The 576,716-nt window shown below is 37.4% G+C and overlaps 1 pseudogene; it reads right to left on the bottom strand.

Moving 5' to 3' along the window:
- Window positions 1-400,531: 400,531 nt before the first annotated feature.
- LOC116747831 lies at window positions 400,532-401,331 on the bottom strand (annotated as a pseudogene).
- Window positions 401,332-576,716: the final 175,385 nt, after the last annotated feature.

The following is a 576,716-nucleotide window of genomic DNA, read 5'->3' as shown; positions in this document are numbered from 1 at the left end:
GGCGTTTAGTCCTGTGTTTTATAGTAGAATAGTCCCTCATATGTTTTTGGGTTATGTTTTTCTTTCTTCAAGCTGGTTATCTATTGCCCTTCACCTTCTTTCAAGGTTTTCTCACAGAGTCTAGTCCACCATTATTGGTTTTCTTTGTTTGTTTGTGTTTTTTGGGGGGATAATCATAGCTTTACTACTTGTTTATATCAATTATATACCACTTCTTGAAATTTGAGGATTGAAAGGAAAAACTATAAAACAAGCCAGGCTTTCATCTTACGAGGAAACCCATGGTAGGATTTTGACAGCTGGCAGTGGAACAGAGAGGTATTCCAGATGGAAAGAATAATTCAGTATTGCCTTTGGAGGTTAGTGAATAGTCCAGTCTGACCCACAAGGAGTAGAGAGGGAAATAATTGGGAGATGTTGCAGGAAAGATTGGCCATGAGAAGGAATGCATAGAACTTACAGGTCAGTTTTGGGAAAGCAAGGACTGTCTCTGAGGTTTTCACCACTACTGCACAAGCATCTAGCACAGTGGCTGACATAGTAATTACTAAGTAAACATGAATGAATAAATGAATGAATGAGTTAATGAGACAGATTTTTCATAGCACCAGTGTAGGAATAGAGATGATAGATTTTCATTTTTTGTTTTTTTTTTACTGCACCATGTGGCTTGTGAGATCTTAGTTTCCAAAAAAAGGATTGAAACCAGGCCCCAGCAGTGAAAGCACTGAGTCCTAACCACCAGACTGCAAGGGAATTCCTGATAAATTTTCATAAGTTCCAGTTCTTAAAGGGAAGATGTAGGGTTGAGAGAAGGGAATTAATGTATATCTATTTATAGTAAACAGTATATAGGGGCCTATCTGTTATAAAATGAATACTTCTTAATGCAAATCTTGACACATGAATAATCTCAACAGAACTCAAGATAATGTTGATTAGGTGAGCAGTTAGCAAATTTTTTTTATAAAGGGCCAATTAGTAAATACTTTAGACTTTACAGAACCTACAGTCTATTTCAACTACTCAACTCTGTTGTTGCAGTGTGAAAGCAGCAATAGATAGTATATAAACAAATGAGTGTGACTGTGTTCCAATAAAACTTTATTTACAAGAACTGGTTTCAGAGAAGATTTGGCCTGTGGGCCATAGTTTGCTGACCCTTACTTAGGTGATAGTACTACAATCTAAGAGGATTTTCCTTACTACAATCTTGACTAAGTATTTTAATTTCTCAAAGCAGAAAGATGCTGATTATTACATGTTCTAAATAGGAAGTAGCTTTCACAACTTTCCAAGCATTTCACAAGCATTCCACTTGTTAAGACATCTGAGAGGAAGGTATCAGATTTTATAAACGTCTGAACTCACACAAAGAGAAAGTAAATGGCTACATAACTGCACAAAGAGCTAGCAGAAAAGGAAAAATAATAAATACTATCCATTAAAGATTAAACTAAACTTACCAAGTAGCAGTTTTGTTAGAACAGGTGAGCAGTTACATACATTTGCCTTACAGGCCCAAAGAGACCCATGTTTTTCAGGAACCCTGGCTTGATTATTGCCAGGGATGTAATAGAGCCACCAGACTGGAAAACTAAAGAAAAAAATAGAAAAGAGCCTGTTTTTTCACAGATATTTTCCCCTCACATGCTTTGACAATATTTAATTAATAATTATTAGTCTTCTTCTCTTTACATTCTTACATGGGTATAGGGGAGGCAAATTTTTACCCCTGCCCTCTTAGAGTTTTTTGGCTGAGCCTGAGAAATAAACTGACATAAGACAGGTCAACAAGAGGAAAGCATATACATTTATATTAAGTTTATGTGAGACGGAGGCCCTTATAAGGAATGAAGACCCAAAGAAATGTCAAACCTACATGCTTCTGTAGTGGGTTCAAGTGCGAGAGGCAATTGTGGAAAAGTAGTTAAATTATGTGGGGAGGCTGAAGGAAGATAAGAGTTATTTTAACAAGGTCTCTTTGTATAGAATTCTCTTGGTCTCTATTTCTCATCCTTGATAAGAAAGGAACTATACTCTAATACAAATTAATACAAAATTTAAAAAAAAAAGAATGTTTCTTTCCTTCTAGTATAGAGAGGATATGTCTCATATAAGAATTTCATCCCCTGCTTTCAGGAACCAAAAGTATAGTCAGAGTGCTGTTCTTGCATCTGCTATTAATTCAAAATGATCAACATGCTATAGTGGCATATTTTGAGGAGACATATTCTAAATTCCTTCATGGGCAGAAATTAATAAAACGTCAAAAGAAAGGTCGTAATTTTAATAGACTTGTCATCTCTACTAACATTTTTTCTACATTTCCCTGCAAAGCCCTTAAAATGTCTTTAATTTTCTCTTGAAACATATGTATGTAAAAACAGATTTTTCAGGAAGACTCGCCAAAAAACAGACAAACAACAAAACAAAAGCAGAATTATTTGCTACCGTGATTTTGAAAACATTTTACCAGAGAAACTTAAATATATACATGGTGCCAGAGCTGTGAAATGGAATGGATATCAGGAATCCCAGGCCTTTTGTACTTATGAAGAAAAAATCAGGCCTATCTGATCAGTTATTTTCAGAAAAGTGATAAAAGTGTTTTTCCTTTTCTCTAATTCTGTTCACAAGATCCAAATAATTATTCTACTCTTACTCTTGGCTGTGAGTTTTCAAAGGATTTGTTTATCAGAATGTCACTCTGAAGAGTAGTTGAAGGAAATTTTGAAGTATATTAATTATAGAGTACCATGGTTGCCTTTAAATTTTCAAGTTAGTAAGTGTTGCGTCACTGATTTGAGGTGACATCTTTTCCTTCTAAAATACTTTTAAAAATGCAAACGTAGGAACAGAAAATTCTCACTTCAAAGAGAAATAGAACTGTCTTGAAAGATAGCCTTTGAATGCAATCTTATTCAAAAGAAGCCTATTTAGAGTAAATGAAATCCAAAAATGTCTACACCTGTATTCTGCCTGAGACTATGCCTTCTTTTTGACAACAGCACTGATAAGCTAAGAGTAAATTTAAAAACAAACACACTTCACTTTATTTGGTTATAGGCAAGATAGTTGAAATGTTATGGTATTCCCACCCTTTCAATATATTTTCATTAAAAATCAATACATTTCACAAATTTGATATGGGCAATTGCCTAAACCCACATAGTGTATATTGGAAGACTCAATCTCATTTTAAAATCAAGTTAGGAGACATGTGTGTGTGTGTGTGTGTGTATGTATTTCTAAAATATCAACTCAAACCTGGGAAAATGGTTTCTTTGCTATAATTTTGATCAGTTTTTAGAGTTGGAGTATAATGGAAAAAAATATGCTCTCACATCACAGAATTGATTTTGCTTTTTTGTTTTTATAGAAGATTATTATAAAGACTCTTTGATCTAAAAGAAAATAGTCTTTCTTGTTGGTAGCACAAAAGATATTAAATATGACAAAGATATGCTTTTTATAATAGTTTAAATAAAAATATTGTAGATAGCAATGCTTGCATTCCTAGACTAGGAAAAGATAAATGCCACTGTAACTGTTAGTTAAATAAGGGTGATACAGAAACTGTAAGGAGGATGCTGGTTGGCCAGGGATTTCTGGTGGCCATTTTTAATAATACATGCAGTTTTGTTTCAGGGGTTTACACCAATAAGGCATAATGAGACAAAATGGTTGTGTAAACCCCTAAAGAAAAATAATGCATTTATTCTTAAAACATCTTGTGTTTTGTAATTTTGGTCACAATTCTCAATTTTATCATTTATTTTCCAGAATAATATAATCACAAGTAAAGATAATGTTCCTAGGTGGAATCCATTGATGTTATTTTGATTAAACATATTTTTGTCCATGTAATTCATTTTCTCCCAAAAACATTTTTTTGTCATACCTCAATTAAAACTTATCCTCACATTGAATAGGCACTACAGGTGGTCATATAAACTAAATGGTCATATTAAGGGACTTGCAATATAAGTGCCATATACTTCTCTAAGTTGCCTGACACATTTTTAATTTTACAATTTAAATGTAAACTATATTTTACATCCAAATTGCAAGAGTAAAATGACTTGTAATGTGAACTCATTCATCCTTCTATAATGTTCCACTTATAACCTAATCAAGAAAAATTCTAACTTAATGATAACTATGTTTTAGTCTTCAGAAAAAGTAAAATATTTGGTTTTCTATTTGTGATTTTTAAAAAAAATATTGGCATGGTACATTTTCTTCTCTTTTACCTTACCTGATCTTTTGTGTTTCTAATGAGACAATCACCTAAGCGTTGCAGAAGTAGTTCATAGGTCTCTATAGTTCCAACAACCCAAACAGAATCATTCCTAAAAAACAGATCTTTTAGGATAATGTAATAAAGATGATAAAGAAGGGTGGACATTAGGAAGATTGGGATTTTTTTCCCCCGTTACCAACACACTCATACATGCACCAATCAATATTAAGATCAGAAAAAATGTGCACTTTGACCACTAACTTTGTCAAAGCTGGGAATCAGACTGCAGTTAAGAAAGGCAAAACTGGGAAAAGTTGAGGTAAAACTGCAAGATGAAAACAATCCAGACAACACAGTAATATTAGGGTTTGTTTACTTCAAACATATGGTTCAGAACACTGGATTATAAATCTAAAGGAAGATTTGAAATCTGGAAATCAGGCCAGCATGGAAAGCAGAGGATAACTAAGTAATGGGAATTCAGGAAGACATGACATTGAAAAAATTATTGTTTAGGTATTTTAGAAGCACTTAAAAGGCAACAAGTCCACTGGCAGGAGACCTAGACACTAGAAAACTTGTATTCCAGGCAGTAAATCCAGTGATTGGGGATACTGAGGTGCAAGGCATGAGCTAAAGCATCAAAGTTAGAAGAGGACAAAAAGCAAGATTCATGGGTCTCATATACCCCTCCCCTTCCCAGCACAACCACTACCCCTAAACACACACAACAACAACCTCTGTAGTATTCTGGAATCTGAGGTGTGGCAGATCCTGAAAGGGGGTGAGGTGGGAATAAGTAAGACTGCTATAACTATTAGATGTCTTAGAGGTATCTAATCTTTTATCCAAATGGGGAATATGTGGCTCAGAAAAGTTACTCAATTGCTCATGTTCTCTGAGACTGTTTCTTCCCATAAAACAGAACTTTTGGGAGAATTAAATATGGGATAACAAGTGAAGATTCCTAACTATTTGCCTCTGCTCCTTCCATAAAACCATCCCAAATGTTCCTATCTAGAAGTATTGTAAGGGAATCCTGAAAACCATGTATATCACCACTTTTAGTCCCATTTACTTATTCTTCAATTGCATCACATCCTGGGAGGAAGCATTTTCTCAGAGGAATAAATTTTGTCTCACCTCTGAAGTGTTATAGAAGATGGAATGGTGACTAGAGAAACATAGGCTGCATGCTTTGTTAACTCTCTCCTCTAAAGCAGAGTTGTTGAATATGATTATAAAATATAAATCACCACATAGCAACAATTTTCAAGGTCATTTAGGATTAGTGGAGTCACAATTGTTAAATCTGTGTACCATAATACAGTTTTTTTCTCCGAGGAACAAAACTAATCTGCAGTATATAAACCCTATATTCAGAAGCTGTCAAATTAGTTACAATTTGGGGCATTGTCATATTTGAAGACAGGATTATATTTCTCCATTCTCACACTCACTATCTGATGTTTGAAATCACTCTAAGATCAAGCAGTAATGTAATTGACATTGGGTTCTTCTCAAACAAAATGCAACCAATAATGGTAAATTTATGTGCAGCCATTTTTCTCCAGACAGCCAAAGAGCTTTACAATGGGGAAAAAAGGGGCTGGCATTCATGACAGTATGATAAGGTATTTTAGCATCCCTGCAGTGTAACTTTGGCTGATATACAGATGTCAGAACAACACATCTTTATGGTGTGCACTAATGGAAGGAACATGATGAATGCCCTTGAGCAGAGTGTAAGGAGGAGAGAAGAAGCAGAGCCCAGGGACAGATGGTGCTGATTTATTACTCTGAAATGTCAGAGGGTAAGTGTTTTCTGCATATTGAGTTAGAGGTAATGCAGAGGTAATGTTTGAGATTACTGTGTTGGGCTTGATATTTTGATACTGAATTTGAATCAAAATCACCTCATCTCTTAAGCAGACTTATTGACAAAAGAGATGGCTGGATTTGAAAAGGCCTGACTGACGTCTTTGGGGATATGATCAGGAAAACAATGCCGTGGGTCTATGGCTCATGAATATATTTGAAATGAACACAGGCTTTTTTTTTTCATTGTCTTCATTTTCTGTGACAATTAGAGTGTGATTCAAAGTGACATAACCAAAATTCATTGTAACTAAAGCAGCTACTGTATTGTGTTTTGCCAATGAGATTACATCTAAAAAAGAATAATGTGGTCAGAACATCTACAAAGCACAGACATCCTCTTGGTTGTTCCTTTACTGATCAGCTTTGTGGTATGTGGATTTGGTCTCAAAGAAACAACTATCAAATGATTTTTTTGATCTCTTCATTACTTTAATATCATTTATGATAACAGATGTCTTAAATTGTTTAATAGGTACTTCAACTGTATTAGGTTTTTGATACTTCCAGATTAAACTAAGCTTCTATAAATTGCTTGGTGATTGAATTTAAAATAGGAAAGAACTCTTAATTTCATATAATCTGTACCCTATTATCTGAGAAGGGGACAAGATTCTGTACTGTACTATATATTTGACCACATTTTAAATTAAGCTTTCTCATTTATGAACTCTGAACTGAAATGTACACTCTTGGACAAGATGTGTTTCCTTATCAGTGAGGTTACTATACAGTTTCACAAACTCTACAGCTGAACATTTTATAACTTGTTATTTTCATTTCATTATTCATTAAGACATTTTCATTAATTTTAGTTTTCAGAAACAGGTGAAGAGGAAGATATGACCTACCACATAAAAATATCAGATTGAGAATGAGACTGAAATTCTATTCTCAGTTTATCCTCCTGCTTAATTTCTCTGACTAAAGTTCCTCACCTATAAAAAAGTAATCATTTACACTTATTGTACACTATAAATATTGTGTGGAACATTTTCAAAGAACTTTGACCTCAGCATAAAATGAAACCTTTAAAATTAAGTGAGTAGCTAATATATTTAGATACACAACACATTTGTATAGCACTTTAAAATCTTGGCACATATTTTTTAAATGTTTTGTAAATTGCTATGTGTAACAATTCTATTAGACAGTCAATGTCTGTATCATTGACTCCATTTTTGTACATGAGCTGAGATTCAAAGGGAATAAGTGATTGATTTATGGTCATTCAACTATAAAGCGGAGCAGGCCGGGTAATCACATAGGTCTTCAAAGACAAGCATTTATTGTCCTATACCGCACTGCTTCATTTTATGCACAATGGATATATGTGCACTATCATCATATTTCTACATTATGGGTAATGACACGTCTAGTCTGCTAATCATAAAAATAACAGAAAAAAATAATGAACAGAAAATAAACTATGCAGACAATATAATATTTGTTGAATTAAAACATTTGTTGAATTAAAAAGTAAATTAAATAGCTTAGAGGACATTTCTTCTCTCTAGAAGTTTAATCAAGACAGATGGGAATATTTGTTGAACATCTACTAAATACCAGTCCCTGTAAAGAACTTTATATGTATTCTCAGATTATTTTGCCCTGTCTAGCTACTTTGATGCAATCCTAAATTCATTTTAAATGTTAAAAAAGATTTCAATGATATAATAGTATGAGGAGAATGGAATGGCACCATCTATCTTTTAACAGAGCCCCCAAAATTAAAAAAAATAGAAAAAATTTGAGATTCAATATAGTGCCATAGAAAGATGGGGAAAAAGCAAGAGAGCTGACCACTAAGCACTCCAGCCTAAAGGATAACCAGCAGTAGGCAGAAAAGCAAAGATCAAAGAAGCTGCCTCAGGTTCACATGCTATTGACTGGTCAACTAATGTGGAAGCCTTTGTGGATATGACTTACACCAAATCCATACTCACCCTACAGAAATGTGATAAGGCCTAATTAGGTTGTTCAACTCCAAAAGATAATATTAAAGGAGGCAGAAAAAGCTCACTCCTTGAGGATTTCTAAAGATATGGTACTTTTCTGTCTGGCTATATTGTTCCACAGCAGTGTTTCTAACATTTCTACCAGTAACTACCATAAAGATTCTTATCATCTTCCTACCAATATCCTGTGTTCTTCCCTCAAACCTCTCCAGCATTTCTGTTTACAGGTCTCTTCACCATCTGACATAAAACTAACAAATCCAGCCAGACTGGGGCTCTTCTTTCAAATACATTTTAAATTAAACATTTATTTTATTGACATTAGTTGTCCCGATTTAACCACAATTATGGGAGAGAAAATATTTGCATATTGGCTCATTATAGACAACCTCACCAAGGCAAACCCAGGGTAATGACCACAACAGGTTAAAAAATTAGCAAATTAATTAATTGTACTTTCATATACAGATTTTTTCTCCAAGTTAATGATTTGTTTAATTAAAATCATTTTCACTTAATTGAGTGGATATATGGCATATTCAATAAGCTTAGCTTTCTAATGAGAAATGTTAGCTTCAAAAGAAAAAGATTTATGGTTTTATATGACTATAAACGTAATCTATACTTATAGTAGGTAATTTGGAAAATAATAAAATGTATAAAAATGTAGTATAAAATTATCCATAAATTCATCACTCAGAGATGAACATTGTTAACATTTTTGCATAAATAAAACAAACACTTCTCTGACTATACACACACACAAAAGCAATGAATTGAGTGGCAGTCAGCAATAACCAATGACAATGACTTTAGACCATCAAAAAGTTTAGATATTGCAATTATAAGACAGAGATTATAAGTTTAATATTTCTAAACCAATAAAATAAAGAACTGAAAGTAAAATGATCATAGTTAAAGTCTTCGATGTCCTTGCAATGCTTGGGAGAAGGATAAATATACTTATTAATTTTAGATTTTGATAACATTAGTGAAACATACTATAGCTATCACCAAGATAGAGCAGCCATATTCCTTCCAGGTCCTTCCCTTTATAACTAAAATTACACTGGACATAACACAACAAACAAGCCTAGGAAATCCCTGACAGATGGAAAGAAGAAGACGAGCTGCCTAGGGACCTCAGAACATGAGAAAGGATACAGTGGTGAGTTCTCTGGGTCTCCTTATTATCCCCCATATATACCAGACAGCATGCTACAGAAGTCCCCAACCCAGAAATACCAACAGGCACAGGAAAAGAAAAGCTCCAAGAAAAACCTGCTTTATGTAACCAAAGGACTAGGAAATGGTGGCTTAACAACTGGAAAACATTTTGGCTGTATCTGCTTATAAAAGTCTGCCCTGGGCTGCCATAACACATGAAACAAAAGCTGATAGCACTGACAGGAAGAAAAGACAAATCTATAATTATAGTTGGGGACTTCAGCATCCTAACTGATAGAACTATCAGACAGAAAATCAACAAGCATATGGAACTGAATAATATAACCAGTAAACAGGATCTAATTGAAATATATAGAACACCCTACCATAACAAAATACTACAGACTGCATGGTTTAAAAAAGAGAAATGTATTTTCTATCACAGTCTAGAGGCTAGAAGTCCAAGATCATAGGTCAGGATTGGTTTCCTGTGAGGCCTCTCCTCCTGGATTGACAGCTGCCTTCTGGCTATATCCTCACATGGCCTTTCCTCTGTGCACATGTGCACAGAGGGAGAAAGATCTCTGGTCTCTCTTCTTCTTCTTATAAAGACACCAGTCCTACCAATTAAGGCCTCATCCCTATGACCTCATTATTAATTACCTCCTTAAAGGCTCTATCTCCAAATACAATCATATTGGTGGTTAGAGCTTCAACACATGAATTTGGAGGGGGAGGGGGATATAATTCAGTCCATCACACCACCCTACTCCAGTCAAACACCAATAGGAAGTACTCCCCCATCACCCACCCCTACTGTAGTTTCAGCAGGGCCAAGTGAGGAATTGATCTTCATCCCATCTTTCAGCCCTGTTGGAGCAGACAGCGTGCTTCGATTCCCCTGCTGGGTGGTGTTGGTGGAGCCTAACAAGGAGTTAATCTTCCCTACACTGTTAATGGAAACAGGTGGTATTGGCACCTTGACAGGTGGTATTGGCAGGTCAAACAGAGGAATGATCTTCCATTCCTTCTCAGGAGAATCAGATAGTGCTCCCAAACTCCCCAAGGGTAGTGTCCACGTGCTCTAATGGTGAGCTGAGTCTCCACTGCTACCCAGAAGTCATGAGACTGAACAAAGTGGTGCAAGTCAATGCTAGTAAGCACTCCACTTTGCCTCGACCCCAGAGATCAACGAAGTCCATTGGGAAGCTGAACAACCACACTTACCCAGCAGCAACAAGACTGAAGAGGGTGATGTAAAACAGGGCTAGTTGACATGCCACCTGCCTCCCCGCTCATTTGTCACTAGGATCCAATGGTAATATGAGCTTCCAGTTCTACCCTACACCAACAAGTTGGTCCAATAATGGGAGATTGGCTTGGTGACATTCTGCTCTCCCCTTGCCTTAGGGTCAGGGGGCTCCATGAGGAGTTAAGTCTCCACCCAATATGACATCAAGTCATTGAAAGTTATGAGGAGTGTAGCTAGTTGGTACTCTACTTCCACTTACTCCCCTCCCCTGGTGTTACTGAGGTCTAGTGGGTAGCTGAGCGTCTGCTACCCACCCTGCAGCAACAAAATGGTGTAGGTTAGCCCTCCACTTCCACACTCCCTAATGGCAATGTGGCCCAGTAGGGAATTGATCTTATATATCCACTTGGAGGCAATATAGATGATAATTATATCATCATAACTAAGAAGATGATATACTCAATAAAACTACTAATAAGTCAAGATAGAATCCTAAAACAAATGTTCAAATAACCCAAAGGAAAAAAAGATAAACAAATAATCAAAAGGAAGGTAAGAATAAAGAAACAAAGGAGCCAAACATAAAACAAAAAATAAAATGGCAGAGTTAAGCCCTAATATATCAATAATTACCTTAAATATAAATGGTCTAAATACATCAAGGAAAAGGAGATATTGGCAAAGTGGATTAAAAAAACATGATACCACAATATGATGAATACAGTTGACCCCTGAACAACACAGGTTTGAACTGCACAGATCGACTTTTACTCAATTTTCTTTCAATACTATAGTACTACACAGTCTGCAGATGGATGAATCCATGGATGCAGAATTTCAGATACAGAGGGAAGACTATAAGGTTATATGCAGCTTTTTGACTGCACAGGAGACAGGCACCCCTAACCTCCACATTGTTCAAGTGTCAACTGTATATGAAACTCACTTCAAATATGACATAGGTAGGTTGAATTTAAAAGGATGAAAAAAAGATATACCATATAAAATTAATCAAAAGAAAGCAGGAATGTCTATATTATACCTGATAAAGTTGACATCAAAGTAATATATATATATATATATCATATATATTCATCTTTCATCCAGCACTACATGCTCTTTATATATATATATATATATATATATATATACATATATATGTGTGAGTATATATGTATGTATATATGAGAGAGAGAGAGAGAGAGAGAGAGTGAAAGGGAGAGGAAGAGAAAGTTGATATAATGTATATATGTATATAAATAGTAATCAAGACTATGCAGTGTTGGCAGAAAGATAAACACAGAGATCAATGGATCAGAATAGAGAACTAGAAACAGAACCACACAAATATGCCCACCTGACTTTTTACAAAGGTGAAAAGCAATGAAATGAAGGAAGGATGGTCTTTTTGATAAATTGTGACAGAGCAATTGGACATCCTTAGGCAAAAAAGATGAACCTTGACCTAAAACTCACATCTTATACAAAATTGAACACAAAATTGATCACAAACATATGTAAAATGTCAAACTATAAAACTTTTAGAAAAATCATAGGAGAAAAATTTCTAGGATTCAGGATGAATCTAAAAGTTCTTAGACTTGACATCAAAAGTAGAATCCATTTTTTAAAAATCAATAAATTGGACTTCATCAAAATTTTAAAAAAATGTTTGCTCTGCAAAAGACTTCACTAAGAACACATAAAGACAAGTTACAGAATGAGAGCAAATACTTGCAAACCACGTTTTCAACAAAGGACTACTATTTAGACTATATAAAGAACTCTCAAACTTCAACAATAAAAAACCAAACAATTCAACTAGAAAATAGGCAAAAGACATGAACAGACATTTCACCAAAAAGGAATATACAGATGGCAAACAAGCATATAAAAAAATGTTTCACCTCAAATGTCATAAGGGAAATGTAAATTAAAACAACAATAAGATACCACTATGCATGTGTAACAATGGCCAAAATCCAGAACACTGACAACAAATGCTGATGAGGATTTGAAGCAATAGGAACTCTCATTCATTGCTGGTGGGAATTCAAAATGATACAGCCACTTTGGAAGACAGTTTGGCAGTTTCTTATAAAACTAAACATACTCTTACCATACAGTATAACAATCATACTCCTTGGTATTTACTCAAAGGAGTTGAAAACTATGTCCGCACAAAACCAACACACAGATGTTTATAGCAGCTTTATTATTAATTGCCAAAACTTGGAAGCAAGCACAATGTCCTTCAGTAAGTAAATGGATAAATGAACTGTGGTACAACCAGATGATGAATATTATTTAACATTAAAAAGAAATGAGCTATGAAGCCATGAAAGACATGGGGGAAACTTAAGTGTGTATTACTTAGTGAAAGAAGCCAATCTGAAAAGGCTATATACTGTATGATTCCAACTCTATGAAATTCTGGAAAAGTCAAAGCTATGGAGACAGTAAAAAGATCAGTGGTTTCCAAGGACTGGAGGGAGGGAAGGGATAAATAGGTGGAACACAAATGATTTTTAGGGCAATGAAACTACTCTGTGTGATACTGTAATTGTGAATACATATCATTATACATTTGTCAAAATCCATACAATGTAGATTCATCAATTGTAATAAATGTACCACTCTGATGGGGGATGTTGATGGTGGAGGAGGCTATGTATGTGTAGAGGCAGTGATATATAGGAAGTCCCTGTATCCTTTCACTCAATTTTGCTGTGAATCTAAAACTGCTCTACAAAAATAAATTCTATTAATAAAAAAAAATGCTCAATATCATTAGCCATTAAGGAAAGGCAAATTAAAGTCACAATGATATATCATTACACACTTGTAAGAATGGGTAAAATAATAATGATAACACTTAAAGATGGCTAGAACATGAAGAAACTACACTTGGAATATAAAATAGGGCAAGCACTGTGGAAAACAGTTCAGCTATTTCTTATGAAACTAAACATGCAACTACCATACAACTCAGCAAGTGTACCACTTATGCATTAATCCTAGACAAATATAAATTTAGGTTAACACAAAAAAACCTGTACACAAATTTTTATCATAGCCTTATTTCTAACAATTAAAAACTGGAAAAAAACCCAGATGTCCTTCAACAGATTAATGACCAAACTGTGGTATATTTATGCCATGGAATTCTACTCAGCAATATGAAGAAATTCATACATTCAACCACTTGGAAGAATCTCCAGGGAATTATGTTGAGTATAAAAAGTCAATCCTGGGCTTCCCTGGTGGCGCAGTGGTTGAGAGTCCGCCTGCCGATGCAGGGGACACGGGTTCGTGCCCCGGTCCAGGAAGATCCCACATGCTGCGGAGCAGCTGGGCCTGTGAGCCATGGCTGCTGAGCCTGCGCGTCCGGAGCCTGTGCACCGCAACGGGAGAGGCCACAGCAGTGAGAGGCCCGCATACCACAAAAAAAAAAAAAAAAAAAAAAAAAAAAGTCAATCCTTAAAGGTCACACACTGTAATTCCATGTATATAACATTTTTGAAATGATAAGGTTATAGACATACATAACAGGTAGGTGGTTGCCAGGATGGAGGCAAGTGGGAAAGGAGGTGGGTGTGGCTGTAAAAGGAGAACAGGAAGAGTCTTTGCAGTGATGAACTGCTCTACACCTTGACTGTATCATTGTCAGAATCTTGGTCTTGATATTGTATTATAGTTCTTCAAGACACCACCATTGCGAGGAAATGGGTAAGTGAACATGGAATATCTTTCTATTATTTCCTACAATCTTTGTATTATTTCTTACAATTATCTCAAAATCCTAGGTTTTATAAAAACTCTAGGATAAACACTGAAATAATAAAATAGAAATACGTATTTCAAGATGGTGATGAGGAAAAAATGGAAGGAGAAAAAATATATCTAAAAGAAGGAAATGAGGAGGAAAAAAGAAAAACAGGAAATGTGGGACAAAGTGCAAAACAATATGTTACAGATTCATCCAGTGAAAATATTTAAGTAATCATTTCTCTTAATTCTGATGGATGTTGCTCTATTGTTTTATAATATTTTGTATTGTAGAGAAGTGTGTATAGAAGTTGATTTTATTCTTTTGAAAGTAAAGTCTTTCCCTCTAGAAGTTTATGGGGTCACTTATTTGAATGTTTCACTAGGATAAACCTAGCAATGCATCTCTTACATATATATATATATATATATATATATATATATATATATATATATAAACCTAGCAATACATCTCTTATATATATATATATATGTGTGTGTATATATATATATATACATATATATACGTATATATATATGTATATATATATATATATATATATATATAGTTTTTTTATAAGCTATCTATCTTTCTATCTCGCTCTCTCTCATACATGGTGATTACTTGTTTGCAAATAGTTATGTTTCCCTCTCTTTCTGGGCTTAAGGTAGGATATCATTTGCCCACCTTCCATGAAGTTAGGGGTGGACATATATGACTTGCTTTGGCTAAAGAAATGTGAGCACCAGTGGCTGTGTGTAACTGTTTATTAGTGAATTCCTTAGTGTAACTTGAAATTTATTATTTTAATTTCTTTAACCCTTTAAAAGCTAAAATCATCCCATCTATTGAAATTCCCAAATTGATGACTGTGTGTTTATTTCTAGACTTCTAATTATTGGCTCTTTATCATATCCACAAAGATATTTTCATATATGCAAAGACTTGAGATGTATATTCTCTAAGTATTCTTCCTGAAAAGTAACTGAAGCTGTTCTATTTTTTATGAAGAAAGAAAACAATAAATCTTGCTAAAATGTTATAGTAAGAACTGATAATGAGCACTGAACAAAGTTATGTAGATTTGCCCAAATATACATTTTGCTATAATATAAATATCAACAATTAGTATTAAAAAATAATATTACATTTAAAATATATTTGGAAGACTTAAAAAGAAAAAAAGTTTAAGGAAATGGATATGCATAATATATAAAAGCCAGATAAAATATTGCCTTCCATGAGTTGCTTTGAGGTTCCAGCATCAAATATTTCTGGCATATTACTTTCTACTTCACTTCTTGTTATTTTTAGAGAATTAGTAAGTTTTATAAAAGTCCACAGCTCAAAAATATCAATTTTAATGGCAGTCATTCATCCCTACAATTTTATTTCTTTATATTTTGAAACCTTTGCGTCCAAAAGAGTTCTATTTGAAAAGCAAATTCTGTTGAATGAAGTTTCTCCTTAAAAATCAGTTAGTATGTTAATATATAGATAGAACTATAGCATAGGATGCTACATTGATGGAAATTGTCTATGGGAATGACAAAATAAAATAGGGCTCTGACATGAGAGGTGAAAAGACCAGCAAATTCAAATTTCACATTTATGTCCATGGTCTAAATCATACAACTTAAAAATACATTAAAAGTGTGGCCCTACAATGATGCGTTGATGCTACATGGAATTTTCAGTGGAAATCAGAGGAAATTCACATAATAACACCAATGTATGTGATTCAGTATATACTAAATATGATCTGAGTGATCTAAGGACAAAAAAATAATACTTTTAATGGGTGGTCATGGAAACAACTGCCTTTCATGCCTTTATCTGTACTTTCCTGTGTCTCCTGTATCTTGAGGGGAAGGGAAAATTTAAAAATTGCTCCCTGATTTAGTTACTATATCTGTCATGCCTTCAAAAAACATGAAGGTAGAACCTTGAAAATTATCTAGAAAATAGATATATCTGTGTTTTTCAAATGGATATACTTGGGTTATATTCTTTTGGTCACCTATATCTGATTGACTATTGAGACATTGCAGCTAAAAAATATATATATGGGACTTGTCAAAATACAATATCTGAGGTAAGTTAAATGATGCCACCTCACTGTAAAGCACTCAACATTCATTCAATAAAAATATATATTAAGCAATTTGCTATGTACATGGTGTTTGATCAGCACTTGGGAATATGACGGTGAAAAACAAACAAATGGTACTGGCCTTCCTGGAACTTATGCAGTGATTCCCCTACATTCGAACCTTCAAGTTGTGAACTTTCAAAGATGCGAACTTGTGTCCATCAGTGTCGGGTGTGAGTGAAATTGCAACTTGCCCTCCATCTCCTATTGCTGACGATCCTTCAGCTCTATCATCCCCCACCTCCCCTCCCTCCTCCAGTCAGTAACTCTTCTTGCCTGTTCACTCGCTGCCAGCACCTGTACGCCAGCTGTTGTACTGTACTACTGTACTTTTCAAGGTACTGTACTGTAAGATTAAAAGTGTTTTCTTTATTTTTTGTGTTTGTTTTTTTATGTATTATTTGTGTGAAGAGTATTATAAATCTATTACAGTACAGTACTATATAGCCTATTGTGTTAGTTGGGTACCTAGGCTAACTTTGTTGGACTTAAATTGGACTTACGAATGCACTCTCGGAACAGAACTTGTTTCTATGTAGGGGACATCCTGTACTCTTGTGGGAAAGACAGTTAAAACTACTTCCAGGGCTTCCCTGGTGGCACAGTGGTTGAGAGTCCGCCTGCCGATGAAGGGGACACGGGTTCGTGCCCCAGTCTGGGAAGATCCCACATGCCGCGAAGCAGCTGGGCCCATGAGCCATGGCCGCTGAGCCTGCACGTCCGGAGCCTGTGCTCCGCAACGGGAGAGGCCACAACAGTGAGAGGCCCATGTACCGCAAAAAAACAAAACAAACAAACAAAAAAAACTACTTCCAAAATTAACTATTTAATTACAGTTTTGACCAATACTCTAGAGATGTTTAGAGAGTGCATCACAGGGGCATCTGCCCTAGACTGGGATCTGAGAAGGGGAGAAGGAGAAAGAAAATTCCAAGCAGAGGGAAGAGCATGGGGGAAGGTCCTGAGGTGGGGAGGAACAGAGTTCATTGCAGGAACTGAAAGTCTATGTGGGTCCAATTCAGAGTGGATGAAAAGTGGTATGAAACGAGCACATAAGGGCCATATGAGAGGTTTTAATCTTCATCCTAACAGCAATGGGAAGCAATTACATATTTCTAAGAAAGAGAATGTCAGAATCCAAAGGCAGTTTTTTTTTTAATAAATTTATTTATTTATTTATTTATTTATTTTTGTCTGTGTTGGGTCTTCGTTGCTGCACATGGGCTTTCTCTAGTTGCAGCAAACAGGGGCTAGTCTTCGTTGCAGTGCGCGGGCTTCTCATTGCAGTGGCTTCTCTTGTGGAGCATGGGCTCTAGGTGCGTGGGCTTCAGAAGTTGTGGCACGTAGGCTCAGTAGTTGTGGCTCATGGGCTCTAGAGTGCAGGCTCAGTAGTTGTGGTGCACGGGCTTAGTTGCTCCGCGGCATGTGGGATCTTCCCGGACCAGGGCTCGAACCCGTGTCCCCTGCATTGGCAGGCGGATTCTTAACCACTGTACCACCAGGGAAGCCCCAAGGCAGTTTCTAAAGATTATTGTGATTAGAGATAATTAAGTTAGATGAGTATTTCCACAGTTTAGGTAAGGAATCATGGTAACTAGGACAAAGATGTGGCAGTGAGAATGAGAAAAGCAGACATATTTGAAAGATTTGAGAGATGTTTTAGGTGTAAAAATTGACAGGACATTTTTTTTAGTTAAACTTTTTATTTTGAGATAATTGTATATTCACATGCAATTATAAGAAATAATACAGAAAAATTCTATGTGTACTTCACCCAATTTGCCTCAGTGGTAACATGTTGCAAAATTCTAATACAACATTACCACTAGGATATTGATGTTGGTACAATCAAGATACAGAACACTTCCATCACTACAAGGATCCCTCATGTGGCCCTTTTATATAGCTCCATGTACTCCTCCCGTGATTTCTTCCCACCTCCACCTCTCCTTATTCCTTGGCAACCATTCTATTACTCTTTGTATAATATTTCAGCAGAACTTTTATGACTAATTAGTTGTGGGGTATGAGAGAAAAGAGAGGAGTCAAGGATGACTGCCAGGTTTCTTGCTTGCATAATTGGATATATAAAGTGCTGAATGAGGACAAAATTTGAGGAAGGTGATGATTTGTTCAGCTTTGTCCATGCTGAATTTGAGTGATTTGTGAAATATACAAGTGGAAATGCTGAAGAGAGTTGTAAATATGAGCCTGACCTTTACTGTAACTTTTCACAGTGCCCTGTATTAAAACGTGTATAATTTCCAATTAAATTATTCAATTAAGTAGTTTTGTCCCCATTTTACAAGTATTATGTCACTGTGTCTCCATCTCCAGTCAATTGTTTTTCATCTTTTTTTACCAGTTACTTCTCACAAGAATATGCTTACAACATTCTTGGTAAGCCAAAATTTTTGAATTAATGTCGTATATAAGAAACAGTCACCTGAAAATTAGCAGGTTAAAAATGAAAGAGCTGGAGAGTAAATGTTTCCATATCTCCTTAGCTACTGCTGACTTACCTATAATTTTTCCTTTCTGGTTTGTCTCTTTAACAGCTGTTTGAATAAAAATGTTGATATGACCATCAATTCTAAAAATATCTTTGCTCACTGTCAAATCACTTGAACATTCATATCTTATGAAGACAAGGAATAAGAGGGGCTAGAAATATCCCATCAAGGATGCATATTTTTGAAACTAATGAAGAGTTGAAACTAATGAAGTTGAAATAAAAGCCACAGGTGTTGACTAGAGTACATAGCTTTTCCCATGTATTTTCAAACACAAATGTCTTAGTTCTTTCCTATGCCTGAAATAGGTAGCACAACCCATCTCTGAATGCCAGCAGTACTGCTTCAAACACACACAGACTGTGGAGGAGTCACATGGATCATATTTGTGCACAACACGCTGGCAAACTGTGACACAGAAAGGCAGGAATGTGCCTGCTGAGTGTTCACTTTACTTGGTCCTGTACTTCACAAAATGTTTTTCTAACACTCTTGATTTTTTGATTGCTGATGCAGCATCCTCCAGACCTTCAAAAAACGATTTGAAGTTAAAATGAGGAAGATATATTTTCAGAAAAATGAACACTTGGTGTTATGTTTTTCCATTTCCAGGAAGGAGCATTAAGAGAAACTGAAGAGAGTGGGGGCAGAGGGCTGCAGGGATTCTAGAAGGCTGGGAATATCAGTTAGTAGGAGGTAAAATCAACTTTGGTTTCCCAAATGGTTCTTGTTTCTAAGAGCAATTTTCACAATGAAAAGTGAACATTGAGTAGAAAAATCTTAACCTTAAAGTGCTTGAAAGGAATATAAATTTTGTCCACATAACTTTAAATGGCTGACCTTTTTAGTTGTCCTTCTTCTTCTTTGGGATCACTCTTTTATATACTCTGTTAGAAGGTCCATTTGGTATACATTTTTCTAATAAGAAAAAAGAAAGAATAGGTAAATATTATTATGAAGATTAGCCATGTTATTTTTATCTGCCTATAAAAATTCAGAGAAATAGAGAAAAAGAAACAAATGAACACAGAGCCTAACACTGACTTTTGAGTTCCCACAATCGTTAATCAATTTAAGGAAGATACATGGTTACCAGAGGTGAGGGGTGGGAGGAGGGGGAATTGGATGAAGTCAGTCAAAAGGTACAAACTTCCAGTTGTTAGATAAACAAGTATCAGGGACGTAAGGTGCAACATGATAAATAACATTAACACTGCTGTATGCTATATATGAAAGTTGTTGAGAGAGTAAATCCTAAGAGTGCTCATCACAAGGAAAAAATGTATTTTGTTCTGTATATATATGAGAAGATGCATGTTCACTAAACTAATTGTAGTAGTCATTTCATGATGTATGTGAGTCAAATCATTTTGCTGTACACCTTGAACTTATATAGTGCTGTATGTCAGTTATATCTCAATAAAATTAGAGGGGAAATACATATATACATACATACAATACATACATAAATTTGAGGAAGGGAAGGTATGAATGTTTGCAGTCTATGGATCACCATGGAAACATCATACTCCTTCCACAGTGCCCGCCCCCCACGTCAACATGTTTCACCACATCCTGCTTTTACTCCCTTCATTTCCCACTCCCCCATTCCCTACACATAGGGTCTGCTCCAGAAGTCTCTTGATTTTGGGGAGCCAAAACACAGCTCCTTTTCTCAAAAAAGGTTGCCACCCTAAAGACTTCTTCCTATGAGAGGCCTACTATGCCAGCCTCCTGCTGAGAATATTTCCAGATTGATTCTTTCAAATCTCCATCAGAAGCAGGGAGAAAGAAAAAAAGAAAAAAGAAACTGGGACAACTCTATATTCACTGATGTAATCTCTCCAAACTTAAGAAATTTGCTCACACATGGTCTCACTAATGGTAAATTTAACTTGCATCTGCACACAGTAACTCTCTTCTTGAGTAAAGTTCATCCCTAACAGCTTCCTGGAACACACTTGCCTTTGCCAAAAAGCATATGGAAAAGAGAATGTTATCTTTTACAGGCCATTTTCAGCTACAAACCTCTCAAGGTAGAGAAGAAAATTAGTTTTATGACAGTTAGGATGGAATCCTGTTTCATTTTCCCTATCTCATTCTAACTCAGCCATACTGGACTCCCTGCCTTCCTTCTAACATGGAGGCTCACTCCTGCCTCAGGGCCTTTGCATTACCATTCACCCTGCCTCAGAAGTTGTTCCCCCACAAACCTCTCTTTCTTATCTCACCTCTTGTCTAGTCCTGTCAACTTATTAGAGAAGTTTCTCTGTCTCCTTATTCAAAACTGTAGACCTCTCTCCTCCATTCCAACTCCCATTCTCTGCTTTTACCTCTCTTCAAAACACTTATCATTATATATACTATTTGTTTGATTTTCTTTTTCTGTTATCACTAGAATATAAGCCCCATGAAAGTAAGGATTGTTTTAACATCTTTATTGGAGTACAATTGCTTTACAATGGTGTGTTAGAAGGTAAGGATTTTGATCTGTTTTATTCATTGGTACATCCTCAGCGCCTAGAAGAGTGGGAACTCAAATATTTGTTGAATAAATGAAACAGTGAATGAGTGAACAAATGAGTGAATGAGGAAATTAATATTGGGCTAAAATAGCACTAGATCTAAACCTGCACTCTAACTATCCTGTACAAATAAAAAGTATTAAATTGCACTGCAAGTGACTCACCATCATATTCAACTTAATCTTATTTTGACTTATAGGCAACATCATATACTTTGTGTAGGGCAATAATTTAAGTCATTCATTGATTTATTTGTCAATGACATCATGAATACAGAAGAAATTTCCAATTGTGTGCTAGTAATTTAGCTAGGCTTTGAAATGCTGAAAGATTTGGTGTTCTTTGATGGTGGTTATTGTGTTGTTTCCCACCCCTACTGCATGTTAAATTGTCTTCTGTCATTCCTTTTTGGTGCTATTAGATTTGCTGTCTGCCGTTGCAGTAATGGACAGCTCAAAAACAGATGTTTCTGAAGTATCATTGATAACAATGTTGTGTGGAGTCAAAGGCCAACAAGCTTGACTGATGAGGAGGAAGTTTGGGCAGCTGATACATTGCCTCAGTGAGGGAAGTTTTATACTTTCTATGCCTCAATGGCTTCTGGAAGCAGTCAGCCATTTTTAACCAGGAGCCACAGCTGTGTAGCAATACCTGATCTCTTGATTTTTACCACTTTGACATTCATCATTCTCCAATTTAGCTATCTTTGCATTATTTAGTTTCACGGCTGCTAAATTTGTGTCCTCCTACATTCTCTTCAGTAAAGTTGCTTCTCAGCACCTGTAGTTTATGCTGCAGAACTCTGACTTACAGTATCACCTGACTAGGCTTCTTTTGCCATTCTGTATGCGGTCAAGTTAGACTACTAGGAGAACTTTTAAATAGAGCACTCTTAGCTTACCAGAATAATCAAACCCCTCCCCCTCCCTACCTAAAAACTCTATTACACTATTGTGAAATACTCAGTGTTGCTGTCTTTGTAGCTTTAACTGTTTTGAGGTAGTATCAACATACTTGTGATTTCATATAATCATAGATTTCATGGAACATTAGAGTTTGCCCATTTAAATGACATTAGTTTTTCAGATGAGAGAATTAATGTTCCCAAAATATAAGTCTCTTGTGAAAGATCACAAAGCATTTAACTTCCTACACAAATATAATTCTATAATAGAACCTGTGCAAACCTGGTCCTTAACTCTTGTTATCTAAAAAATAGATGTGTTAATAACAAAAGATAAGAATATGTGTAAAATGTATCACTATAATCCTAATTTCCTTCACTATTCTAAAACATAGTCTAAAACATATTACATTGGGAAAATTCATTCAGTCAGTCAATATACATTATGTATCTGAATTGTGCTTGGGACTGTGCTAGGGAGCCGGGGATATAAATGTTCTTAAGAGTCATAATTCCTGTCATCACAGAGCTTACAGGATATTGGAGAAAAAATGAGTAAATAGATATAATTACAGTTAAATATAATAAGTAGCAATACAGGAGAGAAAGAGCAAGTTATGGGAGCACAGAAGAGCAGTACATATCCTAGACTTTGATGGCAGTGTGGATCAGAGAAAGTTCTCTAGAAGAAGTGATTTGAAATTGAGATATGAACAATGAGTAGGATTTAGCTGGGTGAAGAGTTGGTTGAGGGTACTGCAGGGAGAGGAAGAGAAGATCATGCATGAATGCCTTGAGGTAAGAGAATACATGACATGCTAGAAGATGGAAAGGAGGCTTAACATGGCTGGAAAATCAAATGCCAGTAGATTAAGGCAAGAGATACAGCTCAAGAAATAAGAAAGATTTTATAAATTCTACAAAGGAGCTATGGCTTTATCTTAAGACCAATGAAGAAATCTTTCAAATAAGGGAGTAGCATGATAAAAAAGTAGGGTTAAATTATTCTAGTTACCAAAAAAAAAAAAAAAGAAGAAGAAGAAGAATGAATTAAAGAGTGTAAAGCCGGAGTCAGGGAGAACAGTTTAAGATGCTTGTTCAATAATCTGGGCAAGAATCTTGGTGGCCTGAATGAGAGTCAATATGGAATTCAACAGATAGATGCAGTAGGGCATGGATATTGACTTGATGTGTTGGAAGAAATCATATATGACTACCAGGTTTCTAACTTAATAAGCTAGGTGGATAACAGTGTCATTTGTTGAGATGGGAAACACCAAAGAGTGAAATTGAGTGTGGAAAGCAAAGCAATCAATTTTAGACATGTTCCATTTAATGTGCTTATAAGACAGCTACATAAATTTGTATAGTAGGCCATTGGATATACAGGTCCAACGGTCAGGGAAGCTATCTTGGTTGGAGATGTAGATTTGAGAGTCATCAGAACATAGATGTTAATTGCAGCAATGAGAGCAGATGATATCATCCATTGAAAGAATATAAATTAGTAGTGAAAAGGATGAAGAACAGAATCCTGTAGACCATGAATGCTTAATTAATGAGCAGAGGAAGAGGAACTAGGTAAAGGCCATGAAAAATGAATAAACATAGAAGTCCAAGACAATCATTGTCTTGGAAAACAAAGGGAGAAAATTTCTCAGGGAGCACTGTTTAAAAAAAAATTCTCATATGCTGCTGAGCAACCAAGTGAAATAAGAATTTTAAAACATCTATCAGATTTAGTAACAAGGTTATTAACATCTTTAAGAAGAACAGTTTCAGTTATGGGAGTATAATCCTGGTTGGCATCCATTTGTCCTTTTAGTCAACAGATATATTTATTGAGCACCTGCTCTTAGGATGGTACTATTAGATGTTGCAGATGCAATGGTAAGCAAGAGCATTATCCTCATTCTCATGGAGATTGCAATCTAGTGAGGGAGACAGATATTAATAAAAGAGTCATGTAAATAAATGCTATGTTGCTGCTCTGACAAGGGAAAGAGTTATATATGAGTATACATGAAATAGAGGGGCTGTAACCTGGAAGTTTTCTCTGTGGAAATGACATGAACTAAAACATGATGGATATGTGTAAATCAACTAGGCATAGTAGAGTGAGGATACTGTGATGATAGTGATTTGGGTGAAGGAGAGGGCATTTGCAAAGATCTGGGACAGGAAGAAACATGGCATATCTATGGAATTAAAAGTAGGTAAGTGTGTCTAGGTATAGAAAGTAAGGGGGAGCATGGTAAGAAATGAGGGTAAGAGAGTTGGGATCATGCAGATCATGCAGCTAAGGATTTGTTTTTTATCTGAAAAGCAGTGAGAAGCCATTGAAGGGGTTTAACTGTAGGCATCTGTCTTGGGGGGAGGGGACAGAGTTGACATGATCAGAGATGCCATTAAAAGGGTTTTTCTGGCTTCTGTTAGTAAAAAACATTTGAAAGAGAGGAACCGTAGATGCAGGGAAAACTGTTAGGATCCAAGTCTGCAGTGGTCCATGCAAGAGAGAGCAATGGTATGAACTAAAATAGTAGAAATGAAAAGAAGTAAATAGACTCGAGTTTATTTAGAAGGTAAAATGGGTAGTAATTTCTGATTGATTAGATATGAGTTTGAGAAAGAGAGAGGTGTTCAAAACAAAAATAGAAAAACACTTTCCAAGTTTCTGTTTTGAGCAAAGACAACTGTAACATATTTTCTGAAAAATTTGGCTGAGAAATTGGAGAGAGAAGAGAGAGTAGCTGGGGATAGACATGAGGTTAGTGAAGGAGATTTTTCCTATTTGTTTTTGTTTTTTAAGATGGCAAACATATAAGTATGATGAAATGTTGACCTAGAGAAAGGGAAGAAAATTCATATACAGGAGAAAGAAGAAATAATCAAAGACAGCGTTCTCTGAAAATGCAAAAGGAAGCAGATTCTACAAGACTTAGAAAAGAAGGAAATAATGTGTGGGGCTGCAAGTAAGTCATAAAGTTGGTGATGAGATGATAAGGACATCCCCTTCTGATGGCTGCTATTTCCTCTGTGAACTCATCTGCTGAAAATGAAATGAGATGTGATGGTGTCAACATCTGTCACTGTGTTATTTATAAAAGTGAAGTTTTAAGAGCAATACAAATACTTAGCATCAGGGATTGGTAAAATAGATTATGATATGTGTTACACTGTTTTAGTAGGTAGTATTTAAAAGTCATGTTGTAGAAGAATATTTTAGATCAAAGGGAACTATTTACTATGTGTTGCACATGAAAATGGCAGTTTACAAAAGAATATGCATGGTATACTCCCAATTAAAAAAATAAACTTTGAATATTTACAAAATAGAAAAGACTAGAAAGATATGCTACAAAATACTAACTATATATATTATATATACATATAGATATGTAGAGAGATATACATATATTGTCTGTGTGTATGTATCATTTTTGTAGTTTGTAATTTCCATGCTGTAGCCCTAGGGTGCCTGGCTCACTGTAAATGCTCCGTAATTGTTGTTAAATTGATATAAACTAATGCTTTAACTTTATTTCAAAATAACAACATATTGTATGCTATATATGAAAATTGTTAAGAGAGTAAATCCTGAGTTCTCATCACAAGAAAAAAATGTTATTTTTTTTTTCATTTTTTAAAATCTGTATAAGATGTTCGATGTTAATTAAACTTATTATGGTAATCATTTCACGATGTATGTAAGTCAAATCATGCTGTAAACCTTAAATTTACACAGTGCTATATGTCAATTATATCTCAATAAAACTTGAGGAAAATTTTGCTATGGTGATAAAATAATGTAACAATTAATTAGTATCTTCCCTTTAACATCTAGCTCCTGGGTCATATGGACTGCCTTAATAAAAAGAAACTGTTAATAAGAAATAATTTTTTACATGGCAAAAAAAAGATAACAGCATAACTTATTCTACTATGAAGTATAGAAAATGTAAAGAAATGGTTGTAAAATTATATTTCCATTGAAAAAGCATAGGGCTGAATTGTTCCTTAATCAAAATAGCTACCACATTTTAAACCACAGGCCAGATACTGTGGTTAGTGCTTCACCTTTGCAATTTGACGAGAAGGTCAATATGATAGCCACTTTATGGATGAGAAAACTGAGACCTTGAGAGGTCATTTGGTCAAAATCATTCACCAGGAAGAGGCAGAATCAGGTTTGGAACCCAGGTCTGTGTGATCCTGGTGGCAATGTACTGCACTACACAGTGAAAGGAACTAAAAAAAACAGCTTCTATGGGCCTGCCTCACAAACCTATACCTCTGCTAGCAAAATCACCATTTTAATTGAAAAAAAAAAATCAAATGAACGAATAAAAGAAAAAAAATCCACTTGATTAATAAGTAAACACCATTTATTTCACAAAAGATATTTAGACAGATATTCTGGCAGGAAAATTAATATTGCCAATGCTACAGAAACAATCACAAGCCGTGTCTTATTTCTTAAATAATTAGTAATAGTTTAAAAGGTTTTTAAAGGGTAAAAATAAAAATCAAGTAAAAATTGAAAATTACACAAATGGCACTTTTTTGTCATCGAAAAAGCTTTCAACAACTGTAGATATTGTCTAAGGATACTTGCTAATTGTGCTGCTGTTTCAACCATTACCATCACCAGCTTTTATTCATACTTAGGATCGGGAACAGTAAGCAAGCTGGAAACAATACTCTTTTCTACATGTAAGTGAAGCCCTAAACCTATTCCCCTCATCCATCTCATCTTTATTCTTCTAACAGACATTTGTTGAGCACTTACCCTGTGCTTGTTTTCAGGACTGCCACATGGGATGTTATTCTGATGCAATTTGATTGAAGTCATGACAACTCTCAGTTGATAAAGTGAAAAAGTCAATTAATCTTTATCATCAAGATATTTGTAAAGGGATATTATTTTAATTAATGCTATAGAATTTCTTTCAATGTCCTCTACATCCTGTCCTCCACATCAATCAACCAACCAACCAAATATGTAATTAAGAAAGAAGTGAAATATATGTTTCAGCAACCAGAAGGCAACAGATACCTTCTTGCTGTTAAATAGCCTTAGCTGGTGGTATTTGAGAGGATTGGTTTATTTGTTTTGATTGTTTTTTTTCTTGAATCCATTAAAATAATAATACAAATATTTACATCTTGCTCTTTTCAGCTGAGAAGGTGGAAAGATTTACAAAATTGAATTCATCCATACAACCTCTATAAAAGCAGGAGAAAATGAGAGATAAATATCTACCATGTTAAAACAGAACTCATGCTATAGCTAGGAAGTAGTTTCATGAATGACAGTTTATCTTGTAATACAGTACATCAAATCATCAAATCATGCTGTATTTTAACCCTGATGGTAAGTTGATTAATTAGAATTGTTTGTTCAATAAATAGGGGAGTTAAAATGTAACTTCCTTGGTTGGCCATGCTGGAAGTCTGACGTGGGATATAACAGTGATTTATCTAGGCCCTTTAAATAAAGTAAGAATGTATTACTCTCATTCCTTGTCTTAGCACAGGTTTTCCCTAAAATCAGAGGCTGAGACAGAGACAAAGGCTGATGGAGGTAGTTGAGTCTCAGAGGGCAGGAGCGAGGGACAGAGAGAGGGAAACAGGAAGGAGGGAGAGCCTTATATAAGGTGATTTGGAGAACTAAAATTATCTGATCTGAACATTCATGCACTCCTTTCCTCTCTGGGACCAACAGACTCACTCACCCCCTCTAAATTCCTCCTTCTGAGGAATACTGAGAAGAGAACAATTCTGAGACCAGGACTTCATGGCCTGAAATGGGCCACATCACAAAGAAAAACAACTTCTTTCGACAAATTGCAACATCTGCCTGACCAAATCAGGCCACCAAACGTGCAATTGCACTCTGCTGTTTTTGTCTTCTTTCCCTGTAAAACCCTTATCATCCTCCAAATTCATTTGTCTGTCTGTTGCAACTGTTTGAATAAAGTACCTTACAGTTTTCGTGTTGGAAAATTTTTTGAAAATTTGACAGCTTCCCATCATTACAGGGTGAATGCTTGATCTTGAAGAGGACATCTGAGGAGCCTTCTGAAATGCATCTCAGAATCATCTACCTAGGGAAAGAAAGGGATAAACATTTATCCCTTATGAGTCAAAAGTTGGCCTACAGTGGGCTCTAATTCCCCCACACAACTGGGTGTTACAAGCTTGAATGTGAATAGGTTTCAATGGGTGTTTCACACTTCAGCCTCAGAGAAGCTCTGGGGTAGGAAGACCAAGACTCAAGGTGCCGGCCCAAATTGAGGTACCATCAGGCTACACCTGTGAGGAACTGAGAGCACCTGTTTCCATGTGAACTGGCTGCTCTGGTCGGGGCTGCAATAGAGGTGAGGCTGAGAGGGTTTGAAGTGATGCTGGAGGTACCTTCATGTGTAGTACTTGTTTGGATGGAGTTCTCACTTTCCTATCTTCTTGACCTTCTCAAAATCTCCCCCACCAATGTGTGTGTAGGGTTGCACCCCGTAGGCCTACAAGGCCTGTGCTTGCCCAGCTTCAAGACTGAAGAAAGAGCCCAGAGTCAGCAACAGAGACATCAATGGTTTAATGGATGGGGGAGCTTACACATCTGAAGCAAGGTCCTGGAGTGACACCCCACCCTGTGCAGTGGATGGTGGGCAGGACAGAGAGGCAATCTTCGCTCCTGGGACTGGGGGGCCGGAGGGTGAGTAGGAAGGGGAGATTACCAGTTACAGGGTAATTGATGTCAGGTGGGCTCATTAGTTACCAGGGAAACCAGTAGAGGGGCACTCTGCTCACTGTCCCTTTGATAAGAACAATCACTAGCTGGGACCTGGGGCAATATATATGTAGGAAGGTCAGTCATGTGAGTAGAATGTAAGTGAATAAGGCACTGGTTGGGCAGGGCAAGCACAGGGTGACGGCTTGACAAATATCTATTGGAAGCTATATTTTTTTCTCAGCAACTTCCTCTGCCCTGGCTTGGTTCCCTCACTTCCCTATAGACCCCTCCAGAGAGTCTTCCCTCAATGAAGCACTTGTACAAGAATTCTGACCTCGGACTCTGCTTCCAGGGAACCCAACCCAAGACAAAGAAAAGATGAGTCAACTGCTGGGGAGTACTGTTCTCCTTAACCATCTCTATAGGACACCATGGGTAAGGCCCCCTGGCTACCACTCCAATCCTGCCTCTTTTTATAATAATTGTGCACACCTTGTCTCTGGTTAAGACAACAACCTGACCTCTATTATGTCAGGATCCCTTGATCTACTGTTATTTTCAGGGGACTCAGTTCAATGACTAACTCTTATTATCAATCCTTGCCTACAGGTAATGGCAACCACTGTACTTCTCAGTGCTCATGGTGCCTGTTTCACCAACACATTCCTCATTACTTTGATCCATGGGGTATCCTCCAGACCTTACTGGAGGAACATAGACAGCTGGTGCATTTTCTGGTCATTCAGAATCAGTCCTCTCTAGCATGGCCACTTCACTAAGCATTTTGATATCTTTTTCCATCATCTTCCATGGCAGTTCTGAAAGTTTTACTTCATTTACTTTGGACCATCACTTTATCCAAAATCCCAAGTGCCATCCTAGCAGCACATTAGCCCCATCATCCAGGATCCTTGCCAGGGTGTTTAAATTGTATTAGAAGAGAATGTGTCAATATCGATACATTCTCACTTCTCTAACTGAGAATTGAGATATTTGCCCACACCCTCCCTTGATCCAGCATCCTCGGGATACAGTCCCATACATACTTTATCAGATCCCAGCACCTGTTGGTTAGGTTCTTCAGACTTTGCCTTGGCTTCCCTTCTCATGCTCCACACTTCCACATCCAGCTTATATGTGACATAACTCTAAATATTGGTTTGATGGCTAGGAGGGGAGCTAAGGGAAGACCATAAAGGGCCTTTCTTTTTCTTGCAATAAAGGCCTCTGTGGGAATTCCCTGTTGGTCCAGTGGTTGAGATGAGGGCTTTTACTGCTGTGGGCCCGGGTTCGATCCCTGGTCAAGGAATTAATATCCCACAAGCCACATGGCACAACCAAAAAAAAAAAAAACACTGCATCATTATCAAGCAAGGTGGGAGCACTGCCGTTAAGAGGGAGAAACAGATCACTTCTGCAAATCCAGAGAATTCAGGGGAATCAGAGAATTCAAGATGTCTCAAAAAAAGCTTTATTGAGGTACAATTCACATACCATACAATTTACCCATTTAAAGTGCACAATACAATGCTTATTAGTATATTGACAGATATGTGCCACAATCACCACAGTCTATTTTAGAATATCTTCATCAATCACAAAGAAACACTGTGCCCTTTAGCCATCCTCCTGTCCCCCTGCCATGAATAGAGACCATATATGGTCTTTGTGACTTCTTTCACTTACCATCATGTTTTCAAGGTCCAACCATGTTGTAGAAGTCAAAGGTGTCTACCAGATGTCCCCATCCCACATCTCAGGCTTCCTCTCTTTCTCAACTAGGGGCTCCTCCTTTCTGTAATAAACATGCCAGAGATGGGAACATAACCCTTACCTGGACCTGCACTGTTGTTATAATTAAGTCCTGGGTCTGATCCTCTGGCTATAGAAAGTAAAAGTCTCTTTAAATGTTTCCAAGGCCCTCTGACTTTCACACTTCACCTTAAGTTGGTCATTAATCACCCTCAGCCTTTCATGGTTTTTCCCATGCATCTGTCACACTCAGCGACAACCGTCCATTGTCCATTGTCCTTATCATTCCTCCCAAACTCCTGAGCGATTGCCACTGCCAATGCATTCCCCTGCACCCTGAGAATTTTAACAATTATTTTGCTATAACATGCCAAAGGCTATCCATACACCACCTCCCACCAGTGGCAGCATTCTTATTTCCAGTCACCTGATGAGTGATCCAGATACAATATCCCATTTTAAAGTCTACTTTTTCAAAGCATGCCTACCACCTGAGATGCAATGTCAGGCTCTCAATGAAACAGACTCTGAGATGAATATTTGCGTGCAGGAAATTTATCCAGGGCTGCTCTCTGAAACAACACCTATGAGGCAATGAAAGAAGCAAGATTGTGCAGAGAAAGGTCAGTTGCAGATTAGTAGTAATGAAGGCTTCATTTGAACTCACAGGGAGCTCTGGAGCTGAGATGCCCCCTCAGAGCTTTAAACTGACCATTCACTGAATGTGAGCTGCCTCCATGTAGGGGCATAACCTTGGCCAAGGCAGCTACCTTCAGTGGAGGGCATTGCCCAGGAAAAGACTCAAATGTTTGAACTCTTAGCAGACAACACTCCCAGAAGCTGGGAAAATGAGTGTCCTTGTTCTGAAAGGAGGTTTGTAGCAACACATTAAAGCATCCACTGCAAGATCATAATTCAGAACTTGTCATTGACAATAACTGCCTTGCCCCCAAAATCTCAATTTCAACTTCCTATTCTTCAACCACCACCTCCTATTTTTTTTTAATTTTATAACCTAAAATACTTTAACTCCAACAATCTTTGAACTGAGATTTCCAATCCACTCATCCTACTCTATATTTTCCATTCTTCACTCCCTTGAATTCCTCTCTCCCTCTACCCATCTTAAATCCATGATCAATTAATATAATCATTGACTTGTATATAATATGGGGTACTATTCCCTGCCTTTTCTCACACTCTTTTTTGTTATGTTTTTTTTTTTGTTATGGTAGCCTGAGCTGACTAATACACCAGCTCTCTGCCTACTCTGTGTCTATACCTCTGCAGCTGAACCTGGCTAAAGAAAAATACCCACTCACACTAACTAGCTCACTTTGAATTCATGACCATGAATCTCAAGTACACAGTGATGCCTGTGAATCATAATAAACTTCCTAACTTTATTTAATCATCCCATTCTCTTAGATGAATATATCATACTTATTCTCATTCCTCAAACTCCTGACACTTCACTACCCACCCTCATGAGAGCTGCTGACTCTGCTTCTTCATCATTGAGAAAATTGAAGCAATCAGAAAAGTATTCCCACAGTTCCCACTCAAACTATAACAACCCTCCTACCAGTATCCACAACCATATTCCTTGCCTTCCCACTTGCTGCCACAGATGAAATATCCATGTTATCATCTAAAGTCTCTCCCCCATCTTGTGTACCAAATCCCATGTCCTCTCCACTATACAAGGGGATCCATCCAACAATCTTCTTCCACTTCTTTTATTTTTTTCCTCTCTCTGAGATCCTTCCATCAGAATACAATCATGTGATTATTTCTCCCATCTCAAGGAAAAAACTTTAATCCTGATCTCTCCACTAAATTATGCTCCATTTATTTGTTCCCTTTTCAGTAAAACTCTTTGAAGACTTGTTTATACATTACTGTTTCAAATTCCTCTCTTCCAATTCTCTCTTAAACCCACTGTATTTCAGCTTTCACCCTCTGCTACTCCACTGAAAGTGCTGAAGGTCATCAATGACCTCCATGTCGTTAATTTCAGTGGTCTATTCCCAGTCTTCAGTTTACTTGATCTAACACAGCAGTTCTCAAACAGAGGTGATTTTGCACACCTGGTGCCAAATATCTGGAGGCATTTTTGTTGTCACAATTCAAGGGATTGTGGGGGTGGTGTCCAGGGGATGGTGGACCAAACTAGCATCTAGTAAGTAGAGTCCAGGGATTCTGTTAACTTTCCTACACTGCAAAGGACCCACTCTCCCCACCACCACCACCACCAAAGAATTCTCTGGCCCCAAATGTCAATAGTGCTAAGGCTGAGAAACCCCAACCAGCATCACCTGATACACTTAATAGATTTTCTGCACTTGGATTTCAGGGTACCACACTCTCCTGATTTTCCTCCTACCTCACTGTGTTCCCCTTCTCAGTATCTGTTGCTAGTTCTTCCTCTTCTCCCCAACCTCCGAATGTTTGAATGCCCTAGGGCTTGGCATTGTACTTTTTTCTTCTTTATTTATACTCACTCATTAGGTGGTCTCCTCTCTTTTCATGGATTTAATGCCATCTATGTGCTGTTAACTTCCAAAGTTGTACTTCCATCAGTCCTTTCTCCAGATTTCTGTACTAATTTCTGTACAACTGCTTACTCACACCTCCACTTGATATCTAATAAGCATTCCAAAGCCTAATATGTCCAGAATGAAATTTCTTACTTTCCTTTGCAAACCTGAGCAGAGAGTCCCACAGTTTTTTCTATCTTGGAAAATGGAAACTCTAATTCTTCTAGTGGCTTAGGCCCCAAATCATAGTCATCCTTGACTTCTCTTTTCCTCTTGTACCTTACATCCAATCTCTCATCTCGGTCTACCTTCACATTATATCAAGATCTGACTACTTTTTACTGTCTCAATTCTTGCTTCCCTGGTCCAACCCATCATCACTTCTTACCTCTGAATATAATCATCACCTCTGAATAACTGAAATATTGTTCTAATTGGCCTCTCCATGTCTACTGTTTTTATTACTGCAGTCTATTCTTACATAGAAGCTAAAGTGATCTTTTCAGAAGCCATATCAAGTTACTCCTGTGTTCAAAACATTCTAATGGCTCTCCATTTTGCTTAGTGTAAAACTCAAAGTCTTCATGATGGCCTACAAGTTCCTATGTGAACTCTTTCCTTTTTATCCCTCTGATCTCATCTCCTGCCACTCTTCCCCTCACTCATTCTGCTCCAGTTGCACTGATGTCCTTCTGTTCGTCAAATCCACCAGGCATATTTCTTCCTTAAGGCCTTGGTAATGTGATGCTGTCCCTTAGATATCCACATACTTGCAACCTCATGCCCTTCAAGTCTTTGATCAAATGTCACTTTTTCAATGAAGCTTACCCAAATTACCCTATTTATAACTCCAACCACAACCTACACTCCCTATACTTCTTACCACAGTCTTATTTTTTCCTCCAGTGTGATTATCACCTTCTAACATACTATATAGTTTTCATATTACTTATTGTCTATTATCTTCTCCCCTGAGAGCGGGGATCATTGTCTGTTTTGTTCACTGCCATACTCTCAAGTGCCTATAAGAATGTCTGGGACTTCCCTGGTGGTGCAGTGGTTGAGAGTCCGCCTGCCGATGCAGGGGACATGAGTTCGTGCCCGGTCCAGGAAGATCCCACATGCCGCTGAGCGGCTGGGCCTGTGAGCCATGGTCACTGAGCCTGTGCGTCTGGAGCGTGTACTCCGCAATGGGAGAGGCCACAACAGTGAGAGGCCCGTGTACTGCAAAAAAAAAAGAATGTCTGGCACACAAAATGTGCCCAAAAAATATTTGTTGAATTAATGAATTTTGACTAAAGTGAGATTTGGTACCATATTCTGCCACTAGCTTTTACAATAAATTAATTTTTGATGGTAGTGGAAACTTTATTTTTGAGATTTTGTTTTCTTATGTCTTTCAGAAGAATTGTGATTAGAAGTTCAAAAAGTCTGTATTTTAAACCAAAATTTAATTTTCTCTTATGTATGATGATTCCAGGCATCAACTTTATTCCTCTTGGGTTTGGATGCATCTTCGTTCTTCTTTTTTCACTCCCAGCTGCTTTAAAGTTTGAGAAGCATCGATATTTCCTATTTCTCTTGCAGTTTATCATAAAGATTACACTAATTGAGTTCATTTGCACACCTATTAGTTTTGAAGCAACACTTTAGGTCTAGTCCTACTATATCTCTCCCACCCTCATCCCCCACCTCACTTTTTTAGAGAGAAGAAATTGGCTTTTTCCAAAAGGTTTCTTTGAAATATACTGTTTCCTTTCTCTTAATCAGAATATAGAAAAACCTTTGCTCGTTCTTTTATGCTAAGAACAAAAAAAAATCTTGGAAGGCACATTTCGTGACTCTAGGTACTGAGCATCTTCTATGGACAGCTTCATTTGAATCTTGGGAGATGACAACTGAATCCTTTCACTTGTCTGCATCCCGTCTTCTTTTCTCATTAATGTTTATTTTGCCTCAAATACTAAAGGTAATTCATTTAGTCACCTGGAAAACTCCTAGCATTTTATTTTTGACCTGACTCATTTCCAGATATTTCATATAGGTGTCAACTCCCTTGCCTATTTTTTTGGCTTTTCTCTTCTAAAGATTTAAGTAAAAACTCAATGGCACATACTAAATTTTAAACAAAGATACACAGTCATTTCTTCATAACGGTTAAGTGAATGAGGTCTGTAAACCTAAGAATTGACAAGCTAAATGACTTTTTGAGGTCTTATATAGCCTATGATAGAGCCAAGCCCAAAACAAATGTCCTAAATTGCAAGGCTTGGAACGGCAGCACGGGTCCTTTAGACTTATGCGCTTGCTGCCATACCGTGCTCTGAAGCTGTAAGTCTCTTTCCTGACTGCTTGCATGTGTTAATTTTTATGTTTGCTTTCCTTTGTATAAGGAAATTATTAAAATCAAATGCATTCTGGTGATGTAGGTTTTTGTATTATGTTAAACTCTGAATTTTTGTGATTTATGATGTGATGTAAATTTTCTATGTATTTGCAGAAAGCAGTGTAGAGTCAGCATTCTAAATTTCTTAACTGTCTTGATATGAATGGAAGTCATATGAAAACATTATGTATTGGCAAGGTTCTGTCGAAAATCTACAACTGACCAAACCTGAACCTGTGTCAGTTTACTGTAGTCACCACTCTTGTCTAGTACATCAGCCAGTCCTGAGTGACTCTGTTGGCCACTGCCAACTGATATTCCCTCTCTGTTCTACAACCCAAATCCAGATTAATTTGGTTTAGAATTGATAGTCAAAAACATTCTTATTCCTATACATGCACATTTTGCTGACACCAATTAAGAATTTCGCTCAGTTTTCAGTCTCTGAGGTATGTGGGTGGGAAAGGCAACAGCAAAATAGTCAAGGGAATTGGAGGATCACTGGGACTTGGTGACACATTGGATGTGGGTGGTAGTCACTTGTAGAAAGCTACACAGGAAGTGCTTCCTGAGTCATTAGGCTAACTATCAAGATATATCATGTTTACAAACAAATAGTAGGATAATGGCAAACTTGAAATTTGTTTTTCCCACTGCAATTTAAACAGGATAGAACTAATTTTAATTGTTCCATTCCCGGCCTCTCTCTGGAAATTTGATGGTCACTTTTCAGGCATTTTGTTAACATCGCAGTTGCAGCTTCATGAGAAGCTAGCTTTGATAAAGAAAATTTCTGAATACTTAGAACTGAAATGGAGTTCAGAAATTGTTTTTCCCATCCCTCTGATGTATACAGATAGAAAACTGAGGCACAGAGACTTGAAGGACCTGTTCAATCTATACATCAAAATTGGAGACAGAATAGAATCTAGAGGTCCTGACCCACATCTACTGTGTTTTCCTCTACACCACATTGCCTGACCTAAAAATTATTAATAATTTTAAAGCCTTCTTTTTCAGAAACTGGAAATGTGTTATCAGCTAGCCTTGCAAGTATATTTGAGTTGTGACATTTGGTCACTTGCAGCATCATTTTTAGATATCACCACAATGCTATAGGATTAGTTAAAATCCTCAGTGGGATTTGTTAACAATTTCCAAACATGGGGCAACTTCTATTTGTACTAAACAGTAACCATAGAAAATTTTCTCCACTGCTAAGGTTTATAACATATTAACCTAAGAGCTAAAAATGGCTATTAAAATAATGCTGCTTGATTGTAAGGCATTTATATGTGTTTTTCCCTAAGCAGTCTTCAGAAAGATCTGCTAGATACCACTAAAGGAACATCTGCAAGACTTCTCAGGGGTGAAATCAACTGACCTCACTAGCTTGAAGGCTCCATCAGAGGTCACACCAAAGTGCAGAGGGTTCCCGCACTGTTGTACTACATTCCCCATATAGCTGATTTGCTTGTCACAAATTAGAGCAATAGCCCTGACTTTCTGTAATGTACTCTCCACATTCATGTTCTACATTGCAATTAATACTTGCAAGAAAGAGAAATGAAGATAAGAAAATAAATCCCAGTAAATCACATTTAATCAACTTCTATTTTTTGGTTGCCATTGACTGCTTTGTCCCTCCCATCCCTCACAGCTTCCCAGGACTGCATTTGAAGCAATGCTTGTAGTTGCTTCTTTCTATGGTTTCATGATTGATTGGCAAGCTGTATAGCAGCACATTATTCTGCTCTACCATTTTCCCAGTGGGCGGTACTGCACAATAGTGATGGGGAACTGTAATGACACTGCATCAAAAGTCACTAAAATATAAATATGACACAAATTTCATTGCATTAAGCTGGATCCCTTTATCCATTTACATGCATCACTTTTGCATGTAGCAGTGATGGAAAATGTTAACCCTCTGCTTTCCAAACCTACTCAAATAGGATTTGAATCTAAATGCTTTTTGAAGACACACTTTAATATAGGTGTATTTGAGGACTTAAAGTATGGTCACTCTTTGTACTTATGCAGTCTCCCTTCTAAGCACTTCCTATCAGAGGAGATTTAAAGTGAGTGGAAATTATTCAATGTAGTTATAAATTGAAAGCTCATAAGCTAGCTGCTCTTCAAAGTGCTCAGAACACCTGGGCCACCAGAATTGCTGAACTAGACAATGACATTTATACTGAGATTACAGCACCATCTTATTCTAAATGGTATTTTTGTCTTTAGAGTGCATGAGAGATTCCAGCACTTCTCAGTGCTTAATTGGTTTTCTCCCTTGACTTTAATTAAACTTACCCTAAGCTTGCAAAACCCCAAGGCTGCCGCTTAAGGGTGAGAAGTCAGTGTTTCCAGCTTTGAATACAGTATGATAAAGAATCAACTGTATTGTTTGATTAATTGAATATGCAAATATTTTATGTTTTTAGACAGCAACATTGTTACATAATCAACAGCATTCTAAAACTTGCTCTTTTGTAGATGAAAAGGCATGATTTTTGTAAATCTCCAACAAAGATTTTAGAAAATATTTAACTTGCCAAGCTGTAATGTACATGTTCACTGCCCAGGAGTGCATCATTTATATTATGCCCAATTATAAGGCCTCATTATTTACCATTATGACATTATTTAGGTATCATTCACATCATTTAAAAAGAATCTCATCTTCCGTATTTGTTTTTTTTTAGTGGTATGGCAACGATCAAGGTATTAAGCATTCTGGACATAACCCAATTCCCATCTGCTTACTCAACCCTTTATTGGAAGGTCATTTGAATTGACTGAATCAGTTGCACCTGAACCGGGAGAGGAGTCTTCTGTCTTTTCTGGGATGAGTCAGCACTCAGTTTTAATATTGTACCTGTACCTAGGGAATGGACAATGAAAACACGAATAGAAACACATAACCTTACAGCAGGTATCAGAGTTATGTATCACCTGAAGCCATCCCAGCCAGCAAACATAAATTAAATACTGAGTCAGGAAAAGAGGACAGAATAGAAACCTATCTAAAGTGCTCCCACACTACATACATATAAACGTTTGAAACTCTAGAATAGCATTTCAGGAATGCAGAGTTCCTGGCCGTGTGTTTTCTTAATAATAGGTTCTGCTACTTCTTTAGGACTTAATATGCATCAAGCACTCTCCTGGGCATCTCAAATGTATTACCTAATTTAATATTTACATCAACCCTATGATGTAAAGAATATTATTATCCTCACCACTTAGACACAGAAACTGAGGCACAGAGAATGTAAAGTAATGCACCCAAGGTCACATAGGTAGGAAGTGGTAGGCCCAGAGGAAAACCCTGGCAACCTGATGCCAACACCTCTGTGTTTAACCACCATATTATAGCGAGACAGAATTCGCAGTTGAACAAATCTCAGTATGCTGATTTGCAGAGAAGGGTGAAAGATTGCTTTTAAGCTCAATGACCCTGAAGATTAAACAGCTATTCTAGGAACATGATTAGTAATGTTTTAATAGTCCAATTAGAATTCAAGTAAATGTCCCCAGAAGCCTTATAGGCTGAAGACTGTGTTAATATTCTCATTATGCACTGTTCTCCCAAGAACATGACTGGGAAGAAGCACAACTGAATCAAAATTGAAGACTAGGTTCATCTTGTCAAAATTAATTTCAGCAATTTAAACATTCAGCAAATATTTATTTGGCTCCTCACTATGTGCTAGGTACCAAGCTAAGCAGTAGAATTTGCATTCCTCTCATCTGAAGGGAAAACAACATCGTGCACTAGAAGTACCTGCAAGTTGAAACACAGAATGAAAACACAGCATGGGGAATAAAGCATTAAGTTCCATCAGGTTTATTAAGAGGGATAAGACCTGGTGACTGCCTTTAGAAAGCTTGTATTCTAAGTGAAGAGACAAGACACACCCATGAAAAACTAATTAGTTTAATCTGGTAAAAATATAGACAAGAACTACTGTGGAAATGTGAAATAAATGAGAGATCACTATGAGCTGAAGAAGAGGTCTTAAATGTTCATTTACATGCAAAAACCTGGGGAGCTTGTGAAAAAGCAGATTCTGATTCAGAAGGTCTGGGAGGGAACCCAGGGTTCTGCATTTCTAACAAGCTCCCTAGCGATGTTGGTTTGTTTATCCACAGATCACACCTGGAGTAAAGAAGAGCTAAGAAAATTAAGAAGATGTTTAAGGAGAAGGGGAGGCTTGAGCTGAATTTTGAAGGAGGGATAAGATGTACATAAGTAAAGAAATATAGAGAGAACAGTGGCAGGAGCATAGGGGAAAAGTATCAGACTGTATCACAATTTATGTTGCCAAATACTAGGTGACTGGTGGAAAAATAGGTTAGGACTAGATCTTGAGGAGGGGCAGAGACAGGTAGGATACACCCGGGATTCAGGAATTTGAGCTTAAGAAATTAGGAAAGATAAATTATAATGTTTTAGATTTTTTTTTAAATTCTATAAAATTAACTGCAAAAGTTTCTATTTGATTTTGATATTTGGACCTCTATTTCCTTGAGAAATGGTTTGAAATTATTTGCCACCCTAAAGCATTGAGTTCTGACTTTATGGAACTGTACACGACATAAAACATCCAGATACTAATTTTGCAAATATTAGGAAAATTGATCCATCATTATATTGTTTAAACAACCATGTTAATTGTCAATGTAGAGATAATGGCTTACTGAAGATGATTTGAGGAATTAATCTATTTACAGTGCTTCATTGCTGAATTTCCTACAAGCAATATTTTGTTTTCTTTTAGCTGTTGTAGACTTCTACTTCAAATGAGGATTTACCTACTATGTTGGAATAGTTTATTGAGAAGGAATTACCAAAGAAAGCTTAAAAATGAGGAAGAAAGACACAAAGATGATGTGAATGATTGTGTCACAATGCCTGAGACGTCAGCCTGCATCTTGTTCAGAATGCTAGTGGTGATTAGAATTCAAGAAAAGTCATTGAACATTTTAGTTTTATTTCTTATAAAAATAAAATGGGTGAGTTAGTGCCTATATGATGACAAAATATGTCATCAATTCACTGAAAATGAGTTTGTTATTTTTAAAATAAATTTACTTTCACTTTTCAACCATGGTTTTGACCTTGAAGACATAGCTTTACAATATTTTTGAAACATTGAATATTGTGCTGTTCATTCATCATTAAAATGGTAAAATTCTACAGATGGTAGTTATTACTTGACTCTGCAATCTGGAGATAAGTAACACTACAGTATTGGATTCTTCTTCTTGTATACAGTGAATAAATAACCATTTCTCTCATGTAGAGAAACTCAAGGATCTGAATACATTCTCTTCATCAGAAAAGTGCAGATTTTGTAAAAAGTCAATATAGAACACAGACTCCTGTGGCTATCCTTGAATTCTGAAGTCAGATCACAACAGCTCTTAAATGAACAAGAACTATCCACTTCAGACATTGGAAACACTAGACAAAGACAGAAATAAAACTCTTCAACATTGCAAATATGTGCAAGTCCTAGCTTTATAATAACTATAACAACCTCAACAAAGAAACATTCATTTTATAATTGTATATGTATAAACACACTTCTCAGAAAATTACCCCAAATGATCAGACTCATAGTACTAAGCAGACACCAATCAATGTGGTAAACCTGCATGAGGTAAAAATCATTAAGATGTAAATTACAAATTAAACTTCAAAACAGTGGAATTCTTGTAGCCCATTTACAACATTGCAGATTATTATGCATACTTATATGTCCTCCTTGGCTCCTTTGCTCACAGGTCTCAAATGGAAAAAGCACTCAGGGAAACATCAAGTCAGTTGCCACTATTATTGAAAATGAAATTATTCTTGTATGCATTTTATAGAGCTGGTAGGTCTGTCTTGATTTCTGTGGTCCTTGTAAGAATTTACCCTGCATTTAAGGGCTTTTCTCAGGATTGCAAAAGCAATCCTGAGAAACTTGGAGACATAACTCTTCCAGATTTCAGACCATACTACAAAGCTATAGTAATCAAAACAGTTTGGTAGGGGGATTTGAGAAGATGGCAGAAGAGGAAGATGCGGAGATCACCTTCCTCCCCATGGATACATCAGAAATACATCTACATGTGGAACTGCTCCTATAGAACACCAACTGAACACTGGCAGAAGACCTCAGACCTCCCAAAAGGCAAAACACTTCCCACGTACCTGGGTAGGGCAAAAGAAAAAAGAAAAAACAGAGGCAAAAGAATAGGGATGGGACCTGCACCAGTGGGATGGAGCTGTGAGGGAGGAAAGGTTTCCACACACTAGGAAGTCCCGTCGCGAAAAGAGACTGTGGGTGGCGGGGGTGGGGGGAAGCTTCAGAGCAACGGAGGAGAGCGCAGCCACAGGGGTGCGGAGGGCAAAGCAGAGAGATTCCCACACAGAGGATCAGTGCTGACCAGCACTCATCAGCCCGAGAGGCTTGTCTGCTCACCCGCTGGGGCGGGCAGGGGCTCCGGTTTTGGTCAGATCACAGGGAGAGGACAGGGGTTGGAGGAGTGAACACAGTCTGAAGGAGGCTAGCGTGCCACACTTAGCCAGGAGGGAGTCCGGGAAAAAGTCTGGAGCTACCGAAGAAACAAGAGACTTTTTCTTTCCGCTTTGTTTCCTGGTGCGCGAGGAGATGGGATTAAGAGCGCAACTTAAAGGAGCTCCAGAGATGGACAGGAGCCACGGCTATCAGCGCGGACCACACAGATGCACATGAGACGCTAAGGTTGCTGCTGCAGCCACCAAGAAGCCTGTGTGCGAGCACAGGTCACTATCCACACCACCCTCCTGGGAGCCTCTACTGACCACCACTGCCAGGATCCCGTGATCCAGGGACACCTTCCCCTGGAGAACGCATGGCACACATCAGGCTGGTGCAACGTCACACTGGCCTCTGCCGCCGCAGGCTCGCCCCGCATCCATATCCCTCCGTCCCCCTGCCCTGAGTGAGCCAGAGCCGCCAAATCAGTTGCTCCTTTAACTCTGTCCTGTCTGAGCAAAGAACAGTTGCCCTCAGGCGACTTACACACAGAGGCAGGGCGAAATCCAAAGCTGAACCCCAGGAGCTGAACGAACAAATAAGAGAAAGGGAAATTTCTCCCAGCAACCTCAGAAGCAGTGGATTAAATCTTCACAATCAACTTGATCTACCCTGCACCTGTGGAATGCCTGAGTAGACAACGAATCATCCCTAAATGAGGAGGTGGACTCTGGGAGCAACATATATTATTTTTTCCCCTTTTCCTCTTTTTGTGAGTGTGTATGTGTATGCTTCTGTACGAGATTTTGTCTCTATAGCTTTGCTTTCACCATTTGTCTAGGGTTCTGTCTGTCCGTATTTTTGTTTTTCTTTTTACTTTTTAAAATTCTTTTCTTAATAATTATTTTTAAACTTTTATTTTATCCTACTTTATTTTATTTAATCCTCTTTCTTTCGTTCTCTCTATTCTTTCTCCCTTTTATTCTGAGCTGTGTGGATGAAAGGCTATTGGTGCTCCAGCCAGGAGTCAGTGCTGTGCCACTGACGTGGGAGAGCCACTTCAGGACACTGGGCCACAAGAGACCTCTCAGCTCCATGTACTATCAAACAGTGAAAATCTCCCAGAGATATCCATCTCAACACCAAAACCCACTTTCACTCAACGACCAGCAACCTACAGTGCTGGACACCCTATGCCAAACAACTAGCAAGACAGGAACACAACCCCACTCATTAGCACAGAGGCTGCCTAAAATCATAATATGGCCACAGACACCTCAAAACACACCACCAGACGTGGAACTGACCACCAGAAAGACAAGATCCAGCCTCATCAACCAGAACACAGGCACTAGTCCCCTCCACCAGGAAGCACACATAACCCACTGAACCAACTTTAGCCACTGGGGACAGACACCAAAAACAAGGGGACGTACAAACCTGCAGCGTGTGAAAAAGAGACCCCAAACACAGTAAGATAAGCAAAATGAGAAGACAAAAACACACAGCAGATGAAGGAGCAAGGTAAAACCCACCAGACCTAACGAATGAAGAGGAAAGAGGCAGTCTACCTGAAAAAGAATTCAGAATAATAATAGTAAAGGTGATCCAAAATCTTGGAAATAGAATAGAGAAAATGCAAGAAACAATTCACAAGGATCTAGAAGAACTAAAGATGAAACAAGCAATGATGAACAACACAGTAAATGAAATTAAAAATACTCTATAAGGGATCAATAGCAGAATAACTGAGGCAGAACAACAGATAAGTGACCTGGAAGATAAAATAGTGGAAATAACTATTGAAGAGCAGAATAAAGAAAAAAGAATGAAAAGAACTGAGGACAGTCTCAGAGACTTCTGGGACAACATTAAACACACCAACATTTGTATTATAGGGGTCACAGAAGTAGAAGAGAAAAAGGAAGGGACTGAGAAAATATTTGAAGAAATTATAGTTGAAAACTTACACAATATGTGAAAGGAAATAGTTAATCAAGTCCAGGAAGCACAGAGAGTCCCATACAGTATAATTCCAAGAAGAAACACCCCAAGACACATATTAATCAAACTAACAAAAATTAAATACAAAGAAAGCATATTAAAATCAGCAAGGGAAAAACAACAAATAACACACAACGGAATCCTCATAAGGTTAATGGCTGATCTTTCAGCAGAAACTCTGCAAGCCAGAAGGGAGTAGAAGGACATATTTAAAGTGATGAAGGATAAAAACCTGCAACCAAGATTACTCTACCCAGCAAGGATCTCATTCAGATTTGATGGAGAAATTACAAACTTTACAGACAAGCAAAAGCTGAGAGAGTTCAGCACCACCAAACCAGCTTTACAACAAATGCTAAAGGAACTTCTCCTGGCAAGAAACACAAGAGAAGGAAAAGACCTACAATAACAAACCCAAAACAGTTAAGAAAATGGGAATAGGAACATACATATTGATAATTACCTTAAATATAAATGGATTAAATGCTCCAACCAAAAGACACTGACTGGCTGAATGTATAATGACAAGACCCATATATATGCTGTCTAGAAGAGACCCACTTCAGACCTAGGGACACATACAGACTGAAAGTGAGGGGATGGAAAATGATATTCCATGCAAATGGAAACCAAAAGAAAGCTGGAGTAGCAATTCTCATATCAGACAAAATAGACTTTAAAACAAAGATTATTACAAGAGACAAAGAAGGACACTACATAATAATAAAGGGATCAATCCAAGAAGAAGATATAACAATTGTAAATATTTATGCACCCAACATAGTAGCACCTCAATACATAAGGCAAATACTAACAGCCATAAAAGGGGAAATCGACAGTAACACAATCATAGTAGGGGACTTTAACATCCTCCTTTCACCCATGGACAGATCATTCAAAATGAAAATAAATAAGGAAACACAGGCTTTAAATGATACATTAAAGGGCTTCCCTGGTGGCGCAGTGGTTGAGAGTCCGCCTGCCGATGCAGGGGACGTGGGTTCATGCCCCGGTCCGGGAGGATCCCGTGTGCCGCAGAGCGGCTGCACCCGTGAGCCATGTGAGCCATAGCCGCTGAGCCTGCGTGTCCGGAGCCTGTGCTCCGCAGCGGGAGAGGTGCAACAGTGAGAGGCCCATGTAATGCAAAAAAAAAAAAAAAAAATACATTAAATAAGATGGACTTAATTGATATTTATAAGACATTCCATCCAAAAACAACAGAATACATACTTTTCTCAAGGGCTCATGTAACATTCACCAGGATAGGTCATATCTTGGGTCACAAATCAAGCCTTGGTAAATTTAAGAAAATTGAAATTGTATCACATATCTTTTCTGACCACAATGCTATGAGACTAGATAACAATTACAGGAAAAGGTCTGTATAAAACACAAATACATGGAGGCTAAACAATACACTACTTAATAGCCAAGAGATCACAGAAGAAATCAAAGAGGAAATCAAAAAATACCTAGAAACAAATGACAATGAAAACACAATGACCCAAAACCTATGGGATGCAGCAAAAGCAGTTCTATGAGGGAAGTTTATAGCAATACAATCCTACCTTAAGAAACAGGAAACATCTCAAATAAACAACCTAACCTTGCACCTAAAGCAATTAGAGAAAGAAGAAAAGAAAAACTCCAAAGTTAGCAGAAGGAAAGGAATCATAAAGATAAGATCAGAAATAAATGTAAAAGAAATGAAGGAAATGATAGTAAAGATCAGTAAAACTAGAAGCTGGTTCTTTGAGAAGATACATAAAGTTGATAAACCTTTAGCCAGACCCATCAAGACAAAAAGGGAGAAGACTCAAATCAATAGAAATAGAAATGAAAAAGGAGAAGAAACAACTGCCACTGCAGAAACACAAAGGATTATGAGAGATTACTACAAGCTACCCTATGCCAATAAAATGGACAACCTGGAAGAAATGGACAAATTCTTAGGAACGCACAACCTGCCAAGAATGAACCAGGAAGAAATAGAAAATACGAACAGACCAGTCACAAGCACTGAAATTGAAACTGTGATTTAAAATCTTCCCAGAAACAAAAGCCCAGGACCAGATGGCCTCACTGGTAAATTCTATCAAACATTTAGAGAAGAGCTAACACCTATCCTTCTCAAACTCTTCCAAAATATAGCAGAGGGAGGAACACTCCCAAACTTATTCTACGAGGCCACGATCCCCCTGATACAAAAACGAGACAAAGATGTCACAAAGAAAGAAAACTACAGGCCAATATTACTGATGAACATAGATGCACAAATCGTCAATAAAATATTAACAAACAGAATCCAACAGCACATTAAAAGGATCATACACCATGATCAAGTGGGGTTTATCCCAGGAATCCAAGGATTCTTCAATATACACAAATTAATCAACGTGATACACCATATTAACAAATTGAAGGAGAAAATCCATATGATCATCTCAGTAGATGCAGAGAAAGCTTTTGACCAAATTCAACACCCATTTATGATAAAAACGCTGCAGAAAGTAGGCATAGAGGGAACTTTCCTCAACATAATAAAGGCCATAAATGACAAACCCACAGCCAACATTGTCCTCTATGGTGAAAAACTGAAAGCATTTCCACTAAGATCAGGAAAAAGACAGGGTTGCCCACCCTCACCACTATTATTCAACATAGTTTTGGAAGTTTTAGCCACAGCAGTCAGAGAAGGAAAAGAAATAAAAGGAATCCAAATCAGAAAAGAAGGAGTAAAGCTGTCTCTGTTTGCAGATGACATGATACAATACATAGAGAATCCTAAAGATGTTACCAGAAAACTACTAGAGCTAATCAATGAATTTGGTAAAGTAGCAGGATACAAAATTAATGCACAGAAATCTCTGGCATTCCTATACACTAATGATGAAAATTCTGAAAGTGAAATTAAGAAAACACTGCCATTTACCATTGCAACAAAAAGAATAAAATATCTAGGAATAAACCTACCTAAGGAGACAAAAGACCTGTATGCAGAAAATTATAAGACATTGATGAAACAAATTAAAGATGATACAAATAGATGGAGAGATATACCATGTTCTTGGATTGGAGAATCAACATTGTGAAAATGACTCTACTACCCAAAGCAGTCTAAAGATTCAATGCAATCCCTATCAAACTACCACTGACATTTTTCACAGAACTGGAACAAAAATTTCACAATTTGTATGGAAACACAAAAGACCCTGAATAGCCAAAGCAATCTTGAGAAGGAAAAATGGAGCTGGAGGAATCAGGCTCCCTGACTTCAGACTATACTACAAAGCTACAGTAATCAAGACGGTATGGTAGTGGCACAAAAAAAGAAATATAGGTCAATGGAACAGGATAGAAAGCCAAGAGATAAACCCATGCACATATGGTCACCTTATCTTTGATATAGGAGGCAAGAATATACAGTGGATAAAAGACAGCCTCTTCAATAAGTGCTGCTGGTAAAACTGGACAGGTACACGTGAAAGTATGAAATTAGAACACTCCCTGACACCATACACAAAAATAAACTCAAAATGGATTAAAGACCTAAATGTAAGGCCAGACACTATCAAACTCTTAGAGGAAAACATAGGCAGAACACTCTATGACATAAATCACAGCAAGATCCTTTTTGACCCACCTCCTAGAGAAATGGAAATAAAAACAAAAATAAACAAATAGGACCTAACGAAACTTCAAAGCTTTTGCAGAGCAAAGGAAACCATAAAGAAGACCAAAAGCCAACCCTCAGAATGGGAGAAAATATTTGCAAATGAAGCAACTGACGAAGGATTAATGTGCAAAATTTACAAGCAGCTCATGCAGCTCAGTATCAAAAAACAAACCACCCAATCCAAAAATGGGCAGAAGACCTAAATAGACATTTCTCCATAGCAGATATACAGATTGCCAACAAACGCATGAAAGCATGCTCAACATCATTTATAATTAGAGAAATGCAAATCAAAGCTACAATGAGATATCATCTCACACTGGCTATCATCAAAATATCTAGAAACAGTAAATGCTGGAGAGGGTGTGGAGAAAAGGGAACCCTCTTGTACTGTTGGTGGGAATGTAAATTGATATAGCTACTATGGAGAACAGTATGGAGGTCCCTTAAAAGACTACAAATAGAACTACCATATGACCCAGCAATGCCACCACTGGGCATATACCCTGAGAAAACCATAATTCAAAAAGAGTCATGTACCAAAATATTTATTGCAGCTCTATTTACAATAACCAGGAAATGGAAGCAACCTAAGTGTCCATCAACAGATGAATGGATAAAGAAGATGTGGCACATATATACAGTGGAATATTACTCAGCCAGAAAAAGAAACAAAATTGAGTAATTTGTTGTGAGGTGCCTGGACCTGAAGTAAGCCAGAAAGAGAAAAACAAATACCATATGCTAACACGTGTATATGGAGTCTAAAAAAAAAAAAAAATGTCATGGAAAACCTAGGGGCAAGAATGGAATAAAGACTCAGACCTACTAAAGAATGGACTTGAGGATCGGGGAGGGGGAGTGGTAAGCTGGGACAAAGTGAGAGAGTGGCATGGTCATATATACACTACAAAATGTAAAATAGCTAGTGAGAAGCAGCCTCATAGCACAGGGAGATCAGCTCAGTGCTTTGTGACCACATAGAGGGGTGGGATAGGGAGGGAGACGCAAGAAGGAAGAGATATGGGGATATATGTATATGTATATGTATAACTGATTCACTTTGCTATAAAGCAGAAACTTACAAACCATTGTAAAGCAATTATACTCCAATAAAGATGTTAAAAAAAAGCAGTATGGTATTGGTACCAAAAAAAAATGCAAATAGATCAATGGAACAGAATAGAGAGCTCAGAAATAATCCCATGCACCTATGGTCAATTCATCTATGACAAAGGAGGCAAGAATATACAGTGGAGAAAACACAGTGTCTTCAATAAGTGGTGCTGGGAAAACTGGGCAGCCACATGTAAAACAACGTGATTAGAACATTTCCTCACAACATACACAAAAATAAACTCAAAATGGATTAAAGACCTAAATCTGAGACCCCAAATGAAAAAACTCCTAGAAGAAAACATAGGCAGAACACTGTTTGTCATAAGTGGTAGCAATATTTTTTTGGATCTGTCTCCTATGGTAGAAGAAATAAAAGCAAAAGTAAACAAATGGGACCTAATCAGACTTAAAAGCTTTTGCACAGCAAAGAAACCCATCAACAAAATGAAAGAACAGCCTACTAAATGGGAGAAAATATTTGCAAATGATGCAACAGACAAGGGGTTAATATCCAAAATGTACAAAGAGTTCATACAACTCAATATAAAAAATAAGAAATGGGCAGAAGATCTAAATACACATTTTCCCAAAGAAGACATACAGGTGGCCAAGAGGCACATGAGAAGATGCTCAACATTGCTAATTATTAGAAAAATGCAAATCAAAACTACAATGGAGGTACCACTTCACACCAGTCAGAATGGCCATCATTAAAAAGTTTACAAACAACAAATGCTGGAGAGGGTGCAGAGAACAGGGAACCCTCCTACACCATTGGTAGGGATGTAAATTGGTGCAGCCCCTATGGAAAACAGTATGGAAGTTCCTTAAAAATCTAAAAATAGAGCTACCATGTGACCCAACAATCCCACTACTGGGCATATATCTGGAAAAAACAAAACTCTAATTTGAAAAGATACAGGCACCCCAATATTCATAGCAGCACTATTTATAATAGCCAAGACATAGAACCAAGCCAAGTGACATCAACAGACAATTGGCTTAAGAAGATGTGGTATTATCTATATTCACAATGGAATATTACTCAGCCATAAAAAAGAATGAAATATTGCCATTTGTAGCAACATGGATAGATGTAGAGAATATTATATTTAGTGAAGTAAGTCAGACAAAGACAAATACTATATGATATCACTTATATGTGGAATCTAAAAAATAATACAAATGAACCTATGTACAAAATAGAAACAGACTCACAGACATAAAAAACAAATTTATGTTTACCAAAAAGGAGAGGGAGGGAAGGGGGAAGAGATTAGGAGTATAAGATTAATAGATACAAGCTACTATACATAAAATAGATAAGCAACAAGGATTTACTATATAGCACAGGGAATTTTTTCAATATCTTTTGATAACCTATAATGAAATATAATCTGAAAAAAATGCATATAACTGAATGACTTTACAGTACACTGGACACTAACACTATATGTGTATGTATATATATATATATATATATATATATATATATATCTATATATCAACTATATAACCATAGTTGATATTGTAAATCAACTATACTTCAATAAAAAAATAATATCAGGGCCTTTAAGAAATGTTAACTTGAATTTATTTTCTGCATATAGCCAACTACTGAATTGCCTTGAAAATTATAAATATTTCCCAGTGTATCTGGAACAAATTTAAAATTTTCGAGGTTCAGGTCATTATCAATTGCTTTCCTTCCCATTAAAAGTATTTTAATTTGTACTAATAGAACAGTATGTGCTACATAAGGTGAGGAGTATGATATTTTAGGTTTAGAGAAAGTGGCAAAATATGGGCCATCTTTTTGATGAACTGAATCAGAAATATAAATTTTGTACCATGTTCAAATTGTAAAACAGAATTTTAACCTCTGGCCAAGATGTAGTAACAAGGACCAGATTTACTTTCCTGCCTGAAACATCAGAAAGCCAGTCGAAGTATATGTGATATAACAGTTTGTAAGACAGTCAGCATCAGATAGCAAAGGAGAGTGATCCCTGATTGACAGGAAAGAGACAAAGTGAGCCCTAGGATGTTCCAGATTGCTGGTTTGAGAGCATTTATAGGCCATGGTTCAATGAGGGAAAAACTTGGCTGAGTCTGGCAGACAACCTGAGATCAGAAGATGGAACTAGAGAGGCCACGGCAGCTTGAGTTTATAGGACACAGTACTGGAGAGAAGAGAGCTGCCCAGAGAGGAAAGCCCAGAGATCTAACAGAAGATCGCTCTTGGAGTATTCTGCAGAGTGCTGATCAGTGCATGCATGTGAGGAGACTCAGAAAAAGAACCACATGAAAAGATTAGAGGAAATAGTATCCAGCGCTGTCACAGGGCCAACATTTAGTGCCTGTTCCCACCAACCAGACTAGCAAAGCTCCTAGCTCATGGGTCAAATACTTGGAGAGATATTGCCTCAGTAATGGGAAATAACTGGCCTTAGACTAAATGTGGCTGTGATCCTCCCTAACAAGTCTTAAAATCCAGGCCAGAAAGGATCAAACTATTCCCAATTAACTTATCTGCATCCCAGAACACAACTCAATAGTTTTATAGTAATACAAAAATATCCAGCATCCAGCATTGAGATGTGCTACTTAGATGTTCTTCAAGAGAAACTGCCATGAAGTGCCTACTTAACTGACAGCCTCCAGATGTGTTCTCTTGTGAAGGGTAAGGCCACAAATATGCCCTGTTTCTCTCAGTCAACGGGAGAGCATGGTAGGAGTACTAGTGCAGTCTCATTCCTGCCCAACTGGGAATTCTTCTAGCAGGCAACTGTGGTTCAGGGATTCCCAGATTGCCTGGCCAAGGCTTTCTCAAAGCGGAGCTGCAGTCTAATTATCTTGTTGCCCCATTTTCCTTTATTCCTTCTCTTATTTCACAGGTGTCAGACTAGCACTGCATTCTGAAGGCTCTCCCTGTCTACTCTAGCTCCCTCTACCTTTATCTTTCACAGGTGTTTTCTGCAATTAATCTCTTGCTTTTCTAATCCTATCTTGGCGTTAACTTCTTCTAGGTCTCAAAGTAACACAATCCAGGAAGTCCTTAAGTGGATATATTATTTAACTAAGGAGACACACCGTGGTATGCCATGCAAAATAAAAATGAGTGACACCAAGGTTATTATAAAGATATTTTATAAAGTTATACACCTATGCTATCATTATTATTATCAGTATAATTATGCACTATGTTCCATGTACTATTCTTGGTGCTTTCCATACATTATCTCTTTTAAGTCTCCATAATAATTCTATGAAGCAGATACTATCAATTTCCCCCTTTTACAGATGATAAAACAGCCTTAGAGAAATTAAACAACTTACCCATGTCCATACAGGTAGTAAATGGTTAAAATATATTGCAAACCCAGGAAGTCTGCCACTATAGCCCACATTTTTCATTATCACACCATTCAGTCTACATGCTTCAGTGGCTTCTCCAACTGCATGACCCCTACCAGCTTCAGACATCTAAGCCAGGTTTCAGAGGTCATCAGTTTACAGGCTGACTCTTGACCCCAGGTGTGCTCTGACACAGATCCAGGGGCCAGTACAATAAAACGTGGCTCTGTGCTGCCTTCTGACCTCAAAGCTGAGAGAACCTCAGGATCCTAAAAGACCAAGGATGTTACCCTCTAGATATCAAGAAAAGACAGCACAGGGCTTCCCTGGTGGCACAGTGGTTGAGAGTCTGCCTGCCGATGCAGGGGACACGGGTTCGTGCCCCGGTCCAGGAAGATCCCACATGCCGCGGAGCTGCTGGGCCCATGAGCCATGGACGCTGAGCGGAGCCTGTGCTCCGCAACGGGAGAGGCCACAATAGTGAGAGGCCCACGTACCGCAAAAAAAAAAAAAAGACAGCGTATTGGAAAACATGGCTCCCAGGAATAGATGATCACTCCCTTTGGAATGTGATCTAAAGGAAAAAGAATTCAGAAAACTTTGTGCACAAAAAGAAAGATGATGAGAATAACTTTTGCCTTGTTACTCAAATTACAAATGTTTACAAACATCAATTTCTTTAAAAAGTATCAATGGAAGTTGATGAATTTAAATTAACTTTTTGATGATTCTCGGAAGGTAGTGACTTAAATTTTTGCAGACTTCTGACACTCCTGTTGATTCTAAATCGTGGTTTCTAGGAGCCATACGTTTATCAGCATCAGTCTAAAGAATAAATATTCATGTTGAAATGTCTAGTAAGATGTGGTCATATGATATTTGCTTTATATATACAAATGCCAGTGTTTAGTAGAGGCTGAATGGAAAGCACCAGAACAAAATTACTCTTGTCTTGTTATACTCAAATAGAACCTAGGCTCCCTTCTGAATTGTGCAAAGCTTAAAGAAATCTTATTCTTAAGAGATAACTGGAAGAAAGAACTCCTTAAAAATTTCACAGAATTGACTTTTGAGTTCTTGGCAAATTCATATAGAATCACAAATGGATTATAAATGTTAGAAAGGTACGAGACATCAGTGTAAATCCATAACAAGGATGGACAAACCTGTTCAGGTAAAATTGGAATGAGCAGTCTGAAACCTACAATCTTTAACCAAATCAGAACCTCATTAAATTTGGAAGTTTCATCGAATATTTTTAGAAATATTCCTCTCCACTTTTTCAAGTCTATTTCAAAGCAGAAATAAGACATAAGTAGGCTCATTGTGAGCAAGCCAGGTCTACTTTTACTTTTGCAAATGCTTGACAAGTTCAATAGATATTAAATCATAGTAATAGTCTAGGAAAGTCAGTTCTCAAAGAGGTATTGATGAACAGAAATCAGGAAAGATTCACCAATCAAGATAAAATCAGAAATCTTGGGCTTCCCTGGTGGCGCAGTGGTTGAGAGTCCGCCTGCCGATGCAGGGGACACGGGTTCATGCCCCGGTCTGGGAAGATCCCACATGCCACGGAGTGGCTAGACCTGTGAGCCATGGCCGCTGAGCCTGCACATCTGGAGCCTGTGCTCCGCAACGGGAGAGGCCACAACAGTGAGAGGTCCACGTACCACAAAAAAAAAAAAAAAAAAAAATAGTGCATGAAAACACATCAGCAAATTTGATGGCAAATCTAAGAAAATGCAGACAAAAACAAGGTACAAATAAAGAATGAGTCTTTTCTTTATAAGCAAAGTTATTATACGGCTTGTCAAACATCTGAATACCAACCACAATAACATGGATGTAGCAAGTGCTCAGTAGACAGGAAGATAAAGGAAGTGTTATAAAATAAATAAATCATTAGGCTTATAGAAAATTATTCCTGGGTCCAGATCCAACCTATGTCATTTACTAGCTATTTGATATCACCTGGCCACATCATTTCTCTAATCCTGATTCTTCATTAGCAAAATGGGGATGATGATGATGATAATGCTTATCTTTTAAAGGGTGGTTTGAAAATTAAATTAAATTAGATAAATAAGGTAAGTGGCTGGCATTTAATAAGTGATCAAAAATGTTAGCTCTTTTTTCTACTTAGTGAAGCTAAAGTAAATAACATACACAAAACTGAAGAATCTATAAATAGTGGACATATAAGCAACAAAAGGAGACTTTCATGTACCCAAAATAGATGAATAATTTTTCCAGGCACCTACCGGGATTTTCAGCAAAACATAGAAGCATTAAAATATTGTCAAAAGTATTTCCTTTAATGTTGAGGGATGTAATATTAATATTTCAAGAAAAAATATTTCAGTTAATAAATACTCACATATTTTCTAATTAAGCTATTCAGTTGTCTTTGTTTCTAATTGTCAATAGGTAATTTGTGTGACTTCATTTTATCATTTATATCATGCCTTAAAGTGAAGTCATTCAAATTTCTTCTTAATATGCCAACATAGCTAATTTTCCCTTTTGACCCATCAGGCTCTATTATCAAAAATTATTTGAGCTTGCTTAATTTTGAAAAGTAATCTACTCCTCCATCATATCTAAATAGTTATCTATAAAAGGTAGAATATAGATTCTATGTTACTCTTTCTGCATGGTTTTCCCAGTCAAACAGCAAACACATGTACATGAGATGAATGTAAGCTGAGATCCAGATGATTAAGTACTGGAGATTGTGACATAAAAATCTGCTCACCTGGGCTTCCCTGGTGGCGCAGTGGTTGAGAGTCCGCCTGCCGATGCAGGGGACACAGGTTCGTGCCCCGATCTGGGAAGATCCCACATGCCACGGAGCTGCTGGGCCCGTGAGCCATGGCTGCTGAGCCTGCGCATCCGGAGCCTGTGCTCCGCAACGGGAGAGGCCACAACAGCGAGAGGCCCGCATACCCCACCCCACCCCCCCAAAAAAAATCTGCTCACCAGCCCATCATTTTTTTGTTTGTTTGTTTTAATTTAATCATTGGTCCAATTCCACTAAATATGTTTATGTTAAATTGCAGTTATTCGGTTAACCTTTGAAGAGCAAAGCTAAAATAGTGACAATAGTCAACAGAGCGGGGGACCTTGAAGATGGCGGAAGAGTAAGACGCGGAGATCGCCTTCCTCCCCACGGATACACCAGAAATACATCCACACGTGGAACAACTCCTACATGAACTCCTACTGAAGGCTGGCAGAAGACCTCAGACCTCCCAAAAGGCAAGAAACTCCCCACGTAACTGGGTAGGGCAAAAGAAAAAACAGAGACAAAAGAATAAGGACGGCACCTGCACCAGTGGGAGGGAGCTGTGAAGGAGGAAAAGTTTCCACACACTAGGAAGCCCCTCCGCGGGCGGAGACTGCGGGAGGCAGAGGGGGGAGTTTCGGGACCGCGGAGTAGTGCACAGCTGACGGTGTGCGGAGGGCAAAGCGGGGAGATTCCTGCACAGACGATCGGTGCTGACTGGCACTCACCAGCCCGAGTGGCTTGTCTGCTCACCCGCCGGGGCGGGCGGGGCTGCGAGCTGAGGCTCGGGTTTTGGTTTTGGACGGAGCTCAGGGAGAGGACTGGGGTGGCGGCTTGAACATAGCCTGAAGGGGTTAGTGCACCACGACTAGCAGGGAGGGAGTTCGGGGAAAAGCCTGCCACCGGCCCGAAGAGGCAAGAGACTTTTTCTTCCCTCTTTGTTTCCTGATGCGCGAGGAGAGGGGTTTAAGAGCGCTGCTTAAAGGAACTCCAAGAGACCGGGCGCGAGCCGCGGCTAAAAGCGCGAACCCCAGAAACGGGCGCGAGCCGCGGCTGAAGGCGCGAGCCCCCGAGACGGGCGCTGAGCCGCGGCTGAAAGCGCAAACCCCAGAGACGGGCGCGAGCCGCAGCTAAAACCGCGGACCCCAGAGACGGGCGGGAGACGCTAAGGCTGCTGCTGCCGCCACCAAGGGGCCTGTGTGCGAGCACAGGTCACTCTCCACACACCCCTCTTCCGCGGAGCCTGTGCAGCCCGCCACTGCCAGGTTCCCGGGATCCAGGGACAACTTCCCCGGGAGCACGCACGGCAGGTCTCAGGCTGGTGCAACGGTCACGCCGGCCTCTGCCGCAACGTCACGCTGCCCTCTGCAGCCGCAGGCCCGCCCCGCACGTAGTGCCCTCCTACCCCCATCCCCCAACCCCCGGCCCTGAGTGAGCCGGAGGCCCGAATCAGCAGCTTCCTTTAACCCATCCTGTCTGAGCGAAAAAACAGACGCCCTCCAGCGAACCTACACGCAGGAGGCAGGGCCAAATCCAAAGCTGAGCTCCCTGTGAGCTGTGAGAACAAAGAAGAGAAAGGGAAATCTCTCCCAGCAGCCACAGAAGCAGCGGATTAGAGCTCCACAATCAACTTGATATACCCTGCATCTGTGGAATACCTGAATAGACAAGGAATGATCCCAAATTGAAGAGGTGGATTTTAGGAGCGAGATCTATGATTTTTTTCCCTTTTCCTCTTTTTGTGATGTGTACGTGTATGCTTCTGTGTGAGATCCTGTCTGTAACTCCTTGCTTCCACCATTTGTCCTAGGGCTCTATCCGTCCATGACTTTTTTTTAAAAATTCTTTTTTCTTAATAATTAAGTTTAATTGTCATAACTTTATTATACTTTACCTTGTTCTTTCTTTCTTTCTTCCTTCCTTCCCTCCTTTAGACAACGAATCACCCCAAATTGAGGAGGTGGTCCTCAGGAGCAGGATTTATGATTTATCCCCCTTTACTCTTTTTGTGAGGTGTATGTGTATGCTTCTGTGTAAGATTTCTCTGTATAGCTTTGCTTCCAACATTTGTCCTAAGGTTCTATCCGTCCCTTTTTTTTTTTTTTTCTAAATATTTTTTTTATTCAATAAACTATATTATACTTTATTTTATTTTAATGTATCATCTTCTTTCGGTCTTTTTTCCTCTTTCCCTCCTTCCTTCCTTCCTCCCTCCCTCCCTCCCTCCCTCCTTTCTTTCCCTTCTTTGCTTCTTTCTTCCTTCCTTCCTTTCCTCCTTTCCTTCTTTCTTTTACTCATACTTCTACTAATTCTCCCTACTTTTTCTCCCTTTTATTCTGAGCTGTGTGGATGAAAGGCTCTTGGTGCTCCCAGCAGGAGTCAGGGCTCTGCCTCTGAGGTAGGAGAGCCAACTTCAGGACACTGGTCAACAAGAGACCTCCCAGCTCCACATAATATTAAACGGTGGAAATATCCCAAAGACCTCCATCTTAACACCAGCACCCAGCTTCACTCAACGACCAGCAAGCCACAGTGCTGGACAACCTATGCCAAACAACTAGCAAAACAGGAACACCACCCCACCCATTAGCAGAGAGGCTGCCTAAAATCATAATAAGGCCACAGACACCCCAAAACACACCACCAGACGTGAACCTGCCCACTAGAGAGACAAGATCCAGCCTCATCCAGCACAACACAGGCACTAGTCCCCTCCACCAGGAAGCCTACACAACCCACTGAAACAACCTTAGCCACTGGAGACAGACATCAAAAACAACGGGAACTACGAAAGTGCAGCCTGCAAAAAGGAGACTCCAAACACAGTAAGATAAGCAAAATGAGAAGACAGAAAAACACACAGCAGATGAAGGAGCAAGATAAAAACCCACCAGACCTAACAAATGAAGAGGAAATAGGCAATCTACCTGAAAAAGAATTCAGAATAATGATAGTAAGGATGATCCGAAATCTTGGAAGTAGAATGGACAAAATGCAAGAAACAGTTAACAAGGACCTACAAGAACTAAAGATGAAACAAGCAACGATGAACAATGCAATAACTGAAATTAAAATCACTCTAGATAGGATCAATAGCAGAATAACTGAGGCAGAAGAACGGATAAGTGACCTGGAAGATAAAGTAGTGGAAATAACTACTGCAGAGCAGAATAAAGAAAAAAGAATGAAAAGAACTGAGGACAGTCTCAGAGACCTCTGGGACAACATGAAACGCACCAACATTCGAATTATAGGGGTTCCAGAAGAAGAAGAAAGAAAGAAAGGGACTGAGAAAATATTTGAAGAGATTATAGTTGAAAACTTCCCTAATATGGGAAAGGAAATAGTTAATCAAGTCCAGGAAGCACAGAGGGTCCCATACAGGATAAATACAAGGAGAAACACGCCAAGACACATATTAATCAAACTGTCAAAAATTAAATACAAAGAAACCATATTAAAAGCAGCAAGGGAAAAACAACAAATAACACACAAGGGAATCCCCATAAGGTTAATAGCTGATCTCTCAGCAGAAACCCTACAAGCCAGAAGGGAGTGGCAGGACATACTGAAAGTGCTGAAGGAGAATAGCCTGCAACCAAGACTACTCTACCCAGCAAGGATCTCATTCACATTTGATGGAGAAATTAAAACCTTTACAGACAAGCAAAAGCTGAGAGAGTTCAGCACCACCAAACCAGCTTTACAACAAATGCTAAAGGAACTTCTCTAGACACGAAACACAAGAGAAGGAAATGACCTATAGTAGCGAACCCAAAACAATATATAAAATGGAAATAGGAACATACATATCGATAATTACCTTAAATGTAAATGGACTAAATGCTCCCACCAAAAGACACAGATTGGCTGAATGGATACAAAAACAAGACCCTTATATATGCTGTCTACAAGAGACCCACTTCAGAACTAGAGACACATACAGACTGAAAGTAAGGGGATGGAAAAAGATATTCCATGCAAATAGAAACCAAAAGAAAGCTGGAGTAGCAATTCTCATATCAGACAAAATAGACTTTAAAATAAGGACTATTAAAAGGGACAAAGAAGGACACTACATAATGATCAAGGCATCGATCCAAGAAGAAGATATAACAAATGTAAATATTTATGCACCCAACATAGGAGCACCTCAATACATAAGGCAAATACTAACAACCATAAAAGGGGAGATCAACAGTAACACATTCATAGTAGGGGACTTTAACACCCCACTTTCACCCATGGACAGATCATCCAAAATGAAAATAAATAAGGAAACACAAGCTTTAAATGATACATTAAACAAGATGGACTTAATTGATATTTATAGGACACTCCATCCAAAAACAACAGAATACACATTTTTCTCAAGTGCTCATGGAACATTCTCCAGGATAGATCATATCTTGGGTCACAAATCAAGCCTTGGTAAATTTAAGAAAACTGAAATTGTATCAAGTATCTTTTCTGACCACAACGCCATGAGACTAGATATCAATTACAGGAAAAGATCTTTAAAAAATACAAACACATGGAGGCTAAACAATACACTACTTAATAATGAAGTGATCACTGAAGAAATCAAAGAGGAAATAAAAAAATACCTAGAAACAAATGACAATGGAGACACAACGACCCAAAACCTATGGGATGCAGCAAAAGCAGTTCTAAGGGGGAAGTTTATAGCAATACAAGCCCACCTTAAGAAGCAGGAAACATCTCGAATAAACAACCTAACCTTGCACCTCAAGCAATTAGAGAAAGAAGAACAAAAAAGCCCCGAAGCTAGCAGAAGGAAAGAAATCATAAAAATCAGATCAGAAATAAATGAAAAAGAAATGAAGGAAACAATAGCAAAGATCAATAAAACTAAAAGCTGGTTCTTTGAGAAGATAAACAAAATAGATAAACCACTAGCCAGACTCATCAAGAAAAAATGGGAGAAGACTCAAATCAATAGAATTAGAAATGAAAAAGGAGAAGTAACAACTGACACTGCAGAAATAAAAAAAATCATGAGAGATTACTACAAGCAACTCTATGCCAATAAAATGGACAATCTGGAAGAAATGGACAAATTCTTAGAAATGCACAACCTGCCAAGACTGAATCAGGAAGAAATAGAAAATATGAACAGACCAATCACAAGCACTGAAATTGAAACTGTGATTAAAAACCTTCCAACAAACAAAAGCCCAGGACCAGATGGCTTCACAGGTGAATTCTATCAAACGTTTAGAGAAGAGCTAACACCTATGCTTCTCAAACTCTTCCAAAATATAGCAGAGGGAGGAACACTCCCAAATTCCTTCTACGAAGCCACCATCACCTTGATACCAAAACCAGACAAGGATGTCACAAAGAAAGAAAACTACAGGCCAATATCACTGATGAACATAGATGCAAAAATCCTCAACAAAATACTAGCAAACAGAATCCAACAGCACATTAAAAGGATCATGCACCATGATCAAGTGGGGTTTATTCCAGGAATGCAAGGATTCTTCAATATACGCAAATCTATCAATGTGATAAACCATATTAACAAATTGAAGGAGAAAAACCATATGATCATCTCAATAGATGCAGAGAAAGCTTTCGACAAAATTCAACACCCATTTATGATAAAAACCCTCCAGAAAGTAGGCATAGAGGGAACTTTCCTAAACATAATAAAAGCCATATATGACAAGCCCACAGCAAACATCATCCTCAATGGTGAAAAACTGAAAGCATTTCCACTAAGATCAGGAACAAGACAAGGTTGCCCACTCTCACCACTCTTATTCAACATCGTATTGGAAGTTTTAGCCACAGCAATCAGAGAAGAAAAGGAAATAAAAGGAATCCAAATCGGAAAAGAAGAAGTAAAGCTGTCACTGTTTGCAGATGACATGATACTATACATAGAGAATCCTAAAGATGCTACCAGAAAACTACTAGAGCTAATCAATGAATTTGGTAAAGTAGCAGGATACAAAATTAATGCACAGAAATCTCTGGCATTCCTATATACTAATGATGAAAAATCTGAAAGTGAAATCAAGAAAACACTCCCATTTACCATTGCAACAAAAAGAATAAAATATCTAGGAATAATCCTACCTAAGGATACGAAAGACCTGTATGCAGAAAATTATAAGACACTGACGAAAGAAATTAAAGATGATACAAATAGATGGAGAGATATACCATGTTCTTGGATGGGAAGAATCAACATTGTGAAAATGACTCTACTACCCAAAGCAATCTACAGATTCAATGCAATCCCTATCAAACTACCACTGGCATTTTTCACAGAACTGGAACAAAAAATTTCGCAGTTTGTATGGAAACACAAAAGACCCCGAATAGCCAAAGCAATCTTGAGAACGAAAAAAGGAGCTGGAGGAATCAGGCTCCCTGACTTCAGACTATATTACAAAGCAACAGTAATCAAGACAGTATGGTACTGGCACAAAAACAGAAAGATAGATCAGTGGAACAGGATAGAAAGCCCAGAGATAAACCCACGCACATATGGACACCTTATCTTTGATAAAGGAGGCAGGAATGTACAGTGGAGAAAGGACAGCCTCTTCAATAAATGGTGCTGGGAAAACTGGACAGGTACATGTAAAAGTATGAGATTAGATCACTCCCTAACACCATACACAAAAATAAGCTCAAAATGGATTAAAGACCTAAATGTAAGGCCAGAAACTATCAAACTCTTAGAAGAAAACATAGGAAGAACACTCTATGACATAAATCACAGCAAGATCCTTTCTGACCCACCTCCTAGAGTAATGGAAATAAAAACAAAAATAAACAAATGGGACCTAATGAAACTTCAAAGCTTTTGCACAGCAAAGGAAACCATAACCAAGACCAAAAGACAACCCTCAGAATGGGAGAAAACATTTGCAAATGAAGCAACTGACAAAGGATTAATCTCCAAAATTTACAAGCAGCTCATGCAGCTCAATAACAAAAAAACAAACAACCCCATCCAAAAATGGGCAGAAGACCTAAATAGACATTTCTCCAAAGAAGATATACAGAATGCCAACAAACACATGAAAGAATGCTCAACATCATTAATCATTAGAGAAATGCAAATCAAAACTACAATGAGATATCATCTCACACCAGTCAGAATGGCCATCATCAAAAAATCTAGAAACAATAAATGCTGGAGAGGTTGTGGAGAAAAGGGGACACTCTTGCACTGCTGGTGGGAATGTGAATTGGTTCAGCCACTGTGGAGAACAGTATGGAGGTTCCTTAAAAATCTACAGATAGAATTACCATATGACCCAGCAATCCCACTACTTGGCATATACCCTGAGAAAACCAAAATTCAAAAAGAGTCATGTACCAAAATGTTCATTGCAGCTCTATCTACAATAGCCAGGACATGGAAACAACCTAAGCGCCCATCATCGGATGAATGGATAAAGAAGATGTGGCACATATACACAATGGAATATTACTCAGCCTTAAAAAGAAATGAAATTGAGCTATTTGTAATGAGATGGATAGACCTAGAGTCTGTCATACAGAGTGAAGTAAGTCAGAAAGAAAAAGACAAATACCGTATGCTAACACATATATATGGAATTTAAGGGAAAAAAATGTCATGAAGAACCTAGGGGTAAGATAGGAATAAAGACGCAGACCTACTGGAGAACGGACTTGAGGGTATGGGGAGGGGGAGGGGTGAGTTTTGATAGGGCGAGAGAGAGTCATGGACATATACACACTAACAAACGTAGTAAGGTAGATAGCTGGGGGGAAGCAGCCGCAAGGCACAGGGATATTAGCTCGGTGCTTTGTGACAGCCTGGAAGGGTGGGATGGGGAGAGTGGGAGGGAGGGAGACGCAAGAGGGAAGACATATGGGAACATATGTATATGTATAGCTGATTCACTTTGTTATAAAGCAGAAACTAACACACCATTGTAAAGCAAGTATACCCCAATAAAGATGTTTAAAAAAAAAAAAAAAAGTCAACAGAGCTTGAAATTGTGATGGATTAAACTCTAGAAAACTGGTGATTTATGTCAAATCCTATATGGACAACAGATATATCCTATTAAATACCAATATGTCTGATATATAATTTACTCATTATACAAGGGGGTGCATTTTTGAAAATATAATGATCAGTCTGGCAAACATTTTTTTTTTTTGTAAACAACCTGAAGTTGATTTAGATAAGTGGATGTGGCACAGCACTTTTGTTCATTATTTGGTTTTTAAAGCATCACACGGTATAACTAAGATATCAATATTCACATTCAAATGGCTCTTGACATTAAATGTATAACCTTTGAGTGCTTTTAAAGCATTATCTATTTTTTTTTTAAAGCAGAGTTTAAAAAAAATAGCTTCAACAATTCAAGGCATTTTAGTGCTTGGATCTAAATTTTTAAAGAACCACTTCATATATGCCTTTGCCAGGCTTTGAGATTTAACATAGTTGTCAGGCTGGATGAAGAGGATCCCTCCTGAACACCATCTTCTGCTCTTCCTAGCCAAGAAGAAGAAAGTCCTTAACTTAATTAACCCTGTCTTCCACAAGTGACAATCCATGCCTGTTCCAACTCTACGTGAGATGGTTTAGCATGGCTACATTGGTGTTACCATACCAAACCCAGGCAGAAGACTGATTCATTTAGTGGGAAAACTTTATCTCTTTATACTTTATCTTCTAAAATCTCCAGTCATTTTAACCAGTTACTTAAGGTGGGCAGCACTCTACGGTAATTAAAACATAAATATCTTGTTATTCACTTCTAACTTCAGATCCATAACAGTCAGGAACAAGTTAAAGTAAGGCGACTTAAAATGGAACTTTGAGCTAAGCAATAAACCCTCAGTAGTGAGTTGTGATTTATCTTTTTTAGGATACCAGATATTCTCCTTATTTCCTAGACAACTTAGCTTTGAAGGGTGTTTTTATTTTATTTACTTCTAACTTTCTGACTGCCTTCTGACTGTCTATCTTTCAAGGCATCCTCTCTCTATAATGAAAGGATAAAATTATGTTTTCTGAACTCTTAAATTTTCATTGAGTCTGAAAACTGAAAGAGAATCATACCTGGGAATAGGAACTCCTGAGATTTATTTCCATTTTCATTCCTGGTTGTGACACTTAAGACAACTCATTTACATTCTTTTATACTCTCATTTACAATGTGCTCATGCACTGAAGTCTCTGTCACCAAAGTACAGGCAGTAAGAGATTTCCAACTAAAGAAGATAAAAATTGGAAATGAATTATGTCACTAGAGACAAACATGGACATCTAAAAACAAAGACTAGCCCAGGTCTTTGGGTCCCCACAGAACACCTCACCCAGTCTATAAGGACACTGTAACTCTCTCATCCCCCATGACTTTCCACTCCTTGAGCTCATCATAGAGACCAAGAACAATGTTGTGACAACTAGCAATAAATATTCTCTTTCCTAAAACCATCAATAAACACACTGACTCAAGTATAAAAAATAAACTATAATCTTTCTGTCTGTGGTATATTATTTGAGTGAGGTTCAAAGACACTGAATATTTGGCACTTATTTTCAAGTGTCCTTCCTCATTGTCAGAGTGAACACACATCTTATTCTTGTATATACATAAGTAGTCAGCCAACTGAATCAATGCACTGCAGGTAATAGGCAAATTCGCAAATGAAAAGCAACAAATAGAGGTTATTCTTTGCTGCTCACCAATCTTATTTTTTTGTAACTTAATAATGACTCATAAAACCACACCCATGAACTATATGTTTCAGTAAAGGAACAAAATAACTCATAATTCAATGGGAAGCCAAGAAGACACCCAAGTCCTTCCTACCAGATTTACAATGCCCTGTCCACCCCATGGCCAACATTTTTATCACTTATCATGTGCTAAATTCTTTGTTGAGATTATGCCACTTGCCCCTCATTAAAACCCTATTAAACAGGTAGTATTATCATCCCTATTTTACAGTTGAGAAAACTGAATTTAAGCTACATTAAGTAACTTGTTCAGGTTAAACCAGCTGAACAAGGACAATTTGACTCCACATCCTGTCTTTTTAACCACACTATTACCTCCTATCCCTTCTTAGCTTTCTGGCCCTGTTGTCCTAGTTCAGCGATTGGAAAACTCTTTTCTCTGTGAAATGCCAGGCAATAAATACTTTAGACTTTTAACTACATGGTCTCCTTTGGAACTACCCAGCTCTGCTGTGATAAACTGAATTCAGCCACAGACAATACTGAAACAAATGGGCACTCCAGTATTCCAGTAGACTTTATTTATGGACACTGAAATTTGAATTTCATATAATTTTCTGTATAAAAAAACATATTTTTCTTTTTATCTTTTTTCAACCATTTAAAAATGTAAAAGTCATATTTAGCTTGTGGGCCCTATAAAAACAGGCAGGGGGCCAATGTGATCCAAAGGCTGTAGTTTGTTTGAACCCTGACTTAGCCAATCGCATAAGTGAGTTCCATAATGTACACTTGTAATTCTGTGTGTGCCTCACCTGCCCTGAGACCTCCTTTCTTATTCCTATGCCAAGGATGCCATTTGGGTTGGCTTCTAAAGCCATTTACTTCCCAAAGCTCCTTCCCTGACCAATCTCACCTTCTCTTTGACACATAAGCCTTCAGTTTCTTAAATTAATATTCTCCCCTCTCATCAATAACATCAGGAAATAGTTAAAAGTTTTGATAGTGAACTTTTAAAAAGATTTTGCATGCTTTTCTGTGGCAGAGTGCACAGTAATTCCAACTTCGTGCTTCAGTGTCTAACATCCCATAGTCAATCTGCCATCAGTTCTCTTTGGAGCTCCTCAATATCATTAGAGCCACAATAGAGAGATTTACATTAAGTTTCAAGAATATTGTCCACATATCTTATTGGTAGTAATCTTGATTTTATAAATAATGACTTAAGCCCAGACCATTTGCATGGTAAAGGCTATGAAAAAGGGCCACGAGTAACACATGGCAAGGACTGGTTGGTACCATTGTCTCCATCCCTTACTATCATGGAGATGTATGCATTTTGCCTTGTATATTTTATTTTTTAACTGCTTTTTCTTGTTCCCTTTCTTTTTCTCTTCTTCTACATCTCTATTTTGTAATTTTGCCCCTATTATTACCTACTAGACTCAGCATGGGGTAGTGGAAGGAATCCTAAGCTTGTATTGCGAAGAATGCAGTGTCAGTCAGAACATTTTCAATTCTAAGAGACAGAAACCAAACTAAAACTAGCTGAATAAATTGTCAAGAGGGTAGGAGGAGAGTATAAGAATTAGTTGATTTGCATAACTAAGAAGTCCAGGGGGGCTGGAAATGTTTAATGCATACTTTAATCCAGTTCAAATAATAGCATTAACTGTTTCTTTCTCCAGCTCTTGACTACAACTCTGCTTGTTTCTATTTGTCTTCTTTTCCAGGAGGTTTTCTCTATGTGGCAACAAGATAGTTGCCAGTAGCCCCAAACCCATGTCATTCTTACAGCTCCTAATTCCAGAAGAATGATAGCATATTTCCTAATAGCTCTTGAAAAATTCCAAAGTATGTTTTAATTGGGCTGTGTTGGGTCACATGACTATCACTGAATTAATCGCTCTGGTCAGAGTCATGATATATTTTTTGGCTAGTTTTGGGACTGTTCTTGTCCCAAGGCCATGTGGGAGACCAATGTGAATAAAACCACATAAGCATAGAAATATTACAATGCAATGGGGAGGAGTGGTTCTCCAAAGGAAAGTAGGCTGAGAAGATGAATACATGTCCATGAACTAGTGTATGTGAATGACTTCCACTAAAGCAACTGTATGACACCAAATTACTCAAGGTATACTATAAAATGTGGAAAACTCTGTATATGCAATGGATCTGAAATATTTATATCTCTGAAATATACAAGGGATTATGGTGATTTAGGCTTGTCAGTGAACTCTAGGGTTACCCTAAACATTATTTTGCCCCTAGTGAGTATAAGGATCTAACTTTTATTGATTGCTTTCTTAGACTTTCTAAGAGGTAGACTATCACCATCCGTAAAATTCTATCTATAGATTGTCTGTCTTATGTCATCCTGTGAGATTATTATTATATTAGCATCTTAATTTTATAAATAAAGAAATGAGACTCGGAGAGCTAAGTAGGTAATAAAGACAGGATTCAAACTCATTTTTGTTGTTTCCCCTGATTCCAATTTATGTTCTTCCCTGTTCCCATGTTGTCCTGTAAACTTCAGGGCTAAGGGGGGATTGGCTCCTATAAGCTCATTCTTACAGTATTTACACATAATGAGGTGTGTTCTACAGAGCAACTCCCACAAATATGATCCTATAATTTATTTGGACAGTAATGTAGACACTTCATCAGGACAGTGATGTGTGGTTTAAAGGCTGGAGGGTTTTCAGGGTATGGGTTCCTGTAGTCTACCAATAGTGTTGTCTTTCTCCTTCGTAAGTTTTCCGAGAAGGGAAAGTTTTAAGTAGGGAAAGTTTTCTGAGAAAGTATAAATAATCAAAAATCTCATGCAGCCAGAATATCCTGCTGGATGCTTATTCTAATGAGATAAGATGGGTGGAGTAATATTCTATTTACACTATATAACAATTTGATCTTGATTTCCAGTTAACTTCAACTCAGTACTTAGAAGTTTCTCTCATGGATTGCCAGAGAAAACATTCTGCATAAATAATATTTTTGAGAAAGCAGAATATCCTGAAAAGCTCTCCCTTGGCCTTAGAAACTGGCAACACTTTTCAAAGAGCCTTCTTTACTTCATACTTATACAATTGGTATTCTTAAACCAGCAGAAAGTTCTTTCTAAGGACTCTTCTTGCAGCCTGTTAAGAATATAATTATACTCTATTTTCAGATAAAATGACAGTCTATACGGAAAATTTTTAAAGACTTCTCAAAAAAAAACTATTAGAACTAATAAACAGGTTCAGCAAGGTTGCAGAATACAAGATCAGTATACAAAAAAAATGTATTTCTGTACACTAGCAATAAAAATCCAAAAATAAAATTAAGAAAGCAATTCCAGTTATAATAGCATCAAAAATAATACAATACTTAAGAGTAAATTGCACCAAAAGAGTGCAGAATTTTTACATGGAAAACTACAAAACATCATTGAAAGAAATATAAGACCAAATAAATGAGAAGATATCCCATGCTCATGGATTAGAAGACTAAATAATTTAAGATAACAATACCCCCCTAAATTGATCTACAGATTCTCTATAAAATTCCCAGTTGCCTTTTTTGCAGAAATTGATAAGGTTATCCTAAAATTCGTATAGAAATGAAATAGCCAAAGCAATCTTGATAAAAAAGAACAAAGTTAGAGAACTCACACATCCTTATTTCAGAATATACTACAACACTATGGTAATGAAGACTTATGGTACTGGCATAAAGATAGACATATTGATATCTTTGGAATCAATGGAATAGAATAAACAGTCCTCATGTTTAAGGTTAATTGATTTTTGACAAAAAAGCCAAGATAATTCAGTAGGGAAAGAATAGTCTTTTCAACAAAATAGTGCTAGGACAATTAGATAGTCACATGCAAAGAATGAAGGTGAATCCTTGCTCTACACCATATATAAAACTTAACTCAATATGGATCAAAGACATAAATATAAGAACCAAAATCATAAAACTCTTAGAAGGAAACATAGCTGTGAGCCACTGAGACCTTGGATCAGGCAATGTTTTCTTTTAGATATGGAACACAAAACACAAGCAACAGAAGGAAAAATAGATAAATTGGACTTCATCAAAATTAAATACTTCTGTGCATCAAAGAAATGAGAAGTTGTCCAAAGAATGGGAGAAAATATTCACAAATTATAGATCTGAAAAGGGAATTGTATTCAGATTATAAGAACACGTGGAACTCAATAACATAAAGATGAACAACCCAATTGAAAAATAGGCAAAGGAGCTGCATAGATATTTCTCCAAAGAAGATATACAAATGGCTAATAGATGCTCAACATCATTAGTAATCAGAGAAACACAAATCTAAGCTACAATGAGATACCACTTTATACCAACTAGAATAGCTATAATAAAAAAAGACAGAAATGAGTGCTGGTGAGTATGTAGAGACATCAGAACCATCAAACATTGCTGTTGAAAATATAAAATGGAACAATGGCTTTGGAAAAAGTTTTGCAGTTCCTCAAAAATAAAACATATAGTTACCTTTCAACCCAGAAATTCCACTCCTAGGTATATACCCAAGAGAAATAAAAACATACTTCTACACAAAAACACGTATACAAATGTTCATAATGGTATTATTCATAATAGTCAAAAAGTAGAAACAACTCAAATGTCCATCAATGGATGAATGGATAAACAAAAAGCAGTATATTCATACAACAGAACTCTTTTGCAAAAACAAAAAATGAAAAGAAAAAGAAATACTGATATAGGCTAGAACATGGATAAGCCTCAAAAACATTGTGTCAATTAACATATTTCAATTAAATAAGCCAGACACAAAAGATCACATATTACATGATTCCATTTATAGGAAATTTCCAGAATAGGCAAATCTATAAAGACAGAAAATAGATTAATGGTTGCCTAGGTATGAGAGGAGAGGCGAATAAGAGGGAAATGCAGAATAACTCTTAATGTGTAGGGAGTTTCTTTTTGGGGTGATGAAAATGTCCTAAAATTGATTTGGTAATGGTTGCACAAATGTGTGTATATACTAAAAACTATACACTTTAAGTGGGTGACTTGTAGGGTATGTGAATTATATCTCTATAAAGCTGTTATTTTAAAAAGAATATAATCATAATTAACTTGCGTAAGCCATTCTGGAGTTATTTTGAGCTAGACTTTCTTGGCACTCCAAGGTTTCATTCAATTCAATTCAATTCAATGTATCAAGTACTATGCCACAGGGGCTGCAAAGATGAGGAAGTCCCAGTCTCTGCCCTCAGGGTAATCTTAATCTAATAGTGAGGCAAGACAAGCCAACACATATCTTTAATATGAGGCAGTATGTGGTATACTAGTTACAATTATACTAGCTCCTTTAACAAATAAATCTCAACATTTCAGTGGCTTCACACATTTATTTCCACTCACATAATAATCCAGTGCAGATATTGGCCTTCCATATGGTGATGATTCAGGCACTCTGGTACCCTTCACTTTGTAGCTATAGCATCCTCTAGGGCCCCAGAATCATCAGTATCCAGCTGACAAAGGTAAGAGAGAGCAGGCACAGAAGGAACACCTGCTTCTTTACATCCTTAGTCTTGCTTGGTTCTTCCCATTGACAATAAGTGGTCCCAAGGTCCCACTTAGATGCCAGAGTAGCTTGGAAATATAGTCTCTGGCCAGGCAGCCACACCCAAGTGATAACTGTATGCAATGGAAAAGTTTAATCTTGCTGAAACTAAAAAGGGAATTTACTGGCTTACATAACTATAATTTATGAGAATAAGTCTCACTTCAGGCATGGCTGGATCCCAGGACCTAGCAATCAACTCAAGATTCAATGTCTGTATTTTCATCTCTGATTACCTCTGCATTAGATTCATTTTGAGATAGGTTGTAGTATGTCAAGAATATCCTCTTGCAGGATTCAAGCATATTCAAACATAACCATATAAAGAAAATAATTACTTAAAGTATATAGTTTTTAGAACTCACTCTCTCAGAAGACTAAAGATCCATTTTAGAGATTCATTTTCTATCAAAATCGATACCAATCACTATAAAGAACTCTGATTGGTCTAGTTTGTATCACATGACCAACCTTGAATTGATCACTTTATCTACAGTGATGAAGTGCTCTGACTAACAATTTCTGGCCCATGTGTCCACCCCCATGGCAGGAAAGTGGAGGATCACTGAACTGGAAGTTTACCAGGTGAACTTTTTATGAATTTTTACTCATAAACATAAAAGGGGTTCTTTATCAGAAGAAAGGGAGAAAGAACATGGGCAGTTAAAAATTTGTACCTTCTTTAGGAAGATATTCTGAAACTGTATGTGAGGCCCTCAGCAAGATTAACTGAAATTGATATTTTAAACCCAAGTGAAATACAAAGGTGTGACTTTCAAGATGTAGAGACTTACAAAGTAGAATGTGAAAAGGTTTTGAGGTTAACAAGAGACAAAGACCATCTAGACTAATTCTAGGGACATTGCTATGATCTCTAGCTTGGACTGAACAGTCATTGGCTTTTCTAAGTAAAAGTGGTCCCCAAATTTGTATGTATAAAATAACCCCTTGGGGTATGAAAAGAAAAATAGTTTGCTTATAATTTACAGGATGTCATCAACATAGTTAATTTTACATAAAACATTAAATAGTAAAATCTCTTCAATATAGATATGGTGAGTGGCCCGAAACTATTTTGTATTGTAGAGGTTCTTTGATTATCCTGTGGTAAGGTACTTAGGGAATTGTAGAGCTTAAATATAGATTAGACATTTTTCTTTTACTGAAAGATAAGTGTTCCAAGTGTGCCGACCTTATTCTGATGACAAAAGACTTTCAGTAATGTGTTACTTAGAATGTACTTTAAAAATAATGAACACTCCATCAACACCTTCAAAAGAAAAGTGTTATTTTACCCATAATGAAAAGGACATCTGATTTTCAAAAGAAATTCACACAATAGAGAGAACATCTTAAAAAGGAATATTTGGAAATATCTCCAACATTATGTGACTTTATGGCTGAAACTATGAGTGTCACCTATAAAAGCAAATAATACACATATATGTGAATCCTTAAAAATTGAAAACACAATAAAAAAATGACAAGAGACATAAACTATTTACATATAAAGAAAAACAAATGGTCCTTAAACATGTGAAAAATGCTCTCACATATAATAAGGTATTAAAATTGAAACTACACTGAGATAGCATTTCTCAAATATGCTGACAACTAAGTCTTTTAGCTTGATGTGGAGAAATAGGGACTCTTAAATTTCTAGTGGCTCTGCAAAATGTCAAACCCCCATGGAGGGTTATTTGCAACATCTAACAAAATTATATGTTTTTACTTTGTGACCCAGTAATTCAACTTCTAGGAATCTACCCTAAAGATATAACTCCAAAAATATGAAATATATGCACAAGGTTATTCATTGAAGCATTATTTGCAATAACAAAACTTGGAAACAACCTAGCTATCCATTCATAGGGGACTGATGGAATAAACTATGATACCTTCATACAATGAGGTACATGCAACCAACAAAGTAAAGAAAAGGAGGAAGATTTGCTTATCCTTGCAAAAAGAAATACAGGAAGGATGGAAGGACTAACTAGAAAATTATCCTAAACTAACAAAAATGGGAAAATGAAGTGGAAGGCATAGAGAAAGAAGCAAGTCTCCTCCTTGAGTATATCTTTTAATATAGTGTTGACTTTTGAACTATGCAAACACTTTATTTAAAAAACAAAATAAATTTTAAAAAGTATAAACCTTTAAGCACAAATAGAAACACATGAGCATAAATATGTATCAAACATAACCATATAAAGAAAATGATTACTTAAAGTATTTTTTGACACAGTATTCTGACTGTACATCCTTAATTGGATATATTTCAAAGACAAAAGAACTGCAAAGAAAGCTCAGTAGATTTCTTGTTGTTAGTAATATTGATTATAATTTTGAAACTAATCTAGGTATGTCATAGGATAAAGTAAATAAATGTACATGTATATATATGGTTAGGCATCTATATTTTCGGAGTTAAGAAAAAGAGATGCATCAGAAAACTCTAATTAAAAAAAACATGAACTGAAACCTGATATGAAAAATAACATGGAGGTTCCTCAAAACTAAAAATAGAATTACCATAGGATCAAGCAATTCTACTTTTGGGTATATAGCTAAAAGAATTAAAAGCAGAATGTCACACCCATATTCATTGCAGCCAAGATTCACAGTAACCAAGATGTGGAAACAACCCAAATGCCCATGAACATATGAGTGAATAAAGGAAAATGTGGTATATCCATACAATGGGGTATTATTTTCTTATAAAGAAGGAAATCTCGCATACTACATGATGGATGAACTTTGAGGACATTGTGCTGAGTAAAATAAGCCAGACACAAAGAGGCAAGTACTGTATGATTCCACTTATATGAGATATCTAGAGTAGTCAAAATTACATAAATAGAAAGTAGAATAGTGGTTGCCAGGGGCTGTAGAGAAGAAACAATGGAGAAATGTTGTTCAATGGATATAGAATTTCAGGTTTGTCAACCCAATTAAAAAATGAGCAGAAGAACTGAATAGAAATTTGTCCAAAGAGAAAATGCAGATAGCCAACAGGCACATGAAAAGATGCTCAACATCACTAATCATCAGGGGAATGCAAATCAAAACCACTGTGAGATATCACTTCACACCTGTCAAAATAGCTATCATTAAAAGAACATGAATGACAAATGTTAGCAAGGATATGGAGAAATGGGAGCCCTCCTACACTGTTGGTGGGAATGTAAGTTGGTACAGCTACTGTGGAAAACAATATGTAGGTTTCTCAAAAAAACTAAAAGTAGAACTACCATATGGCCCAGCAATTCTACTCCTGGGGATATATCCAAAACAAAAACAAAAGCAAAAACGCTAATTCAAAAAGATACACACACCCCAATGTTCATAGCAGCATTGTTTACAATTGCCAAGATATGGAAGCAACATAAGTGTACATCAATGGATGAATGGGTAAAGAAGATGTGGTATATATATATATATACAGTGGAATACTACTCAGCCATTAAAAAGAATGAAATTTTGCCATTTGCAGCAACATGGATGGACTTGGAGGGCATTATGCTAAGTGAAGTAAGTCAGACAGAGAAAGACAAATACTGAATGATGTCACTTATATATAGAATCTAAAAAATACAACAAAGTAATGAATATACAAAAAAGAAGCAGACTCACAGATACAAAGAACTAGTGGTTGGGACTTCCCTGGTGGTATAGTGGTTAAGAATCTGCCTGCCAATGCAGGGGACATGGGTTCAATCCCTGGTCCAGGAAGATCCCACATGCCTCGGAGCAACTAAGCCCGTGCACCACAACTACTGAGCCTGAGCTCTAGAGCCCGTGAGTCACAACTACTGAAGCCCTTGTGCCTAGAGCCCACGCTCCACAACAAGAGAAGCCACTGCAGTGAGAAGCCTGCACACCACAATGAAGAGTAGCTTCCACTCTCCACAATTAGAGAAAGCCTGCGTGAAACAACGAAGATCCAAGGCAGCTCAAAATAAATAAATTAAATAAATAAATTTTTTAAAAAAGAACAAACTAGTGGTTACCAGTGGGGAGAAGTGGGGAGGGGCAAAACAGAGGTAGGAGAGTGGGAGGTACAAATTATTGGGTGTAAGATAGGCTCAGGGATGTATTGTATAACACGGGGAATGTAGCCAATATTTTGTAATAACTATAAATGGAAAGTAACCTCTAAAAATTATATAAAAATAATTTTTAAAAAAATTTTAGGTTTGCAAGATGAAAAAGTTCAAGAGATCTGTTACACACCAATGTGAATATAGTTAACACAACTGAACTGTGCACTTAAAAATGGGTATGAGAGTAAATTTTACCCTGTGTTTTTATCACAAACTTTTTTAAATAAAATGAACTAAAAATATCAGTATGAACTGATAATTTTAAAAAAGTATTTCCCCTAGCTCTGACATAGGTAATCCTAGAAGCAATGACACCCCAGAAGCATTAACACACCTAGTGCACTTCTAAATTCAATTTCCTAATCAAAGGAACCAAGGCTCCTTTGAGAAATGGTGATTCCATGTCTGAGGCAGGGTGAGACTGAGACATCTTGTGCCATAAAGAGCAAAGAGGTACTCAGAGATGGACAGGGACACGTCACTTCAGAAGAATACAGGATCCGGCTATAAGAAGTTTCCACTGGCCATATTTGAAACACTTTGACCATTCAAAGAATAATATCTATAATTATTTGTAACACACTGAATAAATAAAACCCATTAATCCATAGTGATACTTATTCCCTCCAAAAAAGAAAAAAAAGGAAAAAGGTGGATAAAAGGAGAGCTCTTCTTTATAGAATGCCAGTTAACAACTTAAATATAAAATGAATAATGGATTTAGAAAACCATGATGTTGTAACCTTCAAAGCAAAAATGGATCAAGGCAAGGATCACTGATGAATGCTAAAGCAATTAGGTGAAAGATTGTTGCAGAAAAGAATATTCGCCATGTGGAAGTGTACCTAGGGGAAGGGACCTTTACAGTGGAGGGGTCTAGAGGTCACCACCTTAAACAAGTGGTCAAACTTAGTCACTCGTATAGGTGCAGCCAGACCTAATGTGCCGACCAAGATGATGCAAGTTGAATTGAACAAATATCACCTTTGAAATATTCTACTGAAGTATTTCATCTTAATCTAATAAGCCTCTAGAGACCTTACTTTCAGTATGTAAGGAATACATGAGATTTTTACAGTTAAACAATACCAGGAGGAAACAACCAGATAAACCCAGAATCCAGGGCATTCTATGGGACGACAGTTCTGGGTTCTTAAAAAAAAAAATGAGTATCATGAAAAATATACAAGGTGAGTGAGAGGTATTCTTTTCTAAAAGAGTCTGAAGAAACACAAAAATTATAATGTGTGAACTTAGATTGCACATTGGTTCAAAAAATAGAGCTGTAAAAAATATTTGTGGGACAATTAAGGTATGGACTATGTATTAGGTGATACTAGGGAATTATTGCCATTATCTTAGTTGTGAGAGTAGAGTGATTATGTAAGAGAATGTCTTTATACTCGGTAGATACAAGCTGAATATATAAGAGCAAAGCACTATGATGTCTGCAATTTACTTCCAAATGATTAAAAACAAAAACACCTAATTTAACCAAAAACTGTTACAAAATTGGTGCTTGGAACTCACTATTGAGCATCAGTATTTAGGAAATGCAACCAACAGTACACTCCTTTCATTTGGATCTATATATTTTTGTGAAGTACCTTTTCAACTATTACAACCATTAAAACCAGGTATGAAAATATACTGAATTTAGAATCAGGCCATTAAATCACTGTATCACAAACTATTAAACCAAGAATTTAAAGTAATGAACTACATCCAGTCTTGCGTAGGTAACTCTCACTAAAATATAATTATGTTTAACATTTATAATAACATATGAGTGAGAACAAAAATGCTTTATGTACCATTAAAGATTAAATACAGAATATTTTCAGGTACTTTTATTTCAATTTTATCTCCTTTTTCATTTCTATTTGTAAAATATGCATTAGAATGTGCATAAACTCTTATTACACTACTATGTGTACATTCTTGAGAACAGTTCCCATAAATACACATCTAATCTATTCATGATTTTATTTTTATTAAAGATTTTGACTGGCTTAAGTGGTGCAATATGAGTCAATGTGTAAGGCTTAGCCCTTTGTGAACAAATCTTGAAACACAAAATTTTGAGAAAGACGCTGTATTAGTTCCTTAGGGTTGTTGTGACACAGTACCACCAACTGGGTGATTTAATACAACAGAGGCTTATTCACTCAAAGTTCTGGAGGCTACGAGTTCAAAATCAAGGTGTCAGCAGGAATGGTTCCTTCTGAGTGCTCTGAGGGAAACTGTTCCATGCCTCTCTGCTAGCTTCTTGTGACAGTGGCCGATCCCTGGCATTCCTTGCCTTGTACATCCATCACTCCAATCTCTTCCTCTGTCTTCACATGGCTTCTCCTTATGTATCTGTGTCTCTTCTCTTCTTATGAGGACATAAATCATATGGATTAAAGGCCCACTCTAATCCAGTATGACCTCAGCTTAAATAATTACATCTGCAGTGAACTTATTTCCAAATAAGGTCATGATCTAAAGTACCAGAGGTTAGGACTTCCACATATCTTTTGGGAGGACACAATTCAACCTGCAGCAGAACCTAATGGATGTTTTCTCCATCTTGTTCTATGTGCTGATTCTCTATCTTAGTCTCTTCCATATTTTTTACATTCACATATTTGGTAGAGAGAAATCCAAGGAGAAAGGGGAAAGAAAGCTCAATATGTCTGAAGACATATTTTGTGTTGTGATTCATTTTACAACATTTGAACTAGAAATGATGAATTATTTTGAGATGCTAGAATTGTTATTATGTCTTATCATGAAATAGATTTTTTCTTTTTCCAAATACTAGAATTAAGGACTGTGAATTCTATCCTTGCAGTTTCCTAATCCACATTATAAAGCATGACTCTTTTTTTATCAAATTTTCTGTAGTCCTTAAATTCTCAGCTTCACCCTTTAGCCCTATTATAATTCTTGTTCTCTTCAAGTTTTCAGATCCAACATGTACAGTGTCTCTTTAAATGACTTTTCTGCAGATTATTACCTTCGAGGTCTAATTTATCTTCCTTTAAACTATGGCTCCTACTTCCTTTTACATGATATGTTCCTACATTTTGTTTCTAACCAATAAATCTTAAGGCTCATCAGTGTGTGACCTGTTTAATTGATTGGATGCATTTGCAACTGCATTCCTAATAGATACAATAGGCTCAAGCTAAAAGGAGGAAATGTTTGGTTTGTTGTTCTCAGTTTTTCTAAATACAGAAATGTGGACATTAATTCCTATACCCCAGTCTGCTTCAAGTTGCTCTGTATTGTTTAATATGGTTTCAGTTTGATGGGAAGTAGGAAAATCTTATTTAACACACAAATGTAAAGAAGAAAAACCCCTTCTGTAAGAATAAAGCCACTATGGTGGCTACTTAATAAATATTAAGTAATAACAGCAGTACTCATGGGGGAAATAGCACAAAATAGTCTTTTATTGTTGGACCAAAAAAGCAATCACACTTTTTAAAGGCCAATTGACTTGGAAAAGCATGCTATATTTGTAAACTGTTAAATAAACATTTATCCCATTTATTGAAATTCCCCTTTTAAGGTGTAAAGCATATTGTATTTAGGAAGCTGTATTTTCTATTCTACAGGTGAGTGCACGGTGCCAATTCCATAACTACACATTGCAGTTCAAAGATTTCTGGTCACTAGTTCAGGCCTTCAGAAATGTGTAAAGTGCAGCTTGTCTTAGAGTGATTCTTATTGTCTCTTTTTCTTTCTTCCCTCCCCCTTTCGTGCTCTCCTTCTCTCTCTTTAGCTTTCAAAATCTGCCCTCAGGAAACTATTTGATAGCTCATTTACACTAAACCAGGGGTGCTCAAATAAAGGGTGATTCCTGTAACTTCAGCATCTGCCGGGAACTTGTTAAGAATTCACATTCTTAGTCCCCACCCTAGACTGACTGAATCAGAAACTCTGGGGATGGAGTCCAGCATTCTGGGTGGTAATATGACCTCCGAGGGATTTAAATGTCCCCTGATGTTTGAGAACCATTCCACTTTCCCATAAATGACAGATAGGTTTTTATGTGTTAGCCACACCAGGAATATTTACATTATTTTTAAAAAGGGAAAAAATTGAATTTTTAATTAAGAAATTTTAGTTACTAGCTGTCAGTCTGTTTGGGCTGCTATAACAAACTACTATAGACTGGGTGGCTTATAAACAGCAGAAATTTATTTCTCACAGTTCTGGAGTCTGAGAGCCTAAGGTCAGGGCACCAGCATGGTGGGGTTTTGGTGAGGACCCTCTTTCATACTGCAGACTGCCAGCTTCTTGTATCGTCACATGGTAGAGAGCAGAGAGGGGAAGCAAGTTGCCCTGTGACTCTTAAAAGGGCATGAATCCCATTCATGAGGGCTTCATCCTCATGACTTTATCTAATCCTAATTACTTCCCAAAGGCCCCACCTCCTAACACTGTTACCAAGGCTGTCACCTCAGAATCAAACACTTGCCTCTCCCTCGAATAAAAACCAATTACTCTTATCTAAGTTTCAGGAGGAAGCTGCAAAGAGAAAAAAATAAGAACTGGTTAGAACCAAATAGACCCAAGATGGCAGAACATTTGACTTCCAGTAAACCTTGAACCTCATTATGCACTCATTGTAATACATTAGCATGCTAAATGACACAGCCACCAGCACCATAACAGGTGACGGTTGCCATGCCAACAACCGGAAAAATCCATAAGGGACTGAAAGGAGAGTTACATCAGTTCCATGTCCAAACTACATCCCTGTTCTCAGATAAGTCATGAATATTCTTCCCACTCTTTCCAATTACCTCCCTTTTACCTCAATCCTCTTATATATTTGGTATCTACACCCGAATTGGGTTGAGAAGTTAATTTGAAAACTAGGTTCCCACTTATCCATCCTTTAGCCATTGAATAAAGCTTGCACTTTTCCAGTCTCAGCATCAGTTTCTTTATTGGCTGCTCAAATCCGATCAGGAAAAGAACCTCCCTGGCCAAGAAAAGATGTCTTGGCTCAAGCTAGGACCCCAGTGTGGGTCCAGCTGACCAATTCGGTAACAATACTATCACATTGGGGGATAGGGTTTCAGCATATGAATTTGGGGAGACACAGACATTTAGCTCACAAAAACAATCAGTGGGGAAGGTGATCAGAGGTGGGATGCTTTGAAGGCCAATGGCAGTAATACTTTGGTGACAATCCTGCTTCCTTCCTGGCTACATGAGAGTTGCTTGTCACTAGGATTCCCAACTGGATTTGCTAGGGTCTGTGGGTCAAGTGATCCTGAAATCAGTAAACTACATTTTATGATGCTTTTTATGGTTCATTTTGAAGGAGTGGTGGGGATTATCCCAGATAACCTAGAAGAGTAGCTCTCAAAGTAATCAAGATTGTTTAGGCTAAAAGACAGAAGTTGTCTTTAAAATACTATATTTTTTTAAGTTGGCTGCCTTTGTGTTGTTCTTGTTTTTATAATTTGTGCATATCACACCAGAGCTCCACTAATTTCTGTCAGACTGCTAGGTGTGTCTTTTGTGCCATTAGAATTAATGTTTAAATGGCAAAATCCCTGGGCCAATATACCATTTCACTTTAATAGTAAAATTAATCAAGAGCATCTTGTGTGCTGACTATGGCTGATTGAATCTTGAGACCCTGATTCTATTAGATACAAATTCTTGAGAAAATGTTTGATCAGAATTCATAATAGATCCCTCATACATGGATTTTTATAAAAACAGGTTTAATAAATAAAACAATATTTTAAATATTTTAAAGTATCTGTTACTATCAACTTTCATTGAATTTATGGTGTCTTAAACTTCCTTGTGGATTATAAACATTAAATGAATCCTATAGACCTTTGTATTCACCTTGAGGTACTTTTAAATATAAACATGATATTTATTTTTACTTAAGAGCCTATTAATTTTAATAGAGACCAGTAAATATATCAGTTGTGATTAACACTCACTCAACAAATATTTGAAGGCTTACTATGTGTACTTAATGCATTTCATATTCTCTCCACGAACACGGGTACCATCTCTATTTTGTTTGCTGCTGTTGAATAAATAAATGAGTGGGTGAAGGAACAAAGGCTAAGAGCCATGCGAATATAAAGATAAATGCCAAGTAACCCCTGTCCTCAAGAAGTGTATGTTCTTACTATGAAGTAGCTAAAGCCTGGCTCATTAACTGAAAAGTAACAATAGATAGGTACCATGAGAGAAAAAGAGACCATTTCTGTTGGATTTCTGAGGCATGAGAGGTTACATTAGGCTAAAGAATCGGAAAAGTCTTCCTGGAGGAGATGAATCTGCACTTGGAGAATTTGAATATGTGGAAGGGGGGAGGGGAGACATTTTAGGCAGAGGAAACAGTTTCTACAAAGAAACTGAAGCAGGAAATACAGAATATGTGTGGAATGTAAAGTGTTGAAAGAAAAAGTAAGAAGTAAAACAGAAAGGGGTGGTTGCAGCCAAGCAAAGTACTTTAGAATGCTTTCAATCATCAGCAGGAAGCAGGTGAAGTTATCTGACCAGAAAATAGAAACTATTACAATAACCTGATGAGAGATAATGGCCCAGACTAGAATGAAAATGGGAAAGAAAAAAAAAAACAGAAAAAGACTACTGTATTAACCTGTCTCTGACGAACAGTTTGCAAGGTCCTCAGGCCCCTAAATCCTCAACTAGATTTCTGCTGGAGCCAGTTTCCTGAAGATTAAATGTATGGGGAACACTCCAACCAAATGCATGCACATCTCCTGGTCAGAGTTTTGACCCCAAAACTCCTTCCCTGGGGTCAGGAATGGGCCATATGTGAATCTTAAAAAGCTTGATTTTGTCCCTAAAAGAATCTCTGACCCTACCCCTCTAGATTCTACCATTTCACTGTGAGAAGCACAAAATGCTGAAAAAAATTCCCTTCTTTCTCAACCTGGGGGAGAACTGCCTACTTCCTTCTCTTCTGCCTCTGGGCCCCACCCAAACCAGAGTCAACCCATTATACCACACAAAAATGGCCACGTTCCAGGGAAAATCAGAAGGTGGGCCTTCAAGTTGGGTCAATTTGGGGAGGAGAAGGTCCTCTGTCAAAGAGAGACAGAGAGACAGAGAGATATACAGAAACAGAGACAGAGAAGCTCCCAGAGAAGACAAAGCTTTTACTATACACTTTCCTCTTTCTAGAAGAAGCACCATCCCTTACAAATCCTACTAAAGAGTTTAGAGCAATGGTGAAAATGATGGGACATTGATGCCAGCCCGACTGTGTTCAAATCCTATTTCTGACACTTATGTGTAACTTTAGACAAAATACTTACAGCTCTCTCTGACTTAGTTTCTCCATGTTTAAAATAGGGACTATAATATCAATAGTACACCAAGCTTAGTGTATTACTATCATTAAACAAGGCAGTGTTGGTACTTAGCCCTTTCCATGCTTACTTGATGTGAGGTGTTGTTTTTCTAATTGTGACTCTTAACGCCTGTCAGGAGCTACTGCTTCCTGGAAAGAGTTAGGAGCAAGAGACCTGAGTACTATTTAAAATTAGAACATATGGCTTTTAGAAAGTTTATTGGTACAAGGATCATAATTAAGGAAGGAATGGTGGGTGGACACAGGAAGAAAATAAAAAATTATAGCAAGATTTCCCACCTGGATAACTAAAGACACAAAAAGTTGGACATCAGGAAAAGGAGCAGGTATTACAGCATGCATGTTGTTTACTTTCAGGTTCATGATGCCACTCTAACTACCACAGGCAAATTACAGATAATAAGCACATATTATCAGTCAGCTTAGGTTACTCTGTGTTGTAGTAACAAACAATCACAAAATCTCACTGGCTTAAAACAACCAAAATTTACTTTTTCATTCAAAGTACAGGTCTACTGATGGTCAGCTGCAGCTACGCTCCATGATGTATTTACTCTGGGACTCAGATTAATAAATAAGTCCCTTTCTAGGATAGTTCTGATCTCACGGTAGAGAGGGAAGGTGAGCATAGAATAGCGCATGCTGGCTCATAAAGCATCTGCTTGGAAGAGAGTTATACTTCATTGGCCAAAGCAAGTCACATGGTCAATGCTGGTATCAATAGAGCAAAGAACTCCCTTACGGATGGTTCTTACAGATTGGGATCAATTTATTCTCAACAGAAATACAATTTACCACACCAGGACTTTGTGGTCTAAGATCAAAGAAAGAATAGATGAATCCAGTCTACTCTGGTACATGGATTATGGCCTTTCTTTATGAGACAGAAATCATCAACAAAATGTTCTAAGTTGGTTAAAACCTGGAAGTAAATTTAGGTACACTACAGGGAAAAAAGCAAACAATTTGTGAATAAGAGGTTACTTGGGCAAAATTGAAGATGAGATGTAATGAATGGGTATAGATCTCCAAGATCATATTATACATTCAGGTTTGAGTAGGAAATGAGCCATCAAGGTCCTTGTTAATATAATGTTGGTAAAGGTTAAAGAAGAGATTAAGGATTGAGAAGAAGGTATGATAGTTAAATGAGATGTCCAGAAACTAAGTTGATCTGAAGGGAGAGAGAAAGGAAAACACAGGGTAAGAGTCTGTGAGTGTGAGTATGTGTGTGTGTGTCTGTGTGTGTATGTGTGTGTGTGTGAGAGAGAGAGAAAGAGAGAGGGGGAGAGAGAGAGAGAGAGACAGATGAAATAGCAGCATTCGGCAGTTCAGTTAGAAAAGGACACAAAAAGCAGCAGAGTCAAAAATCACAGGAGGAGATGAGGGGAAGAGTAAGATGCAGAGATCACATTCCTCCGCACAGATACACAAGAAATACATCTACACATGGAACGACTCCTACAGAACACCTACTGAATGCTGGCAGAAGACCTCAGACCTCCCAAAAGGCAAGAAACTCCCCACGCACCTGGGTAGGGCAAAAGAAAAAAACAGACAAAAGAATAGGGACGGGACCTGAACCAGTGGGAGGGAGCTGTGAAGGAGGAAAGGTTTCCACACACTAGGAAGCCCCTTCGCGGGCGGAGACTGTGGGTGGCGGAGGGGGGATGCTTCAGAGCCGCAGAGGAGAGCACAGCAACAGGGGTGCAGAGGGCAAAGCTGAGAGATTCCCGCACAGAGGATCGGTGCTGACCAGCACTCACCTGCCAGAGAGGCTTGTCTGCTCACCTGCCGGGGTGGGCGGGGCTGCGAGCAGAGGCTCGGTCTTCGGTTGTAGTGCAGGGAGAGGACTGGGGTTGGCAGCGTGAACACAGCCTGCAGGGGGTTACTGCACCACGGCTACCGGGAGGGAGTCCAGGGAAAAGTCTGGACCTGCCAAAGAGGCAAGAGACTTTTTCTTCCCTCTTTGTTTCCTGGTGTGCGAGGAGAGGGGATTAAGAGCGGTGCTTAAAGGAGCTCCAGAGACGGGCGCAAGCCCCGGCTAAAAGCGCAGACCACAGAGATGGTCATGAGACGCTAAGGCTGCTGCTGCCGCCACCACCAAGAAGCCTGTGTGCGAGCACAGGTCACTATCCACACCTACCTTCCAGGGAGCCTGTGCAGCCTGCCACTGCCAGGGTCCCAGGATCCAGGGACAACTTCCCCGGGAGAATGCAGCACGGTGCGCCTCAGGCGGGTGCAACGTCACGCTGACCTCTGCCGCTGCAGACTCGCCCTGCACTCCGTATCCCTCCCTCCCCCGGTCCTGAGTGAACCAGAGGCCCCAAAGCAGCTGTTTCTTTAACCCGGTCCTGTCTGAGTGAAGAACGGACGCCCTCCGGCGACCTACACGCAGAGGCGGGGCCAAATCCAAAGCTGAGCGCCGGGGAGCTGTGCGAACAAAGAAGAGAAAGGGAAATATCTCCCAGCAGACTCAGAAACAGCGGATTAAAGCTCCACAATCAACTTGATGTACCCTGCATCTGTGGAATACATGAATAGACAACGAATCATCCCAAATTGAGGAGATGGACTTTGACAGCAAGATTTATGATTTTTTTCCCTTTTCCTCTTTTTGTGAGTGTGTATGTGTATGCGTCTGCGTGAGATTTTGTCTGTATAGCTTTTCTTTCACATTTGTCGTAGGGTTCAATCCGTGAGGGTTTTTTGGTTTATTATTTTGTTTTGCTTTTTCTTTAAAAATTTTTTTTTCCTTAATAATTGTTTTTCTTTTTCTTTCTTCCTTCCTTCCTTCCATCCTCCTCTCAATCCCGCACTCCCTCCCTCCCTCCTTTCTTTCTTTCTTTCTTTTTTTCTACTTTTTCTCCCATTTATTCTGAGCCACGTGGATGAAATGCTCTTCGTGCTACAGCCAGGAGTCACTGCAGTGCCTCTGAGGTGGGAGAGACAACTTCAGGACACTGGTCCACAAGAGACCTACCAGCTCCACATAATATCAAATGGCGAAAATCTCCCAGAGATCTCCATCTCAACAACAGCACCCAGCTTCACTCAACAACCAGCAAGCTACAGTGCTGGACACCCTATGCCAAACAACTAGCAAGACAAGAACACAACACCACCCATTAGCACAGAGGCTGCCTAAAGTCATAATAAGTTCACAGACACCCCAAAACACACCACCAGACATGGACCTGCCCACCAGAAAGACAAGATCCAGCCTCATCCACCAGAACACAGGCACTAGTCTCCTCCACAAGGAAGCCTACACAACCCACTGAACCAACTTTACCCAATGGGGACAGGCACCAAAAACAATGGGAACTACAAACCAACAGCCTGCAAAAAGGAGACCCCAAACACAGTAAGAAAATCAAAATGAGAAGACAGAAAAACACACAGCAGATGAAGGAGCAAGATAAAAACCCACCAGACCTAATGAATGAAGAGGAAATAGGCAGTCTACCTGAAAATAATTGAGAATATTGATAGTAAAGATGATCCAAAATCTTGGAAATAGAATAGACAAAATGCAAGAAACATTTAACAAGGACCTAGAAGAACTAAAGATGAAACAAGCAACGATGAACAACACATTAAATGAAATTTAAAATACTCTAGATGGGATCAATAGCAGAATAACTGAGGCAGAAGAACGGATAAATGACCTGGAAGATAAAATAGTGGAAATAACTACTGCAGAGCAGAATAAAGAAAAAGGAATGAAAAGAACTAAGGACAGTCTCAGAGACCTCTGGGACAACATTAAACACACCAACATTCGAATTGTAGGGGTTCCAGAAGGAGATGAGAAAAAGAAAGGGACTGAGAAAATATTTGAAGAGATTATAGTTGAAAACTTCACTAAGATGGGAAAGGAAATAGGTAATCAAGTCCAGGAAGCTCAGAGAGTCCCATACAAGAAAAATCCAAGGAGAAATATGCCAAGACACATATTAATCAAACTGTCAAAAATTAAATACAAAGAAAACATATTAAAATCAGCAAGGGAAAAACAACAAATAACACCAAAGGGAATCCCCATAAGGTTAACAGCTGATCTTTCAGCAGAAACTCTGCAAGGCAGAACGGACTGGCAGGATATATTTAAAGTGATAAAGGAGAAAAAATACAACCAAGATTACTCTACCAGCAAGGATCTCATTCAGATTTGATGGAGAAACTAAAACCTTTACAGAAAAGCAAAAGCTGAGAAAGTTCAACACCACCAAACAGCTTTACAACAAATGCTGAAGGAACTTCTCTAGGCAACAAACACAAGAGAAGGAAAAGACCTACAATAACAAACCCAAAACAATTAAGAAAATGGGAATAGGAACATACATATCGATAATTACCTTAAATGTAAGTGGACTAAATGCTCCCACCAAAAGATACAGACTGGCTGAATGGATACAAAACAAGACCCATATATATGCTGTCTACAAGAGACCCACTTCAGACCTAGAGACACATACAGACTGAAAGTAAGGGAATGGAAAATGATATTCCATAAAAATAGAAACCAAAAGAAAGCTGGAGTAGCAATTCTCATATCAGACAAAATAGACTTTAAAATAAAGACTATTAGAAGAGACAAAAAGGTCACTACATAATGACCAAGGGATTGATCTAAGAAGAAGATATAACAATTGTAAATATTTAGGCACCCAACATAGGAGCACCTCAATACATAAGGGAAATACTAACAGCCAAAAAAGGGGAAATCGACAGTAACACATACATAGTAGGGGGTTTTAACACCCCACTTTCACCCATGGACTGATCATCCAAAATGAAAATAAATAAGGAAACACAAGCTTTAAATGATACATTAAACAAGATGGACTTAATTGATATTTATAGGACATTCCATCCAAAAACAACAGAATACACATTTTTCTCAAGTGTTCATGGAACATTCTCCAGAATAGATCATATCTTGGGTCACAAATCAAGCCTTGGTAAATTTAAGAAAACTGAAATTGGATCAAGTATCTTTTCCAACCACAACGCTATGAGACTAGATATAAATTACAGGAAATGGTCTGTAAAAAATACAAACACATGGAGGCTAAACAATACACTACTTAATAATGAAGAGATCACTGAAGAAATCAAAGAGGAAATAAAAAAAAATACCTGGAAACAAATGACAATGGAGACACAATGACCCAAAACCTATGGGATGCAGCAAGAGCTGTTCTAAGAGGGAAGTTCATAGCAATACAATCCTACCTTAAGAAACAGGAAACATCTTAAATAAACAACATAACTTTGCACCTAATGCAATGCAAAGAAGAACCCAAAACTTTGCACCAATGCAATGCAAAGAAGAACCAAAAAAACCCAAAGTCAGAAGAAGTAAAGAAATCATAAAAATCAGATCAGAAATAAATGAAAAAGAAATGAAGGAAACAATACCAAATATCAAAAAAACTAAAAGCTGACTCTTAGAGAAGATAAACAAAATTGATAAACCTTTAGACAGAGCCATCAAGAAAGAAAGGGAGAAGTCTCAAATCAATAGAATTAGAAATGAAAAAGAAGTAACAACTGACACTGCAGAAATACAAAAGATCATGAGAGATTACTACAAGCAACTCTATTCCAATAAAATGGACAACATGGAAGAAACGGACAAATTCTTAGAAATGCACAACCTGCCAAGACTGAATCAGGAAGAAATAGAAAATATGAACAGACCAATCACAAACAATGAAATTGAAACTGTGATTAAAAATCTTCCAATAAACAAAAGCCCAGGACCAGATGGCTTCACAGGCAAATTCTATCAAACATTTAGAGAAGAGCTAACACCTACCCTTCTCAAACTGTTCCAAAATATAGCAGAGGGAGGACTACTCCCAAACTCATGCTACGAGGCCATCACCACCCTGATACCAAAGCCAGACAAGGATGTCACAAAGAAAGAAAACTACAGGCCAATATCACTGATGAACGTAGATGCAAAAATCCTCAACAAAGTACTAGCAAACAGAATCCAACAGCACATTAAAAGGATCATACACCAAGATTAAGTGGGGCTAATTCCAGGAATGCAAGGAATCTTCAATATACGTAAATCAATCAATGTGATACACCATATTAACAAATTGAAGGAGAAAAACCATATGATCATCTCAACAGATGCAGAGAAAGCTTTTGACAAAATTCAACACCCACTTATGATTAAAAAAACATGCAGAAAGTAGGCATAGAGGGAAATTTCCTCAACATAATAAAGGCCATATATGACAAACCCACAGCTAACATCATCCTCAATGGTGAAAAACTTAAAGCATTTCCACTAAGATCAGGAACAAGACAAGGTTTCCCTCTCACACCACTCTTATTCCACATAGTTTTGGAAGTTTTAGCCACAGCAATCAGAGAAGAAAAGGAAAGGAAAAGAATCCAAATCAGAAAAGAAGAAATAAAGCTGTCACTGTTTGCAGATGACATGATACTATACATAGAGAATCCTAAAGATGCTACCAGAAAACTACTAGAGCTAATCAATGAATTTGGTAAAGTATCAGGATACAAAAGTAATGCACAGAAATCTCTGGCATTCCTATATACTGACAGTGAAATCAAGAAAACACTCCTATTTACCATTGCAACAAAAAGAATAAAATATCTAGGAATAAGCCTACCTAAGGAGACAAAAGACCTGTATGCAGAAAATTATAAGACACTGATGAAAGAAATTAAAGATGATACAAATAGATGGACAGATATACCATGTTCTGGGACTGGAAGAATCAACATTGTGAAAATGGCTCTACTACCCTAAGCAATCTACAGATTCAATGCAATCCCTATCAAACCACCACTGACATATTTCACAGAAGTAGAGCAAGGAATTTCACAATTTTTATGGAAATACAAAAAGACCCTGAATAGCCAAAGCAATCTTGAGAACAAAAAACGGAGCTGAGGAATTAGTCTCCATGACTTCAGAACTATACTACAAAGCTACAGTAATCAAGACAGCATTGTAGTGGCCCAAAACAGAAAAATAGATCAATAGAACAGGATAGAAAGCCCAGAGATAAACCCATGCACATTTGGTCACCTTGTCTTTGATAAAGGAGTCAGGAATATACAGTGGAGAAAGAACAGCCTCTTAAATAAGTGGTGCTGGGAAAACTGGGACAGGACATGTAAAAGTATGAGATTAGATCACTCCTAATACCATACACAAAAATAAGCTCAAAATGGATTAAAGACCTAAATGTAAGGCCAGAAGCTATCAAACTCTTAGAGGAAAACATAGGCAGAACACTCTACAATATAAATCACAGCAAGATCCCTTTTGACCCACCTCCTAGAAAAATGGAAATAAAAACAAAAATAAACAAATCGGACCTAATGAAACTTCAAAAGTTTTGAACAGCAAAGGAAACCATAATCACGACCAAAAGACAACCCTCAAATTCAGAGAAATTATTTGCAAATGAAGCAACTGACAAAGCATTAATCTGTAAAATTTACGAGCAGCTCATGCAGCTTAATAACAAAAAAACAAACAACCCAATCCAAAAATGGGCAGACGACCTATATAGACATTTCTCCAAAAAAGATATACAGACTGCCAACAAACACATGAAAGAATGCTCAACATCATTAATCATTAGAGAAATGAAAATCAAAACTACCATGAGATATCATCTCACACCAGTCAGAATAGCCATCATCAAAAAATCTAGAAACAATAAATGCTGGAGAGGGTGTGGAGAAAAGGGAACACTCTTGCACTGCTGGTGGGAATGTGAATTGATACAGCCACTATGGAGAACAGTATGGAGGTTCCTTAAAAAACTACAAATAGAACTACCATATGACCCACCAATCCCACTACTGGGCATATACCCTGAGAAAACCGTAATTCAAAAAGAGTCATGTACCAAAATGTTCATTACAGCTCTGTTTACAATAGCCAGGAGGTGGAAACAACCTAAGTGTCCATCATCGGATGAATGGATAAAGATGTGGCAAATATATACAATGGAATATTACTCAGCAGTAAAAATAAATGAAATTGAGCTCTTTTTATTGAGGTGGATGGACCTAGAGTCTGTCATACAGAGTGAAGTAAGTCAGAAAGTGAAAGACAAATCCTGTATGCTAACACACATATATGGAATTTAAGAAAAAAAATATCATGAAGAACCTAGGGGTAAGACAGGAATAAGACACAGACCTACTAGAGAATGGACTTGAGGATATGGGGAGGGGGAAGGGTAAGCTGTGACAAAGCAAGAGAGTGGTATGGACATATATACACTACCAAATGTAAAATAGATAGCTAGTGGGAAGCAGCTGCATACCACAGGGGGATCAGCTCGGTGCTTTGTGACTACCTAGAGGGGTGGGATAGGGAGGGTGGGAGGGAGTGAAATGCAAGAGGGAAGAGATATGGGAACATATGTGTATGTATAACTGATTCACTTTGTTATAAAGCGGAAACTAAGACACCATTGTAAAGCAGTTATGCTCCAATAAAGATGTAAAAAATAAATAAATTAATTAATTTTTAAAATAAAATAAAATAAATTTAAAAATCACAGGAAATTTACAAGATTGGAGATAAAATAATTTATTATTATTATAGCCAGTACGTTTGGAAATGTTGAACACCTTTTTCATATGGAAAAGATGGGAAGTTATCTCAGTTAAGATTTCTTGAGATGGAGCTTCATAACAGGCCTATGGATTAGAAGTTGAAATTAGGGGATACTCTTTGACTATGTTATTATTTACTTAATGCCTGTACCTTCCATTTGCATTTAATCACCTTCTTCCTTAAAATGTTAATGCATTATAATCTGTAAATGTATTTAATTTAAATTTACTCTATGCTTCTAGAAACAGTAATTCTACACAAGTATGATAAAACATATCTGTTTGTGACACCCTAAGAAACTTTGAGTTAATCATTATCAAACAGAGCTCTAGGAATGAAGAACATGTTCTGCTTCCTTGTATCATTCAGAGTTATCATAGTGCTTCAACCATAATAAGCAATCAATTGATAACTGTTGAGTGAATGAAAGAATTACAGTTTTATTCGTGCTGTTTTCTGTAGAATAGTTACTTGAATGACTGGTGAATCCAGCAATTGTATCTCTTTGGGCCTTTGCCTCCTCAGATGTTAAATGTAAAGTGGATTATCCACTAACCTCTTTGCAGGACTGTTGAGAAATAAGAAATGCAAATGTCAAATAATTTGTACCCATAACATTCGATGACTATTTGGAAGTAAAGTTATGCAGTGATATTTTAAGTTAAGATTCTGTATTTTTGAATAGCCAAGACAGGGAAACCACCTAAATGTCCATCAACAGATGAATGGATAAAGAAGATATGATACAAATACACAATGGAATACGTCTCAGCCATAAAAATGACTGAAATAATGCCATTCACAGCAACATGGACCTAGAGATCATCATACTAAGTGAAGTAAGTCAGAAGGAGAAAGACCAATATTATATGAAATCACTTATATGTGGAATCTAAAAAAAGTAATACAAGTGAACTTATTTACAAAACAGAAACAGACTCACAGACATAGAGAACAGACTTGTGGTTGCCAAGGCAGAGGGGGTTGGTGAGGGAGGGATGGAGTGGGAGTTTGGGATTAGCAGATGCAAACTCATATATAGAATGGATAAACAGCAAGGCCCTACTGTATAGCACAGGGAACTATATTCAATATCCTGAGATAAACCATAATGGAAAAGAATATGAAAAAGAATGTATACATATGTATAACTGAATCATTTTGCTGTATAGTAGAGATTAACACAGCATTGTAAATCAACTATACTTCAATAAAATGAAATGAAAAAAAGATTCTGTATTTTTCAAATCTTAGTAGTTTCTATTTAAGTAAATATCTAAAATGGCATCTTTGGAGAATCATGCTAGATCTAGGTGATACCAAACACCCCAATGAAAACTGAAAATACTGAACAATATCTAGATATTTTTCATGTATTCAGAAAACAGCTACCATATACACAGAGTAATTGGATGTGTAACCATAGAAAATCTGACTTCCAATGATATGTCCTGAAACTGATAGGTGGCATATAAAAAAATTTTTTGAACTTGGCAGAAAGAACATTTAAGTTTTCATGTAGAGCCTTGACATAATAAAAGTTTAACCATAGAAAGCAAAAATGCCCATTATAGATTCTATAGAAGTTTATTTCTCTATGACTTTGCAAATATCATTACCTTCATTCAAATAATGTATTTATTTCTTTATACTGGGCAAAATCAAAAAGACCAAAGCAATTCCACATTTTTAGACTGCAATTTCACACATGTATAGTAAAGCATAACTATTTCTGACAGTTTTAGGAGTTTTGAAAGCATCATTACCAGACAAACTCTAAGAAATAAGAACACATTTTTGGTTTTACTCTTTTGTTTCTATATTTGTTATTATTTATACAAATCACTGTGGTTAACTGAGAACAACATTTAATAGGTCCCTTGCATGTTCACATATATGCTTGTGGAATATCAAACAACTTATATATACTCACGGAAAGTGACAAGCAAAGGCTAAGAGAAGTGGTGGTAAAAGGTTGTAGTTAAAATTATGCTCTCTACTTGCATTAAAATTGTTAATTTTTACCACAACATAATTTCCTGGCTATCAAAAGATTAATTGACTTTCTTTTAAGAAGATTCCTTAAATTATATATGCATCACTAAAAATAGTGGTGATGTTTCAATATATTTGGGAAATTATCATCTAACACGAATAAATCTGATAAGATGTTTAATAGATAGGAAGATGCCATCACCTATTAAACTATCAATTCAGGGACAGCCAAATGGGACTCTTTCTTGGACCCTTTAAATCATTTAAATTCAATCATTTTGGGTCATTTTTTTCAATAGCTAGGCTTTAACATGCATAGCTTATAGTAGGTACTAATATATTTAAAATGTCTCAGACATTGAGCACACTGTATCACAAAGCCATTTTCTTCAAATTAATAATACAAAGCTTTCAACTTCATTTAATTTGGCATGTAGACAAAAATACTGGGAGATAGCATAAGGCACTCTATCTACAATCCTTTCTCCACCTTTCAGGCCAGGCAAACCTGCAAACCATTCTGAGGCTCTTAGATCTAATTGCTAAGCAGCATAGATGCCACTTATTAGAGAAATCGAGGAGGAATCAGTAATCTAGAAACCACAATTTGATTGGAAGTAGGAATATCATTAATGCACACAATTCCCTTACTGCACATTACTAGGGCATCTAAAGTAAAGGGAAAGGAAGTGCTTCTGAAAGAGGAACCTCTGTGGTTCCTTTGAAAAAGAAAGCCAACCAACATGAGTTTTATAAAGTTTAGCAGCATTTTACTCCCTTCCATCTTACGTAGTATGTTAGTTGCAGAATCATGATTTTCTCTTGGCTATCCTTTATGTTGCCTATGAAAAGTCTCCTATGTGTCTGCTCTGGCTGTTATTCTGTGTGTTCTTGAAAAACGCCATTCAGTGGTAAAGACCAAGCAATTTTGTTTGCCTAGAGGACTGACTTTCTACCCCATCAGGTCTGGCTCTTTACTTTTTTCCTGCTGTATCTCCTGATAATGTGCTTGAAAGAAACCCCCAAATACCCTTGGTACCAGGTTGCCTGTCTTGCCTAGCCAGAGGTATGTGGTTTTTCAAGATAAACTGTAACATAATAGCATTGTCACATTTAAATCTCAAGCTGTGGAGTCTAGGAGTAAAGGCATATCAAATCTGGGTATTATACAAGATGTTGGCATATATAAGATGCTATCTCGAATTCATTAGGCAAGCATTGTGCAGGCTGGTGGGACTTGCAATGAATAACCAAATGATGGTTTGGCATGGAGGGTGAATGGGTGTGCAGAATCAGCACAATCCATGAACAGAGCTTTGCTTTCATCGACTGATGTCTGTACCAGTGTTCCAAGGCATGTTGGTTAAAAACACTGTCAAGACTGATCCTCTAGGGACACATCCTTTCAAAGTGGTGTTTGCCAATAAATGTGCAGCTGTCAAGTTCTACAATTTATTATGGGTTTTGACAGCACAAGAAATGTTGATGGATTTTTAAAAAATCTTGAAGGGGAGGGCACACACAGGTAAAGAGAATGCCTTTCTTCCTGTTGCTACCTTATTTGGTTACCAGTACATTATCAGAAAAATAGAAAAGCTCATTTCCTCATCTTCAAAATGGCACCCCTTGTAAAGCGGTTGTATTAGAAATCAGACAGCAGGACAAGAATGGGGGCAGAGGCTAAAAACGAATGAAAGAAAATTGATACCATCAAAAGAGGAAAGAAATATAAGAAAGGCAAAACGGCTAAATAAAAACAGTTTTTGTTTGTCTTGGAAAACATGTGAGAGGGTGGTGAGCCTGTAATTCAGTTTAACGGCACAGGACTGGAACAGCCTGGCAAGTAGGTCTGGGACTAGAAGGATGGCAAGCTGAGAATTGCTATCATTGTTCAGCTATTCCTTCAGAGAAGCCCTACCAGGTATGTCTCAGAGGAATCCTCACAATAGCTACCTGCAAGCTAGCTAAAAGCTGGAAACCTACACTGGTCTCTTTATCATCGTTCTTGAAAATAGAGGGAAGGGAGTATTCCTCGTGGTAAATTTAATCCACGTTTCCCCAGCTTGGAGGTCTCTAATGAAGGTGGGTTTGAGTTACAATGACAGTCATTTCTGACTCTGAGCTCAATAAAAATTGACAATAGCCCATCCCTTTGCGTCCTTCCATTACCACTTAGCAAAGCCTTCTTGGGGATCAGCACTGTAGTTGTCCTGAGCAGCTGCTAGCGTGCATTTATCTGCTCCATCCCAATGTAGCCTCTACTCCAATGCTCTCAGTTGACCTTGGTATAATCTGGTCGTGGTATATCTTGGTATAATTTATCAATCATTTAAAAATGGGGGCTTCCCTGGTGGCACAGTGGTTGAGAGTCCTCCTGCCGATGCAGGGGACACGGGTTCATGCCCCGGTCCGGGAAGATCCCACGTGCCACGGAGTGGCTGGGCCCGTGAGCCATGGCTGCTGAGCCTGCGCGTCCGAAGCCTGTGCTCCACAATGGGAGAGGCCACAACAGTGAGAGGCCTGAGTACCGCAAAAAAAAATGGATAAAACCATTCTTATAATAATCTTGGTATAATTTATCAATGTCTGATTTTCAGGACTCCTCCCACAACCATATGGCTGTTGTAACTACTAATTAGGATCACTATACATCCTGGATAGCCCAAGACAATCTCAGATTAATTCTCTTGACCCAGCAAAATTTTTTACAGTGTCCCCTTTCATTCTCAAAAGTGCTACTTTCTATTGGAGATGGACTTTCTTCCATCAGTTTGTAATTCTTGTTCAATAAGGCTTCCAAATAGAACAGTCTAACTCAGTTTCTTACAGTTCTCAGACTTTTAGAATTCTTCTGCTTGTCTTGTTCATTCAGATTTGTCCACCCAATGATACAGCAGAAAGAGCATAGATTTGGGAGCCCAACTGATTTGTGCTCAAATCTCAGCTCTGGTACTTACTAGCTAAGTGGAGCAGGGTAAAGTCTCAGTTTTCTCATCATAAAAGTGGGAATAATAATATGACTTAGCTCATATAATTATTTTGAGGATGAATCAAACATAATATGAGACTAAAACCTAAGCACAATATCTAACATTGTAGAGAATGAATAAATGTCAACTTTTCACTCCCTCCCTCTAAAGATGGAAATGTAAAACAGCTTCTCCAGGGCTTAGGCCAGAAAACATTCACCTAATAATATTTAACAACTTACTCAAAATTCTCTCTTCTCTCTTCCTGTAAGACGATTTCTCTTACAGGATAGTGAATAAATTCCTTACCCACTGAATTATTCCCTCAGTGGTTAGAAGTGACCCCTTACCCCTCTCTTCCAGCCTATACTTCAATTCTTAGTCTTAGATAGAAACATAAATTTCAACGAGCCCATTACCATCTCCCTAGGAGACCAATAGGAAGCTTAAACAAAAAGAACTCTTGGGCATCACCATTTTAGTTAAACCAGAGGTCAGCAAACGTTTTCTGTAAACAGCCAAATTGTAAATATTTTAGGCTTTGTAGGTCATACAGTTTCTGTTACAACTACTCAACTCTACCGTTAGAGCACACAAGCAGGCATAGATGATTTGTAAATGAATAAGCATGGCTGCGTTCTAATAACACTTCATTTATGGACACTGAAATTTGAATTTCACACAGTTTGCATGTGTCACAAAATAATCTTTTTTTACAATCATTTTTTAAAATTAATTTATTTATTTGGTCGCACCGGGTCTTAGTTGTGGATCACCGGCTCCTTGGTTGTGGCATGCAAACTATTATTTGAGGCATGCATGTTGGATCTAGGTCCCTGACCAGGGATTGAACCCGGGCCTCCTGCATTGGGAGTGTGGAGTCTTATCCACTGTGCCAACAGGGAAGTCCCCCAATCATTTAAAAATGGATAAAACCATTCTTATCTTATAAGCAGTAAAAAAATAGGCAGTAAGCTAGATTTTGTCAATGGGTTTTAGATTGCCAATCACATAGTTTGACTCTTGGTTGTGAATGGCAGGAAAACAAGCTCAAACCAACTTAATCAAAAAGGAATTTATTAGTTCACCTAAACAAAAGTCCAGGAATATATGTTTCAGGTATAGCTTGATCCAGGGGTTCCAAACAGTGTCATCAGTCTCTGTCTCTCAGTTTCTCAATCTTCCTCTCTTTCATGTTGACTTGATTCTCATGTCCTGATTGTGTTAAGATGGCTGTTCATATTTCTAGGGCTTTTTCTTCCATGTTCAAATATAGAAAAAAAGAAAATGAGTGTTCTTCTTTCTAAAACTGTTAACATAAAGTACTGGGTCTGATAATCAGTATTCTGAACTAGATCACGTGTCCATCCCTATTTCATTAACTATGACCAGAGGCATGAGATGTCTCTGGCTTAGGCCAATAGCATATTCCTGTACCTGGGGCTTGGGTAGGATCAACTCTACACAAACTATTCAGAAAATCAATAATTCCACCAGGGTATTTAAAGACACTTCTACCAAAGAATAGGAAAGGGGTAGGGGTGGTGTTGGTGTATGTTAGAAAATGTAACAATTATGTACCATATACCATAGAACATGCCTGCCTTTCAAGGACATTCAAATTTGGCCCTCTCTAAGGCCCTCAAAAAAAAAAAAAAAAAAGTGGAGATTGCGGGAAGATGGCGGAAGAGTAAGACGCGGAGATCGCCTTCCTCCCCACGGATACACCAGAAATACATCTACACGTGGAACAACTCCTACAGAACACCTACTGAAGGCTGGCAGAAGACTTCAGACCTCCCAAAAGGCAAGAAACTCCCCACGTACCTGGGTAGGGCAAAAGAAAAAAAGAAAAAACAGAGACAAAAGAATAAGGACGGCACCTGCACCAGTGGGAGGGAGCTGTGAAGGAGGAAAAGTTTCCACACACTAGGAAGCCCCTCCACGGGCGGAGACTGCGGGAGGCGGAGGGGGGAGCTTCGGGACCGCGGAGTGGTGCACAGCAACGGGTACGGAGGGCAAAGCGGGGAGATTACTGCACAGATGATCGGTGCCCACTGGCACTCACCAACCCGAGAGGCTTGTCTGCTCACCCGCCGGGGCGGGCGGGGCTGCGAGCTGAGGCTCGGGTTTCGGTTTTGGACGGAGCGCAGGGAGAGGACTGGGATTGGCAGCTTGAACATAGCCTGAAGGGGTTAGTGCACCACGACTAGCCGGGAGGGAGTTCGGGGAAAAGCCTGCACCTGCCGAAGAGGCAAGAGACCTTTTCTTCCCTCTTTGTTTCCTGGTGCACGAGGAGAGGGGTTTAAGAGCGCTGCTTAAAGGAACTCCAGAGACGGGCGCGAGCCGCGGCTAAAAGCGTGAACCACAGAGACGGGCGGGAGACGCTAGGGCTGCTGCTGCCGCCACCGGGGGGGCCTGTGTGCGAGCACAGGTCACTCTCCACACCCCTCTTCCGCGGAGCCTGTGCAGCCCGCCACTGCCAGGCTCCCAGGATTCAGGGACAACTTCCCCGGGAGTACACACGGCGGGTCTCAGGCTGGTGCAACATCACGCCGGCCTCTGCCGCAACGTCGCGCTGCCTCTGCCGCCGCAGGCCCGCCCCGCACGCAGTGCCCCTCCTTCCCCCATCCCCCAACCCCCGGCCTGAGTGAGCCGGAGACCCCAATCAGCAGCTCCTTTAACCCCGTCCTGTCTGAGCGAAAAAACAGACGCCCTCCAGCGACCTACACGCAGAGGCAGGGCCAAATCCAAAGCTGAGCTCCTGTGAGCTGTGAGAACAAAGAAGAGAAAGGGAAATCTCTCCCAGCAGCCACAGAAGCAGCGGATTAAAGCTCCACAATCAACTTGATATACCCTGCATCTGTGGAATACCTGAATAGACAAGGAATGATCCCAAATTGAAGAGGTGGATTTTAGGAGCGAGATCTATGATTTTTTTCCCTTTTCCTCTTTTTGTGAATGTGTACGTGTATGCTTCTGTGTGAGATCTTGTCTGTATACTCTTGCTTCCACCATTTGTCCTAGGGCTCTATCCGTCCATGGTTTTAAAAAAAAAAATTTTTTTTTCTTAATAATTAATTTTAATTGTAATAACTTTATTATACTTTACCTTCGTTCTTTCTTTCTTTCTTTCCTTCCTTCCTTCCCTCCTTTAGACAATGAATCACCCCAAATTGAGGAGGTGGTCTCTGAGAGCAAGATTTATGATTTTTCCCCCTTTACCTCTCTTTGTGAAGGTGTATGTGTATGCTTCTGTGTAAGATTTTCTCTGTATAGCTTTGCTTCCAACATTTGTCCTAAGGTTCTACCCGTCCCTTTTTTTTTTTCTAAATATTTTTTAATTCAATAACTATATTATACTTTATTTTATTTTTACTGTATCTTCTTTCTGTCTTTTTTCCTTCTTTCCCTCCTTCCTTCCTTCCTCCCTCCCTCCCTCCCTCCATTCTTTCCTTCTTTGCTTCTTTCTTCCTTCCTTCCTTTCCGCCTTTCCTTCTTTCTTTCCTCATACTTCTACTAATTCTCTCTACAGTTTCTCCTTCTTTCCCTCCTTCCTTCCTTCCTTCCTCCCTCCTTCGCTCCCTCCTTTCTTTCCTTCTTTGCTTCTTTCTTCCTTCCTTCCTTTCCTCCTTTCCTTCTTTCTTTCCTCATACTTCTACTAAATCTCTCTACAGTTTCTCCTTCTTTCCCTCCTTCCTTCCTTACTTCCTCCCTCCCTCCCTCCTTTCCTTCCTTCTTTGCTTCTTTCTTCCTTCCTTCCTTTCCTCCTTTCCTTCTTTCTTTCCTCATACTTCTACTAATTCTCTCTACAGTTTCTCCTTCTTTCCCTCCTTCCTTCCTTCCTTCCTCCCTCCCTCCCTCCCTCCTTTTCTTTCCTTCTTTGACTTCTTTCTTTCCTTCCTTCCTTTCCTCCTTTCCGTCTTTCTTTCCTCGTACTTCTACTAATTCTCTCTACTTTTTCTCCCTTTTATTCTGAGCCGTGTGGATGAAAGGCTCTTGGTGCTCCAGCCCAGGAATCAGGGCTCTGCCTCTGAGGTAGGAGAGCGAACTTCAGGACGCTGGTCAACAAGAAACCTCCCAGCTCCACATATTATTAAACGGTGGAACTCTCCCAGAGACCTCCATCTTAACACCAGCACCCAGCTTCACTCAGCGACCAGCAAGTCACAGTGCTGGACAACCTATGCCAAACAACTAGCAAAACAGGAACACAACCCCACCCATTAGCAGAGAGGCTGCCTAAAATCATAATAAGGCCACAGACACCCCAAAACACACCACCAGACGTGAACCTGCCCACTAGAGAGACAAGATCCAGCCCCATCCAGCACAACACAGGCACTAGTCCCCCTCCACCAGGAGCCTACACAACCCACTGAAACAACCTTAGCCACTGGAGACAGACATCAAAAACAACGGGAACTACGAACGTGCAGCCTGCAAAAAGGAGACCCCAAACACAGTAAAATAAGCAAAATGAGAAGACAGAAAAACACACAGCAGATGAAGGAGCAAGATAAAAACCCACCAGACCTAACAAATGAAGAGGAAATAGGCAATCTACCTGAAAAAGAATTCAGAATGATGATCGTAAGGATGATCCGAAATCTTGGAAGTAGAATGGACAAAATGCAAGAAACAGTTAACAAGGACCTAGAAGACAAAAATATGAAACAAGCAATGATGAACAACGCAATAAATGAAATTAAAAGTACTCTAGATAGGATCAATAGCAGAATAACTGAGGCAGAAGAACGGAAAAGTGACCTGGAAGATAAAGTAGTGGAAATAACTACTGCAGAGCAGAATAAAGAAAAAAGAATGAAAAGCACTGAGGACAGTCTCAGAGACCTCTGGGACAACATTAAACACACCAACATTCGAATTATAGGGGTTCCAAAAGAAGAAGAAAGAAAGAAAGGGACTGAGAAAATATTTGAAGAGATTATAGTTGAAAACTTCCCTAATATGGGAAAGGAAATAGTTAATCAAGTCCAGGAAGCACAGAGAGTCCCATAACAGGATAAATACAAGGAGAAATACACCAAGGACACATATTAATCAAACTGTCAAAAATTAAATACAAAGAAAGCATATTAAAAGCAGCAAGGGAAAAACAACAAGTAACACACAAGGGAATCCCCATAAGGTTAACAGCTGATCTCTGAGCAGAAACCCTACAAGCCAGAAGGGAGTGGCAAGACATACTGAAAGTAATGAAGGAGAAAAACCTGCAACCAAGACTACTCTACCCAGCAAGGATCTCATTCAGATTTGATGTAGAAATTAAAACCTTTACAGACAAGCAAAAGCTGAGAGAGTTCAGCACCACCAAACCAGCTTTACAACAAATGCTAAAGGAACTTCTCTAGACAAGAAACACAAGAGAAGGAAACGACCTATAATAACGAACCCAAAACAATATAGAAAATGGGAATAGGAACATACATATCGATAATTACCTTAAATGTAAATGGACTAAATTCTCCCACCAAAAGACACAGATTGGCTGAATGGATACAAAAACAAGACCCTTATATATGCTGTCTACAAGAGACCCACTTCAGAACTAGAGACACATACAGACTGAAAGTAAGGGGATGGAAAAAGATATTCCATGCAAATGGAAACCAAAAGAAAGCTGGAGTAGCAATTCTCATATCAGACAAAATAGACTTTAAAATAAGGACTATTAAAAGGGACAAAGAAGGACACTACATAATGATCAAGGGATCTATCCAAGAAGAAGATATAACAATTGTAAATATTTATGCACCCAACATAGGAGCACCTCAATACATAAGGCAAATACTAACAGCCATAAAAGGGGAGATCGACAGTAACACATTCATAGTAGGGGACTTTAACACCCCACTTTCACCCATGGACAGATCATCCAAAATGAAAATAAATAAGGAAACACAAGCTTTAAATGATACATTAAACAAGGTGGACTTAATGGATATTTATAGGACACTCCATCCAAAACAACAGAATACACATTTTCTTCAAGTGCTCATGGAACATTCTCCAGGATAGATCATATCTTGGGTCACAAATCAAGCCTTGGTAAATTTAAGAAAACTGAAATTGTATCAAGTATCTTTTCTGACCACAACGCCATGAGAATAGATATCAATTACAGGAAAAGATCGGTAAAAATTACAAACACATGGAGGCTAAACAATACACTACTTAATAATGAAGTGATCACTGAAGAAATCAAAGAGGAAATCAAAAAATACCTAGAAATAAATGACAATGGAGACACAACGACCCAAAACCTATGGGATGCAGCAAAAGCAGTTCTAAGGGGGAAGTTTATAGCAATACAAGCCCACCTTAAGAAGCAGGAAACATCTCGAATAAACAACCTAACCTTGCACCTCAAGCAATTAGAGAAAGAAGAACAAAAACGCCCCAAAGCTAGCAGAAGGAAAGAAATCATAAAAATCAGATCAGAAATATATGAAAAAGAAATGAAGGAAACAATAGCAAAGATCAATAAAACTAAAAGCTGGTTCTTTGAGAAGATAAACAAAATAGATAAACCGCTAGCCAGACTCATCAAGAAAAAAAGGGAGAAGACTCAAATCAATAGAATTAGAAATGAAAAAGGAGAAATAACAACTGACACTGCAGAAATAAAAAAAATCATGAGAGATTACTACAAACAACTGTATGCCAATAAAATGGACAATCTGGAAGAAATGGACAAATTCTTCGAAATGCACAACCTGCGAAGACTGAATCAGGAAGAAATAGAAAATATGAACAGACCAATCACAAGCAGTAAAATTGAAACTGTGATTAAAAATCTTCCAACAAACAGAAGCCCAGGACCAGATGGCTTCACAGGTGAATTCTATCAAACGTTTAGAGAAGAGCTAAGACCTATCCTTCTCGAACTCTTCCAAAATATAGCAGAGGGAGGAACACTCCCAAATTCCTTCTACGAGGCCACCATCACCTTGATACCAAAACCAGACAAGGATGTCACAAAGAAAGAGAACTACAGGCCAATATCACTGATGAACATAGATGCAAAAATCCTCAACAAAATACTAGCAAACAGAATCCAGCAGCACATTAAAAGGATCATACATCATGATCAAGTGGGGTTTATTCCAGGAATGCAAGGATTCTTCGATATACGCAAATCTATCAATGTGATAAGCCATATTAACAAATTGAAGGAGAAAAACCATATGATCATCTCAATAGATGCAGAGAAAGCTTTCGACAAAATTCAACACCCATTTATGTTAAAAACCCTCCAGAAAGTAGGCATAGAGGGAACTTTCCTCAACATAATAAAGGCCATATATGACAAGCCCACAGCAAACATCATCCTCAATGGTGAAAAACTGAAAGCATTTCCACTAAGATCAGGAACAAGGCAAGGTTGCCCACTCTCACCACTCTTATTCAACATAGTTTTGGAAGTTTTAGCCACAGCAATCAGAGAAGAAAAGGAAATAAAAGGAATCCAAATCGGAAAAGAAGAAGTAAAGCTGTCACTGTTTGCAGATGACATGATACTATACATAGAGAATCCTAAAGATGCTACCAGAAAACTACTAGAGCTAATCAATGAATTTGGTAAAGTAGCAGGATACAAAATTAATGCACATAAATCTCTGGCATTCCTACATACTAATGATGAAAAATCTGAAAGTGAAATCAAGAAAACACTCCCATTTACCATTGCAACAAAAAGAATAAAATATCTAGGAATAAACCTACCTAAGGAGACGAAAGACCTGTATGCAGAAAATTATAAGACACTGATGAAGAAATTAAAGATGATACAAATAGATGGAGAGATATACCATGTTCTTGGATGGGAAGAATCAACATTGTGAAAATGACTCTACTACCCAAAGCAATCTGAACATTCAATGCAATCCCTATCAAACTACCACTGGCATTTTTCACAGAACTAGAACAAAAAATTTCGCAATTTTTATGGAAATACAAAAGACCCCGAATAGCCAAAGCAATGTTGAGAACGAAAAAAGGAGCTGGAGGAATCAGGCTCCCTGACTTCAGACTATACTACAAAGCAACAGTAATCAAGACAGTATGGTACTGGCACAAAAACAGAAAGATAGATCAGTGGAACAGGATAGAAAGCCCAGAGATAAACCCACACACATATGGACACCTTATCTTTGATAAAGGAGGCAGGAATGTACAGTGGAGAAAGGACAGCCTCTTCAATAAATGGTGCTGGGAAAACTGGACAAGTACATGTAAAAGTATGAGATTAGATCACTCCCTAACACCATACACAAAAATAAGCTCAAAATGGATTAAAGACCTAAATGTAAGGCCAGAAACTATCAAACTCTTAGAGGAAAACATAGGAAGAACACTCTATGACATAAATCACAGCAAGATCCTTTCTGACCCACCTCCTAGAGAAATGGAAATAAAAACAAAAATAAACAAATGGGACCTAATGAAACTCCAAAGCTTTTGCACAGCAAAGGAAACCATAATCAAGACCAAAAGACAACCCTCAGAATGGGAGAAAACATTTGCCAGTGAAGCAACTGACAAAGGATTAATCTCCAAAATTTACAAGCAGCTCATGCAGCTCAATAACAAAAAAACAAACAACCCCATCCAAAAATGGGCAGAAGACCTAAATAGACATTTCTCCAAAGAAGATATACAGAATGCCAACAAACACATGAAAGAATGCTCAACATCATTAATCATTAGAGAAATGCAAATCAAAACTACAATGAGATATCATCTCACACCAGTCAGAATGGCCATCATCAAAAAAAATCTAGAAACAATAAATGCTGGAGAGGGTGTGGAGAAAAAGGGACACTCTTGCACTGCTGGTGGGAATGTGAATTGGTTCAGCCACTATGGAGAACAGTATGGAGGTTCCTTAAAAAACTACAAATAGAATTACCATATGACCCAGCAATCCCACTACTGGGCATATACCCCGAGAAAACCAAAATTCAAAAAGAGTCATGTACCAAAATGTTCATTGCAGCTCTATTTACAATAGCCTGGAGATGGAAACAACCTAAGCGCCCATCATCGGATGAATGGATAAAGAAGATGTGGCACATATACACAATGGAATATTACTCAGCCTTAAAAAGAAATGAAATTGAGCTATTTGTAATGAGATGGATAGACCTAGAGTCTGTCATACAGAGTGAAGTAAGTCAGAAAGAAAAAGACAAATACCGTATGCTAACACATATATATGGAATTTAAGGGAAAAAAATGTCATGAAGAACCTAGGGGTAAGACAGGAATAAAGACGCAGACCTACTGGAGAAAGGACTTGAGGATATGGGGAGGGGGAAGGGTGAGTTTTGACAAGGCAAGAGAGAGTCATGGACATATACACACTAACAAATGTAGTAAGGTAGATAGCTAGGGGGAAGCAGCCGCAAGGCACAGGGATATTAGCTCGGGGCTTTGTGACAGCCTGGAGGGGTGGGATGGGGAGAGTGGGAGGGAGGGAGACGCAAGAGGGAAGATATATGGGAACGTATGTATATGTATAGCTGATTCACTTTGTTATAAAGCAGAAACTAACACACCATTGTAAAGCAATTATACCCCAATAAAGATGTTTAAAAAAAAGTGAACTTAAATATTTTGAAAATAAAATTAGTGGCATAAGGTTGATCTTTCAGAGAAGGCCATTTCATATATATGTATGTAGGTATATGATGAATAAATAGGCCTCAGTTTTTCCCTATAACACAAAGAAGTTAAATTAGACTATGACAAACTTTTCTGCAAAGGACTACATAGAAAATTTGTTAGGCTTTGTGGGCCATATATTTAGTCACATTCTTCTTCTTTTTCCCCCTTTTACAACCCTTTTAAATGTAAAAACCGGGGACTTCCCTGGTGCTCCAGTGGTTACTACTCTGTGCTCCCAATGCAGGGGGCCAGGGTTCAATCCCTAGTCAGGGAACTATATCCTGCATGCCTCAACTAAGACCCGGGGCAGCCAAATAAATGAATTAAATAAAATAAATAAATATTAAATAAATGTAAAAATTATCCTAAGCTCAAAGGTCATAAAAAACTACAAGCCAGATTTGGCCCGCAAGCCATAGTTTGTCTAATTCTAAACTGGATAATCACTAGCACCCCTTCTAGCTATGCTAGTCTATGATTCTAGGTTTCTGTCTTTAGCAGCTGATACCTACTGCCTCTGCCCAGGAAGGTCTCATCCTTTCACAGAAGTATTCAAATGCCAACGTCACTGTTATCCCCTGCCCCAGGAAGTGTGGTGAAAATATCTAAATGGTTCTGTGCTCACCTGCATCCTTTTGGGCCATTGAATACTCAGGTATCTTTATTTTCACTGTTCCCAAAAGATGCTCTCTTCTCATGGTTTTCTATCTTACTTGTGAGAAGCAGCTTCTGCCAGGCCAGAGGTGTGAGGTGGCAGGTAAGGATTACCTTTCTAAAATACAAATATGATAATATCACTCTACTGTTTAAAAGTCCTTACTGACAGTCATCACCTTCAGGGCAGAGGCTATACTTCTCAAACATGGCATTTAAGGACCATCACAATCTAACTCCACCTGGCTTTTCAGCCTTGTCTCTCATGACTTTCCTCAACTGCTTTATCCACTACCAAGCCCAGTATACTCATAGTACCCAAACTTGTCATGCATTGGGTGCTTTATATTTTTGCATAGTAGTAAACCACTCACTTTGCCTATGATGGGGTTCAGAATATGCTACTCCAAAATATGGCACCTTGGCATATGGAATATTTTAGGGTGAAGGAATTTGAGAAATGGCAGGTACAGGGACTCTCTAACTTCCCCTTATTTGCTGAATCAGGCCATAAAACCCTCTTGTGAGAGGTATCCTCTCCATACCCAAAGAAAAGGAGCATCCTTACCTCTGAAGATGAGAATCTGGAGACACAAACCTGTTTCCCCCAGTTTACTACCCTTACCTCAATACTCTTTTGTCCTACTGCATTTTCCCATGACTTTCTACCCTTCATCAAATTTAGTATAAATATGGTCAGGTTTAACTGTTTCTTTGGGTCTTCATTTCCTTATGAAGGCTCCTGTGTCATGTAAAGCATATATTAAATATATTAAATACATTTGTATGCTTTTTTCCTGTTAATCTGTCTTTGTCATTTTAATTTTCAGGTCCAGCCCCAGACCCTAAGAGGATCAAGGAAAAGTTTTTCCTTCCTATACCTATAATCGGCTTCCTTTTTATCATGCTCTTGAGATCTTTCCTTCATAGGCCACAACCTCTTTGAAGCCTTCATTGCCCCCATGCTTGGGAAGAATTTACTCCCTCTTTGTGTACCTTTATGATCATATTCCTACTTAGTTATACAATGAAATCATACCTTATGTGGGGAGTGGAAGTCTAAAAATATAAGAAAAAAGAAAACCTCACATTAGTTTCAAATTCACCTTGAAAATAAATGTCTTAGGAAGGTTATCCCTCAGGCTGAATAGTAGGTGAAATAGTTAGTTGCCTTGCATGTAGGGACCAAGTTGTATAAAAAATATAACCCTTAAACTTGAGAATCACAGACAGCACAGGGAGATGTTCACACTGTGAGAGGTAAGTGGGAACCTACACTGAGGGAATTGCAGTTTCCTGTCTTTCATTATCATACTAATTATAGGGCCTTGCTCACTTAATGGATTAGTGGACAAGCCAAATTGGATTAGTGCACCAGCCAAATTCTCTCTCTCTCTCACTCTCTCACTCAACTTATCTACTTAAATATACTTTAAATATGCACTATGTAGCCTGCTTTCTCCTTCTAACTTGAGATTATAAGATTCTTGTGGGCAGGAATTATGTCTTCTTCACTTTGGATCCTTAGTACTTATCTACTATGACATCTCCTGGGTGCTCACAGGTGGAGCATTATAGAAGCTCATTAAATGTGAAATGGGATTGAATTCCATGTTCCTTCAGTGTTTTCTTCTTATTTCTTTTAGTCCCTAACAAATTAATTCAACATAATTTGCTGATGGGGTGGTGGACAATCTTAAGTGGAGAAAAGGAAACTCTGCAGCAGGCCTTTCCAAAGTAGCCCAGTGATAGTTCAGTTTTGCAAAATGTAAATGACACAATGCTACTTTCTTTCCAACCACAGGCCATATCAAAAATTAGATAAGGAATTAGATGAGACCAAAATTGAGTCCATTTTAATTTGTCAATAAGGCCTTCTTACCCCTTTCATGATTAAAATCAAGGAGTAAACCTGCTGAACATCATTATACTTCTTGGCAGTCCAATAACAAAGCTTTCTAAATACTTTGGACCTCAAGTCCTCTTAATTCATCCAGTCCTTCACATTACTATCCATATGAAATTAATCTCAAATCTGTAAAACTTTTGATAGTTTATCAATACCTTTCCGAATAGCAGGAGAATTTTTATTATTTTTTCTTCCAGTACTGAAATGAAGGACTTTCTGATATAGAATCATCTACTGAACTGCTCAGGGAATGAATTACATGTTGACATTTTGTAAGAATTTTATTTTTCCACTTCTTTCTTTTCTTTTCAGAATTCCATGCACTCTCTTTTTTTTTTTTTTTTTGCGGTACGCAGGGCTCTCACTGTTGTGGTCTCTCCCGTTGTGGAGCACAGGCTCTGGACGCGCAGGCTCAGCAGCCATGGCTCACGGGCCCAGCCGCTTTGCGGCATGTGGGATCCTCCTGGACCGGGGCACAAACCCGTGTCCCCTGCATCGGCAGGCAGACTCTCAACCACTGCGCCACCAGGGAAGCCCCCATGTTGACATTTTAAGTAGGCAAAGTATTCTGTCCTCTTATCGGTTTTAAGGACTTTGACTTCAAAAACACCATGAGTGATTCAGGAGACGGAGGCTCTCTCATGTTTCTATGACTCTCTGATTCTTGGTCAGATGGTTATACATGAGAATATATTTTGGCTGCCAAAGAATATTCTCCCATAAACAATGTTCAAAAACAGTTTAATAATTAAAGCACTAAATATTAAATAAATAGATGAATACATATGAAAGATATAAATATATAAACATGACTTAATAATTAATTCTTAGTATTTTCGGTTGGTTTCTCCCTAGTGCAACTCAATCAGAGGGAAAGGATATAGCTGAGTCAAAACTCATGTAACAAACTAAATGACTCCTTTCACACATAGCCTTAGCTTAGCTCTGTCTATATCCCCACTCTTCAACCTCTTCTGCTGTTGGACTAGTAGATTGTGTGACAAACGATAAGCTGGTTAACGTTTGTTCTGTGATCAAGTCTAACATAAGTCCAGGTCTTTCTGAGGTCATTCAGTAAGCAGGTTGAAGAGAAGGGATGCAAACCCAAGTTACTCTGATTACACAGCCTGAGCTCTTAGATGCTCTATACTGTCTACCCTATCTCCCTTTGTTTCCTGGTTCTCTAAAGTCAATCAAGCCTGTATAGAACACATGATGATTCTAATATGCCATGATATATAAAGATAGTCATATAAGTGACTGGTTTGGTTCCTTCCTGTTCTGGAACTAGGCCAGTGTGTCACAGCATATTGGACTGACAAATGGTCTTTCACATTTGATTAGGTTGCATGTGCTAGGCAACATGGACAATGAAATGATGATGTTAAAGCACGTTTTTGTTTCCCCTTTATTAAGGATTTGACAGACTAGCATCCAAATAGCTATAATGCAAAGCAAAAACATAGGGTTGTAAATGTCTAAGGAATGTAAAATCATAATGCTGGAATACTTAATACACAATTCAAAGACAAAGGTACGTTAAAAGGTTTGTAGCGGGCTTCCCTGGTGGCGCAGTGGTTGAGAGTCCGCCTGCCGATGCAGGGGACACAGGTTCGTGCCCCGGTCCGGGAAGATCCCACATGCCGCAGAGCGACTGAGCCCGTGAGCCATGGCCGCTGAGCCTGCATGTCCGGAGCCTGTGCTCCACAACAGGAGAGGCCACAACAGTGAGAGGCCCGTGTACCACACAAAAAATAAAGTATCAGTTAAAATTTAAAAAAAAAAAAAAAAAAAAAAAAGGTTTGTAGCGAGAATTATCTAGTAAGGAACTGGCGAAAAGAAAAAATGTTTCTCTTGGGTGCTTTTGGGATTGATGATAGGAAAAGCTGGGAAACAAATTACCATGAGTCTCCCTTTGTATGACAGGAAACACATACTCTTTTTTTAAGAACAGCAGGGGGTGGATCTTCTTTTGCCAGTGCTTCAGGGGTCTACCTAGAACTATTGTTTAACCCAGTGGTTAGAAAGTTTGGATCATCGTTATTTAAGTCTATTTCCTACAAAGCTACTCTATAGAAAAATGGATCGACCAAATGCAAACCTTGTTTTTCTTTTTAACAAGCAGTCACGTTGTAGAATGCTATTAACTGTCAGAGGAAACAAAATGACTATGCTGACTGTGCTACAGTTTTCAGACATAAACATAGTATTCAAATCTGCAGACCCTGATGATTTTTATTCCAAGTTTCTATAAAAATTAGGTCAAAGTTATTGTGGGACCATACCAGTAGTATATTTATACATTTTCTCCAAGAGGAAAGTGATGATACTAGAAATGATAGGCATCTAAGTTTAGCTTCTTTACCTGTATATATATTTTTTAAAAATTCAGTTTGTCCTCAAATCTATTTGTAGGCAAATTAAATAGGAAAAGAAATGAACTAAAAGCCATAATAGCTTTGTGAAAACCAAATCCTATCAGAGTAAACTTACCTCTTTCTGCAGCAGATCCAATAGACTAAAATAGGGTTGTTTTTTTTTTTGAGGTTTTCAATTCCACCCTGCTAATATAACCATCAGTGAAATGGGAAAGTGTGGTATGAACTATATAGCTATTAAACTGGACCACAGTTGGCTCTAGCATCATGTTTAGAAAGTGTCATAAATCCAGGAAATATAATAATTAGGGGTTCAAAGCTTCCAGTTCAGAATTTTAGAAAAATGACTCTTCTGAGACTTTTAACACCATCATTACTAATTAGGCTAGAAATTAAAAGATTATACCTGTACTTCCAAACAGGTCAGAATTTTGACATACATAAACAAAAATGATCAAAGAATAATAGAGAGGAATGGATAAGCAAAACAAATGGACTTTCAGATTTTGCACTTAACAGGAATTCAATAACATCTGTTGATAGATTTAATTTATGTGTTTTGGTGTCATAGCTGTTGATCATTCATTCATTTCACACATATTTAGAGAGGCCTTAGTATGTGCCAAGAACTATTTTAGGTGCTGGAGATCCAGAGGTATCTATTAGGAAATGGGGCTTGTCTTTATTATTTTTCTCCACCTTTTTGATGTTAGATGCTGCAGAACTTTGCTAATATCTTTATGTAGCATTAATTCTAGTTTGTCATTCAAGCAATAAAAACCCAGAACATGAACAAAAATCATATATTTATAGATTTCACCCCTAAGATAGCCACTGGGCTCATTAATATGATATTGCTATCTCTGAAGATGTTAAAAAAATTATTTGGGACTGAATAATCCTTGATGCTTTTAGCTGAGCCAGTAGTATACCTTCAGCCCTGTAATAAACTCATATCAAATCAGGTGTATACAAGATGTTAAAGATTTCTTCCAACTCTGTTGTCACTTCTACATGACGTAAGCATTTTCCAATTGTACTAAATTGTTTGACCCAAAATCATGGTCTTCTACTGTTTCTTTTCACTTGCCTCCTGGGCAAGTCAGAGGCTGGGAGAGAAGTAATCATTTAAGATTTCAAATACAGATAATGCATTTTATGGAGTGTAACATGGTCTTAAACATATCCACAGATCTGTAGACCCATCCCTCTAGATGTGTTCCTGCTCAGAGACAAAAAAGACGTCCTCAGACCCATGGTGAACAACCATCCCAGATTGCCCAGGCCTGTCCCAATTTTAGCACTGGAACTCCCACAACAGGGGACACCTTTCAATCCTAGGCAGAAGAGGACAGTCAGTGACATTAAATGCCACTAAGTCTTATCTTGACAAAAATTTTTGTCAGAGTATGAGATAGGATTCCACAGGTTAGGACCACTTTTTACCATTAGTGAGTTAACTACATTTACCGGGATGGCAGGAGGGAGGGAGGCAATCTAACTCTGATAATTTTTGTAACAGCTCTTATCACCTTTATCAATTTGTTTCTCTTCTTATGTACACATACCATCATTATAGTCATTGTGAACTCTTTTTGCAATTCTTGTATGTAGGCCAGTTCACAACAAATTTATAGTTGAAATGTTTTTTTTAACAAGTTTTGTTTTGCCATCAAGAACCTGATTTTAACAATTTAGGATCTATTTTAATTCTTCATAAATCACACACATATACACACGTGTAACCATAATATATATATGAGATCAGTTATATATATATATGTATCATATGCATATATTCATTTATATGTTAATTTATAGTATCAATCAACTCTTCCTTACATTTTCACCTGTTTTTTTAAATAGGGTAAAAGAAAATATGAGCATTGTTCACTACACCAAGTGAAAGACCTAATCAAAATTTGAAGTTTGGTACATACCCGGACATTTATAGCAAGGCATTTCCAGATCAAATGTGTCTGCTTTTAAGTGAACAAAATCCTAGGCTTCGTCCCAGCATTGATTAACAGGAGGAGTTAGAATGGATTTTTGTCTACAATTTAACTATAACAGCAAAAAGATTTTGAGTGTTTTTGTGGCAGAATGCCATGCTTAGAAACTAGGGTATTCTAAAGGCCCTCAACTGATAATTGATTTTTCAAAGTTATGAACCACTCTGAAAGTCCTTCAATCCACCATTTCCCAGCAACTGGCAGAGCCAGAGATCCACCAGGCACAGAAGATTCCTGTGTTGAATATTACGGTATAGTTGCAGAGCCAGATTAACTCTACTGGTACATACAGCCTTGACCTTCACAGTGATCCATAGGAAATCAAGAAAAGCTATTTAGAAAAATATTTTAATACTTAATCATTTTCTCAGTTTGCTCTAACTCTCAGGACACACACAGCAAAGTAAAAAAGATAACCAACCATCAAGACTCCAATTACAAAAATAAATAAATAAAATAAATTTTTAAAAAATAAAAGGGGCTTTCCTGGTGGCACAGTGGTTAAGAATCTGCCTGCCAATGTAGGGGACACAGCTTCGAGCCCTGGTCAGGAAGATCCCACATGCCGCAGAGAACTAAACCCGTGCGCCACAATTACAGAGCCTGCACTCTAGAGCCCGCAAGCCACAACTACTGAAGCCCATGTGCCTACAGCCCGTACTCTGCAATAAGAGAAGCCACTGCAATGAAAAGCCCGCACACCGCAATGAAGAGTAGCCCCTGCTCTCTGCAGCTAGGGAAAGCCCTTGCGCAGCAACAAAGACCCAACACAGCCAAAAATAAATAAATTAAATAAATTAATTAAAAAAAAAAACTCCAATTATACTTGACTTATCCTTAGGAGAAAAAAGTTTGGTAAAAGTATGATAGGAGACAACAAAGAGTTCATTTTGTCTTTCTTATAAATTCTTTCTATTAATTTTAGGTTATATTCATAATCCCAGAACTAAAAGTCAACATCAGTGTTAAATAAATGTGAAAGGAATTTTCAGCAAAATTTGGAAGCAATTTGGGGGTCAGGAGAACCAAAGTCGAGTCTATTGCACTCCAGGAATTTAGGGATGAAATGAGATTTATTGATTTGAGATACATATTCAAAAAATGTTATTGTTACTTTGAATTATAGATGCAGAGAAATGCTGAAGGCTAAAGAGGCAGGTGTGGGGTCAGCATTGCAGACATTATACCATGTATTTACCACACGTACCCATGATCATAATATGGATTACTGAACTGCTTAAAATTAATAAAAAAAAATATATATCTACTTTCTGTCCAAAATTTAAATAGAAGTCAGATTGACTGCATAAATATATTTTTTTAAAAATGCTAGCTTAAATATCATCTACATCCCCAAATTTTATGCAGATGACCCAAGGCACTTTATCAGTACATTTACCAATCATCATAAATTAACCAGAACACCAGGTACCGGAACAAATTAAAAGGCACAACTTTAATAACCTAATGATACATTCATACGTCTGATTTTGATGATGCAGCATTATGCGAGAAGTAAAATTGAGCTGCTTCATTTCAGTTTGCACTTATACCTCTGATATTTGTTAGCATTTCCTTCAGTTTCCACACTGAAATCATTAAAAGAGCTCTTAAAATCAATGAGACTGTTTGATTTGTATATCAACCTACTCTGTAGTAGAAGAAAGATAATAATATTCAGTAATCTCAAAATTCTTTAAATTCATTGATTTAAAAGTAGTCTAACTATATCTTATCCCCCTGTGGTTTGGTCTTGAGAATTTTTATCGAACTGAAAAACATGCATTTTCACTTCCATTGTTGCCCATATTTGCTTTAATATGGGTCACCTCAAAGGTTTCTTATCTTCCCTAACAAATCATTATGGATTTATCCTCCACAATTTATTAAAACTCTTCTTGAACGTATTTATGTTTTGGAGTTAGTCATTTATCATTCTAATTACTATCATAGATTTACTACCTGCTTCATGAAAAGATCTTAATTTGCTCTTAAATTAGCCATCTTCAACTGCAATATTGCTCTTGGCTCTAATTTTTATGGGATTTGTTTAAAAAAGCCCCAATTCACAAACCTGTATATTTCATAATGTTAAAAACTATAATCAAGTCCCTATATTCAGAAGTTTTCATTTTGGTAAACATAACCTAAATGTACTATAATTTTTAGACTCTTTCTGATGTTCTTAGGCCCAGAGTACTAAGGTGGTTATTTGTATTTAGCAGTGTCTCTTCACATTGGGATGGTGAAACTGAGGTATGGAGAAGAGAAGTAGTATTATGAGCATGGACACCAAATCAGTTTTGCTGCCAAGAATAGGATCTGGGCTTAGAAGTTCAATCTAAGGAAGAGAAATTCCTAAGCATGGGTCTTTCTGGCTGTGTCAGAATCATTGGGGATTAAGGGTGCTGGAGCAAATACAGATTCCATGCACATAACACCAAAGATTTTGATTCAGTAAGTCTGGGTAAAGCCCAGAAATCCTGATTTTTAATGAGCTCTCATATTAATTCTGATGAGCATCCAAGTGTGGGAAACCATTGATATAGTATATCATTGGTGTCAACTAAAATATGGTAAGGGGTAATGATGTTGTGCTATTTTCCAGGACTCAGCCTCCACTGTACTGTCTCCAATATCTCCAACTCATAGCATGTTGAGCCATTCTCTGGGAAATTAAAAAATAATTGAATAACATTACTGTGCTTTTACTGATCTTTCATACAATGATTTAAGATATGTAATGTACAACATGAGTTATATCTAGCCTTTTGAAGAGTGTATCTCATTTTTTACAGAAGATTCATCTTTTGCATTGGAAGCTGCATTGTAATACATATCCCAGTGTTTTATTTTCATGAAATGTCTGTGGCAACTGAAGACATGTAAATCAGCACATATTGTGCTCTAGCACAGCTGAATTAGAAACCCATTAAGGACTGGAATTACGGAAATGATGACCTAGTCTTCAGTACAGCTCCACTAGTCCCTACCTCCAGCTGTTGTGTATCCAAGCTATGGCAGGAACATTTGAGTATGATCTTGAGAGAACTTCAAAAAGTTAAGAAAGCTTTGACCCAAATGATTTAGTTTGGTTTTAACTAATTGTGTAGGGTGTGTGTGTGCACACACACGTGTGAGCGTGTGTGTGTGTGTGTGTGTGTGTGTGTATGTGTGAAGGGAGAGCAGGGGAGAAACACAGAGAGGGGAAGAGAGACTGAGAATGAAGCACTGTAAACTTTTCTTCAAGCTCACATCCGGAATAGTGATGAATAAAGAACAGCATAATTCACTGATGAAATCAAGTTGTATTTCATTCAATTAGGCACACGTAACTCCTGCTTTTGGATTTTTGTTTATTTTTCAAAGGTGGTGACTGTCAATGCACTGTTTTTAATTTATAATATCAGAAAAAAATAATTGTGTTATAGAATTGATGATCTTGTTGGCAAAAACCTCCCTTGATAATCTAAACTAAGAGGGCGTGATGCTGGGGGAGTGCATTTTGTTGTTGTTGTTACAAAAGAGAAAATTGTTCTTTCAGCTATAGCAATAGTGTCTAACAGCAACTGCTTCCTGTGAAATTGTTCCAAGCACATTTCCATAAAGAAGGGTTCTATTGTACTCCTTATATTCCAACTCCATCTACATTCTACTCCAGGCCTTGGTGTGCTTTTCCCCCCAACAATTTGGCTATTTAATGTTTGTACAGGCCTATAATTGTTCTGATAGCATCAAGCCAATCAATCATAGAATTATTCATTAGGATATCTGCAATCAGGGCAGTGTCAAAGTGAACTATATTCATTTTGCTATTAAACATGGCAAATTAAACTCTTATTGTAATGATGGCATTAAAGTGAATGGTGTGCAGTTATATTTTTTTCTCACCATTGCATTATTTTTACTAGAGAAGATAGTAAACATGGGTTTTACTGACTTTAAGACTGGAGCAGAGCTGAAAGAAAGAGGGCAGGGGTATTTATATTTCCACGTGAAAAGCCCCTTATATGGCATTGATGGAAAACAAGTCAGTAAACATTACATTTTAGCAAAATAAGAATGCATGAGCCTATTTTCCATTTATAGTCAGCCTATGACCATGTGTCAGCACAAAAAATAGATGAATGTAGGTGCACTGAGTACTCCAACAGCAACACAAATCCCACAGAAACAAATTGCTAGTTATAACCGAAGAAAAATAATTCACATGCTTACATATTTCCCTCCTGCAAAAAAATGTGCTCTTTTCAAAATTAAGGTTAATACAATATTTTTTCATGGAAAAACTACACCAGAACCTTTCATAAATTTGCCTAATATAAAAGGTCATCAGTGGAAAGTGGAAAATTGAATAGCATTGATAAGAATAATTCTTTAGTGTTTTGTCCTGTTTTTCAAGCACCTAAAAGTCAAACGTTAAATAAAATAGTTAAATAAATAAAAAGAAAAGTTTAAAGTAAGTTAAATTTATCATTTGCAGCTGTCCTTGTCTTGAATTGTTTCAAGATATATTAGGAGCTCTCGCTCTCACATTAGAATCATTAAGGACAGTTTAAAACAAATTTTCACAGGAAGAGATATTAACATTTTAGTAAAATTTTAATGGGGGATTTTCACATGAGGCAAAACTGAGGAGAAAGAATCTTTAAAGATGAAACTATTAATTAACCAACAATTTTCTGTTGTTCTGATGTTTCTCAGTAACATTCCCTTTCTTCTAGACTTTGCAATAAGGTCAAAATAACCCTTCATTTATTATACTCTCTTTCTTTCAGTGTCCCAGTTTCTGGACATGATTTCATGATAGAATGGAATAGAAGAAGATCAGTTAGACCATGGAGAATATTCTATTTATCAAAATACATTTGGACAAGAGCCAAATTCACAAGCACGGCTATGAAAATCTTGGCATTATAAAAGTGTTTTAAATACATTTGAAACATCTTCCAGTCTTCACACTATAGCAGTGTTTCTGTAGTTCTGAAAATAATTCTATAAAATGAATACATCTTAAGAATGCTGTTAAGAATATCACATTTATTTATTAGGCACATATTCAGCCAGTAATGAAGCAAATCCAAATTTTCTCAAACACAAGAAATAAAATTTTGTAATTTAATTTAATAAAGGTAAATATCTTCTCAAACAGTATGTTTTTTCAATCATATTTACTCAAAGGCAAAATAAATTATTAATTCTAAAATATTCATTAAGATGAACAACTGAAATATATTATAGACCAATGATCTGAATTGTAAGAAACAAATTTTTTTTGTTTAAATAAAACTATTTCTATTGAGAAATAAAAATATACTTTTTTATTTGTTCACTATCTCTGAAGGAGCCTAAAAGCTGGGTGCACATACTGTGCAATGAACAAAAATGCCCTTAATCACACTGCAGAGTTGATTTAGTGAAGACATTACTGCTGGTGCAAAAGGGCCCAGACAGACCACTGAGGAAGGTATTGGGTTGTCACTCTTAGAAGAACTCACTGCCTCTGGGCCTGTAATGACTGAGCAAAGCTGTCATCACTTCTACCCCTGCCAAGATGATTTCCACCCAGTTCCTTTTTTGTATCACTTGTTTCCTATTCAAAAGCTAGGGGGAGGGTCATTTGATTAGCAATGTCTAAGTTACGTGCCCAAGTCCTAGCTACACTGAGGCTGGGAAAGGAAGTACCTGGACTTTTCAGCTTCTGTAAGTGGGATGTTAGCTTTGTCTCCTGTGGTGGAGGATTTCATAAACATAAGAAGATAAGGTTAGATCCTGAGTGACCAAAACACAATGACAAATGACGACTAAGATACACTATTGCAACTACCTAACATCAGCATACACTGTTCTTTCCATACCTTATTTTATTTAGGATTGCATAGCTCTGACTTTGTGCTAGGTATTTGTCTAAGCATTTCACTGTTATCCCTTAGTATTTGCAGGAAATTTGTTCCAAGACCCCCTGCAGACACTAAAATCTGTGGGTGCTCAAGTCCCTTATATAAAATGGCTTAGTACAGTCAGCCCTTCATATGCACTTGATGAGGAACACACAGATACAGAGGACTGACTCTATACTTACTCATTTAATTTTAACTATAACCATATCAGGTAAGTACTATGTTTCCCATTTTATGAGTTAGAAAACTGAGGTCAAAAAAGATGAATTTTCTCAAGGTCCCAAACCACTGTATAATACCACATTCTTATGTGATACAACATAATTGTTCTTTATACAACCAAAACTGCCTTATCTCTCCAAAAGATATGCAATGGACTAAATGTTTATGCCCCTCCTCCAAATTCATACGTTGAAATCCTAACCCCCGAAGTGATGGTATTAGGAGATGGGGTCTTCGGGGGTGATTAGGTCATGAGGGCAGAGCCCTTAAAAAAGAGGCTCAAGAGACCTCCCTCGCCCCTATCCATCATGAGGATACAGTGAGAAGACAGGCATCCTGAGGAAGCTGGCTCTCAGCAGACACCAAATCTCCCACTGCCTTGATCTTAGACTCCCCAGCCTCCAGAACCGTGAGAAATAAATTTGTGTGGTTTATAAGCAACCCAGTTTAGTGATATTTTGTTATAGCAACCTGAGTGGACTAAGACAAAACTTTTGGACAACCAAAAGTTCTTATCACTTACTTCATGCAGCTCTAAATCCATGATGTCTTGCTAATGGCCCTTGTTCCTCTCTTTGCATCACGACACTTTCTCAATATTATAATTGGTAAATTTAATGATAACCAAGATACCTCATAATTTTAATGATTATTAACACACCTGGAAAATATTTGGGGAGGTAGAAGTTAGTTAAACTATGCAAAAGCATATAGCACAGTAAGGAAAATGAGGTGGATCAATGCTGTAATCCTCTTTTCCGCATCTAATCACAAAGCCAAAAATGGTATTAATTACTTCCTTGCTCTACTGGCCATTAATCTTCCCTTTTTTCTCAGATAGCACCTCTACTTGCTAGGGCTCTTTACCAGGTCAGGTGAAATATCTAAGCTTAGTGGTTCTGACTGATCAGGATCCCTATATTTTATTTTATCACTGGCCACTGGACATAATAATATTAGAACCTCCTTCATGGATGCTACTTCTGTCTACCTCAGTTGTGTAATGACAACCTTATTCGAGTTAATAATGTAACCCCATTTTTTGCCTGTTTACTCTATGGCCAGTTAACATTTCTTTCACTTTTCAATTCAGTGTAACCTTTATTGGTAGAAATTTTCCTCTTTTGAGTACTGAGATCTTTCGATCAACAAACCCTAGAGTTGCTATATAAGTACTTTATTAGGTGAAATACCATTCCCACTTCCTCCCATTAGTTCCCAGAGCTGTGTAATATGAGTATGGGAGATGTGGTACCATACCTTGATCATTGGTTCATATCAAATACTTCTGTGCATCCCATAGAAGAGTACGTGAATCTCACATGATCAGTTCTCAGTTGGCACAGTGACTGTGCCTCCAAGAAGGCATACTGCTCCACAAATCAATCTATTTCTGGGTGATGGAGTTCATGGAAAAAACAGTGAATCATATGGGAATCAGCTAATTCATTCCCTTACTTCTTTTTATAAAAGGTGAGTTCTTTGATTGAAGGTCATATTGTGTGGGATACTATGAATGTTTATATGGCATTCAGTATAAAAATTATGGTGCTAGGAGAAGCATGATGGGCAAGGAAAACATATCAAATTTTTTTATGCCAGCAAGGGAAACACAGCCCTCTTCATGACAGAGTCCACTGTAACCATGTGTCTCTAGGTGGCTGACTGTGAGAGTCAGCCTTGGTGAGAGAGATTTAATACTATTGATATCAGGCCAAAACTCCATTCCTGCCACTATGGCTATCACCTTATAATAACCTGCAAGCAAGCACTAGGGAGACCGGAGGGAAAAACCCTCACTGTTATTATAAGGTAAGATTACTTTTCTATGATTATTGAAAACCTTTTATTCCAAGGATGACTTTTAGTGGATGTTCACATGGGACACAAACATTCTCACACTTGGTGCCCATTCTGAGAGGCTCATGCAGAAGCCTCTCACTCAAACTTTTTTATCACTAATCCTCCAATCTTTTTCTTTCAAATTCTCTGATCATCCAGCCAAACCATTAGTCACTACCCATGAATAAGTAATGATCCACACCTCAGGTCATATATCCTTCCAGGCAAAGTGGACCATGAGATATACAGCTTGAGTTTCAGCCAATTGAAAGGAATTCCCTTTGTCAGTGTCTTTCAGGGTAACCTCTAAGTAAGCCTGTAATACTGCAGTAGTCGACTTTTTGCCTAGTGTCAGCACATCATTCAGAGCCATCTATAAACCAGGCTCATTCTTTTTTCTTCAGTTAGCTGGTCATCAGCAAGTCTCCAGGAAGCCAAAAGTGTCATTTATAAGAAGGATGACAGTGCAATCAAAATAGGCATATTGGGAGTGTGAATCATCCACTCACACAAATTCCTTATGCCTACAGGACCTATTCAAGTCCAATATTGTATATACTACCTCCTCTGAATAGTGGAATGCTGTTGTATGCCCAAGATTATGACTTAGTGGATCAAATAACACCTATCTCATGATGGCTTGCTCAGGTCATATAAGGTGCTTGACGTCCATGGTCAGGTTTTCAGTCTCTACCAGAGCCCAGATCAGCAAGCTAGGAGCTATTTCTCAAAGGAGAAAGGTGATTTGAAAAAAAAAATAGCTTTATTCTAAAACCTGTTGGGTCTGCATTGTGGTTCTCCTTGCTACAAAAGGCTTATCCCATGATCCGTCTCTCATCTCAACTTGCCATGGGCACCTTTATTCTGGGTCATATGTTCCAAGTGATAGAGCAACTCGCCTTGCACCCTTCATTTGCTCTGGACCCCTTTATAATTTTTTTTTCCTCCCAGCCCTACAACTCTGGCCTCAGGTCTGACATAGAGATCTTAAAACCCAATGGAGGAATAATTTTACCTTTGGACCCAACAATGGATCCCATCTCTAAATACTATCTGGATGTTCACTACCTTCAGTTGCAACCAAACACAGAACCAATTCCAGATTTCCCATATTTCTTAGAAGATATTTTGCTGCAACTAATCTTTGCTGGAATAATCTTAATGTCTATATCAGTTAGCATTCTCAGATGCAAGCAACAGAAACCAACTTGGCTAGTTAAGCATACAAGAAGTTTATTCAAGAATATTGAGCAGCTCTCAGAATCCTCAAAAGAGTTAGATAATCTGTAATGAAGAATGTGTAGAAAAAAAAAATTGTGCCACAGAATTGGTCCAGTGACAAACCCACTACTACTGTCAATGTTATTGCCTCTGCCACTGGAAACAAATACAGAAATTTACACACCCAGGATACTGGATTATGCCACTAGATTGACAGTGTTGCCTCTAGAAATTGAATTCCTTCATGTCATAAATATGTAATAAGTATCTACCATATGCGAGGCAATGTTCTGAGTGCTGAAAACATAGCTGTCTAAAGAGAAAAAAAATGCTCACTCTTATGGAATTTACAGTGCAGTGAAGGGAGAGAAATGATAAGCAGATTAATAAAATATATAGTATATTAGATGATAATTACTAGGGAGAAAAATAAAGCAGAGTAAAAGGGATAGTCAAAGTTAGAGAGGAATTGTAATTTTAAGTAAGTTGACCAAAAAATTTTTCCTAACAAGTGACATTTGAGTAAAAACCCAAAGAAGGTAAGGCAGCAGAAAGGTATCCAACTATCTGGGCAAGAGCATTTCAGGGAGATATAACATCAAGTCCAAAGGCTCTGAATTCAGAGAAGACCTGAGATGTTCAAAGAAAAGCAAATATGACTAAAAGAAGGTAAGCAAGAAAAATGAGATCAGATTATGTAGGGCCCTATAGACTAAGAGCAAGACTTCAGCTATCACTCTAAGATGGAAAATGATTGGAGAGTTTTGAGCAGTGGAGTGACCTGATCTCACATATTCTAATGAGGTAACTCTGGCTGCTATGTAGGCAGCCCAAAAGAACGACAACTGCATTCATTCATTTATTCATTCATTCCACAAATATGTATTGCATACCTAATATTCCAGACACATTTTTAGGGTCTAGAATGCAATACTAAACAAGACAAACAAAAATCCTTGTGCTCCTGTAGCTTATAACACAACAGGAGAAAACAGAATGTATATAAGCAAATAATTATATGATACAAAAGTGGTGCTAAATGCTCTGAAGAAATCTAAGGCAGAACTAAGGAAACATTTCATAACACAGATGGGAAGTAACTTTTTAGCTAAGGTGGTCAGGCAATTCCTCTCTGATATAGAGACATTTGACCAGAAATATGAATGAGGTAATAGAGTAAGCCATGCAGATGTCTGGGGGTAGAGTGTTCTGGAAAAATTATACACTAAGTCCAAACACCCTGATATAGAAGCATTATTGGTAAATTCAAAGAACAAGGAGGCCTGTGTGGCTAGAACAGAGAGAGGAGAGTGGTTTCAAATGAGGGCAGAGATGTATGAAAGTGCCAGATCACACAAGGGCCTTGTAGGTCATTGCAGTGACCTTGGATTTTATTTTAAGTGACATGGGTAGTCATTGAGGTGTTTTGAACAGAGAAGTGGCCTAATTTGACATCCTTAGCAGCTATGTAGAAAATAGACTAATGAAGTTTGTGGTCAGGTGCTGTAACTTTCCCACAGCCCAGTACCTCATAGCCCAGTACCTTACCTGAAGACAGCTTTTGAAACATGCATATGCATTAAAAACTTCCCATGATAACCTGGGTTCTTTCAGATCAACCAAATCTTAAGGTCAGGCAGGACCAAGATCAGCCCATCACTATTTGGAGGTGGTACATTCAGGATCAGCAGAGCAAGAAGTCACATGCAAGCTACATGAGCAGGTGTTTGGTACCCTCAAGATATTCACTACTGTTACACCAGTCTCTCTCCCTAACTTCATACCTCTGGTCAGACGGGGGAGGTACCTTATGATCAGCTAATCAAGAAAGGAAAAGGAGGAGCTTAATTCATGGTTGGACCAGCTTAGTATATGGGTAGAAGCTTAAATAAACTCTGGCTTCACTAGAGCCCTACGCAGGGGTGGTTTCAGAAGACAGTCATCAGAGAAAATCTTAATGTGCAGAATTTCATGCGTTGTACCAGATTATCCGCTTCATGAGAAAAGAGAAGTGGCCCAAGGTTAGAATATACATAGATTCCTGGGCAGTAGAAAAGAGCTTGGCTGATTGTTCGAAGGCCTAGAAGTAAAGAGATTAAAAGATCAAGAAAAAGAGTTTGGTGAAAGAAGCATAGTGGATGTACCTATGGGAAGATATTTATTTTGCAGTTTAACAGCTGCCAGAGAGCATCCAACATGGAAGAGTCACTAGATAACAAAAAGAAAAGCATGGCTAGACCAGTTAGACTACTCCAGTCTGGTACAATAGACACATGAATGGAGAAGCCCAGAATGCAAGTATGGAGGCTAAGTATGGGCTAAATATTGTGTAGTCTTACTAACCATGGCTGATCTAGTTACTGCTGCTGCTGAATGTATAACCAGTTAGCTGAAGAGACCAAGTTTGAGTCACTATTATGGCACCTTCCCTCAAGAAGACCAATCAGCCATTTGATGGCAAGGAGATTACACTGGATGCCCTCCACCCTGGAAGGAACACCAATTCTTAATGAGTACCATTGACCTGAATCCTCGGAATGGGCTTGCCTTTCTCACCTTAGTAAGCATCACTACCTGAGAACTCACAGAGCGTTTTCTGCACCGGCAGGATCCCACCTGGTATTGTGGCAGATCAAGGGAACAACTTTACAAAAAAGCAGGTTCAGTAGTACAGCCATGCCCATGCTATCCACTGATCCTATAACATACTGCACAGTCTAAATGCTGCTGGCCTTTAGGATGATGGAGTAGCTCTCAATGAATCAATTGAAACACTAGCTTGAGACTATTTCTTACAAGGATGTGACACCATCTTTTAGGATATAGTATATAACCTAAGTCAATGACCATTATATGGTACTAAGCCCTCAATAAGTATAATATATATAGATGTCTCTGAGAACCAAGGGTGAAAGTAAGAACTGCCTTCAATGACCCACTTGGGCAATATGTGCCTCCTATCTCCACAATTTCAGACTCTGTAGATACATTCATTTTCTATTTCTGCTGTAAAAATTATCACAAACATGGCAGCATAAAACAACACAAATTATTATCTCATAGTTTTGTAGGTAAGAAGTCTTGTTTGGCTTTCTCTGCTTAGGGTCTCCTAAAACAAAAATTACGGTGCCAGCCAACCTGAGGTCTTATCTGGAGGCTCTGGGGTAGAATCTACAAATGAGCTTTTCAGGTTGTTGGCAGAATTCAGTTCTTTATGGTTGTAGAGTTGAAATCCTCATTTCATTGCTGGCTGTCAGCTGGAAACCATTTTCAACTCCTTAAGGCTGTCCACATTCCTTGTCATGTTGCCTCCTTTATCTTAAAACCAGCAACAGCACAATAAGTCCTTCTCATGCTTCAAACCTCTGACTTCCTCTTCTACCACCTAAAGAATATTGTCCTGCTTCTAAGGGTTCATGTGATTAGTTTGTGCCCAATTGGATATCCAGGATAATTTTTCTATTTAAGAGTAACTGATTAGTAACCTTAATTACACCTGCAAAGTCCCACTTGTCATGTTAAATAACATAGTCACAGATAATAGGAATTAGAGCATGGATATTTTTAGGGGTCTAGCAGCCCTGGTTCCCAGGGACATAGTAAAATCCTCATTGAACTTTAAGCTACAGCTGCCCTCCAGTTACTTTAGGCTCCGTGCACCAAGAAACCAGCAGGCAAGAAAATTAGTTACCATACTGGCAGGGGAATTCAACCTTCATTATCTGGAGGAGGTAGGACTACTATTACTAATGGGGACAGGAAATAATACGTTTGAGCACCCTGTTGATCCACTGTTTCATTGTACTCCCCTGATAATTTTGATAATGAACAGACAAGGGCAGAAGTCACAGAATGAGAAAGGCATAGTGGCATAGAACTCATATCTCTTGGGGATGAAAGTGTATTATTCTGCTCAGGCTGCCATAACAAAATATCATAGACTGGGTAGCTTAAACAACCTAGTGATTTATTTGTCACAGTTCTGAAGGTTAGAAGTCCCATATCAAGGTCTGTCAGAGTTCAGTTTCTGGTGAGAGCTCTCTTCCTGGCTTATAGATAGCTACTTTGTCCTCATTTCGCCTTTGCTTGGCACATGCACATAGAGAGGTAGAGAGAGACCTCTCTCTCTCCCTCTTCCTCTTCTTATAAGGCCATCAATCCTACCAGATTAGGGCCCCATCCTATAACCTCATTTAACCTTAATTACCTCCTTAAAGGCCATAATCCCCAATATAGTCACACTGGGGGGGTCAGGCTTTAACATATGAATTTGGGGAGAATAAAATTAAATTCATAGTAGAGGTTATGAGTCATCTCACCAGTTATGCCTTCTGGACAAGCAGGGAACTAGCTGAGGGTGAGGGACTCTAGAAAATATTGAAGAGAAGGGAGATAAGAAGTATCAGCTGTGGTTTCAAGATAGCTACAGCAATAAGAGCTTGTACCACTAACCTTCCTTTTTTAAGTTTTTCAAAGAAAAGAGATTGTGGTGGTATTTTCTCTGACTCCACATCTGACAACAACTACATGGGTTTTTTTCCAACACCAAAGTGAATTCTCTGACACTACCTGGGTGTGCAACAATTCAATTTAATTCTGACACTGAACCAGTTTGCAGGGCAGAAATAGAGACACAGATGTAGAGAACAAATGTATGGATACCAAGGGGGGAAAGTGGTGGTGGGTGGGTGGTGTGATGAACTGGGAGATTGGGATTGACATGTATACACTAATATGTATAAAATAGGTAACTAATAAGAACCTGCTGTATAAAAAAATAAGTAAAATTCAAAAACAAAAAGTTCTGACACTGACATTGGAAGTTAGCACAGACCCCACAGGTTAAGAGCTCAGTCCTACATGACTGCCCCCACTTCAGATGTCATTCACAAGTCTCAGGGGCCACCCATACTTCTAACTGTCTATAAATTCTAGGGTTCCCACAACCGTTTTCTGAGGTTTAATCATTCACTAGACCAACTCGCAGAACTCAGGAAAACACTTCACTAATGTTATCAGTTTATTATAAAGGATACAATTTGGGAACAGCCAAATTTAAGAAATCCATAGGGCAAGGTATGGCAGGAGAGGGCACAGAGATTGCACGCCCTCTCCAGGTGTGCCATTTCCCAGCACTTCAATGTGTTCAATAATTCAGAAGCTCTCTGAATCTCATTGTTCAAGAATTTTGATAGAAAATCTCCAGCCCCTCTTCACCTCTCCAGATTTCAGGGCATGGGCCTAAAAGTTCTAACCCTCTAACCTCATGTTTAGTCTTTCTCATGGCCAGCTCCCAGACTAAAGCTATCTTGGTGCCCCACCGAGAGTCAATTCATTAGCATAAACTCAGGTGTTGTCTGTGGTTGAAAGGGGTTCATTATAAATAACAAAGAATATCCCTGTCACTAAGGAAATTCTAAGAGTTTGGGGAGCTCTGTGACAGGAACTGGGTACAAAGACCATACATATTTTGTATTATACCAATAAAGCCAACTGGAATCCTGGAGGAGCTTTTCCCAGATGGGCAAAAATCATATGAAACAAGTGAATTCAAGCAGCACAAAGGATAGACTGTAGTTGATTCTGTGATGAGCCTTTATATCCCTTCCCCCTAGCTGCCAGAAGTGTTGTTACTGAAGACCCACAGCTGAGTCCCTCTATAAGGATTGTCCTCAGTCAAGAGCTATCTTGCCTGGGTTATAGCCCCTCCCCAGGGGCAACCTTCATATAATCACTGATCTCTTCAGGGTCCAACATCCTGATCACTTTTGTCTCCATTGGAGACAACTCTGAAGGACATCCCAGTTATAGAACTGCCCATAGAATTAGCTATGGGGAATCTGCATTACAATTTAATTTCTCCCTCTGCCCAATTCTGCTTTTCTCACAGCCTTACAGGTGTCATTCCTGAAAGCACTGCTCAAGAAATCTGCAGGGACTTCCCTGGTGGCGCAGTGGTTAAGAATCTGCCTTGCAGTGCAGGGGGCATGGGTTCGAGCCCTGGTCAGGAAGAACCCACATGCCACGGAGCAACTAAGCCCATGCACCACAACTCCTGAGCCTGCACTCCAGAGCCCATGAGCCACAACTACTGAGCCCACATGCTGCAACTACCGAAGCCCACGTGCCTAGAGCCCATGCTCTACAATGAGAGAAGCCACCACAATGAGAAGCCCACACACTGCAACGAAGAGTAGCCCCCGCTCGCCGCAACCAGAGAAGGTCCATGCATAGCAACAAAGACCCAACACAGCCAAAAATAAATAAATAAATATTAAAAAAAAAAAAAAGAAATCTGTATACACATCTCTGTCTCACAGTCTGTTTACTGAGGAGCCCAAGAAGCACCAATTGGAAAGTGGAGAAATGAGACAGGGAAGAGAATAAAGCCAATGCAGGGTACATTCCTTAGCAGGTTACTCCTGAGCACAGCTGAGGCCCATCCAGCTGAAGAAGAATTCTGAGAAACTGTAGAACATGCCTTAATGCTGTCCTGTTCAAGAAGTGAGGAAATGGGGGTATTTAATCACTCATTCCTACCAGTTATTTGTTAAAGGCTGTTGTAGGGGGTGCTAACTTCCAGGGGCAACCTGCTGAAGTTAGAAGTGGAACACACACCTGTGGCCATAGAAAGTCCTCAAGCAGAAAGTCACATGCCTTAAGAAATACTAAAACTGAGCCCCGGGGCATTCCAACACTTAAGATATCTGGAAGGTAAGGAAGATCCAGCAAAGTATGCCAAGAAAGAGCAGTCAATAAATAGGGAGATATAAAGAAGGAAAAATGTTTTTTCCTTCTACCCTTCTAGGCTCTTGGCTGGGTCTCTGTAACAAAAGACAGATTAACAAAAGAAAAACAAACAAAAGTTTATTAACATATATAGCTCATATCTAGAGGAGAAGCTCAGGGTTGAGTAATTTAAAGGAATAGCTAGGGCTTGGGTTTATATTGTATCTTAACGAAAGATAAGTTTTTAGAGAAGTGACAAGACAAAGGAAAAAACCTTGACTCCTAAGGGAGGCAAATTGTGGGAAGGCAAATATATGGGAAACTAATGGTAGATCAAGCCTAATTAGTAAAGTTTGGTATTCCCCTGGTACTTTCTTTAGGCTAAGGGTCTAAAATTTTCTCCAGTGATTAAATTTTGTCCTCCCTGGTAGAGAGGGGAGAAAGGACACTTTTGTAAATTTGTGCCCTCCTTTGAGGCAAATACAGGAAGGCAGAGAGGTTTTCCTGTATCTGCTTCTTCTCAGTTACAGTCAGCTCAAAATAATCTTTATGCCAAAGTGGCATATTTTAGTGTGGCAAATTCTGCTACCCTTCAGACACAAAAAAGAGAGAACATTTTCCCAAAAGCCAAGGAGGAAGTAATCAAATTATGTCAAATGCAGCTCATGGGTGAGTAATATGAGGACTGAGAATTGAGTGTAGGATTTAGGAACATGGAGATTATTGGTAAACTTGTCAAGAGCTCCTTCAAAAGAGTGGTAGAGATAAAAACCTGACTGGAGTGAGCTCAAGAGAGAGCAGAAGAGGATGAAGTAGACAGTGACAACTGACAATTTTAGTGTAGTTTTGTTGAAGGGGGGAGCAAAGAAAGGTAATAGTAGCTTGAAGGGATATAGCCTCAAGAGAGACTGTGTCAAGGTGGGAAATATTGCCACATATGTACATACTGTTGGGAATGATACAGTAATGATGAAAAAAAGATGAAACAAGGAAGGAAAGAGATGCTTGCATAGTCCTTGAGCTGATAAGGAGGAATGAAAGTGAGTGTACAAGGAAAGGAGCTGTCCTCTACATATGTTCACTGCGTTCACATCACTTTCATGAAATACCAGATGGTGAAATCCAACAAATTAAAGCCACCTTTACTTGACTTTATTCTGCATTCTTGATGAGTTTTTGTTTCTTGGCTCTGAATGTCAGACTTGGCCTTGTCCCACTTTTTTTTGGCCTTAATTTCCCCACAACTGCACTGATTGACCCTTATAGCCTATAGTAGAGGACCAACCTTGTCCATAATACAGAGGAAATTAAGATTTTCTAGCCCATCACTTAGCTGTGAGTGATCTTTCCACTTGTGCAGCCTAAGCCTATTCTGAAAACAAGCTTCTGCTCTTTCTTTGTAACTGAATGCAGGTTCAGCCACTCGCCACTCAGCAGCCAATAAATTGAGGGGCAAACTTTGGTAGAGAAAAAAACATATTTTATTCAGAAAAGCCAACAATCTGGGGAGAAGGTGGACTTATGTCCAGAGACCAGCTCCAAAGATTCTGCTCAGCCATGACAATTTTTAAAGGGAAAAAGGGAAACAATCTCAGTTAATCATTAAGGCAGGAGGTCAGATTCTTCATCCTTTTTCCATTGTGTGCAGGCCTGCTGACTTCTCCCAATCTTCCTTGGGATGCTGTCTTGCTTGCATGGTCAGCCTGCTATTAGATGTTCTCTTGCCTGCGTGGCCCACCTGCAAATTTACTAAGGGAAAGCTAGAGGTAGATAGTCAATCATTCTTTAACTACTTCATTCTTCATTCTAATTCCTTCTAATCCAGGAAAGGAATCAACAGGTTAAGTAAGGTTTTGTGTACATTTAGAAAAGCAGAAATCAGGAGCTATGTTAAATGTTGCCTAATGATCTCATCTTTATGATTAAGGTCTATGGACAACAGGGATGAACAAACAGAAAGGGGGCAAAGGAGCTGCTTACACTTTGAGTTCCTGTTTTGTTAATATGCCTAATACTTAGATCTCTATAGGACTGGGGCCCTATTTTTCTTACCAGTAATGCGCATCCCTGGGATTTGTCTGCTTCCCCTAAACCCTAGCTTGGTAGCTAGAAACCTTATACATTCTGGCAGATTTCCTGGATTGCTGTCAACCTTGTAGCTTCTTTGATCTTCCAATGTAACTCGCATCAGTGTGTTTTGATCATCTGTTGGTATATCCCATTATCTCGTGTTTGAATCTCTCTCCCCTTCTCTCTCTCTTTCTCCATTACTGAGTCTTTTTCTAGGAATACAATGCTATATTTTGTAGTTTCAGCTCTGCTTGGAGGTCTGGCAGAACCTGAAGCTGACTCAGTTGCCTGAAGGTCTAGGCATCCCACAGTCTGTCCTAAACCACTGTAGTTACCTGAGCTATGCTTGGCTATGTCATGAAAAATTACATTGAAATTATTGTGATGTACTAATAAAATATATTCAATGGCACATTTTAGTAGGAAAACTAAGTCTGAAACTACCACTCAAATTCTGCTATCATTTTCATTTTTCTGCCAAAACAGTTAAACATAGACTAAACTATTCCTCTGCCGTTAACCTATTGGCTTTGTTCTGTGCATATCAAATAAATTCAGTAATCTTTATTATCTTGTTCATGTGGAAATAAATAGCGGCTGAGTAACTGGTTTAGAGGTTAGGTCAACAGTCCCAGTTGTGATTATAAGTACAGTGTGGGGCTTTCTATGAATCTCCTCTCCCCCTGCCCTTTAACCTGGCTACATTTAAATTTGCCTTGTTCACTAGTAATCCAGTTAAAAAACTGAACACTATGCTTCTTGAACTTGACTGTCATATTGAATAGTTCTAGTTCCTATCCTTTGTACTGTTTAAATCACAAAGTAGTGTCATTCCATTTGCTTGTAAATCTTTTACATTATTTCAGTTTTGACTACCTTCAAAATAGAAATGTCCTTCTTTTACCTCAAATTGAGATATTACTTTTCTGTTCAGCAACACTACTTTCATTTAACAATTAAAGTGTGGATGAACTGAGACTAGGAACAACTGAACAAAGTTGCTGCTATGCTCAAGATATTCTAAAAGTTTACAGACAGTAATAAAGGTTTTCACAATGAAAAAAGTATGCAAATCTGATTAGCTCTCTTAAAAAGGGAGCTGAAAGCCAGCATATCAACATACAAAGGTCTTGCCAGTAGCAAGTCATCTACATTGTTAATTACCAAGCTCATTCTGGAAACTGAGTCATGATATCAATGAGATCAATGAGTTTAGTGGGCTCTTAAATACTCAGCAATTTGCTCTTTACCTTAAATATAATCTTTGGGATTAATCTGAATAGTTTACCAACGCATACAGTTAAGTGTGAGTCTATTCTACCAGGAAACAATAGGAAAAAAAATTAATTTTATCTTTTTGGCTTATTTTTTAAATCCACAAACAATTGGAAAACATCTTCTCATTGATTAAAAGAAGCAATAGCAAACTAGATCTCAAAACATAAATGTCCAAATTCTGTTTTGAAAGGATTTTGATGGAAATCAGAAGATGCCACCACAAAGTATGCCACTTTGGCAAATGGATTATTTTGCCAAATAGGGGAGAGAAACTCATCACCAAAGATGGGAATTGATGTCAATGTAAGTGTGCATAAACAGTGCTTACCAAAATAGCCATTATCTTCTGTCAGTTACCCTATGTATTTCCTAGCAATTTTCCCACAAATTATCACCACTATAAGCCCAAATCCCCTCTTCCTTGTCTAGTCACTCCTCCACAATTTATTGTCCTTTGTTAAAATGGTATATAAGCTCTTGAGTGTAGCCACATCTTTGGGTTTTTACTTCTTTTCTGTGAAACCCCCAGGCACATAAAAATATTAATATCAATCAAAATTGCATGCCTTTTATTCTGTTAATCTGTGTTTTGTCAGTTTAATTTGCCGGCCTGAGTCATTTATCCTAAAAGGGTAGAGAGAAGGTCTTTCCTCTCCCACAATCTACAATGGCAAGCTTCATCTTTCTACAAGAAACGGGGGGTAGGTAATATTGTTAGTCTCTGGTCATCTTTAGTTACATAAAAAGCCAAACTTTCTCAAAGGAAATTACTAGAAACATTACTTATTACCTGCTCTCTTGAAAACTTTTAGTTGATAACAGAGCCATTATATGGCACTGAATCCTACAACTGTGTTCAAAGTATTTGTAATTACGCATACATTCCTACTACAGCATCTACTCATGTACTCTTCCGTTATTAAATATTTATTGAGCTCCTATTTGATGCTACCTGCTGAATAACAGACGTAGTACTTGCCTTTATGGAATTTATAGTAAGACAGACATGAAACAACTTATCACAAGGTGATAAGTGTCAGAGTGCTATGGTATCAAATAAAAAACAAACCTGGACTTGGGGAAGAAGAGACTGTATTCAAAAGGATTATTGCAAGAGGGACAACAAGGACTATTGCAATGGGGGAGGAGGGCAATTACAATAGGGAGTCCGGTCTGAATGCTGCAAGTGTCTCAAAGCTCAAGCAGAAAAGAGCTTTTCTTCTATAGGGAGAGGTGAACAAAGCTAGAAAAAAGTGAGTGTGGGGGAATGGGAAGAATGGATGGAACTGTCATGATCAGGCTGTAGCTCATGACAAAGACGCTCTCATTAATCAAACTCTAGTCAGGCTCCTCTGAGCCCTTTTTTCAAGTAGGCTTCAACTTTGGCCTACGAGAGCTGCAGACTCTCTGCACGAATGATTTCAGCTACCTTCAAGACTCAGAGACTGTAACAAACACTAGCATTTTTTTCTAACAGCTCAAGGCAGCACCCCTAGGATGATGACCCAACCCCCTTAAGTTCCTATCTGAGAAAAAGTCACTGGTGCAAAAAATATGCACTATTTGTTCTGGCCAAAACCTGACTACAGCCCCCACCCCCACTTTCCCTTAGAAGCATTTACTTTAAAAACTTAGACTTATAAATCCTTCTCCTCTCCCTTTGAGTTGTATATGTATCTCCTACAAACTAAGAGTGTCTTTCTCAAGGACCTAAGGGCCTCTCCTTTGAAAGTAATCATCAGGAAGACTAGGGCCCCTGTCTCCTAGTCTCTGTGGGAGGGTAGGAGCCCAACTTTGAGAAGTGCCACTTAGCAGGCACAGGTGGTCTAATCACATTAAAATGATCAATGCCCTTACCTGCTTCTTGCAATTTTTCACTTCCCTGACTCTGCTCAAGCACCCCACACATTTCCCCTTCCTACTTTTTCTATTTCCCTTTGAAATGCTCAGTCACTTCTGCACAGATCAGATTTGAGCTCAGGTTACACTGAGGTCTCTCCCCTACTTCAGTGGGACTGTTAAATAAAATCTATCTTTACTGCCTTTAATTAGTGTCTGGCTTTGTTTCTCTTTAGTAATCAGAGACTGTTTTACCCTGAGGTCAGCCTATTCTCAGGAGGGTCCATTAAGAGAGGGTTGTATGCTGGCTTGGGCTGGGAGTGAGTCATAGTTGAGGAGCCTGCGGAAAGGAGAGAAGATTAACTAAAGTTTGATCAGGTCAGATGAATGGGCATTTTGTTCCAATTAATTAGTGGGGACAAATAGTTCAGCTAATCATTTATGAGACAAAAAATGTGAATTTGGAAGGCCTCTGTTTTGTCCTAGGTAAATGACAAGGAGACCTGTGAGTCTTATCTAACTCATGTAAGATGGATGGCCCTTTGCAATAAGCCAATTCACAAAATGGTGGTGGTATTTCTTAATTGTTGCTGCCTTACAGGAGCACAAGGCTCAGGTAACATTCACTACCGTTAGTGGGAAGACACTGCGGAACACCAATCCTTGTTCAAGGGTTAGAAAAAACCACCCAGTCCAGTTATATATGTTCCCTCCTAAGTGATGGGTTGGAAGAAGCCAGATAAATGGTACTTGGGTAGAAAATATTAGCCTGTGATGATACAAATTAATGCCTGTGTGAGGAATTTCAAGTTCATCCTTCTTGCAACAAAAAGAGTACAAAAAGTGAGAGAACTGAGTAATGTGGTGACAATGGTGAATTTTACCTGAGCCTTGTGCTCCTGAAGAACAGGGAAGACTAAGAAACTACCTCACCCTTTGTGTTCCAGGAAATGGTTTAGTACAAAGAATCTCCTTTTGCTATATGACTTAGGTAAGACTCACTGACTCCCTTTATTTATATATAATGAGGCCAGACATGGACCTGCCAAATTCTCCTTCTTTGCCTCATAACTAATTTGCTGAACTCTTTTGTCCCCACTGGTGAATAGGAACAATATACTTATTAACCAAATTTTGGTTAAGATTCTGTTCTTCCCCCAGATCCCTGAACTTGACCCATCTGCAGCCTGAGCTGAAATACAGCCTTCTCAGCCTTCCAAGAACAGGCTGACCTCAGGATAAAATATTCTGTGATCTACTTACTATCCCACAGGGCCACTCTTTCATCCAACTTCCCCACACTTGGTTCCTTCCAGCTCTGTTTGTCCTATATAAAAGAAAAATGTTTTTGCTTAATTCTTGAGACTTGAAGATCTTATGCAATAGTTCTCTCTATTACAATAGATCCTTTGTCCCTTGCAATAATGTTTTGAATAAAATCTCTCCTTACTGAGTTCCAATTTGGTTTTTATTTGACAGTGGGGAGAGAGGTAGGCAAGGGACAGATCACAGAGCCTTGCTATCTCAGACAATGGCAAAGCATTGAAGGTTTTAAAAAAGAGAGAGTGATAAGATCAGATTTGCATAATAAAAATCCTTCAGGCCTAAGCGGGGAGAGGGGATTTCTGCCTTGGCCACTTGCTTGGTTGATGGGGCTTCCTCTGAGGAGAGAGAAGATTGGGGCAGGAGGAGGGGATTTTGTTCAAAACACTCATTTTGAACATGCTGAATTTGAGGTGACCTGGAGATGTTCATTTAGAGCAAGAGATGTGATTCTGAAGCCTTGGGGAGAAATATGTGTCAGATAATTAACAGCACATACATGATTATCAAAGCCCTGGAGTAATGTCCTCTTCAATCTCAAACTATAATATATAGGTTATCTTCTCTTTTAGTCTTGGCCTTCCCTGGATCATGACTCCAATTTTAACCTCTCTTTTCGTTTCTCTTTGTTTTTTCTTCCGGCTTTAGAATATATGGACAGGGATGTATAAACTACAAAAGTAAACTCCACATCAATAAAAAACTAGATGAATATTTGTTATTCCTCTCAGGCCATATAGCTTCATTTAGCATATTTAAGCAGTTACTAATTGCTCTCCTCATAATGAAATGAAACAAGTATCAAATTCTGTTTGAAACTTATTTACCATACAATAGTGTCTAATACAAGATCAGCAACATCTTTAGTCCTAAGTGTAACAGGGTGGGTAGAGGAACTAAGAAATTCCTAAGGGCTTTACTAGATACTTAATTGGAAGTCATGAGGCATAGGAAACCCAGAAAGATGAGAAGGAGACATGAAGAAAAAGTAACAATGTAGAAGAAAAAATAAAAGAAAAAAAAGAAGGGGCATAAAGCAGAAATTATTAAAGCACCCATAGTGGGGAGTTTTAAAGGATAGAGTGGTTGGTGATACCAATATTCATGTCAAGGGATTCCCAGTGCCTTTACAATAATGAAAGTTTAATTTTAAAACAATTTAGTTAATATTGGAAAATAACTTTGTTATGGTAGACCAACTTGACAATAGAGTCACTGCTTGTTCTAGATCTTCACCATTCTGTGGCTACAAAATAAGGTCAAATTTACCTTAAGAACGAAATTATGAAAGCTCCAACAATTTGCTGAAATACTGAAGCTGAATATGGCCTCTGTACCCCAACACCAAATTAAATCTTGAAGACAGAGTTTTGGGTGAAGTAGAAAAGAAGAGCTTTATTGTTTTTCCAGGCAAAGGGGCCACAAGCAGGCTAATGCCTTCAAAACTGTGTGTCCCAACCTGGAGGGGGTAGTGAGAAGTTTTATAGTAATAGTTCAAAGAGGGTGTGATCAGCTCGTGGGCATTCTTCTGATTGCTGGTGAGGTAAGTGGGCGTCAGCATCATCAACCTTCTGGCTGGGTTGGAGTCTATGTGTTTGTGGGCATATCCTTAAATTCTCCCACCTGGTAGAGTTTTAGTATCTGCACAACAGCTCAAAGATATTATGTTTATCCCTTGAGGGGGAACCAGGACCCTGCCCCAAGGCTGCATTATTGTTTCTTTTGAAGGTTCCTCCCTTGTCTCTGCATCCCCTCCCTTCTCTAATTAGCAACTGTTTGAACCTGCTCCTTGGAACTCAGGGAAGTTCATGGAGGCTGAATAAAGCCTATTTCCTGTAATCAAGAAATAGGTGATACATAAAGGCTTTTGTGGCCAGGATGTGGGGCCTTTAGGGACTTTCCACCCCCTCACTTGTTCCCGTAAACCAACCTCTTGTGCCTCTCCTTCTCCCTATCGAAACCAATTCTTCTCCCTATCGAAACCAATTCTTGGAGTTTTTCAGTTGATGGGGACTTTCCAGCCAGCGGGTAATTTTCCAGTTGCCCGTAACAGGTATACGCCCTAACCGCCACAATGAACAAACAACTGTAACGGCCAGAAGGTGGGACAAAAGTTCCTAAGCCAATGAATTCAAAAGTCACCACATTTACCCAATCATTGTGAGAATATACCCGCCCTATGAGTAAATAAACCTATAAAAAGTATGTGATTCCGCTTTTAGGGGTTCCCCATCGGCCTCCTGCGTGAGGTTCAGGGAACCCCGGTGCATCGGCTCCTAATAAACCTCTTGCGTGTTGCAGCGGCTCTCGACTCTTGGCGGTTCTTGGGCGAGTTGGAATCCCTCGTAGACCGTTTGGGTCTAACATCACACCCACAGGGTCCTGCTCAGTATCAATATAACTCTTCTCAAACACTTCCCCAGTGATTTTAGGAGGTTCAATAAATGAACATATCAGCTCTAATCCCCCCCTTTCTCTGGGATCCACTGTGAACATCCTATGTCCATTAGTACACTTGATAAAGCTCCTCCACTGCAACTGCTCATCATGAAAATCCCATGTACGTGCCAGGGCAGCTGCTTTCAGATCTTCCCAACATTTGCAATGAGCCACACAAAACTTTGGGTGCTGAGAGCATCTTCTTCTCAAATCTCTGCCAAAGTTTTCACCTGAAACTACTTCTTTGTGCCAGAATCTTACACAGGCTCTTTTTAACAGGTCTGTCTACTTCTAGCCCTGTCTCCTCTAACTATTCAATTATGCATTCAATCTACTATGTGCTCAACAATGTGTCAGGTGTCAGCAATACAACAGTGAAGAAGGCAGATGCAGTCCTTGGCTTTTGTGGAGCTTATAATCTAGTGATATGATAACCCAAATAACAGAGGCTTAAGTGCCTTACAGGATTTATTCTTATCCTTAACCACTACTTTGCCATTTAAGGACTATTATGATTCTCATTTTATAGACCTAAAGTCATTAAGTTGCTCACTCAGAGTCACAGAGTTAGTGAGGGAAGAACCAGGATTTAAGCCCTGGCCTGTCTGACTCTACAGCCCATGCTCTTGACTCCTAATAGGTCCCCTCAAAACAAATCCACAGGGCTGGACAGTTTATAGAGATCAGATCTACCAGCCTCCTCACACACCTTACTCTTCTATGAATCCCTTTGCATGAATTCAGTGTCCCTCTCTGAGACCTGCTTCCCACCCCACATTAAGAGCTTAGGTATATATCAAGGTATAAACATAAGTCAGGGTAGACAAGGTAGGCAGAAAGGAGATACTCTGTGTACTAAGAGCATCTGTGAAAAGCTTCATAGGCCAAAAATCCTTTCATACCATTCTAAATAAAAACCTTTCTGATGATAATTACCTAGTGAAATACCTTTGAGACTGGTGCCTGCAAATGCATCATACACTTTAACGAAATATTGATAATCAACTTGCTCTAAAGAGAGCTCTTCTTGCCCACTGGAAATCTCTTTGGTTATAAACAAGATCTAAAATGAAAGGTTACGAAGGCAGTAGGATTAGGGACTTTTTCTGAGTTTGGGATGTCCCTGGCAATAGGGGTTCTCAGCAAGTCCCCACACAAGTGCTGGAAGTTGAATGGTCCCCCACATTCAAAGGAACCAGTGGGTTCTACTCAGTATTTTGTGGCTTTTGAATTGTTTCTCTGATTGTGAGGATTGGTGTATGCTGAGCCACCCCTACTTTTTCATTTGGGCTCCTCTTTGATAAGCAGTACACTTCTGAGAGGTGGATGACATGTAAAACACTCTCCCTGTGCCTCTCTCTGATAGACACTGGAGCAATGAACTCTACCCTATGGAGTAAACCCTCAACCTGTTCAGGGTTCTAGCCAGTGTTGCAGTTTTAATTACAATTTACTTTCTAGCATGATAGAGTAAGATATTTTTGAAGTCTAAAATGTTTTATTGCCTTTAGATTATACTCTCTTCCATGAAATGCCAATCTGTTAGGAACCAGAGTCTAGGGTTTCTTCTTTTGTTGTTATCCTCCAAATATTGTCCAGCATACAGTGTTGATAAAAGGTCTCTCTGCACAGGGTAAAAGCAGCCAGATGAGGGAAGAAAAACCTGCCAATGAACTGATGTTTTAGACTCTACTGACCATAGGTGACTACTTGATACTTAACAGAATTGACCGATTCACACACCTACTAAATCACTGTGTAGTCATAGTCTATGGTGTCCAATACCATAGCTGTGTGGCTATTTTAAGTTTAGACTAAAGTTAAATGAAATTAAGGTTTTAGTCCCTCAGTCACACTGGCCCCATTTCAAGTGTTCAATAGTCACAGGTAGCTAGTGGCTATTGCATATTGGACAGTGCAGACATATAATATTTCCATTGTCACAGAAAATTCTATTGGGCAGTGCTGGTCTTGAGGATAAAGCTACTGTTGCTTTATTGAGATAATTCAATTCAGTACAACTACTCTGGGCAAATGGTAGTTTCAACTCTTAAGGAGGTAATATTTCCCTGAAACAGATATGTATAGAGGCACAAACTATAACATGAGGCAAAGGTGCTAAGTGTTCTAATTATCAGAGCGAGGAGAGAGTCATTCTGACTCAGGTGAGGGGAAAGGCTTATTGTTGCAGGCGGCAACTAAGCTGGTTTCTCAAAAATCGTCAGATGGAAACAGTCAGAAATTGACCAGTGGCTGGTGGGAGGACTGGGGAGGAGTAGAAGAACCATTTCAGTGGAATGTGAGCAAAGGGTACGAAGGTGAAAAGTTTTGAACCTGCGTGGGCAAGTGTAAGTGTTGTATTGGTTGCTGGCATGTGCTTGTTGAGTTCATATTTCAAAGTCTAATTCTTTCAATTCCTTTATAAAACTCTGCAGTTAAGGTTATTTTCATATTCATGATGAAATTGCCTTTTTGACTTCCCTTGTGATTTGAAGATAAGGTTGCAATCTAACTATTGCTGCCAGGCTAATATTTCTTTTATATATATCTCTATAAACCAGAAATTCAGTTTATTAATTTATAAGACACATAACTATCAACTGTCCCGGTGTTTGTGTCTGCTAAGCAGTATATTCTATTCCTATAGGCAAATTTATAAGAGAAGTCAAATTATAAGCACAAGACTGCTTGGAGAGCCTGGAATCTAAGCAAGGGAGTCAGTTAGGTATTCCAATAGCTAGTGTCATCCAGATATGACATCCCAATGCATCTATAACCACTATTAGAATACCTAGATGACTGTTTCTTCAGGACAATGTATATCATGCTATTCCTGTTTTCAGACTCTGCAACAGTTTCTTGTCTAAATTAGTAAATCTAAACTCCTCTACCTGGCATTTAAGGTCCTACTTAATCAAATGACATCTTATTTAGTTGAATTTACCCCCCATTAGCATATATAACATAACAAAACAATTATAATGCAGTCGTTTTGATGTGACCATTTTAACACAGTCATTTTGATGCTAAGACCTTTTGTTGATGCTGCCTGAGCAAGATTGTTTTAACATAGACATATATGACAGATTCTAAAACAAAAACTATTAAGCTGTCAGCTTTATTTAATGACCAAATATGGAATGTAACATCTGTGACCCCCAACCTGTTCCCAATTTTTTTCTATATCCACCTAAGCACATTCTACTCTGAGTCCCCATGCCTTGCTCAGTAAATGCTCAGTAAGTATTTGTTAAGTAAATTAATGACTGAATGTTAGCCAATCATTATGTTGTTCTGTACAGTTGCTATAGCTCTCCATCTTTTCAGAGTGAAGAGACTTTCCTTTAACATGGATCTTATTGTAAGTAGCTTCTAAAGGTGCTTTCCTCTGCTTACTTTATTTAGATGTCTTGTGGTCATTTTTAATCCCTACGTATGCAGTACAGTAATAATCCATCAAACAGCTTGGTTTCCAACCAGACAGTCAGCCAACCACTCCGGAAACCACTAGAGGTATCCAAGCATTTTTTTCTAGTAGTATTAATGTTTAAAATATGGCAATGCTTAGCTTATATTGTTCCTAGCATGAATTAAGATTCATGACATTTAATTAAATGACATCACCATCATAGTATTTCACTCTAAAGCAATTCTCTTCCTTTTATTCATTCTGATGAGGTTTTATTGTAAATAGGAGCAATTGTCTTTAAAAGATCAATCAACAGCTTGCTACTTGCTAAATCCAATGCAGTTTTTCATACATTATCTTCCTTTGCCCTCATGTAGTACTTGAAACTTTCTTGTATCACTCCTCTCCTGACTTTCATGTTATCATGTTCTACTAGTTTTCCTTCATCCTTTATGATTTTTCTTTCTTTGTCATCTGCACTGTCTTCTATTTTTTGAGCCACTCTTTTCATGATAGTGACCCCAAGCGTCTCAAAGGCACCTCACACTCATGTTGAAAACTAAACTCATGTATTCCATCCCACTTCCATAAACCTGACCTTCATTCAACATTCTTTAACACCCGCCCCCAGAAAATGTTATTGCTTTTTACCTAGTTTTACAAGCCCAGCAAATCGGAAGCCAATCTTGCCTCCTCTCTCTTCTTCACTTCTACATGTTATTCATCATCAAATCCTGTGAACTATACCTCCTAAATGTCATTTTTCTCCATTTTTGCCATTACCACCCCAGTTTACTCCATCATCATCGTCTCTCACATGTACAGCATTCTAAGTGTTCTCCTTGAATCTAGTCTTGCCTTCTTCTAATCCATTCCTTAAATTGTTGTCAACTATTTTTTTTCTAATAAAATCTGATCATGTTACTTCCATATTTAAGACCCTTCTTTAATTTCTCATTGCTCTTCAAATAAAGGCCAAAATCCTTAAGATATCTAGAAAAGCCCTCCATGATCTGGATTTTGTCTCACTCTCCAGTTTCATCTCAGGTCATTCTTTCCTGTTTTTACCAGGTCTCTTGAATATGAGGATTTATGTCTTCTATCTCTTCCGGAAAATTCTTAACCATTATTGCTCTGAATATTGCCTCTGCCCATACTCTTTATTCTTTCCTGCTGAGATTTCTATTAAACATACTTTGGGCATTTTTAATGTATCCTTAACCTCTCCTATTAATCTTTGTCTCTTAAAGCTGTGCTCTGGATTACTTCCTCTGGGTCTGCCACTTATTAATTTTGTTAACTTTTGCTCATGATGGTTTGTGTATTGGTGTGCTTTGTGATTTTAGATTGTGAATTTGGGTATGGTAGGGTTTTTATTGTTGCAATCCTTTGTGGCAATCATGAAGTGAGTGTGTGTCCTTCTGGAGACATTTAGTATTTGTGTTTGCCTCTGACAGGTTCCTCAGAAATGTCACAGAGTGGGGTCACTTCTTATTTATTGGCTTTGGTGTCCCTAGAATATGTAGGTAGTGGAAAGCTTGTATGATGGAAAATCTGTGGTAACTAATTTTCAAGGAGAAAAAAATTTTATAATCTAGAAACCAGGAAAATATAGACAGACTTCCTTTTTTAATAGGTTTATTTTTTCCTAGTTCCTCCTTACCCTTAGGGTGTAGACTACAGAGGATCTTGTGTTTTTTGTTGTTGTTGTTTTTGCAGTACGCGGGCCTCTCACTGTTGTGGCCTCTCCCATTACGGAGCACAGGCTCCGGATGCGCAAGCTCAGCAGTCATGGCTCATGGGCCCAGCCACTCCACTGCATGTGGGATCTTCCCAGACCGGGGCACGAACCCGTGTCCCCTGCATCAGCAGGTGGACTCTCAACCACTGCGCCACCAGGAAAGCCCAGGATCTTGGTTTTTAAATAGAGTCTAGGTTTCAAATTCCCACTTCTTACAGACCCAAGACCTTCTTGCCCCTATATAACCATTAAACTCCAAGTCCTATTTTTGAAGAACAGCAAATACGCTCAGATCCACTAAAGTATAAACTTACTCATACATTTTTTCAATAAACATTTATTAAGTGCCTGCTATGCCAAACATTATTATACATACCGTAGATTTACCATTCCTATTTTGAAGTTTCTATTTGGAGACTATTAAGCAAAAGAAATATCAAAAACTTAAAAATTAAGCGATAGTATAGCTATTTTCTCATTCGGTGCCATACTGGAGCATTGGATAAAGGGCTCAAGAAAGGACTATTTAATACTTTAGGAGAAGGTACTTCATTTGACATAATATTTACTATTCACTAGGGCCCAGAATCTGAAAAGTTTCATGTAAACTTATTAGGTTTTGTCTAGTAGATGTGCAAATCATTCCTATCAGGTAAAAAAAATGATAATAATAATCTTAAAGAGCATAGTCTTTTTGCCATATAAGACATTAACCAATTTTGTATCTAATATGTCTTTCCTAGTGGACTATTAAAACCCCTATTCCTCTAATTATCCTTTAACCCAAATTTACCTTCCTGCTTATTCCCTCGTTAATGAATTAAATCTTTGACATGCCCTCACTTTATATTTGTATGAGAATCATGTTTATAATTTTTTATAATTCACATGTTTACAGGCCCTCAACAATTTCCTTTAGTGCAAGTTCTGATATGCTTATAAACAGAAGCTAGCTATATTCTCTCCAGCATTACCAAATGTTTAATAGTAGGAGGTTTTCTGTTCACTTAACCTCCCATATCTATAGAAAAGAAACACACCTCCTCCTCTGTGCTTTAAGCGCACTGACCTTCTTTCATTTGTGCAGAGTTCTGTCATTTCTCTGCCCTCTAGACTTTGCAGCAACTTTTTCTCTCCCTGGAATTCCCTCTTTAATTCCTGTTTCCTTTTGCTTGGTTAACCTCTACTCTTCCTTCAAATCTCAAAAGTTATCTCCTTAGGAATCTTTGACTTCCTTCAGCCCCTAAAAACTATTTCAGATCCCTCTGCTATTGGGTTAATTTTTAGGACCCTGTACAGTTTCTTCACAGGCACTTATCAAAATTCCAGTTTATTAAGTAATTTGTTGTCTGACATCTATCTCCACACACAAGATTGTAATGCAGCTTCAGATTAATAAGAATAGAGACTGTGTCTCTTTTCTTATAATTTTCTTCTTATCACACCTCTTTGTTAGTACCTCTTTGTTAAGAATTTGTTTGGTGAATTAAGAAATCTTCATTACCTTCTTCCTCCCCAGGTGACCCAATCATGCCCATGACTTCAATTAACATCTTGTTGATAATTCCCAAATCTGTTCTTATAGGTTATGCCTCACTCCATAGTTCCAGGTTCATATTTCCAATTGTCTCTTAAAGACCTGTAGCTGATTATAGTATAGGTACTTAAACTCAACTGATTCAAAAGTTAATTCACTGTCTTTTCCTATAGATCTGTTTTTCCATTTCTTATTGTACCACCTTCTACACAGTCATCAACACTGGAAACTCAGAATCAAGTTTTATGCCTACTTTTATTTCACTAACTACAAACAATTAGTCACTAAGCCTTGTCAATGCTGCCTCCAAGGATCTTGATTACATTTGTCCTTTCTCCATCCCATTGACATTCCCTTAGTTTAACAGTATTCAGTTCTTTTTTTCTAAAATACTTAGTAATGCAATTCCCCAACTCAAAAACCTTCAATGAAAGAATTTTTAAAAATTTAAAAACTATAATGCCTCCACTACCTAGAGAATAAAATTCAAGCCTCTTAGCACAACATAAGAAGCTCTTCACAATCTGACTAGACATATTTTTTCTATTTTCATCACATCGGTCATCTTTGTTCTCTAGGAATAATATTATTTGTTTATTCTTCAACATATCACATGCTTTCATGCCTCCATGGTTTCTTTCATGTACCCTGTACCTACAAAGCCTTTTCTACCCATTTTCTTCATTTGGCAAAATCACACATATCTTTCAAGGTCCATGCTTTTCTGCAAAATCTTTCCTATTGCCTAACTTGCCAGCTTTCCCCATTCTTCTACAGGCAAAATTAGTTCCTCTATCCTCTCTCTTTTCTTCCAGAACTTTTTCTATTGTATTTTGTATATAGCTTAGTAGAAAATGTAATCCAGATCATAGATGCATAGCCAGAAACAGCTAGGGGCTCAGACACGTTTGGACATGTTTGGATGAACTGATGAGACAAGCTCAGCTGAAGTCTATTTTCGGAGGAGTCTTCTGAAAAATAACTCCAGCTGTGTCCACTGCTGGGATTCAAACATATCTGGGCATGTCAAGCAAGTCTAAGGATCAGCCAAACAAAAACCCATTTAGAAGAAAAAATGAAGAGCCTTCACAAGAGAATTTATCTTTAAAAAAGAAATAAGAAGGCACAATGAACGTAACTTACTAATATAGGAATAGTTTGCAAAGCAAAATAGAGATATTTTTAATATAGCACAGCCCCTGTTTTTCAAATCTTCAGGGGCTAGAGGTCTAACATCAGAAGATATAGAAGCAGTGAGCTAATAAAATTTATGTACTGTTAAGAGACAATAGACCCAAAATGGAAACATTTACACTAAGCCCCACATCAGCAAACCAAGACTTAACCTAACCTAATTGCAATTTCAACCTCTCCCAGGAATATAATCTCAAACGAGTCTATCTGGAATTTCCTGGTCAGCAATGGTGAGGTAATTTGCCTGATAAATCCCTTCCACCCCCAAAGAAAGATGAGGTAATTTGCTCTTTCTTTGTCCCCACCCCCTCTGCCTATAAAAGTCTGACATTTTGGTCAGTTCTTTGGAGCTTCTTTCTATTTACTAGATGAGATGTTGCTCAATTCATGAATTGCTGAATAAAGCCAATAAGATCTTTAAAAATTTATTAAGTTGAATTTTGTTTTTTAACAGATTTGGTGGCAGTGGAAGGATCTGAAGTGAACTTCTGATTGCTTCAGGGACAATGAGGAACACAGGTATGGTATCCATGAACCCTTTTCAGTTCTCTGTATTTCTCACCATTTCTGAGGGCTGTGGGTAAGTTTCTCTTGGTTTTGAGCTTCATTCTCTTTGTCTCGAGCTCCTGATCTAATTAACTTTCCAGTCCATAATTCCCCATTTGTTTGGAATTCCAGTCTAGTTCATAGTCCCCATTTGTTGAGGTGTGCTGTTTCAATCCTTTCTCCAGTCCAAGGTTCTATGGTAGGTATCACTGGTGGTGCACACAGAGCCTTCTCTTGACCAGGACATAGTAACATCTATTGGATACTGCCCATATATTAAGGTGCACATATTTGCCTTGTTTTGTGTAGATAAAGGCTATTGCTAGTGGGGATCTCAGAATCGAAAAAGCCAGAAAACTTTGTGGGCATGGATCAAGCACTTAAGAGCTATTAGAATACTCGCCAACTAACTCAGATTCCCACGTTAGGATAAGTTGGTCATAGAATAGGTTTGACACTAGGTCACCTGCCAACCTCAAGAAATTTTCAGTATAATGAGGCATACTGTAAAACACCACAGTCTTCATTCAACCCAGTAGCAAATCCCCTTTAGGTATTAGTTTGGCTCTAAGAGACCCAGAGATTTAAAATAATGGGATTTTTAAATTTGAAAGAGTTGAGCATGCCACCTTCAGGCACACATGCTTATTTTATTTCTAAAGACTATAGTCCTGGAATCTGTAGGTTGCTACAAAAAATGCCAGAATTATACTAAAAACAGCCTAGAGTTACAATGATCATTATGGGGAATGTTCCAATTAGACAAGATCACACATTTAAGAAATGCACTTGAAAATAAGGGTTCCATAATCAACAAGAATGGGATACCTAATTTTAAAAAATTATTTATTTATTTATTGGGATGTGTTGGGTCTTAGTTGTGGCATGCAGGATCTTTTAGTTGTGGCATGAGGGATCTAGTTCCCTCAGCAGGGATCGAACCCGGACCCCCTGCATTAGGAGCTCAGAGTCTTAACCACTGGCTCACCAGGGAACTCCCTGGGATACCTAATTTAATTGGTATGTGGAAGCTTCCAAAAGCTTCAATATTCCAAAATAGTTTCATTGAAAGGTTCATTGCAAAAAGGCTAATGAAATAATAAAAAACACACCTAAAACAAAAGACTAAAAGACTGACATAACTCTTACTGCTTCACTCTTTTAATTGAGTACTAATTTTACTAATCTTCTCCCTGGAATGTCTTTCCACTCTCAAGAAACTACAAGACCATAAACAAAATTATGCCAATTAGTGACCTTATATACACCTCCATATCTACCATCAAAGGAGGGCCCCTCCCAGAGTTGAGGAGACTCTGAGGGATTTCTAGTAAACTGCTATTTTATTCCCTTAAACAGCCAAGGGAAACTAAACTTAAAGTTAATACAAAACCTTACCATAATAGAGCTACATTGCCTACTTTAAACTCCACTCAGAGCTTGCAGATGGGATCCTGGAAACAGTGGCAAAAGCTGGCTATGGGTGAGAACTCTTACCAGAGTCAGATCTCTTGAATCTCTGTCTGTAGTATCCAATAAATAGAGGAAAATAAAATATATTTTGCACCCTTTGGTGATGCCTCTTGAGTCAAAAGGGATGTTCCATACTGCCAGAAATATTTACTGTTTGTCCTAGCTAGAAACAACACAGTAGATCTGTGGTCAGAAATTGGCCAAATTACAGAGTCTGATAAAAAATTTTTTAGCATTTCTCCTCTAAGCTAAAATAAAACTATGTACCCAGAGGGAGGGGGAAAAAAAAGTTCTAAAGCCCTTGTAAAAGGATTTATGGGTAAATCAACTTATGATGTCATTTAACTTGCAATCTAATCCCTTAAAGAATTAAAAGCAACTGTCCTTATTTTACAAATCTTTGAGAAACCAGAAATGTGGCACCTACTGAATGCTGGCAGAAGACAGACTTCCAAGAGGGCAAGAAAATCCCCACGAACTTCGGTAGGGAAAAAGAAAAAAAGAGAGAGACAAAGGAATAGGGTCAGGTCCTGCACCTCTGGGAGCGAGCTGTGAAGGAAGAAAAGTTTCCACACACTAGGAAGCCCCCTCACTGGTGGGGACAGGGTGTGGGGAGCTTTGGAGCCACAGAGAATAGTGCAGCAACAGACATGCAGAGAGCAAAGTGGAGAGATTCCTGCACAGAGGATTGTTACCGACCAGCACTCACCAGCTTGAGAGGCTTATCTGCTCACCCTCTGGGGAAGTTGGGGGCTGGGAGCTGAGGCTCAGGCTTCAGAGGTCAGACCCCAGGGAGAGGACTGGGGTTGGCTGCGTTAACACAGCCTGAAGGGGACTAGTGCATCACAGCTAGCCAGGAGGGAGTCTGGGAAAAAGTCTGGACTTGCCTAACAGGTAAGAGACCATTGTTTTGGTGTGCACAAGGAGAGGGGATTCCTATTCCATGTTCCCAGAGATGGCAGGGCACTGCCTAAGTGAGCTCCAGACACAGGTACGAGCCACAACTCTCATCTCAGACCCCAGAGGCAGGCATGAACAACGACTGCTGCCACCACTGCCACCAAAAGTCCTGAGTGCAAATGCAGGTCATTACACACACCCTCCCAGGAGCCTGTGCAGCTCACTACTGCCAGGGTCCCGTGATCCAGGGCCAGCTTCCCCAAGAGAACACACAGCACACATGAGGCTGTTGCAACTACACACTGACCTCTGCCACAGCAGTCACTACCTGCAGCCTAGTTATGACGACCATACCCCTCCCTTTTCCCAGCCTGAGTGAGCAAGAAGGGCCTAAACAGATGCTGTTATAACCCCCTCTTGTTGGGTCAGGAAACAGATGCCTGAGGGAGACCTACACACAGAGGTAGGGCCAAAATCACAGCTGAACCCCAGGAGCTGTGCGAACAAAGAAGAGAAAGGGAAATCTCTCCCAGCAGCCTCAGGAGTAGAAGATTAAATCCCTGCAATTGGCTTGGTGAACCCTGCATCTGTGGAATATGAGTAGACAGGTAGACAATGAGTGTTCCTAAAATTGAGGCAGTGGGCTTTGGGGCCAGCTGTGAACTTGGGATTTGCTTTCTGCGTTTGATCTGTTTTTGGTTTTATGTTATTCTTAGTTTAGTTTTTAGTCTTTGTTTTCATTTGTTGGTTTGTTTACTGGTATGGATGTGCTCTTCCTTTTTTTCTTTTTCTTCTCTTTTTGTGAGTGTGTGTGTGTATGTTACTTTGTGTGATTTTCTTTGTTTAGTTTTGGTTTGACCATTTGTTTTGAGGTTCTGTCCGTTTTTTGTTTCTTTGGTTGGTTTGTTGTTTTTGGTTTTGGGTATTATTTTCTTCCTTATCATCCATGCTGTGTGGCTGGCAGGGTCATGGTGATCCAGCCAGGTGTCAGGCCTGAGCTTCTGAGGAAGAAAAGCCAAGCCCAGGACACTGTATCACCTGAGATCTCCCAACCCCATGTAATATTAATTGGCGAGAGCTCTCCCAGAGATCTCTGTTTCAACACTAAGACACAGCTCCACCCAACTGCCAGCAAGCTCCAGTGCTGGAGACTCCATGCCAAACAACAAGCAAGACAGGAACACAACCCCACCCATTAACAGAGAAACTGCCTAAAGTCATACTAAGCTCACAGACACCCCAAAACACACCACTGGATGTGGCCCTCCCCACCAGAAGGACAATATCCAGCCAAACCCACCAGAACACAGGTACCAGTCCCCCACCCCAACCAGGAAGCCTACACGAGCCACTGAACCAACCTTACCAACTGGGGGCAGACACCAGAAATAAGAGGAACTACAATCCTGCAGCCTATGAAAAGGAGACACCAAACTCAGTAAGTTCAACAAAATAAGACAGAGAAATATGCAGTTGAAGAAGGAACAAGGTAAAACCCACCAGACCAAAAAATGAAGAGGAAATAGGCAGTCTATCTGAAAAAGAATTTGGAGTAATGACAGGAAAGATGATCCAAAATCTCGGAAATAGTACGGAGAAAACACAAGAACTGATTAACAAGGACCTAGAAGAACTAAAGAGCAAACAATGATGAACAACACAATAAATGAAATTAAAACTACTCTGGAAGGAATCAATAGCAGAATAACTGATGCAGAAGAATAGATAAGTGCCCTGGAAGATAGAATAGTGAAAACAACTTCCTCAGAGCAGAATAAAGAGAAAAGAATGAAAAGAATTGAGGACAGTCTCAGAGACCTCTGGGACAACATTAAACACACCAACATTTGAATTATAGGCTTCCCAGAAGAAGAAGAGAAAAAGAAAACTTCTGAGAAAATATTTCAGGAGATTATAGTCAAAAACTTCCCTAACATGGGAAAGGAAATAGTCAATCAAGTCCAGGAAGCACAGATAATCTGATAGCAGATAAACCCAAGGAAAAACACGCCCAGAGACATAGTAATCAAACTGCCAAAATTATAGACAAAGAAAAAATATTAAAAGCAACAAGGAAAAAATGAAAAGTAATATACAAGGGAACACATAAGGTTAATGGCTGATTTCTTGGCAGAAACTCTACAAGACAGAAGGGACTGGCAGGACATAATTAAAGTGATGAAAAGGAAAAGCCTACAGACAAGATTACTCTACCCAGCAAAGATCTCATTCAGAGTTGACAGAGAAATTAAAGCCTTTACAGACAAACAAAACTTAAGAGAATTCAGCACCACCAAACCAACATTACAGCAAATGCTAAGGGAAATTCTCTAGGCACGAAACATAAGAGAAGGAAAAGACCAACAAAAATACACCCAAAACAATTAAGGAAATGGAAATAGGAACATATATATCAATAATTACCTTAAATGTAAATGGATTAAGTGCTCCCACCAAAAGACACAGACTGGCTGAATGGATACAAAAACAAGACCAGTATATACGCAGTCTACCAGAGACCCACTTCAGACCTAGGGACACATACAGATTGAAAGTAAGTGGATGGAAAAAGATATTTCATGCAAATGGAAAACAAAAGAAAGCTGGAGTAGCAATTCTCATATCAGGCAATATAGACTTTAAAATAAAAACTATTACAGAGAAAAAGAAGGACACTACATAATGATCAAGGGATCAGTCCAAGAAGAAGATATAACAATTGTAAATGTTTATGCACCCAACCTAAGAACACCTCAATACATAAGGCAAATGCTAACAGCCATAAAAGGGGAAAACAACAGTAACACAATAATTGTAAGGGACTTTAACACCAGACTTTCACCAATGGACAGATATCCAAAATAAAACTAAATAACGGAACTCAAGCTTTAAATGACACATTAGACAAAATGGACTTAATTGATATTTATAGGACATTCCATCCCAAAACAACAGAATACACTTTCTTCTCAAGTGCACATGGAATGTCCTCAGGATAGAACATATCTGGGGTAAAAAATCAAGCCTCAAGAAATTTAAGAAAATTGAAATCATATCAAGCATCTTTACCAAACACAATGCTATGAGACTGGATATAACTTACAGGAAAAATATGTAAAAAATAAAAACAAATTGAAAGCTAAACAATACACTACTAAATAACCAAGAGATCACTGAAGAAATCAAAGAGGAAATCAAAAAACACCTAGAAATAAATGATAATGAAAACATGACAAACCAAAACCTGTGGGATGCAGCAAAAGCAGTTCTAAGAGGGAAGTATATAGCAATACAATCCTACCTCAAGAAAGAAGAAAAATCTCAAATAAACAACCTAATCTTACACCAAAAGCAATTAGAGAAAGAACAAGAAAACCCCCAAAGTTAGCAGAAGGAAAGAAATCATAAAGATCACCTCAGACATACATGAAAAAAAAATGAAGGAAAAAATAGCAAAGATCAATAAAACTAAAAGGTGGTTCTCTGAGAACATAAACAATATTGATAAACCAATAGCCATAATCATGAAGGAAAAAAGGAAGAATATTTAAATCAATAGAATTAGAAATGAAAATGGAGAAGTAACAACTGACACTGCAGAAATACAAAGGATCATGAGAGATTACTACAAGCAGCTATATGCCAATAAAATGGACAACCTGGAAGAAGTGAACAAATTCTTAGAAAAGCACAACCTTCTGAGACTGAAACAGGAAGAAATAGAAAATATGAATAGAACAATCAAAAGCAGTGAAATTAGAACTATGATTAAAAATCTTCCAACAAACAAAATCCCAGGACCAGATGGCTTCACAGGGGAATTCTATCAAACATTTAGAGAAGAGCTAACACCTATCCTTGTCAAACTCTTCCAAAATATAACAAAAAGAGGAACACTCCCCAACTCATTCTATGAGGCCACCATCACCCTGATACCAAAACCAGACAAAGATGTCACAAAAAAAGAAGATCACAGGCCAGTATCACTGATGAACAGATGCAAAAATTTTCAAAAAAATACTATCAAACAGAATCCAACAGCACATTAAAAGGATCATACACCATGATCAAGTGGGGTTTACCCCAGGAATGCAAAGCTTCTTCAATATATGCAAATCAATCAATGTGATACACCATATTAACAAGCTGAAGGAAGAAACCCATATGATAATCTCAGTAGATGCAGGAAAAGCTTTCAACAAAATTTAACACCCATTTATGATAAAAACTCTCCAGAAAGTGGGCATAGAGGGAACCTGCTTCAATATAATAAAGGCCATATATGACAAACCCACAGCTAACATCATTCTCAATGGTGAAAAACTAACCCATTTCCTCTAAGATCAGGAACAAGACAAGGGTACCCACTCTCATCATTATTATTCAACACAGTTTTCAAAGTTTTAGGCATGACAATCAGAGAAGAAGAAATAAAAGGAATCCAAGTTGGAAAAGAAGAAGTAAAACTGTCACTGTTTGAGCATGACATGATACTATACATAGAGAATCCTAAATATGCTACCAGAAAACTACTAGAGCTAATCAGTGAATTTGGTAAAGTAGTAGGATACAAAATCAATGCACAGAAGTCTCTTGCTTTCCTATATACTAATGATGAAAAATCTGAAAGAGAAATTAAGGAAACAATCCCATTTACCATTGCAACAAAAATAATAAAATACCTAGAAATAAACCTACCTAAGGGGGCAAAAGACCTGTATGCAGAAAACTATAAGACACTGATGAAAGAAATCAAAGACAATACAAACAGTTGGAACTATATACCATGTGCTTGGATTAGAAGAATCAACATTGTGAAAGTGGCTATACTACCCAAAGCAATCCACAGATTCAGTGCAATCCTTATCAATATACCAATGGCATTTTTCACAGAACTAGAACAAAAAATTGTTCAATTTGTATGGAAACACAAATATCCCGAATAGCAAAAGCAATCTTGAGAAAGGAAAATGGAGCTGGAGGAATCAGGCTCCCTGAATTCTGACTATACTACAAAGCTACAGTGATCAAGACATTGTGGTACTGACACAAAAACAGAAATATAGAATAATGGAACAGGATAGAAAGCCCAGAGGTAAACCCACACACATATGGTCAACTTATCTTTGACCAAGGAGGCAAGTATGTACAATGGAGCAAAGCCTCTTCAATAGTTGTGCTGGGAAAAAACTGGATAGCCACATATAAAAGAATGACATTAGAACACTTCCTAACACCATACACAAATATAAACTCAAAATGGATTAAAGACCTATATGTAGGGACTTCCCTGGTGATGCAGTGGTTAAGAATCTGCCTGCTGATGCAAGGGACATGGTTTTGAGCCCTGGCCCACAAATATCCCACGTGCTGTGGGGCAAGGAAACCCATGTGCCACAACTAAGGAGCCTGCACGCCTAGAGCCCATGCTCCACAACAAGAGAAGCCAGTGCAGTGAGAAACCCACACACCACAATGAAGAGTAGCTCCCGCTCACTCCAAGTAGAGAAAGCCCACATGCAGCAACAGAATCAAAGCAGCCAAAATTAACTAATTAATTAATTATTAATTAATTAATTAATTTATTTATTTTAATAAAATGACGTAAATGTAAGGCCAGACACTTTAAAACACTTAGAGGAAAACATAGGCAGAAAACTCTATGACGTTAATCACAGCAAGATCCTTTTTGACCCACCCCCTAGAGTAATGGAAATAAAAACAAAAATAAACAAATGGGACCTAATTAAACTTAAAACTTTTGCACAGCAAAGGAAACCATAAACAACACGAAAAGACAACCTTCAGAATGGGAGAAAATATTTTCAAATGAAGCAACTGACAAAGGATTAATCTCCAACATATATAAGCAGCTCTGCAGCTCAATATCAAAAACACAAACAACCCAATCCAAAAATGGGTGAAAGACCTAAATAAACATTTCTCCAAAGAATATAGAGAGATTGCCAGCAAACACATGAAAGGATGCTCAACATCACTAATCATTAGAGAAATGCAAATCAAAACCACAATGAGGTTTCATCTTATACCAGTCATAATGGCCATCATCAAAAAATCTGCAAACAAATGCTGGAGTGGGTGTGGAGAAAAGGGAACCCTCTTGCCCTGTTAGTGGGAATGTAAATTGATACAGCTACTATGGAAAACAGTATGGAGGTTCATTTTAAAACTAAGAATAGAACTACCATATGACCAAGCAATCCCAATACTGGGCATATACCCTGAGAAATCCATAATTCAAAAAGAGACATGTACTACAATGTTCATTGCAGCACTGTTTACAATAGCCAGGACATGGAGAAAACCTAAGTATCCATCGACAGATGAATGGATAAAAATGTTGCACATATATACAATGGAATATTACTCAGCCATAAAAAGAAATGAAATGGAATTATTTGTAGTGAGGTGGATGAACCTAGAGTCTGTCATAGAGTAAAGTAAATCAGAAAGAGAAAAACAATTACCATATACTAACACATATATATGGAATGTAAAAAAAAAAAAAAAGGTTCTGATGAACCTAGGGACAGGACAGGAATAAAGATGCAGCCATAGAGAGTGGACTTGAGGACATGGGGGATGGGTAAAGGGAAGCTGGGACGAAGTGAGAGAGTAGTATTGACATATTTACACTACCAAATGTAAAATAGATAGCTAGTGGGAAGCAGCTGCATAGCACAGGGAGATCACCTTGGTGCTTTGTGACCACCTAGATGGGTGGGATATGGAGGGTGGGAGGGAGGCTCAACAGGGAGGGTATATGGGGATATATGTATACATATAGCTGATTCACTTTGTTATACAGTAGAATCTAACACAACATTGTAAATCAATTATACTCCAATAAACATAAGAAAATAAAAAAGAAAGAAAAATGACTTGGCATGATGAAATTTTCATAAATAATCTAAACATAATTGTTGTGAGCAAGTAAATTAAATAGATATGAGCAGGATAAAAAATTTTAGGTAAATTTTAGAAATAATTTCCCCAATTCTTCTGTAACATGAAACCTTAAAATTATGCAAAGTTAAAATAAATGATGAATAATCATGATATATCTAGGTCATTTTCAATTAAGGTAAAATACTGAAACATTCATTACTGAACATAGGTTCATCCACTTTTACAGAGGAGCTAAAGATACTTGGGTCTACTAATAAATAATTTTGTCCCACACTGAAAAATGTATTATTAGAATTCATATGTTTCTAGAAATTATAAAAAACATTTATAAATTTGTCAAGTTGCAGAATGTTAATAAAAACCACAGTTCACAATAGTTTACTTCCTTATTTCTACTAAAAATTAAGGTTTTATTTATGATAAGAGAAAAGCTATGAAGAATGGAGATGCATTTTTCTTGAGAAAAAAGAAAGCAATTTTGTCCTAAAGTAATACTGGGTATTTCAGAATCGGAAAAAGGAAAAACATAGAACAAAAAACGTTTTGTGGAAAAGGAATCTAGAGAAAGAAATTTTATGCACGTTCAACTTGCTTAAGATTAGAATGAACTCAGTGAAGTTAAATAAATTTTAATATCGAAAGTAAGCTGGTACAAAATTAGAATTTGGTTTTCTCTCTGTTAAAAGGAAAAAGTTTTACTCAGCTTTGGTCTTCTTTTGATAACGGATTGTAAAAGTTTCTTTACCTTTTAGGTATTCTTCCTAGAAATCAAAGATTATGTGTTTTACCAAAATAATTTCCAATAACAACTTAACTTTGCATTTGTCTGTGAAGTCTTTGATTTTTACTTTGGTTAAATGGATAAATAAGTATTGTTTCACTGTGAAGTATGATCCTATTTGACCAAGTGGTTTTGAATCTTTTGATGTTTTTGACAAATTTTGATATTTTTGACAAAAATCAAATTCTAAACAAACTCTTTTTGACTTTGAACCAACTTTGAGATTCCCCACAGGGCCCCTAGAACATCTCAAACTATTTGTTCTCTCTCCTTTAAAAAGAGAGATGTTAAACTAATTAGATTTATTTGATATGTTAAATTACATGGGAAGCATTGTCAAATAAGAAGTAACACTAAGCCTTTTTTATGTTATATTTGTATACATATATGTGTTCCAGAAGTTCTGTGAAATTCCTGGAAATCTGTTATGTCCTGGTATAATATTATGACTCCTAATTCCAATTATCATCTTAAAATATATATCACAGAAATAACTACATTTCTTTATCAAATGAACTCTCATCAGATCTTTAACAATGGGCATTTTTAAGTCTTTGTCATTTACAGAGAGTTTTATTGTCCTAGTTGCTTTTGTAAAACTGTTCCTACAAAAGTGCTTCATCTTCAGGGAGATTCATGGGAAAATTTTTGGTAAGTATAGGTTCTGATAACTCTAAGGTCATAAAAATGAACTGGATTCAAGCAGAACAAGTAATAATTATATGGCAGTGAATGACCTGAAGAAGATGATTATAATTTTTTTGTGATTTTTTGTTTGAAACAGTACTGCATCCTTATAGCTTTCTTTTTTCCAGATGTAAAGAAACCTTTTCTCTTAAGCGATTGATGACTTACAGCAATTTGTTAAAGTATACATTTGTAAACAAAGATGAAACATTTAGTTTTTCTTCTACCTTATCCCTCCATAATTTGGAAACTCTTGAGCATTTTTTAATGGAAATGTAGTTAATTACTTGCATAAGTTCAATAAGAATCTGTTCTCCTTGTCATAGGACACAATTGGAAACATTGGCTAAAATATCAAATCTTATGGCTGAGAGAGATGTGTATAGACCCCGATATGATCAGACAGCTTTAAAGAACTACTTGGAAAAATCATCCTTGTACCTTGCTTATAGGATTCCCAGCAGCCTCCAGGTGAGTAAGGAAGGTTACTGCCTGGCAGGCCCAGGAACCTCAAGATATTTGGGGGGGACTTGAGAAGAAAGGAATTCACCCAAACTATATATATTGCAGGTAAAATCCAATAGTAAATTCTTGGTTTGGCCTCAGAGGTCTTTAAGATTTCAATCTGAGATTTCTTATGAAAAGTTCCAGCAAAGTGGTCTTAAAAAGATTTTATATGGTCAATCACTATTTTTGCTGCACTTATGTACATAATCAGACCAAGTTTAATGCAAACAAATTAGTTTTACTGTGATTACCTTTGGTTAAAATCATAAAGAAAAATCTCATGTTTACACCTTTGTAGATATTACATTCTAGACCTGTTAGTTGTCTTTGAGGTTGTGTTATATAATTGTAAACTGAACTGTATCCTGAATTCTAGTTCCCTCAAATAACTGGCAACAGCTCTCCAAACTAACATTTCCAATTTTCTCTCACTCTTCTGATTTGGAATCACTAAGAACAAAGATTTCCCTTGAGTATCCTCCAAAGGAGCTATAACAGAAACTCCTCACCATCCAGATGGCATCCAAACTTCAGGGACTTGAACCTTAGATATACATCTCACAGCTGAAGAAGTCTCCACCTGACATCTGGTTCTGTACACCAGCTGGAGAACTCAAAATCAAATTGACTAAGAAGAGAAGTCACCTACATCAAGGTAGATTGCTTCCTCCCAAGACACTGGATTAAGACTTCATACTTTACACATAAGACCACTTTCTTGTTGTTGTTGTTGTTGTTGTTGTTGTTGTTCTTCTTCTTCTTCTTCTTCTTCTTCTTCTTCTTCTTCTTCTTCTCCTTCTCCTTCTCCTTCTCCTTCTCCTTCTTCTTCTTCTTTCCCTTTACTCAAGCATTGTCCTGGAAAGATAATGCCATCATCCATACTTCCATTCCTAAGCAGGGTAAACTGGAATTCAGAACAACTTTTTTTTCAGACTAGGAGATTTCCTTCCCACTTAACTGACCCTTGGCTTGAATAAGCAAATGCAACAGTCCCTGAGAATGAATCCATTAGCAGTGCCACCTTAATAAAGTGGTCTGTGCCCTTCGCAAAAGGTAAGATAGGATTTATCTTCATCTGTGTCCTTGGATATATGGATACCTAGATGGCTGGCATATAACCAGGTAATATCTCTTGGGTTATCTAACTGTGTCCCTAACTGTTTGCAAATGAACTGAGACACCTCATTGGTCAACTCCCCTGAATTTACATCAATGAGTTAGAATGGACCTACCAGGAGATGTTCATGACTTAGAATTTGCTTCCTTTGGCAGGGCCCTACTTCCCTAGTTAGGAGAAAATATGAATAAGAAGATGATCAGGAACGTCTCCTTAGTTCTTAAAAATATTGCAGTATCCACTACTAAGACAATAGCTGTCCAGCTAAAATCCTTAGACTTTCTGGCCAAAGTTCTTGATAATAGGATAGCCCTTGATTATCTCTTAGTTGAGCTAAGTGGTGTCTATGATGTGGTCAGCACCTCCTGCTGCACCTGGATTAACACTTCTGGGAAAGTTGAAACTCAGCTACATAAGATCACTGAACAAGGGGGTAGTGATGGTGGGATGAATTGGGAGATTGGGATTGACATATATACACTAATATGTATAAAATAGATAGTTAATAAGAACCTGCTGTATAAAAACATAAATAAAATAAAAATCAAAAATTCAAAAAAAAATCACTGAACAAGCAATTTGGCTTAAAAAGGTGACTCCTTCAAGCTTTCTCTGACTTACTTGATTTTGATTCATTTGGGTCTTGGTGACAACGACTCCAAAATGCACTCCAAACATTGGGAATTATCCTGCTAATAATAATCATAGTAGTCTCCCTAGCACATGTATTCTCTCAAAAGGTTTAAATACATGTTCACAGCCACTAACCACTAAGAAAATAATCTCCCTATGACTGGAACACCAGAAAAGAAATGAAGAAAATGATTGGCTCAAAGACTGTGAGCCTGAAGTCATGACTTATGAATACTACACAGAGATCAACAAAAACTGTGAGAACTTCAGAGCCATAGCTGGGAAGGGTGCTAATACTTTAAATTTTGATCAAATCTTTCAGTTACGCTGAGAGTCTGAGCAAAAGGGGAGAACTGTTTAAAAAAGAGACAACAGGCTCAAAATGGAGTCATTTGTTCTAATCCCCATGTCAGCAAACCAAGGCTTAATACCTAACCTAATTGCAATTTCAACCTCTCCCAGGAATTTAAGGAATGTAATCTTAAATTAGTCCATCTGGAGTTTTCAGGTCAGCAATAGTGAGGTAATCCACCTGATAGCACCCTTCCAACCCCCAAAGAAGGATGAGGTAATCTGCTCTTTCCTTGCTTCCTCTCCCCCTGCCTATAAAAGTCTCCCATTTTGTTCAGCTCTTTGGAAATCATTTCTATTTGCTATTTGGGATGCTGCTTGATTCATGAATTGTTGAATGAAGCCAATAAGATCTTTAAAAATTTACTCAGCTGAATTTTGTTTTTAACAGTACTAATATTATCTTGATCTAATTTGCACCCCCAGGTTGGTAAATCCTGGGAAACCTCAATTTTTTAATATTAGTAACAGTTTATGGTAGTTATTTTTACCCATCATCCCTGTTGTATAACAGTGATTATATATGGAGATTTATTTTCTTCACTTAGCTGAAAGAAGACCATTATTTATTCTCTGTCACCCTTCATGGCTGTTTTTTTTTAATCCCCTTTATTGAATCTTTCTCATCTCACAGACCTCTAAACATTGTAGTTTTCCAAGTTTAAATCCCGAGACCTCTTCTCTCCTCTTCTATTTACATTCATGTCTTGGATAATCTCATTCTGGCACATGACTTTAAAATACCATCTCTATACAGAAAACTCCTAAAATTAAATCTCCAGCCTTGATCTCTACCATGAATTCCAGACTCAATCTAATTTCCTGCTCAACATCTCCATTTAGATGTATAACAGACAACTCAAATAAACTATGTCCCAAACTGAACTCTTGATTCTTAACATCCCCTAACCAGCTTGGCCCAAAGACTTTTCCATCCCAGTTAATGGTAACTTCATCCATCTTGTTGCTTAGGACAAAATTCTTCGTGTCAACCAGACTTTTCTTTACAACCCACATCATACATACTTACATACATCATACGTACATACTTGGTACATATCACCAAATCCTGTTGGCCTTATATTCAAAATACACATTATCCAGAATCCAGCCACTTCTTACCACCTCCACTTGTACCACCCAGTCTAAAATCATCATCAAGCACTAATTTTCTAACTAGTCTCTTGGCTTCTGCCCCTACCCCTTTCTCCCCAGCTGTCAATTCTCCCCACAAAAGTTAGAGTGAACCTTTTAAAATGTAAATTAGATCATTTCAGTCTTCTACTCCAAACACTTCAGTGGTTTTTCATGTCACTCAGAATAAAATCTAATTTCTTGGTCTGGTCTACAAGGCACACTTGATCTCATCCCTGGCTTCTTTTCTGATTTCACATCCAATACTCTCCTATCTCAGTGCTAGCCACACTGGCCTCCTTCTGTACCTTAAATTTAGCAAGTAGGTTTTTGCTTTAAGGCCTCTGTATCAATTGTTTTGCCTTGGTTTGCTCTTCTTCCAGACATTGCCTCCATATCTTACCCCCCATTTCATTCAGGTTTTGCTCAAATGTTATCATCTCAGAAGTAATTTCCTTGGCCAACCTACCTAAATAAGTCACCTTCCCATCTCCCATCACTCTCTGTTTCCTTATCCTGCTTTATTTATCTTCATGTATTCCTTTAAATTTTCAATTTATTATTGCCTCTCTCTCTCTCTCTCTCTCTCTCTCTCTCTCTCTCTATATATATATATATATATATATATATATATATATATATATAAAACATAAGCTTCAGAATAGCATGGATGCTGTATTTGTATTTGTGTTCAATACTGATTTTCCAGCATCTAGAATGGTGCCTGGCACACAGTAATATCAGAAAAAAACTGTCTCTTGAATCAATCAACTAGTGAATAGTGCTAAATAGGACTAATAGGACTAAAAAATGTACTAGTAAGGGTCAAAATGTTAAAGAAAGCTAAAAGTACCACAGAATGTTTTTGTAGAGCAGTCATTAAATTATTTGGGTATATGTTGCTTTTTCTGTTTTATAAGTCACAAATTAAAGAAATAGTTTAATTATTCCCCATGAAATGGAGTTACTTAGGAACATTTGATAGCATATTGTGCTAATACATATAACAGTTGGTAGATATCTGATGAGCATATTCATGTCTCAGTCACTCAGTTCAATAGATATTGTGATGATTTTTGACCATTTTACCAATTTATATTATTTATGTTTTAAGTTACGTATCATTTAATTTACATCCATAATAAAGATTCCATGATCTAGAGAGCTTATATCTACTTTGTTCTCCTTAACTTATGAACTTTCCGATTCCATTTCAACTCATACTTCCTTCTTTCAACTATTTACACCATGATAGATATAAAGCGCATCTACTACTATATTAATTATTGAATAGGTACTTATTAAATATTTGTTGAATAAAAACATAAATATTATAATAATTATATATATTTACCTCAGTATGATTTCAACCAGATGTAAAAGTTACTAACATTAAAGCTTATGTACTATAGAGACAAAAAACATATCAGTGGTTATCCAAGGCTGGCCATTGGACTGCAAATGGACTTAAGGAAAGTTTGGAGGCTGATGAAATTTTCTAAAACTGGATTTAGAAGGGGGGAGATTGTGTGGGGAGTTGGCACAATTCTATACATTTATTTTAAAAATCACTGAATTGAACACACACAATGAGTATATTTTGTGGCATGCAAATTATGCCTCAATAAAACTGTTAGTGTGTGTAGAAGCTCAGGATATCATAAGTATTTCAAAGAATAATGCATAAAAAAGAAAATTTAGGGATAAATGTAATCATTTGCCCTTATCGTTTATTTGGAACAAATATTACATAAAGTAATAATATGTCTTTTGCAGAATATTGCTAACAAATGAAAACCTTTGAATATTATCATAAAGGATTATGAAGGGGAGTAAAATATGCCATCCCCAAATATGTCTCTTTGGCATATTGATCATTTGAAGCTGATTATTTTTTAAGGCTCAGACACAGGAGAATCTCTGAAAACAGTAGAAGGTGACTTTTGTGAGGGAAATTTACATTTATAAGAAAACTCTACATTTGTAAGGGTATCTCCCTCTCCATACCAGTAAGAGGAGGGTGACTAAATCTCTAGAAGCTCTTATCAATGGAGAAGGCTTGGTCTTAAATCTGCATAACAACTACACCCTTGTTTACTGTGCTTTTCCTGGTCACCTCCCTTAACTGGCCGCCCCCCCCCCAACATCTTGTTTTCTATCTTTTGGTGGAGATGGTATTTAAGGTGGTGACTTGGGCCATTTGGGAGAGTTACTCAGTTTTTCCTGAGTATCTCCCAAGTACAAAAGAGGTATACATGCTATTAAACTGCTGTTTGTTTTTCTCCTGTTAATATGCCGTTTATTACAAGGGAGGGAGTCTAAAGCCAAGAACATAGGAGAGTAGAAGGAAAATTGTTTACCCCCTTGCAGTTGGAAGCAATTATAAAAACAAATTATTTGATTTCTATAAGCAAAACACATAAGAATTCTGAATATAAATTCATAAAAACATTTTAGTCTATTTTGATTCTATAATACAAAATTACGTCTCAATTTACATTTTAATATATACTTGCTCCTGAAACACAAATATAATATATGCTATTTATATATTAGCAAACCATACTTTTTTCTCACATAATTGATTAAAATTGAACAGTGTTTCAAGTGGGAAAAATAAAAGTCTATATTTAATAAATAAGATGTACAATAGAATTTACTTAAAATAAATTTTATAATGTAATATTTAATAATACAGTGATTGAACATAATTTTTCATTTAAAATTATCTCTATATAACTACTGATGCTGAAAACTTGGCCTCTGTGCACCGGTGCAAAATCAAATCTCTGAGACAGATTTTTGGGTGAAGTAGAAAAGAATAGCTTCATTGCTTTGCCAGGTAAAGGGGGACACAGCAGGCTCCTGCCCCAAAAACTGTGTGTCCCAACCCAAGAGGATTTGCTGAGGAATTTTATAGCAACGATTCAAGGGCGGGGTTGCTGATAAGGACTAGGATGTGTGCAAGACCTGCACTCCTTTAATCTGGTCTCAGGTAATCTCTTGATGAGCTTCTCTGGTTCCTTTAATCTGGCCTCAGGTGGTCTTCTCTGGAATGAAGAATGCTGACATCTTCTACTTGTTGGGGGTTTTAGTTTTGCAGAAGAGCTCAAAGATATTGCTTTGTGTATCCCTTGAGGTGGAACCATGACCCTGCCCCCCAGGCTGCACTATTGTTTCTTGGCTGTTCCTCCCTTGTCTCTGTATCCCCTCCCTTCCCTGTTTAGTAACTATTTGAATCTGCCCTTTGGGACTCAGGGAAGGTCATGGAGGCTGGAGTCTGTTTCCTACAAACAGGGAATGGGGTACTCATAAAGGATTCCATGCCCAGGAGCCCCACAGGGTCCTGCTCAGTTTCACTATCACCCAGGGTTCACCAGAGAAACAGGACCAGTAGGAGATATGTATATATTTAGAGAGAGAGATTTTTAAGGAATAGTCTAACATCATTGTAGGGTTGGCAAGTTCAAAATTCGTAAAGAAGACTGGCAGCCTGGAGACTCAGGCAGGAGTTGATGCTGCAGTCTTCAGAATTTCTTCTTTTCCAAGAAACCTCAGTTTTTGCAGTTTTTATTCCTAAGGCCTATAATGGATTGGATAAGGCCCACCCATATTACTGAGGCCCTCTTTGCTAAAGTCAGCTGATTGTAGACGTTAACCACATCTAGAAAGTACCTTCACAGAAGCACCTAGATTAATACTTTATTAAATAACTGATACTACAGCCTAGCCAAGTTGGCACATAATACTAACCATCACAATAACTGTTTATGCAAAAATCACAGAATATTTTTTTTATATTCCCAAGAGGATTTTTAAATTATCAATTTGTATGAAAGGGGTTCAATAATAATACATTAGGGCTTCCCTGGTGGCGCAGTGGTTGAGAGTCCGCCTGCCGATGCAGGGGACACGGGTTCGTGCCCCGGTCCGGGAGGATCCCACATGCCGCGGAGTGGCTGGGCCCGTGAGCCATGGCTGCTGAGCCTGTGCGTCCAGAGCCTGTACTCCGCAACGGGAGAGGCCACAACAGTGAGAGGCCCGCATACCGCAAAGAAAAATAATAATAATACATTAAAAATAATAATAATAATAATAATACATTAAAAATGTTGAAATCCACTGGTCAGGAGCAGTGGCTTTTCCAAATTTTCTTTTTATATTCATAGAAATTTGTTTTAAAAAATAATCATGAAAAGAAACTCTAATATCTAAAAGAGGGAAAACAAAACTTTTATGGTGAAGATGTGAAGACTCCCAGAACCCACCCATTTAGCTTCCTGTCAGTATTGACAATAAGCACTGCCATGGAACCCTAGGATATCTCAGTGCACTTTTGTAAACCGTTGATATGCCCAAATTATAAACTCAAATACCTCCAGAAATAAGGAAAATAACAGAAAAATGTGAAGCCTATCAAGAATTGGCACTTGGTTAGCATTTCCATGAACACAATGGGTAGTGGTGGGAACTGTGGTATATTGGAACAAACAGATCCTGTTTGAAACACAGCTGCTCCTCAGCTCTTGCCAATTGGTACCTTAATGGAATGCAGGTCTCATGTTGGCAGATCTCCTAATTTTTCAGTTGCTGAAAATCAGGATTTTTATGTAAGATCTTTTGATTTCAAAATTTGTGATTTTTTTGGTGTAAGATCTCTTAATTTCAAAATTTGTAATTAATTTAAGACAAGTTTAACACTTTATAAAATAAACAAGTTATGCAGACCATATTTAATGATCTGTTTGCAGTGTCTGGCTTTTAGCGTCAATTCCAGATCATTTTGATTGGTCAAATAACAATAGCACTTTGATTCTAATATCTTCCATTGCCAATTCATTCTTAAAATATATAACACAGATTTTTTTAAAATATAAGACAAACTCGTAAAATGAATGCTCTATTACTGGTCATATATTTACATTTGGTAGTTGAAAACAATTTCTTATGTTAAAAACTACTATCTGTTTTACCAAATTAAATTTTACCATGTGCTTTTTCTAATACAAAAAAAATATTACTTAAGTAGCACTTAAGTAGTTAGGGGAAAAATTCCACATTTCAGAGTTCTTAAATAATTAGCAACTTGATTTAATTTTTTTGTTTTAAGATAATTAAATATTTTTTTTAGAGATGAATTAACTCTGATATTATTCCCCTTACTCCCTTCTACACACATACACACACACACACACACACACATTGTTGCAGTTGTACTCCATTAAATAATTCCAGTTTTCACAATATTTTTATCTTCTCTTTCAGGAATATACACTTTCAAATACAACTGGGGAATAAAATTGTATTTTGGTAATCTATGGAGAATATAAAACTCTTGCTTACTTATAAGGAAGATATAAAAATTATCATTGAACATTTATAGAGAAAAGATTGTTCATACTTCAACAGTTGTTTTTCCTAGTGAGGTGGCTGTTGTTAGTTTCCTTTCTTTATTTACTCTAACAAGGCATATTCAATTTTCTCTCCCACTCAAAAGAAAATACACAGCATTGTGATTACTTGAAACATAATAGAGTAATTAGAGAGAAAATGTGCATAGAATTTTTATCAAGCTCTCCCTTGGTCATGTGAACATGTTCAAGGTTGCTTTGTATTGGTCAAATTCCAACCACTGCAGCAACATCTGTTACTAACCAGGTTTATCTATCCTTTGAATTCAAATTGCATAACAGAGCACAATTTTGTAGGATTTTTGGCAAATATTTTCTATTTTTTTTACTGGACAGGAAAGAGTACTAAAAATGTCAAAATAACAATTTTGGAAAGAAAGATCTAATTTGAAACAGAATGAAAAGCTTTTGATCTATACTCTTTGCATTTTTATATTAAGTTAAAAGGATGGAAATGATGAAATTTTGCACAGTTCTCAGCATGTCATACCCAGCATGGCATGCTTGAAATGTGATCTTTGTTTCAACTTGGCCACCCAGAGAAGTAGACATGAATAAGAGATGTCTTTATACAGTGTGTGTTATTTAACAGAGACACCTCCAGACAAAGGCTTTTGCAAACAAATCCATGAAAGGGTTTGTATTGCAAAGGTTTTGCCCTGCTCTGCATTTGTGCTTGGGGTGACAAAATGGATAAAGTACATAGGTCCTGTCAGAGGCTTGAGGGAATTGATAAAATTGGTTTGCTCAGACATAACATCTATAGTCTTTTATTCCCCAAACAAGAATGTAACTAACTAAATTATTTTTTAATAAAAATAAAAACCAATAATGTTGAGTTGCAATTGTGATGACAGTCTTCAAATCTGCTGATTAGCCAGTAACTTGGATTTTTGTCCCCCATTGACAACTCTGTATTTCTTTCTGAAAATTATTGTGTGTAAAGTTCATCAATATTCTTAGAGGGAGAGTTAACATACCCCAGAAAATGAAGCTTACATTTTTGCAATAATGAGAAAAGAAAATAATATGGATATGTGGATTGTTATTCTCAGACATCATTGTGTTATCTTTGCTAAAATAATAGCACATTCCCAGGTCCTCATATGTACTCAGTTTTATGGGAACCATTCCAAACCCAATTATTACCAAGATAAAATGTGAATTTGTCAGAATGACTTATGATTGTTGATGGACTGAAGCAAGAAATCTTCCATGACCAGAGCCAATCTTAATCCAAATACATAACCAAAGCATGACAGTTTTGCATGAAATTCAAAGTTACCTAAATCAAGTCTTTGGTTCAATGCCTTGTGATCATGCAAATCCACAGAGATACACTTGAAAGTATAGATTTCCAGATCTTACGCCAGAACTACTGAATCAGAATCTCCATGGAAGGGATCTGATTTTTTTAAATTTTTAAACAAGGTGTTTGGGAAGCCCTGCTATAGTGCAAAAGAGATTGTGCCAAGAGAAGACTGCATGATAATTGGAGGGGTGTGGGCATATATTTTTTGTCCCATCCAGGACACTTTGAGAGAGAAAGGGGCATTACTAAAAATTATGCCAAAACAATAGGCATAAATGGGATCATTCTGAGAAAAGTGGAATCATTTGTCAATCTAATATTACTTCACACTTTTATATCACTTTTTTTTAAAAAAAGAAACTTTAATTTTGGGACTAGTTTTAGATTCACAGCAAAACTGAACAGAAGGTACCAAGAGTTCCCTTTTACCCTCTGACCCTACACTCACAAGCTCTCTCATTAACAGCATGTATTACATTTGTTACAATTGATGCACCTACATTGACACACTATTATCACTCCAAGTCCACAGTTTACACCAGGGTTCACTCTTGGTGTTGTACATTCTATGTATAAATGTATAATGTCATGTATCTATCATTATAGTATCATACAGAATAGTTTCACTTCCCTGAAAATCCTCTGTGCTTTGCCTATCCATACCTCCCTCCTCTCTAAACCCAGGCAACCACTAATAATTTTACTGTCTTCATAATTTTTGTCTTTTCTAGAATGTCAGAGTTGGAATCATAAAGTATGTATGTAGTCTTTTCAGATTGTGTTCTTTCACTTAATATGCATTTCAATTTCTTCCATGTCTTTTCATGGCTTGTTAGCATATTTCTTTTTAGCTCTGAATAATATTCCATTGTCTGGATGTACCACAGTTTTTTTTTTTTAATCCATTCACCTACTGAAGCATATCTTACTTGCTTCCAAATTTTGACAATTATGAATAAAGCTGCTACAAACATCTGAGTGCAGGTTTTTGGGTGAAATATATTTTCAGTTCATTTGGGTAGATACCAGGGAGTGTGACTGCTGGATCACATGGTAAGAGTATGTTTGCTTTTGTAAGAAACTGCCAAACTGTCTTCCAAAGTGGCTATACCATTTTGCATTACCATCAGCAATGAATGAGAGCTGCTTCACATCCTCACCAGCATTTAGTGTTGTCAGTGTTTTGAGTTTAGGGCACTCTAACAGATGTGTAGTGATAGCTTGTTCTTTTAATTTGCAATTCTCTAATGACATATGATGTTGAACATCTTTTCATATGCTTACATGCCATCTCTATATCTTCTTTGGTGACATGTCTGTTTGGATTTCTGACCTTTTTTTTTTTTTTTGGTTTGCGAGCCTCTCACTGTTGTGGCCTCTCCCGTTGCGGAGCACAGGCTCCGAATGCTCAGGCTCAGCGACCATGGCTCACGGGCCCAGCCGCTCCGCGGCATGTGGGATCTTCCCAGACTAGGGCATGAACCCATGTCCCCTGCATTGGCAGGCAGACTCTCAACCACTGTGCCACCAGGGAAGCCCTCTGACCATTTTTAAATGAAGTTGTTCATCCTCCTCACTGATGAGTTTTAAGAGTTCTCTGAAATTTTGATACAAGTCCTTTATGAGATGTGTCTTTTGCAAACATTTTCTTCCAGCCTGTGGCTTTTCTTATCATTGTCTTGAAGTTTTCTTTTGCAGGTCAGAAGTTTTTAATTTTAATGAAGTCTAGTTTATCAATTATTTATTTCATGTATCACACCATAGGTGTGTCTAAAAAGTCATTGTCATACACAAGGTTATCTAAGTTTTCTCCTACATTATCCTTTAGGGATTTTATAGTTTTGCATTTTACCTTAATGGCTATAAGCCTTTTTGAAATACTTCTCTGAAAGGTGCAAGGCCTGTGTCTACATTCATTTTTTTTGCATGTAGATGACCAGTTCTTCCAGCCAGCACCATTTATTAAAAAGACTCTTTGTTTCATTGTATTGCCTTTGCTCATTTATCAAAGATCAGTTAACTATACTTATGTGGGTTTATTTCTGGCCTCTCTATTCTATTCCATTGATCTACTTGTCTATTCTTTCACCAATATCTCATTGCCTTGATGACTATAGGTTTGGAGTAAGTCTTGAACTTAGGTAGCATTAGTCCTCCAACATGCTCTTCAACACTGAGTTGACTATTCTGGGTCTTTTGCTTCTCTGTATAACGTTAGAATTATTTTGTCAATATCCACAAAATAACTTGGGCTTTTTATTGCAATTGTGTTGAATCTATAGATCAAATTGGAAAGAACTGACATCTTGACAGAGTTTTCCTATTCATGAACATGGATTATTTTTCCATTTCTTGAATAATTCTTCTTTGACATCTTTCATTAGAGTTTGTAGTTTTCCTCATATAAACCTTCTACATATTTTTTTTAGATTTATACCTAAGTAGTTCATTTTTCTTGGTAGCTAATGTAAATGATAATGTGTTTTTAATTTTAAATTCCACCTGTTCATCTGGCATATAGGAAAAAAATTGACTTTTTTCAGGAGGTTTTTTTTGTCAATTTTTTGGGATTTTCTACATAGACAAGCATGTCATCTGTGAATAAAGAGAGTTTTATTTCTTCTTTCCAAATCTCTATACATTTTATTTCCTTTTCTTGCCTTGTTACATTAGCTAGGACTTCCAGTATGATTTGAAAAAGAGTGGTAACAGAGGACATCCTTGCCTTATTCCTGATCTTAGTGGGAATGTTTCAAGCTCCTTGGCATTAAGTGTGATGTTAGCTATAGAATTTTTTGTAGATCTTCTTTATCAAGTTGAAGAAGCTCCCCTCTATTCCTAGTTTACTGAGATCTTTTATCATGCATGAGTGTTGGATTTTGTCAAATGCTTTTCCTGCAACTATTGATATGATCATGTGAGTTTTCTTCTTTAGCCTGTTAATGTGATGGATTATATTGATTGATTTTTGAATGTTGTACCAGTTTTATATACCTGTGATTATACCACTTGGTCATGATAAATAAGTATTTTTAGATTTTATTTGCTAATATTTTGTTGAGAATTTTTACATTTATGTTATAAGAGATATTGGCCTATAGTTTTCTTTTTTGTAATGTCTTTGTTATGGTATTAGGGTGATACTAGCCTCATAGAATGACTCAGGAAATATTCCCTCTCTTCTATCATCTGGAAGACATTGTAGAGAATTGATATAATTTATTCATTAATGTTTGTAGAATTCTCCACTGAACCTGCCTGAGCCTGGTGCTTTCTGTTTTGGAAGGTTATTAATTACTGATTCAATTTCTTTAATAGATATAGGCAAAATCAGATTGTCTTTTTTCTTGCGTGAGTTTTGGCAGATCATGGCTTTCAAAGAATTGGTCCATTTCATCTAGGTTATCAAATTTGTTGGCATAAAAGTTGTTTATAATATTCCTTTATTATCCTTTTATTATCCATGGGATCTGTAGCAATGTCCTCTCTGTCATTATTATATTAATAATTTGTGTTTTTTTATTTTTTTCTTATTTAGCCTGGCTAGAGGCTTCTTGATTTTATTGATTTTTTCAAAGAACCAGCTTTTGGTTTTGTCAATTTTCTTCATTGATTTCCTGTTTTTTCATTTCATTGATTTCTGCTTTGATTGTTATTATTTATTTTTTTTGTGCTTTGGATTTAATTTGCTCTTTTTTTCTAGTTTACCAAGGTATGTTGTAGTTTCCCCAGCTATGTTAAGCACTCTTAAAACCCCAGCAGATTAGGCTCCTGTAAAATAGTTTTTCCTGAGGGCAGACCTTGATAAGAACAGAATGCTCTGGTGTATTTCAAAATAGTTTTCCCCTCCCTCTTCAGGAAGCCTGAGGGGATTTCTGACCACTATTGACGGTCAGAACCTGGTAGAGCTCCTGAAGGTAGTACTCACAAAAATATGGGGGCTCTCTGACTGGGTCTTTAAGAGAGTTTAACATTCAGAGTTGTCCACACTGAGCCTCCAGCAATTCATCAGTTACTGTTCAGGTTTTCCTACCCAGGCACTGGTTCCCATGGCTGTTTCTCTGCTGGTAGGTTTCTGTTCTGGTAAATTGTGATTCTTTGTATCCACCTGTCTGCCTCTACAATTTTGGCAGCAGCGGTTTGCTCTTTGACCTCACTTCTCTGCCTGATTGAAAAAGAGGAGTTGATTTTTCATTTTGCTCAGGTTTTTACTTCTCATTAGGATAGAGTGGTAACATCTAAGCTTCTTATATGTCAGACTGGAAACTGGAAGTCTGGATAATACTTTTGTTTCCATTTTCAAAGCTCTTTCAAGTGGAATCTCTGGTTGGCTCCACTGTGCTATGCTATGAATTGAGCTAAACCTTGTAACCAGCACTTAGCATCTGAGGAAAGATAATTCAGTAGAAGGCACAGATTCTTTTCTTACACAGTGAACGTTAGCTCCTGAAACTGTGGATGCTTTCGACACCAAGCATCATAGCTTTTATGGAGAAACCTCTTGCAGTCTCCAGAGGTTTTGCAAATGATTCACAGGTGTAGCTGGTTTGAGGAAACAGATGTGCTCTTGAAGAATTGTGTGCAAATTGAATTTTTGTTAATTGAACCTTATTTAGAATTCATTTTAGGAGAGCTAACTGTTTAAAGTAGCCCTTTGGTGAATTCTTTTGTGAAATGAATAATTGCTCCTTAATTCGTCTTTTTTGAAAATGGAAATTTTTATATGTGACACTTTCTTAAAGCTATGGACCAATTCTACGCCTGTGTAGGAAGCATAGAATACTTGTGGCTTGGTAACAATACAACTCATTTCTCTATAATTAAAGAAAATGCTGTATATAAATAGCTGAATATATCCTATATGCAGTGTTATGTTTAGAAACAGAAGTAGCCTAGAACTATGATCTTGAAGAACAGCAGCAATTTGAAGTAAAATAAACTGGGTGTTTGGTCAACATTGACTAATGTAATATTAATAATATAGTTTCAAGTGACACTGCACTGGTGATTCAAATTCTATAAATCTAGTATAGGGCTCAAGGATGTGGATTTTTAACAAAAAAATTCTGCTCTGCCTAGTAGTCACTGGCTACCTGTGGGTATTTAAATTTAAATTAATTAAAATTAAATTCAGTTCCTCTGTAGCACTAGTCATATTTCAAGTGCTCAATAACCACATGTGGCCAGTGGCTACCATATTGGATAGAACAGATTATAAAACATTTTCATCATCTTGAAATGTTCTATTCAACAGTACTGCAATGATTCTAATAACAGGCAATGTTGGGAAACATTGGTTTAATTACAAGAAGACTCTCCTTAGAGTCAGGACCATAAGATTATAGGCTCTACCAGAGAAGTAACTTTCTGTGATATTAGTTTATTTGTTGTTACAGGTGCCATTGGGAGCCATTCTGCTGAAAATTAAAAAGGTCTGTCTCTTTCTCAATGTTATCCTTTATCATACGGATAATAATTTCATGCTTCTGCCTTATAGGTATTACTACAAAATGAAGAGTGGTTTACATTGACCACAAATAAAAATCAGTTTCATTACTTTCAGAGGCACACTTCAAAGATTACATGAGCACCCATATAATTTCTGAAGAGGGTGCAAATATAATTGATAAATTCCAAGTCAAGTAATAAATTTTGGCTGGTGATATTTTCCTAGGATAAATTTAGTAGAAGACAGGAAATGTGTTATTGGATTCATATGTTGTATTAAAAGATATTATAGAACCTGAGAAAGTGCTCAGTATTTATAGCTCAGAACTTTGTTTCTTAGATAAACTGGTATCCCTCCTTTCCCTCTATTATAGATAAATGAGTTGAAACATAAAAGCCTCTGATCTAACTTCTCTGTGCCTCAGTTTCTCTATAAAGTAGGGATAATAATAGTTCCCACTTCATTTGTGTGTTGTGAAGATTAAATAATACATGATAAGCACTTGGAACAGTACTACCTATACAGGACTTAATACATTTTAGCCATTACTCTTTTTTTTTTGTTTGTTTTTGTTTTTGTTTTTGTTTTTTGCGGTACGCCAGCTTCTCACTGTTGTGGCCTCTCCCATTGCGGAGCACAGGCTCCGGACGCGCAGGCTCAGCGGCCATGGCTCACGGGCCCAGCCGCTCCGCGGCATGTGGGATCTTCCCGGACCGGGCCGCGAACCCGTGTCCCCTGCATTGGCAGGCGGACTCTCAACCACTGCGCCACCAGGGAAGCCCGCCATTACTCTTTTTAATGTTCTCATCAACTACATCACAGAGTTAATCACATACCTGGGAATAGGACTGACCTTGCTAGCATTTTAGTCCTTCTGTCTGTATCATGTTGTTTTCAAATACAATCTGCCACGTTCCACTATGTTACTTGACTCATACAGAGTGCCTGGGACCTGGGCTATATTTGGCAAAAGAGGAGCTGCTTAGAAAATCCATTCTTGTCCTGTGCTGACTTTTTGTTTTCCAGATCAGTCTACCTAAATCTTAAGAGAACCTGAGAACACTGGAGACCCAGGATTGGACCAGGCTTTGGGACTCTGAAGGAATTTACAAGTCTTATCAAATAGTCAAAATATTTATCTATTTTGAAAAAATATATATTTAAAGCACTGCTTTTTCTTTTTATTTATTTTTTTATTGGAGTATAGTTGATTTACAATGTTGCATTAGTAGGACTGCTTCTTTGCAGTAAATATTTAGATAGGCAATGACAAACTCATATCATTTTTTCTTCTTTTAATGCAGTCTGCTGATGATCCCTGACAGGTAGGACTATAAACAAAATGTCACTTTCCTGGTTCAAGTATTTACCAGACATTTCAGTGTTTCTGACAAGGATTACATCTTCAGTATGGTTAGTCTTTGACTTGTTTTCCAAGCCTCCAGCTAGTACTTGGTCTTGCGCTTGCATTTTATGGTCATCTTCCTTGGTGAGGTCAGATTCTGACAGGATGTGTATTTTTCACTCTATAGTATATAAATTTACACAGCACCCTATCTGACGGGAAAGAAGTATGTGTTGTTATGGGTTTAACACGTAAAACTTTGTGAAGAGTCAAGCTCTTCAAATCCAGACTGGCACAGAGTCTACCACCAGACTGCCAGTAAAATTGATGAAAACCAAAGGAAAATAACCACATTTTAGAGTAGATTGTAATTTAATCATTGAATATGTTCCGAATAACCTCCCAAAAAACTATTTGGTGAGAAATATGAAAGACTGCTTTGTTTCAAACATCTCTCATCTCCTATGGTGTCAGAACTAAAGACCTTGATTTTTCATGTTCCCTGGGAGTCGCTTCCAACTCATCACTTAGCTGATCTTATGGTCCCCTTTCCCACCCACCTCACTCACCACATGGGCTTTCCCTACTGCTTTTCATGCCTCTCTTCTATTCCTTCAAAAAGCGCACATGTCATTGCTTGCTCTGTTAAGTCTTTGTGTCTCCTCTGTCCAAGCCAGTTACTGAGGAACTAAGTCAACTGGGTATGTGAAAGAGAGGACACAGACATTTTCCTAAGCTTTCCTCCAGGCTCTCCCCCCACCTCTTTAGAGTTTTACCAGTAATAGCTTAGTTGGAAATCTCGGCTTTCCTTCCTTCTTTGTGAGCAAGTTAGAATTGTGTGTGTTTGCCTATCTAGCTTCATCTTGTCTCAGGCTGAAACAAGGGAAAGCGTTTTAAAGGGGTCCATGTAGATGGTAGGGTTGAAATACATTTCTAGACCGAAGATAGAGCCACTTCTGCCTGGGGAACCATGTCAAGAAACCAAAACTTAGATAACTTTCCTGTCCTTGTAAATGTTCCACTTGACCAAAAATCCAGTAAATTCAGTAAGCCAATCCCTAAATGCCAAGCTAACTCTGGCCTTCTCATTCCAAACAAGGTTGAGTCTGTGGCCCCAGCCAATCAGATATTTTGTATTTGCCCCTTCCTTATTCTTTATCCTATAAAATCTTTCTGCCTTCTACCCCATTTTGCAGCTCTCCACAGGAGACGGTACACTTCATGAAGTGTTAAAGTTTGTATTGTATCACCTACATTGTCTTCTTTAATCATTTTTTAACATTATTCACCAAAGAAAGTTAAATTTAAATCCACTCTATTACCTGTAGTATTCCCAAACTGGGCTTGAGAGGAGACTTACTTGGAAGCTTGTTAATAATACAGATACTTGGACCCCATTCCAGAATCAGAATCTGTAGAGTGGGGCTTTAATTTTCTTCAAAGTGTCCCAGATGGACTTGATTGTGAATGGACCAACATTTGAGAACTCACTGATGCTTGCCTTCTAGATCCCCTCTACAAATATTGTGGTTGTAGGAGAGAAAGTCCTGGGCTGACTATCAATACTTCTGAGTGCTGATACTCCCCTGGGTCAGCACAGGTAATTGAGAGTTGATCTATTAACTTTTGAAAATTATCATAGAAGAACATGAAAGGCCCCAAGCAAGAAAGGAAGATGGGATTCTTTCCTAACAGATTTGTTTGTATCTTTTACAGTTTATCAATGAAAAAAAGGAAGGAAAAATACCTGTTTAATGCAACAGCAGAAAGGTCACAACCACATAGCTGATGAAAACAGGTTGCTATTGTTCTTAGCCAAATTCAGATGGCTTTTACCTTATAACCACTTAGATCATTTTACATTTTTCTTGCCTTCTCTTTAACTCATCAAGCAGGCATTGGGGAAGTTTGCCTGTATATTACATCTGCATTAAAAGCATTGCTCTTATCATGTACTGTTAAAAGATAATTTTCATAAAAAAGGTAAAATCATGACTCACACAGATATAAAACAACCATGTGTTAATGATTTTATTTATTTTAATTATTTTATTTAAGTTATTAATGAGGGAACTTGGCGTCTTTTACAACAGGTCCAAACACAGACATATTTCTAGATCTTAAACATTGACTATTGGACTTGCAAATGGAAGCAAATTGGCTTCTGGTTTTTTTTTTTTTTTTTTTTGGTGAGGGGCCTCCCTCTTTCCTCCTTGGGATAGAGGTCATTTCCATGTTCATAGAGGAGAATCATTTGCATTATTGTCATCAGTTCTTTACAACATACAGAATCATAAAATACCTCAAAAGTGATGAAAGACTAGAAACAGATAAACTGGAATAGTGTGCCCTAAACAATGCATAGTTTTCCACTGAAGCACAAATGTTTCCCTATGCTACTGAATATGTGATAGCTCCCTATTGCTATTAAATATTAACTTTCTTCCTTGACTTTCAAATCTCTCCTTAACCTTATTTACTTTAGGCTGTTCCCTTGATTTGTCATGTCCTATTTTCTGACTTCCAATTTTGAAAAAATGACCTATTTTTAGATGAATTTAATTTGATTATAAAATTAGTGCATATTCATTTTGGAAATTTTGTAAAATACAAAGGAAGAATGTAAATAAGGGAACGAAAATTATCAGTAACCCTATAGCATCTGGAGGAGGAGTTACACTATAACACAATTAATGGTCAAGGGAGTTTGAAGTCTTTTTAACCTATTGTTCCATGGCTCTCAACCCTTAATTTGCTAATGGTTCTATCTACCTACCAGTTGAAGACTTCTGCCCTTGCTGTGGCCTGGATTTCAGAAAGTCAGCTCCTGTCAATTCAGTCTGCCTTTTTTTCACTCCCGTCAATATTTCTCCCATGCAGACTCAGTCCCTGTGCTCCATCCTAACTGAGAAGAACAACCCTCTTTCTTCTAAAGCCACCAATCAGTGGCATTCCTATGTGCCTCTCTATGAAACTGTAGCTGAGTTCCTACATAAAGACTATCAAAGGCATTTGGGAAATTAAGAACTTTGAACCAGCTTTTTTTTTTTTTCCATTTGCTTTGGTTTGGAAAGAGTAGGTCAATGCAGGGTGAAATGTTCCAGGGATGGGGGGTGGGGAGTTAGGAGGCGTTTACATCAATCTATCCTTGATGGTCAAAGTCCTGTACTATATCGAGTATGTCTCCATTACCCTAGGGTGCAGGCTGCTAGTTGATGCCATGATCTTTAATCTTCAGAGCTAGAACATTAAAGATACCATGGGCCAGCCGCTTTCGTACACTCACTTCTTCAAGACTTTCAGTGTTCAGCTCAATAGTAACAATGCTGGAGAGATACACCTCCACATCCCCCACCCCCATCCTCAAATGCAGGGGCCAATGGCACATCAATTACCAACACATGAGCATACTCATGAAACACATGCTTGGCCCTTGTTGGTTGTCATATATGTGTGTTCACATTAAACATTTAGCCACCAACTCCCTGAAAATGAAAGCCTTGATTTGTAACATTTGCCAATTTCCATGGTATAAATACTCCCACCATGGCTGACTTTAATCTACTGGCATGATGTCACTGAACGTGGAGTTGGGAAGAGATTGTGCTCAATAGGTTATCACAAGGCGGGAGGGACCACAACACTGCCTCCCACACCCCAACCTCCATGGAGAGCTCTTTGCATGGAGGACACTCAGCCAGAGACAACTTCAGAGAGAGCCGTGCTAACAGCAGCTGGCTGAGGATGATCTCACCAAATGACTCACAAGCCTTTTGTGGCTAGCTGAGCCTTAAGTCATCACAACCCCTCTCCTTCCTTCTGTCATTAAACTTGGTCTTAGGTCATCTAGTACAGGTAGTCTAGCCCAGGTATATGATGATTCAAGTGATCCAGAGCCAGGCTCCCTCCACGCCACTCACAAAATGAATTTGATTTCTGCTTTATAGTAAACACAGTTTGGATAGGAAAATTCCATTCCAAGGGGAACCCTGTGTTCTGGGGTCCTCTGAAATTACATTATCTATTCCCAGCATTTATTCCTGGCATAAAAACCCAATATCAGTGTTCAAATTTTTTGGTTAAGGGCCTGGTGGGCATATAGCCATGGGCTTACCATGTGAGCCCAGAGAAAGATTTTACTAAGCTGTTTTTTTTTTACAGCTCTATAAAAGCATAATTTATAAACCATAAAATTCACTCATTTTAAGTGTAAAATTCAATGTATTTTTGTTTTTATTTGTTTTTGTTTTTACTATATTTACAGAGTTGTGCAACCACTACCACAATCTAATTTTAGGCCATTTTTATCACTTCAGTTAGAAACCCCATACCCATAAGCAGTCAATCCCCATTCCCACTACCTTCCCTCCTCAGTCCTAAGCAATCACTTCCTGTCTCTATAGATTAGTCTATTCTGGACATTTGATATGAATGCAATCATATAATATGTGGCCTTTTGCATCTGGCTTCTTTCACCTATCATAATGTTTTTAAGCTTCATCCATGTTGTAGCATGTATCATTACTTCATTTTGTTGCTGAATAATATTCCATTTTATAGATACATCCTATTTTATCTATCCATTCAGAAGTTGATGAACATTTGAGTTTTTTCCACTCTTTGGCTATTGTGAATAATGCCACTATGAACATTTGTGTACAAGTGTTTGAGTGGACTTATTTTTTTTTTCATTTCTCTTAGGTATATCCCAAGATACCTAGGACTGAAATTGTTAGGACTTAAGCTGCTTTTATACCTATCTGAGCCAAGACCAAGAGTACCTGCAGACTGATCTCAGAAAATGGTACAAACACCACATGGATGATGTGGCCTCATCAATATCAGACTCTCAATCCCCTCTCCCTCCATCCATCTATATCCCTGTACTAACCCCTCCTTTCTCATTGTGTTTCTCCTGGCCATCGAAGCAAGGGTTTTTACACCTCCATAATCTCACACCTGGCACTCATTTTAGAGTCTCCTATCGTTCCTTGTAGAGACTGGTGCATTTTGGTTTTTTTTCCCCTTTTCTATATTTTCCCTGCCCTAATTTACATTATTCTAAATAAACTGAGCTTACCATATTCCATAAAGTGGGTGGTGACAAGATTCTATCCTAAGTTATCTTCCTGCAGGGTCTCTTAGATTTAAGGAGTCTTAGGGAAAAGGTGGAAGAGGGACAGCCAGCAGCTACTGAAGGTACTTCCTCTGCCCTGGCCTTAGTTGTCTCTGGGGCAAGTGTCTGTCTTACTCTTTTTCTACTATAAGAATAATGAATTTTATTTACTTTTAAAGAAGATTCACTGTTGAAATAATAAATCTTTATGAACACAGTATAAATAGTTTTGTATTATCCTTTTTATTGACAACAATAGAACATAAGTATTTTTCAATCAAATAAGTCTTCAAAAACATAATTTCAATAGCCATATCTTATTCCTGCATATTGCTATACTATAATTTATTTAACCATTTCTCTCTTTGGGAGGCCTTCAGGATTTTTCACTGTTTTAAGGTGTATTAAGACATATTTTGCCGCATTTTGAGTTGCTTTGGCTAGATTATCTTTAGTGGATTTGCCGGGTCAAAGGGTGTGAATATTTTTAAAGTTTGTATTACTGACTCAAAAGTCAGATTTAACTCTTTGTCTACCATGAAGCCTTCTCTAGCCACTGTAGAGCTGTGAGTCCCTTCTTTCTCTAAACCAATTGCACTAAACAACTATGTATTATTACATAAGGATTTCATTTATTTTTCCCTAATTATTTGTTTTCTTTTTCTCTTTCTTTCTTTCTTTTTTTTCATTAATGGTTAGACTTTAAATTCCACAAGAATGGAAACCATGCCCTTTACTTTATTTGAATTCTTCACCAAATTTTGTCTCAATCGCATGAAAAACAGGAATAGTATTCTCAATTTCTCAGAAAAACAAGGATTTCAAAGGACAAGTGGCACTCTTCTAAACACAGGAATTAGGAATTTGTTGACATTATAATTCATCTGAGTCTGCTCTGTTAACCTTTTAAGTTTTATAACACTGTTTCTTCAATTACTAGATCTGCATATTCTAATAACCCTCAAAAATCTTAGATTTTATGTTATAACCACTTCTTTTTTGGCCTATGACCTGTTGTACTTAAATTGGTAGAACAGATCTAGCTAATCCTTCCTGCAGTTAAAATGCACACCCTTCCTAACATTCTGAGTTCTTTCCACTAACCCTAAGAAAGGGTCAAAAGAATGGACAATAGATTAAGACCCATAGTTACTGCAGTCCTTGATTTCCTAAATATTCAAATATGAGATTATTTTTTCAGTCAAGCATAATAGGGCAGAGACCTAGAAATTAGGGAATGTGAGCTTTAGTCCCAATTACGCACTGAGTGTGTGAACATTAGAATGTCACTTAGCCTCTCTGGGCCTCAGTATATTTACCTGTTGTGATAGGCAGAATAGCTGTCCCCAAAGATGCCCACATCCTAATTTTCTGAGCCTGTGAAAATGTTAGGTTACATGACAAAGGGGGCTTTGCAGATGTGGTTAAGTGTCTTAAGGTGGGAAGAGTATCCTGGATTAACTAGCTGGTTCTAATATAATCACAAAGGTTCTTAAAAGTGGAAGGAGGCAGGAGAAGAGAATCAGAGGGAGATGTGACTTTGAAAATGGAGGAAGAAGCCACGAGCCAAGGAATGCAGTCCGTGTCTAGAAGCTAGAATAAGCAAGGAAATGGATTCTCCCCTTGATTCTCCAGAAAGAAACACAGCCCTACCAACTCCTTGATTTTGGTCCATTGAGACTCATTTCAGACTTCTGACCTACAGAACTATAAGATACTAAGTTTATGTTGTTTTAAGCCCCTAAATTTGTGGTAATTTGTTACAGCAGCAATAGAAAACTAATATAGCTATAAGGGAATGGGGTGGATGATAAAATTTGCAGCAGGCCTGTCAGATGTGAATCATATAATTTCAAATATCTTATAGTAGTGCTTAGATACCTATGAAAAGGAACAAGGTAGTCATTATTAGAAATATTTGAATTATTCCCCAAACACGTGAAACGGTATTTAATATCCAAGTGTACTAAAGGAAAATAAAGGGCTATAAAAATGCTTACATTTAGTAGGTGATTACTTGATAATATTATTTATACTCCTTAGCTTATAGATGATGAAATTGAGGCCAAGGGTAGTTCAACAACTTGTCCAGGGTTACAAAGGTGAAGACAAGATTCAAACCTAGGCAGCATGACTCCAAAACCCAAGCTCACTATGCTCACCTCACTATACTGCCTTCTAGGACTAGTGTATGTGTGTGATAATAGGGAAGCTCTTAGTGAGGAACAAGGCCTGGAAGATTCATTGGGGCCCCTGGTCCTTGGAAATTTTTAAGGTCTCCAAAGTCACTATCCTACCAATCCTCTCCTTACAGATTTTTTACCAATTGAGAAATGTACAAAGGATTCAGATGGGAATCAAAATATCACCTGTAATGCTTATAAATCTACCTGGCTTTACCTTGCAGTAACAATTCGGCCTTCCAACACCCCTGAATGGAACTGACTTTCTCACCAAACAGCAGAACCAAGAAGCCAGACATTTCTCCAAATTCCACCAATCCGATGAGATGCTCCTCACTCCATGAGGAGGGAAAGGAATTCCTATCAGAAAAGTATATTTCTGGTACTCACCCAACTTGTTCTAGAAAAGTGTTATGATTCTACAAATCCTCTCTTCTATTTCAACATCTGAATTTCTCTGAGCTTGGCAATATTTTGCCTCAAAATTGTTTTAGATAAATGTTCTAATTATCTGTTGAGGGGTATAAACATTACTTATTTATCAATGTAATGCATTGCACTTTTTAATCTCTCCTCTTCCCTTGGGAAATACAGATCAAATATTTGAGAGGTTACCTTCTTTCTTGAACACTGAAGCAAATATTTCTTTTCAAAACTCAGCAGTTTCAATCAACCTCTCTAATTTTATGGCCAATAAGAACACATGTTATTAGGTACATGATGATAAGGATAATCAAACTTATGCCCTTAGCCATAAAATGATCGTCACAAGAGTCAGAATTATTTTTAATATCACAAGAGTCAAGAGTTCAGGATTTCTACATTTAAAGCTATAATTCTCTTTTAGTTTTGACTTCTGGAAGTTAGAAAGAGAATCATTATTAGTGGTGTTATTGTGAACAAAATACACCTGCAAGGAACAGGACACACACACACATTTCTAGATATTGGGTTGGCCAAGCCTATTCTCTGATTCTAGATTCTACAGACTATTTTGCAGGATATTGAAGTCATCAGTCCATGGCAGTGTTAGGTTATTTACTTGAAGCAAAGCACCAGGACAGAGCCATTTTCTAAAGCTGGAACCCACGTTTGACTCATCGTTTTTCTTACATCTCAGAAATCCTGAGATAGTCAGTAGCTTATTATTAGCCCTTTATGCATTTCCTCTCAATTCTTTACCTATAGTACTTTCAAAGTTGCTGGTTGTTTAAAAAAAAATCTTTATGAAAGGTTGGTCTGTGTGTAGGAACAGATTTAACTTTCTTAATTATGTGTTTCAGCTCTCAGAATGCAAAATTTTATTTTTTAGCAAGTATTCACATTGATAGTAATACTTTAGTTATAATTCATTTTTTCCAACTTAGTTCTTCCATGATAAACAAAATGAATGAATTATATTGATTTCTTTATTGCAATGTTTCTGAATGGGCTTATTTGATTTGTCTCTTCTTCTTTTGGTACCTCACACACCTTGAATCTGTGAATATTTTATGTATTCTGTTGCATTCCCTTTATATCATAATTTATTTTTTAAGTGAGACCAATCAAATAGTTTTTTAATTAGAAAAAAATGCTTTAAATTGTGATCAGAAGCAAATAGGCATCATTTGAGTATATATAAAACCTTTGAACGTGTTTATTTTGTATCACTGTAATTCATCCATCAGTTTCTGAATTCAGTTTTTTCCAAAGAAAGCCTGAAACCTACATGCTACTAGTGAGGCAAAGTTGGACACTGAGATTTCTAATTCAGTTTCTTTGACAGGTGAAATCACATGTATCCAGAAATTGCTAGTACTTACTCAGCTGTAACTACAGATGAGACCAGGGAGATTTTCTTGCCAACACTGGCATTCATTTGCTTTGAGGATTTTTCTCACACTTCTCTTTTCCTTCACTTACAATAGATGGCCCAGTTGTTTTAGATGGATTACACCTGTTTCTGAGCAAATCAAATACATTTAAAGCCTTCCCAACATACATGTGGAATTTGTGAGCTGCCAAGAAATTCACTGTTTTCCAGAAAGTATAAATCTCTAAGGCATAGTTGGACAATCCCTGTCTTAGTCTTGGCTAAGCTCAGGGTTCCACTCTTCTGTTTGTTTTGTTTCGTTTGTGGCATAATAAATTGAACTCTTCATTAGACAGAACCACCTGGAGCCTGAAGAACATGGTTGCTGCTGTCCCTGACCCTGTATCCTAGCTCGCAACCCCAGAAGAGCTTTGATCTTTCTCTCTCCATTCACTACCGATATGATAATCCTTCTTTTCCTTCTCATTAAGAGCAGTGATTCCCCCATCCACACACATGCACATGATAGTATTTTTTTTTTTCAGTAATTATAAGAAACCAAAGAATCAGCAGGACAATTTGGTACTCTGTAATCATCATTTGCCTTGGTCACAGCTGCTCCAATACACTTTGTCATTAATTTTTTTTTTTTTGCAGTATGCAGGCCTCTCACTGTTGTGGCCTCTCCCGTTGTGGAGCACAGGCTCCAGACGCACAGGCTCAGCGACCATGGCTCACAGGCCCAGCCGCTCCGTGGCACGTGGGATCTTCCCGGACCGGGGCATGAACCCGTGTCCCCTGCATTGGCAGTCGGATTCTCAACCACTGTGCCACCAGAGAAGCTCTGTCATTAATTTTGTATGCTTCTGTATGTTCCTTTCTCTAACTACTTTTCTTTCTATAAAGACAGTTATCTTTATTTTTCTTTATGCTAGATGTGTCAGAAGCTGGACACTTGTCCTGCATCTGGTCATTCTAATCACCACTTTCTAAACTCTTCTGCTCAGTATCTTTTTTTAAAAAATAAAACAAGTGTTAGAGATCTAGAATGGTTGCCACTAAAACACAGCATCCTTCAATGTATTTGTAGGTGTTCAGCCATATGTTACTTAACATCATGCTCATGTGAGTGGGTGACACACACATTGAGTCAAAAAACAGCCGTGTTCCAAAGCCATAAAAATCTTCCAGTCCTGTCTCTTCTACTTAAGGCTGCCAGTCCATTCCTGTATAGTTAAAACCTTGTATTACTACTTCCACTCTGGCTTATTTACAAGCATTTTTTATGTGCTCAAATCATTTCACAGTCCACTTGCTCCTTTCTGTCTGGTGGTCTACAATATACAGTATTCAAACAGCTAGTTTACTAAAATATGTTCCAACACCTCCAACTTCAAAGTCCAACAGCTCTGTGCTATTACTAGGCTTTTCCCTATTCTCTATTATTATAATAATAAATCCTTCGGGTATGTAATTCCTACTCTACATTATTTCATACTCCTTCGAAACAAGGTTCTGGTAAGTATGACTAAAGCAAGGACCTTCCAAATCCTGTTTCCTATACACTTTAGTCAAGAAAGTAATAACTAGGTACCTCACCTGGTATCAACCAAAAGAAGTTTATAATAAATGATGCATGTCCATGTAAATCCATTCTCTAAGAAAAATGTTATAGCCATTCCTAAAATGATTGAAACAAATTTAAGATATGTACAGCAATGGCTACAGTAACCATGAATTCATAGCTTACAAATAAACAGGTCGACGAGAGGAAGATGGCGGAAGAGTAAGACGCGGAGATCACCTTCCTCCCGACAGATACACCAGAAATACATCTACATGTGGAACAACTCCTATAGAACACCTACTGAACACTGGTAGAAGACCTCAGACCTCCCAAAAGGCAAGAATCACCCCACATACCTGGGTAGGGCAAGAGAAAAAAGAATAAACAGAGACAAAAGGATAGGGATGGGACCTGCACCAGTGGGAGGGAGCTGTGAAGGAGGAAAGGTTTCCACACACTAGGAAGCCCCTTTGCAGGCGGAGACTGCGGGTGGCAGAGGGGGGAAGCTTTGTGTTCACGGAGGAGAACGCAGCAAGAGCAGTGTGGAGGGCAAAGCGGAGAGATTCCCGCACAGAGGATTGGTGCCGACCAGAACACACCAGCCCGAGAGGATTGTCTGCTCACCCGCCGGGGCGGGCAGGGCTGGGAGCTGAGTCTCAGGTTTCAGTCGGAGCGCAGGGAGAGGAGAGGGTTTCGCAGAGTGAATACAGACTGCAGGGGGTTAGTGCACCACGGCTAGCCAGGAGGGAGTCCGGGGAAAAGTCTGAACCTGCCGAAGAGGCAAGAGACTTTTTCTTCCCTCTTTGTTTCCTGGTGCACGAGGAGAGGGTATTAAGAGCGCTGCTTAAAGGAACGCCAGAGACGGGCACGAGCCGCGGCTAAAAGCACAGACCCCAGAGTAGGGCATGAGACGCTAAGGCTGTTGCTGCCACCACCAAAAAGCCTGGGTGCGAGCACAGGTCACTATCTACATCCCCCTTCCGGGGAGCCTGTGCAGCCCGCCACTGCCAGGGTCCCGGGATCCAGGGACAATTTCCCCGAGAGAAAGCATCGCGCGCCTCAGGCTGGTGCAACGTCACGCCGGCCACTGCCACCGCAGGCTCGCACCGCACTCTGTGCACCTCCCTTCCCCTGGCCTGAATGAGCCAGAGTCACCGAAGCAGCTGCGCCTTTAACCCCGTCCTGTATGAGCGAAGAACAGATGCCCTCCGGCGACCTACACGCAGAGGCAGGGCCAAATCCAAAGCTGAGCCCCGGGAGCTGTGAGAACAAAGAAGAGTAAGGGAAATTTCTCCCAGCAGCCTCAGGAGCAGCAAATTAAAGCTCCACAATCAACTTGATGTACCCTGCATCTGTGGAATACATGAATAGACAACGAATCATCCGAAATTGAGGAGGTGGACTTTGAGAGCAAGATTTATGATTTTTTTCCCCTTTTTCTCTTTTTGTGAGTGTGTATGTGTATGCTTCTGTGTGAGATTTTGTCTGTAAAGCTTTGCTTCCAGCATTTGTCCTAGGGTTCTATCTGTCCATTTTTGTTTTTTAATTTTTTTCTTAATAATTATTTTTTGATTTTAATAACTTTATTATATTTTATCTTACTTTACTTTATTTTACTTTATCTTCTTTCTTTTTTTCCTTCCTTACCTCCTTCCTTCCTTCCTCCCTGCCTCCCTTCCTCCATACTTTCGTTCTTTCTTTCTTTCTATTTCGACTAATTCTTTCTCTCTACTTTTTCTCCCTTTTATTCTGAGCCGTGTGGATGAAAGGCTCTTGGTGCTGCAGCCAGGAGTCAGTGCTGCGCCTCTGAGGTGGGAGAGCCACCTTCAGGACACTGGTCCACAAGAGACCTCCCAGCTCCACATAATATCAAATGGCAAAAATCTACCAGAGGTCTCCATCTCAACACCAGCACCCAGCTTCACTCAACGACCAGCAAGCTACAGTGCTGGACACCCTATGCCAAACAACTAGCAAGACAGGAACACAACATCACCCACTAGCAGAGAGGCTGCCTAAAGTCATAATAAGTTCACAGACACCCCAAAACACACCACCAGACATGGACCTGCCTACCAGAAAGACAAGATCCAGTCTCATCCACCAGAACAGAGGCACTAGTCTCCTCCACCAGGAAGCCTACACAACCCACTGAATCAACCTAAGCCACTTGGGACAGAAACCAAAAACAACGGGAACTATGAACCTGCAGCCTGCAAAAAGGAGACACCAAAAACAGTAAGATAAGCAAAATGCGAAGACAGAAAAACACACAGAATCTGAAGGAGCATGATAAAAACACAACAGGCCTAATAAATGAGGAGGAAATAGGCAGTCTAACTGAAAAACAATTCAGAAAAATGATAGTAAAGATGATCCAAAATCTGGGAAATAGAATAGACAAAATGCAAGAAGCATTTAACAAGGACCTAGAAGAAGTAAAGATGAAAGAGGCAATGATGAACAACACAATAAAATAAATTAAAAATACTCTAGATGGGATCAATAGCAGAATAACTGAGGCAGAAAAACGGATAAGTGACCTGGAAGATAAAATAGTGGAAATAACTACTGAAGAGCAGAATACAGAAAAAAGAATGAAAAGAACTGAGGACAGGCTCAGAGACTTCTGGGACAACATTAAAATCACCAACATTCGAATTATAGGGTTTCCAGAAGAAGAAGAGAAAAAGAAAGGGACTGAGAAAATATTTGAAGAGATTATAGTTGAAAACTTCCCTAATATGGGAAAGGAAATAGTTAATCAAGTCCAGGAAGCACAGAGAGTCCCATACAGGATAAATCCAAGGAGAAATATGCCAAGACACATATTAATCAAACTGTCAAAAATTAAATACAAACAAAACATATTAAAAGCAGCAAGGGGAAAAAAAAATAACACACAAGGGAATCCCCATAAGGTTAACAGCTGATCTTCCAGCAGAAACTCTGCAAGCCAGAAGGGACTGGCAGGACATATTCTAAGTGATGAAGGAGAAAAACCTGCAACCAAGACTACACTACCCAGCAAGGATCTCATTCAGATTTGATGGAGAAATTAAAACCTTTACAGACAAGCAAAAGCTGAAAGAGCTCAGCACCACCAAACCAGCTTTACAACAAATGCTAAAGGAACTTCTCCTGGCAAGAAACACAAGAGAAGGAAAAGACCTACAATAACAAACCCAAAACAATTAAGAAAATGGGAATAGCAGCATACATATTGATAATTACCTTAAATGTAAATGGACTAAATGCTCCCACCAAAAGACAGAGATTGGCTGAATGGATACAAAAACAAGACGCATATATTTGCTGTCTACAAGAGACCCACTTCAGACCTAGAGACACATACAGACTGAGAGTAATGGGATGGAAAAAGATATTTCATGCAAATGGAAACCAAAAGAAAGCTGGAGTAGCAATGTTCATATCAGACAAAATAGACTTTAAAATAAAGACTATTAGAAGAGACAAAGAAGGACACTACATAATGATCAAGGGACTGATCCAAGAAGAAGATATAACAATTGTAAATATTTAGGCACCCAACATAGGAGCACCTCAATACATAAGGCAAATACTAACAGCCATAAAAGGCGAAATCAATAGTAACACATTCATAGTAGGGGACATTAACACCCCACTTTCACCCATGGACAGATCATCCAAAATGAAAATAAATAAGGAAACACAGCTTTAAATGATACATTAAACAAGACGGACTTAATTGATATTTATAGGGCATTCCATCCAAATACAACAGAATACACATTTTTCTCTAGTGCTCATGGAACATTCTCCAGGATAGATCATATCTTGGGTCACAAATCAAGCCTTGGTAAATTTAAGAAAACTGAAATTGTATCAAGTATCTTTTCTGACCACAATGCTATGAGACTAGATATCAATTCCAGGAAAAGATCTGTAAAAAATACAAATACATGGAGGCTAGACAATGCACTACTTAATAACGAAGTGATCACTGAAGAAATTAAAGAGGGAATCAAAAAATGCATAGAATCAAATGACAATGGAGACATGACGACTCAAAATCTATGGGATGTAGCAAAAGCAGTTCTAAGAGGGAAGTTTATAGCCATACAATCCTACCTTAAGAAACAGGAAGCATCTCGAATAAACAACCTAACCTTGCACCTAAAGCAATTAGAGGAAGAAGAGCAAACAAACCCCAAAGTTAGCAGAAGGAAAGAAATCATAAAAATCAGATCAGAAATAAATGAAAAAGAAGGAAACAATAGCAAAGATCAATAAAACTAAAACCTGGTTGTTTGAGAAGATAAACAAAATAGATAAACCACTAGCCAGACTCATCAAGAAAAAAAGGGAGAAGACTCAAATCAATAGAATTAGAAATGAAAAAGGAGAAGTAACAACTGACACTGCAGAAATACAAAAGATCATGAGAGATTACTACAAGCAACTATATGCCAATAAAATGGACAACCTGGAAGAAATGAACAAATTCTTAGAAATGCACAACATGCCAAGACTGAGTCCGGAAGGAATAGAAAATATGAACAGACCAATCACAAACAATGAAATTGAAACTGTGATTAAAAATCTTCCAACAAACAAAAGCCCAGGACCAGATGGCTTTACAGGCGAATTCTATCAAACATTTAGAGAAGAGCTAACACCTATCCTTCTCAAACTCTTCCAAAATATAGCACAGGGAGGAACACTCCCAAACTCATTCTACGAGGCCACCATCACCTTGATACCGAAACCAGACAAGGATGTCACAAAGAAAGAAAACTACAGGCCAATGTCACTGATGAACATAGATGCAAAAATCCTCAACAAAATACTAGCAAACAGAACCTAACAGCACATTAAAAGGATCATACACCATGATCAAGTGGGGTTTATTCCAGGGATGCAAGAATTCTTCAATATATGCAAATCAATCAACATGATACACCATATTAACAAATTGAAGAAGAAAAACCATATGATCATCTCAATAGATTCAGAAAAAGCTTTTGACAAAATTCAACACCCATTTATGATAAAAACCCTCCAGAAAGTAGGCATAGAGGGATCTTTCCTCAACATAATAAAGGCCATATATGACAAACCCACAGCCAACACTGTCCTCAATGGTGAAAAACTAAAAGCATTTCCACTGAGATCAGGAACAAGACAAGGTTGCCCACTCTCACCACTCTTATTCAACATAGTTTTGAAAGTTTTAGCCATAGCAATCAGAGAAGAAAAGGAAATAAAAGGAATCCAAATTGGAAAGGAAGAAATAAAGCTGTCGCTCTTTGTAGATGACATGATACTATATATAAAGAATCCTAAAGATGCTACCTGAAAACTACTAGAGCTAATCAATAAATTTGGTAAAGTAGAAGGATACAAAATGAATGCACAGTAATCTCTGGCATTCCTGTACACTAATGATGAAACATCTGAAAGTGAAATCAAGAAAACACTCCCATTTACCATCGCAACAAAAAGAATAAAATATCTAGGAATAAACCTACCTAAGGAGACAAAAGACCTGTATGCAGAAAATTATAAGACACTGATGAAAGAAATTAAAGATGATACAAATAGATGGAGAGATATACCATATTCTTAGATTGGAAGAATCAACATTGTGAAATTGACTCTACTACCCAAAGCAAGCTACAGATTCAATGCAATCCCTATCAAACTACTGCTGACATTTTTCACAGAACTAGAACAAAAGATTTCACAATTTGTATGGAAACACAAAAGATCCCGAATAGCTAAAGCAATCTTGAGAACGAAAAACAGAGCTGGAGAAATCAGGCTCCCTGACTTCAGACTATACTACAAAGCTACAGTAATCAAGACAGTATGGTACTGGCACAAAAACAGAAAGATAGATCAATGCCACAGGTTAGAAAGCCCAGAGATAAACCCACATACTTATGGTGACCTTATCTTTGATAAAGGTGGCAGGAATGTATGGTGGAGAAAGGACAGACTCTTTAATAAGTGGTGCTGGTAAAACTGAACAGGTACATGTAAAAGTATGAGACTAGATCACTCCCTAACACCATACACAAAAATAAGCTCAAAATGGATTAAAGATCTAAATGTAATGCCAGAAACTATCAAACTCTTAGAGTCAAACATAGGCAGAACACTCTATGACATAAATCACAGCAAGATCCTTTTTGACCCTCCTCCTAGAAAATGGAAATAAAAACAAAAATAAACAAATGGGACCTAATGAAACTTCAAAGCTTTTGCACAGCAGAGGAAACCATAAACAAGACCAAAAGGCAACTCTCAGAAAGGGGGAAAATATTTGCAAATGAAGCAACTGACAAAGCATTAATCTCCAAAAGTTATAAGCAGATCATGCAGCTCAATAACAAAAAAACAAACAACCCAATCCAAAAATGGGTAGAAGACCTAAACAGACATTTCTCCAAAGAAGATATACAGACTGCCAACAAACACATGAAAGAATGCTCAACATCATTAATCATTAGAGAAATGAAAATCAAAACTACCATGAGATATCATCTCACACCAGTCACAATGGCCATCATCAAAAAACCTAGAAACAATAAATGCTGGAGAGGGTGTGGAGAACAGGGAACACTCTTTCACTGCTGGTGAGAATGTGAATTGGTACAGCCACTATGGAGAACAGTATGGAGGTTCCTTAAAAAACTACAAATACAACCACCATATGACCCAGCAATCCCATTACTGGGCATATACCCTGAGAAAACCATAATTCCAAAAGAGTCATTTACCAAAATGTTCATTGCAGCTCTATTTACAATAGCCCACAGATGGAAGCAACCTAAGTGTCCATCATCAGATGAATGGATAAAGAAGAAGTGGCACATATATACAATGAAATATTACTCAACCATAAGAAGTAACCAAATTGAGCTATTTGCAATGAGGCGGATAGACCTAGAGTCTGTCATACAGAGTGAAGTAAGTCAGAAAGAGAAAGACAAATACCATATGCTAACACATATATATGAAATTTAAGAAAAAAAATTGTCATGAAGAACCTAGGGGTAAGAAAGGAATAAAGACACAGACCTACTAGAGAATGGACTTGAGGATATGGGGCGGGGGAAGGGTAAGCTGTGACAAAGCGAGAGAGAGGCATGGACATATATACACTACCAAACGTAAGGTAGATAGCTAGTGGGAAGCAGCCGCATAGCACAGGGAGATCAGCTCGGTGCTTTGTGACTGCCTGGAGTGGTGGGATAGTGAGGGTGGGAGGGAGGGAGATGCAAGAGGGAAGAGATATGGGAACATATGTATATGTATAACTGATTCACTTTGTTTTAAAGCAGATACTAGCACACCATTGTAAAGCAATTATACTCCAAGAAAGATGTAAAAAAAATAAAGGAAAATAAAAATAAACAGCATTACCACTGATTCCACCGTAGCCACGATTTTTTCACTTCACATCTGTATTATGACAATGGTTATGTAATCAAGCTTCTTAACCACAGACTGTCTCTGATGCATTCTTCTAGAAAATAACTGGCTGAACAATCTTCCTAAGACACTGTTTACACCAAGCCATTGCCCTATAATGATCTTACTAAGTGCCCTTAGAAAGTTGTATTCCCCTACCATACTTTTAAAAGTTTTCCATGATCTGGCCCATGATGTGTTTCCAAACTTATTTCTCACTAGTACATAGCCTCTGCTCCGGTCATACCAGCTTCCACAGTCTACGACCTTTCCATTCTATTAAGTGAGCCTTTGCTCCCTGTGACTCCTTCCTGCAGACAATAACGTCTCTTCTCCCTTCAACCGAAAATGTTTCCCATGCCAGAAGGGAAAAATGTTTCCCATGCCCCACTTCAGTGCCCACTCCCTCCATGAACACTATTTTCCAACATTCAGGAAAGCAGAAAGTGAATATCCATAGATCACCACCTAGATTCTACAGACAAGTCACATTTTGTCTTGTCGTTTTGCACATATATCCATCTACCTATCCTTCCATCCATCCATTAATCCCAATGTTCCTTGCAGCACTATTTATAATAGCCAGGACATGGAAGCAACCTAAATGTCCATCAACAGAAGAATGAATAAAGAAGATATGGTACATATATACAATGGAATATTTCTCAGCCATAAAAAAGGACAAAATAATGCCATTCATCTTATTTTGGTATGCATTTCAAGTTTTAGATATCAGTTCACCTTACCCCTAAAAACTTCATTATGTAGATCATTAACTAGAGTTAATACTTGGTTTGTGTTCTTTTTGTTAGGTAAAACTTGCGTACAATGAAATATACAAACTGTAATTGTATAATTTGATGAGTTTTGACAAATTCATATGCCTGTGTAACCCAGAGTCCTATCAAGATATAGGACATGACCATCACTTGAGAAAGTTCCCTCATACCCCTTCACAGTCAGTTCCATCCCCAGCTCTAGTGGAGGCAAAATTGTTCTGATGATTTCTACAATAAATTAATTTTCTCTTTTAGAATTTATTTAGATGGGATCATACAATTGATACTCTCTTGTGTAAGTCTTATTTCATTCTGCATAATGCATTTGAAATTAATCCATGTCATTGTACATATAGTTTCTCTATTGCTGAGTAATATTGCATTGTTAATACATTTTCCTGCTGATGAATACCTTGAACTGTTTCCAGGTTTTAGCTAGTATAAATAAAGCTACCTTCTTGTGCAAATATTTTTCTTGACATATGCTCTTATTTCTCTTAGATAAATACCTAGATTTGGAATTGCTGAATAATGGGGGTGGTGTATGCTTAGGATTTTCTTTCAGATTTTGATTTTTTTGGTGATGTACTCTAATTTTTCTTTATTCCATTCTTTCTGTGCACATGATTTTTTAAATCATGGTTAAATATACAAAGCATAAAATTCACCATTTTAAGCATTTTTTAAGTGTATACTTCAGTGGCATTAAGTACATTAACAATGTTGTACAACCAACACCACTATTCGTTTCCTGAACTTTTTTCATCAATCCAAACAGTTTTGTACCCATTAAACAATAAATCTCTATCCCCTTTCTCTCATAGATAGCCCCAGGTAATCTTCATTCTATTTTCTGTCTCTATAAATTTCCCTATTCTAGGTACCTCACATAAGTAGAATCATACAATGTTTGTCATTTTGTGTCTGGCTTATTTCACTTAGCATAATATTTTCAAAGTATATCCATTATATTTAGTTTTATAAGAAACTACCAGACTTCTCTCCAAAGTGTACCATTTTGTGCTCCCACTAGCAATGGATGAGTTTTAGCTGCTTCACATCCTTGCCAAAATTTAGTGTTGTCAGTTGTCTTGATATTTAGCCATTCTGGCTACTTAAGCTCAGTTTGACAATCTACTTTTCAGAATTCCTCTTGCTTTGATAGTCTGCACCACACAATTTAGATTTAATAGTTCTCACTGTGTATATGAATTCCTTCCCCCAGATGGACTTCAGATGGACTTGAGAATAGGGACTGTACCTTATACTGCATTTATTTACTTTGTGGTGCCTAGCATTTGGATCATGCTCATAGCAATTGTGGCCATTTGAAAACACATTGAATACAAATTGAGACAGAAGAGGATTTAGCTTTAATGTACTAGTTACTGTTCTGTTGGCAGATTTTCTAATTGCAGGTTGAGATGTGAAAATTTCAACTTTAGTCCATTTTTTACCTTTCTTCACTATGGACTGAAAAAACATTAGGAAATAAAATGTCAATAATATCTAAATAGTAAGCTGAGAAACATCTATGGTTGCTAAGGGACTGTTAATTCAGCCATAGATTTCACTTTGTTTACTGGTTAAATTCCTCCATGAATATAGATTCAGAAAGAGTAACTAACAGGAAAAAGAAATGAGAAAGTAAAAGAAACAGAAACAGGGAAACTAGCATATTTACTGTCTCTTTCTGTGGTAAGAGAAAGGTTACCACAGAAAGAGGAAAAGAGGAAAATAACTCTTTTCTTTCAAAAAAGAACTCCTTTTTGACAAACTGGGCTTTTTAAAGTTAAATGAAGAAAATTGTTACAAGCTGGAGTATAGCTCATTAATACATATTTTTTCTGTTTATGAATAGCTTATTATATATTAGGAAACTAAGTGTTTAAATAACCCTATCTTCAATACCATGTATCACTTACTGCTATAAACTGAATTGTAGCCCCTCAAAGTTCATATGTTGAAACCTTAACCCCTGATTTGATGCTATTTAGAGGTGGGGCCTTTGGGAGATAATTAGGTTTAGATGAGGTCATGAGAGTGGGATCCTCACAATGGGGTTAGTGCTCTTATAAGAAAAGACACCAGAAAGCTTGCTCTCCCCCTACCCCACCTGCTACCATGTAAAATCACAGGGAAGGCAGCCATCTACAAGCCAGGAAAGGAGTCCTCGCCAGAAAGTGACTATGCTAGCACCTGGATCTTGGATTTCTACCCTCTAGGACTGTGGGAAAAGAAAGTTATTTTATTTAAGCCACCAAGTCTATGGTATTTTGTTACGGCATCCTGAGCTGACTAAGACATAGTTTTTACCAAAGTTCTACCAACCGCAAAAAGTCATTTTTCTCAGAAAAAACAAAGTTAAAGGTTTTCAATAAAAATTCCTGATTGGCACATAGTACACTCTCAGTAAATGTGTTTTGAACTGAATTGGGCTCCTTCACATCTTCTATTAACATTATTCTGGAGCAAGTCTACTTATATCGGCAGGGACAATCAGCTTATATGTCTTATGACTTGAGAGGACCCAGAGTCCTCCCTTCTTCAAAACAACTATTTACCTTAATGTCCACCTACCATTAGGTATCAATTCCTTCCTAAGTAAAACATTAGTCCCAGTTTAAATGCAAACACAGTATTGAAGTTATATTAAAACAATGATGATGGCAAACACTTTAAAAAAAGGTTAGTGGATGAGATTACCTAGCAGAGTCTGAAGAAAGGAAACACAGAACAGGTAGATTTGTATTTGTCTGTGTGGGTAGGGTTGGGGTAGGGAGTAAAGTGGATGGAAGATGTTATCTAGATTAGCGGTGGAAAAGGGGCTAAGATTTAAACATTGGAAGAATTCACACGAAGATCTGAATTTTAATTTTCTTGAAAAATCAGATCCAGAAGAACCGGGTTAGCATTCTTGCCTGGCAATAAACACCTGAAGCAACGTGGTAGCTGCCCCTTTAAAAAGGGCATGCGCTCTGTCTTTTGCTACTGTCTCAACCATCCCCATGTCTCTTACACCTGGTATAACTTCATTATGGTATTTACCAAGCCCCTGTAGGCTTTCATTTTGTCACTCCTGGCCTAAGACCCAGGGGCATAGAGCTAAATAGGACAATGACTGGGGGAGAGGAGACCTCTGGGCACTTAAGAGTGAGAGAGATGTTGGACACAGAATGCAATGATGGGAGGGAGTGAGTACTTAGGAAGGTGACATGGCTTGCTTCTGTAAAGTAAATGTAGGTGACATGCACAGAACTTTACAAATCTGAGCCTTCATTTTCTGGAATGCCTCCTGCCTATTTTCCATATCCCTCTAAAATTAATTAGCTGACCATATGAGGCAGTCATTGCCATAAGCCACTTCCAATGAAGCATTGCATTTCCAATTCATTCTAACAATTTAAAAATAATCTATAGTTACCATTCTGAGTACTTTTATTATTCAGGATGAAGGTTAATCAAATTTTTGTTGTTAACCTACCACATTTGTAATAACATTTTGAATAATCCCTTCTCTCAGAAGTCCCCACTTTCAAATGGATTTCATACTTCCAAATTATATTCACTGAGAAATACAAAGTAAGTGAGGTTACAAAGACACATTAACACACATACACCCAAATTTGCTTTACGGGGTATCTTATTTCTGTTACCTTAAAATCTGAAAGAAAAGTGATTGCCATTTCTTCAAGCTTGACAACCTCTTTGTGATAAATAAAGAGTATTCTAATTCGCTGACATAAGTAATGTCCTTAGCATAGAGCCTAAACAAAACTAATGGTAATTGTTACCTTCCTTCCCAGATATATCCTCTTCCTTCCTACAGTTTTCTTACTATTATTTTAGATAGGAAATTTGAATTAGAATGAACCTAACCACACTCTACAGGTAGAGCCCCTTACCCGCCCATATAAAACTTTGCTGAGAAGTTAAGAACATTAGAGGGATGGTCAAATAGGAGAACAACTAGTCTTTCAAATTAAACATCAGTTTCATCTCAGAAAGAAATATAGGTAAATTGATGACAAAAAAAAAAAAAAAATTCCTTTCTGTCTCAAGCAAGCATCTTCATTCCTTGTCTGGAGTCTTGGATCAAGACCTTTGTTTACTGGCAGGTACATTGTGGGAGATGCTGTGATCAATAAAGATGGCAGGATTATTTTATTATTATTATTCACTGCTGTGTCCTACAGCCTAGCAAAATGAAGTGCCTGTCAGATAGTAGACCGTCATTAGAACACATGACTGCCAGCATACTAGAAAGCATAATTCCTTCCCTTGAAGAGTTTGAAGTTGAAACAAAGAAATAACAAAGTATGGCACAGGACAAAACTAACTTACAAAATTACAGGGCATGAATGAATATATCTCTTTTACCTCCCTAGTTTCTTTTGTCCACCCTCCCCATACTTTTCCATTAAAATGCATATATAGGAAATTAAACAAATGACAAGGAATGTGCAATTTTCATTGATGCTTATGACATTTCTCATCTCAACTCACAGCCATCTACTAAGATAGTGCTGATCCAAAGTTGCAAGGCCTTGGGTTGCAAAGTTTTTTCTTTCCTTTTTTAATGTAGATTTCCTAATGCTTCTTTCTTATTTTTTACTTAGTCAAATAGATTCCTCTAGATTTCGTTATTAAAACATGAGAGGTGTGTGGGGGGGGGTTTGGGGGGGAGGTGGGTAGGGTCAGACATAAACCTTAATTAGATTCATAATGTTTCAATGCATAGTGTTTGTGACAACCATGTATATATATTGCCTCCTTTGAACTCCAGCAAGAGGATCATACTTTTGTAATGCAGTCCTCAGGACACAGGCCCCCACTGCTGAAACAGCTAGCAGCATGGAACTCTCCACTGAGACACTCCCATTGCCATTCTAGGCAGCACCTTCAAATCACTATAGTTGCCAGATCCTGTCTGTGTGCTAGAGAGGAGAACTTAGAGATGGAAAGGATCATATTTCCATTTTTCCTCATTTATTTTTTAGCCTGGTGGGAGAGCAGAGAGAAAGCAATGAACAAAGAGAGTAAATATGTAAGCAAACACAGTAGTCCTCACCACATACCTAAGAATTACCAAATGCAAATTTGTGTGCCCAATGCACAGTGAGGCCAAACAATACTGAAATATTGGAGTTTGGAGCAGAGAAAGATTTATTGCAGGGCCATGCAAGGAGATGGGTGGCTCATTTGCAAAAAGTCCTGAACTCCTTGAAGGGCTTCAGCAAAGCACTTTTAAAGGCCAGGTGATGGAGAGATGTAGTTATTTGTTACAAACTTCTTGGTGTAGGAATCCTTTGTTCTTGCAGCTGTCCACGTAAGTCAGTTCACAACATTCCTGTAAATCTCCAACAAGACAAAGATTATTCTCTGTTCTAAAAAATTTTCTTTCTATATAAATAGACTCTTAAAGGTCAGAGCCTTAAGAATAGGCTATCTTGTATACTTCAGGCTATAGGCAACATTCTTTTACAAAAGGTGCAGAGCCAGCATGACTAAGTACAGACAACAAAGCACAAAAGTTAAAGCAAAAGGAACAGATCTAATATGGAGTCAGATTTGTTCTTCCCTATTACATAAGTGCTAAAGGGATTCTTCATGTAGAAACTCCATGAGAACAGAAAACTTGTCCATTCCATTCTTACTGTAACTCCAGCACTTAGAACAGTGCTGGGCACAGAGCATGTACCCACCAAATATTTGTCAAATTAAGGAATTCTATATAAAGGAGTGATTAGAATCAAGGCTATTAGTATTCAAAGGCAAAGTGGAGTTACATGATATCAGTTTTTGTATAAGTGGACAATAAGTGGATTGATTAGCTTGTAGGAGGCAGAGGAATGTGGCTAAGAAATATAAAATGAGGTATCTGGAAGTAATGAGTTATATGTAGAGAAATCATATAATTTATTATCCCCACATGGACATTTTGAAGAGTGAGAAAGGGCACTTAATAATTATTCCAGAATGACATGTAGAAATCATGACTGTCCTGGGAAACTGGGATATATGGACACCCTCTTTATATGACACTAAGTAAACTGAGTAAGAGGTTGGTCTGGTGAAAATAAAGTTTGAGCAAGAGTGTTTTTGTTTCCACAGTAGATATAGACTTTAAACATGAAAAAAAGAGAGAGAGACTAGAAGACAGAACTCCTGTTAGAATTGTAATAATTACAATCTAGGTATGACAGCTTTGAGAATAGAGGGGAGGGGGTAGCTCTGAAGGACTTTGTGAAGGATCAAGTAGAATTGATTAACCAAGAAATATAAATGTTCAGTCATAATACTGCCTGCAGTGTTATTTCAAAAATATATAAAATACAACCTCTGATAAATTCTGCACTCAACTGAAGCTGTCTCCACACCTTGCAGCTCTGTAATATTGGAACATTTACTAAACCGCTCTGACCCTCAGTTACCTGAGGGTATAATGTAACTAAAGGTAAGTCATCCAAATAAGCCTTCTCATATTTTCAGACCATATTGGAAATTCAAATTTGGTCCCTTAGAACTAATTTTTTTTTCCCAGTATTCTGAACCAGGAAAGTTCTTAAGTAAAATAATATTCTGAGACTTACTGAAAGTATCTTAAAATAAAACAAAAACTTAAGCTATAACTATAAAATCAGGATTTTAAAAAAGTCCTTCATGGAAAAACACTAAGATGACTCAATTTTGAGCCCAACAAAAAGAGTTTGTTTTTAGTGGCTATTCCTACCAATTACATCTTGCATCTTTCCTACATCAGAAAACATTTCTGCTGAAAATCACAACAAAAATGGTTAGATTTGGAAAAATTTGAGTTCCTCCTGGTAACATTCAACTTTCAGGAAGAAAATTATTGAACCAAGTCTTTGAGCAGGAGAAACCCTAGTTCTATCAAATAACTTTATTTTCTTTCTGCCAACTCTGAAAACTACTTTCCTCTTGCCTTATAGCAAACTGCTTCAGGGCTTCAGGCCTTACAACCTTTGGCTACCACTCATCAATGTGAATACTGCCTTGTCCAGAAGAGTCTGTCCCCTCTGATTTTCTGTCCTTTTTTCTCACCCAGAGCCCTCGTTTCAACCTCAATACAGTTGGCATGTTGCCTAAACTTCAGAAAAAGAGAAATTATTTTCCAATCTTTCCCTCTCATTTTTGTATTTACACACCTAAGGGATAATATGTTGCATAATTCTCTTTAGTGAATCTTTATCTACTATAATTGCAGCTGAACATCACTGCTGGTACAGGAATCAATGAAAAGAATAGTGTAAATTGCTGATAGCACCTACATGTTATGAGACTCATATTTCCCACTGTAGAAATTGAACCACTTCTGAGTTGTTGAAATTATTGCTAAATTTACTTACAGTCATTTTTACAATAAAAAACTTTATTACTCTTATAATGGGCCAAATAAATGCTCTAAATCTTGAATTCTGAAGTAATGTCTCCTGTCCTAAAACCAGTGAAGCTTTTCAAGAGAGAGGGAGAAAGTGCATTCTGAAAAGGTAGTTTATGGTTTTAGAATTTTGTTGCAATTTTGGTTCATATATATTTTTTTTTTTTAAACATCTTTATTGGGGTATAATTGCTTTACAATGGTGTGTTAGTTTCTGCTTTATAACAAAGTGAATCAGCTATACATATACATATGTTCCCATATGTCTTCCCTCTTGCGTCTCCCTCCCTCCCACTCTCCCCATCCCACCCTTCCAGGCTGTCACAAAGCACCGAGCTAATATCCCTGTGCCTTGCGGCTGCTTCCCCCCAGCTATCTACCTTACTACGTTTGTTAGTGTGTATATGTCCATGACTCTCTCTCGCCCTATCAAAACTCACCCCTCCCCCTCCCCATACCCTCAAGTCCGTTCTCCAGTAGGTCTGCGTCTTTATTCCTATCTTACCCCTAGGTTCTTCATGACATTTTTTTCCCTTAAATTCCATATATATGTGTTAGCATACGGTATTTGTCTTTTTCTTTCTGACTTACTTCACTCTGTATGACAGACTCTAGGTCTATCCATCTCATTACAAATAGCTCAATTTCATTTCTTTTTAAGGCTGAGTAATATTCCATTGTGTATATGTGCCACATCTTCTTTATCCATTCATCCGATGATGGGCGCTTAGGTTGTTTCCATGTCCTGGCTACTGTAAATAGAGCTGCAATGAACATTTTGGTACATGACTCTTTTTGAATTTTGGTTTTCTCAGGGTATATGCCAAGTAGTGGGATTGCTGGGTCATATGGTAATTCTATCTGTAGTTTTTTAAGGAACCTCCATACTGTTCTCCACAGTGGCTGAACCAATTCACATTCCCACCAGCAGTGCAAGAGTGTCCCCTTTTCTCCACACCCTCTCCAGCATTTATTGTTTCTAGATTTTTTGATGATGGCCATTCTGACTGGTGTGAGATGATATCTCATTGTAGTTTTGATTTGCATTTCTCTAATGATTAATGATGTTGAGCATTCTTTCATGTGTTTGTTGGCATTCTGTATATCTTCTTTGGAGAAATGTCTATTTAGGTCTTCTGCCCATTTTTGGATGGGGTTGTTTGTTTTTTTGTTATTGAGCTGCATGAGCTGCTTGTAAATTTTGGAGATTAATCCTTTGTCAGTTGCTTCATTTGCAAATGTTTTCTCCCATTCTGAGGGTTGTCTTTTGGTCTTGGTTATGGTTTCCTTTGCTGTGCAAAAGCTTTGAAGTTTCATTAGGTCCCATTTGTTTATTTTTGTTTTTATTTCCATTACTCTAGGAGGTGGGTCAGAAAGGATCTTGCTGTGATTTATGTCATAGAGTGTTCTTCCTATGTTTTCTTCTAAGAGTTTGATAGTTTCTGGCCTTACATTTAGGTCTTTAATCCATTTTGAGCTTATTTTTGTGTATGGTGTTAGGGAGTGATCTAATCTCATACTTTTACATGTACCTGTCCAGTTTTCCCAGCACCATTTATTGAAGAGGCTGTCCTTTCTCCACTGTACATTCCTGCCTCCTTTATCAAAGATAAGGTGTCCATATGTGCGTGGGTTTATCTCTGGGCTTTCTATCCTGTTCCACTGATCTATCTTTCTGTTTTTGTGCCAGTACCATACTGTCTTGATTACTGTTGCTTTGTAATATAGTCTGAAGTCAGGGAGCCTTATTCCTCCAGCTCCTTTTTTCGTTCTCAAGATTGCTTTGGCTATTCGGGGTCTTTTGTGTTTCCATACAAATTGCGAAATTTTTTTGTTCTAGTTCTGTGAAAAATGACAGTGGTAGTTTGATAGGGATTGCATTGAATCTGTAGATTGCTTTGGGTAGTAGAGTCATTTTCACAATGTTGATTCTTCCCATCCAAGAACATGGTATATCTCTCCATCTATTTGTATCATCTTTAATTTCTTTCATCAGTGTCTTATAATTTTCTGCATACAGGTCTTTCGTCTCCTTAGGTAGGTTTATTCCTAGATATTTTATTCTTTTTGTTGCAATGGTAAATGGGAGTGTTTTCTTGATTTCACTTTCAGATTTTTCATCATTAGTATATAGGAATGCCAGAGATTTCTGTGCATTAATTTTGTATCCTGCTACTTTACCAAATTCATTGATTAGCTCTAGTAGTTTTCTGGTAGCATCTTTAGGATTCTCTATGTATAGTATCATGTCATCTGCAAACAGTGACAGCTTTACTTCTTCTTTTCCGATTTGGATTCCTTTTATTTCCTTTTCTTCTCTGATTGCTGTGGCTAAAACTTCCAAAACTATGTTGAATAAGAGTGGTGAGAGTGGGCAACCTTGTCTTGTTCCTGATCTTAGTGGAAATGCTTTCAGTTTTTCACCATTGAGGATGATGTTTGCTGTGGGCTTGTCATATATGGCTTTTATTATGTTTAGGAAAGTTCCCTCTATGCCTACTTTCTGGAGGGATTTTATCATAAATGGGTGTTGAATTTTGTCGAAAGCTTTCTCTGCATCTATTGAGATGATCATATGGTTTTTCTCCTTCAATTTGTTAATATGGTTTATCACATTGATAGATTTGCGTATATTGAAGAATCCTTGCATTCCTGGAATAAACCCCACTTGATCATGGTGTATGATCCTTTTAATGTGCTGTTGGGTTCTGTTTGCTAGTATTTTGTTGAGGATTTTTGCATCTATGTTCATCAGTGATATTGGCCTGTAGTTTTCTTTCTTTGTGACATCCTTGTCTGGTTTTGGTATCAAGGTGATGGTGGCTTCGTAGAAGGAATTTGGGAGTGTTCCTCCCTCTGCTATATTTTGGAAGAGTTTGAGAAGCATAGGTGTTAGCTCTTCTCTAAATGTTTGATAGAATTCACCTGTGAAGCCATCTGGTCCTGGGCTTTTGTTTGTTGGAAGATTTTTAATCACAGTTTCAATTTCAGTGCTTGTGATTGGTCTGTTCATATTTTCTATTTCTTCCTGATTCAGTCTTGGCAGGTTGTGCATTTCTAAGAATTTGTCCATTTCTTCCAGATTGTCCATTTTATTGGCATAGAGTTGCTTGTAGTAATCTCTCATGATTTTTTTTTATTTCTGCAGTGTCAGTTGTTACTTCTCCTTTTTCATTTCTAATTCTATTGATTTGAGTCTTCTCCCTTTTTTTCTTGATGAGTCTGGCTAGTGGTTTATCTATTTTGTTTATCTTCTCAAAGAACCAGCTTTTAGTTTTATTGATCTTTGCTATTGTTTCCTTCATTTCTTTTTCATTTATTTCTGATCTGATTTTTATGATTTCTTTCCTTCTGCTAGCTTTGGGGTTTTTTTGTTCTTCTTTCTCTAATTGCTTGAGGTGCAAGGTTAGGTTGTTTATTCGAGATGTTTCCTGCTTCTTAAGGTGGGCTTGTATTGCTATAAACTTCCCCCTTAGAACTGCTTTTGCTGCATCCCATAGGTTTTGGGTCGTTGTGTCTCCATTGTCATTTGTTTCTAGGTATTATTTTATTTCCTCTTTGATTTCTTCAGTGATCACTTCCTTATTAAGTAGTGTATTGTTTAGCCTCCATGTGTTTGTATTTTTTACAGATCTTTTCCTGTAATTGATATCTAGTCTCATGGCGTTGTGGTCGGAAAAGATACTTGATACAATTTCAGTTTTCTTAAATTTACCAAGGCTTGATTTGTGACCCAAGATATGATCTATCCTGGAGAATGTTCCATGAGCACTTGAGAAAAATGTGTATTCTGTTGTTTTTGGATGGAGTGTCCTATAAATATCAATTAAGTCCATCTTGTTTAATGTATCATTTAAAGCTTGTGTTTCCTTATTTATTTTCATTTTGGATGATCTGTCCATGGGTGAAAGTGGGGTGTTAAAGTCCCCTACTATGAATTTGTTACTGTTGATCTCCCCTTTTATGGTTGTTAGTATTTGCCTTATGTATTGAGGTGCTCCTATGTTGGGTGCATAAATATTTACATTTGTTATATCTTCTTCTTGGATCGATCCCTTGATCATTATGTAGTGTCCTTCTTTGTCCCTTTTAATAGTCCTTATTTTAAAGTCTATTTTGTCTGATATGAGAATTGCTACTCCAGCTTTCTTTTGGTTTCTATTTGCATGGAATATCTTTTTCCATCCCCTTACTTTCAGTCTGTATGTGTCTCTAGTTCTGAAGTGGGTCTCTTGTAGACAGCATATATAAGGGTCTTGTTTTTGTATCCATTCAGCCAATCTGTGTCTTTTGGTGGGAGCATTTAGTCCATTTACATTTAAGGTAATTATCGATATGTATGTTCCTATTTCCATTTTATATATTGTTTTGGGTTCGCTACTATAGGTCATTTCCTTCTCTTGTGTTTCGTGTCTAGAGAAGTTCCTTTAGCATTTGTTGTAAAGCTGCTTTGGTGGTGCTGAACTCTCTCAGCTTTTGCTTGTCTGTAAAGGTTTTAATTTCTCCATCAAATGTGAATGAGATCCTTGCTGGGTAGAGTAGTCTTGGTTGCAGGCTATTCTCCTTCATCACTTTCAGTATGTCCTGCCACTCCCTTCTGGCTTGTAGGGTTTCTGCTGAGAGATCAGCTGTTAACCTTATGGGGATTCCCTTGTGTGTTATTTGTTGTTTTTCCCTTGCTGCTTTTAATATGCTTTCTTTGTATTTAATTTTTGACAGTTTGATTAATATGTGTCTTGGCGTGTTTCTCCTTGTATTTATCCTGTATGGGACCCTCTGTGCTTCCTGGACTTGATTAACTATTTCCTTTCCCATATTAGGGAAGTTTTCAACTATAATCTCTTCAAATATTTTCTCAGTCCCTTTCTTTCTTTCTTCTTCTTCTGGAACCCCTATAATTCGAATGTTGGTGCGTTTCATGTTGTCCCAGAGGTCTCTGAGACTGTCCTCAGTTCTTTTCATTCTTTTTTCTTTATTCTGCTCTGCAGTAGTTATTTCCACTACTTTATCTTCCAGGTCACTTATCCGTTCTTCTGCCTCAGTTATTCTGCTATTGATCCTATCTAGAGTGATTTTAATTTCAGTTATTGCATTGTTCATCGTTGCTTGTTTCATCTTTAGTTCTTGTAGGTCCTTGTTAACTGTTTCTTGCATTTTGTCCATTCTACTTCCAAGATTTCGGATCATCCTTACTATCATTATTCTGAATTCTTTTTCAGGTAGATTGCCTATTTCCTCTTCATTTGTTAGGTCTGGTGGGTTTTTATCTTGCTCCTTCATCTGCTGTGTGTTTTTCTGTCTTCTCATTTTGCTTATCTTACTGTGTTTGGGGTCTCCTTTTTGCAGGCTGCACGTTCGTAGTTCCCGTTGTTTTTGATGTCTGTCTCCAGTGGCTAAGGTTGTTTCAGCGGGTTGTGTAGGCTTCCTGGTGGAGGGGACTAGTGCCTGTGTTGTGCTGGGTGAGGCTGGATCTTGTCTCTCTAGTGGGCAGGTTCACGTCTGGTGGTGTGTTTTGGGGTGTCTGTGGCCTTATTATGATTTTAGGCAGCCTCTCTGCTAATGGGTGGGGTTGTGTTCCTGTTTTGCTAGTTGTTTGGCATAGGTTGTCCAGCACTGTGGCTTGCTGGTCGTTGAGTGAAGCTGGGTGCTGGTGTTAAGATGGAGGTCTCTGGGAGATTTCCACCGTTTAATATTATGTGGAGCTGGGAGGTCTCTTGTTGACCAGTGTCCTGAAGTTGGCTCTCCTACCTCAGAGGCAGAGCCCTGACTCCTGGCTGGAGCACCAACAGCCTTTCATCCACACAGCTCAGAATAAAAGGGAGAAAAAGTAGGGAGAATTAGTAGAAGTATGAGTAAAGAAAGAAGGAAAGGAGGAAAGGAAGGAAGGAAGAAAGAAGCAAAGAAGGAAAGAAAGGAGGGAGGGAGGGAGGGAGGAAGGAAGGAAGGAGGGAAAGAAGGAAAAAAGACAGAAAGAAAGATGATACAGTAAAAATAAAATAAAGTATAATATAGTTATTGAATTAAAAAATATTTAGAAAAAAAAAAAAAAAGGGACAGATAGAACCTTAGGACAAATGTTGGAAGCAAAGCTATACAGAGAAAATCTTACACAGAAGCATACACATACACCTTCACAAAAAGAGGTAAAGGGGGAAAAATCATAAATCCTGCTCCCTGAGACCACCTCCTCAATTTGGGGTGATTCGTTGTCTAAAGGAGGGAAGGAAGGAAGGAAAGAAAGAAAGAACGAAGGTAAAGTATAATAAAGTTATTACAATTAAACTTAATTATTAAGAAAAAGAATTTTTAAAAAAAAGTCATGGACGGATAGAGCCCTAGGACAAATGGTGGAAGCAAGAGTATACAGACAGGATCTCACACAGAAGCATACACGTACACATTCACAAAAAGAGGAAAAGGGAAAAAAATCATAGATCTCGCTCCTAAATTCCACCTCTTCAATTTGGGATCATTCCTTGTCTATTCAGGTATTCCACAGATGCAGGGTATATCAAGTTGATTGTGGAGCTTTAATCCGCTGCTTCTGTGGCTGCTGGGAGAGATTTCCCTTTCTCTTCTTTGTTCTCACAGCTCACAGGAGCTCAGCTTTGGATTTGGCCCTGCCTCTGCGTGTAGGTCGCTGGAGGGCGTCTGTTTTTTCGCTCAGACAGGACGGGGTTAAAGGAGCCGCTGATTCGGGGCCTCCGGCTCACTCAGGCCGGGGGTTGGGGGATGGGGGTAGGAGGGGCACTGCGTGCGGGGCGGGCCTGCGGCGGCAGAGGCATTGTGACGTTGCGGCAGAGGCCGGCGTGATGTTGCACCAGCCTGAGACCCGCCGTGCGTACTCCCGGGGAAGTTGTCCCTGGATCCCGGGAACCTGGCAGTGGCGGGCTGCACAGGCTCCGCGGAAGAGGGGTGTGGAGAGTGACCTGTGCTCGCACACAGGCCCCTTGGTGGCGGCAGCAGCAGCCTTAGCGTCTCCCGCCCGTCTCTGGGGTCCGTGGTTTTAGCCGCGGCTCGCGCCCGTCTCTGGGGTTTGCGCTTTCAGCCGCGGCTCGCGCCCGTCTCGGGGGCTCGCGCCCTCAGCCGCGGCTCGCGCCCGTCTCTGGGGTTCGCGCTTTTAGCCGCAGCTCGCGCCCGTCTCTGGAGTTCCTTTAAGCAGCGCTCTTAAACCCCTCTCCTCGCGCACCAGGAAACAAAGAGGGAAGAAAAAGTCTCTTGCCTCTTCGGCAGGTGCAGGCTTTTCCCCGAACTCCCTCCCGGCTAGTCGTGGTGCACTAACCCCTTCAGGCTATGTTCAAGCCGCCAACCCCAGTCCTCTCCCTGAGCTCCGTCCAAAACCAAAACCCGAGCCTCAGCTCGCAGCCCCGCCCGCCCCGGCGGGTGAGCAGACAAGCCTCTCGGGCTGGTGAGTGCCGGTCAGCACCGATCGTCTGTGCAGGAATCTCCCCGCTTTGCCCTCCGCACCCGTCGCTGTGCACTACTCCGCCGTCCCGAATCTCCCCCCATTGCCTCCCGCAGTCTCCGCCCGCGGAGGGGCTTCCTAGTGTGTGGAAACTTTTCCTCCTTCACAGCTCCCTCCCACTGGTGCAGGTGCCGTCCTTATTCTTTTGTCTCTGTTTTTTCTTTTGCCCTACCCAGTTACGTGGGGAGTTTCTTGCCTTTTGGGAGGTCTGAGGTCTTCTGCCAGCCTTCAGTAGGAGTTCTGTAGGAGTTGTTCCACGTGTGGATGTATTTCTGGTGTATCCGTGGGGAGGAAGGCGATCTCCGCGTCTTACTCTTCCGCCATCTTCAAGGTCCCCCTGGTTCATATATTTTTACTAAGCATAACCTTTATATGTAAATTAAATGATTATATAAGAGAGAGCACTGTTTTCATAAAGTAAGAAATAATTTGATATCCTAAAAGACAGAGTATAAACCAGTAAGGCAGCTCTGCATGTGTTTGATGGCTATGAAATGACCTGTTTGATTTTCTATTACAGACCAGCAGACTATGCTGCCCTGACCCACCAGACCCAGACTGTGGGATAGCTGACTTCTCATTAGGAAGTCCTGTGGTACAGAGTTCATTCATAGCCTGTAATAAATAAAGTGTGTTTAAAACCTCATGTATAGAAACAACCCTCCATTGTGAAAGCAGTATCATAAAAAATTGTTTTTTTCCTTTGAAACACTATTGGAGAGGGGAAAAAAATTATTTTCTGGCTAAGCCCTGACAAAAGAGTTTATCATTTGGCTACATGGGATAGTGTATGCGCACACGTCCAGATAGTCAAATTCATTCAAGTTGGTCTAGACAGACTAATTCACCAGTTCTTTGGAGGGAAAGCCCAACCTGAGTTAAAAAAAAAATGTTGAAGTAAAAGCAGTTTAATTACCTCAGGGGAGAAGTAGAGAGAACTTGGCTTCAAGTCTTAACAGAATTCTATAATGACTTTAGTGAGCAGAAAATCATTTGTGATTAGGACATTCATTGTAAACAAAAGCTTCAGCAAAAGTAGGAATCCTTTTAATCATCTCATTTAGTCTTATTTATCTATTTACTGAGCAGACTGTGTACATGTCCATAGTATATACATACATTTAGGTTGGTCAGGTGGAGATTATTGCAGATTCCAAACTAATGGAGTTGGGTTAATGAGGTTTTACTCTCTGTGTATACATGGTAGATATAGGCAATAAAGAACAAAGTGTGTCACCTGTACCTCAGATTTTGACTCATTCTGTTTTCCTCACCGCCAGTGCCAAAAATTCAACCTGTGATATGATAGTCAACCTATTTCTTCCTGTTTCTGGAATTGTCCTTTGTGATAAAAAAATTATGTGATCAGAATTTACCTGAGAACTTGTAGATATGTGAAGCAAGATATGCTTGGTTATAATTTGCTTGATATGCTTGGTTATGCTTGGTTATAATGTTCTCTCTTGGAATGATTATCTATTTCTTTATTGAGCACCAGTAACACAGAATATGTGATACAAATTATATTTATGATACTTTTCTAGCTACCTTAAAGTCTATAAGTGAAATGATGCAGAAAAGGTCAATGAATAGGGAGGTATACATAAATGAGACAATTTTGAAAGAGAAAGAAAGATTTAGAGAAACTAGTAAGAGACCAAAATAGAATTTAATGGATTGGAGGGATTCTGGGAAGATGGGAGAGTAGGAAGCACCAGGAATCTGTCTCCCCACCTAGACAACAATTACACTGGCAAAATCCGTCTGATGTAACTATTTTGGAACTCTGGAATCTTTCTGAGGTAGGTATTTCAGAACTATGCAGTCTATTGAAGGGTTGCATGGTACATTGTGCTTAATTTCAGTCAATTTCAGTTCTTAGCTCAGCGGCCACTACTCACCCCCCAACCATAGCTCTGTGGAAGACAGCTGTGCATTGCTAACTAGAGCAACTCTCACACAACCTGTGGAAATCAGGGTGGGTAATATGGACCCTGTCCTTCAAATATTCAGGATCTGTGTTCTGATCACTGATTGCTGACTCAGATAATGGAGGTGCAGACACAGAGGTATACAGCCATGTTTTCACACCCCTCCTCAACATTGCAAGCCCCTACCCCTCCAGTTGAAGTGACTCCCAAGGGATTTAAAGAGCCAGCACCTTCTTCTTCCCTTAATTGTTCTTTTTCCCCCACTTTGAGAGCCAGACGTTAAAGAAAAGGACATTCAAATTCACATACTGAGAAAACTAGAAAGTTACAGCATATACCAAGGGAAAGGTGCAGAATCAGAAAATACTGGAGAAAAATCTTAAGTTTCCATCTCAGGCTGATCTTTAGTACAAAGATAGTCTACAACAATCAAAAAAAAAAAAAATCCTGGTAGTAAGAGAACATGATTTCCAGAGTTATCATTAGATTCAAATGTAGTTTTCAACAAAAAAAAATCACAAGACATACAAAAGAACAAGAAAGTATGGCCTATTCAAATGAAGAAAGATAAACCAACAGAAACTGTCTTTAATATGGTCTTAAAAATACTTAAAGAACCAAAGGAAGACATGGAGAAAGTCAGGAAAATAATGTCTGAACAAAATGGAAATATCAATAAAGAGATAGAAAACCTAAAAAAGAAGCCAAAAAGAAATTCTTGAACTGAAAATTACAATAACTGAAATGAAAACTTCACTAGAGAAATTCAAAGTCAAATTTGAGTAAGCAGAAGAATCAAAACTTGAAAATAAGAAAATTGAAATTACAAAGACTGAGGAACAGAAAGAAACAAGGTTGAAGAAAAGTAAACAGAGCCTAAGGGGCCTGTGGGACACCATCAAGTTTATGAACATATGATTGTGGGAGCCCCAGAAAGAGAAAAGAGAAAAGGACAGAGAGAGTATTTGAATAAATAATGGCCAGAAAATTCCAAAAGTTGGTGAAAACCTGACTGTAAACATCCAAGAAGTTCAACAAACTCCAAATTGGATGAAATCAAAGAGACCCACACCAAGACACATTATAATCAAAATGTTGAAAGTCAGAGACAGAGAGAGAACCTTTAAAGCAGTAAGAGAGAAGCAACTCATCATATACAAGGGATCTTCATTAAGATCATCAACAGGTTTTTCATCAGAAGGTTTGGAGGCCAGAAGGCAGTGAGTTGATATATTCAAAGTGCTAAAAGAAAAAAACTGTCAGCCAAGAATCTTATATCCAGTAAAATTATCCTTCAAAAGTGAGGGATAAATTAAGACATTCTCAGATAAACAGAAGCTGAGGGAGTTTATTACCACTACACTTGCCCTGCAAGAAATGCTAAAAGGAGTCCTGCAAGTTAAAATAAAAGCACACTAAATAGTAACTTGAAGCTATATGAAGAAACAAAAATATCAGTGAAGGTAAATTTTACATGGGCAATTATACAATTTAACATTATTATAAAAATAGTTTATTGCCACTTTTTCTTTCTACAAAATTTAAGCTAATTATGCATTATAAAAAAAATTATTCATTTATGTTTTTGGACACACAATGTATAAAGACATATATTTTTGACATAAATAACTGAAAGAGATGAAAACAAAGCTATATAGGAGCAGAGATTTATAAGTTATTGAAGTTAAGCTAGTATAAATTTAGATTATTATAACTTTAAGTTATTAAATATAATACCCAGCATAATCACAAAGAAAATAGTTACAGAATAAAAACAAAAGGAAGTGAGAAGGAAATTAAAATATTTCACTATGGGGCTTCCCTGGTGGCACAGTGGTTGAGAGTCCACCTGCCAATGCAGGGGACATGGGTTCATGCCCTGGTCTGGGAAGATCCCACATGCTGTGGAGCGGCTAGGACCATGAGCCATGGCCACTGAGCCTGCATGTCCGGAGCCTGTGCTCTGCAACAGGAGAGGCCACAACAGTGAGAGGGCTGCATACCGCAAAAAAAAAAAAAAAAAAGAAAAGAAAAAAAATTTCACTACAGAAAATCAGTGAGACACAAAAGAAGAAAATAATTAAGTAAATGAGGGACAGAAAAACTGTAAGGCACAAAGAAAACAAATAGTAAAAAGACCAAAGCAAGTCCCTCCTTATCAGTAATAACATTAAATATAAATGGACTAAACTTTCCAATCAAAAGACAGAGATTGGCAGAATGGATCTTTTAAAAAAAATGATCCAATAATATGCTGTCTACAAGAGACTCACTTTAGGTTCAAAGACAAAAATAGATTGAAAGTGAGAGGATGAATAAAGATATCCCATGCAAATAGTAATCAAAGAAAGTAGAGTTGGTTATCTAATATCAAATGAAATAGACTTTAAAGAAAAAAAGGTTACAAGTGACAAAGAATAACAGTATATATCAATAAAAGTTTCAATATAGCAAAAGTATAACAATTATAAACATTTATGCATGAGTAACAGACCATCAAAATATATGAAGAAAAGCTGACAACTAAAGACTTCAGTACCTCATTCTCAATAATAGAACAACCAGAAAGAAGATAAGGAAATAAAGGACTTCAACAACACAATAAACCAATTATATCTAACAGACATACAGAACACTCTAACCACCAACAACAGAATACACATTCTTCTCAAGTGTACATGGATTATTCCCTCGCATAGACCATATGTTAGGTCACAAAGTAAGTCTCAATAGAATTACAAAGATAGATATCATACAAAGTATCTTCAACACAGTGAGATGAAGTTAGAAATCAATAACAGAAGGAAAATTAGAAAATTCAAAAATATGTGTACATTAAATACCACACTCCGGGTTTCCGTGGTGGCACAGTGGTTGAGAGTCCACCTGCCAATTCAGGGGACATGGGTTTGTGCCCTGGTCAGGGAAGATCCCACGTGCTGCGGAGTGGCTGGGCCCGTGAGCCATGGCCGCTGAACCTGCACATCCGGAGCCCGTGCTCCACAACAGGAGAGGCCACAACAGTGAGAGGCCCACATACTGCAAAAAAAAAAAAAAAAAAAAAAAACCTGAATTACCAGTGTGTCAAAGAAGAAATCACAAGGGAATTTAGAAAATACTTAGAGAAAAATAAAAATGAAAATACAATATACCAAACTTATGGGATGAAGCAAAAGCAGTGCTAAGGGAGGAATTTATATCTATAAATACATTTAAAGAAAGAAAGATCTCAAATCAACAACCTAACTTTACAGCTTAGAGAACTAGAAAAATAAGAATTAATTTAACCCAAATCTAGCAGAAGGAAAGAAATGATAAGAGGAGAGATAAATGAAATAGAGAAGAGGAAAACAATAGAGAAAATCAACAAAACCAAAAGGTGGCTTTTCAAAAAGATCAACAAGACTGACAAACCTTTAGCAAGATGACTAAGAGAAAAAGAGAGAAGACTCAAATTACTAAAATCAAAAATGAAAGTGGGGATATGACTTCTGATGCTATAAGAATTAAAAGGATTATAAGAGATTACTATGAACAACTGTACACCAACAATTTGAATAATCTGGATATAATAGACAACTTCCAAGAAGCACAAAGGCTACTAAGAATGAATCATGAACAAATGAAAACATCTGAACAGACAAAGGTCCTGGGCCTTATAGCTTCACTGGTGTATTCTACCAAACGTTTAAAGAGAGATATAACATCAATGCTTCTCAAACACTTCCAGAAAATAGAAAAGGAGGAAACACTTCCTAACTCAGTCTATGAAGCCAACATTACCCTGATATCAAAGCCAGACAAAGACACTACAGGAAAACTACAAACCAATATCTCTTATGAACACTGATGCAAAAATTCTCAACAGAATACTAGCAAATTTAGCAACATATTTAAGGATTATATATCATGACCAAGTGGGATTTGTTCCTGGAATGCACAGATGGTTCAACACATGAAAATTGATTGGTATAATATACCACATTAACAGAATGAAGAAAAAAAAACACATGGTTATCTCAATTGATACAGAAAAAGCAATTGACAAAATTCAATATCCTTTTATGATTAAGAACATTCAACACACCAGGAATAGAAGAAAACTACCTCAACATAATAAAAGCCATACATGAAAAATCCACAGCAAATGTCATACTTAAAGGTGAAAGACTGAAAGCTTTTTCTCTTAGATCAGAAACAAGGTAAGGATGCCTGCTTTCAACACTTCTGTTCAGCATAGTACTGGAAGTCCTAGCCAGAGCAGTTATACAAGAAAAAGAAATAAAAAGCAACCAAATTGAAAAGGAAAAAGTATAATTGTCTGTTTGCAGATCATATAATTTTATATAGAAAACATCCTAAAGAGTTCACCAAAAAAATACATTAGAACTAATAAACAGATTCAGCAAAGTTGTAGGATACAAAGTTAATGTTCAGTAGTAAGATACATTCCCATACACTACCAATGAACAATCTCAAAAGGAAATTAAGAAAACAATTTTATTTATAATGGCATCAAAAAGAATAAAATACTTAGGAATTAATTTAATCAAGGAGGTAAATGGCATGTACAATGAAAACTACAAAACTGCTGAATGAAATCAAAGACATAAATATATGGAAAGACTCCTATGTTCGGGGATTGGAAGACTTAAGATTGATAAAATGCCAATACTATCCAAAGCAATCTACAGGTTCAATGCAATCCCTATTAAAATCCTAATAGTATCTTTTGCAGAAATAGAAAAATTCACCTTAAAGTTCATATGAAACGTTGAGGAGCCCCAAATGGCCAAAACAATCTTGAAATACAAGAACAAAGTTGGAGGACTCACACTTCCTGATTTCAAAACTTACTACAAAGTTACAGTAATCAAAACAGTGTGGTACTTGTATAAAAACAGACACATAAACCAATGTAATAAAATATAAAGTCCAGACATAAACTCTCTCATATATGGTCAAATGATTTTAACCAAGGGTGATAAGACTGTTAAATGGAAAACAGGACAGTCCTTTAAACAAATGACACTGGGAAAACTGGATATCCACATGCAAAAGGATGAAGTTGGACCCATCTAGCACTATATAAAAAATTAACTCAAAATTGATCAAAGACTTAAAATCTAAGAGCTAAAACTATAAAACTCTTAGAAGAAAATATAGGGGGAAATTTTTACAACATTGGACTTGGCAATAATTTCTTCAATATGACACCAAAGGAACAGGCATCAAAAGAAAACATAGATAAATTAGATCTCATCAAAATGAGAAAATTTGCACATCAAAGGACACTATAAATGGAAGGAAAAAGCAACCCACAGAACAGGAGAAAACATTTGCAAATCATATATCTGATAAGGGATTAATATCATACTATACAGAGAACTAAAAAAACTCAACAAAAAAAATCCATCTAATTTAAAAATGGGAAAGGATTTGAACAGACATTTCTCCAAAGAAGGTATACAAACAGCCAATAAGCACATGAAAATATGTTCAATGTCACTAATCAGGGAAATCACCATACAATTGATCTCCTTTACCCATTTCACCCTTTTCCTCAGTCCTCCCCCTCTGCTAACCACTACTCTGTTTTCTGTATCTATGTGTTTGTTTTTGTTTGGTTTGGCTTTTTCATTTATTTTATTTTTTCTTTTGTTTGTTTATTAGTTTTTTTTTCCAGTAGGAATGAAATCATATGGTATTTGTGGTGACCACATTGTAGAGTATACAGAAGTAGAAATATGTTGTACACATGAAATTTATATAATGTTATAAATCAATGTTACCTCAGTAAAAAAAGAAGAAACCACAATGAAATATCACCACACACTCCTTAGAATAGGTACAAAATAAAAACAGAAAATAATAAACATTGGCAAGGATGTGGAGAAGTTGGAACCCTTGTGCACTGTTGATAGGAATGTAAAATGACAGAGCCACTGTGGGAAACAGTATGGTGGTTCCTAAAAATTAAAAATAGATTTACCACATGATCCAGCAATTCCACTTTGGATATATTCCCAAAAGAATTGAAAGCAGGGTCTCAAAGAGGTGTTTAAATATCCAGGTTAATAGCAGCATGTTCACAGTAGCTAAAACATGGAGGCAATCAAAGTGCCCATCTGTTCGCTGACACATGAATGGACAATCAAAATGTGGTATATGTATAAATACAACGGAATACCATCCAGCCATAAAAAAGAAGAACATTCTGACATAAGCTACAACATGGATGAACTTGAGGACATTATGCTAAAGTGAAACAAACCAGTCACAAAGAGAAAAATACTGTGATTCTATTTATATGAGTTACCTAGAGTAGTTAAATTCCTAGAGACATAAAGTAGAATGGTAGTTGCCAGGAGCTGGAGGAATAGGGAAATGGGCAGTTACTGTTTAATGGGTATAGAGTTTCAGTTTTACAAGATGAAATGTGTTCTACGAGTGGATGGGCACGATGCTTGCACAACAATATGAATGTACTTGATATCACTGAACTATACACTTAAAAATGGTTAAGATGGTAATTTTATGTTTCATGTATTTTACCACAACAAAAAAAATATTGGGGAAAAAAACTTAATGGATTGTATTAAGTCTCCACTATTAGAGATTCGTAGAACTGGAAACGCATAATAAGGGAGTAGAACATTGGAGCTGAATGGAGAGTTAGATTTCACATAGTAAAATCCAACCTTTCACAGGTGGGGAAACTGAGAGAAGTCAAGTGTCTTTTACAAGTTCATGCAGCTTGTTAGTGGCAGGACTAAGCCTTCTGACACCAACCTGGTTCCTTCCAATATTTTGTTGTTATTGGTCTAACCTCAGATGTGGAAGTTTGAATTAATCATACCCCTCAGATCATAGCATATTATCGTTTTTTTTTCTTACATCTTTATTGGAGTATAATTGGTTTACAATGGTGTGTTAGTTTCTGCTTTATAACAAAGTGAATCAGTTATGCATATACATATGTTCCCATATCTCTTCCCTCTTGCATCTCCCTCCCTCTCCCCCTCACTAACCCACCACTCCAGGCAGTCACAAAGCACCGAGCTGATCTCCCTGTGCTATGCGGCTGCTTCCCACTAGCTATCTACCTTACGTTTGGTAGTGTATATATGTCCATGCCTCTCTCTCGCTTTGTCACGGCTTACCCTTCCCCCCTTTTCTCCACACCCTCTCCAGCACTTATTGTTTCTAGATTTTTTGATGATGGCCATTCTGACAATTGTGAGATGATATCTCATATAGTTTTGATTTGCAGTTCTCGAATGATTAATGATGTTGAGCAATCTTTCATGGTTTGTTGGCACTCTGTATATCTTCTTTGGAGAAATGTCTATTTAGGTCTTCTGCCCATTTTGGGATTGAGTTGTTTCTTTTTTTGTTATTGAGCTTCATGAGCTGCTTGTAAATTTTGGAGATTAATCCTTTGTCAGCTGCTTCATTTGCAAATATTTTCTCCCATTCTGAGGGTTGTCTTTTGGCCTTGTTTATGGGGTTTCCTTTGCTGTACAAAAGCTTTGAAGCTTCATTATGTCCCATTTGTTTATTTTTGTTTTTATTTCCATTTCTCTAGGAGGTGGGTCAAAAAGGATCTTGCTGTGATTTATGTCATAGAGTGTTCTGCCTAGGTTTTCCTCTAAGAGTTTGGTAGTTTCTGGCCTTACATTTAGGCCTTTAATCCATTTTGAGCTTATTTCTGTGTATGGTGTTAGGGAGTGTTCTAATCTCTACCGCCATCTTCCCCCTCATAACATATTATCTCAATTGGTCCTCATAAGCATCCTCTCGTTAATTAATTAATTAATTAATTAATTTTCATCTATCCCTATTCCCCATACCCCTTTCATGCTTCCCATCAACAATCATTCCATTGTATTTACTATGTATGTGTTCTTGCAAAATGTGAATTTTTGGTTCATTAATTTTAACTTATTTGACAATATTGTGTTATATGTCACTATATTTCTTCCTTTTTTCACTCAGTATTGTTTTCAAATCCATCCATGTTGCTACACGTACATTAATCCACTGCTTCTGACTGCTACCTCGTTCTCCATGTTCTGTACTCACTGCATTTGACCTCTCTATTTTCCCAGCAGTTGATGCATAGAATTCCTCACACTCCTCTCATCAAACATGCTTTAGTGAATATTCTTGTGCATTGTTCTTATGGACCTCTGTGAGAAGTTATTTACAATATAAATTACAATTATTTATATTTAATTGAGTATGTTTATAATTCCACTAGCTGAGGAAAATTTTTTATCCCCACATCTATACCAATGTTTGACATTACCCAGCTTTTAACTTTTTTCCAATTGGACAGATGTAAAAGGCCTCATGTATATTTCTCAGATTGCTAATAATTTTGAGCATGTTTTCATATGCTTATTATGGTTTGGGGATTTATTCTCTGTACATTTCCTGTTCTCAACCTATGGCCATTATTCTATTGAAGTTGCTGTTTTTCTTTTGTTGATTTATGAATTCCCTGTATATTTTAGGTATATACCTTTATTGATTTTAGACCCTGCTAATATCTTTCCTTAGTCTGTTACCTGTCAGTGAACTTTTAAATTTTATCTTCATTGAATAGGTACCCTTAATTTGATGTAACCCAGTAAATAAAATTTTTAGGTTGTGGTTTGTGTTTTTGAACTTTTAAGACATCTTTGCATACTCCTAGGTCACAAAGATATTCTCCTATATTTTCTTCTAATGACTAGTTCAACTTTTTACATTTGGTTTTAATATACCTGCAGTTGGTTTTGTATGTAACGTTAAGTAAGGATTTAGATTTGTTTGTTTGTTTTGTTTTGCTCTTAAGATTAAGTTTTAATTTTGAAAAAGTGATATATTCACAGGTAGTTGCAAAAATAGTAAAGAGAGATCCCATGTGTTTTCACTGTTTTCCCCAGTGGTTAACATCTTGTATAACCATAATACAATATCAAAAACAGGAAATAGACATTGGTATGATCTACAGACCTTAGACCACTTTTACATGTGCTTGTGTATGTGTGTGTGTTTGTGTGTGTGTGTAGTTCTATGTAATTTTATCATCTGTATAGACTATTGTAACCATCACCATCAAAATATAGAACTGTTCCGTTACCACAGAAATCCTTCATGCTACTACTTTATAGGCTACCTATCCTGCCCTTCACCCACCTCTCACCATAACCCCTGGTAGCTACTATTCCTCTGTTCTCTCTCTCTATAATTTTGTCATTTTGATTGTCATTCCATTATTTAAATAGAATCATACAGTCTGTAATCTTTTGAGATTGGCTTTTTTTCACTGGGTATAATACCCTTAAGATACATTCAAGTTGCATGTGTCAATAGTTTCTTCTTTTTTATTGCTGAGTATTATTCCATAGTATAGATATAGAGCAGTTTGTTTAATTACTTACCTGTTGAAGGACATTCACATTTTTTACAGTTTTGTTTTTGACTATAATTAATAAAAGTTTCTATGAACATCTTTGTACACATTTTTGTGTGGTCATACATGTTAAATTTCCTAGGAGTGGAACATCTGGGTCATCTGGTTTAACTTTTTGGTTAACATTTTGTTTAACTTTTTAAGGAACTGCAAACTATTTTCCAAAGCAGCTGCACCATTTTACTGTCCCACCAGCACTGTATAACATATTTAGTTTCTTCACATACTTGTCAGCATTTAGTATTATCAATATTGTTTTATTTTAGCTGTTCATACAGCCATGTAGTAATATTTCATCACTGTCTTCAGTTTACTTTCCTGATAGTGATGTTGAACATCTTTTCATGTGCTTATTTGCCATCCATATATTCTCTTTGGTGAACTGTCTCTTCATGTCTTATGTCCATTTTTTAATTAGATTACTTGTTTTCTTTTTCTTTTGAGTTTTAAATGTTACTTATATATTATAGATAATAGTGCTCTGTTGGATAAATTGTTTGCAAAGACTTTCTCCTAGTCTGTAACTAACTGTCCTTTCATCTTCTAAATGGGATTTTCCAGTGAAAATTTAAAAATTTTTTGATGACATCCAATTTATCCATTTTTGTTTTTATGGATCATGCTTTGTTGTCTATGAAAGCTTTCTTTTCCTCTTGTGGCAATTTTGGCAGTTTATGACTTTCTACAAATATATCTATTTCATTCAGATATTCACATTTTTAGCACATAGATTCATAATATTTTTAAAAATTTTATTTATCATTAATTTAAATTTTTCAAGTATTTTTTTATTCACATCTTTTCTCTTAATCATCTTGCCAAAGCTCTGTCTATATAATTAATCTTTTCAAAGAATTAGCTTTTCATTATGCTGCTTTCTCTATCATTTGCTGTTTTGGGTGTTGTGCCTGTTTAATTTATTTTGTCATCATCATCATCATCATATTCTTCCTTCTCATTTGTTTTGTGTTTTTCTTTTGCTCTTTTCCCAACCTCTTGAGTTGAATACTTAGTTCACTTATTTTTTTCTTTATTTTTTAATAAAATTTTACTACATACAAAGGATATGCATAACATATATATAAGTAATAAAACTTTTCCACTCTAGGCATACTTCAACCACATTTTATATACAGATGGGTATTTTAACTATTTTTAAGCCCTTGGGAAAGAGATTCCTCAGCTTCCTTTGAAAACTGTGCTTAACATAGCTGTATTGGTGATAATTCTTGACTAAAATCAAAGACTGGAAAAAAGAGATATATTATGAGAAAAATGAAAATATTTATTGAAGATATTGATGAGACAACTGCTTGTTGATACATCATATTGAAAAGTTTGTCTTTGTTTATTATTCTTACCATTACTCTAATATGTCACTTGAAAATTATTATTGATTTACTTTATTTCATCTTCAAAATGGGTATAATATTTGTTATTATCACTATGATTTGATGATAGTTGAAACAGTGCTGGTAAATATTCTCAGATGGAATTTGCTCTTAAAAAAGAAATCCATAATTTTTCATAAAGGTTTTGTTTAAATTCATTATGCTAATTTTAACTGCTATCCTAATATTGTTTATCACTTAATACATATAACATTAATATTTGTGAGAAAAATATTTTTATTTAAAATTTTTTAATCTTCCCTTTTTTACCACTTCACTTTGATATTTTATTTGGAAAGAAATTATTTTTTGTTAATAATATATGCAAACTATATAATAGCTAGACAATTCTTTTCAATATTCAGCATGTCCCACACTCATTTCGCCACACTCTACACACTGTAACTCCCTTCTTGCTCATCTGCCAGAAACTATTACTGCAGTAATATATGCATTATTCCTTACATTCCAATTCAGTCAACAAATCCGTATTAATCTCCTACTATGTGTGATTCACTTTCATTACAAGGGTGAATATTATATTGAAATGCTCACAGGAGTACCTCTACAGATGTTTTCATCCCTAAATATGTAATATCAATAGCTCTCTTCATTTTTCCTCCTAATCTCCTGGTTATAAAAATATAAATGTTATATAGGTCAAAAATACAAAATTTTAATAGAACATGAGCAAAGCCATATTCTGTCTTCTGCTTAGGTATATGGATTGCATATGGCAATATGGATTGTTACCCTGCATATATTAGAGATATATGTCATTTTAATTAATAGATGGTTATAGCAATTTCAACTAATAGTTTATCTAAACATTTTTTGAATCTATAAAAACAATATTTTAAACCAACTCACTAACTGGGAAATGGATTTTTAATGCATTTTCTATCTACTATTTTACTCTATTTTATGAAATCACTGAATTTTAAGCTACTGCAATAGTTCCCTTACTTCTTATTTTCCTGGCCTCCTAACCATTCTACATTCCTAAAATGCAAACTTGTGTACTTTATTCCAATGCTCAAAAACCTTCAGTAGCTCCATATTGTTCATGGAATGCAAATTACTTTTATTTGCTTTACACTACATTAATTCTCCCAAGAGAACTTACTTATTGGGTGTCCTATACAATAGACTATCTTTTGCTAGTAAATATTTTATATATTTACCTAGCCTGCAGATTCCTTAAGAAAATAAGTATGTCTTTTCCTCTCTTAAATCTGTCCTGCAGAACACATTGACTGATGGTTGTGTCTCAGGAGACACTTGATAAATACTTATTAAATGATTGATTGAGCCCATTTGAACCTTATCTATGTTTTTACTTTCTTCATTTTCTGACTCAGGATTCTTTTACTATTTATCTGCACTTAGTAGTAAAACAAAAAAGTGATGGGGAGAAGAGGACCAATGACTGTGCTTATTGGCTAGGGCTGGAATCTCTATCTATCTTGACATATCCTCACTCTCAATGTTCAGCCTTCCCAAGGCTAAATGTTCAGCCTTCCCAAGGCTAAACTCTCTTTCCAAATCCCTCCAGACATCCATTGTCTCCATTCCCTCAAGAGAATCCTATAGCTTCCTCCACCTTGTACTTTTTGATAGTCACAATTTACCTTGAAATTACTGAAATAAAACTTCAAAGCATTAATCATAGTTCTCACATTCCATACATTTTATCAAGTCCATGTCCAATCCTTAATATACACTGAATATGTGACAGACCTGTAACACATTCTCCATCATCCAGGCTTTATCTTTCCAAACTGAAAAAAAAAATCATTTATGCATACATGTGTACGTGTGTGTGTGTGTGTGTGTGTGTGTGTGTGTGTGTGTGTGTGTGTGTATTTACATATGTCTTCTTCTGGATAACTCATAGACTCTTAGAGTTTGGGAGAAAAGTCAACCATTCCCAACCAGTCACTCAATATTTGAATCCTAATGGTCTTTTTCAGTTTTCTCTCCAGATTTTCTATCTCTCTCTTTGTTTGAGATGATCAGAACTACATACAATGATTGAGGCATGGCCATGTTATCATTTTCATTCAACAAATGCTGCAGCACTTTTTGTCAGTGCTTTCTGAGAAGAGTCGATAATGATTCTTAGATCTCATTCCTGGACCATGACCACTTAGAGATGATAGCTCAACTTATGTAAAGCTAATGAAACTGTGGCTCCTCTCGTTCAGCCTTGAGTGGTGTCACATTCAAGATGCTTCACATGTCCCCTTTCTTTTGCTTCCTAATTTCTCATACCCCATACTCTTTAGAGAACACACATTCCTCCCACCCCGACTCTACCTCACCTGCTCGCAAAGCCTCTATTCTATCTGCTCTCTCATTTATTTTGTAGATTCCATTAACCTTTCTCACTTAGTCTTTTCTCTCTTTTGTAGACTCTTTTGTCCTGCTGCCATGTCCTCTTCTGCCTATTCTTTGATTCTACATCATGGAAATATAAGAGTTGGTCTGGCTGAGACATGCTTTGCCCAGACAGATCGAGGAATAGGAATGGTAGATAAGAGAAACTGAGTATGCAAGATAAGATTCTCTTTTGCTAAAATATCCATTAAATTTTCCCTGTTAATAATTGCACACCATTATGTTAGGATTATGTTTTCAAAGAATATTATCTTATAGTTATTTACTTTGTAGCTCATCTGTCATTTTCTACCCTTTCTCACTTTCACATGATCAACTTGCAGTTGTCCACTAGGAGATTTTTTGTTTTTGTTTTTGGCAAAGCTTAATGTTATAAGTAAACATTAGTATCTACTGTGTATTATCTTTTCCAAATGTATTCATATTTCTAACTGTATTTTCATTTTTCATTTATATTTTTTTTCTACCATTTTCCTTTCTTTCTATGGTTGTTAGGTCCTAGAAGCCAAGGAACATTTATATTAACAGAGCAATTAATATCAAGGCACAAACACTTTCTAATGGTGATCAACGCCAATATTTATGAAATGTAGGAGTTATAGGAATATATGAATTGCCTAATGGTGGAGAGCAGAAATATGGTTAATACAGGCAACAAGGAATGCTTTTCCTAAGTCAAATTCATCTCTTCTTCCCTATCCCCACCCAAATCCATCAGCTCTCATTCATCCATGCTTGTGTTAAAACTCTGAAGTCTGAATTCTTGCTGCTCCCACTCAAATGGAAAGTACTTTCCAAAGGTCATTAAGATCCACAAATATTTACTGACTGCATACAGCAAGTTAGACATGCTACAAATTAGGGACTTTCTATAGAATGGAAACTCTGTCCTCATAGATAGAGAAACTAGAGAAGAGTATAGAAGCTAATCAAAGAATTACACAAATCAGAACGAAATATTTGACAAGTGCTATGAAGGAAAATAACATGACCCTATGAAGAGAATAATAATGGTCACCTCATTTTGAGGGGAAATAAGGAATGTCTATATGAAAAACCTATGCTGAGACCAACACCTGAAGAATGAGAAGAGTTAGGTTGATGAACAGAATAGAAGAAGTTCCACAGTGGGAAAAGCATGTGTGAAAACCCTAAGGAAGAAGATAATTGGTACATTAGAAAAACTGAAAGATATTCTGTGTAGCCAAAGTATAAATAGCAAGAGGAAAATTGGTGAGAGAAAAAAGTTGGAAGGGTAAACCTAGGAAATATTATACAGAGCTTTTTTAGGCCATGTTAATGATTTTTATAATTTAACCCTGAGTGCAATGGGAAGCAGGTTAAAAAAGTGTGGTAACACATCACTGATAGTTTTGTAATGTGGGGGAAGATGGATTTGAAGGGTACAATTGGTAAAATATTGCATGATTTTAGGCAGGAAGTGATGGTGGATTTGACCAGGGTAAAATTTGTGGTATGTATGTGTATATATATATATATATATATATATATATATATATATATAGTTTTTTTTTTTTTTTTTTTTTCCGATACGCAGGCCTCTCAATGTTGCGGCCTCTCCCGTCGTGGAGCACAGACTCCAGACACGCAGACCCAGCGGCCATGGCTCACAGGCCCAGCCACTCCATGGCATGTGGGTTCTTCCTGGACCGGGGCACAATCCCGTGCCCCCTGCATCGGCAGGCGGACTCTCAACCACTGCGCCACCAGGGAAGCCCCTCATGGTATATTTTGATGTATAATTGACAGGATTTGGTGATGGATTAATGGATTGAATATGAAAGGTGAAAGAGAAAAAGGAAGTCTCAGTTTTCAAGCTTGGGCAATTCGAGGGATGAGGTGATTTTACTGAGATGGGGCAGTCAGAAGGAAGAATGGACTTGTTTCTGGAGGATGTGGGGTTACTCGAGTGTCCACTTTTTGTTATATTGAGTTTGAGATGCTTATGAGACATCTAATGGTAACATCAAGTAAGTTAGAAGGGTAATCTGGTCTGGAGATATGCATTTGGAGTTACAAGTATAGAGACGGTACTTAAAGGTGTAGGAAAGACAGAGGAGGACAAATGAGAGTGAACAAGAGTGACTCACTAGTCATTCATTCCAAGGGTTTTTGTTTCCCTTAAGCCTTGATCTCATCTTTCTGGTGCATTGACAGTTGTTAATCATGTCCTTCTTGAAATTTTGTCTCCTCTAGGTGCTATAACATTTTACTCTCCTTTCCAATCTTTGTAGGTTCCTACCCTTTACATGAAGGTGGTCCTAAAGGCTGTTCTTAGCCTTCTCCTCTCTAACCTCCTTCTTCCATAACACACATATTCCCTCCTTCGACAAAATCATCTTGTGTTATTTAAGCTCTGTGATGGTTAATTTTATTGGTTAATTTTAGGTGTCAACTTGATTACATGATGGGGTGCCTAGATATTTTGCTGAACAACATTTCTGGGTGTGTCTGTGAGGGCGTTTCCAGATGAAATTAGCATTTGAATCAGTAGACTCAGTAAAGTAGTTTGCCCTCTCCAATGTGAGTGAGCATCATTCAGCAAAGGCCTGAATAGAACAAAAAGGCAGAGGAAGGAAAAAGTCAGCTCTTGCTGCCTGATTGCTTGGGCTGGACATCAATCTTCTCCTGCCCATGACACTCCTGGGTCTCAGGTCCATGGACTTGGACTGAATCACACCAGCGGCTTTTCTGGGTCTCCAGCTTGCAGACAGAAGATGAAGGAACTTGGCCTTCTTCATTGCATGAGCCAATTCCTTATAATAAATCTCTTCCTATATATATCTGGTTGGTTCCGTTTCTGTGGAGAATCCTGACTAATACATGGTCATACTAGCTACTATAAAATAAAGCCTCCAGAATGCAATGGTTGAAACAAATTGCAGGTATAGTTCTCTCTCAGCTAACAGTTTCTGTTCCAGATCAGTGAGAGGCTTTGCTGCGCAGCATAACTTAGAAGTCCAATTTCCTTCCATTTTGTTTCTCTGCCATTTCCTCTGTATGGTATTGCCTTTATCTGAATGGTCAAAGTATGTTCACAGTCACACCTGTGTTCCATTTCAATGGATGGTGAAAGAGAATGAAAGAAAAAGGTCCACCATCTTAAAGGCTCCAGCCTGGATACCACACATGTCAAGCAGGAAGCCCTAACTACCAGTCCCAGGTGAGACTTTCCACTGTGCATAGAGAATGGAAAAGATCATAACAATGCCAACCACCAGAATTAGGAGCTCACAGACCTCAGTCCACAGCATCTTCTATGGGTTTGAAGTCACCAGGGAGGATTCAACACATGAGGCTCTGGTTGGAACAACCCTTTACTCACAGAAAGGAGAAGAGATTCAGAAAGATCAGCATCTGTAGTGTGCGCTGGTCTCCTATGGCCAGCATGTCCCTCCTGACACCTGACACAGGACAGTGGACTGCATGCCCCCTTCTTGTGCTGCAGGCAAAGACTTCCCATGGGGGCAGATATACTGGCGGGGCTGGCCAGGTACTGTATGATACACATGCAGTACAAGGAAGTTGACTACATACCCAGAACAGGGAAGGGTTTCTTCTAATAAGGAAGAAGAATCTGGGGCCAAGTGGAAGCTTGGTTCACAGTATTCATATAAGAGAATGTTTTAGACCCAAGGCACTGATTGGGTAATCCTGGGGCAAGGTGACAAGCTGTGCAATGGGTGCTTCCCCGAAAGTACACGTCATCATCTCTGTCATCTCATTGGTGAAAATTTAGTCACATAGTCACATCTAACTATAAGAGTAGATGGGAAATGTAGTATGGCTAGCCAGTTGTATTAGCTTTTTTTTTTTTTTTTTTTTTTTTTTTTGCGGTACACGGCCCTCTCACTGTTGTGGCCTCTCCCGTCGCGGAGCACAGACTCCGGACGCTCAGGCTCAGCGGCCGTGTCTCATGGGCCTAGCCACTCCGTGGCATGTGGGATCCTCCCAGACTGGGGCACGAACCATGCATGTCCCCTGCATCGGCAGGCGGACTTTCAACCACTGCGCCACTAGGGAAGCCCTGTATTAGATTTTTATTGCTGCTATAATAAATTGCCACAAACTTGGTGTCTTAAAATAACACAAATTTATTATATTATAGGAGGTCAGAAGTCTGAACTCTCACTGGGTTAAAATCAAAGTAGGGCTACGTTCCTTCTGGAGGCATTAGGGGATAATCTGTTTCCTTGCCTTTTTCAGCTTCTAGAGGGTTCCTATATTCCTTGACTTATGGCCCCTTCCTTCAAATTCAAAGCCAGGAACACAGCATTTTCAAATATCCCTCTAACAAACCTCCTCTTCTGCCTCCCTCTTCCATTTTAAAGGAAGGAAGGATCCCGTGATTACATTGGGCTCACCCAGATAATCCAGAATAATCATCTTATTTGAAGGTCAGCTGATTAGTCTTCTTAATTCCATCTGCAATCTTAATACCCCCATGCCATGTAACCTAATGCATTCACAGATTCTGAAGATTAGGATATAGACATCTTTGGGAGCCATTGTTTGGCTTACCACACAAGCTATCTATATGCCATGCCACAGTTCTATTGCTATGGAAGAAAACATGAATGGAGTCTAGCAGTCTTTACCACATGAGCTTTCATGGCTTTATCTATTCAGGTAAAGGCTGTTTTGTTATCTGTATCAAAATTTAGAGGATGAAAATAGTGGTGGTTGAAGTGTCCTGCTTCAATCAGTTCTGTGTTGCTGACTCCCCAAAGTACCTATCAAATATTGCCTTATCTGTAGTTCCATCTCATGGATAAATCAGAGCTCATCAAACAATTTTACCCCAGGGGTACCATCCCTTCTCGTCATAGCTAAAAACCCTGAGGTCCTCTTTAACTTCCTTTTTCTTTGTCCTCTATATCCAAACTATCATAAAAGGCAGTTTAATACTTCCTTATTTGATATGTCTTTTGATTTGCTTCTCCATGTTTATTTCCATTTCCATTTCCTTTGTTCAGTTGCTCCTCTCTTCACTTATCACTTACCAAAATATCTTTCTTCACTTTGACTCTGCTCTCTTCTGGGCTATAATCTGTCCTAATTTTGAAACTGTTTCATCTATTGTTTTCCCTATTTTTTTTAAATCAGAGTAATTCTGTCATCTTCTGGCCCAAGAATCTCCTTGTTTTCTACCTTATTATTTCCCAGCCTCTTTTCTGGGCTTGCTAAACTATCAGTAACCTTACTCAACTCCTTTTTATCCTTACTCAACTCCGTTTTCTGGGCTTGCTAAACTATCAGTAACCTTACTCAACTCCTTTTTATCCTTACTCAACTCCGTTTTATCCTTTCTCTACCACACACAGGTGTATCTCTGTGATTTTCCCTATGCTAAGTCCCTCCTCTGGTTGGGATACCCTCCCTTCTTTACTGCTCCACATCCTGAATATCCCTCAAGATCCCACCTCTAGCTAGTACCTGAAGTCTTGCTACCACTCCAGGTTAGTGGACCTCTCATTTCTTAGCTATTGCCTTTCAGGTTAATATTGTACATATAGCATTTAGCTCATCTGTAATTGATTTGTAAATGAGAATTTTGTTGCTCCAAATACATAGTAAAATTCTTCAAGGCAAGGGGTCATGTCTGGCATTAAAACATTGCTTTTGCCTACTTTACAGTGCCTAGCATAGTGCTGGAAATATATACTTGTCAATAAATACTTGATAATAAACTCAGTCATCTTTCTCTCTCTCTCCCTTCTTTATCATGGTAAGTTTTTCTTGAGGGGTAAATACTTGACAGCAGGACAGAGAGCAGGTGATTAAATATAAGGGGGTGAGGTGGAGCCCCATACATAAAGCATGCAGGCCAACCATTGCAATATGCATTTTCACATGTGGTGATTAAATTCTCACTGACATTAACATATGATGACCTGTTGAAATGATTTGTAATCTTTAGGGTTTTACAAACAGCTTTATCTCTCAATTCTACATGATGAAATGGCAAAGAATTATTTATTATGTCTCTCCACAGTAGCATATGGAATTTTTAAAAGATTTATTTTAACTTTGGGGTTCTCTTGAGATTAGAAAACTGGCAAGAAAAAGAATGAAATCTTTGTCTCCTCAGGCCCACAGCATTATAAACTCTACCATGCTATTTCGTCAAGGATCTTCCTCTTATCCATGCAAAGGAAGTACTTTCTTTTTATTGTAATTTAGTTGTAAAACTCAAACAGCCATCATAATTTCATTAAATCATGCTGAATTTCATAAAACTGCTGAAAAGGATCCATAATATGCAATATTTGTTCTGCAAACTGACTGAATATTTATAATATTTAGTCTATACCATGCTATTTATTCTAAAAAATGACATATTTGTTTTTGTTCTCTTAGAGAGCATAAGGCAAATTATATTAATTAGGCTATTTCCATGATTTCCTAACTTAGAGCAGTGAAAGCTGCCTTCAGCTAGCAAATAATTGGAATTACAATTGCTAAAGATATCACAAGTTTGTTAATTATATCAAGCTTCATCAAGCTCTGATAGGTCGCTAAATGGTCTTTCTTCTCCCCTCCTCTTTCTTCTTCTCCTCTATCTCAATCCTTGCCCCATCATTCCTTATATAGAACAAAGTTGCAATAAAGTAAACATACAGTACATGATCACCTAAGCTACAATTTCCACTTCAGATGTGGGAGTCTATAATCTTCTAGAGGTGAATGGTTTCATTTGTCATTGTTTCCTTTTCAATAAAATGAGGCCTAAATGTTGAGAGAGGCCCAGATTTTACCTTCTCTCCTTTTCAAAAATAATGGAAATTTTGAAAAGAAATATTAAAGTCAGACACTAAAACAATGAAATCTACCAAATTTATTACTAGTGTAATACCTCTGCAAAACTACTTTTGTTTTTTTACTATTAAGATGTATTTAGATGTTTTCCTAGGCCTTTTTTTTTTTTACAATTTGAGAAGAGAAACCAGTTGGGAAGGGGTGCAGCTAATAGAAAAACATGATTCAAAACAAATCACTAATTAGTGAAAAGAAAACATAACTACAGGGTTATCTGATTATGTCACTGTTGCTTAAAAATCTACAACGCCTTCCCATTGTTCTTAGAAGAGCACTTTCCAGAATGTGTTTTGTGAAGACAAGTTCCTTAGCACCCTACTCCTGAGATATAATTCTAAAAATAAGTGGGAGGCATTCCACAGTCGAGGCATTCCACAGTCAAATCATTCCAAGAAATTGTGTGTATTCTGCCTCATCCTGGGAGAGCCAACTGCATGAGAAATTCCACGGTGAGGACAACCAGTATTTCCAAAACATTTTTGAACATAGGTTTTGTTTTGCTTTCTTTTGTTTTCCACACATCTATTGGCATTTTGTGGACTTACTGGAGGAAATTGTGCCTTAGGCCAAAGTCCAAACTGCTTATCCAGTCCAAGGACGCTGGTCACAGCCTCTCCCTCCCTAAATCTCCAGCCGTGCCTCTTGCTACCTTCCCTCTTGTTCCTAATCTTTTCATTTCCCTAAAAGAAGCCATCCTTTCTCACCTCCTGGCCTTCCTTCACTTAATGAACCCTTTCTGATGCTCTGGGCTCCGAGTAAATGTTATTTCTTTTTTTTTTTTTTTTTTTTTTGTGTTATTTCTTTAGGAAGCCTTTCCTGCCCCCTCATCTTTAAGACTGGGTTAGGGAGTGCTCCTCTTAGGGGCAGCTTTTTCTGTCTGCTTTCCCAAGCACACTCTATTTACTTGTGTACCGTTGTGTCAGTAAGCTGTGGAATGACAGAGACGTTTCCATGGTGTTCACTGATATATCCTAGGGCTGTGGTGTGCTGCAGCTGGCTTGTACTGGTTCACAAGATCTTGCTGTTACATTTTCAGGAATTTTGTGATTCGATTGATGTCCCCTTGATAGCTTGAAATCAACCAAGGTGGGAACATTTCCGCCACAGAAATTGGCAAGCAGCACAAAGCAGGCTTGTTTTTATATGGTTGTTAAATAGTCACAGAATACCACTGACTCAGTACCTAGCATAGTACCTGGTACCTGGTGTATCATGGGCGTTTAATTAGTGATGTTTTTGGAATGGATAAATAAATAGACAAACGAGTTCTATTTTTTAAATATGTTCTGTTGCTTCAATTTTTCTACTTCTTAGGCTCTGGGAACAGCCTTCTTCACGTCGTGAAAGCCTTTCTCCTGTCTTATTTTTTTAAACCTATTTTGCCTCAAGGAAGGGACTGTGTCATTTATTTCCACATATCCTCCAGTTCCTTACAGAGAGTAGGCACATCATAATTTTTAAATGACAGCTATACCTATGAATTGAGCTTATGCTGTCTCACCACCAATGGTAGTAGCGGTCATTGAGCCTTGTGCTTTTTTGAAAATATACTGAGTCACTGTGGTGGAGACATTGGTTGTGATTACCAAAGGCCCAATTCTGCTTCTTAGATTTTCCAGGTGAGAAGGAGAAGAAATAAATACAAATATTGCTGTCTCAAAGGTTAGGGTCTTGTCTAATTCATTTGAAGAATTAGATTACCATCTTGGGGCAGGTTCCTCAGAGGCTGACCTGGAGATGAGGATTCATGGACAATTTATTAAGGAAGTGATCCCAGAAGAAATTGGAAAGAGACTGAGGGAAGCAGGACAGAGATGGGAAGCCAACAAGGGTATAATCTTGGCAAAAGCCCTGGGGAGCGTAGGGTCCAGCTGTGTCCCACAAACAAACTCTAGGGTGTTACATGTCAGAATGGTAGCCACCTGAGGCAAGGGTGCTGGACTTTCACACCCCTTCGGGTCTGAATACCATGGTAGTGGGAAACAAAAGTATGCATAGGGAAGGGCACACAGATATTATAGAAGAAATCTGAAGAGATCTGGAAGGAGCATTGTTAAGTCAAAATGCCATTATCAACAAATTCAGAGTTAAAGTTGTTTGCCTCTAGGGCATGTTTTCATTACCTTTAGTTCAGGTTCTATTGTTAATCACCTCTTTGACCTTGAACAAATGCATTAAATTCTGGGTCTAAATTCTCTTATTTATAAAATAGAGGGGTTAGACTACATATCTCTAATATCCCTTTCAGATTTGACATTTGTCAAGAACTGTGAAGGGTCTGAGATTTTACCCTACTTGCATGCTAACATGTTAGCCTAGCAGAAGACATGAGACTCCTGGGTCAGAGACAACAGAGAGTTTATTATTCATAGTGATAGCAATACCCAGAGTATCAGAATTCGTATAATTTCCCTGAGCCCCAATTCCCAAAAGCAATATGAAGAGGGCCAGGTGACATCTGCATAGGCAGTGGGTTGCATTATAGAAGGGAAACTTCAAGCTTAACCTAAATAGTTAATAATAGGCAGTGAGCATGCTGATGTTTTCCCTGGAGGGAGGCACTATTTTTAGTATATGTACAGAAGCAAATCTGCCCTTTATTCCAGCAGGAGACACTATCAATCTAGCAAGGCTCTCTGCAATACACATATCCTTAAAAGGATAATTCATGATAAAGACAGTGCATCTGCCTGTTCCATGTGTAGAAACACTTGATAGCTACGAAGAACTGTTTCCTTACATTGTTCAGAGTCTGTTTCACCGTTTTTGTTTTTGTTTGTTTTAAGATCAAAGCTAAGACAGGTGAACTGGAAATGGGTAAACATTTTCCTGAAACTTGAGTACATGTACTCCTTTCTGATCAGATCATCTCTTTGAAAACAGTGGGAGCCAGTGACTTGATAGGCATGTTCTTATACTCAGAATGTGTATCCCATAATACACTTGGACGTGTCCTTCTTTTCCCTTTCCTTCCTTCCTTCGTCCTTTCCCTGTTTATTCAAACTTCCTCCCTTTCCTCCTTTTTGACAATACCAGCTGCCAAGTAGTTACCTGGGCTAGGTACACATTTCCAATATGTGCTATGACCACACTATTTGCTTTAAGAAATACAGTAAAATTTGAGAATGAACAGTAGATATTATTCACCAACTTCCTAGCAAATCCCTCCAAGTTATTTCCTCATCTATGGAAAGTTTCTCACCTTGGACCACCTTCAGAGAGAATATAATCAAGCCAGGCAGATAAGTATACCCTCACAGGTCCAGGGCAAATCATAATTTTAATAAAAACTGAAAATATAACCCATAATATAGGGACTATGCCTCTCTAGGTTGTTCAAATGCATCATTTTCAAGGTATGGTATGGAGCAGGCTACAGACATCCTAGAGTGTGAGGAATATGCATTGTTTTCCTCAGTCTATTTTTCCTACCTGACAAGGTAAGCACCTGGTATACTTTCTAGCAGTGGAAAATGTATACATTATAAATATATGAAATAAATATTTGCAAAAATGATTTCTACTCCAGATAATAATAAAACCATGTTCAGCCAAAATACTAAAAAATGGTCAGTTGAATTGATTAGCATGAGAATCTATACCAAATATCAATTTTCCCTGAATTTTAAGTAACATGGCCAATTTCTCTATTATAGGAGAAGTTAATGATCATGAAACTTTCATATTGTTTTAGTCTTTCACAGGCATAAATCTTTCAGTCAAGTTGTCCTGGCACTTTTCACATGGGTATAGGACAAATACTTCAGTCCAAATAGGAATATATTGGCTAATATTTTCAAGTGATTATGTCACACAGTTTAAACCCAGTCTCTCCATTTTCAAAGCAGAAGTGGTATAAATGTATAATTTATCATCCACAAGCATAAGAAAATGAGAATGCTTCCTGTGTGTGAGTTGTGGAATGAATCTCATTTCTTTTCTCGTACATCTCAGTGATATATACACATAGCTGCATTATTAACCTAAGCCCATAGGACAAAATCAATAGCATTCAAGAATTCCACAAATGATAGGTGAAGGAAATCCCAAGCTGTGTGCTGGATTCCATACTTCCTCTGGGAATGAGTTGATGACTGAAATTTGAGAATCGCATACTTGAAATTACAGTGTTGTTTGGCCCCACCTGCGTGTTTGTATTGGAATTATCAAAATAATAGAAAATCATATTTCAATATGGTTTATTTTCTATCCTTCTCAGCAAGTCTTCTCAAGAATCAGTTTTATTAATGAGACCAAATTATAAGCAGCCCTGGTTGCTTGTCCTTACTATAATGAATTTAAACAAGTAGCCAAAAATAGTCCCTGGTAATTATGTTTTATAGGTATGTATTCCATGTAATTTTTCAAGTTGCTAGCAGAGTGTTATGTACCCAGTAGGTGCTCAATAAATATTAATCGATGTTGATGTAACAGTTTTCTTCTGGAAGTAGTCAATTTCTCATATGTGAACATCCTTTGTTTTTCTCTCTGCTTCCCTGATTACAGGCCCCGATCAAAGAATTTCCCACCTCCTCATGCTTAAAAAAAAACATATTTAAAAAATTGCTAAATTCCTTTTTCATAACAAAAGAAACTGCTGTCAAAATGATTTCCTCACCACATTTAGCATTTTCCTCTTAAAAAAAAAAACAGAACATCATATAATAACTTGGACACTATGATGAAAAAAATGCCTCTTATAATCAAGTCAACCACAAAACAGGACTCCTTCCTTAAGCAAGACCAGGGCTAAAGGTTATTGGAATAGGTGGCTGCTCATTTGAGGTTCAGATATGCTATTTTAAACAGTCATGCTTGAAATTCCCAACTTCAGGAGAGCCATACTTCAGGAGAGCCGTAAAGTCTATTTAAACTAGGTTAAGGGACTGTGGCACCAAAGTGGGAATGCACATTAATTTACACATGACTTGGGATTCCTTTTTCTGATTAACCTGTTTCTACTCACCAGCAGAAAAGGAAAAAATAGGGGGTGGGGGACAGATTTGCTTCTGATGACAGGGGAAAGGCAGGTCATGGGACATATGAGGTCAGTGAGTCACCGTGATAGGAACACCAGGGTAATTTGTGCCCTGGAAAGGGAGATTGGTTATGACAAGGGCCCAGAAAGGAGAAATGACAAAGACAAACTCTATTAACTGCACAATTTCTACTTAGATCAACCATATCCCTAAGTTTAAATAAAAAGGCTATTTGTGCTATAACACTGGTTCTCAACCCTGTCTGTACATTAGGATTACCTAGGGAGTTTTTAAATACAAATGCCTGGGACCCACCTCCCAGAGATTCTTATTTAATTGGTGTGGGATAGGACCAGAACATTGGTATTTTTTACCTCTCCCAAGATGATTTTAATGTTTTGCTAGGTTGGCAAACCACTGATCTATAGTAAATTGAGGAATTCAGGCTCGCTTCACACATGTGAATGATTTACAGTCACTGTTTTTCTGAAAGCAGCAGTTTTCAAACTTTAGTGTGCATGGAAATCACAGGGGCATTTGCATATTTAATTATCACCTTCAGATGATTCTGATTCCTATTCTCACACTTTGATGAAAGGAGCCTGAGATGAATGAAAATGATCAAAGTCTGGTATATAAATAGAAGACAAGTTTGGGAATGCACATGCTGGACCACAGCTTTGCTACTTAAGGCCAGGTCCTCAGGCCAGGAGCAGAGTAGCATCCATCACCTAGAAGCTTGTTTGAAATGCAGCAGCTCGGGCACCTCCCCCAAACATACTGAATGAATCAGAACATGTATTTTAACAAGATCCCCAGGTGATTCGAATGCACAGGAAAGTTTGAGAAGCACTGAACTATAGGACACTTGAACCTCCCTTATACCTCGACTATTCTCTCAATACTTATTCAAACCAGTAGTTGAGTGGTTCTCAAACTTTGATATGGAACAGAATCACCTGAAAAACTAATAAAGAACACAGAGACCCAGGCTCCTTGAAGTAGGATAAGGCCTGAGTCGTATTTGTTCCTAGGTCCCAGGTGATTCTGACACTCAATAAAGTTTGGGAACTGCATAATGTGATTATTGGTAATGTTTTTTTGGTCTGTTTGCTTATTTTTTGTGTTCTCTACTAGATAATAAATTCCATGAATCTACTTTGTTCATCATTATATATCAGGCATCTTGCATAACACCTGTTAGGCAATCAATAAATATTTGAATGAATGATTGAATTGATGCACTGTCTACCTTTAAGTACTGGATATTGGAAAGAACGCGTCCCAAATGACTCTTCCCCCCTCACCTTAAATTTTGGACACAGAGCCTTTATAAACCCATGGGAGGTTGATGCAGGAGGGGGAGGCTGTCCAAATGTTAACTCAAGGAGAAGAATTGTCTCGTACTTCTGGCCATACACCCCCTCCCACATAAAGTTCATTAGTTCTATACAGTAGTCTCCCCTTACCTGTGGCTTCACTTTCCATGGTTTCAGTCACCTGTCGTCTACAGTAGTCCAAAAAGTATTAAATGGAAAATTCCAGAAATAAACAATTCATAAGTTTTAAATCGCACACCATTCTGAGTAGTGTGATGAAATCTTGAGCTCTCCTGTTCCGACCCACACGGGATTCCCAACCATCAACATCATCATGGCTTGATGATCCAGGATCACCAGATGATCTGACATCGTCAGAAAGTCAGTAGTAGCCTAATGCTACATCACAATGCCTACATCATTCACCTCATTTTATCTCATCACATAGGTATTTTATCATCTCACATCATCACAAAAAGAAGGGTGAGTACAATACAATAAGATATACTGAGAGAGAGACCACATTCACATAACTTGAATTACAGCATATTTTTAAAATTTTTCTAGTTTATTATCAGTTTAATGTTATTAATCTCTTATTGTGCCTAATTTATAAACTTAAACTTTATCATGGGTATTTGTATAGGAAAAAACATAGGATATATAGGGTTTGGTACTATCCACAATTTCAGACATATCTTGGGGGTCTTGGAACGTAATCCCCACTGATAAGGGGAGACAACTGTACTAAGGTAATTCTCTCCTGACCTCTCATGCATTTCAGAAGGGTCTGTGTGTACCCCAAGGCAATGCTTGTACTTTGCTTCATCTTTTTTCTGCATGTCTGCAGGCATGTGTGTACATGTGTATTCCAAAGCTTATGCAGGCGCTTATGTGCATACATTCACTAGCTTGCACGAGGAAGGCTAGATAGCACTGGGGGTACAGTGAAGACAGTTGACTCTTATATTATTAATATTCCTGATAATCTCATTATCATATCTGTAATGTGACTGAGTGATGATGAAGACTGATTTACATATCTGCTTGATATGTTTGTGATGCTGTTGATTCAGATGGCCAGAAAGCTACATCTGTTCAGAATTCAAAAGGTACTTAGTAATTTCTTTTTATTGCCACTGCTAGAAAATGGCATTAAAATTTTACTTTGCTTATTTAACTATACCAAACCTTCCAGCTCTGAACTGAATATCCTTGAGCATAAGAAACATTGTCATTGCATTTTTAATAAGCACCCCAGGAGATTCTGATAAAGGTGTTCTCTTGATCACAATTTGAGGAAACCTGGTCTCTAGCAGTAACTAGGAAGGAGAAGGAAAAGCAAATATTTATTGAGCCTTTATTGTGGGCCAGGCACTGGCTGCTAGATGCCTTTCTGTATGTCGCCTCATGCAATCCACACCACAGCCCTCTACTTTTCCATATGTATACAATGAGGCTCAAAATATAATGTGATTGATGTCACACAGCTTGTACATGATGGAGATCAGAATTGAACCCAGATTTAGTTGAGCTTACACCTTCTGGAGTCTGATCACCTGGGCTGGAAGCCTAATTCAGCTACTTACTGCGTGACCTTGGGAAATTGCCTAACCACTCAGTGTTCACATGCATAAAATGGAAATAATTGTAGTACATATGTCACTGGATCAATGAAGGATTAATTGAAGTAAAAATCTGCCCCACTTTTTGAAAGATTTTGTTAGGTCACGTTGACAAAAGACCTACATTAGTACCTGTTTTCCATAACAAAAGAAATCCGAAGAGGATTTCAATTTTATGAAAAAGGGCAAAAAGCTAAAATAGTTCTCAGGATTTGTCTGCAGTGCGCTGTTACAGAGGCAGCGTGCATGCTGAGCAGCAGGAGTGGCACCACCAAGCTCCTTCCCTGGGAGGTACATTCACGTCTCAGCATCAAGACACCACTGAACTGTGTCTACGAGCATCTGTGCTTTATCTTGATTTATTTTGTGCATCCATTAGCAAGATGAGTCCGAAGGTAATTGTTTCTTCTCTTCATGCTATTTTGGCTTATGAAAGGTTTCATAATCGTACTCTACTTTTGGATAGTGGGGGAAACCTGTAATAGATGTAACGTGTTCAGAAGACCAGCTGACACATGGCAGACACTCAGTAAATGAGAGCTGCTGCTATTATCATCATCATCATTATCATTACCTGATACCAAAGAACTTGCTGTTTCCTGCATCATTTTACCTCCCTACAGTTGTGATTGTAAGATATTCTATAGAACACAAAATTGCACTCTGGAAAGAAGAGAATAAATATTGTGTAATAGCATATTCAACACCTTGAATCAGTCACACCACCCTCTTCCCTTTTCAATCTCTCCCTCATTATTCGCTCCTTTGCCTCTGTCTTCACAACACACAGGTCTCTTTGGGATTCCATGGACATCACTGAAGATGGTGGTCAAGTATGGAGATATATAAGAAGATGTAACTGAGAAAAAAACACAGATATCAGGGACCTAGGCAAGAGATCTACACATTATTAAGTGGACGAACATTTATTTCAAAGAATAATCCACCCTGCCAATTCAATATTTTAGCAATAAGAGGAGCCTCAGTAAACAGTGGCATCAATTTCATCTTACAGTATAGACAGATTATTTTAAGATTTAAGTGATTAGAAAAGTCTTTGGCCACAAATATTATTCTGGGGATACAGAATTCACCTTGACTTTAATCACCCCTACTTAGGTTCCTTACTTCTACTTCTTCCCTGGTCAGTAGGGCAAATCCAGTACATGGGTTATGAACATGGATTTTAGAGTAAAAGAAGGCCTGGCAGTGCCAGTTTATTAGCACTGTACCTTAGGGAAAATTATTTCACTTCTCTGAGCCTTAATTTCTGCAGTGGTAAAACAAAGATAATAAGAATTCTAACTTTAAAGGGCTGTTGTGAAGATTAGATGAAGTATTCTCAATAAAGGCATAGCGTGCAGCACCAAGTGCTAAAAGTTATTTGCTAATATGGTAGCAATTATTCTGCCACCTTGTGTCCTACTGTTCCTAGTAAGGCTTTAAAGCCTCCTTATAGCATCTGGGCACTAGCTCTGACACCTTACAACATTACAAAGATTATTTATTAAGTATCCATGAGCTCAAACTGGGTTTCCTCCAGTCCCCAGAGAGCTCAACTTGGTAAGGCCTGTGAATTTGAGTATTGAAACAGACACCAAAGGTAATTTTTTTTAAAAAAGGAATGTTGCTTCACATATATAAGAATCTAAAGTAGAATTACTGTGTACTTCTTAAGATTTAATAAAGGATTTTAAAAGTTTTGAATTATTATATTACTTGATATCCTTTCCATTGGGAAATCAAAGCTGAAACTTATATACTTCTTCAACCACCCACATATTTTACTCTAATTAAATAGAGAATGCAGGAGGGTCCTTCAAGATGGCAGAGGAGTAAGACGTGGAAATCGCCTTCCCCCCCACAAATACATCAGAAATACATCTACACGTGGAACAACTCCTACAGAACACCTACTGAATGCTGGCTGAAGACCTCAGACTTCCCAAAAGGGAAAAATCTCCCCAAGTACCTGGATAGGGCAAAAGAAAAAAGAAAAAACAGAGACAAAAGAATAGGGACAGGACCTGCACCAGTGGGAGGGAGCTGTGAAGGAGGAAAGGTTTCCACACACTAGGAAGCCCCTTCACTGGTGGAGACAGCGGGTGGCTTGGGGGAAGCTTTGAAGCCACGGAGGAGAGCGCAGCCACAGGGGTGCAGAGGGCAAAGCAGAGAGATTCCTGTACAGAGGATCAGGGCTGACCTGCACTCACCAGCCTGAGAGGCTTGTCTACTCACCTGCCAGGTGGGATGTGTGGGGGCTGGGAGCTGAGGCTCAGGCTTCAGAGGTCAGATCCCAGGGAGAGGACTGGGGTTGGCTGTGTGAACACAGCCTGAAGGGGGCTAGTGCACCACAGCTAGCTGGGAGGGAGTCCAGGAAAATGTCTGGACCTGCCTAAGTGGCAAGAGACCATTGTTTCAGGGTGCACGAGGAGAGGGGATTCAGAGCACCACCTAAACAAGTTCCAGAGCCGCAGCTATCAGTGCAGACACCAGAGATGGGCATGACACACCAAGGCTGTTGCTGCAGCCACCAAGAAGCCTGTGTGCAAGCACAGGTTACTATCCACACCTTCCCTCCCAGGAGGCTGTGCAGCCCGCCACTGCCAGGGTCCCGTGATCCAGGGACAACTTCCCCGGGAGAACACACGGCACACCACAGGCTGTTGCAACATCATACTGGCCTCTGCTGCCACAGGCTCACCTCACATTCCGTACCCACACTGCCCACAGCCTGAGTGAGACAGAGACCCTTAATCAGCTGCTACTTTAACCCCGTCGTGTCTGAGCAAAGAACAGATGCCCTCAGGTGACCTACACTCAGAGGTGAGGACCAATCCAAAGCAGAACCCCAGGAGCTGTGAGAACAAAGAGGAGAAAGGGTAATTTCTCTGAACAGCCTCAGGAGCAGCGGAATAAATCTCCACAATCAACTTGATGTACCCTGCATCTCTGGAATACCAGAATAGACAATGAATCATCCCAAAATTGAGGTGGTGAACTTTGGGAGCAACTGTAGACTTTGGGTTTGCTTTCTGCATCTAATTTGTTTCTGGTTTTATGTTAATCTTAGTTTAGTATTTCAAGTTTATTATCATTGGTAGAATTGTTTATTGATTTGGTTGCTCTCTTCCTTTTCCTTTTTTTTTTTTTGACATATATAGATATATATTTTATTTCCTCTTTCTCTTTTTGTGAGTGTGTATGTATATGCTTCTTTCTGTGATTTTGTCTGTATAGCTCTGCTTTTACCACTTGTCCTAGGGTTCTGTCTGTCCATTTTTTTGTTTTTTTTAGTATAGTTTTTAGTGCTTGTTATCATTGGTGGATTTCTTTCTTAGTTTGGTTGCTCTCTTCTTTTCTTTTTTCTTTCTTTTGTTATTACTTTTTAATTCTTTTTATTTTTAATAATTTTTTTTATTTTAATGACATTTTATTTTATTTTATTATTTATTTTCTTCCTTTTTTCTCCCTTTTCTTCAGAGCTGTGTGGCTGACAGGGTCTTGGTGCTCTGGCTGGGCATGAGGCTTGTGCCTCTGAGGTGGGAGAGCCAAGTTCAGGACATTGGTCCATGAGAGACCTCCCAGCTCCACACAATATCAAACAGTGAAAGCTCTCCCATATACCTCCTTCTCAACACTAAGAACCAGCTCCACTCAACAACCAGCAAGCTACATGGCTGGACAACCTATGCCAAACAACTACCAAGACAGGAACACAACATCACCCACTAGCAGAGAGGCTGCCTAAAATCATAATAAGGTCACAGACACATCAAAACACACCACACGAGGCATTCCTGCCCACCAGAAAGACAACATCCAGCCTCATACAAAAGAACACAGGCACCAGTCCCCTCCATGAGAAAGCCTATACAACCCACTGAACCAACCTTAGCCACTGGGGACAGACACCAAAAACAACAGGAACTACAAACCTGCAGCCTGAGAAAAGGAGATCCCAAACACAGTAAGTTAAGCAAAATGAGGAGACAGAGAAACACACAGCAGATGAAGGAACAAGACAAAAAACCACCAGACCAAACAAATGAAGAGGACATAGGTTGTCTACCTGAAAAAGAATTCAGGGTAATGATACTAAAGATGATCCAAAATCTTGGAAATGGAATGGAGAAAATACAAGAAATGTTTAACAAGGACCTAGAAGAACTGAAGAGAAAACAAAGAATGATGAACAACACAATAAATGAAATTTAAAATTCTCTAGAAGGAATCAATAGCAGAATAACTGAGGCAGAAGAACGAACAAGTGACCTGGATGATTAAATAGTGGAAATAACTACTACAGAGCACAATAAAGAAAAAAGAATGAAAAGAATTGAGGACAGTCTCAGAGACCTCTGGGACAATATTAAACACACCAACATTTGAATGATAGGGGTCCCAGAAGAAGAAGAGAAAAAGAAAGGGACTGAGAAAATATTTGAATGGATTATAGCTGAAAATATCCCTGAAATGGGAAAGGAAATAGTCAATCAAGTCCAGGAAGCACAGAGAGTCCCTTAAAGGATAAATCCAAAGAGAAACATGCCAAGACACATATTAATCAAACTGTCAAAAATTAAAAACAAAGAAAAAATATTAAAAGCAGCAAGGGACATATGACAAATAACATACAAGGGAATCCCCATAAGGTTAACAGCTGATCTTTCAGTAGAAACTCTGAAAGCCAGAAGGGAGTGGCAGGACATACTTAAAGTGATGAAATGGAAAAGCCTACAACCAATATTACTCTACCCAGCAAGGATCTCATTCAGATTCGATAGAGAAATTAAAACCTTTATGGACAAGCAAAAGCAAAGAGAATTCAGCACCACCAAACCAGCTTTACAACAAATGCTGAAGGAACATCTCTAGGCAGGAAACACAAGAGAAGGAAAAGACCCACAATAATAAACCCCAAACAATTAAGAAAATGGTAATAGGAATATGCATATCGATAACTACCTTAAATGTAAATGGATTAAATGTTCCAACCAAAAGACATAGACTGGCTAAAGGGATAAAAAACGACCCGTATATATGCTTTCTACAAGAGACCCATGTCAGACCTAGGAACACATACAGACTGAAAGTGAGTGGATGGAAAAAGATATTCCATGCAAATGGAAATCAAAAGAAAGCTAGAGTAGCATTTCCCATACCAGACAAAATAGACTTTAAAATAAAGCCTATAATAAGAGACAAAGAAGGACACTGCAAAATGATCAAGGGATGAATCCAAGAAGAAGATATAACATTTGTAAATATTTATGGACCCAATATAGGAGCACCTCAATACATAAGGCAAATGCTAACAACCAAAAAAGTGGAAGTCGACAGTAACACAATCATACAAGAGAGCTTTAACACACCACTTTCAGCAATGGACAGATCAACCAAATTAAAAACACATAAGGAAACACAAGTTTTAAGTGATGCATAAAACAAAATGGACTTAATTGATATTTACAGGACATTCCATCCAAAAACAACAGAATACACTTTCTTCTCAAGTACTCTTGGAACATTCTCCAGGATAGATCATATCCTCGGTCACAAAAAAGCCTTGGTAAATTTAAGAAAATTGAAATTGTATCAAGTATCTTTTCTGGCCACTACGCTATGGCACTAGATATCAATTACAGGAAAAAATCTATAAAAAAATTCAAACACACTGATGCTAAACAATACACTACTAAATAACCAAGAGATCACTGAAGAAATCAAAGGGGAAACCAAAAAATACCTAGAAACAAATGACAATGAAATCACGACCACCCAAAACCTATGGGATGCAACAAAAGCAGTTCTAAGAGGGAAGTTTATAGCAATGCAATCCTACCTCAGAAAACAAGAAACGTCTCCACTAAACAACCTAACCTTACACCTAAAGCAATTAGAGAAAGAAGAAGAAGAACAACAACAACAACAAAAAAAAAAACAATGTTAACAGAAGGAAAGAAATCATAAAAATCAGATCAGAAATAAATGAAAAATAAATGAAGGAAACAATCGGAAAGACCAACAAATCTAAAAGCTGGTTCTTTGAGAAGATAAACAAAATTGATAAACTATTAGCCAGACTCATCAGGAAAAAAGGGACAAGACTCAAATCAATAGAATTAGAAATGAAAAAGAAGTAACTCCTGACACTACAGAAATACAAAAGATCATGAGAGATTAATACAAGCAACTATATGCCTATAAAATGGACAACCTGGGGGAAAAGGACAAATTCTTAGAAAAGCACAACATTCCGAGATTGAACCAGGAAGAAATAGAAAGTATAAAGAGACCAATCACAAGCAGTGAAATTGAGACTGTGATTAAAAACCTTCCAACAAATAAAAGCCCAGGACCAGATGGCTTCACAGGCGAATCATATCAAATATTTAGAAAGGGCTAACATCTATCCATCTCAAATTCTTCCAAAATATAGCAGAGGGAAGAAAACTCCCAAACTCATTCTATGAGGCCACCATCACCATGATACCAAAAGCAGACAAAGATGTCACAAAGAAAGAAAATGACAGGCCAATATCACTGATGAACATAGATGCAAAAATCCTCAACAAAATACTAGCAAACAGAATCCAACCACACATTAAAAGTATCATACAGCATGATCAAGTGGGGTTTATCCTAGGAATGCAAGGATTCATAAATATATGCAAATCAATCAATGTGGCAAACCATATTAACAAATTGAAGGAGGAAAAACATTATGATCATCTGAATAGAAGCAGAAAAATTTTCACAATATTCAACACCCATTTATGATAAGAACCCTCCAGATAGTAGGCATAGAAGGAACTTACCTCAATATAATAAAGGCTATATATGACAAACCCACAGCCAACATTGTTCTCAATGGTGAAAAACTGAAACCATTTCCTCTAAAATTAAGAAGACAAGGTTGTCCACTCTCACCACTATTATTCAGCATAGTTTTGGAACTTTTAGCCACAGCCATCAGAGAACAAAAAGAAATAAAAAGAATCCAAATCAGAAAAGAAGTAAAGCTGCCACTGTTTGCAGATGACATGATACTATACATAGAGAAGCCTAAAGATTCTACCAGAAAACTATTAGGGATGATCAATGAATTTTGTAAAGTAGCAGGTTACAAAGTAAATGCAAATAAATATCTTTCATTCCTATACACTAATGATGAAAAATCTGAAAGAGAAATTAAGGAAACACTCTCATTTACCATTGCAGCAAAAAGAATAGAATACCTAGGAATTGACTTATCTAAGGAGACAAAAGACCTGTACTCAGAAAACTATAAAACACTGATGAAAGAAATCAAAGATGACACAAACAGATGGAGAGATATGCCATGTTCTTGGATTGGAAGAATCAACATTGTGAAAATGACTCTACTATCCAAAGCAATCTACAGATTAAATGCAATCCCTATCAAACTACCAATAGCAGTTTTCACAGAAGTAGCACAAAAAATTTCACAATTTGTATGGAAACACAAAAGACCCCTAATAGCCAAGGCAATCTTGAGAAAGAAAAATGGAGCTGGAGGAATCTGGCTCCCAGGCTTCAGACTATAGTACAGAGCTACAGTAATCAAGACAGTATGGTACAGACACAAAAAGAGAAATATAGATCAATGGAACAGAATAGAAAGCCCACAGATAAACTCACACACATATGGTCACCTTATTTTTGATAAAGTAGGTAAGAATATACAATGCAGAAAAGGCAGTCTCTTCAATAAGTGGTGCTGAGATAACTGGACAGCTACCTGTAAAAGAATGAAATTAGAACAGTCCTCAACACCCTACACAAAAATAGACTCAAAATGGATGAAAGAACTGAATTTAAGGCCAGACACTGTAAGACTCTTAGAGGAATATATGGGCAGAACACTCTATGACATAAATTACAGGAAGATCCTTTTTGACCCACCTCCTAGAGAAATAGACACAAAAACATAAATAAAGAAATGGGACCTAATGGAACTTAAAAGCTTTTGCACAGCAAAGAAACCACAACCAGGACAAAAAGACAACCCTCAGAATGGGAGAAAATATTTGTAAATGATGCAACTGACAAAGGATTATTCTCCAAAATTTGCAAGCAGCTCATGCAGCTGAATATCAAAAAAGCAAATAACCCACATCACTAATCATTAGAGAAATGCAAATCAAAACTACAATGAGGTATCACCTCACACCAGTCGGAATGGCCATCATCAAAAAATCTACAAACAATAAATGCTGGAGAGGGTGTGGAGAAATGGGAACCCTCTTACACTGTTGGTGGGGATGTATATTGATACAGCCACTATGGAAAACAGTATGGAGGTTCCTTAAAAATCTTAAAATAGAACTACCATATGACCCAGCAATCCCACTTCTGGGTATATACCCTGAGAAAACCATAATTCAACAAGAGTCATGTACCACAATATTTATTGCAGCTCTATTTACAATAACCAGGACATGGAAGCAGCCTAAGTGTCCATTGACAGATGAATGGATAAAGAAGATGTAGCAAATATATACAATGGAATATTACTCTGCCATAAAAAGAAACGAAATTGAGTTATTTGTAGTATGATGGATGGACCTAGAGTCTGTCATACAGAGTGAAGTAAGCTGGAAAGAGAAAAACAAATACCGTATGTTAACACATATATATGAAATCTAAAAAAAAAAAAAAAAAAAATGTTTCTGAAGAACCTAGGGGCAAGACAGAAATAAAGACACAGATGTAGAGAATGGACTTGAGGACACGGGGAGGGGGAAGGGTAATCTGGAACAAAGTGAGAGAGTGGCATGGAAATATATACACTACCAAATGTAAAATAGATAGCTAGTGGGAAGCAACCACATAGCACAGGGTGATCAGCTCGGTGTTTTGTGACCACCTAGAGGGGTGGGATAGGGTGGGGGGGGGGGAAACGCAAGTGGGAGGATATATGGGGGTATACGTATATGTATAGCTGATTTACTTCCTTATACAACAGAAACTAACACACCACTGTAAAGCAAGTATACACCAATAAAGATGTTAAAAAAAATAGAGAATGCAATATTCCAAGCATGAATCTTTCTGGAATGAGACTTTTTGGAAGACGTGATCTTTCCTTCTATTATCACTGGAAGAAAAATCAATGTATTTTCTACCTTAATGCATTCTCCAGTGTAATTATTTCATTATATGAAGTAAAACCTAAATATAGGGTCTTTTAGTTTAAATAATTAAAGCTTAAAAAATCCACCACTGAAAAATGCCAGTGAGCCAAATTCATATGTGATTACTGCAAATATGTTTCTCCCTCTTTAGGAGTTTTATTAAATACAAATTCCCAAGTTACAACACTTTATGCAGGACATTTTGTCTTGGAGTCCCTCAGCACAGGAAGAGTCCCCAAGCCTGTGTTCTACTTTCTGTACTCTTTGGGGAAGACTGAAGGAGAATCTATCTGAAGCAAGGGAAAATATCATAGGCAAAAACTTGAAAAATGCATTCCAATGAATTAGGAAACTCAAATGGAAATTTCCCTAGTAAAAATATATAACCTACTCAAAATATAACTTACCAAACTGACTCAGATAGAAATAGAAAACTTGAATGGACCTATAAATGGTAAAAACAAATTGAATCAGTATTTTTAAATCTATACACGCACACACGTACATACAAACACACACACATACCACATGCCAGGCTTAGAACATTGTACAAGCTTTTTTTTACAGGAACCTTCAAGGAACAAATAGTCTCCACTTTATACAAAATACTTCCGAATATTAAGTATGTTTAATCTCAGAGATGTGTACATGAGTGATTGTTAAATTATTTTCTTGCTTTTCTGCACATTTGAAATATTTTTTTAATTTAAAATTAAAAAAGAAAAAAGTCTATAAAGTAAGTTAGACAGAGAAAGATAAATATGTGATATCACTTATTGGGAGAATCTAATAAATATAGTACAAATGGATTTATTTACAAAACAAAACCAGACAAAACTCACAGACATAGAAAAGCAATCTTAGGGTTACTAAAGGGGCAGAGGGGAGGAGGGTTACATTAGGAGGTTGAGATTAACAGATACACACTACTATACAAAATATATAAACCACAAGGACCTATTGTATAGCACAGGGAACTATATTCAGTACCTTACAATAACATATAATGGAAAAGAATCTGAAAAAGAACAGGTACACATGTATAACTGAATCACTTTGCTGTACACCTGAAACTAACACAATACTGTAAATCAACTATACTTCAATTTAAAAAAAATGAAAGAAATAAGAAAGATCTTCTCAGGGAAAAGTTAAGATATGAAAAGCCAGAGGAGGAAGCAAGAGTCGGACTGGGTGCATACAGAAGAATAAGTAAGAGCGGATTGAGTTTGCAGTCAGAGAGTAGGGCCAGAGACTGAGGAGAGATTTTTGAGTAACTAGTGTGGAGATAGACAGAAAAACATTTAGGATATTTTGCTTTGTGTTTTGTGACCCAGTTAAAAAGAAAAATCTCCACATGCTTAAATGCTCTTTGAGTCAGAGTTATTCCTCTTTGAATGTGACACCAAGTTAAGATTGCCCTAAACACCAGACCCAAACAGCCCAAGCTTTATTTGGGTTATGTATGTACATTACCCAGTTATATTTAAATTTCTCAGTATTATTTTACTACCCAGAGGAAAGTGCCATCAGCATAAGAGAGGCAAGATCAAATCGAAAATGTATGAAAATGAAAATTCAGAATATTCAGGTTTGCCTTTTGGCCACAGTCAAAATTATAGAAGACTTCCTGCTCTTACAAATTCATAAAAGAAGTTAGAAACTTGCACAAAAAAAAAATGTAAATTATGGTTTCTCTTTCTCAAGACCTGAAGAAACAAAATGAGCCAAACTCTTCAAGTGTTATGACTTAGGTTTTTCTTCTACAAGCAGTTAGAGCTTCCCAACTCCCAATATTCAGCCCCTAAACAGATGAGAGAAGAAAGAATGTGGTAAGAGAGAAAAATTTTGTTGGATCTTCGTAAGGGTGGGAATTCTGTGAATGTTTAGTGTCATAAACCCCTCACGAACAAATTGAAATCATTGCCGATCAACTTCTCAGCATGGTAACTACTCTTCTGGGGTGCAGTAGCCAAAAACATACCTGAACGATGATGAGCTGTGTTTGTGAAGATACACAGTTACACCTCAGTATCACAGGAGACCAGTCTCCAGAAAGTACACCCTTAGAAGCCTAAATCAAGTGAAACTGTTCTAGAGGATTAAGACTTCATTAGAGAGTAGGAGTAAGAGGTGGACCATTCCAGAAAAATGAAACTTCAGAATTATTTTTAAAAGCAATGTTTGCATAACTTAGCCATACGCAAAGCCTAAAAAGATTAGCTTAGCTCTTCTCAGATAGCAAGTAAAAACGGCATGCATGCAAAGCATATCTAAAGTGCTGTAACTACAACAAAATGAAATTCTCTGGACAGCTGTTACATAACTTACCTAAACATGCCTTGAACTGGTGCAGTGGAAATTGCCTAAACAAAAAAGGCTGCAAGTGCATCAGCTATTGTGTTATGGCTTTACACCACTAATTTATTCTCCCTGGCCCTGACCTGGATGATAGCAGCCAATAATAGCACTTAAAAAAAAAACAAAAAAAATTACCTCTTTACCTATTTCTCTTCTTTCAGTTTTCACTCTGATACTTCAACAAGTAGCTGCCTTGGTCATGAACTACTTGCATTTTATTATACCTACAACAGAAAGAAAACTGCTCATGGGAACTCTAATCCTTCCATTATAGAAATAATTAAGCTCTTTTATTTGCAAGAGGAAAATCTTTGGGGAATGTAGAAAAACTATCAAATGGCATTTAAAAAAAAGAAGAAGAAGAAGAAGACGATGATGACAAGATATAACAGATCCTGGATATTGAAATTTCAGTTAGTGCTGCATATTGAAAGGTGCAAAGGAACTTTGTACAGGACTTTTCCTCTGTTCTTTGCTGGAATTGTTCAGTATGATTGGTAATTTAAAAATGCCAAGACACAGGGATATGCAAACACAGAAACCTATATGTCTTTTTTTTGCTGTAAATACATATAAGGGAATGTGAATTCCAAACCTGCTTTATGGATCTTTTTTTTTTTTTAACATCTTTATTGGGGTATAACTGCTTTACAATGGTGTGCCACTCTCTGCTTCACAACAAAGTGAATCAGCCATACACATACATATATTCCCACATCTCTTCCCTCTTGTGTATCACCCCACCCACCCTCCCCATCCTACCCCTCCAGGCGGTCACAAAGCACCGGGCTGATATCCCTGTGCTATACGACTGCTTCCCACAAGCTATCTACCTTACGTTTGGTAGTGTATATATGTCCATGCCTCTCTCTTGCTTTGTCACAGCTCACACTTCCCCCTCCCCATATCCTCAAGTCCGTTCTCCAGTAGGTCTGTGTCTTTATTCCTGTCTTACCCCTAGGTTTTTCATGACATTTTTTTTCTTAAATTCCATATATATGTGTTAGCATAATGTATTTGTCTTTCTCTTTCTGACTTACTTCACTCTGTATGATAGACTCTAGGTCTATCCACCTCATTACAAATAACTCAATTTTGTTTATTTTTATGGCTGAGTAATATTCCATTGTATATATGTGCCACATCTTCTTTATCCATTCATCCGATGATGGGCACTTAGGTTGTTTCCATCTCCGGGCTATTGCAAATAGAGCTGCAATGAACATTTTGGTACATGACTCTTTTTGAATTATGGTTTTCTCAGGGTATATGCCCAGTAGTGGGATTGCTGGGTCATATGGTAGTTCTATTTGTAGTTTTTTAAGAAACCTCCATACTTTTCTCCATAGTGGTGGTACCAACTAACATTCCCAGAAGCGGTGCAAGAGTGTTCCCTTTTCTCCACACCCTCTCCAGAATTTATTGTTTCTAGACTTTTTGATGATGGCCATTTTGACTGCTGTGAGATGATATCTCATTGTAGTTTTGATTTGCATTTCCCTAATGATTAATGATGTTGAGCATTCTTTCATGTGTTTGTTGGCAGTCTGTATATCTTCTTTGGAGAAATGTCTATTTAGGTCCTCTGCCCATTTTTGGATTCGGTTTGTTTTTCTGTTATTAGGCTGCATGAGCTGCTTGTAAATTTTGGAAATTAATGCTTTGTCAGTTGCTTCATTTGCAAATATTTTCTCCCATTCTGAGGGTTGTCTTTTGGTCTTGCTTATGGTTTCCTTTGCTGTGCAAAAGCTTTGAAGTTTCATCACGTCCCATTGTTTATTTTTGTTTTTATTTCCATTTTCTAGGAGGCGGGTTAAAAAGGATCTTGCTGTGATTTATGTCATAGAGTGTTCTGCCTATGTTTTCCTCTAAGAGTTTGATAGTTTCTGGCTTTACATTTAGGTCTTTAATCCATTTTGAGCTTATTTTTGTGTATGGTGTTAGGGAGTGATCTAATCTCATACTTTAACATGTACCTGTCCAGTTTTCCCAGCACCACTTATTGAAGAGGCTGTCCATTCTCCACTGTACATTCCTGCCTCCTTTATCAAAGATAAGGTGACCATATGTGCGTGGGTTTATCTCTGGGCTTTCTATCCTGTTCCATTGATCTCTCTTTCGGTTTTTGTGCCAGTAGCATACTGTCTTGATTACTGTAGCTTTGTAGTATAGTCTGAAGTCAGGTATAGTCTGTATATATAGTCAGTATAGTCTGAAGTCAGGATTCCTCCAGCTCCATTTATCATTCTCAAAATTGTTTTTGCTATTCGGGGTCTTTTGTGTTTCCTTACAAGTTGTGAAATTTTTTGTTCTAGTTCTGTGAAAAATGCCAGTGGTAATTTGATAGGGATTGCATTGAATCTGTAGATTGCTTTGGGTAGTAGAGTCATTTTCACAATGTTGATTCTGCCATTCCAAGAACATGGTATATCTCTCTATCTATTTGTATCATCTTTAATTTCTTCCATCAGTGTCATATAATTTGCTGCATACAGGTCTTTGTCTCCTTAGGTAGGTTTATTCCTAGATATTTTATTCTCTTTGTTGCAATGGTAAATGGGAGTGTTTTCTTGATTTCAGATTTTTCATCATTAGTGTATACGAGTGCAAGAGATTTCTGTGCCTTAATTTTGTATCCTGCAAATTCATTGATTAGCTCTAGTAGTTTTCTGGTAGCATCAGTAGGATTCTCTATGTATAGTATCATGTCATCTGTAAACAGTGACAGCTTTACTTCTTCTTTTGCGATTTGGATTCCTTTTATTTCCTTTTCTTCTCTGATTGCTGTGGCTAAAACTTCCAAAACTATATTGAATAAGAGTGGTGAGAGTGGGCAACCTTGTCTTGTTCCTGATTTTAGTGGAAATACTTTCAGTTTTTCACCATTGAGGATGATGTTGGCTGGGGGTTTGTCATATATGGCCTTTATTATGTTGAGGAAATTTCCCTCTATGCCTACTTTCTGCAGGGTTTTTATCATAAATGGGTGTTGAATTTTGTCAAAAGCTTTCTCTGCATCTATTGAGATGATCGTATGGTTTTTCTCCTTCAATTTGTTAATATGGTTTATCACATTGATTGATTTGCATATATTGAAGAATCCTTGCATTCCTGGAATAAACCCCACTTGATCATGGTTTATGATCCTTTTAATGTGCTGTTGGATTCTGTTTGCAAGTATTTTGTTGAAGGTTTTTCCATCTATGTTCAACAGTGATATTGGCCTGTAGTTTTCTTTCTTTGTGACATCCTTGTCTGGTTTTTGTATCAAGGTGATTGTGGCCTCATAGAATGAATTTGGGAGTGTTCCTCCGTCTGCTATGTTTTGGAAGAGTTTGAGAAGGAAAGGTGTTAGCTCTTCTCTAAATGCTTGATAGAATTCACCTGTGAAGCCATCTGGTCCTGGGCTTTTGTTTGTTGGACAATTTTTAATCGCAGTTTCAGTTTCAGGGCTTCGGATCGGTCTGTTCATATTTTCTATTTCTTCCTGATTCAGTCTTGGCAGGTTGTGCATTTCTAAGAAGTTGTCCATTTCTTCCACGTTGTCCATTTTATTGGCATAGAGTTGCTTGTAGTAATCTGTCATGATCTTTTGTATTTCTGCAGTGTCAGTTTTTACTTCTTTTTCATTTCTAATTGTATTGATTTCAGTCTTCTCCCTTTTTTTCTTGATGAGTCTGGCTAATAGTTTATCTATTTTGTTTATCTTCTCAAAGAACCAGCTTTTAGTTTTATTGATCTTTGCTATTGTTTCCTTCATTTCTTTTTCATTTATTTCTGATCTGATTTTTGTGATTTCTTTCCTCCTGCTAATTTTGAGGTGTTTTTTGTTCTTCTTTCTGTAATTGCTTTAGGTGCAAGGTTAGGTTGTTTATTCGAGATGTTTCCTGTTTCTTAAGGTGGGCTTGTAATGCTATAAACTTCCCTCTTAGAACTGCTTTTGCTACATCCCATAGGTTTTGGGTCGTCGTGTCTCCACTGTCCATTGTTTCTAGGTATTTTTTGATTTCCTTTTTGATTTCTTCAGTGACCACTTCATTATTAAGTGGTGTGTTGTTTAGCTTCTATGTGTTTGTAATTTTTTCAGATCTTTTTCTGTAATGGATATCTAGTCTTATGGCATTGTGGTTGGAAAAGATACTTGATACAGCTTCAATTTTCTTGAACTTACCGAGGCTTGATTTGTGACCCAAGATATGATGTATCCTGGAGAATGTTCCATGAGCAATTGAGAAATATGTGTATTCTGTTGTTTTTGGATGGAGTGTCCTATAAATATCAATTAAGTCCATCTTGTTTAATGTATCATTTAAAGCTTGTGTTTCCTTATTTATTTTCATTTTGGATGATCTGTCCATGGGTGAAAGTGGGCTGTTAAAGTCCCCTACTATGAATGTGTTACTGTCTATTTCCCCTTTTATGGCTGTTAGTATTTGCCTTATGTGCTGAGGTGCTCCTATGTTGGGTGCATAAATATTTACAATTGTTATATCTTCTTCTTGGATCAATCCCTTGATCATTATGTAGTGTCCTTCTTTGTCTCTTCTAATAGTCTTTATTTTAAAGTCTACTTTGTCTGATATGAAAATCGCTACTCCAGCTTTCTTTTGGTTTCCATTTGCATGGAATATCTTTTTCCATCCCCTTACTTTCAGTCTGTATGTGTCTCTAGGCCTGAAGTGGGTCTCTTGTAGACAGCAAATATATGGGTCTTGTTTTTGTATCCATTCATCCAGCCTGTGTCTTTTGGTGGGAGCATTTAATCCATTTACATTTAAGGTAATTATCAATATGTGTGTTCCTATTCCAATTTTCTAAATTGTTTTGGGTTCGTTATTATAGGTCTTTTCCTTCTCTTGTGTTTCTTGCCTAGAGAAGTTCCTTTAGCATTTGTTGTAAAGCTGGTTTGGTGATACTGAACTCTCTCAGCTTTTGCTTGTCTGTAAAGTTTTTAATTTCTCCATCAAATCTGAATGAGATCCTTGCTGGGTAGAGTAGTCTTGGTTGCAGGTTTTTCTTCTTCATCACTTTCAGTATTTCCTGCCTCTCCCTTCTGGCTTGCAGAGTTTCTGCTGAGAGATCAGCTGTTAACCTTATGGGGATTCCCTTGTGTGTTATTTGTTGTTTTTCTCTTGCTGTTTTAAATATGCTTTCTTTGTATTTAATTTTTGACAGTTTGATTAATGTAGGTGTTGGCATATTTCTCCTTGTATTTATCCTGTATGGGACTCTCTGTGCTTCCTGAACTTGATTAACTATTTCCTTTCCCATATTAGTGAAGTTTTCAACTATAATCTCTTCAAATATTTTCTGATTCCCTTTCTTTTTCTCTTCCTCTTCTGGAACCCCTATAATTCGGATGTTGGTGTGTTTAATGCTGTTCCAGAGGTCTCTGAGACTGTCCTCAGTTCTTTTCAATCTTTTTTTCTTTATTCTGCTCTGCAGTAATTATTTCCACTCTTTTATCTTCTAGGTCACTTATCCGTTCTTCTGTCTCAGTTATTCTGCTATTGATTCCATCTAGAATATTTTTCATTTCATTTATTGTGTTGTTCATCATTGTTTGTTTCATCTGTAGTTCTTCTAGGTCCTTGTTAAATGTTTCTTGCATTTTCTCTATTCTATTTCCAAGATTTTGGATCATCTTTACTATCATTCTTCTCAATTCTTTTTCAGGTAGACTGCCTATTTCCTCTTCATTTGTTAGGTCTGTTGTGTTTATATCTTGCTCCTTCATCTGCTGTGTGTTTTTCTATCTTCTCATTTTGCTTATCTTACTGTGTTTGGGCTCTCCTTTTTGCAGGCTGTAGGTTTGTAGTTCCCGTTGTTTTTGATGTCTGCCCCCAGTGGCTACAGTTGGTTCAGTGTGTTGTGTAGGCTTCCTTGTGGAGGGGACTAGTGCCTGTGTTCTGGTGGATGAGCCTGGATCTTGTCTTTCTGGTGGGAAGCTCCATGTCTGGTGGTGTATTTTGGGGTGTCTGTGGCCTTATTATGATTTTAGGCAGCCTCTCTGCTAATGGGTGGGGTTGTGTTCCTGTTTTGCTTGTTGTTTGGCATAGGGTATCCAGCACTGTAGCTTGCTTGTCATCGAGTGAAGCTGGGTGCTGTTGTTGAGATGGAGATCTCTGGGAGATTTTCGACATTTGATATTATGTGGAGCTGGGAGGTCTCTTGTTGACCAATGTCCTGAAGTTGGCTCTCCCACCTCAGAGGCACAGCACTGACTTCTGGCTGGGGCACCAAGAGCCTTTCATCCACACAGCTCAGAATAAATGGGAGAAAATGTAGAGAGAAAGAATTAGTAGAAGTAGGAAGAAAGAAAGAAAGAAAGAAACAAAGGAAGGAAGAAAGAAAGAAAGAAGAAATGAATGAAAGAAAAAAGAAGGAATGAAGGAAAGAAAGAAGGGAGGGAGGGGGGAGGAAGGGAGGGGGGGAGGGACAGTGCAAGGAAGGAAGGAGGGAAGGAAGGAAAAAAGAAAGAAAGAAAGAAGATAAAGTAAAATAAAATAAAGTAAAATATAATAAAGTTATTAAATTAAAAAATAATTATTAAGAAAAAAAAATGGACGGATAGAACCTGAGGACAAATGGTGGAAGCAACGCTATACAGACAAAATCTCACACAGAATCATGCACATACACACTCACAAAAAGAGGAAAAGGGGAAAGAATCATAAATCTTGCTCTCAATGTCCACCTCCTCAATTTGGGATGATTCGTTGTCTAAAGGAGGGAAGGAAGGAAAGAAATAAAGAAAGAAGGTAAAGTAAAATATAATAAAGTTATTAAAATTAATTATTAAGAAAAATATCAAAAAAACCCAGATTGATAGAACCCTAGGACAAATGGTGGGAACAAAGCTATATAGACAAAATCTCACACAGAAGCATACACATACACATTCACAAAAAGAGGAAAAGGGGAAAAAAATCATAAATCTTGCTCTCAAAGTCCACCTCCTCAATTTGGGATGATTCATTGTCTATTCTGGTATTCCACAGGTGCAGGGTACATCAAGTTGGTTGTGGAGATTTAATCCACTGCTTATGAGGCTGCTGGGAGAAAATTACCTTTCTCCACAGCTCCCAGGAGCTCAGCTTTGGATTTGGCCCCGCCTCTGCATGTAGGTCACGGAGGGCGTCTGTTCTTCGCTCAGACAGGACGGGGTTAAAGGGGCCGCTGATTCAGAGGCTCTGGCTCACTCAGGCCGGGGAAGGGAGTGGCACGGAGTGCGGGGCGAGCTGGCGGCGGCAGAGGCTGGCGTGACATTGCACCAGCCTGAGGCCTGCCATTCTTTCTCCTGGGGAAGTTGTCCCTGGATCCCGGGAACCTGGCAGTGGCAGGCTGCACAGGCTCCCCGGAAGAGGGGTGTGGATAGTGACCTGTGCTCGCACACAGGCCCCTTGGTGGCGGCAGCAGCAGCCTTAGTGTCTCCCGCCCGTCTCTGGGGTCCACGCTTTTAGCTGCGGCTCGCGCCCTTCTCTGGGGTCCGCACTTTTAGCCGCGGCTCGCACCCATCTCTGGAGTTCTTTTAAGCAGTGCTCTTAATCACTTCTCCTCGCGCACCAGGAAACAAAGAGGGAAGAAACAGTCTCTTGCCTCTTCAGCAGCTCCAGACCTTTTCCTGGACTCCCTCCTGGCTAACCGTGGTGCACTAACCCCTTCAGACTGTGTTCACACAGCCAACCCCAGTCCTCTCCCTGTGCTCAGACTGAAGCCCCAGCCTCAGCTCCCAGCACCTCCCACCCCGGCGGGTGAGCAGACAAGCCTCTCGGGCTGGTGAGTGCTGGTTGGCACAGATCCTCTGTGCAGGAATCTCTCCGCACCCCTGTTGCTGCACTCTCCTCTGAGGCTCCAAAGCTTTCCCCCTCTGCCACCCACAGTCTTCGCCAGCGAAGGGGCTTCCTAGTGTGTGGAAACCTTTCCTCCTTCACAGCTCCCTCCCACTGGTGCAGGTCCCGTCCCTGTTCTTTTGTCTGTTTTTCATTTGCCCTACCCAGGTATGTGGGGAGTTTCTTGCCTTTTGGGAGGTCTGAGGTGTTCTGCCAGCATTCAGTAGGTGTTCTGTAGGAGTTGTTCCACGTGTAGATGTATTTCTGGTGTATCTGTGGGGAGGAAGGTGATCTCCCTGTCTTACTCTTCTGCCATCTTCCCCTCCGCCTCTATGGATCTTTACCACTTCCTCCTTCCCCCAATACTTAAAAAGCAGGAGGAAAGAAAATGCCTGCCAGAGCTCCTTTCTTACTGCAGGACTATCTGTTTCACTATCAAACATAATGACTAAGTGGGTCATTTTCTGAGATGTCTGGCTAATTAGAATCCTTGCTAGGGGTGAAATCTGTCTGTCCCATTGTAGAAAACTGCAGTGTCAGCAAGGCCAGATTAGGACCTTTTTAAAAAAACTATGTATTTTGTGATTAAAAATACAACTTTATTTTTCAAAATAATACAAATATGTGTATTAAAGTTAAAGTAACTTCTCCATATAAATTCTGATTGCAAAACACCAGATAAGTTTGCTACAGCTGTACATTTCTTTGTTGTCCCTGATGTCCTGGCACCTTAGATGTTCAGTTAGCCCACCTGTTGGGTAAACCAACACTACAAGTTTTGCTACTGACTGTATGGTTTTATTTATTTGTTTGTTTTCTTATTTTCCCCTGCTTCAGTAATGATTCTTTTGGAATTATTCCTTAGAGTGTCCCTAAACTCTCTAACTTGACAAATATGGCAATTATGTTGATTTTAGAATTGACAATCTGGCAACAAAAATCTCAGAGTAGAAATTCTCATATATGTTTTTGTATCCTTTCTTAAGAAAGATGCTTCTCAGAAAAGAAATACCAGTGCCAGAGGAAAAGAACATTTTCTTCATTTGTACGTCATCTATTCAGCAAATGAAGTGCCTATTATGTGCTCCATATTCTATTAGACAATGACAAAATAGAGATGAACAAGATACACTTCTATTCTAGAAGGATTTTAAATCCACTTAAGTAAAAAACAGTGGTTGCCAGGGGACAAGAGGTGGGGGAATACAATTGATGGTGTTGGTATATAAGGGTATTAAACTGGTAACAAGTACTAAATAAGCTATAGAGAGCTAATGTATAAGTATATTGAATATAGATGATAATATTATACTATATGTTACATAATAAGTATCTTTACAATGTTAACCATATTACAATATATAAATGTATCAAAGTAACATGCTGTACAGTTTAAATTTACACAATGTTACATGTAGAATTTATCCAAGAAAAAAAAAGGAAAAAAAAAGTTGATGATCTTGTGGGCCACACCTCTCATCTAACCACATGGAAAGGAAATTCCATTTGGAAGGAGGAGACAGCAGAAGGGCTTTTATCAGTGCCTTATCAAATGTGAGTGCTCCTACCCCATAAACATAATCACATTGTAAGCTCTACATGCCAGGGGATGTTTTTGCCTTCTTTTGAATTTGCCCATAGTGCCTAGAAATATACCTCCTGTGCATGTATAAGGTATGTGATATTTATGTTTTTTGTGTTTTGTTTGTTCTTTTTTTGTGGTACACGGGCCTCTCACTGTTGTGGCCTCTCCCATTGTGGAGCACAGGCTCCAGACGCTCAGGCCCAGTGGCCACGGCTCACGGGCCCAGCCGCTCTGCGGCATGTGGGATCTTCCCGGACCAGGGCACGTACCCGTGTCCCCTGCATCGGCAGGTGGACTCTCAACCACTGCACCACCAGAGAAGCCCCGATATTTATGTTTTTAAGTACTAATTGTCACAAAGAAATTGTGCCTGTGTTCATACATTTGTTCGTTACATAAACTTGTGAAACATTTAGCATCATTTCTTTGAATAACTGCTTTCTTTAATTTTTGCTTGTGATATAATCAGTAAAGTATTAATCACTAAATCAGATTAATATATGAATACAATCGTACATCGGTCTGGGTTTCAAATTAAAAGTTCACATTTTTAGGAGCCAAAGATCCAAATATGCTGTTCTATACTCAGAATCAGTATTGGAAAAAGAGGAGACATAAATAGCAGAATAAAACACTGAAGCTTTTGATTGTGAGTTAGCAAAGAACAAAGAATGTCTCATTCCTCTTCCACTCCCTAGCTTCTTGCATAGATCCTGGGCCAGCAAGTGTTCAACAAATATTTGGAACAGAAAGAGAGAGAGATTGCTGAAGATCAGCTAACCAATTGGCATGCTGTAGTAGTCCCCAAGTGAAGTGGGCAGCACTCTGCATTTCAGGCATCAGATACCATATGCAAAACCTTGCAAATGTGAAAAGGCAAGGTGTATTTAGGGTTCGGGGGGGACATTCTGTAGATCTGGAGAATCTGATATGTGAAGGGAATAGCTAGAAAGATAAGGCTGAATACATGGACAGAAAAGAGGCCAAAAGAGTTTGTATTTTATCCTGAACTCCATGGGAAGTCGTTATTAAGTTTTAAGAAAGGAGAGTAGCATAGCAAGATTTTTTTGTAAAAGGATAATTTGGTAGTAGTGGGTAAGATATGTTGGAACTGAAAGCCATGTGGAGTCAGGTAAACACTTTAGGAAGCTGTGGCAATCTGGCTTCAAACCCTCACAAAGATTTCTAAACCTCTTGTCCTCTCCTCCAGTCTCAAGTCACCTTGTTTCCCTTGTGTCACAAAGTTTTTCTTCTCCCTGTTCAGTCCTCTTTGCATTCTGCTATTTACCCTCAATCTTACCTGATACCATTAATTTATCTGCTTATGTTCCTTAGGTAACTACTGATTTTTCACCTCTCTCTCCAAAATCCCCAGCTTGGTGCCTAAAGTAGAAATAAGTAGGAAATACATACGTAGAGGAAGTGGAGAAGGGCTTTAAACCTAGGTCTGTTCATACTCTGTCACTAGGCCATATTGCCTCTCTAACCAGGTATACTGTTAGTTAATGCTATTTTTTCAAAATCCAAAGTCTAGGAAATATTCACATTGTTTAGTATACTTCAAAAAGTTACACATTTTTAAATTTTTCTCTAACACATAAGTGCTATACTTTACTCTTGGCTTTCCTTGAGGTTATAATTTAATGGGAGAAGATAAGAGAAGGATGCTATAATCTTTTAATTTAGTACTGCATTTTACCTGGAAGCATTTTGCCTCAGAGAGGACCCCATGAAGTCATAAGTACACACAAGATCCACCTCCCCCTTCTGAGAGAAGTGGCCCCAAGCTGTTCTTTCTGCATTAAAATGCCAAAGCTCATGCCCAGTGATTCTACCCATGCACTGACTTGATAGGGGTGGCCATTTTCCTCTGAGATGGCTTTGCATGAAACTGCCCAAGAGGACTGCTCTATATTGGATGATTGCACACTAAGTTGGAGGAAAAACAGGAGCATTCAGAAGAAACTGGTGCTCAGTGTGTGTCCTAAATGATGATAGAATATTTTGCTAATTTTCTGTGAGATCTATGTACATCCCAGGCTAGAAAGTTGCTGAAGCATAAAGTGATCGGAGAAATGGTCATTTTTTTTCTATCTCATTTCTCTGTGTATAGCTACAAAAAAAAAATCACTGAAGATAATCTGTGCCTGTCTATTCCTATTCTTTGCTATCCTGTATCTTTCTATAGACTTCATGTATACTCTCACCCTGCTGTGAAGATCACATAAATATGATCTTAGTTCCATAGATAGGTGAAGGGTAGCTGAGAGATATTTGTGGCCAGTTGCAACCAGTGTTGGGTTGAGAGTCAGAGGCTCCAAAATACAAGTCACAGGTCTTGATCTTGGACAAGTCACTTAATCACTCCAAGTCTCAGTTTCTTTGTCTTTGAAATGGGATTGTTAATGGTACTTTGGTCATAAGATTTTTGTTAGGAATAAACGGGAAAATGCATGTCAAGTGCTGGGAACATTGTTTGCTGACAATAAGCACTTAATAAATGCCAGCTACTGTTCTGAAAGTTATAGGTACATGTATTACCCACTCTCAAGCAGCTACTAAGAGATGGAAAAAGGATTATTCCTATTATTGATTTCTAGCCTAGCACCTTTTTCCCCACAATACCACAGTGTTAATATAATGATAAGCCTTTGTTATGGGGGTGCTGAAAAGCACTCACAGTATTTGTAATAATATTAAAATAAGGAATAATTCAACGACCTAAATCCTACAGCAATAAAATAAATCTGAAACAGACTATACAATTACAATATAACTACATTACAGAAAAGTTAACTAAATTGATGGTTGATAAAATACTAATTAATTTCCAAGAAAAGGTGATGTTTAATACACATAGCTAACTTCTGAGTATAATGTCTTAGAAAACAGGCTAATAAGTTTTATTCTCCCTCCCTGTCTCTCTCTCATCATCAACATTGAGTTGGGTAAAACCTGGGTCTGTCCCAGGCTGACATTTCTAAAAAAAGTTCATGCTACAATTGTAGCATGAACAAAAAACTGTAACATATACAAAAAGCATTTTACAATTTTTTTTATTGAGGTATAGTTGATGTACAATATTATATGAGTTACAAGTGTACAATACAGTGATTCACAATTTTTAAATGTTATACTCCATTTATAGCTATTATAAATATTGGCTATATTCCCTGTGTTGTACATCCTTGTAGCTTATTTTATACCTAATATTGGGATGGCCAAAAAGTTCGTTAGGGTTTTTCTGCATCATTGGAAAAACCCGAACGAACTTTTTTTTTTTTTTTTTTGCAGTACGCGGGCCTCTCACTGTTGTGGCCTCTCCCACTGCGGAGCACAGGTTCTGTACGCGCAGGCCCAGTGACCATGGCTCACGGGCCCAGCCACTCCACGGCAAGTGGGATCCTCCCGGACCGGGGCACAAACCCATGTCCCCTGCATCGGCAGGCGGACTCCCAACCACTGCGCCACCAGGGAAGCCTCCGAACGAACTTTTTGGCCAACCCAATAGTTTGTACTTCTTAATTCCCTATCCTTATATTGCCCTTCCCCTTTCCTTCTCCCCATTGGTAACCACTAGCTTGTTCTCTATATCTGTGAGTCTGCTTCTTTTTTGTTATATTCATTAGTTTGTTGTATTTTTTTTTAGATTCCACACATAGTGATATCATACAGCATTTGCCTTTCTCTGTCTGACTTATTTCACTTAGCATGATACCCTCTAAGTCCATCCATGTTGGTACAAATGGCAACATTTCATTCTTTTTTATGGCTAAGTAGTATTTCATTGTATATATTATAGATATATACCACATCTTCTTTGTCCATTCATCTATTGATGGACACTTAGGTTGCTTTCATATCATGGCAATTGTAGACAATGCTGCTATGAACATTGGGGTGCATGTATCTTTTCAAATTAGTGTTTATGTTTCTTTCAGATATATACCCAGGAGTGGAATTGCTGGGTCATAGGGTCGTTCTATTTTTAGTTTTTTGAAAAACCTCCATAATGTTTTCAACAGTGGCTGCACCAGTTTACGTTCCCACCAACAGCAGACAAGGGTTCTCTTTTCTCCACATCCTTGCCAACACTTGTCATTTGTCTTTTTGATGATAACTATCCTGACATATATGAGGTGATATCTCATTGTTGTTTTGATCTGCATTTCCCTGATGACTAGCAGTGTAGAGCACCTTTTCATGTGCCTGGTGGCCATCATATTTCCTTTTTGGAAAAATGTCTATTCAGGTTTTCTACACATTTTTGAATTGGGTTGTTTGTTTTTTGATGTTGAGTTGTATGAGCTGTTTATATATGTTTGATATTAACCCCTTGTCAGCTATATCATTTGCAAATATTTTCTCCCATTTTGTAGGTTGTCTTTTTGTTTTGTCAATTGTTTCTTTGCTGTGCAAAAGCTTTTAAGTTTAATTAGGTCCCATTTCTTTATTTTTGCTTTTATTTCCTTTCCTTTAGGAGACAGACCAAAAAAAAAGATATTGCTACGATTTATGTCAGAGAGTTCTGCCTATGTTTTCCTCTAGGAGTTTTATGGTTTCCAGTCTTACATTTAGTTCTTTAATACATTTTGAGTTTATTTTTGTATTATAGTGTTAGAGAATGTTCTAATTTCATTCTTTTACATGCAGCTGTCCAGTTTTCCCAGCACCACTTTTTTTTTTTTTTTTTTTTTTTGTGGTACACGGGCCTCTCACTGTTGTGGCCACTCCCATTGCAGAGCATAGGCTCTGGATGCGCAGGCTCAGTGACCATGGCTCACGGGCCCAGCCGCTCCACAGCATGTGGGATCTTCCCGGACCGGGGCACGAACCCGTGTCCCCTGCATGAGCAGGCAGACTCTCAACCACTGCGCCACCAGGGAAGCCCCCAGCACCACTTATTGAAGAGACTGTTTCCTCCATTGTATATTCTTGCCTCCTTTGCTGTATATTAATTGACTGTAAGTGCATGGGTTTATTTCCAGGCTCTCTGTTCTGTTCCATTGATCTGTGTCTATTTTTGTGTCAATGCCATACTGTATTTTGTTTGTTTGTTTGTTTGTTTATTTGCTGTACGTGGGCCTCTCACTGTTGTGGCCTCTCCCGTTGCGGAGCACAGGCTCCAGACATGCAGGCTCAGTGGCCATGGCTCACGGGCCCAGCCACTCCATGGCATGTGGGGTCCTCCCGGACTGGGGCACGAACCCATGTCCCCTGCATCGGCAGGCAGACTCTCAACCACTGTACCACCAGGGAAGCCCACCATACTGTTTTGATTGCTATGGTAATAGTCTAAAGTCAGGGAACATGATTGCTCCAGTTCTGTTCTTTCTTAAGACTGTTTTTGCTATTCAAGGTCCTTTGTGTTTTCATACAAATTTTAAAATTTGTCAGTTCCAGTCACATTCAATTAGCCATAGGAAGTTACTAGCCAAGTCAGCCATTAATGAAGTGAGGAAGTACAGCTGACCCTTGGATATCATGGGTCTGAACTGCTTGGCTTCACTAATACACAGGATTCTTTTGGTGGTATATACAGTAGTACTACACAATCCACAGATGCAGAATCTTGGATACAGGGGAAGCATGTATACCAAAGGCCAACTATGAAGTTATAAACAGATTTTCGACTCCACAGAGGGTCAGTCGAAAATCTTGAGTTGTTCAAGGGTCAACTGTATTCTTTTCTCAGAAAGGTAGAGAAAAGGGAATCAATATTTGCTTAAAATTAATCAAATTGACAACATCATTTCACAATATTTTTGCAATTAAATTCAATGTAGATACTGAGAGATATATATTTTAATATGAATATATACACTATAGTATACATTATATAGTATATACTGTGCAGTGTATATATTTATATTATAGTATAATATAAACAACTAAATTATATATACCTATGTATGTATATTTATACATATATATATAGTGACTGCCTATAGAAAAATAAAAGGAAAATTCATTAAAAACAACAATAAAAAGGACAACAATATCTCTCCTTTATTTTATCAGGAAAGATGTTATGTTGCCAAAAAGCTGTCCAGAAAATGTTCGCTCATCATTGCAACATTGTGCAGTTGAACTATGGATCAGCATCAACTAAAATAGCAAAATGGAACCAAGATGCCTTGCAGTGTTGCAGGTGGTGCTAGATGTTGGCACTTTTTAGAGTTCTGCACAGTGGTGGGGCCCTAAGGCCTAGCAGAGGGGCAGGTGGCACATGGGAGCTGGCCCAGCCAGAAGCCAAACAGGGTATTGTTTTGATTTACAAAACTAGCACTGTGGCACCACAGTTATTTCAAAGTCATTCAATGAGGTCAGAAGAAGCCAGAGCTTCTATCGGATCTCTGTCTTCTCAAACTAAATGGTTAATCCAAATCCAAATCCAAACCTTTTCTATTCAGAAGTAATATTGTTAATTAACTCAGAGACCTCCATATTTCCCTTGCAAATATAACTATGTTTATGCTCAAAATCTGGTGCTCAAAATCTCAGAGGTTTAAGTTTTCCAGATTTAGTTTGAACATCACATATCTGCAAACGTGATATTGAGGAAGCTGCAACAACTGAATTCTAAACTTTCCTGAGCAGGCATTGATTCAGCTAATGGCAACTTTACATTGAGGGCAAAATTTGCTTGCTTTCAACAGCACAGACTTGCCACAGATGGCCTTGAAGCTAGCAAGTCCAGAAGCTGTTAAAAAGCCCTCTCTTCAACTATGTCACACTGGACAGGATATAGATTTTAAACAGTTTTCTGTCCAAATGTTAAGTGGTGATATGTTGTCCAATCCTACAGCTGGGTGGCTTACAAAATAAGAAACTGTCCTTTAACTCTAACACTGTGGTAGAAATCCATCTCTCTTTGCCTCTGCTGAGTCCCAAGAGGACAGTTGTCTACATATAATTATATACAATTGGGCAGTCAGTGGCTTCATTCAGGAGAGACCCAACTCTGATCTTTGCTGGCTCTCCAATGACTTCTGAAACATGAAGGAGGCGGTCAGGCCAGGTCAGGGTTTATTATGGAAACAGAGAGTTTGAAGGGACTGACACTGGAGCTGACAGCAAGGCGGTTGACTTCTGAAGGAAGGACTTCATCCATGGAAGCCTGCATGCACAGAATGCAGAGAAGCTACCTGAATGCTTTCTTATCTTACCCAAAGTGAAGGAGAGCAAAAAAAATAAAATAAAAAAGAATTCTTTGACTTTGCCAGCAACTTTCCTTTCCTTTAATATTCAGTGTAAGCTGTTCAGAAATTCTATTCTGTTCTTTACAGGGATACGCTAAGGAAAAGATTGTGAATTCTAATAAAATCAGACGGTAAGATACTTGAGCTTTTACAAAGAAGCATTATTTTACTAGGTTGAATGTTTATACAATTCACTGTAGACCTAGGCAATTTAGCCTGCTAATATATTGTACTGGCATGTTATGTTCGGCCATAAAGATACCATTTGTGGCACCCCCTTACCCTTGTAAAAAACATTATTATATGCCAAGATACCAAGATAACATAACAAGAAACTCTGGAGTTTTTCACTAAATTGAAAGAAAGTATAGTCTGTGTATTGTGATAAAGAATACTCATGTGTACTGCAGAAAAATTCATAGATTCATGTTATCACCTTTCTACATCCCCCACAAGAAGTTGAAAAAAGTTCATGAAGGTAAATTAAAATTCTAAAATGTAGTCCTAAGATGGAGATGATTTTTGTCTCATTTTTTTAAACCAGAAATTGAAACATGAGAAAGAATACATAAAAAAACTTGCGCTCTGTGAAAGACAATGTCAAGAAAATGAGAAAGCAAACCACAGATTGGGAGAAAATATTTGCAAAAGACAATGCCTGATAAAGGACTGTATCCAAAATATACAAAGAACACTTTAAACTAATCAAAAAGAAAATGAACAACTCGATTAAAAAATGGGGAAAAATCATGAAGAGACAGGTCATCAAAGAGGGTATACACATGACAAGTAAGCATATGAAAAGATGCTCAACATCATATGTCGTTAGGGAATTGAAAATTAAAACAACAGTGCGATACCACTACACACCTACTGAAATGACCAAAGCCCAAAACACTGAGAACACTGATGTGGATGTGGACCAAAAGGAATTCTCGTTCATTGCTGGTGGGAATGCAATATGGTACAGCAATTTTGGAAGACAGTTTGGTAGTTCCTTACAAAATTAAACATACTCTTACCATGCAATCCAGGAATTGTGCTCTTTGGTACTTACCCAAACAAACTGAAAACTTATGTCCACACAACACCTGCACATGAAATATTTATAGTAGCTTTATTCATAATTGGCAAAGCTTGGAAGCAACCAATATGTCCCTCAGTCAGTGAACAGACAAACTGTGGTACCTCCAGACAACAGAATATCATTCAGCATTAAAAAAAAAAAAAAAAAAATCAAAAGAAAGCTGGAGTAGCAATACTCATATCAGAAAAGAAAAGACCTTAAAATAAAGAATATTACAAGGACAAGGAAGGACACTACATAATGATCAAGGGATCAATCCAAGAAGAAGATATAACAATTATAAATATATATGCACCCAGCATAGGAACACCTCAATACATAAGGCAACTGCTAACAGCTATAAAAGAGTAAATCCACAGTAACACAATAATAGTGGGGGACTTTAACACCTCATTACACCAATGGACAGATCATCCAAAATGAAAATAAATAAAAAAATAGAAACTTTAAATGACACAATAGAACAGATAGATTTAACTGATATTTATAGGCCATTCCATCCAAAAACATCAGATTACACTTTCTTCTCAAGTGCGCACTGAACATCCTCCAGGATAGATCACATCTTGAGTCACAAATCAGGCCTCAGTTAATTAAAAAAAATGGAAATCATGTCAAGCATAATTTCTGAAAAAAACACTATGGTATTAGAAATCAATTACAGGGAAAAAAAATGTAAAAAACACAAACTCATGGAGGCTAAACAATACGTTGCTAAATAACCAAGAGGTCACTGAAGAAATCAAAGAGGAAATCAAAAAATACCTAGAGACAAATGACAATGAAAACACGATGATCCAAAACCTATGGGATGCAGCAAAAGCAGTTCTAAGAGGGAAGTGTATAGCTATACAAGCCTACCTCAAGAAACAAGAAAACTCTCAAATAAACAATCTAACCTTACACATAAAGGAACTAGAGAAAGAAGAGCAAACAAAACCCAAAGTTAGCAGAAATCATAAAGATCAGAGCAGAAATAAATGAAACAGAAACAAAGAAAACAAGAGCAAAGATCAATAAAATTAAAAGCTGGTCCTTTGAGAACATAAACAAAATTGGTAAACCATTAGCCAGACTCATCAAGAAAAAGAGAGAGGACTCAAATCAATAAAATTAGAAATGAAAAAGGAGAAGTTACAACAGACACTGCAGAAATACAAAGCATCCTAAGAGACTACTACAAGCAACTCTATGCCAATAAAATAGACAACCTGGAAGATACGGACACATTCTTAAAAAGGTATAACCTCCCAAGACAGAACCAGGAGGAAACAGAAAATATTCAGAGACCAATCACAAGTAATGAAATTGAAACTGTGATTAAAAATCTTCCAACAAACAAAAGTCCAGGACCAGATGGCTTCACAGGTGAATTCTATCAAACATTTAGAGAAGAGCTAACACCCAACCTTCTCAAACTCTTCCAAAAAATTTCAGAGGAAAGAAGACTCCCAAACTCATTCTATGAGGCCACCATCACCCTGATACCAAAAACAGACAAAAATAATACAAAAAAGGAAAATTATAGACCAATATCACTCATGAATATAGATGAAAAAATCCTCAACAAAATATTAGCAAACAGAATCCAGCAACACATTAAAAGGATCATACACCATGATCAAGTGGGATTTATCCCAGGGATGCAAGGATTCTTGAATATATGCAAATCGATCAATGTGATACACCATATTAACAAATTGAAGGATAAAAACCATATGATCATCTCAATAGATGCAGAAAAAGCTTTTGACAAGATTCAACACCCATTTATGATAAAAACTCTCCAGAAAGTGGGCATAGAGGAACCTACCTCAACATAATAAAGGCCATATACAACAAACTCACAGCAAACATCTTTCTCAATGGTGAAAAACTGAAGCCATTTCCTCTAAGATCAGGAACAAGACAAGGATGTCCACTCTCACCAATATTATTCAACATAGTTTCTGAAGTCCTAGCCACGGCAATCAGAGAAGAAAAAGAAATAAAAGGAATACAAATTGGAAAAGAAGGAATATAACTGTCACTGTTTGCAGATGACATGAAACTATACATAGAGAATCCTACTGATGCCAACAGAAAACTACTAGAGCCAATCAATGAATTTGGTAAACCTGCAGGATACAAAATTAATGCACAGAAATCTCTTGCATTCCTATACACTAATGATGAAAAATCTGAAAGAAAAATTAAGGAAACACTGCCATTTACCATAGCAACAAAAACAATAAAATACCTAGGAATAAACCTACCTAGGGAGACAAAAGACCTGTATGCAGAAAACTATAAGACACTGATGAAAGAAATTAAAGATGATACCAACAGATGGAGAGATATACCATGTTCTCAGATTGGAAGAATCGGCTTTGTGAAAATGGCTATACTACCCAAAGCAATCTACTGATTCAATGCAATCTCTATCAAATTACCAATGGCATTTTTTATGGAACTAGAACAAAAAATCTTAAAATATGAATGGAAACACAAAGACCCTGAATAGCCAAAGCAATCTTGAGGGAAAAAAATGGAGCTGGAGGAATCAGACCCCCTGACTTCAGACTATACTATAAACCTACAGTAATCAAGACAATATGGTACTGGCACAAATACAGAAATAGAGATCAATGGAACAAGATAGAAAGCCCAGAGATAAAGCCACGCACCTATGGTCAACTAATTTATGACAAAGGAGGCAAGGATATACAATGGAAAAAAGACAGTGTGTTCAATAAGTGGTGCTGGGAAAACTGGACAGTTACTTGTAAAAGAATGAAATTAGAACACTTCCTAACACCATACACAAAAATAAACTCAAAATGGGTTAGAGACCTAAATGTTAGACAGGAGACTATAAAACTCTTAGAGGAGAACATAGGAAGAACACTCTTTGACATAAATCACAGCAAGATCTTTTTGGATCCACTTCCTAGAGTAATGGAAATTAAAAAAATAAAATAAACAAATGGGACCTAATGAAACTTCAAAGCTTTTGCACAGCAAAGGAAACCATAAACAAGACAAAAAGACAAACCTCAGAATTGGAGAAAATATTTGCAAATGAATCAGTGGACAAAGGATTAATCTCCAAAATATATAAACAGTTCATGCAGCTCAATATTAAAAAAAAAAAACAACCCAATCCAAACACGGGCAGAAGACCTAAATAGACATTTCTCCAAAGAAGACATACAGATGGCCAAGAAGCACATGAAAAGCTGCTCAACATCACTAATTATTAGAGAAATGCAAATCAAAACTACAGTGGGGTATCACCTCACACCAGTTAGAATGGGCATCACCAGAAAATCTACAAACAACAAATGTTGGAGTGGGTGTGGAGAAAAGGGAAGTCTCTTGCACTGTTGGTGGGAATGTAAATTGATACAGCCACTATGGAGAACATGGAGGTTCCTTAAAAAACTAAAAATAGAACTACCATATGATCCAGCAATCCCACTACTGGGCATATACCCAGAGAAAACCATAATTCAAAAAGACACATGCACCCCAGCATTCATTTCAGCACTATTTACAATAGCTAGGTCATGGAAGCAACCTAAATTCCCACCGACAGACAAATGGATAAAGATGTGGTACATATATACAATGGAATATTACTCAGCCATAAGAAAGAATGAAATTGGGTGATTTTTTGAGACATGGATTGATCTAGAGACTGTCATAAAGAATGAAGTAGGTCAGAAAGAGAAAAACAAATATCGTATATTAACGGATATATGTGGAACCTAGAAAAATGGTACAGATGAACCTGTTTGCAGGGCAGAAATTTAGACACAGATGTAGAGAACAAACGTATGGACACCAAGGGGGTGTGTTGTGATGAATTGGGCGATTGAGATTGACATGTATACACTGATGTGTATAAAATTGTTGACTAATAAGGACCTGCTGTATAAAAAGAATAAATTAAATTAAACAAAACAAAACATGAAGGGACCTTAAATACATGTTACTAAGTTAATGACGTCAATCTGAAGAGGCTACATAATTTATGGTTCCAACTCTATGACATTCTGGAAAAGGCAAAACTGTGGAGATGGTAAAAAAGATGTATAGATGCCAGGGTTTAGAGGAGAGAGGGATGAATAGTTTGGGAACGGAGGATTTTTAGGGCAGTGCAACTATAGTGGTGGACATGTGACATCATGTCTGTTAAAACACAGAAAATGTACACCACCATGAGTGAACCCTAATGTAAACTATGGACTCTAGGTGATAATGATGTCTCAGTGTAGGTTAATCAGTTACAATAAATGTACCACTATGGTTTAGCATGTTGTTAGTGGGGGAGGTTGTGCATGTGCAGGATTACAGGGTATATAACACCCCTTCATATGTTCCACTCAATTTTGCTTTAAACCTAAAACTGCTCTAAAAAATATAGGTTATGAATTTTAAAAAAGGACATATGCATATGCACACATACATGCACTTGCACACACACATATAACAATTAATCCAGCTCATTTACTCACTACCCAGATTACAAAATAGAAAACTGATGTGAATATTGAAGCATTTTGCTATGTTCCTCCACAATCCCATCCCCCACCCTGAGATAAATATTACACTGATTTTTGTTTTCCTTCCAATGTCTTTCTTTATCACATTTGTTTGTATCCCTAAGTAATATGTTGCTTAAATTGGATGCTTTTGAACTTTATATAAATGGAATCATGCTGTAGGTAATCCTGAGTTTGTTTTCATTTCGTTGTTTTGTATCTTATTTTTTGTTTTTGCTGGACCTTATAGTAATATGATTATTCCTGTAGCAGGGGTTCATTCTTCTAACAGCTGTATGCAATTCCATTCTAAATTAAGCTCATTGTATTTTTCCCTGTTCTTCTCCTGTTTTTGGACACTTGGTTGTTACATGTTTCTTTTTTCTTTCTTCTTACCTTGCTGTTACAAACTTTCTTTACATGTCTTTTTGTGAACATTTATAAGAGATTTCTCTAAGGAGTAGTCATAGAGATAGAATTGCTGAGTCCTATGCTATCTTCAAAACAGTGCCAAATTGTTTTTCAAAGTTGCTGTACCACTTTATACACCTATCAACAGTGTATGAAAGTTCTGATTACTCCACATCCCTTATCATATCATATTCTTTCTTTTTCCTCCTTCTTTTTCCTTTCTTTCTTTTTCTTTCTTTCTTTCTTTCTTTCTTTCTTTCTTTCTTTCTTTCTTTCTTTCTTTCTTTCTTTCTTTCTTTCTTTTCTTTCTTTCTTTCTTTCTTTCTTTCTTTCTTCTTTTTTACCAATGTGATGGGTTTAGACTGATATCACATTTAATTTGCATTTTCCTGATTACTAATGAGATTGCTTTTGCATTTCCCATATATTTAATTGTTCTTTTGTGTTCCTCTTCTATGAAATGCTTAACTTGCTTGCTTATTTTTCATTAGTTTGTTTATCCTTTTCTTATTGTTGTATCTTCTCCCAATTTGTTATTTCTCATTTCACCTTAGGTATGCTGTCTTAATTTTTATATTGTCAAATTTATCAATTTTTCCTTGTCATTTGCATTTTTGGTATCTTATTAAGAAATACTTCCATATAATAAGGTCATAAAGATAGTTTTCTATGCTCTCTTATCAACATTTTCAACCTTTGCTTTTTGCATTTTTATTGAACCAATCTGAAACTGATTTTGTGCATAGATATAGTTTATGTTTTCCTGTATGGATAGTCAATTGTCCAAGCATAATTTGTTGGATATTCCATACTTTACTCATCGATCTATAATACCAGCTCTATCATAAATAATTTCTATATATATGACCAGCTGTTCCTGGAATATTTTTACTATTTTATAGGACTATTTGTCTATCCCTAAACAAATACTACACTATCTTGTTGACTATTGCTTTACATGATCTTTATATCTGTTAGTACAAGACCTCCCCAACACTTTGTTCTTTGCCATCAGTTTTTTGGCAATAGCTGCCCTTTTCTTTTCCATATACATATGTATTAGTTAAGGTTCTCCAGAGACAAAGAGACATAAAACCAATAGAATATATATAAATAGATAGATAGAGATATACATATACACATATCTATCTTAAAGAGTTTTATTATTAAAAATTAGCTCATGTGATTATGGAGAAGTCCTGAGAAATCCCAGGATCCTCCATCTGCAAGCAGGAAACCCAGTAAAGCCAGTCTAAGTCTGAAGGCCTGAGAACGAGAAGCATCAATGTTGTAAGTCCCAGTCTGAGAACAAGAGAAAACCAATGTGTCAGCTCAAGCAGTCATAAAGAGAGCAAGGATTCCCCTTCCTCTACCTTTTTGTTTTATTCAGACCATCAAGAGACTGGATGATGCCCACCAACATTGGGGAGGGCAATCTGTTTTACTCAGTCTACTGAATCAAATACTAAACTTTTCCAGCAACACTGTCACAGACACGCTCAGAAATAATGTTTAACCAAATATCTGGACATCCAAAGTCCCCATCAAATTGACACATAAAATTAACTATCATGGAATCTTAGAATCAAATCCTCAAATTAAACATACACACGCACAAACACACACACAGGTGTTTTTGCATCAAATCTAAAGATAGATTTAGGAAGAATTGGCATATATATGATATTGAGCTTTTCTACCCCTATCCATTTATTTAGACTTTTAATGCCTTCTAATTTAACTGAATTATGATGAAATAATATGACCTACATGATACCTGTTCGATGAAACTTAAGACTTGCATTATGACCTAGTACAGGGTCAATTTTTGTAACTTTCCATGCATGCTCAAAAATAATGTGTATTGTACAATTGCTGAGTCCATTATATCAAGATTGTTAATTATGCTGTTCAAATACATACTTATTGATTTTTGTGTGTGTGAGCTTAGATATACTGGTTTTCATTTGGTTAGTATTTGCTTAATATATCTTTTCTCATTTATTAACTTTGGCCTTCCTTGTCATAATGTTTCTCATACGTCTTATGAGAATGTAGCTTATGGCTGAATTTTATTTTTTTATCCAGTCTGACAATCTTTGTCTTGTAACTAGCTCTTTTAATCTATTTAAATTTACAGTGATCAGAAGTGTAATTAGAATTTATTTCTACCATCTTTTTACTGGTTTCTATTTACCCTGCTTTTTCTATCGGTGTTTTTTTCTTCTTTATTGTCTTATTTTGGATTGATTGGGATCTTTTGGGTCTCGTTTCATATTTACTTAAAATGTTAGCATGCATTCTTGGGAGGCACAAACTATTGAGTATAAGATGGGCTCAAAGATGTATTGTACAACATGGGGAATATAGCCAATATTTTGTAATAACTGTAAATGGAAAGTAACCTTTAAAATTGTATAAATTTTTTTTTGAATTTTAAATGCATTCTTAACAAAATCTAAAGTTAATCAACTTCTTCACCCTCCTCCAAACAATGCAAGGACTTTAGAGCACTGAATTCATATCACCCTTTGCCAAATGACAAGCTATATTACCAGATTTTAGATCTACCTGATTTTGCTAACCCCATAAATTGGGCATTGTTATTAATGTTTATGCAGTCATGTTTAGATATGGTACAAATTTACTGATTTCTTGACTCACCATTCCTACTGGTATCTCAGTGCCTCTTTCTGAGATGATTTCCCTTTGGCCTGAAGTACAGCCTTCAGAATCTCCTTTGGTGGAGGTCTGTTAACCAAGAGAATTTGTTCATTTTGGCTCTCAGAATTAGGCACAATTACCCAGCTGGTCTCAGGACATGTTGAACCAGAAGAGAACTTCTCATGTGTCAGGAGGACTGGCCCCTGGAAAAACAGAGCAAAACATCTGCTTTCTGTGAGCAAGTCACTTCCACAAGGAAGAGGGGGTATTGCTGAGCTAAGCATGCCTTGGTATTTCCCCCAAATATTCCAATCTGATAAGTTACTCCATTAACCCTCCTCCCCAGTTGAGAATAAATATAGGAGCAGAAAGATATCAGGAGATTAACACCAGTGAAGATCTTTTAACCTAGCACTAAACATTGGGGGAGGGGCAAAGATATAGACCCGAAAAGAGCTTTGTGTCTGTACTAGTTTGTTAGGGCTGCCGTAACAAAGTACCACAAACTGGGTGGCTTAAACAACAGTTCTGGAGGCTAGAAGTCTGAAATCAAGGTGTCAGCAGAGAGCCATGAGGGAAAATCTGTTCCATACCTCACTCCTATCTTCTGGTAGTTTGCTGGCAATCTTTGGAATTCCTTGTAGATGGTGTTGTCCCTGTGTCTCCGCATTGTCTTTCCTTTGTATGCATTTCTTTCTCTTCACACAGTCATTGGGTTAGGGGCCCACCTTCCTCCAGTATGATCTTCTGTTAACTAATTACATCTGTAATGACTGTTTCCAAAAAAATATCATATTCTGAGATACTGGGAGTTAGGACGCCAACATATGAATTTGAGGGAGGGGACACAATTCAACCCAGGTAGTTTCCTTATATGTTTTGTGAATTTCAACTATAAATGCAAGCTCCATTGAACTTCATCTATGGAAAACCTTTGAGGCCTGGGTTGAAGATGTGTTTCTCCAGAGACAGTTTGATTTTGATTTTGCCAAGTGTCTGGAGTACATCGAACCTGCAACTATTATGAAATAATTCTCACTGGGGGTTTTTTCATACTACATAGGTAGTGTGAATTCAGACTCCAAATTTGCCCAAGGTCCAACTTTTGTTTAAAAATTCTAAAGAAAGACCTTTTTTTTCTATTGAACCTTGTGCTGAGACAAAGATAAGCAAGTTCCCTTTCTGCCCTTTAATGTGGGGGTGGGAATTTTTTTTTTAGCTCACCCTTACAATTTTGGTCTTAACGCCTTACAATGATGTCTAAGCTTTTTGCCAGTGTCTCCTACAGATCGCCCCTCCCTGCATGGGTATTAGGCTTTGTCTTCATGCCTCTGGACCAAGTGATCTTAAACATTGATGCTCAAGGTTACCAGGATTTACAGATGTGTCCAGGGAGAAAGCTAACTTTTGTACTTAAATTTTTGCTTTACTTTCATGTTTGGCTTTTTGGTGTTTTTCTTGTCAACAAAGATATGCAAATAAAAGTAATTTATTAAATATATTTTATCCAATATTTTCAGTTGTTTTGCCACCAATAATTATACACGTTGTCTATCCTGCTTTACCACCCAAAAGAGATGTCTAGGTGGGGTCTTTATAGAAAGAGTTGCATCCTAAAACCAATAGCTAATATTTATGGAATGTTTACTATACGCATGCTAATATTATTCTAAGTGCTTCACATGAATCACCTCATTTAATCTTTACAAAAACTACATGAGGTAAGTACTGTTTTCAAATGCAGAAATTTAGTCTTAGAGCAGACAGTATATTTGCCCAAGATCACAGAACTGAAAGTTGATGGTGATGGAATTCAAGTTTATCTCTGTCTAATACCAAAATTAGTGCTCCCAAACACTATCATTTGCTACCTCCCAAGCTAAAATGTTATTGAAACGAGTATGCATTGATTATGTGCATGAATTTACTAAAAACACTGTGATGGCAGACACAATTATTGTTTTATCCCTTATTGTACCCCCCAGTGCCTATCATGGTGTCTAGAACATAACAGGAGTTTATTAAGTAAACAAATTAAAGAATAAAAACATATAGGAACTCTTATTCATATATGTACAGAAGACTTGGTATCATCAAACTGTCAGCCCACTACCAGCAGGTAATCTAACTTGACATCTATACAGATTTCTGGGACTCAGTGTTTCTAATGTTTTTATTTCAAATTATCTGGTCTTCAGTAATTAAAGTTATCCCAGCTCTGGAACTCCTAACATGGCTGTAGTTCTAAACACATTTTGTTTCCAGTTCATACATTCAGAGATTGGGAACCAGTGAGTTTTCACCTATTCTTTCTTCTTTTATACTATTTAGATGGAATCTCAATCACTATTAGAATATTGAGTTTACACTACTGCTACTACTGCTAATAACTATTGCATGCCTAGTTTTTATTTTTCAAAACAATTCTGCAAGTTATTATTGTTGTCTCCATTTAACAAATGAAGACCCTAGAAGAATTACACAGTTAATTAGCAGAACAGCAAGTCATGAAACCACCTATGACCACAAAATTCCTTATGCTTCACCTACCCCATATTATTCTTTATGTGCCACAAACCCACTAAGCACTCTTAGACCTCTAGGCCTTTCTTTATAGTACTGTCCCCTCTTCCCAAAGGCCCTTCCTCCTTTACAGGCCTAGTGAACCTCTATGTATCCTTTAAGGTGAAAACCAAATATCATCTCCTTCCAGAAAACATCTGTGAACCCCTCTTGGTCTCCCTGCCTATTTGCTTCCTAGCATTTTGTGTATTACTAGTCACACTGTTCTTTAATGCATTATGTGTTGTTGTGATCCAGAGAGAGAATGATACCTCTTCACTGTATCTCCAACAGCTAACATGACACCTGACACATTTAGCATGAATTAATCAGTGACTAGATTTAATGGATCTAGTTAGAATTAATCTGGAAAAAGTTCATGCTAATAATTCTTACATGGTTTCAACCCTTCATCTACTAAACAAGTTCTTTCCTCTTTCACTAAACGTTCTCTTTATCCTCTTTGAGTCGGTCTTCAGAAAATGGTCTTAGGTATAATGAAAATAATACAACAATACTTTAAGCTTGTGTAGAGATTTACAGTTTCCAAAGAACTTTCCATTACAATTTGTTTTTTCATTAGGACTCTGAGTTAGCTGGAGGAAACTGAGAGCCAGAACACATGCTTAAGAAGTGTTAGACCCAGGAGTTGGTCTCTTGTCTATTGGCATCTAGCCCAGAGCTTTCCATTCTGTCCTTGCAGTTTAAACTATTATTGGAAGAGGGAAACCTCAGTAATTTGAATCATGTTAAGTTTAAATCATCCGATGATGTGATTCTCCAACTTGAATGTAATCACTAGGAAAGCTTGTTTAAATTATAGATTGTCAGCCTCCATTCTCAAATATTCTGATTCAGAAAGTCTAGGGTAGAGCCAGAGAATCAACAAATACTCCAGGTGATTCTGCTGTAGATATTTCTTAAGCCACAATTTGTGAAACACTGGATAAAGGTTGGGCTAAATTTGTTGTTTATGGTATATTCAGAGCAAAATGTGGTCTCATGAGTGGAATATCTGTTAAGAGGAATAGTAAGGAGTGTATGCTTGGGGTGGGGCGTGGATGGTGGCAATGGAAAAGCCAATTGGCTGAGGGACAGAGAAGGAAAAGCCAAGGTGTACATGGTGCCTGAATTGCCTGTTGGTCTTTTTTCTAAGGCATAGAAAGAAATATCAGAGAACATATTCTGTCAAGTTTGTAATATTTGCTGCACATTTCCAAGGCATTTTGTATTGGGAAAAGAACTATGTTGAGGCAATCCCATATCTAGCCTTGCCATTTGTTCTTTTTCTTCCACAGAAGGTGTTACTTTCTATTTTTTCCTTTCCTGCTCTCTAAACTAGGTAACCATTTGGTTGTTTTTAATTGTCACATTTCTTCTCATACCAACATGTTAAATGTAACTTGAGCAAAAGCCAAACCTACAAATCCCTTTTTTCCCTCTCTCTGAAAATCCACAAAAAACTGAAGTTAGAGATCGCTTCCTTTCTTTCTGAGTTAGGGTTCCTCATTACATTTCTAAAGTTATCAACTTACTGCTTCCCAGGAATCAAAGAGAATCTGGATTGACTTTCAGCTACTCTTTTGCATATTCTGAGATAAATAATGCAGATGGAGACAGAAAATGCAGTATTTTAGACATCAAAATTTACCTGTGAAGTAATATTTGTTCTGCATATCTTATTTTCTTATTGGCTTCTATATAAAATTGACAATATCGTCTCCAAAACAAGATTTGGCTTCCAGGCCCTGATAAAATCATGAGAGAGAAAACAACAAACCCTTTAAAATCACACTTAAAGGAGAACAAATATTTGATAAGTTAATAGCAGTCAAAATAAGTCACAACATATGAATGTAAAGCAGCAGAGTTTTGGGGTGTTTTTTTTTTATTTTATATGATAAACTTAAAGCTTTTCTGAAGGGAAAAAATATAACTAAGATATTAAGGGTATAGAACTCACTGATTCAGAACATCAAGAGTTGATATCAACTCTCCATTCTCATATTCAACTCCCTCACTCGTACTCTGTAACAGAAGAATATTCTTTAGGGTGATCAAACATTAGTGGGAGCTGAGAGGGCAAGATGGACAATTATTTCAAGCCTACTGTGTGACAGGCCCTATGCTCAGAATATTTTATTTCAATCCTATAGAACCTTATAAGATTATGTCCAATTTACAAATCAGGAAATGAGTCCCAGATGTTAAACAACATGTTTAGGGTTATGTACTATTAAATGACAGATTAAACCCAGATATGTCTGATTTCAAAGTTTATGCTTTTCAACAAGATTAATGTGTTCCCAAGCTTTTTAGGTATGATATCTCATTTTCCCCTAAATAATTATTTTATTACACAATAAGAAGAGGGCCTAGAACAATAGCCTATCATGTCTTTTTTTTTTCAGTCTAACTCTGAAACATTATACCTTGTAGAGGGTACACATTCAATTTCAAAGGAGGAGGGAGTATTTGAAATAACTGGCACTTAACACAGCTTTCAGACAATATGGTTTGAGTTACTGCACTGGAAAATGAATATCTAACTTGTAAAATCATGTTCATTATGTATCAGTATAATGCAGAAAGGCAAAACTCAATAAAAAAAACACAGAAGAAAAATATATTTCTGGTAAAAGCCTATACACACAAAGTATTTATAAGCTTTTGGCAAGAATGTGCTTTGGACATCACAAGTTAGACATCTGTGTTAAATAGTTAGGTGTATAGATGCATCTGGAAGTCAGGGCTGGAGATTTAAATTTGAGGAGTCATCAACATGATCGTATTTAAAGCCATGAAACAAAATAAATAGCCTCAGGAGAAAGTGGTGATAGACAACAAAAGCGGACAGGAGACAGAGGCCTAAAGAACAAACACATGATAATTAATTTTAATGCCCAAATTTCTCAGATAGCTTGCCCAACATACACAACAATGGTAGTTGTACTTTTAGTATCTAGTTGAATTTTAGACATTGCATATACTTATAATATGTAACATCACCGGTAAAAATGAGGCTATTAATAGGTACAAGGTCTTGGGACAGGCTATTTGGAAACATTCGGGGTCACACAGAATCAAGACACCACTCAGTTTAAACAGCCCTGAGGCATAGTAGTTAACAGCTTGGGTGGTAGAACAAAGTTATTGGGTTTGAATCTCAAATTCACTAAACCTGTCAAGTGTCTTTGGGTAAATTACTTAATTTTGTTGTCCTCAGTTTCCTTGTTTATATAATAATGGTATCTACTCCCTAAGGTTTTCAAGAGGATTAAACTGGCTAAAATGTGGAAAACATATGGGAGCTCAATAAATATTCGCAATTCTTACCCAAGAATTGTGTTAACACTGATGGGATCCTAGCAGTTTTCTTTTACAAGCATCCCAACCTCCAAGAATCCTCTCTAGGACCTCACTGCATCACAAGGCAGCCGTTTCCATCTTGGTAAGCTCTGAGCGCTGCACAGTCACTTTCTATAGGGAAACCAAAACCTGCCTCCCTGTCACTTCTACACTTTGGTCCTATTTTTGCACTGCAGAGAGCTGCAGAATAAGTTTCCTCTTCTAAGTGATGAGTCTTCAAACACTTGAAGCAGCTCCCATGGCTCACATCACTCTTTCATCTTTTCTTCCCTGTGCAAAGCATAAAGGCATACCCTGCTCCTTCAACTGTTCTGTATGCAAAATGAATTCAACTTCTCACACTCCTGGACCTCCTTATCTATAGATATTATCATTTGCCAAAGTTCCTTTATAATTTGTCCATGAAATGTGTATATCAAGACACACAAGAGTTTGTAATACTGCAAATGTTAAGTCACATCTGACTGGAGCTGAGAGGGACGAAGCAAAACAATCAGCCCATTAGGTATTTGTGAGGCTTTTAGGCTTGACACTTTCAAAGGAATAAAGGAAAACTAGCTTAATTATTCTGCTAAGTGCAAAGCTAAAGGAACTTTCCTAAAGTGTTTTTCAAACTTGAGCAGAACTCATCTGGCCTTTTGCTGATACGTATGCCTATTTATAAATGAGTGATTTCAACATGTGAGTCATAACATATACATGAGAAATATTCTTTCAGTTTTGGAGTGGCTTTTCATTAAAGGTATCTGAGCTGGACACCTGTGAAGATTCATAATCCATTATTTATATTGTGCATTTCTATAGTGCCTGTTGCCATAGTAACCAACTCAGACCGAGATGTGAGACAATAAACAAATAAGCTTGGAAAGACTACTATAGTAGAAGATACCTTGAATCATGCTTATTGTCCTATGATGAATGGGACAGTTGATGATGTTCTATTGAAACAAATGATGAATCAAGATTCTATAGGCCCATGGAGCAACATATCGTTAGGAAAGATTGCTGAGCTGCATATGAAAAAACTTGGGTTCAATGACAAGCTCCATCATTGACTAGTTGTGCAAATTTGCCAGATTATTTAAACTGAGATTTAGTTCCCATACTTAAAAACCTGAAATAATAATATCTGCTGCACACCTAGTGTTCTTATGAAAAGCAAATAAAAGGGCTCTGCTTGTATGGCGGGGCAAATGTGAGGTAGTATTATAAAATACACTTACCTGTATTACCGTGCTTCATTTTAAGAACACGTGCATTAAATGAGACCAAAAATAGGCCTAAATTTCCAAAATTGATACATTATGACCTGATTAGCACTCTTTAACATGAAATGATTATTCTCTTAAGGTAAACAACAAGTCTTCTTGTAGAGTTAACTTAGTTTTATGGAAATTTCTATTTAAGTGATGACTTCCCCATTTATATCTGGAGATACTGCCAGGACTTTTCAGTAAAACAAATAATTTTCTACAACTATTGGTTACAACAAATAATTTCTGAGATCCCTTACTATTCTTGGTGGTGGTGGTAGAGATAGCTAAACTATATAAGCAAATAGGCCAACTCATCTGTGAAGGGACTTGAAATGTCAGCCTTACTTCTATTGCTCATGTATAAACAATATACAATCTTTTAAATCAATTGATGCAGAGTTAACATTTGGGACTCCCTTCTTGGCAGCGTAATGTAGTTGAAAATGTACAGTACTGGGGGTCAAATCCAAGTCCTTTCACATACTGTGTGGTCTTGGGTGAGTCATTTAATATCTTTGTAAGAGAAACTCATCTCTAAAATGGAAATAAGAACATTGCCTTTACAGAGCTCTATGAGGCAAAGCAACAATGTGTACAAAGCAACTGGCATGCAATAAATGATAGTTGTTATAACTAATCTTGATCTAGTTTCTATTAACATAGCCTTTATTTTCAGTGAACTTAAATTTGATTTTAAATTTATTCTGGACACAGAAGCTAACTTTGATCTTATTTCAAAACTGAAACAAAAATCCAGATTAATAATGATTAAAGATATTACCAGCCAAAATATTCAGAGCTTTTTGACCATGTGTACAGCTCAGATTTGGAGCATTAAATCACATTTCTATATATTCATCTGCAGCACGATTCACATTATAGAAGGCGTATGTTCCCCAAAGTAGATTTTTGGAACTGATTTTGACACGTGCAATTTAGGAAACTGCTACGGAGCCATTTTCTGCTATGTGGCTGGGCAAGAATGTCTTGCAGACTGAAGGGGAAAGTTATTACCTTCAAAATAAAATGGTGGTTACAACCACTCATTTATAAGGATGCCAACTCCACTGTGAAGACTTCCAGGAAGGACGAATCTGTTTCCTCCCCCTTCCCATGTGCTATGTTTGCATTTCTATCATAGAACTCAGCAAATTATGTTATGTATTGTACTCAGTTGTAAACATGATATTTTAATTTGCAGGACTATGATAGATCACTCCCATTTCCCACACTTCCATCTACAGGAGGAAAGGGAGAGTTCAGAAACTTTAGAGAATCTAGACAAGACCCCTCTTCTCTGGTCTCTACATCATCCTTGTCACTCTGAAGGCGGTGAGATGCAGGAGCAGACCTCGGCTTATTTATGGAAAGATAGAGAGATAGAGATCTCTCCCTCTCTGGCAATGCTCACGGTTTTGCCACTCTGATTTTTGCCTTGAGATCACCCAGATTAATCTCATTATGCCTTCATCTCTGTTTATGCCACATGAAGCCCAGGACTCCCATGTTATACTTTAACACCCAACTATAATCTTATAAGATGCTAAGAGCTGTAATTAAACATCCTTCCCCAAAACTTTCTATCACTCCATATCCATCTTCCTTTTATATATATATATATATATTTTTTTTTAATTGGAGTATAATTGCTTTACAATGTTGTGTTAGTTTCTGCTGTACAGTGAAGTGAATCAGCTATATGCATACTTGTATCCCCTCCCTCTTGGACCTCCCTAAACCCCCATCCCACCCATCCAGGTCTTCACAGAGCACCGAGCTGAGCTCCCTGTGCTATACAGCAGATTCCCACTAGCTATCTATTTTACACATGGTAGTGTATTTATGTCAAAACTAATCTCCCAATTCATCCCACCCTCCCCTTCCCTCACCCATGTCCACACATCCATTCTCTATGTCTGTTTTTCTATTTCTGCCCAGTAATAGATTAATCTGTACCATTTTTCCAGATTCAACATATATGCATTAATATATGATATTAGTTTTTCTCTTTCTGACTTACTTCACTGTGTATGACAGACTCTAGGTCCATCCACATCTCTACAAATGACCCAATTTCATTTCTTTTAATGGATGAGTAATATTCCATTATATATATGTACCACATCTTCATTATCCATTCATCTGTCGATGGACTTTTAGGTTGTTTCCATGTCCTGTCGATTGTAAATACTGCTGCAATGAAAATTGAGGTACATGACTCTTTTTGAATTATGGTTTTCTCAGGGTATATGCCCAGTAGTGGGATTGCTGGGTCATATGGAAGTTCTATTTTTAGTTTTTTCAGGAACCTCCATATTGTTCTCCAGAGTGGCTGTATCAATTTTCATTACCACCAACCGTGTAAGAGGGTTCCCTTTTCTCCGCACCCACTCCAGCATTTACTGTTTGTAGATTTTCTGATGATGGCCTTTCTGACTGGTGTGAGGTGATACCTCATTGTAGTTTTGATTTGCATTTCTCTAATAATTAGTGCTGTTCAGCATCATTTCATGTTCCTCTTGGCCATCTATATGTCTTCTTTGCTGAAATGTCTACTTACATGTTCTGCCCATTTTTTTATTGGGTTGTTTGCTTTTTTGATATTGAGCTGCATTAGCTGTTTGTATATTTTGGAGATTAATCCTTTGTCCAGTTCTTCATCTACAAATATTTTCTCCCACTCTGTGAGATGTCTTTTAATATTATTTATGGATTCTTTGGCTGTGCAAAATCTTTTAAGTTTAATTAGGTCCCATTCTCTTATTAATTTTTTTTTTATTTTCAATACTCTAGGAGGTAGGTTGTAAAAGATCTTGCTGAGATTTATGTCAAAGAGGGTTCTTCCTATGCTTTCTTCTAAAGAGTTTTATAGTCTCCGGCCTTACACTTAGGTCTTTAATCCATTTTGAGTTTATTTTTGTGTATGGTGTTAGAAAGTGTTCTAATGTCATTATTTCACATGTAGCTGTCCAGTTTTCCCAGCACCACTTATTGAAGAGACTGTCTTTTCTCCATTGTATATCCTTGCCTCCTTTGCCGTAGATTAGTTGACCATAGGTGCATGGGTTTATCTCTGGGCTTTCTATCCTGTTCCATTGATCTACATTTCTGTTTTTGTGCCAGTACCATACTGTCTTGATTACTGTAGCTTTGTAGTATAGTCTGAAGTCAGGGACCCTGATTCCTCCAGCTCCATTTTGCTTTCTCAAGATTGCTTTGGCTATTCGAGATCTTTTGTGTTTCCATACAAATTGTATAATTTTTGTTCTAATTCTGAGAAAAATGTCACTGGGAATTTGACAGGGATTGCATTGAACCTGTAAATTGCTTTGGGTTGTATAGTCATTTTCACAATGTTGATTCTTCCAATCCAAGAACATGGTATATCTCTCCATCTGTTTGTATCATCTTTAATTTCTTTCATCAGTGTTTTATAGTTTTCTGAGTACAGGTCTTTTGCCTCCTTAGGTAGGTTTATTCCTAGGTATTTTATTATTTTTCTTGTGACAGTAAATGGGATTGTTTCCTTAATTTCTCTTTCTGATCTTTCATTGTTAGCATATAGGAATGCAAGAGATTTCTGTGCATTAATTTTATATCCTGCAACCTTACCAAATTCATTGATTAGTTCTAATAGTTTTTAGGTGGCATCTTTAGGATTTTCTATGTACAGTATCATGTCATCTGTGAACAGTAACAATTTTACTTCTTACTTTACAATTTATATTCCTTTCATTTCTTTCTCTTCTCTGATTGCCATGGCTAGGACTTCCAAAACTATGCTAAATAATGGTGGTGAGAATGGACATCCTTGTCTTGTTCCTGATATTAGAGGAAATGCTTTCAGTTTTTCACCATTGAGAATGATGTTTGCTGTGGGTTCATAGTATATGGCCTTTATTATGTTGGAGTAGGTTCCCTCTATGCCCACTTTCTGGAGAGTTCTTATCATAAATGGGTGTTGAATTTTGTTGAAACCTTTTTCTGCATCTATTGAGATGATCATATGGGTTTTATTCTTTAATTTGTTAATATGGCATATCACACTGGTTGTTTTGTGTATATTGAAGAATACTTGCATCCCTGTGATAAATCCCATTTGATCATGGTGATTGATCCTTTTAATGTATTGTTGCATTCTGTTTGCTAGTATTTTGTTGAGGAGTTTTGCGCCTATGTTTATCAGTGCTATTGGTCTGTAATTTTCTTTTTTTGTGACATCTTTATCTGGTTTTGGTATCAGGGTGATGGTGGCCTCATAGAATGAGTTTGGCAGTGTTCTTCCCTCTGCAATTTTTTGAAGGAGTTTAAGAGGGATAGGTGTTAACTCTTCTCTAAACGTTTGATAGAATTCGTCTGTGAAGGCATCTTGTCCTGGGCTTTTGTTTGTTGGAAGATTTTTAATTACAGTTTCAATTTCATTACTTGCAATTGGTCTCTTTATATTTTCTAGTTCTTCCTGGTTCTGTCTTGGAAAGTTGTACCTTTCCAACAATTTGTCCATTTCTTCTAGGTTGTCCATTTTATTAGCATATAGTTGTTTTTATTAGTCTCTTATGATTCTTTGTATTTCCACAGCATCAGTTGTAGTTCCTCCTTTTTCATTTCTAATTTTATTGATTTGAGTCCTCTCCATTTTTTTCTTGATGAGTCTGGCCAAAGGCTCATCAATTTTGTTTACATTCTCAAAGAACCAGCTTTTAGGTTTATTGATCTTTGCTATCGTTTCTTCATTTCTATTTCATTTATTTCTGCTCTGATCTTTATGATTTCTTTCTTTCTGCTAACTTTGGGTTTTCCTTGTTTTTCTTTTTCTCATTGCTTTGGATGTAAGATTAGATTGTTTTAGGTTTTTCTTGTTTCATGAGGTGAGCTTGAATTGCTATAAAATTTCCTCTTAGAACAGCTCCTGTTGCGTCCCATAAGCTTTGGACCGTCATGTTTTCATTTTCACTTGTTTCTAGGTAATTTTTATTTCTTCTTTGATTTCTTCAGTGATCTCTTGGCTATTTAGCAGTGCACAGCTTAGCCTCCATGTGTTTGTGTTTTTTACAGTTTTTTTCCCTGTAATTGATTTCTAATCTCATAGCATTGTGGTCAGAACAGATGCTTGATACGACTTCAATTTTCTTAAATTTCCAAGGCTTGATTTGTGACCCAGGATGTCATCCATTCTGGAGAACTTTCCCTGTGCACTTGAGAAAATAGTGTATTCTTCCACTTTCGGGTGGAATGTCCTATTAATATCAATAAAGGCTATCTGGTCTATTGTGTCATTTAAAGCTTGTGTTTCCTTATTTTTTTCTGTCTTTATGATCTGTCTGTTGGTGTAAGTAGGGTGTTAAAGTCCCCCACCATTATTGTGTTATTGTCGATTTCCCCCTCCATGGCTGTTAACATTTGCCTTATGTATTGAGGTGCCCCTATGTTGGGTGCATAAATATTTATAATTTATAAATTATATATGTATATATAAAACATATATATGTATATTTATGTTTTCTTCTTGGACTGATCCCTTGACATTATGTAGTGTCTTTCCTTATCTCTTGTAGCAGTCTTTATTTTAAAGTCTATTTTATCTTATATGAGTACTGCTACTCCAGCTTTCTTGTGATTTCCATTTGCATGGAATATCTTTTTCCATCCCCTCACTTTCAGTGTGTAGATGTCACCAGGTATGAAGTGGGTCTCCTGGAGACAGCATATATATGGATCTTATTTTTGTATCCATTCAGCCAGTCTGTGTCTCCTGGTTGGAGCAATCAATCCATTTACATTTAAGGTGATTATCGATATGTATGCTCCTATTACCATTCTCTCAATTGATTTTGGTTTGCCTTTGTGGCTCTTTTTCTTCTCTTTGTTTCCTGCTTGGAGAAGTTCCTTTAGCATTTTTCATAACACTGGTTTGGTGGTGCTGAAGACTTGTAACTTTTGTTTGTCTGTAAAGCTTTTGATTTCTCCATCAAATCTGAATGAGATCCTTGCTGGGTAGAGTAATCTTGGTTGTAGGTTTTTCACTTTCATCACTTTAAATATATCCTGCCACTCCCTTCTAGCATGCAGAGTTTCTGCTGAAAAATCAGCTGATAATGTTATGGGGATTCCCTTGTATGTTATTTGTTGCTTTTCCCTTGTTGCTTTTAATATTTTTTCTTTGAATTTAATTTTTGTTAGTTTGATTAATATGTGTCTTGGTGTGTTCCTCCTAGGGTTTATCCTGTGTGGGACTCCCTGAACTTCCTGGATTTGGGTGGCTATTTCCTTTCCCATGTTAGGGAGGTTTTAGACTATAATCTCTTCAAATATTTTCTCAGATCCTTTCTCTTTCTCTTCTTCTTCTGGGACCCCTATAATTCGAATGTTGGTGCATTTATTGTTGTCCCAGAAGTCTCTAATACTGTCTTTGATTCTTTTCATTCTTTTTTCTTTATTCTGCTCCTCAGAAGTTATTTCCACCATTCTATCATCCAGCTCACTTATTCACTCTTGTGTCAGTTATTCTGCTACTGATTCCTTCTAGTGTGTTTTTCATTTCAGTTATTGTGTTGTTCTTCACTGTTTGTTTGTCCTTTAGTTCTTCTAGGTCTTTGTTAAACATTTTTGCATTTTCTTGATCTGTGCCTCCATTCTATTTCTGAGATTTTGTATCATCTTTACTATCATTACTCAGAAGACTTTTTCAGGTAGGTTGTCTATTTCCTCTTCGTTTATTTGGACTTGTAGGTTTTTACCTTGCTCTTTCATCTATGACATAAATTTTTGTTGTCCTTTTTTTTTTTGATGGGTGGCACTGTATTCCTATCTTACTGGTTATTTGGCCTGAGACATCCTGCACTGGAATTTGCAGGCAGTTGGGTAGAGCTGGGTCTTGGTGCTGAGATGAGGACCCTCCAGGAGGCCTCCCTCTGATTAATATTCCCTGGGGTCTGAGGCTCTCTGTTAGTCCAATGGTTTGGACTTGGCACTCCCACCACAGGAACTCAGGCCCAACCCCCGGCTTGGGAACCAAGATCCCACAAGCCACACAGCATGGCAAAAAAAAAAAAAAAAAAAATAGGAACAGTACAATAATAAAGAATAAAAAGTAAAATAAATTTGGAAATATAAAAAATGTATTAGGAAAAATAAAAGTATAATTGAAACAACTACAACAAGGTAAAACAGAACCACAAAAGAAAAAAGAAGGAAAAAATAAGAGAACAAACCAAAAGGAGTAGAACAATAGCAAAAGTATAAAGAATAAGATAAAATAAGAAAAATAAAAAAAAATTAGAAAAAATAAAAATATAAATGTATCTAAAACAAAATCACAACCTAGAAGAAGAAGAAAAAAAAATGAAAGGAAAAGGCCTTGGCTTTGGGCTGTGGTGCTTAGGTGGGGGTGGAACTTAGGTAGGTACAGGGTTTAGGGCAAGGGTGGGGTCTAGGTGGGGATGACCTTTAAGCATAGGGTGGGGCCTAAGCTCAGGACCTGCGCAGTGGGGAAAGGCAGCATGGCCTGAGAGGTGTCTCCAAGTATGGATTTACAGAGTTTGGAGGTAAGGCCCTGGGTGGGGGAATGTGGGTGGCTTTTAGGCCCAGCTCAGTCACAGTGGGTCTCAGAGGGGGGTCTTGGATTGCCATATGTAGAGGTAGGGCTCTGGGTGGAGGTTTAGGGCCATGGCTTAGGCTCTGTGTGTCCACAAGGAGCCTCCAAGGGTGGAAGATTAGGCCCAGGAGCCCAAAAGTATCCCTGATACCCAAGTGGGCAGGGGAAGAACTTGCTGTGCTCCCTTCCATTCCTCTGCTCTCTCAAGGGTCTCCTCTGTCCCTGCTGCTCCCTTAACCATGGGTGGTCCCATGGTTAAGGGATCAGCAGGTGTGGGAACTCCTCCCCTCCCTCAGCTGCCCCTCAGGTGTGTTGGTCCTGTCAATCTGGCCTTTACTTTTGCTACCCCTTCCCTCCCTCCCACTGTCTCAGGACCCACTCGGATGGAGGGGGCCTCAATGGGCCAAGCATCAGGCCTGGGACCACAGCAGGCTCCCCAGAGCCCAAGTAGGCAGGGAAAATGCTGGTCACACTTCCTTCTGATCCTCTGCCTTCCCAACGGTCTCCCCCTCCCCGTTTCCCTCTCTGCGCATGGGAACCCTTCTCCTCTCCCACCAACCCTCAGGGGTGCCAGTCCCATCTGCCTCCACTTCTCACCCCCCTTCACTCCTCCCCACATCCTACCTAGTCACTGGGGGTTCCTCCCATCCCCTTAGATGTTTGTGGTCCCCCCCAGTGCCTGGTAGGTGTCCTAGTTGTACAGAGACATGAACTCCGCATCCTCTTAGTTCGACATCTTGACTCCCCATCTTCATTTTTATTTTATTTTTCTACATAGAATTTATCAACATCTGGATATTTTCCTTATTTCTTTATCATCTGTATCTCTGTATCAGACTGTAAGCTTCCTCAGGGCAGGTATTTTTCAGTGTTTTATCTATGAATATTGTTTCTGATGCCCAGAATTGTGCCTGTCACATGGTAGGTGCTCAATACATTATTTGTTGAATGAATATTGAATCAACAGTACATTTCTTGATCTCAGAGTTTGCATCCTATTTGTAACTGTGTCTGTCTCACTGCATTGGATATTCGACGTTCAATAAATGTATATTGTATTAATTTAAGTTGAACATCTCTACTAACCTAAGTCTTTGGATTCTTCCAACTCTTCTGACATTACAAACTGGAGAAAAGAGACCAACTGGAATACTGAGGTTCATATAACCTAAGTGTAGAGTGTGAACACTAATTTAGAACTTCAAATAATTTTATAGTGAAGAATTGTGAGTAGAAGAAAATTTCAAAGTATATAGCATCTATTTCTACTATTTGTTTTTAGTCTATAAGAAAACTGACTTATACTAGAACTACTTCCTAACATTAATAAAAATACAGTACAATATATTTCTTGCCCATGAATAAATAGAGAATGATGAGAAATCTCTAGCAACAAGAACTTTCATACTTCACTATATGTTAGCAACAATCTGACATCTACTCATAGAGCCCAAGCTATGCAATTAATATGGTCCAAACAAATGTGTCCATGGCCCTGATTATCCTTAAAAATGAAAATTTTCCTCACTGGGGAAGAGGAAAATATAGCTACAGGGAGAAACTACTATAAGTGCTATGGGGCAACCTAGTATGTAAAGGTTAAAAATAAATGACTGTTTTCTTTGGACAATCTTTCTAGGAACATCAAGGCCATTTGGAGCTGAAAGAAGTCATCAGCAAAAAGTTAAATAAAAATAAAATAAACTACAGATTAAAATGAGAAAATTGTAATATGTTGATGAAAGTATGAATATTTAAGTTTTGGTATGGGCCCTTCTGAATAAACTAGAAAAAGTCAGAGGTATTTACCCAAAGTACTTAAGATCTATAAATATATAGCACATTTTGGTGTCCATAGCACCCTTTTTTTGACTATGTTTTAAGGAAAGATTTTCTGTTGTAATTTTTTGCTCTTTCCAACTTGACTTCCTTTTCTCTATTTTGTCAAGTTAATTTTTATGTCCAAAAAATTTTCAAGAAAAACATTATTGTACATGTTAGCAGTTCCTAGATTTATGTGCTTTTGGTGTCTATGAGCATTTAAAGATAAATTACAAAGCTAAAAAGGTAGAAATAACTTTAGAATGGTACTTAACATGATGGATTTGAAAGTTTCTCAGATCTATAGAAAATTACTCTTAGGTAGCAGTTGCACTGTTATAAGCTAAAATTAATACAAACCCCAGAACTCATGTGAGGGAGGAATAGTGCTCATTGGTCTCAGCCCAGAATTGGGTCTCTTCTCCTGGGCTTTAATCCCAGCACTGTGACTAGGAGTAAGTCATAACCATTTTAACCCCATGGTGCCTCAGTTTCCAAATTTGTTATAAGGAAAAAATACTGACCTACCTTGCTGAGCCTTAGAGATTTAAGGATGAAATATTACTGCTCTTGGAAAATATGAGCTGCAATAATGCTAATTATTATTATAAAAATAAATGCATGTTCATCATATGGTAATTTAGGCAGAATGAGTTTGGGGAAAGGAGACTCTCAGAGCTCTTTTGTGTCAGTTAAATGAGTCCTCTCCGTTTAGTTGGTTCCCTAATAGCAGTCGGCTGAACATAAGATTTGCAAACAGTACAGTGATGACAAGGTTAGGGGAGAGAAGATTAAAAGGAAAAGTCTCAGTTTTATGACTCATCTAGATTATGGTGCAACAGTCTAGCTCACTGCAACACCTTGATACCAAAGACCTGTATGTCCAGAATTCACAAACTATCAAGACAACCTGAAGAGAGTCAGTCCAATCAAATGAGTCAATCCTACGGCTGGTTAGTCATGTCGACATGGCCTATATCAGCGTCCCCCCAAAATCTAAGATACATACGAGGCTGAAGAACTTGTTACCACAATTAAAAAAAAATCCTTCTTGCATAACTTCTTACTAATTAACATTATTATGTCAATCTTTTAATTATACATTCAGTCTTTTCCACATGACAGTGACCGAAAATAGACAGAAGCAGCATATCAAACTGGCACTTGAGGATTTCATGGGTTATGCCTCACTTAACTTCCCTGCCTCAGCCAAATAAATATTTATCTCATTATCTTTCTTGTGTTGCATGGTAGATATACATAGCGTTTTTTAGACACTAGGATAGAGATAATACTGTTGTCTGGTAGGGTCATCAAACAGGCTGGTCTTGGAACAATAGAGAACTTAAAAGTGGGCAGCAGTTTCAAAGGGCATAGAGGGAAGCTGTCAGACCAATTTCAATGCGTGAGGGGGTGACTTAAAACATAGTAACCCAAGAATTTTCTCTTAATTAATGGGCAACAGAACAGAAAGAATTGAGGCAGGATTGTATTAAAGAGGCATGGGGGAAATTACAAGAAAATATTTGGTGGATAAACCCATTAGGCAGTAACATAAAGAGAAGACATTTGATTCACCTGTTTCAAGGGGCCATTTTGAAGTTATCTTTAAAAATCGTCTGATTGGAAGCATTTTTTAAAAAATCAATGGCTGAAATCACATGAGAATTGTCTTGCTTCCAGTTTTCTTCCTTGCTAGCTATCCTCTACTGGGTTGCCAGAATGTCCTTTTACCTAAAACACAAATTTATCATGTGACTCCCCAGCTTGAAATCCTTCAACGGCTCCTCTTTCCCTAAAACATAAAGTCCAAACTCCTTAACTGTGATTCCAAGGGACTCTAAAATCTAGCCCCTGCCTCATCACTCAGTAATTGTTGCTTTGAACTATATTTCATTCCCATGACCTTCATGATAAAGTCCAAAGTCCTCAGCATGAAATCAATGCCTACCTTCCAGCCTCCTAGACTACTGCTTTTCTACTGCAACAGGATTTTCATATTTTTATGCCTTTGCAAGTGTTATTTTCTCTGTGTCTAAAAAGCCCCATCACACCAGTCCATCCTACAGTATTCCATGTTAAAACATCACTTCCCTTGTGAAATTTTTTCTAGCCATCTATTCCACTAATAATCCCTGCCCCTCCATCATCATCACCACAAAACTAGGAAAAGGTAGTCACTCTCTTCCTACTGCACCTAAACTAATTTGTATGGACATATATATCACCTTGCATAAATGTTAAGTGGTACATACTTACTTAATTGCCTGCTTCTCCCTCTGGATCAGTGTTCTCCAAACATTTTTGATAACACACAGCTATCAGTAACAAGTATTAATTATGTACCCCAGATATATGTATATTTATTGATATAAAAATTATATATATGTACTGCTGTACCAACATTTTATGTACATATAAAATATAGAGATAGAAATAAAAAAGAATGAAATATGAATAGAAGTTCCAATAGTCTAATATATTATTTTGTACAGCCCTCACTGGAGTACCTGCACCTCTTTTTGAATTAGCTTCTAATAACAAGAATGATAATAAAATGTTTTGATGTATATATTACATTAATTCAACAAATGTTAATAAATGCCAAGTCTATGTCATATACTAATCTAAATGTCAGAGATACAGCAATGAGTAAGACAGATTCCTGTTCTTGAACTTAAATGCTGGAGGGAAGGGTGAAGAAGAAACAAGATAATTGCATAACTTGAGTGTAAACAACTTGAAGAGATGATGTGTGGTATAGTAAGAAATAACAGGTTTTAGAATTAGGAAGACATGGTTCAAATTCATGGTTGACTCTTTACAAGTTCCATGACCTTAGGCAAATAACTTGTTTATTTTGAATTTGTTTCCTGTAAAATGAGGATAAGTCCCTTCTCAATAACATGCTTTAAGGGTTTAGAAAGCTAATGGTTAAAGCTTCTGGCATAAATGCTTAATTAGTATAATACTTTTATACAGACTTTGCTGTTCCCAACAACTCCCCCTTCACTGCTAACACTTCCCTTCCAAAATGTGCGTTCCACCTGGGAGACCATTCCTCTGTTTAAGCTATGTGCATCTCAAGGTCAGAAAACATGCCATTTTGTGCCACTGTGCTTGGACCATAGTGAATATTCTTTAAATGCTTGTCAAATGAATGAATAATGAAATGTGTTTAATCAATCATTAATGGAAAACCAATCCAGCCATTTCCCCATCTACCCTCCTAAACATTGGTTGTAAGTCATGTTGATGTCCCTTAAAATTAGGCTGAAGTATTTTTAAAAAAGGAGATTTTAGGATTTTTGACTTGTGTCTTTCTAAAATAGGTATCGTCTCAAGAGTTGTTTTGTAGTGACCACTCCATAAACCAGATGCATCGTGAAACACCGAAGTTAAACACTTTCGCTTTCTGAACATTACTATTGACCTTTCCTTTATACACTGAATTCTCTGTCTTTCAGAAACACAGGTCTTCTTCAATAATCAAGTGATTGTTCATAGTTTAATGGATAATTGCCAGTGGGGCAGAGAGGGCCCAGTACATGGGTCATAGAGAATGTCTAATGTGTAAGTAGATATTCTGCTTCCCTTGTTCTCCTATTTCCTTTGCATTTCTCCCTTTTTCTTTCTTGTCATGTATTTTAGGTAGCATGTAACTGGATATCTTCAAAACTGAAGTGGTGAAAGTGTAAAACAATAGCAGAGACTTCCAAATACTTACCTAAATCAGAACCCTAATTAGTGGCCTAATAACAAAGAACCTGTTAGTTCCTACTTAGGGTGGGAGTTACTATTTCTCTGAGCACATGTGTAAAGTGGACTTTTGCTAATCCTCTTCAACTATCTCATTTCCTCAAAATAAATGCAAGTTAGTGCTTGCTAAAGAAGAACAGGTCAGAATTATCTATAACATTATGATTTTAAGGTATAACTGTCACAATATCAATCCATTTTCCATTTTAGATTTTGGAAACTTTAATGTTTCAATTAAACTTTTTATTTTGAGATAATAATGAATTTACATTCAGTTGTAAGAAATAATACTGAGGGATTCCATACCTTTTACTCACTTTCCTCCAATAGTATAGTTCTTTTTAATTGATAATATTCTTTACAACAAAATGTAGTTTAATAAAGTTTCAAAGGACATTACTACACTTGATAGCTTACTTTAGGTCATTATGAATGTTTAATAACAGTTTTGAAAGGGTATAGCATGAGAAGAATAAGAGCCCGATCATCTTCTGGTCTTCTCTCATTCATATACTCATGTTGTTCTGCTTCTTACCCCCTGATGATCTTTATGCCATTGCTTACGCTGCAGCCACTATCATGTTCATACCTCCTCACACCTCTTCCAAATACTGTGTCCTCTTCAGGGTCTAGACTAATTTTTTTCCACTGATTTAACAGAACTTATTAATTATATCCTAATTTTAGCCAAATCAAATCTCTTTAGGAGTAGGCAGAGTAAAATTTATAAATGACTAAAAAGCATGTTGAATGACCAAAAGCATGTGTCTAAGTCAGCTCAGGCTGCCATAACAAAACACTATAGACTGGGTGACTTCAACAACAAAATTTATTTTCTCACAGTTCTGGAGGCTGAATATCTGAGATCAGGGTGCCAGTATGGTTGGATTCTGGTACAGTCTCTCTTCCATATTTGCAGGCAGTTGCCTTCTTGCTATGTGCTAACATGACCTTTCCTCCACGAGTGTGAGTGGCAAGAGATCTCTCTCGCTCTCTCATCATAATGGTGTCTTCTTATAAGGACACCAATCCTTCATATTAGGACTCCACCCTTATGACTTCATTTAACCTTAATTACCTCCTAAAAAACATCTCCAAATATAGTCACATTAGGCATTAAGTCTTCAACATATGAATTTTGTGGGGGTGGGGCATAGTTCAGTCCATAGCAGTATGTTTCTGGTTTGAAAACTAATCATGTACTACCTATTAACATCTTTTTTTAGGCATATTTTTTAAAAGTAACTCATTATTTTTCCCATTACAAGAAAACTAATGTTCCTATAACTTTGAAACAAATATGTAAAATGAAGCTACACAAAAAGAAAAAAACAAAAACAATAATAATTCTACTGCCCAAATCGATCAACTGCTAACACCTTGCTGTATATATTCACAGGCATTTTTTATTGTATACATTTGAAGTACGGTTTCTACTGAATGCGAAACACTTTTGCACCATCATAATGTCAAAAAAAATCATAAGTCTAACCAGTAGAACTCAAGGACTGTCTGTACAAATATCTACAAATGCCAGCAATGTAGAAAGTATCTATCCCGCCAATTCTAAAATTATTATTTTTAAATATTTGACAATTGTGTAGGCCAAAAAGTATTTTCTCATTTTAATTTCCATAGTATTGATTACTACTATAATTAAACATCTTTTTTCATATCCTATTGGCAGTTCATATATTGTGTTTTGAACTTCCCTGTTCATATCCTTTGCTCACTTAAAAAAATTAACATGCTTGTCCTTTCTTTTATTGTTTTGTTTTACAGTAATTTCTTGAATTGCTACTGGTATTTTTACCAAGCATTAAATTTTTTTAAATTAATTTATCTTTATTGAAGTATAGTTGATTTACAATATTATATTTGTTTCAGGTGTACAATGTACTGATTCAAACTTTTATAGATGATACTCCATTCAAAGTTATCATAAAATATTGGCTATATTCCCTACGTTGTACAATATATCCCGATAGATTATTTATTTTATACATAATAGTTTGTACCTTTTAATTCCCTACCCGCTTCCTTCTCCCCACTGGTCACCACTAGTTTGTTCTCTATATCTGTGAGTCTGTTTCTGTTTTCTCACCAAGCATTTTGGGGGAACAAAAGCCTTCATTTCCTGACTAAATAATGATGTCACTAATAAAATGTTTTCAGTTCTTCTGTGACCTAGAAGATGGTTTCATACTGTCTTGTTTACCCGGCATCAAGTTCATTTATGAAGATTCTAGTTTAAATAGGTGACTATCGAAAGTCCCATTGCATCCTGTCTTCTATTCTAAAGCCACCCCTTGTGTAGCAAACTCAAACTATTTCATTAGAAAACTTATTTCACATCATAACAAATATTTTCCACTGAATTTGCTAACATTGTTTAGAAACTGATTTATGATGTAATCTCACTGGAAACTTTTAAGTATTCCTTGTAGACAAAAATGCAAAATTTTATAAGTAACACGTCTTAATATAACCTGATTTATGAAGTAAGTAAAAGTGAGTTAAACAATTTATTTTACATATAAAGTAATAGATATTTTTCTTAAAATGGAATTGCAAGTTGGGGGTAAAATAAAAAGTAACTTAGTGGCCTTTAGTCACTCAATTTATAAAACAGCTCAACAATATTTCTATGTGTTTCAAATGTCTTAGTTTGGTTCTTGAGACTTACAAATATATCAGTCAGTTTACTATGTGTATCCTAGTAACAGCATTCAGTTGATCCATGTAATATATCTTTTAATAAATTGCTCTTAACACTCTCAGGATAATATTTTCAAATTAATCACAAGCATAAGAAATTCCATGATCAACAAATACTTAGAAATTATAATACTGCAAATATAGTGGTACACACTAAGGTTTGTGATCAGTGAGAACTCCCAATCTGGCATAAATAGATTTGGATACTAATTCTAGTATGCCATAAACTTAGTACCTAGATGACTAGACATCTATCTTCCTTCTGCAAGCCTCAGGTTCCTCATGTATAAAATTAGTTGAGTTTGTTTAGATGATCACTGTGGTGGTTTGTTTTATGTGTCAGTTTCTCTAGACTATAGTACTCACTTATTTAATCAAACATTAATCTTAGTCTCACTATGAAAGTATTTTTCAGATGTGGTTAACATCTATAATCAGTTGACTTTAAATGAGATTACCCTCTATAATGTGGATGATCCTCATCTAATCAGTGGAAGACCTTAAGAACAAAAACTGAGGTTTCCCAAAGAAGGAGAGATTCTGCCTCAAGACTGCAGCATCAATTTCAGCCTGAGTTTTCAGCCTCAGGCCTGACTTACAGACTGGGGACTTGCAAGCCTCCACAATTACATAAGTCAATTTCTTAAAAAAAAAATCCTTAAAATAAAGCACTCTTCCTTCCTCCTTCCTTTCTTCCCTTCTTCCTTTCCTCTTTCGATATAGCTGTAGCTATAGATACAGACATCCTACATATATCATATATATGTATACACACACACACGTACATATATACATTATATGTGTGTATATATATATATCTCCTATTGGCTCTGTTTCTCTGGAGAACCCTGACTGATATAATCACTAATACCACCTTTAGTACCAGTATTTCATGATTCTATTAGAATGAATTAAGAAGACCATCACAACTGCTTGTTTATGGGAGGCAAATAATTAAAAAGTCACTTCTCATTAGTCCACCAAACTAGAAAAAATATACCTAATGAGGTTAGTTTTCTTAAGAGAAAAAGTGTGTGTGTGTGCGTGTGTGTGTGTGTGTGTGTGTGTGTATGTGTAGAGATAGATAGTGTTTGTTTGTGTGGAGAGACAGAGCTCCGTTACACAACCTTTTAAGGATTATTTCTTGCATCTTCATTGTTGAACATAAATTGAGCTTTGAGGGAAGATGTCAAAGTGACAGCACTGGACACTGAAGTTCTCTACCAGTGGCTGTCTAGTGAGATAAGACGAAGAGAGTGCACATTTCTCATGCTAGGCACTGCACAGCCATAGATCTCTCAATACCTAAGCCACTTCTGAAAAATAATGGATTAGTCATTGTTGAGTACAGGGTCTGGCTCAATATTAATATACTAATAATATTATTGAATGTGGTCAAACTCACATTCCCATAAAAGCCATACTAACTATGCTAATTTGGATCATGTGCACAAATATCTAATCACCATTTAGCAGAAATGAAATCAGCATAGTTGGATTAGTAGAGTAGTCAATATAGAAGTACAAAAGGCACTTGGATAATATGATGTACATTCCTCTCTGCAACCTCTACACATAATAGGAAGGAATGACTGAAAGACTCCTTTCTGTTAAAGGGCTTCTGATTTGGTGTTATCAAAGGTGTTAAAGACAGCCAGCCAAAGACTACCAGGAACACAGTGGTAGCCAAAGTTAGGTTTATTAGGCTTGCCACAGCAAAGGAGAATGCACACTGGAGGAATGTGGGGTGTCTTAAAAGGAGGGAGTTGGGGAGGAGGACTTAGGGGATTTTGGAAGCTGAAGTTAGTAATAGGACGGTTTGGGCAGTAATTGGACCAAGTCTATCAACTAAGGAGTAGTTGGAACAGTCAGTGAACTTACCTTTACAACACATGTATCTGTGCAGAGTTACAGGTTGTTCATGTTTTATCAGTCTGTCTGTGGTCTTCTCTAGGAAGTTTGGGTCTAAAGGAGCTGGTGTTAGAGCTTCATTAGCTTGTGATTATGGTCTGGTTTGGTACAGTATTTTTTATGAGTCATCATATAGTTTTTTAGGTGTGGCTTCTCTTCCATTGCTTAGTTCCCCCTCACAGCCTAGTGACCAGCAGGACCATTTTCCATTTTAATGTCCCTCAGCCACCCCCCCACCCCATCCCAGTCATTCTTCAACCTAAGCTAAAGGATAGACCATTATCTTCTGGGCACTTGATCAATCTAGATCTGTACCACTATTTGATGGGCCACGATGATGTAACATGTTTTTTTTTTTTTTTTTTTTGGCGGTACGTGAGCCTCTCACTGTTGTGGCCTCTCCCGTTTCAGAGCACAGGCTCCGGACGTGCAGGCTCAGCGGCCATGGCCCATGGTCCCAGCCGCTCCACAGCATGTGGGATCCTCCTGGACCGGGGCATGAACCCGCGTCCCCTGCATCGGCAGGCGGACTCCCAACCACTGCGCCACCAGGGAAGCCCTTTAACATGTTTTTGATGGTAGTTGTTTTGATCTCTTATGTGTTGGATGATCAATTGTTGTATCATCAGGCATGACAGTGGCAGCACAACAGTATTTAAAACTCTGGAATTCACATATCTGGTCACTGCAACACAGACAAACACCAAGATAGGGATTATTATTAGTTTGGAAAGTACTTCAACACCACAATCCTAGACGTCCAAATACAGGCCATGAAAATATATCCAGAATCTATTTAAATTTTCCTTAGATAAACAAGCAGCTTTTTTTCTTTCACTTGGATATGTATTGCTCAACTTTTCCAGTTCAACTCTCCAGAATTACTATGTCTGAACAAAATCTGTGATGCTGAATTAAGAGATGTCATATTTGAAACGAGAAACAACTGTAAAACTTATCTAAAAAGTTCTGGCTGAATATTTTACTGTGCCCAGTTTCTAATTCTTATTTCAATACCAGTTTAAAATTCTTGTTTATTTTTGTTTTGTTTTTTCTGAGATCCAGTGTCACTGAGTGCATATTTATTGGCAGGTCAAAAGAAACAATATTGGAACAAATTAGATGTTGTAAAATGTTTGTAGAAGAAAGCAGATTTACTGTAGACTCTGGGATTTCCTAGACCTGGTTTACTAGCCATGTAAACTTGGGGAAGTTTTTTCTGTTTTTCTAAAAACACCTCTATATCTCAGTTTCCTCATCTGTAAAATGGAAAGATAAATAGTACCTACATCAAAGGGTTGTGATGGAGATTAAATGAGTTTGTAAAGTACTTTGGTCAGTGACTGGTACAAAGTAGGCACATTAAGAATATTTGTTAAATAATTAAAAAAAAAATACAACAAATATGTCATTTTACCATAAGTCTTTTCCATCTGGTCCCAAAGGGGGGAAAAAAATTGAAAACCAAGTGTTCTCTAATTTTGTATTTATATTTTTTGTATTGAGGTAACATTTGTTTCCTCAATTTTAATGGATATTATAATTACCTGAGAAGATATTTAAATATTCCTAAGCATCAATTCAGACCTACTAAATCAGATTCTCTGGGAGTGGAGCCCAGAAATCCGCATTTTAAACAAGCATCTTGGGTGGCCTCTGTACCTTCTTTGGTAAGCACTGTGATACAGCCTTGTCTGGCAAAAGGGATCCATATTAAGATTATCACAAATATCTAGATTTCTGATTATCATGCTGTTTTCCCTTATTAACTAAACAGTAACTGAGAAAAAGAAATTGACCACATTCAATAATGATCCAAAAAAATGAGCAAAATTATTTATAAATCTAAAACCAAAAATTGTGCCTTAAAGAAAAGGTGCATATTATGTCATGTCATAACCATAATATTAATTTAATTTTCTTGCATTCATTCCATAGACACTTATTGAGTGTTTGCTCTGTGCTAGGCACTGTGCTCAATGGAGATTAAGATAGGACATAGTCCCAGCCCTTACAAAATTCATCCATAGTGATAGCTATGAATAATGTTGATTCCTACCTGTGATGACTGGGCTAAGGAATGCCCAGATAGCAGGTAAAACATTATTTCTGGGTGTGTCTATGACGGTGTCTTCAAAAGAGATTAATTAATATTTAAATCTGTAAACCTAGAAGATGCCCTCAACAATGCAAATGTTCATTATCCAATCCCTCGAGGGCCTGAGCAGAACAAAAAGGCAGAAGCAGGGAGAATTTTCTCGCTTGCTGGACCTGGGACAACTATCTCCTACCTTTGGAAATCAGAGCTTCCGGTTCTCAGACCTTCCAGCTTGGACCACGATTTAATAATTCTTGGGCCTTTAGACTCAGATTGAGATTTACACCATGCGCTCCTCTGGTACTCAGGCTTTTGGATGTGGACTGGAACTATACTGTTCAGCTTGCAGATGACAGGACTTCTCATCTTCCGTAATCATGTGAGTCAATCCCTCATAATAAATCTCTTTGCACCTGGATATATCCTACTGGTTCTGTTTTTCTGGAGAACGTCGACTAATATACTACCATCTAGTAGATATATCATCAATGAAGATGATAAAATGTACTATATAAAAGCCTTTTCAACTTTTGTTTAAGTTGTGTCTTTCATTCAGTAATCACATTTTACATTTACTGAAGTGCTCCCTAAACCCTTCTCATCATCTTCCTGTCATTGAGTCCAGACACTCCTGAATTTGACCAAAAACAAAACAAAACATGCTATAAAAGGTATATATTCAAAACAAACCCCCCAAACCTATCCTTTATTAATCTGATCTCTTCCCTACTCCTTTCTTGGGTTCTTCCAAAGGTATTCTACGTATATACCTGTATTTATATTTCTGTGCATACGTCTTTCACACAATAGTATATTACTACACATACTATTCGGTATATCTCTTCTATTCCTTTAATACTGTATCTTGATGATTCTCCCATTCAGTCTTGACAGATAGCCTTGGTTTTTACTGATGGTGTCATAATATCTCATTATATAGATGCACAATAATTTATTAAACAATTTTCTACTAATAAACATTTAGTTTGTTTTAAATTTTTTGCTATTGCAAATGAAGATACAATGAATATCTTACTGTATAGATATACAAGTGTGCATGAAGAATAAATTCTTCAAAGTAGAATTGCTGGGTGAAAGGATATCTGCATTTGAAATTTGGATATAATTTGTCAAATTGCCCTTTAAAAAATTCATTCCAGTTTACCGCCCTACCAAATATATGAGTGTCAGACACTGTTACTATGCCAATCTGAAGGTGAAAATATCTATTTCTTTGAAGTTTGAATTTGCATTTATTTGTAATGAGTGAAGTTGAGTATATTTTCACATCTTTCAAAGAGATTCCTCGCTGAAATAAAAATAAGGAAATTCTTATTCCTCTTCTGTGAAGTCTGTCTTTGTGATCTTTATTTAGTTTCTATCAGATTATTGTTCTTTTTCCTATTGATTTGTTCTATATATATTACTAAAAAATCTTTTTCATATGTCACAAATATTTTATTTCTAGTATATTACTTGCTTTATATTTTGTTTTTGATGCTTTATCTTGTAGAAAATTCTATTACATGCGTTCAAATTTGCATGTTTCATTTCCTGTGGTTTCTGTATTCTGTCATGTTTTCAAAGTCCTTCCCTGTATCAAGATTATTTTTAAAACTATACCATACTTCCTCCTAGTACTTTTTATGGCTTCATTTTAATATTAAAATTTTTTTTGATCTATCAATTTGTAATGTCACCTTTATTGTATACTTAATTTCCCTATGTACTTGGGTCTATTTCTGGCCTCTCTAGTCTGTTCCATTAATCTGTCTCTCGAGAGTTATGTGTGTCTTGTTCTATAATTACCATAGCTATATAATATGTGATTGTATCTGGTAGTGGTAGGCTCCCCTCATTCATCCTCTTTTTCAGAATTTTCCTAGCTCTTTTTACACATTTATTTCTCCATATATAACTTTGAGTCAGCACATTTAGTTTAAAAAATTATTTTGGAATTTCGTTGGAAATTTATAGATTTATTTTGTAGAACACTGACATCTTTAAAAATCTTCTTAGCCAAGAATAGTGTGCTCTCCCATTCATTCAATTCTGTTAAGTCTGTCAGTAACAAAGTGACCAGCAAAAAGCCTTATTGAGATGCTGATGTGGGGCCTTTGAGTAGGCTCATTCACTAGGTAAATGACCAATTCTAACCAAGAAACCAGCCCCACATTATGTGCATTTCATATTTGGGCTTAGCCAAATCTTAAATGACTATAGACCATGGATATGTTAAATTTGTGAATGCTCAGAGTCTATTGTAAAGTTTGTCGTACATTTTCTTTTTTGTCCAGGAAAGTTACTAAATCATAAATATATACAATGAATCATAATAAATATGTACAGTGAAACAATTCACATTGCTTGCAATGTGTGAGCATTATTTCAAATTTCATTGTCAAATACCACCAATAAAGGCCTCCCCAAATTAGCTTTATAGTTGTCTCTGCCAGTTAATTAGTAATTGTTAATGAATCATATCACAGTTAATGAATTATATTCACAGTAGGTGAATGAATGATGTGTTAGCTGGCTTTCTCTTTGGACTTAATACTCAAATTGACATTGTGGTCAATTCAACACATGACTTCCATTGACGGCTATTGTCTTACAGGTGACAGCTGATGAAACAGTTGCCATAATCTATTTCACCTTCCTTTTCCATCTGTTAGAGCACACACTATCACAATATGCCATGGGATTAAATCTGCCCCAAATGTACTCTTGTCATATTGAGAACACTTTTCCTCTTGATGTCCTTTAACTTGTTTCTGAGAAAGTACAGTGTTCGTCCAGAATGTTCTCCGTACAACTGCCACATTTTGCATTTAAAAATGCAAACAGAAGCAAGACTTTCCTTCTTTAAAATTCTTCACTGCTTTCCTTTCCTCATCCTGACAAATTCCAAATTCCTTATCATGGATTACAAGTTCCTTCAAGATCTGGCTCCTACTTGCTTTTCCAGCCTCATTTTTTACCACTCCAGCAATGCAAACTATTTTCAATTCCTTAATTTACTATGTTCTCATTCACTTCCAGGGGAGTGCTGGTAAATTAGCTGGGGGTGGGGGTGGGGTGGGGTAAGGACCTAGGAAGGGAAGGCCCTGATTTGTAGCATTTGCTGATTTCTGCAAGATAACTACTTTCATGTTTCAAGCTACAGACAGCTTAATAATTGGCTTGAAAAATTCCACCAGCACACTAGTGTTTCTCTTCCTAGAATACATATTCCTCCCAGCCCCAGTGTCTTGTAGTCATCCTTCAGGTCTCCGTTTTGATATCATTTAGATTCCTGCAGAAAGTCATCTCTGATTATTTCATGAGTGGAGGAGAGGCCCATCCTATCTGTTTGTTCTTATAGCACCTCTGCCCCTCTTTCTCATCTTTATAATCTTAAGTTACAATTGTCTATTTACTCTTACATATCCCTCAATTGCCTGAAAGCTTAATGAGGGCAGAGAGTACTATATTCCTAGCACCTCATTCAGAGTTCCTGGCATATAGTAACTGGTCAATGAATACTTGTTCAATTAATGAGTGAGAATTTATTCACAAATGTTTATCTTAAATTTATATTATTTCATTACACTATGACAGAAAAGAAATCAGTAATAGTAATAAAATGGAATTTAATATTCTAATTGTTAAAAATGAAAATAACGTAAAAACAAACATTATCAAAGAATAAGTGTGTTCTTATTATGAGTAAAAAACATGGTTGTAGGTGTGTTATTTAAAAGTTATTTTAGGAATCTACTAGAATAAGGGCATCCCAGGTACTGAATAGTTAGTTAATATTAACAGGTTATCCTAAGGTTTCTGATCAATATAAGTAGTGAGCACATAATTGACGCTTGAGAAATTTGTGTTGAATAGAATTACTGAAACTGCAGAACCGATGCTTCCTTCAAGTGAAGAGGATACTGGGCTGGTGGTATCCTTTCTCCAGGGGCATCCCAATGAACCAGTTTTGCTTTATTGTACAATATAAGGTCCAGGGATATATGATTAGAATGAGAAGACTCAAGGACTGAGAAGTCACAGCTGCTCACAAGCCAACTAGAGAGTTAGTTTATGTGAGGACTGAGCCGTAATCAAGGGCTAGTGTGCGTGAAGAGCCCAGTGAGCTTTCTCTTAGACAGTTAAAGCCATGACGATGGAAAAAATGTGACTCAGCTGAGCTAAAAGAAAGCTCTGCTTTTTCACAAGGACTCAGAAGATACTGCCACTGTGGTCTGTCTACTTAAACCTGGATGATCAGGAGCCTCTGGATGATGGTCATGACTAAGTACAGAATTGTTAGACCTTGAAAGTCACAGAAAATGTTGCTTGGATAATATTTTTGCTAATATCTTGCTAATACTCTGCTGTGGATGGAAAATCAAGTTACTCCTATTTTAGTCTTTATATCTTCAGTTAGTCCCCGGTGAATTGAGAATAGATAGTAGAAAATCATTGATCTGTGGTCCTTTGTGCTAGAACATGATGCAGCAGTTCACAGGAAATGCCAGTTCATAGAGTAAACTGAGAGATATATTACTGGGCTTTTAGCACCTTTTCTTAGTACCCATCCAAACAGAGTGTTCTCAATGTGAAATGCTGACCTTTGCACCTTTGACTTTTCATCACACAGCAGGTAACATCCTTTAGTCTCTGGGTCCACAACATTTGCAGAATTAATGTTGAGATATATGCTGGTGAGGATCAGGACTTGGAGAGTGCAACCCATGTCCTTCAATGTTTCTTGGTTTTCTTGCTGCCATCCTTACTTTCAATATTGTGCACCAACGACTTCACTGCTGTTTCCATGAGCCTATGTGCAAAAATCTAGAGCAGCAATAGAAGCTTAGGGAATCAGGTGGAGAATATGAAAGGTCAGGCACTGCCACCCCCAGAAGGCCCTCTCCAGTATCCAAATGGTTGGATTTGGATACAGTTGCCAAAGTAGGGGAGACCCTGGGAGAGAAGATGATACTTAACTTTCTGTCTGACTGTCCAGGGAGCGTCGGAGAGAACTGGGACTTGTAGATAAAGAGATGGAGATCTCCAGCAAGTTTACTCTTTTCTAGGTATTTTTAAGTCCCCTGGGTCAGCCGTGGGCAGCAGTGAGGCAAACAGATGTTCCCTGCATTTGCTCCCTGGTCCTTGAGGCAGCCACAAGTAGGCATTGCGTGAGAATTGGTAGGCAGTGACCTAAAAGAAGCTCACTGTTACCTGGGGAGTGGCCCACCGCAGAAGGTTTAAGGGCACTGATTCTATGACAGGACAGATCACAGCAACTCAGCTAAACCTTGTTTTCTGCCTCTTTTTGCTATCCCAAGAATTCTACTAGCAGGATGCCAGGAAAAATAACATACACAGTTCTCAGCTTTCCCCTTTACTTACCATGAACCTATTATGCACGATGCATTAATAATTGGGCTTTCTTATACGGGAATCACTTCTCCTGCTCTGTCTGGGTTCCATCTAATGGCTATACGCAGTGACACATCTTCTGTTTTTGTTGTATCTTCATGTACCCAGTTGAAAGGTTAACTATTTGAAGAAGATTAATGGATGCAACATCTTTCTCTTTGCCCTTTCCATTGATATCTATATTTTGTTTACACAGTCACCATGCAACCAAGCCCCAGATATCTACTTATTTGCAAGCCATTTGTTTCTTTGTGACTCAGGAAAATGTGTTTTCGTAAACTTGCTGCTGAATTAGCCAAACAGTAGTGTGAAAGGGAGAGAAGGAAAAGTACATGAAGTAACAAACACAAGAAATAATTGGGAGATAGATGGAATGGAAATAGAAGAAAAAGCAAGTACTTCAGAGTTAAATGGTAGGATCATGAAAATAATAGTCATTTATATAAATAATCTTTATTTTCTAAGAAAAGTAAAGCCTTCCTTTTACATAGGTAATATTAGTAATGTCAGTAAAGAGGAAGAAAAGGGATTAATGGTTCAATATTTTCTAGGCATAAGTACCTGGAAGTAAAGTACTTTTTGTTTGGGTTTTTTTTTTTTTTGGGAGAGTGTCAGAGAAAGGAAAACCAAGGTGAGGATGCAAAAAAAAAAAAAATTAAATTAAAGATGAGTATTATTTGGGGTTTAAAAGGTCAAACTCAGTATTCAACTTACCTGAAGCTTCATTCTGAGAGTCAGTTACATGTGGTACAAAACAGACATCTTGTTCCATGATCATTTTATTAGTTCTCATTCATCAGCATCACAGAAAACCTAACTAAATTAGAAATTAAATCAGTAAGAAAAAGCTGGTGTCTTTTTTCAAGTGACTTCATGTCTATTTTTAAGTAACTTATTCCAAAACACAGGAATATTATTGTGTCAAAATAAGCAGCCTGTGTAACAGAAGAAAACATTTAAATTATTTTGAATAAGAAAAAAATCTCAAATGGTCTTGGCAAGAAAGTGATGCTTCTTTCAGGTTATTTTTCTTTAAGCTTAATTTTTTTTTTAATCTAGCAGATAAAAGAATTTTGAAGGTTAAGCTTTAAAGTTCTACCATCTTCAAACCTGAAAATCTGCTTTTAGGAACTAACATAACTTCACATCTTGATTTTACACAGATCTTCCCTTTCTAATTTCAAGCAGAACTTGCTGGCATTTTTTTCTTTTGGAATAGTTTATGATCTCTGACATTGAGCTACCATGCTATTAGAAAGAAGTCATATTTCCCAAATTACCTTGGAATATTCTATGGCTAGAATTTTAAAAAATGGAATATCTTGACCAGAACCTGAGTTAATGTTTGACTTTAGTGTTTAAATAAATATATTGTCCTGTTCTGTGTTGGAGTAATCACCTGGAATGTTGAAGAAACTGGCAGTAATTTCAAAGTCAGAGGGAACAAAATAAAGGCCTGCTGGAGATGGAGGCTCTTTCCCTTCCTTGGAGAATAAGAAATGGGTGAACCCTGGATGAAGGAATGAAATGGAAGGAACAATTTACAATCATTAGGACAAAAAATTTTGCAAATGTAGACTCCCTGGTACAAAATGTGCTAGGGAGTGTAAAGTGGGGAATGAGATTTCTCAGTAATACTCAAGGTCCCTGTGGGATAGTGCAGTTAGTGTGGGTGATGTAATGCTTGATATAAAAGATGGGGCAAGTGACTGGTATTTGGTTCCTTGACCTGCATTTTAAGAGAATTCCAGGCAGAAACATGCATAGGCACTGAAAGTGACCAAAAAATATAGCACTTTCTCCAATCTGTGTCTTCAAATCAATTTGGCCTCAGTTTCCATGGCAGCTTACCAAACAATAATTTTAGCCTCATTCAATTTCTAGAAAAATAGTCACTTTGTCTAGTTACATTACAAAATGAAGAAATTAGTGATCCATTTTAAAAGGGGAATAGATTACTTTGGGGAATTGGTAATGGGATTTTATCATTGGTTTATCCAATAAATATGGTCTGTTTGTCATCATTGGAGATATGTGCAGTGAGATTCTGAATGAATCCCCAGTCTCAGGTCTAGAACTTAATGGACAGGTGTTCATTTCAGTACGATAGAAGTGAATTAGAGTTTAAATTCAAATTCTAACAGATGGTATTGTCACAGATATTAAATTACACTATCAATGATAGATATAATTCCCATATTAAACCAGAGATTAGTATTAGGGCAAAATGTACTAAGGTATAGTAAGAGCATACGTGCTAAGGAAGAGAAGTTCTAATTTTTAAGTAAGATTGGGAGAATAAAGAAAGGGCCATGAGTATTTTTCAGAATCACTCAGAAAATTACTTTACAAAATCAGTGTGAGCTGGGTCAAGATAATTATACTAATATTTTAAAAAATTACATTTTGTCCACCCATGTATTACATAAGGAAAATTAATACCTTGTTAATTATAAAACATAAATATTAAAATTTGAAAAGAAATTATACAAATGTTCAATAAGCAGAAAATGACTCATACATTAAATGTGTATGCTAGAATTTACCACTTAATAAATTGCCAAACCATTTTATTGTTTATTATCACAACAGTATTGTTGTTTTCAAAAGTGCTATATTATCAGCACAGTTGTAATGTTTATTTTAGTGTGACATTGGGTAATTTAACTATTTAGTAATAGTTAATCATTTTCACCATGAATCTATTTGCTACACCTTTTAACTTCCTATTTACTTTTCAGCTGTTAAATATATAAAGAACTGTGATTTGGGTACAAATGTAGAAAACATAAAACATTTTCATTCACAGCAAGTTTTAAGTTATGTCCTAATTCAAGATATTCTGGAAGCAACTTAAAATATAATGTTTAGGTCCTTCAAATGACCTTCCATTTAACTCAAAGCAAAGGAACTTTGCAATAAGTAACAGCAAGATTTATTTTATAGCAAGAACCACGATGCCTGCTAAATGTGAGGAAATCATATGGCTTCAACCTTTCCCTCAGATAACTATGTTCACAACACAGATATAGAATGTCTTGTGACAGCTAAGTGTATGGTGGAGATTGGCCCATGTCAAGATACAGAAATGTTTATCTGTTCTCAAAACTACCATAAGTGATTTTCAGATAAGACGTTTTGTCATTACTTCCAGGTTATTTCAATTCGCTCCTATGTGGAAGCATGTAGAGTAGCAAATACTCTTTAGTTATCAGCCTCTGGAAGAACTGTTAGTCAAATTTCATTGCCTCTAAAGTTGAACTGCTGTTAAGATTTAGAAGCACACTTCGGTGTTTGGGTCAACACACTTGGATCCTGCTCTCTCAAGAAGGAAATTTATCTCATCTGCATAGTGTGAGAGTTTAGGGACTAATTCATAGATTTTAATGGTCTTTTCATTTACTGCACTGCATGAGGTGACAGTCACAGTTTGTTTTGTTCTGCCTAAATTTGATTTTATATCATCTTCACATATGGCACTTCAGCATTATCACCACTGGGCTTTCCCCATAGGAGCTGTATACTCTTGTTCTACAGCTCCTGATGTGACAGGGTACATAGAGAATGGCTCTGGATAACTGAGCCTGTCAAGAAAGGATAGATAGAGAGGAAAATGGATGTGTCATTTCTTTGTCATTCAGCTGCACCATAAAGCTACTTTCAAAATGTGACTAGTTATTTGGTGAAGATAAGAGTTTCCGGCTAAAGCTCTATGAATGAAATGGTTGCATCTCAACCTCACATAAATATAAGTATGCACTTGATTCTTAGTAATATGGCACTGGCTCATCTAAATGCCCAGCAGAGTCTCAGACTACCAACAATCATGTGATAGGACAAAAAGCTCAAGGCTGAGCTTGGAGAAAAGAAATATATGTAAATCATCATCATCATCCTAGTTATGGCATGTATATTTATTATTGTTCACACTGTTTATTGAGTGCTTTCCATGTCAGGCACTGAACTCAGCCCTGTTCCAAATATAATCTCATTGAATCTTTGCAACAGTTCTGTGAGTTATATTCTATGATTAGTGTCACTTTACTAATGAGGAAAATGAGGGTCAGTGAAGTTAAGTAACTTTCTCAAAGTATATGATTAAATGACAGAGCCAGAATTAGAACCAGACTCCAGACCCCAAGCTATGCCATGCTGTCCCCCATGGCTATGTGTTTTATTTTTCATCTTTCAATTGTATCCCAAAGACAGAAATAAATGTGTTCTTTTTTAAATTATCTACATGCCCTTTATCCATTCTTTCCATAAGCATAACTATTTCAGGAGTTGACTTTGTCTTGAAGACAGTATGTCAAATTTTATACCCAGATAAAGGTCGCTGAAGTAGTGAGCACGTGCCTATGGATGAATTTGTCTACTGTGAATTGTATATCATCCCAGCACTGTCGTTAGAATGACTATATTTATTATGTGGACTAGGGTGGAAATGAGGAGTGGGTAATTGTGCTCCAGCACTAAAAATTCAATACAGAATTTACCTGAGAATTCATGAAGTTTCCAAAAGATCCTGTAGCATGCAGTTACATTCACATTCTTGAATATTGCTGACTTCTTCATTTAATTAAGTATCCTATTTTAAAGCCATATAAAATGCATTAATGCTCTATGTATCTTTTGACATATGGCCAATTGTGTATAACACTCTCAATCTGCCAGCTGTGTTTTAGGAACAAAAATATTTTGTTTTCAGACAGCTTGATAGAAATCCTGAAGTTTGTGAGAAAACAGAACTTCTTAAAAATGTGATTTTTTTTTGAACCACTGGAAACTCTGGGGTGATAATCAAAAAAGAAGAGTCCTTGATTTTGCCGTAATAGCAGCCTTGTTGTTTTTCAATAATAACATGTTGCCAAATTGTATTCAGCTTATTTTCCACTGTGACTTCTAGTTAGTCCCTTTACTTTTTGTTTCAGGATCTGATAGAATAAAGAATGCTTCTCTGGTCTGGGCCAGACTGTGCTTTCCTGTGTTAATCACAAAAAGAAAATTTTAGGACGCACAGAGACTGGTTAAAGGGATTTAGACCCTAAGAAATGTCATGTCTAAAACATAATTAAATGTTATTTTCTGTGTTTTTCTTTCCTCTGCCTTAAGGACAGAATCTTCACTTGCTCGAATTGCTTAGAGCTGGTGATTGGGACAGATGGTGGGCAGGGGAGGGGTTGCTATTGCCTTTACTCTGAGCCTTGAAGCTCTGGCTCAGAGAGGGTTCTGGCCCCCTTTATTACCTCTACCAAGGGAGAGGACAGGAATCTATGATGACATGTATTTCTAATCTCTGCCAAGGCTATAATCATATTAGACTAGTGTTTTGCAAACTCTGGATTGCAACCCACTGGTGGATTGTGAAATCAATTTAATGGGTTTGACCAGCATTTTAAAAAGAATTTGGAATTGAATGTATTGCACATTTTCAAACTTCTGTTTCAGTTGTGTGTGTGTGTCTCTGTGTGTGCTGGGTCACGATATAAAATGTATTTCTTACTGTTGGATGCAAAATGACAAGTGTGAAAGCTACTGCATTGGACTTCTACCCTTGACATATCAATTATGATATTCTTTTGTTTTATTTCAGAAGAGGCCCTTTTTTTTCCTGAGTAAATTAGGAATTCAACAAAAAAGTATGGTTTCTAAACAAAGGACTTCAAGCAGCCAGTTTGCATATGTTGCTCATTCTTAATCAGTACAGATATACAGCTCTGGTGGTATGCCATCATCTTTCCATCTTAGTAAAAAGGCATATCTTGCATAAGAAAAGCCATCATAATTGATTAATATTGTCTGTTTGCATGGGAAAAGAACAAATTATATACCAGAAGTCAAGAGATTCAGATCTAAGTGAAAAATTTTCACCAATACTTACAACTGAACACCCATAAAAAGCAAAGCACAGTTTTGACAAGAGAAGGGGGTCAGGAATAGAAAAAGAAATGATACCCAGGCTCTGTTGTCAAAAATATTTATAGTCTAGTGAGAGAGACTTGGAAAGCAATAATTCAACTGAACAACCAATGTGGGATTGTTCAAGTCCTTGGTCTATTGGCTCTCAAATCCATCCCTTGCACTGCCCTGCTCTGCTCTGCATCGTGATGGGCTGACCCCTACAGGTGGCATTTTTAAGGTTGTTTTGTCAACCTGGTTAAGATAGCGGAGGACAGGAAGGCAAAGCCGTGATACTCCTCTCCCTCCTTCTTGGTGTCTGTGGTGCCAGGTCCCTTTGTAGAAGCCTATGATGGTTCTAGGTTCCTCTGGGGGGGCCCTGACCCCTGGGTTCTTGTTCTGGTTGCATCTGCTCTTCCCTTTGGCCTTATTGTCCTGTTGCTTCAGCAAATTCCTGTTTTTGCTAATTTCCCGATTGCTTCACCGTTCTCTTGGCCTCTCAGAGATCTTTCATAAGCTTTGTAACAATTTTCTGCATTAAATTCCCTTTGTTTTGGGTACTCAGAGTTGTTTCTTTTTTCCAGCTTAGACTAATTAATACAAGAGTTTAGAATGAGATATTTGTGCATAATTATCATAACAATAACTTATACTAATTTAATGCTTACATATGTCAGGTATTATTCTAAGTGACCTTTATGTATTAACAGTTCTATTTCACAGATGAGGAAACTGAGGCACAAAGAGGTTACTTAACTTGCCCAAGGTCATATGACTGTTAAAGCATTGCCTTGCCCTGATTTTCAGTTTGATTTTTTTTTTCAACTGCCCGGTGCTTTAGCTGTAGAAATCTTCTTTTAGGTGCAAGCATTCCTCAAATTTATCACATATTTTGTAAATTCAAGTATCTTTTTTTTTTACTTGAATTACAGTTGACATACAATATTATGTTACTTTCAGATGTATAACATAGCGATGTGACATTTATATACATTATGAATTGATCATCCAGATAAGTCTAGTAACCATCTGTGACCATACAAAGTTACTGCAATATTACTGACTACATTCCTTATGCTGTATATTACCATTCCCTGACTTACTTGTTTTATAACTGGAAGTTTGTACATCTTACTCCCCTTCATCTATTTTGCACAACCCCCACCCTTCTCCCCGATTGCAGAAATTTTTGATACTGAAGGATTGCTTGATCGATATAAATGAAAATTTATTAAGCATCTATTATATACCAAACACTATGAATAGGTGTTATGGTTGAAAAAGGCATGATGACTGTGCTGTATAAATAAACAGCCCCTCTTCCAACCTGATTTTATAAGTGTGATGTCACTGCTAAAAATCAAGGACTAAAATCAAGTGGAATAGACTTCCAAATCCCAGTCAAGTGAGATCTAGATGGCTGCCTGGAAATGATGTGTTTACTTTTGAAATAAAGTTGCATTCAGAAATATTGCTCTCTGATCCTCAAAGAAATCATTTGCAGCCTTATCCTGAAAACAAGTACTCCTTAATTTGTCCATTTGAAGTAAACATTCATTTTAGTACCAGAGTAAATCAGGTCGGGGAAGCAATATTTCCTTTGTAGCTAAGCAATCATTGATGCACAACATTATGGTTGTTTCTTGTTACTGTAGTTTGGAGAGCTACTTTTCTCAAACTTTCTCAATCAATATAATATAAATCTATCAGCTACCATCCAAACAACCCTCTGGGTATGGATTATTCAGGATGCATACAAGGCTACTCATATTACGGACTGAAATGTACAATCAAGCAAAATGATGTGCACACAGCTGTTTTATATTTAGTTGGCTTTTTAATGTGAGCTAATTTGTTGTAGGGATTCAGGGCATTACGAAGATTTATTTCAAGTTTCAGGTGAGATAAAATTATTGTTTGAAGGTGAAACATTAGTCTCCACTAAACTTGAACAGACGTTACTTTTGTATTTTGTAATGTCGAATGGAGTAAAGTGTTTGATATATTAGCAAATACAAAGATAACAAGGCTTCACAACACCTCCTCCCTCTGTGAAACCAACATCTTAAAACCCCTACTTTCCTTTTATAATGATAAATGTGAATAAAAGCAAAGGTGTTATGAATATCACTTAGACTTGAAAACAGTCTATGTGAAAATTAGATGGTGACTGCATAACAAAATGCAGTATTCACCTTGTCCTTAGATTTATATCTTAGCTAAATTCTCTGACAGAAGTTAGGCTGTTCAATGGCTACCAAATGTGTGGAAGTTGCTTTCACTTATGCATCTTTTGCCCTTGGGCAAAAATGAAGCACAGAAGAGGAGAGAAAAAGACCTTGAGGGGAGTAAAATGTCATCCTCTGGTTTCAGGAATAACTGGCACTCTCTCCCGAAACTACACCATGGCAGAAAACCTTGTTAAGAAGAGAATCAGCACCAAACCATTATGCAAGTGAACTATAGCTTCTGAAATGGAGGAAGTTAGTGACTCCGAATGGAACAGTATTGTGTAGGTTGTGAAAGATACATCTGTACTGTCAGGAGGTTAACAGGGTACAGAATGTTAATTGTAACAACCATGGAAAAATAGATGGATCAGAACCATTTAATTTTTTCAATGGATATTTTTAACTTATTGAGAAGTCTAAACTTAAGAGGAATGCTAGTCTCACTTTATAAGAATTCCCGTTGTTCTTGTTAGCTCATTATGAAGACCTGGATTTGTTGTTTAATTTTAAATACTAGCAAGTAGAACACATACATATTTTCTGCTTCTAAGTAAGCAGGTATGTTATCTGTGCTATGGAATAAGATTTTATTTAAGCACCCTGCTATATTAGTGACTCATTAAATGTGTAGTGAAACAAATGTTATAATTGAATGACTTTAAAGGCAGTGCTGTTTAATAATAGGAAGCCATCTATACAGTTCAAGTAATAGTACAGGGCCTGAAAGAAAAAAAAAGATGTGAACAAGTTAAGTTATAACCAGAAATTATTATCTTAAGTTCCACTATTACTCTTTGATTTCTTTATCCACTTACATTCACTGCCATCTTCACAAGGATCCTAAAGTTTCCTATCTCCTAAATATCTTTCCAATCTGTACATTTCCTTCCATTCTCACAGCCACTACACTGCATCAAGCCACCTCTCACATAGACCATTACAATATGATTCCAAACAGTACTATTCCCTTTACACTCGTCCTTCTCTAGTCCATTCTAATTCATTCTCCATTCTTCAGTCAATGTGACATTTCTAACATATTTAAACATATCAATTCCCTGTTCAAAACATTCCAGTGTTTCTCCTTTTCCCTCAGGGTAAAGTTCAAATTTCTTAATATTACTTACCAGTTCCTGCCCAATCTGACTTTGGCTTACTATCTATGAGGTTTAAGCCAGGTGGGGGTAGATATCTGTGGTAGATTGAAATAGCCAGTTTTTTAGCCTTTTCCATTAAAAGATGGAGTCTGTTTTCCCACCCTATGAATATGGGCTGGCCCTGTGACTTTCTCTGATTACTAGAACATCACAGAAGTCAGAGTGTGTGAGCTCTGAGCCTAGTTCTCAAGAGGACCTGCAGCTTCCACTCTTGCTTTCAGGGAATCCTGTCACTGCTCTGTGAAGAGTCCTGGGCTAGCCATCTTGAGCATGAATGACCACATGAGGAGAGAGACCCAGCATTGATGAGCCACTCCAGCAAAGTTCAGCCAATATTTCTGACCCACGGAAATGGGAGCCAATAATAATTTGTTCTAAGGCACTAATTTTTAGGATGACTTGATATACAGCAAAAGCTAACACTCTCCTATTTTCCATTGTTTACCTTTTCGATTTTGATGAAAAAATATGCTTTTTTAATCCCATGATAAAATGAACAAAATCATGACCCATGTTCCCCAAATTCTATGTTTTTGTGACAGTCCGTGTATTTCTGAGAATTCTATCCCATTTGTTACAGCTCAACAACCCCATCTGCTCTGGGAGGTTTTGGGGATGATGGTGACACAGGTATGTTAGAGGTGGGGAGGGATGCTCCCAGAGCTGAATCTCGTTAGTGCAGGTTTATGCATGAAAATCCTTGATTCGATGGCTTGTCAGGTAGGGACAGGGTGATGCTGGCTTCCACAGCTATAAAGTAATTATGAATGGGCCATACCCATGAAATTGCATTAAAAATCAATCTAAAAATAACTGAGGGTGCAGACATGAAGTGATACCTATTCCCATGGGAAAATATTTTGACTAGCTTGTCAGCCCTTAAAGAACCTGAAATTCCATTAGAGATGAGCTGAGTACTCCCTTCTCCAGGTGAAGGATAGATCTTGGCAGGCTACTTGACGTCTCAATTCTATCTGGGACTTCAAAGAATTCCTGTGAATAGCTGTCTCAACTTTAAGGTTCTCCAAAGATTTTGGTCAAGGAAGGACAGGGTGAAGTAAAGCTCCTCCTCAAGGATTCCTGAGGCATTGCCTCCCCTCTGGACTCCCCAGATTTCTAACTGTGGCCAGTGAGCCCAACTTACTTGGAGTTACAGTTACTGCCCTGAAAATCTATCTTTCAGAATCTCTTTTCTCTACCCTGAAAGCTGTACCTCTTCAGGGGGTCTTAATTCTAATTAGAATAGTATTTTAGGTACCAGGTCACATCACCTCCTCTGGGTTTTCTTTACAGATCAACTTTATCTTATGTAACTCTCCCAGCACCATCTGACATGTAACAAAGTGACTTGAAATCTTACTGACATAGGTGAAAATTCTGCTCTGACATTATTAGCAAAGTAACCTTGGACAAATCACTTAACCTCTCTGGGTTACTCTGAAAAATGAGTATACTACACACCTGGCAGGTTTGTTGTGCTCCAATGACATCATGCTTCCCCAGAACTTTCTCCATATCACATGGATTTACCATCTCCATCAGAATCATCTATTTTTCTTTCAGTCAGTCATTCAATGATATTTGTTGAGTTCATACTAGTTACATTCTAGTAGGGGGAGACAGACAATAAAGAAAATAAATGAGTAAAATATATAGTATATAGAAAATGATAAGCACTTTCAAGGAAAATAAAAGTAGAGCAGAATAAGTAGGATTACAAAGGCCAAGATGGAGTGGGGGTCGCAGTAATCAAGGTAAGCTTCATTGAGGAAAAGTGTTTGAGTGAAGATCTTAAGGAAGTGAGTGAATTAGACAAATGGATATTGGGGGAAGAAAACTCCAGGCAGAAGGAACAGGCCTCAAAGCAAATGGCATGCTTGACATGTTTGGGAGGTAGCAAGGAGGCCAGTGTGACTGGAGTGCAGGAGAATGAGTGGGAGAATAATATAGGAAAAGGTCATAGAGATCACGGGGACTAAATCATAGAGGACCTCATGGGCTATTGTGAACACTTTGGCTTTACCTCTGGTTGCAATGGAAATGTTTTATAGGGTTTTGAGCAGAAGTCTGATGTGATCTGATTTTCATTTTTGTTTTCTTAGTTGAAAATAGGCTCTAGGGAAAGAAGGAGGAGAGCAGGAATACCAGTTGGGAGGCTACTGCCGATGGTGGTGGCAAGGACCAGGGTGGTAGCTGTGGATGTGGTGAGAAGAGGTAAGATTCCAGACATATTTTGAAAATAGACCAAGACTTCCTGATGAATTAGACGTGGAATGTAAGAGAAATAGAGGTGTCAAAGATGACTCTAAGATTTCCAGACATTTTATGTAACACATCCTTCTCACATCCCCCCATTAAAACTTATTGGCTTTGTGTTCTATTCAATCAAGTTCTCAACACTCCCAACTAACTGATTAATGAACAAATGCTATTTCAGTAGAGTTTTGGTTTTAACTTATTGTTTTAGGCTGACCCTAGGTTAAGCAGCCAAAGATTTATTGATTTATTGGGCCGAGGTTCAATCAAGGATTAGGGCCTATTAAGTCCCTTACCAGGAAATCTTTATGCTGCAAGCCCAAGTTCTTATGACAAGCCTGGTTCCATGCCTCCATGGAACCTCCATGCCAGCCTGGTTCCTCACTATGGCAGCTCGCTTTTGTTTAGACTCAGAATTACTTTGGCTCTGAACTCTCTCCGGTGTATAATTAGGGATTATATCTAGGTTTTTTAAAAGACCTCAGAAGGCAACACCTAATGTTGCAAGTGGTAGGAACATTTATCCTCATTCACCTTAATGCATCTTATTGGCCTTCCAAATTAAGTACTTTAAACTTAGCTCTTAAAGTGGAATCTTCCCTAAAGCAATTATACTCCAATAAAGACGTAAAAAAAAAAAAAAAATAGAAGCTTCCCAATTCCTTCCCCACCCCTCAGTCCAAAAAGTTTATGTTTGAAGTTACAAAGACAACTAAGTGTTCCCATGAAGAAAGCAAAATGCTTTACATATCAAACGTGAGAACAAATTCTTCTTTGCTGGATTAATCCCAGAAGCATGACCATCGATTTACTCCCCAAAATCATCACTTGAGGAAATGCATGAAAGAGTGGGTCAAGAAACATCAAAATGTATTCACCATCTGAGTTAACACAGAGAATTTGTTTCCAGGTTTCATATGTTGACTTTAGCAAAAAAAGAAAATCTAGCATTTGGTTAGCTCCTTGCTCAGGAACATGCTAGGACTAAGAAGGATTCAGCTATTGACCATTTCTTCTCATTTTTTAATAGATGTTTAAGTGAAAACAATAAAACAGTATTCACCAGTGTTTTGTGATTCCTTCCTTATTTTCTATTTCAGAGTCAACTAAAAAGATTACAGCAGTATTTAAAAATTGTTTCCAAAGTCACTTTAGGGAAGGTGTTGATCAACAGAGACATGCCTTTTCATCTTTTCATGAATCAAGATGAGACATTTTGTCTATTTCACTCTCTTGCTACTCTTTACCTTCAGAAATTGCTTATTCTTTGTTTGTCTAAAAAACTACCCCTGACCATGATTGTTCAGCATAAGACCTTTGGGATTCCTTCATCCTTTCTGTAAAAACAACTATTTAGTATTAGGAAATCTAGTCAACTATATTGTAATTGGTTTCTATTGTTACTTTAATGTAGCTTTAAAATTTGGAGCTTTGTAAAAGCCCAAATATTTTGAACTGCTACATTTTAATAGCATTTTAACAGCACGTAGAATATTGTATACAACAGTTCGACACATGCTTGATAAATTGTTATAATTGTTCCTTAAATTTGCTGTGATAGAAAGTGTTAGGTAGCACCACATACTCAGTTTTCCAAAATGTTAGCTGTAATAACTGCCACTGTTTGCCTTTACCACATTGAGATGCTCTTTCATTTGGGTATTAATTACCATCTATATTAATTTCTGCCCCATATTTATTTATATTTTATAAGATGGTAGAATATAAACTTGATAGTGAATTAAAAAAAAAAATATTTCAGACCCCGTTGTTAGCCTGCCTTCCCTACAGTACAAGTTCCAGTGGCTAAATATAGTATGATAGCATATCATTGAAATGGAAATCTGATAATATGGCAAATGTTTAGGAAACCATCTTCTGAATTGTTGCCAAAACACAATAAATCTCCTAGATTAAAAAAAAATATCTGAGGAGACTTCCCTGGTGGCACAGTGGTTGAGAGTCCCCCTGCCAATGCAGGGGACACAGGTTCATGCCCCGGTCTGGGAAGATCCCACATGCCGCGGAGCGGCGGGGCCCGTGAGCCATGGCGGCTGAGCCTGCACGTCCGGAGCCTGTGCTCCGCAATGGGAGAGGCCACAACAGTGAGAGGCCCGTGTACCACAAAAAAAAAAAAAAAAAAAAAAAAAAAATCTGAGCTGTTCTTACGGGAAAAAATGACCATCCAAATAACCAACATTATTTTTATATCTGTTAGTTTCAACAACATTTAGGGTCTCCCCTCCGACTGTCTGTAGAATTCTTATAGGTTTTCTTTATTTTAAAAGCTTTTTCTTTTTGTTTTGTTTTGTTTTGTTTTGTTTTGTTTTGGGGACAGTAAGGGAGAGTTCCACCTTTGCTAAATTGATTTCTACTTGATGTACAGACAGAGCAAAACATTCCATTGCTTAGTGTCTTGCATTAATTTTTACCATACTGGTTCTGACATGGATTTGAATATGATGCAGCTTATACATTTCTAAAGAGAAATAATGGAGAGTAAATGTTCATTGTTTTACAACTGCATTTTATTGCTGAGGATTTTTGAAGATGATACAGACACACACTGAAAATTCAACAAATGACCTTAAAGTGCACTAACATTTCAACTGACATTTTCGTACATGATTTATACTTTGCCCAGTGGTCAGGCAGTGAATCAGTCAAGCTGACTTATCCTGATTCATGAAAAGGTGAAAAGCTGTGTTCTCTGAGACTCAACACCTTCCCTGGGGTGATTTTGGAAACAGCTTTCAAAGACTTATTCTAACTTTTTTAGGCTGACTCTGAACTTTAAAGCCCTGAAAACAAAGAAATCAAAACAACAAAGTGATAAATAATATTTGATTATTATATCTGTAAAACATGACTCCTTCAAGACTAGATGGTATTTTTAAAATCATTACTTCTTTCTAACCAAGAAATATATGCATTTTTATTTGTTATGAGAACTGGTCCAATGATATTTTTCCTTCATGTTTTTGATATGGACTGGGGAATTATGCACATATTTGATAATCAGGACATATTTAGAATTTCACAAAGATTACTCAAAAAAAAAACATGGGTCCAGAAAAATTTGACGTTAGAAAGCAAAGCAAATTATTCCCAGGAAGAGGCAAAGAGTACTTGGAGGATGACAACCCAAATAGACTTAGCTGTAAAGAGCACTTTTTACTTTTTACTTTTACAAGAAGAATCAAATCCAGAAAGAAGTTATAAATAACAAGGTCTTTTACTTAGGTAAGAGAAACTGATTTCTTTTTTCTGAATAAGCACATACATACAGCTGTTTTTGCCAAGTGCCAAAGCTTTGGGCAGTATATGCAAAGAAGAGACAAAGGCTGCCCTTGCCAATAAGAATGCCCAGAGTCAGAAATTCCACAAGTTTTAGGAGTAATGGAAGGTATTGTTGCCTTGAAGAGTACATAGGTTTCATTCCTAGGAGTTCATTATTTAAGACCATGTAAAGTCCTTCCAAATCAATGGAGGAAGACTGTACATACAGTGATTGTTAAAGACCAATGGAGGAACAAAGGAAAGAACTGAGTGCCCCATTAACCTCTCCTTCTTATGTCAGGGAAAAATCAGAAATGAAAGGAAAAGGTAAAGTTGAAAAAGAAAGAAAAAAAGACCTAATTCTATGAACAACGCACCTAATAAAAGCATAAAAGAAAAAAATCAATCCTTTTTCTCACATCATCTGTATGAGCCTAGGACTGGAAAGCAAAGCAATATATAGCACTTGCTTAGCAGAATGTGTTATGGCACAGTTCATTGCCATAAACAAATAGCAGCAATCTACCTCCCCTTTGAAATGAAATAGAGATCAGTAAGCAGCCCTCATCATATCAAGGGACTTCAGTAAACAGATCTGTAGATTCTGGTGTTTACAGAGTATCAGCTTTTTAGAGTTTAACTGATTATATTCATCTAAATGGGCAGCCTGTTTGGGTTTGAAACACATTGCAGATTCAGTCCATTCCTCCTATATTTTAGGGCCTTCGAGTTTCATTAGATAAGTTTAATTTGGGGGGGGTGATATTTGGGGGGAGGTTCAAATGATAGAGAACTTTTATTGTAGTTAATTATTCTATCAGTCTGTAAGGCCTATAACTTTGTATCCTGGTGACAAAATTCAGTCTTGTGTTTACAACAGAAATGGAGGCCACCACAATGCTTTATGAAACAAAAAAAGTCAATGGGCTTTTTCATTCTATAGCAGGTTTAGAATTTCAAAGCGTAGAGTGTATTTCTACTTGTTGATCCAAGTCTTTACTGGGCAGTTGTTTTGAGCTACTAACCTTGGTTAGAGAAGGGATTGGGGAGAGAGATAGCAACTGAATCTCCAAATAGTGAGATTTTGTAGAAGTTACTGTAGAAACTTCAGAGAGATGTCATTGACCATAAAGCTGATAACTACCTGATTACCACTACTCAGAAATGACAATTCTGCGTTTATTACATATGAAATCATACTTTGTATTCAGCATTGGAAAAATATTGCTGTTAAAAGATGATATGTTTCTGAAAACCTAAATTATTTTAGGACATCTCATAACTATACAATCTATTAATGTAGCTATTCCATTACCCTGTTTTTATCTTTAGGTCCCAAAGAAAGAAACAAACAAACAAAAAAACAAATTTGGAATCACTTCCTCTCAGTTCAGGAATATGAGAACTAAAAGCAGAAAACATTAGCTTTAATAATAATTGAAGTAAGCTTCAGTCTTAGGAATCATGAAAGCCAAGATTTTTAAATTTTCAAATCTATTATCTATGGTATTGACCTGGTTCATATACAAAATGCTAAGTGTGATGAAGGACATAAAAAAGATTAGATGCAGCCAAAGAATAAAACAGAAACCTGAGAAAGAAAAGTCAAGAACGGAATAACAACAATGCAAGTCAGCAAAACCAAGTTTAATTTTTATACTAAAGTTGTATGCTCTATATGTGTCACATGAAGTCTAAATTACAAGGGCATAATCTTAAACTATCAATAATTTAGGTCTTGGTAATGGATTTTGAATCATCCATAAAATATACTCTTTTTTGTTGTTGTTTTTTTTTTACTCCTTATAGCTTATTATGGACTCTGGAGACAGACTGCCTGGGTCTGATTCCCAGCTCTACCACTTATTGGCTGTGCAAGGCTAGGCAAGTCACATAATCTCTTTATGTCTCAGTTTCTGAAAAATGGGGATACAAGGTTTGTTCTGAGTATTAAGTGAGTTAACATATGTCAAACACTTAGAATAGTGCCTTCTGACCTATAGCAAGTAATTTTATATACATATATGTGTGTGTTATGATTATTACTAGTAACACATCCATTAAAATGTAAATAGTAGAAGAAAACTGAGAATATATAAAAATATAGATTTATATTCATTCATTTAACATTTACTGAGGTCCTAGTGTGTGCTAAACATGATATTAATTTCTAAGGATACACAGATAACAGAGTCTCTAATTATGGGCAACCTGGCAATTATGAAACAGTGTGATGAATGCTGCATGGTAAGGGAACCTAATTCAAGTTAGTGAATCAGTGAATGCTGCCTAAATGCAACTACCTATTAAAGGAATTGTAAAGAGTTCAGGATCACTGGATTACAGAGTGTAAGGGGTAAGTGTTGAGATATGAGACCAAAACAGTAAGCAGGGACTTTGAATGCCATACTGAAGGGAATAGATTTCATCCTGAGAGTGATAGGGAGATACCAAAAGATTTCAAATTAAAGGGATTTCATGACCTGATTTAATTTTTAAGATAAACCTGTTGGAAGAGTGGAGGATGGATTGAAGGAAGAGTGTAGGGGAGCAAAATAAAATCTGAGATTAAAGATGAGACCATTTCCATAATACAGGTGTAAAATGATAAGGATCTAAATGAAGCAATGGCCATAGGGATAGAAAGGAAAAGGCAGATTCCAGAGATGTTTAGGAGACATAATTCACAGGATTTGGAGATCAGCTTGGATTGGTGGGCAGCATAAGGGAAAAGGATTAGTTAAGGATGACTTCAAGAATTTTACCTCAGGGAAATAGAAAATATAGGAAGAAGAGGAATTCTGGAGAGGGAATTGTGTATTTGAGTTAGGTCATGTGAGCTTAAGTTACCTGTTAGACATCCACATAGTAGACAGTTTTACATGAGTCTGGATATCAGGAAAGAAATATGAGTTGGAGATAAAGACTTGAAAACTGGCAGCATGTGGTGGTAACTGAAGACAAGGGGCTGTGTAGGTTTAGCCAGGAAGAGAGGGAATGATTACTTGGGAAACAATACTTAATAGATTCATTTTAAAAGAGGAAATCTGGGAGGTGAGTGAAGAGGAGTATAGAAAGAAGTAAAAGGACCCCCCACACCCTGGTTTCTTTGTTAAGAGAGTCAAGGAAATAAATTTTATGAAGGGTAGAGGTGGCAAATGATGCTATGATGTCAAATAAGATTAATTCACTCCACATGCATTATATTGAGTACAAACCATATGCCAGATCCTATTGTAGGGATATAGAGGACAGAAAGAATCCACCTGATTTTGCAACAATGGGGTCATAGATGATGCTTACTAGAGAAGATTCAGGATTTGATGATGGCAACATCCAGATGATACAAGTGGAAGGGAGTTGAGAGGATGGTTGTGACACAGAAAATATAATAGAGCAATTCTGGAACCCTGATAGACCCAGCTAGCATGGAAGCCTTCCTACTACAAACATCTGAAAAGACTGGATAAAAGATAACCAAAGTTTCAAATATACATTTAGATATCTGTGCCCCCAGGAGGCAAAGAGAAATCTCTACATGCCAGAGGAAACTTAAAGATAAATTGGTAGTTACACAAACCAATAGTTTGTCAGCCATGTAGTATGGGCTGGCATGGGCATGGGGTGAATAAGTAGGGAGAAGAATTTTTTAAAGTCCGTACTAGCTAGGAGCTTTGGTTTTTAATACCCACAAAAGAAAGGACTGGAAATAAGCTCTTGGTCCCATTCAAAGTGGAGGCAACAGAATTGAGATGTGTGTGGTTCCCGAAGAAATAGAAAATCAGAATAGACCATTAAAGAAACTGAACATGCCATATAACTATCTACTCTTCTACATATAAACACAATAATGATCATTAGCAAAAATAATGGCATGATTTTAAGTTATTTTCCCCAAACATCAAAGATCACTATAATATACAAACTCTTCTGGAGTTTGAAAAGGAGTTCAGTTTCTCCAACTCAGTTTTTAGAACAACTGTAATTAAAGATGATACAAGAAATGAAAATTACAGGCAATTTCACCTAGAAACATAGGTCCAAAAATTCCAAAATAAGATTGCAGCAGACAGAATTTAGCAACAGATAGTAAAAACAAGTAAATAAATAAATAAAATTAAAATCATGACAAATTAGATTTTAACCCTAGTGTGTCTAGAATTTCATTATTTTTATTAACATTCCTGCCCCTCCTCACAACATACATCTTTTTCCTCATCATATCTAGCTACAGGGGTTGTTCTTTCACATGGAAAATATAATGATACTGATTTTTCCTGTCCAGGCTCAAGATAAGTTATGAATTAGAAACTACCTAGAAATATTCCATTTAACTGACTAGCTTAATGGGAAAGAACTTTCTAGAAGAAGTCCTTGTTCCTTCAATAAGTTAACCAATAGGCTTTCAAATTTTATTTTATTAGGAAGAAAAGGAGCATACGAATGCATATGAATGCAAATTCCTATTGTGTAGACACTCATGTAGTTATAATACAGAAAGGCTACAATCATCTCTTAATTTTATACTTAAATGTAAACTGCAGCAACTCTGCCTTTTGGAAACAGACTCCTGCTTTAATGCCACAATTTAAACCTCACACCTTCATTCCATCGATTGTACTGGGTTTCCATTTTGAAGGAAAAATATTGGTTTTTTCCCTTTGTGAAAGAAATTCATTCTCTTTACTTCCTTGACCACTTCCAAAATATTTGGAATGATGCTTCACATTTTCAAAAATGATGTCCAGGGGTTACAAACCTGGAGGCTCTGGGTGTGGTTGACACACTGTAGGTGTTCAGATTATACTGGAATGTTCTAGTTAAACTGAGAGAAAGAAATCATCTTGCAGTTTTAGTTGGTCTTTTGAAAATAAATATTTTTGAAGTGTTAAGAGAGGATGCATAGCTTGTCAGTATGGCATCAGTTTGTCCTAAACTATTGAGCAAGCACTTACTTTGTACCAGATACAATGCTAGGTTTGGAGGATATAACTCATAAGTTGGACCTCACCCTTGCTCTTATGGACTTAATGGATCGGAAACAGCCCTAGTTTCCAAACTCTCCAGCCATCCAAAGCAGCCAACTATATATTTTCCTCCCTCCCAGGGACATGCTTCTGTCTGCTTGGTTTAACAAACCATACATATAGAAAGAACCTGCTTTGACTGAATAAGGTCAGGGTCCTTTCCTCTTATCATAATAGCCTCTGTCCATTCACAGAAAACATTACACCAGAGATACAAATTACTTGTAATTTATCTGAAAACTTTATAAGTTATCCATTCACAAAGTCTTTCCATGTTTGAACTCATTTAAAAGGAAGAAGAAGAAGAGCTTTTGAGATGCCTAAAGGAAATGTATTTCTTAAGATCATCAAGAAAGGAGTCCAAAAATGTGTCAATAAGGAGTGAATGATTAAAACATTGTAAACTTAGGGCCTCAAGACCAAATAAAGTACAACACAGTTGTTAAATGAATGACTGCATAAAAATTGCATTTTTTAACAATTTTGAAAATGTGATGATTTAATCGGGGGGATAATCTAGATCAGATTCATTAGAATGTATTGGACTAGTGGAGATTAAGCTAGATTCAGGATGTTGGAGTACCAGAAGTTGTGTTTACTTCACTTGTTTTATTTGAGGGATACACTGCAAACACAAATGCATGCAGAATAAAGAATTAATCACATTTTAAAAACATTGAAACCCTATACCATATAAGTGTACTTTACTTTCAGTTGTAATGAGAAGAGAGATTATTCCTCTGGTGCCAATTTTGTGGATAATTATAAAACTTTGCTAGCTTTTGTATATTGTCTTCTTATCCATTCTGTTCACAAAATATACCATCTGAACTATTGATATAAAGGGAGATCACAGAATCAGAGTAACCTGTTTTAATACCTTTCCATCATCGTTTGCCACTAACGTTAGGCACATGTTTATCTGTAAAATTTATTCCCACTGTATTTATTTGGATGCTATGCCACAGATCTGTTCAGAATAGTAATGACACAAGCTATAAATACTGTAACAATGGAGGGAGTTCATCTTAGTGTAAATTTTCCTCTGGTTGAGAATAGTCTCAATGCCCACGTATGAAAATGGAATGTAGAAATTGCCTACAGTCTTATGAGAAAATTTGTATTGAAAAGCACAGTAATAAATTAGACTATTCCTAAGACTTTTTGTTTAATGAAGAGGATATTGAGGTGCATCTGGGGTAGCATGAGCTCTATTAAAAAGAACTTGTTGGGGCTTCCCTGGTGGCGCAGTGGTTGAGAGTCCACCTGCCGATGCAGGGGACATGGGTTCGTGCCCCAGTCTGGGAAAATCCCACATGCCGCAGAGCAGCTGGGCCCGTGAGCCATGGCCGCTGAGCCTGCGCGTCCGGAGCCTGTGCTCTGCAACGGGAGAGGCCACAACAGTGAGAGGCCCACGCACCGCAAAAAAAAAAAAAAAAAAAAAAAAAAGAACTTGTTGCTAAGATAGTAGCTATTTGCAGTAATATCTTAGGTGAGAGTCTGGGATCACAATGTTTTACACTTTGAAACACATGTATAGTAATTCTTTTCCTGATACCTTGTGATCAGGTCCCTTTACTTTGGTTTCTTGAATAAGATTTTATACTTTGTGACCCAGTAGGTGATAGTGGTATACTAAAATAGGTGTATACTTCCCATAAGGGCTAAAATCATCCAGTGTTTGCTAGTTCCCATTCAAATGAAAGTGGTGTATATAGCATCATGTAGGACTGCTGGGGCTTGGCTAAATGGATTTCCGAATAACTTATGTCTAACCCTGTAAGGACCATTGCTTTTGTTTAAACATTTTTTTCTCAAATGGATACCACCCAAAATGTATTGTACTCTATAAGCTTATGTGAAACACAATTCAGTCCCTTCTTAATTACTCAGAGTTATCAAATGTATGACTATAGATACACATTCAGTTGCTAAATAAAATTATATAAGTACTGAAGCCAGAAACTCACTCACTTGAAAAATTACTTTTATTGGACTGAGTTTTGGTCATTTTTCTCTTTCTCATAAAGTAGAGGATTGTTCAACAGTGTGATCTCCTGTGGGTGTAGCATGACTACCTTTCTGCAAAATTGATTGTTCAATCAAAATCCAAAGAAGCCTTCTCCTGAGTCATTGTTTTATTTCCCAGAAATCTTTACTGCTGTTATAAGTCTCTTTTGGACTTGTCAGCAGCATCCTGAACATCATCTGCTATTTCTTATACTATTGCAATGTACCATAGTTTGTTCTTTCATTAAAATTGTAACTCTTCAGACCGAAAAAAAAAGCCCTATGGCTGGTATGCTTATAATGAAACAAAGCGGTGTATTTAAGGACTATTGAGAGGTAGGTGGCTATTCTCAACCTCCATCCACCACCATCAAATACACACACATGCGTGTTTCCACCCCTGTCAAAGAGCCTGCTGCCTTAGTGTTTACAGGCCTCCTGAGAAGTCCTGAAAGTGAAATGGGTATTAGACTCAGAAGACTACAGACCATGAAACAATATGATGTCAATTACCTTTTTGCTACTGGCCTTCTTTGGTGTCAGAGTCTCCACCATTTTTTTTCTTTCTCTGATTTTTTATGCTTTCTCCATCCTTTCCCCATGACTTCTGTTTTTTTTTTTAGATTTCGTACTTGGAAGATTGACTTTTCTCAACCGATGAAATGTATTCTCTATTGATGAAACAACCTCTCACAGTATGAGGGGGGACCTTCTCTTGGCTCTTTACTACATTCAGTCCCATTTGCTGCACAGAGGCTATTTCTCTACTCTAAGAGGTATCTTCTTTCAGCCCTGTTTTAGATACTTGAGATTTCTGAGTATCTTAAAGCATTCCTCTACTTTCAAACTTATTCCCTCTCGATGATGTTTATTCACTCAAAAATATCTATTAACTGTCTGCCACATGCCATGCACTATGTTAGGTGTTGGAGATCAAACTGAGAGCAAGTTAGTCATGATGCCTGCTTTCATAACGCTTCTAGTCTCATGCAAAAGATAGAAAAGCAAATATTGTCTCTAAATTTAACACTACATGTAAGTTCTCTTCCTCCCTTATGCTAACAGTAAAATATGGTACTTAAAGAAGTGACAACATTATCATGTCTTTGATACAGCACATCAGAATTAAATCCTACATTCATTTACAGGAGGAGGTTTTTGTTTTGGTTTCATTTGGTTTTATCAGACACGTTAGACATGGATAAGGCTTTGGGACATTTCTTCTCTGTAACACTTTAGAAGTCACGATTTACACGGGATTCTCTACAGTTAACGAATATGCTATTTTTGAGACTTTACGGCTTCTTATTTAATGGCCATAAATCTACGAGTAACTATATGTCATGACGTAAGAACTACGAGGTCCCATCTTGAGACTTCTTCCTTTAAAATCAGCATTTTGTTTTAAATGTTTAAATGTTTTAAATTTGGTTAATACTACATTTAAAGAAAATTAATAGCATTTATACATGCACATATTTATTTATTTATTTATTTTAAAGCGAAAGAAGCTTTATTCAGGGAGATACACACTCTATAGACAGAGTGTGGGCCATCTTGGAAGGCAGGAAGCACCAGGGTATGGGGTTATCAGTTTTTATAGGGGTGGGTAATTTCATAGGCTAATGAATAGGAGGAGTATTTCAGCTATTTGGGGGAATGGGTGGGGATTTCCAGGAACTGGGCCACTGCCCACTTCTGATCTTTATAGTCTTGGAACTGTCATGGTGCCTGTAGATGTGTCATTTAGCTTGCTGATGTGTTACAATGAGTATATACTGAGGCTCACGGTCTAGTGGAAGTCGACTGTCTGCCATCTTGGACCTATTTGGTTCTAATCAGTTTATGTTGTATCCTCGGGCAATGTCATTCTTTTAAAGGTTGTGCCCTGCCCCCTTTTTATCTCATTCCTCCCTCAGAGATTTGACTCCAAATCTTATGGGAAGCAGAAAGGTGATGGTCTGTCCTCTGTAGCTGCTTCAGGGCTGAGTAGGGGCATCAACCTTGCCTGTCAGGGAGTAAAAATCCATATGTTCTAACTTAGTTATCTCAATTACAGACTTAAGGAATGGGACTCTATCAAGAGTCACTGTCGGGCTGCCCTGGTGGCGCAGTGGTTGAGAGTCCGCCTGCCGATGCAGGGGACACGGGTTCGTGCCCCGGTCCGGGAAAATCCCACATGCCACGGAGCGCCTGGGCCCACGAGCCATGGCCGCTGAGCCTGCATGTCCAGAGCCTGTGCTCTGCAACGGGAGAGGCCACAACAGTGAGAGGCCCGTGTATCACAGAAAAAAAAAAAGAAAAACTTTGGAATCTGAGTTTGGTGTGGCTTTATGCATTGGAAAAAAATAAAAAAAGAATATGCCCATGTATAAACTCTTGCTTTTAACCCATGTCTTTCTTCTTACTCCCATGTACTGCAGATACTTGGCCTAGAGATGTTTATTTCCAAACATAATTTTCAATAAGTTTGCAGGTTTACAGTCAAAAAGCAGCTCATAGGTTTTCTAGTAAAACCTGGAGCACTTTATAGTTATATTGTTGAATACACAAGAAGCTTGCTGAATTTAAAAGAAGAGTTTATAGTTCATCTCTGAAAAAAAAAGTATATCAATAAAATTGGGGGACCTTGAAGATGGAGGAAGAGTAAGACGCGGAGATCGCCTTCCTCCCCATGGATACACCAGAAATACATCTACACATGGAACAACTCCTACAGAACACCTACTGAAAGCTGGCAGAAGACCTCAGACCTCCCAAAAGGCAAGAAACTCCCCACGTACCTGGGTAGGGCAAAAGAAAAAAAGAAAAAACAGAGACAAAAGAGTAAGGACGGCACCTGCACCAGTGGGAGGGAGCTGTGAAGAAGGAAAAGTTTCCACACACTAGGAAGCCCCTCCGTGGGCGGAGACTGCGGGAGGCGGAGGGGGAAGCTACGGGACCGCGGAGTAGTGCACAGCGACGGGTGCGGAGGGCAAAGCGGGGAGATTCCTGCACAGATGATCGGTGCCGACTGGCACTCACCAACCCGAGAGGCTTGTCTGCTCACCCGCCGGGGCGGGCGGGGCTGCGAGCTGAGGCTCGGGTTTCGGTTTTGGACGGAGCGCAGGGAGAGGACTGGGATTGGCGACTTGAACATAGCCTGAAGGGGTTAGTGCACCACGACTAACCCGGAGGGAGTTCGGGGAAAAGCCTGCACCTGCCGAAGAGGCAAGAGACTTTTTCTTCCCTCTTTGTTTCCTGGTGCGCGAGGAGAGGGGTTTAAGAGCGCTGCTTAAAGGAACTCCAGAGACGGGCACGAGCCGCGGCTAAAAGCGCGAACCCCAGAGACGGGCGCGAGCCGCGGCTAAAAGCGTGAACCCCAGAGACGGGCGCGAGCCGCGGCTAAAAGCGCGAACCCCAGAGACGGGCGCGAGCCGTGGCTAAAACCGCGGACCCCAGAGACGTGCGGGAGACGCTAAGGCTGCTGCTGCCGCCACCAAGGGGCCTGTGTGCGAGCACAGGTCACTCTCCACACCCCTCTTCCGCGGAGCCTGTGCAGCCCGCCACTGCCAGGTTCCCGGGATCCAGGGACAACTTCCCCGGGACAACGCACGGCGGGCCTCAGGCTGGTGCAACGTCACGCCGGCCTCTGCCGCAACGTCATGCTGCCTCTGCCGCCGCAGGCCCGCCCCGCACGCAGTGCCCCTCCTTCCCCCATCCCCCAACCCCCGGCCTGAGTGAGCCGGAGGCCCCGAATCAGCGGCTCCTTTAACCCCGTCCTGTCTGAGCGAAAAAACAGACGCCCTCCAGCGACCTACAGGCAGAGGCAGGGCCAAATCCAAAGCTGAGCTCCTGTGAGCTGTGAGAACAAAGAAGAGAAAGGGAAATCTCTCCCAGCAGCCACAGAAGCAGCGGATTAAAGCTCCACAATCAACTTGATATACCCTGCATCTGTGGAATACCAGAATAGACAAGGAATGATCCCAAATTGAAGAGGTGGAATTTAGGAGCGAGATCTATGATTTTTTTCCCTTTTCCTCTTTTTGTGAATGTGTACGTGTATGCTTCTGTGTGAGATCTTGTCTGTATACTCTTGCTTCCACCATTTGTCCTAGGGCTCTATCCGTCCATGACTTTTTTTTAAAAATTCTTTTTCTTAATAATTAAGTTTAATTGTAATAACTTTATTATACTTTACCTTCGTTCTTTCTTTCTTTCCTTCCTTCCTTCCCTCCTTTAGACAACGAATCACCCCAAATTGAGGAGGTGGTCTCAGAAAGCAGGATTTATGATTTTACCCCCTTTACCTCTTTTTGTGAAGGTGTATGTGTATGCTTCTGTGTAAGATTTTCTCTGTATAGCTTTGCTTCCAACATTTGTCCTAAGGTTCTATCCGTCCCTTTTTTTTTTCTAAATATTTTTTAATTCAATAACTATATTATACTTTATTTTATTTTTACTGTATCATCTTTCTTTCTGTCTTTTTTCCTTCTTTCCCTCCTTCCTTCCTTCCTCCCTCCCTCCCTCCCTCCCTCCTTTCTTTCCTTCTTTGCTTCTTTCTTCCTTCCTTCCTTTCCTCCTTTCCTTCCTTCTTTACTCATACTTCTACTAATTCTCCCTACTTTTTCTCCCTTTTATTCTGAGCTGTGTGGATGAAAGGCTGTTGGTGCTCCAGCCAGGAGTCAGGGCTCTGCCTCTGAGGTAGGAGAGCCAACTTCAGGACACTGGTCAACAAGAGACCTCCCAGCTCCACATAATATTAAACGGTGGAAATCTCCCAGAGACCTCCATCTTAACACCAGCACCCAGCTTCACTCAACGACCAGCAAGCCACAGTGCTGGACAACCTATGCCAAACAACTAGCAAAACAGGAACACAACCCCACCCATTAGCAGAGAGGCTGCCTAAAATCATACTAAGGCCACAGACACCCCAAAACACACCACCAGACGTGAACCTGCCCACTAGAGAGACAAGATCCAGCCTCATCAAACACAACACGGGCACTAGTCCCCTCCACCGGGAAGCCTACACAACCCACTGAAACAACCTTAGCCACTGGAGACAGACATCAAAAACAACGGGAACTACGAACATGCAGCCTGCAAAAAGGAGACCCCAAACACAGTAAGATAAGCAAAATGAGAAGACAGAAAAACACACAGCAGATGAAGGAGCAAGATAAAAACCCACCAGACCTAACAAATGAAGAGGAAATAGGCAATCTACCTGAAAAAGAATTCAGAATAATGATAGTAAGGATGATCCGAAATCTTGGAAGTAGAATGGACAAAATGCAAGAAACAGTTAACAAGGACCTACAAGAACTAAAGATGAAACAAGCAATGATGAACAATGCAATAAATGAAATTAAAATCACTCTAGATAGGATCAATAGCAGAATAACTGAGGCAGAAGAACGGATAAGTGACCTGGAAGATAAAGTAGTGGAAATAACTACTGCAGAGCAGAATAAAGAAAAAAGAATGAAAAGAACTGAGGACAGTCTCAGAGACCTCTGGGACAACATGAAACGCACCAACATTCGAATTATAGGGGTTCCAGAAGAAGAAGAAAGAAAGAAAGGGACTGAGAAAATATTTGAAGAGATTATAGTTGAAAACTTCCCTAATATGGGAAAGGAAATAGTTAATCAAGTCCAGGAAGCACAGAGGGTCCCATACAGGATAAATACAAGGAGAAATATGCCAAGACACATATTAATCAAACTGTCAAAAATTAAATACAAAGAAAGCATATTAAAAGCAACAAGGAAAAAACAACAAATAATACCAAAGGGAATCCCCATAAGGTTAACAGCTGATCGCTCAGCAGAAACCCTACAAGCCAGAAGGGAGTGGCAGGACATACTGAAAGTAATGAAGGAGAAAAATCTGCAACCAAGACTACTCTACCCAGCAAGGATCTCATTCAGATTTGATGGAGAAATTAAAACCTTTACAGAGAAGCAAAAGCTGAGAGAGTTCAGCACCACCAAACCAGCTTTACAACAAATGCTAAAGGAACTTCTCTGGACAAGAAACGCAAGAGGAGGAAAAGACCTATAATAACGAACCCAAAACAATATAGAAAATGGGAATAGGAACATACATATCGATAATTACCTTAAATGTAAATGGACTAAATGCTCCCACCAAAAGACACAGCTTGGCTGAATGGATACAAAAACAAGACCCTTATATATGCTGTCTACAAGAGACCCACTTCAGACCTAGAGACACATACAGACTGAAAGTAAGGGGATGGAAAAAGATATTCCATGCAAATGGAAACCAAAAGAAAGCTGGAGTAGCAATTCTCATATCAGACAAAATAGACTTTAAAATAAGGACTATTAAAAGGGACAAAGAAGGACACTACATAATGATCAAGGGATCGATCCAAGAAGAAGATATAACAATTGTAAATATTTATGCACCCAACATAGGAGCACCTCAATACATAAGGCAAATACTAACAACCATAAAAGGGGAGATCAACAGTAACACATTCATAGTAGGGGACTTTAACACCCCACTTTCACCCATGGACAGATCATCCAAAATGAAAATAAATAAGGAAACACAAGCTTTAAATGATATATTAAACAAGATGGACTTAATTGATATTTATAGGACACTCCATCCAAAAACAACAGAATACACATTTTTCTCAAGTGCTCATGGAACATTCTCCAGGATAGATCATATCTTGGGTCACAAATCAAGCCTTGGTAAATTTAAGAAAACTGAAATTGTATCAAGTATCTTTTCTGACCACAACGCCATGAGACTAGATATCAATTACAGGAAAAGATCTGTAAAAAATACAAACACATGGAGGCTAAACAATACACTACTTAACAATGAAGTGATCACTGAAGAAATCAAAGAGGAAATAAAAAAATACCTAGAAACAAATGACAATGGAGACACAACGACCCAAAACCTATGGGATGCAGCAAAAACAGTTCTAAGGGGGAAGTTTATAGCAATACAAGCCCACCTTAAGAAGCAGGAAACATCTCGAATAAACAACCTAACCTTTCACCTCAAGCAATTAGAGAAGGAAGAACAAAAAACCCCAAAGCTAGCAGAAGGAAAGAAATCATAAAAATCAGATCAGAAATAAATGAAAAAGAAATGAAGGAGACGAGAGCAAAGATCAATAAAACTAAAAGCTGGTTCTTTGAGAAGATAAACAAAATAGATAAACCGCTAGCCAGACTCATCAAGAAAAAAAGGGAGAAGACTCAAATCAATAGAATTAGAAATGAAAAAGGAGAAGTAACAACTGACACTGCAGAAATAAAAAAAATCATGAGAGATTACTACAAGCAACTCTATGCCAATAAAATGGACAATCTGGAAGAAATGAACAAATTCTTAGAAATGCACAACCTGCCAAGACTGAATCAGGAAGGAATAGAAAATATGAACAGACCAATCACAAGCACTGAAATTGAAACTGTGATTAAATATCTTGCAACAAACAAAAGCCCAGGACCAGATGGCTTCACAGGTGAATTCTATCAAGCGTTTAGAGAAGAGCTAACACCTATCCTTCTCGGACTCTTCCAAAATATAGCAGAGGGAGGAACACTCCCAAATTCCTTCTACGAGGCCACCATCACCTTGATACCAAAACCAGACAAGGATGTCACAAAGAAAGAAAACTACAGGCCAATATCACTGATGAACATAGATGCAAAAATCCTCAACAAAATACTAGCAAACAGAATCCAACAGCGCATTAAAAGGATCACACAACATGATCAAGTGGGGTTTATTCCAGGAATGCAAGGATTCTTCGATATATGTAAATCTATCAATGTGATAAACCATATTAACAAATTGAAGGAGAAAAACCATATGATCATCTCAATAGATGCAGAGAAAGCTTTCAACAAAATTCAACACCCATTTATGATAAAAACCCTCCAGAAAGTAGGCATAGAGGGAACTTTCCTCAACATAATAAAGGCCATATATGACAAGCCCACAGCAAACATCATCCTCAATGGTGAAAAACTGAAAGCATTTCCACTAAGATCAGGAACAAGACAAGGTTGCCCACTCTCACCACTCTTATTCAACATAGTATTGGAAGTTTTAGCCACAGCAATCAGAGAAGAAAAGGAAATAAAAGGAATCCAAATCGGAAAAGAAGAAGTAAAGCTGTCACTGTTTGCAGATGACATGATACTATACATAGAGAATCCTAAAGATGCTACCAGAAAACTACTAGAGCTAATCAATGAATTTGGTAAAGTAGCAGGATACAAAATTAATACACAGAAATCTCTGGCATTCCTATATACTAATGATGAAAAATCTGAAAGTGAAATCAAGAAAACACTCCCATTTACCATTGCAACAAAAAGAATAAAATATCTAGGAATAAACCTACATAAGGAGACGAAAGACCTGTATGCAGAAAATTATAAGACACTGATGAAAGAAATTAAAGATGATACAAACAGATGGAGAGATATACCATGTTCTTGGATGGGAAGAATCAACATTGTGAAAATGACTCTACTACCCAAAGCAATCTACAGATTCAATGCAATCCCTATCAAACTACCACTGGCATTTTTCACAGAACTAGAACAAAAAATTTCGCAATTTGTATGGAAACACAAAAGACCCCGAATAGCCAAAGCAATCTTGAGAACTAAAAAAGGAGCTGGAGGCATCAGGCTCCCTGACTTCAGACTATACTACAAAGCAACAGTAATCAAGACAGTATGGTACTGGCACAAAAACAGAAAGATAGATCAGTGGAACAGGATAGAAAGCCCAGAGATAAACCCACGCACATATGGACACCTTATCTTTGATAAAGGAGGCAGGAATGTACAGTGGAGAAAGGACAGCCTCTTCAATAAATGGTGCTGGGAAAACTGGACAGGTACATGTAAAAGTATGAGATTAGATCACTCCCTTACACTATACACAAAAATAAGCTCAAAACTGATTAAAGACCTAAATGTAAGGCCAGAAACTATCAAACTCTTAGAAGAAAACATAGGAAGAACACTCTATGACATAAATCACAGCAAAATCCTTTCTGACCCACCTCCTAGAGTAATGGAAATAAAAACAAAAATAAACAAATGGGACCTAATGAAACTTCAAAGCTTTTGCACAGCAAAGGAAACCATAACCAAGACCAAAAGACAACCCTCAGAATGGGAGAAAACATTTGCAAATGAAGCAACTGACAAAGGATTAATCTCCAAAATTTACAAGCAGCTCATGCAGCTCAATAACAAAAAAACAAACAACCCCATCCAAAAATGGGCAGAAGACCTAAACAGACATTTCTCCAAAGAAGATATACAGAATGCCAACAAACACATGAAAGAATGCTTAACATCATTAATCATTAGAGAAATGCAAATCAAAACTACAATGAGATATCATCTCACACCAGTCAGAATGGCCATCATCAAAAAATCTAGAAACAATAAATGCTGGAGAGGGTGTGGAGAAAAGGGGACACTCTTGCACTGCTGGTGGGAATGTGAATTGGTTCAGCCACTATGGAGAACAGTATGGATGTTCCTTAAAAAACTACAAATAGAATTACCATATGACCCAGCAATCCCACTACTGAACATATACCCTGAGAAAACCAAAATTCAAAAAGAGTCATGTACCAAAATGTTCATTGCAGCTCTATTTACAATAGCCTGGAGATGGAAACAACCTAAGCGCCCATCATCGGATGAATGGATAAAGAAGATGTGGCACATATACACAATGGAATAGTACTCAGCCTTAAAAAGAAATGAAATTGAGCTATTTGTAATGAGATGGATAGACCTAGAGTCTGTCATACAGAGTGAAGTAAGTCAGAAAGAAAAAGACACATATCGTATGCTAACACACATATATGAAATTTAAGGAAAAAGAAATGTCATGAAGAACCTAGGGGTAAGACAGGAATAAAGACGCAGACCTACTGGAGAATGGACTTGAGGTTATGGGGAGGGGGAAGGGTGAGTTTTGACAGGGCGAGAGAGAGTCATGGACATATACACACTAACAAACGTAGTAAGGTAGATAGCTGGGGGAAGCAGCCGCAAGGCACAGGGATATTAGCTCGGTGCTTTGTGACAGCCTGGAGGGGTGGGATGGGGAGAGTGGGAGGGAGGGAGACGCAAGAGGGAAGACATATGGGAACATATGTATATGTATAGCTGACTCGCTTTATTATAGAGCAGAAACTAACACACCATTGTAAAGCAATTATACCCCAATAAAGATGTTTAAAAAAAATAAATAAATAAAATAAAATAAAATAAAATAAAATTGATGTATTTATGGGCAGTTTTAATATCACATATTCCTTAATTCTAGAGTCTCTCCATCAAATCAAAAGGTAAATAGAAATACTAGCAACTTACTAGATTGACTTTTAATTATAAGCCTTTTGCATAGTAATTGAGGTAAATAAGTATTTATTGAGCATCTATTGTATACCTATGGCAGAATATTGCTAGAAGCTTCAAATGATCAAGGATACGATATCTGTAGATGATGCATCCAGAAAGGTAGTGACCTCAGGGAGAACACTAAAATTTACCTGTAGTGTTGAGGAATCTTCTAGATTCTGTACTAACCTTGCAGCTAGGATTTATAGATAACCATACTCAATTTAACCTAACTAATTGTGATTCCTTTCATTTCAGGAGCAGTGTAATTGATGGAAAAAGTATTGGACTTGGATGTAGAGATCTGAGTTTCAGTCTCGACTTTCTATGTTTTAATCTTGGGCAAGTCAACTCAGCTTTCTGAGCTTCAGTTTCTTTGTCTCTAGAAGGGAAAAAATATAACTCATCCTGCAAACCACACAGGATGGCTGTGAGAATCATAAAAAGAATGTGCTTGTGATCTAATGTTATGTATGCAAATGTAACATTATCTTTCCATTCACATATTTATTTATTAACAAGTATATGAGGGTTGCTTTGGATTGTTTATGTAGGATAAAAGAAATATGGAACTCTCTTGTGCTATTACACATCCTGTCCATCCCTTTTGCAAATTTGATCAAGCTTGACATGCTCTTGAGTGCATAATTGGTGCTACACTGCTATGTACTTTGTACTTTAAGGAATATACCTAGAGGAATGTCTTCACATTTGAGTTATAGTTTCAAGTTTTCATTTTCTTCTAATGCTCAGAGAGACCAGTGTTTCAGTATGCCAAACATGTGTGTGTCATTTGAACATAAAGTGAGTGGGTCATATTCTTCCAAAGAAGCCCAAATGCTATATTTTAAAAGGTTGGGCCCAGTGGTGTTCTCTGCCTACAAGAATATATATTGCTAACAAATTGTCAACCTCTGTTTCTCTTTATTTTTTATCCTGAAAAACTATGTGCATAATTATTTTTCTTTGTTTAGTGGAAGTTAAAATACTAAGCACTAAGCATTTTGATTCAAGAGTATGATTTACCCCTCTTCTAATCAGAGAAATAAGTATCCCTTGACATTTGTGGCTTTCCTTTCATTTCTTCTGTCCCTTTTTCTGGTTCTCTCCTTTTTCTTCTTGTTGAAGTCTCTCTTTTATGCAACCATCCCACTCTCCCCACCTCCCAACCACCCCATGACCTTTTCAGATTCATGTTTTATTGTGTTTGCAAAAATTTCCCCCCCACCCAGTGCTTTCTACAATAGTCTCTTCTTTTCAGAGTAAGATCTTAATTAAAATGAGACAGTCTTCTGGGCAGTGGAGCTTTGTTTTGTTTTACTTAGTTTTGTTTTACTGCCTTTACAAATATGATGAGTTAACAACTTTTAAGTTGAGAAAATAAAACTAAATAATTTCCCCTATCAACATTATCTATAATTTAATGTTCTCTCACCCAAACAGTCCCAATTTCTTTTTCTTTCTTCTTCCTTCTTTTTTCTTCCTTCCTTCCTTTATTTCTTTGTTTCTTTGTTTCTTTCTTTCCTCCTTCCTTCCTTCCTTCCTTCCTTCCACACTTCTTTCTTTTTTGGCATGGAGGAGGAGGAGAAAGAGGAAAAGAAAAATCAAGCAAGATCAAGAAGGGGTGGGGCCAAGGAATGGAACCAAATGCTGCAATGAAATACTGAGCACTATTCACCACCATTCTAGCAAAGAAGAACCAAGACTCCCACAGAATCACTGATCTAGAGTTTGTCCATTTTGTCTCCTTATAATTTTCATAGTTTTAAGAAGAAGAAGAAGGTGAAATATGATCTCTGGCATAACTCCTTTCTATCCCCATATACCCCACGCTATATTGACAGTAGTTACATTATTGAAAAATGTCAAGTTGTTCTCACTAGAGTGTCCTTACTCACGTAGTCCTGCCATGCAAAACTCAGCCTGCTCTACACAAAGACTTCACAGAGTTCTGCATTAAAAGGCTGCCATGGATATGACTGGAACAGATAATGGTTTTGTGACTTATTTCACTAACCAAGTGTGATCCTTCACAGTAGGAACATGTTTAAACTGCTGTTTTGAAAAATAAAGCTCAGTTCATTTGCACAGTTTATATTCTCAAAAACATCTTGGAATATACCTGAGTACAACCATGGGTAGACATTTGAAAGTTTGGGATTAAACTGTCTGTTGAGGGAATTCAGAGTCATGAGAGAGGTAGAAATGTTTTAAAACCATGAAAGGACTAAACATATTTAAGTGAGTCAAAAATTGAATCACAAACTCTATTTTTGCTTCAGAGAACAAAGAGAGGACATATTATTATTTCTCATAAGTAACCAAAGGCTTTGGCATTTGCACCTTCAAAGCACAGACTATTGCATGCTTTTTGTTAAAAGGGATTCTTGTTCAGTCTGTCTCACTAGATTTTTCCCTTTCTTCTTCTTTGAAACACACACACCACACCCCTCTTAAAGATACACTTTATTCCTCCCATGTGCCAGAGTAAATCTCTAGTTTGAAGGAATATTTAAGTACTGAATTTAAGTCTCATTATCCCCATCAGTCCTGCTGCTGTTACCAGTGCTGGATAACACAACAACAATCTGAACTGAAAGTTCCAAAACCCATAGAAACTTCTCCTGGCTGTGACCTACTGTCACTGACATTTTGATGCTGATATACTATAGATGAAACCCATAAATGCAATCCTAAATTTCAGGCATTTGGATTTGTCAGTTTAATTCAGGCATCACCTTAGTTCAAGCTCAACTTACTGTATTTATGCAAAGAAAGGGGGAGGACAGGGGCAAAAGATATTTTCATTCTGCAATAAATATTTATCAGAGCTTTGCAGTATTATAATCAGTGCATGCAGAATAGTGCAACTCCAAACAGCAAGCTGGGTTGCAGTCTGGCAAAATAAGCCCTTCAAAGCTCATGAGCTTACTGCTATTCACCTGGTGGAGTCTCTCCATCACGAAGCTGAGTGAATCCATTAAGCTTACGTAATACAAGCTTAAAGGTGAAATGGAAAGCTCTTAAAAAATAAACTATTTAAATTTCTAAATCAGAAGTGTGCATTATGTGCTGAAAACTTAAATATGCCAGTAGTGCCGCATACATTTGTACAATAATGATAATCACATTCACATTTTAAAGCAAAACATTTTAAAGTACATTTCCTTCATGGTCTTAAAAAAAAAAAAAGAAAATCAAAATCAGTATTCCGGCTTTGCTCTGAAAGAACTGAAGTGTCCATAGCAGTCAGGGAGTACTCTATGCTTTGCAGGTGCTGTCATCAATTCTAATAAATCCTTAATCCAGCCCTTGATAGGCAGGTGAAGAAGAAATTGATTTTTTCAGATGTTTTGGTATAATGAAATACAGAATATTAGAAATGTAAGCATATACACATAGTTTCACAGATAGAGGATCTTTTTGATTTTAGCATCTAATTTAGTGCAAGGAAAATAGAATGCATCCATCAAAGGTAGTAAATAGGTGTTAAAAATGTATGTGTAGACCCATGACATCATCAGATGCACTGAATGGTACTGGAGTTTATTACATGCCCAAGCACTTTAAAAAGCAACTCAGCCATAGGCCCAACCCTAGAAAAGCTCAGTGAGATAAGCAGTTGTTCCTTTTACTTTCAGAGAGATTATGTTTTAATGGACACCTGGACTGAGTCTTAACCTGATTCGTCAAACTCTGAAATGCCAGCTGCCATGACTGTAGCAAGAACGTGAGTCTATAGCCAAGTGTGAGTGAGTGTAATTTTCTTCCAAATGTCCTTTGACCTTTACCTAATTTCCATCAAAATGTTGGTAAAACACCCAAGAGGAATACGCTCTTGTTTTCCAGATTAATCCTAGCTTTCATAAGAAACTTCATCATTAATAAAAAATTAACCTTCTCAACAGACCATGGATTGCTATGGTTTTTCTTCTTGAAAGAGGTGTCTTCTGAGCTTTCAACTGTTAAAGATTATTTCCTCTTTGGAACTAGACCACTAGTCCTACGGTTGTGAGTGCTTAGGGAAATGAATAATTTGCTTTAGGGGAAAAAATTGTTTCTTATCCTGTTATAAAATGACCTTGAGCTTTGTTCCTCATGACTCAGATTCTCATGACAACAACAATGGTGACCTTGCCTTAAGGTCCAGGAGCAGATGAAGCGATCGTATAGAATGAACTCAGATTTCTGGTGTTGATTTTTCAGGTATGTTTTAATGTTTCAGCCTTAAATTTCTTTCTTACAAAACAGATGGTTACAATCATGACAAAGGATATCTATAGATAGTATTTCTTCTATCAGATCCACCCAAATAAAAAGACAGATTTTTCCCATTGGGACAGGCAGCCAAAAGAGTGACAAAAATATCAGTTTATAGGGACTTTGGCACAAAATATAGTCCAGGAAATTAGACCAAATCTCACTACTGTCATGGACTCTAAATTTTCAGCAACTGAAAACCATTCTGCACCAGCCAATTGGTAATAAATTTAAAGTACCAGAAGATGATGTCAGAGAAAGAAATTGCAGTCATGGAACAACATATTTCTAAGATCAATGGGACATATCTGTCTTACTGGAATAGGATACACTTCTGGAAAATAAAGTAATGATCTTAGAAGGCGGAACAGAGACTCTTTTTAATATCTTCCTCCTACTCCATCTTAGAGGAATGGGATGAGAGTTAAATGTTGTAGGTCTCTTGGAGGTTTTAAGATAGAAGCTAAAAAGGAGCATTTATAATTCAAATCTGCCTGACTATGAAATCTTTTGAATCTATGAAAAATGTATAACAGTTATATCTGCTTAATGTACTGTGTTTATAGCTTATGTATTTGAGAAATTCCCATTACAATAGTGGGTACTTCTTTATATTATGCACACACAATAGATAATCATTAACACATGAAAACGAAGTACTTCCTGGTTACCTAGCATCAGTAATAAGCCAATAAACCAAAGATTTAGCAGCTAAAAAAGGAAGGAGATTCCAATGTCAAGAATTCTTTTAGGAAAATACCATGCTTTTCCTTCAAATTTTCAATCACACGAAGATAAGGGTGTTCTTACCTTTTCCACAAAAGATGTCCCATCTTTTTGCAAAAAAGAACTTTTAAAGAAAAACTAAAAGGTTATCTATGTCTTTACAGATGAAAATCAACCTGTAAGATTTTCCCCAGAAGTTCATAAGTAATCATTTGTGTGGCTTACTCAATACAAGCTAATTTATTACAATAATAAAGCCAGTGAGCTCTTACATGTTAGCTATTTTCTTTAGTACTTAATGCCATTTATTCAGTCATTCATTCATACTACAAATATTTATTCGATATTATCATGTTGGGCAGTATGCTTGACAGTAGGGATACAGAATAAAAATAAGGCATGTCTTTGTCCCAGAGATGCTCACAGTCTTGTGGATGACAAAGACTAGAGGCAAAATTTGCCTTGTTCATCCGAAACTGATGAAACTAAGGCCTTTGAGGTTCAGATTTGCCCCTGGAGAATACAAAGTAGAATCAGGGATCAGAGACCACCTTGAGAAATTCATTAATAAGTAAAATGTTCTCAAGACTTGATTTTGAAATTTGAAGGAAAACAGAATGAGCCCCATACAACCTGAGCAAATTCTCTGAACAAAGAGCAACCACTGCCAGTACTGATCTATCTAATCCCAGGATTACAGGCTATCCCAAGAGAGCGGGGAGGTTTGTTTTAACTGGGATTTTGCTACATGAGAATTGCCTGAAGCCCTGTGGGCTCCCTTGTGGAGCTCTTTTCTCCATACAGAGGTCTTTGATATGCCTTTGCTCAAATAGGTTTATTATGAATTTGAACCCTCCATGTGGTGATATCAGTTGCAAAGAATACAGAAATTCAACAACAAATTTTTTTTTACATGCAGTTTCAGTTTTTCCAACCTGTTGTGCACTGTGTGTAGCTACACATTTGGGGAAATACTGCCACAGAATGAAGTGTTGTAAGGCCTTTACAGAGTGCTTATCTAATACTATTCAAAAAATGGAAACTGCTCAGCTCTATAAGATAAGGGCAATCTAACCTTACCTGTGGTGGCACATATCTTATTTAGAGGATGCACAGTCCTTGCATTGTAGAGAATTATGAAAAAAGAATGTGAATTTTTGCTAAAAGTCTCTTACCATTCAAATTTCCATTCATCAAAGTGATTTTGGTGCATGGGGAGTTGTATTATGGTGTGTAAACCAGGTACAGAGCATTTAAAACTGTAAAATGAAAGCTTAATATTCCTTTGAAGATAGTATGAGGGTTAAAAAACATTAAAACGGTTAAGCATAGTGGGGTGTTCCCTGCCCTGGGGGACAAAAAATGATATTACCAGTTAAAAGCTAAAAAGCTATCAAATTCATTTTGTCTAGAAAACGGTATCTAATTCATTTTAGGTATTTAAGGATAAATTATAATTCAGGGATTAATCATCTTCTAATGAATTCACTCTGTTACTGAATGATGCTTGTTTTCTGCTGCTGTTTCACTTTCTACTCCTTCTCTTTGCCACTTTTTGGTTAGTCCCAGGACCAGGAAGGATATTCAGTGGGCACACACCTATACCATCATACAGTTTATTAAACTATTGAGATACTTCATACCAATTAATAAATGGCTGCTGCCCTGCATCCCTCAAGTACTATCCTACTACCATGAGGTCCCTACACCTTCTTCCCACAGTTCCCATCCTCCCTAGGACGCTGGAACTAAAGACGTAGGTCCTGGCAAAGTTATTGGATATGGGGGTTACTCCAGAACCCTTTTCCAGTGCTATGGCTGGCTTCTGTCCTAAAGGATTGGTATCTGTATTTTCCCAGTTGCAAAATATTTTGGAGCCTCTCTTTTCCTAGCTCTTCAGATTTAGAAGAGGTTAATCAGAGACGGCCCCAAGCAATATTTCTTTTTCTTTTTAATTTTTATTGTATATTTTCTTTACAACGTTGTATTAGTTTTTACTGAACAGCAAAGTGAATCAGCTATACGTATATATATATATATCCCCTCTTTTCTGGATTTCTTTCCCATTTAGGTCACCACAGAGCAATGAGTAGAGTTCCCTCTGTTATACAGTAGGTTCTTATTAGTTATCTATTTTATACATAGTATCAATAGTGTATATATGTCAATCCAAATCTCCCAATTCATCTCACCCCTTTCCCCTCTGGTATCCATACATCTGTCCTCTACATCTGTGTCTCTATTTCTGCTTTGTTAACAGGATGGTCTATAACATTTTTTTCAGATTCCACATATATGCATTAATATACAATATTTGTGTTTTCTTTCTGACTTACTTCACTCTGTATGACAGTCTCTAAGTCCATCCATGTCTCTACAAATGACGCAATATTGCTCCTTTCTGTGGCTGAGTAATATTCCATGGTATATATATACCACACCTTCTTTATCCATTCCTCTATTGGTAGATATTTAGGTTGTTTCTATGTCCTGGCTATTGTAAATAGAACTGCAATGAACATTGGGGTGCAGGTATCTTTTTGAATTATAGTTTTCTTAGGGTATATGCCCAGGAGTGGGATTGCTGGGTTACATGGTAGTTCTATTTTTAGTATTTTAAGTAACCTCAGTACTGTTGTCCATAGTGGCTGTACCAATTTACATTCCCACCAACAGTGCAAGAAGGTTCCCTTTTCTCTACACCCTGTCCAGAATTTATTGTATGTAGATTTTGTGATGATGGCCATTCCGTGTGAGGTGGTATCTCATTGTAGTTTTGATTTGCATTTTGCCATGTATGTTAGCCATCTGTATGTCTTTTTTGGAGAAATGTCTATTTAGGTCCTCTGCCCATTTTTGGATTGGACTATTTTTTTTAATATTAAACTGCATAAGCTCTTTGTGTATTTTGTAGATTAATCCTCTGTCAGTTGCTTCATTTGCAAATATTTTCTCCAATTATATGGGCTATCTTTTTGTTCTGTTTATAGTTTCCTTTGCTGTGCAAAAGCTTTAAAGTTTCATTAGGTCACATTTGTTTATTTTTGTTTTTATTTTCATTACTCTAGGAGGTGGGTCAAAAAAAGATCTTACTGCGATTTATGTCAAACAGTGTTCTGCTTATATTTTCCTCAAAGAGTTTTACAGTGTCTGGTGTTACATTTAGGTCTTGAATCCATTTTGAGTTTATTTTTGTATATGGTGCTAGGAAGTGTTCTAATTTCATTCCTTTTCATTCTTTTACTTGTAGCTGACCGGTTTTCCCAACACCACTTATTGAAGGGTGTGTCTTTTCTCCATTGTATATTCTTGCCTCCTTTGTCAAAGATAAGGTGACCACATGTGCATGGGTTTATCACTGAGCTTTCTATCCTGTTCCATTGATGTATATTTTTGTTTTTGTGCCAGAACTATACTGTCTTGATTACTGTACCTTTGTAGTATAGTCTGAAGCCAGGGAGACTGTTTCTTCCAGCTCCATTTTTCTTTCTCAAGATTGCTTTCACTATTTGGGGTCTTTTCTGTTTCCATATAGATTGTAAAATATTTTGTTTTGGTTCTGTGAAAAATGCCATTGGTAATTTGATAGAGACTGCAATGAATTTGTAGACTGCTTTAAGTAGTATACTCCCTTTCACAATGTTGAGTCTTCCAATCCAAGAACATGGTATATCTCTCCATTTGTTTGTATCACCTTTGAGTTTTTTCATTAGTGTCTTATAGTTGTCTGCATACAGGTCTTTTGTCTCCATGGGTAGGTTTATTCCTAGGTATTTTATTCTTTTTGTTGCAATGGTAAATGGGAGTGTTTCCTTAATATCTCTTTCAGATTTTTCATCATTAGTGTATAGGAATGCAAGAGATTTCTGTGCATTAATTTTGTATCCTGTGACTTTTCCAAATTTATTGATTAATTCTAGTAGTTTCCTGGTAGCATCTTTAGGAGTCTCTATGTATATTATCATGTCATTTCCCAACAGTGAGAGTTTTACTTCTTTTTTTCTGATGTGGATTCATTTTGTTTCTTTTTCTACTCTGATTGCCATGGCTAGGACTTCCAAAACTTGTTGAATAATAGTGGTGAGAGTGGGCAACCTTGTCTTCTTCCTGATCGTAAAGGAAATGCTTTCTGTTTTTTACGATTGATAATGATGTTGGCTGTGGGTTTGTCATATATGGCCTTGATTATGTTGAGGTAGGTTCCAACTATACCCACTTTCTGGAGAGTTTTTATCATAAATGGGTGTTGAATTTTGTTGAAAGCTTTTTCTGCATCTATTGAGATGATCATATGGTTTTTACCCTTCATTTTGTTAATATGGTGTATCACATTGATTGATTTGTGTATATTGGAGAATCCTTGCATTCATAGGATAAACCTCACTTGATCATGGTGTATGATCCTTTTAATGTGCTGTTGCATTCTGTCTGCTACTATTTTCTTGCGGATTTTTGCACCTATGTTCATCAGTGATATTGACCTGTAGTTTTCTTTTTTTGTGACTTTTTTGTCTGGTTTTGGTACCAGGGTGATGGTGGCCTTGTAGAATGAGTTTGGGAGTGCTCCTCCTTCTGCTGTATTTTGGAAGAGTTTGACAAGGATAGGTATTAGCTCTCCTCCAAATTTTTGATAGAATTCACCCGTGAAGCCATCTGGTCCTGAGTGTTTGTTTGTGGGAAGATTTTAAATCACAGTTTAAATTTCAGTGCTTGTGATTGGTCTGTTCATATTTTCTATTTCTTCCTGGTTCAGTCTTGGAAGGTTGTATTTTTTGAATTTGTCCATTTCTTCAAGGTTGTCCATTTTATTGGCATGTAGTTGCTTGTAGTAGTCTCTCTGGGTCCTTTGTTTTTCTTTAGTATCAGTTGTAACTTTTACTTTTTTATTTCTAATTCTGTTTATTTGAGTCTCCTCCCTTTTTTCTTGATTACTCTCACTAATGGTTTATCAATTTTGTTTATCCTCTCAAAGAACCAGCCTTTAGTTTTATTGATCTTTGCTATTGTGTCCTTCATTTCTTTTCATTTTTTTCTGAGCTGATCTTTATGATTTCTTTCCTTCTGCTAACTTTGGGAGTTTTTTGTCCTTCATTCTTTAATTGCTTTAGGTGTAAGGCTAGGTTGTTTTTTCAAGATTTTTCTTGTTTCTCAAAGTAAGATCGTATTGCTACAAACTTCCCTCTTAGAACTAGTTTTGCTGCACCGCTTATGTTTTGGGTCATCATGTTTTTGCTGTCATTTGTTTTTAGGTATTTTTTTATTTCCTCTTTGATTTCTTCAGTGATCTCTTGGATATTTAGTAGAGCATTGTTTAGCCCCCATGTGTTTGTATTTCTTACAGGTATTTTCCTGTAATTGATATCTACTCTCACAGCGTTGTGGTCAGAGAAGATACCTGATACAATGTCAGTTTTCTTAAATTTACTGAGCTTGATTTGTGATCCAAGATATTATCTATCCTGGAGAATGTTCCTTGTGCATTTGAGAAGAAAGTGTATTCTGTTGTTTTTCGATGGAATGTCCTATAAATACCAATTAAGCCCATCTGGTCTAATGTGTCATTTAAAGATTGTGTTTCCTTATTTATTTTCATTTTGGAGGATCTGTCCATTGATGAATGTGGGATGTTAAAGTTCCTTACTATTATTGTTTTACTGTCAATTTCCCCTTTTATGACTGATAGCATTTGCCTTATGTATTGATGTGCTCCTATGTTGGGTGCATAAATATTTACAATTGTTATAACTTCTTGGATTGATCCCTTGATTATTATATAAGGTTCTTCTTTGTCTCATGTAATTGTCTTAATTTTAAAGTCCATTTTGTCTGATATGAGTATTGCTACTGCAGCTTTCTTTTGATTTCCATTTACATGGAATATCTTTTACCATCCCCTCACTTTCAATCTGTATGTGTCCCTAGGTCTGAAGTGGGTCTCTTGTAGACAGCATATATACAGGTCTTGTTTTGTAACCATTCAGCCAGTCTGTGTCTGTTGGTTGGAGCATTTAATCCATTTACATTCCAGGTGATTATCGATATGTATGCTCCTATTGTCATTTTTTAAATTGTTTTGGGTTTGTTTTTGTAAGTCTTTTCCTTCTTTTGTTTTTCCCGCTTAGAGAAGTTCCTTAACATTTATTGTAAAACTGATTTGGTAGTGCTGAGTTCTGTTAACTTTTGCTTGTTTATAAAGGTTTTAATTTCTTGTTGAATCTGAATGAGATCTTTGCTGGGTAGAGTATTCTTCATTGTAGGTTTTTCCCTTTCATCACTTTAAATATGTCCTGCCATTCCCTTCTACCTTGCAGAGTTTCTGCTGAAAGATCAGCTGTTAAGCTTATAGGGATTCCCTTCTACGTTATTTGTTGCTATTCCCTGGCTGCTTTTAATATTTTTTATTTGTATTTAATTTTTGATAGTTTGATTAACATGTGTCTTGGTGTGTTTCTCCTTGGATTTATCCTGTATAGGACTCTCTGCCCTTCCTGGACTTGATTGACTCTTTCCTTTCCCATATTACAGAAGTTTTCGACTATAATCTCTTCAAATATTTCCTCAGATCCTTTCTTTTTCTCTTCCTCTTCTGGGAGCCCTATAATTCGAATGTTAGTGTGTTTAATGTTGTCCCAGAGGTCTCCAAGACTGTCCTCAATTCTTTTAATTCTTTTTTCTTTATTCTGCTCTTTGGCAGTTATTTCCACTCTTCTATCTTCCAGGTCACTTATCCTTTCTTCTACCTAAGTTATTCTGCTATTGATTCCTTCTAATGTAGTTTTAATTTCACTTATTTTGCTGTTCATCATTGTTTGCTCTTTAGTTCTTCTAGGTCCTTGTTAAATATTTCTTGTATTTTCTCTATTCTATTTCCAAGATTTTGGATCATCTTTACTATCATTACTCTGAATTTTTTTCCTGGAAGACTGCCTATTTCCTCTTCATTTGCTTGGTCTTGTGGGTTTTTACCTTGCTGCTTCATCTGCTGCATATTTCTCTGTCTTCTCATTTTGTTTAACTTACTGTTTTGAGGGTCTCCTTTTCACAGGCTGCAGTTTCGTAGCTCCTCTTATTTGTTTTGTCTGCCTGCAGTGGTTGAGCTTGGTCCCATGGCTTGTGTAGTCTTCCTGGTGGGGTGAATTGGTGCCTGTGTTCTAATGGGTGCATCTGGATCGTGTCCTTTGGGTGGGAGGGCCGCATCCAGTGGTATATTTTGGTGTGCCTTTGATCTTTTTTTTTTTTTAAACATCTTTATTGGGGTATAATTGCTTTACAATGGTGTGTTAGTTTCTGCTTTATAACAAAGTGAATCAGCTATACATATACATATGTTCCCATATGTCTTCCCTCTTGCATCTCCCTCCCTCCCACTCTCCCCATCCCACACTTCCAGGCTGTCACAAAGCACCGAGCTAATATCCCTGTGCCTTGCGGCTGCTTCCCCCAGCTATCTACCTTACTACGTTTGTTAGTGTGTATATGTCCATGACTCTCTCTCGCCCTGTCAAAACTCACCCTTCCCCCTCCCCATATCCTCAAGCCCGTTCTCCAGTAGGTCTGCGTCTTTATTCCTGTCTTACCCCTAGGTTCTTCATGACATTTTTTTCCCTTAAATTCCATATATATGTGTTAGCATACGGTATTTGTCTTTTACTTTCTGACTTACTTCACTCTGTATGACAGACTCTAGGTCTATCCATCTCATTACAAATAGCTCAATTTCATTTCTTTTTAAGGCTGAGTAATATTCCATTGTGTATATGTGCCACATTTTCTTTATCCATTCATCCGATGATGGGCGCTTAGGTTGTTTCCATGTCCGGGCTATTGTAAATAGAGGTGCAATGAACATTTTGGTACATGACTCTTTTTGAATTTTGGTTTTCTCAGGGTATATGCCAAGTAGTGGGATTGCTGGGTCATATGGTAATTCTATTTGTAGTTTTTTAAGGAAACTCCATACTGTTCTCCACAGTGGCTGAACCAATTCACATTCCCACCAGCAGTGCAAGAGTGTCCCCTTTTCTCCACACCCTCTCCAGCATTTATTGTTTCTAGATTTTTTGATGATGGCCATTCTGACTGGTGTGAGATGATATCTCATTGTAGTTTTGATTTGCATTTCTCTAATGATTAATGATGTTGAGCATTCTTTCATGTGTTTGTTGGCATTCTGTATATCTTCTTTGGAGAAATGTCTATTTAGGTCTTCTGCCCATTTTTGGATGGGGTTGTTTGTTTTTTTGTTATTGAGCTGCATGAGCTGCTTGTAAATTTTGGAGATTAATCCTTTGTCAGTTGCTTCATTTGCAAATGTTTTCTCCCATTCTGAGGGTTGTCTTTTGGTCTTGGTTATGGTTTCCTTTGCTGTGCAAAAGCTTTGAAGTTTCATTAGGTCCCATTTGTTTATTTTTGTTTTTATTTCCATTACTCTAGGAGGTGGGTCAGAAAGGATCTTGCTGTGATTTATGTCATAGAGTGTTCTTCCTATGTTTCCTTCTAAGAGTTTGATAGATTCTGGCCTTACATTTAGGTCTTTAATCCATTTTGAGCTTATTTTTGTGTATGGTGTTAGGGAGTGATCTAATCTCATACTTTTACATGTACCTGTCCAGTTTTCCCAGCACCATTTACTGAAGAGGCTGTCCTTTCTCCACTGTACATTCCTGCCTCCTTTATCAAAGATAAGGTGTCCATATGTGCGTGGGTTTATCTCTGGGCTTTCTATCCTGTTCCACTGATCTATCTTTCTGTTTTTGTGCCAGTACCATACTGTCTTGATTACTGTTGCTTTGTAATATAGTCTAAAGTCAGGGAGCCTTATTCCTCCAGCTCCTTTTTTCGTTCTCAAGATTGCTTTGGCTATTCGGGGTCTTTTGTGTTTCCATACAAATTGCGAAGTTTTTTGTTCTAGTTCTGTGAAAAATGCCAGTGGTAGTTTGATAGGGATTGCATTGAATCTGTAGATTGCTTTGGGTAGTTGAGTCATTTTCACAATGTTGATTCTTCCCATCCAAGAACATGGTATATCTCTCCATCTATTTGTATCATCTTTAATTTCTTTCATCAGTGTCTTATAATTTTCTGCATACAGGTCTTTCGTATCCTTAGGTAGGTTTATTCCTAGATATTTTATTCTTTTTGTTGCAATGGTAAATGGGAGTGTTTTCTTGATTTCACTTTCAGATTGTTCATCATTAGTATATAGGAATGCCAGAGATTTCTGTGTATTAATTTTGTATCCTGCTACTTTACCAAATTCATTGATTAGCTCTAGTAGTTTTCTGGTAGCATCTTTAGGATTCTCTATGTATAGTATCATGTCATCTGCAAACAGTGACAGCTTTACTTCTTCTTTTCCGATTTGGATTCCTTTTATTTCCTTTTCTTCTCTGATTGCTGTGGCTAAAACTTCCAAAACTATGTTGAATAAGAGTGGTGAGAGTGGGCAACCTTGACTTGTTCCTGATCTTAGTGGAAATGCTTTCAGTTTTTCACCATTGAGGATGATGTTTGCTGTGGGCTTGTCATATATGGCTTTTATTATGTTTAGGAAAGTTCCCTCTATGCCTACTTTCTGGAGGGTTTTTATCATAAATGGGTGTTGAATTTTGTCGAAAGCTTTCTCTGCATCTATTGAGATGATCATATGGTTTTTCTCCTTCAATTTGTTAATATGGTTTATCACATTGATAGATTTGCGTATATTGAAGAATCCTTGCATTCCTGGAATAAACCCCACTTGATCATGGTGCATGATCCTTTTAATGTGCTGTTGGATTCTGTTTGCTAGTATTTTGTTGAGGATTTTTGCATCTATGTTCATCAGTGATATTGGCCTGTAGTTTTCTTTCTTTGTGACATCCTTGTCTGGTTTTGGTATCAAGGTGATGGTGGCTTCATAGAAGGAATTTGGGAGTGTTCCTCCCTCTGCTATATTTTGGAAGAGTTTGAGAAGGATAGGTGTTAGCTCTTCTCTAAACGTTTGATAGAATTCACTTGTGAAGCCATCTGGTCCTGGGCTTTTGTTTGTTGGAAGGTTTTTAATCATAGTTTCAATTTCAGTGCTTGTGATTGGTCTGTTCATATTATCTATTTCTTCCAGATTCAGTCTTGGCAGGTTGTGCATTTCTAAGAATTTGTCCATTTCTTCCAGATTGTCCATTTTATTGGCATAGAGTTGCTTGTAGTAATCTCTCAGGATTTTTTTTATTTCTGCAGTGTCAGTTGTTACTTCTCCTTTTTCATTTCTAATTCTATTGATTTGAGTCTTCTCCCTTTTTTTCTTGATGAGTCTGGCTAGTGGTTTATCTATTTTGTTTATCTTCTCAAAGAACCAGATTTAGTTTTATTGATCTTTGCTATTGTTTCCTTCATTTCTTTTTCATTTATTTCTGATCTGATTTTTATGATTTCTTTCCTTCTGCTAGCTTTGGGGTTTTTTGTTCTTCTTTCTCTAATTGCTTGAGGTGCAAGGTTAGGTTGTTTATTCGAGATGTTTCCTGCTTCTTAAGGTGGGCTTGTATTGTTATAAACTTCCCCCTTAGAACTGCTTTTGCTGCATCCCATAGGTTTTGGGTCGTTGTGTCTCCATTGTCATTTGTTTCTAGGTATTTTTTTATTTCCTCTTTGATTTCTTCAGTGATCACTTCATTATTAAGTAGTGTATTGTTTAGCCTCCATGTGTTTGTATTTTTTACAGATCTTTTCCTGTAATTGATATCTAGTCTCATGGCGTTGTGGTCGGAAAAGATACTTGATACAATTTCAGTTTTCTTAAATTTACCAAGGCTTGATTTGTGACCCAAGATATGATCTATCCTGGAGAATGTTCCATGAGCACTTGAGAAAAATGTGTATTCTGTTGTTTTTGGATGGAGTGTCCTATAAATATCAATTAAGTCCATCTTGTTTAATGTATCATTTAAAGCTTGTGTTTCCTTATTTATTTTCATTTTGGATGATCTGTCCATGGGTGAAAGTGGGGTGTTAAAGTCCCCTACTATGAATGTGTTACTGTTGATCTCCCCTTTTATGGTTGTTAGTATTTGCCTTATGTATTGAGGTGCTCCTATGTTGGGTGCATAAATATTTACAATTGTTATATCTTCTTCTTGGATCGATACCTTGATCATTATGCAGTGTCCTTCTTTGTCCCTTTTAATAGTCCTTATTTTAAAGTCTATTTTGTCTGATATGAGAATTGCTACTCCAGCTTTCTTTTGGTTTCCATTTGCATGGAATATCTTTTTCCATCCCCTTACTTTCAGTCTGTATGTGTCTCTAGGTCTGAAGTGGGTCTCTTGTAGACAGCATATATAAGGGTCTTGTTTTTGTATCCATTCAGCCAATCTGTGTCTTTTGGTGGGAGCATTTAGTCCATTTACATTTAAGGTAATTATCGATATGTATGTTCCTATTTCCATTTTATATATTGTTTTGGGTTCGCTACTATAGGTCATTTCCTTCTCTTGTGTTTCGTGTCTAGAGAAGTTCCTTTAGCATTTGTTGTAAAGCTGGTTTGGTGGTGCTGAACTCTCTCAGCTTTTGCTTGTCTGTAAAGGTTTTAATTTCTCCATCAAATGTGAATGAGATCCTTGCTGGGTAGAGTAGTCTTGGTTGCAGGCTATTCTCCTTCAGCACTTTCAGTATGTCCTGCCACTCCCTTCTGGCTTGTAGGGTTTCTGCTGAGAGATCAGCTATTAACCTTATGGGGATTCCCTTGTGTGTTATTTGTTGTTTTTCCCTTGCTGCTTTTAATATGCTTTCTTTGTATTTAATTTTTGACAGTTTGATTAATATGTGTCTTGGCGTGTTTCTCCTTGTATTTATCCTGTATGGGACCCTCTGTGCTTCCTGGACTTGATTAACTATTTCCTTTCCCATATTAGGGAAGTTTTCAACTATAATCTCTTCAAATATTTTCTCAGTCCCTTTCTTTCTTTCTTCTTCTTCTGGAACCCCTATAATTCGAATGTTGGTGCGTTTCATGTTGTCCCAGAGGTCTCTGAGACTGTCCTCAGTTCTTTTCATTCTTTTTTCTTTATTCTGCTCTGCAGTAGTTATTTCCACTACTTTATCTTCCAGGTCACTTATCCGTTCTTCTGCCTCAGTTATTCTGCTATTGATCCTATCTAGAGTGATTTTAATTTCATTTATTGCATTGTTCATCGTTGCTTGTTTCATCTTTAGTTCTTGTAGGTCCTTGTTAACTGTTTCTTGCATTTTGTCCATTCTACTTCCAAGATTTCGGATCATCCTTACTATCATTATTCTGAATTCTTTTTCAGGTAGATTGCCTATTTCCTCTTCATTTGTTAGGTCTGGTGGGTTTTTATCTTGCTCCTTCATCTGCTGTGTGTTTTTCTGTCTTCTCATTTTGCTTATCTTACTGTGTTTGGGGTCTCCTTTTTGCAGGCTGCCCGTTCGTAGTTCCCGTTGTTTTTGATGTCTGTCTCCAGTGGCTAAGGTTGTTTCAGTGGGTTGTGTAGGCTTCCCGGTGGAGGGGACTAGTGCCTGTGTTGTGCTGGATGAGGCTGGACCTTGTCTCTCTAGTGGGCAGGTTCACGTCTGGTGGTGTGTTTTGGGGTGTCTGTGGCCTTAGTATGATTTTAGGCAGCCTCTCTGCTAATGGGTGGGCTTGTGTTCCTGTTATGCTAGTTGTTTGGCATAGGTTGTCCAGCACTGTGGCTTGCTGGTCGTTGAGTGAAGCTGGGTGCTGGTGTTAAGATGGAGGTCTCTGGGAGATTTCCACCGTTTAATATTATGTGGAGCTGGGAGGTCTCTTGTTGACCAGTGTCCTGAAGTTGGCTCTCCTACCTCAGAGGCAGAGCCCTGACTCCTGGCTGGAGCACCAACAGCCTTTCATCCACACAGCTCAGAATAAAAGGGAGAAAAAGTAGGGAGAATTAGTAGAAGTATGAGTAAAGAAGGAAGGAAATGAGGAAAGGAAGGAAGGAAGAAAGAAGCAAAGAAGGAAAGAAAGGAGGGAGGGAGGGAGGGAGGGAGGAAGGAAGGAAGGAGGGAAAGAAGGAAAAAAGACAGAAAGAAAGATGATACAGTAAAAATAAAATAAAGTATAATATAGTTATTGAATTAATAAATATTTAGAAAAAAAAAAAGGGACGGATAGAACCTTAGGACAAATGTTGGAAGCAAAACTATACAGAGAAAATCTTACACAGAAGCATACACATACACCTTCACAAAAAGAGGTAAAGGGGGTAAAATCATAAATCCTGCTCTCTGAGACCACCTCCTCAATTTGGGGTGATTCGTTGTCTAAAGGAGGGAAGGAAGGAAGGAAAGAAAGAAAGAACGAAGGTAAAGTATAATAAAGTTATTACAATTAAACTTAATTATTAAGAAAAAGAATTTTTAAAAAAAAGTCATGGACGGATAGAGCCCTAGGACAAATGGTGGAAGCAAGAGTATACAGACAAGATCTCACACAGAAGCATACACGTACACATTCACAAAAAGAGGAAAAGGGAAAAAAATCATAGATCTCGCTCCTAAATTCCACCTCTTCAATTTGGGATCATTCCTTGTCTATTCTGGTATTCCACAGATGCAGGGTATATCAAGTTGATTGTGGAGCTTTAATCCGCTGCTTCTGCGGCTGCTGGGAGAGATTTCCCTTTCTCTTCTTTGTTCTCACAGCTCACAGGAGCTCAGCTTTGGATTTGGCCCTGCCTCTGCGTGTAGGTCGCTGGAGGGCGTCTGTTTTTTCGCTCAGACAGGACGGGGTTAAAGGAGCCGCTGATTCGGGGCCTCTGGCTCACTCAGGCCGGGGGTTGGGGGATGGGGGAAGGAGGGGCACTGCGTGCGGGGCCGGCCTGCGGCGGCAGAGGCAGCGTGACGTTGCGGCAGAGGCCGGCGTGACGTTGCACCAGCCTGAGGCCCGCCGTGCGTTGTCCCGGGGAAGTTGTCCCTGGATCCCGGGAACCTGACAGTGGCGGGCTGCACAGGCTCTGCGGAAGAGGGGTGTGGAGAGTGACCTGTGCTCGCACACAGGCCCCTTGGTGGCGGCAGCAGCAGCCTTAGCGTCTCCCGCCCGGCTCTTGGGTCCGCGGTTTTAGCCGCGGCTCGCGCCCGTCTCTGGGGTTCGCGCTTTTAGCCGCGGCTCGCGCCCGTCTCCGGAGTTCCTTTAAGCAGCGCTCTTAAACCCCTCTCCTCGCGCACCAGGAAACAAAGAGGGAAGAAAAAGTCTCTTGCCTCTTTGGCCGGTGCAGGCTTTTCCCCGAACTCCCTCCCGGCTAGTCGTGGTGCACTAACCCCTTCAGGCTATGTTCAAGCTGCCAACCCCAGTCCTCTCCCTGAGCTCCGTCCAAAACCAAAACCCGAGCCTCAGCTCGCAGCCCCGCCCGCCCCGGCGGGTGAGCAGACAAGCCTCTCGGGTTGGTGAGTGCTGGTCGGCACCGATCGTCTGTGCAGGAATCTCCCCGCTTTGCCCTCCGCACCCGTCGCTGTGCACTACTCCGCGGTCCCAAAACTCCCCCCTTTGCCTCCCGCAGTCTCCGCCCGCGGAGGGGCTTCCTAGTGTGTGGAAACTTTTCCTCCTTCACAGCTCCCTCCCACTGGTGCAGGTGCCGTCCTTATTCTTTTGTCTCTGTTTTTTCTTTTGCCCTACCCAGTTACGTGGGGAGTTTCTTGCCTTTTGGGAGGTCTGAGGTCTTCTCCCAGCCTTCAGTAGGAGTTCTGTAGGAGTTGTTCCACGTGTGGATGTATTTCTGGTGTATCCGTGGGGAGGAAGGCGATCTCCGCGTCTTACTTTTCCGCCATCTTCAAGGTCCCCCCTGCCTTTGATCTTAGTAAGATTTTAGGTGGCCTCTCTGTTAGTGGGTGGGGTTGTGTTCCTGTCTTGCTATTTGATTGGCATGGGGCATCTAGCATTGGAGTTTCCTGGCAGTTGGGTGGAGCTGGGTCTGAGTGTTGAGACACAGATCTCTGGGAGAGCTCTCACCAATTAATATTACATGGGTCCAGGACGTCTCTGATGGTCCAGTGCCCTGGACTTGGCTCTCCCACCTCGCAGACTCAGGTCCAATACCTGGCTGGACCACAAGGCCCTCCCAACTGCACTGTATGGAAGAAAAAGAAGAAGAAAAAAAAGAACAAAAACTACCATACAGAATCCCATAACAAATTTTAAATGGAAAACTAAACAGACAAAATCACACAAAGAAACATACAAACACACACATGCAAAAATAGAGGAAAAAACATAAATACGAACAGACAGAACCACAAGACAAATGGTATAAGCAAAGCTAAATAGCCAAAATCACACAAAGACACATACACACACACACACTCACAAAAAGAGAAAAGAAAAAATGGAACATAGCAACCAAATCAATAAACAAACCCACCAATGAAAACAATCAGTAAAAACTAAACTATGATAAAGATAAAACCAAAGATAAATCAAATGCAGAAAGCAAATCCCAAGTCTACAGTTGCTCCAAAGTCCACTGCCTCAATTTTGGGAGCATTCATTTTCTATTCAGGTATTCCACAGATACAGGGTTTATCAAGCTGGTTGTGGGAATTTAATCCGCTGCTCCTGAGGCTGCACAGAGACATTTCCCTTTCTTTTCTTTATTCACACAGCTCCTGGGATTCACCTTTGATTTCAGCCCCACCTCTGCATTTAGGCTGCCCTTGGCCATCTGTTCCCCACCCAGACAAGAGGGGGTTAAAGCACCGGTTTTTTAGGGCTCTCTTGCTCACTCAGGCTAGGGAGAGGGAAGGGTAAGGTAGTCATAATTGGATTGCTGGGTGTGCCTGTGACAGCAGAGGCCAGTGTGAAGTTTCAACAGCCTAAATTGCACTGTGCGTTCTCCCAGGGAAGTTGGCCCTGCATCACATGTCCCTGGCAGTGGTGTGCAGCCCAGGCTCCCGGGGGCTTGTGGGTAGTGACATGTGCTTGCACACAAGATTCTTGGTGGCAGCACAAGCAGAGGTCCATACCCGCCCCAGGGTCCGGGATGATAGCTGCAGCTCGTGTCCATCTCTGGAGCTCACTTAAGCAGTGCTCTGCCATCTGTGGGCACACAGAGCAGGAAGCCCCTCTCCTCGTGCACACCAAAACAATGGTCTCTTGCCTCTCTGGCAGGTCCAAACATTTTCCCAGGCTCCCTCCTAGCCAGATGTGCTGCATTAGCCCCCTTCAGGCTGTCTTCATGCTGCCAACCCCAGTCATCTCCTTGGGGTCTGACCTCCAAAGCCCAAGCTTCAGCTCCCAGCCCCCGCTGCCCAAATGGGTGAGCAGACAAGCGTCTCAGGCTGGTGAGTGCTGGTTGGCTCCGATCCTCTGTGCAGGAATCTCTCTACTTTGCCCTCTGTACCCGTGTTGCTGTACTCTCCTCTGTGGCTCTGAAGCTTTCCCTCCACACACACCATCCCCACCAGTGAAGGGGCTTCGTAGTGTGTGGAAACTTTTACTCCTTCACAGCTCCCACCAAAGGTGCAGCACCTGTCCCTATTCTTTTGTCTCTGTTTTTTCTTTTGCCTTACCCACATACGTGGGGATTTTCTTGCCTTTTGGGATGTCTGAGGTCTTCTGCGAGCATTCAGTAGGCGTTCTGTAGGAGTTCCACATGTAGATGTATTTTTGATGTATTTCTGGTGTAGAAGGTGATCTCCACCTCTTACTCCTCTGCCATCTTGAACGTCACCTCGGATTCAATTTATTTCTTTTTCCTCTCGGATTGCCATGGTTAAGACTACCAAAACTATGTTGAATAATAGTGGCAAGAGTGGGCACCCTTGTATTATTCCTGATTTCAGAGGAAATGCTTTCTATTTATCACCATTGAGAATAATGTTTGCTCTGGGTTTGTCATATATGGCCTTTATTATGTTGAGGTAGGTTCCCTCTATGCCCATTTTCTGGAGAGTTTTTATCATAAGTAGGTGTTGAATTTTGTCAAAAGCTTTTTCTGCACCTGTTGAGATGATCATATGGTTTTTATTCTTCAATTTGTTAATATGGTATATCACATCGATTGATTTGTGTATATTGAAGAATCCTTTCATCCCTGGGACAAATCCCACTTGATCATGGTGTATGATCCTTTTGGTAACTTGTTGGATTCCATTTGATAGTATTTTGTTGAGGATTTTTGCATCTATGTTCATCAGGGTTATTGGCCTGTAATTTTTTGTGATACCTTTGTCTGGTTTTGGTATCAGGGTGATGGTAGCCTCATAAAATGTGTTTGGGAGTGTCCCTCCCTCTGCAAATTTTTAGAAGAATTTGAGAAGAATAGGTGTTAGCTCTTCTCTAAATGTTTGATAGAATTCACCTGTGAAGCCATCTGGTCCTGGACTTCTGTTTGTTGGAAGATTTTTTTTTTAATTAGATAACCTTTTAAACCTATGAAATTAGCAAAGATTTTTCATTTATTTATTTATTTCTGGTTGTGTTGGGTCTTTGTTTCTGTGCGAGGGCTTTCTCTAGTTGTGGCAAATGGGGGCCACTCTTCATTGTGGTGCAAAGGCCTCTCACTATCGTGGCCTCTCTTGTTGCGGAGCACAGGCTCCAGATGCGCAGGCTCAGTAGTTGTGGCTCACGGACCCACTCACTCTGCAGCATGTGGGATCTTCCCAGACCAGGTCTCAAACCCATGTCCCCTGCATTGGCAGGCATATTCTCAACCACTGCACCACCAGGGAAGCCCCTGTTGGAAGATTTTTAATCACAGTTCCAGTTTCATTACTTGTGATTGATCTGTTCATATTTTCTATTTCTTCCTGGTTCAGTCTCGGAGGGTTGTACCTGTATAAGAATTTGTCCATTTCTTCCAGGTTGTCCACTTTATTATTTGTAATAGTTTCTAATGATCCTTTGTATTTCTGCAGTGTCAGTTGTACCTTCTCCTTTTTCATTTCTAATTTTATTGGTTTGAGTCCTCCCCCTTTTTCCTTAATGAGTCTGGATAATAGTTTATCAATTTTGTTTATCTTCTCAAAGAACCAGTTTTAGTTTTATTGATCTTTGCTATTATTTTGTTGTTGTTTTGTTTCTATTTCATTTATTTCTGTTCTGATCTGTATGATTTCTTCCCTTCTACTAACTTCGGGTTTTGTTTGTTCTTCTTTCTCTAGCTGTTTTAGGTGTAAAGTTAGTTGTTTATTTGAGATTTTTCTTGTTTCCTGAGGTAGGATTATATTGCTATAAACTTCCCTGTTAGAACTGCTTTTGCTGCATCCCATAGGTTTTGGGTGGTCGTGTTTTCATTGTCATTTGTTTCTAGGTATTTTATGATTTCTTCTTTGAGTGATCTCTTGTTTATTTAGTAGCATATTGTTTAACCTCCATGCGTTTGTGTTTTTTACAGTTTATTTTTCCTGTAATCGATTTCTAACCTCATAGTGTTGAGGTCAGAAAAGGTACTTGATATGATTTCAATTTTCTTAAATTTACCAAGGCTTGATTTTTGACCCAAGGTGTGATCTATCCTGGAGAATGTTTCCTGTGCACTTAAGAAGAAAGTGTATTCTGTTGTTTTTGGATGGAATGTCCTATAAATATCAATTAAGTCTATCTGGTCTAATGGGTCATTTAAGACCTGTGTTTCCTTATTAATTTTCTGTCTGGATGACCTATTCATTGGTGTACGTAGAGTGTCAACATCTCCCACTACTTTTGTGTTACTGTCGATTTCCCCTTTCATGGCTCTTAGCATTTGCCTTATGTATTGAGGTGCTCATATATTGGGTGCATAAATATTTACAATTGTTATACCTTCTTCTTGGATTAATCCGTTGATCATTATGTAGTGTCCTTCCTTATGGCTTCTAACAGTCTTTGTTTTAAAGTCTATTTTGTCTGATATGAGTATGACTACTCCAGCTTTCTTTTGATTCCCATTTCCATGGAGTATCTTTTTCCATTCCCTCACTTTCAGTCTGTATGTGTCCCTAGGTCTCTTGTAGACAACATATGTATGGGTCTTATTTTCATATCCATTCAGCTAGTCTGTCTTTTGGTTGCAGCATTTAATCCATTTACATTTAAGGTAATTATCAATATGTTTGTTCCTCTTACCATTTTCTTAATTGTTTTTGGTTTGTTACTGTAGCTCTTTTTCTTCTCTTGTGTTTCCTGCCTAGATAAGTTCTTTTAGCATTTGTTGCAAAGATGATTTGGTGGTACTGAATTTTCTTAGCTTTGCTTGTCTGCAAAGCTTTTGATTTCTCCAAAAAATCTGAATGAGAGCCTTGCAGGGTAGAGTAATCTTGGTTGTAGGTTTTTCCCTTTCATCTCTTTAAATATATTTTGCCTCTCCTTTCTGGCCTGTAGAGTTTCTGCTGAAAGATCAGCTGTTAACCTTATGGGGATTCCCTTGTATGTTATTTGTTGTTTTTACCTTGCTGCTCTTAATATTTTTTCTTTGTATTTAATTTTTGATAGTCTGATTAATATGTGTCTTGGCATGTTTCTCCTTGGGCTTATCCTGTATGGGACTCTGTGCTTCCTGGATTTAATCAACTTAATCACTATTTGCTTTCCCATGTTAGGGAAGTTTTCAATTATAATCTCTTCAAATATTTTCTCAGGTCCTTTCTCTTTCCCTTCTTCTTCTGGGACCCTTATAATTCGAATTTTGGCTCATTTAATTTTGTCCCCGTGGTCTGAGACTGTCCTCAATTCTTTTTATTCTTTATTTCTTTATTCTGCTCCTCAGCAGTTATTTCCACCATTCTATCTTCCTGTTCACTTCTCTGTTCTTCTGCCTCAGTTTTTCTGCTACTGATTCCTTCTACTGTATTTTTCATTTCATTTATTGTTTTGTTCATCACTGTTTGTTTGTTCTTTAGTTCTTCTAAGTCCTTGTAAACATTTCTTGTATTTTCTCCATTCTATTTCTGAGATTTTGGATCATCTTTAGTATCATTACTCTGAATTCTTTTCAGGTAGATTGCCTATTTCCTGTTCATTTATTTGATCTTGCAGATTTTTACCTTGCTCCTTCATCTGCAACATATTTCTCTGTGACCTTATTTTGTCTGACATGTATTTTGGGTCTCTTTTCTGCAGGCTGCTTGGTGGTTGCCCCTCTTGCTTCTGTTTTCTGTCCCCAGTGGGTGAGGTTGGTCCAGTGACTTGTGTAGGCTTCCTGGTGGGGGAACTTGTGCCTGCGTTCTAGTGGGTGGAACTGGATCTTTTCCCTCTGATGGGCATGGCCACATCAGGTGGTGTGTTTTGGGGTGTCTCTGGCCTTATTATGACTTTAGGCAGCCTGTCTGCTGATGGGTGGGTTTGTGATCCTGTCTTGCTTATTGTTTCATGTGAGACATTCAGCATTGGAGCCTGCAAGCAGTTCAGTGGAGCCAGGTCTTGGAGTTGAGATGGAGACCTCTGGGAGAGCTCTCTCCGATTAATATTCCCTGGGGCTGGGAATTCTCTGGTGTTCCAGAATCCTGGGCTTGGTACTCCCACCCCAGAGGCTCAGGCATGACCCCTGGCCTGTTAACTAAGACACTGCAAGCCACATGGCTTGGCAAATTAGGGAAAAAAACGAAAAAAAAAAAGGGGGTGGGAAGAAAACAAACGAAAAGAAACAGATGAACAAAATCCAAGACAAATAGCAAAGACAAAAGCAAGCAAATAGCAGCAGCAACAATTAAAGATAAATAAATGAACAGACAAGCAAAACCTCAAACAAATGGTAAAAGCAAAACCAAACAGCAAACCTGTACAGATGCAAAATAAGAAACAAAAACAAAAATAGAGAAAACAAAAAATAAGAGAATAACCAAAGAAAAGAATCCCAAAACAAAATAAAACAATTAAAATCCAAACTAACAAAAACAAAAATCAAAAGCAGAATGCAAACTGAAGGAAAAAGCAAAGAAAACAAAACAAACACACAAAAATGATTTTTAAAAAGATAAGAACAAATAGAACAAAGGAAAAAAGATAAAAACAAAATAGTACAAATGAAAGAAAGAAAAACAAGGAAAGATCTCAGAACAACAAAAAAGTAATTTAAAAATAGAAATATAAAAAAGTTAAAAATATTGAAAAAATATTGAAAAAGCTAAATAAAAATAAAAGCAAATAATGATAAAAACAACAAAACAAAACATAAAAGAAATAGTAATAATTTTATTTTCCTGAGGTCTCAGCTGTCAGTGCCCTTGCCCCCACTGTGAGTCACAGCCACCCTCCGCCTCTGCAGTAGGCCTTCCAAAACCTCTAGGCAGTTCTCTGATCCCTATGTGGGCACTGTAGGGGCAGCTCAGACTCTGACCTGCTCCAGCTCCTGTGTGTACTAGTTCCCAAAGTCCACAGCTGCTAGGGGTAGACTGGTTTCAGTTGTGGGAACACTCATTGTCCATTCAGATATTCCATAGATGCAGGGTTTACCAAGCTGATCACGGAGATTTAATCTGTGGTTTATGCCACTGCATGGAAAGATTTTTCTTCCTTTTCCTTAGTCATCCCACCCCCTGGGCCTCAGCTGTGATTTTAGCCCAACCTCTGTATGTGGACCACGCACAGGAGTCTGCTCTTGAGGCTTCCCTGGAGCACTCAGGTCTGTCCTGTTGAGGACAGGACACAGAGGTGGCATAACTGAGTGGGTCTCGGGGGCCCTGGTGGTGACAGGTGCATGGAAAAGCCAGCGGCCATGGGGACAAGAGATCTGGGCCTAGTGAGAGCCTCTCCTAGGGCCTGGAAGCTGACATGAGAAGGTCAGCCCTGGTGGGCACTTTTCCTAGCACCTGACTGGTCAGGGGGCATTTGTGTGGTGGAAAAGAGGCTGCAATGTTGTCTCCAACCTCTGCGTATCAGTCAACAATGGTGCCTTGTTTCTATGGCAGTCTGGGTTTCCTCCACAAGCATTCCTGGTGGTAGATTTCCTCCCTCCTGTCCCCTCAGGCTGTCTTCTCACAGCCAACAGCAGTCCTCCCCCTGGGTTTTCTCTCCAATCCCCACGTTCCAGCTCTTAGCCCCCATGTGCACCAGCAGGCACAGGTCCCAATGTGGGGCGCACAAGGCTGTGGCACAGACCATCTGTGTAGGTCTCACTCTGTCCCTTCTGCCACAAACTGGCTGTTTCACCTTCCTCCAACAGCCTCAGATTCTCACCTTCTGTCTCAACTGATTTCCCTGTCAGTGAGGGGGGCTCCCTCAGATGCAGGAGCCTCTCCTCTGATTCACACGCCCCCAGTGGTGCAGATCCCATCCCACTTCCTCTCCTCTTCTTTTTCCCTTCTTTCTTTCATCCTACCTAGTAATGTGGGGAACTTTCTTGTCCTTTCCAGTGTCCATTGTCTTATGATAGTGTTCAGCTGGTGTTCTGTGAGAATTGTTCCATCTGTAGGTGTATTCTTCATGCATTTGTGGGAGAGATGAACTCCACGTCCTCCTATTCCTCCGCCATCTTGATTTCTGCCCCCAAGCAATCTTTCTTTCCAGTGGTCCCATGTGAGCTTTTAGTAACTTTCCCTACTGCCCAGCTACTCTGCCCTAGTTCTACCTACCTGTCCTGTGCACAAATATCTGACCCATTTACTCGGATTGTAGTAATATTGGTTTATAATGTCTGAATGGGTTGCTCTCAAGACTGAATTGTCACAGATAACTCACGGAAAAACAATATTTTAATATAAAGTAATAATAGTAACCATCTTCTGTTTTACATCTACTGACGGCCAAGCAATATAGTAGTTGCTTTAGAGGTACCAACTCTAATCCTTATAGCCCACTTCACAGATGAGCAAACTGATCTCAAAAGCCTAAGTTACTTGACTAAAATCACAGCGATACTGGGAACCAAAGCTAGGATTCAAAATCAAGTCTCTCCTTAGAGAATGAACTTATGGTTACCAGGTGGGGAGGGGGAGGGGAGGGATAGATTTGGAGTTTGAGATTGACATGTACACACTGCTATATTTAAAATAGATAACCAACCAAAAAATTTTTTTAAAAATAAAAGTACACAATATATACTGGAATTAAGTTTGCTTCATATTTTATTTGCAACACACAAAAATAAATAAATAAATATTCTACATGCATTAAATAATAATTCCCCATTCTCTGCCCTCCCCTCCAGTCCCTGGTCACCACCATTATACCTTCTGTCTCTATAAACTTGTCTCTGCTAGGTACCTTATGTAAGTGGAATCATAAAAAAAAAAAAAAAATTCAGGTCTGTCTACCTACTGTATAGCACAGAGAACTATACTCAATATCACGTAACTATACTCAATATCTTCTAATAACTTACAATGGAAAAGAATCTGAAAACGAATATATGTATATGTATAACTGAATCACTTTGCTGTACACCTGAACTAACACATTAACTATTCCTCAATTAAAAAAAAAATCAAGTCTGTCTATCTCTGAAACTCATGTTCATATATCACCATGAGACCTAATAGCAGAATTTGAGGCTAGGCAGCAAAATGAAAGGAAGGTATTTTAGTGATTGGGGCTGAGAGCAAGGTGGTAATTCCAGTAATTCTACCCTTTAAATCAGATCTTTAAAGAGGTGCCTCTTCTGCCTCCATCTAAAAGCACGTCTGAGGTTGAATTGGAATCCAAGCATTTAAAGAAAAAAACAATGTTTGCTACCTAATCACAAAATCACACAGTCTTAGGGTTGGAAGATATATTAGATATAATCTAACTTCTATGACAAATTTGCTATGACATATGTCCTCCAACATCTTCTTAACTACTTTCAGTAATGAGACACTATTTTTCCTCACAGCGTAAACTATTACATCATTGGACAGATTTGATTACTTTAAAAAGTATTCCTTATGTTAGGCCTAGAATGGCATACAGTGAATACATCATTCAGTGGAGTGACGTTTTATATATATATATATATATATATATATATATATATATATATATACACACACACACACATATATCACATATATAATGTATATAATAGACATAACTATATATACATATATAATATATATAATAGGGTGAGAACAGTATATATAAATATATTCATATTCTTCTCAAGTCTCCTCTTTTCCAGATTAAAAATCACAAATACTTTCAACTGTTTCTTATATGAAGTGAATTTTAGATCAAATATGATATTTTGTGTGTCTGTAATTGTTTCTCAAGGTGTTCAATTGTTCTGAAAAAAAAAAGAAAGAAAGGCTATGTGGTCAAATATGTCGGACTAAATTTCTTTCCTGCATGGTTTTTAATACTTTGAAAAGTACACATGCATTATGTATCAGCAGTTATTGAGCTAGACTCCAATTCACCTGATTCTCAGTAGTCCAGACACTTCCTATGAGTCTACTAAATCCATGTTCTTCCCAAACTAAATGAAAGAGAGAGAAAGAGACACAGAGAGAGAGATTGAATCAGAGCCATTAGGTTGGAGACTCTCTGGAGTTGGTCCTGAGGAGGTAGTTTTTAGGTGAGGTGTGTGAGATTGACAAGTGTTTGAGGTGGTGGATTCGCAAGTGCTTCTGTGGGGATGGGTCCAAGCAGAACAGATGTATTGAAGCTTTTGAAGTCATTGACAATGGTATGGGCACCAATGTGGACATAAAAACTATCTTCTAGATCTTTTTCTGGCTCATCTCATCTCAAATCACATCCACTAACAACTTTGTGCAAAAAGTAATTGTTAAAATGTGGGATGTAATGGCCTCTGAACTCTACTTGAACCGAACATAGAGAAAAATTGACACCGCCATAATTTGTTTTAGCAATTTGTCCAAACATGATCTTCGGTGTATGGTTTGGGAATTTCAGAAACAAAAGTATGAGAATTCAACTAACAGCCTAGTGGTCTGGATGAATGAAGATGCTCAAATACTTGAAGCTACAGTTTCACCTCCACCAGCTAGAAAGCAGGCTCTCATGTCATTTGAATCTTATGTTGTTGGAGCCCTGAAATTTGGACTTATGACTCCACAAGATTGGCTACCCACCAATCAAAACGAATTCCTGTCTCTCTTGTATAAAACAAACAAAGCCACCACTGTTAAGAGATATTCCAAGTGGCAACAGATATCAGATTTCAAACATACTAACTAGTGGAACTACTCATGACTGGTGAAGGTGACTCAAAAAGTTCACCACCTGTGTTCTTTGAACAACTTGTTTTCACAACATAAGGTTGGTGTTACATGTATGAGCAGCTCAACTAACTGCTCATCTTCTGGATTTTTGACTCTCCTCCCACCAGTAAAACCAACTTGGCTTCAGCCATTGCTTGTAAATCTATGTGTTATGGTTATGTTAAATGGATAAATGAAAACTTTCCATTCAATGATGATGTTGATAAAAATTAATTTGGTGGGAGAAAAAAATTCATGATAAAAATAACTGAAACTGCAAAAGCAGTTCTAGGAGGAACTACTTGCCAAATTACAAAAGGAGGAGACAGTAGGGAAATAGCAGCTACTCTGGTAGTTGTTACCAGTAGCACTGACAGGGTGGCCTACAGTGGCAATCTGGTCAACTTTACTCATCAGCAAGCTTTAAGAGACACACTGGTTAAACTTAAGTTTGATGCCCACTTAACCTGGTAATTATGAAGTCACTGGTGCTCCCAATACAGTAAGTCCCCTACATATGAACCTTCAAGTTGTGAACTTCCAAAAATGTGAACGTGTGTTTGCATGTGCAATCATGTAAGTTAGTTCATGTGTCTGGTGTACATTGTCACATGCATGCATCCTCTACAAGTGGTTGTGCTTTTGTGTACTGTACAGTACTGTATAGAGTACTGTAGTATGGTATCTTTATTTCAAGCCCAGAATGATGTCTGGAAGCAAGCATAAAAGCAGCAGTGATGTAACTGGTACTGCTAAGAAGTGCCAAGTGATAACGATGGAAAAAAAAGTTAAAATAATTGAGAGTGGAACGAGGTGAAAAGATGGAATTGGAGGCCCAGAGAAAGGATGAAGAGAGACAAGAGGAAGAAGGAGTAACTAAAGAACCGAAGAGATTCATGATGCAGGAAATGGAAAGGGAATTTTCTTTATTTGAGGAGACACTGTTAGTTTTTGAGACACAGGACCTGAATGTAGAATTGTACACGAAGGTTGTAGCAGCTGTTCAGAATGCAATCCATTGCTACAATATCATCTATGATGAGAAAAAAGGAGCTACTACCCAGACATCACTGGGTCGTTTTTTCAAGAGAGTAGATAGAATTGAATCCAGCAAGGAACCAGAACCTGTGCCATCAATGTCAGGCATGAGTGAAATTGTAGCTTGCCCTCCTTCTCCTATTGCTGACAATCCTTCAGCTCTACCATCCCCCACCTCCTCTCCCTCCTCCAGTCAGTAACTCTTCTTGTCTGCTCACTCGATGCCAGCCCCGGTATGCCAGCTGATGTACTGTACTACTGTACTTTTCAAGGTACTGTACTGTAAGGTTAAAAATGTTTTCTTTATTTTTTGTGTTTGTTTTTTTATGTATTATTTGTGTGAAAAGTATTATAAACCTATTACAGTACAGTACTATATAGCCGATTGTGTTAGTTGGGTACCTAGGCTAACTTTGTTGGAGTTACGAACAAATTGGACTTACAAACGCTCTCTTGGAATGGAACTCATTCATACGTAGGGGACTCATTGTATAGTAGCAGTCTTCAGAGAGGGCAAATGACTCTGTAACAATGGACAGAGCCCTGTCATCTATCATGTCATAGAGAAGTGTCATCCAAACTTCTATCTTGATGACATGGCTTTAAAAGTGGCTGAATCAGTGTTGGACAACACACTGATGAGATCAGACAACTTTCTCCCCTGTCTGGAAGATTTGCCTCCTCTCAAGGAACAAGTCCCAGAGTTACACTTTTCTGCTTCTCCTGACTTGATGGACTTGACCTCAGGAGAATGACTAGAAGAATTCTGAGACTGGCAGTAAGTAAAGAAAAGTAGAGGAGTTTCTTAATCTCCATCAGCAAGGTTTGTTTTCTTGGGAGGAAATTAAATATCCTTTGCTTCTGTTTCTTTGGTACAGGCTGCACTGAGTACTATTTGGAATCATTTTAAACAGTTTGAAGAAGATTCCAGCCAGTGGCTTACTGTGTGGAGTGATTTGCATTCTGATCTTGAGAATAAAGAGCATTTATCAATTTCTGATCTTCATCAAGAGCTAACTGAAGTGTATGGTGTAGCAAGAGTCTATTCTGAATAAAATCACTCAATAGTTGCACATCGTACTGATTCAGGTGAGTCTCATGTTGGTCAAACTGACCTAAATGGACTGGAGAGGATGCAAATCATTGGGGGGTGAGTGCTGTTAGTATAGGTACTTGGTTAAAAAGAGAAAGGGAAAATAATGAGCATGACTTGCCTGCTATTTACAGGTAAAAGCCACATTATTCCAGAAAAATCCACATTTATCTTTGAAGACTGAAAAACCAGAAATTGGTCCTCTCCCTGTTGCTAAGCTAAAACCATATCTTATCTCAAATATAACTCCTCCTGGACATGAGGATTTCAATCCCATATCTGTTGGCCTATGGCTTCAGATGCACCTAAAAGAACAAGGTTCCATAAGCAACAATGTAAGTGTGAGCAAGTTTGATGGTGGTAGAGGTGGTCTGCATCTTACTGTATAACCTAATATTTCTGGTAACTATCTCATTTTGAAGCTGCTGGACTTATTTAGGGTGAAATAATCATTACCCATGTACAGAAATTGAGACACAGATGTAGAGAACAAACATATGGACACCAAAGGGGGAAAGCAGTGGGGAGTGGGGGTGGGGGTGTGATGAATTGGGTGATTGGGATTGACATGTATACACTGATGTGTATAAAATGGATGACTGATAAGAAACTGCTGTATAAAAAATATATTTAATTTAAAAAAAAGAAATAATAGTTGCCCATGTAATAAAATTTATGGAGTGTTGTGGAAAGCTTCCTATTCTCTCTTTCCATATTAACCAATCTGAAATCTCATGTTTGCAATTCATTCCTTTAGAACTAAGTCACTGTTGACTTAAAACCTTTGTGAAATGTGAATATTTCATCTGTTCATTTTAATGTATTAAAGCATCGGCATTTTAGCATGGCTTGATTCATCATTCATTTTTGTTAACAGGTAGTTGCCATGCATGTATTATAGGGCAGGAAGTATGCCAGGTGCTGTAGAATACAGATAGGTGAAGAAGACATAGACTCTACTTCTAAGGAGAAGAAACAGTGGAAATAAGACATGTACACAGATATCTATCTATATCTATTGTGAAAAGTTGAGATCAATAAATACAACGAGAGAGAATTATAAGCTTGATACTAAAACTTCAGTGGGAATTTCAGTTAGTAGGATGATTCAATCTTTTTTTAGTCATTTTTTAAACAAACATTTATAAAGCATTTGCTATGTTCCAGGTATCATGCTGGATTCAGAGGTGATACAAATGAAAGGGATAGTCCCTACCTTTAAGGGGCCTAGTTTAGAGGGGATAGGTAAACAAATATACAAATACAAAGAATAAAATAAATAAATAACAACTGTAAGAATAAAGCTGCCCAGGAGAAGCTTTGGGAATACAAAGGAATTTTATCTCAGCTAGTCCAAGATTAGGCAAAAATTGACCTTATGATGGAGAGAAGCTTTATGGAGGAAGGAACTATAAGGCTGAGGGGGAAATAAAGGTCACTGCAGGAAGAGATGACAGCTGTTTCAAAGGGACAGAGACATGAGAGAGCATGGAGAATCCAGAAACTGAAAGAGTTCTGCATGCCCATAGTCAAAATACAAGTGGAGTTAATACAGAACATGAGGCAACAGAAGTGATCAGGCTGAAGATCATGAAAGGTCTTGGACTTTTTCCTGAAAGTAAAAGAAAGTTAAAAAGGAGTTTTATGACAAGAGAGAAATCCAGTCCTGAAAACATGAGCATAGTTGCAGATTGGGAAGAGAGAGGTAGAAAAAGAGAGAGAGAAAGAAGGAGATAAGGAAAGAGTGAGAGAAAGCAAGAGATTGAGAAAAAGGAAAGGCTGAAAACTTGAGCCATTAGGATAACAAGTCTTGGTGGCATACTGTAGTGGGAGGCCCCATACTAACAAGCGGTAGAGAGCAAAGAGAACCTGAAATTTAATTCATTCATTCATTCAATAAAAGAACATTTTATTGTTATTAGAAAATGCTAAACACTGTTCTAAGTATTGGGGATATACTCTTTGCTTTCCTGGAACCTGGTAAGGGTGGCAGATATTAACCAAATAATCAACTAGAATGTATACTTACAAAATAAAATAAGTGTTATTAAGGATAAGTCCATGTACCAAGAGACCACATAACAGAGATGTAGGATTACATTCTTCAGTTGCAAGCAACCAAAATTTATTTGGGTTAACATGAGCAAAATCAGAAGTATTGGTATATGTGGAACCTAAAATATGACACAAATAAACCTATCTACAAAACAGAAATAGACTCACAGACAGAGAGAGCAGACTTGTGGTTGCCAAGGGAGAAGGGGGTGGGGGAGGGAGGCATGAGGAGTTTGGGCTTAGCAGGTGACAACTATTACATATAGAATGGATAAACAACAAGGTCCTACTGTATAGCACAGGGAACTATATTCAATATTCTGAGATAAACAATAATAGAAAAGGATATAAAAAAGAATGTATATACATGTATAACTGAATCACTTTGCTGTGCAGGAGAAATTAACACAACATTGTAAATCAACTATACCTCAATAAAAGTAATTTCCAAAAATAAAAAAATCAGAAGTTTTGAAAGGATATGAGGCAACTCAGTGTCAAGAAAGAATGGCTGATAAACCAGAAGTCTGCAAATCAAGAAGCAGAGACACTTCAGGGATCCAGGTAGCAGGGATTAGTGGACAGGGACTTTAGATGAATCAGCTCAATTTTCCATCTCTACAATGCTGCTCAATGTACACATTCCTGTGAGGGAGAGTCTGAGTGGCCTAGTGCTTGTCGCAGTTCCATTACTTGGTTAGGGAGAAGAAGATTACATACCTTGATGGATAATCCTATCAGCACTGCATGCATGGGGGAAAGGAAGTTCTCAAGAAAACCAAGCTGTATTTCCCAGAAGCAGAATGATTGTTGCTCTGGTAAAAACAACAGATTTCCACTAACAAGGAAAACTGGACTAAACCTCAGGGAAGGTTTCCTGGAGGAGAGTTATTATTTAACTGAGATATGAAGGATGAGGAGGAATTAACTAGGGAAAGACTGGGTGTGCACTGTCATCAGGCGGTGGCTTCCTAGGCATAGAGAAGGCACAGCGTGTTTGCAGATGAAAGGCTAATTAAATACAAAATTAACACCTTTAACATTTTGCCTTGTTGGTGTCCATTCAATGTCATGTGTGGATTATTCATTAGCAAGCATCTCCATTATCAGCAGCATCATTGCTACCTCTAAGTATAGCAATAAAGTACACTGTCTATGAAAGTTAATAAAATTATCTACGTGTTCTCCCCTTTCAGACACTTGTTTATGGCTTTTAAGAAAATGTTAGAGAGAAAAGCCGTTCTGGAGACTAATTTCCCCATGGTGTAGTCTGTCACCCTTGTCATCTCTTAGTAGAGGGTTTCCTAAGAAAATGATTATTGTAAACTGTGGAACAGTAGGGAGTTTCTCCTCTTTACTTGTTACTATACTAAGGAAGTAGATTTTACTACGCACCTTAGCACGTTAGAAATATAGTTCTTTCTTTCTTCACTCTTTTGAGTTATGTAGGTAATTACCCCTTGCTAGGCAAAAGTTACATCATTCTGGAGACTGAAGCAGCTTCTCTCTACCACTCACTGTGCAACACTGAGCAAAGCAGTTTACTTGTCTCTGCTTGGGTTCCTTCGTTTATGCAAGTGGTGATGAAACAGACTCTGCAGAGACCTTGCCAAAATGAATCATCTCTCTTATTTTATGAACAGGGAAAAGAGGGTGCAGAGAAGTAGTATGATCTGCCCAACATTCCACAGCTTCTTGGTGAGAGAGCTGGATTTAGAACCAGGTCTGTCTTCCATTTATCATGTTTTCTTCTTGGAGAACTTGGATGTATAATACAAAGAAAACATTGCATGTGAAATAGAAATCACAGTTTTTAATCCTAGATGTAACACTTATTAGCTATGTGACCTTGGGTATTCACTTAAGCTTTCTAAACCTTGCTCTCTCTCATTTGTTAGGTGAGGATAACAATGTCTGCCCAACCCCTTTCAGGGTCATTTTAAGGATCAAAAGAAGAGAACATACATAAGGCTACATTGCACACCATAATATGTAATGCAAATATTTGACGTTGCTGTTATAAACTACATTTTGAAAAATTAGAAAACTGAAACTCTGAGATGCTGAATAACTTACCCAAGATTCACTGGGTCATTTTCTGTCTAAGAAGATCTTTGAACTTCAAGCTCCTTTCCCTTTCCTCTACACTCTACACTCTCCCTTTTGTCTGGAAACACAAACTATCATATGCTAATTTTTAAAAAATTAATCTTTAATTAAGCACTGCCTAGAGTGTTACAATATGGTAATAAATGTGTATTTCTTTATAATTAACTCTATTCCCAAATTCCTACCTTGTTAAAACTGAGCAAGAAAAAAAGAAAACTGTTGTAACATGTAAACTAGTATATTGGAAAAAATAATTAAGAATTTTTTAATATTTGAATTTTGACCTTCAGTTGAAAAGGGGGGAAAACATTTCCCAAAGTCATTGTGCACATTTGAAGCATAAGAATTTCCTCTTCCTATGGTGTCTAATACTGATAATATCTACCTTGGATATCTCTCCTAATGAAAATACTAAAACTGTCCCACAAGGAAATGAAACTCATATGACGTCAATGAATCCTTTGTCTCAGGGCAGAGACCCCAGGAACTCAGGTAGAATGCTTTAGCATCATCCTACCTTTTCACCATTACTCGCGCCTTACATCATGCCAACACCACCATCTTCACCATCAACCATCAGTGTCATCATCCTCATCCTCATCATTGATAAGATTTACTGATAATTTACTATGTTCCTGGTGTGATACATGATACATAGCTCATTACATGCACACTCTCATTTAAACCTTACAATAGCCTTAAGTGGTAACTATTACAATTATCTCAGATTTTTAAGGGCCAGCAATGTGCATCTCACACATCTTTGTATCCTCCAGAGTGCTTGTAAATACAAACCACTTCCATTTCCGCTTCTATAAAATAGAGATAAAAATAGGTCCCTCCAAGGACTAGGAACCAAGATGGCGGAGAAAAAGGACATGCTCTCACTCCCTCTTGCTAGAACACCAGAATCACAACTAGCTGCTGGACAATCATCAACAGGAAAACACTGGAATTCACCAAAAAAATATGCCACATCCAAAGACAAAGGAGAAGCCACAAAGAGACGGTAGGAGGTGTGCAATCACAGTAAAATCAAAACCCATAACTGTTGGGTGGGTGACTCACAAACTGGAGAACACTGATACCACAGATACCCACCCACTGGAGTGAAGGTTCTGAGCCCCACGCCAGGCTTCCAAACCTGGGGCTCTGGCAATGGGAGGAGGAATTCCTAGAGAATCAGACTTTGAAGACTAGTGGGATTTGATTGCAGGACTTCAACAGAACTGGGGGAAACAGAGACTCCACTCCTGGAGGGAATGCACAAAGTAGTGTGCACATCAGGACCCAGGGGAAGGAGCAGTGACCCCAGGGGACACTGAACCAGACACACCTGCTAGTATTGGAGGGTCTCCTGCAGAGGTGGGGGTTGGCTGTGAATCACTGTGGGGACAAGGACACTGGCAGGAGAAGTTCTGGAAATACACCTTGGCGTGAGTCCTTGCAGAGTCCATAATTAGCCCCATCAAAGAGCCCAGGTAGGCTACAGTGTTGGGTTCCCTCAGGCCAGACAACCAACAGGGAGGAAACCCAGCCCCACCAATCAGCAGTCAAGCAGATTAAAGTTTTACTGAGCTCTGCCCACCAGAGCAACAGCCAGCTCTACCCACCACCAGTCCCTCCCATCAGGAAACTTACACAAGCCTCTTAGATAGCCTTATCCACCAGAGGGCAGACAGCAGAAGCAAGAACAACTACAATCCTGCAGCCAGTGGATCAAAAACCACATTCACAGAAAGATAGACAAGATGAAAAGGCACAGAGCTAAGTACCAGATGAAGGAACAAGATAAAACCCCAGAAAAACAACTAAATGAAGTGGAGATAGGCAACCTTCCAGAAAAAGAATTCAGAATAATGATAGTGAACATGATCCAGGACCTCAGGAAAAGAATGGAGGCAAAGATAGAGAAGATGCAAGAAATGTTTAAAAAAGACTTAGAAGAATTAAAGAACAAACAAACACAGATGAACAATACAATAACTGAAATGAAAACTACACTAGAAGGAATCAATAGCAGAATAACTGGGGCAGAAGAATGGGTGACCTGGAAGACAGAATGGTGGAATTCACTGCTGTGGAACCGAATAAAGAGAAAACAATGAAAAGAAATGAAGACAGCCTAAGAGACCTCTGGGACAACATTAAATGCAACAATATACGCATTATAGGGGTCCCAGAAGGAGAAGAGAAAGAGAAAGGACCAGAGAAAATATTTGAAGAGATTATAGTTGAAAACTTCCTTAACACGGGAAAGGAAATAGCCACCCAAGTCCAGGAAATGCAGCAAGTCCCATACAGGATACACCCAAGGAGAAACACGGTGAGGCACATAGTAATCAAACAGGCAAAAATTCAAGACAAAGAAAAATTATTAAAAGCAGCAAGGGGAAAATGACAAATAACATACCAGGGAGCTCCCCTAAGGTTAAGAGCTGATTTCTCAGCAGAAACTCTACAAGGCAGAAGGGAGTGGCATGATATACTTAAAATGATGAAAAGGAAGAAACTACAACAAAGATTACTCTACCACGGCAAGGATCAAATTCAGATTCGATGGAGAAATCAAAAGCTTTACAGACAAGCAAAACATAAGAGAATTCAGCACCACCAAACCAGCTCTACAACAAATGCTAAAGGAAGTTCTCTAAGTGGGAAACACAAGAGAAGAAAAGGACCTACAAAAACAAACACAAAACAACTAAGAAAATGGTCATAGGACATTACATATTGAGAATTACCTTAAATGGGAATGGATTAAATGCTCCAACCAAAAGACACAGCCTTGTTGAATGGATACAAAATCAAGACCCATATATATGCTGTCTACAAGAGACCTGCTTCAGACCTGGGACACATACAGACTGAAAGTGAAGGGATGGAAAAAGATATTCCATGCAAATGTAAATCAAAAAAAGCTGGAGTAGCAATACTCATATGAGATAAAATAGACTTTAAAATAAAGAATGTTACAGAGACAGGGAAGGACACTGCATAATAATCAAGGGATCAATCCAAGAAAAAGATATAACAATTATAAATATATATGACCCCAACATAGGAGCACCTCAATACATATGGCAACTGCTAACAGCTATAAAAGAGGAAGTAGACAGTAACACAATAGTAGTGGGGGACTTTAACACCTCACTTACACCAATGGACAAATCATCCAAAATGAAAATAAATAAGGAAACAGAATCTTTCAATGACACAATAGACCAGATAGACTTAATTGATATTTATAGGACATTCCATCCAAAAACAGCAGATTACACTTTCTTCTCAAGTGTGCATGGAACGTTCTCCAGGATAGATAAGATCTTGAGTCACAAATAAAGCCTCAGTAAATTTAAGAAAATTGAAATCATATCAAGCATCTTTTCTGACCACAACGCTATAAGATTAGAAATGAATTACACGGGAAAAAAATGTTAAAAAACACAGACACATGGAGGCTAAACAATACGTTAATAACTAACCAAGAGATCACTGAAGAAATCAAAGAGGAAATCAAAAAATACCTAGAGACAAATGACAATGAAAACACGATGATCCAAAACCTATGGGTATAGCAAAAGCAGTTCTAAGAGGGAAATTTATAGCCCTACAAGCTTACCTCAAGAAACAAGAAAAATCTCAAATAAACAATTCAACTGTACACCTAAAGGAACTAGAGAAAGAAGAAAAAACAAAACCCAAAGTTAGCAGAAGGAAAGAAATCATAAAGCTCAGAGCAGAAATAAATGAAATAGAAACAACAAAAACAATAGAAAAGATCAATAAAAGTAAAAGCTGCTTCTTTGAGATGATAAACAAAATTGATAAACCATTAGCCAGACTCATCAAGTAAAAGAGGGAGAGGACTGAAATCAATAAAATTAGAAATGAAAAAGGAGAAGTTAAAACAGACTCCGCAGAAATACAAAGCATCCTAAGAGACTACTACAAGCAACTCTATGCCAATAAAATGGACAACCTGGAAGGAATGGACAATTTCTTAGAAAGGTATAACCTTCCAAGACTGAACCAGGAATAAATAGAAAATATGAATAGACAAATCACAAGTAATGAAATTGAAACTGTGATTAAAAAGTTTCCACCAAACAAAAGCCCAGGACCATATGGCTTCACAGGTGACTTTTACGAAACATTTAGAGAAGAGCTAACAGCCATCCTTCCCAAACTCTTTCAAAAAATTGCAGAGGATGGGGCTTCCCTGTTGGCGCAGTGGTTGAGAGTCCGCCTGCTGATGCAGGGGACATGGGTTCGTGCCCCTGTCTGGGAGAATTCCACATGCCGTGGAGCGGCTGGACCTGTGAGCCATGGTTGCTAAGCCTGCGCATCCAGAGCCTGTGCTCCACAATGGGAGAGGCCACAACAGTGAGAGGCCTGTGTATCGCAAAAAAAAAAAAAAAAAAAAAAAAAATTGCAGAGGATGGAACACTCCCAAACTCATTCAATGAGGCCACCATCACCCTGACACCAAAACTAGACAGAGATACTACAAAAAAAGAAAATTACAGACCAATATCACTGATGAATATAGATGCAAAAATCCTCAACAGAATACTAGCAAACAGAATCCAACAACACATTAAAAGGATTATACACCATGATCAAATGGGATTTATCCCAGGGATGCAAGGATTCTTGAATATACACAAATCGATCAGTGTGATACACCATATTAACAAATTGAAGAATAAAAACCATATGATCATCTCCAATGGATGAAGAAAAAGCTTTTGACAAGATTCAACACCCATTTATGATAAAAACTTCCAGAAAGTGGGCATAGAGGGAACCTACCTCAACATAATAAAGGCCATATACAACAAACCCACAGCAAACATCATTCTCAATGGTGAAAAACCGAAACCATTTCCTCTAAGATCAGGAACAAGAGAAGGATGTCCACTCTCACCACTATTATTCAACATAGTTTTGGAAGTCCTAGCCACAGCAGTCAGAGAAGAAAAAGAAATAAAAGGAATACAAATTGGAAAAGAAGAAGTAAAACTGTCATTGTTTGCAGATGACATGATAGTATACATAAAGAATCCTAAAGATTTCACCAGAAAACTACTAGAGCTAATCAATGAATTTGGTAAAGTAGCAGGATACAAAATTAATGCACAGAAATCTCTTGCATTCCTATACACTAATGATGAAAAATCTGAAAGAGAAATTAAGGAAACACTGCCATTTACCATTGCAACAAAAACAATAAAATATCTAGGAATAAACCTACCTCTGGAGAGAAAAGACCTGTATGCAGAAAACTATAAGACACTGATGAAGGAAATTAAAGATGGTACCAACAGATGGAGAGATATACCATGTTCTTAGATTGGAAAAATCAATCTTGTGAAAATGGCTATGCTACCCAAAGCAATCTACAGGTTCAGTGCAGTCCCTGTCAAATACCAATGGTATTTTTCACAGAACTAGGGCAAGAAATTTCACAATTTGTATGGAAACACAAAATACCCCAAATAGCCAAAGCAATCTTGAGAACAAAGAATGGAGCGGGAGGAATCAGGCTCCCTGACTTCAGACTATACTACAAAGCTACACTAATGAAGATAATACTGTACTAGCACGAAAACAGAAACATAGATCAATGGAACAAGATAGAAAGCCAAGAGATAAACCCACGCATGTATGGTCAACTAATCTATGACAAAGCAGGCAAGGATATACAATGGAGTAAAGACAGTCTCTTCAATAAGTAGTGCTGGAAAAACTGGGCAGCTACATGGAAAAGAATGAAATTGGAACACTCCCTAACACCATACACAAAAATAAACTCAAAATTGATTAGAGACCTAAATGTAAGACTGGACACTATAAAACTCTTAGAGGAAAACATAGGAAGAACACTCTTTGACATAAATCACAGCCAGATCTTTTTTGATCCACCTCCTAGAGTAATGGAAATAAAAACAAAAATAAACAAATGGGACTTAATGAAACTTAAAAGCTTCTGCACAGCAAAGGAAATCATAAGCAAGATGAAAAGACACCCCTCAGAATGGGAGAAAATATTTGCAAATGAATCAACGGACAAAGGATTACTCTCCAAAATATATAAACAGCTCATGCAGCTCAATATTAAAGAAACACACTACCCAATCCATAAATGGGCAGAAGACCTAAATAGATGTTTCTCCAAAGAAGACATACAGATGGCCAAGAAGCGCATGGAAAGCTTCTCAACATCACTAATTATTAGCGGAATGCAAATCAATACTACAGTGAGGTATCACCTCACACCAGTTAGAATGAGCATCATCAGAAAATCTACAAACAACAAATGCTTGAGAGGATGTGCAGAAAAGGGAACCCTCTTGCACTGTTGATGGGAATGTAAATTGATACAGCCACTATGGAGAACAGTATGGAGGTTCCTTAAAAAAACTAAAAATAGAATTACCATATGACCCAGCAATCCCATCCTGGACATATATCCAGAGAAAACCATAATTCAAAAAGACATATGCACCCCAATATTCATTGCAGCACTATCTATAATAGCCAGGTCATGGAAGCAACCTAAATGCCCATCAACAGACGAATGGATAAAGAAGATGTGGTACGTATATACAATGGAATATTACTCAGACATAAAAAGGAACGAAATTGGGTCATTTGTTGAGACGTGGATGGATCTAGAGACTGTCATACAGAGTGAAGTAAGTCAGAAAGAGAAAAACAAATATCGTATATTAATACATGTGTGTGGAACCTAGAAAAATGGTACAGATGAACCAGTTTTCAGGGCAGAAGTTGAGACACAGATGTAGAGAACAAACGTATGAGACACAGATGTAGAGAACAAACGTATAGAGAACAAACGTATGGACACCAAGCGGGGAAAGCTGCAGGGGTTGGGGATGGTGGTGCAATGAATTGGGCGACTGTGATTGACATGTATACACTGATGTGTATAAAATTGATGACTAATAAGAACCTGCTGTATAAAAAAAAAAAAGTCCCACCAAGTGTTACTAAAAGATTATATGAAACACCATAAAGCTCCTTGCAGCCTGTTTGCCCTGTAGTGTGCCCTCAATAATAAATAATATTTATTACTTAAATTTGAATAGGAACTCATGTTTATTTGGGAAGCTTATAATGGAGAGAAACCTCCAAAATCTAGGGGTAAGTAATTTTTTAAATTGCTTCACCAGTTTAATCTCCTAATGGTAAACTTGAGATATATCATACTCTCAGAAAATATGGCTTCATAAGGTTTCTATCCCTTTCCAGAGACTCTCTTTGAACTCAGGTTAAAATCTATACTCTTCATTCTCCATGGTGCTAATTAAATGCCATTCTCTAAAAACAACTTTTATTATAGAAAGAGTTACATATTGTAAAACTCTATTAATAACATAAAAAGATTCTTAAGTGAAGTATTAATTTAAAATACTTTTAGTGTGTCCATATATATATATATATATATATATATATATGCACATGTATATCCACACAGACATATATGTGTGTGTGTGTGTGTGTGTGTGTGTGTGTGTATGTGTACATAATTATAGACAAAAGACTGGTTAAAATATATAAAAATACTGAGGGCTTCCCTGGTGGCGCAGTGGTTGAGAGTCCGCCTGCTGATGCAGGGGACACGGGTTCGTGCCCCGGTCCGGGAAGATCCCACATGCCGCGGAGCGGCTGGGCCCGTGAGCCATGGCTGCTGAGCCTGCACGTCCGGAGCCTGTGCTCCACAACGGGAGAGGCCACAACAGTGAGAGGCCCGCATACCGCAAAAAAAAAAATATATATATATATATAAAAATACTGAGAATGGATTATAGGTGACTTTTATTCTTTATCTCTTTAAGAAATTTCTGGACATTTTACAATGCACCTGAATTATTTTCATTTTGAAAGAAAGGGAGAGGGAGACACATCAAGTTATAGGCAGCCTTGCAAGATCACTGCAGCAGACCCTAGATTTTTGAGGTTTGTACACTCACAGCCCCACTCTGCGTCTTCCAGAACCCACAACTGAGACAAGACCACAGCAGAGCTGGCTCCAGAGCTCCCTACCATTTTCTTATAAAGCCATGATTTTTTATAGCTAGCTTCCAAATGGAGCAGGTGGGGAAGCCTGCTCATTCATATTCAAGTTTGAGAGTATAATCTTGATAATAATAGTAGCTTAACATTTATTGATATTTACTGTGTGCCAGCCTCTTCGACTCTCCATGTATTCATTCATGTAATTCTCATAATATCCCCAGGAGGTGGGTTCTCGTCACTTAGTAAACATTAAGCTCCCAACCTGTAACAGGCACTGTTCAAAGCATTTGGGCAACAGTGAACAAAACAGAGATTCTTTGTGGAGCTTCCATTCTGGTGGTGGAAGACAAATAATGTCTCCAAGTTACAAACATAGAAACTGAGATACAGAATGGTTAGACAACTTTATCAAAGTCTGTGATTTGAACACAATGTCCCATCTCCAATATTCGTACTCTCAACTACTACACTTCAATTGGTGAAAAAAGAAGTCCCATTGGAAGGATGATGCAACAGAACCTGTAATGTGCACTTACTGAGATGTTTCCTGAGTATAAACTCAGTCTGACCTTGTATGTTATGCACAAAAGAATCATTTCAAATCCTTTCAGTTGAAAAATGTTGGCTTTGCAGTCAAATGCCATTTAGTTTGAGTGAGAAGAGACAAGGTAATCCCTAAATTCCAAGTATTCCTAGGTGTATGTATATTAATTACATGCCAGAAATACTAGTGAAGGAATGTGATAGGCTGGCAGATGTACTCTGCCTGATTTCCTGTTCAAGTGGATTGGACAGCAGGTCCTCCTAAAACTAAGTCTGATCAAGGTTTTACAGAAGCAGGAGAAGAAAGACAAGGAAACGTATCTCCTCTCCTCCTAGCCTGGAACTGAACATGGATACTCCTCGCTACAGGTCAACTTTTCAACAAGAACGGTCTAGGCTGGGCTACAGGCCAGACTCTGGAACCATACCCAAAGAAAGTTCCTCTAGTTCTGTGCATGCAAGAGAGATGAGGCTCAGTGTTTGAAAAGCTTTGACTGAGCCGCACTGTGCCAGAGCACATTTCTTTTATGCGTCTGCTAATTAGTCTGTATGCTTATGTTTATGTTTAACTGAAAGGAAAAATATTCTGAAATAATGAATGAAAAATTAAGAGAACAAACCAAGACATTAAGCTGCTAGCTGGGGCCTACTATTTGGATTTACTCTGAGCCTTTGAATGATATGAATGATTTAAACTTAAATTCTAAGCTAATTTCCTTCAAAAAGTGGTTAAGTCCACTGGTATCTCTGTATAAGTGGGCTTAGAATTAGAGTGGAAGAGGCTAAACATGATCCCAGGCCCATATTGAGGGATTTCAAATGAAAGCAATGGTACCAACCACATCCCCCCAAGATTTAAAACACTGAGTTTCTCCAAAGTGGAACCCTCCAACTTCTTCATGGTTACAGCCACTGTACGTAGCATATAGTAGGCTCTTAATAAATGCCTGTTATATCAATGGCTCAGTACATAGTTTTGATTCCTTAAGCTGGAATGAAGAGGATTTTTTAGAGGTTCTCTATCTATAAGGAGCTTTTTATGCAATTTCCACAGTAGTCTTGAAAAAAGTCAGAGTATTTATTAACTCTGTCAGATCTATCAATAGATAAAGTAACTCTAGTGAGTTCAGGGTAGATGAAGAATAACACCAAAGCAAAGCCTCTGGAAGAAACATTACATGAGTCACAGGAAAGAGAAGTTCAGAGAAAACCACAATAATACATTTTACGTGCACCGTGTTCCTTCAGTCATCTTGAAATACCTCCCTCCTGAGGTATAAGCAACTTCCATCCTCTTCTCTAGCCTGGGTTACAAAAGCTTTCAGAGATGTTTTGTGAGGAGCACGAAGCTGTGGGCGGCTGTTCTTTATTCCTCTTTGGCGCACACAGCACCCTGTCTTTCCGACCCTGAGCTCTCTTTTTGTACCTTGCTAAGCAGAACATACAACAGAATAATGGGTTCGTTTTCGGGGGTCTCAATAGTGCCCTTTCTTCCTGTTTTCATTAAAATAATGAATGTCAGTCTTCGATCCAGTGTGACTGCAGGTTAATTGGCAAGCTTTTTGCTGGGAGGGGTTGTCAGTCTGGGAGTTGTCAGGCCCTGCTGTGTGCTGCTGATAGCCACAGCTGTGGAGTGGGCCCAGCAGAAGCAGCCTGATTAGCCCTGCGATTATTTCATATACAATAGAATCAAGCTGAGATACTACAACAATGAGGTGTCTGTCTTCTTTCCAAACAAAGTACAGGAAGCAACAGCAGAAAAGGAGGGCTGGGGAGAGGGTGGAACACTTCACGTGCCATCAATCTCCAGTGATCCTAGAAGAGTCCGGTGGAATCTTGGTTCTACAGAGGTGGCCATGGTCATTTACTATTATTTTTTTTCCTTTGTAACCATTTTTTTTATGCTAAAATACACGTAACATAAAATTAAGTGTACAATTCAGTGGCATTAAGTACATCCACAATTTTGTGCAACCATCACCACAATCTATTTCCAGAACTTTTTCATTACTCCAGATAGAAACTGTATACCCATTACCTGGGACTAGGGAAAGATTTCTAACTCTTACGCAAATCCAGATGCAATGAAATACTTTTGATTACTTAATGATAAAAAAAAATGTGCATGATATAATCAAAAGACAAATAAATGAGTGTAAAATACTGGTAATATAATTACAGATAAAGTGTGGGGGTTTTTGCTTTTGTTTTTCCCTGTGCTGATTTAAATCAGACACATTAAGAAGCAAATTAAACAAAATCACATTTTGGGGACTAAGCTAGGGTATAAACAGGCAAACAGACAGTCAAAGGGTTTAGTGTGTTTTGTAAAACCAACCAACCAACAAACATTCCAACCGGATAAAAAGCCTGTCTTCTTTTATAAAAGCACAGTCTCACAGGTATCTGCCTCCTCTTCTTCTAAATGTGCCTCACAGACTGCACTGTGAAAAATCAATCCTACCAGAGAGCCTTGTTTTGTAACTTTTCTCTGTGGGCAAGCTTTTTCCTAAGAGTATACAAAAGGTTCAGAGGTACACTAACTCTGTCATGGCCATTAGCATTTTATGTGATAAAGCATGGCTGTTGCTCACTAAATATACACTAGTATGTCACTTAGGAAGTGGCTTAGTCCGTGCGGGCTTAGCAACAGACTGGGTTGCTGAAAAACAACAGAAATTTACTCCTCACAGTTCTGGAGGCCAAGATCGAGGCACCAACATGGTCACCTTCTGGGAAGGGTCTTCTTCCTGATTCATAGCTGGCACCTTCTCTCTGTGTCCTCACATAGTGGAAGGGGTGAGGGAGCTCTCTGGAGCCTCTTTTATAAGGGCTTAATCCCATTCATCTCACTAAGCCCCTTCCAAAGGCTCCACTTCCTAATACTATCAAGAGTTAGGATTTCAACATAGGAATTTTAGGGAGACACAAACATTCAGACTATAGCAGCAAATTAATGGTGCAACACAAAAATCAATATATCCTAATGGTTTCCAAAGGTCAGTTGGCTTCAGAAACTTCTTTGGTCCTATAAGGACTCCTTTGCCATCAGGAGAGGGGTGGCAGCTGCAGAGACAATAATAATTTTGCCAAAGTGACAGGAGGCCCTTTAGCCAATTGTCCCTCTTTGAACCCATTCACTTTTTATTATGGACCCCTGTGGCAGAATTTGAGTAAAGCAACAATAGCAACATGGCTTCAAAAACAAAGGACGAGAGAAAAATTTGGAAATCTCAGAGGGTGGAACTGAATATTTGCCACATTCATCAAGTACTTATGACTACTCTTGATGCCATCGAATGTACTATGGATGCTATTTGCTATGAAACACAAATTCTATCTTGAAAATATGAGTTATATGTTTGTCTCTTAATCTCCTCTTCTATTTTAGAACATAAGAGATTTCTGTTGAATTCCATAATATAGCTTTCTAATAAACCCAAACAGAAATGGATAGGAATACCTGATTCCCTAACTGGCAATATTTGCTGCTGAGTATTTCTCTGGTTATCACCAACCAGAGTAATTGTTTGATCTTTAGAATTTTTCAAAATAAGGTATCAAATTCATTTTCTACTATTGGTCCAACTGCATTATGGAAATTTGAACACAAAAGGTAGAAATATCATATGCTAAATCAATCTTCTTGGATTATTCAATACTTATTCATGTTTTGGGTATATTTAGTATTGAGTCAGATTTTAATATAGTGCACATACTTTTTTCCTCAGCCTGAAGCAATGAATTTTAGGGCCACTCACTTCAAATGTCTCACACCCTCCTCCCCTCACACACACATACCCAATAACCATTGTAGATTGTATCCTGTCAAACTTCTAAGGTCAGATCCACAGATTTTATGGTATTGGGGACATCATTAGGTTTGGCCATTTAGGGATTAAAAAAATGACAGAAAATATTGTGGTCGTGGGCTTCCCTGGTGGCGCAGTGGTTGAGAGCCCGCCTGCTGATGCAGAGGACACGGGTTCGTGCTCCGGTCCGGGAAGATCCCACATTCCGCGGAGTGGCTAGGTCCGTAAGCCATGGCCGCTGAGCCTGTGAGTCCAGAGCCTGTGCTCCGCAACGGGAGCGGCCACAACAGTGAGAGGCCCATGTACCGCAAAAAAAAAAAAAAAAAAAGATTGTGGTTGCCCTTAGCAACTACTGCATCACATGCTATTTGTGTTATCTGTGAGCTGCAGAGCATCACCTTCTTTTTAAGAAACACAAACATGCACATATAGTACACCCCACGATAGTTTTCAGCTAATCACAGATTCAACAATAATAATAACATAAGAAGTGGAGCACACATTCATTTGGTTTCACTCTCCTGTTTATCATGTGGATATTTTCAAGATGTAATACTTTATTTTGTCTTGTTTTTAAGAAACAACTTCACTGAATGATTTTTATGATGAAAATAAGAGGCAGTGGAGCATTAGATTTGATCACAGTAGCGGGCTGTTTAAAATAACAATAACTACTTAAGTCAATAATTTGAAAGACTCCCCAGTATAGAAATCTGGCTCTCAGATGATTTTCTCTCCAATTTCTTGATGTGTGTATATTAATTCTTTTCTTATTTAAAGGTCACCGCACGGTGTTTGTTATAAAGGGACATTAAAACAGAAACATCAATTTTTATCCTTGGTATTCTGAATGCAATCAAATAATGTTTGAAAATTTTTATAGGCCAAAAGGAAGTTGTTTCATGCCAATTTAGCTAATTAGACTTCTAATAGTCTCACCTCTGAAAATTAAGTATTTTCATTCCGTGGATTGGCTGACCTACCTGTCCTTTCAAAAAGGCAATTATAATAAGGAATTGATAAAAAAAAAAAGTTCAGGTATTCCTCAACATATTAGGCATTTCTCACTGTAAAAATAAATAATATTCTTTAAATTTCCCTGTAAAACAAAAGACTTCACCTGAGGTTCTTTTTCTTTTCTTTTCTTTTTTAAGGTGGGGAAACATTGATGGAGACTTATCACTTCAAGAATTTCTCTCCAGTAAGATATTGTGTAGTCACTAGGGTCATTCACAAATATTATGTTTCTCCTTCTGGTCCATGGCAGGGTTGAATTGTACGTCCTTTGAGTTTAGCTGAGGTCATGTGGCTTATTTTGGCCAATAAAATATGAGCAGAAAGGACACAGGTTACTTGATGGATGAAGCCTTTAGAGCCAGTACTCAGTTGGCTACTTTCCCATTTCCTGCCTCTTCAGCAGTTGTGGAAACAGATGTGGAGATGGAGTTTCCATCAGCTCAGACTCCTGAGTTGCTACCCTGAGTAGGACCCACCTGCAGCTAAGATTTTGAGGGTTTTCAGTTACTACAACATTATCTTGCACAATTTGATAAATATAAAGATGAAAAGAAAACAAACCAAAACCCTAAATAAGGCTACTGAATTTTAATCACTGCAGAGGAGGTTAGATTGTTTTTGTTTCACCTTTGGCTTACTAAATTGAGGATAGGGTTGCACTTTCTTTCCAGGAACCCTATGGTAGATTACAAAAATTGCCTCACCCCTTCTTTTATCCTTGTCCTTTGCCATATTTTTTTCAGAGTCCTCTATTTGACACTGGGTTTAGCCATATTACCTCCTTTGGGAAGTTAGTGAACATGAAAGAAGAGTCTTGAAAATGATTGCACCATTGGGCATACCCTCTCTCTTTTTCCTCTTCCATTGCCATCAGAACATGTCTGGGATAACCTGCTGAATGGTAAGAGATGTGTGAACAGAACCAAGTTGCCCTCAGCAGCCCAGCCAAGGTCAGTTTAAGTGAGCGGGCAGCCAGCCAAATCCCAGACATGTGAGAACCCAACGAAGATCAGCAAAGCCCCTAGAAAGCCATCATAGGCACATGAGCAATAAACACTTAATGTTGTATGCCAACGAGGTTTATGATTGTTTGTTGCAGGACATTATTGTGGAATTAGACAATTGATGCATCCTCCTAACCCTCCACTCCTCATCCCTAATCTACATAGGCCCCTCTGAAACATTATCCCCATACAGCAACTCTATACTTGCTGTTTCTTCACAAGTTTTCCTCCCACTTCTCTCATGTTAATGAGCAATTATTTCCTTAGGAGGTACATGATACAAGTTACCTTTTACACAACTGGTGGCATGTAGTCTTCATCTTTCTAGCTTTTATGTTCTACTGCTAGGCATATTGGCTTGTCTTACCTAGTTATCCTCTTTGTGTCAACATTGGATTAAAAACAGGCTTCTACCCAAATTGCGTGTGTGTGTGCCTGTGTATGTAAAAAAATCACATATGTTGGGAAATTTCTTATATGCAAAAGTATTTCTAAATCTGTATAATTTTCATTAATCAAGTCTTCTCTCTTCTAATCCAGACAACTGGCTCAATGGGAGAATTAATCCTGTGTATTTTATACTTCAGCTAACATTCAAGTGGCTCTTTTATGTTCTCTTGCCTTACAACTGAAGGTAGGCTAAGGAAGGCAAGACACTACCAGGGGATGAAAGGGATCTATCTGAAATTTTAGTAACCAATTTTCCAATTTCTTATCAATTTCTCTTCTTAAAATTGTGTTAAGTTATATTTAGTTGGTTGAGTTCATCTTATAAGAAAGGAAAAATGTATTTTTGAGAATAATTATAAGCCAAAATGCAGAAAAATATTTATGGTATCCCAAAATATATTACTTTACAGATTTCTTAAGATTCCCTTAATCCACTATGGCACTTTTGCTTATAAAACATCTCAGCCTTGTCCAAAAGATGTTTACAGATGTTAAAAGGGGATGTTTTAGGCAAGTCAATATTATGTTGAATCAATATTACTTCTAACAGTCAGAGCACACCACCACATTATTTTAATACTTTCTGAAGGTTTTAATCACCAGGTTTGTAATGTCCTTTTAAGAACATGAAAATGCTTTTTCTCTCCTTATTCATTTTTTCTTTCCCCACCTGGAAAGTATTGATTCCCTCTATTTTTCTCTTAAGTGTATATTATAAGCTCCTGGCCACTGTGATTGCATTCCTATTTTTTGTTTTGTCAACATCAAAGATATATTAGTAGTTCTCTAGAAGTAATTTTAGCCATTTTGTGCCACCTTTTGGATACGATTATGGAAGTACAATCTTAAAAACCAAATCTAAACCTCTAATGAGACAAAGAGGAGTGACTAAAGTTTGGTTGTGTTTTTCTTTCTGTTATGCTATCAGAGAACAAACAGAGCTCTTTTAAGTGGTCTCACTCTGCATGCATTTCTGCTTCCATATGCATTTAACAGGTATATGGATAGTTTTGACTAATTTATAAAGTGTAATAGTTTGCCTGACAATAAATTGTCATTTACTCATTGTAAGTCCACAAAGTCTATCAAAGCAAATCACAATTTTGGAGTACTGCTAAACACTCTGCATATTTTCATAGTAAATCAGTGCTTGTTTATTTAACACAGGTGTTTCTGTAATTGCACTGCTTTAGGAAAATTCAATGCTCAATGGCCCTCAAGCACTTCCACCTGTCGAGTGTATGGCCCATTATTAGTATACCAAACAAAATCATAAAATGTGTAAAATGTTAACTGATTAAAGACTTGGTTTTGATTATTTGGATTCTGGTTATGCTTTTCTTGTCACTTCATTCATGTTAAGCACATTTTCACCCCCCTCAAAAGAAGTTAGTTGCTAATGATATATTTAGCAAGAAAAACAGATGTTATATTCACATTGAATTTAAGGAACAAATAGTTTTCTAGTTATAAATCAGATTTTGAAGATGAGGGAAGCAAAATAGAAAGCCAGTGAACTATTGCATCAATATAATTCCATGCTATACTGTTCTAAAACATACTGAGATGACAGTTCATTGCAAGGTTATAAATTATTTTATAAATCATTCAAAAAGCTTTTTTTGAACACAAATAGGCATGGAGCTGGGAGGGGGTGGTGCTTTGCATTGTGCTACGAGAAAATGCAAGGTCTTTGCCCCCTCAAAAACCTTACCATCTAGTTTGGAATGCAAAATGAATATGGCAAACAATTAGCAAACAAGCAGAGGCTAAGACTTCACAATGAGGTGAAATTGGAGGTGAACTTTTGAAAACTTGAATAGAAAAGAGATGATCTTCTCAAGGTGGGTGGGAAGCAATTAGCACTAGCAAAGGCATAAAGTCAGGAATAAACATGAAGAAGGCCTTGAAAAGTGTAGCTTGAAAAACTGGAAAAATGAGCTACCATCTTTGTTATATTCAGAAGTTTAGATTGTAGTAATTTTATCGTCATTTATTACTCAGCATTTTCAAATTTCCATTATAACTTCTTATTTGTTCTGACTGATTTAGAAATGCGCTTTTAATTTCTGAAAGTATCAGTGTCCTTTCCTTATTGATAATCCAATTCAATTGCATTATCATCAGAAATTATTCTGTATATCTATTCTCTGAAATTTTTGATAGCTTCTTTATGTTTAATGTGTATTCAGTTTTCATGAACGTGTTCTTAAAAAGAAGAGGCACACCCTCTAACTGTTGAGTGCAGGATATAATATGTAATTAGGATTATATAATTATATGTTCTGTAATTAGAAATATATACATATATATATATATATATATAATCCTGCACTTAACAGTATGTATCCTTTAAGTAAAATATATTAATTTTCTAATGCAAATCTTCTAAAATTTTTATTAAACTCGGTCTGCTTAACATGTCAATTGAGAGAAGTCTGTTGAAATCTTACAACTATAATGATTGATTTGTATATTTCTCCCTGAAGTTCTATCATTTTTTGCTCTATAAATCTTGAAGCTATGTTATTAGATGCACACACATAATCCCTTTATCATCATGTAGTGACCCTCTTTACCCCTAACAATATTTTATCTTATGGTATCTTTTGTCTGGTATTAACATAGCTGTGCCAACATTTTAAAATATCTGTTAGTATATAGTTAGTATCTGTCTGGTATATATTTTTCAATCCTTTTCCTTTTAAATTTTCCATGTTTTTAAGTATTAGACATATCTCTCTTTTTTTTTTTTTTTTGCCATATGCGGGCCTCTCACTGTTGTGGCCTCTCCCGTTGCAGAGCACAGGCTCCAGACATGCAGGCTCAGCAGACATGGCTCACGGGCCTAGCCACTCCGCGGCATGTGGGATCTTCCTGGACCGGAGCACGAACCCACGTCCTCTGCATCGGCAGGTGGACTCTCAACAACTGCGCCACCAGGGAAGCCCTAGACATATCTCTTGAAAAAAGTATTTGGATTTTTTTAGCCAGTATGACAATCTTAGTCTTTTAATGGATGAGTTTAATTCAGTAATATTTACTATGACTTACTGATATATTCAATCTTGAACTTGTTTCTACAGTCTTTATACTTTCCCTTTCTCTTGATGAACTTTGAAAAGAATAAAATAAACTAATATCAAAGTTTCAAGGACATTAAAACACTTTAGTCCTGATCACTCCCTTCTGACTTCCACAATATTGTTTTTCATTATTTTAGTTCTCTTTTTTTAAACTCATACATTGAGTATAATTTTTGTACTTATTTCATAAGGATATCTGTTTTTATACCTACAAATCACTATTTTCTGTGCCCTCCATTCACTTTTTCCTCTAAGACATTACTTCTGTGGTTATTTTCCCTCTACCTAAAGACCCCCTTTAGAAGTTCTTTGTTAATAATCTGTTGGTGATGAACTCTCTCACTTTTGGTTATTTCAAAATGATTTCTTTCTACCTTTATTATTGAGAAATGGTTTTCTGGGTACACAATTGTAGGTAGACAGTGATTTTCTCTCAACAGTTTTAAGATATTATTCTACTCTCCTGGATTTCATTATTCTACTTAATAAGTCTGCAGTTATTCTAATTGTCATTCCTTTGTAGGTGACTGTTCTTCCTCTGGATTTTTGTAAAACCGTTTTGCCTTTGTTGTCTTGCAGGTGCACTACAATATCCCTAAAAGTGTTTTGTGTGTGCGTTTTTGTTGTTGTTGTTGTTTTTGCGGTATGCGGGCCTCTCACTGTTGTGGCCTCTCCCGTTGTGGAGCAACAGGCTCCAGACACACAGGCTCAGCGGCCATGGCTCACGGGCACAGCCGCTCCACGGCATGTGGGATCTTCCCGGACCGGGGCATGAACCCATGTCCCCTGAATCGGCAGGTGGACTCTCAACCACTGCGCCACCAGGGAAGCCCATGTGTGTGTGTTTTAAATCATGCTTGATAACTGTTAAATCTTGTATCAATGCACTTGTTTGTTTCTTTTTTAATCAGTTCTGGAATATTTTCATTTATTATCTCTTTAAATAAAGTTCTTCTCTATTCTCTATATTATATTCTCCTGCCATAGTTAATTATCTTAGACTTTCTCATTTTATCCTGTCTCTAAAATCTCCTTATCTCTCTAGGCAATATCATCTCAGTCACTCTTTTTTCTTTTCAGTTCTTTATAATCTACTCTAAAACCTAAACAGTGAGTTTTAATTTAACTATTTTGTCATTTATTAATGTTGTATTTGACAATTTATCAAATGTTACTGGTCATTTTTCATAGTCTTTTATTGTTTGCTCATTTGATATGATCTTTCATGTCATTAAACATTTCATACATAGTTACTTACAACACCTGAAGTTCTTGAGAATATAAATCTGTTAACCCTGAAGGAAAGAGGAAGTCAGGGATTTAATTAAGTCCATCAAACTGCCCTTCAAATGTAGATTCTACAGGCAAAAGTATCAATTATGGAAGAGATGAAGGAATAATACATATAAAGTTTTCTTTTGGAACTTACAAGATAACAACTTTGAGTCAACCAGGAGATGAGTGGAAAAACTACAACAAAGGACAGTCAGTGAACATTGAAAATCTTTAACAGTATACCTAAGACTAAAGCCGTTGGATGGAATACAGAGAAAGGACACAAGAAAAATTGTGTATGTCCTAATAATGGTAAAATAATTGAACTAAAATAAATCAAAAGAATGGAGAAAGAAAGTAGAGGCAGGAGCCAGAACTGGTTCACTGATTGCCTTATCTGTAACAGCTGGGATTCAAAGAATATCATTTAAAAATTTCAAAGCAATAGAACACAGAGGTGAACCAAGGAGTAGGGTAGGGGGTGGATAGTAGGAGTGATCCATGTCTCTTCAGGAGGGAGTATTTTACATTGATATAATTTTAAATTTCTGGTACATGGTAATAATAAAAAGCAGATGTATTCAGTTGTTTTTGTTATTGCTTTTAAATTCCTTATAGACAGTATACCTCCTTATTGCTATGCCCAGGTTGGTCTACTCCCACTGTTCCCCCTTGATATGCTACCAACAGGAGTATAAGCATATCAAACACTACTACCCAAAGTAATCTACAGATTCAATGCAATCCCTATCAAATTACCAAGGGCATTTCTCACATAATTAGAACAAAAAATTTTACATTTTGTATAGAAAGACCCCAAATAGCAAAATCAATCACCAGAAAGAAGAACAGAGCTGGAGGAAGCAGGCTCTGTGACTTCAGACTATACTACAAAGCTACAGTAATCAAAACAATATGGTACTGGCACAAAAACAGAAATATAGATCAATGGAACAGGATACAGAGTCCAGAGATAAACCCATGCACCTATGGCCACCTAACCTATGACAAAGGATGCCAGAATATACAGTGGAGAAAAGCCAGTCTCTTCAATAACTGGTACTGTGAAAACCAGACAGCTACATGTAAAACAATGAAATTAGAACACTCCCTAACACCAAACACAAACATAGACTCAAAACGGATTAAAGACCTAAGTGTAATGCCAGATACTATAAAACTCCTAGAGGAAAATATAGGCAGAACACTCTTTGACATAAATCACAGCAAGATCCTTTTTGATCTACCACCTAGAGTAATGAAAATAAAAACAAAAATAAACAAATGGGATCTAATAAGACTTAAAAGCTTTTGCCCAGTGAAAGAAACCATAAACAAAACAAAAAGACAACCCTCAGAATGGGAGAAAATATTAGCAAATGAAGCAACTGACAAGGAATTAATCTCCAAAATATGCAAACAGCTCATGCAGCTCAATATCAAAAAAACCAAAGAACCCAATCAAAAAATAGGCATAAGACCTAAATAGACATTTCTCTAAAGAAGACATACAGATAGCCAACAAACACATGAAAAGATGCTCAACATCACTAATTATTAGAGAAATGCAAATCAAAACTACAATGAGGTGTCACCTGACACCAGTCAGAATGGCCATCATTAAAAAGTCCAAAACAATAAATGCTGGATAGGGTGTGTAGAAAAGGAAACCCTCATACACTGTTGGTAGGAATGTAAATTGGTACAGCCACAATGGAGAAGAGTATGGAGGTTAGTTAAAAAACTAAAAATAGAGCTACCATATGACCCAGCCAACTCACTCCTAGACATATATCGGTAGAAAACCATAATTTGAAAAAATTCATGCACCCTGATGGTCATTGCAACACTATTTATAATAGCCAGGACATGGAAACAACCTAAATGTCCATCAACAGAGGAATGGATAAAGAAGATGTGGTACATATACACATGGAATATTACTCATCCATAAAAAGGAACAAAATTGTGCCATTTACAGAGACATGGATGGACCTAGAGATTGTCATACAGAGTGAAGTAAATCCGAAAGAGAAAAACAAATATCATATAATACCGCTTATATGTGGAATCTAGAAAAATGGTACAGATGAACTTATTTGCAGAGCAAAAATGGAGTCACAGATGTAGAGAACAAACTTATGGTTACCAAGGTGGGAACAGGAGGGTAAGATTAGTTGGGAATTGGGATTGACATATATACACTACTATGTATAAAATAGATAACTAATGAGAACCTACTGTATACCACAGGGAGCTCTACTCAATGCTCTGTGGTGACCTAAGTGGGAAAGAAATCTAAGAAAGAGTGGATAGGGCTTCCCTGGTGGCACAGTGGTTGAGAGTCTGCCTGCCAATGCAGGGAACGCGGGTTTGTGCCCTGGACTGGGAGGATCCCATGTGCCACGGAGCAGCTGGGCCCAAGAGCCATGGCTGCTGAGCCTGTGCGTCCGGAGGCTGTGCTCTGCAATGGGAGAGGCCACAACAGTGAGAGGCCTGTATACTGCAAAAAAAAAAAAAAAAAAAGAGTGGATATATGTATACATATAACTGATTTACTTTGCTGTATAGCAAAAATTAACACAATATTGTAATGTAACTGCGATAAAAATTTTAAAAAGAAAAAAGTAATATTACTGACTAAAATTGATTGGTGAGAGGATGAGGAGGAAATGATGAGGGGAGACATGCTAATTTTATCATTGCTTCCAGTAGGAAACTAACAAATACAGTTTAAAGGAATATAGTACCAAGGTATTATGTACAGTCATTACAAATATAATTACTTCAACAAAAATACAAACTTTTCTAGGTGTCAAGGGATCTATTAAAAAGTAAAGCAAAGCAAGCAAACCACACTGTGGAAGATTTTACTTTAAAAAAACAAAAAATGATGCAAAATGCTATGACATTCATAACATATCTGTTAAATCTCTAAATGTAAATTTGTTAAATTTACAAATTAAAAGAGTAATGATTTCTGATGTTATCCAAAAGATAAACTCAATTATATATAAGAAATAGATATCAAACAAAATGATTGAGACTGATTGAAAATAAAAGGATGGACAAACTTATCCTGAGAACAAGCAAACAAAATGAAAGCATTGATCATGATCTTACTATTAGACAAGATGACATTCAATTTCAGCTGATTTAAGGATGAAATTCAAGATCATAGGGAGATTAGAAGGAAATTACTTGATAGATAAGGAATAAAGAAAAACTATTACCAAGTATTTGAGATATTTAGGCGAAAAGAGAATTTTAATATTATCTGGAAGTTATACCTGGGCTGAGTGGAAAGTAACTTTGATCAATCACAGGACCACTATAAAGTTCTCATTCCAGTCTTCCTTCTTTTTCTGAGAATTTATTGTGTACCAACTATGTGTCAGGCACCGTGTTAGCCACTTGGAAATCAGCAGTGAATTAAACACATAGAAATAATGGCTTCCACAAATCTGCATTCTAGTGAGGAGAGACTTCCAATAAAGATGTAACCAGTCAGAAAATATTCCAAGAATAAAGATAAGTGTCAAGGAGGAAAATATAACGGGAAAGTGGGAAAAGAGGATGTAGAGGACATCATAATTTTAGATAGGGTAGCCAGAGAAGGCCTTATCAAGACAGTAACATTTGAGCAAAAACCTAAAGAGGTTAAAAAAAAAAAAAAACATAAAATCAAATATGAAGGGAGAGTGTTGATGGCAGAGGGAACAGTAAATGCATAGTCTCTGAGATGGGTGTATGTATGCATGGCAAATGTAAGGAGATTTAAGGTTAGTGTGGCTGAAATTGAGGGAATGAGGCCAGGTACAGAAGGATATAAGATCAGAGAAATAATGAGGAATCGGTAGCATAGTCTTCAGTGCCTTGTAAACCATTATAACCATTATAAGGACATTGGCTTTTACTTTGAGTGAGATAGACAGCCATTAGAGGACTTTAATGGGAGGAGGGATATAATCTCCTGCTTACAGGCAGGAGGGAAAGGGAGAAAGAATGAATCAGATTGGTAAAGAGAGAGGGCATAATTAAGTTCCTATATTATGTTGCATTTAAAGCTGAAGATTTTATTTTTCTTTCCACCTCATTAATAAAGCTACTGTAGTGTCCTTAGAATACATAGAGTACAACATTTATAAAATGCTCATTCAATGATGAATTAAGTTTACAACTGCTGAAATTAAATATAACATTCTAGAACAATTATCAAACTTTAGGGTGCATCAGAATTACTTGGAAGGTGTGTTAAAATCACAGATTTCCGAGCCCAACACACAGTTTCTGACTCAGTACTGCTGAAGTGGGACCTGAGAATTTGCATTACTTTTTTTCCCCATATTTTTAATTACCTTTATTGCACAAATATAGCATACATATGCTCTATATACATATATCTGAAACTTCATTTTCAATTTTTCAGGAATTCAAATACATAATATATTATCATCTTGAGAATACAAAGAACACAACACAGAGGAAGATTGAGAAAATAGGTTCCCAGTAGTTAGTCACTAGTATTCTACAGCTTTCCTTTTAGTGTTTTCTATTGGAATTTTTAAATGTCCTGCCATGGCTCTGTAAGAATAGAGCTGCCTGGAACGGAAAACAATGAAAAAAAAAAATGGACCCAAAGTGAAAAAGAGTCAAGAAGGAAATCCAAGAGGGAGAATCTATTTTGAAACTAAATATAAGGACTCCCTTCAGCCAGAGGGTACACATCCAAATAGGTGCTAAGGGAAGAAGTGAGATCCTCCCATTTCACTCTCAAAATTGCCTCTTAACTGACAAAATAGCTGGTGCCAGTTCACCTAAGAGTGGGACCCCTTCACAGCACTGTAAAAGGAATGGTGGGCAGAGGGAGGGAAAGTGGTGGGGGAGCAACTTGCTTCTGACATACCCCTGGTGATGGGTATCGCAGCCATCATTTGGGCAAAACCTACCACAGCTAAAGCCATGGCTCGCCAGCTTGCTTCATAAATGATGGTGCATGTAATAGCTTTCTGTTGAAAAGCTGGATTGAAAAAGTAAATGTTTATGAAAAGGAGCCAGATACCCAGGTAGCAAGGTAATGTGGGTACTGAACAAGAGTTAAGTGCTTTCAACCTCTCTGCTCTACAAATTAGGTTAAAAACTCTAAACCCTTTAACTTTAGGACAAATAATGGGGCCATTACAAAGTAACGCTGTGCTTCAAATGCAGCAACTAGATGGAGCTGCAAGAAAGTAACTGCTTCTCTAGAATATAACTAGGAAAATATAGCCCCTTGAACCTCCTTCATCCAAGAGACACCCACTGATCAGAGATGCTGCACTATTCAATAGACAAAAGAAGAGTGGGGTGCCACCAACACAATGCTCTTGTCACAGGAAGAGACATGTAAACGCACTAGAAGAGGGCTGCACCCAGCACTGGATGTTCGCTGAATAAGACAAGCCGGAGGGAGGATATACAGCAGAGACCCAGGAAACAGGTCTTTCTTCACATCCACCCCTATCAAAATTCTGAATCTGTAAACACTGAGATCAGTCTGTCCATTTTTAGAGTCTTCAGTTAATGGAAAAAAGAAGTTCTGAGGTTTTTGTCTCCCCTGAAATTGCTAAACAGGGCTTCACAAAGAGGCACACAAGGGTCATGAGATGATTCTGAAATAAGTTAAAGAATTTAAAGATGGAGAAAACTTTACAGATGTTAGAGGTTATTTCCCCACCAAAGAGACCCTGGCCTTTAGAGCCCTGCATAGTCAGTCACAAGTATCATAAGACCCACTATTCCCCTGCCCTGATAGTGAACAGGAGATAAGAAATACTTTCTTGGCTGTACAGCAAGGAACAACACCAGGGAGTGACACAACCAGCCTGAACTCAATGGAGAAGCTATGAAAACAACTGCTCAATAATTTTGGTTCTGGGGAGGGAACGGGTTCCGAGCTACCCTCACAGATTGGTGCTGTCAAGGTCATTTTGATTCTTCAAGTCTGTCCTTAACATCCTGCCAGTGCTCTTCAGAACTGGACCCAGTTGGATGGCTGTGGTGCCTGGTTTTGAACAGAGCTGGATGCAGTGATAAAGTCTCCCCACAAGTCATTGCTTGTAGAAACTGGAGCTGGTGCTGGTGTCGTTACAAGAGCAGGAGAATCCAAATATAAAAGGATATCTGCATCACTACCTCCATGATTGGATTTTGGTATGGGTGGTGGATTGACATGATTGCTGACGGCAACTGAGGAGGATGGTGAAGGAATTGTGACTCTGCCTCCAGATGGGGGTGGGAGTAAGCTTAGGCCCGCAGCTCCTGTAGTCTTGGACTTAGAAGCACCCTCAACTTGATGGTCTGCCCTTCCTTGAATCCCAGATCCAACTTGGGACGATTATCCATTTCCTGAGATTCTTTGGAAATCTCAGATTCCTGCTTTACCCACTTGAAGTGATCTTGCAAAGAGACATTAAAGTCGAAGGCATCACCCCGATCTGAGCAGCCAATGCCAATGAAAGCACTATGCCCAGTACCATTCTGGATCCGGATTACAAAGTAGCAGCTGGAATCTGTCACTGTCTCCACAGTAATACCAGGATATTTTTCTACTGGTGCCTGAGCAAAGAGCTCCCCTGAAACTTTATCCTCGAGTTTGATATAAGCAATCTTCTCTTTTGACGTGATTCAGAGGCGACCAGTCCAATCAGATTGATCTCATTTCCAGTCAGATGCCCTGCAACTGTGGTTGGAGGCCCAGGGAAGAATCGGGTAGATGCTGACATAGGGCTTCACACACAGAACAGACTCATACTCCAACTCGGCCGCCATCTTGGCTCTGAGAATTTGTATTTTTAAGTTTCCAAGTGATACCTGTGCTGCTGGTCCAGGGCCTAAGCTTTGACATCCACTGGTCTAGAACATGTAATGCATACAACTAATGCAGAGATAATCTGAGAATTATTGGCATTTTTAGTAATCCTGCTGAGGAAATGACCTTGTGTTTTGGCCGCTGGTTTTTAGAACCTCTAGACTCTTACTCTCTCCTGACTGACATCTGAAAATAAAATTATTAGGTCCTTTCTGTTTATTCATCTACCACAGATTAATTTAAAAGTAAATACGAAAGAAAGGTATAAGCTTCCTTCTTACAAAAACCTGCTTAATTTTTTTAAAAATTTCTGAAAGTGATAATATTGAATTTTTTGAAGAGGTCAAATACTTTGCTGCTAATCCAAATGCATTTGTACTAGAAAGTGCTTAAACCAGCTAATTCCTATTATTATTAAACCTTAACTTTTCGTTGTTACTCGGACTCTTCAGAAGTTTATTAATAAGATTCCATTTTTATTGTAATTATACTGTCTCTATTCTGAAGAGGAGATATACATTAAGGGCTTATATGAAATGTCATTTCGACAGTGCTGTTTTTTGTTTGTTTTTACTAGTTATCATCTTTTTTAGAATAAAAAGCGTAAGACACTAAATAAACTTTTCCAAGGGGTTTTTGTTGTGATTTTAGAAAGTGTGCCTGAGGACTTCCCTGGTGGTGCAGTGCTTAAGAATCCACCTGCCAATGCAGGGGACACGGGTTCAATCCCTGGTCCAGGAAACTCCCACATGCCACAGAGCAACTAAGCCCATGCACCACAACTACTGAGCCTGCACTCTAGAGCCCATGAGCCACAACTACTGAGCCCTTGTGCCACAACTACTGAAGTCCATGTGCCTAAAACCCATGCTCTGCAACAAAAGAAGTCACTGCCATGAGAAGCATGTGCACCACAAGGAAGAGTAGCCCCTGCTTGCCACAACAAGAGGAAGCCTGTGCACAGCAATGAAGACCCAACACAGCCAAAAATAAATAAATAAAAATAAATAATAAAAAAAACTAAATAAAAAAAAAAGAACTAACTTTAAAAAAAAAAAGAAGGAAAGAAAGAAAATGTGCCTGGAAACAGTTGACTATTACTGGAATTCTATATGTATGGAATGGGATTAACGTGTTAAAGCTTTCACAGTCTGTGAAGTCTTTCTTAAATATTCTTTTCCATCAGCAAGGTGAATGGGAAAAGCATGTGGTATTGCTGAATTTTTAAGGATTTATTATTGTCAAGGGACATTTCTTCAGTTTTGTGGCTTTACAGATTTTCAGTTAACCAGTGAGGTTTCACATGTTATTTTGGTACTTAGAAAATCTGCAAACAAGTGAGAAGCAGGAACAAAGCCAACAAAATAAATGTGGAAAAGAGGGGGAATAATTTTTTTAAAGGTAGCCTTAAAAGGTTTGTGAACTTATCAATTTCTTCCTGCAAGAAATGTTGGCAATTGACCCGTTATGCCCTGAAAATGAAAGGTAAGTGTATCTAGTTACATGTACATTTGTTTTCCAAATCCCAAAGAAAATATAAGTATTTTAGACTCAGAACATGTGATCCATTAAATGTGTCAGTTTGATGAAAGGTGATTTCAGGATGCAGTTATCTTGTGACTCTGTGTTTAAAGTGAAAGAGGAGAGAGATCAATTGGGCTCAGATTATTCCAAACTGCTTTATCTTAAAATTGTGATTTGGGGAAGTTTTTTTAATATTTTGTTTAAGTATGAGAAGCTTCACAAAGAACATACAGCTGATGACATGGTTATAGTTTTATTCTTGGTCTCTTTATTTGAATATTTATCTTTGAACTTCTGAAAGTATATTGATTATTTTAAATATGTATTTCCTCAGCATGAACAAAGACCATTTTAAACATAGGAGACAATTTTAAACTGTCCATATTTGCTCTATTCCACAGGTCAAATAATTGTAGCATATAAATATTTTAAGTGCTATTCATCACTGATGAGAAACTTTTTGTTTTGTTTTGTAGTTAGGTAATTTTAGTAATTATTAATAAAGCCAGGTATATATGTTCACTGAGAAGATTTGTGATCTTAATGAATATGAGTCTTACTATTAAAGTCTGATATTCTTCTAAGTATCTGGGCAGAAGCTATTAAAGCTAAATACTATTTATCATTGTTTTATGTATTTTCCCTGTCTTACACCTAGCAAACATGAACCAATAAATGTTTGTTAATGAATGAATACAAGATATTTCAAGTAATTAATGGAAAACACTAGACCTTAACACAGTGGTGCTATTGCTTATTAAAATTGTTATTATTTATTACTTATTTTTTTACATGAGTGTGGTAGATCAAGAGAATGAGATATGAGATTTCACAAACATTTATGTAGCACTTAATATATGTGCTTTACAAATATTCATTTGTTTAATCCTCATAACTACACGGTGAGGTGACTATTTATTTTCCCCATTTTTCAGATGAGGAAACTGAGGAACAGAGAGATTAAGAAAATTGCTGATGACAGAGCTAAAGATAAAAATCCATCCTGCCCCATAGAGTATGCTGTGAACCACTAAGGTACACTGATTCTTTTCACATTTTAATCTTTCCTTCCTTTACGGAGCAGGCCAGAATCAGGACATTGAGAATGCAAAGTAGGCGACCCCTGTTGTGGATAGCAGGAAAGTAAGATGTAGTTAGTAGAATCATTGACTATAACATAGAGGTGAGGTCAGGGACTTTTGGAAGAAAACTGGATAGCCTATGCCTTATTCAAGGAGTGAGAAGAAGGTAGCTGGAGGAATTCATGCAGAAGATAGCATCGTGAGAGTACTTGCAGCACAGTGAAAGTAGCAGAAGGAAGACCTTCACACTTCCATCACTATCATCATCCTCATCATTGTTTGTTTTGGGAAAGAAGGTTAATGCCAGCAAAGCTCTGACTCTTCAAAAAATGTTTCATAAAAGTCTCACCCAGCATTTTCTGCTTCATTTCACTGTTCAGCAGGGGTTACATGACCACTTGTAGATGGAAAGCAACTAAAAATAAAGGAGCTATAGATGGGGTTGCGCTCAATCATCACTACAAAAAGGTAATTCACAATGAAAACAAAACTTTACATGTGGAGATTGCATTGCAGCATTGTTTATAATAACAAAAAACTGGAAACAACCTAATATTAAATGATAATGAGAAAACTAAGTGAATTATGACATATCCATATGATGGAAAATAAGCAACATTTAATATCATATTTTTGAAGAGAAATGTCATAGAAAATCCTTATGACATAATATTAAGTGAAATAAAGCAGTACACACTGCAGCACAAAATGTTAACAATAGATCTTCTTAAAATAGTGGGAAAATATGTGATTTTCAATATTTTAGTTTTACTAATCAACATTTTCCAAGGTTTTTACAATCGTTAATGCTTTTCATAGGTACATCAACTAGCAGACTTCCAAAAATAAATTATGAAAGCTTTAAAAAGTAACTCTGACTACACCAAGAAAGAAAAAGAGATTTATTGGATGGATATATTGTCTTAGTTTTTATGTATCACCAATCAAAAACCAAATTCTCAAGAAGGAAAGTCTGATAAGTCTACCTTGGGTCACATACTTTTCCTATGGTCAGGAGAGCAGAGTTCTGTTAGTGACAGTCCTATCAGAATTATGTGGAGTAGAGAATGGGCTATTTCCTGAAGGAAAGGATTCTGGTCAGACAAAACCACCTGTGTAATAACAGCAGAAAAATAATGTTTCTTCTTAAAATTCACACTCATTAAATCCTCAGGCTGTGACAACACAGAAAAAATTGACCACATTTTGGGAACTCCAGGGATGGTCGGTGACAAAGATGGAGGAGACTAGAATTTGGGTAACTATCTTTCATAGAGGGTACACTATTCATTTAAGATCATAACATTCAAAGGGGAGTGCTGAATTCAGACTTTAGAAGATTGCTATTAGTATTCAAGGAGGTTTAGTCTGCAGGAAGGGTCATTAGCTTCATGTTTTCTGGCAGTGCTAAATTTAGAGTCAAACAGGTAGGTATATTATAGATTTGAATGGCACAAAGAAATATTCATTCTCTAGAGAGGTACACTGCAAAGAAGGAGAAGGGTGAGTGCCCTTTGTAGACCATACATTGTGCTAAGAACTTAACATACATGATATTTTCACCTCACAACTCTATAAGTTAAGACATATCCATATTTCAAACTTGAAAAACCAGTTCAGTGAAATTAAATCAGTTATTTAGATCATATACCAATGGGTAGGAGAGTTGGGATTCAAATCCAGGGTTAGGGTGTTGAGACCCAGCAAAGCAAATTGGGTTCAAGCCAGAATTCTAGCTTTCTTCCAGTTCACTAACTAAGATAGATACCAATTCCTAAGGATTTGGCTCATGTAAACACGACAAGAGTTAGAGAGAGGAGGCTGAAGATTTCATCCAAGCCATAAAAGACACCAAACAGAGTGGAAGAGCCTACTCACTAGTAGAAAAAAAAAACACTCTGTTCTACTTCCTTGCTTTGTTCTATATTGACTCAGAGTTTGAGAGGAGCGTGAATGATTAGTGCTAGGACTTAGTGACTACAAATGAATAGGAATCAACTAAAATCCAAGATATTAAGAATCTCAATTTTCTAGACAGGACAGTCTATAGACTCAAATATTAGAATAGGACAAGGGTAAGGAAAGACAGGAACAAAGCTAAAAGTACACTAAGGCTATGGATCAAGGTGTAGTAATTTATAGCTGCATAACAAATTCCACCAAAAATTTACACCACAATAACATTAAAATTTAGCAGCTTAAAATAATAACATATAATTTATGTGAGTCAGGACTCAGGAAGTGCCTTAACTGGGTCCTTTCGGCTCAAGGTCTCTCATGAGGTTGTAGTCAAGATGTCACTGTGTCTGCAGTCATGTAAAGGCCTGACTGGGCCTGGAAGATTCATTTCCATGGTGGTCCATTCATATGCCTGACAATCTGGGAAAGGCAAAACTATGGAGATAGTAAAAAGATCAGTGCTTGCCAGGGGTTCTAGGGGATGGAGGGAAGGATGAATAGGTGGAGCACAGGGGTTGTATAGGGCAGTGAAACTATTCTGTATAATACTATAATGATGGATAAATGTCATTATACATTTGTCAAAACTCATAAAATATACAACACAGATATGTGAGCCCTAATGTAAACTATAGGTTTTAGTTAATAATAGTTGTGTCAATATTGGCTCACCAATTGTAAGAAATGCACTATGCTAATGCAAGATGTTAATAAATATTGGAAACTGGGGAGGTTGAGGTGTATATGAGAACGCTCTGGACCTTTTGCTGAATTTTTCTGTAAACCTAAAACTGCTCAAAAATAGTTTATTAATTTAAAAATAAAATAATTAGCAATATTTAAATAGAAATAGCAATTAAAAATCACTCCTTAATTTGTAAATTGACTATTTTTGATAAAATATATAATATAAAATATTCAATTTTAATCATTTTTAAATGTACAATTTAGTGCATGAATTATATTCAAAATGTTGTGCAACCATCACCACTATCTCTTTACAAACACTCTGAAATCATTAATCAATAACTGCTCATCCCTTACTCCTCCCAGTCCCTGATAATCTTTAATCTACTTTCTGTCTCTAATGAATTTGCCTATTCTGGATATTTCATATATGTGGAAGTGCACAACATTTGTCTTTCTGTGTCTGGCTTATTTCTTTTTTTTTTTTTTTATTTTTTAAACATCTTTATTGGGTATAATTGCTTTACAATGGTGTGTTAGTTTCTGCTTTATAACAAAGTGAATCAGCTATACATATACATATGTTCCCATATGTCTTCCCTCTTGCGTCTCCCTCCCTCCCACTCTCCCCATCCCACCCTTCCAGGCTGTCACAAAGCACCGAGCTAATATCCCTGTGCCTTGCGGCTGCTTCCCCCCAGCTATCTACCTTACTACGTTTGTTAGTGTGTATATGTCCATGACTCTCTCTCGCCCTGTCAAAACTCACCCTTCCCCCTCCCCATATCCTCAAGTCCGTTCTCCAGTAGGTCTGCGTCTTTATTCCTGTCTTACCCCTAGGTTCTTCATGACATTTTTTTCCCTTAAATTCCATATATATGTGTTAGCATACGGTATTTGTCTTTTTCTTTCCTGACTTACTTCACTCTGTATGACAGACTCTAGGTCTATCCATCTCATTACAAATAGCTCAATTTCATTTCTTTTTAAGGCTGAGTAATATTCCATTGTGTATATGTGCCACATCTTCTTTATCCATTCATCCGATGATGGGCGCTTAGGTTGTTTCCATCTCCGGGCTATTGTAAATAGAGCTGCAATGAACATTTTGGTACATGACTCTTTTTGAATTTTGGTTTTCTCAGGGTATATGCCCAGTAGTGGGATTGCTGGGTCATATGGTAATTCTATTTGTAGTTTTTTAAGGAACCTCCATACTGTTCTCCATAGTGGCTGAACCATTTCACATTCCCACCAGCAGTGCAAGAGTGTCCCCTTTTCTCCACACCCTCTCCAGCATTTATTGTTTCTAGATTTTTTGATGATGGCCATTCTGACTGGTGTGAGATGATATCTCATTGTAGTTTTGATTTGCATTTCTCTAATGATTAATGATGTTGAGCATTCTTTCATGTGTTTGTTGGCATTCTGTATATCTTCTTTGGAGAAATGTCTATTTAGGTCTTCTGCCCATTTTTGGATGGGGTTGTTTGTTTTTTTGTTATTGAGCTGCATGAGCTGCTTGTAAATTTTGGAGATTAATCCTTTGTCAGTTGCTTCATTTGCAAATGTTTTCTCCCATTCTGAGGGTTGTCTTTTGGTCTTGGTTATGGTTTCCTTTGTTGTGCAAAAGCTTTGAAGTTTCATTAGGTCCCATTTGTTTATTTTTGTTTTTATTTCCATTACTCTAGGAGGTGGGTCAGAAAGGATCTTGCTGTGATTTATGTCATAGAGTGTTCTTCCTATGTTTTCTTCTAAGAGTTTGAGAGTTTCTGGCCTTACATTTAGGTCTTTAATCCATTTTGAGCTTATTTTTGTGTATGGTGTTAGGGAGTGATCTAATCTCATACTTTTACATGTACCTGTCCAGTTTTCCCAGCACCATTTATTTTTTTTTTTTTTTTTTTTTTTTTTTTTTTGCTATACGCGGGCCTCTCACTGTTGTGGCCTCTTCCGTTGCGGAGCACAGGCTCCGGACGCGCAGGCTCAGCGGCCATGGCTCACGGGCCCAGCCGCTCCACGGCATGTGGGATCTTCCCAGACCGGGGCATGAACCCGTGTCCCCTGCATCGGCAGGCGGACTCTCAACCACTGCGCCACCAGGGAAGCCCCCAGCACCATTTATTAAAGAGGCTGTCCTTTCTCCACTGTACACTCCTGCCTCCTTTATCAAAGATAAGGTGTCCATATGTGCATGGGTTTATCTCTGGGCTTTCTATCCTGTTCCACTGATCTATCTTTCTGTTTTTGTGCCAGTACCATACTGTCTTGATTACTGTTGCTTTGTAATATAGTCTGAAGTCAGGGAGCCTGATTCCTCCAGCTCCTTTTTTCATTCTCAAGATTGCTTTGGCTATTCGGGGTCTTTTGTGTTTCCATACAAATTGCGAAATTTTTTGTTCTAGTTCTGTGAAAAATGCCAGTGGTAGTTTGATAGGGATTGCATTGAATCTGTAGATTGCTTTGGGTCGTAGAGTCATTTTCACAATGTTGATTCTTCCCATCCAAGAACATGGTATATCTCTCCATCTGTTTGTATCATCTTTAATTTCTTTCATCAGTGTCTTATAATTTTCTGCATACAGGTCTTTCGTCTCCTTATGTAGGTTTATTCCTAGATATTTTATTCTTTTTGTTGCAATGGTAAATGGGAGTGTTTTCTTGATTTCACTTTCAGATTTTTCATCATTAGTATATAGGAATGCCAGAGATTTCTGTGCATTAATTTTGTATCCTGCTACTTTACCAAATTCATTGATTAGCTCTAGTAGTTTTCTGGTAGCATCTTTAGGATTCTCTATGTATAGTATCATGTCATCTGCAAACAGTGACAGCTTTACTTCTTCTTTTCCTATTTGGATTCCTTTTATTTCCTTTTCTTCTCTGATTGCTGTGGCTAAAACTTCCAATACTATGTTGAATAAGAGTGGTGAGAGTGGGCAACCTTGTCTTGTTCCTGATCTTAGTGGAAATGCTTTCAGTTTTTCACCATTGAGGATGATGTTTGCTGTGGGCTTGTCATATATGGCCTTTATTATGTTGAGGAAAGTTCCCTCTATGCCTACTTTCTGGAGGGTTTTTATCATAAATGGGTGTTGAATTTTGTCGAAAGCTTTCTCTGCATCTATTGAGATGATCATATGGTTTTTCTCCTTCAATTTGTTAATATGGTTTATCACATTGATAGATTTACGTATATTGAAGAATCCTTGCATTCCTGGAATAAACCCCACTTGATCATGGTGTATGATCCTTTTAATGTGCTGTTGGATTCTGTTTGCTAGAATTTTGTTGAGGATTTTTGCATCTATGTTCATCAGTGATATTGGCCTGTAGTTTTCTTTCTTTGTGACATCCTTGTCTGGTTTTGGTATCAAGGTGATGGAGGCCTCGTAGAAGGAATTTGGGAGTGTTCCTCCCTCTGCTATATTTTGGAAGAGTTCGAGAAGGATAGGTGTTAGCTCTTCTCTAAACGTTTGATAGAATTCACCAGTGAAACCATCTGGTCCTGGGCTTTTGTTTGTTGGAAGGTTTTTAATCACAGTTTCAATTTCAGTGCTTGTGATTGGTCTGTTCATATTTTCTATTTCTTTCTGATTCAGTCTTGGCAGGTTGTGCATTTCTAAGAATTTGTCCATTTCTTCCAGATTGTCCATTTTACTGGCATAGAGTTGCTTGTAGTAATCTCTCATGATTTTTTTTATTTCTGCAGTGTCAGTTGTTACTTTTCCTTTTTCATTTCTAATTCTATTGATTTGAGTCTTCTCCCTTTTTTTCTTGATGAGTCTGGCTAGCGGTTTATCTATTTTGTTTATCTTCTCAAAGAACCAGCTTTTAGTTTTATTGATCTTTGCTATCGTCTCCTTCATTTCTTTTTCATTTATTTCTGATCTGATTTTTATGATTTCTTTCCTTCTGCTAGCTTTGGGGTTTTTTTGTTCTTCTTTCTCTAATTGCTTGAGGTGCAAGGTTAGGTTGTTTATTCGAGATGTTTCCTGCTTCTTAAGGTGGGCTTGTATTGCTATAAACTTCCCCCTTAGAACTGCTTTTGCTGCATCCCATAGGTTTTGGGTCGTTGTGTCTCTATTGTCATTTGTTTCTAGGTATTTTTTTATTTCCTCTTTGATTTCTTCAGTGATCACTTCATTATTAAGTAGTGTATTGTTTAGCCTCCATGTGTTTGTATTTTTTACAGATCTTTTCCTGTAATTGATATCTAGTCTCATGGCGTTGTGGTCGGAAAAGATACTTGATACAATTTCAGTTTTCTTAAATTTACCAAGGCTTGATTTGTGACCCAAGATATGATCTATCCTGGAGAATGTTCCATGAGCACTTGAGAAAAATGTGTATTCTGTTGTTTTTGGATGGAGTGTCCTATAAATATCAATTAAGTCCATCTTGTTTAATGTATCATTTAAAGCTTGTGTTTCCTTATTTATTTTCATTTTGGATGATCTGTCCATGGGTGAAAGTGGGGTGTTAAAGTCCCCTACTATGAATGTGTTACTGTTGATCTCCCCTTTTATGGTTGTTAGTATTTGCCTTATGTATTGAGGTGCTCCTATGTTAGGTGCATAAATATTTACAATTGTTATATCTTCTTCTTGGATCGATCCCTTGATCATTATGTAGTGTCCTTCTTTGTCCCGTTTAATAGTCCTTATTTTAAAGTCTATTTTGTCTGATATGAGAATTGCTACTCCAGCTTTCTTTTGGTTTCCATTTGCATGGAATATCTTTTTCCATCCCCTTACTTTCAGTCTGTATGTGTCTCTCGTTCTGAAGTGGGTCTCTTGTAGACAGCATATATAAGGGTCTTGTTTTTGTATCCATTCAGCCAAGCTGTGTCTTTTGGTGGGAGCATTTAGTCCATTTACATTTAAGGTAACTATCGATATGTATGTTCCTATTCCCATTTTCTATATTGTTTTGGGTTCGCTACTATAGGTCGTTTCCTTCTCTTGTGTTTCGTGTCTAGAGAAGTTCCTTTAGCATTTGTTGTACAGCTGGTTTGGTGGTGCTGAACTCTCTCAGCTTTTGCTTGTCTGTAAAGGTTTTAATTTCTCCATCAAATGTGAATGAGATCCTTGCTGGGTAGAGTAGTCTTGGTTGCAGGCTTTTCTCCTTCATCACTTTCAGTATGTCCTGCCACTCCCTTCTGGCTTGTAGGGTTTCTGCTGAGAGATCAGCTGTTAACCTTATGGGGATTCCCTTGTGTGTTATTTGTTGTTTTTCCCCTTGCTGCTTTTAATATGCTTTCTTTGTATTTAATTTTTGACAGTTTGATTAATATGTGTCTTGGCGTGTTTCTCCTTGTATTTATCCTGTATGGGACTCTCTGTGCTTCCTGGACTTGATTAACTATTTCCTTTCCCATATTAGGGAAGTTTTCAACTATAATCTCTTCAAATATTTTCTCAGTCCCTTTCTCTCTTTCTTCTTCTTCTGGAACCCCTATAATTCGAATGTTGGTGCGTTTCATGTTGTCCCAGAGGTCTCTGAGACTGTCCTCAGTTCTTTTCATTCTTTTTTCTTTATTCTGCTCTGCAGTAGTTATTTCCACTACTTTATCTTCCAGGTCACTTATCCGTTCTTCTGCCTCAGTTATTCTGCTATTGATCCTATCTAGAGTGATTTTAATTTCATTTATTGCATTGTTCATCGTTGCTTGTTTCATCTTTAGTTCTTGTAGGTCCTTGTTAACTGTTTCTTGCATTTTGTCCATTCTACTTCCAAGATTTCGGATCATCCTTACTATCATTATTCTGAATTCTTTTTCAGGTAGATTGCCTATTTCCTCTTCATTTGTTAGGTCTGGTGGGTTTTTATCTTGCTCCTTCATCTGCTGTGTGTTTTTCTGTCTTCTCATTTTGCTTATCTTACTGTGTTTGGGGTCTCCTTTTTGCAGGCTGCACTTTCGTAGTTCCCGTTGTTTTTGATGTCTGTCTGCAGTGGCTAAGGTTGTTTCAGTGGGTTGTGTAGGCTTCCTGGTAGAGGGGACTAGTGCCCGTGTTGTGCTGGATGAGGCTGGATCTTGTCTCTCTAGTGGGCAGGTTCACGTCTGGTGGTGTGTTTTGGGTTGTCTGTGGCCTTATTCTGATTTTAGGCAGCCTCTCTGCTAATGGGTGGGGTTGTGTTCCTGTTTTGCTAGTTGTTTGGCATAGGTTGTCCAGCACTGTGGCTTGCTGGTCGTTGAGTGAAGCTGGGTGCTGGTGTTAAGATGGAGGTCTCTGGAAGATTTCCACCGTTTAATATTATGTGGAGCTGGGAGGTCTCTTGTTGACCAGTGTCCTGAAGTTGGTTCTCCTACCTCAGAGGCAGAGCCCTGACTCCTGGCTGGAGCACCAACAGCCTTTCATCCACACAGCTCAGAATAAAAGGGAGAAAAAGTAGAGAGAATTAGTAGAAGTATGAGTAAAGAAAGAAGGAAAGGAGGAAAGGAAGGAAGAAAGAAGCAAAGAAGGAAAGAAAGGAGGGAGGGAGGGAGGGAGGGAGGAAGGAAGGAAGGAGGGAAAGTAGGAAAAAAGACAGAAAGAAAGATGATACAGTAAAAATAAAATAAAGTATAATATAGTTATTGAATTAAAAAATATGTAGAAAAAAAAAAAGGAACGGATAGAACCTTAGGACAAATGTTGGAAGCAAAGCTATACAGAGAAAATCTTACACAGAAGCATACACATACACGTTCACAAAAAGAGGTAAAGGGGGGAAAATCATAAATCTTGCTCTCAGAGACCACCTCCTCAATTTGGGGTGATTCGTTGTCTAAAGGAGGGAAGGAAGGAAGGAAAGAAAGAAAGAACGAAGGTAAAGTATAATAAAGTTATTACAATTAAACTTAATTATTAAGAAAAAGAATTTTTAAAAAATAATCATGGACGGATAGAGCCCTAGGACAAATGGTGGAAGCAAGAGTATACAGACAAGATCTCACACAGAAGCATACACGTACACATTCACAAAAAGAGGAAAAGGGAAAAAAAATCATAGATCTCGCTCCTAAATTCCCCCTCTTCAATTTGGGATCATTCCTTGTCTATTCAGGTATTCCACAGATGCAGGGTATATCAAGTTGATTGTGGAGCTTTAATCCGCTGCTTCTGTGGCTGCTGGGAGAGATTTCCCTTTCTCTTCTTTGTTCTCACAGCTCACAGGAGCTCAGCTTTGGATTTGGCCCTGCCTCTGCCTGTAGGTCGCTGGAGGGCATCTGTTTTTTCGCTCAGACAGGACGGGGTTAAAGGAGCCGCTGATTCGGGGCCTCCGGCTCACTCAGGCAGGGGGTTGGGGGATGGGGGAAGGAGGGGCACTGCGTGCGGGCCGGGCCTGCGGCGGCAGAGGCAGCGTGACGTTGCGGCAGAGGCCGGCGTGACGTTGCACCAGCCTGAGGCCCGCCGTGCGTTGTCCCGGGGAAGTTGTCCCTGGATCCCGGGAACCTGGCAGTGGCGGGCTGCACAGGCTCCGCGGAAGAGGGGTGTGGAGAGTGACCTGTGCTCGCACACAGGCCCCTTGGTGGCGGCAGCAGCAGCCTTAGCGTCTCCCGCCCGTCTCTGGGGTCCGCGGTTTTAGCCGCGGCTCGCGCCCGTCTCTGGAGATCCTTTAAGTAACGCTCTTAAACCCCTCTCCTCGCGCACCAGGAAACAAAGAGGGAAGAAAAAGTCTCTTGCCTCTTCGGCAGGTGCAGGCTTTTCCCCGAACTCCCTCCCGGCTAGCCGTGGTGAACTAACCCCTTCAGGCTATGTTCAAGCCGCCAACCCCAGTCCTCTCCCTGAGCTCCGTCCAAAACCAAAACCCGAGCCTCAGCTCGCAGCCCCATCCGCCCCGGCGGGTGAGCAGACAAGCCTCTCGGGTTGGTGAGTGCTGGTCGGCACCGATCGTCTGTGCAGGAATCTCCCCGCTTTGCCCTCCGCACCTGTCGCTGTGCACTACTCCGCGGTCCCGAAACTCCCCCCTCCACCTCCCACAGTCTCCGCCCGCAGAGGGGCTTCCTAGTGTGTGGAAACTTTTCCTCCTTCACAGCTCCCTCCCACTGGTGCAGGTGTCGTCCTTATTCTTTTGTCTCTGTTTTTTCTTTTTTTCTTTTGCCCTACCCAGGTACGTGGGGAGTTTCTTGCCTTTTGGGAGGTCTGAGGTCTTCTGCCAGCCTTCAGTAGGAGTTCTGTAGGAGTTGTTCCACGTGTGGATGTATTTCTGGTGTATCTGTGGGGAGGAAGGCGATCTCCGCGTCTTACTCTTCCGCCATCTTCAGGGTCCCCCCGGCTTATTTCTTTAAGCATAATGTTTTCAAGATTTATCCATGTTGTAGCATGTATCAAAACTTAATTACTTTTGATGGCTGTATAATATTATATTGGATGCATATACCACATTTTGTTTATTCATTCATCTTTGATGAATACTAGGGATGTTTCCACCTTTTGGTCATTGTGAATAATGCTGCAGTGAACACTGATGTACAAGTTTCTGCTCAAATCTCTGGTTTCACTTGTTATGGATATACACCTAGGAGTGGAATTGCTGAGTTGTATGATCATTTTATGTTAAGCTTTTTGAGAAAGTACCAAACTGTTTTCCACAGTGGCTGCATCATTCTACATCCTCACCAGTAATGTCCAAGGATTCTGGTTTCTTCACATCCTCATCAACATTTATTTTTCTTTTTCTCTCTCTCTCCTTTCTTTCTCTCTTTCTTTCTTTCTTTCTTTCTTTCTTTCTTTCTTTCTTTTTCTTTCTTTCTTTCTTTCTTTCTTTCTTTCTTTATTTCTTTCTTTCTTTCTTTCTTTCTTTCTTTCTTTCTTTCTTTCTTTCTTTCTTTCTTTCTTTATTTCTTTCTATTTTTCTCCTTTTCTTAATCTCTCCCTCTCTCCCCTTTCTTTCTTTCCTTCTTTCTTTCTTTCTTTCTTCCTTTCTTTTTCTTTTGCCATCCTAGTAAGTGTGAAGAAATGAAGTAGTATCTCACTGTGATTCAAATTTTTCTGATAGCTAAGGATGTTGAGCATCTTTGCATGTACTTATCAGCCATTTGTATATCTTCATTGGATAAATGCCTATTCAAGTTTTGTGCCTATTTTTCTAAACTGTATTGTCTTTCTGTTGTTGAGTTTTAACAGTTTTAAAATATTTTCTACATATTAAACCCTTATCAGATATATGATTTGCAAATATTTTCTCTCATTCTATAGACTGTCTTTCTGCTTTCTTGATAGTGTCTTTTGGTGTACAAAGTTTTTAATTCTGATAATGTAAAATTTATTTTTTTTCTTTTGCTACTCATTCTTTTGTTGTCATAGCTAAGAATCCATTACCATGCTCAAGGTAATGAAGATTTAACTCTGTTTTCTTCTAAAATTGTTGTGGTTTCAGCTCCTATATTTAGATGATTGATCCATTTGAGTTAACTTTTGTATATCGTATGAGGTAAAAGTCCAACTTCATTCTCTTGCATGTGGAAATCTAGTTATCGCAGCACTATTTGTTGATGAGATTGTTCTTTTCTCATTAAATGGACTTGGAGCCCTAGTCAAAAATCAACTGACCATAGACTTATGGATTTATTTCTGGGTTCTCAATTCTATTCCATTGGTCTATATGTCAATCCTTATGCCAGTAGCACACTGTTTTGATTACTATAACTCTGTAGTAAGTTTGGGAATTAGGAGGTATGAATCTTCTGACTTTATTCTTCTTTATCATTATTATTTTGGCTATTTGAAGCTCCTTGCAACTCTATATAAATTTAAGTATTATCTTTTCCATTTCTCAGAAAGGCTGTTAGGATTTTGACAGGGATTGCATTGAATCTGTAGTTGATCACTTTAGGTATTGTTGACATTTTAACAATACTAAGCTTTCCTATCCTATCCATAAAAATGGGAGGTCTTTCCATTTGTTTATTTTTTTAATTTCTTTCAGCAATGTTTTGTAGTTTTCATTGTATGTCTTTCACCTCCTTGGTTAAACTTACTAAGTATTTGATTCCTTTAGATGCTGTTGTAAATGGAGTTACTTTCTTAATTACCTTTTTCAATTGATCTTTGTATATATTTAGAAACAACTGGTTTTTGTGTGTTCATCTTGTATCCTGCAACTTTGTTGATTCATTACTAGTTCTAGTACCTTTCTTGTGGATTCTTTGAGATTTTCTGTATATAGGATAATTTCACCTGCCAATTGAAATAGTTTTACTTCTTCCTTTGTAATTTAAATGCCTTTTATTTCTTTTTATTGTCTAATTACCCTGGATAGAACTTCTGGTACAATGTTAAATTGCAAAGGTGAAAGTGAGCATTCTTGTCTTGATCCAGCCTTATCGGGAAAGTTTTCAGTCTTTCACCATTGAAAATGATATTAGCTGTGGGGTTTTCAGAAATGCCCATTATCATTATCATGTTGAAAAGTCCACTTCTATCCCTAGCTTTTTCATGAAAAGGTGTTGGATATTGTCAAATGCCTTTTCTGCATCTATTGAGATGATCATGTGTTTTTTTTCCCTTTATTCTATTAGTATAGTGTATTAGATTGATTTTCTTATGTTGAACCACCCTTGCATTCTTGGCATAAGTCCCATTGGTCATAGTGAATAATCTTTTTAATGTACTGTTGAATTCAGTTAGCTAGTATTTGAAAATTTTGCTTCGATATTTATAAGGGATACTGTTCCATAATTTTCTTCTGATGTAACAATTGACTTTTGGTTATGTGTACTCTACTATTTATACTTTATATTCATTTTTTAAGATTTTTTATTTATTATAATTTTGTTTTGGCTGCATTGGGTCTTCGTTGCTGCACGCAGGCTTTCTCTAGTTGCGGTGAGTGAGGCCTACTCTTCGTTGCAGTGCACGGGCTTCTCACTGCAGTGGCTTCTCTTACTGCAGAGCACAGGCTCTAGGCACGTGGGCTTCACTAGTTGTGGCACATTGGCTCAGTAGTTGTGACTCACGGGCTTAGTTGCTCCACAGCATGTGGGATCTTCCCAGAAAAGGGCTTGAACCTGTGTCTCCTGCAGTGGCAGGCAGATTCTTAACCACTGCGCCACCAGGAAAGGACCCATATTTTATATTCTTGCTCTCTATATGCATATATTACTCTAAGTTCCACTTTCTTTTTTAACTTGCATCAATGTGTAAAGTCCTTTACATATTTCTACTCAGTTCTTAAATGCATCATTTCTGACAGTAATCAGAAATGCACTACTCCATTAACACATAATAATCTGCTATTATATCTAGCACAGTGACCATTTAGACTATTTCTAGCGCTAGCTGAAATGTATAGCTAAGTCATAATGATTTATATGTCCATCTTTTATTTAAATTATTTCTCTGGAATAGAGTTTCAAAAGCAGTTTTACTGTGTTAAAAGTATGCTTGTCTTGATTTCTATAAGTCATTGCCAAGTAACTCTTCAGAACGTTAATGTCACATTGAAGGACCATTCTAAATATTCACTCACAACACCTACACTGAATTTTTTTCATTATTTTCTTTATGTTTTAATAAATATCAGCTGATATTTTACATTTTTTGTTAATAATCCATTTTCTATGTAATTTTTACACTTATAAAAGGAAAATGTGTTGGTTGTAGAGACTTTATAAAATTTAGTAAATTATAAGGAAGAATCTAGGAATAATCCATTTTGAAATAATTCTTGTGGTTTTATAATACATTTTAATATCAAGTGGATTAGACAGGTCTCAGTAGAAAACAGATGGCACCCTTAAATTAATATAATTCTAAGGAAGTTTAATAAAGGGACTATTTTATCTGGTGTGGCCAAAATGTAAGAAAACTATAATAATTATCACAGAAACCCAGGACTAGTAACAGTGGACTCCATTAGCACCCTAGGCCTGAATATGCAAGTTACAGGAATTCCAAGACAGGGGACTGTGGAAAGGGCTGTCTAACAGGAACTGTAACCTGTTATAAATTAACACAGCCACAGCCCAGTGGCTCTGGAGAGAGGGAGTAAGGGAAATTAACACCCTAACCTACCTCACTCTCCTTTCTCCCTCTGATCCCTTTCTGGGGTCCTCCATTAGCCAAATTCTATTGGACACCAGAGGGAACAGAAAGAAGTCTATTGATGTCTGTTTAGGTCAGCCTCCAGTCTCCTAGGGTACAGAGCAGAGTGAAGAGTGAATCTGAAAGGATAGACAGAAAATATTCAATATGTCAAATGTGACAAGACACTCTCAATTCTCTCTCCTTATTTCTTTCAATATTCCTTCAGTAAAGTTTGTAACTTTGCACAAGCCTACATGTATTGAGTGCTTACTATGTGCCAGGCATTTTTGAGGTGCTTTATGTATAGTCTTCACAATAACCCTATGAGTTAGGCACTATGATTATCCTTATCTTATACTGATAGATGAGGAAAAGGGGGTCCTAGGCTTAATTAATATGGCCATGTCACAGCCCTACTAAGTATCACTGCCACAGTTTGAACCCAGGGAGTCTGCAGACTCTCTGTAGGAGTTCTACAAAATTTTTGCAGTGTTATTCTTTGGTTTCTTATGATATTTTGTTGCAATCCTAAGTGGATTCTTTTCTCCCTTTCATTTCTTCTAATGAGTTATTGCTTCCATAAACAAAAGATACTGACTTTTTTATATTTATTATCTATTCTGCTCTTCCTAAACTTCCAATTCTGAGAATTTAATAGTTGAACCTCTTAGATTTTCTAGGTCTATATCATATGTAAATATATTAGTGTTTTTTTGTCTCTTCCTTTCTTTTCAGAAGTTATACCACTTTTTTCTATTCTATGTTTAATATGTTGGTTTGAAAGAAAAGTTTTAAATAGTAATAGTGATACTAGGATATATTCTCTTGGTCTTTATATTATCTCACCATTATTTACCATTTTGGTGGTCTTTTTAAAGTTTATATTCTTAATGGAAAGATATGACTTGTTCTTAGATAGTAAGATTGAGAAAATGTCAGTTTTATGAAAATTACTCTGTAAATCCAACAGAATCCCAGTGAAAACACCACTAACTTAAAAAAAATTTTTTTTAATTTTTACAAAATGATATTGTCCATTTGTAATAATAAATATGTGAAAATACCAAGGAGAATTACAAATATATTGTAGACTGGCACTTTTATAAAGCTGAAGAAATTGAAAGTTTGATAGTGGCAAAAGAATAGCTATGTAATAGAAAAGAAGACAGAGTCCAGAAGTTAATACAAACATATATGGGAATTTAGTACATGATAAAAGTAGCAATTTCAAATCAGTACCATGAAAAGAGCTCAATAGTTAAATGCTACTAGGAAAATTAATCATCTGGGAAAAAATATCTAACATCATATTTTACATAAAGTATAATTCTAGATAGATAAAATATTTACATTAGAAATACTAGATTAAAAGGTGAGTCAATATGTTTATAGTCTTGAAGTGAAAAAAACATTTTTAAGCATAACACACTCCAGAAACCATAAAGAAAAATATTTATAAGTTCGACTAAATAAAAAGGAAAATGTGTGGCGAAATATCAATTAAAGTGAAAAAAACATGACAAATTTTGGGGAGGAAGAAACCAAAAGTTTTATGTCTTTAGTACACAAAAAGCTATTACAAATTAATAAGAAAAATGCAGTTATTTTAATGAGCATGGGCATGCAGTTCACAAGAAAAAAAAGTCAAAATGGTAATATAAATACACAAAGATAATTAATCACACTGGCAAAAGGGAATCCCAAATAAAAATTAGAGGCAATTGTTCCCTTAGTTTGACAAAATATATGAAACATATTTATTATATCTAGTGTTGCAAGATATATGTAGAAATTGATAGTTTAATTTCTTGTTTAATAGCTAGTAAACTGATAGAAGAGCTTGGAAGGAAACTTAGTAGTTTCTCCTATGGTCATTTGTTCATTCAGGTCTTTCTATTTTATTAATTAATTTTGAAAATTATCCACTACTCTGAGGTTTAAAATTATTAAATTGTACATAGCCTTATCTTATTATTACTAATTAAATAACCTACATCTCTTATTATGTTTTCTTTACTACTTGTAAATTTTCTAATTTGCTTTCATAATTTTTCAAATTGCATATTTCAGATTAAGCAGAATTATTTTTTTCTTTTTGTCCCCAAGAACTAGTTCTTGGATTAAATTAAAATTTCAATTCTATGGATTTTACTTTGTCTGAGAAATTTATTTCTGCCTTTAGCTTTACTATATCATTCCCCTTGATTTTCTTTGGAATATTTCATTGTTCTCTTTTGTATTTTCTTGGTTAGATGATAATTCATGTTTTGTTTTGTTTTTTTAATTTTTATTGGAGTATAGCTGACTTACAATGTTGTGTAGTTTCAGGTGTAGAGCAAAGAGAATCCATCATACACATATATATATGTCCATTTTTTCTCAAATTCTTTTCCCACATAGGTTGTTACAGAATATTGAGTAGAGTTCCCTGTGCTATATAGTAGGTCCTTATTAGTTACCTATTACTAAGTGAAGTAAGTCAGACAGAGAAACACAAATAACAGATTATATCACTTATATGTGGAATCCAACAAAAATGATACAAATGAACCTATTTACAAAACAGAAACAGATTCACAGATCTCAAAATAAAACTTATGGTTGCCAAAGGGGAAACATGGGGGGTAATGATAAATTAGGAGATTGGGATTAATGTATACACACTACTATATATAGAAAACAGTCCCTTTAGTATATAAAAATAACTAGAAATAGAAAAAGTTAAAAGGATTGTGATAGAGCGTGGAGCAGGAAGGAAGGATGAGTCTTTTCATTTAGTGTCATGTTGCATTTTAAAAATTTTATTATGTTTGTATATCTCTTTTACCACAAAGAAGTAATAATAAAAGTAGAGCCGGTACAGGTCATTACCAAATGGACACTAAATTAAGGGTATTGGTCACAGAGGTCATCAAACACTTACCCTCATGGGCAATAGCTCCCTGTGAAATCCTAGTTACACAGCTATGAGAGATGGGATAAGTTGAAATTACTGAATTTCTTACTGTTAAACTGAAATTAAATTAAGCCACTTGAAATAACTAAAATGTCTGTAACTTAATGAATTGTGTCCACCAGAAAAAAATGTATATGCTGAGGTCCTAACTACCAATTTGAATGTGTTTGGAGATAAGGCATTTAAGGAGGTAATTAATGTTAAATTTGGTGGTGGTAGTTAATCTAATATGTCTGGTGTTCTTATAAGTGACACTAGTGATGTGTCTGCACAGAGAAAGGCCATGTGAAGACACAGCTAAGGGGTAGCGACCTTTAAGCCAAGGAGAGTGACTTCAGGAGAAACAGAACCAGTAAACTCAAACTTAGGTTGATTACTTCATAAAGTTCTAGAAATATACTTTTAAATATTAGATCTTACTAGTTTTTTCCATTGTTTTTACTTTTCTTTACCAGGGACTTCAATTATATGAAGAGCATACTTTGCTGAACTTCCATTTCTACACCTCTTTTTTCACCTTTTCTTATTTATTTTTATTTTTTTGCATCTTTATTGGAGTATAATGGCTTTATAATGTTGTGTTAGTTTCTGCTGTATAACAAAGTGAATCAGTTATACATATACATATGTACCCATATCTCTTCCCTCTTGTATCTCCCTCCCACCCTCCCTATCCCACCCCTCTAGGTGGTCACAAAGCACCGAACTGATCTCCCTGTGCAATGCAGCTGCTTCCCACTAGCTATCTATTTTATATTTGGTAGTCTATATATGTCAATGCTATTCTCTCCCTTCATCCGAGCTTACCCTCCCCAACCCTATGTCCTCAAGTTCATTCTCTTTGATTATGTCTTTACTCCTGTCCTGCCCCTAGGTTCATCAGAACCATCTTTTTTTAGATTCCATATATATGTGTTAGCATACAGTATTCATTTTTCCCTTTCTGACCCATTTCACTCTGTATGACAGACTCTAGGTCCATCCACCTCACTACAAATAAGTCAGTTTTGTTTATTTTTATGGTTGAGTAATATTCCATTGCAAATATTTGCCACATCTTCTTTATCCATTCATCTGTCAATGGACACTTAGGTTGCTTCCATGTCCTGGCTATTGTAAATAGAGCTGCAATGAACATTGTGGTACATGTCACTTTTTGAATTATGATTTTCTCAGGGTATATGCCCAGTAGCGGGATTGCTGGGTCATTTGGTAGTTCTACTTTTAGTTTTTAAAGGAACCTCCATACTGTTCTCCTTAGTGGCTATATCAATTTATATTCCCACCAACAGTGCAAGAGGGTTCCCATTTCTCCACACCCCCTCCAGCATTTACTATTTGCAGATTTTTTGATGATGGCCATTCAGACTGATGTGAGGTGATACTTTGTGGTTTTGATTTGCATTTCTCCAATGATTGGTGATGTTGAGCATCCTTTCATGTGTTTGTCGGCAATCTGTATATCTTCTTTGGAGAAATGTCTATTTACGTCTTCTGTCCATTTTTGGATTGGGTTGTTTGCTTTTTGGATATTGAGCTGTATGTGCTGTTTGTATATTTTGGAGATTAATCCTTTGTCAGCTGCTTCGTTTGCAAATATTTTCTCCCATTCTGAGGGTTGGCTTTTGGTCTTGTTTATGGTTTCGTTTGCTGTGCAAAAGCTTTTAAGTTGCATTAGGTCCCACTTGCCTATTTTTGTTTTTATTTCCATTTCTCTAGGAGGTGGGTCAAAATGGATCTTGCTGTGATTTATGTCATAAAGTGTTCTGCCCATATTTTCCTCTAAGAGTTTTATAGTGCCTGGCCTTACCTTTAGATCTTTAATACATTTTGAGTTTAGTTTTGTGTATGGTGTTAAGTGTTCTAATTTCATTCTTTTACATGTTGCTGTCCAGTTTTCCCAGCACCACTTATTGAAAAGGCTGTCTTTTCTCCATTGTATATTCTTGCCTCCTTTATCAAAGATAAGGTGACCATATGTGTGTAGATTTATCTCTGGGCTTTCTATACTGTTCCATTGATCTGTATTTCTGTTTCTGTGCCAGTATCATACTGTTGTGATTACTATAGCTTTGTAGTATAATCTGAAGTCAAGGAGTCTGATTCCTCCAGCTCTGTTTTTCTTTCTTAAATCGCTTTGGCTATTTGGGGTCTTTTGTGTTTCCATACAAATTGTGAAATTTTTTGTTCTAGTTCTGTGAAAAATGCCATTGGTAGTTTGACAGGAATTGCATTGAATCTGTAGATTGCTTTGGGTCGTAGAGTCATTTTCACAATGTTGATTCTTCCAAATCAAGAACATAGTATATCTCTCCATCTGTTTGTATCATCTTTAATTTCTTTCATCAGTGTCTTATAATTTTCTGCATACAGGTCTTTTGTCTCCTTAGGTAGCTTTATTCCTAGGTACTTTATTCTTTTTGTTGCAATCATAAATGGAAGTTTCCTTAATTTCTCTTTCAGATATTTCATCATTAATGTATAGGAATGCCAGAAATTTCTGTGCATTAATTTTGTATCCTGCAACTTTACCAAATTCATTGATTAGCTCTAGTAGTTTTCTGGTAGAGTCTTTAGGATTCTCTATGTATAATATCATGTCATTTATTGGTTGTCATCTGTGGGCAAACGGAGCAGGAAGCCCCTCTCCTCACTCACACCGAAACAATGGTATCTTGCCTCTCTGGAAGGTCCAGACATTTTCCTGGACTCCCTCCTGGCTAGCAGTGACGTACTAGCCCCTTTCACGCTGTCTTCACGCAGCCAACCACAGTCCTCTCCCTGGGGTCTGACCTCCAAAACTGGAGACTCAGTTCCCAGCCCCCACCCACCGCAACAGCTGAGCAGACAACATCTCAGGCTGGTGAGTGCTGGTTGGAACCCATTCTCTGTGTGGGAATCTCTCTGCTTTGCTCTCTGCACCCCTGTTGCTGTGCTCTCCTCTGTGGCTCCAAAGCTTCCGCCCCCATCCCCTCCAGTGAGGGGGCTTCCTAGTGTGTGCAAACTTTTCCTCCTTCACAGCTCCCTCCCAGAAGTGCAGGTCCCTTCCCTATTCTTTTGTCTCTGTTTTTTCTTTTTTCTTTTGCCCTACCCAGGTATGGGGGGATTTTCTTGCCTTTTGGGAAGTCTGAGTTCTTCTGCCAGCATTCATTAGGTGTTCTTTAGGAGTTGTTCCACATGTAGATATATTTTTGATGTATTTGTGTGGAGGAACGTGATCTCCACGTCTTATCCTCTGCCATCTTGAAGGTCTCTCCCTAATTCATGTTTTTTTTTACTCCATTAACTTTTATTTAATTATGAAAGTTTTTAAGACTGTGAGTTTTTTTTAAATGAAGTTTTGGCAATGTTACCTACATTTTAATAGGTTTAACTCTCATTGGTTGTTATTTTATAAGTGCTGTGTTCATTATGCTTTGATATTCTCTTTTACTCAATCCTTATTTTTAATAGTTGTGTGATGATGATTTGTTCTAAATAGTTATATATTTTATTGCTTAAATTATTATTAATATCTACTTTTATTGTATCACCTGAGACAATAAATTATATAAGTTTAATTTGATTTGGGGGATTTATTAAGGCTTTATTTTTTAAAGGATTTTTTTTTTATATGGACCATTTTTAAAGTCTTTATTGAATTTGTTACAATATTGCTTCTGTTTTATGTTTTTGGTTTTTTGGTCATGAGGCTTGTGAGATCTTAGCTCCCCTACTGAAATTCAAACCCGGACCCGCTGCATTCTAAGATGACAGCTTAACAAATGGACCACCAGGGAAGTCCCTATTAAGGCTTATTTTGATTGTTTATTTGCTTTTCTATACCCTACCCTAGAAAGAAATTTACATGCTATATTTTTCAGAGACATTTAATACATTCCTACATTTTGATTTGAATTAAATTATCAAAATATATTCTGAATGTTTTGGTACTATAATTTTCAAATTACATACAAAATACATATTTATACATGTTCTCATTGAGTTTTTAAAAATCAAATGTTATGAAGATAAATATATACAATAAATATAGATAATAAAATGTCAAATTTTTGTAAATTTTCATGTATGCTTAAAAAGAGGATGAAATTTCTCTGTAAAATTATTACCTGTTATATTTTTGTGAGTTTGTCTGCTATGTATTTGCCCACCCTTTACATCCAATACAATATATATAATGTATGTGTACAGTTACAAAAATAGTAAATGAAAACCCATTTATACACTACTCAGTTTAAGGGTTAAATACTTCCAGTGCCTTTAAAGCTACCAGTATGCCCTCCACATCACAACATCCATCTTTCCCCTAGAAGAGCCAGTACCCTAAATTTTGTGCTTAGTATTCCCCCTGCTTTTGTCTATAATTTAAAACCATAAATGGGAACTGTAGGCGATATTGCTTTCTTTTGGAAAGTTATTATTTATTAAACTGGAAAATTCCTTTATCTGTGGACTCAGTAAACTCCTAACTAGGACAATTCCTCAAAATGTTTAATATGCATCTAAAGTGGGCAATCCTAGATGTGTCCATTTTAAAGGTACATTTTCACCTTTGTAAATTAATAGTTAATCCTCAGAGTTATACTTTGAAACTATGTATATGTCTTATTTCCCAGTAACCTTACATTCACTGGTGATCCCCACCTGAATCAATTATTATATTTGTAGATATAAAGTGGTGACTTTCTAATTCCTTCTATACTTAGTAGCAGTCATTAATCTGTAAATAAAAGCTTTCCTTCACTCCCTCTTTTTGAATATTATTATGGACTCACAGATTCTCTTTTATTTAACATGTTACAATATCTTATCTTGCTCAAATTTATCCAGATGCAGTTCCAGATGTGGCCAATGCCAGCCCCTTTTTGACATGCCCCCATCATTCCTTGAATGCTTCCTTGCTTTATAACACAACAATATGTTCTTATATAGGTTTATCTTTTGCTTTGCCTGTTCCAGGGCTGGGATTGGTTATTTTTCAAAGGAGCTTCATTTCCTTTTATGAAGAATGGTATTTAGAAACCCAGATCTGGGTGCTAGGGTTGCTTCTAGGATCTTCTAAAATACACTACAAAGAAATAGGTTTTTAAGAAACCATAAGTTCATACTGATATTCTAATTCAAGGAAGAATTCTTCCTCATTTTCTCCCATTTCATATTTTTATCTCTCTAAAGGACAATATATGATTGATTTTGTCACTAAAAGTGACTGGAGGACTTTGAATGAGAAATGTCTTGGTATTTTCCAAATTTTTATTCATAATAAAGAAATAACTTTCTCCCTTTGAATAAATGTTAATGAAGCAGTGGGATTATATTGTTTCTTATTACACCCAACAAGGCATGCTTGTTTAATGTACTAGTTACACACTTATTATACGTGTAGTCACTAGTTTTTTATTATTTTCTATACATATGACTGGAAACTTTTATTAACGTATTTTTGCTACCTTTTAAAAAGAGGGAAAATAAAAATGTAGTTGAGGCTCATGTGTAATCACAACTCTTTTGTTTGCACACTCCAGGATGCAACCTTCTTGGAATTTGAGTAAAATGGGGCAATCAACTTATGTTTATTTTGTCTTGATGTAGTCTTATTTTTCTTGATGTATAACTTTTTTTGGTGGGGGACAGTCTAATAAGATATTCTGACAGATTTTCTATTGGATTTTAAAAGGAAATTCTTTCAAGTTTTAGAATAGAGCCCAAAGATTTATAATGACTATGAGAAAATTCAAGTAGCTGAAGAGTGTTTAGGTGTTTCATCCTATGGTACAAAAGAAAGACAACAGGAGTTACACAACAAAATGGGAGGTGATATTTGATCAGCAAATACAAAAGGGCTCAGCAGGAGATTCAGCTACCAGGCATGAAAGAGGTAGCAGTTACCAGGCATGAAAGAGGTAGCAGTTATATGAAGCATATTTGCACAAAATTAAAAATATTGGAAACCACCATCTTAAGTATATTATCATATTAGTTAAATGGAAGCACATATTGTGGGTTTTTTTTTTTTTTTGGCACTTGCATAGCAAGTGATAGTAGAGTTTGTTTACAGTAGAAATGTGCTGTCACGGAACATTACTGACAACCTTTTTATTACTTGATTATACATAACTACTTGCTTGATTATGTGATAGGGCAATCAGGAAAAAGAAATTGAGTATAGTCCAGTTTTTTTCAATCAGCTTAAGGACTAAATTGAATTATTACACTGATCATTCAATGATAAACAACTCTGTAAATTGTCAGTTTGTGGTCACAGATAGGTGAAAAATGTAAAGTCATGCAATTATCACCTTATGGTCAAAATCTAGTAAAACATTCTGCTGAGGAATTCTTCAAGTGATAACTGCTTCACTCTTAACTTTATCTATGAATCTCTTCATGTGTTAAGTTTTCCAAATATCAATTCAAGGTGAGAGGGACTTCCCTGGTGGTGCAGTGGTTAAGAATCCACCTGCCAATGCAGGGAACACGGGTTCAATCCCTGGTCTGGGAAGATCCCACATGCCGTGGAGCAACTAAGCCCGTACACCACAACTACTGAGCCCACATGTCACAACTACTGAAGCCTGTGTGCCTAGAGCCCATGCTCCACAACAAGAGAAGCAACCACAATAAGCCCCACTCATCTCAACTAGAGAAAGCCCATGCACAGCAATGAAGACCCAATGCAACCAATAAATTAATTAATTAATTTTAAAAAGAAAGACTTATTGTCCATTTAAAAAAAATTCAACGTGAGGAGAAGTAGAATACATAAGAGAAAAAAAAACTGGGTAGAATGATTTGTAGGCTGTAGAAGTTAGAAAAATAAATCCTAATAGCCATAAGTATATTTATATCATATTTGTATAGTCAGTCTTAGATACCTCTACCTCAACTGATTCTTGCATTTTTCAATATTAATCTGTTCCTCTGTCTTCCTTTAACCTAAATCGTGTATGAAGTAACAAGCAAAATATCTTAGGAGGTACATTAACATTTTGCTAATAGATATATTCAGGGAAAATATTTCTTTTTAACAGCTTAATTACATCTACAAAGAAAAATATACATATAAGTAAATTTATATGAGCCTTCCTTTAGACTATCAACTTATAAACACATACAAATCCCTTTGCTCATTGAAATGAGAATCTACCCTTTTTTGAAGTTAACACATAACAATTTCAGTAGGAATGATAGACATGATGCTATGAATTGATGTCCATTAGGATCGAAGTTTGGCTACAGTTTTTACTGGAGTAATTGTGAATAAGGTCTGAAGCCTATCCTATAAATAGAAAAGATCACAAACACAGGCACACATCCTTTTAAATACTCAAAATTTCTGCATCTGATTTGAGGGAGCTTTTTTTATCCAGCAGGAAAAAGATAATGAATGACAAATAATGCTGGAATATTTTACCACTTGCACAAGACTAGATGATGCTTATAGGATCCTGGTTCATGATGGTAGTACAGTTGTCTTTCATTTCCCTTAATTGCCTCTTGATTCTTAAGGTTTATTAATAGCTTGGAGCCAGAGCTAAGACTTGAGTAAGCTAGCCTGTGTCAGTAAGCAACATTGAATTAAATTGTCCCTTTGCTCTGGGCAGACAAAGCCTTCTTGTCATGGAATGTTCTGGGACACTTAAACAGACATCCAAACATGGTCCCTAATATGAATATTTCAAGACTCTCATAGAAAAAAAAAGCATCCTGTATACAATTGTGGTTCAGATTTGACTGACAGAATGAGGGGTGATATTATGGAAGGCAGATATCAAAGGGGAACAACAAGAACTTAATAAGCAATTCATCACAACTGAGGAAGATGTCTCGCATAGTGGGCCAGATTCAAAATATAATCTCCTTGCTCTTCTATTTTAGAATTGTCTTTGGTGTTGTTACTTGTATTATTTTCCATATGAATTTTAGAATCAGCTTTTCTAGTTCCAACTGAGAATAATAACCCATTAATATTTTTATTGGGACCACATTATATATTTATAGCTTTTCTTGTGGAGAATTTACATATATGTAACATTGAATCTTCTTTCCACATAGGAACATGGTGGGTTTATCCATGTGTTCTTGTATTCTTTTTAGTGTTTAAAAGTTTTCTCTAGCACTACTGAACAGTATACTTTAAAATGGTTAAGAAAGTGAAATAAGTCATACAGAGAACGACAAATACTATATGATCTTGCCTATGTGTGGAATCTTAAAAAAAACAAACAAAACTGAATTCTTAGATACAGAGAACAGAATGGTGGTTGCCAGAGGTGGGGGTCAGGGAGTGAAATTGATGAAATTGGTCAAAAGGTATAAACTCCCAATTATAAGATAAATAACTAAATAAGTCATGAAGATATAGTGTAAAAATTTAATGGTAAATTTTATGTGTATTTTACCACAATTAAAGTTTAAAAAAATGAAGAAAGGTTATTGATAATAAAATATAATTAAGGAAGTAAACAATTCTGCTTTGTCTGGGAAATAAACTACATTATCTATTAAAAAACAGTTTTCTTTATGTAGGTATTATATATTTATAAGTTTATTCTTGGTTATTTTATAATATTGCTGTTATTGTTAATGGGCTTTTAATATAACTTTTAACTAGTTAATTTTATGCATATATGTGTATATATATATGATACCCATACATTAATATTTACTCCACTATCTTACTAAACTCTTATTTGCCTGCAGTAGTTTTCTCAGTTGATTCTCTTGTATTTTCCAGTTACTCAATTATACAATTTGCAAAGAATGATAGTACTCTTTTTCTTCTTTCCAATTTTTATACTTGAGTGTCCCTTATCTTATCTAATGGCTTCAGCTATTATATGTAGTAAAGTGTTAAATAATAATGGAATAATAGTAGACATTCCAGACTTCTTGCTGATTTTAGTGGTTACAATGGCTGTGTTTCCCCATGATATTGAATTTTGGGCTGAGACAAGTACAGTTAATCATGTTAAAGAAGTATTGATTTATTCTTATTGAGTTTTTAAAATTGAGACTTGCCATTGAATTTTGTCAAATGCCTTTTCATCATCTATGGAGATGAGCATATAATTTTCTACATGAATCAATTAATAAGATCAATTATTTTAGTAGATTTCCAAATAGTGAACCATTCTTGATTCCTACAATAAGTCTTATTGGCCTGGATGCATGTTTCTTAAAAGGTACTGCTGGATTCTGGCTTACTAATATTTTGTTTTGGATTTTTCTCACTATGTTTTTATTATGATATAACTCATATACCATGATATTCACCCTTTTAAAGTGTACAATTCAGTGACTTTGTTAAAATCACAAGGTTGTGCAACCTTGGCCACTAATTACAGGATATTTTCATCTCATCAAAAAGAAACTCCTTAAAAAGAAAAAAAATAAAGAAACTCCTTACTTATTAGTAATCACTCATGAATTCCCAACCCTAGCTCTGGAAACTGCTAGTCTACTTTCTATATGCATGCATGTCTATTCTGGGTATTTCATATAAATGGAATCATACAATATATGGTCTTTGTGCACAGCTTCTTTCACTTAGCATAACGTTTTCAATGTTCATCCATGTTGTAGCAGGTATTTCATTCCTTTTATTACCGAGTAATATTCTATTGTATAGATATATCACTTTTGTTTGTGTCTTCATCCATTGATGGACATTTCCAGCTTGGGGCTCATAAATAATGCTGCTATCACTATCAGGTATATGTTTTTGTGTGGACATAATATTTCTTTTCTCTTGAGTATATACCTAGGGATGGAATTGATGAATTGTATGATAGCATTTTTAACATTTTGAAGCACTTCCAAACACTTTCCAAAACGGTTGCACCATTTTACAGTTCCATCAACAATGCATGGTTCCAACTTCTCCATATCCTTGACAACACTTGTAATTGTCTGTCTTTTTTATTATAGCCATCTAAGTGGGTGTGAAGTGGTACCTAATTGCAGTTTTGATTTCCATTTCTCTAGTAACTGTTGGGGCTCAGCATCTTTTCATGTGTTTATTGGTTATTTCTGCTTTTATGAGAAATGTTTATTCAAGTATTTTTAATAAAGTTATTTGTGCATTTATAGTTTTGTTGAGTTCTTTATGCATTCCAGATACTAGACCTTATCAGATAAAGAATTTGCAAATATTTTCTCTCATTCTATGGGTTGTCCTTTCACTTTCATGATAATATCTTTTAAGCACAAATATTTTTAACTTGACATAGTTCAATTTATCATTTTTTTTCCTTTGGTTTCTTGTGCTATAGGTGTCATATCTGAGTATCCATTGCCTAATCCAAGGTCACAAAAATTTACTGCTCTGTTTTCTTCTAAGAGTTTTATAGTTTTACCTCTTACATTTAGATCTTTGATCCGCTTTGAGCAAAGTTTTGCGTATGACATGAGGTAGGGATCCAATTTCATTCTTTTAAATGTAGATATCCATTTGTCCCAGTACCTATTGTTGAAAAAACTATTCTTTCCACCATTTAATTGTTTTGACAACCTTGTTAATAATAGATTGACTATAAATGTACAGGTTTATTTCTGCACTTTCTATTTTGTTCTATTGATCTTTGTGTTTATCTTTATGCCAAAACACAAGGTTTTGACTGCTGTAGCACTGTAATAACTTTTAAAATTGGAAAGTGTGAGTCTCCAACTTATCTTCTTTGTGTTATTATTGTCATAAACATTATAGCTTTATAGATTGCATATCCATCAACTTAGTTCATTTGTATTTTAATAATATAGAAGAAAAAAGAGTTACATACAAAAATATATTTATACAGTTATATTTATACCTGTGTGTTGCCTTAATGGTTGTCTTCATTTCTTAATGAGGATTGGAGATATTGTCTAGTGTCTTGTCCTGTCATTATTCAGACACTCCTTTTAGTATTCCTTATAGGTCAGGTCTGCTAGCCATAAATTCTCTCATTGTTTTTGGTTATCTAAAAATGTCTTAATTTTTACATAACTTTTGAAGGATAATTTTGTCAGATACAGAAATCTTTGTTGCCAGAATGTTCTTTCAGCCTTTAGTGTAATCTTTCTACCCTGTAGTCTCATGCTTTCTGATGAAAAATAAGGTTAATCTTAGAGGGCTCTTTACACATGATGAGTCACTCCTTTCTTGCTGCTTTCAATTTTCTCTTTTCTTTGGTTTTCAACAGTTGAATTATGATGTATCTAGGTATGGATCTCTTTTATTTTATTTTACTTGGAGTTTATTGAGTTTATTGGATGTATGTATTAATGTCTTTCCTCATATTTGGGAAGTGTTCAGTAATTATTTCTTCAATAATTTTTCTATCCCTTTGCCTCTGTCCTCTCCTTCTGGGACTCCACTTTTCAAATGTAGATATTGTTGATGGTGTCCAATGGGTATTTAAGTCTCTGTTCACCTTTCTTCATTTTTTTTTTATTCTGTTCCTCAGACTATTTTCAATTGACCTATCTTCACATTACTAATTTTTTTCTGCCTGCTCAAATTTACTGTTGAGTTCTTTTAGTGAATTATTCAACTTAGCTATTGTACTTTTCAACTACAGAATTTTTATTTGTTTTTCTTTATAATTTCTATTTCTTTATTGATATTTTCCTTTTGGTGAAATACCATTCTCATATTTTCTTTAGTTCTTTAGACATGGTTTCCTTTAGCATTTTGAACATATTTTAAATGGCTGATTTAAATTCTTTGCCTAATAAATCTTACATCTGACCTTCTTCAAGAATAGTTGTTATTGATTCTTTTTCCCTGTTTCTTTATATGGCTTATATAATTTTTTGTTGAAACATTTTATATAATATAGTGTTAAGTTACACTTACATTATTATATAATATAAAACATCATTTTATATAACTATGTTGTTATTGCTGCTTTTTGTAGTTGTTTGTTTTTTAGTGACCTTTCTGAACTAATTCTGTAAAGGCTACATTCTTTGTCATATGTGAATGCTGAAGTCTCTGTTTAGTGAGCTTAAAGGTCAGGTGACAATTGAACAGAGATTTCCTTAAACACTTGAATCCAATACATTTTCCAGGCTTCGCTGGGAGGCTCTGTGTTCATGTTGGTGCACACCTTGAACACTGAGCGAGGCAGTTGACAACTCTGTCTTAGCCTTCACTTCCTGTTTAAGGAGACTCTAGGTCAACCAGACATGAGAGTTTAAGGCCTTCTCAAGTCTTTTCTGAGCAGATGCAAGGGTCTGGGTATGTGCACAGCCGTTGGTATGTGCACAGTCTGAGACATGTGCATGACCTTCAAAATTTGCAGGAATATGTCAGAGCTTTATAAAGGCCTTATGAAACTCTCTCTCCCCAGCTTTTCCTTTCAGATTGTTTTTTTAATAGCCTGCTGTTTGCCCCAACTGTTATCTACCTCTTCAGGCAGCCACAAAATTAAACACACCAGTACTTTTTGGACAAATGCCCACAGAGAAAGGCTTTTTGCACTGACTGAACATTGAGACAGGTCAAATAAAGACAGCCTTGCAAGTAGGGTATTCCAGGGAATCCCTAAACAGGTGGAATAATAAGAATTACCTGAAAATGGGGAGATTGAAAGAGATCCAACCTCATTCTGCCCCCTCTGGTTGCTGCCAGGCTGCTGGTTTTCACCAAGATTTCAGGCTCTTGGTTTTCAAGGCTACACTGATGCTGGAGAGAATCAGATCAGAACAGGGCAAGTTATATTGCCACAGATTTTGCTGGTATTGCTAAGATTCAAAGGTTTTACTTGAATAAACATTACCCAGATTGCTGAAAGCATTCAGTTAATTTCCAGAACTCTGAAATTTTTCTATTGGACAATTTTTGTCAGTATTCTAGATTTTCTGAGGCCCTATTTGGCTTTTTCTGTGGCTGTCCATCTTGCTTGAGTTTTGCATCAATACATAAAAATTATATTTGTAGCCTTTTTTTTCTGTTCAATTTTTTTCAAGTTTTGATGTCAGTACTGAACTCACTTCATAAATGGAATTTGGAAGTTTTCCCTTTTGGAGCAGTTTTACCAGCTTTGGAATTATCTGTCTTTTAAAAGTTTTGGAAATCTTCTATGAAACCATGTAAATCTATTGCTGCTTGAAAGGTAGCACTTTGATCATCTTCTTCATTTATTCCATATAAATGCATATGTTTAGATTTCCTATATTTTCTGTGATAAATTTGGTAAACTATATTTTTCTAGAATATTATATACTTCATTCATACTTTTGATTTAAATTGTATAGGTTTGAGGAGTGTAGTCTCTCATCCTTTTAATTAATTCTGTAGAAATGTCTTCCTTATCATTTTTTACCTTTTATTAGTGATTTTTTCCTTTGCTATTCTTAATTAGATTAGCTGACAGTATATTTTTAATTTATTTATTAGTTCTAACATGTTTTCTTTATTTAACTCAATTTCTCTTTCTATCTTTATTAAATCATTACTTTAAACTTGCTTTAATTTTATTTTTTTATTATTATTATTTTTTGTGGTACACAGACCTCTCACTGTTGTGGCCTCTCCCATTGCAGAGCACAGGCTTCAGATGCGCAGGCTCAGTGGCCATGGCTCACAGACCCAGCCATTCCGTGGCATGTGGGATCTTCCGAGACTGGGGCACTAACCCGTGTCCCCTGCATCGGCAGGCAGACTCTCAACCACTGCGCCACCAGGGAATCCCTGCTTTAATTTTTTGTTGCTACATTTCTAATTTTAAGCCAGATTATTAATTCATTTATTTTCATTTTGCTTTATTATTGATATACATATTTAAGGCCATGAATTTCCCCATGAACACTGCTTTAGCTGTATTTCATATGTCCTAAAATATAATACTTTAGTTATATTTGTTTTAAAGATATTCTTCAATTTTTAATTTCCTCTATAACCCTCAAAAATTATAAGGATTTGCCTTTTTTAAATAAATTTATTTATTTTATTTTATTTTTGGCTGCATTGGGTCTTCATGGCTGTGTACAGGCTTTCTTTAGTTATGGCGAGAGGGGTCTACTCCTCACTGTGGTGCTCAGGCTTCTCATTGCAGTGGCTTCTCTTGCTGTGGAGCATGGTCTCTAGGTGCATGGACTTCAGTAGTTGTGGCACATGGGCTCAGTAGTTGTCACTCACAGGGTTAGTTGCTTCGCGGCATGTGGGATCTTCCGAGACCAGGGCTCGAACCCATGTCCCCTGCATTGGCAGGCAGATTCTTAACAACTGCACCACCCGGGAAGCCCTTATTTTTTATTTATAGGCAGAAAATACTCATTTCATGATATTAAAAAAAAAGATTTATAAAGTTCTAGACTTATAATCAAAGAGTTTTGTGCCTTTTTTTGTATTACATCAATATTAGTGAATGCTGTAGGATCTATTGGAAAAGTTTCTCCTCTATTTTTTAGAATACAGCATTAAATATATACAAAAAGTTACCTATCAATGATATTATCCAATTATTTTATATTCTTATTTTTGCCCATTTGATTTGATATAGACTGAAAGAGAATTATCATTCTACTAGTATATTTTTATCTAATTTTCCTTTCATTTCCTATGATTTCTGCTCTGTAAATGCTATTACTATGTTACTTGGTGCTAGATATACAGCTCTATTTTACCTTAAATGTGAATTGTATCCTTTATCATGGTCTTTTGAAAACTGTGTTTTGAAGATCATGTATGTATTAGAATTTCCTCCTTTTCCTTTACTGTAACAGGAGAAAAGAAGCAAAGATAGAAACAGACATTACTAAGTTTTTATTCTGGTTTGATGATGATGTGACAGCTTCCCTATGAGAGGTTCAGCTTTCTCTATGAAGTATGAGACATAGGACAATGATGGATAGCTTGAATATTCAGGAAGAATAAGCAAGATGTGAAAAAGTGATTGCAGAGAGAAAGCAAGGTTAAAGAGACATTAGTTTAAAATTTCTGGAATTTGTTGAGTGTTCTTTTAATTTGCACAACACACATATAGGGTAAAAGATACAAATGCACATGGTTATTTGGTGCTTATCTGCTTGGCAAGAAATTGATCATGTAGATTCAAATTTTTCTAGGTTAATACTATTGAAAAAACGGTGAAGTGTAGATTGGTTCAAGATGGTGGAGTAGAAGGACGTGGTCTCATTCCCTCTTAAAAGAACCCAGAATCACAACTAACTGCTGAACAATCATCGAGAGGAAGACACTGGAACTCACCAAAAAGATACCCCATATCCAAAGACAAAGGAGAAGCCAAAATGAGATGGTAGGAGGGTCACAGTCACAATAAAATCAAATTGCATAACTGCTGGGTGGGTGACTAATAAACTGGAGAACATTTATACCACAGACACCCACCCACTGGAGTGAAAGTTCTGAGCCCCACATCAGGCTTCCTAATCTGGGGGTCCGGCAACAGGAAGAGGAATTACAAGAGAATAAGACATTGAAGGGTAGTGGGATTTGATTGCAGGACTTTGACAGGACTGGAGGAAACAGAGACTCCACTCATGCAGGGCACGCACAAAGTAGTGTGCTCATTGGGACCCAGGGGAAGGAGCAGTGACCCCATAGGAGACTGAAACAGACCTACCTGCTAGTGTTGGAGGGTCTCCTGCAGAGGTGGGGTGTGGCTGTGTGTCACTGTGAGGACAAGGACACTGGCAGCAGAAGTTCTGGGAAGTACTCCTTGACATGAGCCCTCCCAGAGCCTGCCATTAGCCCAAACAAAGAGCCCGGGTGGGCTCCAGTGTTGGGCTGCCTGAGGCCAATCAACCAACAGGGATGGAACCCAGCCCCACCCATCAGCAGACAAGTGGATTAACATTTTACTGAGCCCTGCCCACCAAAGCAACAGCCAGCTCTACTGACCACCAGTCCCTCCCATCATGAAACTTGCACAGGCCACTTAAAGAACCTCATCGACCAGAGGGAAGAGAGCAGAAGCAAGAACTATAGACCTAAATAGACATTTCTCCAAAGAAGATATACAGATTGCCAAAAAAAAAAAAAAAAAAATGAAAGAATGATCAAAATCATTAATCATTAGAGAAATGCAAATTAAAACTACAATGAGATATCACCTCACACAGGTCAGAATGGCCATCATCAAAAAAATCTACAAAAAATAAATGCTAGAGAGGGTGTGGAGAAAAAGGAACCCTCTTGCACTGTTGGTAGGAATGTAAATTGATACAGCCACTATGGAGAACAGTAGGGAGGTTCCTTAAAAAAGTAAAAATAGAACTATCATACGACCCAGCAATAGACTCCTGGCATATACCCTGAGAAAACCATAATTCAAAAAGAGTCATGTACTAAAATGTTCATTTCAGCTCAATTTACAATAGCCAGGACATGGAAGCAACCTAAGTGTCCATCAACAGATGAATGGATAAAGAAGATGTGGCACATATATACAATGGAATATTACTCAGCCATAAAGAGGAATGAAACTGAGTTATTTGTAGTCAGGTGGATAGACCCAGAGTCTGTCACACAGAGTGAAGTAAGTCTAAAAGAGAAAAACAAATAATGTATGCTAACACATATTTATGGAATTTAAGGAAAAATAAAAATGATCATGAGGAATCTAGGGGCAAGATAGGAATAAAGACACAGACCTACTAGAGAATGGACTTGAGGATATGGGGAGGGGGAAGGGTAAGTTGTGACAAAATGAGAGAGTGGCATGGACTAATATATACTACCAAATGTAAAATAGATAGGTAGTGGGAAGCAGCCTCATAGAACAGGGTGATCAGCTCAGTGGTTTGTGACCACCTAGAGGGGTGAGATAGGGAGGATGGGAGGGAGGGAGATGCAAGAGGGACAAGATATGGAAACATATGTATATGTAAAACTAATTCACTTTGTTATAAAGCAAAAACTAGCACACCATTATAAAGCAATAATACTCCAAGATGTTAAAAAAAACAAACAAACAAACAAAACTACAATGAGGTATCACCTCACAATGGTCAGAATGGCCATCATCAAAAAATCTACAAACAATAAATACTGGAGAGGGTGTGGAGAAAAGGGAGCCCTTTTGCACTGTTGGTGGGAATGTAAATTTATGCAGCCACTATGGAGAACAGTATGGACATTCCTTAAAAAACTAAAAATGGAACTACCATACGACCCAGAAACCCCACTACTGGGCATATACCCTGAGAAAACCATAATTCAAAAAGAGTCATGTACCAAAATGTTCACTGCAGCTCTATTTACAATAGCCAGGTCATGGAAGCAACCTAAGTGTCCATCGACAGATGAATGGATAAAGAAGGTGTGACACATATATACAGTGGAATATTACTCAGCCATAAAAAAAGAAATTGAGTTATTTGTAGTGAGGTGGGTTGACCTAGAGAGTGTCACAGAGAGTGAAGTAAGTCAGAAACAGAAAAACAAAAACTGTAGGCTAATCCATACTGTTATATGGAATCTAAAAAAACAAAAATGTTTCAGAATAACCTAGGGACAGGACAGGAATAAAGATGCAGTTGTAAAGAATGGACTTGAGGACATGGGAATGGGGAAGGGTAAGCTGGGACGAAGTGAGAGCGTGGCATGAACATATATACACTACTAAATGTAAAATAGATAGCTAGTGGGAAGCAGCCGAATAACACAGGGAGATCAGCTGGGTGCTTTGTGACCACTTAGAGGTGTGGGATAGGGAGTGTGGGAAGGAGACACAACAGGGAGGAGATATGAGGATGTATGTGTATGTATAGCTGCTTCACTTTGTGAAACAGCAGAAACTAAAACACCATTGTAAAGCAATTATACTCCAATAAAGATGTTTAAAAAAAGAAAAAGAAAAAGAACTACAATCTAGCCGCCTATAGAACAAAACCCACATTCACAGAAAGATAGACAAGATGAAAAGGCAGAGGGCTATGTAACAGATGAAGGAACACAATAAAACCCCAGAAAAACAAGTAAATGAAGTAGAGATAGGCAACTTTCCAGAAAAAGATTTTGAAATAATGATAGTGAAGATGATCCAGGACCTTGGAAAAAGAATGGAGACAAAGATTGAGAAGATGCAAGAAATGTTTTACAAAGATATAGAAGAATTAAAGAACAAACAAACAGAGATGAACAACACAATAACTGAAATTAAAAATACACTAGAAGGAATCAATAACTGAGGCAGAAGAATGGATAAGAGGCCGGGAAGACAGAATGGTGGAATTCACTGCTGTGAAACAGAATAAAGAAAAAAGAATGAAAAGAAATGAAGACAGCCTAAGAGACCTCTGAGACAACATTAAGCACCACAACATTTGCATTATAGGGGTGTCAGAAGGAGAAGTGAGAGAGAAAGGACCAGAGAAAATATTTGAAGAGATAATACTTGAAAACTTCCCCAACATGGGAAAGTAAATACCCACCCAAGTACAGGAAATGCAGATAGACCCATACAGGATAAACCCAAGGAGAAACATGCCGAGACACATAGTAATTAATTTGGCAAAAATTAAATTAAAAACAAAGAAAAATTATTGAAAGCAGTGAGGGAATAACGACAAATAACACACCAGGGAACTCCCATAAGGTTAACAGCTGATTTCTCAGCAGAAACTCTACAAGCCAGAAGGGAGTGGCATGGTGTACTTAAAGTGATGAAAGGGAAAAACCTATAAACAACATTACTCTACCCGGAAGGGTCTCATTCAGATTTGATGGAGAAATCAAAAGCTTCACAGACAAGCAAAAGCTAAGAGAATTCAGCATCACCAAACCAGCTCTACAAAAATGCTATAGGAATTTCTATAAGTGGGAAACACAAGAGAAAAATGGACCTTCAAAAACAAAACTGAGGGCTTCCCTGGTGGTGCAGTTGTTGAGAGTCCGCCTGCCAATACAGGGGACGAGAGTTTATGCCCTGGTCGGGGAAGATCCCACATGCCGTGGAGTGAGTAGGCCCATGAGCCATGGCCACTGAGACTGCGTGTCTGGAGCCTGTGCTCCACAATGGGAGAGGCCACAACAGTGATAGCACTGCATACTGAAAAAAAAAAAAAAAAAGAAAGAAAGAAAAAAACCCAAAACAATTAAGAAAATGGTCATAGGAACATACATATTGATAACTACCCTAAATGTGAATGGATTAAATGCTCCAACCAAAAGACACAGCCTTGCTGAATGGATACAAAAACAAGACCCATATATTTGCTGTCTAAAAGAGACCCACTTCAGACCTAGGGACACATTCAGACTGAAAGTGAGGGGATTGAGAAAGATATTCCTTGCAAATGGAAATCAAAAGAAAGCTGGAGTAGCAATACTCATATCAGATAAAATAGACTTTAAAATAAAGAATGTTGGGGCTTCCCTGGTGGCGCAGTGGTTGAGAGTCCGCCTGCCGATGCAGGGGACACGGGTTCGTGCCCCGGTCTGGGAGGATCCCACATGCCGCGGAGCGGCTGGGCCCGTGAGCCATGGCCGCTGAGCCTGCGCGTCCGGAGCCTGTCCTCCGCAACGGGAGAGGCCACAACAGTGAGAGGCCCGCGTAACGCATAAAAAAAAAAAAAAAAAAAAAAAAATAAAGAATGTTACAATAGACAAGGAAGGACACTACATAATGATCAAGGGATCAATCAAGAAGATATAACAATTCTAAATATATATGCACCCAAAATAGGAGCACCTCAATACATAAAACAACAACTATAAAAGAGGAAATCGACAGTGACACAATAATAGTGGGGGACTTTAACACCTCAATTACACCAATGGACAGATCATCCAAACAGAAAATTAATAACGAAACACAAGCTTAAAATGACACAATAGGGCTTCCCTGGTGGCACAGTGGTTGAGAGTCCACCTGCCGATACAGGGGACACGGGTTCGTGCCGCGGTCCAGAAGGATCCCACCTGCTGCGGATCGGCTGGGGCCATGAGCCATGGCCACTGAGCCTGCGCGTCTGGAGCCTGTGCTCTGCAATGGGAGAGGCCATAACAGTGAGAGGCCCATGTACCTCAAAAAAAAAAAAAAAAAAGACACAATAGACCAGATAGATTTAATTGATATTTATAGGGCATTCCATCCAAAAACAGCAGATTACACTTTATTCTCAAATGCGTATGGAACATTCTCCAGGATAGATCACATCCTGGGTCACAAATCAAGCTTCAGTAAATTTAAGAAAATTGAAATCATATCAAGCATCTTTTCTGAACACAATGCAATGAGATTAGAAATCAATTACAGGGAAAAAAAAAAAAACGTTAAAAACACAAACACATGGAGGCCAAACAATACATTACAAAATTACCAAGCAATCACTGAAGAAATCAAAAAGGAAATCAAAAAATACCTAGAGACAAATGACAATGAAATCACGACGATCCAAAACCTATGAGATGCAGCAAAAGCAGTTCTAGGAGGGAGGTTTATAGCTATACAAGCCCACCTCAAGAAACAAGAAAAATCTCACATAAAAAATCTAACCTTACACCTAAAGGAACTAGAGAAAGAAAAACAAACAAAACCCAAAATTAGCAGAAGGAAAGAAATCTTAAAGATCAGAGCACTGGCTTCCCTGGTGGTGCAGTGGGTGAGAGTCTGCCTGCAAATGCAGCGGACACGGGTTTGTGCCCCGGTCCGGGAAGATCCCACATGCCACAGAGAGGCTAGGCCTGTAAGCCATGGCCACTTAGCTTGTGCATCTGGAGCCTGTGCTCCACAATGGGAGAGGCCAAAACAGTGAGAGGCGCACGTACAGCCCCAAAAAAATAAGAGCAGAAATAAATGAAATAGAAACAAAGTAAGCTATAGCAAAGATCAATAAAACTAAAAGCTGGTTCTTTGAGAAGATAAACAAAATTGATAAACCATTAGCCAGATTCATCAAGAAAAAGAGGGAGAGCACTCAAATCAATAAAAATATAAATGAAAAAGGAGAAGTTAAAACAGATACTGCAGAAATACAAAGCATCCTAAGACTACAACAAGCAAATCTATGCCAATAAAATGCACAACCTGGAAAAAATGGACAAACTCTTAGAAAGGTATAACCTCCCAAGATGGAACCAGGTAGAAATAGAAAATATGAACAGACCAATCACAAGTAATGAAATTGAAACTGTGATTGAATATCTTCCAACAAACAAAAGTCTAAGACCAGATGGGTTCACAGGTGAATTCTATGAAACTTTTAGAGAAGAGATAACACCCATCATTCTCAAACCCTTCCAAAAAATTGCAGAGGAAGGAACACTCCCAAACTCATTCTATGAAGCCACCATCACCCTGATACCAAAACCAGACAAAGACACTACAAAAAAAGAAAATTACAGACCAATATCACTGAGGAATATAGATGCAAAAATCCTCAACAAAATACTAGCAAACAGAATCCAACAACACATTAAAAGAATTATACATCATGATTGAGTGGGATTTATCACAGGGATGCAAGGATTCTTGAATATATGCAAATCCATCAATGTGATACACCATATTAACAATCTGAAGAATAAAAACCATATGATCATCTCAATAGATGCAGAAAAATATTTTGACAAGATTCAACACCAATTTATGGTAAAAACTCTCCAGAAGATGGGCATAGAGGGAACCTACCTCAACATAATAAAGGCCATATATGACAAACCCACAGCAAACATCATTCTCAATGGTGAAAAATTGAAAGCATTTCCTCTAAGATCAGGAACAAGACAAGGATGTCCACTCTCACCACTATTATTCAACAAAGTTTTGCATGTCCTAGCCACAGCAATTAGAGACGAAAAAGAAATAAAAGGAATACAATTTGGAAAAGAAGAAGTAAAATTTTCACTGTTTGCTGATGACATGATACTATACATAGAGAATCCTAAAAATGCCACGAGAAAACTACTAGAGCTAATCAATGAATTTGGTAAAGTTGCAGCATACAAAATTAATGCACAGAAATCTCTTGCATTCCTATACACTAATGATGAAATATCTGCAAGAGAAATTAAGGAAACACTCCCATTTACCATTGCAACAAAAAGAATAAAATACCTAGGAATAAACCTACCTAGGGAGACAAAAGATCTGTATGCAGAAAACTATAAGACACTGTTGAAAGAAATTAAACATGATACCAACAGATGGAGAGATATTCCATGTTCTTGGATTGGAAGAATCAATATTGTGAAAATGACTATACGACCCAAAGTAATGTACAGTTTCAATGCAATCCCTATCAAATTACCAATGGCATTTTTTACAGAACTAGAACAAAAAATCTTAAAATTTGTATTGAGTCACAAAAGACTCCGAATAGCCAAAGCAGTCTTGAGGGGAAAAAACGGAGCTGGAGGAGTCAGACTCCCTGACTTCAGGCTATAGTACAAAGCTACAGTAATCAAGACCATATGGTACTGGTACCAAAACAGAAATATAGATCAATGGAACAGTATAGAGAGCCCAGAGATAAACCCACGTGCCTATGGTCAACTAATCTATGACAATGGAGGCAAGAATATACAATGGAAAAAAGGCAGTCTCTTCAATAAGGGGTGCTGGGAAAACTGGACAGCTATATGTATAAGAATGAAATTAGAACACTCCCTAACACCATACACAAAAATAAACTCAAAATGGGTTAGAGACCAAAATGTAAGACCAGACACATCTTCTAAGAGGAAAACATAGGAAGGACACTCTTTCATAAATCACAGCAAGATGTTTTCTGATCCACCTCCAATAGTAATGGAAATAAAAAGAAAAATAAACAAATGGGACCTAATTAAATTTAAAAGCTTTTGCAAAGCAAAGGAAAGGACAAACAAGATGAAAAGACAACCCTCAGAACGGCAATAAATATTTGCAAACAAATCAACAGACTAAGGATTAATCTCCAAAATATATAAAGAGCTCATGCAGCTCAATATTGAAAACACAAACAACCCAATCAGAAAATGGGCAGAAGACCTAAATAGACATTTCTCCAAAGAGGACATACAGATGGCCGAGAAGCACATGAAAAGCTGCTCAACATCACTAATTATTAGAGAAATGCAAATCAAAACTACAATGAGGTATCACCTCACACCAGTTAGAATGGGCTTCATCAGAAAATCTACAAACAACAAATGCTTGAGAGGGTGAGGAGAAAAGGGAACCCTCTTGCACTGTTGGTGGGAGTGTAAATTGATACAGCCACTATGGAGAACGGTATGGAGGTTCCTTAATAAACTAAAAATTGAATACCGTATGACCCAGCAATCCCACTACTGGGCATATACCCAGATAAAACCGTAATTCAAAAAAACATATGCACCCTAATGTTCATTGCTGCACTATTTACAATAGCCCAGTAATGGATCAACCTAAATGTCCATTGACAGATGAATGGATAAAGAAGATGTGATACATATATACAGTGGAATATTACTCAGCCATAAAAAGGAACGAAATTGGGTCATCTGTAGAGACGTGGATGCATCTAGAGACTGTCAAACAGGGTGAAGTAAGTCAGAAAGAGGAAAACAAATATCGTATATTAACGCATATATGTGGAACCTAGAAAAATGGTACAAATGAACTGGTTTGCAGGGCCGAAATAGAGACACAGATGTAGAGAACAAACATATGGACACCAAGGTCAGAAAGCAGTGGGGACTGGGGGTTGTGGTGTGATGAATTGGGAGATTGGGATTGACATGTATACATTGGTGTGTATAAAATGGATGAGCAATAAGAACCTGCTGTATAAATAAATAAATTTTTAAAAAAGTGAACTCTAATGACTGTTTGATCTAATAGGAACAGGTTTTTTCACAAGGTGGGGGAGAGTAAAAGTCCACAAGTAACACTGGGAAGCAAGGAGGATACCAATCTCAACATCCGAGTTTTATGGATTATGAAAGGAAAACCAAACAGTGCCCATGTGAGACAATGGCAAAAAAAGGAAAATGTTTTCAGGGAACTGCCAAGTTACAGAGTGGATAAACAAAGGAAGGAAACATTCAGAGAAGCTGTGAGTATAGAATAATTTTCCCGTACTGGACGAGGATTTTCCAAAATCAAAGTGGCAAGATTGTGAAGAACCACTTTCAGTGACTATGGAGGGCCTTTTAGCCATCCTCAACTTTCAGTGTTCAGTAATTTTTCTAATTGTGGCTAAGGAAGTGTGCCTGAGTTGATACAGATGGTGCCAGAAATTTAATCATACAGAAGTAATGGGACAGAATTGGGCAAGACAGAATTGGGCCAGACTCTTTGAACCTTTATTTCCACATCTCTCTGAAGATGAAGGGAGATCAGACATATATAAAACACCAAGCATGGAGCCTGGTATAAAGTAGGCACACAGAATTGTGATACCTCCTTTTTCCTTATTTCAGATGGTGCTTCATTAGGACACACACAGGTATCCTCTGAAATCTTCATTGACACACAGTCAAGATTTATTTGATATATTGCAGTGAGGTTCTGTCTTTAGTTCTTCCTCATCATGTGCTACTATTTAGACCACCTCCTCCCTCATTCCCTTTCATTGATGTAGTCCCTCTTACCTTCACTTCTATTTGCATCAGAAGTTATCAGAAGTCTTAGGCCTGGGTATGAACAATATCTTTTCCATTGTTTTGACCTTATTGCTGAGTTGGCTATGATGATCCTCTTTTTCCAAAATTGGGAATGAGAACACCTCAGTCTCTTTCTCCAATATCCTCTGCCAGAGAAAATATAGGACTGCATGAACTTGTCATTGAATGGAAGTTGCCAGAGGCCATGGTCTAGATACAGGTCTACATTCCTTTTCCTTCAAAATCTATATTCTTCAAAGTTTTACAGTATAATGGAAGGCTTAATATTTAGAATTAAGTTGGGTGGCAGTTTTAAAGATGGTTGAGTATTGAACAAAAAGCTCTCTATTTGACAACTTACCTAAGAGACACTTCAATATTTTTTTATGTTTCTCCTACATTTACTTTTCTTTTGATTATTATCATAGTAAGGGTGTGGATGACCAAAGCCACACCATATTGAATTGACAAGTTATAGTCAATTAGACATTGTTGCCTTGTTGATACACCCACTGTCAGACTATGACAACAGCTGGCAGGGATAAAAGATACCCTGGAAATATTTCTAGGAGCTCAAATGAGAAGTCTTTCCCTGAATGTGATAGATGTTGTTTATAGATCCCTTGAGGACAAAGTGTCTCTCTATATATGATTTAAATGCTTAATCTCTGTACTATGCTGAGAACACTGCCCAGGCTAAACAAATCATGTCCTTTTATTCCATTTATATGTAACTGAACAAAGAATTTTCACTTTGATACCATTTAAACATTTAAATCTGACATAGCTCCATGCAGCAATGTCTCTATCTACTAGCTGTAGATAATATAGTACAAAATTATATAATATAATCATGTACAGTATTTGTAGTATCCCAAGATAGAAAGATGTTGAGTTATGCCAAAAGAATCATGTAAAACACGTACAGATTCTTTGCTAATTGGCCAATTGTCAGGTACTAAAATTCAGAGGAATGAGAGGGCATAACAGTTTGATATTTGCAAAATCCCTGTTTTCCACTGACTCACAACCTTCTAAAGTAAATATATCCACTGACCAGATTTAGAGCACAGCAGTGCCAGCTGTAAGATTGAATGCATTCTGAATTCCCATTTCCTCTCTATTTTCATAGATTTCTGAGGAGTTGTGGGGAGTGTCTCAGTTGGTTTCAGAGTAGAATGAGAGTTTATTATCAGTGAGTGGCTAAGTGCATATGGGGTAGTGGCAGGAGTTATGCAGGAAGGAGGGAGGAAAGCCAGAGCAAGCCACACAATAATGACATGTTGGTTGGTAGTGACTGCTGGATTACAGTAACCTAGCCTCTATATTTAAAAAGGTAAAAAGGGGACATAGACAAAAGAGTGATGAAAAATGCATTACATGATTTCTAAGGAGCATAGGCTTTTGATTTTTTCCTTTAAAAAAAACACATCCAAATCCAATAAGCTAAGCTCTGAATGGATTTTCCTTCACAGTTCTCCTGAATTATGAATTCTAATGGAATACCAGATGCTAAGTCTGAGAGAACTGCCTTGTTGATGATTACCAGTTGAACAACGGAGCTCTTCAAAGTGGGTTGTAGTTTTTTCTCTGCAAACCATTCATTCTATTTAATAACATCACTGTATTGCTAAGATTTAGAAAGGTATTCTTCTTATTGAAATGTTAGCAGCTCTATACAGCTAACTGCTGGCTGGTATCACATGAAATGGTCCCCAGTTATCATACTTCAAGGTAAGAAATGTTACCTTGGTGTAGAAGCTTGAAAAGTGGAAAAGAAAACTAAAAGTTAGAACCTTTACCATATTTGGGTCATAGTTTGACTTTCTCCATGTTACCATGAGCAGACAGTTATATTGTTCTTCAAAGTCTATGCAAGTAAATGTCCCTGAAAATGACCAGTAAAATAGAGAGACCACACAAACAGATTGTTTTCATCTTATGTAATTGATAGAGTTAATCTGGATTATTAATTTAGTGATTTAAGTACTAAGTGTTTCTCTTTTGTCATTCTAAAATGATAAAAAACTGTTAATTTTAAGTCTGCAGCAGGAATTAACATGAATAACATTTTCTGGAAATTACAAATGAAAGGTATATAGTTTTATTATGAGTATTGTCTGCTGAAGACTGCAGCTCTCATGTCTTATTGAGCTGGAGCAATGAAATGCCAAAGCAGTGAAGGGCCAGAGTACTCATAATAAAGAATGAACTGAAGGTTACAAAGGAGGTTGACCTCAGATTGTTCCTGCTATAAGTCTGATTTTTTTCTGATCTCCCAGTTTCCTGAGGATGGCTTCCAAGTTTCTGTTACTAGATAATACTGAAGGAGGAGATAGAAGCCCCTTTTATTAGACATCCCTCTTCCTTAGAATTCACAAAAGTAGAACTCAATGTAGAAGAACTTCAGAGAAAGTAAATATGTGAAGAAGAGTTAAATCTCCAAAGAACACACATAATTCTCCTTTCTGGATTGGTTTAATGAGGTATTTTTTTAGCTTTGTTTTCTTTAATTCATTTGGACTCTGCAGGATTGAGAGATGGGGATGTGTTCAATTTATTCTCAACATATCCCAGGTCAGTAAATCACAAAATGAGGTCCAGTGATTATCTGCATAAGAATCACTGGGATGTTCATTAAAAATTTAAATTCTGGAGTCCTACCCACAGCTATGAAAGAAAATCTCTTAGAATAGGGCTCAGGAACCTTTCTGAAAATGGTGAAGAAAGCATCTGACTTAAGTAACTTTGTAAAACAGTGTTTTGATTAGATAGTATTCAGCTAAAGACAAAAAACAAAAGCAAAACAAAAATCAAAAAACACTACAAGATCACTGAACTTTAGTTGGTAAATTTGTTTCTCACAGTGAAACAGGTAAACAATTCTGAAACTACACATATACTAGTTTTTGAAAGCATGAATAAATATGTTGTAGATAATGTAAGCGAGGTTTCACACTGTCGGAAAAAGAAGTTTACAAAAAAACAAAAGAGGAATGCTAGAATGAACACTGTGGTGTTGGATTAGACTTGGAGTTCTCAATATGAACTCATGTTTGTTTCAATATATATACACAAATTGATAAAGGAGTAAATATAGATGGATATAAATACATGGATTAGGATATCTACAAATATTTCCTAGTTCTGTCCTCTGAGAGGCTTAGAAGCAGTGACACCAAAGTCACAATGAGTATTACCTAGTTACCAGATCTTGGCTTCTAAATAATATTCTCCAATAAAAGGAACCAGGGATATTAGTGAAATGGCTGATTTTAGAACTGGAGCAGGGAAAATACAAGATGCCCCTGTAGCATCTTGTGACCCATGAAAATAAAGAAGTGTTCAAGGAAAAAAAGAAAAAGAACACAGTAGTCAACCTCAAAAAACTCCCAATGCCCAAAAATGGAACAATTTGAGTAGCAAAATAAATAATAATACTGGATTATAACCCAAAGAATAAAATAAATATCTGTGAGTCCATACTGATATAAATAAATTATTGAATAAATATATAAATAATGGTTAAAAGGGAATAAATCTTCCTAACAGAAGAATTTCAATTGATAAATGTAGAAGAGATGAAGGAGCTGGAAAATCACCATTAAAATACCACAATAATAATTCCTGCAGGCAGTATCAATGGATGCATGCTAAAATTAGTGGATACAACTTTAAAGGAAAAGAGGAAACTTGTGTAGTCTCAAAATATCTCCCTGAAAATATTAATTACTGTGTTTTTTTCCTAACACATGCCCACAAATTCTTTGATACTACTCCCTACAGTAGGTAAAGCTTAATTCTCCTTCCCTTGAGTGTGGCTGGATTTAGTGACTTGTTTCTAATGAAAATGCAGTAGAATGGAAAGGGAAAAATGGTAACTTTGCAATGTAGAAACCTAGCAGACACCACCTTAACCGAGTAATCAAAGTTAAGATCACCAGTAATAAGTTATATTGTTATTATTGAGATGGTACAATGAGAAGGTGATGTCACCTCTTTAATATACACCTCTCAAATTCATAACTTCACACCAATCATGAGAAAACATCAGACAAAGGATCAAGGTCACGAAAGACAAGGAAAACCTGAGATATTGTTACATACTGAAAGAGATTTAGGAGACATGACAACTAAACACAATGTAGTATCCTGCTTTGGATCTTGGAACAGCAAAAGGACATTAATACAAAAACAGGGTAAATTTAAATAAATTTTACAGACTAGTTAATGGTGTTGTACCAATGTTAATTTCTTAATTTCAATAAATGTACCATATTATGTAAGATGCTAACGTTAGGGAAGTCTGGGTGAGGGGTATTGGAGAACTCTCTTGCCTTAGTCAACTTGGGCTGCCATAACAAGATACCATAGACTGGGTGACTTAAAGAAGAGAAATTTATTTTTTTTTCACAGTTCTGTAGGCTGGAAGTCAGAGATCATGGTGCCAGCATGGTCAGTTTCTGATGAGAACTCTCTTCCTGGCTTGTAAATGGCCACCTTCTTATTATGTCCTCACATGGGCTTTCCTCAGTGTGTGTGGGTGGGAGGAGAGAGATTGAGAGAGGGAAAACTGTAAGGTGATCATTTCAATAGAGGCATTATGATTATTTTTCCTCATCAATATATGATAATCTAGTTTGTTGCTATTTATAATAGCCAACCAATATCCTTAAAATTTGGTTGTGACTACTTGTGTTTTCATAAACACTAATCTGTCCATAAGTGTTTTTTATGTGTGGCAGTATAGCAGAAACATGACTTTAGCTGTGAAACACATAAGTTGCTAATAAAGAACTGCGAACTGACATTTTTATTAATGTATTATACAATGTTATGTTTATACCAATAAAAAGACATCAGTGAGGTTATAGATTGCAAAATCTCATTTTGACAGCAGTCCAACTCTTCAAGGTCAGTGAGAAAAAATGACAACTATAAAATGTCAACTATTTAAAATTAAAATAATTTCTGAAGACGTTTATTCCTGCTGCCTTTTCATCTCCTCTTAAAAAAAAACACACAAGTAAAAATGCAAGCTAACAAATTTCAGTGGTTGATTAATAATTGGTCAGCAGTGAATTAAACCTGAATTCATCGTTATATGTGTTTGGCAGCTTGGAACTCTATATATTTTAGTTTTTCTCTATTCCCTAAATGCAGATTGCTTGATGGTGTGTAAGACAGCTAATTAGATATAAATACCAACCAGCACCCAAATAACAAGGATCATAATGATCATACAGTGAACAGCTGTGCCATTCGATAAATTGGTTTCATTTCTAATACTGCAGCAATTCAAACATTTTCTAGCTCCAAAAATGTTTTTCCCCTTCATAGCCCAGATTCAATTAAAAAAAAGTTCTGCTAATTCTGGACTTCAGAAAGCCAGAAAAAAATCTGAGGCTTTGTGAACTTTTGTTACAAAAGCCAGATGGAATTCTTATTGATTGTGTCCTTCTCTGATTTCTCAACTGATAGCATAACATCATATATAGGAGTAATGTTTATGGGACCAGTGCAAGGAGGGACTACTGGATTATAATTAGGATTGAGAAATAAATAGCTGTCTTCTGTAAAACTGAAACTTATTCGATTTTATTTTGTTTTGTTTTTCCATTTTCTGTTTGATACTGTTGAAAATGTTTGAGGCAGTGTTTCAAGGTCACTTTAGGTTGACAGCTCTAAATTCAATTTAATTAAATACATATTTATTTAGTGCCTACTCTGTGCCTGGTGCTATGTTAAGTACTGGTCAATCAGAGAGACATTGCTCCCTCCTTCCCTCAAGGAGCTAACAGTCTAGTTTGGGAAAAAGATAAAAAATCCCTTAATATTATAAAACAAAACAAATATAAATTGCCTCTACTATGGGGGAAAAAAAAGAAAAGGCACTGCCCTAGGAAATCATGGAAGATTAAGGAGTGACCTGAAATAAATAGTTCAGGGAGGCTTCTCTGAGGAAGTGACATTTAAGCTAAGACCTAATTTAAGTTGTTGAAAAGGAAACACCTCATACTTTGACAGAAAAGAAAACAGCAAAAATTCCTACTATTTACTTTGTGATCACATCTCAGTCCTATTTTGAAGTTTCAAGAAACAGCTGCCAACTTCTAGTTAAAAAACAGTGCCTAAATACCTTGACACTCTCCTAAAACTCCTTTAAAATGATAGCCAAATTTTAGAGCAGGAAGGGGGCATAATATCAATAGGACTAACAATGTAAGGGAGGAGACAACAAAAAACAAAATTTTGCAGTACAGAAAGAAGAAGGATAAGTAGAAACTAACTTGCTACACTCAGGAAAGCTAAATCCCAAGCTTGTAGTGGAGAAAACCAAGAAGCAGCCAGTTTTATTGTACCCCCACCCCCCAAAAAAAACCTCAGGGAAGGTAGTGACAGGAATCTCTGGAAGGTGAATAAGGGACTAAGAACAGGAAAGTTGGTTTAAAATATTTCTTTGAATTTTCTTGAGCAGTTAGAACCCAAGCCCCTTCTCTATTTCATGTAGCTGACACACTGTCCTTTTCCCATTCATGAAAAAATAATGGAAGTCAGTTTCCTGCAGAAGGTAAAATAAAGGATCTCTGGAATGGGAGAAACTAAATATAACTAAAGACTTGGCTATTGTATTAAACCAGGGGATTGTGTGAAAGTTCATATAATTTGGGCTTCCCTGGTAGCACAGTGGTTGAGAGTCTGTCTGCCGATGCAGGGGACATGAGTTCGTGCCCCGGTTCAGGAAGATCCCACATGCCATGGAGTGGCTGGGCCCGTGAGCCATGGCCACTGAGCCTGTGTGTCCAGAGCCTGTGCTCCACAACGGGAGAGGCCACAACAGTGAGAGGCCTGTGTACCACAAAAAAAAAAAGAAAGAAAAAAAGAGCCATATAATTCTCCCACTGAGATTCCAGAATGCTGACAGCCAGGTCCATAGCCTATAGTAAAGAGATTAGAAAATCCACGTGTCCCTAAGGAAATTATCTAGCCAGGTCACACTACTATGGAGCTACAGTCAACAAAACTCAGGCTGCACACAGAGCTTCCAATCTGCTTTTGAGTGCCTATAATTTAACCATGAAGTGTTAGTTATGATCACTAAACGTTTGGAAAATATTCTCCAATATAAAAATAGATATCAAAATAAATAGACAACAACACAACTTGGAAGAAAGAGACTATGAATGAAAATATAATTTTACAAAATTAATGTCCTTAGAGAGACAAGAGATGTTATTAACCCATGAAACAAGAACAGTTTGCTATAAAAAAGAAACATTAAAAGAACAATGAAGAGCTTCTGAAAATTAAAAATTTGTCAGATAGGAAAAGCTCAATAAGAAGGGTTAAAATGTAAAGTTCAAGAAATATCACAGAAAATAGAGTGAAAAGGCAAAAAGGTAGAAAATAGGAGACAAAGGACAAGAAAAATAAGAGACCTATCTAGGAAATCCAAGATTCAAATAATAGGAGTTGCAGAGTGAGAGAATATGGAAATCAGAGGGGAAAAAAATCAAAAAAATGTATAATTCAATGAAATGTCCCAGGCCTGAAGGACACAAGTTTCAAGATTGAAAGGGTCCATCAAGTATCTACCACAGTGGATAAAAATAGCCCTCAATGGAACACATCATCATAAAATTTTAGAACTCTGGGGGAGAGAATAATTTCCTAAAAGATTCAGGGAGAAAGATCTCATTTCACACAAAGATTCAGATCTCAGAATGGTATCTGACTTTTCAACAGTACTGGAAGCTAGAAGACAATGGAACAATAACTTCAAGATCCTGATAGGTAGAAAATTATTTTCACCTTGAGTTCTATGCCTAATGAACTATCAATCAAGCTGAGGGTAGAACAAAAACTTTTCAGATATTCAGGGTCTCAAAATCTGTGCCACTCAGGCACCATTTCCCAGTAAGCTACTACAGGATATGAAACTTTGAAAGCAGAGAAAATACTCAGAAAGAGGAGGAAAACAGCGAGTCCATAATACAAAACACTTGTTCTTGGAAGTACATAAAAAAGGTGAAATTGTGCTTGAATGTATGAAAGAAGATTTACAAAACTTGGTAGAGTTTAGGGCTAAATTAGTGATAAATACACAGAGAGCAAAATAATCAAAACCAAAATAATTGCTAATTGAGGGGAAAACCAAAAGTTGGGTAGTAAAGTATAGAGTTTACTATATAACTCTGCTCAGTTAAGCATTTCTTACTCATAATCATGTAAATGCTGAGTAATAAATTAACTGATTGATAGCATGGGACACAGGAAGTATAATGGAGATTGTGAAAGAGAGCTTACTCCTCATTTTCTACAGTAAGAAGGAAATAGATAATGCAGAAAATTAGTGAAAAAGTTAAAATGCAGCAATATAAATACTGTACATTATATGGCAATATGACAGTAAATACCAAAATGATCAGTTAAAAGAATGAGGTTAGGGCTTCCCTGGTGGAGCAGTGGTTGAGAGTCCGCCTGCCAATGCAGGGGACATGGGTTCATGCCCCAGTACAGGAGGATCCCACATGCCGCAGAGTGGCTGGGCCCATGAGCCATGGCCGCTGAGCCTGCGCATCTGGAGCCTGTGCTCTGCAACGGGAGAAGCCACAATAGTGAGAGACCCATGTACCGCAAAAAAAAAAAAAAAGAATAAGGTTAATTGTTTCTAGGTGGCAGGAAATATGCGATAGAAGGAGTCAGGGAACTGTTCTTAATATGTCTAATAGAACTATATGACTATTTTAATTATGCACCTGTACAACTTTGATTAAATAAAAACTAAATTAAAACAGAAAAAGTGAATAGCTGCCAAAATAGAGGCTTGCTTACATATACAGGATAAGCCTGGATTTATACCAACATAATAGTTCTAATTACTTTGAAATAGAGTGATGATATTGTATGAAATTATTTATCTCTTATTAATGCTCAATTGAATCCAAATTCTGCAGTAGAATCTGACTCTGTACTTGCTGACCCAGCAACTAGAGTGTGGTAAAGTTGTCACTCAATAAATGTTTGTTTCCTCTTTTCTCTCTTAAGGACTATTTGCTCTATATCATTTTACAATGGTTATCCTGATCTCTTGTTGTGTTAGATTCTTTTGTGTGTTTGTCCTAGTTTCTCACCAGTAGGCTAAATATTGGGCAATTCAATATCATCCCCAACTTTCCTAGCCCTGCACATGGAACAGTTTGGGGAGTATATATAAAGGATTTGTAGACTTTTGCTCACTTGAAGTTTCAGATCTTAAAACTCAGATTTATTTCCATTTCCAAGATTGTTCTTTTCTTATTTCTAAATTTGGACTCTGACTAAGATGCTAAATAGTTTATGTTCAGTAAAAAGATGACAAATTAATGACAAAATATTCCATGGGATGCAAAGTGATTCAGTGGCACTGCTGTTAGTTTTATTAACAACAAAGGTGTTGAAATCTGTGTTGATATACTCTAAAGGTCTGAAGTTCTACTATTTATATCTAGGTCTTCTAACTAAGAAATGCAAACTGTTATTACTTAAGAATACTCACATAGGGCTAATGACTTGTTTCAGGTACAAAGGGGTTTGTGGCATGGCCAATAATAGAACTGAAAGATTCAGATCATCAATTCGCTTATCAACACCAAATGAGTATCTCAAAAAAGACTTTTAATAATGTGTCTGGGGTACAAAAGGGTGAAAGTCACATTTAAAAGGTGCAAGCTGGTAATAGATTTAGTGGGATTATAGCTTTGTATATCCATTTAAACTCAAATCACATTAAATCTCAGTGAGCAAATTGTACATTTTAATTTCATATACTGATTTTATAAAATAACTCTTTTCTTATCATATAAGTAAAATAAAGTATAATATAGAAAAAACATAAACACAAAAACGTATAATATCAAATGCACCAGCACAAAATAAAAATTGAAATGATGTGTAATACCACCACTCAAAGATATACCTTCTAAACATTTTGTTAGGTTGATACATATCCATACAGTATTTCTTCTAAGTGTATATGTGTTTGTGTATGAAGACACACATTTTTCCCCCAAATTTAGATTATATAAAATACATTATATTTTAACCTGATTTTTTAAACGTTTAACAATATATTTAAAGTATTTCCCATGTCAGGGCTTCCGTGGTGGTGCAGTGGTTAAGAATCCACCTGCAAGTACAGAGGACATGGGTTCGAGCCCTGGTCCGGGAAGATCCGACATGCTGCAGAGCAACTAAGCCTGTGCACCACAACAACTGAGCCTGCACTCTAGAGCCCATGAGCCACAACTACTGAGCCTGAATGCCACAACTACTGAAGCCTGCATGCCTGGAACCCGTGATCTGCAACAAAAGAAGCCATGAGAAACCCGTGCACAGCAACAAAGAGTAGCCCTCGCTTGCCACAACTAGAGAAAGCCTGCACGCAACAATGAAGACCCAATGCACCCAAAAATAAATAAAATAAATAAATTTAAAAAAATAAAGTATTTCCCATGTCAATAAATAACCTTCTATAGTATAATTTTTTAGTGTTGCATACAGATCAATAACCGGTATTCTACACATATTATGCCACTTGTCTTTTACGAAAGACCAACATTAGTATCTGTTTTCACTAACCGAAAGAAATCCAAAGAGGATTTTCACTATTACGAAAAAAGGCAAGAAGGGAAAATTGTGTTCAGCATTTGTTTTTGCAGTGAGTTTTTATATAGGCAGCACACACCCAATGCAGCAAGAGTGACACTGCCAAGTTCCTTCCTGGGAGCTACAGTCAGCATCCCAGCATCAAGCTGCCATAGGTTTGAACTGTATCTGTGAGCATCTGTGCTTTGTCTCAATTTATTTTTTGTATCTATTAGCAACATATGTCCTAAGGAATCAAAAAAACCTAAAAGAGTTCAGAAGGGGTTTACACTTAATGGAAAAGTGGACATAATTAAGCATTTTGACAGTGGTGAATGAGATAAAGATATTGTGTGTGTGTTGAACTTGCCTGAATCAGCCATTCATACTATTGATATTTAGGCAGAGAGCGAGAATCTTGAAAGCTGCCCAAGTTAATATTGGTTCCACTAGTAGCACAGTGGTCTTTTTTGTAGTTGGCATCCAGTAATGAATACAATGGAAAGACACTTGCTTGAGTGGGTAGATGGGTATACAAAGTGTGGTGTTGTGTTAAGTTATCTTATACTAAAGGAGAAACCAGCCAGGCTTTTTAATAAGCTGAAACAGAAAGTGTTGGACAACGGTGCTGAAACTATTGCCAAAGTAGAATTTAAAGTAGTTGTGGGGTAAAAACCCAGCAGACCAAACAAACGAAGAGGAAATAGGCAGTCTACCTGAAAAAGAATTCAGAGTAGTGATAGTAAAGATGATCCAAAATCTTAGAAATAGAATGGAGAAAATAAACATTTAAACAAGGACCTAGAAGAACTAAAGAGAAAACAAACAATGAGGAACTACACAATAAATGAAATTTAAAAATTCCCTAGAAGGAATCAATAACAAAATAACTGACACAGAAGAATGGATAAGTGACCTGGAAGATAAAATAGTGTAAATAACTACCGCAGAGCAGAATAAAGAAAAAAGAATAAAATGAGGAGTCTAAGAGACTTCTGGGACAATATTAAATGCAAACACATTTGAATTCTAGGGGTCCAAGAAGAAGAAGAAGAAAAGAAAGGGACTGAGAAAATACTTGAAAACTTCCCTATTATGGAAAAGAAAAGAGTCAATCAACTCCAGGAAACACAGAGAGTCCCATACATGATAAATGGAAGGAGAAACACTCCAAGACACATATTAATCAAATTATCAAAAATTAAATACAAAGAAAAAATATTAAAAGCAGCAGAGGAAAGACAACAAATAACGTACAAGGGAATCCACATAAGTTTAACAGCTGAATTGTCAGCAGGAACTCTGCAAGCCAGAAGGGAGTGGCAAGACAAATTTAAGACAATGAAAGGGAAAAACCTACAACCAAGGTTACTCTACCCAGCAAGGATTTCTTCAGATTTGACAGAGAAATTAAAAACTTTACAGACAAGCAAAAGCTAAGAGAATTCAGCACCACGAAATCAGCTTTACAACAAATGCTAAAGAAACTTCTCTAGGCAGGAAACACAAGAGAAGGAAAATACCTACAATAACAAACTGGAAACAATAAAGAAAATGGTAATAGGAACATACATATTGATAATTACCTTAAATGTAAATGTATTAAATGCTCCCACCAAAAGACATAGACTGGCTTAATGGATACAAAAACAAGACCCATATATATGCTGTCTACAAGAGACCCACTTCAGACCTAGGGACACATGAAGACTGAAAGTGAGGAGATGGAAAAAGATATTCCATGCAAATGGAAATCAAAAGAAAGTTAGAGTAGCATTTCTCATATCAGACAAAATGAACTGTAAAATAAAGCCTATTACAAGAAACAAGGAAGGACATTACAAAATGATCAAGGGATCAATCCAAGAAGATAAATAACAATTGTAAATATTTATGCACCCAACATAGGAGCACCTCAATACATAAGGCAAATGCTAACAGCCAGAAAAGGGGAAATCAACAGGAACAAAATCATAGCAGGGGACTTTAACACCCCACTTTCTCCAATGGACAGATCATCCAAAATAAAAATAAATAAGGAAACACAAGCTTTAAATGATATATTAAACAAGATGGACTAATTGATATTAGTAGGACATTCCATCCAAAAACAACACAATACACTTCCTTCTCAAGTGCTCATTGAACATTTTCCAGAATCAATCATATCTTGGATCACAAATCAAGCCTTGGTAAATTTAAGTAAATTGAAATCATATCGAGTACCCTTTCTGACCACAGCAATATGAACTAGATATCAATTACAGGAAAAATTCTGTAAAAAATACAAACACATGGAGGCTAAACAATACAGTACTAAATAGCCAAGAGATCACTGAAGAAGTCAAAGAGAAAATCAAAAAATACCCAGAAACAAATGACAATGAAAACATGAGGACTCAAAACCGATGGGATGCAGCAAAAGCAGTTCTAGGAGGGAAGTTCATAGCAATACAATCCTCTCTCAAGAAACAAGAAACAGCTCAAATAAGCAACCTAACCTTATACCTAAAGCAATTAGAGAAAGAGGAACAAAAGAACCCCAAATTTAGCAGAAGGAAAGAAATCATAAAAATCAGATCAGAAATAAATGAAAAACAAATGAAGGAAATGACAACAAAGATCAATAAAACTAAGAACTCGTTCTCTGAGAAGGTAAACAAAATTGCTAGAGCACTAGCCAGACTCATTAAGAAAAAAAGGGAGAAGACTCAAATCAATAGAAATAGAAATGAAAAAGGAGAAGTAACAACTGACACTGCAGAAATACAAAGGACCATGAGATATTACTACAAGCAACTATAATCCAATAAAATAGAAAACCTGGAAAAAATGGACAAATTCTTAGAAAAGCACAACCTTCAAGACAGAACCAGGAAGAAATGGAAAATATAAACTGACCAATCACAAGCACTGAAACTGAGACTGTGGTTAAAAACCTTCCAACAAACAAAATCCAAGGACCAGATGGCTTCACAGGCAAATTCTATCAAACATTTAGAGAAGAGTTAACACCTATCCTTCTCAAATTCTTCCAAAACACAGCAGAGGGAGGAACACTCCCAAACTCATTCTACAAGCCACCATCACCCTGATACTAAAACCAGACAAAGATATCACAAAGAAAGAAAACTACAGGCCAATTTCACTGATGAACATAGATGCAAAAATCCTCAACAAAATACTAACAAACATTATCCAACAGCATATTAAAAGGATCATACAGCATGTGCAAGTGGGGTTTATTCCAGGAATTCAAGTATTCTTCAATATACACAAATCAATTAATGTGATAAACCGTATTAACAAATTGAAGGGAAAAACCCATATGATCATCTCAATAGATGCAGAAAAAGCTTTTGACAAAATTCAACACCCATTTATGATTAAAAAAAAAAACCCTCCAGAAAGTAGGCATAGAGGGAATGTACCTCAACATAACAAAGGCCGTATATGACAAACCCACAGCCAACATCGTTCTCAATGTTGAAAAACTGAAACCATTTCTCTTAAGATCAGGATAAAGACAAGGTTTTCCACTCTCACCATTATTATTCAACATAGTTTTGGAAGTTTTAGCCACAGCAATCAGAGAAGAAAAAGAAATAAAAGGAATCCAAATCAGAAAGGAAGAAGTAAAGATGTCACTGTTTGTAGACGACATGATGTTATACATAGAGAGTCCTAAAGATGCTACCAGAAAACTACTGGAGCTAATCAATGAATTTGGTATAGTAGCAGGATACAAAATTAATGCAGAGAAATCTTTTGCATTCCTATACACTAATGATGAAATATCTGAAAGAGAAATTCAGGAAACATTCCCAATTACCATTGCAACAAAAAGAATAAAATACCAAGGAATAAACCTACCTAAGGAGAAAAAAGACCTGTGTGCAGAAAACTATAAGACACTGATGAAAGAAATCAAAGATGACACAAACAGATGGAGAGATATACCATGTTCTTGGAGTGGAAGAATCAACTTTGTGAAAATGACTATACTACCAAAAGCAAGCTGCAGGTTCAGTGCAATCACTATCAAACTACCAATGGTATTTTTCACAGAAGTAAAACCAAAAATTTCACAATTTGTATGGAAATACAAAAGACCTCGAATAGCCACAGCAATCTTGAGAAAGAAAAGCAGAGCTGGAGGAATCAGGCTCCTGGGCTTCAGACTACACTACAAAGTTACAGTAATCAAGACAGTACGGTATGGGCACAGAAGGAGAAATATAGATAAATGGAACAGGATAGAAAGCCCAGAGATAAACCTACACACATATGGTCACCTTATATTTGATAAAGGATGAAAGAATATCCAATGGAGAAAGACAAGCTCTTCAAAAAGTGGTGATAGGAAAACTGGACAGCTACTTGTAAAAGAATGAAATTAGGACACTCCTTAACACCATACACAAAAATAAACTCAAAATAGATTAAAGACCTAAATATAAGGCCAGACACTATAAAACATTTAAAGGAAAACATAAGCAAAACACTCTATAACATAAATCACAGCAAGATTCTTTTTGACCCACCTCCTAGAGAAATGGAAATAAAAATAAACAAATGGAACCTAATGAAACTTAAAAGCTTTTGCACAGCAATGAATCCATAAACAAGATGAAAAGACAACCTTCAGAATGAGAGAAAGTATTTGCAAGTGAAGCAACTGTCAGAGGATTAATCTCCAAGATTTGCAAGCAGCTCATGCAGCTCAATAACAAAAAAGCAAACAACCCAATCCAAAAATGGGCAGAAGACCTAAATAGACATTTCTCCAAAGAAGATATACAGATTGCCAACAAACCCATGAAAGGATGCTCAACATCACTAATCATTAGAGAAATGCAAATCAAAATTACAATGAGGTATCACCTCACACCAGTCAGAATGGCCATGATGAAAAAAATCTACGAACAATAAAGAATGGAGAGAATGTGGAGAAAAGGGAACACTCTTGCGCTGTTGGTAGGAATGTAAATTTTCACAGCCACTATGGAGAACTGTTTTGAGGTTCCCTAAAACACTAAAAATAGAATTAACGTACGACCCAGCAATCCCACTACTTGGCATATACCTTTGAAAACCATAATTCAAAATGAGTCATGTACCAAAATGTTCCTTGTAGCTCTATTTACAATAGCCAGGACATGGAAGCAACCTAGTGTCCATTGACAGATGAATGGATAAAGAAGATGTGGCACATATATACAATGGAATATTACTCAACCAAAAAGAAACAAAATTGATTTATTTGTAGTGAGGTGGATAGAACTAGGGACTGTCTTACAGAGTGAAGTAAGTCAGAAAGAGAAAAATAAATACCATATGCTAGCACATATATATGGAATCTAAAAAAAAAATGTTCTGAAGAACCTAGAGGCAGGAAAGGAATAAAGATGCAGATGTAGAAAATGGACTTGAGGGCACAGGGATTGGGAAGGGTAAGCTGGGACAAAGTGACAGTGGCACGGACTTATATATACTACCAAATGTAAAATAGTTAGGTAGTGGGAAGCAGCCACATAGCACAGGTAGATCAGCTCAGTGCTTTGTGACCACCTAGAGGGGTGGAAATGGGGGGTGGGATAGGGAGGGTGGGAGGGAGATGCAAGAAGCAGAAGATATGGGGATATATGTATATTTATAGCTAATTCACTTTGTTATAAAGCAGAAACTAAAACACCATTGTAAAACAATTATACTCCAATAAAGATGTTTAAAAAATAAAGTAGTTGTCGGTGGTTTGATCCTTTTTTGAGGCAAGGACAGTTTTATAACTTAAAGGCTACTGGAGAAAGTACTTCATCTAATACTGAAGATGAGGAAAAAGTTCTAAGAAGTGAAGAAAATAATTATGGAAGGTAATTCATGTAAGCAAGTGTTTAACTGTGATGAAATGACCATTTATTTGAAAAAATAGCCAAGCAAGAGATATATTTCCGTAAAAGAAAATCAGGCTAATAGACACAATGCATGGAAGGACAGGTTTAAACTAATGCCTATGATTAATGTCACTGGTGATGCTGTCCTTAGGCCTCTACTAGTATAACCTCCAGGAAATCCAAGGACACTTAAAAGCATTGATAAGAATCCACTTCCTGTTGTGTTTCATTCACATCCAGGCAGTTGGACTACGCAAGTGACGTTTTCTGAGGACGCAGGTGGACACATTGGTCCTTTCGTTGAAAAATATTGTAGAGAAAGTAACTTCCACTATAGTTGTTTTCTGATTATCGATGATTGTGCTGCTCATCCATCTAGCATTACCAAGTATGGCGATAATATTTGTGTTGTGTTCTTACCACCAAATATTGCATTGTTGCTGCAACCATGTGATTAAGGTCTAATAGCTACAATTAAGTCTTATAATACACAAAATGTGATGTAGTATATTGTAAGTGCCATTAATAGAGAGGTCAATTCTGAAACATCTTCAGGAGAGATCTGGAAAGACTACAGTATAAAATTGGCAGTTGCCAGCCTTGGATATGTTCTCTTTTTTTATATATATATACATATTTATTGTAGTATAATTGCTTTACAATGGTGTGTTAGTTTCTGCTTTATAACAAAGTGAATCAGTTATACATATGTTCCCATATCTCTTCCCTCTTGCATCTCCCTCCCTCCCACCTTTCCTATCTCACCCCTCTAGGTGGCCACAAACCACCCAGCTGATCTCCCTGTGCTATGCGGCTGCTTGCCATTAGCTATCTATTTTATGTTTGGTAGTGTATATATGTCCATGCTACTCTCTCACTTTGTCACAGCTTACCCTTCCCCCTCCCCACATCCTCAAGTCCGTTCTCTAGTAGGTCTGTGTCTTTATTCTTGCCTTACCCTTAGGTTCTTCATGACATATTTTTTTTCTTTAAATTCCATATATATGTGTTAGCATATGGTATTTGTCTTTCTCTTTCTGACTTACTTCACTCTGTATGACAGAATCAAGGTCCATCCACCTCATTACAAATAGCTCAATTTCGTTTCTTTTTATGGCTGAGTAATATTCCATTGTATATATGTGCCATATCTTCTTTATCCATTCATCCGATGATGAGCACTTAGGATGTTTCCATGTCCTGGCTATTGTAAATAGAGCTGTAATGAACATTTTGGTACATGACTCCTTTTGAATTATGGTTTTCTCAGGGTATATGCCCAGTAGTGGGATTGCTGGGTCATATGGTAGCTCTATTTGTAGTTTTTTAAGGAACTTCCATACTGTTCTCCATAGTGGCTGTGCCAATTCACATTCCCACCAGCAGTGCAAGACTGTTCGCTTCTCTCCACACCCTCTCCAACATTTATTGTTTCTAGATTTTTTGATGATGGCCATTCTGACTGGTGTGAGATGATATCTCATTTTAGTTTTGATTTGCATTTCTCTAATGATTAATAATGTTGAGCATTCTTTCATGTGTTTGTTAACAGTCTGTATATCTTCTTTGGAGAAATGTCTATTTAGGGCTTCTGCCCATTTTTGGATTGGGTTCTTTGTTTTATTTGTTATTGAGCTGCATGAGCTGCTTATAAATTTTGGAGATTAATCCTTGTCAGTTGCTTCATTTGCAAATATTTTCTCCCATTCTGAGGGTTGTCTCTTGGTCTTATTTATGGTTTCTTTTGCTGTGCAAAAGCTTTGAAGTTTCACTAGGTCCCATTTGTTTATTTTTGTTTTTATTTCCATTTCTCTAGGAGGTGGGTCAAAAAGGATCTTACTGTGACTTATGTCATAGAGTGTTCTGCCTATGTTTTCCTCTAAGAGTTTGATAGTTTCTGGCTGTACATTTATGTCTTTAATCCATTTTCAGCTTATTTTTGTGTATGGTCTTAGGGAGTGATCTAATCTCATATTTTACGTGTACCTGTCCAGTTTTCCCAGCACCACTTATTGAAGAGGCTGTCTTTTCTCCACTGTACATTCCTGCCCCCTTTATCAAAGATAAGGTGTGTGTGGGTTTATCTCTGGGCTTTCTATCCTGTTCCATTGATCTATATTTCTGTTTTTGTGCCAGTACCATACTGTCTTGATTACTGTAGCTTTGTAGTATAGTCTGAAGTCAGGGAGCCTGATTCCCCCAGCTCTGTTTTTCGTTCTCAAGATTGCTTTGGCTATTCGGGGTCTTTTGTCTTTCCATACAAATTGTGAAATTTTTTGTTCAAGTTCTGTGAAAAATACCAGTGGTAGTTTGATAGGGATTGCATTGAATCTGTAGATTGCTTTCGGTACTAGAGTCATTTTCACAATGTTGATTCTTCCAATCCAAGAACATGGTATATCTCTCCATTTATTTATATCATCTTTAATTTCTTTCATCAGTGTCTTGTAATTTTCTGCATACAGGTCTTTTGTCTCCTTAGGTAGGTTTATTCCTAGATATTTTATTCTTTTTGTTGCAGTGGTAAATGGGAGTGTTTTCTTGATTTCAATTTCAGATTATTCATCATTAGTGTATAGGAATGCCAGCAATTTCTATGCATTAATTTTGTATCCTGCTAATTTACCAGATTGATTGATTAGCTCTAGTAGTTTTCTGGTAGCATCTATAGGATTCTCTATGTTTAGTATCATGTCATCTGCAAACAGTGAGAGCTTTACTTCTTTTCCGATTTGGATTCCTTTTATTTCCTTTTCTTCTCTGTTTGCTGTGGCTAAAACTTCCTAAACTATGTTGAATAAGAGTGGTTAGAATGGGCAACCTTGTCTTTTTCCTGATCTTATTGGAAATGTTTTCAATTTTTCACCGTTGAGGATGATGTTGGCTGTGGGTTTGTTATATATGGCCTTTATTATGTTGAGGAAAGTTCCCTCTATGCCTACTTTCTGCAGGGCTTTTATCATAAATGCGTATTGAATTTTGTCAAAAGCTTTCTCTGCATCTATTGAGATGACCATATGGTTTTTCCCTTCAAATTGTTAATATGGTGTATCACATTGATTGATTTGCGTATATTGAAAAATCCTTGCATTCCTGGAATAAACCCCACTTGATCGTGGTTTATGATGCGTTTGATGTGCTGTTGGATTCTGTTTGCTAGTATTTTTTTTTTTTTAAACATCTTTATTGGGGTATAATTGCTTTACAATGGTGTGTTAGTTTCTGCTTTATAACAAAGTGAATCAGCTATACATATACATATGTTCCCATATGTCTTCCCTCTTGCGTCTCCCTCCCTCCCACTCTCCCCATCCCACACTTCCAGGCTGTCACAAAGCACCGAGCTAATATCCCTGTGCCTTGCGGCTGCTTCCCCCCAGCTATCTACCTTACTACGTTTGTTAGTGTGTATATGTCCATGACTCTCTCTCGCCCTGTCAAAACTCACCCTTCCCCCTCCCCATATCCTCAAGTCCATTCTCCGGTAGGTCTGCGTCTTTATTCCTATCTTACCCCTAGGTTCTTCATGACATTTTTTTCCCTTAAATTCCATATATATGTGTTAGCATACAGTATTTGTCTTTTTCATTCTGACTTACTTCACTCTGTATGACAGACTCTAGGTCTATCCATCTCATTACAAATAGCTCAATTTCATTTCTTTTTAAGGCTGAGTAATATTCCATTGTGTATATGTGCCACATCTTCTTTATCCATTCATCCGATGATGGGCGCTTAGGTTGTTTCCATGTCCTGGCTATTGTAAATAGAGCTGCAATGAACATTTTGGTACATGACTCTTTTTGAATTTTGGTTTTCTCAGGGTATATGCCAAGTAGTGGGATTGCTGGGTCATACGGTAATTCTATCTGTAGTTTTTTAAGGAACCTCCATACTGTTCTCCATAGTGGCTGAACCAATTCACATTCCCACCAGCAGTGCAAGAGTGTCCCCTTTTCTCCACACCCTCTCCAGCATTTATTGTTTCTAGATTTTTTGATGATGGCCATTCTGACTGGTGTGAGATGATATCTCATTGTAGTTTTGATTTGCATTTCTCTAATGATTAATGATGTTGAGCATTCTTTCATGTGTTTGTTGGCATTCTGTATATCTTCTTTGGAGAAATGTCTATTTAGGTCTTCTGCCCATTTTTGGATGGGGTTGTTTGTTTTTTTGTTATTGAGCTGCATGAGCTGCTTGTAAATTTTGGAGATTAATCCTTTGTCAGTTGCTTCATTTGCAAATGTTTTCTCCCATTCTGAGGGTTGTCTTTTGGTCTTGGTTATGGTTTCCTTTGCTGTGCAAAAGCTTTGAAGTTTCATTAGGTCCCATTTGTTTATTTTTGTTTTTATTTCCATTACTCTAGGAGGTGGGTCAGAAAGGATCTTGCTGTGATTTATGTCATAGAGTGTTCTTCCTATGTTTTCTTCTAAGAGTTTGATAGTTTCTGGCCTTATATTTAGGTCTTTAATCCATTTTGAGCTTATTTTTGTGTATGGTGTTAGGGAGTGATCTAATCTCATACTTTTACATGTACCTGTCCAGTTTTCCCAGCACCATTTATTGAAGAGGCTGTCCTTTCTCCACTGTACATTCCTGCCTCCTTTATCAAAGATAAGGTGTCCATATGTGCGTGGGTTTATCTCTGGGCTTTCTATCCTGTTCCACTGATCTATCTTTCTGTTTTTGTGCCAGTACCATACTGTCTTGATTACTGTTGCTTTGTAATATAGTCTGAAGTCAGGGAGCCTTATTCCTCCAGCTCCTTTTTTCGTTCTCAAGATTGCTTTGGCTATTCGGGGTCTTTTGTGTTTCCATACAAATTGCGAAATTTTTTGTTCTAGTTCTGTGAAAAATGCCAGTGGTAGTTTGATAGGGATTGCATTGAATCTGTAGATTGCTTTGGGTAGTAGAGTCATTTTCACAATGTTGATTCTTCCCATCCAAGAACATGGTATATCTCTCCATCTATTTGTATCATCTTTAATTTCTTTCATCAGTGTCTTATAATTTTCTGCATACAGGTCTTTCGTATCCTTAGGTAGGTTTATTCCTAGATATTTTATTCTTTTTGTTGCAATGGTAAATGGGAGTGTTTTCTTGATTTCACTTTCAGATTTTTCATCATTAGTATATAGGAATGCCAGAGATTTCTGTGCATTAATTTTGTATCCTGCTACTTTACCAAATTCATTGATTAGATCTAGTAGTTTTCTGGTAGCATCTTTAGGATTCTCTATGTATAGTATCATGTCATCTGCAAACAGTGACAGCTTTACTTCTTCTTTTCCGATTTGGATTCCTTTTATTTCCTTTTCTTCTCTGATTGCTGTGGCTAAAACTTCCAAAACTATGTTGAATAAGAGTGGTGAGAGTGGGCAACCTTGTCTTGTTCCTGATCTTAGTGGAAATGCTTTCAGTTTTTCACCATTGAGGATGATGTTTGCTGTGGGCTTGTCATATATGGCTTTTATTACGTTTAGGAAAGTTCCCTCTATGCCTACTTTCTGGAGGGTTTTTATCATAAATGGGTGTTGAATTTTGTCGAAAGCTTTCTCTGCATCTATTGAGATGATCATATGGTTTTTCTCCTTCAATTTGTTAATATGGTTTATCACATTGATAGATTTGCGTATATTGAAGAATCCTTGCATTCCTGGAATAAACCCCACTTGATCATGGTGTATGATCCTTTTAATGTGCTGTTGGATTCTGTTTGCTAGTATTTTGTTGAGGATTTTTGCATCTATGTTCATCAGTGATATTGGCCTGTAGTTTTCTTTCTTTGTGACATCCTTGTCTGGTTTTGGTATCAAGGTGATGGTGGCTTCGTAGAAGGAATTTGGGAGTGTTCCTCCCTCTGCTATATTTTGGAAGAGTTTGAGAAGGATAGGTGTTAGCTCTTTTCTAAACGTTTGATAGAATTCACCTGTGAAGCCATCTGGTCCTAGGCTTTTGTTTGTTGGAAGGTTTTTAATCACAGTTTCAATTTCAGTGCTTGTGATTGGTCTGTTCATATTTTCTATTTCTCCCTGATTCAGTCTTGGCAGGTTGTGCATTTCTAAGAATTTGTCCATTTCTTCCAGATTGTCCATTTTATTGGCATAGAGTTGCTTGTAGTAATCTCTCATGATTTTTTTTATTTCTGCAGTGTCAGTTGTTACTTCTCCTTTTTCATTTCTAATTCTATTGATTTGAGTCTTCTCCCTTTTTTTCTTGATGAGTCTGGCTAGTGGTTTATCTATTTTGTTTATCTTCTCAAAGAACCAGCTTTTAGTTTTATTGATCTTTGCTATTGTTTCCTTCATTTCTTTTTCATTTATTTCTGATCTGATTTTTATGATTTCTTTCCTTCTGCTAGCTTTGGGGCGTTTTTGTTCTTCTTTCTCTAATTGCTTGAGGTGCAAGGTTAGGTTGTTTATTCGAGATGTTTCCTGCTTCTTAAGGTGGGCTTGTATTGCTATAAACTTCCCCCTTAGAACTGCTTTTGCTGCATCCCATAGGTTTTGGGTCGTTGTGTCTCCATTGTCATTTGTTTCTAGGTATTTTTTTATTTCCTCTTTGATTTCTTCAGTGATCACTTCATTATTAAGTAGTGTATTGTTTAGCCTCCATGTGTTTGTATTTTTTACAGATCTTTTCCTGTAATTGATATCTAGTCTCATGGCGTTGTGGTCGGAAAAGATACTTGATACAATTTCAGTTTTCTTAAATTTACCAAGGCTTGATTTGTGACCCAAGATATGATCTATCCTGGAGAATGTTCCATGAGCACTTGAGAAAAATGTGTATTCTGTTGTTTTTGGATGGAGTGTCCTATAAATATCAATTAAGTCCATCTTGTTTAATGTATCATTTAAAGCTTGTGTTTCCTTATTTATTTTCATTTTGGATGATCTGTCCATGGGTGAAAGTGGGGTGTTAAAGTCCCCTACTATGAATGTGTTACTGTTGATCTCCCCTTTTATGGTTGTTAGTATTTGCCTTATGTATTGAGGTGCTCCTATGTTGGGTGCATAAATATTTACAATTGTTATATCTTCTTCTTGGATCGATCCCTTGATCATTATGTAGTGTCCTTCTTTGTCCCGTTTAATAGTCCTTATTTTAAAGTCTATTTTGTCTGATATGAGAATTGCTACTCCAGCTTTCTTTTGGTTTCCATTTGCATGGAATATCTTTTTCCATCCCCTTACTTTCAGTCTGTATGTGTCTCTAGTTCTGAAGTGGGTCTCTTGTAGACAGCATATATAAGGGTCTTGTTTTTGTATCCATTCAGCCAATCTGTGTCTTTTGGTGGGAGCATTTAGTCCATTTACATTTAAGGTAATTATCGATATGTATGTTCCTATTTCCATTTTATATATTGTTTTGGGTTCGCTACTATAGGTCATTTCCTTCTCTTGTGTTTCGTGTCTAGAGAAGTTCCTTTAGCATTTGTTGTAAAGCTGGTTTGGTGGTGCTGAACTCTCTCAGCTTTTGCTTGTCTGTAAAGGTTTTAATTTCTCCATCAAATGTGAATGAGATCCTTGCTGGGTAGAGTAGTCTTGGTTGCAGGCTATTCTCCTTCAGCACTTTCAGTATGTCCTGCCACTCCCTTCTGGCTTGTAGGGTTTCTGCTGAGAGATCAGCTGTTAACCTTATGGGGATTCCCTTGTGTGTTATTTGTTGTTTTTCCCTTGCTGCTTTTAATATGCTTTCTTTGTATTTAATTTTTGACAGTTTGATTAATATGTGTCTTGGCGTGTTTCTCCTTGTATTTATCCTGTATGGGACCCTCTGTGCTTCCTGGACTTGATTAACTATTTCCTTTCCCATATTAGGGAAGTTTTCAACTATAATCTCTTCAAATATTTTCTCAGTCCCTTTCTTTCTTTCTTCTTCTTCTGGAACCCCTATAATTCGAATGTTGGTGCGTTTCATGTTGTCCCAGAGGTCTCTGAGACTGTCCTCAGTTCTTTTCATTCTTTTTTCTTTATTCTGCTCTGCAGTAGTTATTTCCACTACTTTATCTTCCAGGTCACTTATCCGTTCTTCTGCCTCAGTTATTCTGCTATTGATCCTATCTAGAGTGATTTTAATTTCATTTATTGCATTGTTCATCGTTGCTTGTTTCATCTTTAGTTCTTGTAGGTCCTTGTTAACTGTTTCTTGCATTTTGTCCATTCTACTTCCAAGATTTCGGATCATCCTTACTATCATTATTCTGAATTCTTTTTCAGGTAGATTGCCTATTTCCTCTTCATTTGTTAGGTCTGGTGGGTTTTTATCTTGCTCCTTCATCTGCTGTGTGTTTTTCTGTCTTCTCATTTTGCTTATCTTACTGTGTTTGGGGTCTCCTTTTTTGCAGGCTGCACTTTCGTAGTTCCCGTTGTTTTTGATGTCTGTCTCCAGTGGCTAAGGTTGTTTCAGCGGGTTGTGTAGGCTTCCTGGTGGAGGGGACTAGTGCCTGTGTTGTGCTGGATGAGGCTGGATCTTGTCTCTCTAGTGGGCAGGTTCACGTCTGGTGGTGTGTTTTGGGGTGTCTGTGGCCTTAGTATGATTTTAGGCAGCCTCTCTGCTAATGGGTGGGGTTGTGTTCCTGTTTTGCTAGTTGTTTGGCATAGGTTGTCCAGCACTGTGGCTTGCTGGTCGTTGAGTGAAGCTGGGTGCTGGTGTTAAGATGGAGGTCTCTGGGATATTTCCACCGTTTAATATTATGTGGAGCTGGGAGGTCTCTTGTTGACCAGTGACCTGAAGTTGGCTCTCCTACCTCAGAGGCAGAGCCCTGACTCCTGGCTGGAGCACCAAGAGCCTTTCATCCACACAGCTCAGAATAAAAGGGAGAAAAAGTAGGGAGAATTAGTAGAAGTATGAGTAAAGAAAGAAGGAAAGGAGGAAAGGAAGGAAGGAAGAAAGAAGCAAAGAAGGAAAGAAAGGAGGGAGGGAGGGAGGGAGGGAGGAAGGAAGGAAGGAGGGAAAGAAGGAAAAAAGACAGAAAGAAAGATGATACAGTAAAAATAAAATAAAGTATAATATAGTTATTGAATTAAAAAATATTTAGAAAAAAAAAAAAAAGGGACGGATAGAACCTTAGGACAAATGTTGGAAGCAAAGCTATACAGAGAAAATCTTACACAGAAGCATACACATACACCTTCACAAAAAGAGGTAAAGGGGGAAAAATCATAAATCCTGCTCCCTGAGACCACCTCCTCAATTTGGGGTGATTCGTTGTCTAAAGGAGGGAAGGAAGGAAGGAAAGAAAGAAAGAACGAAGGTAAAGTATAATAAAGTTATTACAATTAAACTTAATTATTAAGAAAAAGAATTTTTAAAAAAAAGTCATGGACGGATAGAGCCCTAGGACAAATGGTGGAAGCAAGAGTATACAGACCAGATCTCACACAGAAGCATACACGTACACATTCACAAAAAGAGGAAAAGGGAAAAAAATCATAGATCTCGCTCCTAAATTCCACCTCTTCAATTTGGGATCATTCCTTGTCTATTCAGGTATTCCACAGATGCAGGGTATATCAAGTTGATTGTGGAGCTTTAATCCGCTGCTTCTGTGTCTGCTGGGAGAGATTTCCCTTTCTCTTCTTTGTTCTCACAGCTCACAGGAGCTCAGCTTTGGATTTCGCCCTGCCTCTGCGTGTAGGTCGCTGGAGGGCGTCTCTGTTTGCTAGTATTTTGTTGAGGATTTTTGCATCTATGTTCATCAGTGATATTGGCCTGTAGTTTTCTTTCTTTGTGACATCCTTGTCTGGTTTTGGTATCAGGGTGATGGTGGTCTCGTAGAATGAGTTTGGGAGTGTTCCTCTCTCTGCTGTATTTTGGAAGAATTTGAGAAGGATAGGTGTTAGCTCTTCTCTAAATGTTTGATAGAATTCACCTGTGAAGCCATCTGGTCCTGGGCTTTTGTTTGTTGGAAGATTTTAATCACAGTTTCAATTTCAGTGCTTGTGATCAGTCTGTTCATATTTTCTATTTCTTCCTGATTCAGTCTTGGCAGGTTGTGCATTTCTAAGAATTTGTCCATTTCTTTCAGGTTGTCCAATTTATTGGCATAGAGTTTCTTGTAGTAACCTCTCATGATCTTTTGTTTTTCTGCCGTGTCAGTTTTCACTTCTTTTTCATTTCTAATGCTATTGATTTGAGTCTTCTCCCTTTTCTTCTTGATGAGTCTGGCTAATGGTTTATCAATTTAATTTACCTTCTCAAAGAACCAGCTTTTAGTTTTAATGATCTTTGCTATCATTTCCTTCATTTCTTTTTCATTTATTTCTGATCTGATTTTTATGATTCCTTTCTTTCTGCTAACTTTGGAGTTTTTGATTCTTCTTTCTCTAATTGCTTGAGGTGCAAGGTTAGGCTGTTTATTCGAGATGTTTCCTGCTTCTTAAGATGGGCTTGTATTGCTATAAACTTCCCTCTTAGAACTGCTTTTGCTGCATCCCATAGGTTTTGGATCATTGTGTTTTCATTTGTTTCTAGGTATTTTTTTATTTCCTCTTTGATTTCTTCAGTGATCACTTCATTATTAAGTAGCATATTGTTTAGCCTCAATGTGTTTGTAATTCTTACAGATCTTTTCATGTATTTGATATCTAGTTTCATAGCATTGTGGTCAGAAAAGATACTTGATACAATTTCAATTTTCATACATTTACCAAGGTTTGATTTGTTACCCAAGATATGATCTATCCTGTAGAATGTTCCATGAGCACTTGAGAAATGTGTGTATTCTGCTGTTTTTGAATGGAGTTTCCAGAAATATCAATTAAGTCCATCTTGTTATATGTGTCATTTAAAGCTTGTGTTTCCTTATTTATTTTCATTTTGGATGATCTGTCCATTGGTGAAAGTGGGGTGTTAAAATCCCCTACTATGAATGTGTTACTGTTGATTTCCCATTTTATGGCTGTTAGTATTTGCCTTATGTATTGAAGTGCTACTCTGTTGGGTGCCTAAATATTTACAATTGTTATATCTTCTTCTTCGATCAATTCCTTGATCATTATGTAGTGTCCTTCTTTGTCTCTTCTAATAGGCTTTATTTTAAAGTCTATTTAGTCTGATATGAGAATTGCTACCCCAGCTTTCTTTTTTTTTTTATTTTATTTTATTTTTTTTTTAAACATCTTTATTGGGGTATAATTGCTTTACAATGGTGTGTTAGTCTCTGCTTTATAACAAAGTGAATCAGCTATACATATACATATGTTCCCATATGTCTTCCCTCTTCCGTCTCCCTCCCTCCCACTCTCCCCATCCCACCCCTCCAGGCTGTCACAAAGCACCGAGCTAATATCCCTGTGCCTTGCGGCTGGTTCCCCCTAGCTATCTACCTTACTACGTTTGTTAGTGTGTATATGTCCATGACTCTCTCTCGCCCTGTCAAAACTCACCCTTCCCCCTCCCCATATCCTCAAGTCCATTCTCCAGTAGGTCTGCGTCTTTATTCCTGTCTTACCCCTAGGTTCTTCATGACATTTTTTTTCCCTTAAATTCCATATATCTGTGTTAGCATACAGTATTTGTCTTTTTCTTTCTGACTTACTTCACTCTGTATGACAGACTCTAGGTCTATCCATCTCATTACAAATAGCTCAATTTCGTTTCTTTTTAAGGCTGAGTAATATTCCATTTTGTATATGTGCCACATCTTCTTTATCCATTCATCCAATCATGGGCGCTTAGGTTGTTTCCATGTCCGGGCTATTGTAAATAGAGGTGCAATGAACATTTTGGTACATGACTCTTTTTGAATTTTGGTTTTCTCAGGGTATATGCCCAGTAGTGGGATTGCTGGGTCATATGGTAATTCTATTTGTAGTTTTTTAAGGAACCTCCATACTGTTCTCCATAGTGGCTGAACCAATTCACATTCCCACCAGCAGTGCAAGAGTGTCCCCTTTTCTCCACACCCTCTCCAGCATTTTTTGTTTCTAGATTTTTTGATGATGGCCATTCTGACTGGTGTGAGATGATATCTTATTGTAGTTTTGATTTGCATTTCTCTAATGATTAATGATGTTGAGCATTCTTTCATGTGTTTGTTGGCATTCTGTATATCTTCTTTGGAGAAATGTCTATTTAGGTCTTCTACCCATTTTTGGATGGGGTTGTTTGTTTTTTTGTTATTGAGCTGCATGAGCTGCTTGTAAATTTTGGAGATTAATCCTTTGTCAGTTGCTTCATCTGCAAATGTTTTCTCCCATTCTGAGGGTTGTCTTTTGGTCTTGATTATGGTTTCCTTTGCTGTGCAAAAGCTTTGAAGTTTCATTAGGTCCCATTTGTTTATTTTTGTTTTTATTTCCATTACTCTAGGAGGTGGGTCAGAAAGGATCTTGCTGTGATTTATGTCATAGAGTGTTCTTCCTATGTTTTCCTCTAAGAGTTTGATTGTTTCTGGCCTTACCCCAGCTTTCTTTTGGTTTCCTTTTGCATGGAATATCTTTTTCTATCCCTTCACTTTCAGTCTGTATGTGTCCCTAGGTCTGAAGTGGGTCTTTTATAGACAGCATATATATTGGATTTTTTTATTATCCATTCTGCCAGTCTGTGTCTTTTGGTGGGAGCATTTAATCCATTTACATTTAAGGTAATTATCAATATGTATGTTCCTATTCCCATTTTCTTTATTGATTTGGGTTTGTTATTGTAGGTCTTTTCCTCCTCTTGTGTTTCTTGCCTAGAGAAGGTCCTTTAGCATTTGTTGTAAAGCTTGTTTTTTGGTGCTGAACTCTCTCAGCTTTTGCTTGTATATAAAGGTTTTAATTTCTCCACCAAATCTAAATGGATCCTTCTGTGTAGAGTAAACTTGGTTGTAGGTTTTTCTCCTTCATCACTTTAAATATGTCCTGCTATCCCTCCTGGCTTGCAGAGTTTCTGCTGAAAGATCAGCTGTTAACCTTATGAGGATTGCCTTGTTTGTTATTTGTTGTCTTTCCCTTTCTGCTTTTAATATGTTTTCCTTGTATTTAATTTTTGACAGTTTGATTAATATGTGCCTTGGTGTATTTCTCCTTGGATTTATCCTGTATGGGACCCTCTGTGCTTCCTGGACTTGATTAACTATTTCCTTTCCCATATTAGGGAAGTTTTCAACTATAATCTCTTCAAATATTTTCTCAGTCCCTTTCTTTCTTTCTTCTTCTTCTGGAACCCCTATAATTCGAATGTTGGTGCATTTAATGCTGTCCCAGAGGTCTCTGAGACTGTCCTCAGTTCTTTTCATTCTTTTTTCTTTATTCTGCTCTTCAGTAGTTATTTCCACTCTTTTATCTTCCAGGTCACTTATCTGTTCTTATGCCTCAGTTATTCTGCTGTTGATCCCTTCTGGAGTATTTTTAATTTCATTTTTTGTGTTGTTCATCATTGCTTGTTTCACCTTTAGTTCTTCTAGGTCCTTGTTAAATGTTTCTTGCATTTTCACTATTCTATTTCCAAGATTTTGGATCATCTTTACTATCATTATTCTGAAATATTTTTCAGGTAGACTGCCTATTTCCTCCTCATTTGCTAGGTCTGGTGGGTTTTTATCTCGCTCCTTAATCTGCTGTGTGTTTTTCTGACTTCTCATTTTGCTTATCTTACTGTTTTGGGGGTCTCCTTTTTGGAGCCTGCAGGTTTGTAGTTCCTGTTGTTTTTGGTGTCTGTCCCCAGTGACTCAAGTTGGTTCAGTGGGTTTTGTAGGCTTCCTGGTGGAGGGGAGTAGTGCCTGTGTTCTGGTGGATGAGGCTGGATCTTGTCTTTCTGGTGGGCAGGTCCACGTCTGGTGGTGTGTTTTGAGGTGTCTGTGGACTTATTATGATTTTAGGCAGCCTCTCTGCTAATGGGTGGGGTTGTGTTCCTGTCTTGCTAGTTGTTTGGCATAGGGTGTCCAGCACTGTAGCTTGCTGGTCGTTGAGTGAAGCTGGGTCTTGGTGTTGAGATGGAGATCTCTGGGAGATTTTCGCCATTTGACATTACGTGGAGCTAGGAGGTCTCTTGTGGACCAATGTCCTGAAGGTGGCTCTCCCACCTCAGAGGCACAGCACTGTCTCCTGTCTGCAGCATCAAGAGCCTTTCATCCACACGGCTCTGAATAAAAGGGAGAAAATGTAGAAAGAAAGAGGATAAAAGAAAAGAAAATAAAGTAATTTAAAATAAAATAAAGTTATTAAAATAAAAAAATAATTATTAAGAAAAAATAATTTTAAGTAAAAAAAAACAGACAGATAGAACCCCAGGACAAATTGTGAAAGCAAAGCTATACAGACAAAATACACATACACACTCACAAAAAGAGGAAAAGGGGAAAAAATAATAAATCTTGCTCTCAAAGTCCACCTCCTCAATTTGGGATGATTCGTTGCCTATTCAGGTATTCCACAGGTTCAGGGTACATCAAGTTGATTGTGGAGATTTAATCCACTGCTCCTGAGGCTGCTGGGAGAGATTTCCCTTTCTCTTTTTTGTTCTCACAGCTCCCAGGGCTTCAGCTTTGGATTTGGCCCCGCCTCTGCGTGTAGGTCATGGAGGGCGTCTGTTCTTCGCTCAGACAGGATGGGGTTAAAGGAGCCGCTGATTCAGGGGCTCCGGCTCACTCAGGTCGGGGGGAGGGAGGGGTATGGAGTGCGGGGTGAGCCTGCAGCGGCAGAGGCCGGCGTGATGTTGCACCAGCCTGAGGCGCGCCGTGTGTTCTCCTGGGGAAGTTGTCCCTGGATCCCGGGATCCTGGCAGTTGCGGGCTGCACAGGCTCCCCGGAAGGGAGGTGTGGAGGGCGACCTGTTCTCGTCCACAGGCTTCTTGGTGGTAGCAGCAGCAGCCTTAGCATCTCATGCCCGTCTCTGGGGTCTACACTGTTAGCCGAGGCTCACGCCCATCTCTGGAGCTCCTTTAAGCAGCGCTCTTAATCCCCTCTCCTCGCTCACCAGGAAACAAAGAGGGAAGCAAAAGACTCTTTCCTCTTCGGCAGGTCCAGACTTTTTCCCAGACTCCCTCCCGGCTAGCCGTGGTGCACTAACCCCTTCAGGCTGTGTTCACGCTGCCAGTCCTCTCCCTGCGCTCCGACCGAAGCCTGAGACTCTGCTCCCAGACCTGCCCGCCCTGGCGGGTGAGCAGAGAAGCCTCTCGGGCTGGTGAGTGCTGGTCGTCACCGATCTTTTGTGCGGAAATCTCTCCGCTTTGCCCTCTGCACCCCTGTTGCTGTCCTCTCCTCCGCAGCTCCAAAGTTCCCCCCCCTCTGCCACCCGCCATCTCCACCTGTGAAGGGGCTTCTAGTATGTGGAAACCTTTCCTTCTTCACAGCTCTCTCCCACTGGTGCAGGTCCTGTCCCTATTCTTTTGTCTCTGTTTTTCTTTTTTCTTTTGCCCTACCCAGGTACGTGGGGACTTTCTTGACTTTTGGGAGGTCTGAGGTGTTCTGCCAGCATTCAGTAGGTGTTCTGTAGGAGTTGTTCCACGTGTAGATGTATTTCTGGTGTATCTGTGGGGAGGATGGTGATCTACACGTCTTACTCTTCTGCCATCTTCCCCCTCTCGTTCTACGTAATTATTCTTGACTGACTTGACTCAGTGTTTGCACGCTTGCTCTTTGGGAATCTGCTTCCCCCAGTCCCAGCATTTGTAAGAGACTCCAGTACTTGTCAGCACCTACAGGGGCAACTGAGAGGGACTGAATATGCACCTAAAATATGTTGGGTAGTTTACATTACTATGAAGTTGCGAGTTCTTTAGTGTTCACTGTTCAAATCTGACTGCAACTTGGGTGTGTTTTCTTACTTGAGCTTGCTTCTGATCATCACGTCTCACCCCAATGCCATGTCTCCTCCAAACCTGAGACCTGGTCTGGCAACCTCCACCTTCTTTCCCCCTTGGATATGTTCTTGATAGGCTAACAATCTGAATGAGAAGTGATGTTTAGAGGAACAATTTTAAAGTTTTCAAACCAACAACAATAAATACATCAGTAGTGATTTTGGTTAAGGAGCCTGGGTTTGTGGACATGGATGAAGATGATGTTGAAGTGGTTTGGGCATCTCATGACCAAGAACTGGCAGATGAAGAGCTCGGGCAACTGCAAAAGGAAAAGATATGACTCCAAACAGCACAGTAGTGAAATGCCTGAAAATGAAGTCATCCAGGAACTGAACCAAAGCACTTACATGAGATGTCTACTACTATTGACAGTGTTACAGTGATTACAGAAAATTATGACTTTAATTTTGAAAGGGCACATAGGTTTGCAGGATGTTTTGAGTACCTACAAAGAATTGTATGATAGAAAAATGTGCAAGGCTAAATAGTCATGTATAATATTGTATTTCAAGCCTTCCACATCAGCCACTGTAGACAATGAACCTCAACCATCAACAATGAGACAGGCAGACATAGAAGAAGGTATAAACATTAATGGAATCAGATAGAGATTAGATGTTAAAAAAGGGTCCTCTTCCTCTGTCCCCTACACCCCAGTCCCCTGTACCTCCCAATGCCCCAACCTTCCAAGACTTAGCCTAACACACCATCACCACAACCTATCGGCCTTCCATTGTGCTCTCTGCCTTCCAGATTCTGGTAAGTGAAATTACACTGTACATACATTATTTCTACTTTTTACAGGCTGTGTATTTATCTTATCATTCTTGCTTTGGAAAATATGTTAGTATTATTTTAGGTTTTATGTGCTCTTTGGTATGACTTGGTAGGTTATATTTTTTAGTCTGGGAATGCTCAAAACATTTTTCCATATAAATTAATGGTAATTACTTCTTCACTTTATGTAATTTGGGCTTAGGAAAGGTTTCATAGGAATGCTCCCCTTTAGGGTAACAGGGGGAACTTGTTTATGACTATGCCATAATTTACATAATAAGTCTTCTGCTATAGGAAGTTTCCAATATTTCCTGCTTATAAATTAAGATGATATGTATATCATTGTGCATGCACCTTTGTATATATCTCTGATTATTGCTTTAAAATAAATTTCTAAAATTGGAATTTCTGGGTCAAACTCTTCCTATTCTTTTCTGCTGTATAACAAAGTGAATCCACTATACACATACATATATCCCCATATCTCCTCCCTCTTGCATCTCCCTCCCACCCTCCCTATCCCATCCCTCTAGGTGGTCACAAAGCACCGAGCTGATCTCCCTGTGCTATGTGGCTGCTTCCCACTAGCTATCTATTTTACATTTGGTAGTATATATTAGTCCATACCACCCTCTCACTTTGTCCCAGCTTACCCTTCCTCCTCCCCATGTCCTCAAGTCCATTCTCTACATCTGCATGTTTATTCCTGTCCTGCCCCTAGTTTCTTCAGGACCATTTTTTCTTTAGATTCCATATATATATGTTAGCATACAGTATTTGTTTTTTCTCTTTCTGACTTACTTCCCTCTGTATGACAGACTCTGGGTCCATCCACCTCACTACAAATAACTCAATTTCGTTTCTTTTTATGGCTGAGTAATATTCCATTGTATATATGTACCACATCTTCTTTATCCATTCATCTGTCAGTGGACACTTAAGTTGCTTCCATGTCCTGGCTATGGTAAATAGAGCTGCAGTACATCATCAGTGTATAGGAATGCAAGAGATTTCTCTGCATTAATTTTGTATCCTGCTACTTTGCCAAATTCACTGATTAGCTCCAGTAAGTAGTTTTCTGGTAGCATCTTTAGGATTCTCTATGTATAGCATCATGTCATCTGCAAACAGTGACAGTTTTACCTCTTCTTTTCTGATTTGGATTCCTTTTATTTCTTTTTCTTCTCTGATTGCTGTGGTTAAAACTTCCAGAACTATGTTGAATAATAGTGGTAAGAGTGGGTGACCTTGTCTTGTTCCTGATCTTAGTGGAAATGATTTCAGTTTTTCACCATTGAGAATGATGTTGGCTGTGGGTTTGTCATATATGTCCTTTATTATGTTGAGGTAAGTTCCCTCTGTGCCTACTTTCTGGAGGGTTTTTATCATAAATTGGTGTTCAATTTTGTCAAAATCTTTTTATGCATCTATTAAGATGATCATAAGGGATTGAACCCATGCCCTTGGCAGTGAAAGCATGAAGTCCTAACCACTGGACCTCCAGGGAACTCTCTAGACCTGACTTCTTAGGTCACCAAAAAAACAATTGACAAAGAAAAATTTATAACTATCTTCTTTGGAGAAATGTCTATTCAATTCCTTGGCCCATTTTTCATTGGATCCTTCTTCTTTTTATTATTGATTGACTTGAAAGTGTTCTTTGTATATTGTAGATACAAGCCCTTTATCAGATCTATGATTTTAAGTATTTTCACTCATTCTGAGGGTTTTCTTTTCACCTTCTTGATTGTATGGTTTGTATCACAAAAAGTTGTAATTTTGATGATGTCTACCTTAGATGAGTTTATCATATGTGAATCATATCTTAATAAAACTTCTTTTAGAAATTTATACAAATACAACATCTTTGTTTGTGAGTGTAGTCAGAGACTGAAAGCTTACTATGTAGTATCATCACCAGAGTAATCACAGGTTGGCCTGCAAAAGCCTGTAATGTTTGACACCCAAAGCTATCCAGGAATTCTCAAACATGCACCAAAAAAAGTAAGCTACAAGTCATTCATCAATCTGAATCTTCTTGCACATGGGGATTTCCCATACTTATTTTTTAGCTTGCCTTGTATGAGAAACACTTTGGTGTTATGTGTTATTTGGAAAGGTAGCATAATGGGGGTTCCAACAATGGACTTCAGATCCAAACTTCTTGGGTTTATCCTGGCTTCACCTATCAATAACTGTGACCACAGGCAAGTTACTTAACCTTTCCATACCTCAGGTGTTCCCATACTTAAAATGGGAATGATAATAAAACTTTATCACAGAGTGAGTGTGAGTTTTAAATGAGTTAATATATGTACAGCTCTGATAAAAGTGCCTGACATAATAAGTACTAAGCATAAGTTATTAATACTATTTTTATGTGTTTTTAGTAGGGAGAGTAGGAGACCTTTTCATTACCTCATATGCCTCCTACTCAGTTTTGCAGTTGGCAAAAGAAAACCTTGAATTTACTCTCTCTCTTTCTCTTTCTTGATTCACCTCTCCCTCAAACTTCCTCATTTTTATTGATGATGATGCCATAATCTCCTTAGCATTCCAGATAAAATAAATCTGAGTCCTCAGAGTCTTCTTTTATTTTTTTAATGTAAATTTATTTATTTGGTTTTGACTGCATTGAGTCTTTGTTGTTGTGCGTGGGCTTTCTCTAGTTGCAGCGAGTGGGGGCTAATCCATTGTGATGCATGGGCTTCTCAATGTGGTGGCTTCACTTGTTGCGGAGCATGGGATCTAGGCGCACGGGCTTCGGTAGTTGTAGCACGTGGGTTCATCAGTTGTGGTTTGCGGGCTCTAGAGCACAGGCTCAGTAGTTGTGGCTCATGGGCTTAGTTGCTCCATGCCATGTGGGATCTTCCCAGACCAGGGCTCGAACCCATGTCCCCTGCACTGGCAGGCAAATTCTTAACCACTGTGCCACCAGGGAAGCCCCTCAGAGTCTTCTTTAATTCCTCTTTTCCCTCACTCCACAAGTTAAGTCCATTAGTAAGTTTTCTCAGCTCTTCCTCTTAAATATATGCAAATCAGTCCATGCTTCACTGCATCTACCAACTCCGTCCTAGTACAGGCCATCATCATTCTTCTCTTAGTCTGCTTTGGTAGTTTCCTAACTGGTTTCTCAACGTGTGTTCTTGTAATACTAAAGTCTATTCTCCACAGCAGCCAGAGGACTATATTTTAAACCTAAATCAAATCACATGACGCCCTTTCAAACTTTCAATGACTTCCCACTGTACTTGGATTATAATCCAAGCACTATATCATGGCCTATGAAAGCTCTTATGGTAGCTGGTCTACAAAGATAATGACCATCATTCAAGAGGTAGACTCTTTTCTTTCTCCTTGAATTTAAGTCAGCCCTGTGACTTGCTCTGACTAATAAGAGGCAGTGGAAGTGACATTCTTGGACTTTCAAGGTCAGATCATAAGAGGTCTAGCAGCTTCGGCTTCTTTCCTGGTGGAATCTAGTTGTCATGTATTAAGTCTGGCTACCCTAAGACTACCATCCTCTGAGGAAGCCCAAGCTTGTCATGTCATTAGATATAAGACATGTGGAGAAGCAGCTATACACCAGGGATATGAGAACTTCAGGCAACTCAGCCAAGTCCAGTGACCAGATGAACACTGACAAGTATTTTCAGTTGACACTACACAGAGTAGAGAATTCACTGAGCCAAGGTCTGAACAAATTTCTGACCCACAAAATCCTGATGAAAAATAAATTGTTGTATTAAGTCATTATGTTTAGAGTGGTTTGATGTGCAGTTATAGGTAACGGAAACATCACCCATTATGCTTTTCCCCTGTACTTCTCTAGACTCATCTGATACTAAGTTCTCTGTATTTTAACCATGCTTTCTCTCTTTTTCTTCTTCTGATGTGGAAACCTTGTTCCTTCCTCATGGCCCTTGAAGTCACTGTGCCCTTTGCCTAGAAGTCTCTTCCCTTAGTTTTGGGCACAGCTAACTTATCATTAAGGTCTCAGTTCAGTTGTTATCTTCTCAAGCAGGCCTTCCTTAGCCACATTATCTGAAGTAGGTTCATACCACCACTCCGCTCATTCTATCATACTTCTTTATTTTATTGCCTTAATATTACTTAACATTATCTAAAGTTATTTTGACTGTTTACTGATTTTTCAGTTGTCAGACTTCTTTCATGAGGATAGAAATTCTGTCTATTTTATTCACTGCTATGAAATTAACACAGTGCACTGTTATGAAATTAACACAGTGAATAGTGCCTGATACATTGTAAGTGTTAAATAAATGCAGATTGAGTGAATGAATAAAGGTGAAAGAGTGTTCTTACATTCCACTAGACCCAATGTAGTAACTATTGGTTACTGTAATGGATAGTTTCAATTTTCCTTACCTAAATTTTCTCTCTACCATTTTATCCTATTCTGTGCCAGCAAGAAGCTAGCCTTTAGGTCTGGATCAACATGCTTCCTTTTCCTCTAGCTTTTGGTTGGTTTTGGCCACTAAGGGGCACCAACAGGAGATTAGAGGGGCCGAAGAGAAAGATGTCAGTGTATTTATTCTAATAGCTTCCTCTCAGAGAATTCACTGTCAGTTAGCTACATCTCTCTTTCAAAGATCACAACTCCCAGAAGGTGGCCTTCTCTTACAGTAGGCTAATCTCTCCAGGATCTGGTAATCTTTTCTTCCTCTTGTCAGCCAGGCCAAGGGACAGTAAAACTTCCTCACTGTCACCAGCCCTTCTATGCTTCACTATTTTTTGTTGGTTTGCCTTAATCCTGCCCACACCCTTTATATAGTCTTTTCATTTAAAATCTCTTCACTTATTTTGTGTACCATCATTCCCTGTCTAAACCCTAACAGTTACTTTATAGATCTAAACAATAGTTCCTTCTTTTATGTAGCTGTTCTAGCTGATTCATAGTACTTTTAATGATTTTCATACATAAGCTATTACATATATTTTTATTTTAATCTACATACTTGTTAATCTATCCCTAGATAATTGAAAGATGGCTGCAGATATTTACCACTCTTCTTTTGAAGCTAGTTCCTTTGAGCAATGATAGGCCTATGAGTACATTATACACATTTACACACCCACATGTAACACACCTGTTTCTGCTTTCACAATTGCTTTTGCTGAGGCAAACTCATCACCTCACTTTGTGGACTCTGTCCTCACCACCTCCAAGCACTCTAGCCACGGAGACCCACTCCAGAACTGTTTAGCTATTCTTTTACTAGTATGACTCATATTGGCTCTGAAAAGAAAGTATACCATCAAGGACAGAGAGTGAAACTAGGAGAGCTGAAGGTGATGGAATACATAAAGAGAAAACAGTAAACAATCCAGATTGGTACTTTCATCAGTGCACAGACCAAATACGGATTCAAGGAGGATAATTTGTCCCTTTTAGCTATGTATGCTACCAACTTAATGAGAACACATGTTGGTAAAAATGTTAGTAGCTTTGAATAGGCATTGGCAAGATGGTGGCTTTTGTGAGTGTGGCTGCAGGGATGAGGCCATACAACTTAATTTGAATGCAAAAAGTAGTTTCCTAAAGTTAGATGAAAGTAAATGACAGTGTTAACTGGTAGTAGGATTTATCTTTCATTTAAAGTCAGATTTCTATGAAACATTCATGCATCCATAATCACAGAAGCATAAAGTTTTATAGCTTGGAGAATCCTCAAGGTCATTTGTTCAAATCCCTCATTACATGATTAAGAAAGCAAGGTCTAGAATGACTGGTCAGAGATCAAAACTAGAGTTATAATTCCTTGCATCTCTCTTTTTCAGTCTCTGTTCTTTCCTTTTGATCAACTGTTTTCCAAATACGTCTTCCATGGTCCAGGATGTGGTGGGGTTGGGTAGAGTGGTAAGGTTGACAATTCACAAGACCCAGGGAAAGAGGAAGGCCAGGGGATGGCACACCCTTCCCAGTCAATAAAAGCATCTCTGCTTTTTTTGCTTTATATATATTTTTGTATAAGATTTTGTCTGGAAAATTTTTCTTGTGTTAAAAAAATATTTGAAAAGCATCATTCTATGCCATGCTATTAACTTAGCAAGAAACTAGCTGAAGAAATCTGCAAGAAAAATGGCATTGATTTGATTGAATCTGGTGGTGCACAGGTAAATGTTTAAAAACTTGCTCTCTGAGGAATAAAACAGTCCTAATTTGTAGCATTTGCTGATTTCCATCCCATCATGGCTTATTTCCATCTACTAACATGATGTCAACGAGCTTGCAAAATTCCTGAAAATTTAACAGTCAACTTTTGCCAGACGTTATGAGCTAGCTCCAGCACACCACTGATTGAGTTCCTTCTGTGTGCAATACCCTCCTGTGATTCTTCTGTTTGTATTTAAATAATCAACTAATAGAGAATTTTGTTATTGAGCGAATAAATAAAAGGTAAGTAATCAGTCTACAGGCCTTGGGAAATATTATTCTCCATCATTGAGTTTTAGTGAATTATTTATTTATTTATTTGCTGGTCTGAGGTTTTGGGAGATGGGATTTGGTCACAGGTAAACACATGTGATCTCTTAGATGAAAAGTAGCATATTAAAGGTGGAATGCTAATGAAACAGCTGTGGATGAAATCAATGACCATCCTGGGGGTGGATGAGAATGTTTACACACATATACATCTTTCTATGCACCAATAACATCTGCTTTTTTAAGCAGAGAGGTGCTATTTTAATCAAACCTGAGGAAATATCTCGGGATGGATTGCACTTCTTCCTTCATCTCCCTAGGAAGCCATTTAGTTATAACCCATTATTCTCTTTGATTCCAGTGGATGTTCCATGCTCAGACAGGCCCTCTTTTTTTTTAAACCCTAATGACCTCCTTTCACATGTTTCTTATATAATTGTACTTCCTGTTGCCTCTGAAACACAGAGACAGATAGAAATTTCCACAGTAAAAGCAAAAAGTTTCATGGAATAAGAAAAGAAAAATCAAAGAAGGAATAATTGTCTAAATATTTATGCCAAGGTCTTTTCAATATATATGGCCTCTTTCTTCTTCCTTTCCTCTAGTCCAAAGTATGGGGGGAGGGGCAGGGTTGAAGCATGCCCCACACGATAATATCCACATTCTTACCTTAAAATGGGTGCATTATACCCCAATTGCATGTATCAAAGTTGTTTCAGCTAATGTTTCAACTCTTATCTTCTGTGCCACATTCTTAACTTCTGGCATTAAAAATCTCAGGGATAGAAAAGACATCTTCATTTTCTTTCATTTCTCACAATTTCTTCCAGATCATATAAAACACTTAACAATAATGAAATAGTAAGGGAACTATAGTGTTCACAGAGGTCTACCTGCCTCCTTTCCGTTTCTGTGTAGGTTGATGATGAAGAGGAAACAAGGGTAAGAAACTCCAAGCCAGTCTATAGATTTATTCTATCTTTTGAAGAATTTTAATGCTCAAACTGACTGAAAATGGATCTTTCAGTAAGAGGAGATTTCCTATGATGCATTTTTAACAGAGTGGAAAATCACTTTGATTACTTTAAAACGTAGTCAAGCCATATGCAAAAATCTAAGCAGACATAGTTTCATAACCCAATTTACGAGTTCTCTCTCACTACTTTATGATAAAGAGGCGGCAATTGCTCTAATATTGATTATGTTAGTCCACACCCAACCTGCTGCCCTGACAAGTTTATAATAAATTCCAATTAGCCCATGCTCCCTTATCTTAATTACCAATAAATGCCTTCAGTGGGTGATGGTCCTTTGAGTCCTACAGCCATTGTCTAATCTTTGTCTATCTTTGATGAGCATAACAGACTTTACTTCTACTGGCAAAGATGTTTTTTTAAATTTCAAATCATGTTATCTAGTTTGACTCTGTTGTTCCTTTTCTTAAGAAAGTTGGCACTAGGATAAGAAAACAGGTAGCTAGCATCAGCAGTCACAATTGGATTTTAGGCTGAAAAATAAACTATGACATTGCAGGGTTTTCCATTTTCAACTAATCAGAGACATATCTGCATTTGCTTCATTTATAAGGTAAAAAAATATTCTCAATGTCTGATCTGAAATTTTATCCAGAGATCTGAGATTCAAGCTGTGCCCTTTCTGCTTCTTTTATCACTGCTTGTAATAAAGATTCTGCAACCAAACTTAGCTGACAAGTTGGTTGATGATGCATGAACCACAACAGAAAACACTTTGGCTCTTCTTCAGTGATCTTAGTCTTGAATTCTTGAAAGGATCAAAAATCTGAATCTATCAAAAAATTAAGATATGATTCAAAGATGCTTATAGAGGCATGCAGAACATTCCTAGGCCACGTGGGCTTTAGTGTGTCATATAAACCCCTATAAACTGGCATGGCCTCCTTCCTTTCCTGTTCTAGGTAGTAGAATTTCATTCCTAACACAACCTGGGGCTCTATGATACATAAAAGAAGCCTAGAGGATCTTGCCTCTATTTGAGAGGAATAAGTAAAAGAATACAAGAATGTTAACCTTTAGAGTATGTCTTCCACATGGCAGACATGATGCAAACAGATAGCTATTATCCAATTATCCAATTCAATCCTTAAATAAATCCTTATAGCATTGTTATCACCATTTTACAAATGAGGGAACTGAAGTTTCAACTCAATTTTATTCAAATCCAAATCCCATACTATATGATGCACCCACAATACTCACTTCACTGATTGAATTGAAAACATACTCAGTAGGTTGTGGAAAGTAACAAGTTGGGTAGGTTTGCCAATATCTTTCCAAACAAGAACAAAACTCAAATGAAAAATAGTCATTTAATACAGGAAATAGAATAAAGTTCAATTAATTTTTTATAAAAAAATACAAACCATATCTCTACAGGTGGCTGCTGACTTGATCGTTCTGAAGAACTTGACCAATTGATTCAGTTTGCTAGATTTCCACTGTACTGAAATATACAACCGGTGGTTTTGTTATCATTTACATTTACCCTGAGAGTCCAAACGAAATGAGCATGGTAAGAAATGAAAGGTTATTGACTAGATTCCAAGCAGCAGAGCTCAATCTAGTCATCCTAGTGGTTCATAAGTTGAATGTAAGTGAATAAGTTAAAGACTGGCAGATGGGAACTTACAATTCTACAATAAGAAATAGGAAAAAAGAAAGACAAAAGATATGCTCATGTTGTATTCTTATTTTGTGAGGTTCTTATAAAAATATTGCATTTAGACTTGAGTTTCACATGTTGAGAAATTGGGGAGGCTACAGAGAAGAGTAACAGAAGTACTAGACTAAGTGAAAAAAGCTGAGTTTAAAGAAACTGATTTTGCCATCCATTCCTATTAAATATTATCTTGTACTTTTATATAAGGCTCAAGGTACTTAGAATTGACTCTTGAACAGTGTGGGGTTAGGGGGGTCTGGGGTGCCAAGCCCCCATGCAGTTAAAAATTCACATATAATTTTTGACTCCCTTAAAATTTAGCTAATAACAACCTACTGTTGACTGGAAGCCTTACCTATAACATAAACAATCAATTAACACATATTTTGTATGTTATATGTTTATCTACATATATTTTATGCATTCATGACATACCTTTTTCTTAATTTTTTTCAATATTTCTAGGCTTTGTGGTTTGTCTGAGAATTTTTTTCAAATTGTCAAAAATCTCCAGAAAATCTTCCTATATATTTAATGAAAAAAATTCTTATATAAATGAACTCGTGCAGTTTAAACCTTTGTTGTCCAAGAGTTAACTTTACTTAGAAATATCTAATACTACAAAATTGACAATAAGAAAATATGAATGTTAAAAAAACAAAGTTGCAAAAAAAGGTCAAAATCTCTAGGTACTATGATAGGTCATTTACCTGTGTTAGTTTATTTAATACTCACATTTAATCTGTAGGCTTTCCCCTTTTTAAAAATGAAGAAATTAAGTCCTAGAGAAGGTAAATGATTTTCCCCAAGTTACACCTCTAAAAATGTAGCAGAATAGGGAGTCAGACCCTGAATTCCTTAAATGCAGAGGCAAGGAGGGAAGTGACTTGTAGAAAATGAGGTAAGAGAAACTAGTAGGAATCAGACCACAAGTGTTTCATATATGGAATTTTTAATTGAAGTATAGTTGATTTACAATGTATAACTGAATCACTTTTCTGTACACCCAAAACTAACACAACATTGTATATATGGAATTTTGATTGCATCTAAATGAAACATAACTGGAGAGTTTTAAGATGGGAGGGGAATGTTTGAATTCATTTCAGAAAGGTCACTTTGGTAGTATTTTGAAGGAGTAAGGATGTATAGAGGCATGACTAGAGGAGAAGTGCTCTAGTATAGTAAAAATTTATAAGGACCTGATCTAAGGCAGTGTCAGTAGGAATGGAGAATAGATTAGGGACTAGACCAAAGAGTTATTTTAGAAATAAGAATTAATACATTTTGATGACTGCTTAGATGTGGGTGGTGAAAGAGAGGGAGAAGTCCATGAAGACTTCTAGCTTCTAACTTGAGTTGCCATTAGGGTACTTCCATAATACATAGAGATTAATAAAAGAAAAAGAAAAGTTTGTATAGGGACATACTGAGTTGGCATTCAGACATGTTAAGTTTAACTTGACACTAGAAAATCCAGATGAAGATTTCTAGTAGGTTATTGGATATATAAGTTTGAAGCTCAAGAGAGATATTGAATCATTATATGAATTTGAAGTCAAGGATGTTTAGACAGTAATCAAAATTGTAGAAGAGGATGACATTGCTCAAGGAAAGTATGTGGAGTGAAAAGATGACTGACAACAAGATCCTGCAGGACACTAATATTTAAATGACATGTGAGGGGAGAGAACACTGATGTAGCATCTTCTCTGTGACAAGTACTTTGCTAGGTGCTTTACATATACCATTGATGAACTAGAGTGGGAAAAAATGTTGAGCAGAAACCCTGGAAGACAGATCTCGAAGAAGGAGGAAGTTGTCAACAAAGTCAAATGTCAAAGATGAATTAAGAAAAATATCCAATAGATTCAGCAGTCAGGAGACTATTGGTAGCCATTTTGGTGTAGTAGTATGGAAGGAAGTGAGAAAGAGTTAGGAGCAAAAGTGTAAGCAGTTATTGGAGATAACTTTTGTATTTTCAGGAAGCTTGGCAATAATAAGGCAATGCCTAGAGGAGATAGCAGGGTCCAATATGGTAGCCTTTATATTATAAGAAATATGAAAATGTTGGCACATAAATTCCTCTTTTTCTTGTTGTACCACTGGTCATATAAAGACACCATTGTTACTCTCTTGGGCCCCCTCTGAACTATTGACTTTAACAATTTGATCAGCTTCCAGCCAATGACCATGAGTTAATGTATTCTCTTCAGTTTGGCCTTTCTTGATGGTCTCTATTTATTCATATTTATTTTTTTATTTGAGTTAATGGCCTCTGGTTCCTATAATTTGTCTGTATTGAGTCCATTTTGTATCATTATACACAGGACTGGAAATCCAGGTATTGGTTGCACTTTGAACAATCCAAATACTTCAGCATTTCCTTTCCTGCTCCATGAAAGATTTCACAATAACCTGTCACTGCTAAATAGCACCACTTGACCCAGTTTGCTAAACCCATATTAAAAACCAAGGAAAAAATATTGGTTAGAATAATTATTTTGTTAGTTGGGTTTAGAGGTGTGATTTATGCTAAAACATCATTTAGATTTAGAGCACCCCATTTTCTCCCAGCATCATTTCTTTAGATCTTCCCTCCCGTTATTCCTTGATCCTTCACAACTACTGGCAATTTGATGACAAATTTAATGCATTTCACAAGCTGTCTTTTTGCTGTCTTCTTTTTACTTTCCTTTCCTAAGTGCTAGAGTCACCAAAGAAGATGGAAAGCCAATGTTTTTGCACGATTATTTTTCTTTTGTCATACTATTATGTAAATAGCTTTTTCCCCTTGAAATTCTAATATGCTGACTGATTATAGATGGACTGATCTACCTAAAACTTAGATTCCTACCCCCATCACCACCCCATAATGCTATTGTCTGCATATCTGTGAGTCTAAGGGTAAGGTTTTGTAAAATAAAAATTAATGTGTGTTTTTCACATTTGACAATGGTATTTATACTTATTAAAGCTTTGCCTTCAACTTTTAATTAGTCTTTATAATAATAATTGCTATATTTCTGTTGCATACTCTAACAATTGTTAGCTTTAGAGAAATAAAGAAATTTGTTAATTAACATTCAGACTGCTAATGAAAATGTGAAATTACTGAAGTTACAAATAGAACTAATGGTAATTATTTTCTATAATCTAATTCATATTTGTTGGTTTCCTAGAAGTAAACAAATTTGCTAGAGCAACCAGTTAAAATTGGAATGCTATAATTTAGGGGGTGGAAAAAGAAAAGCACTCTTGTCAGTTAGTTGACATATTACATTGTCCACCATAAAGAACAGTTGTTTTTAGTCACTGCCTATAACACTTCAACATGAATTTTGAATTTCTAATTATCTCAGTAGTTGTTACCAACACACTATAATTTTTTATTTTGTTTTAAAGTGTATGTTGTTTATACCATTTAGAATGGAGTGTAAGGTCCACAACTTAAACTACTGGCAGGATGTTGCTGTTACAAAAATGTCAGAAACCACTGCACTAAAGCTTGGTGTGCACAAATTTCTGTTGTGAAACCTTACATAATTCTCTCAGTGGTGGTCCAAATCCAAATCAGATCACATCACGGAAGAGTCATTTTGTATACTCTGTGCTAGTTTCAAGCTACCCACATTATTTCATCAGCCAACAAGTGAATGAAAGTTAAAATATATATATATATATATATATATGTTTATAAAATGAACAATATCAGCACGGTGATGTGATTGGTTAATTGTATTTCAAAACCACGTGTATAAATTTTTAAGACCACATGACTAGAAATTGGTTAGCCACATTACCATTCCTCATTTTTAAACAGCTATAAAATTCCTTAGCAGGTCTCCCCTCACTATCTGCTCTTTATTCCTCTGCTGGGGGAATTTTGCTTAGAGAAAAACAGGAAATCCATCATTTCAGGGGGTGAGAAAGGAAACATTTTCTTCTGTTCAGAGCAAGATTGTCATTCTTTTGCACTTGGCTCAAATCAGGAAGAAAATACACACTCACAAGCAAGCTTTTAACTGAAAGGTTAGCTTTTCTGCAAACTCTGAATTCTACCCGAATCACAGGAAGTTCAAACAGTCTATAGGCACAGGCTTCAGAGATCTGGATAAAGTTACAAGACTATTAAAAAATGCTGCTGATACTTTTATTTGAAAGTGTAATTTTCAAAGGAGAAAAGGAATGGTTAAAAGAAAGTAAACAATTTTACTTCACTGGTTTTACTGAAAAGTGTTGGCTATATTTAAGAAGACTAAGTGTCTGTGACTTTGCAAAAACATTGTTTTAAATGGTGTGTGATTAGGTGGCTACAAAAAAAAATAGAAAGAAAGAAAGGCAACTAGAACAGTGTATATTCCAGTCAGTATCTTATATTAACATATTTGAACATCAGCTGTGAGAGGATGGCCAAGCAATTTCTTTCTATGTGAGCTGCCTCTTCAACATTGGCATTAGTATCTGATTAAAGCTTGGTGAAAAGTCACTGAGTTATTCCGCTTTTGTTCTTTAACTGAAGGGCCAGAGGGTAGAAAGTTTTGATGAAGCTGTGGACCTAGAAAAGAGTTCCTATTAATTTCTACTTCTCCCAAGTTGTCCGGTCAGGTACAATTTTGTACTTTATCATTCTTCAATTACGGTTGTTTCCTCAGGATGAAGGACATGACTTTTACGTCTCTATGTAACCTGAATAAATCACAGGGCCCTACGTGACCCAAAATGTGAATGGAGTTGCATCTAAAAGAATGATAAATTTTGGAAGGCTCAGGCTGGCCCGGAAAATGTGCACATCCTTCTGCACAGAAAGCTTAACAGAAACTTGATACAAATACCCTCTGGTTTTTGAAAATTCACGAGAGCAGCACTGCCAAGCTCCTTCCCCAGAAACTACACTCAGCATGTCAGCATCAAGCCTCCATAGCTTTGAACTCTTTCTGTGATCATCTGTGCGTTATCTCAGTTATTTTGGTATCCATTAGCAAGATGTGTCCTAAGGTAATTACTTCTTTGCTTTATGCCATTTTGACTTGTGAAAAGTTTCATAAGAACACTGTACTTTTGGAGAGCAGGGGAAACCTGTATGCACATATTCCTCTATCCTTGGTTCCTTGGCATAACAACTGCTGAAAATCTTCCCTGCTCTCTCTCATCTACTCAGTTCTTTCATTACCATGATGCTCCCTCTGTTCACTTCCTCCTTCCCTGCCCTGTGGCACACTGCCTAGCCTTCTGAACAAAAGTTATCTCCAGTAGATCTCTCCCCATCCACAGGCCACTCTAGAAGGGCTAGTAATCCAACAGCTTTATTCCCTCCCCTTGGCAAGTGTGGTTCTTTCCTTACTCTGACTACTCTCTTGCAAGAAATTGTCATGAAAACTCTCATTACATTTGAAACCCCCAATAGTACCTAGCACATCCCTAAGGTCATTTTAGATGTTTTAAAACTCTTTGCTAGTTGAAAAATGTGCAGATTTTACTAGTTTCTTATACAGGAACTACTTCTTTCTGCTCCACATTTTTGTCATGCCATATTAGCAAGAAACTGAACTATCAGTGTACTTTCTGATCTATGAGAAATGTTAAAACAAACTCACATCTTAAGGTACCTAAAATATGATCCATGAGATCAACACTGCAGGGATGTTAAAAGACAACAGAAATATTGTTTTGTATATCAAACTGACAATGGTACCATCCATGGTAACCTGTACCACAGCCTCTGTCTGAGAATCATGTCCCTCCTCTGATATCCCTGGGCTAAGAGGACATTCACAAATGAAAAAAAAAAAAAAAAAAAGAATGCAGAATTCACACACAGACATATTTCTATGATGAAAAAAAATACTATTGGATCAATTCTTGATCTTCCACATTAAAAGAAAGTACCAGTGACATAAAGAAACCAAAAATCATTCTTAGAAAAATCGAGGCAATCTGATATTTTTTGGTTGCACATTTGCCTTGAATCACATTTGGCATAGTTCAACAATGCAAGGGTTTGTATTCATTGAACACACTGCATATGAGTGGCAAAAGACAGAATAGAAACAGTTTCGGTGTATGCTTAGAAAAAAATCATAAAGCCATGCTAGGTGGGTCCAGTACAGATCCAGCTGTTCTTTCTCTGCTAGTGAGCAACTGTTTCATTCCTTTTTTTTTTTTTTTTTTTTTTTACCAATTTCCTATTGTGCTTCTTATAGTAATTTCTCCAGGTTTTTCCCACACCAAGCAACTCTCAACACCAGCTTGGTGTCCTACAACTTGACTCAATTCTGACACTATCTACATGAAGATATCATCACATACTAGAGGTTAAGGGTTCAGTCACACAAGACTGCCCCCTCTTCCTTCAGATGCCAATCGCAAGCTCAGGTTTTCACTTGTGCTTCTGACCAACTGGCTATACTTCAGAGGTTCGATGACTCCTTCCTTGGGTTTGTTTAATTCTCTAGAGAGGCTCACAGAACTCGGAGAAACAGTTTACTTACTAGATTATTACCAGTTTATTATAAAAGGATATAACAGCCCAGTGGAAGAAATGGATAGGGCTAGGCATGAGGAAAGGGCACAGAGCTTCCATGCCCTTTCTGAGCTGTGCCACTCTCCCCAGACCTCCATGTGTTCACCAACCCAGAGGCTCTCTGAACCCCATATTTTGGGGTTTTATGGAGGCTTCATTGGATAGGTATTATAGGTTAATCATTCATCCTCCAGCCCCTTTCCCCTACCTGGAGGTCAAGGGTTGGGACTGAAAGTTCCAACCCTCTAATCAGTTGGGTGGTTCTCCTGGCAACCAGCCTCCATCCTTAGGTGATTTCCAAATGTCATCTCATTAACATAATGAGAGACATCTTTTTGGCCCTCATCATTCAGGAAATTCCAAGTGTTTTAAGAGCTCCCTGCCAGAAACAGGGATGAAGACCACATATATAATTTTTATTATAAATCACAATATCACACAGGCCTTCTCCCTATTCCCAAGCCCACAGTTCATGTTTGGTCTTCAAAACACACCTATGAGAAATCTCGCTTTATATTTCCTGAGAAGATTGAGGGGCATCAACTTCTGTGTCTCTTCTCCTCTCCACATCAAAGTATCTATCACCACATTTTTACTACCATTGTATAACCTCAAGAAAGATATCCTCTTCTCCTTTGGTTCATCACCCTACCTTTGTTCTTGATTCCATTTTGACCCATTTCCCCTAAAACTTTGCTCCATCCTTTATACCAGGTGTCATTAACTCAAAGTTTGATATTAGCCTACAGACTTGATTTTTGGTCTGCGTAGAGTTTTGTTTTGGTTTGGTTTTTTAATATTTTCAGACAAGACACACAGTCTTTTTGTAAAATTTTGTTTTTATTGAAGTGTAGTTGATTTACAATGTTGTGCTAATTTCTGCTGTACAGCAAAGTGACTGTTATACACATATATACATTCTTTTTTTATATTTTTCTCCATTATGGTTTATCCCAGCATACTGAATATGGTTCCCTGTGCTATCCAGGGCACACACGCTTGAGTTTGTCTCTACTCCCACTCTTTCCTACTGAATTACATTCACTAGCTTCAGTTATTTAACCACCTAACCAGACCATAAAGGCATTTGAGCTGCTGACCCCTGCCTTACATCTTCAGGTCTTTTCACTGGCTCCTTTGCTTCTGTTTACATTCTTAGATTCTTCATATCCTAAAAACACAAAATATCTCTTCTCTGGACCTTGCCATCCCCTGAAAGTACTATCTGATTCCCATGCTTCTTTGTACCACTCTATGTCATCACTTTGGCATCCTATGCTATTTCCCATTCACCCTGCTTCTGAGTAAAGAAAATACACACACACACACACACACACACACACACATCAAGATTTGGATTCTAAAAGTGAAAGTATGTAATACATATTAATGAATTACGGACCCAGCTCTTTTACTTTACCAACTTTGAATAATAATTTAACACCTGAGATTCAGCTTGTTATGAGGATTAATGTCTTTCCTGCATACTGCACAGGGTTGTTTTAACACAGTAAAGGAATAATAACAGATTCTATTATTTATTGTCTGTGGTGTGCCAGGCTCTGTGTTGAGTGATTTACATATTTTATGCCATTTACTTTTCGCAATAACCAAATGAAGAATATGCCATTATCACCACCACTTTGAAAAATGAAAGTGAAACTTAGGAGTTAAAGTAACTGGCCCAAGCTTACACAATGAGAAAGCAGAAGAGCCACAAAACAATACATAACACACAGGAAAATATTTGGATATTTCTTTTAAGCCCTGGGTATGAGCAAATTGTTATAACTATATTAGTCCAGTGTAGAAAGAAATTAACATAGCTATTAGCACCTTCTGTCCCTTAATGTCATTTAGCTCTATCTAGATGTAGACCATTACAGTACTTTTCTCAGTATTCTGGAACCACGTAGAACTTCTTTTTTAGTGCTGTATCTATGTCCCTCCTCCTTCACATTGGCCTTACCATTTCTAAGGATAGACAAACATGAAAGAGGACATCTGTTTTATCCCTGAGTACAGCCTCTTGCAGGTCCAATGAATGAATTACCACCTGAGAACAGTGCTTTTGTAATTTAACCACAGAGACATAAATTTCAATTTCTCCTTGTTTCTCTTTCACTAAATTCTAAGAATTACAACTGATAGGAAAATTGCAGTTATCTGACAATTCTGAATACCTTAATTATAAACTCCAGCCAGGACATGAAACTTACCAATGAAACTGCTCTGCTCATATAAAGCTGTATTAACTAAAAAGGTCAACTTTGTTTTGCTATCTTTTAATTTTTTTAAATACCTATACTGACTCTCATACAAAGAAGCACAAAAGACTTCCAACAGGAAACAAAATGAGCCACTCAAACATCTAAGTTCTTCAGGTATTCTCACTGGATGAAATATCAAGATTGGCAAGGCAGGTGTAAAACATAAGCAAAGTGGCTTGATATCAAGAATGATGGGAAGACCTTCTGCTCCTCTCCCTAAATCTACTTCCATATTGTTGCCTGGGTTAGAAATGCCTATAAGCCAGGATAAACATTTTCATTCTACATTAAGAGCCAAGGCTGAAAATGTAAAATATCTCAAGAGAGACAACACATAAACTTACCTTTTTCACACTGATGTAAAGATGACTGATATCATATCTTTCCCTGAAAGCAGACTTTTAAAGGAGATGGAAAGTTTTGAGAACTGCTTTTATCTCAGCCTTCTTATTTCCCAAAATGATGGATATCTTCACTTGCATTCCTAGATTAGTCAAACTTAGTGACTGGCTACTTTAACAAGCCTCTGAAAGCTCCAAACATGAGGCAAAATGTTTGTTCCGTATCAAGATACTTCTTGCTGCTGTTACCTTATATAAACTGTTCAAGTTCTTGGTCTTAATCCTGACCCTTTGTAGCAGAAGCTGTTGGTCTGTTTCTGACTCTGTGATGCCCAATTTCTTTGCCTAAGTTCTAAATTTACTATTATTGACTGTGCTCCTTAATATCTGTGTGATTTTTCCAGCCTTGTTTGACCACCTGATTGCCTAGTTTTCATCTCAGATCTGCTCTTTTTGAATGAATCCTCTCTCTGGACCTATTTCAGACTCCTTGTTCCAGACAGACCATGAGCCTGATGGCAGTGCCTATCCCCGAATCTATTTCTCCATTTTGAAACAGATATCCAACAAAAGCTTGACTTTTCTACTCTGTATGAAGTAATAATAGGCCCACGATAGAGCAGAGAGGTGTCTACAAATCTGAGCATCTCTTGTCTTACTTTAAAAAAGAGAATAATGCTGATAGAAGAAGCAGTGAAACAGTACCAGGCAGCAGTTAGGCATGGGAACTCTTGAGTCAATCTGCTTTCAAATTATAGCTTCTCTCTTTACTAGTTTTATGATATTAGGTAGAAAATGAGACCAGTGTGAAGGAGTAAGGAGATGGACACATGACCAGAAAAGAAGTTCTACATGGTTCCAGAATGCTGGGCAATGTACTATAATAATTTATATCTAGATAGAGGTAAATATCTTTAAGGAACAGAAGGTGCTTGTAGCTATGTTAATTTCTTTCACACTGGGTTAATATAGCTACAAAATTCAACATGTACTCATACCCAGGGCTTAAAATAAATACACAAATCTACTCAGTCTTAGCTTTTTCATGTGTAAAATGATGATAACAATACCATCTACCTCAAAAAGCTGTTGTGAACATTAAATGGTATATTTAGGTGAAATATATCAGTGCTCGAAAAATGCAGTCTGGCGACAACAGGGTTAATGTCTTTGGTTTTGGCTGAGAAGAAAAATAAATCACAATCCTAAGTGATTACCAAGAAGGTCTGAGGTTGCTTGCAGCTTGTTCAGCACATGAGTATGTTTAAATTGCAATTGAGGGTACCAAATATTGAGGGTGCTCACTATTGAGGTCAAGGCCTCAATGGTTGATTTAAGCAAGATCATTTGCATCTCTTTGTGTTTTACAGTTTGTTGAGCTGTGTTTGCCTAATTGTTCAAGATTTTATTTTCTCTTCATTCCCACTTTCACTTTAAAGGATTTTGTCCAATATATGGCTTTACTCCAAAGGCATAGTAATGTGTGCCTCTTATTGTACCATTTTCCCAGGGTAAAAAATATTTGGTTTTGTTTTTTTTAAGATTGCTTGGAGGTAAGGTCAAATATCCTGAATAATATTTGTTATGCAAGGGAATTCAATAATATGTATATTTTGCTTTCAGGGAACAGATAAGTCAGGTTTCAAAGACCTCCATAAACCCACATATTTTGGCTGTTGAATTACACTCTAAATAATGATACTAGCAGGGGTGCAGTGGAGAAGAACACTCTTCTTATGCCATCTAACTTTATAAAAACAAACGAAAATCAGCAGGCTTTCTGGGCCAATGGCATTCTCTTTCATCTGGGCAGCCTGACACACATGTATCTCCACAAACAGATTGTCCACCTGGGGAGTGTGAGTACAGACACAGCTAATGAGTACACTGAAGTGATTCTCACCAGAGATTGACCTGTGGGGAGGAACAGTCATCTTACCTAATACTGTAGGCACTAAAGAAGAAAACAAAATAAAGCAACCAACGACAACAACAAAAACTCAGGAGAGAGCAAGCTCAGTATGGTAAAAGGCAAGCCATCCACTGATTCAGAGTGTTGAATCTTTGCCCCACACCCAGATACAGCCTCCAACAATAAAGAAGTCACACTTTGGATGAATAATATATTGGGGGTTATCAACTTCTAACAAAGCAGCCAATACAAATGGAAAACACAGAGATACACAATTAGAGATGGGATGTCTCGAATTGAGCTAACTATAGTGACCGTCAGTGACAAGTCTTTAAAGCAACTGTAGGTTTTAGGTAAAGGACACAAGGAGATATCATCAGTAGGGGAGGCAACACAGACTTTGTAATGTTCTTATGAGCAACAACACGTTGCAGGGAGAAATGATGTCAGCAATATCATCTTTGAACATAAAGGACAGTGAGATACCTAATAGCTGTTGCCTATTTTTAAACCATTCCAATGTCAAAGAAATGTACTTGGGAAGAATTTGGAAAATAAACCTTCCCCAAACCATACTACAAAGAGGCAAATACCATTAGAAACATATTGACTGCTTGGGGCTTGCAACCACCTCTTAGAAACAGTAAAAAGCCCTGGAATCACAAACATTGATATCAATGAACTTTTGATCTCAAAATATTATGGGGAAGCTCAGCAGCTACTTTCAAATTTTATTTCCCTTCTTCTGTAACTGAACAGAAAAAAATATAATTTTTAGAATATTAAAAGGCCCTAGTACAGATTGTAGCATTAGAAATTGCCAAATTTCTATTTTTAAAATGAACGTGTCCTTACACAAGAGGCCATAAAAAGAGGAGGTCTGAAATTAATATGGGTTTTTAAAATTGTGGTTAAAAAACACATAACATGAGATTTACCCTTTAAACAAACAGTTAAGTGTATAGTACAGTATTGTTAGCTATAAGCACAGTGATATACAGCAGATCTCCAGAACTTTTTCATCTTGCTTAACTGAAATCCCTCCCCTCAAGCAACACCATTTGTTTTCTATTTCTATGAGACTGACTACTATAGATACCTCTTATAAGTGGTATCATACAGTACTTGTCCTTCTGTGACTGGCTTATTTCACTTAACACACTGTCCTCAAGATTCATCCATGTTGTCACATATGACAGAATTTCTTTCTTTTAATATGGATTTTTTTTTTACTCTCCTGAAACACAATACCTCTGAAATATTTAGATTCTGCAAATAAATTTACTTCTAGTCTGAGCACTTCTTATTCAACACCTGTAAGAACTAAACATGTTTTTGTCCAAGATATTAAATTTTATCATTTTCTATTCAAAGTTAAAATAGCAGTCACCCCTCACTAAAGAGATTAAGGTGAATTGACACTTTTGTAAGCTCTTTAATAATGAAGAGACCAACAGAGTGTATACTTGCTCACAGGGATTTAATGAGTGCAGTAATCTGGCAATTAAGAGAATAGACAGTTTTTATAGAATCACTCTGTTTTTCACTGGATAATGAAAATATATGTGACTATTTGGATTTTCAGAAAACAATTACAAAGATCCCAGAAAAAAAATATGCAGTAGATTAAAGAATATATTGAAAAAAAGAGAGACAGGAAAAGTAGATTAAATAGGTAAGAATGATATGAAATGTATGCTGCAGCTAACATTTCCAGATGTCATCAATTTTCTATTCATGCTTTTTCCATACTTCCAATGCCAACATCTTAATGAGACTAGGGATTCTGAAAGAAGGGAGCAACTTTGTGATCATTGTACTACAATGTTATGATTCACTGTAGAATATGTTTTACTATTGTAATATTACTATTATCTAAATAATTACCACAATTTGGGCTTAATCCACAATCCAATTAATTAAATATTTATTGAAAATCTTCAGTGTACAGAACACAGTATCAGGCACTATGGAGAGGCTAAAAATGATTGAAGAGACAGTTTCTACTCTTAATAGTTTATGGTCTAGACATACAACATATTTTTATTCTGTGGCTTGAGAGTAATTAATAAATGCATTAACAGGTATAAAATTATACTCAAATGCCTGACTTTCAGCAGTTGATATATTCTGGAAAATGTATACATAAATTAAATTTCCTCAAATTAAATTACTTTTAGAAGAAAACCAGAGACTTAATTAAAGCAATGCTATTTTGAAAAGTTTGATAAAGTAAAGTTACTCCTTGATTTGTCTTGTGCATTAATCCATATTTTCACAAATTGGTCTTGCTTCAAGTGAGGTACAAGTATACATTAAAAATTGAAACCTAAGTGCTGAGTGGGCACAAAGACACTTGTCAGAAGTAGGATTACTCCAAGAAGATTTTTAAAATATAGGATTCTTTGTTCAGGTCATAAACAAGTTTGTGAGGATAGAATGGTTAAAAGACAAGCTGTAGAATAACATTAGAAATTAGAGGATCATACAACTGTGACCCCAGACAGAATTTGGTCTACAGAGATCAGTAGACCTGTGGTTGGGGAAAAGGGAGAGTGGGACAAACTTGATACCTAGTTGTGAGTGTGACTGATCTTCCGGTCTACAAGAGGCTGGGAAGAAGCTGAAATAGTAGGTGAGTCTTCCCCAACTGTGAAGCCAGGAATGTGTAGTACTTACAGCCTACCTGCTTTAAAATCACTAGCCTCAAGAAATAAACAACACTTCACCATTCAAGACTTATGGAACTGCCATTATGTAGAGAACACCAACAAATGTGCCTCACCCTAATGAGCTAAAATTGGAAAACAGCAAATCCAAAGGACCTAGCACCAGGGAGATGAATATCACTCAGAACAAGTAGAACACATATCCATCAAAAGAAAACCACTGGGTAATTTGCCAACTAAACAATTGAGTAGACACATTTAAGGAGAGGATAACATCTATTGAGACCCTAATTAGGAAACTAGAAATCAAAAGAACAAATACCTAAAAAAAAAAAAAAAAATACCTAAAGCTCAAAGCCAATATGTAAAGAGAAAGAAATTATGGGAAAAAGGTAAGAACCTCTGAAGGTAGATACAAGGTGATTTAATATACAAATAATAAGTGTTCCAGAAGGATATCAGGAATAGATGGAAATGTGGCAATAATCAAGCCAATAATACATAGAGGAAAATTTCCCTGAGCTGGAGAAATATCTAAGCTCACAGACTAAAAGGGCTCATAAAATTCTAGACAGAATTGGTAATAGAAGACACACATATAAAATTACTGAACTTTGAGTATAAAGAGAAAAATCTAACAAGTTTCCGTTCATTCAAGAAATATTTATTAAACATCTACTGTGTCAGTCACTGCTCCACGAGTTGGAGAACAGTTCTTCCTTCATGGACTTGATATATTCAAATCCATTGTCCTCCTCTTTCTCTGTCACACCCTCAAGGAAAAGCCCTAAAACTGGACATTTACAGCTCCATCAATTTCCTACAGTTACCCATACAGTTGAATGTGGCTGGAAAAAAAAGTAAGACCATGCTGACAAATTTCACTTAAAATTCATGACCACTAACCCAGAGTGGGTCCCTAATGCTTCCCAATAATTCTACCACATTTTTTCCAATTTAGTTTACATCTCTCCCAGATGACTATTTCACACTTCCAATTTTTTCAAACTTCCAACCACCTTCCTTCCTTCCTTCACTCTCAGCTGATCACCTTCTTCCTCATTAATTAGGAAAATTTAAGCAATCAGAAGATAATTCCTCTTTATATTGTTATGTGATAATTACCTTGATGCAGTGGTGTCTACCAAGCACACTACCAGGAAAACTCTCCAAGAGATCACAGAACAGAAAAGCTCACATGAAAAAATAATTAAGATTTTTTAATCATATGATCTATTAAATTGATTTAAAACAAAACAAGAAGCACAGGAAAAGAAATCTGGCATGTCAGCACACCTAGGATAGGATGTAAGTAATTGGATGAACCACACTAGCTGAATCCTTGGTTACATAATGTTCATACATCCTGTCCCTCTGTTGCATCAGCTTTCCCCATGATGGCATGGTTATGAGGACCAGAGATGAGGTTGGAGAAAAGGGAGGAAGGAGGCATGAACAGAAAGCATCTATGGCTTGCTTTACAAGAAAGATGCAGAAGTAAGTGTGTTTGGCTTGGCCAATAACTGTAGCTCACCAATTACCTTGCTGAACAACTATGGTTTTATCTTTGCTTCTTGGACACAGCACATGTGGAGTCAGAGAGGGACTATACTGAGCACTATCAGTGAATGGCTACTTTAGGGATGACATAGCTGTTAATCTAGATGGTGCATTATGGTACCTTATGATGTGATCTTTCCATTCTTTTCTACCAAAAAGTAACAGTCTTGTTTGATCTATCATATATTCCATTTATTCTATCTTTAACATATCTATTTATCTTTAATTTATCTTACTGACATAGTACCTATGTTTAACACATTTTAGAAATTCTATCTATATTTCATAAGCTATTTACTTACTCATAACTTATACTTACCATACCTCATGGAATTTGTTTGCATCCTGTAAGTTAATTGCTTCCTTATTATTTCATAATTAAAACTGTCAAAACTGTCAAGAGTATGAGATTCCACACAATATTCAAACTCAGTTAGTTTTCTGTAATTTGTTGTGGCAGAAGATGTGAGATTTCTGGTCAGAGATAAAGGAGAGTTTATTTCCACAACAATGGCAGTAGCCAGATATCATAATTTTCTTACACCAGTTTCTTGAGCTGCAGTTCCAACAGGGCAATGCAACAAGAGCCAGGTGAAGCCTACACACATAGTGGATTGTATTAGGAGAGGAAACTCAAGTTTGGAGAACCAGAATCTTTTATAATGGGCTACAAGCAGACCTATCTTTGCTCCATAGGAAGACATTATCTTTATCATACTGAAGAAGAAATAAATCTGTCCTTTTTTCTGGACAGAGAGCATTATCTCTATTTCAAGATTGTGTGCTATAAAACCAACCTTGAAAAAAACGTATCTATTCTCAAAATAGGCAAAAACAAAAGAGACTCATGGAGAATTATCTCCCTCAATACAATTTTTATGAGTTTTATTGATCCTGTTTGTTCTTCTCATCCTCTGTAGCAGAACTGAATAGTCTCAGCTAATGCATCAAAACACATATTATACCACCTACATCTACATCCTACATCTGTGCCTATATATTCTCCCTTTACTCCATAGGCAGAGGTGAACTATTCATGCTCTTATATAAGGCCAGCAACCCCATCCTCAATATTCGTTTATTTACCCAAGGGCTTTATTCCTCTCCTGAATCATAAATTATTTTCTGCACCTCTGGCTTCCCACCATCAGAATAACAAAACTACTGTATTTTTTCAATTAAAAAAACAACCTGTATTGACTTCACATTTTATTTTAGGTCATCCTTACATCAAAACTCTTCATAGAGCTATCTATACTTATCTCCAATTTATCTCTTCCCATTCTTTTTGTGTTGCATCTTCTTGATGTAGTGATCCCTTTATTATTATGAAATATCTCTTTTTGTCTCTAGTAATTTAACTTGTCTTAAAGTCTGATGTTAATATAACTACTCCAGCTCACGATGGTTATTGTTTTCAGAGTAAATCTTTTCACATTTTATTTGTTTCTTTGATTATAAAGTGTCTCTTGAAAGCAATATATCATTGAATATTGCTTTTTTTATATCCAGCCAGATAGTCTCTTTTGATTGGTGTGTTTAGTCCACTTACATTTAATATAATGATTGATATGGTGGAATTTACATGTGCCATTTGCCTTCTATGTGTTTCATGTTTATCTTTTGTTGTTGTTCCTCTATTTCTTTTTTATTGCTTTCTTGGGCAAATTTTTCTATGAAGGGACAAATAGTAAATGTTTTAGGCTTTGAGGATCATATGTTCTCTGTTGAAACTACTCAACTCTACCATTGTAATATGAAAACAGCCATAGATAATACATAAATCAATGAGCATGGCTGTGTTTTAATAAAACTTTATTTATAATATGTGGCCCACAGGCCATAGCTTGCCAAACCTTATGTGAAATACTTTTTACTATGCCATTTTAAGTCCTCTGTAGTATGTATTTTAAAAAATATATATTTAAAGGAATTTTTAAAAATTTTAGTGGTTGCTGTAGGGATTACAACATACATCTTTAATTTATCTCAATCTATTTTAGGTAGATTTAACTTTAGGTTAATACTGACATAATTTTGGTAAAATATAGCCACTTTGCTCCCATATAGCTCTAACTCTTTTCATTCATTCCTGTAGATCCAGATTAGCATCAGGTGTCATTTTCTTTTACTCTGCAGGACTCCCCTCAGTATTTCTTATAGGGTAGATCTTTTAGTAATTAATTCTCTCAATTTATATTTCCATCTAGAAAGTCTTTATTTTACTTTCAATTTTGCAGAATAATTTCTCTGGGTATAGAATTCTTGATAGCTTTAATTTTTTTTTCAGTTCTTTGAATAATTTACTGCCTACTGGCTTCCATTGTTTCTGATGAGAAGTCTGCAATTTGTTGTTTCCCTATACAAGATAAGTTGTTTGCTCTTACTGCTTTCAAGGTTTTTTGTATTTCAGCAGTTTGTGATTTGTAGGTGTGGTTATTTTTGTGTTTATATATATAATATATTTATATAACTTGAGGTTCATTGCCCTGTTTTTTTGTAATCATATGGCAAAATTTTGGCTATTATTTTATTAAATATTTTTTTAATCTTTTTCTTCTTATCTCTCCTTCTAGGATTCTTTGTCTTTCTTTTTTTTTTTTTAATGCAGTACGTGGGCCTCTCACTGTTATGGCCTCTCCTGTTGCGGAGCACAGGCTCCAGACGCACAGGCTCAGCGGCCATGGCTCACGGGCCCAGCCGCACCACGGCATGTGGGATCCTCCTGGACTGGGGCACGAACCCGTGTCCCCTGCATTGGCAGGCGGACTCTCAACCACTGCGCCACCAGGGAAGCCCCTAGGATTCTTATTATGCACAATTTGGGATACGTTGTCCTACAGGTGTCTGAATTCTTCCATGTTTTTCCTATATTTTTCACTCTGTATTTCAGATTTCTTTTGCATTATGGATGCTTCATATTGAGTTCTAGAAGATACATTTAATTTTTTTTCATTGTTTCTACTTCTCTGTTAAGATTTCTATGTTGAACCATTTTTCTTCAAAATTTTTGTTAATGTTTTGGACTTTTTAAAATTTATTTTATTGAAGTATTGTTGATTTACAATGTGCTAATTTCTGCTGTACAGCAAAGTGATTCAGTTATACAAATATATACTTTTTTATATTCTTTTCCATTATCACAGAATATTGAATATAGTTCCCTGTGCTATACAGTAGAACATTTTTGTTTATCCATTCTATATATAATAGTTTGCATCTGCTAATCCCAAACTCCTAATCCATCCCTCCCCCATCCCCCCTCACCCTTGGCAACCACAGGTTTGTTCTCTATGTCTGTGAGTCTGTTTTTGCTTCATAGATAGTTCACTTGTGTCCTCTTTTAGTTAATTTTTTGGACATATTTAAAGCAGCTGCCTCAAGGTCCTCAATTATTAAATACAATATCTGGGCCCACACAGAGTCAGTTTCTATTGACTATATTTTTTTCCTGAGCATGGGTTGTACTTTGCTATTTCCTTGCACATCTAGTAATATTTTTATGAAAATTGGGTATTTAAATAATATAGCAACTTAATATTCTTTTTCACTTTTCTCAGGGCTGTTTTTGTTTTAGCAACTACATGGACTTAAATTGCGGACTCTGTCTCCCTCACTGTAGCTACTGATGTTTTCAATTATTTTTCTTTTATATTTAGTCTAGCTTTCAAGGCATCAACCCTTTATCTGCATAGCTTAGTGGTCAGCTAGTTTGGGTAAAGGTTTCATTTACACATTTTGAGCCTGAAAGTCATCCACCCAATGCCAACAAATCTGTGAGTGGGTTCATGAGTTCATTTAAATTTGCTGTCACTTATCAAATCTCCCTTGGCTTTCATTTGTGGCTGGGCTCTCTGGAGACTTCCTTATACATGTGTAATTTTCCTTTCAACCAGGGATGTGATTGAAACACATTTTCACTTCTCTTGATCTCTCATTTCTAGAATCTTCCCATTAAATTTCTGGCTGGCCCATTAATTATCCCAACTCTGTGGGTTTAGACCAAAGCTGTGGGTTCCTTTTATTTTTCCAAACCTAAGAAACCTATATTTGCCAGAAAAGCTATTGAGTTTTTACTCCCTCTCCCCCATAATTAAGTTCCCCTTTTTGGCAGCAAATTTTCTGGTTTTCATGAGTAGTCCCTGAATGTTAAAATACTATTATTCTTGCTAACCAAACAAATTGGTGGAGAAGTGGGGAGGAGATCTTCCCCAGGCAAGGAGACCATGAACTTATCTCTGCTTTTACTAAAAGCTCTTGCAGTTTTTCAAGAATACACACTTCTCAATTTCTTGTTAGACATTGCTCAATTTCCAGTGCCTTAAAATGTTTGTTTTGACTATATTTTCAGTCTTTTATTTTGCAGAGAGAAATCACCAACTTCTTCACACCTCCATAACCAGATGTCCCTCTAACATTCTCTTTGACAGCTTTAATTAAGATTTTGCCCTCAATACTCCATCAAAATTTGTCTAAGTCACCAATAGTCACCACATTGCTAAATCCAATTTTCAGTCCAAATCTTTCTTGACCCATAAGCAGTATTTGACAACATTAGTCACTTTCCCCTTCTTGAAACACTTCATTTGATCTCTTGAGCAACAGTCTTCTCTTTGAAAATTCACTTGCATCACTGGTTATTCCTTATCAGTCTTCTTGGTTTACTAATTCTAATCTTCATGACAGTTAAATATTGGGTGACCAGAGGGCTCAGTCCTCAGATTGCTTATCTTTTTGATCTACCATCACTGCCTGGATGGTCTCAGCATGTCTCATGGCTTTAATAGAACCTAGACATTGAAGATCTCCAAATTTTGTCAACTTTCTCTAACCAGGAAAAATGAAAAATATAAAACAATAATATAAAATATATTTTTTTATTTTTTTGTGGTATGTGGGCTTCTCACTGCTGCAGCCTCTCCCACTGTGGAGCACAGGCTCTGGACATGCTGGTTCAGCAGCCATGGCTCACAGGCCCAGCTGCTGCGTGGCATGTGGGATCTTCCCGGACCGGGACACGAACCCGTATCCCCTGCATTGGCAGGCAGACTCTCAACCACTGCGCCACCAGGGAAGCCCTAAAATATTTTTTTTTAAATAAAGATGATTGCAATAGAATCAAGTATATCAGTCACTATATTAAGTGTGAATAGAGTGACTTCTCCCCTTAAAAGACTCAAACTGGTGGATTGGAATGAATTAAAAAAACACATCTCACTAAGATGTTTCTACAGAAAAAATTCTTAAAACAAAGTAATAATGAAAGGGTAAAAATAAAGGAATGGGCAAGAGGATGTCAGAAAAATGCTAAAATAACCAAGAGTAACATTATTAAAAAATTAAAAGTAGAATTTAACTTTAAAATCATCAAATAGAGTAAAAAGCATGGCTAATATAAAAGGTGAAATTTACAAAAAAGATATATCAGTCATATAATTCTTTGCAATGAAAAATATAAATGTATTAAATAACACGCTATAAATTCAATAAGAAATGATTTTTAAAATATGACTATAGTAAGAGACATCAATATATCTCTTTCAGAGGTAGACATATTAAAAGGCCAAAAATAAGTTAATTCCATATCATAATATTATAATGCCTTTCACTATATATAGCATATATAGAACTTCATCTCCCTCAAATAGAGCTTTTTTCCACGTCCATTGAATACTTTTTAAAATCATGTATTTTCCCCAAAATACAAAATGTAAGTCCTTCAAAAGATACTATGTGCAAGCCACATTTTCTGTCATAATCCAACAATTTAGAAACAAATTTTAAAACAAATTACAGGAAGCCCCTTCACTGGCAGAGATGGGGGCGTGGCAGGGGAGAAGCTTCAGAGCCACAGAAGAGAGCATAGCAACAGGGGTGCAGAGGGCAAAGTGGAGAGATTCCCACACAGATGATCAGTGCCGACCAGCATTCACGAACCTGAGATGCTGATCTGCTCACCCGGTGGGGCAGATGAGGCCTGGGAGCTGAGGCTATGGCTTTGGAAAGCAGAGCCCAGGGAGAGGACTGGGGTTGGCTGCGTGAACACAGCCTGAAGGAGGCTAGTGTGCCACTAGCAGGGAGGGAGTCCAGGAAAAAGTCTGGAACTACTTAAGAGGCAAGAGACCGTTGTTTTGGTGTGCGTAAGGAGAGGGGTTTAAGAGCACCACTTAAACGAGTTCCAGAGATGGGTGCAAGCCACGGCTATCAGTGCAGACACCAGAGGTGGGCATGAAACACTAAGGATGCAGCTGCAGCCACCAAGAAGCCTGTGTGCAAGCACAGGTCACTATCCACACCTCCCCTCCCAGGGGCCTGTGCAGCCCACCACTGCCAGGATTCCGTGATACAGGGACAACTTCTCTGGGAGAACACACAGTGTGCTTCAAGCTGTTGCAACATCACACCGGCCTCTGCCGCCACAGGCTTGCCCCACATTCCATACCCTTCCCTCCCCCCAGCCTGAGTGAGCCATAGCCCCCCTAATTGGCTGCTCCTTTAACCCCATTTTGTCTGAGCAAACAACAGATGCCCTAAGGTGACCTATACACAGAAGCAGGACCAAATCCAAAGCTGAACCCCAGGAGCTGTGCAATAAAAGAAGAGAAAGGGAAATTTCTCCCAGCAGCATCAGAAGCAGTGGATTAAATATCTCCACAATAAACTTGACATACCTTGCATCTCTGGAATATCTGAACAGATAATGAATCATCCCAAAATAGAGGCAGTGATCTTTGGGAGCAACTGTACTTGGGGTTTGTTCTCTGCATCTAATTTGTTTCTGGTTTTATGTTTATCTTAGTTTAGTATTTAGAGCTTATTATCATTGGTAGATTTCTTTATTGAATTGGTTGCTCTCTTCCTTTTTTTGTATATAGAGAGATATTTCTTTTTTCCTTTTTAACTTTTTGTGAGTGTGTACGTGTATGCTTCTTTGTGGGATTTTGTCTGTATAGCTTTGCTTTTACCATTTGTCCTAGAGTTATGTCTGTCCGTTTTCTCTTTTGTTTGTTCTTTAGTATAGTTTTACTGTGTGTTATCATTGGTGGATTTTTTTAATACTTTTCAATTTTTTTATTTTTAATAATTTTTATTTTTTAGTCTAATAACTTTATTTTATTTTATCTTTTTCTTTCTTTCTTCTTTCTTTTTCCCTTTTCTTCTGAGCTATGTGGCTGACAGGGTCTTCGTGCCCTGGCCAGATGTCAGACCTGTGCCTCTGAGGTGGGAGAACCAAGTTGGTGACAGTGGTCTACTAGAGACCTCCTGGCTCCACGTAATATCAAACAGCAAAAATTCCCCAAGAGATCTCCATCTCAACACTAAGACCCAGCTCCACTCAAAGACAAGTACACTACAGTGCTGGACACCCTATGCCAAACAACTAACAAGACTGGAACACAGGGCTTCCCTGGTGGCACAGTGGTTGAGAGTCTGCCTGCTGATGCAGGGGATGTGGGTTCATGCCCCGGTCCGGGAAGACCCCACGTGCCACGGAGCGGCTGGACCCGTGAGCCATGGCCACTGAGACTGCACGTCCGGAGCTTGTGCTCCACAGCAGGAGAGGCCACAGCAGTGGGAGGCCCATGTATGCAGGAAAAAAAAAAAAAAAAGACTGGAACACAAACCCACCCATTAACAGAGAGGCTGCCTAAAATCATGATAAGGTCCCAGACACTGAAAAACACACTACCGAATGTGGAAAGACAAGATCCAGCCTCAACCAACAGAACACAGGCACCAGTCCCCTCCACCAGGAGGGGCACAGCCAAATGAACCAAACTACCCACTGGGGGCAGACACTAAAAACAATGGGAACTACGAACATGAAGCGTGCGAAAAGGAGACCACAAACACAGTAAGTTAAGCAAAATGAGAAGACAGGGAAACACATAACAGATGAAAGGAGCAAGATAAAAGCCCACCAGAGCAAACAAATGAAGAGGAAATAGGCAGTCTACCTGAAAAAGAATTCAGAGTAATGATAGCAAAGATGATCCAAATTCTTGGAAATATAATGGAGAAAATACAAGAAACGTTTAACAGGAAGCTAGAAGAACTAAAGAGCAAACAAACAATGAGGAACAACAAAATATATGAAATTAAAAATTCTATAGAAGGAATCAATAGCAGAATAACTGAGGCAGAAGAACGGATAAATGATCTGGAAAACACAATGGTGGAAATCACTATTGCAGAGAAGAATAAAGAAAAAAGAATGAAAAGATTGAAGACAGTCTCAGAGACCACTGGGACAACATTAAATGCACCAACATTCAAATTATTGGTGTCCCAGAACAAGAAGAAAAAAAGAAAGGACTGAGAAAACATTTCAAGAGATTACAGTTGAAAACTTCCTAACACGGGAAAGGAAAGACTCAATCAAGTCCAGGAAGCCCAGAGAGTCCCATACAAGATAAATCGAAGGAGAAACGTGCCAAGACAAATATTAATCAAACTATCAAAAATTAAATTCAAAGAAAAAATATTAAAAGCAGCGAGGGAAAAACAACAAATAACATACAAGGGAATCCCCATAAGGTTAACAGCTAACGTTTCACCAGAAACTCTGCAAAACAAAAGAGAGTGGCAAGACATATTTAAAGTGATGAAAGGGAAAAATCTACAACCAAGTTTACTCTACCCAGCAAGGATCTCATTGACATTCGATGGGGAAATTAAAAACCTTACAGACAAGCAAAAGCTAAGGGAATTAAGCACCACTAAATCAGCTTTACAAAAAACGTTAAGGGAACTTCTCTAGGCAGGAAACACAACAGAAAGAAAAGAACTACAATAACAAACCCAAAACAATTAAGAAAATGGTAATAGGAACATACATATCAATAGCTACCTTAAATGTAAAAGTATAAAATTCTCCCACCAAAAGACATAGACTGGCTGAATGGATACAAAAACAAAACCGGTATATATGCTGTCTACAAGACACCCACTTCAGACCTAGGGACACATACACACTGATAGTGAGGGGATGGAAAAATTTATTCCATGCAAATGGAAATCAAAAGAAAGCTGGAGTAGCAATTCTCATATCAGAAAAAAGAGACTTTAAAACAAAGAATATAAAAACAGACAAAGAAGAAGACTACATAATGATCAAGGGATCAATCCAACAAGAATATATAGCGATTGTAAATATTTACACCACAATACATAAGGCAAATACTAACAGCCATAAAAGAGGAAATCAACAGTAACACATTCATAGTAGGGGACTTTAACACCCCACTTTCACCAATGGACAGGTCATCCAAAATGAAAATAAATAAGGAAACACAAGCTTTAAATGATACATTAAACAAGATGGACTTAATTGATATTTATAGGACATTCCATCCAAAAACAACAGAATAAACATTCTTCTCAAGTGCTCATGGAACATTCTCCAGGATAGATCATACCTTGGGTCACAAATCAAGCCTTGGTAAATTTCAGAAAATTGAAATCACATCAAGTATCTTTTCCAACCACAACACTATGAGACAAGATATGAATTACAGGAAAAAATCTGTAAAAATTTCAAATACATGGAGGCTAAAGACTAAACAATATATAACCAAGAGATCACTGAAGAAATAAAACTGGAAATAAAAAAAATATCTAGAAAGAAATGACAATGAAAACATGATGACTGAAAACCTATGGGATGCAGCAAAAGCAGTTCTAAGAGGGAACTTTATAGCAATACAATCCTACCTCAAGAAACATCTCAAATAAACAACCTAACCCTGCACCTAAAGCAATTAGAGAAGGAAGAACAAAAAATCCCCAAAGTTAGCAGAAAGAAAGAAATAATAACGATCTGATTAGAAGTAAATGAAAAACAAATGCAGGAAATGACAGCAAAGATCAACAGAACTAAAAGCTGTTTCTCTGAGAAGATAAACAAAAATTGATAAATCATTAGCCAGATTCATCAAGAAAAAAAGGGAGAAGACTCAAATCAATACAGTTAGAAATGAAAAAGAAGTAACAACTGACACTGCAAAAATACAAAGGATCATGAGAGATTACTACAAGCAACTATATGACTATAAATTGGACAACCTGGAAGAAATGGACAAATTCTTGGAAAAGCAGAACATTCTGAGACTGAACCAGGAATAAATAGAAAACATAAACAGACCAATTACAAGCACTGAAATTGAGACTGTGATTAAAAATCTTCCAACAAAGAAGAGGCTAGGACCAGATGGCTTCACAGGTGGCTTTTACTAAATATTTAGAGAAGAGCTAGGGCCTACCCTTCTCAAACTCTTCCAAAGTATAGCAGAGGGAGAAACACTCCCAAACTCATTCTACAAGGCCACCATCAACTTGATACCAAAACCAGACAAAGATATCACAAAGGAAGAAAACTACAGGGCAATATTATTGATGAACATAGATGCAAAACTCCTCAACAAATTACTAGCAAACAGAATCCAGCAGCACATTAAAAGAATCATACACAATGATCAAGTGGGGTTTATCCCAGGAATGCAAGGATTCTACAATATGTGCAAATCAATCATTGTGATAAACCATATTAACAAATTGAAGGAGAAAACTGTATGATCATCTCAATAGAGGCAGAAAATCTTTCAGCAAAATTCAATGCCAATTTATGATAAAACTCTCCAGAGAATAGGCACAGAGGGAACTTACCTCAACATAATAAAGGACATACATGAGAAACCCACAGCCAACATCATTCTTGATTGTGAAAAAATAAAACAATTTCCTTTAAGATCAGGAACAAGACAAGGTTGCCCATTCTCACCACTACTATTCAACATAGTTTTGGAATTTTTATCCACAGCAATCAGAGAAGTAAAAGAAATAAAAGGTATCCAAATTGGAAAAGAAGTGAAACTGTCACTGTTTGCAGATGACAAGGTACTATATACAGAGAATCCTAAAGATACTACCAGAAAACTACTAGAGCTAATCAATGAATTTGGTAAAGTAGCAGGATACAAAATTAATGCACACAAATCTCTTGCATTCCTATACACTAATGATGAAAAATCTGAAAGAGAAATTAAGAAAACACTCCCATATACCATTGCAACAAAAAGAATAAAATACCTAGGAATAAACCTACCTAAGGAGAAAAAAGACTTGTATGCAGAAAACTATAAGCCACTGCTGAAAGAAATTAAAGTTGATACAAACAGAAGGAGAGATATACCATGTTCTTGGATTGGAAGACTCAACGTTGTGAAAATGACTATACTACCAAAGCAATCTACAGATTCAGTGCAATCCCTATCAAACTACCAATGGCATGTTTCACAGAAGTAGAACAAAAAATTTCACAATTTGTATGGAAACACAAATACCCTGAATAGTAAAGCAATCTTGAGAAAGAAAAACAGAGCTGGAAGAATCAGGCTCCCTGACTTCAGACTATACTAAAAAGCTACAGTAATCAAGACAGTATTGTTCAGGCACAAAAAACAGAAATATAGATCAATGGAACCAGATAGAAAGCCCAGAGATAAACCCAGGCAAATATGCTCACCTTATTTTTTATAAAGGAGGCAAGAATATACAATGGAGAAAAGACAGCCTCTTTAATAAGTGGTTCGGGGAAAACTGGACAGCTACAGGTAAGAGAATGAAATTAGAACACTCTCAAACACCATACACAAAAATAAACTCAAAATGGATTAAACACATAAATGGAAGGCCAGACACTATCAAACTCTTAGACGAAAACATAGGCAGAACACTCTGTGACATAAATCACAGCAAGACCCTTTTTGACCCAACCCCTAGAGAAATGGAAATAAAAGCAAAAAGAAACAAATGGGACCTAATGAAACTTAAAAGCCTTTGCACAGCAAATGAAACCATAAAAAAGACGAAAAGACAACCCTCAGAATGGGAGAAAATACTTGCAAATGAAGCAACTGACAAAGGATTAATCTCCAAAATTTACAAGCAGCTGATGCAGCTCAATATCAAAAAAAAAAAAAATCCAAAAATGGGCAAAAAACCTAAATAGACATTTCTCCAAACAAAATATATAGATTGCCAACAAACATGAAAGAATGCTCAACATTACTAATGATTAGAGAAATGCAAATCAAAACTACAATGGGGGACTTCCCTGGCAGCGCAGTGGTTGAGAGTCTGCCTGCCGATGCAGGGGACACGGGTTCGTGCCCCAGTCCGGGAAGATCCCACATGCTGTGGAGCTGCTAGGCCCGTGAGTCATGGCTGCTGAGCCTGCGCATCTGGAGCCTGTGCTCCACAGTGGGAGAGGCCACAACAGTGAGAGGCCTGCGTACCGTAAAAAAAAAAAAAAAAAAACTACAATGGGGTATCTATCACATCACACCAGTCAGAATGGCCATCATCTAAAAATCTAGAAACAATAAATGCTGGAGAGGGTGTGGAGAAAAGGGAACACTCTTGGACTGTTGGTGGAAATGTACATTAATACAGACACTATGGAGAACAGTAAGGAGTTTCCTTAAAAAACTAAAAACAGAACTGCCATATGACCTAGCAATCCCACTACTGGTCATTTACCCTGGGAAAACCATAATTCATAAAGAGCCATGTACCACAATGTTCATTGCAGCTCTATTTACAGTAGCCAGGACATTGTAACGACATAAATGTCCATCGACAGATGAGTGGGTAAAGAAGATATGTCACATATATACAATGGAATATTACTCAGCCATAAAAAGAAACAAAATTAAGTTATTTGTAGTGAGGTGGATGGACGTAGAGTCTGTCATACAGAGTTAAGAAACTCAGAACGAGAAAACAAATACTATATGCTAACACATATATATTGAATCTAAAAAAAAAAAAAAGGTTCTGTGGAACCTATAGGCAGGACAGGAATAAAGACGCAGACATACAGAATGGACTTGAGGACACAGGGAGGGGGAAGGGTAAGCTGGGACGAAGTGAGAGAGAGACATGGACATATGTACACTACCAAACATAAAACATATAGCTAGTGGGAAGCAGTTGCTTCCCATAGCACAGGGAGTTCAGTTCAGTGCTTTGTGACCACCTAGAAGGGTGGGATATGGAGGATGGGAGGGAGAAGCAAGAGGGAGGGGATATGGTGATATATGTAGATGTATAGCTGTTTTACTTTGTTATTAAGCAGAAACTAACACACTGTTGTAAAGCAATTATACTCCAATAAAGATGTTTTTAAAAAGTTATAAAATGATTGCCAAAAACAAAAAATGTTAAATATATAGGAATTAGAAAAATCAACTGTAAATGATATTTGGTTCACAAAGGCCATCAAAATTGAAATTAAACCCATATGGAATAAACTGAAACGGAAAACATTTCTATCAAAACCTATAGGATACCAAGATCTCTATACTTAGAAGAAAATAAACAGACTTAAATATTTTTATATTAAAAAGGAAATATGAAAATATATGATCTTCTTTCTCATTATATTATTTGAGAGAACTACAAGATCAACCTTGTAGGAAGTAGGAATTAATAGACAAGCTGAAATCAATAAGTTAGAAAGTAAAATATATGAACAAATAAATATAAAATCTTTTTTAGAAAAAATGAATAGAATAGTTATCTATCTCAAACGCATAGTTAAGGAAGAAAGAGAGCAAATGCACAATATTAGAATTATAAATGAAACTTAACCACAGATATTGAAAAGATTAATATATCAAAATTATCCTCTGAAGAGAATTCAACACACAGTTCCAAGACAACAAATTTTCAAACCTAGAGAAAAATTGATGATCTTCTAACAAAACATAATTAACCCAAAAGTATTGGAAACCTTAATAACCTAATTATGATAAAGTGATTGAAAATGTGGTTCAAGAACGATCATTGTAAAAGTAGGAGCAGATTGATTCAAAGTTGGATTTGTCAAATCTTTAATGTACAGATAATTTCAAATTTATTTAAACTATTTCCAGAGAAAAAATGAAAAAATTTCCAATTCATTTTATGTAGACAGCATAAGTTTATTACCATGACTATGAAAATGGTATTAAAATAAACCTTATAAACTAATATGAATATAGATGAAAATATTCTAAATATTATAGCATATTAGAAAATATAATTGATATATCATATTATAATACACTGTAGCCAATTAATGTTCCACAGATGCAAAGTGTTTTTTTATCAGGAAATCTATCTACATAATACATTTAATAAATAAATTAAAGGAGAAAAGCAGTGGTATTTTATCAACAAATGTTAAAAACTTATTCAAAAAAGTTCAGTAGCCATTTCTAGTAAATTATCTAAATAAGATAGTAATTGAAGAAAACTATTTACATATAATAAGTACTATCAAAACCCTCAAATGAATATTGTCTCAAAGAGTCAGTAAGTTTTTATCATTTTCAGCATTGTTTTGGATATTCTTGGATAAGACAAATAACTGGTATAAATATCAGAAAAGAGATAAAATGATTGCATGATAGTTTACCTATAAAACTACATATACTCTATAGAAAAAAAACTAAGAAGAGAATTTGATGAGTTGCTTGAGTAATACATAAATATACAAATATTAACTACTGTTTGCGATTCTAGCAGTAAGAATGTAGAAGAGTCAATAGAAAAAATATTTTACTCACTAGAGTGAAAAAACTAAATAAATGGAAATAAAAGCAAAGTCAAAGAACCTATATGGAGAAAATGATAAACACAAAAGAATTTAAAACAAGGTCTGAACGAAAATGATAAAACTATCAGTTATCCCAAAACTAATGTCTCAAATCAATACAATTCCAATTAGAATCCCAAGAATGTTGTTGTTTCCTAATTGCATTAAACTACCTTAAAATTTATATTGAAGATTAAATGACAAAGTATAGTCAAAAATTATGAAAAAATAGGTTGGTTGATTCCTTGCTTTATAAATATACTGTAAATCCTCTTTAATAAAATCAGTATGGTACTGGTATAGTCATATGCAAGTAGATCAATAAAACACAATGGAGAAAACTGAAATAGATTCCAATATATACAAGAATGTAAATATGACAAAGGTAATATTTTAATCCTTTGAGCAAAGGCCAGATTCTTTTCCATAAATGTCACTGGCATAAAAAAATCTAAAAGAAAACAAATTTAAACCTTCAGATAAGACATGAACAAAAACATTAATGAGCTTCAGATTGATTCAAGGTTTAAACGTGGATAAAACAATAAAAGTCATGTAAGAACACACAGGAGTTTATATATAAAATCTGGGGCCCAGAGAAATGATCAGCTTCTTAACCCAAACTGGAAACTCAGGAGTTTTAAATGAAAAAAAAAAGTACACATATTAGACTATATAAAATTGTAATGCTGAGCTAGGAGGAACCAAGATGGCGGAGTAGAAGGAAATGCTCTCACTCCCTCTTGTGAGAACACCAAAATCACAACTAGCTGCTGAACAATCATCAACAGGAAGACACTGGAACTCATCAAGAAAGATACACCACATCCAAAGACAAAGGAGAAGCCACAGTGAGACAGTAAGAGGGTTGCAATCACAGTAAAATCAAATCCCATAACTGCTGGGTGGGTGACTCACAGACTGAAGAACACATACCACAGAAGTCCACCCACTGGATTGAAGGTTCTGAGCCCCACATCAGGCTTCCCAACCTGGGATTCCGGCAACGGGAGGAGGAATTCCTAGAGAATCAGACTTTGAAGCCTACTGGGATTTGATTGCAGGACTTCAACAGGACTGGGGGAAACAGAGACTTCACTCTGGGAGGGCACACACAAAGTAGTGTGCACATCGGGACCCAGGGGAAGGAGCAGTGACCCCAGGGGAGACAGAACCAGACCTACCTGCTAGTGTTGGAGGGTCTCCTGCAGAAGTTGGGGGTGGCTGTGGCTCACTGTGGGGACAAGGACACTGGTAGCAGAAGTTCGGGAAATACTCCTTGGCAGGAGCCCTCCAACAGTCCGTCATTAGCCCCACCAAAGAGCCCAGGTAGGTTCCAGTGTTGGGTTGCCTCAGGCCAAACAACCAACAGGGAGGGAACCCAACCCCACCAATCAGCAGTCAAGCAGATTAAAGTTTTACTGAGCTCTGCCCACCAGAGCAAGAGTCAGCTCTACGTACCACCAGTCCCTCCCATCAGGAAACTTACACAAGCCTCTTAGATAGCCTCATCCACCAAAGGGCAGACAGCAGAAGCAAGAAAAAATACAATCCTGCAGCCTGTGGAACAAAAACCACATTCACAGAAAGATAGAAAAAATGAAAAGGCAGAAGGCAATGTACCAGATGAAGGAACAAGATAAAACACCAGAAAAACAACTAAATGAAGTGGAGAGAGGCAACCTTCCAGAAAAACAATTCAGAATAATGATAGTGAAGATGATCCAGGACCTCAGCAAAATAATGGATGCAAAGACTGAGAAGATGCAAGAACTTTTCTACAAAGGTATAGAAGAATTAAAGAACAAACAAACAGAGATGAACAATATAATAACTGAGATGAAAAATCCGCTAGAAGGAATCAGTAGCAGAATAACTGAGGCAGACAAACGAATAAGTGACCTGGAAGACAGAATGGTGGAAGTCACTGCTGTGGAACAGAATAAAGGAAAAAGAATGAAAAGAAATGAAGACAGCCTAAGAGACATGTGGGACAACATTAAAATAACAACATTCACATTATAGGGGTCGCAAAAGGAGAAGAGAGAAAGGACCTGAAAATTTATTTGAAGAGATTATAGTCTAAAAGTTCCCTAACATGGGAAAGGAAATAGCCACCCAAGTCCAGGAAGTGCAGAGAGTCCCTTACAGGATAAACCCAAGGAGAAACACACAAAGACACATAGTAATCAAACTGACAAAAATTAAAGACAAAGAAAAATTATTAAAAGCAGAAAGGGGAAAATGACAAATAACATACAAGGGAACTCCCATAAGGTTAACAGCTGATTTCTCGGCAGACACCCTACAAGCCAGAAGGGAGTGGCATGATATACTTAAAGTGCTGAAAGGGAAGAACCTACAACCAAGATTACGCTACCTGGCAAGGATCTCAGGCAGATTCGATGCAGAAATCAAAAGCTTTACAGACAACCAAAAGCTAAGAGAACTCAGCACCACTAAACCAACTGTACAACAAATGCTAAAGTAATTTCTCTAAGTTATTCGGAATCACAAGAGAAGAAAACGACCTACAAAAACATCCCCAAAACAATTAAGAAAATGGTCATAGGAACATACATATCAATAGCTACCTTAAATGTGAATGGATTAAATGCTCCAACCAAAAGACACAGGCTCACTGAAAGGATACAAAAACAAGACCCATATATATGCTGTCTACAAGAGACCCACTTCAGACCTAGAGACACATACAGACTGAAAGTGAGGGGATGGAAAAATATATTCCATGCAAATGGAAATCAAAAGAAAGCTGGAGTAACAATACTCATATCAGATAAAATAGACTTTAAAATAAAGAGTGTTACAAGAGACAAGGAAGGACAGTACATAATGATCAAGAGATCAATCCAAGAAGAAGATATAACAATTATAAATGTACATGCACCCAACATAGGAACACATCAATACATAAGGCAAATGCTAACAGCTAAAAATGAGGAAATCTACAGTAACACAATAATAGTGGGGGACGTAACACCTCACTTACACCAAAGGACAGATCATCTAAATAGAAAATCAATATGGAAACACAAGCTTAAAATGATACAATAGACCAGAGAGATTTAATTGATATTTATAGGACATTACATCCAAAAACAGCAGATTACACTTTCTTCTCAAGTGTGCAGAGAACATTCTCCAGGACAGATCACATCTCGGGTCACAAATAAAGCCTCAGTAAATTTAAGAAAATTGCAAGCATGTCAAACATCTTTTCTGACCACAATGCTATGAGATTAGAAATCAATTACAGGGAAAAATAATGTAAAAAACACAAACACATAGAGGATAAACAATATGTTACTAAATAACAAAGAGATCACTGAAGAAATCAAAGAGGAAATCAAAAAATACCTAGAGACAAATGACAATGAAAACATGACGATCCAAATACCTATGGGACACAGCAAAAGCAGTTCTAAGAGGGAAGTTTATAGCTATACAAGCCTACCTCAAGAAACAAGAAAAACCTCAAATAAAATATCTAACCTTACACCTAAAGGAACTAGAGAAAGAAGAACAAACAAAATCCAAAGTTAGCAGAAGGAAAGAAATCATAAAGATCAGAGCAGAAATAGAAACAAAGAAAACAATAGCAAAGATCAATAAAACTAACAGCTGGTTCCTTGAGAAGATAAACAAAATTGATAAACCATTAGCTAGACTCATCAAGAAAAAGAGGGAGAGAACTCAAATCAATAAAATTAGAAATGAAAAAGGAGAAGTTACAACATACACCACAGAAATACAAAGCATCCTAAGAGACTACTACAAGCAACTCTATGCCATTAAAATGGACAAACTGGAAGAAATGGACAAATTTGTAGAAAAGTATAACCTTCCAAGACTGAACCAGGAAGAAACAGAAAATATGAACAATCACAAGAAATGAAATTGAAACTGTGATTAAAAAGCTTCCACCAAACAAAAGTCCAGGACCAGATGGCTTCACAGGTGAATTCTATCAAACATTTAGAGAAGAGCTAACACCCATCATTCTCAAACTCTTCCAAAAATTTGCAGAAGAAAGAACACTCCCAAACTCATTCTACAAGGCCACCATCACTCTGATACCAATACCAGACAAAGATACTACAAAAAAAGAAAATTCCAGACCAATATCACTGAGGAATATAGATGCAAAAATCCTCAACAAAATACTAGCAAACAGAATCCAACAACACATTAAAAGGATCATACACCATGATCCAGTGGGATTTATCCCAGGGTTGCAAGGATTCTCGAATATACGCAAATCAATCAATGTGATACACCATATTAACAAATTGAAGAATAAAAACCATGTGATCATCTCAATAGATGCAGAAAAACTTTTGACAAAATTCAACACTCATTTATGATAAAAATTCTGCAGAGAGGACCTTGAAGATGGCAGAAGAGTAAGACGCGGAGAACGCCTTCCTCCACACGGATACACTAGAAATACATCTACACGTGGAACAACTCCTACAGAACACCTACTGAAGGGTGGCAGAAGACCTCAGACCTCCAAAAAGGCAAGAAACTCCCCACGTACCTGGGTAGGGCAAAAGAAAAAAAGAAAAAACAGAGACAAAAGATAAGGACGGCACCTGCACCAGTGGGAGGGAGCTGTGAAGCAGTAAAAGTTTCCACACACTAGGAAGCCCCTCCGCGGGCGGAGACTGCGGGAGGCGGAGGGGGGAGCTTCGGGACAGCGGAGTAGTGCACAGTGACGGGTGCGGAGGGCAAACCAGGGAGATTCCCGCACAGAGGATCCGTGCCGACCCGGCACTCACCAGCCCGAGAGGCTTGTCTGCTCACCCGCCGGGGCAGGCGGGGCTGCGAGCTGAGGTTCGGGTTTCGGTTTTGGACGGAGCGCAGGGAGAGGACTGGGGTTGGCGGCTTGAACATAGCCTGAAGGGGTTAGTGCACCACGACTAGCCGGGAGGGAGTTCGGGGAAAAGCCTGCACCTGCCGAAGAGGCAAGAGACTTTTTCTTCCCTCTTTGTTTCCTGGTGCGCGAGGAGAGGGGTTTAAGAGCGCTGCTTAAAGGAGTTCCAGAGACAGGCGCGAGCCGCAGCTAAAAGCGCGAACCCCAGAGACGGGCGCGAGCCGCGGCTAAAAGCGCGAACCCCAGAGACGGGCGGGAGACGCTAAGGCTGCTGCTGCCGCCACCAAGAAGCCTGTGTGTGAGCACAGGTCACTCTCCACACCCCTCTTCTGTGGAGCCTGTGCAGCCCGCCACTGCCAGGTTCCCAGGATCCAGGGACAACTTCCCCGGGAGAATGAACGGTGGGCCTCAGGCTGGTGCAACGTCACGCCGGCCTCTGACACCGCAGGCCCGCCCCGCACGCAGTGCCCCTCCTTCCCCCCACCCCTGGCCTGAGTGAGCCGGAGGCCCCGAATCAGCGGCTCCTTTAACCTCGTCCTGTCTGAGCAAAAAACAGACGCCCTCCAGCGACCTACACGCAGAGGCAGGGCCAAATCCAAAGCTGAGCTCCAGTGAGCTGTGAGAACAAAGAAGAGAAAGGGAAATCTCTCCCAGCAGCCACAGAAGCAGCGGATTAAAGCTCCACAATCAACTTGATATACCCTGCATCTGTGGAATACCTGAATAGACAAGGAATGATCCCAAATTGAAGAGGTGGACTTTAGGAGCAAGATCTATGATTTTTTTCCCTTTTCCTCTTTTTGTGAATGTGTACGTGTATGCTTCTGTGTGAGATCTTGTCTGTATACTCTTGCTTCCACCATTTGTCCTAGGGCTCTATCCGTCCATGGTTTTTTTAAAAACTTTTTTTCTTAATAATTAATTTTAATTGTAATAACTTTATTATACTTTACCTTCGTTCTTTCTTTCATTCTTTCCTTCCTTCCTTCCCTCCTTTGGACAACGAATCACCCCAAATTGAGGAGGTGGTCTCTGAGAGCAAGATTTATGATTTTTCCCCCTTTACCTCTTTTTGTGAAGGTGTATGTGTATGCTTCTGTGTAAGATTTTCTCTGTATAGCTTTGCTTCCAACATTTGTCCTAAGGTTCTATCCGTCCCTTTTTTTTTCTAAATATTTTTTAATACAATAACTATATTATACTTTATTTTATTTTTACTGTATTTTCTTTCTTTCTGTCTTTTTTCCTTCTTTCCCTCCTTCCTTCCTTCCTCCCTCCCTCCCTCCCTCCCTCCCTCCTTTCTTTCCTTCTTTGCTTCTTTCTTCCTTCCTTCCTTTCCTCCTTTCCTTCTTTCTTTCCTCATACTTCTAATAATTCTCTCTACTTTTTCTCCCTTTTATTCTGAGCCGTGTGGATGAAAGGCTCTTGGTGCTCCAGCCAGGAGTCAGGGCTCTGCCTCTGAGGTAGGAGAGCCAACTTCAGGACACTGGTCAATAAGAGACATCCCAGCTCCACATAATATTAAATGGCGGAAATCTCCCAGAGACCTCCATCTTAACACCAGCACCCAGCTTCACTCAACGACCAGCAAGCCACAGTGCTGGACAACCTATGCCAAACAACTAGCAAAACAGGAACACAACCCCACCCATTAGCAGAGAGGCTGCCTAAAATAATAACAAGGCCACAGACACCCCAAAACACACCACCAGACGTGAACCTGCCCACTAGAGAGAAAAGATCCAGCCTCATCCACCACAACACAGGCACTAGTCCCCTCTACCAGGAAGCCTACACAACCCACTGAAACAACCTTAGCCACTGGAGACAGACATCAAAAACGACGAGAACTACGAACGTGCAGTCTGCAAAAAAGTAGACCCCAAACACAGTAAGATAAGCAAAATGAGAAGACAGAAAAACACACAGCAGATGAAGGAGCAACATAAAAATGCACCAGACCTAAAAACTGAAGAGGAAATAGGCAGTCTACCTGAAAAAGAATTCAGAATAATGATAGTAAGAATGATCCGAAATCTTGGAAGTAGAATGGACAAAATGCAAGAAACAATTAACAAGGACCTAGAAGAAATAAAGATGAAACAAGCAACGATGAACAACGCAATAAATGAAATTAAAAGTACTCTAGATGGGGTCAATAACAGAATAACTGAGGCAGAAGAACAGATAAGTGACCTGGAAGATAAAATAGTGGAAATAACTACTGCAGAGCAGAATAAAGAAAAAAGAATGAAAAGAACTGAGGACAGTTTCAGTGACCTCTGGGACAACATTAAACACACCAACATTCGAATTATAGGGGTTCCAGAAGAAGAAGAGAAAAAGAAAAGGACTGAGAAAATATTTGAAGAGATTATAGTTGAAAACTTCCTTAATATGGGAAAGGAAATAGTTAATCAAGTCCAGGAAGCACAGAGAGTCCCATACAGGATAAATACAAGGAGAAATACGCCAAGACACATATTAAACAAACTGTCAAAAATTAAATACAAAGAAAGCATATTAAAAGCAGCAAGGGAAAAACAACAAATAACACACAAGGGAATCCCCATAAGGTTAACAGCTGATCTCTCAGCAGAAACCCTACAAGCCAGAAGTGAGTGGCAGGACATACTGAGAGTGATGAAGGAGAAAAACCTGCAACCAAGACTACTCTACCCAGCAAGGATCTCATTCAGATTTGATGGAGAAATTAAAACCTTTACAGACAAGCAAAAGCTGAGAGAGTTCAGCACCACCAAACCAGCTTTACAACAAATGCTAAAGGAATTTCCCTAGACAAGAAACACAAGAGAAGGAAAAGACCTATAATAACGAACCCAAAACAATTTAGAAAATGGGAATAGGAACATACATATCGATAATTACCTTAAATGTAAATGGACTAAATGCTCCCACCAAAAGACACAGCTTGGCTGAATGGATACAAAAACAAGACCCTTATATATGCTGTCTACAAGAGACCCACGTCAGACCTAGAGACACATACAGACTGAAAGTAAGGGGATGGAAAAAGATATTCCATGCAAATGGAAACCAAAAGAAAGCTGGAGTAGCAATTCTCATATCAGACAAAATAGACTTTAAAATAAGGACTATTAAAAGAGACAAAGAAGGACACTACATAATGATCAAGGCATCGATCCAAGAAGAAGATATAACAATTGTAAATATTTATGCACCCAACATAGGAGCACCTCAATACATAAGGCAAATACTAACAGCCATAAAAGGGGAGATCGACAGTAACACATTCATAGTAGGGGACTTTAACACCCCACTTTCACCCATGGACAGATCATCCAAAATGAAAATAAATAAGGAAACACAAGCTTTAAATGATACATTAAACAAGATGGACTTAATTGATATTTATAGGACACTCCATCCAAAAACAACAGAATACACATTTTTCTCAAGTGCTCATGGAACATTCTCCAGGATAGATCATATCTTGGGTCACAAATCAAGCCTTGGTAAATTTAAGAAAATTGAAATTGTATCAAGTATCTTTTCCGACCACAACGCCATGAGACTAGATATCAATTACAGGAAAAGAACTGTAAAAAATACAAACACATGGAGGCTAAACAATACACTACTTAATAATGAAGTGATCACTGAAGAAATCAAAGAGGAAATAAGAAAATTACTTAGAAACAAATGACAATGGAGACACAATGACCGAAAACCTATGGGATGCAGCAAAAGCAGTTCTAAGGGGGAAGTTTATAGCAATACAAGCCCACCTTAAGAAGCAGGAAACATCTCGAATAAACAACCTAACCTTGCACCTCAAGCAATTAGAGAAAGAAGAACAAAAAACCCCAAAGCTAGCAGAAGGAAAGAAATCATAAAAATCAGATCAGAAATAAATGAAAAAGAAACGAAGGAAACGATAGCAAAGATCAATAAAACTAAAAGCTGGTTCTTTGAGAAGATAAACAAAATAGATATACCACTGGCCAGACTCATCAAGAAAAAAAGGGAGAAGACTCTATAGAATTAGAAATGAAATAGGAGAAGTAACAACTGACACTGCAGAAATAAAAAAAATCATGAGAGATTACTACAAGCAACTCTATGCCAATAAAATGGACAATCTGGAAGAAATGGACAAATTCTTAGAAATGCACAACCTGCCAAGACTGAATCAGGAAGAAATAGAAAATATGAACAGACCAATCACAAGCACTGAAATTGAAACTGTGATTAAAAATCTTCCAACAAACAAAAGCCCAGGACCAGATGGCTTCACAGGTGAATTCTATCAAACGTTTAGAGAAGAGCTAACACCTATCCTTCTCAAACTCTTCCAAAATATAGCAGAGGGAGGAACACTCCCAAATTCCTTCTACGAGGCCTCCATCACCTTGATACCAAAACCAGACAAGGATGTCACAAAGAAAGAAAACTACAGACCAATATCACTGATGAACATAGATGCAAAAATCCTCAACAAAATACTAGCAAACAGAATCCAACAGCACATTAAAAGGATCATACACCATGATCAAGTGGGGTTTATTCCAGGAATGCAAGGATTCTTCGATATACGCAAATCTATCAATGTGATAAACCATATTAACAAAATGAAGGAGAAAAACCATATGATCATCTCAATAGATGCAGAGAAAGCTTTTGAGAAAATTCAACACCCACTTATGATAAAAACCCTGCAGAAAGTAGGCATAGAGGGAACTTTCCTCAACATAATAAAGGCCATTTATGACAAGCCCACAGCAAACATCATCCTCAATGGTGAAAAACTGAAAGCATTTCCACTAAGATCAGGAACAAGACAAGGTTGCCCACTCTCACCACTCTTATTCAACATAGTTTTGGAAGTTTTAGCCATAGCAATCAGAGAAGAAAAGGAAATAAAAGGAATCCAAATCGGAAAAGAAGAAGTAAAGCTGTCACTGTTTGCAGATGACATGATACTATACATAGAGAATCCTAAAGATGCTACCAGAAAACTAGTAGAGCTAATCAATGAATTTGATAAAGTAGAAGGATACAAAATTAATGCACAGAAATCTCTGGCATTCCTATATACTAATGATGAAAAATCTGAAAGTGAAATATAGAAAACACTCCCATTTACCATTGCAACAAAAAGAATAAAATATCTAGGAATAAACCTACCTAAGGATACGAAAGACCTGTATGCAGAAAATTATAAGACACTGATGAAAGAAATTATAGATGATACAAATAGATGGACAGATATACCATGTTCTTGGATGAGAAGAATCAACATTGTGAAAATTACTCTACTACCCAAAGCAATCTACAGATTCAATGCAATCCCTATCAAACTACCACTGGCATTTTTCACAGAACTAGAACAAAAATTTTGCAATTTGTATGGAAACACAAAAGACCCCGAATAACCAAAACAATCTTGAGAACGAAAAAAGGAGCTGGAGGCATCAGCCTCCCTGACTTCAGACTATACTACAAAGCTACAGTAATCAAAACAGTATGGTACTGGCACAAAAACAGAAAGATAGATCAATGGAACAGGATAGGAAGCCCAGAGATAAACCCTCGCACATATGGACACATTATCTTTGATAAAGGTGGCAGGAATGTACAGTGGAGAAAGGACAGCCTCTTCAATAAATGGTGGAGGGAAAACTGGACAGGTACATGTAAAAGTATGAGATTAGATCACTCCCTAACAACATACACAAAAATAAGCTCAAAATGGATTAAAGACCTAAATGTAAGGCCAGAAACTATCAAACTCTTAGAGGAAAACATAGGCAGAACACTCTATGACATAAATCACAGCAAGATCCTTTCTGACCCACCTCCTAGAGTAATGGAAATAAAAACAAAAATAAACAAATGGGACCTAATGAAACTTCAAAGCTTTTGCACAGCAAAGGAAACCATAATCAAGACCAAAAGACAGCACTCAGAATGGGAGAAAATATTTGCAAATGAAGCAACTGACAAAGGATTAATCTCCAAAATTTACAAGCAGCACGTGCAGTTCAGTAACAAAACAACAAACAACCCCATCCAAAAATGGGCAAAAGACCTAAATAGACATTTCTCCAAAGAAGATATACAGAATGCCAACAAACACATGAAAGAATGCTCAACATCATTAATCATTAGAGAAATGCAAATCAAAACTACAATGAGATATCATCTCACACCAGTCAGAATGGCCATCATCAAAAAATCTAGAAACAATGAATGCTGGAGAGGGTGTGGAGAAAAGGGAACACTCTTGCACTGCTGGTGGGAATGTGAATTGGTTCAGCCACTATGGAGAACAGTATGGAGGTTCCTTAAAAAACTACAAATAGAATTACCATATGACCCAGCAATCTCACTACTGGGCATATACCCTGAGAAAACCAAAATTCAAAAAGAGTCATGTACCAAAATATTCATTGCAGCTCTATTTACAATAGCCCAGACATGGAAACAACCTAATTCATCCGCCCATTCAACCTAATTCATCCGCCCATTCAACCTAATTCATCCGCCCATCATCGGATGAATAGATAAAGAAGATGTGGCACATATATACAATGGAATATTACTCAGCCTTAAAAATAAATGAAATTGAGCTATTTGTAATGAGATGGATAGACCTAGAGTCTGTCATACAGAGTGAAGTAAGTCAGAAAGAAAAAGACAAATACTGTATGCTAACACATATATATGGAATTTAAGGGAAAAAATGTCATGAAGAACCTAGTGGTAAGACAGGAATAAAGATGCAGACCTACTGGAGAACGGACTTGAGGATATGGGGAGGGGGAAGGGTGAGCTTTGACAGGGCGAGAGAGAGTCATGTACATATACACACTAACAAACGTAGTAAGGTAGATAGCTGGGGGAAGCAGCCGCAAGGCACAGGGATATTAGCTCGGTGCTTTGTGACAGCCTGGAGGGGTGGGATAGGGAGAGTGGGAGGGAGGGAGATTCAAGAGAGAAGACATATGGGAACATATGTATATGTATAACTGATTCACTTTGTTATAAAGCAGAAACTAACACACCATTGTAAAGCAATTATACCCCAATAAAGATGTTTAAAAAAAAAAAAAACTCTCCAGAAAGTGTGCATAGAGGAACCTACCTCAACATAATGAAGGCAATATATGACAAACCCACAGCAAACATCATTCTCAAAGGTGAAAACTTGAAAGCATTTCCTCTAAGATCAGGAAAAAGACAAGGATGTCCACTCTCACCACTATTTTTCAACACAGTTTTTGAAGTCTTAGCCATGGCAATCAGAGAAGAAAAAGAAATAAAAGGAATACAAATTGGAAAAGAAGTAAAACTGTCACTGTTTGCAGATGACATGATACTATACATAGAAAATCCTAAAAAATGCCACCAGAAAACTACTAGAGCTAATCAATGAATTTGGTAAAGTAGCAGGATGCAAAATTAATGCTCAGAAATCTCTTGCATTCCTCTACATTCTCTTGCACAGAAATCTCTTGCATTCCTCTACACTTAAATGGGAGTTAAGGAAACACTCCCATTTACCACTACAGTGAAAAGAATAAACTACCTAGTAATAAAGCTACCTAGGGAGAAAAAAGACCTGTATGCAGAAAAGTATAAGACACTGATGAAAGAAAGTAAAGATGATACCAACAGATGGCGAGATATACCATGTTCTTGTATTGGAATAATCAATATTGTGAAAATGCCTATTCTACCCAAAGCATCTACAGATTCAATGAAATACCAATCAGATTACCAATGGCAATTTTTACAGAACTAGAACAAAAAATCTTAAAATTTGTATGGAGCCACAAAAATCCCAGAATACCCAAAGCAGTCTTGAGGGAAAAAAACGGAGCTGGAGAAATCAGACTCCCTGACTTTAGACTACTCTACAAAGCTACGGTAATCAAGACAATATGGTACTGGCACAAAAACAGAAACATAGATCAATGGAACAAGATAGAAAGCCCAGAGATAAACCCATGCACCTATGGTCAACTAATCTATGACAAAGGAGGCAAGGATACACAATGGAGAAAAGACCGTGTCTTCAATAAATGGTGCTGGGAAAACTGGACAGTTACATGTAAAAGAATGAATTTAGAACACTCCCTAACACCATACACAAAAATAAACTCAAAATGCATTAGAAACCTAAATGTAAGACCAGACACTATAAAACTCTTAGAGGAAAACAAAGGAAAAACACTCCTTGACATAAATCACAGCAAGATCTTTTTTGATCCACGTCTTAGAGTAATGGATATAAAAACAAAAATAAACAAATGGGACTTAATGAAACTTCAAAGCTTTGGCACAGCAATGGAAACCATAAACAGGACTGAAAGACAACCCTCAGAATGGGAGAAACATTTTGCAAATGAATAAATGGACAAAGGATTAATCTCCAAAATATATAAACAGTTCATGCAGTTCCATATTAAGGAAACAAACAACCCAATCCAAAAATAGGCAGAAGACCTAAATAGATATTTCTCCAAAGAAGACATACAGATGGCCAAGAAGCACATGAAAAGCTGGTCAACATCACTAATTATTAGAGAAATGCAAATCAAAACTACAATGAGGTATCACCTCACACCAGTTAGAATGGGCATCATCAGAAAATCTACAAACAACAAATGCTGTAAAAGGTGTGGAGAAAAGGAAACACTCTTGCACTGTTGTTGGGAATGTAAATTGATACAGCCACTATGGAGAACAATATGGAAGTTCCTTAAAAAACTAAAAATAGAATTACCATATGATCCAGCAATCCCACTACTGGGAATATACCAGAGAAAACCATAATTCTAAAAGACGCATGCACCCCAATATTCATTGCAGCACTATTTACAGTAGCAAGGTTATGGAAGCAACCTAAATGCCCATCGACAGATGAATGGATAAAGAAGTGGTGGTACATATATACAATGGAATATTACTCAGCCATAGAAAGGAACGAAATTGGGTCATTTGTTGAGACGTGGATGGATCTAGAGACTGTCATATAGAGTGAAGTAAGTCAGAAAGAGAAAAATAAATATCGTATATTAACGCATATAGGTGGAACCTAGAAAAATGGTACAGATGAACCAGTTTGCAGGGCAGAAATTTAGATACAGATGTAGAGAACAAATGTATGGCCACCAAGGGGGGAAAGTGGTGGGGGGGTAGATGAGGTGGTGTGATGAACTGGGTGATTGGGATTGACATGTATACACTGATGTGTATAAAATTGATGACTAATAAGAACCTGCTGTATAAAAAAATAAATTAAATAAAATTTAAAAATTTTAAAAACAAAACAACAACTAATACTAAACTTTCTTTGGGTTATTTGTACGGAAATATATTAATATAAATGTTTCAGACATTACATGAAATTCCTAAAAGTCTTATATGCTCTGGTATAATGTTATAAGTCATAATTCTAATTATTATTTTAAAATGTATGTCTCAGAAATAACTAAATTTCCTTGTCAATTGTATTATTATGAACTTTCATCAAATATTTAACCATGGTCAGTTTTAAATCTTTTGTCATTTACAGACAGTTCTGGGTGTACTCTGATGCTTTTGCAAAAATGTTCCTATAAAAGGATTTCATCTTCAAGGAATTCATGGAAAAAGACTCTGACAAGCACAGGTTTCTGGTAACTGACTATACTGCTGAACTGAATGAATAAGCATTTTCAGAACTCTAATGGAAAACTGATGAATTCATAAAAGTGCTAACAAAAGATCAAGAAGAAAATATTAATTACATGGGATTGAGTGAAATGATGAGGATGATTATAATTTTTGTGACTTTCTGTTTGAATAAAAAAAAATGTAATGCCATGGAAAGACAGCGATAACATATATCTATAATTTAGATATGGGGGAAAAGCTGTTCTCATAGGTTGCTAGAGAAATTATGCATTAATTGATGAAGCTTTTCTGGAAGCATTGTTGATATCCTCTTCAATCTAGAAATCTCAACTTTAGGAAATATAAACACAAAAATAAAAACACCAATATATAAGGATTATATACGTGTGTGTATATATACAAATATATATATATGTGTGTGTGTGTATTACAGCATTGTTCGTGACAAAAAATGAAAAATAGGTGAATGTCTTTCAATAGGTGAATAAATCATGCTACAGCTTCAAAATAGAATCTTCTGCACACATTTAAAAAAATTAATCAGTTCTATACCAGCTTTCTTTGAGGAATTTCCATAAGTTATATTTGAATAAGAAAACTAAATGCAGAAAATATCTGGAGGTAGGAAAAAGGAACTGCATTTTACAATTGCTCAACAAAGTTTGAGAATTTTTCATAATTTATGTGCATGAAAAACTACTCCACGTGGTGAAATAAGAATAGATCAAGTCTTGTACATAAATAGTTGTTCTGCATTTTTTAACCTAAACAAATGCATCCTTACTTTGATGCTATTAGTCTTTTAGAAATCCAGACCAAAATTCCTTTGATGGGCATTCAGCTTTTAACAGCTCCTTATCTCTCCTCTTAGAATAGCCATATGCCAAAGGGTCAGGTGGCACTTTTCCAGGGAAGCATGTTCAGACACAATACTGAGTGGAAATTCTTGTGTACTCCCCTATTTGGATCCTTCTTTAGTGTCAAGAGTTGGACTGTATACTCAGTCAGCCTTCCAGTGCTGTGATTCTTGATAGTTCTTAGATCTCTTTCTGCAGGTCGTAAATAAATGCTCACCATCCCTACCCTGCCGCACACAAAATAAACTCACACAGTATTCAGCATAGCATTGAGCCATAGGAAGTATTTTAAAAGCCTACCTATGTCATTCATTCCTTTAATAAATTTTTAATTAGCACTGGTTTTATACAAATATTATAGTAATTTCTCCAAGTATGTAATGATGAAAAAATAGACATGGTTCCTGGACTCCTGAATCTTAAAGTCTAGTGGAAAAGACAGATAATAAATATGTATGATTATTATATGTAAATAAATTTCATAATGCTTTGATTCTTAGACATACATTTTTTTTACACCTCTGAAATCTAGATGTATCTTATAATTGATGGAGCATCATAACTTAATTGGCAGCATCCTTAGTTTGTTTTTAGTGATCCATAAAATAATGGTGCATCTTACAATTGATGGCATCTGAGATTCAATGAAAGAAGACATGTATTCACAAACTGAGTTACATATTATGAATTCTTGAAAAACTGAGAAAAGTAAGAGATGATGGACCTACTGAGGAAGGATCAGGCAATGTTTTATTTTATATTTCTTTTGCTAGAATTGATCTTCACCAACTTCTGCTACACTCTTACTAATGTTTTTCATACTCAGAACTTTTAATCCAGTCCAATAAAAAAAACTAGGAGCATATAAGACTTGTTGCTTGTTTTCAAACATTACCTTAAAGTTTATCAGCTATGATACATCCTGAACTATGGTAGTGGAGGTGACAATGTAAATAAATGGAACAATTTGTAAAGAACTTAGGTCATAGAGTCGAAAGAACAGACAGAATATGAGAGATGAGGGGTTCTGATATGGGTTGATTGATATGAAATCACTGTGACATATGAAAACAACTACTGATAAAGATTTACTAGAATAACAGACACTAATTTTTTCAGAGTAATTTTAAATGGCACAATTGTCAAATTTATGTCATCTAAGAACAGAAACTAAGACTTTTAACTTGATAAACTCACATATTACATAGAATAATGTTGTGAACAAGGTAAGTATGTTTTAGACGTATCACATAAAACAAGCAAAAGTGGCCAATGCCTGAACAATCCATAATTTGGATCAGCTATTTAATCCACATGACTAATTAGTACCATTGATGGTAACTAGAAAGAATTATTTATTTAATATGGCTTTTAAACCAGAAAATCTCAAATCCAGTGAGAAGAATTATGTTTCTTCAGCTTCAAACAATGCAAAAAAATTGTTTTAAATATCTAAAGGCAAAAATGTATTTTATTGCTGAAGAAATAGAATTACTAAAGTGTGTTTATAATAATAAAACCAGATAAACTTTTTTGAAAGAACTATCATCTATTGGGGATTATATTATCACTGTGTTGATACAGTATCTAATGTTTTGGAACCAATAATAAATCCTTTCTAGTTATATAATGAATGCTTTTCAAGATTTTTTAATCTCATTTATTATCTCCATGATATTACGACGTAGCTAAGATTTTATTCCTAATTTTATCGATGCTGAAAGCATCTGTGATACATAAAAAGAAACGCACATGAGCTAGCATGTGTATGTTGCCACTGAAGATGTTGGATGACCACCTGGTGAGGATGCTGTAGAGAAGATTTAAGCACTGGGCTAGTGATTAACTTATATCATAGAAATTCCTTTTACAACTCTGAGATTCTATGAATGTCAATAGCAGAAATGTAGCTTTCCACTGGACTTGAATTTTGCCTGTGCACCCTTGTCTAGAGTTAAGAACTTGGGAACCAAAATCACACTGCATGGGTTCAAATCCTGACTCCACCAGTTTATTACCTTATAACTTCAGGTATCTGTTTCAAAGTTTCATAAAACAGAGATTAATGCAAAGAGTTGTGAGTATCAAATAATATATGTAATGCGTCTAGCAAAGAGCTGGATACATAGTAGATACAAAATAAATATCAATTTTTTATTACTATTATTCACCAGGTGATACAGGAAATTAGAAATATTTAACTTACACATCCATGGGGCAGCATAGCACCAAGTCACTGTCAGATATAGATGGACTTGAATCCTAGCTCTAGTTGAACATCAGTTTTCTCACGTTTAACATAGAAGAAAAACATTTTTTCTCATGTGGTTTTGTTTTGTATAGCTTGCATGAAGTAAGGTATGATAAAGCAGATGACATGTTTTTATTTTACATAATGAAATCAAATATTGGTTATTTTGATACACTTGGAACATTTTTCTCTTTTCATCAGAATGCTTGTCTCTGATGAGATACATATCCTTAGTTTTAAGTTCTCATGGAACAATCATTTTTGCATTGTTAGTCCTCAAAATAAAAGCTATTGAAAATGTGCTGGTTAAGCTTACAACATACTAGCTCTGAGCAATATTGTGCCTTTGATTGCAAGCAGAAACAAATATGAAATCACAAATTCCATGGTCAATTTCTACCCTGAGCTTCCTTCTAGTGTTTGCTATATGGGTAAACACTCAATTGGAGAACCTTGACCACATAAATGATATATACTAAATTATGAGAATCATAGTCTTACCTGTCTATTCAACAAACTGTTTCTTTAAATATAGAGAAAAGCAGGGTTGACAGTGCTACAGTATTCATAACTAAAGAACTGATTCACTGTACCATAGTCTGACTTCAGGCAGAATGATAACCAAGGTTATCATTTCTCAGGGCAAGACATGGCCCAATTAAAAAAAAATCTAAATTATTAAGAAACACTGAAATAGCATATGTCATTGTCCAAAACATGCAACAAATTACCATCTCCAAAACATGCACCAAATGTTAAAAGCTCATGTTTTAACTGATAAATCAGTGAGCATGAAGTATAATTTCCTTAGTTTAAGTGTATATATATTCCTTGTGATGTGCTGTATTTATTTCCTATGTACTATAATCCCTGAATGCAGTTAGTGTATCAATTTTGAGTTTTCCTCAAGCTGCAAATAACACTAATTACTGAGCAGGCAGTCTGACATCTGCATTGAATATATCTGTATTCATAAAACATAATTATCTTTGGAAGTTGAACAATATGTTCTTATTAATGAATGCCAACATATGAGCTTTATATTATTTTAGACGTATTTTAGATGTAGTTACATTTTAGTCTATACCCAAGCAAATGTATTCAGAGTTTCTTCTCTAATTTTCTAGAGTAAACCCTGTCTATTGTATACAACATGATGTCAATGTATTTCCTTGGTCAAATAATTAAAGGAACCTTGACATTTTTAGGCATAAAACCAAAAACGAATATCATAGCAAACACAGAAAATACAAGTAAGTCAAGTTTTAAACAAACAGATGTATGTGTTTTCCTTTTTGGATAAGGATAAACATTTATAGTCTTTCTGTAAAGTACATTTGAATTGCTGTTTTTCCTCCCTGCTGACAAAATAGATTAGTATAGATGATTTCTGTCCATAAAAGGTTTTATACTTTTGACTCAGCCATTTAACTCCTACCAAGTTACCCTTTTTACCAACATTCTCCTTGTCAAATTTAGAGAGAAATTTGCATTTGTCATTTTGGTTCTTTCTCAATTTACTGTTCCCCTATCATTTGCCCTATTCCTAACTCTTTCCTTAAGAAATAGAATACAGTAGTAAAGAGGTTTTTCCTTCCTGTGCCTACCAGCAATTTCTACCTGCAGATAATGTGAAATGTGTTTTAAAATAATGCTGTTAGGTTCAAATAAGAGAAAGAAGGCAAGTTAGACTCAATTTAATCCAACATCTTTTCTGTTGGTTGCATTTTTAGAGCCAGTATTCCTAGCACATATCTGCTTTTAACAATAGGTGCAAATAAGGCTTATCAGGATACTGCAGTGAAATTTAAACAAAAGATATTTAACACTGTGACATGTGTTGTATTTAAATTACTCATTTGAAGCATTTCTTTTGGTTTAAAATCATGGGGCTAATCAGAAGCCCAGTAACCCTTTGAGGCTTTTCCCTACCACCTGCACACTGTTTCCTTATGGCCACAAAATAGATCAAAGAGTCAGTAGGGTCAAGATGAAGTACGACATCAAAGTCATGGAGGGCCTTAGTTTAGTGTGGGAAGGCCCTGCTTCCCCATATTCTGTGTCTAGCTTATTGGATATTTATTAAAGCCACAACTGAGGCAGAGCCTCTCTAGGGAAGAGACATGACCATTCTTCATCTTAGTGTCCCCCTGTGCCTATTACAGTGTGTCACATAGAAGATGCTGAATAAATGATTGTAAAGAATGAATGAATGATGAACAAGTAAATAAATTTCTAATCAGCCATGAGGGTGTTCTATATGCCCAAATGAGAATTGGATGAGAATTTTTTTTTTTTTTTTAGCATTTACTGAGAGAATAGCCAGGGGGATGGTTAGAATACCACCAGATCAGAGTTCCTCTCTTGGTGAATCAATCCTTTGCCTCTTCTGAGCTTGCAGGGTGCATAAATACATCTTAATACAAATTGCAAAGACCAAAAAGGAAATTTTCATATTAGTGCTCATAAGTCATAGTCTAACAGGTGTTGGGACATTTAGATATGGTGGTGCTCTAAAATCTACTTGTCAGATATCACCAACCCATTCAAGGCACAAATTCAAAGAAAAGTACTTACATCAATGTTTCTTAGTGAAGCCGAATCAAATGGCAATGCAATGCCCTGGATTGGGTGATCTAGCGCCATATTGTCCAGAGGCTAAAATTAAACAACCTAACTAATTAAGATATCTTTTCTCCCTTCTGCCCACCCAAAGGCTAATCAATTTGGAAGATATTCAGTGGCTCTGACTCTTTTGCCATATTATATAGACATAGCCATAGACTAAACTGGCCCAGGCAGATTTGAAATGTTCACTCAGCATGTACTTTCTACATGCTCTGCTTTAAGCCACAATTTAATGAAAAGAGAATATATTTCAAGTTGTTCTCTGTTTTAACAGTTATCTGTTAAAAACCCAGGTTAGTGCACACACATATATAATAGGTATCCAATTTTTCTCTATTAGACTTTGGAAAATGTTATTAACGTGCTTTATGGCACATATTAAATTTTAATTTTTTTCCTTTTTTTTCTTCAAATGAATCATAATCTACAGTACATTCACAACTTTTGTGTTTTGACAGATTAATTACATCTGCCATATCTGGTAGCCTGGTGGCAGGAGTAAAAAGCCTCAAATTAAGCAGTCCTGGAATAATTCTACTCTTTAAAGGATGTGTTTTAACAAAACATGTTCATGATTAAAAATGCTAAGATGCTGAAAATAGTGTGGGCTACAGAATGATAAGAGTCAGAATTTATCTCAGAGAAAGAGTTACATAATGATAGGTTATAGCAGATATTTGATTAGTGGGCTATGAAAACAACAAATCCTGAATGGACATTTATACATACCTATGGTTTGTAGTACTTTCTCAAATGGATGCACATTATACTGTTCAGAAAAGAAAAAAATAAAGCATTCTCTGATTGCAAATAAGCATACAAAGTTTTCCCTCTAATTTTCAGATGGAAATTATATTCTCATTCTCCTGGCTGCTATAGACATGGTTTCTAGGGACCCAAGAACACATTTTACTAAATTCATTACTCATACAGAAGGGATAGAGTTATGATTCTTTTCAATGCCATTGTCACTGAATTGCTAATTTGTCTGAATAATAAAAAGTTAGATGCAATGTTGGGATAGATGACTTTTCAGGTCCCTTCCAACCTCAATTCTAGATGTATCTTAATATCTAAGACTAGAGAAATGTAACGCAAAAAGATGAATCTCACATCTCTTCCTAGAACTCAACTTGGTCCTTGGAGATTAAAAAAAAATTCTAACACATAGAAGGAATAGCTTAAGGGGACCAAATGATACACATATTTAAATGTTTTACTTTGGTTTCAAGTAGCTTCTCTAGAAAATGTTGCTTGGGAGTATTAAGGACACACATACTTCTAAAGAGAGCAGAGTTAATTGCCATAAAGAGATTTTTGAAGGTGAAAATCAGAGGATTGAATAACAGAAGATATTGATTAAGCAATTAAAAGAAAAAGGTGGGATCTCAGCATAGCTTAGTAAATACTCAAGTGCTTAGAAAATCCTTTTGGGGGACTGATGAAAATAAGTGCCCAAAAAGAATAATCTTTGGAAATGTGAACAATGCATCTTAATAGAAAAGACTTCAAACCCTCACAACTCTTACCTTCCAAGAATTCGGCTAAAAGTACCTCAAAATGCAGGAAAATGGAATTTTAATATTCTGTTTGAAAAGGAGAAAGATAAATTATGAAAACAAAATTAATTTTTGCTGTGATCTGATAAAAATTTCAAGGGTCATCAGTGTTTTCACATTTTAGCACGTAGTGATACATACTCAATTATGTGTGCCAAATTCTGTCCAGAAATAAGTAGACCCTATTCCCTGAAAGTACTACCTGAAAGGGAAACCTACTATGTGACAATATTTATGTAACATTTTCCTAAGAACCACAGTACCTGTAAACAATAGTTGAGCTATATTTATGTGACTGTATCTCGGAACTGAAGAAATAAAAGAATGGCAGTTACTATCTTTACTATATTTAACAATCTCAAGACAGTCTCTTCAGCAAGTGGTGCTGGGAAAGTTGGACAGCTGCATGTAAATCAGTGAAGTTAGAACACACCCTCACGCCATGCACAAAAATAAACTCAAAATGGCTTAAAGACTTAAACATAAGACATAACATCATAAAACTCCTAGAAGAGAGCATAGGCAACTCTGCTCTGACATAAGTCATACCAATGTTTTCTTAGGTCAGTCTCCCAAGGCAATAGAAATAAAAATAAACAAATGAGACTTAATCAAACTTACAAGCTTTTGCACAGCAAAGGAAACCACTTAAAAAAAGACAAGACAACCTATGGAATGGGAGAAAATATTTATCTCCAAAATATACAAACAGCTCATACAACTCAACAACAAAAAAACAAACAACCCAATCAAAAAATGGGCAGAAGACCATAATAGACATTTCTCCAAAGAAGACATACAGATGGCCAATAACCACATGAAAAGATGCTCAACCCCACTAATTATTAGAGAAATGTAAACCAAAACTACAATGAGTTATCACCTCACACCAATCAGAATGACCATCATTAAAAAGTCTACAAATAATAAATGCTGGATAGAGTGTAGCCAAGACATGGAAACAACCTAAATGTCCATTGACAGAGGAGTGGATAAAGAAGATGTGGTACATATATAAAATGGAATACTACTCAGACATAAAAAAAGAATGAAATAATGCCATTTGCAGCAACATGGATGCAACTAAAGATTATCATACTAAGTGAATTAAGTCAGAAAGAGAAAGACAAATACCATATGATATCACTTACATGTGGAATCTAAAATGTGGCACAAATGAACCTATCTGCAAAACAGAAAGAGACTTGTGGACATAGAGAACAGACTTGTGGTTGTCAAGGGGGAGGGAGGTGGGGGAGGGAAGGACTGGGAGTTTGGTATTAGCAGATGCAAACTATTATATATAGGATGGATAAACAACAAGGTCCTACTGTATAGCACAGAGAACTATATTCAATATCCTGTGATAACCATAATGGAAAAGAATATAAAAAAAAGAATGTCTATATGTGTATAACTGAGTTACTTGGCTGTATAGCAGAGATTGGCACAACCTTGTAAATCAACCATACTTCAATGTAAAAAAAGAGTTATCTTTATCATCTTCATTCTCCTCATATTAACTCAGGACTTGGACGAGAGGCCTCACAATTTCACTCCATAATATAGGCAGGCAGGACAAAGGATAAATGTAGAACACAACCAATGGCAGGGGGCAAGTGCTAGGGGACCACTCCCAGCAATAGAGGTGGAATTTGAAAGTGCATCCAGCTAAGTAGGAGACTATCCAAGAAGCACAGATATCTCAATCCCAGTTGAGGAAATATTTGACAAACAAAATGGAAAAGCAGGATCCCAATAGCTAGCCAGAAAACTAAATCAGAGACTTTATAGACAACAGTCCTCAGAATTCTAGACATGAAATATCATCCAAGAAATCTGTCTATAACTAACTGGGGTAGTACACAGGATAAGAGGTTGAAGTCTACAATTAGTGAACAAAGGTCAGTGGGACTGGTCTAATGCTGAGAGATACTGAGAGCTGAAACTCAGAGCCAACAGACAGAATCTCTGGGTACTTCCAGTTCTGGGTCTGATTAGTATTAAAAGAAATGGGGTGAACAATAACGGATCCAGTAAAGAAGTGGATAGTTCCTGATTAGCAGGAGCTCATGCTATTTGAATCTTTTAACTGAATATTATATAATATTTAATGCACATAAAAGAATACACTTAACATATATTAGCAACCATAACACATACTAATAAAATAAACACCTGAGAGCTCACCACCCAACCTCACTGCTACAAGTTACAAAAGTCATTGACTCAAAAAAAAAAAAAAAGTCATTGACTCTACCTATGTATTAATACTTCTTCCCTATTTCAACCTCCTACCTTTCTCCAAAGGTAGTACATCCATTTGCAATTACATGTTTATCATCACTTGCTTTTGAAAATAGTTTTATCTCATATTTATGTATTCTTGAACAATACATTATTTGTTTTGCTTGTTTTTTAGCTTCATAAAAATGGATTCATACTATTCAGACTGTAGTCACTGTAGTCTATAGTGACTTACATATTCACTATTTTTCTAAGATTTATCCAAATTTTGTGTGAGCTCTAAGTTATTGTTTTTCAATGCTGTATGATATTCTATCTTTTCAATATACCAAAATTTATTTATCCATTTATTTATCCATTCTCCTAGCAATATTATGAACAATGCTGTTATTAATATTTCCTATACAATTCTCATAGCGAACATGTGTAAGAGTTCCCCTAAAACCTACTTCTAATTCGGAGTTGCTGGGCCATAGGATATAGAGATCTTTAATTTTGCAAGCTAATGTCAAATTGTTTTCCAAAGTGTGTGTCAAATTTAGTCTTCCCTCAGCAGATTCTGTTTCCATTGATCTTTGCTCTTACCAACATTTGATAATGATAATCATAAATTTTTCAGATGTGCAAAATGCTATTTCATGGTATTCTCAAATTGTATTTCTCTGATCAGCAATGATACAAACATCTTTTCATGTTTTTATTCTCCATGTTTGTTTCATCTTTTGAAAAATTCCTGTAGTAAATTTTGCCCATTTCAGCTATTGGTTTGTGGTCTTTACTTATGGATTTGTAGTAGTTTCTAAAAATTATATTCTACAAACTAATCATTTCACAGCTATATGTATTGTAAATACATTGTCTCAATTTCAGGCTTGCCATTTTACTCTTCATAATGAACAGTTCTCATTTTTAATGTAGTCTAATATATTGATCTTATCTTTTCTGGTTAGTATATTTTGCATCTGATTTTTAAAATCCCCTACAATGAGGCCATAAAAATATTTTCCCATTTTTTTCCTAAAAGTTTGTTTTACATTATTTTACAAGTGAGCCAGGAGGAGGGAGTTGAAATAGAATGAAACAGGGATATTTCAATGATTCAACAAATTCTTCTGAGAGCTTATACTGTTCGAGTTATTGCACTAAGGGCTGGGTCTTTCATTGACTCATTTATGTTTACCTCTTTAAATACAAACACTTTGGTCTAGCCTTCTCTCCCATATATCAGAAATTTGTACTGATGATCATAACCTAGAGAGGAATTAGAACAAATTTCTTAGATCGCATGTACCAATGTTAATTGAGTTGTGTCTAGCACTCTGGTTTTATTTAACTATCATTACCCATATTGCCACACTGCTAGGCCCTGACTTTTTAGGTTTCACAGAAAATCTAGACTTTTTATGCAGGGTAGAGACTACATGTATGTAAAAAAGTGCCTTCCATGGTTTACAAAGTAGGTTACTACTTCATTAATGACCGTCTTGTAAGGAGAAAAAAACAACTACATGGTAATCTGGAATAACAACAACGAAAAAACACTTTAGATTTTTTTAGGAGCTTTATTCAGGATATTGGACTTAGTGCCTTATTTTTTTTCCAAAACCATTGCAAAAACACTACATCAAATAAACAAGCTCCTCACACCCTCTGAGCACCAGATGTTAAACTAGGAATTGTTTAGATGGTAAAACAATGAAAACAATAAGAAACTAGACCTCTTTATTTCTATGTAATACAGAGGGTACTGTGATATTACTTACAGATAGTTTCTACTAAAATAAGGAGCACTACAGTAAATACACTGCAATAGTTATCTTCCAGATGAAGGTGATGGCATATCTCAGAATGGTCTGTTGTCCAAAGAGGTGACTTCAAGTTCTGGGAACTGGTGAACATTTTCTTGTGAAATATTTATGATGTGGACTTAAATTATATTTGCTATGGATGTGTTCTGAATATAAACTTAGAAAATTAATTGCTTTCCTCTCAGAGAAGCTAACATTTCTCTTCCATTTCTTTTCATGTGCCTACTTGGTCTAGGAGCAGGAGAGCACTTTGAAAGCTAAATATGTGACTTCGTGCTTCCTGATTAATGTCTATCAAATCATTTTGATAAACTCACTCTTCTATTGATTCCAAGAAAACTTCAAGTTTCAAATGCTTATGAATTCAAAAACAAACTATAGGTCAGACCATTGCACCTATTCAACTCTCAGTAGAGGATCATCAGAAAGACTGCTTATGCTTGACTTTGGAAATTTCAACACAAATACCTATGGTTGGTTTGTAATGTTGACACCATTGCCATCCCATATCCAGAGATACAACATTCAGAACCCATGCCTATAAAATGGACATGTAAGTAGAAACTTCTTCAGAGTGACTGTAAGAGAGTGACTGACTATCCTTCAGTCACAAGCCATGGTTGGTGTTTACAGGGTTTGTGGCTACCAGAAACTCAATTGAGACCCATTGGCCACATTTCAAAATGATCCACCTTATCTCCCATTGGTCACTGTCAATGCTATGCCACATTGTTTGAGTATATTGTGTATATTTATAACAATTCTGATCCCCTGCTTTGTGGTTGGTCTGCTTCAGCTCACCACACAAATATCATCTACCTTCCACAGACAATAAGACACATGATAAAATCCACAAGAATGATACTCCTGAGAAGATGGCAGTGTCCTTAAAACGTAACAAGTTTATTTTATTTTACAAGCCATAATTTTTATCACTAAAATGTTCCTGCAATGGAGAAGCAACTTTCATAATAGCAGTAATATGATATTACATTTGGAAAATTCTTCATCTTTTAATACGTCTCGTCTTATCTGATTCCTACAGTAACTCTATGGTAAGTACAACAGGTATCATGTGCCCCAATTAACAAATAAGAAACTAATACCAAGAGAAGGTTAAGTGACTTGCTTGGACACAAAAATTTTTGTAAATAGCTAGGCCACACTGAAGGACACAGATTATTGTCTGTACTTTTTAAAAATAAGATAATTTGAAATAAACTGTTTTCTCAACTTTTCCCATAAGCCGCAGGATAGTAAAAAAGGCCCTATAGGAATGCACATGGGATCAAAGACATCCATCATCACTTAAACTGGATCAACCCTGCTTTTTATCTAATTGTTTTATATTTGAGCTCTGCATAAGATTTCTTATGAAAAAAATAGTGCATGGGTACAAAAAGAATAAAAAGGTTTAAAAAACACTGGAATAAATTATCTCCACCTCCGACTTTCTTTCTCTGATTAGTCAAGTGCTAATTAGTGAAAGGTCCATCTGTTCCCCATTTATGACTTCATTGTTGCTGTAGTATATTATAGTCATTTTGGCCATTTACTCATCTATAAAATAAAATCATACTATTTTCACTAACAAGTACAAGTGTAAATTTCTAAACACACACACATATACACATGTGGTTTTGATTTAGCATCTGTGTGTTTGAAGACCATGATCACATAATCTTGCAAGTGACAGAAAATCTACGTTGTTCCATTCAATTTTAGAGGGTTGATGGTTCATAAGGACAACTAGGATACTTTTATTCACCACTAAGTAATACAGAATTGTACAGGTACTGATGATGACATCAGCTGTCATCAAGCTGTGGGGAGAAAAGGTGTGGTGATTTAAGATAAAAAATGTGCAGACCAAGCAGATTTTCATGTGTTTGGAAGTTTCTCAGTTGCGCTAGGGATGGGTTTAGCCGACTTTTCTAGGTAGTAAGTGCAAAATCATAGATATAAAGTAATAGTTCAAAAATACTGTCATTATACAAACAGCAAATAATTAGAAAATGAAAAAAATTAAATGCTTTTACAGTTACAAAAATATTTAATAGACAAGGATGAATTTAACAAAAGATAGGTAAAACCTCTAATGCCAAAACTACAGAACATTGTGAAGAAATTTAAAAGGACCCCAGTAAATGGAAATTGGAAGAGTCAAATTGTTAAGATGACAACTTTCCCTATGAACTGATAGATTCAAAGTAATACTAGTCATAATCCTACTAGGCTTTTTTGTAGAAATTGACAGGCTGAGTATAAAATTTATATAGAAAGGTAAGGGACCTAGAGTATCTAAGGAATTTGGGAGAAAAAAATGAAGCTGGATATTTTACACAACATGACAAGTACATACTACAAAACTCCAGTAATCAAGAAACCATTGTGCTGGCAATACAGATTGGCAAACAGACCAAGGGAACAGAATGGAGAATTCAGAACTAAACACAGGCTTTTGTGGCTATTTGATTTTGACAAAAGGGATAAAGTAATAAAATTGTTGAAGAAAAGTCTTTTTAAAACCTACATTAGAATAACTGAGTATCTATATAGAGGAGGGGATCAGGGGAGACAGGGATAACCTTGACCTCAACTTTACACTAGATGTAAAAATTAATTTAGGTAGATCATAGACCTAAATATAAAAGTTAAAATTATAAATCATAGAATAGAAACATAGGAAAATGTCTTTTGACCTGGAGGCAGTCAAGGATTTCTTATCACAGAAAGTGAAAACCATTAAAAAAAGATATATCATCAAAATCAAAAATTTCTCATCAAAACACAAATTTAAGAAAATAAGCCACAGACTGGAAGAACGTAATTGCAAAATGAAGTGATTATAGAAGGCTGGTGTTCGTGATATATTAAAAACAATACTTACACATCAGTAATAAAAAGACCAACAACTAAATTAAAAATTAGATAATAATTTGAACTGACACTTTACAAAAGAAGATACACAAATGGGGTGATAAGTGCATGAGTAAATGCTCAACACTGATCATCAAGGAAATGCAGATTAAAACCATGATGAAATTCCACTCTACACTTAACATTCTTGCTAAAATTAAAAAGACTGACAACACTAAATGTTGTCAAGGATATAAAGTCATTGGAAGTCTCATGTATCGATGATAAAGTAAAAATGTTAAAAACAACTTTGGAGAAATGACTAGAATTTCTCATAAACATACACCATCACGAAGAACCACCAATTCTAAGCATTTACCAAAGGGAAATTAAAACATACATTCACAAAGTGACAGTACAAGAATGGTTGTATTAGGCATCTGTTGCTGCATAACTAATTACCACAAACTTAGTGGCTTAAAACAACACATAATTATTATCTAACAGTTTTTGTGGGTCAGGAACCAAGCACATCTTAACTGGGTCCTCCACTTAGCGTTTCACATGACAGCAATCAAAGTGTCAGCTGGGATGCATTTTATCTTGAGGCTCAACTGGGAAAGAATCCTCTTTAAATCTCATTCAAGTTGTTGGAAGAATTAATTTCTTTGTGGTCGTGGAGTTGAAGGCCCAGCTTCAGTCTTACTGTTTGTTTGAGGTTACCTTTATCTCCTTGCCATGTGGTCTTCTCATTTTGACTGCTCATTTCTTTCAAGCTGAGTAAGGAGAGAGAGTCCCTAGAAAGAGAATACAAGCAAGACAGGAACTCCTATGACAACGAATTATGGGAGTGACATACCGTCACTGTTTCCATATTCTCTGTGCATCTGGAGCATCCGGGTTCATGCCCCGGTCCAGGAAGATCCCACATGCCGCAGAGTGGCAAGGCCCGTGAGCCACGGCCTCTGAGCCTGTGCGTCCAGAGCCTGTGCTCCTCAACGGGAGAGGCCACAACAGTGAGAGACCAGCGTACCGCAAAAAATAAAAAAATAAAAATAAAAAATATAATATCTCAAAGAGACATACTTTGGGGTGGCAAATTCTGCTTCCCTTCATTATCATCATGTCAAAATTACTCTATTTATGGATTTAGCTTTCTATCTTTCACCTATATTATCTATTATTTGCTGAACCATCTGAAATAAAGTTTCAGATAGCATAAAACTTCATTTTTAATATGTCTGCATGTATCTCCTGAGAACAAGGAAATTATCTTAAATAACCACAACATCAGAGTCACATCAAAGAAGTTTAACATTGTTAAAGAAGTATTACCTAATAGAGTCTATATTCAAATTTCTTCAACTGTTTCCCCAAAGTTCTTTAGAGTTTTATTTTTAAATCTAGGGTCCATTCAAAAGTCACTTATTGTATTTGGTTTGTTATATCTCTTTAGCTTCCTTTGATCTAGAATAGCACTTCTTGCCTTTTTTGATTTTATAAAATTGGCTTTTTTTTTTTTTTTTTTTTTTTTTTTTTTGCAGTACACAGGTCTTTCACTGTTGTGGCCTCTCCCGTTTCAGAGCACAGGCTTCAGATGTGCAGGCACAGCGGCCATGGCTCACAGAACTAGCTGCTCCGCGGCATGTGGGATCCTCCCAGACCGGGGCACAAACCTGTGTCCCCTGCATCGGCAGGCGGACTCCCAACCCGATATATTAATTATTTTAAGCTGGTTACTTTTTAAAAAACAGCAGACATGGAAAAAACTCTGAAAACCAAGTAGGAATTACCCTTCTGTGAGAAACATTTACATTTATAAGGAAAATCTCCATTTGCTGTACCAGGAAGAAGAGGATGACCAAATCTCTAGAAACTCTTATCAATGGAGAAAGCAATGACTTAAGTCTGATCACAATCACCCTTGTTTACTGTGTTTTCCCTGGTTACCTCCCACAACTGGGTCTGCCCACCCCCAACACCCTCTTTTGTCTTTAGCTGAAGATGATATTTAAGGTGAAGATTTTGGCCATTTTGGAGAGTTACTCGGCTCTCCCAGGTCTCTCTCATGTATACATGTTATTACATTTTTGTTTGATTTTCTCCTGTTAACCTGTCTCATGTCAACTTAATTCTTAGACCAGTCAGAATGACGTAGAAGGGTAGAGAAAAATTTTTTCCTCCCCAACAATAATAATTGGTGAATCTAAGTTAAGGGTATGCATGCTCTTCTTTCAACTTTTATGCAGGTTCAAAATTGTTCAAAATAAAAACTGGTGGGGCTGTAGTCTCACAATTAGCCACGATGGAGTACCTAGTACCAGACTAGCCCTCCCACTGTAAATAACTATAAAATTTGACAAAATATATGGAACAATAGTTTTCAGATACTACACTATAGGTGGTACAGGTTCTGATTTGCTGACAAATGAGAAACACAGGAAGTGAGCCCAATTATTGCCCTGATTTTCTGCCAAGAGGCACTTTCCAGACTGCTTTCAGAGAGGTGGAACACAGAGCATAGCAATCTTGCCGACCTGGAGATATAGAGTTCAGAGTTAGGTGCTGTGTAGGTGGCTGGAATTTGTGAAGCAAGATAACAGACAAGGAGGAGCTATGCAGAGAAGAAGTTCTAGAAATCCACAGAACAGCCCCAATGAGTCTTTAGCAGAATACTAAGCCACATTTGTGCAACGCAGAAAACAACTATTGAGGATTCATTAATTGAATGGAGATTACAGAATTTTCAAAGTACTAGTAGTCATTCAAATTCTGATTCACCAGATAGAAAAGACATTCCTGAGTATCACAGATTCAGATGAGATATACACGTAAGATTTAGTTGCACACCTAAGGCATAAGGCTACTTCTGAAAGCAGTTCTTTTATCTCTTTCCTGTTTGCCCATTTCTGTTCCCCTGTAACCTTGAAAGAACCTAATTATAGGAATGAGATCACTAGGCAATTTAAACTAACTCCTGACATTCTCTCCAGAATGCACACCATGTTTGTCTAACATGTTAATTCTTTTCCTAGATTAAAAGAAATAAGAGTGACTACCTCTCTACCTCCAACAGCCCCCATAGCAATCCTGCAGGCAGATCACGCAGGCAAGATAACATCTGAAGAGAGTGTCAGCCAGTCTGCAACCAATGGAGAATGATGAAGAACCCAGCCTCCTGCCTTGATGATTCACTGAGATTCTTTCTGGCCTTTTTCCCTTTAAAAACTGTCATGACTGAGCAAAATCTTTGGAGTTGCTATTAGGACACAAGTCCACCTTCTCCCCAGATTGCCAGATTTCTGATTAAAGCAACTTTCCTTTCTACTGACACTTACCTCCTGAATTATTGTCTTTTGAGCAGTAAGCAGCCAAACCTGAGTTCGGTAACATTTCAACTCTAGAACAAGCACTACTCTACATCTGCCAGAACAAAGCTTAAAACATGCCTCAGAAAATCAAGCTGGTACACAAGTAAACTAATTACCTGCCAGAACAAAATTTAATATGCCCATAAGTAAAGCATTGAAGAACTGATAAAATATCCAGAAAGAAAGATATGCAATATTTACTTTAATAATCAGAGAGCTGCTCAGTTTCTAGTGAGGGTCCTAAAATGTTTTCAGTATTGCATAAATTGTTTTACGTAGCTCAGCTTGGCTGGTGAATCCTTCTAACTTGAATAATTCCCCAGTGAAAATAAAATATAATAGTACAATGATACACACAAGATATACTTTTTGTTAGTAAACAACACCTGAAAAGGTGGCAACTCAAACTAGAAGAACATGTAGTTCTCCACTAAGAATGAATGAAAACTGAAGTTGGAACTCACAAAATGTTTCCAAGAATATATAGAAAATTCCAAGGCACTTTGAGCCATGATAATATTCTAGATAATTTCTATCATGGCCATTGCACCCAATGTTTCCAAAACAATTTCTGATTTGGATTGGTTGAGTTAGACCATTCTCCTTACTAGCTTTGTTTTTGTTCCAAAGTCCTGTTTGATTTTAAGCAAAAATAGCAAACATACATCTTGACACCTTGAGGAGGCTGAAACTGGAAGATGATATACACCATGCCATCAGAGACAAAAGTACATTTTAGGATAGCTTCCTAACAATGATTGTGTCTTACACAGCATTTTTTAGGGTATGGAAGAGCTGTCAATCACTAGCATCTACAAATCTATTTGAAAATTTGTGATGCTCAATTAAAAACCTGGAACTTTCATCCAACACTATATTAAAGATGAAGTACCTCAGTGAGAAATACTTTTTATAGAACCTGCCTCAAATATTTGAAGAAGGAAAAGAGCCTGAAGTGGTAAACTCTCTGCTTTCTTCACAGAGCCTACCTGATTTTTGATTTCCATGTTTTCTGCAAGAGCTTAATTGAACCACATTGTTTTGACTTTTTACTTTCAATTAACATCTTCTACAAAGTGTGAATTCACAGAGCCTGGTTTGACAGTTTCATACTTAACAAGAAAGTTTCTGCAAGTCTGTTTTGAATTTAAATGAAAAATGCTGTAGATATCAAGTTACAGCTGAAAGAAAGAAGTACCAAACTAGCTTAAGTTTACTTCTATTAGAAAGGGGCACTTGAATTTAATTTGACTAAAATAATCTGTCTCTCTCTGCTATTTAGAAATATGTGTTTTGTATGTAGTGTTTTGATTCTAGGCTACATAAAATAGGGTACACTCTAAAATACTACACTGCTATATCAAAAATATCAGTAGAAAAATCATTTCAGAGTGCATCCCACCTGGCCCTTGGCAGTGCCCCTGGAGCACTCCAGGTCAGCTTTCAGGTGCTGGAGACCTAGCAATGGTGTCATCTCCTGTTCCCTGTGAGCCCTTCGGGTTCCCACTGCAGTGGTGCTTCTGCTAAACCATTGAAGTGATAAGGAGTAACAGACTCCACCAGCCAGGAAATGCCTCCAGTGAACATTTTCTAACAACAACAGACTGAGCAAAAAGGGAGAGAAGCAAAAACAAGGACCTGGAATGAAGTGGCTCTTTGGAGCTAACTCCCATCTTCCCCATCACTCCCAGCCCTTGTTGAGGAGCCTCTGACACCACTGAGCCTACATATAAAAGGCAAGTCTTTGCATCCTTAATCTGTACCTGAAGTTCAATTCTGTTCCTGAGAGGGAGAGCAAAGACTGTTCAGGAGCACAGGAGCCATCATTTCTGGCTGAATTAGGACCTCAAGAGGGAACCTCGGAAGAGACAGCACAAACAATTAAGAGGGGGTGCCTTCAAGATGGCAGAGTAAGACATGGAGATCACCTTCCTTCCCACAAATACATCAAAACTATACCTACCTACATGTGGTACAACTCCTAAAGAACAGTTACTAAATGCTGGCAGAAGACTTCAGACTTCCCAAAAGATGCCCTCAGGCAACCTACACGCAGAGGCGGGGCCATCTCCAAAGCTGAACACCAGGAGCTGTGTGAACAAAGAAAGGGAAATTTCTCCCAGCAGCCTCAGGAGCAGCAGATTAAAACTCCACAATCAACTTGATGTACCCTGCATCTGTGGAATACCTGAATAGACAAAGAATCATCCCAAAATTGAGGAGATGGACTTTGAGAGCAGCTACAGACTTGCATTAGCTTTCTGCATCTAATTTGTTTCTGATTTTATGTGTATCTTAGTTTAGAAGTTAGAGCTGATTATCATTGGTAGATTTGTTTATTGATTTGATTGCGCTCTTCCTTTTTTAATTTATATATATATATATATTTCCTTTTTCTCTTTTTGTGAGTGTATATGAGTATCCTTCTTTGTGTGATTTTGTCTGTATAGCTCTATTTTGCATTTGTCTTAGTGTTCTGACTGTCCATTTTTTGTTATTTTTGTTTGTTTGTTTTGCTTTGTTTTCTTAGTATAGTTTTAGTGCTTGTTACCATTAGAAGATTTGTTTTTTGATTTGGTTGCTCTCTTCTTTCTTTCTCTCTTTTTTTAATTAATTTTTTTTATAATCTTTTTTTTCTATTTTAATAACTTTATTTTATTTATTATTAATTTTTCTTGCTTTCTTTCTGTTTTTCCACCCTTTTCTTCTGAGATGTGTGGCTGAGAGGGTCTTGGTGCTCTGGCCGATTGTCAAGCCTGAGCCTCTGAGGTGGAATAGCCGAGCTCAGGACATTGGTAGACCAGAGGCCTCCCAGCCCCACATAATATCAATGGGCAAAAGCTCTCCCAGAGATCTCCATCTCAACGCTAAGACCCAGCACCACTCAACAACCAGCAACCTACAGTGCTGGACACCCTATGGAAAAAAGTAGCAAGACAGGAGCACAAACCCAACCATTAGCAGAGAGGCAGCCTGAATTCATAAGTTCACAGACACCGCAAAACACACCACAGGACGTGGTCCTGCCCACCAGAAAGACAAGATCTAGCCTTATCCACCAGAACACAGGCACCAGTCCCCTCCGCCAGGAAGCCTACATAACCCACTGAACCAACCTCAGCCACTGGGGGCAGACACCGAAAACAGCAAGAACTACAAACCTGCAGCCTGCAAAATGGAGACCCAAAACACAGTGAGTTAAGCAAAATGAGAAGACAGAGAAATACACAGCAGATGAAGGAGCAAGGCAAAAACCCACCACACTGAACAAATGAAGGGGAAATAGGCAGTCTACCTGAAAAAGAATTCAAAGTAATGATAGTAAAGATGATACAAAATTTTGGAAATAGAATGGAGAAATTACAAGAAACGTTTAACAAGGAACTACAAGGACTAAAGAGCAAACAAACAATGATGAACAAGACAATAAATGAAATTTAAAATTCTCTAGAAGGGATCAATAGCAGAATAATTGAGGCAGAAAATGGATAAGTGACCTGGAAGATAAAATAGTGGAAATAACTACTACAGAGCAGAATAAAGAAAAAAGAATGAAAAGAGTTGAGAACATACTCTGAGACTTCTGGGACAACATTAAACACAACAACATTCGTATTACAGGGGTCCCAGAAGAAGAAGAGAAAAAGAAAGGGACTGAGAAAATATTTGAAGAGATTATAGTTGAAAACTTCCCTGATATGGGAAAGAAAATAGTCAATCAAGCCCAGGAATTGCAGAGTCCTATACAGGATAAATCCAAGGAGAAACATTCAAAGACACCTTAATCAAACTATCAAAAATTAAATACAAACAAAAAATATTAAGAGCATCAAGGGAAAAGCAACAAATAATATACAAGGGAATCCCCTTAAGGTTAACAGCTGCTCTTTCAGCAGAAACTCTGCAAGCCAGAAGGGGGTGGCAAGACATTTAAAGTAATGAAAGGGAAAAACCTACAACCAAGATGACTCTACCCAGCAAGGATCTCATTCAGATTTGACCGAGAAATTAAAACCTTTACAGACAAGCAAAAGCTAAGAGAATTCAGCACCACCAAACCAGCTTTACAACAAATGCTAAAGGAACTTCTCTAGGTAGGAAACAAAAGAGAAGAAAAAGACCTACAATTACAAACCCAAAACAATTAAGGAAATGGTAATAGGAACGTACATATTGATAACTACTTTAAATGTAAAAGGATTAAATGTTCCCACCAAAACACATAGACTGGCTGAATGGATAAAAAAACAAGACCTGTATATATGCTGTCTACAAGAGAAACACTTCAGACCGAGGGACACATACAGACTGAAACTGAGGGGATGGAAAACAATATTCCATGCAAATGGAAACCAAAAGAAAGCTAGAATAGCAATTCTCATATCAGAAAAATAGACTTTAAAACAAAGACTATTACAAGAGACAAGAGGAAGATATAACAATTGTAAATATTTATGCAAGCAATGTAGGAGCACTTCAATACATAAGGCAAATGCTAACAGCCATAAAAGGGGAAATTGACAGTAACACGATCATAGAAGGGGACATTAACACCCCACTTTCACTAATGGACAGATCGTCCAAAATGAAAATAAATAACGAATCACAAGCTATAAATGATACATTAAACAAGATGGACTGAATTAATATTAATAGGACATTCCATCCAAAAACAACAGAAGACACTTTCCTCTCAAGTGCTCATGGAACATTCTCCAGGATAGATCGTATCTTGGGTCACAAATCAAACCTTGGTAAATTTAAGTAAATTGAAACTATATTGAGTATCTTTTCTGACAACAATGTTATGAGACTACATATCAATTACAGGAAATAATCTGTACAAAATACAAACACATGAAGGCTAAACAATACACTACTAAATAACCAAGAGATCACTAAAGAAATCAAAGAGGAAATCAAAAACTACCTAGAAACAAATGACAATGAACACATGACAACCCAAAACCTATGGGATGCAGAAAAAGCAGTTCTAAGAGGCAAGTTTATAGCAATACAATGCTACCTCAAGAAACAAGAAACATCTCAAATAAACAACCTAACATTGTACCTGAAGCAATTAGAGAAAGAAGAACAACAACAACAACAAAAAAGTTAGCAGAAGAAAAGAAATCATAAAGATCAGTTCAGAAATAAATGAAAAACAAATGAAGGAAATGATAGCAAAGATCAATAAAACTAAAAGCTGGTTCTTTGAGAAGATAAACATAATTGATAAAACATTAGCCAGACTCATCAAGAAAAAAAAATAGAAGAATAAAATCAATAGAATTAGAAATGAAAAAGGATAAGTAACAACTGACACTGAAGAAATATAAAGGATCATGAGAGATTAAAACAAGCAGCTATATGTCAATAAAATGGACAAACTGGAAGAAATGGACAAAATCTCAGAAAAGAACAACATTCTGAGACTGAAACAGGAAGAAATAGAAAATATAAACAGACCAATCACAAGCATTGATATTGAGACTGTGATTTAAAATATTCCAACAAACGAAAGCCCAGATGGGTTCACAGGTGAATTCTGTCAAACATTTAGATAAGAGCTAACACCCATCCTTCTCAAACTCTTCCAAGTATAGCAGAGGGAGGAACACTCCCAAACTCATTCTACAAGGCCACCATCACCCTAATAACAAAGCCAGACAAAGATGTCACAAAGAAACAAAGCTACAGGCCAATATCACTGATGAACATAGATGCAAAAATCCTCAACAAAATACTAGCAAACAGAATCCAACAGCACATTAAAAGGATCATAAACCATGATCAAGTGGGGTTTATTCCAGGAATGCAAGGATTCTTCAATATATGCAAATCTATCAGTGTGATAAACCATATTAACAAATTGAAGGAGAAAAAACATATGATCATCTCAATAGATGCAGAGAAAGCTTTCGACAAAATTCAACACCCATTTATGATAAAAACCCTGCAGAAAGTAGGCATAGAGGGAACTTTCCTCAACATAATAAAGGCCATAGATGACAAGCCCACAGCAAACATCATCCTCAATGGTGAAAAACTGAAAGCATTTCCACTAAGATCAGGAACAAGACAAGGTTGCCCACTCTCACCACTCTTATTCAACATAGTTTTGGAAGTTTTAGCCACAGCAATCAGAGAAGAAAAGGAAATAAAATATCTTCTTCTGAGGAACCATACTGTAATATACAGTTTTATATCCCGACTTTTTTTTTTCACATTGTATCACATATATACAATGGAGTATTACTCAGCCATAAAAAGAAATGAAATTGAGATATTTGTAGTGAGGTGGATGGACCTAGAGTCTGTCATACAGAGTGAAGTCAGAAAGAGAAAAACAAATACCATATGCTAACACATATATATGGAATCTAAGACAAAAAAAAATCATGAAGAACCTAGGGGTAAGACAGGAATAAAGACACAGACCTACTAGAGAATGGACTTGAGGACACAGGGAGGAGGAAGGGTAAGATGTGACAAAGTGAGAGAGTGGCGTGGACATATATACACTACCAAATGTAAAACAGATAGCTAGTGGGAAGCAGCCGCATAGCACAGGGAGATCAGCTCGGTGCTTTGTGACCACCTAGAGGGGTGAGATATGGAGCGTGGGAGGGAGACGCAAGACAGAGGAGATATGGGGACATATGTATATGTATAACTGATTCACTTTGTTATAAAGCAGAAACTAACACACCATTGTAAATCAAATATATTCCAATAAAGATGTGAAAAAAATATCATTTCATTTGTGAAAATATGGACTTATTCCAGCATGGTACTTCCTCTTGTCACACACTTTACACTGTGTCCTATACATCAGGAAACTAAGACATTGCATTTTCTATAAGCAGATTATTACTGGTACAGATGAGCTTTCTTTAGTTCTGGGAAATGTTCAGTGGAGTCTCTCACCATGCAGCTGTACTTCATAAATAAGAAAAATATTTGATATGGCCATTCACAAGTTAGAGGATCATAAAATCCTTCAAAAGCCACTACTTTTATCTTACAAATGTAAAATAAATAAGTATGAACCTTGTCATTTATATTTGCCACTATCAAATGCACATAATCACATGGGTCTGAATCCTGACATGAAATCCTGAATCTTTTTTCCTTTTTACTGATGGCAAGAGAATCTATTCCTACAATGATATTCAACTCAGTATATACCTTCCAATGCTTTAGCAACATTGCTCAAGTTGATCTGAAAGGTAGGTTATATTCTTGAAACATTCTGTAAATTATAAGCAAAGATCATGGTAATTTAAGTCATGCTTCATGTGACCAATACCTCAGAACACTGTAAATGGAGAACAAGTATTTATGATGTCAAATGAAAGAATTTCTGTAGGTAACCTTTTTCATTTTTTGCATACCAGTCTTAAAAATGGTGCCTAGTGACAGTTAATTGCCATAAAACCTTCACACTCATGGAGTCTGTAATTCTAAAGAACTCTTACTTATATCTTGACCCCATTTAAGAAAGTACTATTCTCCCTGAAGCTATATAGGGATAGGCTGGTCTCATCAGAATCCAAAACTAAAGAAAAGTTAAAGAATAGTCTGGAGGTCGGCGGGAAGATGGCGGAAGAGTAAGACGTGGAGATCGCCTTCCTCCTCACGGATACACCAGAAATACATCTACACGTGGAACAACTCCTACAGAACACCTACTGAAGGCTGGCAGAAGACCTCAGAGCTCCCAAAAGGCAAGAAACTCCCCACGTACCTGGGTAGGGCAAAAGAAAAAAGAAAAAACAGAGACAAAAGAATAAGGATGGCACCTGCACCAGTGGGAGGGAGCTGTGAAGGAGGAAAAGTTTCCACACACTAGGAAGCCCCTCCGCGGGCGGAGACTGCGGGAGGCGGAGGGGGGAGCTTCGGGACAGCGGAGTGGTGCACAGCGACAGGTGTGGAGGGCAAAGCGGGGAGATTCCTGCACAGACGATCGGTGCCGACTGGCACTCACCAACCCGAGAGGCTTGTCTGCTCACCCGCCGGGGCGGGCGGGGCAGCGAGCTGAGGCTCGGGTTTCGGTTTTGGACGGAGCACAGTGAGAAGACTGGGGTTGGCGGCTTGAGCATAGCCTGAAGGGGTTGGTGCGCCACGACTAGCCGGGAGGGAGTTCGGGGAAAAGCCTGCACCGGCCGAAGAGGCAAGAGACTTTTTCTTCCCTCTTTGTTTCCTGGTGCGCGAGGAGAGGGGTTTAAGAGCGCTGCTTAAAGGAACTCCAGAGACGGGCGCGAGCCGCGGCTGAGGGCGCGAGCCCCCGAGACGGGCGCGAGCCGCGGCGGGAAGCACGAGCCCCAGAGATGGGCGCGAGCCGCGGCTGAAACCGCGGACCCCAGAGACGGGCGGGAGACGCTGGGGCTGCTGCTGCCGCCACCAGGGGGACTGTGTGCGAGCACAGGTCACTCTCCGCGCCCCTCTTCCGCGGAGCCTGTGCAGGCCGCCACTGCCGGGTTCCCGGGATCCGGGGACAACTTCCCCGGGAGTACGCACGGCGGGTCTCAGGCTGGTGCAGCGTCACGCCGGCCTCTGCCGCAGCGTCACGCCGCCTCTGCCGCCGCAGGCCCGCCCCGCACGCAGTGCCCCTCCTTCCCCCATTCCCCAACCCCCGGCTTGAGTGAGCCGGAGCTCCCGAATCAGCGGCTCCTTTAACCCCGTCCTGTCTGAGCAAAAAAAACAGACGCCCTCCAGCGATCTGCGCGCAGGGGCAGGGCCGGGTACAAAGCTGAGCTCCTGTGAGCTGTGAGAGCAGGGAGGACAGGGGGAGGTCTCTCCCGGCAGCCGCGGAGGCGGCGGATTGAAGCTCCACAGTCAACTTGATGTGCCCTGCATTGTGGAATACCTGAATAGACAGGGAGTGATCCCAAATTGAAGAGGGGGAATTTAGGAGCGAGATCTGTGATTTTTTTTCCCTTTTCCTCTTTTTGTGAATGCGTGCATGTATGCTTCTGTGTGAGATCTTGTCTGTATACTCTTGCTTCCACCATTTGTCCTAGGGCTCTATCCGTCCATGGTTTTTTTTTAAAAAAAAAATTTTTTTTTCTTAATAATTAATTTTAATTGTAATAACTTTATTGTACTTTACCTTCGTTCTTTCTTTCTTTCTTTCCTTCCTTCTTTCCCTCCTTTAGACAGCGAATCACCCCAGGTTGAGGAGGTGGTCTCTGGGAGCAGGATTTATGATTTTTCCCCCTTTGCCTCTCTTTGTGAACGTGTATGTGTATGCTTCTGTGTAAGATTTTCTCTGTATAGCTTTGCTTCCAACATTTGTCCTAGGGCTCTATCCGTCCATGGTTTTTTTTTAAAAAAAAAATTTTTTTTTTCTTAATAATTAATTTTAATTGTAATAACTTTATTGTACTTTACCTTCGTTCTTTCTTTCTTTCTTTCCTTCCTCCTTTCCCTCCTTTAGACAGCAAATCACCCCAGGTTGAGGAGGTGGTCTCTGGGAGCAGGATCTATGATTTTTCCCCCTTTGCCTCTCTTTGTGAACACGTATGTGTATGCTTCTGTGTAAGATTTTCTCTGTATAGCTTTGTTTCCAACATTTGTCCTAGGGTTCTATCTGTTCTTTTTTTTTTTTCTTTTCTTTCTTTCTAAATATTTTTTAGTACAATAACTATATTATACTTTATTTTATTTTTACTGTATCTTCTTTCTTTCTGTCTTTTTTCCTTCTTTCCCTCCTTCCTTCCTCCCTTCCTCCCTCCCTCCCTCCCTCCTTTCTTTCCTTCTTTGCTTCTTTCTTCCTTCCTTCCTTTCCTCCTTTCCTCCTTTCCTTCTTTCTTTCCTCAAACTTCTACTAATTCTCTCTACATTTTCTCCTTCTTTCCCTCCTACCTTCCTTCCTTCCTCCCTCCCTCCCTCCTTTCTTTCCTTCTTTGCTTCTTTCTTCCTTCCTTCCTTTCCTCCTTTCCTTCTCTCTTTCCTCAAACTTCTACTAATTCTCTCTACATTTTCTCCTTCTTTCCCTCCTTCTTTCCTTCCTTCCTCCCTCCCTCCCTCCCTCCTTTCTTTCCTTCTTTGCTTCTTTCTTCCTTCCTTCCTTTCCTCCTTTCCCTCTTTCTTTCCTCATACTTCTACTAATTCTCTCTACATTTTCTCCTTCTTTCCCTCCTTCCTTCCTTCCTTCCTCCCTCCCTCCCTCCTTTCTTTCCTTCTTTGCTTCTTTCTTCCTTCCTTCCTTTCCTCCTTTACTTCCTTCTTTCCTCATACTTGTAATAATTCTCTCTACTTTTCCTCCCTTTTATTCTGAGCCGTGTGGATGAAAGGCTCTTGGTGCTCCAGCCCAGGAGGCAGGGCTCTGCCTCTGAGGTAGGAGAGCCAACTTCAGGACACTGATCAACAAGACACCTCCCAGCTCCACATAATATTAAACGGTGGAAATCTCCCAGAGACCTCCATCTTAACACCAGCACCCAGCTTCACTCAACGACCAGCAAGCCACAGTGCTGGACAACCTATGCCAAACAACTAGCAAAACAGGAACACAACCCCACCCATTAGCAGAGAGGCTGCCTAAAATCATAACAAGGCCACAGACACCCCAAAACACACCACCAGACGTGAACCTGCCCACTAGAGAGACAAGATCCAGCCTCATCCAGCACAACACAGGCACTAGTCCCCTCCACCAGGAAGCCTACACAACCCGCTGAAACAACCTTAGCCACTGGAGACAGACATCAAAAACAACGGGAACTACGAACGTGCAGCCTGAAAAAGGAGACCCCAAACACAGTAAGATAAGCAAAATGAGAAGACAGAAAAACACACAGCAGATGAAGGAGCAAGATAAAAATGCACCAGACCTAACAAATGAAGAGGAAATAGGCAGTCTACCTGAAAAAGAATTCAGAATAATGATAGTAAGGATGATCCGAAATCTTGGAAGTAGAATGGACAAAATGCAAGAAACAGTTAACAAGGACCTACAAGAACTAAAGATGAAACAAGCAACGATGAACAACGCAATAAATGAAATTAAAACTACTCTAGATAGGATCAATAGCAGAATAACTGAGGCAGAAGAACGGATAAGTGACCTGGAAGATAAAGTAGTGGAAATAACTACTGCAGAGCAGAATAAAGAAAAAAGAATGAAAAGAACTGAGGACAGTCTCAGAGACCTCTGGGACAACATGAAACGCACCAACATTCGAATTATAGGGGTTCCAGAAGAAGAAGAATAAAAGAAAGGAACTGAGAAAATATTTGAAGAGATTATAGTTGAAAACTTCCCTAATATGGGAAAGGAAATAGTTAATCAAGTCCAGGAAGCACAGAGAGTCCCATACAGGATAAATACAAGGAGAAATACGCCAAGACACATATTAATCAAACTATCAAAAATTAAATACAAAGAAAGCATATTAAAAGCAGCAAGGGAAAAACAACAAATAACACACAAGGGAATCCCCATAAGGTTAACAGCTGATCTCTCAGCAGAAACCCTACAAGCCAGAAGGGAGTGGCAGGACATACTGAAAGTGATGAAGGAGAAAAACCTGCAACCAAGACTACTCTACCCGGCAAGGATCTCATTCAGATTTGATGGAGAAATTAAAACCTTTACAGACAAGCAAAAGCTGAGAGAGTTCAGCACCACCAAACCAGCTTTACAACAAATGCTAAAGGAACTTCTCTAGATAAGAAATGCAAAAGAAGGAAACGACCTATAATAACGAACCAAAAACAATATAGAAAATGGGAATAGGAACCTACATATCGATAATTACCTTAAATGTAAATGGACTAAATGCTCCCACCAAAAGACACAGCTTGGCTGAATGGATACAAAAACAAGACCCTTATATATGCTGTCTACAAGAGACCCACCTCAGACCTAGAGACACATACAGACTGAAAGTAAGGGGATGGAAAAAGGTATTCCATGCAAATGGAAACCAAAAGAAAGCTGGAGTAGCAATTCTCATATCAGACAAAATAGACTTTAAAATAAGGACTATTAAAAGGGATAAAGAAGGACACTAAATAATGATCAAGGGATCGATCCAAGAAGAAGATATAACAATTGTAAATATTTATGCACCCAACATAGGAGCACCTCAATACGTAAGGCAAATACTAACAGCCATAAAAGGGGAAATTGACAGTAACACATTCATAGTAGGGGACTTTAACACCCCACTTTCACCCATGGACAGATCATCCAAAATGAAAATAAATAAGGAAACACAAGCTTTAAATGATACATTAAACAAGATGGACTTAATGGATATTTATAGGACACTCCATCCAAAAACAACAGAATACACATTTTTCTCAAGTGCTCATGGAACATTCTCCAGGATAGATCATATCTTGGGTCACAAATCAAGCCTTGGTAAATTTAAGAAAATTGAAATTGTATCAAGTATCTTTTCTGACCACAACGCCATGAGACTAGATATCAATTACAGGAAAAGATCTGTAAAATATACAAACACATGGAGGCTAAACAATACACTACTTAATAATGAAGTGATCACTGAAGAAATCAAAGAGGAAATAAAAAAATTCCTAGAAACAAATGACAATGGAGACACAACGACCCAAAACCTATGGGATGCAGCAAAAGCAGTTCTAAGGGGGAAGTTTATAGCAATACAAGCCCACCTTAAGAAGCAGGAAACATCTCGAATAAACAACCTAACCTTGCACCTCAAGCAATTAGAGAAAGAAGAACAAAAACGCCCCAAAGCTAGCAGAAGGAAAGAAATCATAAAAATCAGATCAGAAATAAATGAAAAAGAAATGAAGGAAACGATAGCAAAGATCAATAAAACTAAAAGCTGGTTCTTTGAGAAGATAAACAAAATAGATAAACCGCTAGCCAGACTCATCAAGAAAAAAAGGGAGAAGACTAAAATCAATAGAATTAGAAATGAAAAAGGAGAAATAACAACTGACACTGCAGAAATAAAAAAAATCATGAGAGATTACTACAAGCAACTCTATGCCAATAAAATGGACAATCTGGAAGAAATGGACAAATTCTTAGAAATGCACAACCTGCCAAGACTGAATCAGGAAGAAATAGAAAATATGAACAGACCAATCACAAGCACTGAAATTGAAACTGTGATTTAAAATCTTCCAACAAACAAAAGCCCAGGACCAGATGGCTTCACAGGTGAATTCTATCATACGTTTAGAGAAGAGCTAACACCTATCCTTCTCGAACTCTTCCAAAATATAGCAGAGGGAGGAACACTCCCAAATTCCTTCTACGAGGCCACCATCACCTTGATACCAAAACCAGACAAGGATGTCACAAAGAAAGAAAACTACAGGCCAATATCACTGATGAACATAGATGCAAAAATCCTCAACAAAATACTAGCAAACAGAATCCAACAGCACATTAAAAGGATCATACACCATGATCAAGTGGGGTTTATTCCAGGAATGCAAGGATTCTTCAATATACGCAAATCTATCAATGTGATAAACCATATTAACAAATTGAAGGAGAAAAACCATATGATCATCTCAATAGATGCAGAGAAAGCTTTTGACAAAATTCAACACCCATTTATGATAAAAACCCTCCAGAAAGTAGGCATAGAGGGAACTTTCCTCAACATAATAAAGGCCATATATGACAAGCCCACAGCAAACATCATCCTCAATGGTGAAAAACTGAAAGCATTTCCACTAAGATCAGGAACAAGACAAGGTTGCCCACTCTCACCACTCTTATTCAACATAGTTTTGGAAGTTTTAGCCACAGCAATCAGAGAAGAAAAGGAAATAAAAGGAATCCACATCGGAAAAGAAGAAGTAAAGCTGTCACTGTTGTCAGATGACATGATACTATACATAGAGAATCCTAAAGATGCTACCAGAAAACTACTAGAGCTAATCAATGAATTTGGTAAAGTAGCAGGATACAAAGTTAATGCACAGAAATCTCTGGCATTCCTATATACTAATGATGAAAAATCTGAAAGTGAAATCAAGAAAACACTCCCATTTACCATTGCAACAAAAAGAATAAAATATCTAGGAATAAACCTACCTAAGGAGACGAAAGACCTGTATGCAGAAAATTATAAGACACTGATGAAAGAAATTAAAGATGATACAAATAGATGGAGAGATATACCATGTTCTTGGATGGGAAGAATCAACATTGTGAAAATGACTCTACTACCCAAAGCAATCTACAGATTCAATGCAATCCCTATCAAACTACCACTGGCATTTTTCACAGAACTAGAACAAAAAATTTCGCAATTTGTATGGAAACACAAAAGACCCCGAATAGCCAAAGCAATCTTGAGAACGAAAAAAGGAGCTGGAGGAATCAGGCTCCCTGACTTCAGACTATACTACAAAGCAACAGTAATCAAGACAGTATGGTACTGGCACAAAAACAGAAAGATAGATCAGTGGAACAGGATAGAAAGCCCAGAGATAAACCCACGCACATATGGACACCTTATCTTTGATAAAGGAGGCAGGAATGTACAGTGGAGAAAGGACAGCCTCTTCAATAAATGGTGCTGGGGAAACTGGACAGGTACATGTAAAAGTATGAGATTAGATCACTCCCTAACAACATACACAAAAATAAGCTCAAAATGGATTAAAGACCTAAATGTAAGGCCAGAAACTATCAAACTCTTAGAGGAAAACATAGGAAGAACACTCTATGACATAAATCACAGCAAGATCTTTTCTGACCCACCTCCTAGAGTAATGGAAATAAAAACAAAAATAAACAAATGGGACCTAATGAAACTTCAAAGCTTTTGCACAGCAAAGGAAACCATAATCAAGACCAAAAGACAACCCTCAGAATGGGAGAAAACATTTGCAAATGAAGCAACTGACAAAGGATTAATCTCCAAAATTTACAAGCAGCTCATGCAGCTCAATAACAAAGAAACAAACAACCCCATCCAAAAATGGGCAGAAGACCTAAACAGACATTTCTCCAAAGAAGATATACAGAATGCCAACAAACACATGAAAGAATGCTCAACATCATTAATCATTAGAGAAATGCAAATCAAAACTACAATGAGATATCATCTCACACCAGTCAGAATGGCCATCATCAAAAAATCTAGAAACAATAAATGCTGGAGAGGGTGTGGAGAAAAGGGGACACTCTTGCACTGCTGGTGGGAATGTGAATTGGTTCAGCCACTGTGGAGAACAGTATGGAGGTTCCTTAAAAAACTACAAATAGAATTACCATATGACCCAGCAATCCCACTACTGGGCATATACCCTGAGAAAACCAAAATTCAAAAAGAGTCATGTACCAAAATGTTCGTTGCAGCTCTATTTACAATAGCCCGGAGATGGAAAGAACCTAAGCGCCCATCATCGGACGAATGGATAAAGAAGATGTGGCACATATACACAATGGAATATTACTCAGCCTTAAAAAGAAATGAAATTGAGATATTTGCAATGAGATGGATAGACCTAGAGTCTGTCATACAGAGTGAAGTAAGTCAGAAAGACAAAGACAAATACCGTATGCTAACACATATATATGGAATTTAAGGGGAAAAAATGTCATGAAGAACCTAGGGATAAGACAGGAATAGAGGCGCAGACCTACTGGAGAACGGACTTGAGGATATGGGGAGGGGGAAGCGTGAGTTTTGACAGGGCGAGAGAGAGTCATGGACATATACACACTAACAAACGTAGTAAGGTAGATAGCTATGGGGAAGCAGCCGCAAGGCACAGGGATATTAGCTCGGGGCTTTGGGACCGCCTGGAGGGGTGGGAGGGGGAGAGTGGGAGGGAGGGAGACGCAAGAGGGAAGACACATGGGAGCACATGTATATGTATAGCTGATTCACTTTGTTATAAATCAGAAACTAACACACCATTGTAAAGCAATTATACCCCAATAAAGATGTTAAAAAAAAAAAAAAAAAGAATAGTCTGTCAGCAAAGTTGGAAGAAATCATTGCATATGGATTATTGTTTCCTCTGGGATGAATATATTGATACATACTACCTCCTGTGATACTATTATCTAAGAGCTACAAGACATATAATAAGTAAATAACCCATTTATGGTCAACGAATAAAATTAGCAGGTGCCAGTTTGCAAACAGTGAAAAGATAACACATATACACTTATTTTTTCATATTCTGCAATTTTACAACTGTATACTCAGCACTTCCCAAAGCCCCAGGGATGGTTCACAACATCGTACTATCAAGATTGAAGAATAAAAATAATGCTTTGGCTCAAAGACATAATACCTCACATAAAGCATTTCCTCAAAAATAACAGACCAAAGGACTGATTTCATCATTCCCTTTTTGGCATTTAAGAAAAGTGTATTCAAATGTTTAAAAAATAAGGGTGAAATTTTTAAGACATAGTAACTGAGTAGTGCCTTTCTACAAAAACGGAATTTAAAGCCATGGAAAACTAAATAACAAATGAAGAATGGCTGAGAATTGCCACTGGAAGACTTTGAAATAAATGCTGAAGAAAAGAATGAGTTGTTTCAGGGTACTGATCCATGCTGTCTCAGAGAGGCGATAGACTGAAAGGTGTAGGGTCGTTTCCAGAAAAAAAAAATCATCCTAATCTTGCAGTCCTCACCCTTCTATGGCCAAAGTTGCTTTGGAAATGACAAGGAGGGATTGTGTAATATGAATCCCTGTCAGAGAAATGTGGCAGTAATATTCTGGGTCAAGCCAGTGCACTCAAAATTCCTCCTATCAAAATAGGACCCTGGCTATATGGTGCCCAGTAAAACTGAGAAGCTGGTGTTGTGATTGTGAGAACACTGCAGTTTAATAAATAATTCACTTTGTTCTTTGTACGTCCCTAAGTAAAGTAGAATAGGTCTCAAAGAGCCTATGCAGCACTGATATCCAGGAACAGTGAGAGGGGAAAAAGTGAAACAGAAGGGACAGAATCAAAAAATAAGCCAGGAGATTTTACCAGAGAGTCAGTGTTAGGACAAGCAGAAAAATATGGTTCATTTCTAGTCTTGCCATCAGCAACAGCAGTAATCCACACTGTCCCCCAAGTTTGTGTTAAACTTTCAAAGCAGGATACTAAATCCTTTCACATATTTTCTTAAAGCTGTGACAGTGAGAACAAAGCAGAGAGCATTTCCTTACAGTTTGGGTAAGGAAATTGAGCAGCCCGATATAGATGAAGAATTTTTAAAGAATCCATAGTGCTAGAGTATTTCTGTGGGTTTGGAGAATTCACTGAGTGAATGTATATCCTGCAAAAAGAGGGTGATAAAATTAAGCATATCTCTTGATCTTGATAATTCAGTGCCACATGATGATTTTGGTCTTTTCCTACTAAATGACAAAATGGTGTATGGTAAATATTTGTTAAGATCTTCTCTTTCCACAAACTCTATTAGGACAACTTTCTGCTGCATTTGATTATATTGCTGCTCATAAGCATTCCACAAATCCTGAGTTGTTAGACTCAGAGCAAGTAGCACACTTGTTTTTCATCCTAGAGAAACTGCCCACTTTCCTCATCTTCTTTTGCTGCAGTGAAGAAAGTGGTGAATTTGTACAAAAGAACACTGTCAGATTTTTGTCCCTCAATTTTTACACAGTCAATTTTTTATTCAAAAGTGATGCTCAGAATTTGTGCTCAAGGGATGTCAAATTGTCAGAATTATCCTCCTGAAAGCTTTTCTTGCACAGGAGTCTGCTTTCTCTAAGAAACTCTTTTCAGTGTCAACATAACACTTTTGATGTATGCAGTAGCTGTTTTGCTTTTCTCACTTTTGACCACGAATACCATGTTTGTTGCTTGTAGTTTTCACACAATTGTGTATAATATTTTGGAAAGATTATTCTGTGCATGTTTCTTTGCACTTTCCCTAGCTCAAATGAACTTATTAACCCATATTGATTTCTACATTTGTGTTTTCTCACACTTTTTCTTAATATATGAATTATTTATTTTGAGAAGATGGCATATTCTGTTAAATTAGGTGAGGGCAGTCGGGGGATTTGTTTCTGAAGTCTCAAAATAAGAGATTAGTGTATTATTCAAGTTGTTTTGCATTTTGTGCTATACACTCTATTAGAGATAAAAATATAAATAAGGTAGAGGACCTGCCTTTTGAAGTTCTTGTTCTGGTATAACTATGATAGATAGTAATAGGTGTTATAAGTGGCTATGAAGGATCTAACTCTGCTTGGGGCAGGGGAAATAGAGTGGGTCTTGTTAAAAGAGGAATATCTGAAATGTAGCAGAATATGCCACCACAAAATTTGCATCTCTGACATAACAATCATTTTGAGCTGATTACTTTGAGAAACAGCAGACATGGGAGATGCCACAAAGAGTAGAAGTTACTCTTTTCTTTTTGACAAGCCTTAGAAAATTTATTTTTTAAATTTATTTTATTGAAGTATAGTTGATTTACAATGTTGTGTTAGTTTCTGCTGTACAGCAAAGTGATTCAGATATGTATACATATTTTTTTCATATTCTTTTCCATTATAGTTTATCACAGGGTATTGAGTATATTTCCCTGTGCTATACAGTAGGACCTGTTGTTTATCCATTCTATATATAATAGTTTGCATCTGCTAGTCCCAAACTCCCAATTCATCCCTCCCCCACCCCACCTCCCCCTTGGCAACCACAAGTCTGTTCTCTATGTCTGTGAGTCTGTTTCTGTTTCATAGAAAACTATATTTGTTCACATATAAGTGATATCATATGATATTTGTCTTTGTCTGACTTCACTTAGTATGATAATCTCTAGTTGCATCCATGTTGCTGCAAATGACATTATTTCATTCATTTTTATGGCTGAGTAGTATTCCATTGTGTGTGTGTGTGTGTGTGTGTGTGTGTGTGTGTGTACCACATCTTTATCCATTCATCTGTCAACGGACATTTAGTCTGTTTCCATGTCTTGGCTATTGTAAATGTGCTGTTATGAACACTGGGGTACATGTATCTTTTCAAATTAGAGTTTTCATCTTTTCCAGATATACACCCATGAGTGGAATTGTTGGACCATATGGCAACTCTATTTTTAGTTTTTTGAGGAATCTCCATAGTGTTTTCCATGGTGGCTACACCAATTTACATTCCCACCAACAGTGTAAGAGTGTTCCCTTTTCTCTACACCCTCTCCAGCATTTATTATTTGTGGATTTTTAATGATGGCCATCCTGATCAGTGTGAAGTGATACCTCATTGTAGTTTTGATTTGCATTTCTCTAATAATTAGCAATGTTGAGCATCTTTTCATGTGTCTATTGGCCATCTGTATACAGAAGTTACTCTTTTGAAAGGGAAATTTACAGTTATAAAGGGAATATACATTTGTAAGTGTGTGTCTGTAATAGGAAGAGGATGACTCTACACTGGAGAGTTTTATCAGTGGAACAGGCTCTGATTTAAATCTGCATAACAAGCCTTACCCTTATTTACTAACCTCCCATAACTGTCCTCTTTCCCCACCTCCCACTTTTCTTTTGTCTTTAGCTGGAAACAGTATTTAAATTGGTGGCTTAGGCCACTTCCAGGAGTTACTCTTATAACCCTGGGTATCTCCCATGTATACATGGGTATTTCTGTTAATAAATTTCTGTTTGGTTTTCCCTTGCTAATCTATCTTTTATTACAGGAGTCTCAGCTAGGAATCAGAAGGGTAGAGGAAAAATTATTGTTTCTCCCCTACATGTCTCACAAAAAGATAAAGGAAGCAAGAGAAGTATAGCACAGAGAAACATGACCAGTTCAGATAATAAGTAGTTGAACGTAGTCCTACTAGGAAGTTAAAACTTTATACTGTAGGTCAGTAATTCTCATTGGTGCACAAATAAATAAGCTATAAAGAGTTTAGAAATGTCTGTGCCCTGGACACCACCCTTTCAAGATTCTAATTTATTGGTCTATGATGAGTAATGAAGGTAATTTGTAAAATCTCCCTGGTGTCGACTGAAATAAAACACACAACATGATGGTTGTGAATTCAGTTTTATTTGGGGACTTACTGAGGACTATACCCCAGGAGACAGCCTCTCAGGTACCTCTGAGGAACTGCTCTGAAGAGGTAGCTGAAGAGGTCAGTGTATATGTGATTTTGGCAAAGGGAGTACATGCAACCAAGCACACATCTCAAGAATCTAACTATTTGAAGACCTGTTCTGCCAGTTTGCCCAGAGCACAGAGTGCCTCATTCCTAGTCTCTGCCCTGAACTCCTTTCAGGGTGCGTTAAAGCTCAGCACCTGCAGTAGCTAATGACCCCATCCATGTAGAGGTGGATGGAGAGTGACACTTTACGTGGCACTGGTTATGCTAATCCACAGCCAGTGGAAAATCAACACTTTACACAATGGAAACCATTGAAGGGTTTTAAGCAGGACCATGAATGATGATTTGGGCAAACAAAATAATTTATTTAAATTGAAGAAGTGAAAGATCAAAGGCTGAGATACAATTAGAACAGTAATACCAAGATATCACCCCTCAACTCCTGCAAATCTAAAACAAGATTTTCACTTGCATCAAGCAAAATGGTACAAAAAAAGGACAAGGTAGTAAGTTTCTATAAAGCTATATTTATTCTACATAAAGAATTATTTTCTGTTCTGATATTTTATCATCCTTATGTTTTTATTTTGATGTTTATTTTATTAAATAATGGTGAATATACATGGTGCTTATTGATATCAATATTTGATGTTTTTACTTGGCAAAATATCAGTTTTGTTTTTCACAGTTGGAAGTGCTTACAATTTCCCTGCTCTTTCTTTCTTTTGTTTTTACTTTCACAATTGACATATTAAATGCATACTGTGAGATGTGTAACATATACAAATATAAAGTTTACAAATCAATGAATTTTTACACTTGTGTATACCCCTGTATCCACCACCTACTTTATGACACAGAATTTGTCTAACACACCTGAAAGTTTCCTCAGGCCCCATTTTATTCAATTTCCACTCCTCCATCATTGGCAACCACTGTTGATTTATTGTGTCAGAGATTAGCTTTGTCAATTCTTGTACCTAATATAAATGGAATCATACAGTATGTACTGTCTGACTTCTTGCAGTCAGCATAATGCTTCTCTGACTCATCCATGTTGTTGCGTAAACTTCAGCAGGTTTTTTTTTTTATTTCTCAGTAGCATTTCAATGTATGATATTAACACAACTTGTTTATCCATTCTCCTGTTGATTGACATTTGGGTCATTACTATTTTTAGTTATTTTGAGTGAGGCTACTATGACCATTCTTTTATGAGTCTTTGTGGACATATGTACTTGTTTCTCTTGGTTATATACATAGGAGTAGAATTTCTTCGTCATGGACAAGCAATATATTTATCCTGATATAAGTCTATTGTAATATATTTAGCATATATTAAGAAGATATGAAACTAAATTTAGTATCAACTAAATTTATTTAGAATGGCTGCATAAACTTACAATTCCACCACCAATATATGAAAGCTACAGTTGTTCAACATGCTTGCTAACTCTTAGTATTATGTCTTTTTAATTTAAGCCATTTTGGTGAGGGTATAGCCATATATCACTGTGATTTACTTTTGTGTATGCTGGATCATCTAAAGAAAATTATTGTTTTTCAATACCTGTTTATTTTAGTTGGTCAGTTGTACAAGTAAGCACAACTACACATTTTTGTCTACTTAAAAAAAATTGGGCTGTAATTCACATACCAAAATATTCACCATTTTAAAGTGCCCAATTCAGTGATTTTTAGAATACTCACAAAGTTGTGCGACCATAAACACTATCTAATTCCAGAACATTCCCACACTGCAAAAAGAAACTCCACACTCATTAGCAGCTACTCTCACTCCCCTCTCTGTTCCCCTTCCACCTCTCATCCTTCAACCTTGGGCAACTATTAGTCTACTACTTTCTGTCTCTATGGCTTTGCCTACTTTCATGTAAATGGAATCACGTAATATGTTGCCTTTCATGTTTGGCTTCTTTAAGTTAGCATAATATTTTCAAGGTTCATGCATGTTGTATCATCTTTCAGTACTTCTTTCCTTTTAATGGCTGAATAGTATTCCATTGTGTGGATACACCATATCTTGTGCATCCATCCATCAACTGATGTACGTTTGGGAGGTTTTCACTTTTTGACTATTATGAATAATACTGCTATGAACATTTGTGTATGAGCTTTGTGTAGACATGTTTCCTATACTCTTGGGTATATATCTAGAAGTAGAATTGTTGGATCATATGGTAACTCTGTTTAATTTTTTGAGCAAATATCAAACTATTTTTTAAAGAAGCTCCTTACATCAGCTTACATTCTCACCAGCAGGGTATGAGGATTCCAGTTTTCTCACATATCTGCCCACAGTTGTTATTGTCTGTCTTTTATTATAGTCACCTTAGTGGATGAAAGTGGGTATCTCACTGTGGTTTTGATTTGCATTTCTCTACTGACTAATGATGTTGAGAATCTTTACATGTGGTTATTAATCATTTGTATATCTTCTTTGGAGAAATGTCTATTCAAATCCTTTTCTCATCTTTAAATTACATTAACTTTTTCTTAATGACGTCTAAAGGTTTTTTTATTATATTCTGGTAACAAATCCTAATAAACAGATATTCTTAATTTAATGAAATCAAATTTATTGTTTTATTTAATCTTTTATGGTTTTATTTTATGGCTATTTTTTTTTCTTTTATAAAGGAAAAAACTACTACTCCATAATCACAAAGATATCCTCATATGTTTTCTTCTACAACAGAGTTTAACAATTTTTTTCTGTGAAGGGCTAGGTAGTAAATATATACAGCTTTGTGGGCCTTACACTCTTTATCATAATTACTCAACTCCACCACTGTAGCATGAGAAAAGTGATAAAGAATACATAAATGAATATGTTGGTTGTGTTCCAATAAAACAATTTACAAACAGAAGTAGTGGGTCAGATTTGGTCTATGAGCCATATTTCTAAAAGTTCTATTGTTTCATCTTTCACATTTAGGTCTATTGTCCATCTCAATTTGATGTTTGTGTGTGGTGTAACATAGGGATTAAGGTTCATTTTCGTCCATAAGGATATGAAATTATTTAATACATGGCATCATTTATTAAAAAGACTATTCTTTCTCCCACTTAATTACAGTGAGATCTTGGATGTTAGTCAAGTGACTCTATATGTGTGGGCCTATATTTGGATGCCCTATTCTGCTCCATTGGTCTATTTGTCAACTTTTCATCAATATCAAACTGCCTTAATCATTATAGGTTTATAGTTATTCTTGAAATCTAGTAGTATAAGTCCTCCAACTTTGCTTTTCTTCTTCAGGATTATATTGACTATTCAAAGACCTTTGCATTCTGATACAAATTTTATAATCAGCTTATCAATTTACACACACACTACACACACCCTGCAGGAGTTTGAATGGGATTATGTTTACTCTATAGATCAGTTTTGGAAGAATTGACATTATAACACTACAGAGCCTTCCAATCAATCCATAAACATAGTATGCTTTTCCTTTCATTTAGATCTTTTTCAATGTCTTTCAGAATGTTTTGTAGTTTCAGGTATAATGATTTATCACATCTTTTATTAGATTTATTTCTAAGTATTTGATGCTTTTTATTGTTATTTTCAATGTCGTCTTTTTATTGGCCCCCAAATTTTTGTTAGTTTACAGAAATACAAATAAATTTTGCATCTTGGCTTTTTCCAAGTAACTTTGATAAATTCACTAATTAAATCTAATTGTTTCTGAAATTTTGTTTGTCCCTGAAATCCAAAAGTCTTATAACAACTGAAGAGATTACTGAACTAGTATAGAGAAGAGGTAATAAAAGCACAAACTAAAATGGTGGTTATGAGGAAAGATTTAAGAAATCTATAAAAGAATCCATGGAAACTGGAATTTTAATGACAATGTAATGAATATTAGAGTCTATCAGGTTTCTATCTTGGATGGATGAATAGTTAATGTTGCCATTTACCAAGGTAGGAAATACAGGGAGAAGAAAACGCTTAAGAAAAAAATAATGAGGTTAGTTTTTAACAAATTCCCTTGAGTCATCTATAAGATATCTAAGGGAAAATTTCCATTAAGGAACTGAAAACAGAAATCTGGACTTCAGGTATTGAAAGATTTTAGGAATATAGTTGATAGTTGAAGCCACAGAGATATAGATGAAAACATAAGAACAATGTGTAAAGTGAAAAGAGAGCTAAAGATTTTAGTACTGGAAAATGCCAATATTAAAGGAGCAGTGAAGTGAGAAAAATCAACAAAGGAGAACAAAAAGAAATGCCCAAGAAAGGACAAACAAGAAAGGTAATCACAGAAACCAATGAAAGAAAGATTTTCAAGAGGTAGAGCATGTTCAGCAATGTGAAGTGCTATAAATTGGTCAAGTGAACCAAAATTGAAATCACACATTTAGAAGTTATTAATTACTTTTTCCAGAGATATTTCAGCACATGATGTTCGAAATGGAAGCCAAATTGAAGTGGATTGAATTGGAGGTGAGGAAATTTTAAAAAAACAAAAAAAGAAAAACTGAGCAAAACAGCATTTGTAAAGTCTTTTATGTGAAGAGCAGGAGAAAAGACTCTAGACAAAGATTAATACAGGTTCAAAGGAAGGTTTTTTTTTTTAATTTTTATACAATTTTTTAAGGTTACACTCCATTTACAGTTATTACAAAATATTAGCTATATTCCCCATGCTGTATAGTACATCCTTGATGTACTGTACACCAATCTTGCACCCAATAGCTTGTACTTCCCACTCCCTCACACCTATAATGCCCTTCCCCCCTCCCACTGGTAACCACTAGTTTATTCTCTATATATGTGAATCTACTTCTTTTTTGTTATATTCACTAGTTTGTTGTATTGTTTTAGATTCCACATATAAGTGATATCATATAGTATTTGTCTTTCAATACCCTCCAAGTCCATCCATGTTGCTGCAAATGGCAAAATTTTGTTCTTTTTTATGGCTGAGTAGTATAAGGAAGGTACCTTTGAGTGACAATATTTGATAATATTTGTATCTCTAGTAGAAAGACCCAAAGAGTTTGAGGCTATAGATGGAAGAGAGAATAATAAATGGAACAAGGTCTTGGAGTAAATGGAAGGAGAGTGGATCTGATGCATAAACACTACCTGAATTAAACTAAACTATCCCTGTAATGGGATAAATAGAAACATAAATACTTACATGTTTTACAGATGTTAGGACATGGAAGTTGGTTATAAGTTAATACCTGCTAGTTTGATCTTCTCCCCTACCTAGTCTCTCACATTCTATTGTCTACTTAACGTGTTTGAATTACTTCTAAGTTGCCCTCAAATGGGTGAAAAAATATCCCTCCCTTACTTGAACTTCACTTCCTTCACGTATAATGAACAGTGCCACAGGCACCTTGTAAACCTCTAGAAAGGATTTATTTTGTGGTGACAGGCCTTCAATTATGCATGTAAAAATCAAGCTACAGATTTAAATAATATGTGATAGTTTTTGTGAAGGTAAGAACGTATAAAGAACAGACACTCATGCTATCCCTTGCTACATATCCACTTTCACCTCCATCAAATACAAAATTCCAAATAGAATCAAGTTAACAGTAAAACAATGTAAGTTCTGAAGATTTTTATTAAAAGCTATTAATTAAGATGGCATGGAGACTATTTTTATAAAGCAGTGTCAATTATTTGCATTGAATACACTGAACATCAACAAAGAAATACATAGATTTTAGTGGAATGTGACAAGTAGTTTATAGTATCAATGAGGATATTGAGACATCTGGTAGATGGAGGCTTGTGATTACATTAAGCAAAGGAAACTTTGAAGGCAATAAATTGAAATTGACAGGTTTAAATAATTATAACAGAAAATGAGTGGTCAAGATAATTTTTAAGATACTTCCTCAATACACATGAATATTAAGGTAGCTTATAAAATTCAGATTTGATTTCTATGGGCAAGCAAGTGAATATTTTTAAATGTTTCCCATTGCATTTGCCACAACATGCAAAATATATAAGGTGATGATTGGGAAGTTAATAAAAAGATGAGACTGTCGGCTCCTAAATTAATTCATTAGTCTAATATTCATGGAATATATTTTCCTTTCAATGCACACACATAATTCTTATTAGCATTAGTGGGAGGACGTTTCACTTGCATGGGAAGAATACAGCAATCAACATGCAAAAGTCTAAGAAAACTCTTTGTGAAGAATTTGCTATTTCATTGTTTATTGCAAAAGTGCTGTCTGCATGACACCA

The sequence above is a fragment of the Phocoena sinus genome, chromosome X (assembly GCF_008692025.1).
Source record: "Phocoena sinus isolate mPhoSin1 chromosome X, mPhoSin1.pri, whole genome shotgun sequence".
NCBI classification, from domain to species: Eukaryota; Metazoa; Chordata; class Mammalia; order Artiodactyla; family Phocoenidae; genus Phocoena; species Phocoena sinus.
Note: the sequence above shows the minus strand (reverse complement) of the source record. Positions and strands in the feature narration are given on the sequence as shown.